Source organism: Pseudophryne corroboree, chromosome 1 (genome assembly GCF_028390025.1).
Source record: "Pseudophryne corroboree isolate aPseCor3 chromosome 1, aPseCor3.hap2, whole genome shotgun sequence".
NCBI lineage: Eukaryota > Metazoa > Chordata > Amphibia > Anura > Myobatrachidae > Pseudophryne > Pseudophryne corroboree.
The window spans coordinates 342603440-343069358 of record NC_086444.1 but is presented as its reverse complement, the minus strand read 5'-3'; the positions used below and the strand labels follow the sequence as shown (position 1 = coordinate 343069358).

Below are 465919 nucleotides of genomic sequence, written 5' to 3'. Positions count from 1 at the left end.
CTGTGGAAAGCCCAAACGGCAACATCTGAAATTGGTAATGACAACCCTGTACAGCAAATCTCAGGAACGCCTGATGAGGAGGATATATGGGGACATGAAGGTATGCATCCTTTATGTCCAGGGACACCATATAATCACCCTCCTCCAGGCTGGCGATGACCACTTTGAGCGATTTCATCTTGAACTTGAACCTTTTTAAGTATAGGTTTAAGGATTTTAAATTCAGAATGGGTCTGACCGAACCGTCCGGTTTCGGGACCACAAACAGGGTTGAGTAATACCCCATCCCCTGCTGAAGCAGGGGAACTTTGACCACCACTTGTTGAAGACACAATTTTTGAATCGCATTTAAAACTACCTCCCTCTCTGGGGAAGAAGCCGGTAGGGCCGATTTGAAAAACCCGCGAGGAGGCACCTCTTCGAATTTCAGCTTGTAACCCTGGGAAACAATGTCTATTGCCCAGGCATCCACCTGTGATTGAACCCAGACGTGGCTGAAAAGTCGAAGATGTGCCCCCATTGGGGCGGACTCCCTCAGCGGAGCCACAGCGTCATGCGGTGGATTTTGTAGAAGCCAGGGAGGACTTCTGCTCCTGGGAACTAGCTGTAGTTGGCAGCTTTTTCCCCTTGTCCTTACCTCTGGCAAGAAAGGAAGATCCCCGTACTCTCTTGGATTTATGCGACAGAAAGGACTGCATCTGATAATGTGGCGTTTTCTTAGGCTGTAAGGAAACATAAGGCAAAAAAGTTGATTTACCTGCAGTAGCTGTGGAAACCAGGTCCGTGAGACCTTCCCCAAACAATTCCTCACCCTTGTAAGGCAAAACCTCCATATGCCTCTTCGAGTCGGCATCACCCGTCCATTGTCGGGTCCATAGGGCTCTGGAACCCAGTAGGCCAACGTCTCTGAGCATCTCTAATATATAGGACAGCATCCTTAAATATGACCCAGGGTCAATAAAATGGTTTCCTTATCCAGCGTATAAATATCAGCAGATAAGTTATCTGTCCACGCTGCTACAGCGCTACAAACCCAAGCCGACGCTATCGCCGGTCTGAGTAATGTACCAGTATGTGTGTAAATTGAGTTCAAGGTAGTCTCCTGCCTGCGATCAGCAGGATCCTTGAGGGTTGCGGTATCTTGAGATGGCAGCGCTACCTTTTTGGATAAGCGTGTCAACGCTTTGTCCACCCTTGGGGAGGATTCCCACCGTATCCTGTCCTTAGCCGGAAAAGGATACGCCATAAGAATCCTTTTGGGAATCTGCAGTTTCTTATCTGGAGTTTCCCAAGCCCTTTCAAACAACTCATTTAGCTCATCTGAAGGGGGAAAAGTAACCTCAGGCTTCTTTTCTTTAAAAATGTGGACCCTTGTGTCCGGTACAGAGGGGTCATCTGTGATATGCAACACATCTTTTATTGCAATAATCATATAATGAATACTTTTAGCCAATTTTGGCTGCAACTTCGCATCATCGTAGTCGTCACTGGAGTCAGAATCCGTGTCGGTATCAGTGTCTACTACTTGGGATAGTGGGCGCTTTTGAGACCCAGAAGGTCCCTGCGACATAGTGAAAGGCAGGGCTTGACTCCCTGTACATTCCCTGGACTCTGCTTTGTCCAACCTTTTGTGTAATAAATTCACATTTGCATTTAAAACATTCCACATATCCAACCAGTCAGGTGTCAGCGTTGCCGGAGACACCACACTCATTTGCTCCACCTTCTCCCTAGAAGAGCCTTCCGCTTCAGACATGCCGACACACGCGTACCGACACCCCACAACACTCAGGGAAATCTCTAATCTGGAGACAGTTCCCCAACAAGGCCCTTTGGAGAGACAGAGAGGGAGTATGCCAGCACACACCCAGAGCCAATGACCTTGGAAAAAAATCCCAGATAGATATAGCGCTTTTATTATATATATTTACTGCGCCAAATTATGTGCCCCCCCCCTTCTTTAAAACCCTCACCCGGCTTCTATCTTCCGGCTCTGTGAGGAGTACGGCGGCGCGGCTCCGGGACGAACTGCGAGGGGAGACCTGCGTTCCGACTCCCTCTGGAGCTAATGGTGTCCAGTAGCCTAAGAAGCAGAGCCTAGCATTTAAGTAGGTCTGCTTCTCTCTCACCCAGAGCCAATGACCTTGGAAAAAAATCCCAGATAGATATAGCGCTTTTATTATATATATTTACTGCGCCAAATTATGTGCCCCCCCCCCCTTCTTTAAAACCCTCTGTCACCGTGTTCAGCAGGGGAGAGTCAGCTTCTCAGCGGTGTGCTGTGGAGAAAATGGCGCTGGTTAGTGCTGAGGGATCAAGCTCCGCCCCCTCAATGGCGGGCTTCGGTCCCGCTCGATTTCTTTAAAGACTGGTGGGGGATTTCCTATATACAGCCCTCAGAGTGTATATATGTATGTATATATATATATATATATATCTCCTTATATTTTTATGGCACTCCCAATCATGCTGTCATCCACCTGGGTGCCCTCCTCCAAATGATATAAAACTGCAGGGGGTACCTTCAATTGTTGTCCATAAAGAAGGAAACCAGGCGGCACTCCAAGGATTTGTTGCAGGCAAAATACTTTATATTAAAGTGACAGTGCAAAATAAGTTAGTACAGCATAGTGCGAGCCACCGACGTTTCAACGCCCCTCCGGCGTTTTCTTCAAGGTGCTATGCTTACAAAGTGCAGCGTGATAAACAGCAATAAAAAACATGTTTGTTATATATTTTGGCCAGTCCTAGAGGTTTAAAATTGCTGCCCAGGGCGCCCCCCCTGCGCCCTGCACCCATCAGTGCCTGCCGTGTGTGTTGTGTGTGGGAGCAATGGCGCGCAGCGTTACCTCAGAGAAGATCTGAAGTCTTCTTCTGTCGCCTCTGAAGTCTTCTATCTTCTCATACTCACCCGGCTTCTATCTTCCGGCTCTGTGAGGAGTACGGCGGCGCGGCTCCGGGACGAACTGCGAGGGGAGACCTGCGTTCCGACTCCCTCTGGAGCTAATGGTGTCCAGTAGCCTAAGAAGCAGAGCCTAGCATTTAAGTAGGTCTGCTTCTCTCTCCTCAGTCCCAGCAGGGCTCCCTGAAAATAAAAAACCTAACAAAATTCTTTCTTTCAGAGAAACTCAGGAGAGCTCCCTGTAGTGCACCCAGTCTCCTCTGGGCAAAATATCAAACTGAGGTCTGGAGGAGGGGCATAGAGGGAGGAGCCAGTGCACACCCATATCTAAAGTTCTTTTTAGTGCCCATGTCTCCTGCGGAGCCCGTCTATTCCCCATGGTCCTTACGGAGTCCCCAGCATCCTCTAAGGACGTAAGAGAAATAAATAAACAAAACAAACAACAACAAAAAAAGCCATATAGAAATCAAACTGTATATTTCATTGTGAAAAACAAATAAGTGGTACATTGGGAGATAGTTTTAAAAATAAGTGGTGCAGAGAAAAAGAATGATGTTCCCATAGTAACCAGATTCAAACTCCTACTTTTAGTATTTTATTATTAATAGAAAGTGAAAACTAAAATTGTTTTATTGGTTCACACAGTTGACAATACATTTTGTGGTCTGCGACAGTTTTCAGAAATACCCCTCAATATTTCGCAGCAAGAGAAAAAAAATTATTTCATAATACCAGCAGCTATAGTATAGGAAATGATGTATATTTATTCAAATTGTCTATGAGATGATGTAAAGAAAAAATATACATTAATATACACTAACAGATTAAAATGTCAACATTTTCAAGCTTAACCAATTTACTATAGGGGCATGTCTATGCAATCCATCACCACTGTACCTCTTTCGTGTTCTGCTGCACACGTGCGCTGCGTTCATTTATCATCGTCATGGTGTAATACCGGACGTCGTCATATTCTACATACTCTTGGAATCGGTGAAGTAAAAGGGAAGAATCTTTATCCTCCTTTAATAAAGCATCTACAACTAACTGAAAAGAAACACAAGCGTAAGCTTACAGGCAATAAAAGGATTAGGAGAAGGCCCATCCTGGAACAGGCTTACTTTTAACAAGGGACGTGGAAACCGGTAATTATCTTTCCACTTGGCGTTTTCCAGAGGGAACTTTCCTTCTAGCTGGACAAACTTCATAAGTATGCACAATGCAAGCTCCTTCAGAAAATAAAGAAAATACAACAAATAAAATGAGAGCCAAAGCCAACACGGAAGTAGAAATAATTTCTGCATTTCTCTAGCAGTAACTGGAGCGTCATACTGACCTGAACTTGGAAAGAAGGGTGACTTAGAAGCTCCAACAGACAGGTCACACAGTCGTTGTAACGGTGCCTCATCCATATTTTATACTTCTCTTCTGCACTCAGTGAATCTGGTTATAGAAAAAGTATTTAAAGGAAACAAACAAAAAACCACAAGGAAAAAATAAATAAAAAAATATGTATGATACAGTACATTATTATAAACTGAAATCAGAAACAAATCATAAAAAAGAAATTTTGAAAAGCGCTCAAGATGAAGGTAGATGATATGGAAAAGGAATTGTGGTACTCAGCCCACAATACTATAAATGGATGTCCTGCCCTTATATACAGTATTGCAGTAAATAAATAGAACAGTAGCAGACATAAGGGGTGATTTAATACTCTGAATATTTTGCAGCAATGTTTCGCTGCGAACATCACAGTGTATTATGACAGCCAGGCATTGCTAACTTACCTGTTCAATGTAAAAAGAGGATTTTGGTACTTACCGATAAATCCATTTCTCTGTATCCACTCGGGGACACTGGAGAACTAGACAGCCAGACCGGAGGTAGCACAATGTAGTAAAAAATAAAATAAAAAAATAAATAAATGCACAGCTGGCTCCTCCCCATTCGCGACCCCCATCCCTCCAGTTTGAAAAATTGAAGGAGAGAAGAGGGAACATGAAAAATCAAGGCCATACGGGAAGGAACCGTACCAACACGTCAAACAGCAACCAAGAACTATTAACACAATAACCAAACTGTTTGAACTAAATTTTACAAGAACACACAGGCTGACAGCACAGAGGTGGGCGTCCAGTGTCCCAGAGTGGATTCAGAGAAATGGATTTATCGGTAAGTACCAAAATCCTTTTTTCTCTATCATCCACTAGGGGACACTGGTAAACTAGACAGCCGGGGACATCCTAAAGATACTCCCATGGGCGGGAGTGCTGTCCAAAGCCTGAAGAACCAAACAACCAAATTTTGCATCTCTAGATACAAACGTATCAAACTTGTAGAAACGAGTGAATGTGTGTGCTGATGACCACGTTGCAGCTCTGCAAAGTTGGGTAGTGGAAGCTCCTCTAGCCGCAGCCCATGATCTGATCTGGTGGTATGAGCACCTACCCCGAAAAGGGACTCTCTTATCACAAGAAATATATGGTTAGTCGTATCCAACTGGCCAAGGTTTGTTTTGATGCCGGCCAACCCCTCCTGGGTCCATCATACAGTACAAACAAAGCGTCAGACTTCCTAATAGATTTCGTAGCCTGTACGTATACCGGTAAGGCTCTTACCACATCCAAGGACAAGTCCCCCTCTGGCAATCCTTGGAAGGAGGGGACCACAATCGGCTGGTTTATGTGGAAACCCGAAACCACCTTAGGTAAAAACTCCACTTTTGTACGGAGTTTCGCTCTGTCCTCATGAAAAACTAGGAAAGGACTTTTACATGACAGGGCACCTAACTCTGAGACCCTTCTTGCTGATACTAAAGCTAGGAGCAGGACAGCTTTCCAGCTTATATATTTTAGATCTGCCCTTTCCAAAGGCTAGAAAACAGCCGATCTCAAAAATTCTAGCACTAAATTTAGATCCCACAGGGCCGTGGGAGGACGAAAAGGTGGTTGTATTCTCAACACACCCTGTAAAAATTTCTGTACCTCCTGCAAGGACGCCAGACGTTGCTGGAAAAAAAGAATAGAGAGGGCAGAGACCTGTACTTTCAAAGATCCCAATCTCAAACCGCCATCTAAACCATTTTGGAGAAACATCAACAGTCTATTAAGTTGGAACTCTCTTGGATTCCAACCCTTAGGGTCGCACCAGTCCATGTACTTCTTCCAGATTCTATAGTAATGTGCCGCAGTGACTGGAGCTAACATAGTAGGAATAGCTGATTTCGGGATACTCCCTGTCTTAGTATCCTGGTCTCAAGAACCACAGTCAAACGACGGTTCAGAGCTGGGTGAAGGAATAGGCCTTGTGACAACAAGTCCTCCCACTGCAGCAGTTTCCAAGGATCTTCAGCCTGGAGTCCCCTCAGGTCTGAGTACCAACTTCTGCGAGGCCAGTCTGGTCCTATTAAAATCACCCATGCTCTTTCCAGTTTCACTTTTTCAAGACTCTTGGTAAGAGGGGGAAACGGCAGGAAAATGTACACCAATTCGTATGTCAAGGGAATCGCCAGCGCGTCCACCGCTTCTGCTGCTGGATCCCACATCTTGGCAGCTGATGGTTGTTCTGAGAGGCCATTAAGTCTTTCAGAAGTAGACCCCACCATCCTACAACTGCATCGAAAATCTGTGGGTGTAGACACCACTCCCCTGGATGCATATCTTGACGACTGAGGTAGTCTGCTTCCCAATTTTACACTCCTGGAATGAAGACTGCCGACAGGATTATGTTGCGCTTTTCTGTCCAAGACAGAATCTTTGTGGCCTTTTAAAGCCATGCGGCTTCTTGTTCCTCCCAACGGTTTATGTATGCTGTCGCCGTCATATTGTCCGACTGCACTCTCATGTGCTGAGCTCGTACAAAGTCTTCCGCCAGAAGAAGTGCATTGTAAATGGCTTTTAGCTCCAAGTACATTTATTGGGAGACTGCTCTCCTGCGGTGACCATCTTCCCTGTCCCCATCCACTGCTCTCTATCCTCTGAGACTGGCATATGCTGTCAAAATTTTCCAATCCTCTTTTCCGCCGCTAGGCTCTTGTGGACCGACCACCAAATTAACGAGGTCCTAGCCTGGGGCGACAAGCATATTCTTCAGTGAAGAAGTAAATGCATGCCTGCCCGTTGAGCAATCAGATTCAGCTGAAAGGGTCTGGAATGTAGTCTGCCGTATTGGAAGGATGCTACCACATTCCCTAGAAGCCGATGACAAAGATGCAGTGAGACCATCTGGTTCTGTAGAACCGGACGTACCATTTCCTTGATGTCTCGAATCTTGTCTTCTGGGAGAAACACCTTCAGTTGTATTGTATCTAAAATGAGACCCAGGAATTGAATCCTCCGCGTCAGTTGCAGATTGGATTTTTTGAAATTCACGATCCAGCTGTGTCAAATCAGAAACTGATGAGCGATTTGAGCATCCCAGATCAACTGGTCCTGAGAGGGAGCCTTGATAAGGTCATCCAGATACGGTATTATCGTTACCCCAACAATCTCAATTTCGCTACCATGACTGCCATGATCTTTGCGAAGACTCTCGGGGCTGATTAAAGGGTTAGAAACACTGGAGTACAAGGAAAGGCTAGAGGAGAGAAAATTCCGTACAAATCGTAGGAAAGGGTTCTTCACCGTAAGGGCAATAAAGATTTGGAACTCCCTGCCAAAGATGGTAATAATGGCGGACTCTGTAAATGCATTTAAAAATGGATCGGACCGTTTTCTAGCTGAACAAAAAATCCAAGGGTATAGTATTTAATATATTAGCATCCATACCTGGGAGTGGTATGAAATACAGTTGTCAATTGGTACTAAACCATTACTTCAGCTGGTGCATTATAATGTGCACAATTTAATACAGAATACAGTTTGAACCCGATGGGCATTTTGCCTCTTTTCAACATTAACTATGATAAATGATCCTTTGGATGGGAGAGTTGAACGGATCTTGCTTCTTAATCAGGGAGTTTTTGAAAAACCCGCAGCCCATTCTAAATGTTGCTTGCGGGATTTCGCCATTTCCTTAGAAATATCTGCCAAGGCATTTTCCAATGACCTGGACGGACCACTGCTCCCAGGTTGATAGAGATAGAGATATATATATAGATATATATATATATATATATAGATATAGATATATATATATATATATATATATATATATATATATATATAGAGATATATATATAGATATATATACATATATCTCTATATATATATATATATATCTCTATATATCTATATATATATATATATATATATATATATATATATATATATATATATATATAGAGTGAGATATATATATATATATATATAGATATATATAGATATATATATATATATATACACATACATATATATATATATATATATATATATATATATAGATATATAGAGAGAGATATATATATATATATATATAGATAGATAGATAGATAGATATATATATATATAGAGATATATATATATATATATATATATATATATATATATATATATATATATATATATATATATATATATATATATATATATATATATATATATATAGAGAGATATATATAGAGAGATATATATATATATATATATATATATATATATATATATATATATATATTGTCCAAAAAGTAGGCACTCTCCAGGCTTTATACAAGCTTCAACAAGGGATTTTATTTGGTACTCACAACATAGAAATGCAAGGTGTAATCACTTGCATGGCAATAAGGTAGCAGCAGCGACGTTTCGGTCCATCCGGACCATTTTCAAGCTTTACAGCAAAGTATGCCCATTTAGAATCCACAACAGCAGAGTTATTCACAGCGGAAGTGTCATACCCCATTGCTGGCTGTCTTTTATGTGCCCTGAATGCCGCCAAAATCAATCACAGGCGCGGCGTGCGTTTCAAACACCAAGTGGAACGCATCCGCGTCTAGTTCCGGTTCCGGTCACGTGATCTATGCGTCTCAACCACCGGCATGAAACGCATATTGATACCGGACTCCTACATACACGTCTCATAGTATCAGGTGACCGTTTATCCATGATACCATCAGCGATACATTACTGCATCACTAGGTACATATAATAAAAGTATCTTCAAAGAAAAAATTAATAACAACACCGCCAATATACCTGAACAGTATGGCAGACATTAATAGACATCTATGGGTATTCCAGGGCTAGCCAATGACAACCAGCAAAGCTTAATATTCCATACTTTTTTTTAAAAAACATATAAAGCACACACATACATAACATATAATTAAAAATATATGCACCCCTACGCATATGTACACCCAAAATTGGGTACTCACATACATATGTAGGTGCATACATAAAAAATGTGGTGGAGCTGTAACCAAAATTAAATATCAAATAAAAAATTGATATAGAGATATTTCACTATAGGGACGCCATTTTCACTAGCCTAAAAAAATTTTTAGATTCATTTGCTCATTCAAGCCCCTAGGAGCTAGTGTATCAAGACGGAAAATCCATTCAGATTCACGTTTATGCAATTCCAAAATTCTATTCCCTCCCCTAATCGATGGGGGGATCCAATCAATAATACGACAACGTAGCATAGGAATCTGATGTCCCATCTCCAGCCAATGTTTTGCCACTGGTTTATCCGACTGTCCCGTCATGATTGCCTGTCTTATTGAATATCGGTGATTCGCCATTCGTTCTCTAAAACACCGTTGTGTCAAACCAACATATACTAGCCCACATGGGCATATAATCAGGTAGATCACGTGATCCATAAGGCAATGCAGCCGATGTTTGATGTATATTGGACGCCCACTATGCGGGTGGGGAAAGGAGGCACCTGAAATCAGAGATCTACATGTCGTGCAGTCAGAGCACTTGAAGCAACCTTTGCGTGCGGATTTCAACCATGTATCCCTATTAGCTTTTCCGGGATTTAGCAAGGGGCGCATAAGGAGCTGTTTCAAATTCGCACCACGGCGATATGCCATCATTGGTTGTTGTTGTAGATCCCGCCCCAGCTTGGGGTCCGAGGCCACAATCCTCCAATTTCGTCTGAAGGCTCGTTTCACACAGCCGGCTTTATCATCGTATTTACTGCAGTATATCATCCGATTATTCATGCACTTTTCAGATGAACCAGAATGCTGTATAATATTTCTGCGTGCCTTGTAAAGACAATCTTCAATCATCTTATGGGCATACCCGCGTTCCTTGAAACGTATTTTCATTTCATTAATTTGCTGCTCTGCAAGTGTAACATCAGTATTGATCCGTAGTATTCTCATAAATTGTGAAATAGGCAAGCTTGCCTTCAGGCTCGGTGCATGGTGGCTTGTGGCATAGAGAATACTATTCCTGTCGGTCTCTTTTCGAAAAAGTGTAGTGCACAACCCACTGACATCCTTATAAACAGTGACATCAAGAAAGTCAATTTTAGCATCCTCTATCCTGGCTGAAAATTTAACAGGCGTCCCTAGATTATTTAGGGTGGTCACCATCTGCCAAAACTCATCTAGTCCACCGGACCAAAGCAAAAATATGTCATCAATGAATCTGTAATAACATTTAATATAATCACTAAATGTAGGCAATGTGTGTGTGGTTTCAAAATCATGCATATAAATATTAGCATAGGCAGGTGCCAGGTTAGAACCCATCGCGGTCCCTGACACCTGCCTATAATATGCACCAGCATATAGGAAATGATTTTCCTTCAATACCAACCCTAACAGGTCCAAAATAAATTCCACTGGAGGGCCCTGATGTCCAAAGGCCACAAGTGCCTCACGTACTGCCCTAATACCATCATCATGGGGGATGATGGTATATAACGATACCACATCCAATGTAACCAGATAAATATCCTCCACATCAGACACATCTATTTGCTTTAATCTCAATAGGAAATCCCCAGTATCCCTTAAACATGCAGGAATTTTAGAAACAACTGGTTGCAAAAACTTATCAACATATCTCGCAATAGGTTGTAATACCGAGTCCTGGGCCGAGATTATAGGACGACCCGGTGGGTCCACAAGGGTCTTGTGGACCTTGGGCAAGGTATACAAGTAAGGACATTTTGGGTGATCTACTTTCAAATATTCAGCAATCTTATCATCAATCCAATAATTTTGCAGTCCATGTGAAATACATAAATCAATCTTCTTTTTCACCTTAGCCATTGGGTTAATATCACATAGACTATATACAGACTCATCTCCCAATTGTCGCCTGACCTCCTTGTCATAGGATGACCAGTTCTGTAGGACAATCGCCCCACCCTTATCTGCGGGACGTACAACCACATTTTCATTTTCTCTCAATGTCCTCAGAGCTATACGTTCACCCTTACTAAGGTTGTCAAAACCCATGGTCCTAATTCCTGTTCTTACCTCTTTCTCAACAACCCTAGAAAAGGCCCTAATGCTCGGGTTTACAGATGGGGGGTCAAATTGACTGGGTTTCTTAAAATCATCAGGGACTGTTGTCTGATTGCCATCACCAAAAAATTCCCTAAGGCGAAGTTTACGCCCAAATTTAAACTGGTCAATACAAAAATCAAAGTCATCATGTTTAACTGTAGGAATGAAGCTCAGCCCTTTTGCCAACAATGAAGTCTCATCAGGGGTCAGTTCATGATCAGATAAGTTAAAGATTAGATTCATTTCCGCTTCCTTCGTCCCCTTGTCCCTGTGCCCGCCCCGCCTTGGGTGCGGCCTCTTCCTCTTACGGAGTGAGGTTGTTCTCCATTCCCACCTTGTTTGTCTAAAAAACCACTTGGTGGGCGGGTTTCAGATTGATCAGTGTCAGAGGCTGTAGCCGAAGAGTTGGTATCAACAGGATTATAGAATCTAGATCTAAAGGTCTTTTTGTATCTCATTGTATTACTGTTAGAATTGTCACCACTAAGCCATTTATATACCTGATGATTCTTATAATCATTGTTGACAGTACTTAGCTTCTTCCTTTTAAACGTAACCAATTCATCTTTATATACATCAACCTGCTTCTGTAGTTTAGTAATCCAACTCTCAGTCTTATCATTCGTCAATGTTTGCATAAACTGTGATTCAAATTTTTTTATCTCATCACGTATTTGAGTTAATTCAGACCCTACTTGTTCAATAACAAGCAACATAAGGTCAAATGCACATTTATTTAGCACACCACACCATTTGCTACAGAAGGTGGCGCTGTTTCTTCCAATAGTTGGAACATTATTGACTCGAAAACCACGTGGTATTTTCTTTGATCTAAAATACTCTGAAAGAAACTGGCCATGTAGTACCAGGTCAGTTTCACGTCTTTTAAGACGTAACAATCTATAAAATAGATCCACGGGTTTTTCACTTGGCAAGGTACCAAATTCAGTTTTCTCAAAAAGAACTTTTTCAGCGTCATCATCTGTTAGCGAAATTAGTGTGTGCTCTGCTTCAAATAACAAACCCTCATCAAATGCTATATGGGTTTGTGACATTTTTGTATATATAACCAACAATTTATCACATGTACAGTATATAAGGAGACCCAGCAAGACGGTGACCACAACAAATAATCAATTCAGCTCCACCACATAAATATTAAAAATAGGTATGACCAACCATAAATAACAGTTGCTCATTAGAAAAAAGAAAAACAATACTTAAACCAAAAATGCAAAACATTCAATGGGTGCAGGAAAAATATGCCTTTCAGCATATCATATCCAGGAAGAAAAAGTCCAGCACTCTCATCATGATAATATCAACAGTGGGGTGCACTACACAGAAGAACCACTTTTTTCAGCGAGAAATTCCAATAGATATTGTCCAAAAAGTAGGCACTCTCCAGGCTTTATACAAGCTTCAACAAGGGATTTTATTTGGTACTCACAACATAGAAATGCAAGGTGTAATCACTTGCATGGCAATAAGGTAGCAGCAGCGACGTTTCGGTCCATCCGGACCATTTTCAAGCTTTACAGCAAAGTATGCCCATTTAGAATCCACAACAGCAGAGTTATTCACAGCGGAAGTGTCATACCCCATTGCTGGCTGTCTTTTATGTGCCTTGCATTTCTATGTTGTGAGTACCAAATAAAATCCTCGGCAGCCACTTTTTTTTTTTAGTGGCTGCCGAGGCTGGTATGACGATTATATTGGTGACTTATGGAGTTGTCTAAGTTGTCTACATGAGTTTGTTATCCACACGTAAACCACATCACATATGACTACAGCAGCCGTGCAGCTACGGTATTGTCCGAACTGGATATATTGATTAAGCAGAAAATCAATATATGATGCCTTGTGAGCATTAAGCATATCTCGAAGCTTGTCTTGAAAAAGATCCTGAACTGAGGATCGAAACGTCGACTGAATAAGCCGAATTTCTATTAATAAAACCAATGTGAATTATGAAAAGTTGCTGCAAATCATTTATTGGATGAGTGCACCTCCATTTCTTTGGACTCTTGCTTGAATATTGTGGGCCTACCAGTACTTGGAGTACCCCACTAGGAGCACCCCATTGTTGTTTACCTTTGATGCGAGTGCAGGAGTATACATGTTCTAGAGATATATATATATATATATATATATATATATATATATATATATATATATATATATAGAGATATATATAGAGATATATATAGAGATATATATATATATATATATATATATAGAGATATATATATATATAGATATATAGAGATATATATATATATAGATATATATATATATATATATATAATTATTACATTTTATTTATAAGGCGCCACATGTGTTTCGCAGCGCCGTACAAAGGACAGTACAGGGGACAAAACATTGCATTACAGTAAATAAATAATAAGAATTTACTTACCGATAATTCTATTTCTCATAGTCCGTAGTGGATGCTGGGGACTCCAAAAGGACCATGGGGAATAGCGGCTCCGCAGGAGACTGGGCACAAAAGTAAAAAGCTTTAGGACTACCTGGTGTGCACTGGCTCCTCCCCCTATGACCCTCCTCCAAGCCTCAGTTAGGATACTGTGCCCGGACGAGCGTACACAATAAGGAAGGATTTTGAATCCCGGGTAAGACTCTTACCAGCCACACCAATCACACCGTACAACTTGTGATCTGAACCCAGTTAACAGCATGATAACAGAAGGAGCCTCTGAAAAGATGGCTCACAACAACAATAACCCGATTTTTGTAACAATAACTATGTACAAGTAATGCAGACAATCCGCACTTGGGATGGGCGCCCAGCATCCACTACGGACTATGAGAAATAGAATTATCGGTAAGTAAATTCTTATTTTCTCTAACGTCCTAGTGGATGCTGGGGACTCCGAAAGGACCATGGGGATTATACCAAAGCTCCCAAACGGGCGGGAGAGTGCGGATGACTCTGCAGCACCGAATGAGAGAATTCCAGGTCCTCCTCAGCCAGGGTATCAAATTTGTAGAATTTAGCAAACGTGTTTGCCCATGACCAAGTAGCTGCTCGGCAAAGTTGTAAAGCCGAGACCCCTCGGGCAGCCGCCCAAGATGAGCCCACTTTCCTTGTGGAATGGGCTTTTACAGATTTTGGCTGTGGCAGGCCTGCCACAGAATGTGCAAGCTGAATTGTACTACAAATCCAACGAGCAATAGTCTGCTTAGAAGCAGGAGCACCCAGCTTGTTGGGTGCATACAGGATAAACAGCGAGTCAGATTTTCTGACTCCAGCCGTCCTGGAAACATATTTTCAGGGCCCTGACTACGTCCAGTAACTTGGAATCCTCCAAGTCCCTAGTAGCCGCAGGCACCACAATAGGCTGGTTTAAGTGAAATGCTGAAACCACCTTAGGGAGAAATTGAGGACGAGTCCTCAATTCTGCCCTGTCCGTATGAAAAATTAGGTAAGGGCTTTTATAGGATAAAGCCGCCAATTCTGAAACACGCCTGGCTGAAGCCAGGGCTAACAGCATTACCACTTTCCATGTGAGATATTTTAAGTCCACAGTGGTGAGTGGTTCAAACCAATGTGATTTTAGGAACCCCAAAACTACATTGAGATCCCAAGGTGCCACTGGAGGCACAAAAGGAGGCTGTATATGCAGTACTCCCTTGACAAACGTCTGAACTTCAGGAACAGAAGCTAGTTCTTTTTGGAAGAATATTGACAGGGCCGAAATTTGAACCTTAATGGACCCTAATTTTAGGCCCATAGACAGTCCTGTTTGCAGGAAATGCAGGAATCGACCCAGTTGAAATTCCTCTGTAGGGGCCTTCCTGGCATCGCACCACGCAACATATTTTCGCCAAATACGGTGATAATGTTGTACGGTCACATCCTTCCTGGCTTTGATCAGGGTAGGGATGACTTCATCCGGAATGCCTTTTTCCTTCAGGATCCGGCGTTCAACCGCCATGCCGTCAAACGCAGCCGCGGTAAGTCTTGGAACAGACAGGGTCCCTGCTGAAGCAGTTCCCTTCTTAGAGGTAGAGGCCACGGATCCTCCGTGAGCATCTCCTGAAGTTCCGGGTACCAAGTCCTTCTTGGCCAATCCGGAGCCACGAGTATAGTTCTTACTCCTCTCCGTCTTATAATCCTCAGTACCTTGGGTATGAGAGGCAGAGGAGGGAACACATACACTGACTGGTACACCCACGGTGTTAACAGAGCGTCCACCGCTATTGCCTGAGGGTCCCTTGACCTGGCGCAATATCTGTCCAGTTTTTTGTTGAGGCGGGACGCCATCATGTCCACCTTTGGTTTTTCCCAACGGTTCACAATCATGTGGAAGACTTCTGGGTGAAGTCCCCACTCCCCCGGGTGAAGATCGTGTCTGCTGAGGAAGTCTGCTTCCCAGTTGTCCACTCCCGGAATGAACACTGCTGACAGTGCTATCACATGATTTTCCGCCTAGCGAAGAATCCTTGCCACTTCCGTCATTGCCCTCCTGCTTCTTGTGCCGCCCTGTCTGTTTTCGTGGGCGACTGCCGTGATGTTGTCCGACTGGATCAACACCGGCTGACCCTGAAGCAGAGGTCTTGCCTGACTTAGGGCATTGTAAATGGCCCTGAGTTCCAGGATATTTATGTGAAGTGACGTTTTCATGCTTGACCACAAGACCTGGAAATTTCTTCCCTGTGTGACTGCTCCCCAGCCCCTCAGGCTGGCATCCGTGGTCACCAGGACCCAGTCCTGAATGCCGAATCTGCGGCCCTCTAGAAGATGAGCACTCTGCAACCACCACAGGAGAGATACCCTTGTCCTTGGAGACAGGGTTATCCGCTGATGCATTTGAAGATGCGATCCGGACCATTTGTCCAGCAGATCCCACTGAAAAGTTCTTGCGTGGAATCTGCCGAATGGAATCACTTCGTAAGAAGCCACCATCTTTCCCAGGACCCTTGTGCATTGATGTACTGACACTTGGCCTGGTCTTAGGAGGTTCCTGACTAGGTCGGATAACTCCCTGGCTTTCTCTTCCGGGAGAAACACCTTTTTCTGTACTGTGTCCAGAATCATTCCTAGGAACAGCAGACGTGTCGTCGGAATCAGCTGCGATTTTGGAATATTTAGAATCCATCCGTGCTGTCGTAGTACTACTTGAGATAGTGCTACTCCGACCTCTAACTGTTCTCTGGACCTTGCCCTTATCAGGAGATCGACCAAGTAAGGGATAATTAAGACGCCTTTTCTTCGAAGAAGAATCATCATTTCGGCCATTACCTTGGTAAAGACCCGGGGTGCCGTGGACAATCCAAACGGCAGCGTCTGAAACTGATAGTGACAGTTCTGTACCACAAACCTGAGGTACCCTTGGTGAGAAGGGCAAATTGGGACATGGAGGTAAGCATCCTTGATGTCCAGAGACACCATATAGTCCCCTTCTTCCAGGTTCGCTATCACTGCTCTGAGTGACTCCATCTTGAACCTTTTTATGTAAGTGTTCAAGGATTTCAGATTTAAAATGGGTCTCACCGAGCCGTCCGGCTTCGGTACCACAAACAGCGTGGAATAATACCCCTTTCCCTGTTGTAGGAAGGGTACCTTGATTATCACTTGCTGGGAATACAGCTTGTGAATGGCTTCCAATACCGCCTCCCTGTCGGGGGGAGACGTTGGTAAAGCAGACTTCAGGAACCGGCGAGGGGGAGACGTCTCGAATTCCAATTTGTACCCCTGAGATACTACCTGCAGGATCCAGGGGTCCACTTGCGAGTGAGCCCACTGCGCGCTGAAATTCTTGAGACGGGCCCCCACCGTCTTGCCTGAGTCCGCTTGTAAGGCCCCAGCGTCATGCTGAGGACTTGGCAGAAGCGGGGGAGGGCTTCTGTTCGTGTGAAGAGGCTGTCTGCTGCAGTCTTTTTCCCCTTCCTCTGCCCCGGGGCAGATATGAGAGGCCTTTTGCCCGCTTGCCCTTATGGGGACGAAAGGACTGAGCCTGAAAAGACGGTATCTTTTTCTGCTGTGAGGTGACTTGGGGTAAAAAGGTGGATTTCCCAGCCGTTGCCGTGGCCACCAGGTCCGATAGACCGACCCCAAATAACTCCTCCCCTTTATACGGCAATACTTCCATATGCCGTTTGGAATCCGCATCACCTGACCACTGTCGCGTCCATAACCCTCTTCTGGCAGAAATGGACATCGCACTTACTCTTGATGCCAGAGTGCAAATATCCCTCTGTGCATCACGCATATATAGAAATGCATCCTTTAAATGCTCTATAGTCAATAATATATTGTCCCTGTCCAGGGTATCAATATTTTCAGTCAGGGAATCCGACCAAGCCACCCCAGCACTGCACATCCAGGCTGAGGCGATTGCTGGTCGCAGTATAATACCAGTATGTGTGTATATACTTTTTAGGATATTTTCCAGCTTCCTATCAGCTGGTTCCTTGAGGGCGGCCGTATCGGGAGACGGTAACGCCACTTGTTTTGATAAGCGTGTGAGCGCCTTATCCACTCTAGGGGGTGTTTCCCAACGCGCCCTAACCTCTGGCGGGAAAGGGTATAATGCCAATAATTTTTTAGAAATTAGCAGTTTTTTATCGGGGGAAACCCACGCTTCATCACACACCTCATTTAATTCATCTGATTCAGGAAAAACTACGGGTAGTTTTTTCACACCCCACATAATACCCTTTTTTGTGGTACTTGTAGTATCAGAAATGTTCAAAACCTCCTTCATTGCCGTGATCATGTAACGTGTGGCCCTACTGGAAAATACGTTTGTTTCCTCACCGTCGACACTGGAGTCAGTGTCCGTGTCAGTGTCTGTATCGACCTGAGGTAACGGGCGTTTTATAGCCCCTGACGGTGTTTGAGACGCCTGTACAGGTATTAACTGATTTGCCGGCTGTCGCATGTCGTCAACAGTCTTTTGTAAAGTGCCGACACTATCACGTAATTCTTTCCATAAGACCATCCAGTCAGGTGTCGACTCCCTAGGGGGTGACATCACTAACACAGGCAATTGCTCCGCCTCCACACCATTTTCCTCCTCATACATGTCGACACAGCGTACCGACACACAGCACACACACACAGGGAATGCTCTGATAGAGGACAGGACCCCACTAGCCCTTTGGGGAGACAGAGGGAGAGTTTGCCAGCACACACCAGAGCGCTATATATATACAGGGATAACCTTATATAAGTGTTTTTCCCTAATATAGCTGCTGTATATATTAATATGCCAATTTAGTGCCCCCCCCTCTCTTGTTTTACCCTGTTTCTGTAGTGCAGGACTGCAGGGGAGAGTCAGGGAGCCTTCCTCCAACGGAGCTGTGAGGAAAAAATGGCGCCAGTGTGCTGAGGAGATAGGCTCCGCCCCCTTCACGGCGGCCTTTCTCCCGCTTTTTAATGGAAAAATTGGCAGGGGTTAAATGCATCCATATAGCCCAGGAGCTATATGTGATGTATTTTTTGCCAAAAAAAGGTTTTTTATTGCGTCTCAGGGCGCCCCCCCCCAGCGCCCTGCACCCTCAGTGACCGGAGTGTGAAGTGTGCTGAGAGCAATGGCGCACAGCTGCGGTGCTGTGCGCTACCTTATTGAAGTCAGGACGTCTTCTGCCGCCGATTTTCCGGACCTCTTCACTCTTCTGGCTCTGTAAGGGGGCCGGCGGCGCGGCTTCGGGACCCATCCATGGCTGGGCCTGTGATCGTCCCTCTGGAGCTAATGTCCAGTAGCCTAAGAAGCCCAATCCACTCTGCACGCAGGTGAGTTCGCTTCTTCTCCCCTTAGTCCCTCGGTGCAGTGAGCCTGTTGCCAGCAGGTCTCACTGAAAATAAAAAACCTACTTTAAACTTTTACACTAAGCAGCTCAGGAGAGCCCCTTAGCCTGCACCCGTCTCGTTCGGGCACAAAAATCTAACTGAGGCTTGGAGGCGGGTCATAGGGGGAGGAGCCAGTGCACACCAGGTAGTCCTAAAGCTTTTTACTTTTGTGCCCAGTCTCCTGCGGAGCCGCTATTCCCCATGGTCCTTTCGGAGTCCCCAGCATCCACTAGGACGTTAGAGAAAACAGAAAGAGAGTAGAGGTAACAGAGCACCACACATTCTCAAGACATAGTACAGCTAAGATGTAAGTATTGAGGGAGTGATCATCGTACTACTAGAGGCTGGTGGTCATAGATGGAGATGAGCCTTTACTAGCAGGATAAAGATGGTCGTTGAGTAGGGGAGAGCTGTGAGTGAAATGTGTTGAGACGAGGGCTTAGATAACAAGAGGAAAGAAGGCCCTGCTCTGAAGAGCTAACAATCTATTGGGGAGGGGCGACAGACAGATGACAAGAGGTGCAGGCAAGTGGGAGGTAGCCTGATGGCAGTATGCAAGCAAAGCTGAGATGTTCACGGCATGAGGCAGGGGGGGTGGAGGCGCGGCTTCAGCTCTGGGTTATGCATCAGAAGGGTACGCTTTGATGAATAGGTGGGTTTTTAGTGCCCGTTTGAAGCTTTGCAAGGTTGGGGAGAGTCTAATGGAGCGGAGGAGTGCGTTCCACTGAAGGGGTGCAGCACGGGCAAAATCCTGGACTCGTGCATGGGAAGCAGTAACCAGGGCGGTGGAGAGGCGACGGTCATTAGTCGACCGTAGGGGGCGGGAGGGAGTATGAAGGGAAAGGAGGTTGGAGATGTAGGGAGCAGTGGAATTAGAGATGGCCTTGTATGTGAGGGTGAGGAGTTTGAAGAGGATTCTGTAGGGGAATGGGAGCCAGTGTAGATTTTGTTGAAGGGGAGTGGCAGATGTGGTGCGGCGTGGGAGAAAGATGAGCCTAGCTGCGGAGTTCAGGACAGATTGGAGGGGAGCAAGATGGGAGCAAGCGAGGCCAGTGAGGAGGACATTGCAGTAGTCAAGTCGTGAGATGACCAGTGAGTGGATGATGAGTTTAGTTGCACTCTGGGAGAGATATGGCCTGATACGAGCAATGTTGCGTAGCTGGAAACGACAGGATTGTGCCAGAGCTTGGATGTGGGGTGCAAAGGAGAGGGAGGAGTCAAGAGTGACGCCCAGGCAGCGGAGTTGGGGAACGGGGGGAGATGGTGGTGTTGTCAACAATGATGGAGATATTGGTCGGGGCTGTTGCTCTGGATGGGGGGGAAGATGATGAGTTCCGTTTTGTCCATGTTGAGCTTTAGAGAGCGTTCAGACATCCAGGAGGAGATTGCAGAGAGGCAGCTCGAAACCTGAGAGAGGACAGAGGGGGACAGATCAGGAGATGAGAGGTAGAGTTGTGTGTCATCAGCATAGAGGTGGTATTGAAGGCCAAATGAGTTAATGAGCGCACCCAGGGAAGAGGTATACAGGGAGAACAGAAGGAGTCCAAGGACAGAACCCTGAGGGACACCAACAGGAAGGATGGAAGAGTGTGAGGTGGTGCTGGAGGCAGACACAGAGAAGGAGCGGTTAGTGAGGTAAGAAGAAAACCAGTCAAGGACAGTGCTAGAGAGGCCAGCGTTTTGGAGTGTGCCGAGGAGGAGAGGATGATCTACGGTATCAAAGGCAGCAGAGAGGTCCAGAAGGATGAGCAGAGAGAAGTGGCCCCTGGATTTGGCCGTAAGCAGGTCATTGGTGACTTTTACCAGGGCAGTCTCAGTTGAGTGGAGTGGGCGAAAGCCAGATTGTAGTGGATCGAGGATGGAGTTGTCAGAGAGGTAGCTTGTGAGACGGCTGTAAACTAGTCGTTCAAGTAATTTGGAGGCGAAAGGGAGAAGAAAGATGGGGCGGTAGTTAGTGGGTGATGAAGGGTCGAGGTTGGGTTTTTTGAGAATAGGTGAGACCAGACCATGATTGAATGGTGAGGGGAAGATGCCGGTGGAGAGGGACAGGTTAAAGAGGTGAGCAAGGTGGGAGCAGGCAGTGGGGGAGAGGGAGCGGAGAAGACGGGAGGGGAGGATAAGATGAGGGAGTGGACTTCCTTTTCTGAAGTCGGATGGAAGGAGGACAGGGTGGGATAGATGGAGGGGAGGGATAGAGGGGGCAGGGGGGTAGCAGAGGGGTGACGGCGGGAGATGTCGTGTCGGATATCCTCAATTTTGGAGATGAAGAAGGAGGCAAAGTCAGTGGCAGTGAGGGATGATGGGAGGGGAGGAGGAGGGGGGCGAAGGAGAGTATTGAAAGTTTCAAAGATATATATCTCAAAAAAATAAAGGGAACACTAAAATAACACATCCTAGATCTGAATTAATGAAATATTCTTATTAAATACTTTGTTCTTTACATAGTTGAATGTACGGACAACAAAATCACACAAAAATTATCAATGGAAATCAAATTTATTAACCCATGGAGGTCTGGATTTGGAGTCACCCTCAAAATTAAAGTGAAAAAACACACTACAGGCTGATCCAACTTTGATGTAATGTCCTTAAAACAAGTCATAATGAGGCTCAGTAGTGTGTGTGGCCTCCACATGCCTGTATGACCTCCCTACAACGCCTGGGCATGCTCCTGATGAGGTGGCAGATGGTCTCCTGAGGGATCTCCTCCCAGACCTGGACTAAAGCATCCGCCAACTCCTGGACAGTCTGTGGTGCAATGTGGCATTGGTGGATGGAGCGAGACATGATGTCCCAGATGTGCTCAATTGGATTCAGGTCTGGGGAACGGGCGGGCCAGTCCATAGCATCAATGCCTTCGTGTTGCAGGAACTGCTGACACACTCCAGCCACATGAGGTCTAGCATTGTCTTGCATTAGGAGGAACCCAGGGCCAACCGCACCAGCATATGGTCTCACAAGGGGTCTGAGGATCTCATCTCGGTACCTAATGGCAGTCAGGCTACCTCTGGCGAGCACATGGAGGGCTGTGCGGCCCCCCAAAGAAATGCCACCCCACACCATTACTGACCCACTGCCAAACCGGTCATGCTGGAGGATGTTGCAGGCAGCAGAACATTCTCCTTGGCGTCTCCAGACTCTGTCACGTCTGTCACATGTGCTCAGTGAGAACCTGCTTTCATCTGTAAAGAGCACAGGGCGCCAGTGGCGCATTTGCCAATCTTAGTGTTCTCTGTCAAATGCCAAATGTCCTGCACGGTGTTGGGCTGTAAGCACAACCCCCACCTGTGGACATCGGGCCCTCATACCACCCTCATGGAGTCTGTTTCTGATCGTTTGAGTAGACACATGCACATTTGTGGCTTGCTGAAGGTCATTTTGCAGGGCTCTGGCAGTGCTCCTTCTTGCACAAAGGCGGAGGTAGCGGTCCTGCTGCTGGGTTGTTGCCCTCCTACGGCCTTCTCCACGTCTCCAGATGTACTGGCCTGTCTCCTGGTAGTGCCTCCATGCTCTGGACACTACGCTGACAGACACAGCAAATCTTCTTGCCACAGCTCGCATTGATGTGCCATCCTGGATGAGCTGCACTACCTGAGCCACTTATGTGGGTTGTAGGGAGGTCATACAGGCACGTGGAGGCCACACACACTACTGAGCCTCATTTTGACTTGTTTTAAGGACATTACATCAAAATTGGATCAGCCTGTAGTGTGTTTTTCCACTTTAATTTTGAGGGTGACTCCAAATCCAGACCTCCATGGGTTAATAAATTTGATTTCCATTGATAATTTTTGTGTGATTTTGTTGTCAGCACATTCAACTATGTAAAGAACAAAGTATTTAATAAGAATATTTCATTCAGATCTAGGATGTGTTAATTTAGTGTTCCCTTTATTTTTTTGAGCAATATATATATTTTACTCACCGGTAAATCTATTTCTCGTAGTCCGTAGTGGATGCTGGGGACTCCGTAAGGATCATGGGGAATAGACGGGCTCCGCTGGAGACTGGGCACTCTAAAGAAAGATTTAGTACTACCTGGTGTGCACTGGCTCCTCCCTCTATGCCCCTCCTCCAGACCTCAGTTAAGGAAACTGTGCCCGGAAGAGCTGACATTACAAGGAAAGGATTTTGGAATCCAGGGTAAGACTCATACCAGCCACACCAATCACACCGTATAACTCGTGATAACATACCCAGTTAACAGTATGAACAACAACAGGGCATCAAACAACAGATGCCAACATAACATAGCCCTTTTATCAAGCAATAACTATATACACGTATTGCAGAAAGTCCACACTTGGGATGGGCGCCCAGCATCCACTACGGACTATGAGAAATAGATTTACCGGTGAGTAAAATCTTATTTTTTCTAACGTCCTAGTGGATGCTGAGGACTCCGTAAGGACCATGGGGATTATACCAAAGCTCCCAAACGGGCGGGAGAGTGCGGATGACTCTGCAGCACCGAATGGGCAAACACAAGGTCCTCCTCAGCCAGGGTATCAAACTTATAGAACTTTGCAAAGGTGTTTGAATCCGACCAAGTAGCTGCTCGGCAAAGCTGTAATGCCGAGACCCCTCGGGCAGCCGCCCAAGAAGAGCCCACTTTCCTTGTGGAATGGGCTTTCACTGATTTTGGATGCGGCAAACCAGCCGCAGAATGAGCCTGCTGAATCGTGTTACAGATCCAGCGAGCAATAGTCTGCTTTGAAGCAGGAGCACCCAGCTTGTTGGATGCATACAGGATAAACAGCGAGTCAGTTTTCCTGACTCCAGCCGTCCTGGCTACATAAATCTTCAAAGCCCTGACTACATCAAGCAACTTGGAGTCCTCCAAGTCACGAGTAGCCGCAGGCACCACAATAGGTTGGTTCAAATGAAAAGATGACACCACCTTCGGCAGAAATTGCGGACGAGTCCGTAATTCTGCCCTGTCCATATGGAAAACCAGATAGGGGCTTTTACATGACAAAGCCGCCAATTCTGACACACGCCTAGCCGAAGCTAAGGCCAATAGCATGACCACTTTCCACGTGAGATACTTTAGCTCCACGGTCTTAAGTGGCTCAAACCAGTGAGATTTCAGGAAACTCAACACCACGTTAAGATCCCAAGGTGCCACTGGTGGCACAAAAGGCGGCTGAATATGCAGCACTCCCTTTACAAACGTCTGAACTTCAGGAAGCGAAGCCAGTTCCTTTTGAAAGAAAATGATAGGGCCGAAATCTGGACCTTTATGGATCCTAATTTTAAGCCCATAGTCACTCCTGACTGTAGGAAGTGCAGGAACCGGCCCAGCTGGAAATCCTCTGTAGGAGCCTCCCTGGCCTCACACCAAGCAACATATTTTCGCCATATACGGTGATAATGCTTTGCTGTCACGTCCTTCCTAGCCTTTATCAGCGTAGGAATAACTTCATCCGGAATGCCTTTTTCCGCTAGGATCCGGCGTTCAACCGCCATGCCGTCAAACGCAGCTGCGGTAAGTCTTGGAACAGACAGGGCCCTTGTTGCAACAGGTCCTGTCTGAGAGGCAGAGGCCATGGGTCCTCTGTGAGCATTTCTTGCAATTCCGGGTACCAAGTCCTTCTTGGCCAATCCGGAACAATGAGTATTGTTCTCACTCCTCTTTTTCTCACAATTCTCAGCACCTTTGGTATGAGAGGAAGAGGAGGAAACACATAGACCGACTGGAACACCCACGGTGTTACAAGTGCGTCCACAGCTATCGCCTGAGGGTCTCTTGACCTGGCGCAATACCTTTTTAGCTGTTTGTTGAGACGGGACGCCATCATGTCCACCTGTGGCAGTTCCCATCGATTTGCAATCTGCGTGAAGACTTCTTGATGAAGTCCCCACTCTCCCGGGTGGAGGTCGTGCCTGCTGAGGAAGTCTGCTTCCCAGTTGTCCACTCCCGGAATGAACACTGCTGACAGTGCTAGTACGTGATTCTCCGCCCAACGAAGAATCCTGGTGGCTTCCACCATTGCCACCCTGCTTCTTGTGCCGCCCTGACGGTTTACATGGGCCACTGCAGTGATGTTGTCTGACTGAATCAGCACTGGTTAGTTTCGAAGCAGAGGCTCCGCTTGACTCAGGGCGTTGTATACGGCCCTTAGTTCCAGGATATTGATGTGCAGACAAGTCTCCTGACTTGACCACAGCCCCTGGAAGTTTCTTCCCTGAGTGACTGCCCCCCCATCCTCAGAGGCTTGCATCCGTGGTCACCAGGACCCAGTCCTGTATGCCGAACCTGCGGCCCTCGAGGAGGTGAGCACTTTGCAGCCACCACAGAAGAGACACCCTGGCCCTGGGGGACAGGGTGATCAGCTGATGCATCTGAAGATGCGATCCGGACCACTTGTCCAACAGATCCCACTGAAAGATCCTCGCATGGAACCTGCCGAAGGGAATGGCTTCGTATGACGCCACCATCTTTCCCAGGACTCGCGTGCAGTGATGCACCGATACCGGTTTTGGTTTTAGGAGGTCTCTGACCAGAGTCACGAGCTCCTGAGCCTTTTCCTCCGGGAGAAACACCTTTTTCTGGCTTGTGTCCAGAATCATGCCCAGGAAGGGCAGACGCGTCGTAGGAATCAGCTGCGACTTTGGAATATTCAGAATCCAGCATTGCTGTCGCAACACTTCCTGAGAGTGTGCTACGCTGATCAGCAACCGCTCCCTAGACCTTGCCTTTATGAGGAGATCGTCCAAGTATGGGATAATTGTAACCCCTTGCTTCCGAAGGAGCACCATCATTTCCGCCATCACCTTGGTAAATATTCTCGGTGCCGTGGACAGGCCAAACGGCAACGTCTGGAATTGGTAATGACAGTCCTGTACCACAAACCTGAGGTACTCCTGATGAGGTGGATAAATGGGGACATGCAAGTACGCATCCTTTATGTCCAGAGACACCATAAAATCCCCTTCCTCCAGGCTTGCAATGACCGCTCTGAGCGATTCCATCTTGAACTTGAATTTCTTCAGATAAATGTTCAGGGATTTTAAATTCAAAATGGGTCTGACCGAACCGTCCGGTTTCGGTACCACAAACCTAGTGGAATAGTAACCCCTTCCCTGTTGAAGGAGGGGAACCTTCACTACCACCTGCTGGAGATATAGCTTGTGAATTGCTGCCAACACTACCTCCCTTTCCATGGGGGAAGCTGGCAAGGCCGATTTTAGTTAACGGTGAGGGGGCGTCACCTCGAATTCCAGCTTGTATCCCTGAGACACAATTTGTATAGCCCAAAGATCCACCCCTGAGCGAACCCACTGGTGGCTGAAATTTCGGAGACGCGACCCCACCGCTCCTGGCTCCGGCTGTGGAGCCCCAGCGTCATGCGGTGGATTTAGTGGAAGCCGGTGAGGACTTTTGTTCCTGGGAACTAGCTGCATGGTGCAGCTTTTTTCCTCTACTCCTGCCTCTGGCAAGAAAGGATGCACCTCTGACTTTCTTGCTTTTTTGTGAACGAAAGGACTGCATTTGGTAATACGGTGCTTTCTTTGGCTGTGAGGGAATATATGGCAAGAAATTTGACTTCCCAGCCGTAGCTGTGGAAACTAGGTTCGAGAGACCGTCCCCAAACAATTCCTCACCCTTATAAGGTAACACCTCCATGTGTTTTTTAAAGTCGGCATCACCTGCCCATTGCCGAGTCCATAGGACCCTTCTGGCAGAAATCGACATTGCGTTTATTCTAGAGCCCAGCAGGCAAATGTCCCTCTGGGCATCCCGCATATATAGGACAGCGTCTTTGATATGCCCTAGGGTCAGTAAAATAGTCTCCCTGTCCAGGGTATCTATCTCCTCAGACAGAGTATCTGTCCATGCTGCTACAGCACTACACATCCAGGCCGAAGCAATTGCTGGCCTCAGAAGAGTACCAGAATGTGTATAAACAGACTTCAGGATACCTTCCTGCTTCCTATCCGCAGGATCCATTAGGGCGGTCGTATTCTGTGACGGCAGGGCCACCTTCTTAGATAAGCGTGTCAACGCTTTGTCTACCCTAGGGGAGGATTCTCAGCGTAACCTATCCGTTGGCGGGAAAGGATACGCCATAAGTAATCTTTTGGAAACCAGTACTTTCCTATCAGGGGAATCCCACGCTTTTTCACATAACTCATTTAATTCATGTGAAGGGGGAAAAGTCACTTCTTGCTTTTTCTCCCCAAACATATAAACCCTCTTGTCAGGGACAGGGTTTTCCTCCAATATGTGCAATACATCCTTCATTGCTATAATCATGTATCGGATGGCTTTAATCATTTTAGGCTGCAACTTTGCATCATCGTCATCGACACTGGAGTCAGAATCCGTGTCGACATCTGTGTCAACCAACTGGGATAGTGGGCGCTTTTGAGACCCTGACGGCCCCTGAGCTGTAGAATCAGACATGGGTTGAGACCCTGACTGATTATCCAACCTTTTATGCAAGGAGCTTACGTTATCATTTAACACCTTCCACATATCCATCCAATCAGGTGTCGGCGCCGTCGGCGGCGACACCACATTCACTTGCACTTGTTCTGCCTCCACGTAACCGTCCTCATCAAACATGTCGACACAAACGTACCGACACCGCACACACACAGGGAATGCTCTAATTGAGGACAGGACCCCACAAGGCCTTTTGGGGAGACAGAGAGAGAGTATGCCAGCACACACCCCAGCGCTATATAACCCAGGGATTACACTGTACCTTAGTGTTTACCCAGTAGCTGCTGTTTATGATAATTTACGCCTAAATTTATGTGCCCCCCCTCTCTTTTTACCCTTTTTCTACCTTGATACTGCAGGGGAGAGCCTGGGGAGCTTCCTCTCAGCGGAGCTGTGGAGAGAAAATGGCACCGGTTAGTGCTGAGGAAGAAGGCCCCGCCCCCTCAGCGGCGGGCTTCTGTCCCGGGTCTGTGTAAATAAAATGGCGGGGGCTCGTACATATATACAGTGCCCAGCTGTATATATGTGTCTTTTTGCCAAGAGGTATCCTAATTGCTGCCCAGGGCTCCCCCCCCTGCGCCCTACAGTGACCGGAGTGTGTGGGTAGTGTGGGCGCAATGGCGCACAGCTGCAGTGCTGTGCGCTACCTCATGTGAAGACAGGAGTCTGCTTTTCCCGTCGATTTCGATGTCTTCTTGCTTCCGCCGGCTTCTGTCTTCTGGCTCTGCGAGGGGGACGGCGGCGCGGCTCCGGGAACGGACGACCAAGGTTAAGATCCTGTGTTCGAACCCTCTGGAGTTAATGGTGTCCAGTAGCCTAAGAAGCGCAACCTAGCCGCAGTTAGTAGGTTTGCTTCTCTCCCCTCAGTCCCTCGTAGCAGAGAGTCTGTTGCCAGCAGAAGCTCTCTGAAAATAAAAAACCTAACTAAAATACTTTCTTATTAGCAAGCTCAGGAGAGCTCACTAAAAGCACCCAGCTCTGGCCGGGCACAGATTCTAACTGAGGTCTGGAGGAGGGGCATAGAGGGAGGAGCCAGTGCACACCAGGTAGTACTAAATCTTTCTTTAGAGTGCCCAGTCTCCTGCGGAGCCCGTCTATTCCCCATGGTCCTTACGGAGTCCCCAGCATCCACTAGGACGTTAGAGAAATATATTATATAATATATATGTGTGAATTCGGGTGCTCCTCCTCCGCAGGACCTGTCAGCAGTGTCCCTTGGAAGATAAAACATGTAGTTTTAGATAAATTAAATTCAGAAAGATCTCAGCAGTAGAGCCCTTATCAAACTCCTTTCTACAAGCCAGCGCCAGTAATGAATAACAAGTCAGTAGTAAGCTGTAGTTTTTCTATACGCTGCCCTCAGGTAAAAATAGGACTTCAGTACCTACCGGTAAATCCTTTTCTCCTAGTCCGTAGAGGATGCTGGGGACTCCAAAAGGACCATGGGGTATAGACGGGATCCGCAGGAGCTTGGGCACACTGAAAAGACTTTGACTGGGTGTGAACTGGCTCCTCCCTCTATGCCCCTCCTCCAGACCTCAGTTATAGGAACTGTGCCCAGGAGAGGCGGACATTTCAAGGAAAGGATTTTTGTTTAAACTAAGGGCGAGAAACATACCAGCCCACACCACAAACATACCGTACAAACGGAGTAACAGTAAACCAGATAACTGCATGAATTAACAGCAGCAACAAGCTGAAAACAACAAATACAGAACCCGTGTGTAAACGAATTTAACCAGCAAGAAAACACTGTAAGTAACAGTCCGCACTGGGATGGGCGCCCAGCATCCTCTACGGACTAGGAGAAAAGGATTTACCGGTAGGTACTAAAATCCTATTTTCTCTTACGTCCTAGAGGATGCTGGGGACTCCAAAAGGACCATGGGGTCTATACCAAAGCTCCAGCACCGGCGGGAGAGTGCTGACGACTCTGCAGCACAGATTGAGCAAACATGAGGTCCTCCTCAGCCAGGGTATCAAACTTGTAAAACTTAGCAAAGGTGTTTGAACCCGACCACGTAGCTGCTCGACAAAGTTGAAGTGCCGAGACCCCTCGGGCAGCCGCCCAAGAAGAGACCACTTTCCTGGTAGAATGGGCCTTTACTGACTTCGGCACCGGTAGCCCAGCCGAAGAATGAGCTTGCTGAATCGTACTACAAATTCAGTGTACAATAGTCTGCTTAGAAGCAGGATGACCAATCTTGTTGGAAGCATACAGGACAAACAGCGCCTCTGTTTTCCTGGCAACAGCCGTTCTGGCGACGTAAATCTTCAAAGCTCTCACAACATCAAGAGACTTTGGGACTGCCACAGCTTCCGTAGCCACAGGTACCACAATAGGTTGGTTAATGTGAAACGAAGAAAGTACCTTTGGCAGAAATTGTTGACGAGTCCTCAATTCCGCTCTATCTGAATGGAAGATCAAGTACGGACTCTTGTGAGATAAGGCCGCCAACTCTGACACTCGCCTGGCAGACGCCAGAGCCAACAGCATGACTGCCTTCCAAGTGAGAAACTTTAACTCAACCTTACGCAAAGGTTCAAACAGGAAGACATAAGAAACTGCAAGACCACTTCAAGATCCCATGGCGCCACAGGGGGCACAAACGGAGGATGGATATGCATCACTCCCTTCACAAAAGTCTGAACCTCTGGAAGGACAGCCAATTCCTTTTGAAAGAAAATAGATAAAGCCGAAATCTGCACTTTGATGGAACCCAACTGCAGGCCTGCATCGACGCCTGCCTGCAAAAAATGGAGAAACCGACCCAGCTTTGGTCTCACACCACGAAACATACTTTCTCCAAATACGGTGATAATGTTTAGCCGTAACCTCCTTCCTAGCCTTAAGGAGAGTGGGAATGACCTCCCCTGGAATAACTTTTCGAGCTAATATTTGGCGCTCAACTTCCATGCCGTCAAACACAGCCGCGGTAAATCCGGAAACACGCATGGACCCTGCAATAACAGGTCCTCTCTTAGAGGAAGCGACCAAGGATCTTCCACAAGTAATTCCTGAAGATCCGGATACCAGGCCCTTCTTGGCCAATCTGGAACGACAAGGACCGCCTGAACTCTTGCTCGTCTAATGATTCCCAGCACCTTTGGAATGAGAGGAAGCGGAGGGAACACATACACCGACTGAAATACCCACGGAGTCACCAGGCCATCTACTGCACTGGCTTGGGGGTCCCTAGACCTGGAACAATATCGCGGAAGCTTCTTGTTGAGGCGAGACGCCATCATGTCGATCAGTGGAATTCCCCAACGCTTCGTCACTTCTGCAAATACCTCTTGGTGAAGAGCCCACTCTCCCGGATGGAGATCGTGTCTGCTGAGGAAGTCTGCTTCCCAGTTGTCCACTCCCGGAAGGAAGACTGCTGACAGAGCGCTCATGTGCTGTTCCGCCCAGCGAAGGATTCTTGTGGCCTCCACCATAGCCGCTCCTTGTTCCGCCTTGATGGTTTATATGCACAACCGCTGTTATGTTGTCCGACTGTATCAGGACAGGTCGACCCTGAAGAAGGCTCTTTGCTTGTAGCAGGCCGTTGTAAATGGCTCTTAACTCGAGAACATTTATGTGAAGACATGATTCCTGGAGCGACCATTTTCCCCGGAAATGTTTTCCTTGGGTGACTGCGCCCCAGCCTCGGAGACTTGCATCTGTTGTCAGTAGAACCCAGTCATGGATTCCGAACCGGCGCCCTCCTAGGAGGTGGGAACTCTGTAGCCACCACAGGAGAGAAATCCTGGCCCTGGAAGATAGACTTATCTTCCGGTGCATGTGCAGGTGAGACCCGGACCATTTGCTCAGCAGATCCCACTGAAACCCCCGGGCATGAAACCTGCCAAACGGAATGGCTTCGTACGCCGCAACCATTTTCCCCAGAACCCGAGTACATTGATGAATCAACACACTTGTCGGCCTCAGAAGCTCCCTGACCATCGTCTGTAGTTCCAGAGCTTTGTCTTGCGGAAGAAACACTCTCCGTAACTCCGTGTCTAGAATCATGCCCAGAAAGGGCAGCCGAGTGGTCGAATCAACTGAGACTTTGGCAAATTTAGCACCCAACCGTGTTGTTGCAGAACCGACAGAGACAAATCCACATTTCTCAACAACCGTTCCCTGGACCTCGCCTTTATCAGGAGATCGTCCAAGTACGGGATAATTGTAACCCCTTGCTTGCGAAGGAGAACCATCATTTCTGCCATGACTTTGGTGAAAATCCTCGGGGCCGTGGAAAAGCCCAAACGGCAACGTCTGAAATTGGTAATGAGAATCCTGTATCACAAACCTGAGGAAGGCTTGATGCGGAGGATATATCGGGACGTGTAAGTAGGCATCCTTCATGTCTACTGATGCCATAAAATCCCCCCCTTCTAGGCTGGAAATCACAGCTCGAAGAGATTCCATCTTGAACTTGAAAACTTTCAAGTATGGATTGAGGGATTTTAGGTTCAGAATCGGTCTGACCGAACCGTCCGGTTTCGGTACAACAAAGAGGCTTGAGTAGAACCCCTCCCCCCGTTGGGACGGGGGAACGGGAACAATGACCCTCTGTAGACACAACTTTTGTATTGCTGCCTTCACTACCTCCCTGTCCGGAAGAGACACTGGTAAGGCCGAAATGAAAAACCGGTGAGGGGGCATCTCCCGAAACTCCAGCTTGTATCCCTGAGATACTATATCCAGGACCCAAGGGTCCAGGCCTGATTGAACCCAGACCTGACTGAAGATCCGGAGACGGCCCCCCACCGGTCCAGACTCCCCCAGGGAAGCCCCAGCGTCATGCGGTGGACTTGGTAGAGGCAGGGGAGGACTTCTGGTCCTGGGCGCCTGATACTGCAGGCGACTTTCTTCCCCTTCCTCTACCCTTTGAAGCGAGGAAGGACGAACCTTTTCCACGCTTGTATTTATTTGGACGAAAGGACTGCATCTGCTGATGTGGTGCCTTTTTCTGTTGCGTGGGAACATAAGGAAGAAAAGATGACTTACCCGCCGTCGCGGTAGACACCAGGTCAGCCAAGCCGTCACCAAACAAGACACTACCTTTGAAGGGGAGAGCTTCCATAGCGCTCTTGGAGTCGGCGTCAGCATTCCATTGATGGATCCACAGCGCCCTCCTGGCCGAGATAGCCATGGCGTTGGCTCTTGATCCCAAGAGACCAACATCCCTCGCCGCATCCTTCAGTTAATCTGCAGCGTCCTTGATATAACCAAGAGTCAAAAGAACATTATCTTTATCAAGGGTATCCATATCGGCAGCTAAATTCTCAGCCCATTTAGCAATAGCACTACTCACCCATACCGATACCACAGCAGGTCTGAGCAATGCACCCGTATTAGCGAAAATGGACTTCAGAGATGTCTCCAGCTTGCAATCCGCCGGATCCTTGAGAGCTGCCGTATCAGGGGACGGAAGTGCCACCTTCTTAGACAAACGGGATAGAGCCTTGTCGACATTCGGAGACGACTCCCATTTTTCCCTGTCATCAGAGGGGAAAGGATACGCCATGAAAATTCTCTTGGGAATCTGCCACCTCTTGTCCGGCGACTCCCAAGCCTTTTTACAAAGAGTATTCATTTCATGAGAGGGGGGAAACTTCACCTCAGGTATTTTCCCTTTGAACAAACAAATCCTTGTTTCCTGCACCGCAGGTTCGTCAGAAATATGTAAAACATCTTTAATAGCCACAATCATGTACTGAATACTCTTAACTAACCGTGGGTGTAAAGCAGCCTCAGTGAAGTCGACATCGGAATCAGAATCCGTGTCGGTATCCGTATCTACCAACTGGGTAAACGACCGCTTTTGCGACCCTGATGGGGTCTGCACCTGAGACAAAGCATCCTCCATGGATTTCCTCCACACCTGTGTCTGAGACTCCGATTTATCTAATCTTTTAGACAATGAGGCCACATTTGAATTAAGTGTACTTAACATTGTAAGCAAATCAGGTGTCGGCTGTGCCGACAGAGCCAACTCCAGACCCGCATCTGCGCCCCCAGCAACCTCCTCCGGGGAGTAACTCTCAGCTTCAGACATGCCGACACGTAGTACCGACACACACACACTGCCACAGCTAGGGAACAGACCCACAAGGAAGCCTGGTTAGAGAAACACAGAGGGAGTATGCCAGCTCACACCCCAGCGCCCATATATGCCACCAAACAATATATGTGTAAAGCGCTGCTTATAACTACAATAATTATGCACCAAATATCTGTGCCCCCCCCCCCCCCGAATTGATCCCTGTTACTTGAAGTGGAGCATGGAGGTCCCGGGGCAGCGTCTCATGCAGCGGCTGTGGATGAGAGAAAATGGCGCTGGTGAGCTGTGCGGCTAAGCCCCGCCCCTTCCCGGCGCGCTTCAGCCCGCTCAAATTTAAAATGAAAATGCTGGCGGGGTACGGAAAACGGTGCCCAGGCACCGAAAATGCTTTCTGCCAGCCTGCAAGACCCAGCAACATGCTGCCCAGGGCGCTCCCCCCCAGCGCCCTGCACCCTTTAAGTGCCGTTGGTGAAGTGTGTGGGAGCATGGAGCGCAGCGCTATACCTCGTCACTGAAGTCTTCTGCCTTCTACATACTCACCCGGCTTCTTTCTTCTGGCTTCTGTGAGGGAGGTGACGGCGCGGCTCCGGGAACAAGCAGCTAGGCGCACCAAGTGATCGAACCCTCTGGAGCTAATGGTGTCCAATAGCCTAAGAAGCAGAGCCCTTAACTAAGAAGAAGTAGGTCTGACTTCTCTCCCCTCAGTCCCTCGATGCAGGGAGCCTGTAACCAGCAGGTCTCCCTGAAAATAAAAAACCTAACAAAAGTCTTTTCTAGAGAAACTCAGGAGAGCTCCCCTAGTGAGTGTCCAGTCAGGGAGGAGCCAGTTCACACCCAGTCAAAGTCTTTTCAGTGTGCCCAAGCTCCTGCGGATCCCGTCTATACCCTATGGTCCTTTTGGAGTCCCCAGCATCCTCTAGGACGTAAGAGAAAAGTTACCAAACATTTAGAGTCTTTAGATCCCCTTCAGTGAACAGACTCTTAACATGTCCGCACCCCTCAGAGAGGAATAGCCCGCTCTATCTGCGCGCCTAACAAGAAAATCAAAATGGCCGCAACTGATTTTTTTTTTTTTGTTACTCACCTCGCAGCCCCTGTCCTACAGTGCGGAGACCGCCTGTTTGTGGAATTTTCAGTAGCATTCAGCAATCCTGAACATTCACTATCTCCTGTGATAACCCATTCTGCACGCCCACAGGGAGCCCTTTACCTCAGCGGCTCACTGCACCAGCGAGCCAATACTCTCCTCCCGCTGTGTAACCGCCGCTCTATAGCCATCCGGTCCCGCACCGGCCTGTCCCCCCGCTGCCCGCACCACTCTGACGCTGGGTCTCCGGCTGCTTCAACGGTGACCTCAGCGGCTTTCTGTCTGCTGTGGGGAGATCGTACCTGCGGTTACTGGGGGGATGTCCGCTTGCTGCCCACTATGCCTGCTCAGTTACTCACTGCTCCCTCAGCGGCTCTCTGCTTACCTATCTTCTGACAGATGCAGATCCCTTCCACTGGGATTTTTGTCTCTCTTATACTGAGAAGTATAGTTTGAGGGAGCTTTCACCCTCCTTTCTGACAGGCTGGATCGGCCCACTTGTATTTAGAATAAAAAAAATTCTCTCATAGAGCAAGAGCTCCTTTCCTGTGGTGCTACCTCCAGCACAATATTTCAAACTGGAGGGATGGGGGGCGTGAAGGGGGAGGAACCAGCTGTGCATAATGTTTTTTTTACAACATAGTGCTACTGTACCTCCGGTCTGCATCCTTCACACCCCCTGGCTGTCAAGTTCTCCAGTGTCCCCTAGTGGATGATAGAGAAATAATCAATGTTACTGGCTGACAATTGAACACCCCCTCATCATACATTTTGTAATAACTGGTACATCATGCTGTTTGAGTCCCATGATAAACCAGTGTGGACAACATGATTTAGAGGGAGTGTGGAAGTGTGCTAAAATGTTTGATTATCTGGGATCTTTCTAGCCTTAAGATGGCAAAATGTGTTATGGCATCTTGGTAAATGCAGTTAGTAAATAACTGTACCCGACTGTGTGGGATCATCTTCCACTCATGATTCGAGAGACACTGTTCCTCACGTGGCTAGATTGGACAGTGATCCTGCAGCTTGCCCCTTGGATTGCACGTGTGGTCAGCCTCAGACAGCAAAGGCGTTATTACCCTAATACAACCCGTTATAATGCCAGTTATGTCTAACCTGGAAGGCTTTCATCTTCGGATGGAAGGTCCCCGATATAGATCTCTCCCTTTTCCAGCAGAGACTCAAAAAGTTTAGCGCATGTTTGAATTGCAGCTTGAACATCATCTTCATTTTCAGACTATCCAACGCAAAGACAAAAACACATAATATTCAATAACACAGTACTAAAGATCACAATGCCTATAATGCGGAACTCAAATCTATTTACATGGCAGCAGGTGTGTCGCAACAGCTGGTCATTGCGAGTTGCTGGATGACCCATGCCATTCATTCCTGGGCCACTCAAATTCTCTCCGCCCCTACCCTGTGCCACCATCTTCACACCGGCCCCCCGCTTGCTAGGATGGTTGGTGTCTCACCACTACTTCAGCTCTGTAAGGGGTTGGCGGCATGCTGCTGGGGCAAGCGGTCCCCAGTGGCGGAGAATGATCAGACCCCTCTGGAGCTCAGTGTCAAGTCAGCGGAGACAGTGGCTCAGACCCCATAGGGCAGACACTACTCCCCCACTTAGTCCCTCGAAGCAGGGAGGCTGTTGCTAACAGCCTCCCTGTAAAATAATAAACTCTAAAAATAAACTTTTACTAAAGAAGCTCTGTAGAGCTCCCCTAGCTGTGACCTGCTCCTCCGTGCACATTTTCTAAACTGAGTCTGGTAGGAGGGGCATAGAGGGAGGAGCCAGCCCACAATCCCAAACTCTTAAAGTGCCAATGGCTCCTAGTGGACCCGTCTATACTCCATGGTACTAATCTGGACCCCAGCATCCTCTAGGACGTAAGAGAAATATAGTTAACCGTCTTCAAATAAGGACCCTATAGTGTGTGTGTGTGAAGCAGGGGTGTCAAACTCGTGGCTGTTGTGGCATGCTGGGATGTTTCGTACCACGTCACTGTTGCAGTAGTCCCTGATAATGTATGGCAAGGCATGCGGGGATGCGTATTTCTAAAACAGGAGGCAGGGGAGTTTTACACCTCTGGTGTAATGAGTATTTAGACGTTATGGGGTTGATACACTTAACAGGCCCTGCGAGTCCATCTGGGTATATGCCACACAGAGTGGCTCTGAACCTGCTAATTTTTGTTCACAGTCCCTTAGGGATGCATACAAAAATCATTGAGTCTGGGCCATGAGTGGGGTGAGAGTAGGTAAAAATGCAAGCATTTCCACTTAGTTGCAATGGCAATTCCCTCACAGCTAATTGAATTGACCCCTAAAGGATCAATCCTATTAGCCGTGAATCAGCTGTGCAAATTACTTACGGTAATTCTAGTCACTTATGAGCCATATAGGGGGCAAGCATTTCCATGTCGTTGCAACAGGAACTAGGGAGGTAGGTTTAATAATCCTAGAACAGTGTGGTAACCTCCGGAAAAAGCATTTTTTTTCCAGAGTTTGAACGTGAAACTGTTCGCCTGGCGAACAGCTTCCGAATCTCTGCAGAAGCTGCCGTTTCCACAGTAAAGTCCCGGGAGGGGTGGTGGGCGGCCACAGCTGCAGCGCGACCTGCCAGCCGCGGCAGTAAGGAGCCAGCAGGGGATGGGTCCGCGGGTGAGTGCTCACTTCCCTTTACAGCCAGGAACACGGACTTGAAAGTCCCGGCAGGGGGCGAATGCGCCGCGCTGCTCTAACTGTCTTTGGCTGCTGACCTGGGGTGGGGTGGTGGTGGTGGGGGAGTGACATCAAGGTGCAGTCAGTTGGGGTGCATTCGCGGCTGCGATAATCAACCAATGTGTGTGTGTGTGTGTGGGGGAAGGGGATCCATGGTCGTGGCACAACTAACATAACTGCGAGGAGGGCTGCAGCTGGACAGCTCATTATGACAGGCAGCCCCCAGCAATATGATGCAGGGAGGTTGGGGGGTGTCGACGGGAGTCTGAGTCTGGTGCAGTGACCCTTTCTACAGCTGGACACCCAGCAGCCGGAGGGGAAAATTATCACTGTTAGAAAAACTGTCTTATCCAAAGGACTAGTTTTTTTGAAAGTGATAATTTTCTCATTGGGGCATGATGAATCATGAAAAAAAAAAAAATGAAGTGTGAGACTGTAATGAGAATTGAAAAATAAAAATTCTCAGTGCACAATTTTTTCACGCTGAATATGCCTCTAATCTGGGACAATCATGAATTACAAAGGTTCTGCGGCCGGCTGACTTCAAGCCTGCATGTCACCTGGTTTAAATAAGCCACAGAACCTGTGTAATTCATGTGTATCAGTTTAAAGCAGGGATGGGGATCCTTCGCCTCTCCAGCTGTTGTTGAACTACACATCCCAGCATGCCCTGCAACAGTTTTAGCATGGCCAAATAGCAAAACTGTAGCAAGGCATACTGGTATGTGTAGTTCAACAACAGCTGGAGGGCCAAAGGTTCCCCATCCCTGGTTTAAAGCGATGGCATGGTAGTGAGCCTACTTATCTGGGCCACGATGAGGAGCCTAATATCACCCACACCTCGGCACGCTAGGACCACTGATTAGTACAAGTCTTAACCCACTCCCAAGCAAACGTGTTACCCCTTTACGTCACCTGCAGATACTCAAGTATATCGAATACAGAGTTGGCATTTGCCCTGCTCTGCAGCACTTCCCCGAGCTTCGCGCTTAGCTCTTGTTTCACTGTGTCCCCATCACTGCACCGGAGCCGGGTCACACGTTTTCCCATGCGCGCAGCCATCTTGTCCTTTCCAGATCACGTGTGTGGCAATGAGCAGCATCCACCACGCAGGCGTACACAGCCGCGCTTTCTCCATCTCCAGCGGGCTAAGCGTACACATTAACTACAGCACACACATGCATGCAGTGGGGTGACCAGACTCTTATCCCCCATAGGTAACTTGATTCGATCTTACTGTTAAAAAAGCAGTTTAATTCATAAACAATTGTTATATTTTATGATTAAGGCAAAACAGGGTTCTATGCCTCCCCGTGTCAACGCTTCTCCCTAAGGGGCCCATTTATCAATATTATTTATCTTACGTCATAGAGGATGCTGGGGTCCACAGTAGTACCATGGGGTATAGACATACTTGCCTACCTGACCCTCTCCATGAGGGAGAAAATGCTCTGTTCCTGGACTTTCCTGGTAATGTATGATTGCCATCACCTGTGGTGAGCTAGTTAATTGATAAGAAAGGCGTTTCACCACAGGTGATTGCAATCATACATTACCAGGAAAGTCCAGGAACAGAGCATTTTCTCCCTCATGGAGAGGGTCAGGTAGGCAAGTATGGGTATAGACGAGTGCCTTGGGAGTCATGGGCACTTTAAGAGTTTAATACTGTGGGCTGGCTCCTCCCTCTATGCCCCTCCTACCAGACTCAGTTTAGAAAATGTACCCGGTGGAGCTGGTCACAGCTAGGGGAGCTAATAGGCGTTCTTTTAGTTTTTTTTTTTTTTAAAGAGTTTAGGCACAGGGAGGCTGCTGGCAACAGCCTCCCTGCTTAGTGGGACTTAGTGGGAGAATAGTGTCCAACCCTAGAGGTTAATGGCCACTATCTCCGCTGACAGGACACTGAGCTCCTGAGGGTGATGAGCGCAAGCCCCCGAGGCGACCGCTCACTCCCGCTGCACTGCCGCCACCCCCTAACAGAGCAAGAAGAAGTCGAATGGTGAGTAGGACACCGGTAACCCGACAAGCGGGGTGCTGGTGAGAATGGCGGCATCAAAGTATGCACTGCGCTCCGGAGGGCTCAGAGGCACACTGTGCGGCGCTGTGAGGGGCGCCCTGGGCCAGCGCAATACCCTACAAACTGGTCACTCGAGCTATCAGGGACTCTGTCTACTGCCAGCAATGTATTACCTCAGGCCAGTATAATCTTCTATAGTGCGGGAAGACACGCCATTCCAAGGAGGCAGAGCTTCTTCTCAGAGCGGATCCAGCACTCACCAGCGCCATTTCTCCCTGCAGTTGCACAGACAGAGACGCTGACAGGGAGCGCTGACCCTCCACATAACTCCAGTTATCCCCTGCGGTACCAGGGGGTTATATAAGGGGGTGGAGAGTGTTTTTTAATCACATAACAAGTGCCACCCGCGCCAATGTGTACATTTTAAATGTCGGTATTTTGACCTTGTCGGTATTTTGACCATAGGTCAATGGTTGTCGGTATTTTGACCGCCAGGATTTCAATTGAAGGTAAATTGACTGCATCCCCCTCCTCTTCCTTGTCCGCTCCCCTTCTCATTGGTCCCACGCGGTCTGTCACCAAACACCAGCCACTACAATCAGCACTACAGCATGAGCATACAGTACCTCTACATTTTCTGCGGTACCGTAGCTGCACTGCATGGTCTATCATGGCAGTCTGGATCACCGGTTACAAAGACCTCTGTGTGGAGAGATATCTAGACCACTGACTGCCTATCCAGCTGTGTTGAGACTACAAGTCCCAGCACACATTGTCAACTGGATTTGCTGGGACATGTAGTGCCATCACACCTAGAGAGGATTTTTTTAACTGTATGTATATGCGCATATATCCCCTCTGTGTCCCTGCCTGCAACCTCCCCGTAATTCCCCCTCAGTGTTCCTAGCTGCACCCTCCTCGTAATTCCCCCTCAGTGTCCCTGCCCGCACCCTCCTTGTACTTCCCCTCAGTGTCCCTGCCTGCACTATCCCTGTAACGCCTGCACTATCCCTGTAACTGTCCCCTCAGTGACCCTGCCCACACACCCCTGTAATTCCCTCTCAGTGTCCCTGCCTGCACCCTTCCCATATTTCCCACTCAGTATCCCTGCCCGCACCCTCCCTGTAATTCCCTCTCGGGGGGGGGGGGAATTCCAAGTTGATCGTCGCAGGAATTTTGTTAGCAGTTGGGCAAAACCATGGCCCTCATTCCGAGTTGCTCGCTCGTTATTTCTCTATCGTCCTAGTGGATGCTGGGGTTCCTGAAAGGACCATGGGGGGATAGCGGCTCCGCAGGAGACAGGGCACAAAAAGTAAAGCTTTTCCGATCAGGTGGTGTGCACTGGCTCCTCCCCCTATGACCCTCCTCCAGACTCCAGTTAGATTTTTGTGCCCGGCCGAGAAGGGTGCAATCTAGGTGGCTCTCCTAAAGAGCTGCTTAGAGAAAGTTTAGCTAGGTTTTTTATGTTACAGTGATTCCTGCTGGCAACAGGATCACTGCAGCGAGGGACTGAGGGGAGAAGGAGTCAACTCACCTGCGTGCAGGATGGATTGGCTTCTTGGCTACTGGACATCAAGCTCCAGAGGGACGATCACAGGTACAGCCTGGATGGTCACCGGAGCCGCGCCGCCGGCCCCCTTGCAGATGCTGAAGACAGAAGAGGTCCAGAATCGGCGGCTGAAGACTCCTGCAGTCTTCTAAAGGTAGCGCACAGCACTGCAGCTGTGCGCCATTTTCCTCTCAGCACACTTCACACGGCAGTCACTGAGGGTGCAGGGCGCTGGGAGGGGGGCGCCCTGGGAGGCAAAATGAGTACCTATAAAGGCTAAAAATACCTCACATATAGCCCTAGAGGCTATATGGAGATATTTAACCCCTGCCTGATTTCTCAAAATAGCGGGAGACGAGCCCGCCGGAAAAGGGGCGGGGCCTATCTCCTCAGCACACGGCGCCATTTCCTCTCACAGCTCCGCTGGTCAGGACGGCTCCCAGGTCTCTCCCCTGCACTGCACTACAGAAACAGGGTAAAACAGAGAGGGGGGGCAAATTTATGGCGATATTTTTATATAACAAAGCAGCTATAGGGGAGCACTTATTATAAGGCTATCCCTGATATATATATAGCGCTTTTGGTGTGTGCTGGCAAACTCTCCCTCTGTCTCCCCAAAGGGCTAGTGGGTCCTGTCTTCATTAGGAGCATTCCCTGTGTGTCTGCTGTGTGTCGGTACGTGTGTGTCGACATGTATGAGGACGATATTGGTGTGGAGGCGGAGCAATTGCCAAATATGGGGATGTCACCTCCTAGGGGGTCGACACCAGAATGGATGCCTTTATTTATGGAACTACGGGATAGTGTCAACACGCTAAAGCAGTCGTTTGACGACATGAGACGGCCGGACAATCAATTAGTGCCTGTCCAGGCGACTCAAACACCGTCAGGGGCTGTGAAACGCCCTTTGCCTCAGTCGGTCGACACAGACCCAGACACAGGCGATGACTCCAGTGGTGACGGTGACGAATCAACCGTATTTTCCAGTAGGGCCACACGTTATATGATTTTGGCAATGAAGGAGGCGTTACATTTAGCTGATACTACAGGTACCACTAAACAGGGTATTATGTGGGGTATGAAAAAACTACCTATAGTTTTTCCTGAATCAGAAGAACTAAATGACGTGTGTAATGAAGCGTGGGTTGCCCCTGATAAAAAGCTGATAATTTCAAAGAAATTATTGGCATTATACCCTTTCCCGCCAGAGGTTAGGGAGCGCTGGGAAACACCTCCTAGGGTGGACAAGGCGCTAACACGCTTATCTAAACAAGTGGCGTTACCCTCTCCTGAGACGGCCGCACTTAAAGATCCATCAGATAGGAGGATGGAAAATATCCAAAAAAGTATATACACACATGCAGGTGTTATACTACGACCAGCTGTAGCAACTGCCTGGATGGGCAGTGCGGGGGTAGTTTGGTCAGAATCCCTGATTGAAAATATTGATACCCTGGACAGGGACAATATTCTACTGTCGTTAGAACAAATAAAGGATGCATTTCTTTATATGCGTGATGCACAGAGGGATATATGCACACTGGCATCACGGGTAAGTGCTATGTCCATTTCGGCCAGAAGAGCTTTATGGACGCGACAGTGGACAGGCGATGCGGATTCAAAACGGCATATGGAAGTTTTGCCGTATAAGGGGGAGGAGTTATTTGGAGTCGGTCTATCAGATTTGGTGGCCACGGCTACAGCCGGGAAATCCACCTTTCTACCTCAAGTCACTCCCCAACAGAAAAAGGCACCGACTTTTCAACCGCAGCCCTTTCGTTCCTTTAAAAATAAGAGAGCAAAGGGCTATTCATATTTGCCACGAGGCAAAGGTCGAGGGAAGAGACAGCAACACGCAGCTCCTTCCCAGGATCAGAAGCCCTCCCCGGCTTCTACAAAAGCCTCAGCATGACGCTGGGGCTTCTCAAGCGGACTCGGGGACGGTGGGCGGTCGTCTCAAAAATTACAGCGCGCAGTGGGCTCACTCGCAAGTAGATCCCTGGATCCTGCAGATAATATCTCAGGGATACAGGTTGGAATTAGAGACAGATCCACCTCGCCGTTTCCTGAGGTCTGCTTTACCAACGTCCCCCTCCGAAAGGGAGACGGTGTTGGAAGCCATTCACAAGCTGTACTCTCAGCAGGTGATAGTCAAGGTACCTCTTCTGCAACAAGGGAAGGGGTATTATTCCACTCTTTTTGTGGTACCGAAGCCGGATGGCTCGGTAAGGCCTATTCTAAATCTGAAGTCCTTGAACCTGTACATAAAGAAGTTCAAGTTCAAAATGGAGTCACTCAGAGCAGTGATAGCGAACCTGGAAGAGGGGAACTTTATGGTATCCTTGGACATCAAGGATGCGTATCTCCACGTTCCAATTTACCCCTCACACCAGGGGTACCTCAGGTTCGTTGTACAAAACTGTCACTATCAGTTTCAGACGCTGCCGTTCGGATTGTCCACGGCACCTCGGATCTTTACAAAGGTAATGGCCGAGATGATGATTCTTCTTCGAAGAAAAGGCGTATTAATTATCCCATACTTGGACGATCTCCTAATAAGGGCGAGGTCCAGAGAACAGCTAGAGATGGGATTAGCACTGTCTCAAGAAGTGCTAAAACAGCACGGGTGGATTCTGAATATTCCAAAATCCCAGTTAATGCCGACAACTCGTCTGCTGTTCCTAGGGATGATTCTGGACACGGTTCAGAAAAAGGTTTTTCTCCCGGAGGAAAAAGCCAAGGAGTTATCCGAGCTTGTCAGGAACCTCCTAAAACCAGGAAAGGTGTCTGTACATCAATGCACAAGAGTCCTGGGAAAAATGGTGGCTTCTTACGAAGCGATTCCATTCGGCAGATTCCACGCAAGAATTTTCCAAAGGGATCTGTTGGACAAATGGTCAGGGTCGCATCTTCAGATGCACCTACGGATAACCCTGTCTCCAAGGACAAGGGTGTCTCTTCTGTGGTGGTTGCAGAGTGCTCATCTATTGGAGGGCCGCAGATTCGGCATACAGGATTGGATCCTGGTGACCACGGACGCCAGCCTGAGAGGCTGGGGAGCTGTCACACAAGGAAGAAACTTCCAGGGAGTATGGACGAGCCTGGAAACGTCTCTTCACATAAACATTCTGGAACTAAGAGCAATATACAATGCTCTAAACCAGGCAGAACCTCTGCTTCAGGGAAAACCGGTATTGATCCAGTCGGACAACATCACGGCAGTCGCCCATGTGAGCAGACAGGGCGGCACAAGAAGCAGGAGGGCAATGGCAGAAGCTGCAAGGATTCTTCGCTGGGCAGAGAATCATGTGATAGCACTGTCAGCAGTGTTCATCCCGGGAGTGGACAACTGGGAAGCAGACTTCCTCAGCAGACACGATCTTCACCCGGGAGAAGTGGGGACTTCATCCAGAAGTCTTCCACATGCTGGTAACCCGTTGGGAAAGACCAATGGTGGACATGATGGCGTCTCGCCTCAACAAAAAACTGGACAGGTATTGCGCCAGGTCAAGAGATCCGCAGGCAATAGCTGTGGACGCGCTGGTAACGCCTTGGGTGTACCAGTCGGTGTATGTGTTTCCTCCTCTGCCTCTCATACCAAAAGTATTGAGAATTATACGGCAAAGAGGCGTAAGAACGATACTAGTGGTTCCGGATTGGCCAAGGAGGACTTGGTACCCGGAACTTCAAGAGATGATCACGGAAGATCCGTGGCCTCTACCTCTAAGGAGGGACTTGCTTCAGCAGGGTCCCTGTCTGTTTCAAGACTTACCGCGGCTGCGTTTGACGGCATGGCGGTTGAACGCCGGATCCTAAAGGAAAGAGGCATGCCGGAAGAAGTCATTCCTACTTTGATTAAAGCAAGGAAGGAAGTAACCGTGCAACATTATCACCGAATTTGGCGAAAATATGTTGCGTGGTGCGAAGATCGGAGTGCTCCGACGGAGGAATTTCAACTGGGTCGATTCCTACATTTCCTGCAATCAGGATTGTCAATGGGTCTCAAATTGGGATCTATTAAGGTTCAAATTTCGGCCCTGTCGATTTTCTTTCAAAAAGAATTGGCTTCAGTCCCTGAAGTCCAGACCTTTGTTAAGGGAGTGCTGCATATACAGCCTCCTGTGGTGCCTCCAGTGGCACCGTGGGATCTAAATGTGGTTTTGGACTTCCTAAAATCTCATTGGTTTGAACCACTAAAAAAGGTGGATTTGAAATATCTCACATGGAAAGTGACCATGCTTCTAGCCCTGGCTTCTGCCAGGAGAGTGTCAGAATTGGCAGCTTTATCTTACAAAAGCCCATATCTGATTTTCCATTCGGACAGGGCAGAACTGCGAACTCGTCCGCATTTTCTCCCTAAGGTGGTGTCAGCATTTCATCTGAACCAGCCTATTGTAGTGCCTGCGGCTACAAGTGACTTGGAGGACTCCAAGTTACTGGACGTTGTCAGAGCATTAAAAATATATATTGCAAGGACAGCTGGAGTCAGAAAATCTGACTCGTTGTTTATATTGTATGCACCCAACAAGATGGGTGCTCCTGCGTCTAAGCAGACGATTGCTCGTTGGATCTGTAGCACAATCCAACTTGCACATTCTGTGGCAGGCTTGCCACAGCCTAAATCTGTAAAGGCCCACTCCACAAGGAAGGTGGGCTCATCTTGGGCGGCTGCCCGAGGGGTCTCGGCATTACAACTTTGGCCGAGCAGCTACGTGGTCAGGGGAGAACACGTTTGTAAAATTTTACAAATTTGATACTCTGGCTAAGGAGGACCTGGAGTTCTCTCATTCGGTGCTGCAGAGTCATCCGCACTCTCCCGCCCGTTTGGGAGCTTTGGTATAATCCCCATGGTCCTTTCAGGAACCCCAGCATCCACTAGGACGATAGAGAAAATAAGATTTTACTTACCGATAAATCTATTTCTCGGAGTCCGTAGTGGATGCTGGGCGGCCCATCCCAAGTGCGGATTATCTGCATAAGTTGTACATAGTTATTGTTAACTAATTCGGGTTATTGTTAAAGGAAGCCATCTTTCAGAGGCTCCGCTGTTATCATACTGTTAACTGGGTTTAGATCACAAGTTGTACGGTGTGATTGGTGTGGCTGGTATGAGTCTTACCCGGGATTCAAAATCCTCCCTTATTGTGTACGCTCGTCCGGGCACAGTACCTAACTGGAGTCTGGAGGAGGGTCATAGGGGGAGGAGCCAGTGCACACCACCTGATCGGAAAAGCTTTACTTTTTGTGCCCTGTCTCCTGCGGAGCCGCTATCCCCCCATGGTCCTTTCAGGAACCCCAGCATCCACTACGGACTCCGAGAAATAGATTTATCGGTAAGTAAAATCTTATTTTTCCTTCGCATCGGTGTGATTTTCCGCTAACTGCGCATGCGCAATGTTCGCACTGCAGCTGCGCCAAGTAAATTTGCTAAGAAGTTTGGTATTTTACTCACGGCATTACGAGGTTTTCTCTGACGTCCTAGTGGATGCTGGGTACTCCGTAAGGACCATGGTGTATAGACGGGCTCCGCAGGAGGCTGGGCACTCTTAAAAGAAAGATTAGGTACTATATCTGGTGTGCACTGGCTCCTCCCTCTATGCCCCTCCTCCAGACCTCAGTTAGTATCTGTGCCCGGCCAGAGCTGGATGCACCCTAGGGGCTCTCCTGAGCTTCCTAGAAAAGAAAGTATTTGTTAGGTTTTTTATTTTCAGTGAGATCTGCTGGCAACAGACTCACTGCTACGTGGGACTGAGGGGAGAGAAGCGAACCTACCTGCTTGCAGCTAGCTTGGGCTTCTAAGGCTACTGGACACCATTAGCTCCAGAGGGATCGAACACAGGCCCAGTCCTCGGTCGTCCGGTCCCGGAGCCGCGCCGCCGTCCCCCCTTGCAGAGCCAGAAGAACGAAGAGAAGTTGAAAATCGGCGGCTGAAGACTCCGGTCTTCATTAAGGTAGCGCACAGCACTGCAGCTGTGCGCCATTGCTCCCTTAGCACACCACACACTCCGGTCACTGATGGGTGCAGGGCGCTGGGGGGGGGGGGGGGGTGCCCTGGGCAGCAATTAGATTACCTTACTTGGCGAAAAGCACATAATACAGTCTGATAAACTGTATATGTGCATTAACCGCCGCCATTAAAGTAGATAAAAGGACAGAAGCCCACCGCTGAGGGGGCCGGTTCTTCTTCCTCAGCACACTGGCGCCATTTTCTCTTCACAGCTCAGGTGGAAGGAAGCTCCCCAGGCTCTCCCCTGCAGTATCCTGGTACACAAAGGGTAAAAAAGAGAGGGGGGGCACATAAATTTAGGCGCAAAACTATGTATATAAGCTGCTATAGGGGAAAAATCACTCAGTATAGTGTACATCCCTGTATTATATAGCGCTGTGGTGTGTGCTGGCATACTCTCTCTCTGTCTCTCCAAAAAGCCTGGTGGGGGAACTGTCTTCAAATAGAGCATCCCCTGTGTGTGTGGTGTGTCGGTACGCGTGTGTCGACATGTCTGAGGTAAAAGGCTCCTCTAAGGAGGTGATAGAGCGGATATGTGTGTGGGAGGGTGTCTCCGTCGACAACGCCGACACCTGTTTGGATATGTGTAAGTGCTGAGGTAAAATTATTGCACAAAAGGTTAGGGAACAGAAAGGAAATCTACCCTGGTCTGTCCCTATGTCACAGAGTCCTTCAGAGTCTCTCTATGTTCACTATCCAAAATAACAAAGTATCGACACGGAGTTTAACTCCACTGTCGACTACGATAATGCAAAGTTACAGCCAAGAGGGCTAAAAGATATTCAATATATGATTATTGGAATAAAAGATGATTTGCATATCACTGATGACTCATCTGTCCCTGACACGAGAGTACACATGTTAAGGGGAAGAATGCTGAGGTAAATTTCCCTCCTCTCATGAGGAAAAAGAGCGGGAATCTCCAGACAAGAGACGGCAGCTTCCCACAAGAGAATTCTCAGGCTGTATCCTTTCCCCACTAGGGCCAGGATGTGTTGAGAATCTTCCCCTTGGGTGTCCTGTTTGCACTAGCTATTCTCAGGGATCCTGCAGATAGTGTGCACATTCTAGTATACTACCCAGACCGGCGATTGTGTCGGCATGGGTTTATAGCGCTGTGGCAGCGTGGACAGTTACCTTATCAGCAGAGATTGAGACCCTAGTATGCATATAAATATTTTAAGATGCTGTCTTAAGTGATAGATATATAATTATAAAGCATGCCCAAAGGGACATGAGTATACTAGGTCCTAGAGACAAAAGCTATGTCGATTTCTGCTTGACGTGTCCTGTAGAATATACATTGGACAGATGATGCCGACTTAAGAGGCATATGGAAGGCTGAGGATTGTGTGGAGAAAGGTTCTCGGGCCTGGTCTCCACAGCTATAGCTGGTAATTCTGATATTTTGCCTTATATTCCTGCACAGCCTAGGAAAGCACGACATTATTAAATGCAGCTTTTCGAATAAAGAAACAAGAAAGTCTGAGGTGCGTCCTTTCTTGTCAGAGCCGTGGGCAGAGGAAAGAAGCTGTACAACACAGCTAGTCCCCAGGAACAGAAGTCCTTCCCGGCCTCTACAAAAATCCACCGCATGTCGCTGGGGTTCCACAGGCGGAGCTAGGCCCGGTGGGGACACGCCTTCGTAAGTTCAGCCACAAGTGGGTTCACTCCCTGTTAGATCCCTGGGCAATAGAAATTGTATCGCAGGGATACAGGCTGGACTGTGAGAAGAAGCCCCCTCACCAAGGACCCGGCGGGCTTCCCCCCAAGAGAGGGAGCCAGTGTTATCTGCAATTCGTAAATTGTATCTTCAACAGGTGGTGGTCAAGGGTCCCCTCCTTCAACAAGAGGGTGTTATTATTCGACCATGTTATAATCCCGAAACCAGACGGTTCGGTTAGACCCATATTGTATTAAAATCCCTGAACATATACCTGAAAAGGTTCAGGTTCAAGATGGAATCGCTAAGAGCGGTCATTGCAAGCCTGAAATGAATCGGGACATAAGGGATGCATACCTTCGTGTCCCCATTTATCCACCTCATCAGGCGTACCTCAGAATTGCGGTACGGGATTGTCATTACCAATTTCACCAAGGTAATGGCGGATATGATGGTGCTCCTGCGGAAGCAAGGTGTCACTATTATCACATACTTGGATGATCTCATAAAAGCGAGATCAAGAGAGCAGTTGCTGGACAGCGTATCACCTTCTCTGGAAGTGAAACGGCAACACGACTGGATTCTATATATTCCGAAGTCGCAGTTGGTTCCTACAGCTCATCTGCCTCGCCTAGGCATGATCCTAGACACAGACCAGAAGAGGGTTTATCTCCCGATAGAGAGAGCTCAGGAGCTCATGACACTGGTCAGGAATCCATTGAAAACCAAAACAGGTGTCAGTGCATCACTGCACTCGAGTCCTGGGAAGGATGATGGCATCATACGAGGCCATCCCCTTCGGCTGGTTCCATGCAAGGACAATGGAACTTACTGGACAAGTGGTCCGGATCACATCTTCAGATGCATCGGTTAATCACCCTATCCCCCAGGGCCAGGGTGTCTCTCCTGTGGTGGCTGCGGAGTGCTCACCTTCTCGAGGGCCGCAGATTCGGCATTCAGGACTGGGTCCTGGTGACCACGGATGCAAGCCTCCGAGGGTGGGGGGCAGTTACACAGGGAAGAAAATTCCATGGTTTGTGGTCAAGCCAACAGACTTGCCTTCACATCAATATCCTGGAACTAAGGGCCATATACAACGCCCTAAGTCAAGCGGAGTTCCTGCTTCGCGACCAATTGGTTCTGATCCAGTCAGACTGCAGGGGCTCATGTAAACCGCCAGGGCGGCACAGGGAACAGGGTGGCGAGGGTAGAAGCCACCGGAATTCTTCGCTGGGCGGAGAATCAAGTAAGCGCACTGTCAGCAGTGTTCATTCCGGGAGTGGACACGACCTCCACCCGGGAAAGTGGTGACTTCATCAGGAAGTCTTCACGCATTTTTGCAAATTGATGGAAACTGCCTCAGGTGGACTACATGGCGTCCCACCTCAATAAAAAGATAAAAAAGGTTTTACGCTGGGTCAAGGGACTCTCAGGCGATAGCTGTGGTCGCACTAGTAACACCGTGGGTGTTCCAGTCGGTCTATATATTCCCTCCTCTTCCTCTCAGGCCCAAGGGCTGAGAATTGTAATAAACGGAGGAGTGTGAACAATATTCTTTGCTCCGGATTGGCCAAGAAGGACTCGGTACCCGGAACTGCAAGAAATGCTCTCAGAGGACCCATGGCCTCTGCCTCTCAGTCAGGACATGTTGCAACAGGGACCCTGTCTGATCCAAGACTTACCGCGGCTGCGTTGGACGGCATGGCGGTTGAACGCCGGATCCTAGCGGAAAAGGGCATTCCGGATGCAGTTATTCCTACGCTGATAAAGGCTAGGAAAGACGTGACAGCAAGACTTTTTCACTGTATATGGCAAAAATAGGTTGCTTGGTGTGTGGCCGGGAAGGCCCTACAGAGGAATTCCAGGGGGGTCGATTCCTGCACTTCCTACAGTCAGGAGTGACTATGGGCCTAAAATTAGGATCCATAAAGGCCAAGATTTCGGCCCTATCCCTGTTTCTCTCAAAAAGAACTGGCTTCACTGCCTGAAGTTCGGACGTTGTTACAGGGGTGCTGCATATTCAGCCCCTTTTGTGCCTCCAGTGGCACCTTGGGATCTTAACGTGTGTTGGATTCCTAAAATCCCACTGGTTTGAGCCACTTAAGACCGTGGAGCTAAAATATCTCACGTGGAAAGTGGTCATGCTTTTGGCCTTAGCTTGGACTTGGCGTGTGTCAGAATTGGCGGCTTTGTCATGTAAAAGCCCATATCTGATCTTCCATATGGAAAGGGCAGAATGGAGGACTCGTCCCCAATTTCTCCCTAAGGTGGTATCATCGTTTCATTTGAACCAACCTATTGTGGTGCCTGCGGCTACTAGGGACTTGGAGGATTCCAAGTTGCTGGACGTAGTCCGGGCCCTGAAACTTTATGTTTCCAGGACGGCTAGAGTCAGAAAAACTGACTCGCTATTTATCCTGCATGCACCCAACAAGCTGGGTGCTCCTGCTTCAAAGCAGACTTTTGCTCGCTGGATCTGTGGCACGATTCAGCTTGCACATTCTGCGGCTGGACTGCCGCATCCTAAATTAGTAAAAGCCCATTCCACGAGGAAGGTGGGCTCGGCTTTACAACTTTGCCGAGCTGCTACTTGGTCGGGTTCAAACACTTTTGCAAAATTCTACAAGTTTGATACCCTGGCTGAAGAGGACCTTGAGTTTGCTCATTCGGTGCTGCAGAGTCATCCGCACTCTCCCGCCCATTTGGGAGCTTTGGTATAATCCCCATGGTCCTTACGGAGTACCCAGCATCCACTAGGACGTCAGAGAAAATAAGAATTTACTCACCGGTAATTCTATTTCTCGTAGTCCGTAGTGGATGCTGGGAGCCCGTCCCAAGTGCGGACTCTCTGCAATACATGTATATAGTTATTGCTTAACTAAAGGGTTATTGTATGAGCCATCTGTTGAGAGAGGCTCAGTTATTGTTCATACTGTTAACTGGGTATAGTTATCACGAGTTGTACGGTGTGATTGGTGTGGCTGGTATGAGTCTTACCCTGGATTCCAAATCCTTTCCTAGTAATGTCAGCTCTTCCGGGCACAGTTTCCCTAACTGAGGTCTGGAGGAGGGGCATACAGGGAGGAGCCAGTGCACACCAGATATAGTACCTAATCTTTCTTTTCTCTGACGTCCTAGTGGATGCTGGGGACTCCGTCAGGACCATGGGGAATAGCGGCTCCGCAGGAGACAGGGCCCTGTCTCCTGCGGAGCCGCTATTCCCCATGGTCCTGACGGAGTCCCCAGCATCCACTACGGACTACGAGAAATAGAATTACCGGTGAGTAAATTCTTATTTTCTCTGACGTCCTAGTGGATGCTGGGGACTCCGTCAGGACCATGGGGAATAGCGGCTCCGCAGGAGACAGGGCCCTGTCTCCTGCGGAGCCGCTATTCCCCATGGTCCTGACGGAGTCCCCAGCATCCACTACGGACTACGAGAAATAGAATTACCGGTGAGTAAATTCTTATTTTAAGAGTGCCTAGTCTCCTGCGGAGCCCGTCTATACCCCATGGTCCTTACGGAGTACCCAGCATCCACTACGGACTACGAGAAATAGAATTACCGGTAAGTAAATTCTTATTTTTTCTTCGTTCTGGTGATCGGAGTGTGATTGACAGGAAGTGGGTGTTTCTGGGCGGAAACTGGCCGTTTTATGGGGGTGTGTGTGAAAAAACGCTGCCGTTTCTGGGAAAAACGCGGGAGTGGCTGGAGAAACGGGGGAGTGCCTGGGCGAAAGCTGGGTGTGTTTGTGACGTCAAACCACAAACGAAACTGACTGAACTGATCGCAGTGGCAGAGTAAGTGTCGAGCTACTCAGAAACTGCTAAGAAATTTCTATTCGCAATTTTGCGAATCTTTCGTTCACAATTCTGCTAAGCTAAGATTCACTCCCAGAGGGCGGCGGCTTAGCGTGTGCACTGCTGCGAAAAGCGGCTAGCGAGCGAACAACTCGGAATAAGGGCCCATGTGCACTGCAGGGGAGGCAGATTTAACATGTGCAGAGAGAGTTAGATTTGGGTGTGGTGTGTTCAATCTGCAATCTAATTTGCAGTGTAAAAATAAAGCAGCCAGTATTTACCCTGCACAAAAACAAAATAACCCACCCAAATCTAACTCTTTCTGCACATGTTATATCTGCCTCCCCTGCAGTGCACATGGTTTTGCCCAACTGCTAACAAAATTCCTGCTGCGATCAACTTGGAATTACCCCCAGTGTCCCTGCCCGCAACCTAACCGTAATTCCCCCTCAGTGTCTCTGCTTGTACCCTCCCTGTATTTCTCCCTCATTGTTCCTGACCTCAGCCTCCCTGTGACTTCCCCCTCAGTGTCCCTGCCCACACCCTCCTGTAATTCCACCTCAGTGTACCTGCCCGTACCCTCCCTGTAATTCCCCCTCAGTGTCCCTGCCTGCACACTCCTGTAATCCACCTTCAGTGTCCCTGCCCACACCCTCCCTGTAATTCCCCTTCAGTGTCCCTGCCTGCACAATCCTGTAATTCCCCCTCAGTGTCCCTGACCTCAGCCTCCCTGTAAGCCTTCCACCTCATTGTCCCTACCTGCACCCTCCCTGTAATTCTCCCTCAATGTCTCTGACCTAGGCCTATCTGTAACTCCACCCTCTGTGTCCCTGGGTGGGGAGGTGGGGGGTGCCAGTTGCTTACTTTGCTAAGGGCGCTCGGACCCCTAGATACACCGCTGTCTCAGCCTGCTGAATCCGAACCATTGTGGGTGGCTACAATTAAGGGAATGATATCCCAGATTTCATCTAGGATAACTCATAATGAGACTGAAACACAGGTTTTGAGGAAATCTGTAGAGCAGGGCTGGCCAAACCGGTCCTCGAGATCTACTAACAGTTCATGTTTTCTAGGCCTCCTAGAGATCTGTAGAATTGTCAGTTAGGAATGAATGCAGCACATCTTAATTAGAAATGACTACACCTGTGCACCAGCTAGATGGTCTGGAAAATGTGAACTGTTGGTAGATCTCGAGGACTGGTTTGGCCAGCTCTGCTGTAGAGGTTTTGTCGTGTTCTGTTACCAATGCCTTCTTAAGATCCCCTGGTATATGCCCAAAAAAACGTGCTGTTGCCCAGATAATGCAAGTCGACACTGATACCGACTGATACGGGAGACGGTGATGGGGGTGCAGCTCATGATTGAGGCCATTAGGGACGTTTTACATATTGCTGACAAAGTACCTGAGCAGGTTGAGGAGGCTTACTTTACAGACAATAAGAAAGCCTCCCTTACCTTCCCTGTGTCTAAAGAATTAAACGCACTGTTTGAAAAATCCTGGGAAAACCCAGAGAAAAAATTCCAGATCCCAAAAAGGGTTCTAATTGCTTTTCCTTTCCCTGAAGAGGATAGGAAAAAGTGCCCCCCCCCCCCCCCCCCCATAGTAGACACTTCTGTATCTAGATTGTCTAAAAAGGTGGTTTTACCTGTCCCTGAGTCTACCGCTTTGAAAGAGCTGGCAGACCGCAAGATTGAGAATGCGCTCAAATCCATATACACTGCTTCAGGCGTGGCGCTAAGGCCCACTATCGCTTGTGCGTGGATTTCTAAAGCCATAGTAAAGTGGCCAGTCACATTACTACAGGATTTAGATACTATGGATAGAAGTGACATTGAAATGTTTTTACGTCACATACAGGATTCTGCAGGTTTCATGGTGGAGGCCATGAAGGACCTTGGTCATCTGAGTGCACGGAAGTCTTCCATGGCTGTCTCGGTACGCAGGGGACTCTGGCTGCGCCAATGGCCTGCGGACGCGGAATCTAAGAAGCAACTCCATGGCAACTGCTGGTAAGTCAACCTTTCTTCCCTCTGCTGCACCACAGACTAAGAAATCATATTCTACATCTGCGATGCAGTCCTTTTGGACCGCTAAAGCAAAAAAGTCCAAATCCCCACCCACTTTCTTTAGAGGAGGCCGGGGGAAATCACAAAAACCTACACCGCAGGTTCCCAGGAGCAGAAACCTGGTTTTGCTTCCTCAAAATCCTCGGCATGACCGTGGATCCCCAGCCTGGAGTTCGGGCAGGTGGGAGCAAGACTAAGAAATTTCAGTCAGGTCTGGGCGTCCTCTTGCCTGGATCCCTGGGTACTGGAAATTGTTACCCAGGGGTACAGACTGGAGTTTAAAGAACTCCCGCCTCACAGATTCTTTAAATCGGGCTTGCCAGCTTTGCTGACAGAAAGTGCTATCCTACAGGAAGCCATTCAAAAATTGCTGAGGTCAAATGTCATTGTTCCGGTTCCACCTCACCTACACCACAAGGGTTATTACTCAAACCTGTTTGTGGTACCGAAACCGGATGGTTCGGTAAGACCAATATTAAACCTAAAGTCATTGAACCCCTATTTAGGGACTTCAAATTCAAGATTTACATTTAGTGAGGTGTAGTCGTGGTGTAAATTGGCAGAGTGTGATTCCTGATTAGTAAAAAAAAAAAAAAAAACTGAGCAACATCCCCAAACAGGTAATTTCAACTTTAAACTTGTCATGTATTTTGTACAGTCTGGACATGGCTACTAATAACAAATGCACAGACATGGTGCAATGAGAATCATGACTGAAACATAGCTATACCAGGATACAATTTATTTAGGAAGGATAGAATAGGAAGAATAGGAGGAGGGGTAGCAGTGTATGTGAAAAAAAGCATAAATGCTACTTTAATACAAAATATTGAAGACAAAACTGAGTCCCTTTGGGTCACCATAGAAACCGGGGAGAAGGACATTATTCGCATTGGGGTGATCTATAGACCACCAGGCCAGGGGCAGGATTTGGACAGGAACCTATTGTTGGACATCACTAAAATGGCTTTAAAGGGAGAAGTCATAATCATGGGAGACTTTAATTTACCTGATGTAAATTGGGAGGGGTCTTTTGCAAGTTCAGCTACAAGTGGCAAATTTCTACATTCCTTACAGGGATCATCTCTCAAGCAATTGGTGAGGGAGCCCACTCGCAAAGACTCAATATTAGATTTAATTCTTACAAGTGGTGATAGGATATCCGACATATATGTGGGTGAGCACCTGGGATCCAGTGATCATCAAGCAGTATGGTTTAGTATAAAGACAGGATCCAACTTCTGTCACACAAAAACAAAGGTGTTGGATTTTAGAAATGCTGACTTTGCAAAAATGGGGAGATGTTTAAGTGATTCATTGGCGGACTGGAGGAACTTGGAAGGAGTGCAGAAGAGGTGGGAAAAACTGAAAAGTGCAATACTAAGTGCAACAGACCTTTGTATCAAAAGGGTTAGGAAAAGCACCAGGAAAAGGAAGCCAGTGTGGTTCACAAAAGATGTATCAACTAGCGTGAAAGCAAAAAAGATGGCTTTTAGGAAATACAAACAGACTCAAAATAATAACGACAAAGAGGTGTATCTTGACAGACGGAAGGATGCTAAGAAAGTGATCAGACGTGCAAAGGCAGAAGCTGAGGAGAAAATGGCCCAGTCAGTAGATAAAGGGGACAAAACTTTTTTTAAGTATATAAGTGAAAGGAGAAAATCAAATGGAGGAATAATAAGACTTAAGACAGAGAGTGAGCATTTGGTGGAGGGAGACAAGGCAATAGCAGATCACCTAAATAATTATTTTTGCTCAGTATTTACTACAGCCCCATCTGGAATACTGTGTCCAGTTCTGGAGACCAGGGCCCTCATTCCGAGTTGTTCGCTCGCTAGCTGCTTTTAGCAGCAGTGCAAACGCTAAACCGGCGCCCTCTGGGAGTGTATCTTAGCTTAGCAGAATAGCGAACGAAAGATTAGCATAATTGCTACTAAATATTTTCTTGCAGTTTCTGAGTAGCTCCAGACCTACTCCTAGATTGCGATCGCCTCAGTCCGTTTAGTTCCTGTTTTGACGTCACAAACACGCCCTGCGTTCGGCCAGCCACTCCCGTGTTTTTCCCTGACACGCCTGCGTTTTTTAGCACACTCCCGGAAAACGCTCAGTTACCACCCAGAAATGCCCCTTTCCTGTCAATCATTCACCGATCAGCACTGCGACTGAAAATCGCTGCACGAACACCAGCAAATCTACTAAGTTTTGTTTTAAATAACTTAGCGCATGCGCTCTGCATACCATGCGCAGTTAGCAACAAATCGCAGCGTAGCGAAAATCGGCAATGAGCGAACAACTCAGAATGACCAGCCATATCTCCAAAAGGATATAAATACATTAGAGAGTGTACAAAGAAGGGCAACTAAAATGGTGCATGGCCTACATCACAAAACTTACCCGGAAAGGCTAAAAGATCTTAACATGTATAGTTTGGAGGAGAGGAGGGAAAGGGGGGACATGATAGAAACTTTCAAATATATCAAGGGTCTTAACAAAGTTCAGGAGGGAAACATTCTTCAAAGGAAGAGGAGTATTAGAACTCGAGGACATACACTGAGACTGGAGGGGGGGGAGGTTCAGGCGAAATTTAAGGAAAAATTACTTCATAGAAAGGGTAGTGGATAAGTGGAATAGCCTCCCATCAGAGGTGGTAGAGGCTAAGACTGTAGAGCAATTTAAACATGCTTGGGATAGGCATATGGATATCCTTACAAAGAATTAATGTTCAAAAAGGGTTGAGATTGCCTAAAAGATAAAAAAAAGGGGCAGACTAGATGGGCCAAGTGGTTCTTATCTGCTGTCAAATTCTATGTTTCTATGTTTCTAAGATGGAGTCTCTGAGAGCGGTGATCTCAGGTCTGGAGGAAGGGGAAATCCTGATATCCCTGGATATCAAGAATGCGTACCTTCACATCCTGATCTGGCCGCCTCACCAGGCTTATCTCAGATTTGCGCTACTGGACTGTCACTATCAATTCCAAGCGCTGCCGCTTGGCCTCTCCACGGCACCAAGGGTGTTCACCAAGGTAATGGCGGAGATGATGCTACTCCTCCGCACGCAGGGTGTGAACATAATTTCTTATCTGGTCGACCTGCTGATAAAAGCATCTTCCAGGGAGAAGCTGTTACAGAGCATTGCTCTCACAACTCAACTACTCCAGGATCATGGATGGATCCTGAACCTTCCAAAGTCGCATTTAGAGCCGACAAGGAGACTGCCTTTCCTGGGGATGATCCTCGACACAGAAGTACAGAGGGTGTTTCTGCCGGAGGAAAAAGTGTTGGTGATACACACAATGGTCTGGGATGTCCTGAAGCCAGCCTGGGTATTGGTTCATCAGTGCATTCGCCTTCTGGGGAAGATGGTTGCCTCCTACAAGGCTCTATGGTACGGAAGATTCCATGCACAGCCTTTCCAACTGTATCTCCTGAACAAATGGTCGGGATCTCATCTTTACATGCACCAGAAGATATGTCTGTCACCAAAAGCCAGAATATCGCTCCTCTGGTGGCTGCAAACTTCTCACCTACTAGAGGGCCGCAGGTTCGGGATTCAGAATTGGATCCTCTTAACCACGGATGAAAGTCTCAGAGGTTGGGCAGCAGTCCAAGGAAGGTGGTAAAGTCTGGAATCCATCCTTCCGATAAACATTCTGGAACTAAGAGCCGTGTACAACTGTCTTCTACAAGCGGCACATCTACTAAAAGATCAGGCCATTCAAGTTCAGTCGGACAATGTAAAGACAGTGGCCTACATAAACCGTCAAGGCGGAACGAAGAGCAGAGCTGCAATGTCAGAGGTAACAAGAATTATCCTCTGGGTGAAAAAGCATGTGGTGGCGCTGTCAGCAATCTTCATTCCGGGAGTGGACAACTGGGAAGCAGACTTCCTCAGCAGAGTGGGGCCTCAACCCAGAAGTGTTCGTAGAGGTGATAAGTCTTTGGGGCGTACCTCAAATAGACATGATGGCCTCACGCCTCAACAAGAAGCTTCGGAGGTATTGTTCCAGGTCGAGGGATCCACAGGCAGTGACGGTGGACGCCCTCGTAACTCCATGGGTGTTCAATTCAGTGTTAGTGTTCCCTCCACTTCCACTCATCCCAAGGATTCTCAAACTAATAAAGAGAACAAGAGTTCAGGCGATCCTCATTGCTCCAGACTGGCCAAGAAGAGCTTGGTACGCGGATCTTCTAGAGTTACTGCTGGAAGGTCTGAGGCCTCTTCCTCTTCGAGAGGACCTTCTGCAACAGGGGTCGTTTGCTTATCAAGACTTACCGTGGCTACGTTTGATGGCATGGAGGTTGAATGCCAGATCTTAGCTTGTAAGGGCATTCCGAACAAAGTTATTCCTACCCGGATACAGGCTAGAAAGGGAGTAACGTCAAAACATTACCATCGGATTTGGAAAAAGTTTGTGTCTTTGTGCGAATCCAATAAGTTTCCTACGGTGGAGTTTTCAACTCCTGCAAGTAGGGCTGGATGTGGGCCTGCGCCTGGGCTCCATAAAAGTCCAGATTTCTGCCTTGTCCATTTTCTTCCAGAAACAATTGGCTGCCCTCCCAGTGGTTCAGACTTTCTTGAAAGGGGTGCTGCACATCCAACCTCCCTTTGTGCCTCCAACAGCACCTTGAGACCTAAATGTGGTACTGCAGTTCCTGTAATTGGATTGGTTCGAGCCTTTGCAGGAGGTTGAGGTCAAGTTTCTTACTTGGAAGACTGTCACACTGTTGGCATTTGCATCTACTAGACGTGTGTCGGAATTGGGGGCATTGTCCTACAAGAGCCCCTACTTGATTTTTCATGAAGATAGAGCTGAGCTCAGGACGCGTCAGCATTTTCTTCCGAAGGTTGTGTCGGCTTTTCATATCAACCAACCTATTGTGGTGCCAGTGGCTACTGACTCCTCAATCACTTCAAAGTCTTTGGATGTTGTGAGGGCTTTGAAGATTTATGTGAAGAGAACTTTTCTTCACAGAAAGTCGGACGCTCTGTTTGTCCTTTATGATCCCAACAAGGTTGGGTGGCCTGCTTCTAAGCATATGATTTCTCGCTGGATCAGGTTTACTATCCAGCATGCTTATTCTACGGCAGGTTTGCCGTGTCCTAAATCCGTTAAAGCCCACTCTACTTGTAAAGTGGGTTCTTCCTGGGCGGCTGCCCGGGGTGTCTTGGCTTTACAGCTTTGCCGAGCAGCAACTTGGTCAGGGTCGAACACTTTTGCTAAGTTCTACAAGTTTAATACTCTGGTCTCTGTGGACCTACGGTTTGGTCAGTCTGTTCTGCAGGAGCCTCCGCGCTCTCCCTCCTGTACTGGGAGCTTTGGTACATCCCCATGGTACTAATGTGAACCCCAGCATCCTCTAGGACGTAAGAGAAAATAGGTTCAGTACTGCCAAAATTTTGGCTTTTCTGCAACAGGGCCTGGACTTAGGCCTTCATCTGGCCTCCTTCAAGGTTCATATTTCAGCCTTGTCGGTTTGGTTTCAGAGAAAAATTGCGACTCTTCCTGATGTTCATACTTTCACTCAGGGCGTTTTAGGGATTCAACCTCCCTATGTCCCTCCTGTGGCTCCTTGAGATTTGTCTGTTGTTCTGGATGCCCTCCAAAAGTCTCCGTTTGAACCTCTTAAGTCTGTGAACCTTAAATGGCTTACACTTCAGGTCTTATTTTTGCTAGCTATTGCCTCTGCTAGAAGGGTTTCAGACTTGGGTGCCTTATCATGTCGGTTCCCCTTTCTAATTTTTCACCGTCACCGTGTGGTTCTTAGAACTCGCCCTGGTTATCTGCCTAAGGTGGTGTCATCTTTCCATCTTAACCAAGAGATTGTGTTTCTGGCCTTTATCTCTCCTGGTTTGTCCTCCAAAGAACGGTCTTTGGATGTGGTACGGGCTCTCCGTATATATGTGAAGAGAACCGCCTCTCTTAGGAGATCTGATTCTCTCTTTGTCCTTTTTGGTTTTCACAAACGTGGCTGGCCTGCAAATAAGCAGACCTTGGCCAGATGGATTAGAATGGTGATTGCACAAGCTTATGTACAGGCTGCTCCTGCTACTATCAAGGCCCATTCTACTCGGTCTGTTGGACCTTCTTGGGTGGCCCGCCGTGGCGCGTCTCTAGAACAGTTGTGCAAGGCAGCTACGTGGTCCTCAGTGAACACGTTCATCAGGTTATATGCCTTTGATACTTCCGCCTCCCAGGATGCTTCCTTTGGACGCCGTGTTCTTGTGCCCGCTACAGTGCGTCCCCACCCATGAGGAACTGCTTTAGGACATCCCCGATGTTATTCCATGTGGAATACCAGTGTACCCCGCTGCAGAAAAGGAGATTTATGGTAAGACTTACCATTGTTAAATCTTGTTCTGCGAGGTACACTGGTTCCACAGGGCGCTCCACCCAGACGCACTTAGCTTCTTTGGGTTTGTATGGCATTAGACGCTGGTACCTTCTCCTGTCGTGAGAATGTAGTTCGCTGTGACTACTAACTACTGTCGTCTCTTTTACCTGCTACTGCATTGGACTGGTTAACAAAACTGAGCTCCAGTGCCTGGAGGCGGGGATACAGAGGAGGCGGTGCAGTACATCCTGGGAACAGTCAAAGCTTTAGCCTGTTGGTGCCTCGGATCAAGATCAAACTCTACACCCCCGATTTTATTCCCTGTGGAATCCAGTGTACCTCACAGAAAGAGATTTAACAATGGTAAGTCTTCCATAAATCTCCTTTGTTACTAAAATAATGTGAAAATGGTGTTTTCACACCCTTTTCACATTATTTTAGTATTACTTTGAATGTATTAAAGGGCTTTTGGAGTAGTTTTAATGAAGAACTGCTCCAAATCCTTTAATTGTCATTTTTTTTCGTAACCCAGATTACATTCCCCATACTTATAATGGGAAATACGATCTGTACAGGTAAATCCTTTTCTCGTAGTCCATAATGGATACTGGGGTCTTAGTACGATGGGGTCCAAAGGAGCCAGTGCACTTTAAATTTCTTCAACCGGGTGTGCTGGCTCCTCCCCTCTATGCCCCCTCACACAGAGAGTCTAGGTAAAACTGTGCCCGAAGGAGAATGGACATACGTGAGAGAAGGAACAACAATAGCGAGTGGTGAGATGTACACCAGCACACCACAACATAACTGACCAGCAACAGCTGAACAGGTAAACTTTTACAAAAGAAAAACCTGAAGACAAGTCAGCGCACTGAGGCGGTCGCCCAGTATCCCTTATGGACTACGAGAAAAGGATTTACCGGTAGGTAATAAAAATCCTATTTTCTCTAGCATCCATAAGGGATACTGGGGTCTTAGTACGATGGGGACGTCCCAAAGCTTCCAGAACGGGCGGGAATGTGCAGAGACGTCTGTAGTGTTGCCTGCCCAAACTGGGTATCCTCTTTGGCCAGGGTATCAATCCTGTAGAACTTCACAAAGGTGCTCTTTCCCTACCAGTTAGCAGCTCGGCATAGTTGCAAGGCCGAGACTCCACGGGCAGCCACCCAGGAGGACCCCACCGATCTTGTAGAGTGGGCCTTCAGAGACTGTGGAACAGGTAAGGCTGCCAACATATAGGCCTGTTGGATAGTCAGCCTAATTCAATGAGCAATGGACTGCTTCGAAGCAGGGTAACCCTTTTTCTGCGCATCGTAAAGTATAAACAGGGAATCCATCTTTCAGAACCGAGCCGTCCTCTTGACGTAAATCTTCAAGGCTCGCACAGCATCCAACGCCTCTGGAGGGGCAGAGGTACCAGAACCTGATGGAACCACAATAGGTTGGTTCAGAGGGAACACATGGACAACCTTCAGCAGGAACTCCTGCCTAGTCCTGAGCTCTGCTCTGTCTTCGTAAAAGACCAAGTATGGACTCTTACATGACAAGGACTCCAATTCTGAGACATGTCTAGCAGAAGCCAGGGCCAGTAACATCACCGTCTTCTACGTGAGGTACTTGTCTTCTACCATCCTTAATGGTTCAAACCATGAGGGCCGTAGAAATTCCAATACCACATTCAGATCCCAGGGTGCCGTTGATTGCACAAAGGGAGGCTGTATGTGAAGAAGGTCTGAACTTCTGGCAACACTGCCAACTTCTTATGGAAGAAGATTGAGAGAGCTGAAATCTGGACCTTAAGGGAGCCCAGACGTAAGCCCATATTTGCTCCAGCCTGCAGGAAACGTAAGAAACATCCCAAGTAAAAATCCACCGGAGGATACTTGCGCTTCTAACACCAAGAGACATATCTCCTCCAGATATGATGATAGTGCTTTGACGTCACAGGTTTTCTGGCCTGAACCATGGTTGCAATAACCTTTTTGGAAAGGCCTTTGTGAGCTAGGATGATCCGCTCAACCGCCATGCCGTTAAACGAAGCCGCCGTAAGTCAGGGTAGACGAGTGGACCATGTTGCATAAAATCTCTTCTTATTGGCAGAGGCTCTTTGACTCCTGATTCTCTTTAACACCTTCGGGAGCAACGGAATCGGAGGAAACAGGTAGACCAACCTGTAAGGCCACGGAGTAGTCAGTGCATCCACTGCTACCGCCTACTGGTCCCTGGTCCTCAAACAATACTGGTGAAGTTTCTGCCGAGATGCCATCAAGTCAATCTGCGGGTAGTCCCACAGATCGGTAATCTGCCGAAATACCTGTGGAAGGAGGCTCCACTCCCCCGGGTGTAAGTCGTAAGGACTTAGGAAGTCCGCTTCCCAGTTGTCCACTCCCGGGATAAAGATGGCCGACATTGCTCTTGCATTCCTTTCTGCCCAGAGGAGTATCCTTGTCACTTCTCTCATGCAGGCTCTGCTCTTTGTTCCTCCTTGTCGATTGATGTATGCCACGACTGAACTTGAATGGCCTGATCTCGGAGTAGAAGAGAGGCCTGTAGCAGAGCGTTGTAGATCGCCCGATCGAGCTTCCAGTAAGACTGTAGCCACCGCGGAGGGAAATCCTGGCCTGAGGTGATAGACGTATGATCTGATGCATCTGAAGATGTGACCCGGACCAGTTGCTCAGGAGATCCAGTTGAAATGTTCTGGCATGGAATCTTCCGCACTGGACCTCCATGTATGAGGCTACCATCTTTCCCAACAATCTTATGCAAAGATGGATGGAAATCCGATTCAGCCGTAGAACCGCTCGGACCGTCTCCTGGAGCGTCCTTGCCTTGTTCTCTGGGAGGAATACTTTCTGAGCCACTGTATTCAGAAACATTCCCAGGAACAGGAGCCGCTGAGTAGGCTCCAGGTGGGACTTCTGTAAATTTAGAATCCACCCATGATGTGACAGAAGCTGAATAGTGCGGTCTATATTGAGCAATAGAAGCTCCTTGGATTTTGCCTTTATGAACAGATCGTCTAGGTAAGGGACAATATTGACCCCTGGACTCTGAGCTGGAACGTCATCTCTGCCATCACCTTAATTAATACCCTCGGAGCTGTGGACAGGCCGAGGGGTAGCGCCTGGAACTGGTAGTGATCGTTTAACAGGGCAAACCGCAGGTAAGCCTGCTGAGGTGACCAAATCAAAACATGGAGATAAGCGTCCTTTATATCCAGCAAAACCATGAACTCCTGTTCTTCCAGACCCGCAATCACTGCTCGCAAGGATTCCATCTTGAACTTGAAAACCTTTAGGTAACGGTTCAAGGATTATAGATTTAAAATGGGCCTTACCGAACCGTACGGTTTTGGCACTACAAACAGGTTGGAGTAGTAACCCTTTCCCTGTTGTTGTAGTGGCACTGGAACAATGACATGGGACTGGACCAATTTCAGGATGGCCTGTTGTAGTGTAACTCGTGTATCCTCCAAAACTGGTAATCTTGATTTGAAAAATCGGTGGGGAGGAGCACTGTCGAACTCCAGCCTGTAGCCCTGGGAAATTAGCTCCCTTACCCAAGTATCCTGGCAGGAGCTTTCCCAATTGCAACTGAAGTGACACAACTGAGCCCCCACCTCGAGATTCCCCTGGGGTGGGGGAACACCGTCATGCTGAGGCCTTGGTGGAAGTAGAGCTGGCGCTTTGTTCCTGCGGACGCTGGTTTTCTTGTCTTGCCCCTGGTGCCTCTTGCAGCATTGGAGGCACCTCTGGTTCTTGACCTAAATCTAGAGGTCCGAAAGGACTGTGTAGATGGCCCAGGGTAGGAGCGTCTGGCCGGTGGGGCCCCAGAGAGGAGAAATGTGGATTTCCCTGCAGTAGCTTTTGAAATCCACGTATCCAACTCAACCCCGAATAGCCACTCTCCTGAGAAAGGAAGAGACTCCACACTGCGCTTGGAATCTGCATCTGCTATCCACTGGTGCAGCCATAGAGATCTGCGTGCAGACACTGCCATGGCAGTAATCCTAGCATTAATAGCGCCTATGTCTTTGATAGAATCACACAAGACACTTGCAGTACCCTGAATGTTTTTTGTCAGTGTAACCACATTCACCAGAGAATCCACAATTGGGAAGATCCACAACTGGGGGATCTTCCCAATTTTTCCTGCCATCTGGAGTAAATGGAAAAGTACTTAGAAAGCGTATTGTCACCTGGAATTTCTTATCGGGATTTTTCCAGGCTAACTTGAACATGTCATCTAATTCCTTAGAATCAGGGAAAGTGATGCTGACCTTTTTCTGGGAGTAGAAGAACGACTGCTGTGCTGCATCGTCTTCCATTGGGATCTTTAAGACTTCCCTGATAGCAAGTATGAGGGGTTCAATCCCCTGTGCTGGAGATGAATCCTCTGTAATAGGGTCCAGCTCCTCCCCTTCCTCCAGTCCCTCTTCATCAGATTCTGAGAATAAGTCAGGGAGCCCACGTTTGTGTCCCTGAGCTAGGTAGAGGGGTCTGTCTGTCATCTGCTTTAGCATCCAGGACTGCTGCAACTGCTGTGTCATTTGACTGTTTGCAGTTAGCTGAGAAGACATATCAGCCATCATGGTTTTTATAGCACCTAACCAGGATAGCTCCTGAACCTCACCCCCAGCTTCCTCACTAACTTGGGAGGACTGACTGCATTGTTCACATGAGAGGGAACCAGCCACGGAGGGAGAGAATCTGGTATTAAAAACTGTACATAATTGGTGCTTTACCATGTTTACAGGAGACAAAACACTCATACACAACACACAGACAAGTATATAAAGCAAGCCTGTCCAGACTGGTATGTGAGTAGGAGACCCAGAGAGAAAGACCAGCACACCCAAGCCTAGCAGACTCACTAAGACTGCAGGCTGTATTTATCTCAGTGTAACACTGGAGTTTTGTCCTTTTCAGGACACTATATTGTGTACAATATCGGCTCTCCCCCCTTAAATACACCACTGTACCAGTTTCCTGTGTATCCTGTGTGTTCTGGAGGAGCTGTGTGCCTTGCTGCTGCAGCTGTAAGCAGAGGAACGTGCCAAGTAACCGCTGGTCCCGCTCTGAGGAAGCTCCTCCCCCTGTAATGGCGCCGGAGCTATGCATATATTTATACTGGCAAAAGTCTCCCCATGGTGTAAAACGCAATGTAAGCACCTGTTTTCACCCACCGCTGGCTAGTTTACACAGGGAAGCTATGGGATCCCACCCAGGGGGGTCCGGATGCCGTCCCTGCAATTTTGCCACACCAAGAGCCGGGGGACACCCCTAGCGGGACCTCCTGTTTGTACTCGCCACTCTTGTCACCTTCAGGCAATGTTAGGGGTGTGTGGCTTGCTGTGATTGTGTTCGCTAAGGCGCCGTGCCCGCGGTTCCACAACCTCTCAGGACGGTGGTCCCGCAACAGTGAAGCGGCTCTGACACCTTACAGAGGCCTGTGACCGTCCCCCACTAACTCCCACGGTGCAGGTATGCTGTTGCCCAAATAGAATACCGAAAATAACGAAGTTTCAAATAAACTAAAGAAAAATCCTCTGGAGCTCCAGAGTATGCATCCTCTCCTGAGGGTGCATTTTTCTACACTGGCTGTGGGAGGAGCCAGCACACCCAGTTGAAGAAATTTAGATTGTACCAGCTCATTTGAACCCGATCAATACCCCATACGTACTAAGACCCCAGTATCCCTTATGGATGCTAGAGAAAAATACTGCAGTGAGCCCTGTGATAATTTTGCCAGCTCAAGTTTATCACCTGTCATCCGATGCGGATGATCATAAATTGGCCCCTAAGCCCGCAACATCTCTAGGGGCAGGGTTCCTGTCCAGTACATCCCTTTTAGCAGTGCTACAGGCTGCAGGTAGCCATTCCAAGTACCCTGCAAACCACATGCTGTAGAGCAGCAAAGGTGCCATCCCCAGGTTCCTGCGCCCTGGGATACGGCAATGCTAGCACATCCCTAGTTACAGCCATGAAGCAAAATGAAACGTAATACTAAGGGGCATATTTACTATACATTAATAATTAAGTGCGGACCCTGGCCATGTTACTGCGCTTACGCAATCAGACTGAGCATGCAGGAGCAGACATGAGCATGGAGAGATACTACGGATCGCTTTCCCAGAAAAACTTGTGTAGTCCAGAGGTTTCCAAACGCAATCCTCAAGGCACCCCAACAGTTCAGGATTTAAGTATATCCATGGCTCAGCACAGATGGATAAATCAGATTGACTGAGGTGCTAATTAAGTCACCTGTGGCCAAGCATGGATACATTTAAAACCTGGACCGGGGCACCTTGGTAAATTCAAAGTTTCAGTAGCCCCCTTAGAAAACTGTGGGAGCACAAGGGACTGCAGCAGTTATCTGATATCTGCTACAGACTCCATTCTTAAATCCAGAAGTTACTGTACTAACATTTTATGCAAATTGCTTTAACAAATGTGCCCCTAAGCCTAACATATTAATCATGTTTTGTGTAACAATGAAAGGTATAATTAGAAAGAATGAACATATATTGTATTTATAATATAAATTTATCTCTTAGTAATTAAACATTGTAGACGTCATTCAGAGTTGGACAGCTTTAGTTTTCAAACAAGTAGAATGCTGGATCTTGCCTCTATACTCCACGTAGCAGTAGATGCCGGGCATGAGTGAGCTGACAGGTCCTGTGCAATTCTTTTAGCGTCTTTTTTGCCTAAAATTAGTCTTATTCGCATCACTTTGCAAATAGGATGCAAAAGCAGACTCTGCTGATTAAAATTATATGCAACATGACTATATTATCTGTGTGTCAGTCTGCAGCTGTAACTGCATACAAAATGATACGTTACAATTGTTAAGGAAATTAAGCAATTTATAGCATCTATTCTGTCTTTTTAATATCATGTAATACTTAACAGACATTATTATGTAAGATGTTTTTCTGACAAAGAATGTAGGTTCGTGACAAGAACTTGCTTACTTTGCTAAGTCACCCTAGTCTTGTTTACTTGCATCATGTGCCCAAGCCAGGACCAGATGGTGTTCGATAAGGAGGAATGGGCCTTAAGGCCTGCTATGATTGGTCCAAGCTTGGGTGGAGCAATTCTTTGTAATATGCAATATTAGGGGCCATCTTTGCCATGTTCGGAAGGCAGATTGAGCTCTCTTGTAATTTTACTTGTAAGTGAATCCTGACTGTCACTTTATTGTAATCTTGCTCTGCCATTATCAATATAAACTCTGAATTTGACCACAACTGTTAATGTTGTTTTTTTCCACAACAATTTCGTGCCGAAACCCGGGATCTGAAAGCGATTGGAATGGAATCAGGACAGGAACGGAGGACTAAAGACCAGATTGGCGCCATTCAAAAAAAGGTGAGAACATTTGTGTCTCTGTCTGCTCTCCCCTCCTCCGCTCCTAAGACCCTCCGTCCCACTATCGTCAGTACAGATCCCAAGAACCTGAACAGTTGTTTTGTGTTGTAACATCTTTTTGGATATGCATGTGTGTGTGTAAGTAGATGCTGGCACATTGCCACATCAGCATGAGAGAGGCCCTTTACGGCTGAATGATTGTGCTGCCCCAAGCATGCTGGGGGCAGTGGAGAAAAAGTAAGAGGACCCTACCGTCCTCAGACACGAATGTTTCCTATCTTCTCAGTCTGTCACATAAACTGTCATTAACATTGTCTGCATAGTGGAAGGACAAATGTAAGGATAAAGTGTTGGTGAAGAGTAGCTTCACCAGTCTACCTTTGCTTGTCAATACAGGAACAGTAGCAATCTAATCTCTGATTACCTCCTGGCCTGCTATCTGACAGCTCTGTGTACACTGGTTTGAGTCTGCTTCTCGCTACACTGAAGGGCGTGCCCTGAAGCTGCAGACTTGTGTGTCTCTGGGAAAAATCATACTTCTTACTTAGATAATCCCTTACTTGCATGGTTTGATCTAGAGGACATTAAAGGGCAAATATTGTTTGGCATCTTCGCCTTGCTAATTTTCATTTGGCTCTGTTGGAAAATTTGGAGGGACCAAAAGTGGGGATTCGCTGTGTGGGACTTCCCTTACAGCCAATAGCCATAGAATATAGTGCTGTGAAACACTGAGAGAGGGGTGCAAGAGTCCCCTCCACCATATCCGGGCTATGGGAAACAGTCACAGCAAACGTGGATTTGGCTGATCACCAAATCAGAGTAATGGACGTCCTGAGACTCCTCGTACCCCACAGGAGGAGATGAGTAAGAAATATGGCAAATGGGTCAGCCGGCATTTACCTAAGTGGGGCAGGCTGACTAGGGGGATGGATTGTGGGATCCCAAAAGAGGGAACCTTTGAATTATCCCGCTGGGCAACCCTCTACAAAAAATAAAACAAAATTCACTGAGCCAAATTATTAGGCAGCTTGGAGTAGGTGGATGGTAGAATCTTATAAAAGACAGCAAAAAGCCCAAAGTATTTTTTTACATCAGAAACAAGAACAGGAAGGGCAAATCAGCAAGGAGGGGAGGTACAGTCAGATGAGAAAGAGGGGGAGGAAGGGTTTTGTGTGGAGTGGAAGGTGAGCTTCTCATCACTCCCAGAATAACCCAAGGTGAGATAGATGAAATGGCTGAGGAATATCACTTGCCTCAAGCCTCAGCCTAACTTGTTAGAGAGCAATTCATGCCTGGTACAAGTGAGTTTAGCCAGCTCAATCCAGAGAAATATACAGGAGTTACAGGAGAAAATGGTCCAGAGGGTGATGGTAGTTGACACACCTGGTAACCCACAGAGGGGTAAGTTTAGGGGGAGGAACAATTGGGAGCCCAGAAATGTGAAGTGCTACAATTGTGGGAAACAGGGCCACATTGCAAGAAATTGTCCAGCTCCAAAAAAGGGGGGCAGGATAGCGCCTGACAGGGAGGGCTTCCAGTGTTACCAGTCATCTTGGTGTTATGAGCCACAGCAGTGGTTCATTCCTGTTTGCATTCGGTTCATGTATTTTATGTTATATTTCTGTTTGCATGCCAGGATTTCTTATGTACTTGTTTAGAGTGTTATACTTTTGTTTACTAGCCTGGTAACTACAGTGTCATATTTTGTGGGTCTCCCCACTAGCCTTAGTTTTGTGTTTTTGTACTGGCGGCAGCACCGCACATAACTTGTTTGTTTAGTTCTCATTTTATAGTCTCCTTAGCTGTAGCTAGATTTCCCCTTACTCACTCGCAGTCTCAGGTGGTGCCTTGTTACCTTGTAAGACCGGGGGGCATCGGAGTTTGGGCGAACCTAATTCGCCCATTCGAACGCGGCTGCCATGGGCAGAAGACTAGCACTGCAGGCACTATCCGACCACTGGGAGGAGTAACGGAGTTAGGGTTAGAATAGGTCTTGCTGCGGTCATTCATACTGGCCGCAGCTTCACTCTTGTGTGCTGGAACTCCCCAGTTGTCACACATTTCACAGAGTTCCAGTGTCTCAATTTGTAACATTGTACTCGTTTCCTAACACTCGGAGAGTAGGGGGGTGATGCCTTTGTCCACTTGACCCCCTCTTAAATGCCTTTTGACACAGTGGAGTATCTGGTGGACAGTAGAGCAGCCCATGTTCTCAAGAGATATAGAGAGTATGTCAATATATACTCTAATTACCCTGCAGAATCAGGCAGGTCCCCAAACACTTGGTAAATGGGGGAAGGCAGGTTGCAAATAAATAAATAAATATTGTTTGGAAACATGAGGATGGTCGATTGTGTGCACATCTCCCTTCATATGTTTCCAAAGGGGGTATGATTGATATGATTGATAAATTTTGGTTTGCACAGTGTTTGAAATACTTTACAATAGAATGGTTATGTTCTCCTTGTAGATAGAGGCGTGGCCTGTTGCCAAGGTAACGGCTGCAGTAACAGCAAAGAAATTGATATCTGAATTTGTGTGCCGGTATGGCCTACATGAAACGGTTGAGAGAGCAAATAGTGTATTAAAAAAATGGCTAAGATCTGTGAGCAAACAAAACTTACATGGGTACAAGCTTTACCAGTAGCTCCTTTTGCAATGAGGTATACCCCAAAGGGATTACATGGACTTTCATCATTTGAGATACTGTTTGGCAGGCTGCCACTCAAATTACATGGACAGTACGCTTCTCTTACTGACTACGTTGTTCAGCTTCATAAGCCACTGACTAATTTGCATGGCAAAGTGTTTCTTCTTTACCAGATCCACAAGACACATCTGGAACCCCGATTTGATGGCCCATACCAGGTGCTATTGACCACAGCTACCTCCGTCAAGGTGGAGAGAAAAGTATGCTTTGCACTGTAAGAAAATTAACTTTCAGGTCAATTATGCAAACTGGTCCCAAAAGCGTGGGGCCAGGGGGAAAAGAGAACTGAATGGACTGTTAAGATACACTTGTTTTTCTGCCTGCTTGTTTGTGCTTTATATCAGTGTGTGCAGGTGAAAGGAGAAAAGCAAAAGAACTCTATACGGCTTCTACATCAGCAGACAGCTAAGGAGCTGAACGCCACTGACGGATCTGTTCTTATGTACCTACTAACCATAAAGGAATCCCTTTGATTGGTATCCCTATCTCAATGAACGATCTTTACCTCACAGATTATAGCTATAATGTTGAAATAGACATAAATCACACTGCTCACAATGCTCTTTCAGACCTAGGAATATATTTAGAAATTGCTGGTATAATCTCTCCGCCCACTATGTGTATAGGGCCTATGTTTATTAACCACGTGGCCGAACTAAAAGGTCACCTAGTCAACTTACCTAAGGTATACGTTGGAGAAACAAATTGTAAAAATGCTGCATTAGTGTTTAAGATGGAATACAATGAAACGTTATGTGACAGGGTGAATGGTAACTGTAACAATCAATGTTGGTGTGCAAATATGAAAGCTCTTTGTGCCCCTAGGTGTGCCTGTCCTAACCAGACGGATGAGGATGATTAGGATTGTAAGACCCAAGTGCACAATAATATGGTATGGTTTCAGAGCTGGTTGGGAAACCATGGTAAAATAATCCCTAGGGTACCAAAGCAAGGCCTATACTATATTTGTGGAAATAGGGCCTACTCATGGCTTCCTATGGGAGCATGGGGGAACTGCACTATAGGAAGAGTTGTGCCAGCCATAAGACAGCGTGAAAACATCTCTTTTACCAATATGATAGAAACAGGCCCTAGAGAGACTAGATACAAGAGAGAATTGTTTACTGCAGCAGATAAAGCCTGGATGTGGTTCCCTGCCTGGACAGGCTGGGGAATTGAATTAGCAAATAAGTTAAATAAATATGCGAATATTATGGATGGGATAATTAATGAGACCACAAGTGCCATCCATGCTATCAATGAGGAAAATGGCTCAAATTAGGAAGGTGACCCTAAAAAATAGGATGGCTCTCGTTTACTTGTTAGCCATGGAGGGAGGAACGTGTGCTGTTATAGGGGAGTATTGTTGTACCTGGATTGAGGACTCACATGACCCCATAGAAGTGCACATGAATAAAGTAAAGGAATTACAGAAACAAGCTAGAGACATATCCAAGGAGGGATGGAATCCCTTCTCCTGGATGGGGTCAATTGGAGTATGGTTTAACAATCTGTTATCAGATTTAATAAAACCCATAGTGATAGGATTGATTGTATTTCTTTTGATCGCATGATTAATGTGCTGTATTTCTCATTTCAGGAAAAATGTAGATTCGATCGCTTAATAGGAAGAATGATAACAGCCACAGGGGTGACCGTCTGACGGCCTAGCCCAACTGCCCATCTCTTCTGAGAAACCCCTCAGTTGTTGTAAGAGTTGTTGTAGAAGACATCATCTCTGAAAGAGGGTCCTGCAGGTGCACTTCGACAGTTTGGACACCACCCCAGAGGGAGTTTATCCCGAGAAGTGATTTCGACGAGTCAGTCATTCCGATTCCAGCGAATTCACCGAGTGGTCTCTGTGCCCTAGTGCACCTCCGGCTGCTGTTATTATTCTTACAGCTAGATAGATAGGTGTATGAATGCTTCAATAAAGGTGTGTAAATGCTTAGCAGAATAGCAACCGCGAGGCAGTACTTAGTCAGTTCTTCCTTTTGCTTACATCCTGTCTCAAATGGTACTTTGTCATGCAATAAAACCTGGGGGCATCAGAGTACTGGGGGGACCTAATTCGCCCGGGAAAAGCGGCTGCTAAAGGACAAGACTTTGACCTGCAGGTACCAATTGACTGCGGGGTGTGGCAACAGAGTCAGGGTAGGCCCAGGTGCGTCTGTGGCTATATCATCCCCAGTCACAGTCACACCACCTTCTTAGCATTAGTAGTACTGCTATTGTTACCTTTTAGGTGATGTTTTTATATATGTGTGATAATAAAATTATCAAAAGGGTGAGAATTGTTAAGGAAATTAAGCAATTTATAGCATCTAGTCTGTCTTTTTAATATCATGTAATACTTAACAGACATTATTATGTAAAATGTTTTTCTGACAAAGAATGTAGGTTCGTGACAAGAACTTACTTACTTTGCTAAGTCACCCTAGTCTTGTTTACTTGCATCATGTGCCCAAGCCAGGACCAGATGGTGTTCGATAAGGAGGAATGGGCCTCAAGGCCTGCTATGATTGGTCCAAGCTTGGGTGGAGCAATTCTTTGTAATATGCAATATTAGGGGCCATCTTTGCCATGTTCGGAAGGCAGATTGAGCTCTCTTGTAATTTTACTTGTAAGTGAATGCTGACTGTCACTTTATTGTAATCTTGCTCTGCCATTGGCCCTCATTCCGAGTTGTTCGCTCCCAAGCTGCTTTTAGCAGCTTTACACACGCTAAGCCGCCGCCTACTGGGAGTGAATCTTAGCATAGTAAAATTGCGACCGAACGATTCTCAAAATTGCGATTACACACCTCTTAGCAGTTTCTGAGTAACTTCAACCTTACTCGGCATCTGCGATCAGTTCAGTGCTTGTCGTTCCTGGTTTGACGTCATAAACACACCCAGCGTTCGCCCAGACACTCCTCCGTTTCTCCAGCCACTCCCACGTTTTTCCCAGAAACGGTAGCGTTTTTTCCCACACGCCCATAAAACGGCCTGTTTCCGCCCAGAAACACCCACTTCCTGTCAATCACACTCCGATCGCCTGAACGAAGAAAAAGCCGTGAGTAAAATACCTAACTGTATAGCAAATTTACTTGGCGCAGTCGCAGTGCGAACATTGCGCATGCGCACTAAGCGGAAAATCGCTGCGATGCGAAAAAAATTACAGAGCGAACAACTCGGAATGACCCCCATTATCAATATAGGGGTATATGCAATTAGCGGCGAATCGCGGCAAATTATCGGCCGTTTTTCAACTCGACACAATTCGACAGGCTAATTTCGGCAAGTGGGTGCCGAAATTGACCATATGCAATAAAAAACGGATTCGACAGTCCCGCGGCCGATTTGACGGATTTTGATCCGGTTTTTTAAAAGCGTGAAAAAACTGGAAAAACCCGAAAAAAAATGGCGTGGGGTCCCCCCTCCAAAGCATAACCAGCCTTGGGCTCTTCGAGCTGGTCCTGGTTCTAAAAATCCGGGGGGAAAATTGACAGGGATCCCCCGTATTTTTAAAACCAGCACCGGGCTCTGCGCCTGGTGCTGGTGCAAAAAATACGGGGGACAAAAAGAGTAGGGGTCCCCCGTATTTTATACACCAGCATCGGGCTCCACTAGCTGGACAGATAATGCCACAGCCGGGGGTCACTTTTATACAGCGCCCTGCGGCCGTGGCATTAAATATCCAACTAGTCACCCCTGGCCGGGGTACCCTGGGGGAGTGGAGTCCCCTTCAATCAAGGGGTCCCCCCCCCCAGCCACCCAAGAGCCAGGGGTGAAGCCCGAGGCTGTCCCCCCCATCCAAGGGCTGCGGATGGGAGGCTGATAGCCTTGAGAAATGTGAAAGAATATTGTTTTTTTCCAGTAGTACTACAAGTCCCAGCAAGCCTCCCCCGCAAGCTGGTACTTGGAGAACCACAAGTACCAGCATGCGGGAGAAAAACGGGCCCGCTGGTACCTGTAGTTCTACTGGAAAAAAAATACCCAAATAAAAACAGGACACGCACACCGTGATAGTAAAACTTTATTACACAACTGCCGACACACACATACTTACCTATGTTGACCCGCCAACTGCCACAGTCTCCGACGATCCGGGGTACCTGTGAAAAAAATTAGACTCACCTCAATCCAGTGTCCGGGAGATAATCCATGTACTTGTTAAAAAAAGAAAACGCATACCCGACCATGCCGGACTGAAAGGGGTCCCATGTTGACACATGGGACCCCTTTCCCCGAATGTGCCGGGACCCCACGTGACTCCTGTCACTGAGGTCCCTTCAGCCAATCAGGAAGCGCTACTTCCGTGGCGCTCACCTGATTGGCTGTGCGCGTGTGACCTCAGACAGCGCATCGCACAGCTCCCTCCATTACTTTCAATGGTGGGAACTTTGCCGTCAGCGGTGGGGTTACCCGCGGTCAGCCACTGACCGCGGGTGACCTCACCGCTAACCGCAAAGTTCCCACCATTGAGTATAATGGAGAGGCTTTGCGAGGCGCTGTCTGAGGTCACACGCGCACAGCCAATCAGGTGAGCGCCACGGAAGTAGCGCTTCCTGATTGGCTGAAGGGACCTCAGTGACAGCAGTCACGTGGTGTCCCGGCATTCGGGGAAAGGGGTCTGATGTGTAAACATGGGACCCCTTTCAGTGCGTGGTCCGGGTAAATGCGGTTTGTTTTTTTGCCAAGTACGTGGATTTATATCTGGACACTGGATTGAGGTGAGTATAATTTTATTCACAGGTACCCCGGATCGTCGGATCAGGAGACGTGGCAGTCGGCGTGTCAACATAGGTAAGTATGTGTGTGTCGGCAGGTGTGCAATAAAGTTTTACTCTCAAGGTGTGTCTCCTGTTTTTATTTGGGTATTTTATTTCCAGTAGTACTACAGGTACCAGCGGGCCCGTTTTTCTCCCGCATGCTGGTACTTGTGGTTCTCCAAGTACCAGCTTGCGGGGGAGGCTTGCTGGGACTTGTAGTACTACAGGAAAAAACAATATTCTTTACATTTTCTCAAGGCTATCAGCCTCCCATCCGCAGTCCTTGGATGGGGGGGACAGCCTCGGGCTTCACCCCTGGCCCTTGGGTGGCTGGGGTGGGGGACCCCTTGATTAAAGGGGTCCCCACTCCCCCAGGGTACCCCGGCCAGGGGTGACTAGTTGGATATTTAATGCCACGGCCGCAGGGCGCTGTATAAAAGTGACCCCCGGCTGTGGCATTATCTGTCCAGCTAGTGGAGCCCGATGCTGGTGTATAAAATACGGGGGACCCTACTCTTTTTGTCCCCCGTATTTTTTGCACCAGCACCAGGCGCAGAGCCCGGTGCTGGTTTTAAAAATACGGGGGATCCCCTGTCATTTTTCCCCCCGGATTTTTAGAACCAGGACCGGCTCGAAGAGCCCGAGGCTGGTTATGCTTTGGAGGGGGGACCCCACGCCATTTTTTACCGGGATTTTACCATTCCATCTAAAAAAAATAAATATTATTTTTCAAAATATATAAAAAATACTTGTGCCTCCAAAAAAGACAAACCAAGTACCTAATCCCTTCTAATATAAATAGATATGCTATTACCAATAAAAAAAAACACCCAAAAAAACATGTTTTAAATTTTTTTTTATTAGTTTCACCCACCAAAGTGTGGCGGATTGAAAATTACGAATTTACTGTCTAAAAGCACTGTTGTCGAATTTCCAAACTTCAATTGAATATACTTTGGTCGAATTGCAGCACTTGTATCATTGCAGAAAAGTCGAATTTGACAAAAGTCGAATTTCAAAAAGTCGAATTTTGAAAGTCCGTTTTTTTGACGGAAAGTACTGAATTGCATTAACGATTTTTTTTTGGGGGGCGAAAAAGTCCAGTTTTTTGCCAATTTCGGGAATTCGACCGCAATTGCATATACCCCATAAACTCTGAATTTGAACACAACTGTTCATGTTGTTTTTTTCCACAACACAGTGTTTTTAATAAAATAGCTACTGATATCATATGCAGATACAGCCTCGGTTGCACACAGAATATAGGCATGCCACATCAAATTTTAATAAGGCATAATTTGCTTGTGTGTCATATTTGCATTATTTTGTGAATAAGACTAATTTTTATGGAAAAAGTCGCACATAAAGACGCTCGGCGCTACAGTGTACGGCATGGCGTGACTAGAAGGACTGTTTAATGTGTTGGGAGATTAGATGTAGTTGGACACATCTGTATTGTACGGGTGTGTCACAGCAAAATTTGGCTAAGATGGTCACATCTGATTTGTCTCATGCTTCTAAGACACACCCAATAATGCAAATAATGTAAAACTGCTGCAGCTGTTAAAATTATTTTTTTTCTAAAAAATAAAGTATGTTTACTACTCTGGGAAAAGAAATAAACATAAGTTTATCGGATATAAAAAAAATTAGAGTTCTAGTAAATCTTACCTTTTTCTAACTCTTTCTTCAAGGTCCATAGGGTCCAGAGAGAAGACATAGGGGGTTGTAGGTGGTGGTAAAGGACCAGGCACCAAACAGTTAAGCTTTGGTGTCCCAAGATGTTCCGGTCCTCCTCCCATATATATCGCCTGCTCAGGCATCCTCTGTTTTGTCAAAAAGCCCAAGGCAGGAGCAGGACAGGAGAGAAGAAAGATATGGAACACATAGTATCTAAGGTTGAAAAACAGACAATTGTCCATCGAGTTCAACCCATTTGTGGTCTCCTATGCATGATTATTTTGTATAAAATTTTGACTGAAGTTGATGACTGCCGTTACGTTTTACCCCTCTTTTTTATAATAACCATAGTGCGTGACTATGCCCCATAACCCTGGATATCCTTAACCATTAGGAATTTATCTAACCCATTCTTAAAGGTGTTGACTGAGTCGGCCATTACAACTCCCTCAGGCAGGGAATTCCAAACACGTATCGTCCTTACCGTAAAAAAGCCTTTACGCCGTATTGTGCGGAATCTCCTCTCCTCTAACCTGAGCGAGTGTCCACGAGTTCTCTGTGTTGATCTAACCAAAAACAGGTCCTGCTCAAGATCTGTATATTGTCCCCTTATATATTTGTAAATGTTAATCATGTCCCCTCTTAATCTCCTCTTTTCCAGTGTAAACACACGAGAACACACACACTCTCTAGGAGGAGGGAGCCAGCAACCAAGAAGAGTAACCCGTAGAAGCCAGGTGCATCAGGATGGGCGTCCTATGGACCCTGCAGGTATGTATGCCATACCTGATAATAAATGCGGGCAGAGGCCAGCTTTCTCGCCCTAAGCATGGTCTGGACAACTGACCAGGAGAATGCCTTCACTCTTAGGATGGATGATTCAAGAGACACACTGTCAAAGACAGGCGAGTTAGGTCCGGGTGTGGACGGGGACCCTGATACAGCAAGTCTGGTTGCTGGGGAAGTAGAAATGGATCCTCCATGGACAGGCTCTGCAGATTGGAAAACCAGTGACGTCTGGGCCATGTCAGGCCTATCAAGATAATGGTGCCTCCTTCCTATTTGAACTTCCAAAGAACATGCGGAAGAAGAGCAACTGGAGGAAAGATATATGGTAGATGAAAGTTCCATCGCATGGTCAGGGCATCCACGAAGGCTGCTGCAGGATCCTTTGTCCTGGACCCGTATACCGGAACCTTGTGGTTGTGTCTGGAGACCATGAGGTTGACATCCGGAAGACCCCACTTGTGTACCAGGAGCTGGAACACCTCCAGGTGTAGTGACCAATCTCCGGCATTTACATTGTGACGTCTGAAGAAGTCTGCCTCTCAACTGAGTACTCCTGGTATGAACATCACCGAGATCGCGGGAAGGTGGCGTTCGGCCCATTGAAGAATGTTAGCCACTTCTATCATTGCCACCTTGCCCACTGCAAATCGTAGATAGCCTTGGTGCGGGGTCCAAATTGGGACATGTAGGTACGCATCCTTTATGTCCATTGACACCATGAACTCCCGTTGCTCCAGCCTTGCAGTGACTGACTGTATTGATTCCATCTTGGATCTGTAAGTTGTCAGGAACTGGTTTAACACCTTTAAATTGAGGATTGGTCTGACGGACACGTCTGGTTTTGGTTCAATAAAATATCGTCCCCCTTTGAAGAGTTGGGACAGGCAAAATTACTTCCGTCTGAAGTAACTTTCAAATTGCTGTGTCTAATGCCTTCGCTTTCTGAAGGCACTGAATTCTATTTTGTAACCCTGGGAAATAATAATGTTGGTCCAGACTTCTGGTGAGGTTTCGGCCCAAGTTTCCTGAAACCTTTCCAACCGTGCACCCACCATGGGAGACCCAAGGTGAGCTGGGAGACCGTCATGCCACGGTCTTGTCAGCGGGTTTAGTATCCTATTTTTCGAGCTGTGTATTGGGAACGGCCTTTGCCTCTGTTTCCGCGGGGGTTGACCACCAAAACCTCTTCCTCTAGATTGAAAGGATTGAGACCTAAAAGAGTTGAACACTGGACCAGAGTAACTTCTTCTGACCGGTGGCATAGTCCTAGTATACGTGGTAGGCAGAAAAGTAGATTTTCCCGCCATTGCTTGTGAAATCCACTTATCTAGTTCTGAACCAAACAAAGCCTACTCTGCAAAGGGGATCGCCTCCACCGACTTCTTGGAATCAGAATCCACTTGCCATTCCCTAAGCCATAGAATCCTTCTGGCCGATATAGTCAAAGCCGAGATGCATGACGCTATCTTGCTAGCATCCTATGTAGCCGACTCATGGATATGCTTCTCTAGTCGAATAATTTCTTCCTGGCTGTTATCTTCCACCACTGCCTGAACAATCTGACCAGCCCATGCTCCAATAGCCTTGTTCACCCAAGCACTGAAAATCGTAGGTCTTTGAGATTTTCCTGCAGCCACAAAAATAGATTTTAGTGCTGTATGCAACTTACGATCTGAGACATCCTATAATGTAGTCACGTTCGGTAAGATTGTCTTTTTAGACAGTCTAGCTAGGGATGCATCCACAATCGGCGGGACCTCCCACGTAGACATGACACCCTTAGGCAGTGGGTAATTATGCCTTGACAAAGATCAACGATTTTGACCGAAACGCGTTGGCTGACGGTGAGGATTCGTGGCAGACATACCAGACGAGGAGAGGACGGGGTGCTGACCATTGGAGCTGGTCTTCCCGGGACTGCTGAGACATCTGCACAGCTTTTATATAAGCGCCTCAAAATTTCCCAAATCTGGTAGGAAGCCACCCTCACAAATTATTGGATGTAAAAGTGGATATATGCTATATCCCTATGTGACTGAACTATATTCCATGATTGGAACAACTTTTTAGTATTAAAGAAATTGTTTTTATATATATGTGTGGATTACACTTACTAGAAATTAAGAGTAATGAATCTATTATCCATAACTGAAAGATTTTTATAATGGTAATACACTAGATTGTGTTTTATATATTCTTTTACATGGTTTGACATTGGAACATTGGATATATACTGCCCATTATCATTCATATCGAAAATTATTGAGAAGGAAGTGGGACGTGAGAGAATTACCGGCCTTTAAAGATAAGTAAAGGTTTACTCCTTCTTTGTGCAAAAAACTAAACTAGGAGAGCGCAGGAGATAAGATATCCAAATTGTATTAGTAACACGAGTGGGTAATTAGCGGTAAACTTTTTAGGAATCTGAAAGCGTCTATCTGACCGCTTCCATGCTTCCCCTATTTGATCCTGGAGAGTCTGAGGAATCGGAAAAATAGGATTTTAATTACCTACCGGTAAATCCTTTTCTCGTAGTCTGTAGAGGATACTGGGGATCCATTTAGTACCATGGGGTATAGACGGGTCCACTAGGAGCCATGGGCAGTTTATGAATTTGATAGTGTGGGCTGGTTCCTCCCTCTATGCCCCTCCTACCAGACTCAGTCTAGGAAACTGTGCCCGAGGAGATGGACATACATTGAGAGAAGGATATAAAAGGATAGTGGTGAGATTCCAAACCAGCAATCACAAACAAGAGGAAAGCTAAGCTAACCAAACTTGAAACAGGAACAGCAACAGCTGAACCATACAACAATACTTCACCAAGTAACAGTGCAGGAAGAACGAAGCACCGGGTGGGCGCCCAGTATCCTTTACGGACTACGAGAAAAGGATTTACCAGTAGGTAATTAAAATCCTATTTTCTCTTATGTCCTAGAGCACAGGTTCTCAAACTCGGTCCTCAGGACCCCACACAGTGCATGTTTTGCAGGTCTCCTCACAGAATCGCAAGTGAAATAATTAGCTCCACCTGTGGACCTTTTAAAATGGGTCAGTGAGTAATTAATACACCTGTGCACTTGCTGGGTTACCTGCAAAACATGCACTGTGTGGGGTCCTGAGGACCGAGTTTGAGAACCTCTGTCCTAGAGGATACTGGGGATTCATTTAGAACCATGTGGAAGTACTAAAGCTCCCATACCAGGTGGGAGAGTGCTGAGATTCCTGCAGAACTGATTGACCAAACTGAAGGTCCTCAGAGGCCAAAGTATCGAACTTGTAGAACTTTGCAAACGTGTTCGAACCTGACCAAGTAGCTGCTCAGCAAAGCTGTAAGGCCGAGACACCACGGGCAGCCACCCAAGAAGAACCCACCGACCTAGTTGAGTGGGTCTGTACATATTTAGGAAACGGCAATCCTGCCGTGGAATAAGCATGCTGGATAGTGAGCCTGATCCAGCGCGCAATTGACTGCTTTGAAGCAGGACACTCAATCTTATTGGGATCATAAAGAACAAACAGTGAGTCTGATTTCCTGTGACGAGCTGTTCTCTTCACATACATCTTCAAAGCTCTCACAACATCCAAAGACTTTGAAGTAACAGAGGTGTCTGTAACATCCGGAACCACAATAGGTTGGTTGATGTGAAACGCAGACCCCACCTTAGGAAGAAATTGCTGATGGGTCCTGAGTTCAGCTCTATCCTCATGGAAAATTAAATAGGGGCTTTTGTAAGACAACGCCCCCAGTTCCGACACACGTCTTGCTGAAGCCAAGGCCAACAGTGTGACGGTCTTCTACGTAAGATATTTAACATCTACAACAGTTCAAACCAGACCGATTGGAGGAACTGCAGCACCAAATTGAGATCCCAAAGTGCCGTGGGAGGCACAAAGGGCGGTTGGATGTGCAGAACACCTTTTAAGAACGTCTGGACCCCAGGAAGAGAAGCCAATTGTTTCTGAAAGAAAACAGACAAGGCCGAAATCTGGACTCTTATGGAGCCTAAACGTAGGCCCACGCCCACACCCTACTGCAGAAAAAGCAGTTAACATCCCAGATGAAATTCCCCCACAGAATATTTTCTGCTCTCACACCAAGAGACGTATTTCTTCCAAATACAGTGGTAATGTTTAGACGTTACCCCCTTTCTGGCTTGGATCATAGTCGGGATGACCTTGTCAGAGATGCCTCTCCTGGCTAGAATCAGCCGTTCAATTTCCATGCCGTCAAACGTAGCAGTGGTAAGTCTTGATAGACAAACGGACCCTGTTGTAGAAGCTCCTCGTGAAGAGGTAGAGGCCACGGATCTTCAAGGAGCATCTCCAGAAGGTCCGCATACCAGGCCCTTCTTGGCCAGTCCGGAGCAATGAGAATTACTTGAACCTTTTCCCTTTTCTTTTCAGAATTCGTGGGAACAGAGGAAGTGGAGGAAACATGTACACCATCTGATAGACCCATGGAGTCATCAGAGCGTCCACTGCCATTGCCTGTGGGTCTCTCGACCTGGAACAATACCACTTGAGCTTCCTTTTGAGACAAGAGGCTATCATGCAGATTTGTGGACATCCCTATTGATGTGTCAAGCACCTGAACACCTCTGGGTGAAGGCCCACTCCCCTGGGTGCAGGTCGTGTCTGCTGAGGAAGTCTGCTTCCTAGTTGTCTACTCCCGGAATGAAGACCGCTGACAATGCTGCAGCATATTTTTCTGCCCAGAGGAGAATTCTTGACCCCTCTGACATTGCTGCTCTGCTTTTTATTCCGCCCTGTCGGCTTATGTACGCCACTGCCGTTACATTGTCAGACTGGATATGAATGGTCCGATCTTGAAGAAAATATGAGGCCTGCAGAGGGGCGTTGTATATAGCCCTGAGTTCAAGAATGTTGATTAGAAGGATGACTTCCTGACTTTACCATCTTCCCTGAAACTGCATCCCCTGGGTGATTGCTCCCCAACCTCTGGGGTTTGCGCTCATGGTTAGCAGAATCCAATTTTGAATCCCGAACTGTCGGCCCTCGATTAGGTTAGAAGTCTGTAGCCACCGCAGAAGGGAGATTATGGCATTTGGTGACAGACGGATCCTCTGGTGCATGTGAAGATGTGATCCGGACCATTTGTCCAACAGATCGAGCTGGACGGGTCTTGCATGAAACCTTCCATACTGAAGAGCCTCGTAAGAGGCCACCATTTTCCCCAGAAGGCGAATGCATAGATGCACCGATATCCGGGTTGACTTCAGGACATCCCGAACCATCGACTGGATTACCAATGCCTTTTCCAACAGACGAAAAACTTTCTGCGACTGTGTGTCCAGTATCATTCCCAGAAATGGGAGCCTCCGAGTTGGCTCTAAGTGAGATTTCGGAAGATTTAGAATCCACCCGTGATCCAGGAGTAGTTTGGTTGTGAGGCCAATGCTGTTCAACAACCTCTCCCTGGACGGAGCCTGTTATCAGGAGATCGTCCAGGTACGGAAGTATGTTCACTCCCTGCTTGCGAAGGAGAAACATGATCTCTACTATCACCTTGGTGAACACCATCGATGCCGTGGAGAGACCAAAAGGTAGGGCCTGGAACTGGTAGTGACAGTCCTGCAGTGCAAATCGTAGATAAGCCTGGTGAGGCGGCCAGATCAGAATGTGAAGGTATGCTTCCTTGACATCCAGAGACACTAGGAATTCCCCCTCCTCCAGACCTGAGATCACCGCTCTCAGAGACTCCATCTTGAATTTGAACACTCGTAAGTACGGTTTTGGTACCACAAACAAGATGGAATAATATCCCTTGTTTTGGAGATAAGGTGGAACTGGAACAATGACCTGAGTCTGTACCAGTTTTTGAATGGCGTCCTGTAAAGTTATACTTGCATCTTGTGAAACTGGTAAGCCTGATTTGAAGAATCTGTGAGTTGGGAGCTCCTGGAACTCCAGTCTGTAGCCCTGGGAAATAAGATCTATGACCCAGGTATCTTGGCATGAACTTTCCAGATGTGACTGAAGAATTTTAGCCAGGCTCCCACCTGCCAGTCTTCCAGGCATCGCGGTCCACCGTCATGCTGAAGGCTTTGAGGAAGCAGAGCTGATGCTTTGTTCCTGAGAACCAGCAGTTGCTGGTTTGCATGGTTTACCTCTAGCACTTCCGTTGGCTGTAGAAGATCCTCTGACTTTTCCCTTAAACTTGGCAGTCCGAAAGGACTGTAGAGTATGTCCTGAGTAGGTCTTCCACATTGGGGGAGCTGCAGAAGGAAGATATGTGGATTTATCCGCAGTAGCTTTGGAGATCCATATGTCTAGTTCGTCTCCAAATAAAGCCTCTCTTGTGAAGGGTAGGCCTTCCACACCTTTCCTGGAGTCCACGTCCGCAGTCCATTGACGTAACCATAAGCCCCTGTGTGTTGACACTGCCATAGCAGTGGTGCATGCATTAAGCAAACCTACCTCTTTTATGGCTTTCGCCATAAAGTTTGCAGAGTCCTGTATATGTTGCAGGAGTAAAACAATCTCCCCCCTAGATAAGGAATCCAACCCCTCAATTAGGTTACCTGACCATTTAGCAATGGCTTTAGTAATCTACGCACATGCTATAGTGGGTCTCTGGGCCACCCCAGCAGCTGTGTATAAGGATTTAAGTGTAGTCTGAATTTTACGATCAGCCATGTCTTTCAGGGAGGCTGCACCAGGGACAGGCAATACAATTTTTTGTGACAACTGATGCATCCTGATTCATCCACTCAGGGCCGTTTCTAGACAATTTGGCTCCCAGTGCGAGATTTCAAAATGCGCCCCCCCCCCCCCCCCCCCCCATTGCTATAAAAAAAATTGCGTGCCCCCCCCCCATATAGCCAGAAAAAAAGCATGCGCGCGCCTAAGGCGCGCGCGCTCCCGACAAGGCTGTGTGGCCTGATTAAAATGGGCGTGGTCTCATTACAGTGGGCGTGGCCTCGTCTGATATCGCACCCACCACAGGGGGAAAAAATAAAAATAAAAAAGTCCCCTTTTTACACATTACACCTGGCAAGTGTCCCCATATTACACAGCGCAGCAGGCAGGTGTCCCCATTTACAAAGTGCGGCAGGCAGGTGTCCCCATTTTACACAGTGTGGCAGGTATCCCCATTTTACACAGTGCGGCAGGTATCCCCATTTTACACAGTGCGGCAGGTATCCCCATTTTACACAGTGCGGCAGGTATCCCCATTTTACACAGTGCGGAAGGTATCCCCATTTTACACAGTGCGGCAGGTATCCCCATTTTACACAGTGCGTCAGGTATCCCCATTTTATACAGTGCGGCAGGTATCCCCATTTTATACAGTGCGGCAGGTGCCCCCATTTTACACAGTGCGGCAGGTGCCCCCATTTTACACAGTGCGGCAGGTATCCCCATTTTATACAGTGCGGCAGGTATCCCCATTTTACACAGTGCGGCAGGTGCCCCCATTTTACACAGTGCGGCAGGTATCCCCATTTTATACAGTGCGGCAGGTATCCCCATTTTAAACAGTGCGGCAGGTATCCCCATTTTACACAGTGCGGCAGGTGCCCCCATTTTACACAGTGCGGCAGGTATCCCCATTTTATACAGTGTGGCAGGTATCCCCATTTTATACAGTGCGGCAGGTATCCCCATTTTACACAGTGCGGCAGGTGCCCCCATTTTACAAAGTGCGGCAGGTATCCCCATTTTATACAGTGCGGCAGGTATCCCCATTTTACACAGTGCGGCAGGTGCCCCCATTTTACAAAGTGCGGCAGGTATCCCCATTTTATACAGTGCGGAAGGTATCCCCATTTAAAACAGTGCGGCAGGTATCCCCATTTTACACAGTGCGGCAGGTGCCCCCATTTTACACAGTGCGGCAGGTATCCCCATTTTACACAGTGCGACAGGTATCCCCATTTTACACAGTGCGGCAGGTGTCAAGTGGGGGAGGGAGGGAGAGGGGGAGAGAGCGAGAGAAAATACTTACAACTTGCCGCTCTTCGGGTCCCGCCGACTCACGTCCCTCGCGCTGGCCGCCTCCTCCTTCGATGGTTATCTCTAGTCCTCTCCTCCCTCTCTCTCCCCCCGCCGAGCGCTCCTGCTCGGGGGGCGGCGCTTCGCGGAATGACGCATTTGCGTCGTGACGTCACCACGCAAACGCGTCATTTCGCGAAGCCCCGCCCCCCGAGCAGGAGCGCTCGGGGGGAGAGAGAGGGAGGAGAGGAGTAGTCACAAAGTGCCGCGGCGGGCGCCCCGTGCGGTTGCACGGCTCGCCCGCCGCTAGAAACGGCACTGCATCCACTGATGCATCCACTATCGGTGGACTTTCCCATTTTTTCTATCCTCAGGATGAAAAGGAAAGGATGAGAGTAACCTCTTAGGGATTTGAAATTTCTTATCAGGATTAACCTACAGTTCTTCAAACAGGGTAATCAATTCCTTTGACACAGGAAAAGTGACTGAGGAGGACTTCTTTTTTACATTAAAATAAGATTCCTCACACTCCTCTGCCACCTTATCAGGAATTTGCAGAACATCTCTGATGGCTTCTATAAGTGCCTCTATTCCCTGTGACAGAGCAGGGTGTCCCATCTGCCCCCCTTCCCCTGAGTCCACCCCCCCCCCCCCCCTCCATGTCTGACCCCTCAGCGTTAGAGTCAGATTGCAGGATATGGTCCAGAGTTCATTTTTGCGGACAAATGGCAGGGGACTGAGTCGCTTGTTTGGGGACTGAGGTGGTCATTCCGAGTTGATCACAGCCAGCAACTTTTAGCTGCTGCTGCAATCAATAGTTCACGCCTATGGGGGAGTGTATTTTAGCTTAGCAGGACTGCGATTGCTTGTGCAGCCCTGCTAAGCTAAAAAAAAATCAAGCAGAAGTAGACTAGGGCTGGACATACTTACCCTGTGCGATGAATCCAGCGATGATGGGTCCTTCTTTGATGTCACACCTCCGCCCTCCGTTGTCCTGGACACGCCTGCGTCTTACCACTCCCCAAAAACGCTCTCCAACGGTCCAGATCCGCCCATCCACGCCTCCTTCCTGTCAATCTTCTTAGCGGTTGCCGCTGCGACCGCTTCCGTCGGTAGCCGCGACGTAACCCAGCGACCTCTGTCGCCGGGCACCGTCGCGGCCGCCGCGCATGCGCATTCCGCACCCGTTCGTACCGCAGCGAAAAAACGCTGCGTGCAAATGGGTCAGAATGACCCCCTGAGTCTCTTCGTAATCTCATCCACAGACTGTCTTAAGTATTACATCTCTTTCTCATGGCGGGACAATTTATTAGAGATATTATTAGATTTATTCGATTATTTATTAGATTATTCCTTTAATGGAATCCAGCCACGCTGGTTCAGCCCCGCTAGCCTTAGAAGGTGCACTACACTGAGTACATAGTAGTGAGCTCCCTGGGGAAGAGGAACAGTCCACCGTACATGAAACACACTCTTTGCCTGACATATTGTAAATGTGACAGCACACACACGCACAGGAAAGGTTAAAAGCACAATCAACCCACAAAGAGTTTGGAGCAGCACACAGCGCCCTTATTGCTAATGCCAAGTTTAGCCGGGTCGCAGACTAAGTACCCAGATTGGCTGAGGTAATCTGGAGTAACACCAGAGGAGCTGCGCGTCCCTGTCAGTCGGCGTATGTGTCCACTGCAGAGGGAAAGTGGCGCTGGTGAGCTGCTGGATCCTCTCATAGTGAAGCCCCGCCCCTTCAATGGTGCACGGTCTTCCCATTGTTTTTATACTAGCTAAGGTGATTTTGTGCTTAAAATGGAGACAGATCCGTTTTAAGGCTTTGATTGCCAGTCTGAGTACTGGGGGGGTCATTCCGATTGTATCGCTCGCTGCCGATTTTCGCAGCGCAGCGATCAGGTGAAAAAATGGCATTTATGCGCATGCGTATGGGCCGCAATGTGCATGCGCGTCGTATGGGTACAAAGCCCGTTGTGTTTGTGCACAGGTTCTTGCGGAGTCTTTCTTCGCACTGACGGCCGCAAGAAGATTGACAGAAAAGGGGTGTTTCTGGGTGTCAACTGACCATTTTCAGGGAGTGTTTGCAAAAATGCAGGCGTGGCTGGGCGTTTGCTGGGCGGGTGTATGACATGTAATCCGGACACGAATAGGTTGAAGTGATCGCAAGCGCTGAGTAGGTTCAGAGCTACTCTGAAACTGCACAAACTGTTTTTGCAGAGCTCGGCTGCACAAGTGTTCGCACTTCTGCTAAGCTAAAATACACTCCCCAGTGGGCGGCGGCATAGCGTTGCACGGCTGCTAAAACTAGCTAGCGAGCTATCAACTCGGAATGACCCCCTGTGTACAGTGTACTGAGACGCAGTTGTGTACTGAGTCTGGAGATCCGGCCTGGTTAGAAGCCGTGTGTCTCCGTACCATCATGCCGCCATAATGGCCAGCAACCCGCTAACCGGGACGCCGGCTTAGTACTCACCACTCTTCTTTCTTCTGGCTGTTAGGGGTGGCGGCATGCAGCGGGAATGTACACTCGCCATGGTGGAGCTTGCGAATAGTTCTCTCAGGAGCTAGTGTCCTGTCAGCGAGGAACGGGGCCATTAACCCTTCAAGAGGTTGGGCTGTTCCCCCCACCTCCCCTAAGTCCCACGAAGCCGGCAGGCTGGTGTCATCCAGTCCTGCCTGAAAATAACAAACAGAAAAATAAGTGCAGAAAACTCTTCAGGAGCTCACATAAGCATGACCGGCTCCTCAGGGCACATTTTCTAAACTGAGTCTGGCAGGAGGGGCATAGAGGGAGGAGCCAGCCCACACTATAAAATTCTTAAAGTGCCCATGGTTCCTAGTCGACCCGTCTATACCCCATGGTACTATCCGCCAGGGCCGTTTCCCATGACCCGGACGGAGCATTGCTCCCAGGTTGAGCGTCCATTCCCAGAACTGCCAACATTCGTGCTTTTTTACAACGTTTTGAACAGACATAACAGGTTTTTGCGTTCTTGGTTGGTGCTTTAGACATGTTAGAACACTCACACACCAATCAGCAGTACTTTCACCCTATTAGAGTAGGAGGAGAAAGACCGTAGGGATGTAGGGAGCAATGAAGAATTTGGAGTCACACAGCTGGAATTATATTATAAAATTAAGAGTAAAAAAAAATATTTTGATCAGCCTGACGTTTGCAACCCTCACACCACCGACTGGTAATACAGCTTGAATTGACCGGTTGATAATTCATATGCTCCTTCTCTCAGGACCTGTCAGCAGAGTCCCTTGGAAGATAAAACATGAAACTTTAGAAACAATTGTATTCAGAGAGATCTCAGCAGCTGTAATTTTATTAAACTGTTCTTTCCTCTGCTACAAACAAACAGTGCCAGTGTAGTTAAACTATTGTAAGCATACTATACTGTCTAGGCTTATAATTCACCTTTTGTGTGTGGACCTTAATACTGTCCACCAGATCAGGCAGGAAAAAGCCCACTAAAGCTGCACGCCTAAATCTAGCTGCTACTGAAAATTACTAAACACATCAGAGCCCTTCTGTTAGTGCGGAGGCTCGGCCTTCTCCACACATATGCTCATCGCGCGCCCACAGGGAGCTCCGCTGCCTGCAGCTCCCCACCAGCGCTCTGTTACCTGCGCTCCACCACTTCCCCCTGCGAGGTCCCCTGCTCCAGCGCCCTCCCGCTTCCGGGGCTCTGGTCGCGTTGTTACTGTATCTCCCAGCGCTATTACGTGTCAACGCCGCTCAGCCGCCGGGTCTCCACCTGCTTCAGTGGTGACCTCAGCGGCTGTGAGCTGTACAGGGAAGCTTACTACTAATAAGCCGCTGGGAGATAAGCTGGGGGGAAGAGACCGATCTACCTGCCCTAACTGTCGAAAGAATTGTTTATGGAGCAGAAGCTCCTTTCTTGCTCTGCTACTTCCAGCACAATTTCTCTTACGTCCTAGAGGATGATGGGGACTCCGTAAGGACCATGGGGTATAGACGGGCTCCGCAGGAGACATGCGCACTCTAAAGACTTTAGATGGGTGTGCACTGGCTCCTCCCTCTATGCCCCTCCTCCAGACCTCAGTTAGATCCTGTGCCCAGAGGAGACTGGGTGCATTGCAGGGGAGCTCTACTGAGTTTCTCTGAAAATATTTTTTGTTAGGTTTTTTATTTTCAGAGAGCACTGCTGGCAACAGGCTCCCTGCATCGTGGGACTGAGGGGACAGAATCAGACCTACTTAACTGATAGGCGCTGCTTCTTAGGCCACTGGACACCATTAGCTCCAGAGGGTCGGAACACAGGTGTCGTCCTCGCTGTTCGTCCCGGAGCCGTGCCGCCGTCCTCACAGAGCCGGAAGATAGAAGCCGGGTGAGTATAAGAAGAAAGAAGACTTCACAGGCGGCAGAAGACTTCAGATCTTCACTGAGGTACCGCGCAGCGGTAATGCTGCGCGCCATTGCCCCCACACACAGAAGGCACTGTACGGGTGCAGGGCGGGCGCCCTGGGCAGCAATATTAACCTCAAGGGACACTGGCTAATAGATACTGCGGAGGCAGTATATTGAAACCCCCCCGCCAGTATAAAGAATTTGAGCGGGACCGAAGCCCGCCGTTGAGGAGGCGGAGCTTGATCCTCCAGCACTAACCAGCGCCATTTTTCTCCACAGCAAGCTGCAGAGAAGCTGCTCCCCGGACTCTCCCCTGCTGTGCAAGTACAGAGGGCAAAAAAGAGGGGGGGGGGGCACATTTAATTGGCGCAGTGAGTGTATTATTTATTCTATAAAAGAGCGCTGTACAGTCTGGGATTTTATTCCAGTGTCCAGTGGCGCTGGGTGTGTGCTGGCATACTCTCTCTCTGTCTCTCCAAAGGGCCTTATTGGGGGGCTGTCCCCATAATTGTACATCCCAGTGTGTGTGGGAGTGTCAGTACGTGTGTGTCGACATGTCTGAAGCGGAAGGCTCGTCTAAGGAGGAGGTAGAGCAGATGATTGTGGTGTCTCCGTCGGCGACGCCGACACCTGATTGGTTGGATATGTGGAATGTTTTAAATGCAAATGTGTCTTTATTACATAAAAGATTGGACAAAGCAGAGTCCAGAGAAAAAGCAGGGAGTCAATCCATGGCTTTGACTGTGTCACAAGGCCCTTCGGGCTCTCATAAACGTCCCCTGTCCCAGGTAGCAGACACTGATACCGACACGGATTCTGACTCCAGTGTCGACTACGATGATGCGAAGTTACACCCAAGGGTGGCCAAAAGTATTCATTATATGATTATTGCAATAAAAGATGTTTTGCATATCACAGAGGACCCCTCGGTGCCTGACACGAGGGTATGCATGTTTAAGGAGAAGAAACACGAGGGTATGCATGTTTAAGGAGAAGAAACCTGAGGTAACCTTTCCCCCATCTCATGAGCTGAATGCTTTATTTGAAAAAGCTTGGGAAACTCCGGACAAGAAACTGCAGATTCCCAAGAGAATTCTTATGGCGTATCCTTTCCCCGCACAGGACAGATTACGGTGGGAATCCTCGCCCAGGGTGGACAAGGCTTTGACGCGCTTGTCCAAAAAGGTGGCGCTGCCGTCTCCAGACACGGCAGCCCTCAAGGATCCTGCTGATCGCAGACATGAGACTACCTTAAAATCAATTTATACACATACGGGTGCCTTGCTCAGACCGGCAGTAGCGTCGGCATGGGTATGTAACGCAATAGCAGCATGGGCAGATAACTTGTCATCTGACATTGACACCCTAGATAAGGATAGCATTTTATTGACCTTGGGTCATATTAAAGACGCAGCGTTATATATGAGAGATGCTGCGAGAGACGTTGGGCTGTTGGGTTCAAGAGCCAATGCCATGGCAATTTCTGTTAGGCGAGCCCTGTGGACCCGCCAATGGACGGGTGATGCTGATTCAAAGAGACATATGGAAACTTTGCCTTACAAGGGTGAGGTTTTATTTGGGGAGGGCCTCGCAGACCTGGTTTCCACAGCTACCGCGGGTAAATCTTCTTTTTTGCCTTATGTTCCCCCACAGCAAAAGAAAACACCTCAATATCAGATGCAGTCCTTTCGGTCGCATAAGTCCAGAAGAGGTCGAGGCTCGTCCTTCCTCGCCAGAGGTAAGGGTAGAGGGAAAAGAATACCTGCTACGGCTAGTTCCCAGGAACAGAAGTCCTCCCCAGCTTCTACAAAATCCACCGCATGACGCTGGGGCTCCACTGCGGGAGTCCGCGCCGGTGGGGGCACGCCTTCGACTCTTCAGCCAGGTCTGGGTTCTGTCAGATTTGTATCCTTGGGCGATAGAAATTGTATCCCAAGGCTACAAACTGGAATTCGAAGAAGTGCCTCCTCGACGATTTTTCATTCTGAATCTAAAATCCCTAAACCTGTATCTAAAGAGGTTCAAATTCAAGATGGAATCTCTCCGGGCAGTGATCTCCAGCATGGAAGGGGGGGATTTTATGGTATCACTAGACATAAAGGATGCATACCTTCATGTCCCCATTTATCCTCCTCATCAGGCGTACCTGAGATTCGCTGTACAGGACTGTCATTACCAGTTTCAGACATTGCCGTTTGGGCTGTCCACGGCCCCGAGGATTTTCACCAAGGTAATGGCGGAAATGATAGTGCTCCTACGCAGGCAAGGAGTTACAATTATCCCATATTTGGACGATCTCCTGATAAAAGCGAGATCGAGAGATCAGTTGCTGGAAAGCGTGTCACTCTCCCTGAGAGTGCTGCAGCAACACGGCTGGATCCTAAATCTGCCAAAGTCGCAGTTGATTCCAACGACTCGGCTATCATTTTTAGGCGTGATTCTGGACACGGAAAAGAAGAGGGTTTTTCTCCCAACGGAAAAAGCCCAGGAACTCCAGAGCATGGTCAGAGACCTGTTAAAGCCAAAAAGAGTGTCAGTTCATCAATGCACTCGAGTACTGGGAAAGATGGTGGCGGCCTACGAGGCTATCCCCTTCGGCAGGTTCCATGCAAGTACATTTCATTGGGACCTTCTGGACAAGTGGTCAGGGTCCCATCTACAAATACATCAGAAAATAAGCCTGTCCCCCAGGGCCAGGGTGTCTCTCCTGTGGTGGCTGCAGAGTGCTCACCTTCTAGAGGGTCGCACGTTCGGCATTCAAGACTGGGTTCTGGTAACCACGGACGCTAGCCTCCGTGGATGGGGAGCAGTCACACAAGGAAGAAATTTTCAGGGACTGTGGTCAAGCCAGGAGGCTTGTCTACACATCAACGTGCTGGAATTAAGGGCCATATACAACGGCCTACAACAAGCGGAGACTCTTCTTCGCGACCTACCTGTTCTGATTCAATCGAACAACGTCACAGCAGTGGCTCATGTAAACCGCCAAGGCGGGACAAGGAGCAGAGTGGCAATAGCGGAAGCCACCAGGATTCTTCGCTGGGCGGAAAATCACGTAAGCGCGCTGTCAGCAGTCTTCATTCCGGGAGTGGACAACTGGGAAGCAGACTTCCTCATCAGACACGATCTCCATCCAGGAGAGTGGGGTCTGCATCAAGAAGTTTTTGCAGAGATAACAAGTCATTGGGGGCTTCCTCAAATAGACATGATGGTGTCACGCCTCAACAAGAAACTTCGGAGGTATTGTTCCAGGTCAAGGGACCCTCAGGCTGTAGCAGTAGACGCCCTGGTTACACCGTGGGTGTTTCCGTCGGTCTATGTCTTCCCTCCTCTTCCACTCATCTCAAAAATACTGAGAATCATAAGACGAAAAAAGAGTCCAGACAATACTCATTGTTCCGGAGGGCCTGGTATTCAGATCTTCAGGAAATGCTCACAGAAGATCCGTGGCCTCTTCCTCCCAGGGAGGACCTGTTGCAGCAGGGGCCCTGCGTGTTCCAAGACTTACCGCGGTTACGTTTGACGGCATGGCGGTTGAACGCCAAATCCTAGCTAGGAAAGGTATTCCGGGGGAAGTCACCCCTACTCTGATAAAAGCTAGGAAGGAGGTGACGGCGAAACATTATCACCGTATCTGGAGGAAATATGTATCTTGGTGTAAAGCCAAGAATGCTCCTACGGAAGATTTCCACCTGGGCCGTTTTCTCCACTTTCTGCAGACAGGAGTGGATATGGGCCTAAAGTTAGGCTTCATTAAGGTGCAGATTTCGGCCCTGTCAATATTCTTTCAGAAGGAATTGGCTTCTCTCCCAGAAGTCCAGACTTTTGTGAAGGGAGTGCTGCACATCCAGCCTCCTTTTGTGCCCCCAGTGGCGCCATGGGACCTTAACGTGGTGTTACAGTTCCTTAAGTCACACTGGTTGAACCTCTTCAAACAGTTGAGTTAAAATTTTTCACTTGGAAAGTGGTCATGTTGTTAGCCTTGGCATCTGCGAGGCGGGTGTCCGAATTGGCGGCTTTGCCTCACAAAAGCCCCTATCTGATTTTCCATGTGGATAGAGCAGAGTTGAGGACTCGTCCTCAATTTCTGCCTTAGGTGGTTTCATCGTTTCATATGAACCAACCTATTGTGGTGCCTGTGGCTACAGGTGACTTGGAGGATTCCAAGTCTCTTGATGTAGTCAGGGCCTTAAAAGTTTATGTAGCCAGGACGGCTCGGGTTAGGAAAACAGAGGCACTGTTTGTCCTGTATGCAGCCAACAAGGTTGGCGCTCCTGCTTCTAAGCAGACTATTGCCCGCTGGATCTGTAACACGATTCAGCAGGCTCATTCTACGGCTGGATTGCCGTTGCCAAATTCGGTAAAGGCCCATTCCACTAGGAAGGTGGGCTCTTCTTGGGCGGCTGCCCGAGGTGTCTCGGCATTACAACTTTGCTGAGCAGCTACTTGGTTGGGTTCAAACACTTTTGCTAAATTCTATAAGTTTGATACCTTGGCTGATGAGGACCTCATGTTTGCTCAATCGGTGCTGCAGAGTCATCCGCACTCTCCCGCCCGGTCTGGAGCTTTGGTATAATCCCCATGGTCCTTACGGAGTCCCCAGCATCCTCTAGGACGTAAGAGAAAATAAGATTTTAAACCTACCGGTAAATCTTTTTCTCCTAGACCGTAGAGGATGCTGGGCGCCCGTCCCAGTGAGGACTAAATTCTGCAAGGCTTGTATATAGTTATTGCTTACATAAGGGTTATGTTACAGTTTTGATCAGTCTCTGGCTGATGCTGTTTTGTTTCATACTGTTAATTGGTTAGTATATTCCATGTTGTACGGTGTGGATGGTGTGGGCTGGTATGTATCTTGCCCTTAGATTAACAAAAATCCTTTCCTCGTACTGTCCGTCTCCTCTGGGCACAGTTCTTTAACTGAGGTCTGGAGTAGGGGCATAGAGGGAGGAGCCAGTGCACACCCATCTAAAGTCTTTAGAGTGCCCATGTCTCCTGTGGAGCCCGTCTATACCCCATGGTCCTTACGGAGTCCCCAGCATCCTCTACGGACTAGGAGAAAAAGATTTACCGGTAGGTTTAAAATCTTATTTTTTCAAATTGGAGGGATTAGGGGGCATGAAGGGGCAGGAGCCAGCTGTGTATAATTTTTTTTTTTTATATTGCGTTACCTCCAGTCTGCATCCTTCACACCCCAGCTGTCTGAGAATCTCCAGTGTCCCCTAGTGGCTGAAAGAGAAATAAATTGTGATTAAAAGAAAAGTGGAGGGGGATAACCATTGCACACGAAAAAAATAAGATTTTACTCACCGGTAAATCTATTTCTCGTAGTCCGTAGTGGATGCTGGGGACTCCGTAAGGACCATGGGGAATAGACGGGCTCCGCAGGAGACTGGGCACTCTATAAGAAAGATTTGGTACTATCTGGTGTGCACTGGCTCCTCCCTCTATGCCCCTCCTCCAGACCTCAGTTAGGATACTGTGCCCGGAAGAGCTGACACAATAAGGAAGAATTTTTTGAATCCCGGGTAAGACTCATACCAGCCACACCAATCACACCGTATAACTCGTGATACTATACCCAGTTAACAGTATGAAATATAACTGAGCCTCTCAACAGATGGCTCAATAATAACCCTTTAGTTAGGCAATAACTATATACAAGTATTGCAGACACTCCGCACTTGGGACAGGCGCCCAGCATCCACTACGGACTACGAGAAATAGATTTACCGGTGAGTAAAATCTTATTTTCTCTAACGTCCTAGTGGATGCTGGGGACTCCGTAAGGACCATGGGGATTATACCAAAGCTCCCAAACGGGCGGGAGAGTGCGGATGACTCTGCAGCACCGAATGAGAGAACTCAAGGTCCTCCTCAGCCAGAGTATCAAATTTGTAGAATTTTGCAAACGTGTTTGCCCCTGACCAAGTAGCAGCTCGGCAAAGTTGTAAAGCCGAGACCCCTCGGGCAGCCGCCCAAGATGAGCCCACCTTCCGCGTGGAATGGGCTTTTACAGATTTAGGCTGCGGTAAGCCTACCGCAGAATGCGCCAGCTGAATAGTGCTACAAATCCAGCGCGCAATAGACTGCTTAGAAGCAGGAGCACCTATCTTGTTGGGTGCGTACAGGACAAAAAGCGAGTCAGTCTTTCTGACTCCAGCCGTCCTGGAAACATAAAGTTTCAGGGCCCTGACTACATCCAGTAACTTGGAATCCTCCAAGTCCCCAGTAGCCGCAGGCACCACAATAGGTTGGTTCAAGTGAAAAGCAGATACCACCTTAGGGAGAAACTGGGGACGAGTCCTCAATTCTGCCCTATCCATATGAAAAATCAGATAAGGGCTTTTACAAGACAAAGCCGCCAATTCTGACACACGCCTGGCCGAAGCCAAGGCCAATAACATGACCACTTTCCACGTGAGATATTTCAGATCCACAGTTTTAAGTGGTTCAAACCAATGTGATTTTAGGAAATTCAACACCACATTGAGATCCCAAGGTGCTACGGGAGGCACAAAAGGGGGCTGAATATGAAGCACTCCCTTTACAAAAGTCTGAACTTCAGGCAGTGAAGCCAGTTCTTTCTGGAAGAATATCGACAGGGCCGAAATCTGGACTTTAATGGAACCCAATTTTAGGCCCATAGTCACTCCCGACTGCAGGAAGTGTAGAAAGCGACCCAGCTGAAATTCCTCTGTTGGGGCCTTCTGAGCCTCACACCACGCAACATATCTTCGCCAAATACGGTGATAATGGTTCGCGGTTACTTCTTTCCTGGCTTTTATTAGCGTAGGAATGACTTCCTCCGGAATGCCCTTTTCCTTTAGGATCCGGAATTCAACCGCCATGCCGTCAAACGCAGCCGCGGTAAGTCTTGGAACAGACAGGGCCCCTGCTGCAGCAGATCCTGTCTGAGCGGTAGAGGCCATGGGTCCTCTGATATCATTTCCTGAAGTTCCGGGTACCAAGCCCTTCTTGGCCAATCCGGAACCACGAGTATCGTTCTTACTCCTCGCCTTCTTATTATTCTCAGTACCTTTGGTATGAGAGGCAGAGGAGGGAACACATAAACCGACTGGTACACCCACAGTGTCACTAGAGCGTCCACAGCTATCGCCTGAGGGTCCCTTGACCTGGCGCAATATCTCTTTAGCTTTTTGTTGAGGCGGGACGCCATCATGTCCACCTGTGGCCTTTCCCAACGGTTTACCAACAGTAGGAAGACTTCTGGATGAAGTCCCCACTCTCCCGGGTGTAGGTCGTGTCTGCTGAGGAAGTCTGCTTCCCAGTTGTCCACTCCCGGAATGAATACTGCTGACAGTGCTAGTACGTGATTTTCCGCCCATCGGAGAATCCTTGTGGCTTCTGCCATTACCATCCTGCTTCTTGTGCCGCCCTGTCGGTTCACATGGGCGACTGCCGTGATGTTGTCTGACTGGATCAGTACCGGCTGGTTTTGAAGCAGGGGTCTTGCCTGACTTAGGGCATTGTAAATGGCCCTTAGTTCCAGAATATTTATATGTAGGGAAGTCTCCTGACTTGACCATAGTCCTTGGAAGTTTCTTCCCTGTGTGACTGCTCCCCAGCCTCGAAGGCTGGCATCCGTGGTCACCAGGTCCAGTCCTGTATGCCGAATCTGCGGCCCTCTAGAAGATGAGCACTCTGCAGCCACCACAGTAGAGACACCCTGGTCCTTGGAAACAGGGTTATCATTTGATGCATCTGAAGATGCGATCCCGACCACTTGTCCAAGAGGTCCCACTGGAAGGTCCTCGCATGGAACCTGCCGAATGGAATTGCTTCGTATGAAGCCACCATTTTTCCCAGGACTCGTGTGCAACGATGCACCGATACCCGTTTTGGTTTTAGGAGGTCTCTGACTAGAGATGACAGCTCCTTGGCTTTCTCCTGCGGGAGAAACACTTTTTTCAGTTCTGTGTCCAAAATCATCCCCAGGAACAGTAAGCGAGTGGAAGGAACCAGCTGTGACTTTGGAATGTTCAGAATCCAGCCATGCTGTTGTAGCACCTCCTGAGATAGTGCTACTCCGACCAGTAACTGCTCCCTGGACCTCGCCTTTATAAGGAGATCGTCCAAGTATGGGATAATTAAAACTCCCTTTTTTCGAAGGAGTATCATCATTTCTGCCATTACCTTGGTAAACACCCTCGGTGCCTTGGACAGTCCAAACGGTAGTGTCTGGAATTGGTAATGGCAATCCTGTACCACAAATCTGAGGTACTCCTGGTGAGGAAGGTAAATAGGGACATGCAGGTAAGCATCCTTGATGTCCAGGGATACCATGTAATCCCCCTCGTCCAGGCTTGCAATAACCGCCCTGAGCGATTCCATCTTGAACTTGAATTTTGTTATGTAAGTGTTCAAGGATTTCAAATTTAAAATGGGTCTCACCGAACCGTCTGGTTTCGGTACCACAAACAGTGTGGAATAGTAGCCCCGGCCTTGTTGAAGTAGGGGTACCTTGACTATCACCTGCTGGGAATACAGCTTGTGAATGGCCTCTAGCACAGCCTCCCTGCCCGATGGAGTCGTCGGTAAGGCTGATTTGAGGAAACGGCGGGGGGGCGGCGCCTCGAATTCCAGCTTGTACCCCTGAGATACTACTTGAAGGATCCAGGGATCCACCCGTGAGCGAGCCCACTGATCGCTGAAATTTTTGAGGCGGCCCCCCACCGTACCTGGCTCCGCCTGTGGAGCCCCACCGTCATGCGGCTGATTTGGAAGAAGCGGGGGAGGACTTTTGGTCCTGGGAACCGGCTGTGTGTTGCAGCTTTTTCCCCCTTCCTCTGCCTCTAGACAGAAAGGACCCGCCTTTTCCGCGCCTGTTTTTCTGGGGTCAAAAGGACTGTACTTGGTAATACGGTGCTTTCTTAGGCTGTGAGGGGACATGGGGCAAAAATGCAGACTTCCCAGCCGTTGCTGTGGAAACAAGGTCTGAGAGACCGTCCCCGAATAACTCCTCACCCTTATAAGGCAAAACTTCCATGTGCCTTTTAGAATCTGCATCTCCTGTCCACTGCCGAGTCCATAAGCCTCTCCTAGCAGAGATGGACAAAGCACTTATTCTAGATGCCAGCCGGCAGATCTCCCTCTGTGCATCTCTCATGTATAAGACCGAGTCTTTTATATGCTCTATGGTTAGCAATATAGTGTCTCTGTCTAGGGTGTCAATATTTTCCGACAGGGAATCTGACCAAGCAGCAGCAGCACTGCACATCCAGGCTGAGGCAATAGCTGGTCTCAGTATAACACCAGTGTGTGTGTAAATAGATTTTTGGATAGCCTCCTGCTTTCTATCAGCAGGTTCCTTTAGGGCGGCCGTATCCGGAGACGGTAGTGCCACCTTTTTAGACAAACGTGTGAGCGCTTTATCCACCCTAGGGGGAGTTTCCCAACGTGACCTATCCTCTGACGAGAAAGGGAACGCCATTAGTAATTTTTTTGAAATCACCAATTTTTTATCGGGGAAAGCCCACGCTTCTTCACATACCTCATTCAATTCCTCAGATGGGGGAAAAACTATAGGTAGTTTTTTCTCCCCAAACATAATACCCTTCTTTGAGGTACCCGGGTTTATATCAGTAAGGTGTAATACCTCTTTCATTGCCTCAATCATGCCACAAATGGCCCTAGTGGACATTAAATTTGACTCATCGTCGTCGACACTTGCATCAGTATCCGTGTCGACATCTGTGTCTGCCATCTGAGGTAGTGGTCGTTTCAGGGCCCCTGACGGCCTTTGAATCGTCTGGGCAGGCACGAGCTGAGAAGCCGGCTGTCCCGCATTTGGCATGTCGTCAAATTTTTTATGTATGGAGTCGACACTTGCACGTAATTCCTTCCATAAATCCATCCACTCAGGTGTCTGCCCCGCAGGGGGTGACATCACATTAATAGGCATCTGCTCCGCCTCCACATAAGTCTCCTCATCAAACATGTCGACACAGCCATACCGACACACCGCACACACACAGGGAATGCTCTTACAAGGAGACAGGACCCCACAAAAGCCCTTTGGGGAGACAGAGAGAAAGTATGCCAGCACACACCAGAGCGCTATAATAATACAGGGACTAACTGAATTATGACCCTTTATAGCTGCTTATTATATTAAACTGCGCCCAAATTTAGTGCCCCCCTCTCTTTTTTACCCTTTCCGTAGTGTAGACTGCAGGGGAGAGTCAGGGAGCTTCCTTCCAGCGGAACTGTGAGGGAATAATGGCGCCAGTGTGCTGAGGGAGAAGGCTCCGCCCCTTTTTCGGCTGCCTTTCTCACGCTTTTTTCTGTAATTCTGGCAGGGGTAATTACCACATATATAGCCTCTGGGACTATATATTGTGGTTATTTTTGCCAGCCAAGGTGATATTATTGCTGCTCAGGGTGCCCCCCCCCCAGCGCCCTGCACCCTCAGTGACCGGAGTGTGAAGTGTGTATGAGGAGCAATGGCGCACAGCTGCAGTGCTGTGCGCTACCTTGGTGAAGACTGATGTCTTCTGCCGCCGATTTTCCGGACCATCTTCATGCTTCTGGCTCTGTAAGGGGGACGGCGGCGCGGCTCCGGGAACGAACACCAAGGACGAGTCCTGCGGTCGATCCCTCTGGAGCTAATGGTGTCCAGTAGCCTAAGAAGCCCAAGCTAGCTGCAAGCAGGTAGGTTCGCTTCTTCTCCCCTTAGTCCCACGATGCAGTGAGCCTGTTGCCAGCAGGTCTCACTGTAAAATAAAAAAACTAATTTTAAACTTTCTTTCTAGCAGCTCAGGAGAGCTCCTAGTGTGCAACCAGCTCGGGCCGGGCACAGAAATCTAACTGAGGTCTGGAGGAGGGGCATAGAGGGAGGAGCCAGTGCACACCAGATAGTACCAAATCTTTCTTATAGAGTGGCCAGTCTCCTGCGGAGCCCGTCTATTCCCCATGGTCCTTACGGAGTCCCCAGCATCCACTAGGACGTTAGAGAAATATCTCTATTATTAAGTAGAGTAATTTGTCTAGACTCCTGTTATCATTAATATATCATACTAGGTGATTCACCGCCGTAAGGGGCTACGCCCCCTTAACCCTTGCACGCCCTTGTGGCACGCAATATTTGTATCATATGGAGTATTACCTCCAATGACAATTGTGTGAGTGGTTAAATATTGCACGGACAAGGGGCGTCCGATGGTTAAGGGGTCGTAGCCCCTTGCAACGACGTGAACAGTGCACGCAGGGCCTGATGAATCACCTAGTATGTGCTGTGGTTGGGGGAGTGGCGGTTGCGGAGGAGGCGCGGATGGGCTCCAGGGGTGCCACGGGTGGGGGAGGGGCAGTTGCGGGGGAGCCACGGGTGGGGAAGGGGCGGTTGCGTGGGTACTGCAGGTGGGAGTCCGGAGCCACCGCGGGTTGGGGAGGAGCAGTTGTGGGGATGTCGTGGGTGGAGGAGGGGCGGGTGGATGAGGGGGGTGTGGGGGTGCCGCGGATGGGGCCGAGAGGTTCTGTGAGTGGGGGAGGGGCAGGTAATGCGTCTCCTGCCTCTCCTCCTGAAAGCAGCTAAGCTGCTGTCCTCCCTTTGGAAGTGGCTCTCCCGGAGACTCGCACAGCAGCCAAGCAGCCAGTCACTATTGTTAGCACCGGTGTCCCAACGCGCCGCATTACAGGGAAGAAGATGCACTCAATAAACTACAGCTCCCAGCAGCCCTTAGCACCGGAATGCTTTGGCGCTAAGGGCTGCTGGGAGCTGTAGTTTATTTATTGCGTCTACTTCCCTGTAATGCGGCGCGTTGGGACACCGGCGCTAACAACAGTGACTGGCTGGCAGAACTGACTGACTCGCTGAATCAATGTAAAAGGTGAGAGTGCTGTGCAGTGTCAGTGACATGACTGCACACCCACTGCACTGCACAGCACTGTCATCTTTTACATTGATTCAATATCTAGACATTACCCTCCGCGATATCACCCACTCTGTCCGTTACATTAGCCATCTCGGGGCTCTTAGGCCGGCAGCCGAGGTGCTGTGTTGCGGAGTCAGGGCCTCTGGGGATCTGGGCGCAGCTGTGACGGGCTCAGTGAGTATGCGGCGCAGAGAGGGCTATGAAATCCTTCCACTGCGCCACTTTCATACACATCTATGCCGGTGGCCGCAGCAGCTTTTGTTCCACCTGCGCCGCAGCTAGGGAGTGGGGATTGTTGATGCCGGATGGGGCAGGTGGACTAGCAGCAGGACATAGGACGCTGCAGTAAAAGGATATGTTTTTCCCCTATGTACAGCGCAGAGACTTGCTGCAGATGCAGTGGCATACCCTCCAGCTGTACCTTTTTGGCAGGTACAGTACCTTTTTTTATGGTCTGTACCGATTTTTGGCTCTCCAAACTTCCATTGAAAGTATAGGAAAAGGGGCGTGGCCATTCCACTTTACCCGTGGCGATGCCCCGTTTTCACATTTGTACCGATTTTTATGTGTAAATTGTTGGAGGGTATGTTGCTGCAGATGCAGTGGGCCTGTTTTGGGGTGTGGACCTGGAGCTGCAGCTCCATCAGCCCCATTGTTAATCCTGCTCTGGGAAGTGGGAACACACAGCAGCGCCTCCCAATGATGTAACCTCTTTCTCGCCCAATCAGCTGTGGACTGGGTGTGATAGACCTGCTGCTAACACAATGAGAGCTCCTAGCCACGCCCAGCATTATACACACAGTCACTCTGGCTATTATATAGGAGATTTTTATGCAAAGTTGGCGGTGCTACTACAGATCATAACATTGTAAAGAAAGGACAAAAAAAAGACAAAGGATCTGTTTCCGCTGCACTAAAGTTTAAAACTTAACTTTTAATTAATTATTAAAATAGTTAGTATCTACTAATTATCATATTTCTCCAGGATAAACTTTATGCGACGTATTAAAAAACATGTATTTAAAGTAGTGTAAAGATTTGACAACACTGTGAATAATAGAGAAGAAACAATAAAGAATAAAACACCCCCAGGCCTGGTAACCTCAAAGGAGGGGGTGTTGGAATATTACTATCCAAATGTTACACGCACATTGTTTTACCACCTGTTCCCTCACTCACATTTACATCCTTTGAGGTACACTCTATTAGGATTTTCACCCCTTTCTCTCTGCGTGTTGCAGCTATCTATCGCCCACCTGGGCAACCCAAAAAGTTTCTGGAAGAATTTTCTGCATGGCTCCCTCACTTTCTTTCCTCTGACATCTCCACCATCATTATGGGTGATTTCAATCTCTCTATTGACAGTCCACAATCTCCCCATGCCTCTAAACTACTCTCTCTAACCTCCTCTCTTGGCCTCTCCCAATGGACTGACTCCCCTACTCATCAGGAGGGCCACTGCCTTGATCTTGTATTCACCAGACTATGCTCTGTTTCTGAACTCACTAACACTCCTTTCCCTCTCTCAGATCACAACCTTATCACATGCATGCTCTCCTCCATTACTTCAAACTCAATGTCCATAAAGTCTACAAGGACACCTCTTACCCGCAGAAATATTAACGCTATTAATTTTCAACAACTATCTACCTCTCTGCAACCACTGCTTTCACCAATTTCTACATTCACCTCTCCAGAGACCGCTGTGTCACACCTTAACCAAACTCTAGTAACAGCACTTGATGAAGTGGCTCCAGCTACTAATCACACTCCACGTAGACTTAGATGTCAACCGTGGCACTCTAAATACACTAGACACTTACAAAAACTCTCACGAAAAGTTGAACGCCAGTGGCGTAAATCTCGTAGTTCAAGTGACTTTCTCACATATAAGACCACCTACCACTCTTATCGTACTGCTCTGGACACTGCCAAACAAACATATTTTCAATCTCTCATCTCTGCTCAAGCCTCTAACCCCAAGCGACTTTTTAATACATTTAAATCACTTCTTGTCCCTCCCTCACCTAACCCACCAGCCACTGTCAGTGCGCAAGATCTTGCTTCCTATTTCAAGGACAAGATTGACAAGATTCGAAATGAAATGGTATGCTCTTCCACAGCAAGTGACCTGCTCAATTCCCTGCCTGAACCCTCTAACACCTTCTCTTCCTTTGATCCTACAAATGAAGATGAAGTATCTGCACTCTTTTCATCTGCCTACTCTAATACCTCTCCCCTTGACTCTATACCCTCACAAATTAGTAAAGCTCTGTCTACTGTGCTCATCCCAACCTTAACAAAAATCTGTAATCTCTCCCTGTCTACTGGTATCTTTCCTTCTCTATACAAGCATGCAGTGATTACTCCCATTCTGAAAAAACACAACTCTGACCCGAACGCTCTCTCTAACTACCGTCCCATCTCTCAGCTCCCATGCCCCTCCAAGCTACTGGAGAGACTTGCCTACACTCGCCTCACACACTTTCTTAACTCACACAGCCTACTGGACCCACTTCAGTCAGGATTTCGTGCCCAACACTCCACAGAGACAGCACTGACTAAGGTAGTGAATGATTTGGTCACTGCTAAATCTAAAGGACATTTCTCTCTACTTATTCTCCTTGATCTCTCTGCTGCTTTTGACACTGTTGACCACTCTCTTCTCATACAAACACTACAATCCCTAGGTATTCAGGACACAGCCCTTTCTTGGTTCTCATCCTACCTATCTAATCGCTCCTTCAGTGTTCGTTTCTCTGATTCCACCTCTCCTTCGCTACCTCTCTCAGTTGGAGTACCGCAAGGCTCAGTCCTAGGTCCTCTGTTTTTCTCTATCTATACCACATCTCTTGGCAAACTAATCAACTCTTTCGGATTTCAGTACCATCTGTATGCGGATGATACTCAAATCTACCTATCCTCCCCTGATTTGTCACCATCTGTATTGGGCCGTGTCACTGCATGCCTTTCTGCCATTTCATCTTGGATGACATCTCGCCACCTCAAACTTAATATTTCCAAAACAGAATTAATTATATTTCCACCTGCCAATAGTAGTTTCCAACCTGATATCTCTATCACTGTTGAGAACTCTGCAATCACCCCTACCCCACAAGCTCGCTGCCTAGGTGTCATTCTTGACTCTGAACTGTCCTTTGTTACCCACATTCAATCTGTCTCAAGATCATGTTACATACATCTAAGAAACATATCCAAAATACGCCCTTATCTTACACAAGACACAGCAAAAACTCTAATCCATGCTCTCATTATCTCCCGCATTGATTATTGTAATAGTCTCCTGACCGGTCTTCCCAAACATAGGCTCTCACCACTACAATCCATTTTGAATGCAGCTGCGAGGCTAATCTTCCTTGCCAGACGTTCATCGTCTGCAGATCCGCTCTGTCAGTCCCTCCATTGGTTACCGGTATTCTACCGTATTAAATATAAAATACTTTTACTCACATACAAGGCTATTAACCAAACTGCACCAACATACATCTCTTCACTCATCTCAAAATATCTCCCTACCCGACCTCTCCGCTCTGCACAAGATCTACGTCTCTCATCCACACGCATTACTTGTTCACACTCAAAATTACAGGACTTTATCCGGGCTTCACCCACTCTGTGGAATGCCCTCCCACGCACAGTAAGACTCGCCTCTAGTCTCCAAACCTTTAAATGTTCCCTGAAAACTCACCTCTTCAGACAAGCCTATCAAATTCCAGACCCACCGACATAACCTTCAGTGCTTCCCTATCTAATTACATCCTCTGTAGAATATTCATAACATCACATATCTTGTCTTTCTTTAGTCTCTCACCCTCCTGACACTTGGATAACTTTGTGGGGTATCATCATACAACCCATTAAGAACCTAGCAATCTGGTGGACCATTATGCAATAGGTAGCATCTATCCTTGTGTATCTATGCCTATTTCCCTATAGATTGTAAGCTTGCGAGCAGGGCCTTCCTACCTCTGTCTGTCTGTTTTTACCCAGTTTTGTTCTATTACTGTTGTTCTAATTGTAAAGCGCAACGGAATATGCTGCGCTATATAAGAAACTGTTAATAAATAAATAAATAAATAAATAAATAAAATAGATGTTTAAAAACAACTGAGCATCTTTATTTGTGTCTGCTTTGTTCACTGTATTTAAATAAACTGTTGATACTAATATATCTAGTTTTAAACAGTGTTTCAATTATAACTGAAATCTGATACAAATGTTGCCTTTTTAAGCTTATCCAAAATGCTGGGCAAGTTGCCTAGAACAGTAATACCGCTTTCAGATCGCAAATGCCGGATCCCACACGGGAAGAGAAACGTGTCCTTACCGGGTGGGATCTGGCATTTGCTCTGCTTTGCTGGCTTTCCGACTCGGCAATATACTGGGTCGGTTGCCATAGCAGCGGGGGGGCAGCAGGGGCGGAGCTCATCTCCTGCGCCGCCTCTCCCTATGCTATGAATAGGAGCCGTGCCGCATCGACACGGCTCCCATTCACACTGCGCCTGACCTGGTATTCAACCCGGGTTTAACCCTTCTTATATACTAGGTTGAATTACCGAGTCAGGTGACCCGCTAATTCGGGCAAAGTGCTTTCACATCGCGATACTGGGTTATTTGTGCAATGTGAAAGGGGTATAACTGTTCCTATAAATATAGGTTGCCTGACAGTCTCATGCTAGCTGCACTCCCTTGCTCCTGCTTGAAGTACCTGTCAAGCAGGAGTTCTGGCTACCGGTGGGGGGTGATGGAGGAGCAGCGCTGGCGTCCATAGGACTGTCTAGCGCTGCTGGTCAAAAGTCAGTAAACAACTAGAAAAATAAAGAAATCATAAAATAAAATTTTGGGGCTGCCACTGTTTTAAAGGTGTGGCTCCTGCAGACACCAAAACGAAACTGAGGATGCCTGAACATGGAGGCAGGGTATAGGGGAGGAGGACCGGAGCATCTTGGGATACCAAAAGCTTAACTGTTTGGTGCACAGTACTTTACCACCACCTACGACCCCCAATGTCTTTTCTGTGGATCCCCTATGGAACCCTAAAAAAAAAATAGAATTTTTTTATAATTGTTTCTGGGTTGTTTTGTATTTAACAGGCTCTAAGCTAGTTGGATATTTACCATCTGCACCCCGTTGTAATGTGTATTGTCAGAACCGAGCTCCGCAGATCCCAATTCCTGATGTGTGGAATATTTACAATTAACATATAATCACCCCAACCATTTATGACACACCACTCTAGGCAAGTGTCTATACCACCCATTAGTTTACCACCACCTAGGCCCACGTCCCCAAATTACTTTAGTTATGGATGTATAGTCTCTGCGACACAAACTATAACAGATTAATGCACACTACGTAATAAAATAAAAAGCTTAGTTACAAAAATAATTAAAAAAGTTACAATAAAAAATGACAGTACATGTATAACAATTCAAAATAAAGGGGAAAGCATACAGGAAATACAACAAATTGATTGTATCTTGTTATGGCTGAGGGGACAATAAGAAAATTGGTGCAGCATTTCTACCGCAATTTATCCCCAAACTATAATACTCAACACAGTTGCAATAACTGTTAAAATCCCACGGCATACATCTATTGATGTCACCCCAAAATCTCCTGCGACTGGCTGATTTCTGATACTATTTTATGTTGTGGAGATGGCCCAGCACATTTATACTTTAAACCTAGAAAATTGTATAACTTGCCTCATGTAAGGGGGCACTGGAAAAATATATGGTCAATCTATTTCTCATAAATGAATTTCAACACCCTCACCTCTGCTCTCGATTCTGTTGTCCCCATCTCTTCTGTCTCCCTCCGCCATTCCAAACCCCAACCTAGTCAATGCAAACTGACTCGGTTCCTGCAAAAATGCTTGCACACCGCTGAATGCCACTGGAGAAAATTGTGCTCTCTGGCGGACTTCCTTCGCTTTAAATTCACCTCTCTTCCTACAGCTCCACTCTCTCCCTTGCTAAGCAATCCAATCGCTCATCTCCTCTGTCATCCAGTCCTCACCGCCACTTTGATACTTTCAACACTCTCCTTCCTTCCCATCCTCTGTCACTGCTATTGACTTTGTCTCCCTCTTCTCTTCAAAAATTGAAGCAATCCATCATGAAATCTCTTCCCATCGCCCCTCAGCAGCCCCTCCTCTATCCACTCCCTTCAGCCACCCCACTCTGTGCTACTTCTGTCCCACCACAGGCCAAAAATCCACTCCCTCATCTTATCCTCCACCTACCCCCTAGACTCCATCCCCCTCGTTTCCTCTTCTCCATCTCCCCAACTACCTGCTCCCGCTTTGCTCACCTCATTCAATCCATCACTCTCTACCGTCATCTTTTCTGCAGGGGTACACTGGTATTCCACAGGGAATAACATTGGGGTGTAGAGCTGGATCTTGATCCGAGGCACGAACAGGCTAAAGCTTTGACTGTTCCAGAGATGTACTGCACCGCCTCCTCTATATCCCCGCCTTCAGGCACTGGAGCTCAGTTTGTAAGCTGGTGCCTGCAGTGCAGGCAGCTAACAGGGAGGGCTGCGCTAGGCAGCCCTGAAAAGAGCTTTTCTGACAAGAAAGAAGACTTCAAGGGCCGCAGAATAGGCACTTGGGGGGTAATTCAGAGTTGATCGCAGCAGCAAAGTTGTTAGCAGTTGTGCAAAACCATATGCACTGCAGGTGTGGTAGATATAACGTGCAGAGAGAATTATATTTGGTTGAGGTGTGTTCAAACTGAAATCTAAATTGCAATGTAAAAATAAAGCAGCCAGTATTTACCCTGCACAGAAATAAAATAACCCACCCAGATCTAACTCTCTCTGCAAATGTTATATCTGCCACACCTGCAGTGCACATGGGCCCTCATTCCGAGTTGATCGCTAAGTTTTTCGGTCGCACAACATATTCGCAAAGTTGCGTTAATGTAGTAAATATGCGAACCTCCGCCCCCAACGTATTTTTGCACATTCATACGCAGTATTACACAAAGTGGGCGTACGCCAAATGACATCGCAGTAATGCGAAACCATCGCAGCATTGCGAATCCATCGCAATAACACATACTTAATCGTAAAAATACTAAGTTTTAGTAGATTTACACATTTTACCGTAAAAGTGCACACTTTTAAGGTAAAACGCACAAAAATGTTTTTTTTGGCTATTAAGTGAAATTACACCATTCCTTTTAAAGTCAACAAGCCCTTTTCAATTACGAATCCAATTAGTGTAATGATTGATAATGTTCCTAAACAATTAAGTCTGCAAAAAAAACCAGATTAACACTTTGTTGCCATAATTGCCCATCAACATGTAAAAGTGTATAAATTTTTTTTTTGTTCCCTTTGTTTGTTTTTAAAGGTGTTGTTTGTGAATGAAGGTGTTTACATGTTTCTTAACACAATAATCTCCTGTTTTTTTTGTTAATAATCTAACGTTAGATGTGTGTAATGTTTTTTGCAAACAATTTCTGCCTGCCAATCAGCTGATCCTTTTTTGCATTAATAAACACAACACCCGGTTAACTTTAATCAACTTTTTTTATTTTTATTTTTAAAATAAATCAGTTTTTTTTTTCATAAAATAAACAAAATCATGCAAATTTTTGCAAATGATCAACACAATGCATTAATCCTTGCAGGTGTTGGCGCATGGTGTAAAGAATGCCTCCAAAACTTGTAGGATCTCCAACTGCAACATCTGAAATTAAGATGCAACACAAACATTAATAACTTAATTACATTACTTATTATCCAAGCAAGGCGCAAAGCACACTTAAATGCAGGCATGTCCAAACTGCTGGACTCCAGCTGTTGTGAAACTACATATACCAGCATGCCTTGACACAGTTTTGTGGTCAGGGAATGCCAAAGCTGTGTCAGGGCATGCTGGGATGTGTAGTTTCTCAACAGTTGGAGGGCCGCAGTTTGGACAGGCCTGCTTTAATGGCAAAGTTACTACATCCTGGCTGTTTTATGGTACAATCATTAGCAGAACAACACACAAGCCTGCTCAGCCTTTTTTTAAGATTTTAAAGTGTTCCAGACCATGGGTTACATTTACTACTATGTGAGTTATATTTAAGATGGAACGTTGCCCATAGCAAACAAGCAAAAATATGAATATTATATTGTAGAAGTGGTTCCCAATTTTTAAAGTATAATCTTATTGGTTGCTATGGCCGACATCCCATGTTAAAGATAACTACCATCTTCGTCAATGTTACACCATGTTGGCATTCATTCCCATTTGGTTATTTTTTTGTTTATTTTTTTTAGGGGGTTGGTCCTGCATCATCACACTGCATATCAACATCTTCAGAAGGACAACATATCCTAGCATGCCCACACTCCATGAAAGCTGCCCTTACTAAATAAGGTCAAACAGGTTTGACTTTATCCAATAATCATTTTGTGAGTGTAACTTTCACACCACAAATCATTGTGTCGTTAGGCTGCCTAACAAAGTGAAGCATGTGATTTGTAAGTGTAAATATTAAGAATACACAGGCACAAGTGTAAAAGAACAACAACATACTAAACTCCACTCAGGTCTAACTGTTTCCCAGAAAACCTAACACATATAAACCCTGTTGTCCTGCCAACCCTGTTGACCTAATGAGTGTCGACCTAGAGTGGACACACAAAACATGGCACACATAAACACTGGACATATAATGACACTCAAATAAATGTAAATGCAACATGTACACCATGAAGAAAAACACAAATAATTTTCCTTGGTACAAGAATTCCAACAGTACAACACTGCATGTTTTGTCATTGTAAGTGTAAGTAGGTAATCATTTTTAACAAAATGTTAAAACACTTACTTTCCTCGGCAACATGAAGACTCCCTGAACTGTCTTCAGGGGCTTCCTCTGCCCATTCACTGGGTGGGGATGGCGGCTGGATGGGGGAAGGCGGCTGGATGGGGGAAGGAGGAGGGATTGGGGAAGGAGGCTGGATGGGGGAAGGAGGCTGGATGGGTGAAGGAGGCTTGATGGGGGAAGGAGGCTGGATGGGGGAAGGAGGTTGGATTGGGGATGTAATTTCAGAGGGTGGGTCTGATTGAGAGGGCGAGGGGGGCGGTGAAAATGTTAGGCCAATAGAGGGTGAGGGGGGCTGAGAAGGTGAGTTGGAAGTAGAAGGAGAAGGGGTATGGGAAGGAGGAGAAGGGGTCACAGAAAGAGAAGGAGAGGTTGGCTGAGAAGGGGAGTGGAAAGTGGAGTGGGCCTGGGAAGCTGAGGGGGCCTGGGAAGCTGAGGGTGACTGGGAAGCTGAGGTGGATTGTGAAGCTGAGGGTGATTGGGAAGCTGAGGTGGATTGGGAAGCTGAGGGGGATTGGGAAGCTGAGGGGGAGTGAGAAGGGGAGGGGGAGTGAGAAGGGGAGGGGGAGTGAGAAGGGGAGGGGGACTGGGAAGTGGAGGGGGAGTGAGAAGGGGAAGGGTGCTGAGCTGGTGCATCATGTGGTGCTTGCCGTTGTGGTCGTCCTAGAATGATTGTTAAAATATAATTAAATTTGCATGTTAAATTACATACTAATCAATTGTAATTTTCACTGTTCGGTTCCATGTAAAAGAAAGTTTTTTTTAGAATTTAAAAAAAAAAATTATTCAAACCTCTTCATGTTGCCCACTGCAAACAAAATTATGAAAAAAAAAAAATTTTGTCGGTCATTCCTGTATCTATTCCATTGAGACATATTGATTTGTCTAGCCAACATCACCAGATCACTATTCAAGCTACCTTATTATATAGACAGCACTGATCAAGTTTTTTGGTACAGTTTCCTGCCTGGTTACTAATTATGTAAAACATGCACTTGTTTAGGGACACTTTGCTACAGTCAGTAATGTTTGCCCTAACCACACACACTGTCCTATTTTTTCAAAATGTTCACTCAGTGTTGCAATTAGCCTACCACTTAGTGAAAATTTGCACTATTTATGCTAATAATCTTATGTAATGTTACTTACTGCGTGCATGCATAGTGCGGATTTGCTGGCGGATCTCCGCCAACAGCTCTGGAGTCCTCCTTCGGAGATCACTCCATCTCCGCTCTAACTGGATGATGGTCCGCCTGCTGCGGACGCGAGACCGCAGCAGGCGACTGACCTCCGCGTAGGCCTCGCGCTTAACACGATTGGGGATGAATCGCCCAACGCGGCCTACGCGGCGGTCCATCACCGCAACCAGGACGCGGAGCTCCCGCCTGGTGAAAGGTGCCGCACGCATCATGGCAATGGCGTTTTCCTTATTTGGGCATATATTTATAGTGTCTGTTAGCATGTGATTGGTCCACAATCTATGCTGTCATATGTCATTTATAATTACTTTATTGATCTTTGCAATGCTGTGAAGAGCAGAGTGTTATTTCGCACGAGCAGAACTACGCATTCGCATAAGCAAATTTTAAGCAAAACACAACCAAAAAATTAAAAAAAAAAAAAACACAGACACAGACACACACACAGTTTTAGATCAATTTATAAACATATCTGAGTACTCACCTCAGTTTGTGTGGTCTTTCAGCTGGACATTCACAAAGTGGGCAACATTCAGTTTCATTTGTTTGTGTTTTTGTTTAAATAATCATGATGTTAGAATAGTAAAAAAATAAGGACACTATTTAGCAACATCACAGTATTGTTTTACACAAAATTAAATTGTCAGCTTAACGTGTTATTGTTTTTTGAAGATTAAAAAAAAAACAGATTCAAACACACAAAAAGCATTACACAATGACCTTACAATAGCAAACACAATTTCTACATTTAAATAAAAAATGATGCATACTGTGCTTTTATTTTGGTAACAATAGAGTAAAAAAAAACACTATACCTGAAAAATTCAGCAACAATGCTTGCCCTGACTTGGCTCCCCCTCCTTGTAACACTCCCCCCACCGAAGTGTCGGACAACCCCTGGCTCCTCATCAGGCAATTCCTCTGTCTGAGGAAGCTCTACGCTACTCCTTACCGCGATATTGTGGAGTATAGCGCACAGGACCACTAGTTTACTTGCCATCTCCGGCGAATACATGATGTCGCCACCAGTGCGGTGGAGCACACGAAACCGCCCTTTAAGGACCCCAATTGTGCGCTCCACCAGCTGCCTAGTGGCAGCAAGCGCGGAGTTAAATGCCGTCTGTGGTCCTGGCCTGGGATTACGGTAAGGAGTCATGAGCCAGGGGGTGCAAGGATATCCACGGTCTCCTGTTTGAGGGAAAAAAAAAAATTAGAAATAGTCAATTTGGAAAAATATACAAAATTTTGAACAAAATATGTGCAACAACTCACCCAATAACCACATGTCTGCTCGTTGACTTGATCTTAATCTGTGCCATATCCCTGATTGTCTAATGACATACGCATCATGGGAACTTCCAGTAAACTTTGCGTTCAGGGAAAGGATCTGGAGGGATGGCCCACAAACAACCATTACATTCAGAGAATGAAACAGTTTCCTGTTTCTATAAATTTCTTCATTATGTTTTGGTGGCTGAATAGCTACATGTGTGCCATCCACAACCCCAATAACATGTGGGAAGCGACTACCACCTTCCGCAAATTGCCGCTTCACCACATCTAGGGCACCAACATCCAAAGGCATAGCAATTAATTGCTTCACACGCTTGAGGAAAGCCTGGCAGACACGCCGCAGGACCTTACTGAACTGGCCCTGCGACATGCCAACCAGGTCTCCAACCACATGCTGGTAAGACCCTGTTGCCAAAAAATGTAACACAGCAAGGAATTGTGTCAATGGTGGTATTGCTGTAGGATACCGAATTTCAGACTCCAGATCACTCTCTATTATGGAGAGAGTGTCTAGGATTAGATGTGGTGGCAGCCTGTATCTACGTACAACCACATCATCTGGCATCCCAAAAAGTAGGACACGGGGTCGGAAAATTGGTGGCCTAGCACGCCTCCGTTGCCTTGGTTGATGAGGAGCCGGTTGTGGTTGTGGGGCTGGCGGTTGGGGTGGGAGTGCTGGCGTGGGTTGGGGAGGTAGGGCTTCTGCTGCGATAAATATAGACATCACACACTTTTATAAAAACAAAAAAAAATGTTGAATAAGACAAAAACAAAGTCCAAAAAATATGCAAACAAAAAATTTAAAAAAAAAGGGGGTGTCAACTTACTGCAGGAGCGTAAGACATTTTTTCTGGGTTCAATTCAGGACCAAAAAGAATATTATAAAAAAAAAAAAAAACATTATTTTTATAATGAAAGCTACATATGTTAAATTGTAATTGTTAAAAATACTATTATTTAAAAAAACAGAACATCAAACACATCACAAACAACTACTACAAAATTAAGAATAATTGGTTAAAAAACATTTAAATAAAAAAAAAAAAAAGTTAGCCCTTTAGTAGCTAGCCCAGCCAAGAACAACACTACTTTGCTGATCAATCCCGGTAAAAAACATAACATTTATTATCAAGATGGAAAACAAACATAATCAAAACACGTTGAACAAACACAAACAGGCACCAACACAGGCCCAGGGAACTTACCTGATCCAAAATAAAGAAAGGAACTCTTTGTGTTATATAGCACACAAAATAAACAAAATAGACTAGGGTTACGTCACCCAAAACAAATCTCCTACAAGAGAGCAAATATGACAGTCAAAAACAACATACAGACCAATAAACCAAACAGGCACCAACACAGGCCCAGGGAACTTACCTGATCCAAAATAAAGAAAGGAACTCTTTGTGTTATATAGCACACAAAATAAACAAAATAGACTAGGGTTACGTCACCCAAAACAAATCTCCTACAAGAGAGCAAATATGACAGTCAAAAACAACATACAGACCAATAAACCAAACAGGCACCAACACAGGCCCAGGGAACTTACCTGATCCAAAATAAAGAAAGGAACTCTTTGTGTTATATAGCACACAAAATAAACAAAATAGACTAGGGTTACGTCACCCAAAACAATTCTCCTACAAGAGAACAAAAATGTCAGTAAAAGCAATGAAGCACAGGTTTATTTGCAAAAATGGACTAGCTAAATATATATGTGTAAAAAAGAATAACAAACAATCAACATAAAATAAACACTTTTAAATCAAAAAATGAACAACAAGACGAATTCCAGAATACTCACAAACGAAAATTCGCAGACAAAATGCTACACTGACTATATTCTAAACGCAAACGAAAGGACAAATGTATGCTTGACAATTACTCACTCTGAAAATTCCTATAGCACCTTCACGCACAAGCCAACAAACTCAAGTGAAAGAAACTCCAAACTACCTACACTCACAGCGTGCAAAGTAGGCCCTTAAATAAGCAGTGCAATCATTAACCAGATTAACAGTGTACACCTGTGTGAATTAACGCTACGCACGTAGGTATATAAGCACACACCTCGGCATACACACGTCATCACAAACATGGCTTCTCGTGAGCAAATCGCAGCAGAGATGGACCGCATTGCAGAGCAGGAGATGGCATTGCGGAAAAGACGCCTAGATTGCCAAAGGCGCATGTTGGAATACGCCTCTGCGGATGTTGAAGAGCCAGGACCTAGTACTCTGCAAATGTCTGCTTCTGAACCACAACAATTGACTGGGGATACCCTGCCACACACACAAAGTGACCAAACTGAGGGAGAATTGGCTTTAGCCACACAAACACAACAGACAGAAGCTGCTAGTGAGGAGGAAGATGGTGATGACCAACAAGAAGAAACCTAACAGGCTACCTCCAGACGGAAGAAAAGACAGCCTGCATTCACTAAGAGGGAGTTGCGTGTCTTGGTCACGCAGGCCATGTCCAAAATCCATAGAGGGCCAAAAAACATGGGGGCTGCTTCAAAAGATCGCATCTGGAGAGACATCACAAAATCTGTGAATGAAGTTGGCTCTGTCGTCAGAACATCACAGGAAGTGAGACGACGGTAAGTGCATATTGACAGTCCTTTTTCTGTGCTAAGTTGACTAAAAAATGTAGTTACATGTGATGTTATGTCTAGCAAACACAAGCAGAACACGTGTCCTATATATTAGCTTAGACAAATAATAAGACTCTACTTTGTCCCTCTTTCACAATACATATGTAGGTGGGCCGACTTCAAATCCCGCCTGAAGGCAAAGAGGGCTGCGGAGAGGAATGCCTCAAGGGCTACAGGTGGAGGAGCACCTGTCGCTGTGGAGTATACTGACTTGGAGGAGATGGCGATGCCCTGTGTCAGTTATGAGGAGGGCCAAGGGGTGTCTCATATGGACACGGACCTGCCTGAGATCCTGACGGGACATGACTTGGAAGGTAAGTTTACACATTTAGTTGTCTGTAATTTTGACAGTATTTATAATAATAAACTAATTTTGTATCCTACTTTTTTCCCACACATTCTTCTATTTGCTTGCCACAAAACACAGCACAGGGGGGTGATCCGTTTGAGTCACAGGACGGTTATGTGGTTGAGGCTAAGGTGGAGGGACCTAGTGAGTCTGGCAGTGTGGGCCAACAAATCCCACCTCTGCAGGTTCCTACTGGCCCCCCCACCCAACCCTCTGCTATCCCGGAGATCCTGCTTGAAATCGCTAGGTATGGTGAGAGCCTAAATCGGTTTCAAGACGGGGTCATCCGGGAGGTAAGCCAGATAGCTGTCCGGCTCACTGAGCACCGAACCTGTGTTGAGCAAGGTGTTGCTCAACTCTGCCAAGGTCTGGCAGAGATCAGGCAGGGCCAAGAACAACTTGCCTCCTCATTCCAAACCCTTGCAAATAACATCTTGCAAGGGCTCCAGGCCATCGCTGTCTCCCTTGCCCACAGTGGCAGAGAGCCACCCACATCGGCTCCCTCCCCTGCCCCTGCCCAGGAAGAACAGCCCACTGGGCAGGCCCAACGAAGGTCGCTCCGCAGACCTTCCAAAGAAGAACAGCCTCAGGCGGGGAGAAAAAGAAGAAAATGATGTCTCTCCAGATGGGCAGCACCCATGTTTTTGATGTTGCCTCTATGTATTTTTGGAGTTGGCTTGTGTGACCAGAATGGATAACTCCCTCTTAGTGAAATGTATTCTTTCTGTTTGGATGTATTGTAGCCTGTGAGTTTATGTGTATAAACACCAGAGCCATCTTCCTCTTACTAGTGTGCTATGTATTGTTGTGTTTGTGTGGTGGATCCTAATTCTTTCTCATTTGGTTTAAAATTTGTGTGTGGCAGGGTGTGTCATGTTTTATTTATGCTTTAAAAATATACTTTTGTCAGAAGCAGAATTTTGCAGAGTACTGAGTTCTGCTATCTAATGATTGTCAGTGCCATCTGCTTGCTGCTTGGTCCATCTCTGCCTGTGCGACTCACGTGGAGCCATGTTGTTTAAATGTTGTGAAATATTATTATAGTAATAAAAAATATATTTAAAAAATTTGAGCAGTTTCTTCAAGGTAATGCAGTTCCAGAAAGATTAGGTCAGCATATAGACACTTGTAGACCAATCTGCTAATTCTCCTTAAAAATTGAAAAAAAAAAAAAAAAAAAGGTATGCTTTGCACCACACTTTAATGTCCATATTAAGTAAACAGACACGACGCTTTTTATAAATATCTATGGTCAACAGGACATCATTTCAAACATTGTCAGATATTATAATCAAATATTATTGTGACTTTTAAGACTAAATTAAAGTGTATGCTGCATTATGTGGGTGTTGGTTTATTTGTAAAAAATGTTGCAGATTTCAAACACTTTCACAAATATTTTCACTTGCTTGTATTTGGGAGTCTTACACACATTAAAACAAGTTTTAAAAATGCTTACACAACAAAATCAACAAAAATCACACCCTTATTTGGCAGTGTGTGAGATTTATATGTGAGTAGAATAAACATGTAATGTGTGTTCAGACAATTGCTGGTTGGTAACTTTCATCTGCTCATTAATTAACAAGTAATTGGACATCAGATGAATGTGATATCCAATTAACTGCTAATTACTGCATACACACTTGTACCAGTACTTCGCAAATGTAGAGTAACTGCAGACCTACTCGGCTGCTGCGTGAATGTTGCTACGGTTTCCTATGTTAGTTTTAACAGCGACAATGTTTATTTGCGAAAAACACGCCCATTGTGAGTTGCATACTCCCACACTGTACGCCCACTTTCACGCCCATGTCGGAGCATTGCGAAGTCTCGCCTCCGCCACGCCCACGCCACTCCTCGTTTTCGTTTGCCAGTTACGGCTTTTTTTTTTCTGAGTAATTTTGCCCAGTTGTCGTACGTATGTACTCGCGCATGCGTAATCACGCATTTGCGCATGCGCAGATACTTACATTTCGTACATTTGCGTTGCGAAGACTCTTAGCGATCAACTCGGAATGAGGGCCATGGTTTTGCTCAACTGCTAACAAATTTGCTGCTGCAATCAACTCTGATTTACCCCCTTGGTGCTATATGTCATACTGACATATCGTGCTGACGCTCCCTCACCTCCCCCAGTGGCGCTGTATACTCCTGCGCCCTGGTTGCCGGGTACTTACAGCGGAGGCGCTCCAGTCTCATTAGGCACACATACCGGCGCTGCTCTCCAGGATCGCGTGGCCGCATAATAGGGAGGAGGTAAGGCGGCCCCCCGCCAAAATCGTGATCCGGTTGCGGTCTCCAGAGACGGACTGCGGCGCTGGCATGGACATCGTGGCCGTGCAGGGACCCCACTATATCCACCAGGGCAAGGAGCACAGGTCGGATTTACTAAAATCCGTTTAGTATAGGCTCCATAGTACCCGGTGGTGAAGTCCAGCAGAGGGGATAAGGCTCTGACCTGTAGCTCCTCCCCCAGCCTCAGGCGCCATCTACAGATGTTCCCACCCTGGAGCTGCATCTCTCTATCTCCCTCACTCCCTGTCAGCGTTTGGGCGCCATTACGCGGCTAAAGTAGAAACGCGGCTAAAGTAGAAACTGAAAAACTAGTAGCAAAGGACAGCAAAGCGAATCCCAAAAAATTCTTTAAATACATTAATAGCAAGAGATTAAAGAAGGAGAGTATAGGCCCTTTAAAAGACAAGTTGGGAGTCTTAAGCAAAAATTATAATGACATAGCGGACACACTAAATTAGTTTTTTTCAACAGTGTTTACTAGAGAAGACCCAATTCCGGGACTAACACATAATCTCAATAATGAGAATATCCCACTGATAGGTACTTATTTAAGCGAGGAAGTAGTCTGTGACCGATTAAAAAATGTAAAGATTAATAAGTCACCAGGTCCCGATGGTATTCACCCAAGGGTTCTAATGGAGCTTCACTCTGAACTTGCAAAACCGCTATTTTTGATCTTTAAGGATTCAGCAATATCAGGTATGGTTCCCAAAGACTGGCGTATAGCGTAAGTAGTGCCTATATTCAAAAAGGGAAGTAAAGCTGAACCAGGTAATTATAGACCAGTTAGTCTTACATCTATAGTGGGGAAAGTATTGGAAGGTATTCTAAGAGATAGTATTCAGAAGTTCCTTGAAGTCAATAAGGTCATTAAAAGGAATCAACATGGGTTTATGAAGGACAGATCCTGTCAAACCAACTTACTTGGCTTTTATGAAACAGTAAGCGCAAACCTAGATCAGGGTAAAGAGGTGGATGTAATCTTTTTAGATTTTGCCAAAGCATTCGACACTGTACCACACATGAGACTTATCTACAAGCTACAAGAAACAGGGCTAGGAAGCACAATATGCACTTGGGTCAAAAACTGGTTTGATAATAGGGAGCAGTGCGTTGAGGTTAATGGATCTTTTTCAAATTGGACTGAAGTGCTAAGTGGTGTGCCGCAAGGCTCAGTATTAGGACCGCTATTGTTCAATATTTTAATTAACGACCTAACAGAAGATCTAGAGAGCATGGTGTCATTTTTTGCAGATGATACCAAATTGTGTAAAGTTATAAATGCGGAGGGGGATGCTGAGTCACTTCAGAACGACTTAGTTAAATTAGAAGCTTGGGCAGCGAAATGGAGAATGCACTTCAATACAGACAAGTGTAAGGTAATGCACTGTGGTAACAAGAACAAAAATAACACCTACCTACTAAATGGGGTAAAATTAGGGGATTCTGTACTGGAAAAGGACTTAGGTGTCCTCATAGATAGCAAACTAAGCAGTAGTACCCAAAGTAGGACTGCAGCAAAGAAGGCTAATAAGATATTAGCATGCATAAAATGGGGAATTGATGCTAGGGACGAGAGTATTATACTCCCGTTATATAAATCACTTGTGAGGCCACACCTTGATTAGTGTGTACAATTCTGGGCACCATACTACAAAAAGAATATCCTGGAGCTAGAAAAGGTTCAGAGGCGGGCGACCAAACTAATTCAAGGTATGGACAAAAAGAGAAGTACCACCACCTTAATGCGCTATCCAATCACAATGTTACGTAAATGCATAAACATAAATGGGGAGTATCCCAACAGTAAGTGGTTAGTGATAAATGTCCCAAATGGTAAAGGAGTCTCTATTCTTGAAAAGGGAAGTTCACGGAAGGGAGTTCTTGAAAGCGGAGAAGAATTCCACGGGGTACACACCGTACTCACGTGGACAAGGGAAAATCAATGTTCATAAAGGTTTCTTTTCCCATCAAGAATTCACTGGTGGGGTGTCCGAGGAAGAGATGTTCTTCAAACACGGATGTATAGTTTCGTTGGTACGTATGTAAATCCTCATATAGAGGTATCTTTGGTGGATAATTCACAAGAGGGGATGTCCGAAGGTACAGTAGTATATGTATTTTTCTTGGTACACACCGTACTCACGTAGATTCTGGGTGATTGAAGCTCATAAAGGTTTCTTTTTCCGGTCAGTGATTCGTCTGGTTGATGTCCTCTTAATGGTACTTTTTCGTAGTGATGGATAATCTCCCAGGCGGACCGGAAATATAAGCAGTGAAGAAACCAATGGTTTGGTATATCTCACCCGTATAGAAAGGGTAAGGGTAAAATGGAAATGATGCAGACAGGGGAGACGTACCAAACTCACATAGACATAAGTAGAGATCCTCATATAAAGGTATCTTTAACAGGTGGACAAGAAAGTGAGGGGAGGTCTTAAAATGGTGCGTACTGAACTCACAGAAGAGATGGAGGACGAAGCTCATAAAGGTATCTTTAAATGATGTCTCCTACAGGTATTCTATCTTCCTGGGGACGATACTCGCTTTCCAGCAGGAAAAGTTATTCCAACGGCCTCCTTTCTGCTTTCTCTCGTGGCACCACGGAAAACAAGCAGATACAGGGAACCAGTCGTTGGTAATCACTGGTCAGTTCACGTATCACAGTATATAGGAGGGGGGTATACTCCCTATGTTACACGTATATTTATAATGAAGGGGTTGCCCACAATTTAGGTGAAAAAACACAGATTTAATAATGAACCATTAAAATTGCATCTCCAATGCTGTATACAGAAGCACATGTGACTTGGGGGGCAGGTGAAAAAAACAGAACCTGGATAGTGATGATGTCCGGACCGTCACACTCCTACGGACTTAACCCCCAAGTAAGCAGGTGCCTTCCAAATAAAACCAACGTGTTTCGACATACAGTCTTTCTCAAGGTGGGAGTGCAAAGTAAATACTGTCCTTTTATAACAAAGGATCCCAGTCCTTCCCCCTGGGGGGCGGGGACAGGAAGTTAATTATAAAACATCAAATAAATCCCTATTACTGGACTGGGGAATGAATGATATGTATTGTGAAAGGTCAAGAGGTGTTTGGAAATTGCTTTAACAGAACACATTGCTAGAAAATTCCAGCATAACGATAAAAAACCTTAATTACTGGCTTGTGTTCCAGTCCCTTGGAACGCAAGCCACTTCCGGCGGAGGTCCTGGAAGTCTATAAACGCGCACTTAATGAGGACAGGGGCCGTACAAACTACGCCTCTGTCACTCACGAGTGACAGGGAGAGGGGGACGAATAGACGGGGTGACGTCCTGCGCGTCCCGCCGTTCACGCTGGGATAGGAAACGCTGTGCGTTCCATAAACCCGGAAGTCGGGACTTAACCTTCGTCACTGTCATGTGACGGAGAAGATGGGAGGAGGTCAAAAGGGGGGCGTGGCATGCGTCCGGCATGTACTGCGTGTGGTGCACTCTGGAGCAGAGAACTGTCTGCGTTCCAGGCACCCGAAAATGGGTTAACACTAAAGGGTGCGTTCCACGGACCAGGAAGCCCCTTAGTGCCGGGAGATCAATAATAAAGGGTATATAACAAGCACAAGAACATTAATAAAACAATAAAAATTGCTAATAAACAATCGAAAACACTTATGAAACATTGTATGCATAAAACAATGTCCCCAATAATACTGATATGTGTGTTTTCCCAGAGGGGAAAGGAATAGGGAAACTGGAATAACAGCTCTTGAGTGCCCATCCCCCATATGATCTAAAGAAGGTGCAGAAACATATATACGTAAGACCCTGAGAGTGGAACAAACTGATGGTATTGCTGATAGGGACATGGGGAAGGGAAGGAAATGATTACAAGAACCATTTAGTCTCGAAGTCCAGATTGAGACCTTTAGGGACCAATGAACTCAGATTGAAGATGGTTTCCATTTCTTTTCGTGCCAATCTTTCTTCTGAGTCATTTTTTCTCCAGTTATTTCGGATGGAATGAATTCCACAGAAGGAGACTAAGTGAGCAGTGTTACACTGATGTTCGTTCTTGAAATGGGCTGATAATCCATGTGTTGAGTCCCTTCTTAATGTTCTGCAAATGTTCACTAGTTCTTTCTTTCAATTTGCGTGTCGTCCTGCCTACGTATTGTTTTTTTACAAACGCATTCTAGTAGATAAACTACATTCTTACTATCACAGGTGATAAAATCATTAATGGGGAATTCCTTAGAGTTGGTGGTGGAAATGTATTTTGTAGTCGCAGAATTGGTGCCCTTACAATTTCTGCACATTTGACAGGACCCGCAGCAATAGAAGCCTTTGGATTTGATGGGGTTCTTCTTCTTCCCTGTGTCCAACATACTAGTAACCACCTTAGATCGTATATTATCGGCTCTTCGATAGACAAACCTGGGTTTTTCTGTAATATACTCTCGCAGAATGGGATCTTGTAACAGCACATTCCAATGTTTTCTTATGATGGATTCAAGATCTTTATATTGACTGTTATATTTGGTGATAAACGTGACCCCAGGTTTCTCTTTACTTGGTTTGGTCTCTTTACTGGTATTATCAGTGGTGGTGTCAATGTTGGTGGCGATCATATTTTCCCTATTCTTGTTTTCATATTGTAGAAAGTGCTCTACCACCTTGTTCTCTTTGTACCCCTTATTCAGAAACTGTCTCTTAAGGGTGGATCCTTGTAGGATATAGTCCTCCATCCTGGAACAGTTCTTTCTGACTCTGTAGAACTGACTTTTTGGGACCGATGCCAACCAATTGGGATGGTGATTGCTAGAGAAGGGTATAAAAGAATTGCAATCCGTGGGTTTCACATATGTTTTAGTCTCCATTTTTCCATCCTGAATAAAGATGATTAGATCTAAAAAATTGATCTGTTCTTGACTTTGGACAAAGGTAAGTTTAATGTTTTTGTTGTTAGAATTGAGAAATCACAGAAATCATCCAACGAATTGTGGTCTCCTCTCCAGATAAAAAGGACGTCGTCAATATATCTGACCCATAGTACCAGGCTTGCCCCCATGTCATGGCCCCTGAAGACGAACTCTTCTTCCCAATGGGCCATGAACAAGTTGTCATAACTGGGGGCAAACCTGGTACCCATGGCAGTCCCGTGTTGTTGTAAATAAAATGTGTCATCAAAACTGAAAAAATTGTTTGTAAGTATTAATTAAATACCATCCGTGATGAAGGTTTTAAGATCTTCATTGAGATTTTCTTGATTCAGGAAGAAAGATGTAGCTTCAATACCATGTTTGTGGTCAATGACCGTATACAGGGAGGTCACATCTGCAGTGACTAAAATAAAATCTGTATTCCATGGTACCTTACTAAGTTGTTGGATCACTGAAGTGAAATCCTTTAAGTGGGAGGGGGTTTTCTGGACTAGGGGTTGCAGCATATGGTCGATATTCTGGGAAAGGTTGGAGGTGATGGAATCCGTACCGGCGATTATGGGTCTCCCTGGTGGATGTTCCTCATCTTTGTGAATTTTTGGGAGGGTATACATCACTGGGGTTGATGGATGTGTGATGTCCATATATTTCCGTTCATTTTCCGTTATAACCTTCTTCCGTTCATATTAATCCAATAAGAGATTAAGTTTCTTTTTTATTCCCTCCGTGGGATTCCCCCGTAATTTCTTGTATGTTTTCCCATCATTAAGCTGTCTCTCAATTTCTGTTTTGTATTCCTCCATGTTTTGTATAACCACAGATCTGCCCTTATTGGCTGGTTTTATAACGATAAGTTTATTATTACGTAAATCCTTAAGGGCTTTCCTTTCCCTATAGTTAAGATTCTGTTTCTGTATATCTTTAAAAGGTCTGTTCTCAATTTCATCCTTGACGATTTTTTCGAAGGTTTCAATGAAGCACCCTTTCTTATGCGTGGGAAAGAATATTGACTTCAGTCTGAATTGGGTGGGAATGATGTTCTCTGAATCTGAAGTTGGTTGTTGTTCATGGAAGAATTTTTTCAGAGTGAGCTTCCTAATAAATTTCTGGAGGTCCACATATGCCCCAAAACGGTCCATCTGGCTTGACGGTGCATATTTCAATCCTTTTTTGAGTACATTCTCTTCATCTTTAGTTAGGGTATGGAGACGCTGGAATATGAGGAAAGGTTTGCAAGACTAGGCATGTTTACACTGGAAAAGAGGAGATTAAGAGGGGACATGATCAACATTTACAAATATATAAGGGGACAATACACAGATCTTGCGCAGGACCTGTTTTTGGTTAGATCAACACAGAGAACTCGTGGACACTCACTCAGGTTAGAGGGGAGGAGATTCCGCACAATACGGCGTAAAGGCTTTTTTTACGGTAAGGACGATATGTGTTTGGAATTCCCTGCCTGAGGGAGTTGTAATGGCCGACTCAATCAACACCTTTAAGAATGGGTTAGATAAATTCCTAATGGATAAGGATATCCAGGGTTACGGGGCATAGTCACGCACTATGGTTATTATAAAAAAGAGGGGTAAAACGTAACGGCAGTCATCAACATCAGTCAAAATTTTATACAAAATAATCCTGCATAGGAGACCACAAATAGGTTGAACTCGATGGACAATTGTCTTTTTTCAACCTTAGATACTATGTTACTATGTTACACAGAGCTGCGCTGATTCTGGGACTGCTGGGCACTGTCTCCTCTGTAAAGCCGCCTGCCTCATCAGTGCTGTGCATTTACAGGACACTTAAGTATTCTACATGTCGTTTAGACAGTGTTAGTTAAGAACAAGTGCATAACTATAGGGATATTTAGTAAAAGTATCCTGTGATATACATCCAGTATTTACATAGCTTTACTTAGTATTGCTGGTCCAGTGCAGTTTGTTGTTTGTAATAATTTCTGCATTGTACATGTGAATTTGTGTGCCTATAGCTGCTGTGTGGTTCCTGTTCCGTGTAACTCACACATATTGCTATCCCTATATTCTGTACCCTGACGGGGGCTAAGTGCATCAGGGTCCTATATATATATAGTGTTTCACAGGATATACTGTTTGGTATTCTTCTCTGTGTATTTCAGTCACCATAGACCACTTAAATCCTCTGTTTGTGATCTGCATTTGCAATCACACTCCACAGGGTTTTTTTGTCAGGTACTCTGTCTAGCTATATTGTACTGTTACACCCTAGAGCTACATTCTCCAATAATGTCTGCGTCACAGGGCGGGAGATCCATGGCTGATCCTGTGTCATGCACTGCTGAGGCCACAGATTTATCTGAGGAAAATATTCCAGCTGAGGGTCCAGGTATTGGGGATTCTGTACCCCTTGGTCAGCCTGCAGCACCGGTGGCACACCAAGACCCACCTTGGGCTGCTTTTTCTAATTTACTGACTACGTTAGTAATGAGACTTGCGCCCCCTGTGGGACCTCCTGTGCCTGTACAATCACATATTGTCCCTGTTGTAAATCCACCATGTGTGGATTCTCTGTCGACTCAGTTACAGCTGTTAAATCAGTCCTTGGTTAAACAAAAGCCTGACCCTTGCCCCCCTAGGACCAAAGGGTCATCTAAGCCGGCCATTTCTTCCTCACAATCCACGCATGTTTCGGATGCTTCATCTGATGAAGATGGCGTAAATACTGACCCATCAGACACTGATGCAGATGCTTCTGATGGGGAATCTACAACACAGGTGTATGTTCCTGACCTCTTGGAGGCTATAAAACTGATTCTTCAGATCGATGATGAAACTGAACCTCCAGATATGTCTAAGAAACCTGATAAGTTCAAACGTCAGAAGGTTACTAAATTAGTTTTGCCACATTCTGACCATTTAGTTGACATACGTCAGGAATCCTGGGAGTCTCCAGGAAAGAAATTCTCGCTGTCTAAAAAGATGCTAGCTCGTTATCCTCTCGCTGCAGAGTTAAGTAAAAATTGGGAAACACCACCTCCGGTGGACTCACATGTTGCACGTTTGGTGGTGTCCTCTACTCTGCCTGTCACTACCATCACCTCTCTGAAGAAACTGACGGATAAGCGTGTGGAGGGTTGCTTGAAGTCTATTTACACTCTTGTGGGTGTTGTGCATAGACCTACCATAGCGGCTTCTTGGGCTGCAAAAGCTATTGAAGTCTGGGTTCAAGAAGTTGAAACGGAGCTACCTTCTAATTTTTCTGATAATGCCAGTGTCTTATATATATTACCACAGCCTCTCATTACATACAGGAGGCGGCCTCAGATGCCAGTGTGCTCGCAGCCAAAGCGTCTACTACGTTCATTCTGGCTAGCCGGATTCTGTGGTTGCGGTCCTGGTCTGCGGATCTGGACTCTAAAAAGACCTTGAAGGTGATCCCTTTTTAGGGAAACATCCTTTTTGGGAAGATCTGAACAAGATTGTTGCTGACTTAGCTTCTGCTAAAATTGCATATCTGCCGAGTACTAATTCTTCGGCTCCGAAGGCTAAAAGTACCACCTTTCGTTCCTTTCGACCTCCAAGTAAAGCAAAGGGTCAGGCATACCTGAAACAGGCTCGCACTTCCAAAACCTCTAAGCTCAAACCTAAACGTTCTTGGGCTGCCCGTCAGCCTGCTTCCAAACCAGACAAGCCTGCTGCATGATGGGGCGGCCCTCCCCCTGGGGAATCCCAGGGTGGGGGGCTGACTTCTGCTGTTCACCCAGGTATGGTTACAGACCACTTCAGACACCTGGGTGAGGGAGGTCGTCACTCCCGGATAAGCCATCTTTTTCAAGAAACGTCCCCCTCGCCAGTTTTGCTCGACAAATATCCCTTTGGATCCATTAAAAGCAAAAACTCTACATTTGGTGGTACAATCCCTACTGGAAACAGGAGTGATAGTGCCGGTGTCTCTGGCTCAGAGAGGCAGGGGATACTATTCAACGCTGTTCCTAGTTCTGAAACCGAATGGAACCTCACAGCCCATTCTCAACCTCAAGTCTTTCAACAAATTTGTGAAGGTTTCCAAATTCCGTATGGAAACTCTTCGCTCTATTGTTCTGGCCTTGGAGCCCAAGGACTATATGGTATCCCTGGACATTCGGGATGCTTACCTACATATACCTATTGCCATGTCGCATCAGCAATATCTGCGGTTTGCTATTGGCAACCTACATTATCAATTTCAGGCCTTGCCTTTTGGAATGACCACGGCTCCGCGAATCTTCACCAAGGTCATGGCAGTCATGACGGCCCTTCTACGCCGTCAGGGTATCAGGATCCTGCTGTATATGGATGACTTGTTGATCCTGGCGAACTCCCCAGTTGTTCTCCTCCGTCATCTGGAGCTGACGGTCCAATTCCTGCAAGCCCACGGGTGGCTCATCAACTGGAAGAAATCCTTGCTGGTTCCTGCTCTGAGCATGGTACCCCTAGGGGCGTTACTGGACACTCACAACCAACGGTTGTTCTTGTCTTCGGAGAAGGTCCTGAAACTTCAGGACAGGATACAATGCTTCCTCTCACCCTCGTGTATCGATACACTCGGCGATGCAAGTACTAGGCTTCATGGTGTCGGCTTTCGACATGGTGGAGTACGCTCAATTTCATTCTCGCCCTCTGCAGAGGTTAATCCTTCCCAAGTGGGACGGCCTGCCTCACCAGATCAGGTCTCACATGATTTCCGTGACTCTGGAAGTTAGTCTGTCTCTGAGCTGGTAGCTCCAGGACCAACGATTGAGCAGGGGTCGTCCCTTCTGGATCTCCAACTGGGTCCTCCTAATGACGGATGCCAGTCTGCGGGGTTGGGGTGCGGTGTTGGAGCAACACTCTCTTCAGGGTCGGTGGACCAGGGAGGAATCTCTCCTTTAAATAAACATTCTGGAGTTGCGGGCCGTGTTCAATGCTCTGAAACTGGCCCTGCCTCTGGTACAGAACAGGCCAGTCAAAGTACAGTTGGACAACGCCACCACGGTGGCATACCTAAATCATCAAGGCAAGCAAATATGGAAAACCACAGCACTCGCCACCCTAGAAGCGGGGTGCAATGTCTGCACTCACCACTTATAGGGTGGGGTGCATGCAGCCCATGGCCACCTACCCAAATACATACAAACAGAAAGTTCAGCACTCGCCATAGCAAGCTCACTTATCCTCACAACATCAATAAATAAATGATGGGGATTTAGTTAGTGAATTGGCCAATGCAAACCGCTCGCCAATGTACCCCACCTTCTTGCAGGTCCTACACTATCACAAAGTCTCAAAAATTATTTATTGATGTTGTGAGGATAAGTGGGCTTGCTATGGTGAGTGCTGAACTTTGTTTGTAAATCATCAAGGCGGCACTCAAAACCGCATGGCAATGATGGAAGTGTCAAAGATTCTTCAATGGGCGGAACGCCATCTGCCAGGCATATCGGCAGTGTTCATTCTGGGGGTCCTCAACTGGGAAGCGGACTTCCTCAGTCATCAGGACGTACACGCTGGAGAGTGGAGCCTTCATCCGGAAGTCTTTCAACTCCTAGTGGATAAGTGGGGCCTACCAGATGTAGACCTGATGGCGTCTCGACACAATCACAAGGTTCCGGTCTTTGGAGCAAGGACAAGGGATCCTCAAGCAGCGTTCGTGGACGCACTGGCAATTCCATGGAACTTTCGGCTGCCATACGTGTTCCCTCCCGTGTCACTACTGCCCAGGGTAATAAGGAAGTTCAAGCAAGAAGGAGGATTACTACTTCTAATCGCTCCAGCGTGGCCCAGACGGCATTGGTTCTCAGACCTGCAGGGTCTCTTAGTGGAGTGTCCTCTTCTACTTCCGCAAACACCCAGACCTCCTCGTTCAGGGCCCTTGTGTCTACCAGGATCTGGCCTGACTGGCTTTGACAGCATGGCTCTTGAAGCTTCGGTTCTGAGGGCCAAAGGATTTTTTGAGGTGGCCATTCAAACTATGTTGAAAGCCCGTAAACCATATTCGGCTCGGATTTAATATAGGGTCTGGAATTCTTACTTCACCTGGTGTGCGACTAAGAATTATGATGCATGCAAGTTCAGTACTGCCAAACTTTTGGCTTTTCTGCAACAGGGCCTGGACTTAGGCCTTCATCTGGCCTCCCTCAAGGTTCATAATAAATTGCGACTTTGCCTGACGTTCAAACTTTCACTCAGGGTGTTTTACGGATTCAACCTCTCTATGTCCCTCCTGTGGCTCCTTGGGATTTGTCCGTTGTTCTGGATGCCCTACAAGAGTCTCCGTTTGAACCTCGAGTCTGTGGACCTTAAATGGCTTACAAGTAAGGTTTTATTTTTGCTGGCTATTGCCTCTGCTTGAAGGGTTTCAGACTTGGGTGCCTTATCCTGTCGGTCACCATTTCTGATTTTTCACCGTGACCGTGCGGTTCTTAGAACTCGCCCTGGTTATCTGGCTAAGGTGGTGTCGTCTTTCCACCTTAACCAAGAGATTGTGGTTCTGGGATTTATCTCTCCTGGTTTGTCCTCCAAAGAACGGTCTTTGGATGTGGTATGGGCTCTCCGTATATATGTGAAGAGAACCGCCTCTCTTAGGAGATCTGATTCTCTCTTTGTCCTTTTTGGTTTTCACAAACGTGGCTGGCCTGCAAATAAGCAGACCTTGGCCAGATGGATTAGAATGGTGATTGCACAAGCTTATGTACAGGCTGGACTTTCAGCTCCTACTACTATCAAGGCCCATTCTACTCGGTCTGTTGGACCTTCTTGGGTGGCCCGTCGTGGCTCCTCCATAGAAAAATTTTGCAAGGCGGCTACGTGGTCCTCAGTGAACACATTCATCAGGTTCTATGCCTTTGATACGTCCGCCTCCCAGGATGCTTCCTTTGGATGCCGTGTTCTTGTGCCCACTACAGTGCGTCCCCTCCCATGAGGAACTGCTTTAGGACATCCCCGATGTTATTCCCTGTGGAATACCAGTGTACCCCTCTGCAGAAAAGGAGATTTATGGTAAGCGTTACCATTGTTAAATCTCTTTCTGCGAGGTACACTGGATTCCACAGGGCGCCCACCCTGACGCACTTAGCTTCTTTGGGTTTGTATGGCATTAGCCGATGGTTCTCCTGTCGTGAGAATGTGGTTCGCTGTGGCTACTAACTGCTGTCGTCTCTTTTACCTGCTACTGCATTGGACTGATTAACAAAACTGAGCTCCAGTGCCTGGAGGCGGGGATACAGAGGAGGCAGTGCAGTGCATCTTGGGAACAGTCAAAGCTTTAGCCTGTTGGTGCCTCGGATCAAGATCCAATTCTACACCCCGATGTTATTCCCTGTGGAATCCAGTGTACTTAGCAGAAAGAGATTTAACAATGGTAAGTCTTACCATAAATCTTCTTTTCCTCCCCATTCAAACATGCTCTTATCTCACCAATTCTTAAAAAACCGCATCCTTGACCCATCCTCACCCGTTAGCTACTGCCCCATTTCACCTCTAAATTACTTGATTGTCTTGTCTACAGCCATCTCAGCAGCTACTTCTCTGACAACTCCATCCTTGATCCTGTCCAATCTTTCTGGCTTTCGTCCACTACACTCCACTGACATTGCCCTGGTAAAAGTCACCAATCACCTACTGTCGGCCAAATCAGGGCCACTTCACTCTGCTCATTCTCCTAGACGTCTCTGTGGCCTTCTACACCATGATACCTTCAGACCATTGGCCTCTCTAGTACAGTCCTCACCTGGTTCTCTTACCTCACCAACCGCTCCTTTTCTGTGTCTGCCTCTGGCTACACCCGATCCTTCACCCCCCACATTCAATCTCTGGCCCATTCCTGTCAGTTCCAGCTCAGCGACATCGCTCATATTCGGCCATTCCTCACAGAATGACACTAAACTTATTATCCAACCACTGGTCATTTGACCCATGCCTACGCAGGATATATGAGGGCAGTCGCAGCAGCGCCATGTTTTCAATCGCAGCTATTGCAGCTGTCAGATGCACGCCCCCAAAACGGTCATGACACATCTGCATTTTACCAGCCACTCCCCACAAATGCCATGTTACCTCCCACTAACGGTCACTTCCTGGCAATCGCTATGCACTTTGCTGGGCCTGCGATCGCAATGCGAACACGTTTTGGCCTTCATGCACGTGCGATGCAGTGGCAGCACATGCAGAGTCATCCAATGATCGGCTGATTTGTGGTTTTACAAAATTGCAACTGAAGCTGAATAAGGCCCATAGATTAGAATATCATCTAATGGAGTGGTAAGACTTCAAAACATTATATTGTTTCATAATAAACATGGTCTGAGCTAGATCTTGAAAAAATAAGATTTTAAACCTACTGGTAAATCTATTTCTCCTAGTCTGTAGAGGATGCTGGGGACTCCGTAAGGACCATGGGGTATAGACGGGCTCCGCAGGAGATAGGGCACCTAAAAGAACTTTGACTATGGGTGTGCACTGGCTCCTCCCTCTATGCCCCTCCTCCAGACCTCAGTTAGAGAACTGTGCCCAGAGGAGATGGACACTACAAGGCAGGATTTAGAAATCCAAGGGCAAGATTCATACCAGCCCACACCAATCATACCATGTAACCTGGATAATACATAACCAGTTAACCGTATGAACAAAAAACAGCAACGGTCCAAGACCGATTCCAACTGTAACATAACCCTTATGTAATCAATAACTATATACAAGTCTTGCAGAGTTTCCGCACTGGGACGGGCGCCCAGCATCCTCTACGGACTAGGAGAAATAGATTTACCGGTAGGTTTAAAATCTTATTTTCTCTTACGTCCTAGAGGATGCTGGGGACTCCGTAAGGACCATGGGGTTTATACCAAAGCATCCAATCGGGCGGGAGAGTGCGTATGACTCTGCAGCACCGACTGAGCAAACGCTAGGTCCTCATCAGCCAGGGTATCAAACTTGTAGAATTTAGCAAAAGTGTTTGACCCCGACCAAGTCGCCGCTCGGCAAAGTTGTAATGCCGAGTCGCCTCGGGCAGCCGCCCAAGAAGAGCCCACCTTCCTAGTGGAATGGGCCTTAACCGAATTTGGCACCGGCAATCCAGCCGTAGAGTGAGCCTGCTGAATTGTATTACAGATCCAGCGAGCAATAGTCTGCTTCGAAGCAGGTGCGCCAATCTTATTGGCCGCATACAGGACAAACAGGGCCTCTGTTTTCCTAATTCTAGCCGTCCTGGCTACATAAATCTTTAAGGCCCTGACTACGTCCAGGGATCTGGAATCCTCCAGGTCACTTGTAGCCACAGGCACCACAATAGGTTGATTCACATGGAATGAAGAAACCACCTTAGGCAAAAATTGCGGACGTGTCCTCAATTCAGCTCGATCCACATGAAAAATCAAGTAGGGGCTTTTGTGTGACAAAGCCGCCAATTCTGATACTCGCCTTGCCGATGCCAAGGCCAACAACATGACCACCTTCCAAGTAAGAAATTTCAACTCAACCTTGTTAAGCGGTTCAAACCAGTGTGATTTTAGGAACTGCAACACCACGTTGAGGTCCCATGGTGCCACTGGAGGCACAAAAGGGGACTGGATGTGCAGCACTCCCTTTACAAACATCTGGACTTCTGGAAGAGAAGCCAATTCCTTCTGAAAGAAAATCGAGAGGGCCGAAATCTGAACCTTAACAGAGCCTAATTTCAGGCCCATATCCACTCCTGTCTGTAGGAAGTGGAGAAAACGACCCAGATGAAAATCTTCCGTAGGTGCATTCTTGGTCTCACACTAAGACACATACTTTCGCCAGATACGGTGATAATGCTTAACCGTCACCTCCTTCCTAGCCTTTATTAAAGTAGGGATGACCTCTTCCGGAATACCCTTTTTTGCTAGGATTCGGCGTTCAACCGCCATGCCGTCAAACGTAACCGCGGTAAGTCTTGAAATACACAGGGCCCCTGTTGCAACAGGTCTTCCCTCAGCGGAAGAGGCCAGGGATCTCCCGTGAGTATCTCTTGTAGATCTGAGTACCAGGCCCTTCGAGGCCAGTCTGGGACAACAAGTATCGTCTGTACTCTTCTTCGTCTTATGATCCTCAACACTTTTGTGATGAGAGGAAGAGGAGGAAACACGTAGACCAACTTGAACACCACGGTGTTATCAGAGCGTCTACTGCTACTGCCTGAGGGTCCCGAGACCTGGCACAATACCTCTGAAGTTTTTTGTTGAGGCGTGACGCCATCATGTCTATTTGAGGAGTTCCCCAAAGACGTATTATGTCTGCAAAGACTTCTTGATGAAGTCCCCACTCTCCTGGATGGAGATCGTGTCTGCTGAGGAAGTCTGCTTCCCAGTTGTCCACTCCCGGAATGAAGACAGCCGACAGAGCGCTCACATGATTTTCCGCCCAGCGAAGAATCCTGGTGGCTTCCGCCATTGCGACTCTGCTTCTTGTCCCGCCTTGGCGGTTCACATGAGCCACTGCTGTGACATTGTCTGACTGAATCAGAACCGGTAGGTTTCGAAGAAGACTCTCCGCTTGTCGAAGGCCACTGTATATGGCCCTGAGTTCCAACACATTGATGTGTAGACATGACTCCTGGTCTGACCAAAGTCCCTGAAAATTTCTTCCTTGTGTGACTGCTCCCCATCCTCGGAGGCTCGCGTCCGTGGTAACCAGGATCCAATCCTGAATTTCGAATCTGCGACCCTCCAGTAGGTGAGCACTTTGCAACCACCACAGGAGAGACACCCTGGCCCCTGGGGACAGAGTTATTTTTCGATGTAAGTGTAGATGGGACCCGGACCACTTGTCCAGAAGGTCCCATTGAAAAGTCCTTGCATGGAACCTTCAGAATGGAATGGCCTCATAGGCCGCCACCATCTTTCCCAGAACTAGAGTGCACTGGTGAACAGACACCCTTTTCGGTTTCAGCAGGTCTCTGACCATGTTCTGGATATCCTGGGCTTTCTCCATTGGAAGGAAGACCTTCATTTGTTCCGTATCCAGTATCATACCTAGGAACGGTAATCGAGTTGTCGGAATCAACTGTGACTTCGGTAGATTTAGAATCCAACCGTGTTGCTGGAGCACTCTCAGAGAGAGCGCCACACTGCTCAGCAATTTCTCCCTTGATCTCGCTTTTATCAGGAGATCGTCCAAGTATGGGATAATTGTGACTCCATGCTTGTGCAGGACCACCATCATTTCCGCCATTATCTTGGTGAAAATCCTCGGGGCCGTGGAAAGTCCAAACGGCAACGTCTGAAATTGGTAATGACAATCCTGTACAGCGAATCTCAGGAATTCTTGATGGGGGGGATATATGGGGACATGAAGGTACGCATCCTTTATGTCCAGAGACACCATAAGCTCCCCCTCCTCCATATTGGCTATTATCGCTCTGAGCGATTCCATTTTGAATTTGAATCTTTTTATGTACAGGTTTAGGGATTTCAGATTCAAGATAGGTCTGACCGAACCGTCCGGATTCGGGACCACAAAGAGGGTTGAGTAATAACCTCTTCCCTGCTGGTTCATGGGAACCCTGATTATCACTTGCTATATACACAGCGTTTGAATTGGAGCTAACACTACATCCCGTTCCGACGTGGAAACTGGTAGGGCCGACTTGAAAAATCGGCGCGGGGGCACCTCTTCGAATTCCAGTTTGTAACCCTGGGAAACTATTTCTAACACCCAGGGATTCAGGTCTGAGCTGACCCAGACCTGGCTGAAAAGTCGAAGACGTGCACCCACCGGTGCGGACTCCCTCAGGGGAGTCCCGGCGTCATGCTGTGGGTTTTGGAGTAGCCGGGGAAGACTTTTGTTCCTGGGCGCCTGCCGAAGTAGGTGCTCTTTTGCCTCTGCCCTTACCTCTGGCAAGGAAGGAAGATCCCCGACCTCTTCTGGACTTGTGCGACCGAAAGGACTGCATCTGGTAGGGTGGCATTTTCTTTTGCTGTTGGGGACTATATGGTAAAAAATTTGATTTACCTGCTGTAGCTGTGGAAACCAGGTCCGTCAGCCCATCCCCAAACAATACATCACCCTTATAAGGTAGTACTTCCATATGCTTTTTGGAATCCGCATCACCCGTCCATTGGCGAGTCCATAAGGATTGTCTCGCTGAGATCGACATGGCATTGGCCCTAGAAGCCAGCAATCCAATGTCTCTTTGAGCATCCCTCATAAATAAGACTGCGTCTTTTATATGGGCTATAGTTAAGAATATAGTATCCTTATCCATACTATCAAAATTATCTGTCAGCTCATCTGCCCAAGCTGCAACTGCGCTACACACCCATGCCGACGCAATTGTCGGTCGTAGTACAGCACCCGTATGAGAATAAATACCCTTTAAGGTAGTTTCTTGCCTGCGATCTGCAGGGTCCTTAAGGGCAGCTGTGTCAGGAGACGGTAGCGCCACCTTCTTGGACAAGCGCGTCAGGGCCTTGTCCACAGTGGGAGGTGATTCCCAACTCTCCCTGTCCTGTTTAGGGAAGGGGTATGCCATATAAATTCTTTTGGGGATCTGCCGCCTCTTCTCCGGAGTCTCCCAAGCTTTTATAAAGAATTCATTTAATTCATGAGATGTGGGAAAATTTATAATCTGTTTCTTTTCCTTAAACATGTGTACCCTTGTGTCGGGGACCGAGGGTTCATCCACAATATGCAAGACATCCCTAATTGCCACAATCATACACTGAATGGTTTTAGTCACCCTAGGGTGCAATTTTACTTCGTCATAATCGACACTGGAATCAGAGTCCGTGTCGGTAGTAGTGTCTTGTGCTAAGGGACGTTTTTGAGACCCCGACGGGCCCTGTGAATCGGTCCAATCCGAGGATTGACCCCCTGATGTTCCCCTTAATTCAGCCTTATCAAGCCTCTCGTGTAAAGATGTCACACTTGCATTTAACCTATGCCACATGCTCATCCAATCCTGAGTCGGCCCCAGCGACGGGGACACACCACTCATTTGCTCCACCTCCTCCTTGGAGAAGCCTTCCGCTTCAGACATGTCGACACACACTTACCGACACCCCACACACTCAGGGAGTTACCTATAAGGGGACAAAACCCCAACCAGGCCCTTAGGGGAGACAGAGAGAGAGAATGCCAGCACACACCCAGCGCCCAAACACTGGAATATATGACCAGATAGCGCTTTTATATATTTATAATGTTAATCTCCACTCACTGCGTCGCCAATGTGCCCCCCTCCTCTTTTTTCCAGCCTGTGAAGCTCAGCAGGGGAGAGAACAGGGAGCCAGCGTTTTCTCATGCAGCCTCTGTGGAGAAAATGGCGCTGGTTAGTGCCGAGGATCAAGCCCCGCCCACCCGACGGCAGGCTTCAGTCCCCTCATGATATTGTAAGAAAATGGCGGGGGTCCGTGGATTTACTGTCCCACAGCCTAATCCAACATATTTATGCCCAAATTGAGGTTTATTGCTGCCCAGGGCGCCCCCCCCCCCCTGCGCCCTGCACCCTACAGTGCCTCTTGTGTGTGTGTGACTGGGAGCAATGGCACACAGCTTACCGCTGCACGCTTACCTCATGAAGATCTGATGTCTTCTGCCGCCTGAAGTCTTTTTTTTCCTCAATACTCACCCGGCTTCTATCTTCGGCATCTGTGAGGAGGACGGCGGCGCGGCTCCGGGACGAACCCCAGGTGAGGCCTGTGTTCCGACTCCCTCTGGAGCTAATGGTGTCCAGTAGCCTAGAAGCAGTGCCCAACCTTACAAGCCAGCTCTGCTTCTCTCTCCTCAGTCCCACGATGCAGGGAGCCTGTTGCCAACAGGACTCCCATAAAATAAAAAACCTAACAAAATTCTTTAAAACAGCAAACTCTTGAGAGCTCACTGCTTTGTACCCTTTCTCCTCTGGGCACAGAATCTAACTGAGGTCTGGAGGAGGGGCATAGAGGAAGGAGCCAGTGCACACCCATAGTCAAAGTTCTTTTAGGTGCCCTATCTCCTGCGGAGCCCGTCTATACCCCATGGTCCTTACGGAGTCCCCAGCATCCTCTAGGATGTAAGAGAAATATACGTGTGCAGAATTCCTTAATTTCTTCTAGCATAGTCTTTAGGAGTTAGCGTGGAGAAATCCTTCACTGATTTCCTGCATGTAGTGAGAAGCTGGATGTGTCTGTAGTTTTGGCATGCTCTGGCATGTATATTTACCTCATGACCACTGTACAGATTTAGACTAGGGTTTGGACCTCCTTTCTGACCATGTCTCTATTCTGGTTGGCGAGGTGACAAAGTGGAAAGTTAATACCAACTGTCTTATCACCACAGAGTAGTAATGAGATCCATTCTGCCAAAGAGTCAGAGAGCAGGTTAATTAAGGTGACTCTCAAAACAACATCACAGACCCAATACTTTTTTCCTTGGAAAATTACTTTTTGATGCTATTTCATGTATACTGTATACTGTAAATAGGAACTTGCTTTTCAGAAAGTTAATAAAATGCTTGCAGTCCCATAAATGACATATATGATACCCATCTTCATTAAAGTAAAAACAGACAAAGTAAGAACGTTTATAAAAAATGTTTATTACACTGGCAATGTGCTATGCATCACTCACTATGGATCTACAGCACGTACAAATGTGTTTTTATAGTATATGTACATTTTGAACACAGTATGGTTCATGGAGACCAAGCTTTATCCCTTTTTCTGCCAGGGGACTTAAAATGTAATGAATACAAATTCAGCAGTAAAAGGGTGGTCATATTGTTTTAAATTATACACATATATATATATATATATATATATATATATTGATAGTTATATAAAAAAGAACACTTCTTAGCAAACAAAAATGCTGACAAGCATCAATAGATTACAGACATTCATGCACATACATATAAAATGTTTAAAACAGGACATTAGGAGAAATCTCTTCCAGTATACACAATATTTCATTTAATTTTCCTCTCTATTCTATTGCTAAAACTTCTTTCATACTGATCTGTCATATAATAAGAATTTTATATGACTAGAAGGTGGCACAGTAACTAGGAAACGCGGGTGCTTAGGATGTAGTAAAATTAATCCATCCAACCGCTGCAAAAGCGAATGCAATACGATGCTTCCTAAAGAGACATAACAATACACTTACAACAAATAACAAACACACTATACTTAAATACTCTAACCTAACAAAGACAGGAGTCTACTTTGTACACAACGTGTTAAATATGTGCAAATGTCAGACATGGATATTAAGGACTGTAATGTAAACCATAGACAGGTCGGTGGGTTTGTAAATTGCGCAGTTAGGAAAATGTATTTTGTTGCTGAATCATTTCTGTCCTTTTATTCAACAAAGTGCTTGCATTTTTAACAAAACACACACATACACACACCATTTAAAGGCCTTATGGATGTTGAAATGTACAAACATAAGAGAGGGAATATAATAGAGTGTGAGGACAAGGAAATGCGGGACTTTGAGTTCTTGCGTATTTTTAAAGCGGCAATCAGTTACACGGCAAAACAAGGTTAGTTTTGCTATATAACTTATTGCTGCTTTAAAAATACGTGAGAACTCAGACAAAGTCCCACACTTCCTGGTTCTCGCACTCTATTACATTACCCCCTTCAAGGAATGGGGAATTGTAAGTTACACAGGTTTAAATTCGGCAATAACAAAAGACACATGGGCAGACTCTACACTAGTCAATACTTGGCTGGACAGTGGACAATGTTACGTACCACGACATTTAATATTGTAGCGCAAAGCAGCTTCTTAGTAACATTAAACTACAAGGATCCTATGGTAGATTCGGATATTCACAAAAAGTGCACAAGTTTTATAATGAAAACAAAAAAACACAGCTTGGCATAAAAAACAACTTTTTAAGGTAATCTGACTAAATTGGGATCGGGGAGCAAAAAGTGCAAAACAAAGAAAAAAGAGCAAAAGGTTCAAACCAATTTCATCATCATATTGAAGCAGCTAATTCTCTGCACTGTTCTACAGGCTTGTCCTTTACAGAAATGGGTGAAGTAGATGGCTTTAGGCAGCCGGTTTTAAATGAATGAATTGAAGCTTCACAGAGGGGGCTAAATGTAATAGCAAGAAGCAGGAAGTGTGAGATTTTATGTGAGTCTGGCCAGATTGTTAAAGTGCCAATCACTTACAGGGCATAATCAGGTTGGTTTTGTGTGTTAGTGATTGCCGCTTTAAATATCTGGCCAGACTCGCACAAAATCCTGCACTTCCTGCTTCTGGCAGGCTACTACATTTAGCCCAATGTCAGACCATTGCACCAATTAGTACTGTAACATCACCCTAGTATCACTGCAGCAACAGCGATACCTCTACATGAGAGCACAACACAACCTGCTGCTGAAAGCCTTTACTTGCCACCCTGTAGCGTACAGAGGAAACACTTTATGGTGCATTGTAAACATACACTCTGACATGGAGGTTGAAAGCAGGAGATGTTTTAGATCATAAGCTAACCATTTAACATGCTGCTCCTCTTTGTGTACCTTCCCTTTGTAAATCAAACTGAAATACAGATCAGTGTAATCCCACACAGAACTACTTAAAAACAAACAAAAACAAACTTCAAAATGTTAGTTGGGCGACTCTTAAAGTCTATGTATTAGCATCCTTCCCAAATTGGCTAACTGACTATGTGCAAAATGTACAAGCAAAAAGCAAAGACATTAGTAGACCCAAATGACACAGCGGGTCCCTCCATATTACTTTTCAACTGAGAACACCATATTATACTGTAGCTTGTGACGTCATCTGTGGCTGTAGCAGGACAGTCATATCCCTTTCTTCATATCCTTTTTTCACATTTACAAGATGTCACTAACATTTTTTTTTGCAGATGAATGTAACACTTTCTCATAAATGAACACACAATACATCTAGAAGCCGTTTAAAGGTGCTTGGTATGAGGGTGTATAGGAGCTCTTTGTGGAGATGGACATTCTTGAGTTATCTCTCAGGTCACATTGCCCCTCAGCTAGGTTTCGTAGGTGGTTTGATCCGGACAGTAGATGCTCTCACTTGAAGCTTTGGCTGTTGGTTTGAGGCATCTGTGCCCGAAGTTGGAGCAGGACTCTGATTGGATGGAGCTTGGAGTTGTGGCGAAGCTGCTGCTACAACCTGCTGTTGTTGCTGGAGAAGTTTTTGCTGCACCACTTGGGCCGCTGCTGAACCAGCTGGTAACACTTGGACCTGTTGTCCTGCCGTTGTTGCCTGGGTCAGTGTAACAGTCTGGGGCTGGACCTGTATGATTATATGATTACAATAAAAAACTGCACTAGTCCCTAGATAGAGCTTGTTTAAACAGCAGGAGACATGAGCTAAACTAACCTGTTGAGAGGCTGGTACCATCTGCTGGATATTGGCCACTGCTGCCTGCTGTTGGACCACCTGAGGAAGCTTTGCAACCTTGAAGGAAAAGAGTCTTTTATGAATTTCAGATAACAAGAAAGCATAACTTCCATCATTCACAGCAACTATTCACCCAGCTACACACTGATTTTGTTATGTATGCACTCTCTAAGAATGAGTTCAAGATACTTTTTTAACCACTTAACTGATAATTTTTCCTCCCATGAAATCGCTCAGAAATTGTCATTTTTTTAAATTACTTAATAAAGTTTAAAAAGTATTTTTTAATAATATATTATATTTTATTTAAAAAAATAAACATCCCTCCCATGTCTATAGGCTAATATTTTATTCAATTATTATTTTAACCCCCTCCAGCATAATGTTACTTTATTGTATCCCTCCATCACTAGTGATTGATCCCCCCACCCCCATGGGTATCCCCACACAGACATGCAGAGCGTTTGTCAGAGGAGACTGATGATCAGTTCTCCCTGCTGCAGCTGATCTCTGCACATGCAGAGATCAGCCAAATAGTGCTTGGAAGGGAACCCCTGCATGGTGTTCCTGGTGCATGCACTCCAGAATGTTGGCTGCACAGGATTCTGAGGCACTATTCTGCCAGTGAAGTCAGAGGTCAGAGACCGCCGGGGTCAGGGCCGTGGGTACAGGAGAACCAGGAGGTCCCTCTGATATAGGGGGCTGCCGGAAGAATATCTTCTGGCAACCGCCTAGTGGGCCTATCTGACTAGACGTATCTGATGCGACCATGCCAGGCAATTGGTTAAGTAGAAAATCGTCACTCCCTACCGCACAATGAAGTACTTTCCAAAAATACATTAATGGCCTAATTATTGCTATGTCGATGTCAGATGCATTTGAGCGACTGTTTCTTTTTGCACATGCAACTAACTCGCAGATGAGACACATGGCCTCTAAAATGTCTTGAAAATGTATTAGGCATTACTGGGCATTGACTGGAAGGTGGCTAAGTGCATGCTCAGAAATGGTCCATCTTATGGCCATGTCGCTGAAGATGCATAATCACTCATATTGGAGGCCATACTCTGACGGAGAATCTTTACCTAGCATGGGGCTGGTGCAACTTTCCATGATGCAACCAATGGCTGTGTCTAAAGATGCACCAAGCTGTATTTTAGTGTCTTTAGACGTGAAAGTAGGTGTTTTAGTCCCTGCGTCCTCAGAGGCACGCTTGTACTCTACGAAAGTGCTTGTACCAGCAAAAGCAATACCTGCAGCGTCCGACTCAGAATCAGCCCCTAAGTCATACACTTTACTGCAATAGGAACTTCACATTTTGTGACAATGAAATGATGCAATGAGCTGGTGGAATAATCTGCATGCCCGACAATTGGTATAATTATCACTATACTCAGCTGCCATTTCTCCAGGGCTTCAAAATATTGAGACTCCAGCAGATAAAAGTAGATTCTACTGATACTGTATGTGCACCACCGATGGTGGATTTGTCTGTAGGTAAACATTTTTCTCTAACAGACGTTGAACGGTGTTTGATAGAAAACAATTACTGTTTCATGTCATTACTCCACTACCAATTTTTTTTTATACACCAAATTTAATTTGAAATGGGTGACATTGTTAAAAAGTGAGCAAGTGTCAATATAAATAATAATAAAAACCCCATGCCTTCTGTAATGTGATCAGGAGGGCAGCAGTTACCTGTACCTGTATCTGTGCCTGCACCTGCTGAGCTCCTGGCGACTTCTGAGTCTGAGAGATAGGTGTGGTCAGGAACTGGGATTTAATGGCTGGCTGAGTGGTGTATGTCAGCTTCTGCTGTTGGGATTGTTGCTGTTGGGTCTGGACAGTAACTTGCTGGGCTGTTATTTGCTAAGGGGAACAAACAAGGTAAATCGCATTATGCTGTTTTCAATGGACATGAGACTATAATATCCTTTATTAATGTGACTGCACTACTACGGTCAACACTGTTGTTCATAGTTGATGATTAAAGCCACTTCTTCGTATTAATATATATAAAAGGCTAGGAATTAATTATAAATAAAATATGTAAAAGAAGAATTTTCTTTCGTCCCTCTTCAGCATGTTGCCATGTTAGGCAGGAGGTGCTTCCCTAAGTGAGTAGACTGAGTGTGACTTGCTCTGCAGAAATACTGTGTGGATGGAGTGTAATAGTTCCAATTTACATTGTAACAGAGAAACAGTGGGATATCATGTTAACACTTAAGACTAATGTATTACATAGCTGATATGTGTATTACCTTCTGCTGCTGTACAGTGGACTGTCCTGGTGCTACCCCAGATTGCAAAGCTTTTTGCTGTTGTTGCTGTTTCAGTTTCAGAAGCTGCTGTACATTCAAGGGCTGAGCGACCACAGTCTGCCCACCTGCAGGACACATTTGGAAAGGGTCATCCTAACACCATCAAACGGTTTAGCTCAGTTAGGGTGCTACCAATAATAGAAACAGCACCAACAGGACAGTTCTGTTCAGTTGAATTAATCTTTAAAGGGAGAAGCAAAGATGTAAGAGGACAGATCTGTACAAATTCACATACAGATGTAGCCATGCTCATGTTACTGTGATGCGGCATGCTCCGTGGCGACTATACGCAGCCAGCGATTGCTTCATTACTTCCTTCAGGAATTAATGAATCGCTGGCTGTGAACAGTCGCAGCCTGGCATGTCATGCAGCAAGCTACATTGCAGCAATGATGAGCACGGCCACATCTGTAGATACATAATTACAATGGGCAGTTACCATAATAATAATGTAGTGAAGACAAAGGGGAGAGGGCGCTATGAGTCTCTAGGTGATATGGGCAGGGGCGCCGACAGCCTTGCTAAGCCCTGGTAATGGGAGGGGGCGTGGCCAATAGGAGGAGAAGTAGCAAGACTCCCTTCCTAGGGAATGCATGTGAGGCCGCAGCACCAGTCCCTGATGCAGTAGGCGGCTGCAGCAGCAGAGGAGAAGGGAGCAGAGGCGGGTGGGTACAGTTGCTCTCCCTGTACATCACTCAAGGGAAGAGAGGACTGACTGCTTCTGCCTCTCTCCCCGGTGCAGCATACAGCAGCATGTGCCGCATGCTGTGCTGGGGAGAGAGACTTCTCTCTCTCTCTCTCTGCCAAAAGTACTTCTGCAATGGGGAGAGGGAGGGGAGTGTAGCGGGACCTGGGCCCTCTCCAGGCCCCTCCAACAGGCCTGGGCCCATATAAAGCGTACCCGACCCCCTCTCTGCACCACTGGATATGGGTGGTCACAACAGGAGAAGAGAGCAGCGGAGGTCCTGTAGTCTCCCATAAACTTCAATAGATTTCTGCCCTTTAAAAAAACTGACCAATGTACTTTATAATAAACATGAAAAGCCCAGACCATTACTGTGCATAGAAATTGTTTCACTGTGTGTACCAATATTAATTTTATTTCTATATGGTTTTATAGGCTTGAGTTTATGTCAGACTTGCAGGGATCATTGATAGCATAGTCCTTCTATGACGTAGTACAGGTGATACTTAACAGCAGCTGTGGCTTAATTCAGCCAGTTGAACAGAGGTTTAGTGGGAAATTCAATTAGGTGTGAATTTGGTCCTGCAATTCGAATTCACAGCAAATTTGCATTTCAAATTACATTTGCAATTCAATTCCAACTCGCATTTCTTTTTTAGAGTAAATTTGGCTGTTTTTGTTTACACCCCCCTGAGCAGGTGAAAAGGAAGGGAAATCTTATGTCGAAACTTGCTGCAGAACGCCTTAGACACCCCTCCCTCTAATGACTAAGTAGGCATTTAGTTTTCAATTAGCTTAATTAGGCCAATAATTACATGTCATTATTGGAGTTAAAAAAAAATAATGGCATCGTATTTATTGAAAGTATTTAGTATTTGGTCTCAAATTACCCCCAAATTACATTATTTTACTTTTTTTTTTAATGCACAAATCAGCCATCTGACACCTCACTTTCCTTATGCCACTAACAGCCTTCTATATGGTCCTGCTAATTAAATTGTCACCTTTTTGGGGTCCATGAGCACTTTTCATGCTCTTCTCCAAGTTCGCTTTTGGACAGAATTCTAATTGAACTGTGTGAATCTCGGGTGCGCACATAAAGGCAAATGGTGGAGTTTAAGAGAATTTGACTTCTGCAAACTCGCAACTAATTGAATTTCCCCTTAGACTCAACAAAAGCTTTTAAGCTCAGTATTGGTTATACATGTACAGGTTGAGTATCCCATATCCAAATATTCCGAAATAAGGAATATTCCGAAATACGGACTTTTTTGAGTGAGAGTGAGATAGTGAAACCTTTGTTTTTTGATGGCTTAATGTACACAACTTTGTTTAATACACAAAGTTATAAAAAATATTGTATTAAATGATCTTCAGGCTGTGTGTATAAGGTGTATATGAAACATAAATAAATTGTGTGAATGTACACACACTTTGTTTAATGCACAAAGTTATAAAAAATATTGGCTAAAATTACCTTCAGGCTGTGTGTATAAGGTGTATATGTAACAAAAATGCATTATGTGCTTAGATATAGGTCCCATCGCCATGATATCTCATTATGGTATGCAATTATTCCAAAATATGGAAAAATCCCATACCCAAAATACCTCTGGTCCCAAGCATTTTGGATAAGGGATACTCAACCTGTAATATTTATAAACATTTAACTTAATGTAAACTTAAGTGTGTTAGTTGCTCAATTAATTTAGAAGTAATAGCAGGTACAAATAAATTGATTGAACAACTTCTATTTTGGGCATCATCTGCAAAACTTGTATGGGATCTGCAGTTGATAGTGCTGGCCGATAGTGCTGGTCCTTGTAGTGCCATTTTGGAGACTTTGGGGGTATCTCTGGTAAGTTAGTTCTCAATTTAAATGTAAAACTTGAGAGTATATGACCCAATAGAAAAGGCAGTTTTATTTGGTCTTCTTTACAGAATAACAGGTGTGTTCTAGGAGATGCCTTCAAAGTAAGAATAGTTCTATTTACAATGATATGTGCATATTCATGCCAGTTTACACATTACTGTTCCTGAGAATCTGATACATGAGGAGACAGGCACAAGACAGGACCATTACATACTATACCTGCAGCTTTCTGAGGCTGGCCAATAGCAACACTGATTCCAGCTACCGTCACAGGAAGGGTGGTAACACCGGTGGAAGATACAACGGCAGAGACTACTGGAGGCTTTGCTAGTGCCACCTGTGCGGTTTGTCCTGGCTGTGCCTGGATCTGACCCTGAGCCTGAAGCTAAAGGAAATCAAATAAAATCGACAGTGTCATTTCACAATATTGATAAAGATTTTATCCCCTGCTCGGTATGCACAGAGATTACAAACAATCGCAAAGCTTGTGTTTACAGCAAGATATTTAATAACAGACAACGCCAAACTGCAGAACAGCTCAGCTTCTCTTATCAAAATATATCAGGATACCAGTACCCACACAATCACCAGGGCCCTGTTCTGTGCAGTACCCACACAATCACCAGGGCCCTGTTCTATGCAGTACCCACACAATCACCAGGGCCCTGTTCTATGCAGTACCCACACAATCACCAGGGCCCTGTTCTGTGCCGTACCCACACAATCACCAGGGCCCTGTTCTATGCAGTACCCACACAATCACCAGGGCCCTGTTCTGTGCAGTACCCACACAATCACCGGGGCCCTGTTCTGCAATCACTAGGGCCCTGTTCTGTGCAGTACCCACACTATCACCAGGGCCCTGTTCTGTGCAGTACCCACACAATTACATGGGGCCTGTTCTCTGCAGTACCCACACAATCACCAGGGCCCTGTTCTGTGCAGTACCCACACAATCACCAGGGCCCTGTTCTGTGCAGTACCCACACAATCACCAGGGCCCTGTTCTATGCAGTACCCACACAATCACCAGGGCCCTGTTCTGTGCAGTACCCACACAATCACCGGGGCCCTGTTCTGCAATCACTAGGGCCCTGTTCTGTGCAGTACCCACACAATCACCAGGGCCCTGTTCTATGCAGTACCCACACAATCACCAGGGCCCTGTTCTGTGCAGTACCCACACAATCACCGGGGCCCTGTTCTGCAATCACTAGGGCCCTGTTCTGTGCAGTACCCACACTATCACCAGGGCCCTGTTCTGTGCAGTACCCACACAATCACCAGGGCCCTGTTCTATGCAGTACCCACATAATCACCAGGGCCCTGTTCTATGCAGTACCACACAATCACCAGGGCCCTGTTCTGTGCAGTACCCACACTATCACTAGGGCCCTGTTCTGTGCAGTACCCACACAATCACCAGGGCCCTGTTCTGTGCAGTACCCACACAATTACCAGGGGCCTGTTCTGTGCAGTACCCACACAATCACCAGGGCCCTGTTCTGTGCAGTACCCACACAATTACCATGGGCCTGTTCTGTGCAGTACCCACACAATCACCAGGGCCCTGTTCTATGCAGTACCCACACAATTACCAGGGGCCTGTTCTCTGCAGTACCCACACTATCACCAGGGCCCTGTTCTGTGCAGTACCCACACAATCACCAGGGCCCTGTTCTATGCAGTACCCACATAATCACCAGGGCCCTGTTCTATGCAGTACCACACAATCACCAGGGCCCTGTTCTGTGCAGTACCCACACTATCACTAGGGCCCTGTTCTGTGCAGTACCCACACAATCACCAGGGCCCTGTTCTGTGCAGTACCCACACAATTACCAGGGGCCTGTTCTGTGCAGTACCCACACAATCACCAGGGCCCTGTTCTATGCAGTACCCACACAATCACCGGGGCCCTGTTCTGTGCAGTACCCACACAATTACCAGGGGCCTGTTCTGTGCAGTACCACACAATCACCAGGGCCCTGTTCTATGCAGTACCCACACAATTACCAGGGGCCTGTTCTCTGCAGTACCCACACAATCACCAGGGCCCTGTTCTGTGCAGTACCCACACAATCACCGGGGCCCTGTTCTGCAATCACTAGGGCCCTGTTCTGTGCAGTACCCACACAATCACCAGGGCCCTGTTCTATGCAGTACCCACACAATCACCAGGGCCCTGTTCTGTGCAGTACCCACACAATCACCGGGGCCCTGTTCTGCAATCACTAGGGCCCTGTTCTGTGCAGTACCCACACTATCACCAGGGCCCTGTTCTGTGCAGTACCCACACAATCACCAGGGCCCTGTTCTGTGCAGTACCCACACTATCACTAGGGCCCTGTTCTGTGCAGTACCCACACAATCACCAGGGCCCTGTTCTGTGCAGTACCCACACAATTACCAGGGGCCTGTTCTGTGCAGTACCCACACAATCACCAGGGCCCTGTTCTGTGCAGTACCCACACAATTACCATGGGCCTGTTCTGTGCAGTACCCACACAATCACCAGGGCCCTGTTCTATGCAGTACCCACACAATTACCAGGGGCCTGTTCTCTGCAGTACCCACACTATCACCAGGGCCCTGTTCTGTGCAGTACCCACACAATCACCAGGGCCCTGTTCTATGCAGTACCCACATAATCACCAGGGCCCTGTTCTATGCAGTACCACACAATCACCAGGGCCCTGTTCTGTGCAGTACCCACACTATCACTAGGGCCCTGTTCTGTGCAGTACCCACACAATCACCAGGGCCCTGTTCTGTGCAGTACCCACACAATTACCAGGGGCCTGTTCTGTGCAGTACCCACACAATCACCAGGGCCCTGTTCTATGCAGTACCCACACAATCACCGGGGCCCTGTTCTGTGCAGTACCCACACAATTACCAGGGGCCTGTTCTGTGCAGTACCACACAATCACCAGGGCCCTGTTCTATGCAGTACCCACACAATCACCGGGGCCCTGTTCTGTGCAGTACCCACACAATTACCAGGGGCCTGTTCTGTGCAGTACCACACAATCACCAGGGCCCTGTTCTATGCAGTACCCACACAATCACCGGGGCCCTGTTCTGTGCAGTACCCACACAATTACCAGGGGCCTGTTCTGTGCAGTACCACACAATCACCAGGGCCCTGTTCTATGCAGTACCCACACAATTACCAGGGGCCTGTTCTCTGCAGTACCCACACAATCACCAGGGCCCTGTTCTGTGCAGATGCATGATGCTATACTCAAGCCAGCTGCTATGATTCATTGGTTTTGTGTGATCAGTGAGCAACAGTTATTTTGTCAGGACTAGCTCTCATTGATGGGAACGGATCTTAGAATGAACCTACTCTAAGTACTTTGTATACAGAAGTAAAATTATTCTATATAATATTAGATATAGAGTAAATGAGCTAATTAGAAAACAAAGCATTATTTAATGTCAACACCTACCAGTCGAGCCACCTGTAGATTAGCAACAGTTGCACCAGTGAGGACAGCTCCAGCTCTGGGTGCAGTGACTGCAGTAAGCTGCTGCGTCTGTTGCTGCGGTTGTGCCTGCTGCGACTGTTGCTGGCCCTGCACTGCTGCTGGCTGAGGTCCTCCCTGTTGAGGCTGCTGCTGTTGTTGAGACACAGACTGAGTTGTCTGTTGCGATAGCTGCATTTTCTGCTTCTGCAATTTCAGTAGCTGTTCCTGAACCAAAATGTTGCAGTTAAGGAGTACCCACGGATATTCATTGGAAACACATGCAGTAATTCTGGATACATTACCTGGGATAGTTTTCCAACAGCTTTTATCTGTCCTGGGGACTGTGCCTGTGATTGTATCTGAGGAACCTGCACTTGGGCAGCTTGCTGTTGCCGAAGAAGTTGGAATTGGGCCGGGGTTATGGCTTTACTGGCAATCTGAACCCCAGCAGTTGTAGCTGTGAAGGTGTAACCAAAAAAATAAAGATATAGCAGGTAAGCAGAAAATGGATGAGCAGAGTATAACAATAAAACTTCCCAAGGAAGTATTCAATCCGAAGAGCAGAAATCAGGGGTGATCACATTGTGATACATATTGAGATGTAATGAGAGAAATGAAAGCAATTCAATACCTGTTGTCACCTGTGTAACTATTGACCTGGTCTGTGTCTGGACAGGGGTAATACTACTGCACACCACAGTTCCACCAGTCACTGGCGTCACGGCTCGCACCCCCTGATTTGTTGCTATAGTGACCATCTCTGAAGGTGCGGCTGAAGTTGCTACAGCTCTCTGCTGTGTGTGGACAACCTGTGGAGCGCCACCAGGAGACTAACAGAAAATAAATGTCGCTGTTAGACATTCAGTTCTCAATTCACATCTGTTAGCATAGACTCCCTATAGCTTTCAAGTTTCATAAAGGCAATCTGATCAGAATTCCAAGTACATTTACCTGTACTGTGATTTTATATCTGTAGGCCTGTTCTACATCAGTCTGAAGATCAAGGGGAGCTCCAAGACCCAATTTCAGTCAATTTCTCATTTATTCATTTTAAAAACTTATCTACCAACATTGTACTGTCCAGATGCAATTTTGAGATTATATATATGTTTACTTACAGTAAGGGTCCCTGGTATGACAGGGGATGCCAATCTCTTATTGATAGGCTGGAAAGTGGCAGAAGGGACGCCAGCAACAGTGTTTACAATGACATTCCCACTGACAGCAGCTGTAAACATGATACTGCATATTAGTGACTAAAGAAGGACATCTGCAATTCACACTGAGAGAACAGTCTCACTCACCGCAGGACAACCCTTCCATCAGGATGGGTGCATGTCTGTTGCTTGTAAAATGCATGGTGACCTATCAATTATCGGCCTGACTGAGATTAACGCAAACACGATTTTTACACAGTTGAGCAGATATCACCCACCCACATGCATCTAATTCTGCCCATACACCAAAAGATTTATTGTCAGATCTGGCTGGTTGGAATGAAAAACTGGTAATGGATGAGAGCAAATGACAACTGACCATTTGCTCCTAAATGCAGTAAAACTGACTGTTGTTCAGACAAACTGGCTAAATCAAATGGATATTAAATCTGTCTGATTGACCACTTTTGTCTGTTTTCCAGTGTTTGGGAGCAAATGGTCAATTGTCGTTTGCTCCCATTCATTACCAGATTTTCATTTCAACCAGCCAGATCTGACAATGAATCTTTAGGTGTATGGGCAACTTAAAGCTGCAGTGTGCAATCGTCTGATCTGTGGTGGATGCTGCGTTTCTGTACACGGCCGATGAGCCTTGGAAAGCCACCTGTGGGCATCTCAATACAAATACAGGCGGCTGCAGCAGTTACATATTTTCACCGCGTACACATTTGCAGCTGCAGTGGAATTAGTGTATATCACTGAATCAGGCCCAATGCATCCTTAGGGTTGCCCACCTCCCTCATTCACACTGGTTAGCAGAGTAAGGATCACTACTCTAGAAATGTATCCTGGAAGTTTCCTGGGGCTATTTTCTTTAGCTATAATGTAAGTGGCGAAGGCACTGTGATTATAAGAATCAATGATCCATAAGTCACTGTGTATTTTACAAGGTACAGACATGTCTGCACATACTGTGGTTAAAATGATATATACTGTATGCATGAAGAGAAACAGCAAACTAAGGACCTAATTCAGACCTGATCGCTGTTGTGCGAATTCGCAAGGCGGACGATTAACGATCAACTGCGTATGCATAAACTGCGCATGCATGCGGATTATAGTGTGCACGTGACAGACCAAACTGTGAAAAAAACAGTGTCTTTTTTGATTGTTATGTGTACGCAAGTTGTCGGTGGTAACTGGCTGTATGGGGGTAGTAACTGCCCGTTTTCTGGGAGTGTCAGTAAAAACGTAGGCATGCCCAAGCGTTTTCAGGGAGGGTGTGTGACGTCAGCGCCGGCCCCAATCAGCCTGATTCTAACGCACTGTAGGAGTAGGTCCTGGGCTACGCACAGACTGCACAGACTACAAAAATCATGTTGCAAACGGATTTGCAGCTGACCAGCGTACGCAGCAATTTTCGCGTGCCGTACACAGACTAGTACGGGGTGGGTATTCACACTGGGCGGTGATTATCTGATCACAAACTTCTGCAAATTCGCAGAGGTGCGATCAGGTCTGAATTTGGCCCTAAGACACAATTACAGGTATTACAAATCTTCCAGTGGTACCTTAGATGAGCAGTAAACACAAAGCACGTCTGCATACAGTTACACAAATTTCAACCAACATACAGAACATTCACTGTTTCTGACATAAATATGATTGTTAATATGATATTAAGATTTGGTTGGTCCTAAAAATCACATAGACATAAACAGACTTAGGGGGGAATTCAACACCGTGGCTAACTGCACCCCCCACCCCCACCTCCTCCCCCTCAGGTGGCTATTAAAAAATTCCTGATAATCTACCCTGTTTTCGCTATTGTGGCCACGAAAACACATCGATCCGTGAACTTATCATGGATTCTATGTGTTTTCGTCCATACATGGGTTATTTTGGGGAGAATATAACAGCTATAATTGAATTGCCCAAAGTGAAACATCGGGAAAAAGTCATGGTACAACCCCATTTTTTCTCCGGAAAACGTATCAGGGCTAATTGAATTGCCCCCTAAATATAATAACAGTCAAATGTACAGTACTAGTGGCATAGTGGTACACATTGTAACTTACCAGCTTGGATACCTGCTCCTGTTGCTGCTGTCTTGATGGTTCCAGCCTGTATGAACACACAGCATGGTATATTTAAGTTTGATACAGTAGTTAAGGAATATACCGTTTTTAGAATATATAGATAGAAATAAAAACAATAGTTAGGAACAGGAGAAAGTAGAAATGTTCTGCCGGTTTATACCTTGACAAGTGCAAACTGATTTTTGTTAATACTTGAATATCTATTTTATGACAACAGATACACAGCGAGCTAATTCTGAATCCACCATAAAATGTATCATTGTCACCCAATGAGGGTATTTTCAAAAATACTTGTTGTAATGTTGTCCTTATTAATGATACAGTACATGAATTGTCAGTAGAATAGTGAATTTGGACCACTGGCTCCCAGCGGACAACATCTTGCCCTCATACTACCCCTAAAGCCTAAGGCTTAACAGCATGTGGTTTAGCAATATAACATTTTGTACTGTACTTTCTTCTTTTTTTTTTGTGTAAGAAAGAGGTTGGAGGATAAAGCAGTGAGATTCACTGCTACTGCTACCCAAGTGGTGTTCAGTGTCCAAGTCACTTAGATGTTGGGCACATACTGCTGGCTTTTAATTGGACAACAGCATTTCCACATTAGAAGACAATGGCAGAGTAATCCTTCTGCAGAAGAAATTATAAAAAGGCAATTAGCGCAGCTGGGACAGCACTACCATCTGTATGATCACAGGCTGGGTCGCCAGGAAAAGTAGAATCAGCAGTGGAGGGAATAGGTTCATAATACTGGGTTTATTACTCTGCATTTTATGTGACATACAAATTGACATGTACAACTATTGTTGATATTTCACTGAGCATTACTAATACTCTCATCTTAATACTGGATAATGCTTTTAGTGCTGGCATTTTACTGTACTTTATTATTACAACTTGTGCCATATTCATGGACATTACTGTTCTACTGAACCATATAGCGCTAACCAACACAGTGTTACCATTAACATATCTGCAGAAGCTATTGTATATTTTGGGGCAACAAACAGAAATATTTGGACACAGAAGGTCATAATGTTAATGTCTGATAAAGCACACTTTCACTGTCCCTACTTCTCTACTGCCCTCCATCTGATTGTTGGTGTTTCTCAAGGTTGTGCTTTTTGGATCTCTGTCCTCTTTATACTTGTCCTCTCTGTGAATATATTCCTTGGCCTATACTCCCATCTCTATGCAGACGTCACCCAAATATATCTCTTATTCCCAGACCTGTCTACCTGTCATGTATTCCATCTATACAACTGCTTGTCCAAATTTTTTTACTTGAATGTCTGAATGATACCTAATGTTATACATGTCCAAAATAAAGCTCATTATTTTCCTTCCTCATAGTGTCACTACCCTCGCTAGTCTCCCTCACACGCTGCGAGGATCACATTGTCTGCTGCATTGGTGGCTTTCTCAGTGACCTTTAACTAACATTTCCAGTCCCTTGTTTTGTGTCACCTCCTTCAGTACAGTGTCAGACTTTATCCTTTTCTCACTTTGCAAGTTATCAAAAACTATGGTAAGAACAGTTCTCTCATTGTCCACACTGACTACTACAATGGTCTGCTATCTGGCCTTTTTCTTACCAATCTAACCGCACTACAATCTATCAAATGCTGCACCTCTTCCCAAATACCTACATTAACTGCCCATTATACCTGAAATAACTCAAATTCCTCACCCTCATAGCCCTCAACGACTAGTATCCTTCTTATATCACAAGATACTTATCCTCTTCTGTGAAAACTATCTTTAAAGGGGGGTACACACGGAGAGATCCGTGCTTAATTTCTAAGCAATCTGACTAGACTGCTTAGAAATCAAGCACGGATCTCTATGTGTGTATGCCCCATAACCATAGCGTTGCGCAGCCCTGGGCATCGCTATCGCCGGTACTAGATTGGCCTACATGCAGGCACAATCTAGTAGATCGCTCACTTCCCCGCTGTGTGATGTGATTTCCCCCACCCACCCATCCTCGATCATCACACATCGCGTTGTGCTGAGCGGGGGGAGAGATGTGTGCTGAGCGGTCACTGATAGATCGCTCAGCACACATCTCCCCGTGTGTATCCCCCTTTAGACAGACCAGTTAGTTTTCTTTTGATCAAACAGTCCACACCCACGTCACACATGCTCAGGCGGGTCTTCTAGTGACAGTGATATATTCATAAAATACATTCTTGTTGAGCAATTGGAAAAATATAATTATATATATATATATACAGGTTGAGTATCCCATATCCAAATATTCCGAAATATGGAATATTCCAAAATACGGACTTTTTTGAGTGAGAGTGAGAAAGTGAAACCTTTGTTTTCTGATGGCTCAATGTACACAAACATTGTTTAATGCACAAAGTTATTAAAAATATTGTATTAAATGACCTTCAGGCTGTGTGTATAAGGTGTATATGAAACATAAATGATTTGTGTGAATGTACACACACTTTGTTTAATGCACAAAGTTATTAAAAATATTGGCTAAAATTACCTTCAGGCTGTATGTATAAGGTGTATATGAAACATAAATGCATTCTGTGCTTAGACTTGGGTCCCATCATCATGATATCTCATTATGGTATGCAATTATTCCAAAAATACAGAAAAATCCGATATCCAAAATACTTCTGGTCCCAAGCATTTTGGATAAGGGATACTCAACCTGTATAACATAATGATATTTGGAAGAGTTAAGGCAACATCTGAAGATGTAGAAAGTGGCCATCGCTGGGATAAACTATAGTTGTAACGTATTAAAGATATTAATGCAAATGAAGTCACATATATATATATATATATATATATATATATATATGTGTGTGTGTGTGTGTATATATATATATATATATATATATATCTATATCACATATGTATATATATATATATATATATATATATTAGTGATGAGCGGGTTCGGTTTTACTCGGTTCTCAAAACGGCATCTTATTGGCTATCCAAAACACGTGACCTTCGTGAGCCAATAAGATGCCGTTTTGAGAACCGAGTAGAACCGAGTAAAACCGAACCCGCTCATCACTTATATATATATATATATTTGTATATAAATGGGTCCTGTACACACTGCCTGTTTTATCCTTCTGATGAAGACATTGTTTTGGGAGGGTGAACCTTCTCTCCCCACATTAGATGGGAAAAGAGAGAATGTGTTGAACTGTCAGTCTAGTTTCCACGGTAAAAGCAATGATCAGTATAGACCAAAAATTGGAGGATTCATCTACACAAGCATAGACAGTAATGTCATAGGGGTATATGCAATTCACGGCGAATCGCGGCAAATTATCGCCGTCTTTTAATTCGACACAATTCGACAGGTGAATTCCGGCAGGTGGCTGCCGGAATTCACCATATTCAATGAAAAACGGATTCGACATTCCCGCGGGCGAAAAACGGCCGATTTGCCGGATTTTGCCGGGATTTAAAAAAACGGGAAAAAACGGGGGGAAATGGCGTGGAGTCCCCCCTCCAAAGCACAACCAGCCTCGGGCTCTTCGAGCTGGTCCTGGTTCTAAAAATGCGGGGAAAAATTTGACAGAGGATCCCCCGTATTTTTAAAACCAGCACCGGGCTCTGCGCCTGGTGCAAAAAATACGGGGGACAAAAAGAGTAGGGGTCCCCCGTATTTTTCACACCAGCATCGGGCTCCACTAGCTGGACAGATAATGCCACAGCCGGGGGTCACTTTTATACAGTGCCCTGCGGCCGTGGCATTAAATATCCAACTAGTCACCCCTGGCCGGGGTACCCTGGGGGAGTGGGGACCCCTTCAATCAAGGGGTAGCCCCCCCAGCCACCCAAGGGCCAGCGGTGAAGCCCGAGGCTGTCCCCCCCATCCAATGGCTGCGGATGGGAGGCTGATAGCCTTGAGAAAAATGACAAGAATATTGTTTTTTCCAGTAGTACTACAAGTCCCAGCAAGCCTCCCCCGCAAGCTGGTACTTGGAGAACCACAAGTACCAGCATGCGGGAGAAAAACGGGCCCGCTGGTACCTGTAGTACTACTGGAAAAAAAATACCCAAATAAAAACAGGACACACACACCGTGACTTGTACAACTTTATTACATACTGCCGACACACACATACTTACCTATGTTGACACGAAGCAGTCGGTCCTCTTCTCCAAGTAGAATCCACGGATACCTGAAAATAAAAGATAATTATACTCACCTTCCAGCGTCCAGAGATACATCCACGTCCAGAAAATAATCCAGGTACTTGGCAAAAAAACAAAACGCAATGACCCGATCCTGCGGACTGAAAGGGGTCCCATATTCACACATGAGACCCCTTTCTCCGAATGTGCCGGGACACCACGTGACTCCTGTCACTGAGGTCCCTTCAGCCAATCAGGAAGCGCTACTACGTGGCGCTCACCTGATTGGCTGTGCGCTGTCTGTGCTGTGACAGCGCATCGCAAAGCCTCTCCATTATATTCAATGGTGGGAACTTTGCCGTCAGCGGGGGGGTTACCCGCGGTCAGCCGCTGACCGGCGGGTGACCCCACCGCTAGCCGCAAAGTTCCCACCATTGAAAGTAATGGAGAGGCTTTGCGATGTGCTGTCAGCTCAGATGCGCACAGAGCCAATCAGCAGAGTGCAAGGACGTTGCACTCGCTGATTAGCTGAAGAGACCTTTCTGTGACAGCTGTCACATAGAGGTCTCTGCATTCGGGGAAAGGGGTCTCATGTGTGAATATGGGACCCCTTTCAGTCCGCTGGCACGGGTATTTGCGTTTTGTTTTTTTGCCAAGTACCTGGATTATTTTCTGGACGTGGATGTATCTCTGGACGCTGGAAGGTGAGTATAATTATCTTTTATTTTCAGGTATCCGTGGATTCTACTTGGAGAAGAGGACCGACTGCTTCGTGTCAACATAGGTAAGTATGTGTGTGTCGGCAGTATGTAATAAAGTTGTACAAGTCACGGTGTGTGTGTCCTGTTTTTATTTGGGTATTTTTTTTCCAGTAGTACTACAGGTACCAGCGGGCCCGTTTTTCTCCCGCATGCTGGTACTTGTGGTTCTCCAAGTACCAGCTTGCGGGGGAGGCTTGCTGGGACTTGTAGTACTACTGGAAAAAACAATATTCTTGTCATTTTTCTCAAGGCTATCAGCCTCCCATCCACAGCCATTGGATGGGGGGGGACAGCCTCGGGCTTCACCCCTGGCCCTTGGGTGGCTGGGGGGGGGACCCCTTGATTGAAGGGGTCCCCACTCCCCCAGGGTACCCCGGCCAGGGGTGACTAGTTGGGTATTTAATGCCACGGCCGCAGGGCACTGTATAAAAGTGACCCCCGGCTGTGGCATTATCTGTCCAGCTAGTGGAGCCCGATGCTGGTGTGAAAAATACGGGGGACCCCTACTCGTTTTGTCCCCCGTATTTTTTGCACCAGCACCAGGCGCAGAGCCCGGTGCTGGTTTTAAAAATACGGGGGATCCTCTGTCAAATTTTTCCCCGCATTTTTAGAACCAGGACCAGCTCGAAGAGCCCGAGGCTGGTTATGCTTTGGAGGGGGGACCCCACGCCATTTTTTCCCGGGATTTTACCATTCCATCTATTTAAAAAAAATATATATATATATTATATTTAAAAATATATAAATAATACTTGTGCCTCCAAAAAAGACAAACCAAGTACCTAATCCCTTCTAATATAAATAGATCTGATATTACCAAGAAAAAAAAACACAAAAAAAACATGTTTTAAATTTTTTTTATTGGTTTCACCCTCCAAAGTGTGGCGGATTGAAAATGACGAATTTGCTGTCTAAAAGCACTGTTGTCGAATTTCCAAACTTGAATTGAATACACTTTGGTCGAATTGCAGCACTTGTATCATTGCAGAAAAGTCGAATTTGCAAAAAGTCGAATTTCAAAAATTCGAATTTTGAAAGTCCGTTTTTTTGACGGAAAGTACTGAATTGCATTGACGAATTTTTTTTTTTGGCGAAAATGTCCCGAAATTCGACAATTTCGGGAATTCGACCGCAATTGCATATACCCCATAATATGTTAAATGACGTTCTTGTGGCGATGTAATAATTAAAAGCCCAGATGAGTATAAATGCACCCATATACCATGCATGGTACTAAATGTGTATTTTCAACCAACTTGTATGCATCTCTGTGTTCAGATCGCCCTGATGCACATGGCCGGATTAACAATGGGGCGGATGGAGCTGCAGCTCCAAGCCCCCCATTGAAAATAGGCCCACAGACCTCCCTGCAGTGCAGGCAGTAGCCAGTGCTGCCAGGAAAAAAAACATTTCCTGTCAGCACATACATCAGCTAACTCACCTCTGGCTGCCCATTCACCCCCACCCCAAACTGGTCAGCCTGTGTCCTCACCGCTTTGTGTTGCAAGGGGCGGGGCTTCGGACGGGCAAGGGGGCGGGACTTTGGACGGGCAAGGGGGCGGAGCCACATAAATAGTTACGAGACAGCAGCCTCCTGTCAAGACCCTGCCCCTCTTTCGTGAGGCATGTTATTGTTGGAAAGCTGCAGCAGGAAAGGTATGCTGCAGCAAAAGCAATTATGTTTTGATGGCGAGGGGGCGGGGCTTCGGATGGGCATGGGGGCGGAGTCTGCCCCCGAACCCATCAGAAGCCGCGGCCCCTTGTCCATCAAAACCTAAATGTTTTTGCTGCAGCATACCTTTCCTGCTGCAGCTTTCCAACAATAACATTGAAAGAGGGGACGGGTCTTGACAGGAGGCTGCTGTCTTTTAGGAGAGCTGGGTCCCTGGATGTCAGAGCTGAGGGGGCATGCAAACCATGTGAGTAGCAGCCCACACCAGGCCCCGAGGTCTGCTATGTAAGTGGTGTCTATGTCAGTAAGTTTTGAAGGGGGGGGGATGTGTGTGTGTCACTAAGTAAGTAGTGTCTGTCAGTAAGTAGTGTCAGTGTCAGTAGGTTTTGCGTTTGTTTGTGTGTGTGTGTCAATAAGTAGTGTCAGTAAGTTTTGCATTGTGTCTGTGTCAGTAAGTTTTGCATTTTGTGTGTGTGTGTCTGTGTAAGTTTTGTGTTGTGTCGTGTGTGTCAATATGTTTTGCGTTGTGTGTGTGTGTTAGTCAGTCCTGCAAGTGTGGCAGTACGCTCCGGTATGGCGTACCATTAAGAATGTGTCCGCCAGTACGCCATACCCCCGCCACACTGTAAAACACCACCACCAAGCTCCTAGATCTTGCTCGGAGGCGCCGCCAGCACCTTCTTCCTTTTGCAGGAAAAGGACTGCTGGGAGCATGAAGGTGATATCATCACCATCCCGCACCTGGCAGACTGGCAGAGAAAAAGTGACTATGGGGTGCCGGGCCACCGGTGTGTGGGTGGTATTCAGTATACCAGTTGTTGGGATCCCAGCGCACAGTATACCGGCGCCAGAATCACGACAATCGGCATACCGACACCTTTTCTCACTTTTGGGGGTCCATGAACCCCCTGGAGGGAGGATAGCGTGGCGCTTACGCGCGCCACTGTGCCCGCAAGGGGCTCATTTGCGCTCACTTTGCTGTCGGGAAGCTGGCAGTCTGGATCCCGGCGCCGGTATGCTGGCCGCCGGGGACCCGGCCGCCGGCAACTCATACTACACCCCGGTGAGTAACTCTAAGGGTCGGGACCCCTCCCCACAAGTACAATGAGGCGGCACTACCAAGTTTTGCTGGTGCAGTAAGATTTATTGATCCAGAATCTTACTTAATAAATCTTACTGCACCAGCAAGACTCGGGAGTGCTGCCTCATTGTACTCTGTCCACAGCTTGAAAAACCGAAGGAGGGCACTGGAGCAAATATTCACATCATAACAGGATGAGTGCTGGGTACACATCTTATATATAATATTTTTTATTCTATAACAAGTGTCACATCCTGCTGTCCTTGTCTCTGTAGTCCGCAGGGACAGGGGGTGTCTGTGCCATGGATTCACATAATATATAACCACTTCACCTAGTGTCACATGGTTACATCCCTTAATGACATGTGACCACGCCCACGGCACGCAGGCACAGTACCACTGAGAAAAAAATGCTGTGTGCACCACAGGTGTCAGTAAGAAGTGTCTGTCAGTAAGTAGTGCTTGTGCATGGTGTCTGTGTCAGTAAGTTTTGTGTGTGTCAGTAAGTAGTGTTTGTCAGTAGGTTTTGTACTGCGTGTGTGTGTCAGTAAGTAGTGTCTGTCAGTAAGTGGTGGGTGTCTGTGTCAGTAATACCCCTTTCACACCGCAAAAATAACCTGGTATAGACTGGGTATATTGCTGGGTCGACACGTTCCGATGTGTGTTGTGAAAGGGGTCATGGGCGAATTCTGGATTGCTTGACCCAGTAATTCAACCCGGGAATAAAGAAGGGTTATTCTCGGGTTAAATACCAGGTCCGGTGCAGTGTGAACGGGTCACCCAGGTCGATGCAACCCGGGACCCGTTCACTGCATAGGGATGATCTCATCTCCCAGCACCGCCTCTGCACCTGATGCCGACTCCATCTCCGCCCACAGATGGCAACCCGAACCGACCCATTTCCAATTCCCAGGTGGACCCGGCATTGTGATGGGAGAGCGGTATAAGTATTGTGTTGTGTGTGTGTCAGTAAGTAATGTCTGTGTCAGTAAGTTTATCTGTGTTGTGCGTGTGTGTCAGTCAGTAATATCTATCAGTAAGTGTCTGTGTCGGTAAGTTTTGTGTTGTGAGTGTGTGTGTTAGTAAATAGTGTCTGTCAGTAAGTGGTGATTGTGTCAGTAAGCTTTGTGTTGTGTGTGTGTGTGTGTGTGCGTCAGTAAGTAGTGTCTGTCAGTAAGTGGTGACTGTGTCACTCACATGGCATAGGCCACACCCCCTATTTAGACCACACCCACACCACACTGATCACACCCCCACATCACTAGTCACACCACCGCAGCGCTTGTCACACCTCCTGCCGAGGCACACAATAGGCCCTTCCTAAATTTCAGCTCCAGGCCCATATGGACCTTAATCTGGCACTGCTGATGCATATAACTGGGTTTCACAGCTTTCATCATTCTCAGGGTGCACTTGCACCAGCTGTATCCTTGGTGCAAATGATCCATCAGAAAACAAGCACATTTACAGGTACACACAAGTCTACTTAGCCTGTAATCTCATAGATATGTCCTTGCTATACTTTACCTACATGACAATGCCCTGCTAACACCCAGTTATGTTCCTTCAGTTGCACGTGGGGACAGAACTGAAGGAACATAGACTGTGGGCGTGTGTGCTTCACGTTGGCAGTGCAAAAACACACAAGATCCATCTACAAAACTGATTTGCATTCAACTCTGCATCAACCCTTCTTTGTTTTTTCTTCTTTCCGCTGCATTTAGAACAGTGTCCTAAATATATGGTGCATGGTGTCAGCTTTTTGTAAATATACTATGACTGATCTATCACTATTTACTGTTTAACAATACCACTGTTTAGTGTCAAGTTAATACTGAATACATACTTAACTTTCATGGCTCATCTATTCAAATTTCAATTTTGGCGTTGCGGTCAAAAAACTCAGTTTGATGTCATGTCCTGTATGATTTTTAACTCCGGTATCACCTACCTCCCTCTGTCACAAACTTGGGAGCCCTAACTGCTGTCTTGCTAAATCTTGTTTCTGAAGGTGGCGGTTTCATAAGGATACCAGGAAAAGGTCACACTTACGAAGTCAGGTTATCCTACAGCCTAGTATAATTATTAAGAGGAAATAAGCTAAAATTACTGTAATTTTAATAAGAAAATTAAAGTCAAGTGTTAGAGATCCTCAACTAGTCATGTGATTGCTGTACAGCCATAGAGAACACAGACTAGTGTCCTGTTGCAAACACCACAAGTCAGGGAATCAGCAGGGAACGTGGCATGGGAAAAACATATACTGCTTACCAGCACTGCAGTGGTTGGTACACTGGTGCCCGTTGGGCTGGCAACTACTGCCTGTGGCTGCTGGACAACCTGTTGCTGAACCGCTTGTTGTTGAGGCTGTGCCTGAGCAGGCTGAGCAGCTGGAGTTGATGATTGCTGGCCATTCTGCAGCGGCTGTTGTGGAGTCTGTGGACCTGACTGTTGCTGGGCCCTGTGGTGTTGCTCTACCAATGCCTAAAATGCATTTACAGTACACAACGTTACTACAATGTGCATCTACAATAAAATATTACACATGCAGCAGTTGTATATTGTACCACATGAATTATAGGATGTTATTTATTATTAACCTGTTACCATAAATGACCATTTAAGAATGGTATGCACTCATCATGCTGCCATTCAGAATGTCCATGTTGATATAGTCTGAATCAACATTGAATGGAGTCACTGACAAAATGTCGACATTGTGAATATCCACAGTCAGAATGTCGACACATGAGGTTAGGTTTAGGGTCAGGTGAAAGCTAAAGTTGCATTGTTGACTGTCAACATTCTGGCAATTTCTACATTCTGAATATCGACATTCAGAGCATATCAATATTATACTTTCAATATTATGAACGTCAACATGTTATTTCACACACTGTGGAATAACGTTTTTACCAATGCAAAGTTATTCTCAAAAATGTATTGAGAAGAAAATACCTTCTTCTCCTTGGCAATGCGTTCCGCACGCAGAGATGCCACTTGGATAGGTGGTAGTGGTTTCTCGTAGTTAATTCCACTGGGGACAAAAAAAAACATTTAAAATTAAAACTGATGATAGGAACCTTTAAATAAATCAAAATGATTCTAAAACAACATGTACAATGTTAAAGACAGCATAGCCGATCTAGCAGATCCATTTCAAAGCACACTTCTAGGGGACAGTCATTATTAAAAAGATATTATCTATTTTCTTTTCTTCAGCTGTAGGGGGTAATTATGGGTCAGATACATAGATTGCCTCTGTTCTCTAACCAGCCTAATGGGTAACAACTGAAATTCACTTTAAATGCCAGTAGTGTGGTGTTGAGGCAGCATTTTTCCTTCGACATGCAGACATATACAATTTCCAGCAAGAGTGTCCAAGAAGAGGGACACTAGGCCCCTAGTCACGGTGGCTCACAGTTACATGTACGTGCAAATTCCCATAGAAACTACAAGCAACAAAACCAGGTTCACAAAGCTGATACCCTTCAGGCTCGTCAGGATCCCGGCTGTCACAATGCCGACACCGGGATCCCAACGAGGCCACCATACTGCTGCCGGTATAGAGGGAGAATAGAGACTATGGCGAGCATAGCTCACCACCAAACCCACAAGGGGCTTCGTTGCGCTCGCATCCCTGCCAGCATTCTACCGCTCGGGATGCCGATGTCGGTAAACTGACATTCGGCATCCCATGCGACGGTTATATAATACGAACCCCTTCAGGCAATGCCTGAGCAGAAGTGGCCTTAGTCAGTAGCACAGCGCTTATGTTCAAGTAGTAGGGAAAGAAACTCCTTGCTCCTCAAATTAGCTTGATGGTAATAATAAATAATAAATCAGTACTAATTCTTAAAATTCATATCTTCAACATGTAATAAATGTGGTGTGAATATATATATACACACACACACACACACACACACACACACACACACACACACACACACACACACACACACACACACACACACACACACACACACACACACAAGGGTTGTCCAAAAAGTAATGCCTAAATGCTCATAACTCTGAAATAATATGCAACATTTATTTGAAACTTTGCCAGTTTGTAGTTTAATATGTCTGCTAGCTACATATGTATTTTTGATTAGGTAGTCCAAGAAATACCATGGAAACCAAGATGAAACAAAAAGCTGCCATTGAATTTCTGGAAAAAGAAGGCTGCAGTACTACAGGAATCCACAGAAGACTGAAAAAAGTGTATAGTGAGCGTACAATTGACTATAGCAATGTCAGAAGGTGGATGAAGCGTTTTCAATCGGGAGAATCATCCTTGTGCAACAAACCTTGTGGTGGCAGACCATCAACTGCAGTGACAGCAGAGAACCGACACAAAGTCGATACCATGATTCAGAAACACTGTCGTGTGACCATCAGAGATATCAGTTATGAACTTGAATGTAGCCATGGCACTGTAGAAACACTAATCAATGATTTGGGATATCGTAAAGTGTGTGCTAAATGGGTTCCAAGGCAATTAACCAGGGATCCTAAGGCCCAGAGGGTGGAAGTGTGCAATGACCTTTTGACCAACTTTGAAGCCAATCCTGACACGTTTTTGGAAATTGTCATTACAGGAGATAAGACCTGGGTATTTCTTTATGACCTAGAAACAAAGGCCCAATCAAAGCAATGGAGACAGCCAAGTTCACCTAGGTCCAAAAAGTTTAAATCACAGCGATCCGTAAACAAAGTCATGGCCACATTCTTCTGGGATTGCCGAGGTGTTATTCTCTTCGATAAATTGGAAACAAACCAATCAATCAACAGTGATCGATACATTATTACACTTTAGAAGCTGAAAGAAGCCATCCACAAAAAAAGGTCAACAATTCCACTGTCAAATGTCATCTTAAACCACGACAATGCCAGACCTTACACTTCGATGGCAACATCTGCGGCCATCGCCAAAATGGGGTGGGTAATAATGCCACATCCACCATACAGTCCTGATTTGACCCCTTCTGACTTTCATCTGTTTGGCCCTCTCAAAAACTTGATGACATAGAGGTTGTTAAAAACGCCATACGCTCCTGGGTCAAAACTAACCCCTGGAATTTTTCCAAAGTGGCTTCATAGCTTGGGTTGAGAGGTGGAGAAAATGGTTGAGAGCAGATGGTGAATTTTTAGATTAGAGTCATTCTGTTACTAAGACTTCAAAGTATTTTACAGCAAATTTTCAAATCTGTATCTATACCCCATATAGATAGATAGATAGATAGATAGATAGATAGATAGATAGATAGATAGATAGATAGATAGATATAGGGGCATAGACAGAACTTTGTGGGCCCCATAGCAACATTTTGAATGGGCCCCTGTCACAATGCTTCTACAGTCACCTCTCTTAATTTCATGCCCCATAATAGTTCCCTAGTTCATTGTCTGAACTACCAATTTGTCCTCTTACATCCTTTCTGCAGTCGCACTAGACAGCCCTTGATGTTGCGCCATGCTGTGGCGGGATTTGGTAGCGCTGAGCATCTTTTTTGCTGATGTTTTCCGCGAAAATGTGTCTCAGACACAAAGTAATGTAATAGGACGCACAAGCAGTGTCTGTTGATTAAAATGATATGCAACATGCCACTGTGTGCTGAGCCGTCACAACAGGGACTTACGGGTTGTCTGTGACAACTGGAACACTTGACTCACCAAGCTGGGATTTGTTCAAGAAAATAGGAATTTAATACCTACCAGTAATTCCTTTTCTCCTAGTCCGTAGTGCATACTGGGGTCTTGTACTTTAGTACCATAGGGTATAGATCGGGTCCACTGGAGCCTGGCACTTTAAAAACCTTTAGTGTGTGCATGTGTGTGCTGGCTCCTCCCTGCTATGCCCTTCCTACCTGACTCAGTCTAGGAAATTGTGCCCGAGGAGACTGACATACCACGAGAGAAGAAAACAGGTACAACAGCGGTGAAGCACTAAGCCAACACACAACTATAACCGAAAGGAGAGCGCTAACCAAAACAGAGGATAGCAACACCAACCTAACAAGTATAGCACAGCTATCCCAACAACATAATGACACCGCAACGCCGGTCCAACCAAATACTTACACAGGTAAGCAGGAACGAAGCACTGAGGCGGGCGCCCAGTATCCACTACGGACTAGGAGAACAGGAATTACCGGTAGGTATTAAATTCCTATTTTCTCTTATGTCCTAGTGGATGCTGGGGTCTTGTACTTTAGTACCATGGGGAAGTCCCAAAGCTCCCAAACGGGTGAGAGAGTGCGGAGACCCTTGTAAAACTGCCTGACTAAACTGAAGGTCATCCCTGGCCAGGGTATCGAACCAACAGAATTTTACAAACGTGTTTGAACCAGACCAAGTAGCAGCTCGGCACAACTGTAGGGCCGATACACCCCGGGCAGCAACCCAAGAAGACCCCACCGACCTTGTCGAGTGGGCCTGAATAGACGTCGACAAGGGCAGAGCCGCCGAAATATATGCCTGTTGAATGGTCAACCGGAGCCAGCGAGCAATAGATTGCTTAGAAGCCGGCCGACCAACCTTGGACGCATCATAAAGGACAAACAGCGAGTCAGATTTCCGATGACGAGCCGTCCTTTTGACATAAATTTTCAGGGCCCTGACCATTACAAGGGGCTCAGGACCAACGGAATTGTCAGACAACACCGGAACCAAAATAGGTTGATTCACATGAAAGGCTGACACCACTTTTGGCAAGAACGGAGGACGGGTCCTAAATTCCGCTCTGTCTTCATGAAATATTAAATAAGGGCTCTTACAAGATAAGGCCCCTAATACAGACACCCGTCTGGCAGACGCCAATGCCAATAACATCACCATCTTACAGGTGAGAAATTTTAACTCCTCCCTATGTAAGGGTTCAAACCAGTTCGATTGGAGAAAGGGCAGAACCGCATTGAGGTCCCATGGAGCCGTAAGAGAGAGAAAGGGCAGTTGCAAATGAAGCACTTCCTTCAAGAAAGTTTGTACTTCAGGCAACACGGCAAGTTGTTTCTGGAAGAAAATAGAGAGCGCAGAAATCTGAACTTTGATGGAGCCTAACCGTAGGCCCATATCCACTCCCGCTTGCAGGAAAAGTAGAAAACTACCAATTCTAAATTCCACGGGAGAAACCTTTCTACCCTCACACCAGGAAACATACTTTTTCCATATACAATGATAATGTTTCAACGTAACCATCTTCCTGGCCTGGACCATGCTGGAAATGACCCTGGAGGGAAGACCTTTCCTAGCTAGAATTTCCCTCTCAACTTCCAAGCTGTCAAACGTTGCCGCTGTAAGTCTGGATAGACAAACGGACCTTGTTGAAGAAAATCTTCTCGGAGCGGTAGAGGCCAGGGAACGAAAAAAAGACTGGAGTAAAACCCCCTGTTGCGTAATGGAGGAGGTACTGGAACCACCCCCCCCGTCTGAAAGAGTTTTTTAATAGCCTCTCGTAAGGTAACTTTTGCTGCGGGTAAAGCTGGTAAGCCCGACTTGAAAAATCTGTGAGGAGGGAGTGTTTGAAATTCCAGCCGATATCCTTAGGAAATAAGGTCCCTCACCCAAGGATCCCGCCAGGATTCCGCCCACGCGTGGGCGAAGTGTTGAAGGCGAGCACCTACCTGAAAGTCGTCTTGCTGCTGGGGTCAACCGTCACGCAGAAGGCTTATCGGCAGGGGATCCGGTGGTCTGGTCCAGGGAGACAGCATTTGCAGGTTTACGGAACTTACCACGAGATCCTCTGGGAGTGGTGGAGAACCCTCGGCCCCTGCCTCTGAACCTTGCCACATGAAAGGACTGCAAGGAGTGTCCGGTGTAAGAAAGTCTAGCAGGTGGCACAGCCGAAGGCAGATAGGTAGACTTACCCGCTGTTGCTTGGGAGATCCATTTATTTGATTCGTTTCCAAACAACGCATCATCTGTAAAGGGAAGATTTTCTACACCCTTTTTGGAATCAGCATCTGTCGACCACTGACGTAACCATAGAGCTCTGTTTGCCGAAACAGCCATAGCTGTTTCGGCAAACAGCTCATAAAGTTTGCAGCATCCTGTACATGTTGCAGCAGACTAATGACTTCATCCCGGAGCAGAGAATCTAAACCGTCAATAACATTATCTGACCACTTGACTACCGCACTGGAAATCCACCTATTGTGGGGCATTGTGCTGCGCCTGCTGCCATATATATTGCCTTGAGTGTGGTCTCAATCTTACGGTTAGCTGGCTCTTTTAGGGATATAGCCCCTGGCACTGGCAGTACCAATTTCTTAGACAGTCTGGATACAGACGTATCGACTGACGGCGGGTTTTCCCATACCTTCCTGTCCTCAGCTGGGAGGGGAAAAGTAGTTAAAAACCTCTGAGGAATTTTTTATTTTTTATCAGGGTTCAACCATGCTTCCTTGGCCAGGGAGTTTAACTTTTTTGACACCGGAAAAGTTGCTAGGGGCTTTGGTCAAACATCAAAATACAACTCCTCATCTGGCTCTGACTCCTGATCCGGTATGTGAAGAGCCTCTCTCACAGCAAAGATGAGGGCCTCCACCCCTGGGGACAGAGAGTCATCATCACCTACATCAGGCTGATCAAAATCAGAATCAGACTGGAACACCTGTGGCAGTGAGCGTTTATGTGAAACCCCTAAAGGGGGCTGAGTAGCCTTCTTGGTATCTGCTGCTTTGGCAACACAATCAATAGAGTGTTTTAACACCCGTCTATCTTTTCTAGCTGCAGTTAATTCTGAATTAACATTCTGAATCATGAGTGATCCCGTTGAAGATGGGGTTAAGTTACAAGCAACACATTATACCATGTCCACAGACATCTTACACAACTGTAAAAACAGCGCAGGCCACTGAACAACACCACAACACAGACCCTAGAGAGCCCCTGGAGTGACACTGAGGAGCGGACACCAGCACACAGAAACACAGCAGTACAATGTGTAACTAAGTGTATGATCTGACAGTAGTGCAGCGGTGCTACCGCTGGCGTGCTCTCCCCTTTCTAAGACCCCCTGGTACCAGTACAGCGCCGCCTGACTGACAGTGCAAGAGCGCACAGCCAATCAGGAGAGTGCCATGACGTGGTGCTCCCTGATTGGCTGAGGGGACCCTCTTTGACAGGAGTCACGGGGGGTCCCGACATTCGGGGAGAGGGGTTCCATGTGTAAACATGGGACCCCTTTCAGTTCGTGGACCGGGTATTTCGTTTTTTTTTATTTTAACAAGTCTCTGGAGTATAACTTTTAAGAAGAAGACCGATCTACCCCGGATTCTTTGTAAGTATAATTTTATTTACAGGTACCCCTGCATTCTACTGGACAAGAGGACCGAGTGCTTCGTGCCAACATAGGTAAGTATGTATGTATGTATGTATGTATGTAAGTAAGTGTGCATGTATGTTTATTAAAATTTTACTTTCACGGTGTCTGTGTTTTGTTTTTATTTGGGTATTTTTTTTGTAGCAGAACTACAGGTACCAGCGGGCCCATTTCCCCCCGCATGCTGGTACTTGTGGTTCTCTAAGTACCAGCTTGCGGTGGAGGCTTGCTGGGACTTGTAGTTCTGCTACAAAAAAACAATATTCTTTTTTTTTACCCAAAAGGCTATCAGCCTCCCATCCGCCACCCACGGATGGGGGGGAGGGGGGGGGGACAGCCTCGGGCTTCACCCATGGTCCTTGGGTGGCTGGAGGGGGGGCCCCTTGATATAAGGGGTCCCCACTCCTCCAGGGTACCCCGGCTAGGGGTGACTAGTTAGGGATTTAATGCCAGGGCCTCAGGTACCAATATTAAAGTGTCCCCGGCTGTGGCATTATCCCGGTGCTGGTGTTAAAAATACGGGGGACACCTACGCTTTTTGTCCCCCATATTTTTTGCACCAGGACCAGGCGCAGAGCCCGGTGCTGGTTGTTAAAAATAAGAATTTACTTACCGATAATTCTATTTCTCGTAGTCCGTAGTGGATGCTGGGGACTCCGTCAGGACCATGGGGATTAGCGGCTCCGCAGGAGACAGGGCACAAAAATAAAAGCTTTAGGACTAGGTGGTGTGCACTGGCTCCTCCCCCTATGACCCTCCTCCAAGCCTCAGTTAGGATACTCTGCCCGGACGAGCGTACACAATAAGGAAGGATTTTGAATCCCGTGTAAGACTCATACCAGCCACACCAATCACACTGTACAACTTGTGATCTGAACCCAGTTAACAGCATGATAACAGAGGAGCCTCTGAAAAGATGGCTCACAACAATAATAACCCGATTTTTGTAACAATAACTATGTACAAGTATTGCAGACAATCCGCACTTGGGATGGGCGCCCAGCATCCACTACGGACTACGAGAAATAGAATTATCGGTAAGTAAATTCTTATTTTCTCTGACGTCCTAAGTGGATGCTGGGGACTCCGTCAGGACCATGGGGATTATACCAAAGCTCCCAAACGGGCGGGAGAGTGCGGATGACTCTGCAGCACCGAATGAGAGAACTCCAGGTCCTCCTCAGCCAGGGTATCAAATTTGTAGAATTTTGCAAACGTGTTTGCCCCTGACCAAGTAGCAGCTCGGCAAAGTTGTAAAGCCGAGACCCCTCGGGCAGCCGCCCAAGATGAGCCCACCTTCCTTGTGGAATGGGCATTTACAGATTTTGGCTGTGGCAGGCCTGCCACAGAATGTGCAAGCTGAATTGTACTACAAATCCAACGAGCAATCGTCTGCTTAGAAGCAGGAGCACCCAGCTTGTTGGGTGCATACAGGATAAACAGCGAGTCAGTTTTCCTGACTCCAGCCGTCCTGGAAACATATGTTTTCAGGGCCCTGACAACGTCTAGCAACTTGGAGTCCTCCAAGTCCCTAGTAGCCGCAGGCACCACAATAGGTTGGTTCAGGTGAAACGCTGACACCACCTTAGGGAGAAACTGGGGACGAGTCCGCAGTTCTGCCCTGTCCGAATGGAAAATCAGATATGGGCTTTTGTGAGACAAAGCCGCCAATTCTGACACTCGCCTGGCCGAGGCCAGGGCCAACAGCATGGTCACTTTCCATGTGAGATCTTTCAAATCCACAGATTTGAGCGGTTCAAACCAATGTGATTTGAGGAATCCCAGAACTACGTTGAGATCCCACGGTGCCACTGGAGGCACAAAAGGGGGTTATATATGCAGTACTCCCTTGACGAATGTCTGGACTTCAGGAACTGAAGCCAATTCTTTCTGGAAGAAAATCGACAGGGCCGAAATTTGAACCTTAACGGACCCCAATTTGAGGCCCATAGACACTCCTGTTTGCAGGAAATGCAGGAATCGACCGAGTTGAAATTCCTCCGTGGGGGCCTTCCTGGCCTCACACCACACAACATATTTTCGCCAAATGCAGTGATAATGTTGTGCGGTCACCTCCTTCCTGGCTTTGACCAGGGTAGGTATGACTTCTTCCGGAATGCCTTTTTCCCTTAGAATCCGGCGTTCAACCGCCATGCCGTCAAACGCAGCTGCGGTAAGTCTTGGAACAGACAGGGTCCTTGCTGAAGCAAGTCCCTTCTTAGCGGCAGAGGCCATGGGTCCTCTGTGAGCATCTCTTGAAGTTCCGGGAACCAAGTCCTTCTTGGCCAATCCGGAGCCACAAGTATAGTTCTTACTCCTCTCCGTCTTATAATTCTCAGTACCTTGGGTATGAGAGGCAGAGGAGGGAACACATACACTGACTGGTACACCCACGGTGTTACCAGAGCGTCCACAGCTATTGCCTGGGGGTCCCTTGAACTGGCGCAATACCTGTGAAGTTTTTTGTTGAGGCGGGACGCCATCATGTCCACCTTTGGTCTTTCCCAACGGTTCACAATCATGTGGAAGACTTCCGGATGAAGTCCCCACTCTCCCGGGTGGAGATCGTGAACACTGCTGACAGTGCTATCACATGATTTTCCGCCCAGCGGAAAATCCTTGCAGCTTCTGGCACTGCCCTCCTGCTTCTTGTGCCGCCCTGTCTGTTTACGTGGGCGACTGCCGTGATGTTGTCCGACTGGATCAGCACCGGTTGACCTTGAAGCAGAGGTCTTGCTAGGCTTAGAGCATTGTAAATTGCCCTTAACTCCAGTATGTTTATGTGAAGTGAAGTCTCCAGACTTGACCACACTCCCTGGAAATTTTTTCCCTGTGTGACTGCTCCCCAGCCCCTCAGGCTGGCATCCGTGGTCACCAGGACCCAGTCCTGAATGCCGAATCTGCGGCCCTCTAGTAGATGAGCACTCTGCAGCCACCACAGAAGAGACACCCTTGTCCTTGGAGACAGGGTTATCCGCTGATGCATCTGAAGATGCGATCCGGACCATTTGTCCAGCAGATCCCACTGAAAAGTTCTTGCGTGAAATCTGCCGAATGGAATCGCTTCGTAGGAAGCCACCATTTTTCCCAGGACCCTTGTGCAATAATGCACTGACACTTTTCCTGGTTTTAGGAGGTTCCTGACTAGCTCGGATAACTCCCTGGCTTTCTCCTCCGGGAGAAACACCTTTTTCTGGACTGTGTCCAGAATCATCCCTAGGAACAGCAGACGTGTCGTCGGGATCAGCTGCGATTTTGGAATATTTAGAATCCACCCGTGCTGTTGTAGCAGTATCCAAGATAGTGCTACTCCGACCTCCAACTGTTCCCTGGACTTTGCCCTTATCAGGAGATCGTCCAAGTAAGGGATAATTAAGACGCCTTTTCTTCGAAGAAGAATCATCATTTCGGCCATTACCTTGGTAAAGACCCGGGGTGCCGTGGACAATCCAAACGGCAGCGTCTGAAACTGATAGTGACAGTTCTGTACTACGAACCTGAGGTACCCTTGGTGAGAAGGGCAAATTTGGACATGGAGGAAAGCATCCTTGATGTCCAGGGACACCATATAGTCCCCTTCTTCCAGGTTCGCTATCACTGCTCTGAGTGACTTGTCAAAGTCAGAAAAATATCCCCATACACACTGCCATATTTGCACCGCACACTGGTCCGCGCTGCGCATGCGTACGCTCTCCCGTGAAGGCGCATACCCGCAATAGCGTGCACCCGCGGGCGCACGGTATGCGTATTTACGGTAGAGTTTATGTAGTCGTAGCGTGCGACTCATTCGTTACATATTTTCACAATTAATGTAGTTTGTAGATCATGGTCCCTTTGATAGATTCTGAAAGTTTGGTTAATATAGAATGTCCCTGAGCTGAGGAATCCCTCTTTGTATCGTAGGAAGGGTCTAACAGGAGTCATGCAGTAGTGTTTGGTACCCATCGGAAGAGTATTTAAATAGCAATATTCCGGTGTTGGTTTGGAGCGTATTAATCGCTCGTGCGAATAGTTATGGACATAAGAAGTTTATGTCCATTTCTACTATTTACTCATACTCAGGTATGCGGCGGGAAACCTAGTTCCCCACCCACCTGAGCTGTTTGAAACCGTCACAGCCCACCTGTATGAATCAACCTATGACCTTTTGTTATGATGCAGGGCCGAATTCCGACGTCCAATGGGCAATGGGATTGTAGGGACTGTGAGATTGCATTGTGTGTGGGGCATAAATAGGCAGGCCGACCATATCCAACTTCACTTCTCATCAAACGGTTCTCATTGCTGATAATCGGGAAGCTGGCTGTCCAGAAGCGCTTGCGATCGTTACCCTTGTGCGTAAGTTTCTCTCCGTAATCATTGTCTTACTGTGAGCCAATTTCTCTCATCTCTCTCCATTTCTCTCTCTCTAATCTCTTTTCTCTCATATCTCCCCAAGACTAGTATTGTATTGTATTAGATAGTATTGTATTTTGGTTAGGAAGTCTCTGTTATATTGTAGTGTATCATTTGTACTGTTATTCTCTTTTACAAGTATATTAGATATAATACAGTTGATAGGCTTTGGACCCTAAACCAGTATCTGTGTATTTTCTATAGTTTTAAGTGTTCACTTGAGCGTCGGTGACGCTCAAGCAGCTTTGTAGTTAGTTAGGTTACACAAGGTTGCACATACACCCTGTATTCACATTAAGGTATTCTGTGTATTTCATTGATAAAAGGTTTAGACATAAAGGTATAGCGTTGTGAGCGTCTGCGCCGCTGGTGATCTCCTCGTGGTCTCGAGCGTACGCTACGCCATAGCGAATCATTACTCTAGACATAACCAATAACGTGCTGTCCTGTGATCACTGGGCCGTGAGCGAACGTGGCGCTTGAGCGTCTCGCCTACGGCTGAGCGATCGTTACGCAACTAGTGTACCCTTACGGTACTTCTTAAGTAAACAGCGTACAGTGTTCTTAGACTTCATTAAGGGTTATTTATACGACAAAGGAATTTAGCATTGCCAATTGGGGACTCGTCCTGTCCTTCTCACATCTGCACTAGGTAGATCAGCAGACATTATCCCTCAGCAAAGGGTGGGAGGTTGTCTCGCAGTGCTGACGGGATAAGCGTCTGCTTCGCTTAGATAAAGAGTGCTGAAGGAATCCGGGAACCGGAAGTAAGAACAAAACGCTTGTGTCTTTTAAAACTGTTTATTTCTCTTCTGTCTTGCGTATACACGCACGCATACATATCTGCATTTCTTTTTCAATTTCGTATATCACTATTCCTGTTTGCCAATTTTTATAGTTGATAGAAAGTGCTAAAAGAGATTTGCTGTTATTTCATAGTAGAGGTAATAGTTAAAGTATAGACCAACACACGGCTTGTCTGGGAGATAAGGCAGTCAGTGTGGTGTGCGGTAGATGATCAGGGATCATCTACATTGATAAAGGTAGAAATTGTGTTACGGTGGATCTTTGCTTTGCGTACACGTGTCTCTAACAAAGACTAGCGTACGCAATCCAGAGGCAGACGCACGCAGCGTACATCACGCAACGTAGCGTCCGGTTACGCCCACGTAGCTCGTCACGAAAAGTTGGATTTTAGCGCAAAGCGATAATTAACGCAAAGGCGATAAATAACGCACAGCGGTAGATAACGCGACGCGGTAAATAACGCAAATCTACTTTTGGAAAAATCTGAAATTTAGTTTAACAGATCCTGCTCCTAATTGGTAACACAGCTGGACTGAAGAAAATTTCTGCGCAGAAATAGATATAGAAACAAAGTGTACATGTGTTGAGTGAGTGTGTTTTTATCACATAAGTTTATATAACTTAGAGGTTGAACCAAAAGGAAAGTCGGGTACTCGTCGAGGAACATACGTGTAAGTGACATATACGGTGGCTAGGGAGGCATCCCTGGTTAAATAATATTTGAGCATTAGAGTATAGCGGACCATAAGGTAACAGACCAGGAGGTCATAAGGTAACAGACCAGGAGGTCATAAGGTAACAGACCAGGAGGTCATAAGGTAACAGGTAAAATAGACAAAGAGGTCCGCTATAAAGGTACAAGAGGCACAACGCCAGGGGTGTTGGTGCAGAACCCATATAGGCCATACAAGCTCATGCTGAAGGAATTCGCAGCCGAAATTTTCGATTCCATTGATCTTTCAGTACATGACAAGTAGTGCTTATGTACTTAACGATTGTACCGCACGTAATTGTGTGCAGTAGTTAGTAATCTGACCTAATACCATTAGAGTAAAGTGGTCACAAACGCTATTTGTACATTCTGACGTGATTTGTGTAATTTATTATTTTTGGAAGGGAGGTTCGCAGGTCACTCAGGAACTATCCAACAACCAATACTTGCTGGGGAACGCGCCCCAGTAAATAAAGGTTCACAGGGGCCCTGAGTTGGGTACAGCAGCTCTGGATACAGTGATTGCAGTACTGGCCAACGTGGGCGAGAAGTGAGTGGGGTACTTGGTAAACCGCCACCGCCAGCCTGCCCAGGACATCTTGGTTTGTTTGTAAGGGTTCGCTGAAAACCTTGAGATAAAGATCCAAGGAGGAATAAGCAACACCTGCAGATTATGGGGGCCAGTTGTTCAGGTAGGGGGCGATCAACCTCGGTTCGGGTTGATTCAGAGAACCGACCAGTCGGGTCGGCAAGATACATCATGTGTGAAAAATACGGAAGTCACACAGAGGTTTTATGTGATGAATGGGAGAGAATGACTGTACAAGACAGGGAGAAATTCCCAAGAATAGGTAGCTTCAGTCCAGAAGTGTTACAAAATTTAAGGAGGAGGATATGTCTCATAAAATCAACAAAGAGACGAATTCAGCATCATGATTATTTACAGTTGTGGCAGCAGGAAGGTGAGATACAGAGAGGTTTGGCTCTGGCGGCGGGATCTGGGGCAGTCAGGAAGCTGATAGCCACAGCCCCTCCTCCACCATACATTGCAGGAGAGAAGTTGATTGCGGAGAGAAACGCACTGGGTTGTAAAACACAAACTCTTAGTAACCCTGTAAATGTTAATGATGTTAACCAAGTAACCCAGGCAATTATTAACCCGTGCAAGTTGTACCCTGTTTTGAACTTTCCTCAGGAGTGTGATCAAGAAGACGATTCGGCAACAATTTCAGCGCTCTCTCTAGCGGCCACCATATCAGAAACCACAGTAGGCACAGCAACACCCACGAGATTAGCAAAGGCCCCTAGCGGAGGGATAGGTGAGGTCGTGTCAACGGGTAAGTACGGCACCATGCACTACACTGAAACAATTGTACCACAACAAGCTGTAGAATCTACACAGGAAGAGGCTGTTAGAATTGCTCCTGTAAGGGTAATAGCAGTTCCCAATGGAAAAACAGATGTGTCTGGAGCCACTCCCATAAGGAACATTGCCATGTACACTCCATTCTCCCGAATGGAATTAAGAACAATAGTGTCTGAATTTCCTGACCCCAGGAAAGACTTAGTTGCTAGCCAAAAATACATTAGGGATCTAGGTAACACTGTAGAACCCAACAACAAGGATTGGCAGATACTGCTAAGAGCTTGTTTACCTTCCAATGTCGACTCAACTCAATTCTTAGCTGACTGTGCATTGGATAAAGATGTACCGCTTACAGACGTGTACAACAAGGATAATGTAAAAAGGATAAATTTGCAGCTAAAAGAGTATTTCCCAGCCGTTGCTAAATGGAATAAAATATTTTCCATTAAGCAAAAGGAGTCCGAAACGGCAACAGAATATTTTCACCGGGCACTATTAGAAATGGCAAAATACACTGGTATAGAAGACATTAGGACCAACCCAAACCATCAAGAAGTAGCAGTATCTGTACTGATGGATGGTTTAAAGGAAACATTAAAAGCTAGGGTACAGACCACGCAACCATGTTGGCGAGGTCTGTCAGTGTCCACCTTGAGAGAGGTTGCTATTGATCACGACAGAAACATCACCAGGCACAGAGAGTCGCAAAGTGATAAATTAATGTCAGTAAGTATACAGGCGCTGACCACAAAGCAGCCTGCGTATGTACCATCGAATCCTGTAAGTAAGTCAACTGTAATAACTTGTTATTCCTGTAACAGACCGGGACACTATGCACGAGAATGTAGAGTAAGAAATGTACCAAAATCTTTTCAACCCCCTAGACAACGACACGACACACGACATTGGGAGCAGGGTCCACAGAGGCGGAGTTTTGAGCCACATACAGGGGAAACAAAAAGATATCCCCCGAACAGAGATTGGCATGCCTCTGGTAGTTCCCAGCTAACCCCCTCACAAGTAGTCGCTGCCAGCGGGATCCAGGGAGGTCAGCATACCCACTAGGGGTGTGGCCATACCTGTAATCTGCAGCCAGTTAAGTTGATTGCCAGTCTTGGAAGTGAACCAGAGATTGCAATCAATGTAGCTGGTAAAACCTTAAACTTTCTTGTAGACACAGGGGCGGCCAAGTCAGTGATAAATTCGACAGTGGGCATGAGAACCACTGGTAGGACAATTCCAGCCATGGGAGTAACAGGAGTAGTCCAGCACTACCCTGTTAGCAAACCAGCCGAGATTACAATAGGGCCTTTGCACACCAAGCATTCCTTTTTGCTGGCTGCATCTGCACCAACTAATCTCCTGGGTAGAGACTTACTATGTAAAATGGGTTGCGTCATTTATTGTACTCCTGAAGGTGTATTCTTGGACATTCCTGAGAATCACGCTCAGGAGGTACGAGACATGTTAGACTCCCCATCAAAATTAATGTCACATTCCATTATGACAAATAGGAATCCATCCCAAATAGAAGAGATGACATCTCAGATACCAGAGTCACTTTGGACAAAAGATGGACAGGACACTGGATTAATGGCAAACGTAGCTCCAGTAGTTGTACAAGTAAAAGATGGTAGGATAGCTCCAAAAATCCCACAGTATCCTCTGAAGCCAGAGGTGGAGTTAGGAGTTTTCCCAGTAATAGAACGCTTGCTGCAACAGGGCATTCTGGTAAGAACGTCCAGCACAGCCAATAGTCCCATCTTCCCTGTTAAAAAGAGTGGGGGGAGGGGTTACAGGCTAGTGCAGGATCTAAGGGGGATTAACAAAATAGTTGAGAGTCAGTTCCCCGTAGTGCCAAATCCAGCTGTCATCCTAATGCAAATTCCTCCCACTGCCAAATTTTTCACTGTTATTGACCTCTGCTCCGCTTTCTTTTCGGTACCTCTGCATCCTGACAGCCAATATTTGTTTGCATTCACATACAGAGGAGTCCAATACACATGGACTCGGTTACCCCAAGGTTTCATAGATAGTCCAAGTATATTTTCTCAGGCTTTGCATGATTGTTTACAGTCTTTCCAACCAGAGAGTGGATCAGTATTGATACAGTACGTGGACGATTTACTGCTGTGTTCAGATTCACTGGAAGCCTCTCTGAAGGATACGAAACAGCTCCTGTTTCATCTTTCAGACACAGGTCACAAGGTTTCCAAAGACAAGTTACAATTATGCCAGACTAAGGTAAAATATTTGGGACACTGTCTAACACAAGGACTGAGACACCTGACCGCTGATAGAATCCAAGCAATTAGAGACATGATCCTGCCACAAACCCAGCAACAGATCAGAACGTTTTTAGGAATGTGTGGGTATTGCCGTAATTGGATCCCAGGGTTTTCCATATTGGCGCTACCTTTGCAGGAAATGGTCTCCTCAAACAAACCTGATCGGATTTCGCATACCGACGAATCCGAAACAGCATTTGAGAGACTTAAGCAATGCCTAACGCAGGCACCAGCACTAGGTATGCCAGACTATGGGAAACCCTTTGAACTATACGGAACAGAAAGTGCTGGGTGCGCAGCAGGTGTACTAACCCAAAAACACGGTGACGCCAGCAGGCCAGTTGCATACTACAGCGCTCAGCTAGATACGGTAGCGCGATCCCTCCCCACATGCTTGCGAAGCGTTGCTGCGATAGCATTGCTAGTGACAAAAAGCGAAGATGTCGTGCTAGGCCACAACCTCACAATCCATACACCACATGCGGTATCTGCCTTATTGAATTCTGCCCAAACCAGACACGTCTCATCAGCAAGGTTTACAAGATGGGAATTGGCATTAATGGCCCCAGTAAACATCACCATAAGGAGATGCAGCGCATTAAATCCTGCAACATTTCTCCCAGGTGTGCCTGGTCAGACACAAAGGGTGGAAGGTGAGAGTGATGGGGAAGGAGGATTTAATGCAAAGGAAGATACACATGATTGTATGGAATATTTGACCCAAAATTTTACCGCAAGGCCTGACATCAGTGACAATCCACTGGAAGATGCAGAACTCACGTTCTACACTGACGGTAGTTGTCATAGACAGTCAGACTCGGGAGATTTGTGTACTGGATATGCAGTCGTAGATGACCAAGACACCATAGAAGCGGAACCGCTAGGCCCACCTCACTCAGCCCAGGTTGCTGAACTGGTCGCCCTAACCAGAGCATGTGAATTGGCTAAGGGCAAGTCAGCCAATATCTACACCGATTCTAGATACGCCTTCGGGGTAGTACATGATTTCGGAGCCCTATGGCGCCTCAGAAATTTCATAACGGCAGCTGGTACACCGATAGCGCATGCAGCTCACATAAAAAGGCTTCTAACAGCAATACAGGAACCCGACAGAGTGGCTGTTATCAAATGTAAAGCACATACATATAGTCAAGACCCAGTGTCACTTGGTAACAGCCGAGCAGACGAAGCAGCTAAGCTTGCAGCTGCTACCCCCATACAGACAGACACCACACAACTGATGGCATTTAATACCATCAACACACAAAAGTTGTGTGAGATGCAGAATTTGTGTTCCACACAGGAAAGAGCAGTCTGGAAGGCAAAGGAATATGGCCAGGAGTCCTCAGGGCTCTGGACGGATGGACATGGTAAACCAGTGGCCCCCAGAGCATATCTTCCATGTCTGGCTGAAGCAGCTCATGGGTTGACTCATCTAGGCAAGGAGGGAATGTGCAAATTGGTAAGAGCATACTGGTGCGCCCCAGGATTCTCCTCTCATGCGAGTAAAAGAGCAATGTCATGCCTTACCTGTCTGAGAAAGAATATTGGAAAGGCAATACCTACAGAACCATCCCATATCCCACCTGCCGGCGGCCCTTTCCAGGTAATACAAATTGACTTCATTCAATTACCCCCATGTCGAAATTTGAAATATGTACTTGTTTGTATAGATGTTTTCTCAAATTGGGTCGAAGCTTTTCCAGCAGCTACAAATACCGCTATGTTTACAGCTAAGAAAATTGTGCAGGAATTTGTATGTAGATATGGTATCCCTAGAATCATTGAAAGTGATAGGGGTACCCATTTTACAGGTGATGTCTTTCAAGGAATGTGTAAATTAATGGGTATTGATAGCAAGCTGCACACTCCGTACCGTCCACAGGCGAGTGCGAAGGTCGAAAGAGTGAACAGCACTATTGAAAATAAATTGAGTAAAGTAATGGCAGAGACAGGATTGACGTGGCCAGAAGCTTTACCCATTGTTTTGTATAGCATCAGAACCACTCCCAGGTCCCCTCTTAATCTGTCCCCTTTTGAAATCTTGTTTGGTCGACAACCGCATGTCATGATTAACCCTCAAGATGATTTGAAATGTAACAATGAAGTAACTGTAAAGTACTTGATTAACATGAGTAAACAGTTGAGGAATCAAAATGATAATCTGAGATTGGTGATTCCTGATTTACCAGATAGTAATTGTCATGACATTGAACCTGGGGATTATGTAATGATACGAAATTTTCTACGCTCAGGTTGTCTTATTGATAGATGGGAAGGACCATACCAGGTCTTATTGACTAGCACCACAGCATTGAAGGTTGCTGAGAGAGAGACTTGGGTCCATTCATCCCACTGCAAAAAGGTTGCTGATCCAGAGAAGTCCCGTGATAAGGAACAGACGGTAGAGGTTGTATCACTGGAGTGTCTGTTCCAGGAGGACTGAGGCGGCACCTGAGCCTTGAAGACCGAAAGCAGCTGTCGACTCCCCACTCCCTTTTATTGTTTTCCTCCACTTCCCATCCCCTCTCCCTTAAAATTTCTTTTTCCCCCTTCTCATTCTTCTCTATTTCCTCCTCAAAGATGGACTTGCCCCAAGAGACTGTGATCCGGATTTTGATGTTAACCATGATGTTGACCAGAGCAGTCTGTTCCGGCGAGAGTACCATAGAGGTCGAGAGAGGTTCTGGAATGGGTTCCGATTATGATGATGGAGGCGTAGTTTTCCAAGATCAACCAAACCAACAAGCAAAGGCGAGTATCAGAAAACGATCCGATAGAAGAAATTGTGATGGATTGTTAGCTGAAGAAAATTGTATCTGTAGGCTTTGTGACAATTTGGTTGAAGATGGATGCATAAAGAAATGCCAATCCAGTTTTAATATCCATATGGACCGGCATCCATTGAGTGACTATCACTCCTTAGTGGGTAACGTGTTAAACCAAACAGATTGTTGGGTATGCTCTCAAGTACCTCAGGGTCATAGCAAATCAGGGCTAGTACCATTCCCTTTAACGTTAGGGGAGGTACTTGAGCTAAGTGGTGGGAGACCGGTGGACCGGAGGTTTAACATCTCCAGCCCTCCTAGTTTGAAGCTCCACCAATACCATGTGGATAGGTCCCTCTTATGTTTTAATATCTCCAATCCCCGTAAGCCGGGAAATTGGGAAGTGTCATGGAGCAACCTTACCATGACCTTTTCACACAGAGCAGATAGAATGCCTACAGATACAGAGCTTGTACGCCACATAGCCAGTAGAGGAAAATCTTTCCGGTATCGATATACCTTAGGAAATAGGATTACTAGAGTTGGAGAGGTATCACCAGGATACTGTGCACATATCGTACAAACCGATACGTGCATTAAGCAGATGGAAGAATTAGGGACAGGAGATTTCACCTGGAAGGTTTGTAATATGGTAATGTCCTTCTCCGTCCCATATGTTCTCCCCGATGATGCATATTTCATATGCGGGAGAAAGGCGTACAAGTGGCTTGCCCCAAACTCTGAAGGATTGTGTTATATTGGAAAAGTATTGCCTGAAGTGATGACTGTTACACATGACAAAATGAAGGACATACACCGTGGTGCCCAAGCTCCTTATACTCACACTCATTACGAGCACCGAGTTAAAAGACAACTGTCAGAAAGGTTAGAGCATCCGGCCTCTGATCTTATCCATGAATCCACCGGGATTCAGGTTCTGGTAGCGTTAGATTTCACTCGCACCGCTCGAGGAGTGATGAATTATAGATACATTTCCGCACTCGCCAATTTGTTAGATAATATCACTGAAATGTATGATGACACGTTTAGATACACTGGAAGAGAACTTCAAGCCTACAAAACAGAACTAGTTCAGCATAGGATGGTTCTTAATTATCTTACAGCAGTAACAGGCGGATATTGTGTTACATTGGCAACACAGTACGGCATAAAGTGTTGCACGTATATCACAAATAGCACCGAGGATCCGGTAGAGGTCATAGACCAAAAGATGGACGATATTCTCCAATTAAAATGGGAATTTCGCCGAAAACACAATCTCACCCTTGCTGCTGTAGGTAATGAGCTGACTGGTTGGGTGTCATGGTTGAACCCGCGAAATTGGTTCTCCGGTTTAGGAGACTGGGCTCAAGGAGTCATAATGGATGTTGGAAAGTTTCTCCTATGTATCTTAGGTGTTGTTATATCTATTGGATTGATATTTAGATGCGGGCAGGCTTTAATGAGGTGCAAACAAAGTACAAGAGTGATGAGCTTGAGGAGTGAGGAAACTGTAATTAACCTGGATTTGATTTATGACCCAATGATAGAAACCATGATGTGATGAAAATGCGATTATAAGGTCCGTTTCTTTCACCTGTTTTTCTGCTTTTCCCCAAGATACAAAGACCCCCTTGGACGAGGAAGTTGACGAGACGCTATACAGACAACAGACAAGCACCAAAGATGAAGTTTTGACCACTTGAGAAATGGACATTTGATGAACTTTGCCATGGATCCCCAGTTTCCCTAGTATTTTTAAACTCACGCTAGCCCAACATTTTTTTGTAAATCTGATGGCACTGACAAAGCTATTTGCTCATGCCCAAGGAGCAATACAGCGCAAAGAAGACGACTCTCAACAGATACCGAACAAAACTTCAACAACAGATGTACATTTCCCTGACATAGAATATCATTGCATTTTTCATAAGTGTTCTTTATCTTCATCTCTACAACCCTCAGGTAATGACACACATAGTCGATAGGGAATACAGGCACAGATATCAGCAACCACATACCTCCCCCATTCATGTATCATCAACTAAAATGTGCATCCCCATTTTGTTACAACCACAGCCGAAATGAGCTCGGTAGAGTTTGACAGCCCATCCACAGACCCTTGGTACGGGATAAGAAGGAATTCAAATGTATACTTCGCAATACCTCGAAGCTTGATTTACCACACGTACGGCACGATGATACATGACCCTCCAAACATGGACTCATACACACATGCTTCTGCTTTCTCACTAGGTCATACCCTCTTCACACCTACTCCTCTCTCCTCCCCTACCCAACCATGGAAATCAATTAACCCCTGACTTATATTTTTCTCCTTTTGAAATGTTTTGAAGGTGGCAGTTATTATTGACTGCCAAAGGGTGGACTGTCAAAGTCAGAAAAATATCCCCATACACACTGCCATATTTGCACCGCACACTGGTCCGCGCTGCGCATGCGTACGCTCTCCCGTGAAGGCGCATACCCGCAATAGCGTGCACCCGCGGGCGCACGGTATGCGTATTTACGGTAGAGTTTATGTAGTCGTAGCGTGCGACTCATTCGTTACATATTTTCACAATTAATGTAGTTTGTAGATCATGGTCCCTTTGATAGATTCTGAAAGTTTGGTTAATATAGAATGTCCCTGAGCTGAGGAATCCCTCTTTGTATCGTAGGAAGGGTCTAACAGGAGTCATGCAGTAGTGTTTGGTACCCATCGGAAGAGTATTTAAATAGCAATATTCCGGTGTTGGTTTGGAGCGTATTAATCGCTCGTGCGAATAGTTATGGACATAAGAAGTTTATGTCCATTTCTACTATTTACTCATACTCAGGTATGCGGCGGGAAACCTAGTTCCCCACCCACCTGAGCTGTTTGAAACCGTCACAGCCCACCTGTATGAATCAACCTATGACCTTTTGTTATGATGCAGGGCCGAATTCCGACGTCCAATGGACAATGGGATTGTAGGGACTGTGAGATTGCATTGTGTGTGGGGCATAAATAGGCAGGCCGACCATATCCAACTTCACTTCTCATCAAACGGTTCTCATTGCTGATAATCGGGAAGCTGGCTGTCCAGAAGCGCTTGCGATCGTTACCCTTGTGCGTAAGTTTCTCTCCGTAATCATTGTCTTACTGTGAGCCAATTTCTCTCATCTCTCTCCATTTCTCTCTCTCTAATCTCTTTTCTCTCATATCTCCCCAAGACTAGTATTGTATTGTATTAGATAGTATTGTATTTTGGTTAGGAAGTCTCTGTTATATTGTAGTGTATCATTTGTACTGTTATTCTCTTTTACAAGTATATTAGATATAATACAGTTGATAGGCTTTGGACCCTAAACCAGTATCTGTGTAATTTCTATAGTTTTAAGTGTTCACTTGAGCGTCGGTGACGCTCAAGCAGCTTTGTAGTTAGTTAGGTTACACAAGGTTGCACATACACCCTGTATTCACATTAAGGTATTCTGTGTATTTCATTGATAAAAGGTTTAGACATAAAGGTATAGCGTTGTGAGCGTCTGCGCCGCTGGTGATCTCCTCGTGGTCTCGAGCGTACGCTACGCCATAGCGAATCATTACTCTAGACATAACCAATAACGTGCTGTCCTGTGATCACTGGGCCGTGAGCGAACGTGGCGCTTGAGCGTCTCGCCTACGGCTGAGCGATCGTTACGCAACTAGTGTACCCTTACGGTACTTCTTAAGTAAACAGCGTACAGTGTTCTTAGACTTCATTAAGGGTTATTTATACGACAAAGGAATTTAGCATTGTCAGACTCCATCTTGAATTTGAACCTTTCTATGTAAGTGTTCAAAGATTTCCGATTTAAAATAGGTCTCACCGAGCCGTCTGGCTTCGGTACCACAAATAGTGTGGAATAATACCCCTTTCCCTGTCGTAGGAGGGGTACTCTTATTATCACCTGCTGGGAATACAGCTTGTGAATTGCTTCCAATACTGCCTCCCTGTCGGAGGGAGACGTTGGTAAAGCAGACTTCAGGAACCTGTGAGGGGGAGACGTCTCGAATTCCAATCTGTACCCCTGGGATACTACCTGTAGGATCCAGGGGTCCACTTGCGAGTGAGCCCACTGCGCGCTGAAACTCTTGAGATGACCCCCCACCGTACCTGAGTCCGCTTGTAAGGCCCCAGCGTCATGCTGAGGCCTTGGCAGAAGCGGTGGAGGGCTTCTGTTCCTGGGAAGGGGCTGCCTGCTGCAGTCTTTTTCCCTTTCCTCTACCCCGGGGCAGATATGACTGGCCTTTTGCCCACTTGCCCTTATGGGGACGAAAGGACTGAGGCTGAAAAGACGGTGTCTTTTTCTGCTGAGAGGTGACTTGGGATAAAAAAGGTGGATTTTCCAGCTGTTGCCCTGGCCACCAGGTCCGATAGACCGACCCCAAATAACTCCTCCCCTTTATACGGCAATACTTCCATGTGCCGTTTGGAATCCGCATCACCTGACCACTGTCGTGTCCATAAACATCTTCTGGTAGAAATGGACATCGCACTTACTCTTGATGCCAGAGTGCAAATATCCCTCTGTGCATCACGCATATATAGAAATGCATCCTTTAAATGCTCTATAGTCAATAAAATACTGTCCCTGTCAAGGGTATCAATATTTTCAGTCAGAGATTCCGACCAAACCCCCCCAGCACTGCACATCCATGCTGGGGCGATGCTGGTCGCAGTATAACATCAGTATGTGTGTATATACTTTTTAGAGTATTTTCCAGCCTCCTATCAGCTGGATCTTTGAGGGCGGCCGTATCAGGAGACGGTAACGCCACTTGTTTTGATAAGCGTGTGAGCGCCTTATCTACCCTAGGGGGTGTTTCCCAGCGCGCCCTAACCTCTGGCGGGAAAGGGTATAATGCCAATAACTTCTTTGAAATTAGCACTTCCTATCGGGGGTAACCCACGCTTCATCACACACTTCAATCAATTTATCTGATTCAGGAAAAACTACAGGTAGTTTTTTTTTTTACACCCCACATAATACCCATTTTTTTGGTACTTGTAGTATCAGAATATGTAACGCCTCCTTCATTGCCGTGATTATGTAACGTGTGGCCCTACTGGAAAATACGTTTGTTTCTTCACCGTCGACACTGGAGTCAGTGTCCGTGTCTGTGTCTATGTCGACCGACTGAGGTAATGGGCGTTTTAAAGCCCCTGACGGTGTTTGAGACGCCTGGACAGGTACTAATTGGTTTGCCGGCCGTCTCATATCGTCAACCGACCTTGTAGCGTGTTGACACTATCACGTAATTCCATAAATAAAGCCATCCATTCCGGTGTCGACTCCCTAGGGGGTGACATCCCATTACAGGCAATTGCTCCGCCTCCACTAACATCGTCCTCATACCTGTCGACACACACGTACCGACACACAGCACACACACAGGGAATGCTCTGATAGAGGACAGGACCCCACTATCCCTTTGGGGAGACAGAGGGAGAGTTTGCCAGCACACACCAAGGCGCTAGAATTATACAGGGACAACCTTATAGTAAGTGTTTTCCCTTATAGCAGCTTAATATATATTTATATCGCCAAAATATGCCCCCCCTCTCTGTTTTAACCCTGTTTCTGTAGTGCAGTGCAGGGGAGAGCCTGGGAGCCTTCCCACCAGCGGATCTGTGTGGGAAAAATGGCGCTGTGTGCTGAGGAGATAGGCCCCGCCCCCTTCACGGCGGGCTCTTCTCCCGGTTTTTTCTGTAATCCTGGCAGGGGTTAAATACATCCATATAGCCCAGGGACTATATGTGATGTATTTTTGCCAGTAAAGGTAATTACATTGCTGCCCAGGGCGCCCCCCCCCAGCGCCCTGCACCCTCAGTGACCGCGGTGTGAAGTGTGCTGAGAGCAATGGCGCACAGCTGCAGTGCTGTGCGCTACCTTAAGAAGACTGGGAAGTCTTCAGCCGCCGATTTCTGGACCTCTTCTCTCTTCAGCATCTGTAAAGGGGCCGGCGGCGCGGCTCCGGTGACCCATCCAGGCTGTACCTGTGATCGTCCCTCTGGAGCTAGTGTCCAGTAGCCTAAGAAGCCAATCCATCCTGCACGCAGGTGAGTTCACTTCTTCTCCCCTTAGTCCCTCGATGCAGTGAGCCTGTTGCCAGCAGGTCTCACTGAAAATAAAAAACCTAACAAACTTTTCTTCTAAGCAGCTCTTTAGGAGAGCCACCTAGATTGCACCCTTCTCGGCCGGGCACAAAAACCTAACTGAGGCTTGGAGGAGGGTCATAGGGGGAGGAGCCAGTGCACACCACCTAGTCCTAAAGCTATTATTTTTGTGCCCTGTCTCCTGCGGAGCCGCTAATCCCCATGGTCCTGACGGAGTCCCCAGCATCCACTTAGGACGTCAGAGAAATATGGGGGTACCCCTGTCAATTTTCCTCCCTGTATATTTACAACCAGGACTGGCTCAAAGAGCCCGAGGCTGGTTATGCTTAGGAGGGGGGACCCCACGCAATTTTTTTTAATGATTTTAACTCTTTCACACCCCTTCCCACTGATAAGCATGCACGGATCTCACTGATCCGTGCATGCCTATCAGAATACGGTAAAAAAAAGCAGGTCTATTTGAAAACTGCTTTTTTTTACTATTTGTACTTTTTCACGGCAGTGTTTGGCTATTGCCGGCAGTGATTGTGAATACGAATTATTAGTAAATTACCAAGTTGTATAAAATAACAGGCGTGTTTGACCGATGGTGTATTCATTCGTATTTTTTTTCTCTGCCTTCAAAAAAAATACGAATGCCCTTATCACTGCCGAGATTTGTGTTTAGTAAATTCCCGAGATGACACTTTGAAAGAAAAACACAAAATCGGTCAAAATCGGGAGCTTAGTAAATATACCCCCCATGTGATCAGCAGCGATTGCTACTCCAACCACATCTAAATCAGACCCCTGGAGTGCAAAAGAAGACCCAGGAAGATCATGCACTGTGACAGTACATGGCTGGACTTCTGGAAGATTGCTTAGATACCTGAAATGTGCCCCCATGATAAGCATGATCTTGCTGAAGACCCGTGGGGCTGTGGCCAGACCAAAGGTTAGTGCTCTGAACTGGTAATGGGTACTGCAAATCTGAGGATGCAGTGATGCCCCTTCCAGATTGGAATATGCAAGTACGCATATTTTATATCCATGCCAGCAAGGAATTCATTACGCTCCATGGAACTGATGATCGTATGGATGGACTCCTTTCGCTGACTACATGCGGGACACTGGAGATAATGGGGTATATATGTGAAAGAAGACGACACTAAAAATGAAAGTTTTCAGAGCACAGGCTCCGCCCCCTCTATACCCCACCTCCTGAAGACAGTTTACACTAACAAAGCTGAAGTACAGAGGGAGGAAAGGAGCGGAGAAGGTGGCAGACACTAGCACACAAAAACAGTGGATGTACGGCAAACAAAACATAACAGTAATTGTTATTAACAATTTATTAAAATGTCAAGTGATGTTTTTACCTATAACTATAAAAACAAACTTAAAAAAGCCCCACAGCAGAAGGCAAATTCAGAAAGTAAACCCAGTAGTGCAATCAGTATGCCAACAGATAATATGTCAGGGAAGGCTGAGACATTGGGGGTCATTCCGACCCGATCTTTCGCTGCAGTTTGTCGCAGCGCAGCAATCGGGTCAGAACTGCGCATGCGCCAGCGCCGCAGTGCGCCAGCGCATGGCAGCCGTCATTGCCTAGCGATCGCCTCTGAGATAGAGGCGGTCGCTGGGCGGGAGGGGACTGAACGGCGGCGTTAAGCTGCCGTTTAGGTGGAGCGGTCCGGCCAACGCAGACGTGGCTGGACCGTTGGGGGGGGGGGGGGGCCCGCGGCAGCTGCGTGACGTCACACACAGCCGCTGCGGGCCAGGGAGCGATGAGTAGCTCCCGGCCAGCACGCTAAAGCCGCGCTGGTCGGGAGCTATTCTGGAAGTCCAAAGGCATCGTCGCTGTGTGATGCCTTTGCACTTCTGCGGGGGGACTCGGCACTGACATGCGGGGCAGACTAGCCCTGTGCTGGGCGTCCCCCGCATGTCTGTGTGAATGATCGTAGCTGTGCTAAATTTAGCACAGCTACGATCAACTCGGAACGACCCCCATTATTCGTTTTTATGTATTCATGACAAATGGGGACATACAGTATGAAAGCATAATAAATAGTGAGAGATAAGAATGACCAACAGGAGATGACAGCCTGTGGTTCCTTCCTCCCAAACAGCGTGTACCTACTACCAAACACGTACTGTAGGTTTGATGACTTTTTGCTTCTTTTGCTATAATTCTGCAATAGCACAATGCCCGTAGTGGTCAAATTACCAGTGAAATATAATAATTGCTGGTATGCGACAGGCAATGATGTTTAAACAAAATAGCCCATACGAGAGCTCATATAGCTTTATTGCAATGTGCATAAAATTTAGCTTAATCACAGCCCCTTACCACATGTATCAACTTTGACTATGCCTATAGGATAAGAAGCCCAAAGCTCACTGACAGATGGCATGGCTTAGCATGAAAAGGTCCTAGAAACAAGTGGAGTCACAGGAAAGTAGCATCCGGCAGGAAAATGTGTTAATGTTTGTGGCGATTACCTTTCTGCAAGCACAGAGGCGTGTTTTGGATTCTTCTGAAATGGGTTCATTCCCAAGCTGAAAAACACATAATTTCATTAAACATACATGACAAACAGTACTTTGTCCACTGAAACATACGGTAACAATAAAGTATAAGCACTTAGATGATAAATGTAGTACGCAGTGTCTATTTGTCAATATTATGGAACAGGGCATTCAGGATTACTTCTGTAAAGAACACTAGTAGTGATATTAATACATCTTTGTTATATTTTCTTTGTTACTTCTGAAATACTGTACTTACATTTGATGCAAAGTTATGTCATGTTTAAAAACTGTGATAAACTGACAAAATAAATGCCTAGCTTATGTGATTTGTTAGTTTTTATCCCTGTATTGTGCTGATCTACACCAATCCCACAACACAAAGTTAGTTTAGAGGGAAGGTGTGCCTGCACTTGTACAGTTTCATAACAGGAGTCCTTACAGTGGCTTTATCGGAGGGCTCCTTTTGCCTGCTGTCATTTTCATCAGCTCAAAGCGACTAGTATAAAGCTGTGTGTGCGTCACTCCTTCATCCTGAGCATAGATCTGACTGGTCCGGAGGGGCCGGCTGTTCTTAGTCTGAAGACGAAAAGTCCCATTAGTAATAAACATAAAATAGTGCACAAGTGACAGAAACAAGTACCCTTTAACGTCATATAGTCACTACACTACTTGAATGTAATAATGGAATTATTTGTACATACAGATGTGTCCTCATGCAACTAGCCTCAATACGCCAAAAGATGGGACCTGGCATGCCAAGAAAGGCTTGTTTGCAACTGTAGCAAAGATGTATGAGGACACATCTGTATGTTCATTTCTTTTCCTGCAGTTCACAGGGTATAGAATACTATGACTATGCTCAAGCTTTCCCCCCTCTATACCCTATTGCAGCGGTTCCCACACTGTGTGCCTAGGCTCCCTGGGGTTCCGAGAAGCACTTGCCCGGGTGCCTTGGGTTGGTGGTCCAGAACCAAATCATAATATTTATGTCCCCTGACCATAAATAATATTATTTATGGTCAGGGACATACAGTTACAAGGGGGATGTCCCAAGCTACCCTTAACCACTTGCTGATGCGACCATGCCTGCAAGCAGTGGCGTGCGGTGAGGTCAGTGGCTAGGGAGGCACAAGCAGCTAACAATCCCCCCCTTCCCCCTCGATAGAGTGGGGGGGGAAAGTGTAGCCCCCCCCCCCCCCCCCCCCACATTGGTGAAACCAGCACCAGGCAGATCCAGCCAGGGGGGATAATGCCATAGCAGAGGAGAAACTCGGTATGGGGTCCCCCTGCCATAGCATTAATCTGCCCCCCCAAACTAGTCAGCCCAGGGCTGGAATTCCTCGGAAGTGGGGACCCCAAAAAATAAAAATGGGGTCCCCCTCCCAAACAATAACCAGTGTGGTGTTTTTATTTTAATATTTTCTTTACAGGTGGACAACAGGTGCCGGCAGGCCATTTATGTCCAGGTATACTGGCACTTCTGGTTCTCCAAGTGCCAGCATGCTTGCTGGGACCTGTAGGCCACCTGTAAAGAACAATATTAACAATGAAACCCGCACCCACCACCACCAGGGGTGCGGGGCATAGCACTGGGCTATGGGTGCGGGGTTCATTGTTAATATTGTTCTTTACAGGTGGCCTACAGGTCCCAGCAAGCCTGCCCAAGCATGCTGGCACTTGGAGAACCACAAGTGCCAGCATGCCCGGACATAAATGGCCCGCTGGGACCTGTAGTCCACCTGTAACGAATAGTAATATTGTTCTTTACAGGTGGCCTACAGGTCCCAGCAAGCCTGCCCCAGCATGCTGGCACTTGGAGAACCAGAAGTGCCAGTATGCCCGGACATAAATGGCCTGCCGGCACCTGTTGTCCACCTGTAAAGAAAATATTAAAATAAAAACACCACACTGTCTTTAAAAAAAAAGTTTATTTGACAGGGTCTTCACTTGGGGGCGGCGGCCTTTAAGCTCTTTTGCATGGCCGCCGCCTCCCCTGGGCTTCCGGCGTCTTCACCTGGGGGGACGCCACCTCCCCAGGGCTTCCAGAGTCTTCCTCCGGCGTCTTCACCTGGGAGGAGGCGGACTTTAAGCTCTTTTGCATGGCCGCCGCCTTCCCCAGGGCTTCCAGTGTCTTCACCTGGTGGGCGGCGGCTGCTAAGCTCTTTTGCATAGCCGCCGCCCATCTAGGACTTCCGGCGTCTTCTGCCTTCAGGAGTTCTTCTCTGCTCTTCCTCCGCCGTCGGACTGACAGCCGCTCCCTCGCGCTGACTTCTATAAGTCAGCCGGAGGGGGGGGGGGCGATGATGCAGCGCGCCGTGATTGGCTCGCCGCGGACATCTTCAATTTAAAAAATGGCGCTGAGGCGCCATTTTTGAAATTGGTACCGATCCGCTGCCAAACTCTGCACCGCCGCCCGCACCTCCGCCTGCACCTCTGTCGCCAGTACCTCTGCCGACGCCCGCACAGTGATTGACAGCGGATCCAGTGATGGATCCGCTGGCCAATCACTGTGGCCTCACTGACAGGGGCGTGCTTTCATGGGTTTAAAGCACGTCCCTGTGTGAAAGCGGCACCTCTAATGGTGCCGCTTTCCCATGTATTTTCAATGGGCTTTAATGCCCATTGCTAGGCCCCGCCCACCCCCCGCTCCCATACCTTTCCCATTCTGACCGGGAGGCACCACGATCGGTGCCTCCCAAACACATATAGGTAGGGAATGTGATTACATTAATATAAAGCAGATACTTATGACACAGAATATGTGTCACAAGTATCTTCTTTATATTATTTCAATCATTAATGCCTCCCCTGACTGCACGTCCCTGCCTGCAAGTGCTCTATCTGACCTGGTCGCACAGGATGCGACCAGTCAGATAGAGAGTGTTAGCAGCAGTAGTGAAGGTAAACTTCCCCTTGCTGCTGCTGTCAGAGGGAAGGTCCCTCTGCCTCCCTGCACTCTCCCCCTGTGTAGGCCGTGCTGCCGATCACTGCTGATTGGTCAGCATGGCAGGTCCCCCCCCCCCCCTCCAGAGGCTGCAGACAGTGGCAGCTGCTGGGGAGAGTAAATTAACCCTCCCAAGCCACCCCCAGACCCCCCCCCCCCCCTGTATACCTGCAGGCTGTCCCGGCTTTCAAAATGAAAGCCGCGATGTTCCGATGGTCACAATGTTCCCGATCAATGTTTCGATGTTTGGGGGAAATATTTAAACAAAAATCTAAGAAAATATTTTTTTTTTCATTTTTTTTTTAAACTAAAATCATTTGGGATAGGGTTAAAGTCATGTCCTTCACCTAATTCACTCATAACCCCCCCCCCCCCCCCCATAATTTTCGGAGCGGTTTTCGGCAAAATAAACCGTCACTTAAGTGGTTAATGGAGGGTACATTCATAAATTTCAGGGAACAACTTGTGCACAAAACTGGTATCTTTAGGTGCAAAAGTATTAAGGGGCCTATTTATCAAGCTGGGTTTTCATAAAATGATGCAGAAACTGCCACGGCTCCCATTGTACAGTCCCCAGGCTGAGTGGTGAGCAGATTGCCAGCAGATGACACCTGGAGGTGCCCAGTCTCAAAACAGCAGACACTGGGACATCTCTCCATCATTATCCAAACAACACAGGGGCAGGTGGGGTGGATGGCACTCTTGCCTGGCCCCTCCAGTGGCGGTCTCTTAAAAAACTAAAAAAACATTAAAAAAAGTCTAGGAAAAAATAATAATACAGCTTTAATGCAGCTATAGAGTGCCATGTTGAGTAGTAAAGAGGTGGACTCAATATGCCTAGCTTATATTGCCACTGAATATGCACAACTATCTTTTTGTAATATGCATGTAACTACTGTTCTATTTATGTGCAAGTAATAAAAATGGAGTAAAGCAACATATAGGGGGTTATTCAATTAAACCCTGCAGCCCATTGCCACGCCAGAGCAATCCAATTAGTGGGGATTACCGCATGAATCCCTGATGTCAGACAGAACCTCGGAGCTCCATGAGTTGCAAGGTAAAGTCTGCATAAAAAATGGCAAAATCAAGGGTTCGCATGTGGGGAAAACCCATTGATTCTGCAGTAACTCAGAATCAGTGGGTTTCTGTGCCTGATACTCAGATTTTTAGGCGCAGGAAATAGGCTATTTAATTGAATAGCCTTTCCGCGCGCTGCAGGGATTTTAGCCAGCAATTAGCAGCAGGATTTAACTGAATACCCCACATGCAGTCCAGTGTCTGTACAGTACTGTATATACAGAACGCTGTATGGCTCAGTTACTGCACCTCCTGAGTACAGCATAATTGCTGAGTATACCGTAGATCATTGATATACATGCCATGTACACTGACAGTGATGTTTATTGCTTTGTGACCATTTCTGTAGTCTTATACTGTTACTCAACATAATATGGTTACACAACATGTGCTGCAAAATTAGTACTTTAATAATACATTCTTTAATACTGATATAATGGAACAAAAGTAATAACAGCCAATATTATATTTCTTCAGAAATTAAATTTTGTATTAAATAGTGATGTTTATAATTGAATCCTTGAAAACTGTATAAGGCATAATTGGAAAATGATTGCAATTTATCATTATTCAATACAGTAGGGATTGCAGGATGTCTACAGGTAAACTGGATTAAGCAGAGCTCATATGCTGTGATGACAGGACTTACACAGTGTTTTAAACATGTCTGAAGTAGATTTAATATACTTCGCATTACAATTATTAAAATTCATTAACACAAAGTAAAAAGTTATTATGCTGTAAAATGCCCTCACAAACCTTATATAGACTCTTAGTCTTCTTTTTCGGGTTTGCTTCAAACATGAGCTTTGAAAAGAAGAAATTAAAATTGAAATTAAATCTTGGGTTGCACAAAATAATTTATAATACTGGTTCTCAACTTTTACAACTCTCAGATCGTTTTTTCACACTCTGGGCCTGATTCTGAGAAAAGTTTGAATCCTGAGTTCTAGTGATCTTTAGCAAATGTGTATGCATCACAGGCTGCATAAGCATCTTTATGTATTTATGAGCGATTCTGACACTTACGCATGCATCTCAGTTGCATCCTATTCTTCTGAGCAGTGTTAATTACATCGACAAAAATTTAGACTAATAATAATCATTGACGAAGGTTTTTTTCATGGCTAAATTATAACGATAACGAAAATAGAAGATTCCTAATAATGAAAATGATGACAAAATATTAGTCATTGAAGTCCTGCCGAATAATGACGAGACGAAAAGGCTGTGTTTATTTCATTTGGACGCCGCCGGCCTCGCCCGCAAGTCTCGCGGTAGTAACTACCCAGGAAGCACTGCAGGACGCTGAATGTGGGATACGGGGCTCGTGGTGTGGTGTGACTGGAGTCTAGATTCGGAGAGTGGGGTAAAGTGAGTCACTGTCACTGTGACTGGACGGACAGACGAGAGGCTGAGGCTGCTTTCACAATTTCAAGCAGCACAGGCGCCAGAGAACTGACCGGGAGTCGGACTCAGGAGTGGGACATTCTTTTAAGTTTAACACCATTTCAGGCCGGGTAAGAAATGAAGGAAGGACTGAGGAGATGCTTTTACATATACACGTATTACAGTGTGTTGCGGTGGCATGATGTATAACGTGAACAGGGGGCGGGGAGCATGATGCACATACAGTGTGTGGCATATAATATGGGGCGGGGGCATGCACAAGCAGTGTTGCATATATACATAACAGGGATGTGCGGTGAGCTAAATGGATCAGGAGGCACTGGCTAGCACCAGAGCCAGATTTACAGGCAATGTATGAGCCAAAGGGTACATCTGGGCATTATGCACAGGTGCAGCAGTTTAAACTCCTATAAATTTGCTGAGTTTTGATCTGAGATGTGCGGAAAAGATAGACAGGGGAGGAAATGCCTCACCTGTCATAGACTTTTTACTCCACACTTTTGGCTATAAAAATGATTAGAACAATACAAAGAAGATATTTCAAACATATTCTTTGTACTTTTCATACACTTTATACAGTCAAAACTCTGGCTCGAACGATAGTATGACAGGAAAGGCTCTGCCTCACCTCACCGCACGTCACAGATACAATGTAACTATATATATATATATATATATATATATATGTATATATGTATATGTACAGCATGAAAAATGTGAACTGGGGCAAGGGGGCATGCACATGCAGTGTGTGGCACTGGCATATAATGTGGGGGCATGCACAGGCAGTGTGGCATATATATATATATATATATATATGTGTGTGTGTGTGTGTGTGTGTATCACCACCAAATGAATCAGAGGGTGCTTAATTGCTTTCTAATAGACCAGCAATCCATACAGATAGTCAATATGTCTCAGTAGAATTTTTTTTTTTTAAATAAGAATATGCTCTAGATCAGCAAACCCTTTTTCACATACACATAATATTGAACACAGGGGGTCATTCCGACCCATTCGCACGCAGCGGTTTATCATGGTGCGAACGGGTGCGGAATGCGCATGCGCGGCAGGCACAGTGCACTTGCACGACGTGGCCCGGCAACAGGGGTCGCCGGGTTACGTCGCGACTTACAAAGGAAGCGGTCGCAGAGCCGACCGCAAAGAAGATTGACAGGAAGGAGGCGTGCCAGGGCGGATCAGGACCGTTTGGAGACGTTTTCGGGGAGTGGTGAGTATAATGCAGGCGTGTCCAGCAGAACGGACGGCGGAGGAGTGATGTCAAAGCCGGCCCCATCATCGCTGGATCCATCGCACAGGGTAAGTAGGTATAGGCCTAGTCTACTTCTGCTTGAATTTTTTTTAGCTTAGCAGGGCTGCACAAGCGATCACAGCTCTGCTAAGCTAAAATACACTCCCCCATAGGCATGTACTAGTTGATTGCAGCAGCAGCAAAAAGTTGCTGGCTGCGATCAACTCAGAATGACCACCATAATTATATGTCAGCAGATAGTAACAGTGGGGTATTGCTCTTCACAACCCTGACGCGTTTCGTCCTGAAAGGACTTCTTCAGACGGGTGATCTGTACAGTCAAAATTGAAATTAAATGGTCTCATTCATGCTGTGAACGGGTCCATTCGCAAATGAATATCCCACAATGGAGTACACGACTTTAGGTGAACATCTAACATACACTATTATAAGTGTTTACACTCCTGTGTAGTGATGTATCTGACTCCCAAAGTCACACTTTAGAACCACAATAGGCTGATCCAAATCAAAAGCTGACACCACTTTAGGCAAAAACTGAGGACAGGTCCTAAGTTCCGCCCTGTCCTCATGAAAAACCAAATAAGTGCTCTTACAAGAAAAGGCCCCTAATTCAGAGACACGCCTGGCAGACGCCAATGTCAATAACATCATCGTCTTCCAGGTGAGAAACTGTAACTCCACCGTATGTAAGGGTTCAAACCAATCCAACTGGAGAAAGGACAGAACCACATTGAGGTCCCACGGAGCCATGAGAGGCACAAAGGGCGGTTGCAAATGAAGAACTCCCTTTAGGAAAGTTTGAACTTACGGCAACATGGCAAGCTGTTTCTGGAAAAAAAAAGGAGGGCGCCGAAATCTGGACTTTGATGGAGCCAAAACGTAGGCCCATATCCACTCCCGCTTGCAGGAAAAGTAAAAAATGACCAATTCTAAATTCCACGTGAGAAACCTTTCTACCCTCACACCAGGGAACATAATTTTTCCAGATACGATGATAATGTTTTGACGTCACCATCTTCCTGGCCTGGAATATGGCGGAAATAACCCGGGAGGTAAGACCCCTTCTTGCTAGAATCTCCCGCTCAACTTCCAAGCCATCAAACATAGCCGCTGTAAGTCTGGATAGACGAACGGACCTTGCTAAAGAAGATCGTCTTGGAGCGGCAGAGGCTAGGGATCCTCCAGAGACATTGACAGGAGGTTCGAGTACCATGCCCTTTAAGGCCAATCCAGGGCAATTAGAATTGCCTGAACGCTTTCCCTTCTTAGCTTTTTTAGCACCCTTGGTATTAGCGGTAGAGGAGGGAACAGGTAAACAAACTGGTACATCCACGGTGCCGTCAGAGCATCCTCTGCTACAGCCTGCGGATCCCTTGTTCTGGAACAGTAACGGCATAGCTTCTTGTTGAGACGAGAAGCCATCAGATCTATCTGCAGACAGACCCACCAGTGAATTAACTGTTGAAACACCTGAGGATGTAGGCCCCATTCCTCCGGATGGAGGTCGTGCCTGCTGAGGAAGTCTGCTTCCCAGTTGTCCACTCCTGGAATGAATATGGCTGAGATGGCCCTTGCGTTGGTCTCTGCCCAGAGGAGGATTTTTGACACCTCTCGTATCGCTGCTCTGCTCCTTGTTCCCCCTTGTCGGTTTATGTACGCCACCACCATGGCGTTGTCCGACTGAACCTGGATTGCCCGATCCTTCAGTAAATGAGAAGCCTGCAGGTGAGCATTGTAAATTACCCTGAATTCTAGGATGTTTATGGGCAGAGCAGATTCCTGTCTTGACCATATCCCCTGGAACTGGGCCCCTTGGGTCACAGCCCCCCAACCCCGGAGGCTGGCATCCGTTGTCAGTAGAATCCACGAGTAGATATTGAAACTCCTGCCCGCTACGGGGTGAGGAACTTGTAGCCACCTTAATAGAGAACTCCGGGCTTTCGGGGAGATAAGGTCACTTCCTGATGCACGTGAAGGTGAAAACCCGACCATTTGTCCAGTTGAAATGGTCGGGCATGAAATCTGCCGTATTGGATTGCCTCGTAAGCAGCCACCATCTTGCCCAGTAATCGGATGCAAAGATGTATGGATACCTTGCGAGGACAGAGCACCAAACAGACCACTGCCTAGATAATCAAGACCTTGTCCACTGGGAGAAACACCTTTTGAGATACAGTATCCAGAATCATTCCCGCAGATACAGGTGTTCAATTCTGGTTTGGGAATGACAAAAAGACTGGAGTAAAAACCCCTGTTGCGTAACGGAGGAGGTACAGGAACCACCACCCCTGTCTGCAAAAGTTTTTGAATAGCCTCTTGCAAGGTAACTTTTGCTGTGGGTAAAGCTGGTAAGCCCGACTTTAAAAACCTGTGAGGAGAGAGTGTTTGAAATTCCAGCCAGTATCCTTGGGAAATGAGGTCCCTCACCCAAGGATCCCGGCAGGACTCTGCCCACATGTGGGCGAAGTGCTGAAGGCAAGCACCTACCTGAAAATCGCCTTGCCACTGGGGCCAACCGTCATGCAGAAGGCTTAGCGGCAGGGGATAAGGTGGTCTGGTCCAGGGAGACAGCAGGTGCAGGTTTATGGGACTTACCACGAGAACCTCTGGCCCCTGCCTCTGATCCTTGCCACACGAAAGGACTGCAAGAAGGGTCCAGTGAAAGAACGTCTAGCAGGTGGCGCAGCCGATGGCAAATACGTAGACTTACCCGTCGTTGCTTGGGAGATCCATTTATTTAATTAATCTCCAAACAAGGCATCACCTGTAAAGGGAAGATTTTTTACACCCTTTTTGGAATCAGCGTCAGCCGACCACTGATGTCACCACAGAGCTCTGCGTGCTGAAACAGCCATAGCAGTAGTACGGGCATTTATCTTACACAACTCTTTATATGCCTCGCTCATAAAATTAGCAGCATCATGTATATGTTGCAGCAGAGTAATGACCTCATTCCGGGACAGAGAGTCTAAACCGTCAATAACAGTATCAGACCACTTGACTACCGCCCTGGAAATCCACCCACAAACTATTGTGGGACGTTGTGCAGTGCCTGCTGCTGTATAAATTGCCTAGAGCGTGGTCTCAATTTTAGGGTCAGCTGGCTCTTTCAGGGATATAGCCCCTGGTACTGGCAGTACTAATTTCTTAGATAGTCTGGATACAAACGTATCGACTGACGGGGGTTTTTCCCATTCCTTCCTGTCCTCAGCTGAGAGGGGAAAGGCAGGGGTGTATCTAGGGGTCCAGACGCCCCTGGCAAAGTAAGGGACACAGTAGTAACCCTTGTACACATTATGCCCACACAGTAGCAGTTCCCTTTACACATTATGCCCACACAATAATTCTTATAACACTGAGGAGACATCAGCAGTGCCTGGCCTGGCTGAGGAGGCAATGCCACCCAAGGTCAGGTAGTATAATCAAATAGTAGTGCAAAGAAGTGGAGTGCAGCGCACTACCCAGAGTAGAAAAAAATAATCTTAGTGGTACTGTGTGCGCGCACCTTCAGCGCACACACGCCTAAAAATGGGTGTGGACACATGCCACATGGGGCGTGGCCAATATAAATGGGGGTGTGATACACATATGACCCAAATAGTGCCAGACACATATATGCCCCACAGTGCCAGATACACACATGCCCCTACTGTGCCAGATACACACATGTCCCCACAGTGCCAGATACAGATATGCCCCCACAGTGCCAAATATGCCCCCATAGTGCCAAATGTGCCCCCACGGTGCCAGATACACATATGACCCCACAGTGCCAGATATGCCCCCCCCCCCATAGTGCCAAATGTGCCCCCACGGTGCCAGATACACATATGCCCCCACAGTGCCAGATATGTCCACACATTGCTAGATACATATGCCCCCACTGTGCCAGATATGCCCTCATAGTGCCAGATATGCCCCCATGGTGGCAGATACACATATGCCACCACAGTGCCAGATAAGCCCCCACAGTCGTATAGTCATAGTCCCCATCCCCCTCCCAGCACATAGCCATAGTCCATTCCCAGTAAACAGCTATAGCCCCCACCACCCCAAGCATTAGCCGTAGTCCCCCCAGCACATCTCCACCTCACCCAACAGTCATACAGTAGTCCCCACCCCTCTCCCATCACATAACATAATAGTTCCTGGCCAGCATAGATAGCCATACTCCCCCTCCCTGCACATAGCCCCTCACCTCCCCAAGTACATAGCTATAGTTCCCATCCGCCTCCCAGCACATAGCTGTAGTCCACCCTTAGCACATAGTAGTAGTCTCCCCAACTCCCAGCCCATACATAGCCTCCCAACACAGCACATTGCCCTAGTCTCCACGCCACAACATCCCAGCAGATAGCCGTAGTGTCTGGCAATACCTGCTGTGCTGAGCTGCATGGGATGGAGGGCGGAGGATCGCTCAGCAGGCAGGAGCTGGCGCTGGTGTCCGGCACTGTACCAAACTCCGTTAAGAAACTGAAAATAAACTACAGCTTCCAGCAGCCCTTGCCGCCGGCAGTTCCCGACAGCAAGGGTTGCTGGGAGTTGTAGTTTATTTTCAGTTTCTTCCCTGTAGTGCATTGCGGTGCCGGACACCAGCGCCAGCTCCTGTCTGCTGAGCGATCCTCCGCCCTCCATCCCAGGCAATGCACAGGCAGCTTGGCACAGCAGGTATTGCCAGACACTATGGCTGAATGGGTTTCTACCCATTGGCCGAGGGTGGCACCGTCAGGTGGCGCACCCTGCTCGGCTGGCGCCCCTGGCAAGTGCCATCCTGGCCAATGGGTAGATACACCCCTGGGGAAAGGTAGCTATAAACCTCTGAGGAATTTTACATTTCTTATCAGGGTTCAACCAAGCCCCCCTGGCCAGGGAGTTTAATTCCTTAGACACCAGAAAAGTTGCTGAGCACTTGGGTCTAACATTAAAGTATAACTCCTCATCTGGTTCTGCGTCCTGATCTGGCATGTGGAGGACCTCTCTAACAGCAAAAAGGAGAGCCTCCACCCCAGGGGACAGCAAGCTGTCCTCATCCATATCATCATCATCCACATCAGGCTGATCAGAATCAGAATCAGAATGGAGCACTTGTGGCAGTGAGCGTTTATGTGAAACCCCTAGAGGGGGCTGAAAAACCTTCTTGGCATCTGATGCTTTAGCCACGCAATCAATAGAATGCTTTAACACCGGTCTCTCTCTTTTAGTTGCTGCTATTTCTGAACTGACATTCTGAATCATGCTTTTAAAGCTATCAAGCCAGTCAGGTGCCTATGAGCAGGGTCCCTGTGGTGATAAGGAACATTGCTCACAAATGAGTGGCCCCGCTGAAGACGGGGTTGAATTACAAGCAGTACATATTACCATGACCACTGACATACTACACAACTGTAAAACAGCGCAGCCCACTATCCAAACACCTCCACACAGACCCCAGAGAGCCCTTGGAGTAACATTGAGGAGCGGACACCAGCACACAGAACACAGCAGTGTAATATGTGTAACTAAATGTATGACCTGACAATTGTGCAGCAGCGCTGCCACTGATGTGCTCCCCCCCTTACTATGACCCCCTGGTACCAGTACAGAGTCCTGTAGCAGCTTGGGTCTCCAGAGGAGCAGCGTGCATGAAACCTGATCCGCAGCAGCAGGAAATGGTGCCTTAACACCTCAGGTCTTGCTCCGGGAAGCCCTGCGCGGTCCCTGATCCAAATTTTTTACTGGCTATGTTACAAACAACATCATATATGCAGACAGTACACACAATGCCTTTGTTGAGGCAGTGAGCACTGAGGGCTTAGCCAGTTTGTCCTCTGCGGGCACAGCAGCTCTGGGCCCATGAATGCCGCGTGACTTGCCCCCAAAACTGCACCGGGGACCCGCTAACCGCTCCCCCGGTGTAACACTCACCGCACCTTGTACTTCGGCATCTGTTAGAGGGTGGCGGCTAGCTGCCGGTGTGGGCACACATACTGACAATATGTGATCAGCACCTCAGGAGCCCAGTGTCCTGTCAGCTGGGATTATGAACCATTAACCCTCAGGAGGTTTGTTCGGTTTCCCCTCTAAGTCACACAAAGCAGGTAGCCTGGTTGCCCACCAGGGCTACCTGAAAATAATAAACTAAAATAAAAAAACAAACAAAACTCTATGGAGCTCCAGAGAAATGCACCTGGCTCATGGGCACATTTTTCTAAATTGAGTCTGGTAGGAGGGGCATAGAGGGGAGGAGCCAGCACACACATACACACACTAAAATAAGATTTTACTCACCGGTAAATCTATTTCTCGTAGTCCGTAGTGGATGCTGGGAACTCCGAAAGGACCATGGGGAATAGCGGCTCCGCAGGAGTCTGGGCACAACTAAAAGAAAGCTTTTAGACTACCTGGTGTGCACTGGCTCCTCCCACCATGACCCTCCTCCAAGCCTCAGTTAGGATACTGTGCCCGGAAGAGCTGACACAATAAGGAAGGATTTTGAATCCCGGGTAAGACTCATACCAGCCACACCAATCACACCGTACAACACGTGATACCATATCCAGTTAACAGTATGAAACAAAACTGAGCCTCTCAACAGATGGCTCATAACAATAACCCGTTATTAAACAATAACTATGTACAATTATTGCAGACAATCCGCACTAGGGACGGGCGCCCAGCATCCACTACGGACTACGAGAAATAGATTTACCGGTGAGTAAAATCTTATTTTCTCTAACGTCCTAGTGGATGCTGGGAACTCCGAAAGGACCATGGGGATTATACCAAAGCTCCCAAACGGGCGGGAGAGTGCGGATGACTCTGCAGCACCGAATGAGAGAACTCAAGGTCCTCCTCAGCCAGGGTATCAAATTTGTAGAATTTTGCAAACGTGTTTGCCCCTGACCAAGTAGCAGCTCGGCAAAGTTGTAAAGCCGAGACCCCTCGGGCAGCCGCCCAAGATGAGCCCACCTTCCTTGTAGAATGGGCTTTAACTGATTTAGGACGCGGCAGTCCAACCGCAGAATGCGCCAGCTGAATTGTGCCACAAATCCAGCGAGCAATAGTCTGCTTAGAAGCAGGAGCACCCAGTTTGTTGGGTGCATACAGGATAAATAGCGAGTCAGTTTTCCTGACTCCAGCCGTCCTGGAAACATAAATTTTCAAGGCCCTGACTACGTCCAGCAACTTGGAATCCTCCACGTCACTAGTAGCCGCAGGCACTACAATAGGTTGGTTCAAGTGAAAAGCTGATACCACCTTAGGGAGAAACTGGGGACGAGTCCTCAATTCTGCCCTATCCATATGAAAAATCAGATAAGGGCTTTTGCATGACAAAGCCGCCAATTCTGAAACACGCCTGGCCGAAGCCAAAGCCAATAACATGACCACTTTCCACGTGAGATATTTAAGATCCACGGTCTTCAGTGGTTCAAACCAATGTGATTTTAGGAAATTAAACACCACGTTGAGATCCCAGGGTGCCACTGGAGGCACAAAAGGGGGCTGAATATGCAGCACTCCTTTTACAAATGTCTGAACTTCAGGTAGTGAAGCTAGTTCTTTTTGGAAGAAAATCGACAGAGCCGATATCTGCACCTTAATGGAGCCTAATTTTAGGCCCATAGACACTCCTGCCTGTAGGAAGTGCAGAAATCGACCCAGCTGAAATTCCTCTGTTGGGGCCTTATTGGCCTCACACCAAGCAACATAGGCCCTCATTCCGAGTTGATCGGTCGCAAGGCGAATTTAGCAGAGTTACACACGCTAAGCCTACGCCTACTGGGAGTGAATCTTAGCTTCTTAAAATTGCGACCGATGTATTCGCAATATTGCGATTACTAACTACTTAGCAGTTTCAGAGTAGCTTCAGACTTACTCTGCCTGTGCGATCAGTTCAGTGCTTGTCGTTCCTGGTTGACGTCACAAACACACCCAGCGTTCGCCCAGGCACTCCCACCGTTTCTCCGGCCACTCCTGCGTTTTTTCCGGAAACGGTAGCGTTTTCAGCCACACGCCCCTGAAACGCCGTGTTTCCGCCCAGTAACACCCATTTCCTGTCAATCACATTACGTTCGCCGGAGCGATGAAAAAGCCGTGAGTAAAATTACTTACTACATAGCAAAGTTACTTGGCGCAGTCGCAGTGCAAACATTGCGCATGCGTACTAAGCGGATTTTCATTGCGATGCGATGAAAAATACCGAGCGAACAACTCGGAATGAGGGCCATAGTTCCGCCATATGCGGTGATAATGTTTTACAGTTACATCTTTCCTGGCTTTAATCAGCGTAGGAATGACATCCTCCGGAATGCCTTTCTCCTTTAGGATCCGGTGTTCAACCGCCATGCCGTCAAACGCAGCCGCGGTAAGTCTTGGAACAGACAGGGCCCCTGCTGCAGCAGGTCCTGTCTGAGCGGCAGAGGCCATGGGTCCTCTGAGATCATCTCTTGAAGTTCCGGGTACCACGCTCTTCTTGGCCAATCCGGAACCACGAGAATTGCCCTTACTCCTCGTTTTCTTATTATTCTCAGTACCTTTGGTATGAGAGGCAGAGGAGGGAACACATAAACCGACTGGTACACCCACGGTGTCACTAGAGCGTCCACCGCTATCGCCTGAGGGTCCCTTGACCTGGCGCAATATCTCTCTAGTTTTTTGTTTAGGCGGGACGCCATCATGTCCACCTGTGGCCGTTCCCAACGATTTACAATCAGTGTGAAGACTTCTGGATGAAGTCCCCACTCTCCCGGGTGGAGATCGTGTCTGCTGAGGAAGTCTGCTTTCCAGTTGTCCACTCCCGGAATGAACACTGCTGACAGTGCTAACACGTGATTTTCCGCCCATCGGAGAATCCTTGTGGCTTCTGCCATCGCCGTCCTGCTTCTTGTGCCGCCCTGTCGGTTTACATGGGCGACTGCCGTGATGTTGTCTGATTGGATCAGTACCGGCTGGTTTTGAAGCAGGGATTTTGCCTGACTTAGGGCATTGTAAATGGCCCTCAGTTCTAGAATATTTATGTGTAGGGAAGTCTCCTGACTCGACCATAGTCCTTGGAAGTTTCTTCCCTGTGTGACTGCCCCCCAGCCTCGAAGGCTGGCATCCGTGGTCACCAGGACCCAGTCCTGTATGCCGAATCTGCGGCCCTCTAGAAGATGAGCACTCTGCAGCCACCACAGTAGAGACACCCTGGTTCTTGGAGACAGGGTTATTAGCCGATGCATCTGAAGATGCGATCCGGACCATTGGTCCAACAGGTCCCACTGAAAGATTCTGGCATGGAACCTGCCGAAAGGAATTGCTTCGTAAGAAGCCACCATCTTTCCCAGGACTCGCGTGCAGTGATGCACCGACACCTGTTTTGGTTTCAGGAGGTTTCTGACTAGAGATGACAGCTCCATGGCTTTTTCCTCTGGGAGAAACACTTTTTTCTGGACTGTGTCCAGATTCATTCCCAGGAACAGTAGATGTGTCGTCGGAACCAGCTGTGACTGTGGAATATTTAGAATCCAACCGTGCTGGTGTAGCACCTCCTGAGATAGTGCTACTCCTACCAACAACTGCTCCTTGGATCTCGCCTTTATTAGGAGATCGTCCAAGTATGGGATAATTAAAACTCCCTTTTTTCATTTCCGCCATTACCTTGGTAAACACCCTCGGTGCCGTGGACAGACCAAACGGCAGCGTCTGGAATTGGTAATGGCAATTCTGTACCGCCAATCTGAGGTACTCCTGGTGAGGATGGTAAATGGGGACATGCAGGTAAGCATCCTTGATGTCCAGGGATACCATGTAATGCCCCTCGTCTAGACTTGCAATAACCGCCCTGAGCGATTCCATCTTGAACTTGAATTTTTTTATGTATGTGTTCAAGGATTTCAAATTTAAAATGGGTCTCACCGAACCGTCCGGTTTCGGTACCACAAACAGTGTGGAATAGTAACCCCGTCCTTGTTGAAGTAGGGGCACCTTGACTATCACGCGCTGGGAATACAGCTTGTGAATTGCCTCTAGCACAGCCTCCCTGTCCGAGGGAGTTGCTGGCAAGGCTGATTTGAGGAAACGGCGGGGGGGAGACGCCTCGAATTCCAGCTTGTACCCCTGAGATACTACTTGAAAGATCCAGGGATCTACCTGTGAGCGAGCCCACTGATCGCTGAAATTTTTGAGGCGGCCCCCCACCGTACCTGGCTCCGCCTGTGGAGCCCCACCGTCATGCGGCGGACTTGGAAGAAGCGGGGGAGGACTTTTGCTCCTGGGAACTAGCTGTTTGTTGCAGCCTTTTTCCCCTACCTCTGCCTCTGGACAGAAAAGACCCGCCTTTTCCTCGCCTGTTTTTCTGGGTCCGAAAGGACTGTACCTGATAAAACGGCGCTTTTTTAGGCTGTGAGGGAACATGGGGTAAAAATGCTGACTTCCCAGCTGTCGCTGTGGAAACGAGGTCCGAGAGACCATCCCCGAATAACTCCTCACCCTTATAAGGCAAAACTTCCATGTGCCTTTTGGAATCTGCATCCCCTGTCCACTGCCGGGTCCATAAGCCTCTCCTAGCAGAAATGGACAATGCACTTATTTTAGATGCCAGCCGGCAGATCTCCCTCTGTGCATCTCTCATGTATAAGACTGAGTCTTTTATATGCTCTATGGTTAGCAGAATAGTGTCCCTGTCTAGGGTGTCAATATTTTCTGACAGGGAATCTGACCACGCAGCGGCAGCACTGCACATCCATGCTGACGCAATAGCTGGTCTAAGTATAATGCCTGTGTGTGTATATATAGACTTCAGGATCGCCTCCTGTTTTCTATCCGCAGGCTCCTTCAGGGAGGCCGTATCCGGAGACGGAAGTGCCACCTTTTTAGACAAACGTGTGAGCGCTTTATCCACCCTAGGAGGTGTTTCCCAACGTGCCCTATCCTCTGGCGGGAAAGGGAACGCCATTAGTAATTTTTTTGAGATTATCAATCTTTTATCAGGGAAAGCCCACGCTTCTTCACACACTTCATTTAATTCTTCAGATGGGGGAAAAACTACGGGTAGTTTTTTCTCCCCAAACATAATACCCTTTTTTGTGGTACCTGGGTTTAAATCTGAAATGTGTAACACCTCTTTCATTGCCTCAATCATGCAGCGAATGGCCTTAGTGGACATTAGATTAGACTCATCGTCGTCGACACTGGTATCAGTATCCGTGTCGACATCTGGGTCTGCCATCTGAGGTAGCGGGCGTTTTAGAGCCCCTGATGGCCTTTGAGACACCTGGGCAGGCACAAGCTGAGAAGCCGGCTGTCCCGCATTTGGCATGTCGTCAAATTTTTTGTGTAAGGAGTCAACACTTGCACGTAATTCCTTCCATAAAACCATCCACTCAGGTGTCTGCCCCGCAGGGGGTGACATCACTTCTACAGGCATCTGCTCCGCCTCCACATAATTTTCCTCCTCAAACATGTCGACACAGCCGTACCGACACCCACAGAAGCCCTTTGGGGAGACAGAGAGAGAGTATGCCAGCACACACCAGAGCGCTATATACTGCAGGGACTAACTGAATTATGTCCCCTATAGCTGCTATAATATTTACTGCGCCTAAATTTAGTGCCCCCCCTCTCTTTTTTACCCTTTTTCTGTAGTGTAGACTGCAGGGGAGAGCCAGGGAGCTTCCTTCCAGCGGAACTGTGAGGGAAAATGGCGCCAGTGTGCTGAGGGGGATAGCTCCGCCCCTTTTTCGCGGACTATTCTCCCGCTTTTTTAAGGATTCTGGCAGGGGTAATTATCACATATATAGCCTCTGGGGCTATATATTGTGATTGTTTTGCCAGCCAAGGTGTTTTTATTGCTGCTCAGGGCGCCCCCCCCCAGCGCCCTGCACCCTCAGTGACCGGAGTGTGAAGTGTGTATGAGAAGCAATGGCGCACAGCTGCAGTGCTGTGCGCTACCTTGGAGAAGACAGAAGTCTTCATGCCGCCGATTTTCCGGACTTCTTCTTGCTTCTGGCTCTGTAAGGGGGACGGCGGCGCGGCTCCGGGACCGAACACCAAGGCCAGTTCCATGCGGTCGGTCCCTCTGGAGCTAATGGTGTCCAGTAGCCTAAGAAGCCCAAGCTAGCTGCAAGCAGGTAGGTTCGCTTCTTCTCCCCTTAGTCCCTCGTTGCAGTGAGCCTGTTGCCAGCAGGTCTCACTGTAAAATAAAAAACCTAAAATATACTTTCTTCTAAGAGCTCAGGAGAGCCCCTAGTGTGCATCCAGCTTGGCCGGGCACAAAAATCTAACTGAGGCTTGGAGGAGGGTCATGGTGGGAGGAGCCAGTGCACACCAGGTAGTCTAAAAGCTTTCTTTTAGTTGTGCCCAGACTCCTGCGGAGCCGCTATTCCCCATGGTCCTTTCGGAGTTCCCAGCATCCACTAGGACGTTAGAGAAAGGTTTTTAAAGTGCCAGGCTCCAGTGGACCCAAACTATACCCCATGGTACTAAAGTACAAGGCCCCAGTATCCACTAGGACGTAAGAGAAAAATATTTATTATCTGTTTTTTTATTTTTACAGTGTTGGCCAAGTTTGGACTAGCTGACGTGAACAACGTGGTCACTGTAATTGGCAGCTTAACAAAATAATGTCGAATGATTCTGAAAATTCTAAAAGTTTTCCTGCGACTACAGCATTGGCAGAGGAAGGAAATGGAGAGATGATTTATGGACACACTTCAGTTATTGTAAAACTGAAAGAAAGATACAGTGTATTATTTCCAGTGAGGATGGTGTGCTGTGTGGAATTAAGATGGCTGGGAAAAACACTACAAATTTGAAGAGACACTTGAAGACACACCATCCTTCAGTGTTTTCTAAGGTTAATATGACTCGTTGTATGTGTTGATTGACTGATATTTCAGTAACATAACATTGCTCAAGGAAACCTGTCATATATTGGCCTGCCCAGTATGTACTATGATCAATTCCAATCGCACAGGCACAGCAGTGTTGGACAGGGGTCAGGAGGAGGAGAACGTGGAAGTGAAGAAAGAGAAAATATGTGTGGAGTTGGGAGCACTGTATAGGTTGGGTATGTAATTATATAGCTTGTGAAGTGTACAGTATGTCAGTGGTTCTGGAATTTGATAATCTGCCCTGAAGAGGCGAGTTTTCAGGAAATGCTTAAACTTGAAGGTTTGGAGTTGAGAGACTGGTAGGAGAGTCTTATTGTGTGTGTGGTTGACTGGATGTAATCTGTGACAGATTGTAACATGGTTTTGAGTCAAAACATATTGAATGTGGGGAACAAAAGGACAATTCAGAGAGTCAAGGATGACACCACCTAGGCAGCGAGCTTGTGGTGATTATTGTATAGAGTTAACAGTTCAGTTCAGGGCAACATTCAGTGACGTGGACCAATACAGATAGTCACAATAAATCTGGGGAGTAACATTGTCCACATAGACTGATTATGAAGTAATTCAATGGGCTCGGCTGTACCAATAATATAAAACACTTTTTAATCCTCCAGATTCCGGAGACGTTCGCTGTACAGAAAATAGGCTGGGAAAAAGATAAACCAAGACAGCTCTTCTGAATGTGATTGCTTTGGCTTCAAAGTACCTTATAGAAACAAAAGAACAACAAACTAAAGAGAGAGCTCTAGCCTTGTGGATAGGTCGTAGTGGTCTGTCAGCCCGGACAGTGGCTGCACAACATCTCTTTGTCATGATAATCACTCAGTTGAGCTAAATAGCTATATATTATCATATAATGATATGCAGCCTTATGGCTTAATTGTTTTTGGAGTAGTGGTACTACTGAACTACTACTTACTTGTATCAGGATCAAACAAGTTGTATTTTTCTAGTGATTGATTTTTGTATTCTTTAATTAATAATACTGTATTTTTATACAGTTTTATCCATCCTCTCTGGCCCAAGATTTACTTGCGCTGCGCAACAAATCTTTGTCATGAGAATCACTCAGTTGAGCTAAATAGCTATATATTATCATATGATGATATGCATCCTTACGTTACAGCTTAATTTTTTGGGGGAGTAGTAGTACTACTGTACTTAGAGTCGGCTCTAGGCATGGGTAAACTAGGCAAATGCCTAGGACGTTTGGAATGCCTAGGGGCACAAGCAGCTTCTGCTGATTAAAATGATATGCAGAATGTCTATATTCTGTGTGTGACTGTGGATGTATCTGCATATGAAATGCATTACTAATGTGTGACATTATGTGTATTAGGTGTACTACATTACTTTGTGGCGTAACGTATAGAGAGGGCACTACTGTGTGGTCTAATATGAATAAAGAGCAATATGGTGTGGTGTAATGTGAATAAGGGACACCACTGTGAGGAGTAACGTGGTACTAATGTGTGATGTAACGTGAATAAGAGACACTATTGCATGATATAATGTGACTAAAGTTGCAGTACTGTGTGGCATGATTTCAACTGGGGGTATTATAGTGTGGCCATGACCCTTCCCAGCAAGAACACGCCCCGTTTCAGGCTACGCACCGAATGTGCACACTGTTCCTATTTAAAATATAGGGGGTAGGAGCACCAAAATGAGGACTGCTATGCGAGAGGGCTGATGGTGCTGGGAAAAGGGGTACAGGGTCAGAGGCGGAACAAGCGTCTGTGCTAGGGAGCACCAGCAAAAATCTTACCTAGGGCATCATATTGGTTAGGGCCGGCTCTGACTGTACTACTACTTACTTGTATCAGGATGAACCAGGTTGTATTTTTTTAGTGACTGATTTTTGTATTCTTTCATTAATAATACTGTATTTTTATACAGTTTTATCCATCCTCTCTGGCGGCTGGCCCTAGATTTACTTGTGCTTCGCAACAACTCTTGTCATGAAAATCACTCAGTTGAGCTAAATAGCTATATATTACCATATGATGAAATGCATCCTTACGGCTTAATTTTTTTGCAGAAGTACTGTACTATTACTTGTATCAGCCAGTTTGTATTTCTTTAGTGATTTATTGTATTCTTTAATTAATACTGTATTTTTTATACATTTATATCAAGCCCCTCTGGCCCTAGAATAGATTTACTTGCAACAAGTTGCAATGTCTGCTGCTACATCACAGGCTTTTGCCTGCCAAGCAGGTATTTTTCTGTTGTCATGTTACCGGGCACTGGGCAGAGAGGGTCCCAAGTGATCATCAGGGCCCATTGCAACAGGGGGAGCAAGGGTCAGAAGAGAGAATAAAACAGTTTGTTTTATCAGTATGTATATGTACTAGTATGTATATATGTGCATTACTTTTTACATCTTATTGTGTGAACTTGTTTGTTACCTAGATTACTAAACACATAGTGAAAGGTATCGAAAGTACTCAAGGGAATAATAGATAAATGTTCTTCATTGAACTGCAAAGTTATGACTAAAACATTGACTAAAATTAGACTAAAATGTTAACTGAGATCCACTGACTAAATCTTGACTAAGACAAAAAGAGAAAAAAAAGACTAAAATGTGACTTTTAATTTAGTCAAATTTTAAGAAAGTGACTAAGACTAAAACTAAATTGAAAATCCTTGACAAAATTAACACTAATTCTGAGTCATGAAAATGTTCAGTGCATAACAAATCAATCGGAATCTGCAGAATTGCATTCTCATTATGTGTGACCCAGAATCAGGCCCTCTATATCAAACCCATATAAAGCAGCATTAAAATAACATTTCAAGTTCTCACCTTTCCTTCCTCTCTTGGAATAATGACATTTTCATACCGAGTGCGGCATTGTTTAGAGGAGCGATAGATTCGGCTGCAAGAATTCACCACATCGCTAACGAGATCCCAATTGGGGGTGTGAGCCGGTGACACCACTGTTAGATTTAGTGGTAGCTCCAAGAGATGCTTGACAGCCTGTTTAAGCACAGTGCCAAAAGACAGCAATGTTCATTACAGCAGTTGGCATAATACACATTTATGTCCATACCGTGTAGTTTCCTCATCTATTCCACATTCACTGACCAAAATGACTATTCTGTCCCATGTTTGCTCTGTGTAATTTGCTGCATTAAGCACCTCCACAGTGTGATACTGAAGATAAATCAAAGACACTAAGGGAGGACTTCCACTGTGGGCGAAAAAAATTTAGCGGGAAAAACGTCCTTTACCGGGAATCATTTTAACCAATTGGTCAAAATCAAGTCTATTTTTTTTGCCTGAAAAAAAAATACTGTTTTCGGATACGTTCTCAGACCTTTGTGTTTTTGTGATCACGGCTGTGAAAAACGGCAATTATTGGGTATTTCGTTTTGGGACCTCAGCAGCTCCCGGAAAAAGAAAAAAAAATAATATTATGTAAGTGCTGGCTTCACGGCTAATTGAATAGCCTCTGGGAGATCAAAAGCCGCGGTAAATTACTGCGGTTAATTGAATACCCGCCTTAGGGGTAGATTTACTAAAAAGAGGGTGGTCAAAGCTTTAGTAAAATGGCTATAAGACTGGTTTACTGTAGCATTTATTCCTTTTGCTGTTTTAAAACTTTTGGTGATAGCCGCTAATGATCACCGTCTTTGACAGCCTGCTCCTTAGTAAATATACCGCTTAGTAGACCCGTCTTCATGGGGATGTAATTATATACATAAACGTTTAACTATGCTGTATTCAAATTTTCTATTTAGTGTTAAAACATTATCTACTTCTACATTTGTATTATTATAGCCATGCTCAAGTCTATGGAAATGACAAACAACAATCAAGACAGATGACAATACCAATTCTTATACTACAGATGGAGTTAGTTTACATTAAATGTCAAACATGATGCAAAGTGTACCATTACAAAGCATATGGCTTGGTACTCATTGCAATGTGTGAGTGTAAAATACTTGAGTGGAATCTGAGCGCTGCCTGCATTTGGCGCATAGTGTAGCAAGCATCTCCTGTTCTCTTTCCAAATCTCTATCTGTATACTAAAATAATCATGCATGATATAGCACATGTTTATGTACACTATTAGACATGCTTGCACCTGCAGCAGAGCCCAATCTTCACTGATCAACCACTCTGGGTTGTCAGGACCAGACTCCGTTGCTGGTTTCACGAGGGTTGGCAGTGGTTTGGCAAACTGGGTTTGCTGTTTCAAAAGGATGTTCTTCTTCTGTTCTTTGCCTTCTCTCTTCACTTTCAGCATGCCTGGGGCAGCTCTATCAAATAGTGAGCGTGGAGGAACTACAGATTCCCCATGCCTTTGTTTCTTCTTTCGACCTGTAGCTAAGCAAATAATACACATTTTAATAACACCCATATCTTTAATTGTTTAATATAAATTAAAGAACAAGAATATAATAAAGAGATCAACTAAAGTTGATGAGTGAGAAGATCAAAATGACACGCCTGTCAAATACTTGGAATGTTCCAAAAAAACTAACAATTGACCAAGACTTTATTGTTGTCATCATGGAAATCACTGATGGACAACTACTTTCTTCAACAGAGAACTGGAAACTTTACATGTGATCTCTAAATTGACCCCCTCAACCAGGGCCGTAACTAGTGGTGTGCCAGTGGTGCCTGGCACACAGCGCATATGCACTGTGGAAGCACACCACTGGCAACACCCACTCGGCCACTGCCTGCCACTGATTGCTAGCTGCACTGCCCGGCTATTTCTCACATAGGTAGCCAGGCAACTGCGGCCTCAGATTGTCAATCGACACTCCGGCTCCGTCCCTCCCACCCTGGAAGGCAGCCGCAGCACTAAGCAGCGGGCAGGTTCTGGGAGAGATGACGTCCACCCATAGTACCCTGCGCTGCGAAGAGCTGCAGCGTCAGGGTGGGAGGGAGAAGGGGGACAGCTTCTGGAGAGGCTGTGGCACAACAGGTGGAGGCAGCTGAGCTGAGTGACTGTGAGACCCTGGCTGAAGGTCCAGGCAGGTCTGTTATCCCGGCCCCCAGCAGCAACAGGTGAGGTGGGGTGGGTTGGGGGGGGGGGGGGGGGGTGGATGGATTATTAAGGAAGGTTAGGTGAAAATGAAAGAGTGGCATAGGATGGAGGTTTAGGAGTTATTAATGTGCAGGTAAGGTTATTATAAAGTGAGAGAGAGCGAGGCATGGAGAGGGGGTTTGGGGGGAGGGGAGTTATTCCCCCCCCCCCCCCAAACACCCTCTCTAAGGAGTATATTTACTAAGGTGTGAGATTTTTTAGAAGTGGAGCTGTTGCCCATAGCAACCAATCAGAGTCCACTTAACATTTATCTAGCTGCTTCTAGAAAATGGTAGAATCTGATTGGTTGCTATGGGCAACATCTCCACTTCTAAAAAAACTCACACCTTAGTAAATATACCCCTGCCTCACTCTAAATTTATAATAACGTTACCTGCCCCCCCTCCCTGTGCCTCTCTTCAATTAATAACCTTCCTTAATAATTCACCTCCAAGGATGTCATCATTCAATTATGTTTAGTCCCCCTATACAGTGTCAGTGTGTGCAGAAACTATTCTACCCAAAACCTATTATTTTGCCTTTCTCTCATGAACTTTGCAGTCACTGGTGTGTCTAATCAGAATCTTGGCTCCCCTATTTTCCTTACTTCAAATGTCCTGTCAAAACTCATCTCTGAAAAATAAAGTCTTTCTCCAATCTTAGCATCATCCGAATTGGTTTACCATCTGCCACTTTGGAAAACATCCAACCATTAACCAGTCCAGCTGTACAAAGCGAAACGCCACTGGTCCCAGCCTCTCCTTCTAAGTCCTCTCTTCTTATTTATAGGATGTACAGTAAGCTTGTGATACCTTTAGTATAGGTCTGTATATACAGTACATGTGACATAATTTATATTCTGCTTTTGTACATCACTGCTGAATATGTTGGTGCTATAAATATACAAGACAACAGCAAGAATGGCATAAACCATATGATTCCAAAACAGCAGTTCATTAAAAGAATTTTACAATGCTCACCTGCAGCATCTGTCTTGTGTCTCTTATGCTCCTTTCTTACATACACTGGGGGCAGTTTAGATTCAGGGATGGGGTTGGTATCGTACATTAGACACATCACAGAATCTATATAAATATCATTCTCATCTTGTGGGGGAGTGGGTGGTGTCCAGATCTGAGCAGAAAATAATGATGTATGGTATATCAATTTGGTCAGTACAAAGCACCAATGTTTCAAACATGATCATCTATGTTTTTGTGCATTATTATTCCATACTTACTGGCATTACTTCTGTTTGCCCATCTGGACTCTCGTAGACAAATTCCTAGAAAAAAAAAAATAATAATAATAATAATAATAATAATAATAATAATAATAATAATTTTATATATATATATATATATATATATATATATATATATATATATATATATACACTGCTCAAGAAAATAAAGGGAACACTAAAATAACACATCCTAGATCTGAATTAATGAAAAATTCTTATTAAATACTTTGTTCTTTACATAGTTGAATGTGCTGACAACAAAATCACACAAAAATTATCAATGGAAATCAAATTTATTACCTATGGAGGTCTGGATTTGGAGTCACACTCAAAATTAAAGTGGAAAAACACACTACAGGCTGATCCAACTTTGATGTAATGTCCTTAAAACAAGTCAAAATGAGGCTCAGTAGTGTGTGTGGCCTCCACGTGCCTGTATGACCTCCCTACAACGCCTGGGCATGCTCCTGATGAGGTGGCAGATGGTCTCCTGAGGGATCTCCTCCCAGACCTGGACTAAAGCATCCGCCAACTCCTGGACAGTCTGTGGTTCACCGTGGTGCTGGTGGATGGAGCGAGACATGATGTCCCAGATGTGCTCAATTGGATTCAGGTCTGGGGAACGGACGGGCCAGTCCATAGCATCAATGCCTTCGTCTTGCAGGAACTGCTGACACACTCCAGCCACATGAGGTCTAGCATTGTCTTGCATTAGGAGGAACCCAGGGCCAACCGCACCAGCATATGGTCTCACAAGGGGTCTGAGGATCTCATCTCAGTACCTAATGGCAGTCAGGCTACCTCTGGCAAGCACATGGAGGGCTGTGCGGCCCCCCAAAGAAATGCCACCTCACACCATTACTGACCCACTGCCAAACCGGTCATGCTGGAGGATGTTGCAGGCAGCAGAACGTTCTCCTTGGTGTTTCCAGACTCTGTCACGTCTGTCACATGTGCTCAGTGAGAACCTGCTTTCATCTGTGAAGAGCACAGGGCGCCAGTGGCGAATTTGCCAATCTTGGTGTTCTCTGGCAAATGCCAAACGTCCTGCACGGTGTTGGGCTGTAAGCACAACCCCCACCTGTGGCCGTCGGGTCCTCATACCACCCTCATGGAGTCTGTTTCTGATCGTTTGAGTAGACACATTCACATTTGTGGCTTGCTAGAGGTCATTTTGCAGGGCTCTGGCAGTGCTCCTCCTGTTCCTCCTTGCACAAAGGCGGAGGTAGCGGTCCTGCTGCTGGGTTGTTGCCCTCCTACGGCCTCCTCCACATCTCCTGATGTACTGGCCTGTCTCCTGGTAGCGCATCCATGCTCTGGGCACTACGCTGACAGACACAGCAAACCTTCTTGCCACAGCTCGCATTGATGTGCCATTTTTACCACACATGAGACTTATCTTATACCACACATGAGACTTATCTACAAGCTACAAGAACCAGGGCTAGGAAGCACAATATGCACTTGGGTCAAAAACTGGTTAGATAATAGGGAGCAGCGCGTTGTGGTTAATGGATCTTTTTCAACTTGGACTGAAGTGCTAAGTGGTGTGCCGCAAGGCTCAGTACAGGTTGAGTATCCCTTATCCAAAATGCTTGTGACCAGAAGTATTTTGGATATCAGATTTTTCTGTATTTTGGAATAATTGCATATCATAATGAGATATCATGGTGATGGGACCTAAATCTAAGCACAGAATGCATTTATGTTACATATACACCTTATACACACAACCTGAAGGCAATTTTAGCCAATATTTTTTATAACTTTGTGCATTAAACAAAGTGTGTCTACATTCACAAAATTCATTTATGTTTCATATACACCTTATACACAAGGCCTGAAGGTCATTTAATACAATATTTTTAATAACTTTGTGTATTAAACAAAGTTTGTGTACATTGAGTCATCAAAAAACAAAGGTTTCACTATCTCACTCTCGTTCAAAAAAGTCCGTAGTTCGGAATATTCCGTATTTCGGAATATTTGGATATGGGATACTCAACCTGTATTAGGACCGCTATTGTTCAATATTTTCATTAACGACCTAACAGAAGGTCTAGAGAGCATGGTGTCAATTTTTGCAGATGATACCAAATTGTGTAAAGTTATAAATGCGGAGGGGGATGCTGAGTCGCTTCAGAATTACTTAGTTAAATTAGAAGCTTGGGCAGCGAAATGGAGAATGTGCTTCAATACAGATAAGTGTAAGGTAATGCACTGTGGTAACAAGAACAAAAATAACACCTACCTACTAAATGGGGTAAAATTAGGGGATTCTGTACTGGAAAAGGACTTAGGTGTCCTCATAGATAGCAAACTAAGCAGTAGTACCCAAAGTAGGACTGCAGCAAAGAAGGCTAATAAGATATTAGCATGCATAAAACGGGGAATTGATGCTAGGGACGAGAGTATTATACTCCCGTTATATAAATCACTTGTGAGGCCACACCTTGAATACTGTGTACAATTCTGGGCACCTTACTACAAAAAGGATATCCTGGAGCTAGAAAAGGTTCAAAGGCGGGCGACCAAACTAATTAAGGGTATGGAGACGCCGGAATACGAGGAAAGGCTTGCAAGACTAGGCATGTTTACATGGAAAAGAGGAGATTAAGAGGGGACATGATCAACATTTACAAATATATAAGGGGACAATATACAGATCTTGCGCAGGACCTGTTTTTTTTTGTCCTGTAATTGGGAGAAATCCTCCATCATCCCGTTTCGAGGTGAGATCCCTGCCTCCCCACTGGTTACTCTTCCATTACGATGGGTGAACTCCTTTAAATATCTGTGCATTTGGGTATCTAATGACCCTCACAAATTCTCCTCCCTCAATGTCACACCACAAATAACTTATCTTCGTGGTAAAGTGAAGGTCTGGGGGAAACTGCCCCTGACTGTTACAGGGAGGGTTAACATGGTGAAAATGTTTTTTCAGCCCAAACTTCTACAACAATCTCCTATATACATCCCTCAGAAGATTTTTAAACGTATAGATGGTCTGCTTTCTTCATTAATTTGGGCTAATAAGCGGGCACGGTTGAAACTTGATACTTTGACCAGGACCAAAACTTTAGGGGGTTTGGCTCTTCCCAACTTCCATTTTTATTACTTTGCAGCACAATTAGCACATCTCTGGGAATGGGTTAATGACCTTCACAACTCGAGTTTGCACTCGCAGCTGGTGCTACAGGAGTATCCAGGTGGCTCACCACTGCGACTGCTTCTCTGTAGAAACGTCAAAATGTCATCATCACCACTCATAAAAATAAGAATTTACTCACCGGTAATTCTATTTCTCGTAGTCCGTAGTGGATGCTGGGAACTCCGTAAGGACCATGGGGGATAGCGGGCTCTGAAGGAGGCTGGGCACTCTAGAAAGATTTAGGACTACCTGGTGTGCACTGGCTCCTCCCACTATGACCCTCCTCCAAGCCTCAGTTAGGACACCGTGCCCGGACGAGCAGACATAATAAGGAAGGATTTAGAATCCCGGGTAAGACTCTTACCAGCCACACCAATCACACCGTACAACTCGTGATACTATATCCAGTTTGACAGTATGAAAACAACTGAGCCTCTCAACAGATGGCTCAACAATAACCCTTTTGTTAACAATAACTATTTACAAGTATTGCAGACAATCCGCACTTGGGATGGGCGCCCAGCATCCACTACGGACTACGAGAAATAGAATTACCGGTGAGTAAATTCTTATTTTCTCTAACGTCCTAGTGGATGCTGGGAACTCCGTAAGGACCATGGGGATTATACCAAAGCTCCCAAACGGGCGGGAGAGTGCGGATGACTCTGTAGCACCGAATGAGAGAACTCCAGGTCCTCCTCAGCCAGGGTATCAAATTTGTAGAATTTTGCAAACGTGTTTGCCCCTGACCAAGTAGCTGCTCGGCAAAGTTGTAAAGCCGAGACCCCTCGGGCAGCCGCCCAAGATGAGCCCACCTTCCTTGTGGAATGGGCATTTACAGATTTTGGCTGTGGCATGCCTGCCACAGAATGTGCAAGCTGTATTGTACTACAAATCCAGCGAGCAATAGACTGCTTAGAAGCAGGAGCACCCAGCTTGTTGGGTGCATACAGGATAAACAGCGAGTCAGATTTTCTGACTCCAGCCGTCCTGGAAACATATATTTTCAGGGCCCTGACAACGTCTAGCAACTTGGAGTTCTCCAAGTCCTTAGTAGCCGCAGGCACCACAATAGGCTGGTTCAGGTGAAACGCTGACACCACCTTAGGGAGAAACTGGGGACGAGTCCTCAATTCTGCCCTATCCACATGGAAAATCAGATAAGGGCTTTTACATGATAAAGCCGCCAATTCTGACACTCGCCTGGCTGAAGCCAAGGCCAATAACATGACCACTTTCCACGTGAGATATTTCAGATCCACGGTTTTTAGTGGCTCAAACCAATGTGATTTTAAGAAACTCAACATCACGTTGAGATCCCAAGGTGCCACAGGAGGCACAAATGGGGGCTGAATATGCAGCACTCCTTTCACAAATGTCTGAACTTCAGGTACTGAAGCTAGTTCTTTTTGAAAGAAAATCGACAGAGCCGAGATCTGTACTTTAATGGAGCCTAGTTTTAGGCCCATATTCACTCTTGCTTGCAGGAAATGCAGAAATCGACCTAGTTGAAATTCCTCTGTTGGGGCCTTTTTGGCCTCGCACCATGCAACATATTTCCGCCATATGCGGTGATAATGCTTTGCCGTGACATCTTTCCTGGCCTTAATAAGTGTAGGAATGACTTCTTCCGGAATACCCTTTTCCTTTAGGATCCGGTGTTCAACCGCCATGCCGTCAAACGCAGTCGCGGTAAGTCTTGGAACAGACAGGGTCCCTGTTGTAGCAGGTCCTGTCTGAGCGGTAGAGGCCACGGGTCCTCTGAGAGCATCTCTTGAAGTTCCGGGTACCACGCTCGTCTTGGCCAATCCGGAACCACGAGAATGGTGTTTACTCCTTGCTTTCTTATTATTCTCAATACCTTTGGTATGAGAGGCAGAGGAGGGAACACATAAACCGACTGGTACACCCACGGTGTCACTAGAGCGTCCACAGCTATCGCCTGAGGGTCCCTTGACCTGGCGCAATATCTTTTCAACTTTTTGTTGAGGCGGGACGCCATCATGTCCACCTGTGGTTTTTCCCAACGGTTTACCAGCATCTGGAAGACTTCTGGATGAAGTCCCCACTCTCCCGGGTGGAGGTCGTGTCTGCTGAGGAAGTCTGCTTCCCAGTTGTCCACTCCCGGAATGAACACTGCTGACAGTGCTAGTACATGATTCTCCGCCCATCGGAGAATTCTTGTGGCTTCCGCCATCGCCACCCTGCTTCTTGTGCCGCCCTGTCGATTTACATGGGCGACTGCCGTGATGTTGTCTGACTGAATCAGCACCGGCTGGTGTAGGAGCAGGGATTTTGCTTGACTTAGGGCATTGTAGATGGCCCTTAATTCCAGAATATTTATGTGAAGGGAAGTCTCCTGACTCGACCATAGTCCTTGGAAGTTTCTTCCCTGTGTGACTGCCCCCCAGCCTCGAAGGCTGGCATCCGTGGTCACCAGGACCCAGTCCTGTATGCCGAACCTGCGGCCCTCTAGAAGATGGGCACTCTGCAGCCACCACAGTAGCGACACCCTGGTTCTTGGAGACAGGGTTATCAAGCGATGCATCTGAAGATGCGATCCGGACCACCGGTCCAACAGGTCCCACTGAAAGATTCTGGCATGGAACCTGCCGAAGGGAATTGCTTCGTAAGAAGCCACCATCTTTCCCAGGACCCGCGTGCAGCGATGCACTGATACCTGTTTTGGTTTCAGGAGGTCTCTGACTAGAGATGACAACTCCCTGGCTTTCTCCTCCGGGAGAAACACCTTTTTCTGGACTGTATCCAGAATCATACCCAGGAACAGTAGCCGTGTCGTCGGAACCAGCTGTGACTTTGGGATATTCAGAATCCAGCCGTGCTGGTGCAGCACCTCCTGAGATAGTGCTACTCCCACCAACAACTGTTCCTTGGACCTCGCTTTTATTAGGAGATCGTCCAAGTACGGGATAATTAAAACTCCCTTTCTTCGAAGGAGTATCATCATTTCCGCCATAACCTTGGTAAATACCCTCGGTGCCGTGGACAGTCTAAACGGCAGCGTCTGGAATTGGTAATGGCAATCCTGTACCACAAATCTGAGGTACTCCTGGTGAGGAAGGTAAATGGGGACATGCAAGTAAGCATCCTTGATGTCCAGGGATACCATGTAATCCCCCTCGTCCAGGCTTGCAATAACCGCCCTGAGCGATTCCATCTTGAACTTGAATTTCTTTATGTATGTGTTCAAGGATTTCAAATTTAGAATGGGTCTCACCGAACCGTCCGGTTTCGGTACCACAAATAGTGTGGAATAATAACCCCGGCCTTGTTGAAGTAGGGGTACCTTGATTATCACCTGCTGAGAATACAGCTTGTGAATTGCCGTTAGCACCGCCTCCCTGTCTGAGGGAGCAATTGGCAAGGCAGATTTTAGGAACCGGTGGGGTGGGGACGCCTCGAATTCCAGCTTGTACCCCTGAGATACTATTTGCAGGATCCAGGGATCCACCTGTGAGCGAACCCACTGATCGCTGAAATTTTTGAGGCGACCCCCCACCGTACCTGGCTCCGCCTGTGGATCCCCACCGTCATGCGGCGGACTTAGAAGAAGAAGCGGGGGAGGACTTTTGCTCCTGGGAACCTGCTGTTTGTTGCAGCCTTTTTCCCCTACCTCTGCCTCTAGACAGAAAAGACCCGCCTTTTCCACGCCTGTTTTTCTGGGTCCGAAAGGACTGAACCTGATAAAACGGCGCCTTCTTAGGCTGTGAGGGGACATGGGGTAAAAATGCTGACTTCCCAGACGTTGCTGTGGAAACTAGGTCCGAGAGACCATCCCCAAATAATTCCTCACCCTTATAAGGCAACACTTCCATGTGCTTTTTAGAATCTGCATCTCCTGTCCACTGGCGAGTCCATAAGCCTCTCCTAGCAGAAATGGACAATGCACTTACTTTAGATGCCAGTCGGCAGATTTCCCTCTGTGCATCTCTCATATATAAGACTGAATCTTTTATATGGTCTATGGTTAACAGGATCGTGTCTCTGTCTAATGTGTCAATATTTTCTGACAGTTTATCTGACCAAGCAGCGGCAGCACTGCACATCCAAGCTGACGCAATAGCTGGCCTAAGTATAATGCCTGTGTGTGTGTGTATACAGACTTCAGTATCGCCTCCTGCTTTCTATCAGCAGGTTCCTTGAGGGCGGCCATATCCTGAGACGGTAGTGCCACCTTTTTAGACAAACGTGTGAGCGCTTTATCCACTCTAGGGGGTGTTTCCCAACGTGACCTATCCTCTGGCGGGAAAGGGAACGCCATTAGTACCTTCTTAGGAATTACCAATTTTTATCAGGGAAAGCCCACGCTTCTTCACACACTTCATTTAATTCATCTGATGGGGGAAAAACTACGGGTAGTTTTTTCTCTCCAAACATAATACCCTTTTTAGTGGTACCTGTAGTTATATCAGAAATGTTTAACACCTCTTTCATTGCCTCAATCATACAGTGAATGGCCTTAGTGGGCATCAGGTTTGACTCATCGTCGTCGACACTGGCGTCAGTATCAGTGTCGACATCTGGGTCTGCTTGAGGTAGCGGGCGTTTTAAAGCCCCTGACGACCCATGCGACGCCTGGGCAGGCACGAGCTGAGAAGACGGCTGTCCCACATTTGGCATGTCGTCGATTTTCTTATATAGGGAGTCTATACGTGCACTCATTACTTTCCATAAGCCCATCCACTAAGGTGTCTGCCCCGCAGGGGGTGACATCCCTTCTAAAGGCATCTGCTCCGCCTCCACATCATTATCCTCATCAAACATGTCGACACAGCCGTACCGACACACCGCACACACACAAGGAATGCTCCGAATGAGGACAGGACCCACAAAAGCCCTTTGGGGGGACAGAGTGAGAGTATGCCAGCACACACCAGAGCGCTATATAATGCAGGGACTAACTGAGTTATGTCCCCTATAGCTGCTTTTTATATTATATATGTAATGCGCCCAAATTTAGTGCCCCCCCCTCTCTGTTTTTACCCTGTTCTGAAGTGTAGACTGCAGGGGAGAGCCAGGGAGCTTCCTTCCAGCGGATCTGTAAAGGAGAAATGGCGCCAGTGTGTCTGAGGGAGATAGCTCCGCCCCTTTTCCGCGGCCTATTCTCCCGCTTTTTTCTGGATTCTGGCAGGGGTATTTACCACATATATAGCCTCTAGGGCTATATATTGTGGTATTTTTGCCAGCCAAGGTGTTTTTATTGCAGCTCAGGGCGCCCCCCCCAAGCGCCCTGCACCCTCAGTGACCGGAGTGTGAAGTGTGCATGAGGAGCAATGGCGCACAGCTGCAGTGCTGTGCGCTACCTTGGTGAAGACTGATGTCTTCTGCCGCCGTTTTTCCGGACCTCTTCTTGCTTCTGGCTCTGTAAGGGGGACGGCGGCGCGGCTCCGGGACCGAACACCAAGGACTGGGCCTGCGGTCGATCCCTCTGGAGCTAATGGTGTCCAGTAGCCTAAGAAGCCCAATCCGGCTGCAAGCAGGCGAGTTCGCTTCTTCTCCCCTTAGTCCCTCGCTGCAGTGAGCCTGTTGCCAGCAGGTCTCACTGAAAATAAAAAACCTAAAACTATACTTTCTTTCTAAGGGCTCAGGAGAGCCCCTAGTGTGCATCCAACCTCGGCCGGGCACGAAATCTAACTGAGGCTTGGAGGAGGGTCATAGTGGGAGGAGCCAGTGCACACCAGGTAGTCCTCAATCTTTCTAGAGTGCCCAGCCTCCTTCGGAGCCCGCTATCCCCCATGGTCCTTACGGAGTTCCCAGCATCCACTAGGACGTTAGAGAAACAATATATTATTATTTGGAGGCTAGTGCACTCTCTACTACAAGGACATGGTATTGACCCTGACACTCCATTGGGCAATAAATATGGATTGCCCGAGTTGTGTCAGCTTCAAATCAGGAGGGTATGGGAGCCATGGGGAGTATTCTCTTTGGGACATTTATACACTGATGGGGTATTTAGATCCTTTCAGCAGCTTCAACAGGAGTTTAATGTTCCCTCTGTATATTTTTTTTGCTTCCTCCAATTGTGACATGCTATGTCTGCCCAATTCCCTGATGGCCCTCCGACTCTTGCTGATTCCCCAGTTAAACTACAATTGGAAACGGTGGGATCTGGACATTTAGTCTCTAAAATATATGGCCGTATACTTCAAATGCATCATATAGACCCCCTTGCCTCCCTTAAGACTAAGTGGGAATCTGATTTGGGTCAATTGTCGGATGACATATGGGAGGGTGCTCTGGGATCTTATCGGTTTTCAACTTCCTCTGTCCGATATCAGCAAATTCAATTGTTCATATTACATAGGGTATATATGACCCCGGTGAGGCTGTTGCATATAGCGGGATCCCATAGCTCAAAATGCCCCAAGCGTGGAAGTCTGGGAGCAGACTTTTGGCATATGCTCTGGCTATGTCCCATGGTCTCGGTTTTTTGGGAGGAGGTTATGCATGCTATAGTCGGTACGGGTGTTCCTTCTTCCATACTTACACCTATCACATGTATATTAGCGGCTATAGATGAGGAGGTTCTGGATCCACCCGGTTGACGCTATGTTGTGAACCTCTGTGCTCTTGCCAAGGTTTGCATAGCCAGACTGTGGTTGGCTAATGAAGCCCCGACTCTAAAATCCTGGATTTCTTTGGTTAACGCTTCTTTTACATACACAAAATTTGGATTTCTGGCCAGGAATGCAGAGAAAAAGTTTATTGCAGTATGGGGAAAGTGGATGAGTTCTTGCTACTTCATGGATAAATACTGTTGAGCCTTAGAATTATCTAGTTAAATGATGTGCAGGCCTCCTGTGGGAGGTTTGTGGGGTGTGTGGCCCGCAGCTGGCCGGGTTAATGTGAATATTAATACTGTAGTAACGTGGTGCGAAATGTTAAGAGTATTGTATTGCTATGTCACCAATGCTTTACTAATGTCTGACTTTGACTGGGATCCATATCCGCATGCTCTACTGTGCTCCTTACTTATGTACAACCGTATGCTTGTTGTTATGTCTGCTGTTTTTATTTTTATTTGTTTTCTTTTTCTTTTATTTTGTTTTGGGATGCCTTTTACACTGTTTAATTGTAAAACTGCCTAAAATCCAATAAAAATGTATTGAATTTAAAAAAAAAAAAAAAAAAAAAATTGTCCTGTGTGTATGCACCTTAACACATTTCCAGTTTTAGCCACACCTACTGGTCACACAGCCATCCTGGAATCCGATCCCCTACATTTTAAATTTTTCCCTAACATGGCCCAGAGAGGACGTGAGTGTGATATGGCTGCTTTACAGAATTACACAGAGAATACAAGACTACCTTATCACACACATCTTCTCTTGTGTAGGTCAAAAGCTCTTCCTTAGCTTCTTCCCAAGCCATGTTCTCTTCCCACTCCTTTTTCTCTTTTAACTGTTGAACCTCCCAAGTTTTCTTTGTCCTTTTAAGATCCTGTAGATGGCAAAGGTGACACATTATAAAGGAAAGAATACAATGCGTATGTGAGTGTGCCAATTTAGTTCTAGTGGTGTTTAAAGAATATCTGCCCTCAAGTGCATACATTTTTTATATGCTTATTGCATTATGCCTTAAACATTATTGGGCTGATTCAGAGTTGCGCACAAGTCAGCCGATGTGCAAATACCCCGCTGTCACCTAGTTCCAACTAATCAGAAAAACAAGAGAGAGGGAAAGAGAGAGAAAGAAAACACAGGGGCAGATGTATTAAGCCTGGAGAAGTGATAAAGCAGTGATAAGTGTAAGGTGACAACGCACCAGCCAATCAGCTCCTAAATGTAATTTTTCAACCTGTGATGATTGGCTGCTGCGTTATCACCTTCCACTTATCACTGCTTTATCATTTCTCCAGGCTTAATACATCTGCGCCACAATTAGCATGCTGCAAGCAGAGGGCCTAATTCAGCATGGATCGTAGATGTGCGAAAAATCACACATCTACGATCCATTACACTGACATTCGGAGAGACGTCCAGCACAGGGTGGGTCTGCCCTGCATGCGGGATCCAGCCTCCATTCTCCCCCCCCCCCTGCACACATGCGAAAGCATTGCACTGCGGCAATGCTTTTGCATGTTTAGGGTAGCCATCTGCCTAAGCAGCCTAGCTGCTAAGGTAGATGGCTACCCGCCATGTTTCGTGTGGAAGTGACTGTGTTTGACATCAAGCAGCTCCTGCGGCCCGCCCCGCAAACGGTCCGGACGCACCTGCATTGTCTGGACCACGCCCCTCCCAATGCCGCCGCAACATCCTCTCCCATTCCGCGGATGTCGCATCTCACAGTGCGCACACACGCAGTGCGGCTTCTGTGCGTACGCACACTTAGCAGGACATCAGCATGCGAACACTGCCGCAGCATCTTTCCATGCTGAATTAGGCCCAGAGTTTGACTTTGACTGAAAGAAGGGATATGCAGTGTTCTCTGTAGGAAACTATCTTATTACAACTTTACTCTTGAGTGGAATTAAGTTTTTATGCCTGTGTACTAAGCAAAAAAAACAAACAAAAAAAAACAGCATAGATCCTGGTGACAGATCTCTTTAGCCTAAAGTCATAAATATATAAATACTGAAGTAAAATAAGAGAAAACAGATTCTTACCTCTGCATCCTTCAATATCCCCTCAGTAGTGGATGTATAGAATTCCTCCAGATAGTTTAAAGCATACTTTTCAATTGGGGTAAGCTGTAAAAAGCAGCAGCAGTGAGTGACAAATTTTCAAAAACCTTCTAAAGCAAACAACAAATTGTAGTATAATAGGATTTATGGTACTCACCATTAAATCCCTTTCTCTTAGTCCATCTGTGGGACACTGGATACAATGGGGTGTAGAGGGTACTGTTCAAGGAGCAGGCATAAGAACAAACTTTCCTCCTCCCGCTCTAAATTCAATAGGCCAAGCACCTTAATTTCAACTTTACCTGCTTGTCTGGCTTGGTTGCATGTGACCAATGCCAGGAGTCCGTTACCTGGCTTGGGCCCATCACATGCGACCCACTGTTCCCATCGTCCAAAGCCCTCAATGTCCGCTGCCCACTCTGTGTGCCTGGACCCAGCAGTAATGCGATGGTCACAGAGCCCAGAATTCTGCGTGGCCTGCATTCTGGAGTGCATTCTCCAGAGAAGCACAGTGCGGAGAGGAGAACTTTGTTTATCCCTCTACACAATTTAGCTGATTTCTGTGTGTGCAGAGATCAGCTGCAGCAGGGGGCTACTGATCATCAGTCCTTTAACTTTAACCAATGGGGCTGGGGGAAGTTTAAGATAAGTATTTAAATTATGCGGGGGTGGGGGCTAATAATAAAGAAAAATACCATGGTCACAGGGTATTGGAGTGAGGGAGGGGTTACAGACAATGGATGGAGAGGGAGGTTTATAGAACATGTTTTTTTTTTTTTACTACCTGGCGGGTGTAGTGGTACTTTTATAAAGGTGTGCACACACGGTAAGAAAAATCTGTAAGATTTTGACTATATAGTCAACATCTTAAAGAAAGTTAGTGCATATCTCAAGGTGTTAGGTAACTTGCGATACCGATTCAATCCCGATGCGTGCTCCCGTGGGGTCCGTATCGCAAGGCTAGATAGACTGTGCAGGAAAGTCAATCTTGACTATCTAGTGTACTATCTAGTACAAAGTATAGTCAAAATTGGCACTTAGTCAAAATCGTACATAGACAAAACTGAAAGTACAGATAGTCAAAATCTGTACAATCTGTGCTATCTGGGCTCTGGGGGAAATTGCATAGTCAAAAGCGGGCATAGCAAGGATCTGACCGTGTGTACACACCTTTAGAATTTAAGATCACAAGATAGTCTATTGTCAATGGGGGATGAGAATTTATTTTATAATGAGGGACTATGGCCTATCTCAGTGCTGAGATACAGACCAGAACAGAGAGTGACACCCCAAGCAGGAAACAGGAACTATATGGGTTTTGAAAGGTGCATGGTGCTAGAATGAACACTATAGCAGGAGAGCTAAATATTCCAAACAATGGTAATTTGTGGCCAATGAAGACTTTCTGGCCTTTATCATTGTCAGAATGACCAAATCAGAGAGGCTCATCTTGGAGGATCATGCCTTCAACAGCCATGCTGTCAAAAACAACCTAGCTTATTCCTGATGGAAATACAGGTCCTGACTCTGCAGGTAGGTCTGGTTGGATGGCAGTTGTCAAGGATGATCCACTGCCACGCTGAGAATGTTGATATACCACAACCTATTTGGTCAGTGTGGAGCCACTAGGATGACAGCAACTACCTCTGCTTTTGCCTTTTTCAGTACGCGAGAAAGTAGCAGAATTGGCAGAAACAGATATACTAAGCAGAACTTCTAAGAGACCATTATTGCATCCACCAGCTTTGCGTTCGGGTGCCTTGTGTGCATGCTGTAGTCTGGTTGTGTCAGATAGCCATCAAGTCCACCTCTGTTAGATTCCATCAGTCTACGCATTGGTCGAAGACTTCCTGATGAAAGGATCATTCCCCAGGGTTAACCTCTTGCCGGGTTAGAAAATTCGCTTTCCAGTTGTCTATGCTTGCCCAATGAACACAGGCACATGCTATTCCACCCATGGAAAGATTTGACAGTTTCCACAATCGCCATGGAGCTGGTGAGTCTGCCTGAAGGAGAGACAGGTAAATGGCTCTAAATTTCAGGACGTTTATTGGAATTATTGCCTTCAGTCAAAATCCCTTGGAGACCATGATCCCACATTACTGTGCCCCAATACTGCAGACTGACATCTGTCGTCACTATGGTCCATGGCCAGGTTAACAGGTTACCCCTGTTCCAGGCTGTATCCGATGAGCCCCTACAGAAGGAACTGGTGAGTTGTCTGTGACAACTGAAACATTTAAGACACCAAGTTGTGAATTGTTCAAGACCAACAGACAAGAAAATGCAGCTAAAAGGTCTTCATGCAGAGCAACTTTATGCAGAACAGAACTGAAACCTACTTAGCAGAAAGCAGGTAAACAACCTGTTTACAGATGGGCAACATTTTACAGATTGCCAACCTTGTGACACTTGGTGTAGAACAGGAGACCCAGAAAGATCATGCGCCATGACGGGACAAGGTTGGACTTTTGGAAGTTGATCACCTATCTATGCCATTCTATAGTATCCGTGGTCAGCTGTAGATGACACCGAAGCAGAGTTTCTGAGCTGACATTGATGATGAGCTCATCCAGGTATGGAATGACAGCAATGACCTTTGTGAATACCCAAGGATCTGTGGCCAGACCAAAGAGCAAAGCCCTAAACTGCTAATGAACCCGACCTACAATAAATCTGAGGAGGCAGTGATGCCCCTTCCAGAAAGGAAAATATAAGCACACGTCTTTTATATACGTGGCAGCAAGAAACCCGTTCTTCTTGGCAACCTCCAGATGTAAACTGAGTTTCAAGGTTCAAGATGAGCCGAAAGGATAAGTCTGGTTTTGGTACGCTGTCGCATTTAGCGTGCAGGAACAATCACCCCAGACTGCAGAAGGGAGATATTGACCCTTGAAGGGTGAGACAATGCAGATAAGAATCTCCCCTGGAGTATATCACTTGCCGCCAAATGTCCCTCATGGTAGCAGTCAGCGCCAGGATTGCGGAAAGCCCGGTCTCAATCACAATGAGAAGAACAAAGATTGCTGTTACAGCTGCGTCCATTGCACATGTGATCATAGCGCGGTGACTTGTTTTCCCTCTCCTGGTCACCCACCCTCTTGAAGCCCAGGAGAGAAAGGGCAGGCACGGCGAACAAAGCCCACATAGGTGAACTCTGCAGAAGCAATGCAGGAGCACTGGGCAATGTCTCATCAGTGTTCCTGGCTCCCTATAGAGGCCTGGGTAATCTTTACCCCCTACCCCATCATGGCGCCTCTTGGCCACAGAAATAATCTATGCAATGTATCTGTACACCTGGTTTGCCACCCGTCATTATCATATGTGCCCACTTGTACAAGCCAACACCTTCTGCAAATTATATGCCAGGAGGCATATTTATCTTACATTCAACTCTCAATATCCTGAAGTCCAAGCTACATGCCTTCACTGTACTTACACCCCCCCCCCCCCCTCTCCCCCTCCCCATCCAAATGTAAGCTTTCTCTTAATCTTACCCTCTTTATCAGGGCAATTGCAGTAACTCAGTTATAAAAAAAAACAGATTTACCTGTTCTACCACTGCAGCCAATTCTTTCAGTTCCGAGGCCTCACCATTGCAGGAGCAACCATCTGATGCCTTCATCTTTTTTTCTTGGTCTCCTTTTTTCTCAGGCTCAGATAAATCCACATCCATTTCAGCTCCATGTTCGATGCTCTTCAGTGCCTTTATGTTTTAAATACAACAACATTTGCAGAAAATTAGTTTTTCTAATTCAATAGCAACCAGCAATTAAACAATAACACATCGTCCTTTTACCTCTATAAATGGTTTGGCAAACTTTGTAGCAATTGTCTCTGCTGGAGGCGGTTCTTGGGAAAGCATTACAAACTCTTCTGCTTTAACTCCAAATCCTGAGTCTTCAAGCGGTGAATAAAGCTCAAACAACTCATGAATCGTTTGCTGGTGAGGGAAAACGTTGTTTGACAATATATTATATTGTTATTTTGATGTAAAATAACAGATTATTGGACTCAGAGATTGGGTTGTACAGGTCATAATTTTAGGGAGATGCATCTTTTTATCATTTAACTCTATATAAATTATAGTAATCGCTGGTACTTTCATATTTGTTGAAACTTTCAAGCTCCTCATATAGTACTGCGACCAAGCATATTCTAAATTTTGGTAACCCATACTGTGGTATTTCTGATGCAGCCATACATCCTTCTGTTGTCATAGTTTTCACACATTTAGACCAAGACAGCCATGAAGTAAAAGTAAAAATGGGGGTGGGGGGGTGTAAGAGAGCTGGGGTGGCGATAAGTTTAGTGGCATCTTCTAAGCTGATCAGTTTGGATTTTAACAAATACAGTAAATGACAAACCGCCAGGAAAGAGACAAAGAAAAATCGCTTTTCACAAACCGTTGTCGTTTATTTACCGTGTCACAGTTGTTTAAAACACTGTTCTGAGACATACTGGGTGGAATTCAATTGTTTGAAAAGTTGGTTGGGTGTCTGTTTTCCTGTCTATTTGATAGGAAAAAAAAGACACCCAACTGACTTTTCAAACAATTGAATACCCACTGAATATAAATGTACTACTTGTACGGCAAATGTTCCAGAAAATAACCAAATATCCATCCCTCAATAAGGCTGTAAATCATTAGATCAAAGTGCTTAGCTAATTGTAACCCAAAAGCTGTGGTAGACTGTAAGGATGTGGACTTGCATAATTTAGAAATGTCCAATGAGTGTGGACAGGGAGCTAAACATCAAAGTTCTTCACATGTTGTTTAATGAGTGAAACAGACACATTTCTCAGTGTGATATTTCTATGATTCAGAAGAAAATGTACCTGTGTTAGAAAAGCCATTGAAAAGTCATTTCCCTGAGCTGCAACTTCGCGAATCAGATCCTTGGTGCCATTCTTCAGCAGCTTCTCTTCAACTGAGTTTCCACTAACAAGTCTAGATGCATAATTTCCAAGGTCGATTATAAAAAAAACATACAGTTTGTAAGACAGAAAAAGTCAATTTGTTCTTTTTAATAGTGAACATGTAAAATCCATATTCTTACCGATATATGTGAATGTCCTTAGTTCTACCAATGCGATCACACCATGCTTGAGCTCTAGAGTCCATCACTGGATTTAAATCACTATCATAAAAGATTGCTGCGTCAGCTTCCACATAGGGAACACCCAGTGAGCGGCTTTGGGTTGATATTAGAATGCAGAAAATCCGGGGGTCTTTGTTAAAGCTCCTCATCAGATCCTACGTATAGGTAGTTGTAGTTAGCTAACAGAAACTAAACTGGAACCGACTTTTATTTAATGACATTTACAGTCTTTAAATTATCACTGTACAATGTACAAAATAAATAAATAAATAAGCGGCTACATACATGGCATTGATCATAGTTAGCAAACTCATCGATCCTCAAGAAAGTGAAAGAGTTAACGTCTAGGAAGATCTCCAATATGTCCAGCATGAGCAGCATCTGGGAGAATATCAAAGCACGCCGGCCCTCAGACTTCAGTTTCCGGAGAAGAATGGACAAAGCCTCAAGCTTACCTACATAGCAAGAAACATTAAACGCTATGTCTATTATTATAAATTTACCATTTTTGAACATCCTGTTCATATTTTGAACATACAATTTTGAACATCCTGTTCCTTAGAAACTTTGTCCAAGTATAGGTGTTGCTATCTCACATGCATCACCTTGTTGTATATTCATAACGGTTGCTGCATTTAAAATACATTCAGAAGGCAAAAAACTCCAATTAATTGGAGATATTAAAACAGTTGGTATAATGAAGGCGGCACCTAACTGGATAGCCACAGTATCAGTCCAATCAGGTGGCACCATCAATGAATCCCTCACCAATGAGATTTGAATATAGTTTCCTGCAACTGGAGATATCAAAGCTCCTCATCTGGAGCTCTCTAACAACCAGCTGCCTCCTGAAACCAAAATTAACTTTAATAAGACTACTCTACTAAGTAAAATGAGACATTGGAAAAAGGACAACCCTCTAAAAAAATCCCACTGCAACAGAATTATTTGGAGTAACAAATGAAAATGTATGGATCTTTTATGAATTGGAAGAATGAAACCTACCTGAATCACACTGGATTAGACGCAGATCTGGAGTCTGCATACAATGAGGTGATGTTTGTTCCTGCAGATATTTCATATATGGAGCTGCCTGTTCCCTCAGGTTGTGAGTTAGGATGTTCATGTTGTGAGTGTATGTGGGAGGAGGATGTGGAACTACCAACAGCGGAGGAGCAGCAATAACTGCAGGGACCACACACAAAGCACTATAAAAAGAAGAAAAAGGAAAGTAAAAAAAAATAAACAGATCAGGTTTTAGATATCTCCCTTTATACAAACTAGCATATTTTAAACACGCTAATAGCAAGAAGTTGTGTTTTCTGTGACTCATGACAGTCACCTCTTTGCAAGGGGTTCCAGCAACAGTTTCTGCTGCACTGAGGATAGAATTAGGTGCCCCAATGGATCACTGAAGTCTTTGGAGGAGTGGGAGGATAAAAGACAGTTCGCAGACCCCCTCCATCTCCACTCTATGCCTGCCTCAGATGTCCGCACTCCACAAGACTGTAGAGAACAGAGCGATAATAGGTCAGTTCCATACACCGGAGTCTGTCCACAGCGCCGCTCGTTACAGAGAAAGAGTCTCTCCAGGCGCTCCCTCAGTAGACGTTGCTTTTCTTCTGCTACATCCTGTATGAAAGAAGTAAGATTTATTCACAAAGCAGAACACGTTTTTTTTGTTATTATAACCATTTTGGCAGAAATAATCATTTCAAATGATTTTGCGAGAAAAAGATTATGGGCTCTTTATTTTTACTTTAAAATTATGCAATGACATTTCCTAAAATAAATGAATATTGTAAAATCAAGTACACAGCTACTGTAAGTATATCTTCTTTGATACCTACCACTCCTAGTGTGCTTTGGTCATAATAGGGCAGATACAGAATTGAACATACCCCAGTTTGTGTAGAATATCTTGTATGAACTCACACTGCATGTGCTCAGAAAAATACAAGCGTTAGACCAATTCTGAATGCATGTACACTTCTGACCAGAAAGGTAGAACTGGTGCGAGAAAGGGGGTGTTCTCATGCAGGCAAAGTTGAGTGAGAATGTATTCATGCATATTAGTAGGCGTATCTTCTGCTCCTAGTACAGGGCCGGTGCAAGTACGCACTGATGATAAATTGTGGTAAACCAGACGCATTTGCTGCCGACACAGAGGTGGAAGCACCTCTATGCAAAGAGCCTTGTATATGTGAAGTAATATGCTATTTTTCAATACACATTGCTCTTGAGTAATGTGCGTTGGAGGTAATTCGACCCATTGTATTTACAACTGTACATGTTTTCTGCATACATATGTCATAACATAACACTGAATAGTGCCATTAAGGGCAATAATGAAATGAGGTTTAATAGCAGCTAATGGTATAATCCCTACCATTATGTTCTAAGACACTAACATTTGAGAAACAGCACCACCTATTCCTCCTCTGTTACAGTGTGCTGTCAGTATAGTGGATTTTACTGATAAAAGTGTGCATCATGAATAGCACACTTTAGTTATTGTGCATTTCACCAGTGCAGATGTGTAAATTATCTCTAATAGCTGGTAAAGGTGTACAGTAACTCATTCCAACCAGATATTTGCTCTCCCCAGATGCAGGTTTGGAAATGCTAATTCATACCCATTTCTCTTTAACCAGCCCAGGTTATTTCACTTATTCTATGTTACACATGAATCAGCCTGAATCATGTCTCCACTTTTCCTATTGTACTCAGTAGAGAGGTGCAGCCACACTCTGCCAGGAGGGGGGTAGTCTGGGCTGGGAGATTTAAACTTCCATGACTTGCCATTCAAACGGATTATGGCTCCAGGAGGATTGTACACAGACAACACCAGTCCCAGTCCTCAGGTTTTATTAGAATCCCTAATGCTACAGTAAAGGGGTTCAGTACTGCTGCTTTACTGTCCTCATGTTGGGAATTTCATTCTCTGGCTACTTGGGAGTACATGCAGACGATGCATGGATCTTATGTGCGCCTCTCAGCTCTTCATTCTGTGTTCCTACAGCTAAAAAGACTAAAAACCCAAATGTTGCCCTGTCCTGCTGATTAAACACTGGATTAACTTGTACCTATTATTAAGCATTTAATATTTTTAAACATTTACAAACCATCTGTATCTGCATATTACATAGGTACACTGCACCCAGGCAGGGCCGTCTTTTCGTATGGGCTCATTGGGCTCTTGCCCAAGGGCCCCAGGAGTAAAAAGGGCCATAGGCTGATAGCTGAGGTTCCCCTCTTTCCAGCGGTACCATGTTTTTGAAAACCGGCCCTGGGGAACCGGAGATATCTGACTTCAAAGCAGTGGTCCCCATCCAAGCCTGTTAATTGTTCTTCCCAGCCAGATATCTTGGGTTTTGTCTAACTTAGAGTTTTTCTGAGGATATAGACCAAAAGCTGGGACTCTCCCCTTTCAGTAGACACTGGCAGCTTGTCTCTACTATGCCCAGAACCAGAGATATTAGCCTTCAAGCAGCTGCTCTAGCTCCACACGCCTAATATGCAGTTTTATATTTTTGTTGGTGGATTGCTCTGGCTCCTGAAGTCTGATCCCCAAGTCCCCAGTACCTCCCGAAAGGTGGAACTCTCTAGGTTTTTCTTTATCAGAATCAGAATCAGCTTTATTGGCCAGGTATACTTGCGTATACTAGGAATTTGTTTTCGGTTTACAGTGCAGCAGACACAAAGGGAACAAGTAAACAGGAAGGGGGGACATGTGCAGTCTTCAGATAAAGGAACCATAGGGACCAGAGTGATCATCATTACATGCAGATTACATTATCCCATTAAAGCTAAGATATCTATTTCCAGGAACTGGAGATATCTTCAGTAAAGCAAGCTGCCCTGACCCCTGGAAAATGATGAATATTAAGCCCACTCCACTATCCACCCCTCCCTGTTTATTAAACACCCCCTACCACCCTGGAAGTCATGTACCACGGCCCCTTTATTCAGCACAATGTCCCCTTCTACAGTTTAGTGTTCTCCTTCCCGCCCCACTTGTGCAGTAAAGGAGTAATTAGCAGAAATGATTTCTCCGGGTCCTACATGCTGAGCGAAAGATAGAACCCCCCGCTGGACATCAAAGCTGCCGCTGATAGCACCCCCCATCCCTACCGCTGATGGGTGGGTAGGGGCCCCAGTGTATTGCTGTGCCCAGGGGCCTACACTGCTGTTAAGACGGCTCTGCACCCAGGGGCGGATTGGGATGGAAAATTAGCCCGGAAATTTCTGGAAGCAGCCCTAATGGAGGTGGGGTCTACTGAGGGGGGCGGGATACTACTCCTCATAGGGCCAGATTGTGAGTTGGATGCAGTTGCAACCTTCATTGCCACTTTTACTGCAGTTGAGTCTGCGACTACGCTAATTCCGCAACAAAGCTTTTCCCTGGTGTATAGCTGTGCATCCAAATTTACATGATATGCCCCCCAGCAGTGCCAGATAGACATGACACCCAGCAGTGCCAGATAGACATGACATGCCCCCCAGCAGTGCCAGATAGACATGACATGCCCCGGAGCAGTGCCAGATAGACATGATATGCCCCCCAGCAGTGCCAGATAGACATGACATGCCCCCTAGCAGTGCCAGATAGACATGACATGCCCCGGAGCAGTGCCAGATAGACATGATATGCCCCCCAGCAGTGCCAGATAGACATGATATGCCCACAGCAGTGCCAGCTACACATGATATGCCCCCAGCAATGCCAGATACACATGATATGCCCCACTGCAGTGCCAGATACACATGATATGCCCCCAACAGTGCCAGCTACACATTATATGCCCCTTAGCAGTGCCAGATAGACATGATATGCCCTCCAGCAGTGCCAGCTACACATGATATGCCCCCCAGCAGTGCCAGATAGACATGATATGCCCCCCAGCAGTGCCAGCTACACACGATATGCCCCCAGCAGTACCAGATACACATGATATGCCCCACAGTAGTGCCAGATACACATGATATGCCCCCCCCCAACAGTGTCAGATCCACAAGTCCCCACTGTGCCAGATACATATATGCCCCCAGTGCCAGATACATAAATGCCCCCACAGTGCCAGATACATATATGACCCCACAGTGCCAGATACATATATGCCCCCACAGTGCCAGATACATATATGCCCCCACAGTGCCAGATACATATATGCCCTCACAGTGCCAGATACATATATGCCCCCACAGTGCCAGATACATATATCCCCCCAGTGCCAGATACCTATATGCCCCCAGTGCCAGATACACATGTCCCCACAGTGTCAGATATGCCCCCAGTGCTAGATACACATGTCCCCACACAGTGCCAGATATTCCCCCAGTGCCAGATACACATGTCCCCACACAGTGTCAGATATGCCCCCAGTGCTAGATACACATGTCCCCACACAGTGCCAGATATTCCCCCAGTGCCAGATACACATGCCCCCACAGTGCCAGATATGCCCCAACAGTACCTGTGCCAACGCGATGAGGAGGAGTGCTGTGGGCCGCGGACGGACTAAAGCTAAACTACTCTGTGCTAAACTGCACAGCGCGCACAGAGCAGTTTAGCATAGCCCCGCCCACAGCACTCCCCCTCCCTCGTCGTAACACACAGGCAGCCACTGCTGGTAATCGGAGGTGGGCCGGGACGGATGTACACTGCTGCAGGCTACAGGAACAGGCTCCAGGCTGCAATATGGCGGTGCCAGCGTGCGGCGCCCTCTCTATTGGAGCATGCCTGGAGCCGACCCTGGGCTGAGATGTCCCCATTCAGTGTCTACACATGCTGCAATCATTCCTTGTGCGCCTTTAAATGCAGTAGCCCTGTACTAGGTGCAGATCATTTATCCGAGTACGGCCTCCAATGTGCACAATTCAGCATCTCTATATGCAACCACTTTCAGCAACATGCACACGTCACTCCAATATCACACCTATGGCTGATTATCCAAACCTTTGTAACCACCCAGTAATGCCCAACAGATTTTAAATACACTCTGTACTGTGATGCTGTATGAACACCATCCGGATGCGTAAGTGGTGCAACTCAATGCATGCACAGATGAAAAATATTACACAAAAAAAAACCCACGGGATTCCGGTGCATACTGAATGCCACCCATCAGACCATGTGTAATGTATATGTGTAATGTCAGTGCCCTAGTAATGTACAGGTGTATTGTCAGCCCCCATGTAATGTATAGGGTTAATATCAGACCCCATGTAATGTACAGGTGTACTGTAAGCCCCCATTTAATGTATAGGGTTAATATCAGACCCCATGTAATGTACTGGTGTAATGTCTGTCCCCTCGTATTCTATGCGGCAAGCTACGGAAGGCAGCAGAGGGGCAGCCAAGCAGGAACTCATCCGATATTCCGGCGTACCAATCCGCCCCTGACTGCACCACACACTATACATCAATAGCCACATATTAACAGAACATCCTGGGCAGGGAGAGGACATGGGAGACCAAACACAGACACATCTTTTCTGTTATTGACTATTACTGCCTGCATATGACATACTTGCACTGGAGTCACTGAGCTCTGTGAAGGTTTGAGATGAGATGCAGCATCACTACCACCAGGATAAGGCAATATGCTTCTTCCTTGCAGTCCTGTGAGGGTGTAACCAACATATTGTAGCAAATTAGTCATTCAACAGTCTATACTAGTTACCAACCAAACATATCTCCCTCCTGAATCCTGAATCTTTCGGCAGGGCTAACGTGCGCTTAAGTGGCAGATATGTTTTCACACTTCACCATTCGCATACAAATCACAGGATAATAATGATTTTATAGATCTGTAACCTTCAGTAATGTAAAGATTTGTCTCCTTTGCTATTATCCCTGTCATTTCAACTCAATGTCCTTCAGGGTGCTGTGAAACCATAATTTACAGATGTAATATACCACTGACTAGTATGTGACTTGTACCACTGTGTATGATTCTTTGTATTGAGAATCATTGTTGCCCAGAATATAACCTGACCTGTCTGGTTGGTTACAGCAGCATTGGGGAGGCTGGCAGGATGCTGGTTTCCCAAGGCATTGATTGCATTTTGAACGGTGCTTCCCTGTGACACTGTCTGCATTACCACAGGACCAGGGGGCCGGAGATACTGCTGTCCGGGTGCTGAAACGATCTGCAGAACGCTTCCTGAGGGTTTACAAACAAACATTTATATTTAGGGCAACAACAACCTAGCTACTACAATGTGCCAATTCAGATAGGGGTGTTATTAAACTGGATTATGTTTATTTTGTGTTTTACATTACCCACAACCACTTCACCTTGCAGTTGTAATGGTTGACCAGCAGTGAGTTGGCTGATACCGAGGGTTTACAAACAAACATTTATATTTAGGGCAACAACAACCTAGCTACTACAATGTGCCAATTCAGATAGGGGTGTTATTAAACTGGATTATGTTTATTTTGTGTTTTACATTACCCACTACCACTTCACCTTGCAGTTGTAATGGTTGCCCGGCAGTGAGTTGGCGCAGCTGACTCTGCGACAGAGTGAAGGTGTTTCCTTGGAACTGTAGAGTAACTGGGGTCTTGGGTTGTGCTATCCTGCCTTGAGCTGCACCTGAAGCAGTCAGCTGAGCCATTTTTGCCACTTCACCACCTGCCAAAATCAAAACAAAAACAATTCAGCTACCTCTCACATTACGGTATCCGGTCCCTGGATCGACAAGATTTAGGCCGACAGTGTCTACATTGACCACTATTGGTCGACAGTAACTAGGTCGATAGGGTTTTTAGGTCGACAGGTCAAAAGGTCAACATGAGTTTTTCACATTTTTTTTCTTTTTTAGAACTTTTTCATACTTTACGATCCATGTGGACTACGGTTGGGAACGGTAACCTGTGCCGAGCGCAGCACAGCACCTTGCACGAACCATGGCGAACAAAGCGAGCCATGCGAGGGGACGCGGTGCACTAATTGGGGTTCCCGGTCACTGAAAGGCGAAAACGACACCAAAAAGATTTAAAAAGTTATGTCGACCTTTTGACCTGTCGATCTAGACCATGTCGACCTAGAGACCCAGTCGACCTAGAATCTGTTGACCTAGTTACTGTCGACCAATAGTGGTCAACCTAGATACTGTCGACATAGGTGTGGTCGACCATCAATACCACACCCCACATTACTGTCATTTAACCTTATATTTTAGTAACAAAAGATAAAAATGTTAGTCAGGAAATACATTTCACACAGTAAGCCATGTACAGCTCAAGTAAATTTGTCTGCGCAGTGGGAAGCCTACAATGGTATTAACAGATGTTTCTCTAAATTCCATATGAACAGACATGCCTAGGGAATACTGAGACATTTCAGAGATTTCTAGTTAGATAGATATTAATCATTAAAGAAATTACATTTAAATTGTCTCTCTGTGGGAGCACAACCCTGGGGTTAGAAAATTCCTCACTTATAATGAGGATAACTTGCCTCATTTAATCATTACCCTTTACTACTACTGACAGTGCAAGGTACCAGTCTTCCTATAGCACCATGGGGGTAATTCCAAGTTGAACGCAGCAGGAAATTTTTTAGCAGTTGGGCAAAACCATGTGCACTGCAGGGGGACAGATATAACATTTGCAGAGAGAGTTAGATTTGGGCTGGTTATTTTATTTCTGTGCAGTGTAAATACTGGCTGCTTTATTTTTACACTGCAATTTAGATTGCAGATTGAACTCACCACACCCAAATATATCTCTCTCTGCACATGTTATATCTGCCTCCCCTGCAGTGCACATGGTTTTGCCCAACTGCTAACAAAGTTCCTGCTGCGATCAACTCAGAATTACCCCCCATGTACAGCCATGGCTAAAAGTTTTAAGAATGACACAAATATTTTGGAGGATGGAATGTTGTCAAGAAGAGCAGCAAAGAAGCCACTTTTTTCCAGCAAAAACACCAGGGACAGACTGATATTCTGCAAAAGGTACAAGGTTTGGACTGCTGAGGACTGGGGTAAAGTCATTTTCTTGGATGAATCCCCTTTCAGGTTGTTTGGAGCATTTGTAGAAATGCTTGTTTGGAGAAGGAAAGGTGAGCGCTACCATCAGTCCTGTGTCATGCCAACAGTAAAGCTTCCTGAGACCATTCATGTGTGGGGTTGCTTCTCAGCCAAGGGAGTGGGCTCACTCACAATTTTGCCTAAGAACACAGCCATGAATAAAGAATGAATGGTAGCAAAACATCCTACAAGTGCAACTTTTCCAGCATGATGGAACACCTTGCCATAAGGCAAAAGTGATAACTAAGTGGCTAACAAAACATTAACACAACTAAGTGGATAACAAAACATTGACATTTTGGGTCCATGGCCAGGAAACTCCCCAGACCTTAATCCCATTGAGAACTTGTGGTCAATCCTCAAGAGGCGGGTGGACAAACAAAAACCCACAAATTCTGGCAAACTCCAAGCATTGATTAGGCAAGAATGGACGGCCATCAGTCAGTATGTGGCCAAGAAGTAGATTGACATCATGCCAAGGCGAATTGCAGAGGTCTTGAAAAAGAAGGGTCAACACTGCAAATATTGACTCTGCATAAATTTAATGTAATTGTCAATAAAAGCCTTTGACACTTATAAAATGTTTGTAATTTTACTATAGTATACCATAGTAACAACTGACAAAAAGGTCTAACAACACTGAAGCAGAAATCTTTGTGAAAAACAATACTTGTGTCATTCTTAAAACATTTGGCCATGGATGTACAGTAAAATAGAAGGAACAGTTCTTAAAATATATCTTTTTTCATGTAGCATCTTTCAGTACACACTACACTATAGGGTGAGACAAAACAGTGACCCCAGCCACATGCTACAATGACTAACCTGATGGAACACCCCTATTTGTTACAGTCCTAGATTATCAAACATCAGGTGCCCATACAGTATGTTCCACTGGATCAGTGAAAGGCAACCTTATACTGTATGCTTAAAGGACAGCATTATGAGCCACCTAATCTTCGAAAAGGCTGCTTATTATGTTTAATCTCAGCAATAAGTTATATTAATACATTTAATCAGTGAAAGAGATAAAGCAGGACGGAGCGAAGGTAAAGGCTCTGAGGGGCACATGTAGAACTAGGACATACTGTAGATGATGTCTAGGTTATATAGCACTGACTAGCTGTAACAATTTTGATTATCTGTGTGAAATTGATGGACACTAAGATAACTGTTCAGTCCATTGCAATGTTTACAACTGCATTTCTCTGTGTTTTAAGGGCATGTTTGAAACAGTAGTGCAGCCACACACTACACCCTTCCTTTTGTTTACATAAGCAAATGTGTCCTCTTACATCTTTGCTGCAGTAGCACAAAACAGCCCCTCTCGGCAGGCCAGATCCTGTGAGACTCAGCTAGCATCGGGCGTCTTTTTAGCTGAAATTGCATCTTAGTCTTAACTTCATGTGACTAAGACGCACCAGGAGACTGTGTTAATTGTTTTGATATGCAACACTTGTATATCTGGGTGCGACTGAGTCTCTGAATCTGCATACAAAGGGGGTCATTCCGACCTGATCGCACGCTGCAGTTTTTCGCAGTCATGCTGTCGGGTACGGAATGCGGATGCGCTGCGGCCACAATGCGTAGGCACGTCACTGCCCGGCGACGGGGAATGCCAGGCAGCGAATGTTCTAACGAAGATTTCTATCGCAGCAGCGATCACAAGGTGACAGCAGGAAGGCGTTCTGGGGAGGCAACTGACCGTTTTCTGGGAGTGGAGAGGAAAACGCAGGTGTGTCCAGGCATTTGCAGGGCAGGTGTCTGACGTCAATTCCGGGACCTGACAGGCTGAAGTGATCGCAGTGGCTGAGTAAGTTCAGAGCTACTCAGAAACTGCACAAAATGTTTTTGTACAGCTCCCCTGCACAAGCGTTCGCACACTTGCACAGCTAAAGTACACTCCCCCATAGGTGGCGACTATCTGACTGCACAGGCAAAAAGCGTGCGATCAACTCAGAATGACCCCCAAAGTGCTATGATGCTGCGACTGTGTTTTTTTCCATGTCAAGTTTCTTTGTGCTTCATACAGACTCAGTCGCACACAATATACAAGTGTTGCATACCCTCCAACATTTTACACATAAAAATCAGTACAAATTAGAAAAGGGGGCGTGCCACTCACCCCCCCCCCCCCCCCCACCATTTTCCTATACTTTCAATGAAAGGTTGGAGAGCCAAAAATCGGTACAGACCATAAAAAAAAAGTACTGTATCTGCTAAAAATGTACAGTTGGAGGGTATTGTGTTGTATATCAAATTAATCAGCAGAGTTTCCTGGTGCTTTCTAGTCACATTACATTACAACTAATATGCATTTTTTGCCAAACAAAGGCCCTAGCAAGCAGAGTTTCACGGAATCTGGCAGATCACTCATTTCACGGAATCTGGCAGATCCCTCATGCCCGGCATCTCCCCGTGAGAGGCGTATTGAGACCAGACGTACGAGGACGTACCAGTAAGGTGGGACGCACCCATGGGGAAAGCCAAAGGGGTCTGTAAAACCTCCCAGCAGTTGGCAGCAACAGACTGAGTTTAAGCTGACTCTTGCCTTTTGTACTAGGAGGTTTGCCCTTGCCAGCTTCAGAGGAAAAGTGTATCCTGGACTAGAGCTCTGTCGCTGTCATACTGCATTCTACCACACAAAAGAAGAACATGTTGACACAGTTGTCTACTTGGATCTGTAATATATTGTTTAAGGAAAATGATACATCCATGCTTTTTAGAAATCAGACCTGCAACAGAATGTAATGCACAAGGGCTCTAGCTCTGGTAAAGTTACCAACCTTTTATAAAAATGGTGTACCACAATCAAACAGGTGTGCGGTATGGTGTTTATGCATCTGTGGGATAAGTCTCTGAAATTATCCATTCTTTGGTCTGTTCCAATGGTCATTCTCCCCCAAGCCACAGCCTTGGACACTGTTCCCACTCATGCAACTTTTCTGATTTCTCTCTCTTTTTCTGTTTTCCAACCACAACCTTCTCCTCTTCACAATCTCCTCACCTCCTGCTCCCACCCCTTCTTCCAAAATCTTCTTCATCAAGCGCAACCTCAACAAACTTGTCGTTCTCCTTCTCCATTGAATCCCTCCTCTCCCTTATCACTAACCTGGCCTGTCCAAACCAAGCTGTTACCCTGTACAGTCAATCCCTTACCTAGACTCATCTGCTCCCTCTTTCTTGGTCAGCCTCCAGTGGACCAAATCCCAACCCTGGCTCTCTAAACTGATTAGATTCCTCCAAAAATGCACTGCTGAATACCTGTAGAGGAAATCTTCACTTCAAATTTATACTCTCTTTGTATAGTTCCTCTCACACTAGCTTAACTTCTTTGAGGCCTCATCTCCACTCAATGTTCTAACCGACATCAGTGCTTCGTCATCTTCAATTCCCTTCTCTGCCCACTCCCCCTCTCTCTTCACCTGCAAAATAAAATATATCATGCTGGACCCACACTTCCCTCCAACATATGCTCCTTCATTCCCACCACTGGGAAGGAAATCCAAGCTCTTCTCTCTGCTTCTCCCTCTTACACCTGCACCCTTGATCCCATTCCCTCCCACTTCCTTTACTTTCTACCCCCTGCAGCTCACCCCGATCTCTCATAGCCTTCTTATTTCTCCCCAATACCCCCACTCCCTCCCCTTCCCTTTTAGAATGTAAGTTCTTGCAAAATGGGTGATATCTTCTCATTTCATCCTTCCCCTTGGACTCAACTCAACAGGAATGCGCTATAACTATTTCTACACCTGTAATCATGTAAATATGTTATTCTGTTGCTTTCTTTACCCTGGTTTGCATCCCTGCTATGTCCGGCTCTGTGAACATTTATGTTGAAGTGTAAATAAATGCTGATAATAATAATAATGTTACTTTTTGAAGTGATATAGATACATTTCTAAGTCAAGTTCCTAACTATTATGTAGAATATTTGGGTTTGCTCATTGCATTTGCTTATTGGTGAGTAGTTGCTAAGATGGCTATTATTAAGTATTAAAAGTCTGCACTGACACAGATTGCTGATTCATGCTGGACATGAATATAGTATAGTGTCTAGTTAGTTCTTAGCTTTAAATGGTAACTGATATTAACAAATGAATCCAGCAAAGGTTGCAATGTGAAATAGCAACTGAGATCACAAGACTTTTAACTCACCTCTGCATAACAATGATATGACAAATCTGCTGCAATGTTATGTATTATATTTTACTACAGATAAGTGTGTTGTCACATAATCTTACTTAATACTGAGGCAGGGACAACCAGGCAAGTCCTTATGGGGCCATACACTGTGCTATTTGTGCTAGGTGAAGATTTGAGCTGTACAATCTGTGCTCTGCTATTTGGACTAAGTGGAGTATGCTATTTGAACTACATGCTATTTGAACTACATCCGATTTTGAATACACTACAATGTACTATGTGTGCTGTAGTAGAGAAATACCTGCTCGCACATACTATTTTGCCTTGAGATATGAACTAGACGGGAGCGCGCATCGCATCGCAAGTGACACCACACACGGTGCGATTTGAACTAGACCCGAAAAAGTTCAAATAGCATGCGATAATAGCACCATGTGTGGGCCCCCTTAGAGAAGTGTCTTCAGATACGTCATATAATTGTTATACAAAGGAGAGCTCACCTGTTATTTCACATTGCAGCCTGTGCTGACTGACTGTTAGACAAATAGGAGCCTGGAAGTCCTACATTCTCCTCAGTCAACATTGAGAATTGTAGATACAGTAGGTGAGTAAAGAGGGGTACACACAGAGAGATCCGTGTTTAAAATCTAAGCAATCTGACTTGATTGCTTAGATTTTAAGCACGGATCTGTCGTGTGTACCTCCCCAGCGATAGCCGGTGCTAGGCTCAACCTATCGGATCGCTCACTTCAGCGCTGTGTGAAGTGAGCGCCCCCCTTGATCAGCACACAACACGCTGTGCTGAGCGAGGGGGAGGGGGGGGGGGAGAGATGTGGACTGATCGGTCTGTGTTAAGATCGCTCAGCACACATCTCTCCCGTCAGTACTGGCCTTATGGGGACAGAAGCAATGCAATAATAATAAAAGTGGTAATAATCTGCAAGGATCATGGAGGGTGAGAAAAAATAATTGCAAGTTATACTTTAATCAAGTGTCTCAAGATTCCGGTTTAGGAATAGAAATCTCTTGAAATACAATGTTCATTATTACCTTTTAATCTATACCATTCCTGCATTTGTTCATCCAACAGTCACATAATAGATACATGCACCCATCTGTTAGCGTCTCTATGGGAGTCCCCCTTAGACCCTGAGGTGTTGGATTCACAAATAATGTGTCAATTACTTATGAGAGATAGCCCAGCTATCAGCTACAAAACATAGGGTCTATTTACTGAGTGGACAAAGATGAAGTACTAACCAATCAGCTCGTAACTGCCATGTTACAGGCTGTGTTTGAAATAATGACAGAAGCTGGTTGGCTGGTACTTTATCTCCATACACTTTATCTCTCACCAATGCCTAGTAAATAGAACCTATAGATGTTAGCATTAGAATGTAAGTAGGAGTAGAGCATCTGAGATTAGCACAAAGAATGAGGTATTCAAAACAACAAAAAGAGATGGAAATAATATGAAAGCATTTGCAGAGGTTCTCACAAAAAAAGGCAATAAATGCACCTTTCTTACCCTGATTTGTAGAGGCTGATGTAACTGGGGATCGTCCTCGAGCCTGGCCTTGCTGAGTGACGGTGGCTGTAGTTGTAGTAACCAAGCGAGAGGCTGGAGTACTGGAGAAAGCCACAGTTCGTCCTTCTGGCTTCTGACCATATAGAACCGGTTGAAACAATCTGTACGGTGTATAACCACAAAAATATGTTACGCTAATTTCATTTACAGATTTATCTTGCAGTTTAAAAGTACGGTAACCCAAGAATCAAAGAAAAGCAGCAAAAAAAAAAAATCACCTGAGTGAAAGAAACAAAAAAAACCCCTCATAATAATTATATATACATACTTGATTAATGTAGCAGTTGGGCATGTGGATTCTATACATATATTGTATCTTAATTCAATCATCAAAGTAATTGCTTTTGCAATATTAATATCCATATACAATGAGTGGCCAAATTGTTATAACCTTATAACCATTGTTAGTATCTTGCTGGGACACCTCTTGGCCTTAATATGTCTTGAATTCTTCTAGGCATGGATTCTACCAACCGTCGGAATGTTTTGCGGTGAATATTAGCCTAACTGCACTGAGTTGCATCTTGTAGTTCCTGAAGATTTTATAGTAGTGGATCTAGTTGTTGGGTTTCAGGCACTGGATAGACAGTGTATGCACAACACACTGCCTGATATGGCTATAGATATATCTGCAGATCAATTGATCTGCAGATATATCTACCAGTGTGTACCCAACATAAGAGTTAAATTCAAACAGCACAGGCTCCTTCTCCTCTATACCCTGCCACCTGTCAGCTAATACTAGCAAAGCCCAAAGGACTGAGAGGAAGAGGAGAACCAGGCGCACACAACACACACACTGAAAGGGGAATGGGTGTGTGTGTGTGAGGGGAGGACAGTGTGTCTGGAATTCCAACACACAAAACAACAACCCAATCAGAAGCCAGAAAGGGTGGGCATCAAGGTGTCCCCCATGGAATCAGAGAAAAGGATTTTATCAGGTAAGAACCAAAATAGTGTTTCTGCTTTCGTCCATGGGGCATACTGTAGAGAAACTGGGGATGTCCCAAATCTGTCCACTAGGTGCGGGAACGCTCAGCCCAAAACAAGCATCCTGAGAGGCGAAGGTGTCAAAATGGTAAAACTTGAGAAAAGTGTGCACTGAGGACCATGTGGAAGCCCTGCAAAGCTGCTCCACTGAAGCACAACGCCGAGCCATCAAGGTCCAGTGGGTCGTCATTAACACCAGCACAGGCATATTCACCAAAGTGTAGGCCTGGCAGAAGGCCGTCTTATTCTAATGGGCTATAGTGTGCCTGGAAGCAGTCCAACTCCATTTGACAATGGATTGGAGCGACAAAGAGTCCATGCTGCCAAAATGTAAATAGAAGGCCCCACCGCGTCCATTGACCAGACAGACAACTGAGAATCCAGCTGATACTCAACAGAAAAAGAAGGGACCACAATATCATGATTAATGTGAAACAGTGACACCACATTAGCGAGAAAAGTCTGAGGTGTCCGCAGGACCACGCTGTCAGGGTGAAAAATGAAGAAAAATCATAAGTGATGCAAGTCACTCGATTACAAAACTCTCCAAGCCAAAGAAATAGGAGAAAAACAGTCTTCCTCGTAAACTATTTGAGTTCCACAGATTCTAAAGGCCCAAGGGAATTATGCTGAAGGGCCTGGAGGAACAGAAACAGGCCTCAAGGGGCAACTGGGGGACAAAGGGTGGCTGGATGTAGAGCACCACCTAAGGAAGGTTGGCATTTTAGGAATTACCACAATCCTACTTTGAAAAAAAAAAAACACAGAAAGGGTAGAGACCTGTACCTTAAGGGGAGAAAGACAGAACCTTGGAAAGATGGAACACTGCAGGATGCATTTAGTTTGTCCGTTTGTTCATTCCCCAAAGCATGTATCTGCTCACCCCCATACTGTGTTTGAATCAGCCTTAATATTGTAATATATGCGTATGTGTTATCTGTTACACTCTAGGTTATGCATTCATGTTAGCCATAGTTTTCTTTTGTTTACCCACACCACTGTGGACTCAAAGGAGTCATATAAGGGACCATTGTTCCTTTGTGTACTCCCTATTGTCCAAGCTCAATCTAGCGGGTCGCTCACTTCACCACTGTGTGAAGTGAGCCCCTCCCCCCCCCCCCCGCGATGTGCTGAGATGGGGAGAGATGTGTGAGATGTGATGCTGAGCGGTCAGTGTTAAGATCGCTCAGCACACGTCTCTCCCGTCAGTACCCCCCCCCCCCTGTAAGTTCCTAAGACAAAGAAGAAAGTAAAACACACCCCTGCAATATGAAGCTTCTGCGGTTTAGGTAGAGCTACCCATAGAGCTGAAGGGAGTTTCTCTGCTCCTAGGCTAAGAAGCAATGTTCTGTTAAGAGTTTGTGGTGGGAATTGTTGTGTGGAATTGGATTACAGAAGTGTGCTGAACTGTTTATAACCCATTCTGTTCAATAAACCACTGTTTGTTTTTAATCTATCACCGTGCCTGAATAATTTGGAACCCTGTATCTTCACAATCCAGTTTCCAAAACACCAGGCGATAGGCTCTTAATTCTCTGTGATACCCCTTAGTAGAACTGGGTTTTCTGGCACAAAGCATCATATGCAAAACAGCATCAGAGAAACCCTGGCCTTAGTAAGGGCTGTCTTAACAGTAGCTGCAGTAGAGGTTGTGTTCTATTGAAACACACACCACCATGGTGCAAATCTTTGCTGTGCATACTAAGGAGGGAATCAGTATGAATTGCCAGTGCAGGGGATCCTCCGGGCGGCTGTAATACTGATGCCAGGATCCTGCGGAGGTGCTTTATCCTAACCCCTCTCCCCGCTGCCTAAACCTAACCCTCCCTCCCCCCGCAACCTAACCCCAGCCTCCCCTGGGGGTGCCTAACCCTAACCCCCCCCCCCTTCCTCCCCACAGCCAAACCCCAAGCACCCCCCCCCCCTCCCCCGCAGCCTAACCCTAACCCCCCTGCCTGATGCCTAAACCTAACCCATCCCCCCCGGCCCTAAACCTAAGCTCGCAGTGAGACTTACGGTCAGGATGGCGGCTGTCAGGATACCGGCGCTGGGATATTGATCCATCCGGGGTTCCGTTGTCGGGATTCTGAAGGGTGTCAGGATCCTGAGGTTGATATTTCGACTGCCGGGATCTCGACAGCTGGCATCTTGACCGCATCCCCAAAGAAGCACTACCAGCCAAACCACGGTACTTGCACCTGTCAGAATGGCTGAGGAACCATGGCAACCGTTGTCAGCGGAAGTCGCAACCCTCTTCCCCACACACACACAAACACCTTTAAGCCAACCCCTCGTTACAACCAAACAATTTTGATCTGAATCCGCTACTGGTAACGATCAGGAAGCATGCGCCGTACATCTCTGATGCATGTGCATAGGGAAAACATCAGACACATGCACCCGCTTTTCTCCAAGAGGCTGACTCAGAATTAGACCCTTATTCTAAAACTCAATATTGGCCCTAGAAAGAAAAGTGCACTACTCATGCTCACTCTTTAATGACTTTTTATTGCAGCTCTGCTAAAAAAAAATATTTGCAATTAAATATCTTATTTCATCATACTTGCAAACATACTGATAAATCAAATCTGACTGTTAATACTGGTACAGGACTCAAGCTCAGTAATGCATAGCACATTAGTTTGCTGCAACATCATTTTTGGTTCTTAAAGACCCAAAATAACCTTAGCTTCCGAATGAACATTACATAGATGGGCAAATATATGTATATTTTATTGTCATATACCTGCTAGGTTTAATTTTAACTGGGTTGGGGCGAGAAACAATTTCAGGAGAGCTGTAAATTTCTTCAATCAGTCTTCTAGTCACCTTTTGGACAGGCAGTACCTGGGCTTCATAACATGTCATTTTACTCTCCAGTCCTAGTAGATCAAACTGCGACAGGTCTAGGTTCTGTATAATAAAAATGATAATCATTCATATGTAATTAATAGCAAAGCGTAATATGTGAGCAAATTCTAAACTGAGAACATTAAAAGGGGCTCTGGACTGCACAGACATACTGTACATGAAAGGTGTCTAATACTACATGCAAAGCAACTGGCATTATGGGTATTAGAAAAACAAAACACAACTACAATTCAAAGTCAAGAATCAAAGTATGCATCCCCTGTATACAAAAGACCTTTAAAAATGTAATTATGTAACCCCTGTATCTGAGGAGTTGGGTTCTCTCCCCTTGACTCCCCTCTTAATTAGCATTTGGGACCCCAATGACGAGTAATCGTGTCAAGCTGTCATTTCAGTACATCCATACAGTGATAGCATATGTTATGTTGCAGTACCTGTGCCAATATTTAATTATTTTTGCTCATCTGCACTTGTATCAAGAAAGTGGTTCAGAGAGGAGGAACTGACACTATTCAGGTATGGTAGGTATAATGAGTATGACACAATGAGGAGTTAAAACTATATATATATATATATATATATATATATATATATATATATATATACAGTATATACACATAATTATCCACCATTGAGGAGTTTGAATATAGAAATTGTATTGGCAGTACGTTCCTAGCTCCTTATGTGCAAGTAAAGCGTGGGTTGATCTGACTATGCTAGCAAACTTTCCTGGCCATTTGCTCTCCCTTACTGCCTATATCCTGCTGCTTAGCAGGGGGTGTTATATATAGTATCCAGCAATCAATTCACATGTTTCATATAACAAATGTATACATAAATGAAAGAAATATTATTCATAACGTATATTCCAGATGTCTACTGTAAATTTTCCTAACAGGGGAGATAAAGTACCTTAAATATATCAAGTGGAAGAACCAAACTCCTTTAGAAAATATAGAAATTAAGTATTGTCCCAAATTATTAACATTTCATATTTATGTGTAGTATGCATCTGTGTGTAAATGTATGCTCTGTTGATTGAAAATATTATTATGTTTCTATGGTGTTTGGGTAAAAACATATTTTGTTTTTAAGAATCCCCTCCTAAACCGTGTGTAGTGGAAATCATAACTTCTGTTAAATACCACAGCATAGACACAGACATCTTCTTGTGACATCACATTTAAAGAAGACTGTAGGCTAAAAAAATAACAAAAAGATCCCTGCATGTGACTAAAAAATATTTATTTCCTGGAGATCGATTTTACTATTGAGGAAATGTTACATTTTTCAGCTTGCTCCAGCAACAACTACTGTATAAGAAATTTTAGGGCCGATTCAATTAGCATCATGGGGACGAAGATCCCATGTTAAGTGCCTGAAGCTATTCAATTGACTGCTTCGCTCCTGGCACTTGACCCGGGAGCTGCACTTTAATTCCCAGGAATTAGTCACGGTAAACTGCATCTTTTTAGTATTAAAACATGACTTTCAATGACCAGGTGGACAAGCCCCAGAATAGTGGTGAAATGAGTGTCCTCTTTATTTCCTGTCGACGGGAAACTTTCATGCAGCCTCCAACCAAGCACCAACCATGCTAAGAATACTATCATATAGTTCTGACTATGCTGATAAAGCCTTAACTTAGCGCTGACTGTGCCGACAAAGCTGCCTGCACTGAGAAAACTGGCATACAGATGTGTCCTCATACATCTTGGCTCAATACACAACGTAGCGGGAGATGTATCTGTATCTGCCCAAAATACATCTTATTTGCTTCACTATGAGAATGAGACTCTGCTGATTAAAATGATATGTGGCATGCCTAAATCCTCTGTGTATCTGCGACTGTAACTGCATACAAAATGCAACATTACAGAGTTTTCTAGGAAAACACTGTAGTGTAGCATTTCGTATGCAGATGCAGTCGCAGTCACACACAGAATATAGGCATGCCACATATCATTTTAATCAGCATAAGCTGCTTATGTATCTTATTTGCATCATTTTGCGAATAAGACGCACTTTAAAGTTGGACACATCTGTACAGCACTGATGATGCTGACACAGTTTACACCTAGTGCTAATCTAGATGATTCAGCTTCCACATACGGGTACTCTCTCTCTCTGTCTCTCCCACCTCTCTCTCCACTGGTTCTGTGGTGTTTCTCTGCAATCCAAAGAGCAACAGAGAACACCACCGTTAACATGCATACTGTATGAACAGCAGAAGCAGTCTACTTTTTTTCACAGCCTGTCTTACTCTTAACCCAGCTCTGTATAGATCAGATGTTCAATGTAAATGCAAACAGCAGCAAAACAAACATTGGTAAGGATTGGTTGGCTTTACCTACTGTATCTCCTGTTTACACATTTATTGCATTATATCTCCCCATGTGAGAACAGAGACATCTGTCTCTCTCACACTATAAAATAAAGGCTTACACATGCAATCATTATTGAGCCTAATACCTAAATGTGAGAGCAGAAAGCAAACTTATGATTAATGTTCCTTAAAAAATGCAATATCACACTAGCTGTATATCATGATTGCATTATTTATGATGTGTATGTATATTATTACTGCAATCATTTTTGCTTCACAACAATAGAGACTTTAAATTCTTTTCAGTAACATTATCCAGCTGGAAACTATGTTTCATTGTAACAATTCTTTCCAGAAACATTATCTTGCTGGAAACTGCATTTCTAAGTTAATGCCAATCAAACTAAGATAATACTATAAATATACTTAGGAATGTAATCAGTGTTGTTTTTGTGACCGTGTCTATACATTGATGTAATTGAACAAATACTTTACCTCTTTTTTAGCGGTCAGCAAAATTGGATGTTACATTTGTGATACCTTGGCTGCAGCTTTCTAATGGCTCTCAGGGAATATGAGAGCCTTCTATTGCTTCGTCTCAATAAGTTCGGATTTTGACATTAAAATTCAGTTACTCCTGTATCTCCTACTTAGGTTGTTACAATTTTGAAACTGCATTTATGTTTCTTGGATTTACGTATATACTTTAAATTTGTGACCAACTATTAGAACCTAATCTTAGGATTTTTTATACATACGATGAGATGATCTTACATGTGGTGCGTAAGCATCGCAGTGAGATAGCCACGGCAAGTGTGTCCCACAACCCATTCGCTTATAGCAGCTAAGTCGTGGGTGCGACTAGCTGCAGCTTGGCACGGCTAATCTTATACGTGGTGCGTATGCACGTGAGTACACATGTAAGATCAGCGGGGATACATCTGTATGTTTCTGTGTATATAAGCTTTACATTACTCATGTGTTTCTTAACTAAACATTGTAAAAAGTTTATTTTAATAATATACATACAGATGGGTCCACCGTTATCTTGAGTAGTTTTCTGTGCCTAGTCACAACATGATTTATTAGCATAAACCCTTCATCTATTGTTCTCAACTGCAATACAATACAGAGAACAATACAGCAGGGGATTAAGTCATTACAGCAGGGGATTAAGTCTGACTGGCCAGTCACAGTTAATCCTATTAAAGATCAAGATAAACATGGACCCATCTGTACTAAGTGTGCCCCCAAAAAGGAATTGTTTTTTTTATCTCTTGCACGGAAGAATATCCCTTGTATAACAACACAGTAGGATCAAGAAGATGCAAGCTCACTACAGTGATAGAAATCTCCCAAGTTTTTTAGTTATTTTCTCTGAAAGACAGGCTACATATGACTTCTCATGTTTTGATTGGGGACTTTTCTCCTGCTTATTTGTGCAGACTCATTTCACCTCAGCATCGTGGTGAAGCAGGCCTTGATAACAGCCGTATGTATTCTTGTTTGTTTTGCTGAAGAGGAAGAGTGTTAACTCATCTTTGGTCAAGTGCACTCTCCCTCTGTCGGCTGTAGCTGGATTCGAGGACCGGCCCTTGCACAGATTGTGCGTCCGGTCAGTAATCCCCCAGCAGCATCTGCAGTTTTTTTGAGAAAAAACGGTTATTATTTTTTGTTTGAACAATCTTTGGCTGTAGGAGCTGACAGCCAGGGACGGTGCAGTGCAGGTGGCAAGGACAGCTGCAGTTGTTAGAATGGTCAGTGCCACTGACTGGTCATACATCTGCTGGTACATAGGCCCTCATTTCGAGTTGTTCGCTTGTTGCCGATTTTCTCTATATTGCGATTAGTCGCTTACTGCGCATGCGCATGGTTCGCAGAGCGCATGCGCTTAGTTGTTTTACTCAAAAGTTAGGTATTTTACTCACAGCATTACGAGGATTTTTCTTCGTTCTGGTGATCGGAGTGTGATTGACAGGAAGTGGGTGTTTCTGGGCGGAAACTGGCCGTTTTATGGGTGTGTGTGAAAAAACGCTGCCGTTTTTGGGAAAAACGCGGGAGTGGCTGGAGAAACGGGGGAGTGCCTGGTCGAACGCTGGGTGTGTTTGTGATGTCAAACCAGGAACGAAACTGACTGAACTGATCGCAGTGGCAGAGTAAGTGTCGAGCTACTCAAAAACTGCTAAGAAATTTCTATTCGCAATTTTGCGAATCTTTCGTTCGCAATTCTGCTAAGCTAAGATTCATTCCCAGTAGGCAGCGGCTTAGCGTGTGCAATGCTGCTAAAAGCAGCTAGCGAGCGAACAACTTGGAATGAGGGCCATAGTTACATAGTTGATGAAGTTGAAAAAATATAAAATGTCCATCTAGTTGAACCTGTATTATAAAATTTTATATAATTTAAATGCTGTAGCCTTGGATATTTCTTTCACTTAGGAATTTATCTAATCCATTTTTAAACTTATTTAGTGAGTCCACCATTACTATCTCCTCTGGTAGAGAATTCCAAATCCTTACTGCTCTTACTGTAAAGAACCCTTTCACCCGTTGTCTGTGAAAAAAAAATTCTTCTGACCTCAGTGGGTGTCCTGTGTAGCGTTTTTTTGATAAACAGATCGTCTGATAAATTCTTGTATTGTCCCTTTATGTATTTATAAATATTAATAATTTCCCCTCTCAGCCGCCTTTTTTCCAGTGTAAACATATCTAACCTTGTAAGTCTTTCCTCATAATTCAGTGCCTCTAACCCTTTAATCAGTTTGGTGGCTCGCCTCTGCACCCTTTCGAGTTCAAAGATATCTTTTTTATAGTGCGGTGCCCAGAACTGTACACAATATTCCAGGTGTGGCCGCACCAATGATTTATACAGTGGCAGGATTACACTCTCATCCCATGTCTCCATTCCCTGTTTTATGCATGCTAACACCTTATTTATGGAGATTTATGGTAGATTTCTCATTGTTAAATCTCTTTCTGCGAGGTACATTGGTTCCACAGGGAAAACATCGGGGTGTAGAGATGGATCTTGATCCAGGCACCAACAGGCTAAAGCTTTAGACTGTCCGAGGATACATTGGGGCCTCCTCTATAACCCCGCCTCTAGGCACTGTGAGCAAAGTTTCGTTAACCAGTCCAATGCAGGAGCAGGTAAAAGAGAAGGCAGATGTTAGTCACATAGAACCACATTCTCACGACAGGAGAAGGAACTAGTGGCTAATGCCATACAAACCCATAAATGCTAGGTGCGTCAGGGCGGGCGCCCTGTGGAACCAATGTACCTCGCAGAAAGAGAATTAACAATGAGAAATCTAACATAAATCTCCTTTTCTGCAGCGGGGTACATTGGTTTCCACAGGGAAAATATTGGGGATGTCCTAAAGCAGGCCCTCATGGGAGGGGACGCGCCGTAGCGGGTATGAGAACCCGGTGTCCAAAGGAAGCATCCTGGGAGGCGGAAGTATCGAAGGCATAGAACCTAATGAACGTGTTCACTGAGGACCACAATTGTTCAGCAGACACGCCTCGGCGGGCAGCCCAAGAAGGTCCAACAGACCGAGTAGAATGGGCTTTAATAGCAGCAGGAGCTGGAAGACCAGCCTGTGCATATGCTTGTGCAATCACCATTCTAATCCATCTGGCCAATGTTTGCTTGTTCGCAGGCCAGCCTTCTTTGTGAAAACCAAAAAGTACAAAAAGGGTATAGAGGCAGTCCTCTTCACATAAATACGGAGAGCCCGTACCATATCCAAAGACCTCTCTTTGGAGGACAAACCAAAAGAGATAAAGGCGGGAACCACAATCTCTTGGTTAAGATGGAAAGATGACACCACCTTAGGTAGATAACAAGGGCGAGTTCTAAGAACTGCCCGGTCCGAGTGAAAAATCAGAAAGGGTGGACGACAAGACAAAGCGCCTAAGTCCGACACCCTCCTGGCAGAGGCAATAGCCAGTAGGAACAGGACCTTGATCGTAAGCCATTTAAGGTCCACTGACTCAAGAGGTTCAAATGGAGACTCTTGCAGGGCATTCAGGAAAACAGACAGATCCCATGGAGCCACAGGGGGGACATAGGGAGGCTGAATCCGTAAAACGCCCTGAGTGAAAGTGTGAACATAAGGAATAGACGCAATTTTTCTCTAAAACCACACCAACAAGGTAGAGATATGAAACTTGAGGGAGGCCAGACGAATGCCTAAATCCAGGCCTTGTTGTAGAAAAGCCAAAACTCTGTAAGTACTGAATTTGTAAGCATCGTAATTCTTAGCAGCAAACCAGGTGAAGTAAGAATTCCAGACCCTGTAATAAATATGTGCAGATGTTGGTTTGCGGGCCTTCAGCATAGTTTGGATAACCGCCTCAGAGAATCCCTTGGCCCTCAGGAGTGAAGTTTCAAGAGCCACGCCGTCAAAGCCAGTCTGGCCAGGTTCGGGTAGACACAAGGGCCCTGAACGAGGAGGTCTGGGCGTTGAGGAAGTAGAAGAGGACGCTCTATTGATGGACCCTGTAGGTCTGAGAACCAATGCCGTCTTGGCCACGCTGGAGCGACTAGAAGTAGTATTCCTCCTTCTTGTTTGAACTTCCGCAGTACCCTGGGCAGGAGTGACACTGGAGGGAACACGTATGGCAGCCGAAAGTTCCATGGACTTGCCAGTGCGTCCACAAATGCTGCTTGAGGATCCCTGGTTCTATATCCGAAGCATATTGAGCAAGGATGAGAATGCCGCCCAAGGTGGCTTCTGATTGGTTACAGGAGCTGCGGACTGATTGTCAGATGTACGGCACATGTTACACAGACCATCATACAAAGCTTCTCCCTCAGGCAAATCCCTGGCGCATGCGCTGCATGATACAGGAGCGTCCGTAGATTTCCCGCCCTTTGTGTTAGACATTTTAGTGAATGTAACCGCAGAGCGTATGAGTATGATACAGCCAGACAGAGTACACTATCTACGAATAAATTCTCTAGTATGTGACAGCGCACACAGTACACAACACCAGCGTCTTAATCCGGTACTATGTGACTGTGTACACAGTACTCAACACCAGCGAACAAATTTGGTAGTATGTGACTGAGTACACAATAGAATACACTTGACGGGAAATATTGTGCAGCACTATATATAAGACCCTGACGAACCTAGTCCCTTAGGGTACAGAATACAGTGATAGATATAGCTGTGATACACTGAAAGTGAAATCCACAAAGCAGATACAGGCACACACAGTCACAGTGACAATGCAGATATTATTTTAGTAAGACAATAAAACTGCACTGGACTAGTATATATGTATATATATATATATATAAAACAATACGCGGTCCGAGACCGGATGTATATATCAGAATAGTCAAACAATATATTCTGGCACAGGTACACTTGTTCTTAACTAACGCTGTCTTAATATTGACATGTAGAATACTTAAGTGTCTGTAAAATCACGGCACTGATGTAAAGGCGGATTTACAGAGGAGACCTTGCCCTGCAGTCCCGGAGACCAGTCGCAGCTAATCCTAGAAGATGGCGCCCAGCATCTCAGTCAGGGAGTGAGGGAGAGTGTGTGGCAGCTCCAGGGTGGGAACACAAGCAGTAGATGGCGCCCGGAGCTGGAGGAGGGGCTACAGGTCAGGTGCCTTCTCCCCTATGCTGATCCTCACCACCTGGTACTATGGAGTCTTAATAAAGTGGATATTAATATATCCGACCTGTACTCCTATAATCTGGTGGATATAGTGGGGTCCCTGCTCTGTTACAGTGTCCATGTCAGCATCGCAGTCTGTCTCCTTAGACTACGACTGGAACGCGATTTAATGGCGGGTCCTGTCTGGGGGACCCTCTTACCTCCTCCCTTCTGTAGCAGCCACGCGAACTAGGAGAGCATCTGCGACCGTGTGCCTAGAGACTGAGCGTCTCCGCCGCAAGTACCCGGGAACAGAGCCAGCGAGAGTATGCAATGCCCCTTGGGAGGTGAAAGAGACGCAGCACAGAATGTCACCCTGACATGTAAGTGCTGCGTCCCTTGAAGTCTTATAAAAGCTTTTTCAGGGCTGCCCAGTGCAGCCCCGCTGTTCAGTGACCTGCTTCTGCAGGCACCAACTCAAAACTGGGCTCACAGTTGCCTAGAGGAGACGTTATAGAGGAGGCCCCAATGCATCCTGGGACAGTCTAAAGCTTTAGCCTGTTGGTGCTTGGATCAAGATCCATCTTTACACCCCGATGTTTTTCCTGTGGAAACCAATGTACCCCGCTGCAGAAATGTATCTTATTCGCAATGGGATATGACTAGGATCGGGAGACTGTGCTAATTAATCTGATATGCTACACTTGTGTCCAACTGAGTCTGCATCTGTATACGAAATGGTACGATGCAGCAAGCATGGCTGTTTTTCCACACCAAGTTCCGCTGTGCTTCATGTACAGATTCAGTCACTCACAGATATATAAGTGTCACATATCAAATTAATCAGTACAATGCATCCTAGTCTAAGACACATTCTAATGTGCCCTAAGTCTATGACACATTGCATCTAAGACACAATTTCACACAACAAAGACAGCCAGCACTAGGACCTGGTATATTGAGGCAATGTGACTGTATGAGGACACATCTGTACATATTAAAATAATTACTTCTATAATTATGCGATCAACTTGTATAAGTATTAAATGGTTCTTACCTTCCATGGATCATATGCCAATGCTTGAAGTACTAGTGATGCAGTCTTATATTTCAAAGTTTTAAATGTATAAGAGGATTGTCCAGATCGTGGATCAACCAGATCTGGATGGTTACAAATCCTTTGCAGCTGCATCAGCACATGAAGAACACTGACAAAATGTCCTCCCTTTAGAGAATCCTGAGTCCTGTAAAGGGACGGATTGGTTCCTGGTTAGTAACTGCTTTATTGAGGTACTTTAACATGTTGTAGCATGTTCAGCTATATTCTAATGAAAATTCATATGGCAATATATTTTTTATTTTATTTATTTTTTTGTAAAGAATTTTTATTGAAGCATCACATGTACAACTACAGATATTGTTCTGGTATACAAGCATTTTGAACAATAAGGCCACAAGGCCATTGGTACAAAAACAGTATCAACTGTAGTTATACCAATGAATAGCTGCACAAAACATGTATAAACAATGAATGATCAGATAAATTACATGTAAAATGGCATGTTCCCGCAATGACAAATTACAGTACATTCAAATGAAATGATCAAATTAAAACATTAAAAAAAAAAATATTCCACCCCCCCCCCCTCCACACACACCCAGGGGGAATGTCCCCAACGTCAGTACCAAAATATAACAGTTATCTTTTTCTTTCTACTTCCCTCACCTCAAAATAGGAGGATCACCAGCCACCATTCGAGTCAAATATCAGGAAGTATAACGTAATTGTTTATGAATTTGACTTTTTGGATTCCTTATCTAAGACCACTTCTACCCAGTGCATTGTAATAGAAAGATAAAATAATTTTGCTTTAAAAATGGATAGAGCTGGGGCTACTGAGTGGTTCCACGTTTGGAGGATGGCTTCACGAACAAATGCGCCAACCGCCATTAGCAGTCGCCTACCCCCAGGTATGATCCTGGGATGAGAGGGGATAATCCTGAAAAACAGCCTATTCAGGTGTAAGTGGCAGAAAATTGACCAGGAAAGCCTCTGCGTACGCTTTAACCTGCAACCAAAAGCTCAGAATTAAAGGGCATTGCCAAAGACAGTGATATAAATCTGCCATGGGTTCTGCAAATCTGTAACAGATGTGTAGATGACTGACCCATGACAAAGCCCTTATGTGGAGATAAATATGTTCTGTGTAAAATGTTAAGTGACATTTCAGAATACATAGTGGAAGGTAACAGCTTACATGCGCATACATGGGCTTTTGAACAAATTTTCTAAAGTTAGGTGTGGAAAGATAGTAAACCAGCGCGACAATCCCTGAGAATATAAAGAAAAAGGAGTGGTGAGATTTACACACCAGCGCACCACAACATAAAATGACCAGAAACGTCTGGCAACAAAACAGCAACAGCTGAACAGGTAACCATATAAAAAAGAACCTGCAAAAAAGTCAACGCACTGAGGCGGGCACCCAATATCCCTTATGGACTACGAGAAAAGGATTTACAGGTAGGTAATTAAAATCCTATTTTCTCTAGCATCCATAAGGGATATTGGGGAGACTTAGTACGATGGGGATGTCCCAAAGCTTTCAGAACGGGCGAGAACGTGTGGAGACTTCTGCAGCACCGCCTGCCCAAACTGGGTATCCTCTTTGGCCAGGGTATCAAACCTGTAGAACTTTACAAAGGTGTTCTTCCCCGACCAGGTAGCAGCTCGGCATAGTTACAAGGCTGAGACTCCACAGGCAGCCGCCCAGGAAGATCCCACCGATCTTGTAGAGTGGGCCTTCATAGACTGTGGAACAGGCAAGCCTGCCGACACATAGGCTTGTTGGATAGTAAGCCTAAGCCAATGAGCAATGGACTGCTTTGAAGCAGGGCAACCCTTTTTCTGCACATCATAGAGCACGAACAGGGAATCTGTCTTTCTGATCCGAGCCAGTCTCTTGACATAGATCTTCAAGGCTCGCACCGCATCCAATGCCTCCGGAGGAGCAGAAGTGCCAGAACCACAATAGGTTGATTTAAGTGGAACGCAGAGACGACCTTCGGCAGGAACTGCTGTCTAGTCCTGAGCTCCGCTTTGTCCTCGTAAAAGGCCAAGTAGGGACTTTTACACGATAAGGCCCCAATTTTGAGACACGCATAGCTGAAGCCAGGGCCAAAAACATTGTCTTCCACGTGAGGTACTTGTCTTCTACCATCATCAGTGGTTCAAACCAGGAGGACTGGAGAAACTCCAACACAACTTTTAAATTCCAAGGTGCCATGGGCGGCACAAAAGGAGGTTGTATGTGAAGTACCCCTTGCAAAAAGGTCTGAACTTCTGACAACAGAGCTGAAATCTGGGCCTTAATGGAACACAGACGTAAGCCCTTGTCCACACCAGCCTGCAGGAAATGTAGGAAACGCCCCAAGTTCAACTCCGTGCGGTCCTAGCACCAAGAGACATATCTTCTCCAGATATGATGATATTGTTTTGACGTCACAAGTTTCCTGGCCTGAACCATGGTAGTAATGACCTTTCTGGAAAGGCCCTTGTGAGCTAGGATGTTCCGCTCAACCTCCATGCCGTCAACTGAAGTCACTGTAAGTCTGGGTAGACGAACGGTCCTTGTTGAAGATCTCTTCTTAGTGGTAGAGGCCAAGGGTCTTCGAAGGACATGTCCAGAAGGTCCGCATACCACGCCCTCCGAGGCCAATCCAGAGCAATCAGAATTGCCTGGACTCCTTGATTTCTGATTCGCTGGAGCACCCTTGGGAGCAACGGAATCAGAGGAAACAGGTAGACCAGCCGGTAAGGCCAAGGCAGTGCATCCACTGCCCTCGCCTGAGGGTCCCTGCTTCGGGAGCAATACCAATGAAGCTTCTTGTTGAGTCGAGAAGCCATCATGTCTATTTGTGGGCAGCCCCATTGGTCGATGATCTGCTGAAACATCTTATGGTGGAGGCCCCACTCTCCCCGGTGGAGATCGTGATGACTCAGGAAGTCCGCTTCCCAGTTGTCTACTCCCGGAATGAAGATTGCTGACATTGCTCTTGCATTCCTTTCTGCCCAGAGGAGTATTTTTGACACCTCTCGAATGCAGGCCCTGCTTTTTGTCTCTCCTTGCCGATTGATGTATGCCACTGCTGTGGCGTTGTCCGACTGTACCTGGATCGCGTGATCCCTGAGTAGAGGAGAGGCCTGAAGCAGAGCATGGTAGATCACCCGAAGTTCCAGAATGTTCATCGGAAGGAGAGCCTCGTGGGCTGACCACCTGCCCTGGAACTGAGCCCCTTGGGTGACAGCTCCCCATCCTCTCAGACTCGCATCCGTCATGAGGAGGATCCAATCCTGAATCCCGAAACTCCGGCCTTCCAGGAGATTGGAAGACTGTAGCCACCACGGGAGGGAAATCCTGGCCTGAGGTGACAGCCATATCATCCGGTGCATCTGAAGATGTGATCCGGACCACTTGCTCAGGAGATCCAATTGAAATGTTCTGGCATGGAACCTCCCATATTGGATCGCCTCGTATGAGGCAACCATTTTCCCCAACAATCTTATGCAAAGATGGATGGATATTCAAGCAGGTCGGAGAACCATGTGTACTATCTCCTAAAGTGTTCTCGCCTTGTCCTCTGGGAGGAACACCTTCTGGACCACAGTATCCAGTAACATCCCCAGGAACATGGGCCGCTGAGTTGGCTCCTGTTGAGAATTCTGTAAATTGAGAATCCACCCATGGTATGACAGAAGTTGGATAGCGCGGTCGATATGGAGCAATAAAAGCTCCCTGGATCTTGCTTTTATCAGGAGATCATCCAGATAAGGGACAACACTGACCCCTTCGATCCGGAGCTGGAACATCCGCCATTACCTTTGTGAACACCCTTGGAGCTGTGGACTGGCCGAAGGGTAGCGTCTGGAACTGGTAGTGATCGTCCAGTAGGGCAAACCTCAGATAAGCCTGATGAGGCGGCCAAATCGGAATATGGAAATAGATGTCCTTGATATCCAGGGAGACCACAAATTTCTGTTCTTCCAGGCCCACAATCACTACTCGCAAGGATTCCATTTTGAACTTGAAAACCTTTAGGTAAGGTTTCAAGGACTAGATTCAAAATGGGCCTTACCGAACCGTCCGGCTTCGGTACCACAAACAGGTTGGAGTAATAACCCTTTCCTCGTTGTTGTATTGGTACTAGAACGATGACGTGGGACTGGACCAACTTTTGGATGGCCTGTTGCAACGTAACTTGCGTATCCTCCAAAGCTGATAAGCTTGATTTGAAAAATCGTTGGGGAGGAGCACAGTCGAACTCCAGCTTGTAGCCCTGAGAAATTAGGTCCTTGACCCAGGTATCCTGGCAGGAACTCTCCCAGACGCAGCTGAAGTGACGCAGTCGAGCTCCCACCTCGAGATCCCCTTCGGGGTGGGTGGGGACCGTCATGCTGAGGATTTAGTGGAAGCAGAACTGGTACTCTGTTCCTGAAAACCGGTGTGTAGGTCTTGTCTTACCTCTGGTGCCTCTAGCCGCATTGGAGGCACCTCTGGCCCTAGATCGAAATCTGTTAGACTGAAAGGACTGAACAGATGGCTCTGGGTAGGAACGTCTAGCCGGCGGGGCCCCAGAGGGGAGAAACGTGGATTTCCCCGCAGTAACCTTAGAAATCCACGTATCCAACTCAACCCCAAAGAGCCATTCCCCAGAAAAGGGGAGAGATTCCACACTGCACTTGGATTCTGCGTCCGCTATCCACTGATGCAACCACAAGGCCCTGCGCGCCGACACTACCATGGCAGAGGTCCTAGCTTTAATATTGCCCATCTCCTTGAGCGAGTCACACAGGACGCGTGCAGTGTCCTGAATGTGCTTCAGGAGAGTCACCGTAGTGACCAGAGGCATATCCCCGGAGAGGCCCACGAATGAATGTCATGGGTCATCCAGCAACCCGCTATGACCGGCCTTTGCGATACACCTGCTGCTGTGTAGATAGACTTCAGTGTAGTCTCTATTTTTCTGTCCCCAGGGTCCTTTATTGTAAAAGAGCCCAGGGCAGGCAGCACTTTATTTTTAGACAGTCAATAGACTTATACGTCAACCCCCGGGGGGTTTTCCCAGAATTTTCTACCTTCACGAGCAAATGGGAAAGTGTGCAAAAATCTTTTTGACACTTGGTATTCTTTGTCTAGATTTTTCCAGGCTAACTTAAACAGGTCATCTAACTCTGCAGAATCAGGGAAAGTGACATTAGGCTTGTTTTGTCTAAAGAAAAACGACTGCTGTGATGCAGCGTCCTCTAGAGGGAGTTTTAACATGTCCCGTTTAGCCAGCAGTGGAATCCACACTAATGGGATCCAAGTCCTCCCCATCCTCCTGTATATCTTCATCTGAATCAAAGAGTAGAGTAGGTAAACCACGCTTTTATGGTCCTGAGTTAGAGAGGGGGGGGGGGGGGGGGGGGGTTATGTAACATCTGCCCTGGCAGCTAGGTCTGCAACAGTTTTTTGAGCATTAGCAGTGAGTTGTGATGAAATATCAGACATCATAGTTTTAATGGCACCTAGCCAGGAAGGCTCTTGCTCCTTTCCTCAGCCCCCTCACTGAGTTGTGAATATTGGCTGCATTGTTCACATGATACAGAATCAGATGATAAGGGAGAGAATCTGGTTTGGAATACACTGCATAGTTTGTGTTTACTCATGTTCACGGTAAATCACAATTACATACGCATACACACAGACAAGTAATAACTTAGCAAGCATGCCCTTACTGTATGTGAGAGGGAGATAGAGAGAAGAGACCAGCACACCCCAGCTACACAGCCCCAGTGAGGCTGTAAGCTGTTATATCACAGTGAAACACCTATGATTACTGTCCTTTATAGGACAGATATTGTGTACAATAGTGGCTCTCCCCCTTTGCTACACCCTGTACCAGTTTTCCAGCGTTTTCTGAGTGTCAGGAGGAGCTGTGTGTGTCTGCTGCTGCTGCTGTAAGCAGAAGAAGACGCTAAAATACCGCTGGTCTCGCTCTGAGGTAGCTCCGCCCCCCCAATGGCACCAGAGCTACAGTGTTTTTTATACTGGCAATGTCTCCCAAATAACTTAAAAACATCACACAAGTGCTAGTTTAAGCCACCACTAGCCAGTGTACACAGGGGGCTATAGCGGGTCCCTCCCAGGAGGGTCCTGTATGCCTCCCCTGCGTGTAAGCCGCACTTTGAACTGGTAAGGCGCAGTGCCCTGCTGTACAAACAACCTCTCAGGACGGTGGTCCTACAGTGGGGAATGTGGGGAAGCGGCTCTGACACCTCGCACGGCCGTAGACCGCCTCCCCCCCTCCTAACTCCCACGGTTCAGGTCAGCTGTTGCCCAAACAGCATACCGAAAATAATAAAGATTGAAAAGAAACTGAAGAAAACTCTCTGTTGCTGCAGAGATGTGCATCCTCTCCTGAGGGCACTTTTTTCTAAACTGCCTGTGGGTGGGGGCATAGAGGGGAGGAGCCAGCACACCCACTAAATAAATTAAAAGTGCAACGGCTCCTTTGGACCCCAATATCTCTTATGGATGCTAGAGAGATTAATGCACCCATTGGCAATAGGCTGCAGTAATTTAAATAAACTGATCCGAGGTCGCCTGCCACGCCAGATGAATTTACGAAAAAGATAGTTGATATGTTGCAAGTCCTTTTATGGTATGAGTAAAGGTAAGGCCTGAATGAAATATAGAAGTCTAGGGAAAGAAATCATTTTAATGAGACTAGCTCTTGCTTTATATGATAAAGGGAGATGTCCTCATCCCTCCAGCTCAACCGACATGGCCCTGATAGCCCGGGTAAAATTAAGGTTATACAGAATATGCGGATTGCTGGAAATTTTTACTCCAAAATATGTGAAGTATTCGGATGTTCAGGAAAAATAGGATTTTGGTACTTACCAGGTAAATCCTTTTCTTTGAATCCATAGGGGGCACTGGAGTACTCTTGGGATATGGACGGTTCCGCAGGAACAAGGCACTGAATAAATTAAATTTGGAACTACTCCTCCCCTCCATATCCCAAAGTACCTCAGTGTTTTTTTACTGAGCCGAATAGGAGCTATAGAGAGGTTGACAATGGAGAATTACATATAACAAAACGCACAACAATAAAGTTGACACATAACGTTACTGACAACTAACAGTTGACACCATAACCGATAGAACTTGATAATTTGAACCAGTCGGTGAGAGTGTGTTACCATAAGATTCTCTGAACTTACCACAAACCAGGTAAAACTGCTCTGGGTGGGCGTCCAGTGCCCCCTATGGATTCAAAGAAAAGGATTTACCTGGTAAGTACCAAAATCCTATTTTCTTTTTCATCCACTAGGGGTCACTGGAGTACTCTTGGGACGTACCAAAGTTTCCCCCGTGGGCGGGAGAGCTGTTTGGCACCTGTAACACTAGGCGGCCAAAGCTAGATGCTGATGCCGCAAAAGTATCAAACTTGTAAAAGCGCACAAACGTGTGCACTGAAGACCATGTAGCCGCACGGCAAAGCTGTGTCGTAGAAGCTCCATGACCAGCTGCCCATGACGTTCCCACAGAACGTGTGGAATGAGCTGTTACTGATGTAGGTGGCTGTAACCTAGCATGAAGGTAAGCCTGACGTATGGTCTGTTTTATCCATCTGGATAAGGTCTGCTTAGAAGCTGGCCAACCCATCTTGGCAGCATCGTAGAGAACAAACAACGTATCCGTCTTACGAACTGTAGACGTTCGGGATACATAAACGCGTAGTGCGCGTACCACATCCAAGGTCACAGAATCTCCTGTTAACACAGGAACTACTATTGGTTGATTGATGTGAAAAGAGGACACTACTTTTGGTAGGAAAGCGGGATTCGTCCGAAGTTCCGCTCTGTCATCATGAAACACTAAATACGGTGGCTTGCATGACAAGGCACCCAAATCTGAAACACGCCTTGCCGAAGCTAAGGCTAGGAGAAAAAAATTTTCTAAGTGAGAAACTTAATATCCACTTGTTGTAAGGGTTCGAAATATAAAGACTGTAAGAAATCTAAAACCAGATTCAAGTCCCATGGCGCAGTAGGTGGAGTGAATGGAGGCTGTACTCTGAGGACACCTTGCAGAAAAGTGTGTACCGACGGCAATAGAGCCAATCTTCTTTGAAAGTAAATTGACAACGCAGATATCTGAATTTTTAGTGTGGATAAACGCAGACCTCCATCTAACCCCATCTGTAGAAATAACAAAAGACGGGATAACTTGAAAGATGAAGTTGGAAACTTCCTAGCTTCACACCAACCTATATAGGCACGCCAAATTCTGTAATAATGAGCTGCCGTAACCGGCTTCCTAGCTCGTAACATGGTTGGTATAACCGATTCTGGAATGCCCTCTCTTCTTAAACAGGTAACAGGTCCGGACTTAGTGGGAGCGGCCAAGGATCGTCTGCGAGTAGTCCGCGGAGATCCGAGAACCAAGCTCTCCGAGGCCAATGAGGCGCCACTAGTATGACTGTGACAGATTCTCTTTTGATCCGTTTTAGCAACAGAGGGAGCAGCGGAAACAGTGGAAACAGATACACGAGGCTGTACGGCCACGTGATTGTGAGAGCATCCACCGCCACTGCCTTTGGATCTCTCGTTCTGGACACGTACTGGGGCGTTTGATGATTGTGGCGAGATGCCATCAGGTCCACTTGAGGGTAACCCCACCTCTGGACCAGCATGTGAAACACCTCTGGATTTAATGCCCATTCTCCTGGATGAAAATCCCGACGTCTGAGATAATCCGCCTCCCAGTTGTCCACTCCCGGAATGAAAACTGCCGACAATATCACTTGGTGATACTCGGCCCAACTGAGGATTCGAGCTACTTCCCGCGTTGCCATGCGGCTTTTCATTCCTCCTTGTTTGTTGATGTATGCGACCGCCGTCGCATTGTCTGACTGCACCTGAACAGTCTGAGACCGAAGCATGTGCACTGCTTGTCGTAGCGCATTGTAAATTGCCCGGAGTTCCAGGACATTTATAGACAGCAATCTTTCGTGATCCGCCCAGAGACCCTGGAGCTGATAATTTTGAACTACAGCTCCCCAACCTCTGAGACTCGCGTCCGCCGTGAGAATTATCCAATTCCAGGCGCCGAACCGTTTCCCTGCGATTTGATTCTGTACTTTGAGCCACCAGAGTAGAGACACTCTGGCCCGTGGAGACAACCTCACCCTGCGGTGAATCTGCAGATGCGAGCCCGACCACTGTGCGAGCACATCCAGTTAAAAAGGACGTGAGTGAAGTCTTCCGAACTGAAGCACTTCGAAAGCCGCCACCATTGTGCCTAAGAGGCGAATGCACAAATGAACCGAGACTGTGCGTGGCTTGAGCACTAATTGTACCAGATGACGAATGACCTGTACTTTCTATTCTGGTAGGTAAATTCTTTGATTTACCGTATCGAGAATCATACCTAGGAATTGAAGTCGTTGAGACGGAATTAGATGTGATTTCTTGAAGTTGACAATCCAACCGTGGTGAACCAGTACATTGTATGTTAGCAACGCCTGTTGGAGGAGCATTTGTTGAGACGGAGCTTTGATGGGCAAATCGTCCAAGTACGGAACTATTATCACTCCCAGGGATCTGAGATGAGCTATCATCACAAACATAACCTTGGTGAATACCCGAGGCACTGACGAGAGGCCAAAACGGTAAAGCCTGAAACTGGTAATGGTTCTGCCGTATTGCAAACCGCAAGAACCTCTGATGAGGTGGCCAAATTGGAAAGTGTAAGTACGCATCCTTGAGATCCAGTGCAATCATGAATTCCTGTGGCTCTAGACCTGCAATTACTGAACGCAGAGATTCCATCTTGAATCTGTAGTAAGTGACGTACTGATTGAGACCCTTTAAGTTCAATATTGGCCTGACCGAGCCATCCGGCTTTGGTACCACAAACAGACTGGAATAATAACCCTGACCCTGTTGGTGTACAGGGACCGGAATCAAAACTGCTGCATCCAGCAGAGACTGAATGGCAATCTCCAGAACCGCCTTCTTGTCGTCCGACACAGGCAGTCCTGTCTTGAAAAACCGCATTGGCGGGAGACATTCAAACTCTATTTTGTAACCTTTTAAGACTAAATTGCGGATCCACCCATCTGTGGACGTCTGAAGCCACGCCAACTGGAACGTCTGAAGGCGTGCTCCCACAATTGGAGATCCGAGATGGGCTGGGAGCCCGTCATGCCACTGGCTTGCCGGTGACCTTAGCGTCCTGACGAGTGGTGTTGGTTTGTTGGAAACCACGTCCCCGACCTCGTCTACCAGGTGTGGACGTTCCTCTGCCACGCCCGCGAAAGGACTGAGGTCTAAAGGATTTGAACGCAGGTCCAGAATATCTCCTTCTAGGTACTGTTGGAGGCAATGGTAAGAAAACAGACTTTCCTCCCGTGGCCTCAGAAATCCATTTGTCCAATTCAGGACCAAACAACTTCTCGCCACCGTAAGGTAACGCCTCTATACCTTTTTTGACCTCCGCCTCCGGTTGCCAAGAACGCAGCCAGAGCGCTCGTCGTGCTGTAACTAGCGATGATGAAAGGCGAGAAGTTAGCTGACAGACATCAGTAGAAGCTGTACATAGATAGTCAGCAGCTTCCCAAATTTGATCAGCGAGAAGTATAAGGTGATCATCACTTAAGGCAGACTTGAGTTCTGTTATCCATACCATTAGCGCCTTAGTTACCCAAATGCCAACCAACCCAGGTCTAAGCAACACCCCTGCTGCTATATACATGGACTTTAGCATAGCTTCTATTTTACGGTCCAAAGGGTCCTTAAGCGTAGTAGCAGTTGGTACTGGTATGGTTAATTTCTTTGTAAGTTTAGACGGACGAATCCACCAATGGCGGATTCTCCCATGTAGCTGTTACAGACTCTGGAAACGGGTAACTAGACTTAAATCTGTGAGGTATAGAAAACCGTTTATCCGGATTCTTTCGTGTTTCTAGTAACATCTTATTAAGAGATTCCGAAACAGGAAAACACATTGGAGTTCTCTGTCGTTTAGTAAAGACGACCTCATCATTTTTCAGAGGCTCCTCAGTTTCTGTAAACTTCAGAGACTGACGCACCACTTTGATGAGATTATCAATGCCCGGGCTGTCAAAATCGTCACCATCTGACTGCTGGTCTACTTCGCCCTCCTCACCCTCATCTTGCGCAGTGAGGTCTGGCATAGAATCGTCAGAATGCAACATAGCAGAAACCGGTAAATTATAAGACAAATGAAACTTATCCCTTCTACACAAAGAGGACTTGGACTTTTGGTAAGTCTGAGACCCCTCCGGTAGTTCTAGTGGTCTCACCCTAGACTCCGATCTTGCCGACTCCCGCTCTTGCCGAGTGGCGGCCATTTCTGATTACAATCCAGCCAGGACATCTGCTAGCATAGCCCATGGAGGGTCCGGGGATGAAATTGGCTTTGAAACTGGAGCGGAAATTGTATTTGTAGCTGAATTCACAAAACATACTGTACATGTGGTAGATCCATCCGGTAACACACTGTTACAGACCTTGCAGTGAAACTGCTTTTTAGTTTTTGCTGGTGTCTTACTCATTATGCAGACAGACAATACAAAATACAAAGACAGACAACTTGCGTGACTCAGTAAATAGCACTAAGGTGTCTCTATAAATATATATCTGGCCAAGTGCAGTGCACGCCAGCAATATGAAACCAGATCCCAAAATCCCCCTACAACCCTGCGCCTTCAATGGAGTAGAGATGTAGTGCAGGAAATTCTGGAAACACAACAGGAAAAAACAGGAAGCATGGTTAAATATATCCCTCATGCTTACAGTATAACACAAAGTGCAGACTTATAACTTATCCAAACAGATTTAAATAAAAACATACTTATGTTGTATTCAAACCTTTAGTGTAAGACCTACACTCCCATCTGCACATATAAGTGAATCCTGTTAACAAAAGGCTTAATAGCCTATTCTAATAACACATGCAGCGCTGCTGCTGCTAAGAACACACTTCTCCCTCCTTGCTGTGTGCTCCCCCCCACCCCCCACCCCCGTGCTCCATGTACCGCTCTCTATTACACGGAGCCGGGGCTTACATACGCTGAAGAGGGAGCCGGGAAGCGGCAGCGGGAGCCAGGGAGCGCGCTGCATAGAGCCGTGGAGTGGCCTATGCATGAAGAACATGGCCGGCGCGGCTCAGGGAGCGGCAAGAGGCAGCGGTAACCAGGTAGCGGCGGCGGGCGGCTGGAAGCGGCGGCGGGCGGCTCGCACATAAACACAGTGTCCCCACACAGCGGGGCGGTAGCGTGAGCTGACCGCCCCGTCCCAACGTACCTGGACCCTGTGGTGAGGGCTATGATGGGGCTTCTTCTGTAAGCTCCGTCCAGCCTTTCCTGCAGGTAGTCCTGCACGTGGTTGTGAGGGAGCTCTTTCAGAGAGGCCCGACACGCCACAGCTGCTTGCAGCAGCTTCCACTATCCCGGACCCACGCCTATTGGAAGGGGGGAAGGGATGTGGAACAGTTGAAAAAAAGAAAAATCAAAAATCCAATAAGTGTGGATAAGCTCCACACAAGCCTTATTGCTACTGTGAGCACCGAAAAACACTGAGGTACTCTGGGATATGGAGGGGAGGAGTAGTTCCAAATTTAATTTATTCAGTGCCTTGTTCCTGCGGAACCATCCATATCCCAAGAGTACTCCAGTGACCCCTAGTGGATGAAAAAGAAAAGGAAAATTCAAATCCCAAGGTCCAGGAGACCTAGAAGACCCCCAACCAAAGTGCAGTAGATTTAGAGAGATTAATTGAAAAGCAAGACACCTCTTCAAAAGATTTTAAAATAAAGAAGATCGATCCCATGGAAACTGAGGGGTTAAACACATATAAAAGAACATCATCCGTGAACGCCGATATTTTTATTTCCCTATTTCCAATCAGAATACCTTGGAAGTTCTTTGCAAAAATGTAAATAAGGGGTAAATGGCCAAATTAAACAATAAGGGGGACAGCAGGCACCCCTGACGTGTACCACGATACATTGGTATGGGTGAACTTTTATGCCAAAAAAGAAGTGACAGGAGAACTATATAGATATTTAACCAGTGCAATAAACTCTGGGGCAAAATTTCTGTGTTGTAATGTTTGAAATAAATGAGGCCAAAGTACTGTATCAAAGGCCTTTGTAGTGTCTAAACTAAATAAGGCAGTCTGCGAGTGGGTAGAATTAGCAATGGCCGTGCGGATCCCTTTCACTGAGTGTTGATTCTTTACAAATCCTAACTGATGATCTGTAATTAATTGAGGAAAAATTAAGTGTAACCTGTCTGCCATAATCTTAGCTAACAACTTGATATCAGTATTTAATAAAGTCTCCGGGCAGTAAGAGTCTACCAGCTGAGGATCCCTGTCAGGCTTGGGTATGAGAACTGTACTGGCCTCATTAAAATAAGGAAACGGAGTGGCATTACGCAATATATCATTAAACAATTTTAAGAGGGCCTGAGAAATATGAGGAGCTAAAAACTTATAATATTCATTGGACAAACTATCTGGACCTGGGGATTTATAACATTTCGGTTTAGAGATCGCTGCTTGCACTTCTTCCAGAGAAATAGTCTGAGTAAGATTATCGCGTTGAAACTTGGTGAGGGGGGAAAGCAGCTTCTTGTAGAATCTGCGCATGTTTATCCGAATCAAAGGGTAGATCCTTATACAGCTTAGACTAAAAGGATTCAAAGTGTGATAAAATCTTTGATGGAGTAGAAGCTATTGTCTGAGTATTAGGGTCCTTAATGGCTGTGATTACTTTCGTTCAAACCCAGGGCTTAGACATAGTGGCTAAAAGACACCCTGCCTTGTTTCCCCAACGAAAGTATTTCAATTTAGAAAAGGTCATGTCCTGTTTAGCTTGAGAAAGTAGAAAGTTATCCAGCATTTGTCGAGCTTGGGTGTACATTGCTAAAAGCTCTGTGGTAGGGTTAGCATTATAATCTGTTAGAGTTTTGGTCAATGTACTATGGGGGTCATTCCGAGTTGATCGCTAGCTGCATTTGTTCGCAGCGCAGCGATCAGGCTAAAAAATGGCAGTTCTGCGCATGCGTCGCAATGCGCACGCGTGACGTACGGGCACAACGAACGATGTAGTTTTGCACAGGGTCTAGCGATGCATTTCAGTCGCACTGCTAGCCGCAGAGTGATTGACATGAAGTGGGCGTTTCTGGGCGGCAACTGACCGTTTTCAGGGAGTGTGCGGAAAAACGCAGGCGTGCCAGGAAAATGCAGGCATGCCAGGAAAAATTCAGGCGTGCCAGGAAAAATGCAGGCATGGCTGGGCAAACGCTGGGCGGGTTTGTGACGTCAAATCCGGAAATTAATAGTCTGAAGTGATCACAAGCGCTGAGTAGGTTTTGAGCTACTCTGAAACGACACAAAAATTTTTTGTAGCCGCTCTGCGATACAACCGTTCGCACTCCTGCTAAGCTAAAATACACTCCCAGTGGGCGGCGGCATAGCGTTTGCACGGCTGCTAAAAACTGCTAGCGAGCGATCAACTCGGAATGACCCCCAATGTATATTGTTCAGCTATTTTATTCTTATGCTTTGAAACATACTCAATAATGGTACCGCACATAACTGCCTATGACACACCCCATAATACCATCGGACGGTCCCAATGTTCATATGGCAATATATTTAATTTCAATAGATTAGTGTCCATAAACAATGTAGTGATGTTGCCACCTGCGCTGTGACACAGTGTACAGTATAATAAAAAGGTTTTGTAACAAATAAAGAGCTGCAAATCAAATACCATAAACATTTCCCTGGAGGGATAATAAGATTTTACTTACCGATAAATCTATTTCTCGGAGTCCGTAGTGGATGCTGGGGTTCCTGAAAGGACCATGGGGAATAGCGGCTCCGCAGGAGACAGGGCACAAAAAGTAAAGCTTTTTCCGATCAGGTGGTGTGCACTGGCTCCTCCCCCTATGACCCTCCTCCAGACTCCAGTTAGGTACTGTGCCCGGACGAGCGTACACAATAAGGGAGGATTTTGAATCCCGGGTAAGACTCATACCAGCCACACCAATCACACCGTACAACTTGTGATCTAAACCCAGTTAACAGTATGATAACAGCGGAGCCTCTGAAAGATGGCTTCCTTCAACAATAACCCGAATTAGTTAACAATAACTATGTACAATTTATGCAGATAATCCGCACTTGGGATGGGCGCCCAGCATCCACTACGGACTCCGAGAAATAGATTTATCGGTAAGTAAAATCTTATTTTCTCTATCGTCCTAGTGGATGCTGGGGTTCCTGAAAGGACCATGGGGATTATACCAAAGCTCCCAAACGGGCGGGAGAGTGCGGATGACCCTGCAGCACCGAATGAGAGAACTCCAGGTCCTCCTTAGCCAGAGTATCAAATTTGTAAAATTTTACAAACGTGTTCTCCCCTGACCACGTAGCTGCTCGGCAAAGTTGTAATGCCGAGACCCCTCGGGCAGCCGCCCAAGATGAGCCCACCTTCCTTGTGGAGTGGGCCTTTACAGATTTAGGCTGTGGCAGGCCTGCCACAGAATGTGCAAGTTGGATTGTGCTACAGATCCAACGAGCAATCGTCTGCTTAGACGCCGGAGCACCCATCTTGTTGGGTGCATACAATATAAACAACGAGTCAGATTTTCTGACTCCAGCTGTCCTTGCAATATATATTTTTAATGCTCTGACAACGTCCAGTAACTTGGAGTCCTCCAAGTCACTTGTAGCCGCAAGCACTACAATAGGCTGGTTCAGATGAAATGCTGACACCACCTTAGGGAGAAAATGCGGACGAGTCCGCAGTTCTGCCCTGTCCGAATGGAAAATCAGATATGGGCTTTTGTAAGATAAAGCTGCCAATTCTGACACTCTCCTGGCAGAAGCCAGGGCTAGAAGCATGGTCACTTTCCATGTGAGATATTTCAAATCCACCTTCTTTAGTGGTTCAAACCAATGAGATTTTAGGAAATCCAAAACCACATTGAGATCCCACGGTGCCACTGGAGGCACCACAGGAGGCTGTATATGCAGCACTCCCTTAACAAAGGTCTGGACTTCAGGGACTGAAGCCAATTCTTTTTGAAAGAAAATCGACAGGGCCGAAATTTGAACCTTAATAGATCCCAATTTGAGACCCATTGACAATCCTGATTGCAGGAAATGTAGGAATCGACCCAGTTGAAATTCCTCCGTCGGAGCACTCCGATCTTCGCACCACGCAACATATTTTCGCCAAATTCGGTGATAATGTTGCACGGTTACTTCCTTCCTTGCTTTAATCAAAGTAGGAATGACTTCTTCCGGCATGCCTTTTTCCTTTAGGATCCGGCGTTCAACCGCCATGCCGTCAAACGCAGCCGCGGTAAGTCTTGAAACAGACAGGGACCCTGCTGAAGCAAGTCCCTCCTTAGAGGTAGAGGCCACGGATCTTCCGTGATCATCTCTTGAAGTTCCGGGTACCAAGTCCTTCTTGGCCAATCCGGAACCACTAGTATCGTTCTTACGCCTCTTTGCCGTATAATTCTCAATACTTTTGGTATGAGAGGCAGAGGAGGAAACACATACACCGACTGGTACACCCAAGGCGTTACCAGCGCGTCCACAGCTATTGCCTGCGGATCTCTTGACCTGGCGCAATACCTGTCCAGTTTTTTTGTTGAGGCGAGACGCCATCATGTCCACCATTGGTCTTTCCCAACGGGTTACCAACATGTGGAAGACTTCTGGATGAAGTCCCCACTCTCCCGGGTGAAGATCGTGTCTGCTGAGGAAGTCTGCTTCCCAGTTGTCCACTCCCGGGATGAACACTGCTGACAGTGCTATCACATGATTCTCTGCCCAGCGAAGAATCCTTGCAGCTTCTGCCATTGCACTCCTGCTTCTTGTGCCGCCCTGTCTGTTCACATGGGCGACTGCCGTGATGTTGTCCGACTGGATCAACACCGGTTTTCCCTGAAGCAGAGGTTCTGCCTGGCTTAGAGCATTGTATATTGCTCTTAGTTCCAGAATGTTTATGTGAAGAGACGTTTCCAGGCTCGTCCATACTCCCTGGAAGTTTCTTCCTTGTGTGACTGCTCCCCAGCCTCTCAGGCTGGCGTCCGTGGTCACCAGGATCCAATCCTGTATGCCGAATCTGCGGCCCTCCAATAGATGAGCACTCTGTAACCACCACAGAAGAGACACCCTTGTCCTTGGAGACAGGGTTATCCGCAGGTGCATCTGAAGATGCGACCCTGACCATTTGTTCAACAGATCCCTTTGGAAAATTCTTGCGTGGAATCTGCCGAATGGAATTGCTTCGTAAGAAGCCACCATTTTTCCCAGGACTCTTGTGCATTGATGTACAGACACCTTTCCTGGTTTTAGGAGGTTCCTGACAAGCTCGGATAACTCCTTGGCTTTTTCCTCCGGGAGAAAAACCTTTTTCTGAACCGTGTCCAGAATCATCCCTAGGAACAGCAGACGAGTTGTCGGCATTAACTGGGATTTTGGAATATTCAGAATCCACCCGTGCTGTTTTAGCACTTCCTGAGACAGTGCTAATCCCATCTCTAGCTGTTCTCTGGACCTCGCCCTTATTAGGAGATCGTCCAAGTATGGGATAATTAATACGCCTTTTCTTCGAAGAAGAATCATCATCTCGGCCATTACCTTTGTAAAGATCCGAGGTGCCGTGGACAATCCGAACGGCAGCGTCTGAAACTGATAGTGACAGTTTTGTACAACGAACCTGAGGTACCCCTGGTGTGAGGGGTAAATTGGAGCGTGGAGATACGCATCCTTGATGTCCAAGGATACCATAAAGTCCCCCTCTTCCAGGTTCGCTATCACTGCTCTGAGTGACTCCATTTGAACTTGAACTTCTTTATGTACAGGTTCAAGGACTTCAGATTTAGAATAGGCCTTACCGAGCCATCCGGCTTCGGTACCACAAAAAGAGTGGAATAATACCCCTTCCCTTGTTGCAGAAGAGGTACCTTGACTATCACCTGCTGAGAGTACAGCTTGTGAATGGCTTCCAACACCGTCTCCCTTTCGGAGGGGGACGTTGGTAAAGCAGACTTCAGGAAACGGCGAGGTGGATCTGTCTCTAATTCCAACCTGTATCCCTGAGATATTATCTGCAGGATCCAGGGATCTACTTGCGAGTGAGCCCACTGCGCGCTGTAATTTTTGAGACGACCCCCCACGGTCCCCGAGTCCGCTTGAGAAGCCCCAGCGTCATGCTGAGGCTTTTGTAGAAGCCGGGGAGGGCTTCTGATCCTGGGAAGGAGCTGCGTGTTGCTGTCTCTTCCCTCGACCTTTGCCTCGTGGCAGATATGAATAGCCCTTTGCTCTCTTATTTTTAAAGGAACGAAAGGGCTGCGGTTGAAAAGTCGGTGCCTTTTTCTGTTGGGGAGTGACTTGAGGTAGAAAGGTGGATTTCCCGGCTGTAGCCGTGGCCACCAAATCTGATAGACCGACTCCAAATAACTCCTCCCCTTTATACGGCAAAACTTCCATATGCCGTTTTGAATCACACACGTCATTTAGTTCTTCTGATTCAGGAAAAACTATAGGTAGTTTTTTCATACCCCACATAATACCCTGTTTAGTGGTACCTGTAGTATCAGCTAAATGTAACGCCTCCTTCATTGCCAAAATCATATAACGTGTGGCCCTACTGGAAAATACGGTTGATTCGTCACCGTCACCACTGGAGTCATCGCCTGTGTCTGGGTCTGTGTCGACCGACTGAGGCAAAGGGCGTTTCACAGCCCCTGACGGTGTTTGAGTCGCCTGGACAGGCACTAATTGATTGTCCGGCCGTCTCATGTCGTCAAACGACTGCTTTAGCGTGTTGACACTATCCCGTAGTTCCATAAATAAAGGCATCCATTCTGGTGTCGACTCCCTAGGGGGTGACATCCTCATATTTGGCAATTGCTCCGCCTCCACACCAATATCGTCCTCATACATGTCGACACACACGTACCGACACACAGCAGACACACAGGGAATGCTCCTAACGAAGACAGGACCCACTAGCCCTTTGGGGAGACAGAGGGAGAGTTTGCCAGCACACACCAAAAGCGCTATATATATATCAGGGATAGCCTTATAATAAGTGCTCCCTTATAGCTGCTTTGTTATATCAAAATATCGCCATAAATGTGCCCCCCCCTCTCTGTTTTACCCTGTTTCTGTAGTGCAGTGCAGGGGAGAGACTTGGGAGCCGTCCTGACCAGCGGAGCTGTGAGAGGAAATGGCGCCGTGTGCTGAGGAGATAGGCCCCGCCCCTTTTCCGGCGGGCTCGTCTCCCGCTATTTAGAAAAATTAGGCAGGGGTTAAATATCTCCATATAGCCTCTAGGGCTATATGTGAGGTATTTTTAGCCTTTATAGGTACTCATTTGCCTCCCAGGGCGCCCCCCTCCCAGCGCCCTGCACCCTCAGTGACTGCCGTGTGAAGTGTGCTGAGAGGAAAATGGCGCACAGCTGCAGTGCTGTGCGCTACCTTTAGAAGACTGCAGGAGTCTTCAGCCGCCGATTCTGGACCTCTTCTGATTTCAGCATCTGCAAGGGGGCCGGCGGCGTGGCTCCGGTGACCATCCAGGCTGTACCTGTGATCGTCCCTCTGGAGCTTGATGTCCAGTAGCCAAGAAACCAATCCATCCTGCACGCAGGTGAGTTGACTCCTTCTCCCCTCAGTCCCTCGCTGCAGTGATCCTGTTGCCAGCAGGAATCACTGTAAAATAAAAAACCTAGCTAAACTTTCTCTAAGCAGCTCTTTAGGAGAGCCACCTAGATTGCACCCTTCTCGGCCGGGCACAAAAATCTAACTGGAGTCTGGAGGAGGGTCATAGGGGGAGGAGCCAGTGCACACCACCTGATCGGAAAAAGCTTTACTTTTTGTGCCCTGTCTCCTGCGGAGCCGCTATTCCCCATGGTCCTTTCAGGAACCCCAGCATCCACTAGGACGATAGAGAAAATTGCATTATAAAAAAAAAAACATACAGTACTTATGTGCACATGTTCAAAGTGATTAGCATACCCTGGCTGCAGAATAACATCTTCATATAAAGCTCTCTGACGGTTGGAAAGACGACATTTTAGAACATGCTCGTATTTTTTTGTTAGTTGCTTCTCAACATCTTTCTTTGATCTTCGTAATATGAAAGGCCGAACAGTCTATAAAAAAAAAGAAGAGGAAAAGAAAGAAGATGCAACAAATAAACCAAAGTGGCATTTGAAAACAGATTGTAATTTTTTTTTACACATCTAACAAATAAGGGCCTGATATTGAGTTGTATTTATGCACGTTTGAGTAGAGTAAAATATACAAATCGGCTAATGCCATACAAACCCAAAGAAGCTAAGTGTGTGAGGGTGGGCACCCTGTGGAATCCAGTGTACCTCACAGAAAGAGATTTAACCATGGTAAGTCTACCATAAATCTCCTTTTCTGCAGCGGGGTACACTGGGATTCCACAGGGAATACATCGGGGATGTCCTAAAGCAGTTCCTCATGGGAGGGGACGCACCGTAGCGGGCACAAGAACCTGGCGTCCAAAGTAAGCATCCTGGGAGGCGGAAGTATCAAAGGCATAGAACCTGATGAACGTGTTCACTGAGAACCACGTAGCCGCCTTGCACAATTGTTCAGCGGACGCGCCATGGCGGGCCGCCCAAGAAGGTCCAACAGACCGAGTAGAATGGGCTTTAATAGCAGCAGGAGCTGGAAGACCAGCCTGTGCATAGGCTTGTGCAATCACCATTCTAATCCATCTGGCCAAGGTTTGCTTATTCGCAGGCCAGTCACGTTTGTGAAAAACAAAAAGTACAAAATGGGTATCTGACCTCCTGAGGGTGGCAGTCCTCTCTATGTAAATATGGAGAGCCCGTACCACATCCAAAGACCGCTCTTTGGAGGAAAAACCAGAAGAGATAAAGGCGGGAACCATAATCTCTTGGTTAAGATGAAAAGATGATACCACCTTAGGTAGATAACCAGGGCGAGTTCGAAGAACTGCCCGGTCCTGGTGAAAAATCAAAAAGGGTGGACGACAGAACAAAGTGCCTAAGTCCAACACCCTCCAAGCAGAGGCAATGGCCAGTAAAAACACGACCTTAAGCGTAAGCCATTTAAGGTCCACTGACTCAAGAGATTCAAATGGAGACTCTTGTAGGGCATTTAAGACAACATACAGATCCCATGTAGCCACAGGAGGGACATAGGGAGGCTGAATCCGTAAAACGCTCTGAGTGAAAGCATGAACGTCAGGAATAGATTAAATTTTCCTCTGAAACCACACCGACAAGGCAGATATATAAACCTTGAGGGAGGCCAGACGAAGGCCTAAATCTAGGCCTTGTTGCAGAAAAGCCAAAAGCCTAGAAGTTCTGAATAGGCATCATAATTCATAGCAGCACACCACGTGAAGTAAGAGTTCCAGACCCTGTAATAAATCCGTGCAAAAGCCGGTTTGCGGGCCTTCAACATAGATTAAATAACCCCCTCGGAGAATCCCTTGGTCCTCAGGAGTGAAGCTTCAAGAGCCACGCCCACGCCGTCAAAGCCAGCCTGGCCATGTCCGGATAGACACAAGGGCCCTGAACGAGTAGATCTGGGCGTTGAGGAAGTAGAAGAGGACGCTCTATCGATAGACCCTGCAGGTCTGAAAACCAATGCCGTCTTGGCCACGCTGGAGCAACTAGAAGTAGTATTCCTCTTTCTTGCTTGAACTTCCGTAGTACCCTGGGCAGGAGTGACACTGGAGGGAACACGTATGGCAGCCGAAAGTTCCATGGAATTGCCAGTGCATCCACGAAAGCTGCTTGAGGACCCCTTGTCCTTGATCCGAAGACCGGAACCTTGTGATTATGTCGAGACTCCATCAGGTCTACATCTCGGAGTCCACTAGGAGTTAAAAGACTTCCGGATGAAGACTCCACTCTCCGGCGTGAACGTCCTGATGACTGAGGAAGTCCGCTTCCCAGTTGAGGTCTCCGGGGATGAACACTGCCGATATTGCTGGCAGATGGCGTTCCGCCCAACGGAGGATTTTTGATACTTCCAGCATTGCCATGCGGCTTTGAGTGCCGCCTTGATGAATTATGTTTGCTACCGTTGTCTGATTGTACATGAACAGGACTGTTCTGTACTAGAGGCAGGGCCAGTGTCAACGCATTGAACACCGCCCGCAATTCCAGAATGTTTATTGGGAGGAGAGACTCCTCCCTGGTCCACCGACCCTGGAGAGAGTGTTGCTCCAACATCGCACCCCAACCCCACTGACTGGCATCTGTTGTCAGGAGGACCCAGTTGGAGATCCAGAAGGGACGGCCCCTGCTCAACTGTTGGTCCTGTAACCACCAGCTCAGTGACAGACGAACCTCCGGAGTCAAGGAGATCATTTGAGACCTAATCCGATGAGGCAGGCCGTCTCACTTGGAAAGGATTAACCTCTGCAGAGGGCGGGAATGAAATTGAGCGTACTCTACAATGTCGAAAGCCGACACCATGGGGCCTAGTACTTGCTGGGTGAGAGAAGAAATATATGACCCTGTCCTGAAGTTTCAGGACTTTCTCTGGAGACAAAAACAATTGTTGGCTGTGTGTGTCCAGTAGTGCCCCCAGGTGCACCATGCTCCGAGCAGGGACCAGCGAGGACTTTTTCCAGTTGATGAGCCACCCATGGGCTTGTAGGAATTGGACCGTCAGTTCCAGATGACTGAGGAGAACCTCTAGGGAGTTCGCCAGGATAAGCAAGTCATCCAGAGATGGCAGGATCCTGATTCCCTGATGGCGGAGAAGAGCCATGATCTTGGTGAAGATCCGAGAGGCCGTGGCAAATCCAAAAGGCAGTGCCTGGAATTAATAATGTAGGTTGCCAATAGCAAACTGCAGATATTGCTGATGCGACATGGCAATAGGTATGTGCAGGTAAGCATCCTGTATGTCCAGGGATACCATATAGTCTTCGGGTTCCATAGCCAGCACTATAGAGCGCAGAGTTTCCATACAGAGTTTGGATACTCTCACAAACTTGTTCAATGATTTGAGGTTGCGTATAGGGCGGAAGGACCCATTTGGATTCGGAACTAGAAACAGGGTCGAATAGTATCCCCTGCCTCTCTGATCAGAGGTACCGGCACTACCACTCCTGCATCCAGAAGGGATTGCACAACCAAGTGTAGAGCTTACGCTTTTAAAGGATCCCCAGGGATAACTGTTGTGCAAAACTGGCGAGGGGTACGTCTCTTGAAAGAGATTGTGTACCTGTGAGAGACAACTTCCCACACCCAGGCGTCCGAAGTGGTCTTTAACCAGGCCTGGGCGAACTGCAGAAGTCGGCGTCCCACCCTGGGGTCCCTCAGGGGGAGGCCCACCACGTCATGTGGCATGCTTGTCTTGTTTGGAAGTAGGCTGACGGGCGGCCCAGGATTGTTTAGATTTAGGCTTAGTGGTTTTGGAAGTACGAGCCCGTCACGGATACGCCTGACCTTTTGCTTTCCTTGGAGGTCGAAAGGAACGAAAGGTGGTACTCTTAGCCTTCAAAGAAGAAGGATTAGTATTTGGGAGACACGCAGTCTTGGCAGTAGCCAAGTCAGTTACAATCTTGTTCAGATCCTCCCCAAATAGGATGTCTCCCTTAAAAGTGAGCACCTCCAAGGTCTTTTTAGAGTCCAGGTCCACCTTCCAGGACCTCAACCACATAATTCGACGAGACAGGATAGACGTAGTAGATGCCTTGGCCGCCATTACACCTGCATCAGAGGCAGCTTCATGAAAATAGTGGGAGGCTGTGGTAATATAAGACAGATATTGTCTGGCAGTGTCAGAAAAATCCTGAAGCAGCTCATCCTCAATTGCCTTAAGCCATGCTTCAATTCCTTTCGCAGCCCAGGAGGCTGCCATAGTGGGTTATGTACCGCACCAGTAAGAGAGTAAAGAGACTTCAGGCATCCCTCCACACGCTTATCCTTCGGTGAGGTCACAGTGGTGCCAGGCAGAGTAGATGACACCACAAGACGGGCGACATGAGAGTCCACCAGCGGTGGAGTTTCCCACTTGTTACTCAACTCCGCAGGGATAGGATAACGAGCTAGCATCTTTTTAGACAGGAAAAATTTCTTTCCTGGGGACGACCAGGATTCCTGACATATGTCAATTAAGTGGTCAGAATGTGGTAAGACTACTTTACCAACCTTCTGACGTTTGAACTTATCAGGTTTCTTAGACACAGTAGTAGGCTCAATGTCATCATCTATTTGAAGAGTTTCTTAGACACAGTAGTAGGCTCAATGTCATCATCTATTTGAAGAATTAGCTTAATAGCCTCCACTAGGTCAGGAACATCAACCTGGGTGTAGATTCCTCATCAGAAGCAACTGTATCAGTGTCTGATGGATCAGAATATTCCCTATCCTCATCGGAAGAATTATCCGAAATATTGGTGGATTGCGGGGAAGAAATGGCCCGTTTAGATGACCCCTTGGTCCCAGAGGGGCGTGGGGTAGACTTTTGTCTAACCAAGGACTGATTTAATTGTTATAATTGGGTAGACAGAGTATCCACCCAGGGCGGATTAACTACAGGGACATTATGTGGCTGCAATGGCACTGGAGGACCCACAGGGGGCGTAAGACGAGTCACAAGTGTACTCAGCATACTTGAGAACGCTGCCCAAGGTGGGTCCTGATTGGCCACAGGTGCTGCAGGTTGACTGGGTGTATGGCACCTCTCCCTCAGGTAAATCAGTGGTGCCAGTAAAGCGTCCGCGGATTTCCCGCCCTGTGTGGCAGACATTATAAGGAATGTGGCCTTAAGGCGTAACAGTTCAAATAGCCAGACAAATACAATACCTACAAAAAAACCCTATGTTATGTACCAGTAAACACAGGACACAAAACAGAGGATCTAAGCGGTATGAGGTGACTGAAACACACAGTAAAAATACCAAATACCAAATTGTATATTCTGTGTAACCTGTCGGATTTGGCCCCATTTCCAACAGAAGCACAAGGATAGGGCGGCTATTCCACCGATCCACGTGTTTTCTGACAAGTCGGGAATCCCCGACTTGACGGAAAAAATCAGCCCCTATTGAATAGGTCAGAACCCCAAGACGGCAGCTTCCGACAGTTATTGAATACAGCTCAATGTGTATGTTATACAATATTCAGTTATTATGATTAAACACACTATAAACCCATATAGTTACTATTCTATTCTGCACATTATATTTCATCTAGGTATATGAAGACAATCATGGATAATGCTTAATGAGATCATATTGTGTTGTATGACAACCAGCACCAGCAGTAGGAGTAGTAGTAAACATTACTAACCCTGTGCAACATTATAAAAAGCTTGTGGCAATTTTCTTGGCTCTCTTCCCCGCTGGTTTTCAGAGGGAAGTCCAGATAAGGTTTGGATATTCCTGGGATTAAAAAATGTACCATGGTCCAATGATCTCTCCATGTGTTTTGTAGTGGAGTGTCTCTAAGAAGCAGTCGGTTTTGGCTGTGAAAAAGGCATGTAGTTAATATACAGGAAGATGGAGATAAATCAGACAATTATGGCAAAATTTGTATAGCAATTTTCAAGTTTAAAAAAAATAAGATTTTACTCACCTGTAAATCTATTTCTCGTAGTCCGTAGTGGATGCTGGGTACTCCGTAAGGACCATGGGGATTAGCGGCTCCGCAGGAGACTGGGCACAACTAAAGAAAGCTTTAGGACTACCTGGTGTGCACTGGCTCCTCCCTCTATGCCCCTCCTCCAGACCTCAGTTAGGATACTGTGCCCGGAAGAGCTGACACAATAAGGAAGGATTTTGAATCCCGGGTAAGACTCATACCAGCCACACCAATCACACCGTATAACTCGTGATACTATACCCAGTTAACAGTATGATAACAACTGAGCCTTTCAACAGATGGCTCAACAATAACCCTTTAGTTAGGCAATAACTATATACAAGTATTGCAGACAATCCGCACTTGGGATGGGCGCCCAGCATCCACTACGGACTACGAGAAATAGATTTACCGGTGAGTAAAATCTTATTTTCTCTAACGTCCTAAGTGGATGCTGGGGACTCCGTAAGGACCATGGGGATTATACCAAAGCTCCCAAACGGGCGGGAGAGTGCGGATGACTCTGCAGCACCGAATGAGCAAACTCTAGGTCCTCCTCAGCCATGGTATCAAACTTGTAGACTCTTGCAAGAGTGTTTGAAACCGACCAAGTAACAGCTCGGCAAATTTGTAAAGCCGAGACCCCTCGGGCAGCCGCCCAAGAAGAGCCCACTTTCCTCGTGGAATGGGCTTTCACAGATTTAGGGTGCGGCAGTCCAGCCGCAGAATGTGCAAGTTGAATCGTGCTACAGATCCAGCGAGCAATAGTCTGCTTTGAAGCAGGAGCACCCAGCTTGTTGGGTGCATACAGGATAAATAGCGAGTCAGTTTTCCTGACTCCAGCCGTCCTGGAAACATATACTTTTCAGGGCCCTGACTACGTCCAGAAACTTGGAATCCTCCAAGTCCCAAGGCACCACAATAGGTTGGTTCACATGAAAAACTGCTACCACCTTAGGAAGGAATTGGGAACGAGTCCTCAATTCCGCCTTATCCATATAAAATACAGATAAGGGCTTTTGCATGACAAAGCCGCCAATTCTGATACACGCCTGGCCGACGCCAAGGCCCACACCATGACCACTTTCCACGTGAGGTATTGTAGCTCCACGGATTTAAGTGGCTCAACTCAATGCGACTTCAGGAAATCCAACACCACGTTGAGATCCCACGGTGCCACTGGAGGCACAAACGGGGGCTGACTATGCAGCACTCCCTTAACAAAAGTCTGAACTTCAGGCAGTGAAGTCAGTTCTATTTTGGAAGAAAATCGATAGAGCCGAAATCTGGACCTTAATGGAACCCAATTTTAGGCCCATAGTCACCCCTGACTGTAGGAAGTGCAGAAATCGACCTAGCTGAAATTCCTCCATTGGGGCCTTCCTGGCCTCACAGCACGCAACATATTTCCGCCATATGCGGTGACAATGGTTTGCGTTCACTTCTTTCCTAGCTTTAAATAGCGTAGGGATAACTTCCTCCAGAATGCCCTTTTCCTTCAGGATCCGGCGTTCAACCGCCATGCCGTCAAACGCAGCCGCGGTACAGACAGGCCCCCTGCTGCAGCAGGTCCTGTCTGAGCGGCAGAGGCCATGGGTCCTCTGAGATCATTTCTTGGAGTTCTGGGTACCAAGCTCTTCTTGGCCACCCGGAACAATGAGTATAGTTCTTACTCCTCTCCTTCATATTATTCTCATTACCCTGGGTATGAGAGGCAGAGAAGGGAACACATACACCGACTGGTACACCCACGGTGTTACCAGAGCGTCCACAGCTATCGCCTGAGGGTCCCTTGACCTGGCGCAATATCTTTGTAGCTTTTTGTTGAGGCGGAACGCCATCCTGTCCACCTGTGGCCTTTCCCAACGGTGTACAATCATTTGGAAGACTTCTGGATGAAGTCCCCACTCTCCCGGGTGGAGGTCGTGTCTGCTGAGAAAGTCTGCTTCTCAGTTGTCCACTCCGGGAATGAACACTGCTGACAGTGCTAACACATGATTTTCCGCCTATCGGAGAATCCTTGTGGCTTCTGCCATCGCCATCCTGCTTCTTGTGCCGCCCTGTCGGTTTACATGAGCGACCGCCGTGATGTTGTCTGACTGGATCAGCACCGGCCGGTGTTGAAGCAGGGGTCTAGCCTGACTTAGGGCATTGTAAATGGCCCATAGTTCCAGAACATTTATGTGTAGGGAAGTCTCCTGACTTTTCCATATGCCTTGGAAGTTTCTTCCCTGTGTGACTGCCCCCCAGCCTTGAAGGCTGGCATCCGTGGTCACCAGGACCCAGTCCTGTATGCCGAATCTGCGGCCCCCTAGAAAATTAGCACTATGCAGTCACCACCACAGCGACACCCTGGCCCTTGGAGACAGGGTTATCCGCCGATGCATCTGAGGATGCGACCCGGACCACTTGTCCAACAGATCCCACTGGAAGATCCTTGCATGGGACCTGGCGAATGGAAATTCTTCGTAAGAAGCTACCATCTTTCCCAAGGCTCGCGTGCATTGATGCACCGACCCCTGTATTTGTATTAGGAGGTCTCCGTCTAGAGACGCCAACTCCTTGGACTTCTCCTCCGGGAGAAAACCTTTTTATCCTGTTCTGTGTCCAGAACCATACCCAGGAACAGTAGATGCGTCGTAGGAACCAGCTGCGACTTTGGAATATTCAGAATCCAACCGTGCTGTTGTAGCACTTCCCGAGATAGTGCTATTCCGACGAACAACTGCTCCCTGGACCTCGCCTTTATAAGGAGATCGTCCAAGTACGGGATAAGTACTTCGGCCATTACCTTGGTAAATACCCTCGGTGCCGAAGACAGACCAACGGCAACGTCTGGAATTGGTAATGACAATCCTGTACCACAATTTTGAGGTACACCTGGTGAAGAGGGTAAATAGGGACATGCAGGTAAGCATCCTTGATGTCCAGTGGTACCCTGAAATTTTCCAGGCTTGCAATAATCGCCCTGAGCGATTCCATTTTGAACTTGAGCCTTCGTATATAAGTGTTCAAGGGTTTCAATTTTAGAATGGGTCTCACCGAACCGTCTGGTTTCGGTACCACAACATTTTGGAATAGTAACCCCGGCCTTGTTGAAGGAGGGGTACCTTGATTTCACCTGCTGGAAGTACAGCTTGTGAATTGCCGCCAGTACTACCTTTCTCCGAGGGCAGCAGGCAAGGCTGATGTGAGGCAACGGCGAAGGGGAGTCGCCTCGAACTCCAGCCTGTATCCCTGTGATACTACTTGCAGAACCTAGGGATCCACCTGTGGGCAAGCCCACTGGTCCCTGCAGTTCCCGAGACGCGCCCCCACCGCACCTGTCTCCACCTGTGGAGCCCCAGCGTCATGCGGTGGACTCAGAGGAAGCGAGGGAAGATATTTGATCCTGGGAACTGGCTGACTGGTGCAGCTTTTTCCTTCTTCCCTTGTCTCTGTGCAGAAAGGAAGCGCCTTTGACCCGCTTGCTTTTCTGAAGCCGAAAGGACTGTACCTGAAAATACGGTGCTTTCTTAGGCTTTTGTGAGGAAACCTGAGGTAAAAATTTTTCTTCCCAGCTGTTGCTGTGGATACGAGGTCCCAGAGACCATCCCCAAACAATTCCTCACCCTTATAAGGCAGAATCTCCATGTGCCTTTTAAAGGCAGCCTCACCTGTCCACTGCCGGGTTTCTAATACCCTCCTGGCAGAATGGACATTGCATTAATTCTGGATGCCAGCCGGCAAATATCCCTCTGTGCATCCTTTATATATAAGACAACGTCTTAAATATGCTCAATGTTAGCAAAATATTATCCCTGTCTTAGCGTATTAATATTATCTGACAGGGTATCAGACCACGCTGCAGCAGCACTATTTATGCTGAGGCAATTGCAGGTTTCAGTATATAACCTGAGTGTGTAAATACAGACTTCAGGATCGCCTCCTGCTTTTTATCAGCAGGTTCCTTCAAGGTGGCCGTATCCTAAGACGGCAGTGCCACCTTTTGACAAACGTGTGAGCGCCTTATCCACCCTAAGGGATATCTCCCAACGTGACCTATCCTCTGGCGGGAAAGGGTACGCCATCAGTAACTTTTTAGAAATTACCAGTTTCTTATCGGGGGAAACCACGCTTCTTTACACACTTCATTCATTCATCTGATGGGGGAACAAAACACTGGCTGCTTTTTCTCCCCAAAAATAAAACCCCTTTTATGTGGTACTTGGGTTCATGTCAGAAAATGCGTAACACATTTTTCATTGCCGAGATCATGTAACGGATGTTCCTAGTGGATTGTGTATATGTCTCAACCTCGTCGACACTGGAGTCAGACTCCGTGTCGACATCTGTGTCTGCCATCTGAGGTAACGGGCGTTTTTTTGAGCCCCTGATGGCCTTTGAGACGCCTGGGCAGGCGCGGGCTGAGAAGCCGGCTGTCCCACAGCTGTTACGTCATCCAGCCTTTTATGTAAGGAGTTGACACTGTCGGTTAATACCTTCCACCTATCCATTCACTCTGGTGTCAGCCCCACAGGGGGCGACATCCCATTTATCGGCCTCTGCTCCGCCTCCACGTAACCTTCCTCATCCAACATGTCGACACAGCTGTACCGACACACCGCACACACACAGGGAATGCTCTGACTGAGGACAGGACCCCACAAAGTCCTTTGGGGAGACCGAGAGAGAGTATGCCAGCACACACCAGAGCGCTATATAACGCAGGGATTAACACTATAACTGAGTGATTTTTCCCCAAATAGCTGCTTGTATACATATATTGCGCCTAAATTTAGTGCCCCCCCTCTCTTTTTAACCCTTTGAGCCTGAAAACTACAGGGGAGAGCCTGGGGAGCTGTCTTCCAGCTGCACTGTGAAGAGAAAATGGCGCCAGTGTGCTGAGGGAGAAGCCCCGCCCCTTTTTCGGCTGACTTTCTCCCGCTTTTTCTGGAATACTGGCAGGGGTAATTTTACATCTATATAGCCTGTAGGACTATATACGATGTAGATTTGCCAGCCAAGGTGTCATATATTGCCCTCAGGGCGCCCCCCCCAGCGCCCTGCACCCATCAGTGACCGGAGTGTGAGGTGTACATGAGGAGCAATGGCGCACAGCTGCAGTGCTGTGCGCTACCTTGGTGAAGACCGAAGTCTTCTGCCGACGATTTTCCGGACTCTTCATGCTTCTGGCTCTGTAAGGGGGACGGCGGCGCGGCTCCGGGAACGAACACCAAGGTCGGGTCCTGCGGTCGATCCCTCTGGAGCTAATGGTGTCCAGTAGCCTAAGAAGCCCAAACTACCACCTGTTAGATAGGTTCGCTTCTTCTCCCCTTAGTCCCTCGCTGCAGTGAGTCTGTTGCCAGCAGATCTCACTGTAAAATAAAAAACCTAAATATACTTTCTTTCTAGGAGCTCAGGAGAGCCCCTAGTGTGCATCCAGCTCAGCCGGGCACAAGAATCTAACTGAGGTCTGGAGGAGGGTCTTAGTGGGAGGAGCCAGTGCACACCAGGTAGACCTAAAGCTTTCTTTAGTTGTGCCCAGTCTCCTGCGGAGCCGCTAATCCCTATGGTCCTTACGGAGTCCACAGCATCCACTTAGGACGTTAGACAAATAGGAGTTTGATACCAACCGGCAATTCCTTTTCTCCTAGTCCATAGGGGATACTGGGATGGGGTCCATTGGAGCCATGGCACTTTAGAAGGCTGGCACACTTTCAGTGTGCTGGCTCCTCCCCTCTATGCCCCTCCTGCAGACTCAGTCTAGGAAAACTGTGCCCGAGGAGATGGACATACTTTGAGAGGAGGAAAATAGAAAAGAAAGTGGTGAGATACGAACCAGCACACAACATAACAAGTGGATAGCAACGCAATGCACAAACAGGAAAACTAGAAACAGCAACAGCGGACGCAAACAGTAACACACAAAAACAACCATAACAGGAAGTTGAGGCACTGAGGCGGGCACCCAGTATCCCATATGGACGAGGAGAAAAGGAATTACCGGTAGGTATCAAATTCCTATTTTCTCTAACGTCCTAGGAGATACTGGGATGGTAAGAGGTACCATTCGGGATGTCCCAAAGTTCCCAGAACGGGTGGGAGAGTGCTGAGACCCCTGCAAAACCAAGCGACCAAACTGAAAGTCTCCAGTAGCCAAGGTATCGAACCTTTAAAAGTTTACAAAAGTGTTCGAACCAGACCAAGCAGCAGCTCGGCATAATTGTAAAGCCGAGACACCACGGGCAGCCGCCCAGGAAGAACCCACCAACCGAGTGGAGTGGGCTAGAACAGAGCTCGGCAGCGGCAAGGCTGCCGAAGAGTAGGCCTGTTGGATGGTTATCCGAATCCAATGAGCAATAGACTGCTTTGGAGCAGAACAGACAATCTTCGTAGCATCATAGAGAACAAACAGGGAGTTCGACTTTCGGTGACGAGCAGTTCTCTTGACACCTTCAGAGCCAGAACAACGTCCATGGATCTTGAGAGACCTGACACCTCAGACAGCACAGGAACCACTATCGGCTGGTTAATGTGAAAAGCCGACACAACTTTAGGCAGAAACTGCGGGCGAGTCCTGAGCTCTGCTCTATCCTCGTGGAATACCAGATAAGGGCTCTTACAGGATAAGGCCCCTAATTCCGAGACACGCCTGGCCAAGGCCAAGGCCAACAACATGTTAGTCTTCCACGTCAAATACTTCATATCCACCCTGTGCAAAGGTTCAAACCAATCCGATTGCAGAAAGGTCAGAACCAAATTGAGATCACACAGTGCCGTGGGAGGCACAAAAGTAGGCTGAATACGAATGACACCTTTAAGGAATGTCTGGACTTCTGGGATCACAGCCAATTGTTTCTGGAAGAAAATAGACAGAGCCGAGATCTGTACCTTAATGGAGCCTAAACGAAGGCCCAAATCCACACCTGCTTGAAGGAAGAGCAAAAACCTGGCCAGATGAAAATCTGCAGCGGAGTACTTCTTCCAAATGCGGTGGTAATGTTTGGACGTGACCACCTTCCTAGCCTGGACCATAGTGGAGATAACCTTGGCATGAAGGCCTTTACTGGCTAAAATCTCCCTTTCAACCGCCATGCCGTCAAACGTAACTGCGGTAGTCCTGATACACGAACAGACCTTGCAGAATAAAGTCCTTTTGAAGCGGCAGAAGTCAGGCCTCTTCAAGGGACATGGCCAGGAGATCCGCATACCAGGTTCGGCGAAGCCAATCCTGGGCAATAAGATTTGCCTGAACGCTTTCCCTTTTTTAGCTTTCCCTGGGAATGAGCGGGATTGGAGGAAACAGGTAGATGAGCTGGTAAGTCCACGGCGCCGTCAGAGCGTCCACTGCTGCAGCCTGTGGATCCCTTGTCCTTGAGCAGTAGCGACATAGCTACTTGTTGAGTCGAGAAGCCATCATGTCGATCAGCGGGCAGCCCCACCGTTGAACCAACAGCTGGAACACTTGCGGGTGAAGGCCCCATTCTCCTGGGTGCAGATCGGGTCTGCTGAGGAAGTCTGCTTCCCAGTTGTCCACTCCTGGAATGAAGATGGCCGTTGTGTTCCACCCAGAGGAGAATCCTTGGTACCCCTTGCATTGCGGTCCTGCTTTTTGTTCCTCCTTGTTTGTTTAAGTACGCCACCACCATGGCGTTGTCTGACTGGACCTGTATGGCCCGATGTTGAAGGAGAGAAGCAGCTTGCAGAAGGGCATTGTAAATCGCCCTGAGTTCCAGGATGTTTATAGGGAGAGAAGCCTCTTGAGGCGACCACCGACCCTGAAACTGAGCCCCTTGGTTGACAGCACCCCAATCTCGGAGGCTCGCATACGTACTCAGTAGCACCCAATTCGGAGTCCCAAAGAGTCGACCGTCCACTAGGTGAGGGATTTGTAGCCACCACAACAGAGAAATCCTTGCTCTTGGGGACAGAGATATCCTTTTGTGCATGTGCACCTGACCATTTGTCCAACAGATCCAGCTGGAAAAGATGGGCATGAAATCTGCCATAATGGATTGCCTCGTATGAGGCAACCGTCTTGCTCAACAGTTTGATGCAAAGATGTACCAAAAACTTCTGAGGTTTCAGAACGGAGTACACCATCGCCTGAATTGTGAGAGCCCTGTTCAGAGGAAGGAACGCCTTCTGAGCCACCATGTCCAGGATCATCCCCAAGAACTGTAGCATCTGACCAGGCACCAGCTGCGATTTTGCAGATTGGAGAGAGGTTCCAGGATAGGCACGCCTGGCTGGAGGTGTTGCCGACAGCAGACAAGTGGATTTACCGACAGTTGACTGAGAATACACTTGTTTAGTTCCTCACCAAACAAAGCCTGCCCTGTGAAAGGAAGGTTCTCAATGCCTTTCTTGGAATCAGCGTCCACCATCCATTGTCGCAGCCACAGAGCCCTGCGCACTGACACAGCCATAGCAGTAGAGCGGGAGTTGAGAACGCCAATCTCCTTAATTGCTTCACTCATGAAGTTAGCTGAATCCTGAATGTGTGCAGGAGTGTAAGAAGTTCATCCTGCGGCATGGTATCAAAACCCTCAATTATGTTACCAGACCACTTAACAATGGCCCTGGAGATTCAACCACAAGCAATGGTTGGTCTCTGTGCGACACCCACTGCAGAGTAAATGGATTTGAGTGTAGTCTCGATCCTACGATCCGCAGGATCCTTTAAGGTGACAGGCCTAGGTATAGGCAGCAACAGCTTACGTGAAAGCCTGGATACTGAGGTATCCACGGGTGGGGGATTTTCCCACACTTTCCTATCCTCAATGGGGAAAGGGAAGGAGTTTAACAACCTTAGGGATTTGAAACTTCTTATCCGGATTAACCCACACTTCTTTAAAAAGTGTGTTTAATTAATTTGATACAGGAAATGTGGCAGCAGACTTTCGTTTTATATTAAAAAACAACTCCTATTCAGGTTCTGCCTCCTTATCAGGGATATTCAGGACCTCCCTAATAGAATATATAAGGGCTTCTACACCCTGAGACAGATTACTGTTCCCCGAATCCACCTACACTGCTCCCTCCTCCAACTTCGGAATGTCATTATCAGAGTCAGATTGGAGCACATGTGTAAGTGCACGCTTCTGAGAGACCAGCAGAGGGGGCTGAGAGGCAGGTCTGAGATCAGAAGCCTGAGACATAAAATCATACATAGATTTTTTAAACACTAGCCTTTCCTGCCTGGCTGTAGCCAGCTCAGATGAGATGTTAGTCTTTATGTCTGATAGAATCCAGACACTAGTGAAGGGAGGCTGCACTGTGTACACAAAAGTGACCCACCTGGACTGGAAGTAAACTTTGTATTACAAGACTGACATGCAATCTTCTTGGCAGAAATGCTCAAAGAGCAGAATACACACACAGGAGCAGAATTATAACACAGAAACCCAGTGTAAGCCTGAAAGGAGTGAAACAGAGAGGAAAGGAACCAGCCACCGCTGCTTCTATTCAGCTAAAGCAATGCTTTGCTGGGCAGAAAACTAGAGCCTTAATAAGGTAACTAGTTTGATGTATGTCTAAATACACAATATAGTGCTCCCCCCCTTCTATAAAACCCCCTGGTACCAGTTACAAGGTGTTTTGAAGGTCCTTTGGAGGAGCAGCGCTTTCCTGCATGCAGCCTGGAGTCTGATGCAGCAGGAAATGGCGCTTTAGAGCTGCTGGTCCCGCTCAGTGGGAAGCCCCGCCCCCTTAATGGCCAGTGTGGGCTCCTGCAGCGTGCACCACAGCCTACAACACCGAGTGCACACTGCGCCCTAATGCCGCCATTGTAACCGGGGACCCGCTAACCAGAACCCCGATCTCTGTACTCACCACTCTAGCGTCTTCAGCTTTGTTAGGGGTGGCGGCATGCTGTTGCAGTGCTCGCACACCCAGGGGTTAATGCGCAACAACACCTCAGGAGCTTACTGTGTCAGCGGGGATCCGGACCATTAACCCTATAAGAGGTTGGTTCGGTCCCACAACGCAGGCAGACTGGTGCCAGCCAGGGCTGCCTGAAAATAATAAACTAAAATAAAGTTTTGAAGAAAACACTCTGGAGCTCCAGAGAATGCACCCGGCTCCTTGGGCACATTTTGTAAACTGAGTCTGCAGGAGGGGCATGGAGGGGAGGAGCCAGCACACTGAAGACATTTTTAAAGTGCCATGGCTCCAATGGACCCCATCTATACTCCATGGTAACTCTTACCATCCAGTATCCCCTAGGACGTTAGAGAAAGGTGTATGATCTATAAACTTTAGCTACTAGCTCGTGAGGACATGGTATCATCTTATAACTAATAATAACTAATTAAATGACAGATGTAGCTATTGCCTCTCTGAGCAGCAACACTGACAGAAACAATAATGAAATACACATCTCAAATTAAAACAACATATTTACTTTTCAAATAAAATACAGCAGCCCATTACAGTTCTTTTGCTTTTAGCTACAGTAAAACTTAAATAATACATTTGCTGTTCTCCTTCTTAGAAAAACACACATACTGTACAGATTATGGGCCTGATTCAGGTAGGATTGCAAATTCTGCTAAGTAGCAGAATTTGCAATCCTTGTGAACGCATGCAATCCTTGTGAATGCCCATCGCAGGGCAATGCCGTCCCCCCTTGATCAAGCAGAAATTGCAATCACATCGCAATTTCTGCATGATAACAGAAATTAGACTTGCCTCCCATCCGCAGGAGGCCCGACGCCATCTTTCTGATCACGATCACGCCCCCCATTTTGATGACGCCGTCTCTGTTTCCCCGCCTCCGCAATGCTCCCTCTCCGCCTAGGAAACTGTGCGCTGCCCCCCTCCCCCCGCGAATGTCTCTGTCTGATTGACAGGAAGAGGAGTTCGCATTTCCTGCGGGAATCTACAGAAAATATGGGCGCATTTGTAGGATGGGCACTGAGCATGCGCCTGCATCCTTTTTGACATTTTTGGGGTTGGATCGCTTATTGCAATCCAACCTGAATCAGCCCCTAAATATATAACGATTATCACTGATGTTCAAAGATTGTAATATAGGTTTCATCCAAGAACACATTTATCACAGCACCTAGGCAGATTGAAGATGGCTTCCCAGTGCTTCTCAGTCATGTTTCGGAGCTGATGGACTTCATCTAGGACAAGGTATTTCCATCTCATTTTCATGAAGGCTTGCAGTCCCTTGAATAGCTGCTTGTAGGAGGTGATGCAGACATGGAAGTTGTTGGGTTCCTCCCATCTCTATAATGTATGCAACATAGCAACGATAAAGTCAGTAGAATAGATCACACAAATACACAATCCTACTGCACAAAACCACTTATAAATATGAATTTATATGTTGTGCACCTTTCTATCAATAGCAAAAACATACCTCTAATATCAGATACAAATAGAAACCCTTTGTCTATATCTTTTAAACCAAACCAATAAAAAACAGCACAATATATCCTGCCCATGCCAAGTCTCCATAGGGCCAGTTGCACATAGTACTCACTGAGGGAGATGTATGAAAAACGTCCTAACGGACGTTATGTGCCTGGGGCCGTATCAACACATTATCGTGGTGTTACGGCCGGACCCTGCGCCAAAATGTATTACATGTGTGGCAGCCGATGTGGGAGGGCATTATCTTACCTGTCCCGCGATAGCGCACCTTCCACATCGTCTCGGATGGTATCGCTGCCGCTGGCTTTCTGCGCATGCGCCCATGTTCGTTCTTCCTGATTGCGCTGCTGGCAGCTCCCGGTGCTTGTGCAATTAATCCAAGTCCTCCTGGTATCTGAGGCCAGCTTGCCAGCGCGCATGCCCCGTCTCCCCACCTCCCAGCGACCTGTGCAAGGTGACCCGGCGCATGCGCAGAGAAGCCCTACGGAGGGCTGCCAATAAAGTTTAATTTAAAAAAAAACCACATGAAAGCAGCAACAGTGCTGCAGCGCCAGCCCTGACCTGGCGAAGTGGGAGAGGGGACATAACGAGCGGTGAGTGACAGTCCCGCCGTTAATACAACAGGGGGCCAGCAAATAGGTATATGCACAGCGCCCCAGACGAAACGGCCCAATGCGCATTGCGATTGCCTTAAACTCCCGCTGTGAGCCGCATCATACATAGCGGTGATTCGGTAACTGCGGGAGTTAGCGTGTGCTATGTGCAAAAAGCACATAGCGCATGTTCTTACATATGCCCCATTGTGTTGTATAAGAACTGAATTCACGTGTTTCTTTCCTCATTTACTTGGGATCTTTCCCAGATACTGTACTGTTTTTGCTATGATGTTAAGCCCACTAATATTATCAATTTAAATGTATATGTGACTAGACTGTTCCATTTATTCACAGTGTCATTAAATGTGGTTATTACTATCTGACATTTTTACTAAGGAATTTCTAGTGTTTCTATAAGAACTCTCTTATTTTGTTTATTTTTTTCTACCTATCTTGAATTACAAACATGAGAATGGAAATCCCAATTATAAAGGACACATTGGGGTAAATTTACTAAGATTCGTATTTTCCCGTTTGAGGTCAAAGTTCAATCACGAATGACATCGCAAGTGTAAATTTGCAACTTTTTGAATTTATTACGGCTAATTTACTAAGCTGTCGTATTCTGCATTTTCCGTTTTACCGATGTCGATGTCATTCGTTTTTTTTTGGCAGTGTTTTACGTGAGTGACTTGTAAAACACTGCCGACTTTAATACAATGAATCTCGGCCGGATCTGAGAGATCCGTACTGGGCTTCATTGTGCACTTTTTAAAAAAAAAATATCAGTGTTAAATTAAAAAAAAAAAATGCGTGGGGTCCCCCCTCCTAAGCAAAACCAGCCTCGGGCTCTTTGAGCCGGCCCTGGTTGCAAAAATATGGGGGGGGGGGGAATTATAGAGGTTCCCCCATATTTCAACAACCAGCACCGGGCTCTGCGCCTGGTCCTGGTTCCAAAAATACGGGTGACCGAAAGTAACCTCACCGCTGACCACAAAGTTCCCACCATTGGTTATAATGGAGCGCATAGGCGCTACATTGTAACACTGCCGTGTGCCGCCTATCATACAGTACAGGAGCACACAGCCGATCAGGAGGATGCCACAACGTGGCGTTCCCTGATTGGCTGATGGAACCCACTTAGACATAAGTCAAAGGGGGTTTCTGGCATTCGGGGAAAGGGGTCCCATGTGAAAACATGGGGCCCCTTTCAGTGCGAGGTCGGGTGTCCGTTTTTTTATTTTGACAAGTACCTGGATTACAACTGGATTAAAAGAAGAAGAGGCTTCTACACTGGAGTATGTGAGTATAATTTTTTCCACAGGTACACCATGGATTCTACATGGAGAAGAGGACCGACCCTCGTGTGAACATAAGGTAAGTATGTGTATATGGAGGTGTGTATGTGTGTATTAAAGTTATACTTTCAAGGTGTGTGTCTTATGTTTTTATTGGGGTATTTTTTTAGTAGTAGTACTACAGGTACCAGCGGGCCCGGTTTTCCTCCGCATGCTGGTACTTGTGGTTCTCCAAGTACCAGCTTGCGGGGAGGCTTGCTGGGACTTGTAGTACTGCTACTAAAAACAATATTCATTTTTTTACACAATGGCTATCAGCCTCCCATCCGCAGCCCATGGATGGGGGGGGCAGCCTCGGGCTTCACCCCTGGTCCTTGGGTGGCTGGAGGGGGGGACCCCTTGATTGAAGGGGTCCCCACTCCTCCAGGGTACCCCGGCCAGGGGTGACTAGTTGGTTATGTAATGTCAGGGCCGCCGGGAGCTATATAAAAGTGTCCCCCGGCTGTGGCATTATGTATCTGGCTAGTGGAGCCCGGTGCTGGTTTCAGAAATACGGGGGACCCCTACGCTTTTTGTCCCCCGTATTTTTGGAACCAGGACCAGGCGCAGAGCCCGGTGCTGGTTGTTGAAATATGGGGGAACCTCTATCATTTTCCCCCCCATATTTTTGCAACCAGGGCCGGCTCAAAGAGCCCGAGGCTGGTTTTGCTTAGGAGGGGGGACCTCACGCAATTTTTTTTCAAAAAATACACACTTTCCCATCCACTTCCCACTGATAAACATGCACGGATCTCATGGATCCCTGCATGCCTATCCAAACACGGGATAAAAAAGCAGGTCTGTTTTTTTTAGCACTTTTTCACGAATTGTATTTCTGCACGGCAGTGTTTGGCTATTGTCGGCAGTGTTTGTGATTTGCACTTTTTAGTAAATTCCCGATTTCTACCAAATTGCAGGCGTATTTGACCGATGGTGTATTGATTCGTGATTTTTTCCTAGGACTTCCAAAATATTACGAATGCCCTCATCACTGCCGAGATTTTTGCTTAGTAAATTACCGAAATGACACTTTGAAGAAAAAACGGCATCTCGGTCAAAATCGGGACCTTAGTAAATATACCCCATTGTGCATATTTTCTATCATCATCCACAATCTAAACAAGCAATCTTACAGGGGTAAATATAAAAGCCTGTAAACTGAAAGCATCAGCGGGCTAAAGCAGCAATCATTTATAAGGCAAACACAGGTTAGTTTTGGCTGTCCCTTAGAGATAGTTGTAACAATCCCTGATACAGTAGTTTTGAATGATCACAGGTACATTACATTAGTCCTTACTGGTCTTCCCAAGAAAAGACTCTCACCACTACATTCTATTTGAATCAGGGGCATTTTAAGAGAGGAGGAGGCCCGTGTGCAGCCCTCTGTTTCAGGGGACCCCTCCTCTCTGACTGATGCACAAGATTTAATACTTACCTCTCCTGGGTCTCCCGGTGGTGCCATCCTTCTCCACGGCAGCGGCAATAGAGTCTGAGAACAGACTCTATTGCGCATGCGCAAACCTCCGGGAACACGGCGCGGCGGCCATTTTCCCAAAGATTTTGCTAATGCGCATGCGTGAAACTCTGGAAAAATGGCCGCCGTGCCATCTTTCTGGAGTTTTCAGCAGGCGCAATAGAATTTGTTCCCCCTAGTGCTCAAACTCTATTGCGCTGCCAAAAAGGTATGGCATCGACGGGGGACTTCAGAGAGGCAAGTATTAAGCAAATGGGTGCACTGTGTGCGGGGTGGGCCCCCCTGGACCTGGGGGCCCGTGTGCCTCACATACACTGCACCCATTATAGAAACGCCAATGATTTGAATGCAGCTGCAAGGCAAATCGTCCTAGCAAGACGTTCATCGTCTGTGGATCCTCTCTGTCAGTCCCTCCATTGGTTGCCCATATTCTACCGTATGCAATTTAAAATACTTCTACTCACATACAAACCTATTAACCAACCATAAGGAGGCTGAATCCGCAACACACCCTGAGTGAAGGTATGGATATCAGGCAGGGTAGCAATCTTTCTCTGAAACCAAACCGACAAGGCCGAGATGTGCACCTTGATGGAGGCCAGACGCAGGCCTAAGTCCAGGCCTTGTTGTAGAAAGGCCAATAGTTTGGCCGTACTAAACTTGAAAACGTCATGATTGTGAGACGCACACCAAGTAAGCATTCCAGACCCTATGGTATATCCGAGCAGAAGCCGGCTTATGGGCCTTCAACATAGTTTGAACAACCGCCTCAGAAAAACCCTTGGCCCTCAGGATGGAAGCCTCAAGAGCCATGCCGTCAAAGCCAGACGGGCCAAATCCTGGTAAACACACGGGCCCTGAACGAGGAGGTCTGGTATTTGTGGAAGTAGAAGGGAACGATCTAATGAGAGGCCCTGTAGATCGGAGAACCAGTGCCGCCTGGGCCACGCTGGAGCGACTAGAAGTAGGATTCCTCCTTCTTGCTTGAACTTCCGTATTACTCTGGGCAGGAGTGACACTGGAGGGAACACATACGGTAGCCGAAAGTTCCACGGGATTGACAGAGCATCCACGAACGCTGCTTGAGGATCCCATGTCCTTGCTCCGAAGACCGGAACCTTGTCGAGACGCCATCAGGTCCTCATCTGGGAGGCCCCACTTATCCACGAGAAGTTGAAACACCTACGGATGTAGGCGCCATTCTCCGGCGTGCATGTTCTGACGACTGAGATAGTCCGCCTCCCAGTTCAGAACACCCGGAATGAACACTGCTGATATGGCCGGCAGATGGCGTTCCGCCCACTGAAGAATCCTTGATACTTCACTCATTGCCATGCGGCTTCGAGTGCCGCCCTGATGATTGATGTATGCCACCGTGGTGGCATTGTCCGACTGTACTTGAACAGGTCTGTTCTGTATTAGATGCTGGGCAATTGACAACGCGTTGAACACTGCCCGCAGTTCCAGAATATTGATCATCGGTTCCTTCAGAGAGGTGACGGTAGTCACTGGCAGAGGAGAGGAAACAACCATGCGCGCCACATGAGAATCTACAGGCGGAGGAGTTTCCCAATTTTTACACACCTCCGCAGAGAGAGGATAGCGAGCCAACAGTCTCTTATTCGGTGTAAATTTGTCCCCGGATTTTCCCAGGATTCCTGACGTATGTCAACCAGGTGTTTAGAGTAGGGTAGAACCTGCTTGACCACCTTCTTATGCTTAAACCGATCAGGTTTCTTGGAGACAGTCTCAGGCTCGGAATCATCAGCCACTTGAAGAATGAGCCATATCGCCTCAATCAATTCCGAGACATCCACGGATGATTTCCCCTCCCCATCTGAAACATCAGCGTCAGTGTCTGAGGGGTCAGTATATGCACCGTCCTCCTCGGAAGACGTGTCAGTTAAAGCCGCGGATCGGGACGAGGTAATGGCCCCTTTAGAAGATGACTTAGTCTTATGCGGGCGAGAGTGACCCTTAGATTTAGACATGGATCGGTTCAAATGCTGTAACTGAGTGGAACGCTGATCTGCCCATGGCGGGTTCACAGCGGGGACCATAAACTGTGATAGTGGTCAATTTAGTTACAAGCGTGTTTAACAGTGTGGGAAATGTAGCCCAAGGTGGTTCTTGTGAAGCCCCAAGTGCTACCGACCCACTGGGGGGCAAGGAACCCCCTGAACCTGAACTCTCAGCTGCTAAATTATCCTCCATTCCGTCAGTGGCCTCACTACCATGCAGTGTGGGAGAGGCCCCAACGTCGTTGCCACGTCTAGCAGACATAACTATGCGCACAGTAATGAGCAACCCGGTACAAATCGTAGCAGCACTATACCTAGTAAGAACTCTCAGAGAACAGCCTAAGCTGGCACAGACCGAGTGTTCAATAGGAATAGAACATATGGTGACTATAATTCACAAGAAAAAATACTCCAGTAGCATATATTGTGAAACAATCCTATATTATCATCAGAGAAAACCTGAAACACTTGGCCCCCACAGGTATAGCAATATAGGAATAGCACGCTGAGTGAAATACCCTGCAATAAGGCAACCACGCAGCAGCTACATGCACACACACGTATATGGGGGGTGATTCCGAGTTGTTCGCTCGTTAGCTGCTTTTAGCAGCATTGCACACGCTAAGCCTACGCCTACTGGGAGTGTATCTTAGCATAGCAGATTTGCTAACGAAGGGTTCGCTAATTTTCTCGTAACGATTACCCCGCAGTTTCTGAGTAGCTCCAGACTTACTCTGCCAGTGCGACGAGCTCGGTCCTTTTCGTTCCTGGTTTGACGTCACAAACACACCCAGCGTTCGCCCAGCCACTCCCCCATTTCTGCAGACACTCCTGCGTTTTCAACTAGCACGCCTGCGTTTTTCCGCACACTCAAATAAAACGGCCAGTTTCCACCCAGAAACACCCACTTCCTGTCAATCACACTACGATCAGCAGAGCGATGAAAAAACTTCGTTACGCGGTGAGTAAAATCCCAAACTTTTGTGCTAATTTACTTGGCGCAGGCGCGCTGCGTACAATGCGCATGCGCAGTTTGCGACTTATCACTCCGTAGCGAAAAAAAATAACGAGCGAACAACTCGGAGTGACCCCCATAGTTACAAACGTACCATGCAGAAATTATGTACCATAAACTGCACTGGACTAGCAAGTCAAAGTAATACTCAGTATGGCTATATGTGATAACAATAGATATAAAAAACGCAGTAAGCACTAGATGTATATCACAGGGTGTTTGTACCACACAACCCTGAAGGTATGCACTCTTTCTTAATTAACACAGTCGCAGTGACAGGTAGAATACTCAAGTGTGCTATGGGAAGCACAGCACTGGCAGTCAGGCAGTTCCACAGAGGAGGATTTGCCCCAGCGATCCCAGGAACAGCAAGGCTCTATCTGTAATGGCTGCTGACCGGGAGTGAGGGAGAAGGAAGCAGCTCCAGGGCGGGAACATTGCATAAATGGCGCCCTGGGGCTGGGGGGAGGGACCTCAGGTCCGGTCTGCTCCCCCTGCTGGCATCCCCACCAGGCGTGCGGGCAGTGAAGAAAACGGAGGGGGAGGGGGGGGGGGGGGAATGGTACAACGTCCCCCCTGACCTGTGCCCATAAAGTATCACCCTGGTGGCTAGTGGAACATCAGCCCAGTAATCCGTGTCCATGCCAGTGCGTGCGCGGCCCACCTCCTACGGCCGTACTGGATCACGGTGTAAAGTGCAGCACAGAAGCTCTTACCTCCCCCTTGTCAGCGGCCCCGCGAAATGGGAGACGGCGGCGTGTGTGTGACTCACGTGAAGAGAGAAGAATCCGGCGCCTCCGCTGCAGTGACCCGGCAACCGCGGCGCGGGAGTATACAGCGCCGCTGGGGGTGATGAAGCTGCAGCAGAGACGTCTATCAGACATAGCCTGCTGCAGTCCTTGTAGATTCTTCTTCTTTTCTGTCAAATTTAAAGCTAAGAATAGGCAGCCTGAGGCAGCCCCTTGTTAAGTGACCTGCTACTGCAGGCACCAACTACAAACTGAGCTCACTGGCATGGAGGCGGGGTTATAGAGGAGGCGGCACTGTGCATCTTGGAAACAGTCTAAAGCTTTGAGCCTGTTGGTGCCACGGATCAAGATCCTACTCTACAGCCCGATGTTAATCCTTGTGGAGCCCAGTGTACCCAGCAGCAGAAATAGTGCTTATCATTGTGTATCCTTCCTAATTTCCTATAGATTGTAAGCTTGCGAGCAGGGCCTTCCTACCTCTATGTATGTCTGTTGTTACCCAGTTTGTCTTATCACTTTGTTTCCTATTGTAAAGCGCAACGGAATATGCTGCAATATAAGAAACTGTAAATAAATAAAATACATTCATGTTCTACTCAGCATTGATAACCAAGTGTGACTGTTTTCCCCTACAAAATAAAAAGCTGTAGGTAACTACAATGTAACAATACATATCCAGCTAAAGGGAACTATATCACTCCATAGGTCTCAGCTGTGATGTGATTTAAAGAGATGTAGCAAATTTATCTAAACACAAAGAGATAAATTTGTTTAAGTGTATCGATTACTGTTAATCTGAAATGCCAAAGTTAGAGAAGTTGATGTCCATCCCGCACTAATTCAGTTGTCCTGGAAAAAGCTATTGGTGGAATCCAAATTTAAGGATAATGCACCTAAGACTGAGAATGATACATCTTGCATACTGACTGAGATGAGGATTACATATCCACCGGAATTACCTGTACACTGGAAACAAATATGGAGGAGGCCATTCAATATCAGCATTAAGTTGGGGATAATTTTACCAACTCATAGGATAAACAAGGAGACATAGAAAATAGTGCTTGTAAAAATAATCTTAGTTAAAAATATGGGGCCTTATTTAGGTTTGATAGCAAAACAAAAAAGCACACTAATGGGCAGAACCATGTTGCACTGCAGGTAGAGGGTGGGGAGCACATGTAACATGTGCGGAGAGATTTAGATTTGGGTGGGATATATTGTTTCTGTGCAGGGTAAATACTGGCTGCTTTATTTTTACATTGCAATTTAGATTTCAGTTTGAACACAATCCAGCCAAATCTAAATCTCTCTGCACATGTTACATGTGCTCCCCACCCCCTACCTGCAGTGCAACATGGTTTTGCATATTAGTGTGCTTTTTTGCTTTACTAACAAACCTGAATAGGGCCCATAATACATACATCACTCGTAGTTGGGCAATTATATCCACTGATTTTTGCTCAATCAACCACTGTATTTGCCACAGGACTAGCAAGTGTGGCACATAGGGACTGAGACCTCAGAATCCTGATCTTCCCAGAGTTGTATAGCACTCATACTACATTACTATGCAACTAATGCTGGCCATACATCTGAATGATTTTAATCCAACAAGAAAACTAGTTGGCTGGTTGGAATGATAATCTGGCAGTGTGGGAACAAATTATCATTCCTTTGCTCCCACATGCTGAACAATGGCAAAAAAAACGGTTGGTCCAACTAGTTGGGAAAATCAAACATGTTTGATTTCCCAAATTAATCATTTTAGTGTAGGGGGAACTTTTCCCCAACTAACCGATAAATTGCAGGACAAGCCGACAGTGTCTGCCTAATTTTGAGACACGCAGCTCTTCTTGACTTCGGTACAGCAGACATTTGTCATCTGCTGTTCTGGCCGCTCAGCAGGACCTCTGACCTCTCAGCACATGCCGCAACGGACCTGTGCTGCACAGATCCCTGCAAGCTCTGGGTGCAAGCTGCAAGGATGTCCTCCGACTGTTGGGGCGCATACCATGGCATCTTTCTGCTGCAAGGGACTTGCACTGCACAGACCCCTGCAAGCTCCGGATGCAATCTGCAGGGCCTTCCGGGGTGCATACTGTGGCATTTTCCTGCGGCACAGCCCGCTGTTATATGTAGTAGTGCTGGGTGGTGCTGTAATGTATTATAGGCAGTAGTGGTGGGCTACACTATAATGCACAATCAGTATACATACATTACAGCTGGAAACGCCATAATATACAGTGCTTATACAGGCTACAATAATAACATTCTACTTCTACACCACTGATGCTTTTTGGCAGCTTAGGTATGGTGCCAAAGTGAGGACCCTTATAATAATGCTATATCACTACTCGTTACTGAGGCGAAACACTGTAAATTGTGTATAGTATGGTGTACAGCAGACGCACCTTGCACTGGAGTGGCATACTGGCCGGCCCTTATAAGTAGTCCAGTTGCTGCTAAGAGGGTGAGTAGATACCAGTGTTAACCTATGTATACCAGCTCTCCCTTCCCACTGTATGCCAGCTCTCCCTCATGTATACCTGCTCTACTACCCATGTATAACTATTTCTCCCATTTATACCAGCTTTAACCTATGTAAACCAGCTCTCTCCCTCCCACCCTTACCCCTTAATACATACCAGCTGTCACTCGACACCAGGCACATTGGGGAGTTTTGCAAATGTCAGAGGGTGCTACGCTACGCTGGACACTGTGCACACTACTGGCATGTTCCACAGTGGATGCATCCCTTGGCACAAGTGACAACACATTAATCCAGTGGTTTCCAAACTTTTTTGAATCACGGCGCCCTAGAATATCAGAATTTTTTTCACGGCACCCCTAGGCCAAACATTTCTTATTGAGAAATTCAGAAAGAAGTATTACCCCATCTGTGTCACCCCTGTCTGTCTACCCCTCCCCTTAGAATGTAAGATCTCACGAGTAGGGCCCTCTTCCCTCATGTGCTTTACGTTTCTTACTTTAATAATCCTCAACTGCCCAGATCCCGCAGTTTTTTGGCCACCTGGAACTTATCTCTATGTTTACTGGTGTAGTTATGCTTAGTTGCCCTGTACTTGTCCTATATTGTCTTCAACTGTAAGTCACTGTTTTCCTGTTTTGATTATGTGCATATGTACTCTGTAATTAGGCGCTGCGGAACCCTTGTGGCGCCATATAAATAAAGGATAATAATAATAATAATACATTAAGTAGATCGCGTTTATATGTCATCCTCAGGGTCAGTTGTGTGGCGAGGGACAAGATTTGCTTCTGTTTGGCCACATATTTTATGACTGGCAGCCACCAGCACTGGTTTTGCCTATTATATTGACCATGAATAATTTGAATTGGTCCTGGACCACCAACCCAGGACACCCCTGCAAGTGTCCGAGGCACCCCAGGGAGCCACGGCACACAGTTTGGGAACCTCTGCATTAATCTTATTTACACCCTGGTTACAATCATTTGAAAAACTTAATAGTGTGCAAATAGAGACATTCAAAAGTTTGCTTTTCCTAAAAAAAAATCCCAAAACAAATATTTATTTATTCAAAATATGAAGAAGTGGGCAGAAACTGCCCGCCTACTTCTGTGACATCACACGTTCGAGAGAAGTTGGCTGGTCTGATGGAAAAATTGGCTAGGTGTGTGGGGCAGTGATTTAAATGGACAGACAAGTTGGATGGTTGGTCAGTTGGATGGTTGGAGGAAAGTTGGCCTGGTGCATGGCCAAAAATTACTGTCAGAATAGAGGACAACAAAAAACTATTTATCTGAAACCTTTCAACAAGCACAGCTGCACCTACTGCATCAGCAATATTTAACAAATCTAATACATATATTACTCAAGCACAAAGCCCAGACATCACAATTGCATAAAAGACCATTCTTACAATCCAGACCTAAAAATTGAGCAATCTTCCACCCTCCTCCAAATATAAACATTTTTACTATCCTGCATAAAAATGTTTAAATTCAGATGTAGTTGTCTTTATGGCTGTTCTAAAGGCCCGTACACACTAGGCGATTTTGGAAGCGATAGCAATCATTTTTACCCTCCTAAGCAATATCGTTTACAATATCGCCCAGTGTGTATGCTGCTGAAGACGGCCGATGTGCACTCCCGGGGGTCGTTACCGACCCCCTGTGTCATCTGTACAGCTCAATCTGACGACATCGTCCAATGCTGCATGTTCTGGCCAGCCTCAGCATGACTTCACTGCACGATATCGCTAGCGATACTGCACAGTGTGCATGCACACTGTTGGCGGCCCTGTCGGGGAGACAATAGGCGATATCGCTCCTGGAGCGAATCACCTAGTCTGTAAAGGCCTTAAAAGATAATTCAGCTGATGGTGTGCACCAATTTGTCCATGGAAGAAAGCTGACCACCAATTGAGTTTCATGAAGTTCTGGTACTCGGCTTTCCTGGAAGAGCTTCTTATGTTTTAACATGAGGAAGCACAATACATAAAGAGGTGCAGATCCCCTGGTCCACCAATAATCACCAATTTTCAACACTGCACATCTTGACCAATGAGCCAACTTGAAATGAACAATGTTTCTGGGCCCTCTTTGAACCACGTGCTGTGGGTGATGTTCATCTAAATACTTCCGTTGGAGTGAACTCTAATGTAAAAATTAGTACATACTGGGGGTCATTCCGAGTTGATCGTAGATGTGCTAAATTTAGCACAGCTAAGATCATGTTCCCAGATATGCGGGGGGACGCCCAGCACAGGGCTAGTCCACCCCGCATGTCTGTCTGGCTTCCCCCGTACAAGTACAAAAGCATCGCACAGCGGCGATGCTTTTGTACTTGTTGAGTAACTCCCGGCCAGCGCAGCTCCTGAAGCTGGCCGGGAGTTGCTCGTCGCTGCCCCTGGTTGCAGCGGCTGCGTGTGACGTCACGCAGCCGCTGCGGCCCGCCCCCCCGCACAGTCTGGCCACGCCTGCGTTGGCCGGATCGCGCCCCCAAAACGGTGGCCTAACGCCGCCGTGCCGCCCCCTCCCGCCCATCGACCGCCTCTGCCTGTCAATCAGGTACAGGCGATCGCTAGGGAACGACGGCCTTCCACCGTCCGGTATGCGCCGGCGCATGCACAATTCCGACCCGATCGCTGCGCTGCGAACAACTGCAGCGAGCGATCGGGACGGAATGACCCCCACTGTACATTTGTGATCATGTTTTAATGCAATTCTTAATTAAACTAACATTTGGTAATCGTGTGTGGATCCAGTGGTATAGAGCTGCTTTCCTCAATGCAAGTAATGGGATGAGTACAATACCCTTTTCATATCGAGTCTCTAACCTGGAAAATTTACGGGTCAACCCAGGTCCTGACTTGGTGTGAAAGGGTCAACTTGGGTTGTGAAAGAGGATAAGTGGTACTGACTGTGAATCAGAGAGCAGCAGCACCAGAATTTTTTTTAGTAATTCTCCAACAATTGTAATGGATTTTAATGTTATACTGCCCCCTGAAGGCTCAAGGGAGCAAAGCATCACAGCTGAGCTCAAGGAGCCACAGCTATGGCTGTTGATCTGATGACTGGGTTTTAACAACCTGGCATCATATTCTTCAGGGGGCACCAAAACCAAATCTTGAGAAGAGTTTGAGCAGTAGCTGTAGAAGAGCCAGGGTAAAGAGAATCACACTGACAGAGATGAGAGAGAACCCCACCCTCCTTGACAATGAATGCAATTTTAGAAATTAGAACATACAAGCTGATTGATGTACAAGACAGATGGATCAAAATGCACTATTTCGGGCTAACACTTACACGCAATAATCTATCCCGACTGCCTTGTATGGAAGCTGCCATTCTGACTTAGGGGGTGATTAAGATCTGATCACTGCTGTGCGTTTTCGCACAGCGGGCGATCAGTGATAGACTGCGCATGCACCGCAATCGCATCGCCGGCGTTCGCAAGGTGATTGACAGGAAAAGGCCGTTTGTGGGTGGTAACTGACCGTTTACTGGGAGTGTCAGGGCAAACGCAGGCGTTCCCAAGCATTTTCAGGGAGGGTATGTGACGTCAGCTCCGGACCCGATCTGCCTGTTCTCATCATACTGTAGGAGTATGTCTTGGGCTGCGCACAGACTGCACACAGTAGAAAAATCATTTAATGGTGAGTGAGGTGTGAACGGATTTGCAGCTGTCCGCTGACTAGGGGATTTTTAACAGCACGGCGTACACATGAGATCGCACACATGCACGGTGAATATACACTCCCCTTGGGCGGCGACTATCTGAACGAAGGACAAAAATTTTAGCAGTCCAGCGATCAGGTCTGAATCACCCCCTTAATTTTCTGACTGCTATACAACAGTCCAGATCCAAAGTAAGCAGTCAGAAGAAACCAGCCTCAGACGGGATCAGTACTAAATGCCGGTGGTCGGAATCCCGGCGGTCGAAATACCGACACCGGAATCCCGACCACACAATCCCGACAGGGGTGGCGAGCGGAACGCAGCCCCTTGCGGGCTCGCTTCGCTCGCCACGCTGCGGGCTCGCTTCGCTCGCCACGCTGCGGGCACGGTGCCTCGCTACGCTCGGCACACTATTATATTCTCCCTCTATGGGTGTCGTGGACACCCACGGAGGGAGAATATGTCGGGATTGCGGCGGTCGGGATTCCGGCGTCGGTATTTCGACCGCCGGGATTCCGTCCGGCGGCATCTTGACCGGATCCCCCTCAGACACGCTCAAAAAGTGCTGCAGCTCTTGCACACATCACCAAATTCCAATTGCTGGTGAAGAAGCCTAGTTGTGGCAGCTATTATTCTCCTACAACTGGAGGCTGCATGATGGCACAACCAGCTAATGTCTGGCGTCCAGGAATGGTCAATAGTGATGCCAGGATATCTATGGGGCGCTAGCCTGAGGGGCAGACTGGCCAAGCAAGTGAGGGTGTGGCCATCTCCCATTGTGAATACCGGGGACCCTATTCAAATGCTGAAGGGAGCGTAGTCACACCGTCTTGGTGGAGTAGATGCGCCTATTTGGCAGCCCGGGCTCGGGTTGTTGGTGTGTTACAGGTAGCAATAGAAGAAAAATTAGAAAAATCTTTAAATAAACCTTCTGACAAGATGGCAAAGTTAGACCATGCTGAGAGAAATAGATTTCCAGTTTGTCAAAGGTAAAGCTTACATATTTTAGCCCAGTGCTCCTTGAATTCTTTGTATGTTGCATAATATTGAACGTTTGCATTTAAGGTTGTTATGTTCCACAGCAATTTGTCAAAAGCAGACCTCTGTAAAGGATAACTTGTATGTCAATCTTTTATCAGCATTTCAATAAAAGTGCCTTATGATGTTTGTAATTTTTCCCCTTTGCACAAATGTACAATTCAATGACTAAGGGTGTGTACACACGGTGAGATCTTTTCTTTCGATTTGGACTATATAGTCAAAATCGCAAGAAAAGTTAGTGCAAATCGCAAGGTGTTATGCCACTTGCGATCCCGATTCGATCCCGATGCGCGGTCCCGCCAGGTCGGTATCGCAAGAAAAGATAGACTGTGCAATCCTTGCTAGATTGGTGTACGATCTAGTTCATCTCACATGTCAATGACATCTCACATAAGCCAAAATCTCACATAGCCAAAATCGTAAGCACACATAGTCCATATCTCAAGAAAGGTTAGTCAAAATTGGTGGTGCTGGGCTCCGGGGAGTTCAGGGGAAATCACAAAGTGAAAATCGGGCATAGCAAGGATCTCACCATGTGTACACACCATAACATTTTGGATAATCTGTCAGGGGTAAAAACAAAACGAGTACATGCAATTAAACAGTGGCTTTGTGTTTTGTTCCCGTAAAAAAAAAAAAGTAAAGCTTACACACAATTATTGCTTTACCTGTCTCTTTTTTCTTAGTTCTCGCTGTTTGCCAAAATATAAAAGCAGTTTTAAGCTTGGGCACCATCGTTTAAATTCCAGCTCCCACTTCAGAATCTTACAGCTTCTGACCACAATCAGGTGTGGGCCCCAGTTACCTATAAATGACAAGAATTTATTGGTTAACAGTGATTCTCTAGTTAATAAAACTTAGACAATCTGACATGCAGCATAGAGCACCTCAGCTCCAAACCTCACATGGACCAGGTTGCTTTGGCTGAAATAAGGGATCGAACCAAATCACTACTACAAAAATAAGTTTATTTTACAGCCTTTGGCTGCACACAAACCACATTTCATAAGCTTGAAGAGGAAGACTTGTCACCATTACAATTACTATATTCAGACCTCTATATATGTAGATTGAACTGGACAACTGTTAGCATTAGGGATTGTAGAGATTAATTTGATGAGGTTCACCTTGATGTACTGGATGGGCACGCATTGCTGAGCAAAAGTGCTAAGAAACTCATTTATACTCCATGAAAATTGTGGACTTTATCATAATTGTTCTGACTGTAAGTACTCTTAGTGCTTATAGCACACCTGCATTTTCTTTTTCCTGCAACTCTCAGCAGGTAGCACCTTTCATTATGATTAAAATAAGGGTGTGCAGTTTAAGACCCACTCCCCTTTTTGATCTGGATAATAAGATATTCAAAAGACAAGTAAATTACATGATAGAAAACACCTACATTATCTAGTCCCAAAATACAGAAATGTAATTAGTAGTAACCAGTGTGTAATTACATAGCAAATCAAATGTCCCCTTAAATATAAAAGAGAATATTCAAAAATGTAAACTATTGATGTTAAAGGCAAACATGTTATTCTATTTTCTCACCTTCATTACTGGCCAGATGTGCCATGAGAGCAATCACCTGAACATTCTTACCCAGTCCACCCTCATCAGCCAGAATACCATTAAGATTCTTCTTGTATTGTTTCGCCAGCCAGTCTAGCCCCACCTGCTGATATTCCCGAAGAGTACCGTGAAGCAGCTGTGAGGGCCGTGTCTTCACCTGAGAGGAAAACAGATGGGTCTCAATATAAAAGGCAACAAGCGTCCATATTATGGCGTAGCTTTCCTAAAGCTATTAAAAGTATAAAGTGGTCGTGTTGCCAATAGCAATCAATCAGCTATGATTTCCCTATTGCATCCTAGAAAATGATAGACAGAATCTGATTGGTTGCTTTGGGCACCACTTAACACTTTTAGAAGCTTTAGTAAATCTACCCCTAGCTCTTACTTTTGCTGATTTCAGTTATTAGTTCACATACAGTAGGGGGGATTTCTTTATTACTAACAAAGGCTCCTGTAGTATTTAGATATAGCATATAATGCAGCCCTGCTCCACTGCAATGGTGATGAAGGATTTTGCAGTAGGGATAGAGCAACACAACAGGCCACATGGTAATGAATAATATTACCACAAAAGGTTGACATGACACTCTGATGGACAGATGTGTAAAACAGATGTCCAGAGGAAAGAATATGTAATGGATCGCATTACTGCCTCACAGCACTGAGGTAATGGGTTCAATTCCCACCATGGCCCTAACTGTGTGGAGATTGTATAATTTCCCCATACCTGAGTGGGTTTCCTCCGAGTACTCCGGTTTCCTCCCACAATCCAAAAATATACTTGTAGGCTACTTGGCTCCTGACAAAAATTAACCCTTGTGTGTGTGTATATACGTACACGGACAGACTAGACTGGCCAAGTGGCTCTTATCTGCCATCAAATTCTATGATTCTAAATGCACCTCTTCTTCCATCATATTAACCTTAATACACAGACTACACAATACTGTAACCTGCCTTCAGCAGATTAGTGCTAGTTATCCAATGAAAGGAAAAGTCTGATGAGTTGCTATGAATTACTAAACATACTGCACATATATGTCATGCCAAACAGCCCTCTTGGCACGCCAAGTTGCTTGAGAATCTTCAACCGTCAGGCATTTTATTGCAAAAAAAAGTGTCTCACACGGTGAGATATTTTCTTTCGATTTTGACTATATAGTCAAAATCGCAAGAAAAGTTAGTGCAGATCGCAAGGTGAAAGTCACCTTGCGATCCCGATTCGATCCCGATGCATGGTCCCGCCAGGTCGGCATCGCAAGAAAAGATAGACTGCGCAGGCAAGTCAATCCTTGCTAGATCGGTGTACTATCTAGTTCATCTCACATGTCAATGACATCTCACATAAGCCAAAATCGTAAGCACACATAGGGGGTAATTCTGAGTTGATCGCAGCTGGAACTTTGTTAGCAGTTGGGCAAAACCATGTGCACTGCAGGGGAGGCAGATATAACATGTGCAGAGAGAGAGATAGATTTGGGTGTGGTGAGTTCAATCTGCAATCTAAATTGCAGTGTAAAAATAAAGCAGCCAGTATTTACCCTGCACAGAAACAAAATTACCCACCCAAATCTAAATCTCTCTGCACATGTTATATCTGCCCCCCCTGCAGTGCACATGGTTTTGCCCAACTGCTAAAAAATGTCCTGCTGCGATCAACTTGGAATTACCCCCATAGTCCATATCTCAAGAAAAGTTAGTCAAAATATGTGCTATCTGGGTTCTGGGGAGTTCAAGGGAAATCGCAAGTGAAAATCGGGCATAGCAAGGATCTCACCGTGTGTACACACCCTTAGTTGCAACGCAATGCGATTTGGACACACCAGGAGACTGTGCTGATTTATTTGATATACAGTATGACACTTACATACACATATCTGTGTGTAACTGAGTCTCTGAATCTGTATACAAAGTGCTACAATGTAGCAACTGCAGCTTTTTCCAATACAAGTTCCGTTCTGCTCCGTTTACTCAGTCACAGACAATATACAAGTGTCATATATCAAATTAATCAGCACCATCTCCTCATGTGTCCTAGCCTCATTGTGCTGCGACTAAGACACAATTCTGACCAAAAAGACACCCGAAGTATGCAGAGTTGCGCGGGACCTAGTGGATCACTCGTGCCAGGCATCTCCCGCTGTGTGGCGTATTGAGGCTAGATGTATGAAGACACATCTGTATTTAACCTCACAATATACATTACTACTTTAGGTACTGATATTAGATGTGTGTGGCATATTTCTCTTTCTTCCGATCTGGGGGAGACGGACTATGGGTTGATAGAAGGGAGCGTAGGCGCTGGCACTTAGACTTGTATAACTTAAAGAGTGTAGCTTTTACCCCTCTGCAGGCCATGGTCTCCATGGAAGCTGGCAGTTTTACCTAGGGCTGCACTGCAATCTTATAACTTTAGTGTAGTTTCAGTTTATTTGTTATTCTTTCTGCTTTTTTCAGAATATGCTGTGATGTGTGCTGCACTTGCATACATCAGGGTATACAGTGCGTGGTTGGTTTCAGAAATAGCCTGAAACTGCAGCCAGCCGCCACTGTTACCCTTTTAGAAGGTAGCGGTGGCAGCCACCATCTTGCTTGGCTTTCCTTGTCACTCCTCTCAGGAGGAAGAGTTTCGGTATCAGGCTGCCAGGAATGGGCTGTACCATGCAGTTTCCCTGGAGGGAAAGTTTGTGGATGGTCACATGGAGAATATTTGTGAGGGAGGAGCTGGCTATGTGTCTGCTTCCCCCTTGCAGCAGAACAATCTAGCATGCTGACCAGATTCCGGGAAGGAGGTTGTCATTCCTCTGCATTCCTGTTGCAGCCTGCCTCTAGGGACTCTGCTCCGGATCCTAGCTCCTGTCCTCTACAGCTCCTGTCTATTGGCCTCTCTCTGGAAGGCTAACTACAACATTCTGTTTGTGCCTTATTTATTTTATTTATTTTACTGCTCTTTCTGCATTCCAACTGTATGTTCTTTACACCACTGTGTGTTGCATTGCTGTTTGCTAGATTTCTATGTTTAAACTGTGTAATCTGCACTGCAGCTGCCTTCCCCATTTTACACTTCCTTATAGTGAACAAACTAAAGTCCACTACAGTACATACAAGGAGGGTGCAACGGCCATGTTTTTTACACAATGCAAAGTTAAACTGCATTGTGGACAGTTGCACTCAAAATACACAGGTGTTGTCTCAGGCTTGGGCAGGTCAGTGGCTTAGCTGGTTAAATATGTAGCACACAAGTGGGAGGAACAAGCTAAGGCTTCTCCTCCACCTGCCATCCTGGCTCTTCCAGGGAGTGGCAGGGGCTTTCCCTGCCACTGTTGGTGAGCCTGCTTGGGTTCGTTCAATGGAGCGGTAGGGTTCTGGGTTCACCAATGTCTCTTCATACTTGGAGAGGTTCTTTGAGGAACTGCGTTACAGGGACATGTAGAAATGTCATAAATCCCTCCAGATTTAATTGGAAGACTCTTCAGGACAATTTAGAATCCTTATCTGGTCAGGGGACTGAAGATCTGATTATGGCGGTCCATCAGTCTTTGGACTGCTTGAACGTGGATTCTCTAGCCGAGACTGTGGGCTTTTTTAAGTGTAAGAAAAAGAGAAAGGTACATCTTCCGTCCTCTACAGATCTCTCTAATTTAATTGAAGAGGCTTGGAAAGCAACGGATAAAAAATCCACTACACCCCTGAAAGTTTGCTTCTCTTTATCTGCTGCCTGTGGATCACACGCTGAAGGCGCAGTCTCCTAGGGTGGATGAACCAAAACAATGTAGAGGAGCTGCGGAGTATGTCTGTGAGGCTCTGCAGTATGTGACACAGACGGTTTCCTATAAGTGCTTCCCTTAGTAGGTGGCATTCTCTTTGCACTAGAGTTGGACAAAGTAATTGCACTGGCCATGGGTGGTAAAAGTACTTTCCTCTCTGTGTCCATGCCAAATCCAAGGGGTCCTCAGTTCCTTTATTTTCTAACTTCCTTTTGGCAAATCAGCCAAAGGGCTTCCAGAAGTAGACCATTTCCTGGCCAGTGCTTGGCAGAGCAAAGATATCCACCTGGTCAAGTAGGTGCTCAAAACCCAATGTGCTTGTGAAACCTACTGTCTGATAGGATGGTTTCCTGCCTGTCTGGGGCAAAACTGGGAGGTCTTCAGAGATAGGTGAGAAAGGTTCTCCATGGATTGCAGGGCTTTGGAGGTCATTAAGCGGGGCTCTACAGGGGTAATTGAATTACCTGAAAAAATTGTGGCAAAACGAGATTAACCACTTTTTTTTTTCTTTTTTTTTTTTTACCCTGGAAGTAATTTAATTACATCATTAATGTTATACTAGTCTAGTAAGTGCTAGCTCCTACAGTCCCATCGAACAATCCATTGCCCACTGTCCCCCACACAGAATCAGAGAAAAGCATTTAATGGCAAGTACAAAAATATGTTTTTGTCGTCATTCACAATGTTGACATTTATAATATCAACATGGTCGTAATGTCGACATTCAGCATGTTGATACTGACCACATCGATGTTATGTCGACACTGGTGAAATGTTCACATGATCAGAATGTTGACAAAATATCCCTGGTGGTCTAATGGTGACTTACCTGGTACGAGGGCCCAGCGGTGTTGCAATGACATTGAGTACATCTCTAATCCTTAACTCTCCCCCTAGCACCCCAACGTAACCTCCCATCCCGTAGTCTAACCCTAACCCTCCGGTCATTGCAGGATGTCCACATTTAACATGTAAACACTGGGAACATGTTGTCATTCTGCACATGCCAACATACTCAATGCAGACATTTCAACAACGTCGACATCGTAACTGTCGACATTGTGGTGTTGACATTATAACTGCATCCTGAATATCATACTGTACATGCCTTTTTTTCACAGCAGTCTCCTACTTTTTGTGTTGCTAGGACGCATATCACAAAAAAAACAACATTTTTACTTGCATAATCCTTTTTGCAGCAAAAAAAGTCTTAAGAGTTCTTACTGCACATGTAATGCGGGCGCTTCCACTTGGGAGAAGTAGCTCTGCTGCTCTGGCAACATCTCCAATATCTCTGGTATGTTTCCTGGAAGTCAAAAGTGCAGGACCTGCCCTGTCAGCTGTTCTAAGCTGGTCACTACCAAGCAAAGAGTCAATGAGAACGGTATGTTTCTGCGAAATGTCTGGGTCTCCTGTTAGCTCTTTCATATCTGCAAAAATAATTTATTAAAACATTTACGGGAAATTTAATTATCTTAAAAACGTTTTACTGTGACACACTTTTCTGCCAAACAGATAAAAACACAGAGATTCCTCCCTTGAAAAATGTTCTAAAAGTTTGGAGATTATCACATCTTCATCATGTCTATACGATTAGAATGTTGACAAACAGTCCTGATAGTGCAGTGATCACTTACCTGCTAGCTGGTCTCCAGCGGCTCTCTTGGTGTCTGCTTCTGGCTGCCATCCTACAGTAATGCCCCTAACCCTAATCCTTACTCCACTATTCTCCCTAGCGCCTAATTCTAACCTCCCACATCCTAACCCTACTTTCCCATAGCCTAAACCCAAACTTTCACTCCCGCAGACTAATATTAACCCACCACTCCCGCAGCCTAACTCTAACCCTCCTCTCATGCAGCCTGACCCTAACCCTCCACTGTTGCAGCCTGACCCTAACCCTCAACTCCTGCAGCCTAACCCTAATGTTGCCATTCTGCAGAATGGCAACATAACACATTAACATAATAACTGCTGACACTGTGATTGTAAAAATAGTGACTGCAGCCCCACAGCTCATTAATAATGTTCTATATCCGTAATTAGCGACTATCGGGAACTGCTACTCTGCCTGTGGTTATCAACTGCCCAGAGCCAGGAACTAGCAAAGTACATGTATCCACCAAGTCACTGAAGAAAGGAACTGCACAGTACCTATATCTACTAACTGCCTGGTGGCTGTATCTGTGAACACCAACAACTACTTACTGTTACCGTACATAGCAACTGTTTCCCCACCTCTTAAGAATTTAAGCTTGTTTAGGTTGCCTTTGCCTTTTGTTTTATGACATTGTATGTTTGTTCCAGAATCCACCAATGTACAACAATGAGTAATATGTTGCTGCTTTATATATAAAATATGATGATAATAATAATAATATTAATAATAATAATAATAATAATAGAAGCTCTTCCATAGAACTTTATTTTAGAGCTATTAACAGTTATTACAAATCAATTCACCTGCAAAATAGAGAAGGTTGCAGTGAAATCCTACTTCAGGTAACATTTATCATTTCATATACAAAAAGAAGGAACATGTTTCTATATCATCCATGAGGGACACTTGAACACGGGAACATAGAAAATCACAATATAACTTAGGTACACACATACCTTGGCCAGTTTGTCTCCCTTCTTCAGTTTTGTTAAAAACATGTGGCCAGTGAAAATTCTCATCATAAGCACCTTCATATTCCTTTACTAAATCATCTAAAGGCAGATCAGCTACAAACAGAGAAAAAAGAAACAAGTACTGAGTACTATAAACACAGCTTTGTAAGCTATTATGTGCAATTTACACAATTTATATAAGTTAAATTATAAAAACAAAATTAAAACATTTGCCATTCCTCAGTTAACTGAATGGTGAGCAAGACATAACAGGAAATAAATGTAGCGCTGTACATTTCGTCTGGGTAACTATGTGCTGTTCAGTGCTCTTCTAGCAGGGACTGTATAGTATCGTATTATTGTGGCTATATTTACTAAAATAAGAATTTACTTACCGATAATTCTATTTCTCGTAGTCCGTAGTGGATGCTGGGGACTCCGTAAGGACCATGGGGAATAGCGGCTCCGCAGGAGACTGGGCACATCTAAAGAAAGCTTTAGGACTATCTGGTGTGCACTGGCTCCTCCCCCTATGACCCTCCTCCAAGCCTCAGTTAGGATACTGTGCCCGGACGAGCGTACACAATAAGGAAGGATTTTGAATCCCGGGTAAGACTCATACCAGCCACACCAATCACACTGTACAACTTGTGATCTGAACCCAGTTAACAGCATGATAACAGAGGAGCCTCTAGAAAAGATGGCTCACTACAGCAATAACCCGATTTTTTGGTAACAATAACTATGTACCAGTATTGCAGACAATCCGCACTTGGGATGGGCGCCCAGCATCCACTACGGACTACGAGAAATAGAATTATCGGTAAGTAAATTCTTATTTTCTCTAACGTCCTAAGTGGATGCTGGGGACTCCGTAAGGACCATGGGGATTATACCAAAGCTCCCAAACGGGCGGGAGAGTGCGGATGACTCTGCAGCACCAATTGAGAGAACTCCAGGTCCTCCTCAGCCAGGGTATCAATTTTGTAGAATTTTACAAACGTATTTGCTCCTGACCAAGTAGCTGCTCGGCAAAGTTGTAAAGCCGAGACCCCTCGGGCAGCCGCCCAAGATGAGCCCACCTTCCTTGTGGAGTGGGCATTTACAGATTTTTGGCTGTGGCAGGCCTGCCACAGAATGTGCAAGCTGAATTGTACTACAAATCCAACGAGCAATAGTCTGCTTAGAAGCAGGAGCACCCAGCTTGTTGGGTGCATACAGGATAAACAGCGAGTCAGATTTTCTGACTCCAGCCGTCCTGGAAACATATATTTTCAGGGCCCTGAAAACGTCTAGCAACTTGGAGTCCTCCAAGTCCCTAGTAGCCGCAGGCACCACAATAGGTTGGTTCAGGTGAAACGCTGAAACCACCTTAGGGAGAAACTGAGGACGAGTCCTCAATTCCGCCCTGTCCGAATGGAAAATCAGATAAGGGCTTTTACAGGATAAAGCCGCCAATTCTGACACGCGCCTGGCCCAGGCCAGGGCCAACAGCATGACCACTTTCCATGTGAGATATTTTAACTCCACAGATTTAAGTGGTTCAAACCAATGTGACTTTTGGAACCCAAAAAACTACATTGAGATCCCAAAGTGCCACTGGAGGCACAAAAGGAGGCTGTATATGCAGTACCCCTTTTACAAACGTCTGAACTTCAGGGACTGAAGCTAGTTCTTTTTGGAAGAAAATTGACAGGGCCGAAATTTGAACCTTAATGGACCCCAATTTCAGGCCCATAGACACTCCTGTTTGCAGGAAATGTAGGAATCGACCCAGTTGAATTTCCTCCGTCGGGCCTTACTGGCCTCGCACCACGCAACATATTTTCGCCAAATGCGGTGATAATGTTTTGCGGTTACATCCTTCCTGGCTTTGATCAGGATAGGGATGACTTCATCCGGAATGCCTTTTTTCGTTCAGGATCCGGCGTTCAACCGCCATGCCGTCAAACGCAGCCGCGGTAAGTCTTGGAACAGACAGGGTCCTTGTTGGAGCAGGTCCCTTCTTAGAGGTAGAGGCCACGGATCCTCCGTGAGCATCTCTTGAAGTTCCGGTTACCAAGTCCTTCTTGGCCAATCCGGAGCCACGAATATAGTGCTTACTCCTCTCCATCTTATCAATCTCAGTACCTTGGGTATGAGAGGCAGAGGAGGGAACACATACACTGACTGGTACACCCACGGTGTTACCAGAGCGTCTACAGCTATTGCCTGAGGGTCCCTTGACCTGGCGCAATACCTGTCGAGTTTTTCCCAACGGTTTATAATCATGTGGAAGACTTCTGGGTGAAGTCCCCACTCTCCCGGGTGGAGGTCGTGCTGAGGAAGTCTGCTTCCCAGTTGTCCACTCCCGGAATGAATACTGCTGACAGTGCTATCACATGATTTTCCGCCCAGCGAAGAATCCTTGCAGCTTCTGCCATTGCCCTCCTGCTTCTTGTGCCACCCTGTCTGTTTACGTGGGTGACTGCCGTGATGTTGTCCGACTGGATCAACACCGGCTGACCTTGAAGCAGAGGTCTTGCTAAGCTTAGAGCATTGTAAATGGCCCTTAGCTTCAGGATATGTATGTGAAGTGATGTCTCCAGGCTTGACCATAAGCCCTGGATATTCCTTCCCTGTGTGACTGCTCCCCAGCCTCGCAGGCTGGCATCCGTGGTCACCAGGACCCAGTCCTGAATGCCGAATCTGCGGACCTCTAGAAGATGAGCACTCTGCAACCACCACAGGAGGGACACCCTTGTCCTTGGTGACAGGGTTATCCGCTGATGCATCTGAAGATGCGACCCGGACCATTTGTCCAGCAGGTCCCACTGGAAAGTTCTTGCGTGGGATCTGCCGAATGGGATTTCTTCGTAGGAAGCCACCATTTTACCCAGAACCCTTGTGCATTGATGCACTGAGACTTGGCTCGGTTTTAGGAGGTTCCTGACTAGCTCGGATAACTCCCTGTCTTTCCCCTCCGGGAGAAACACCTTTTTCTGGACTGTGTCCAGGATCATCCCTAGGAACCGAAGACAAGTCGTCGGAACCAGCTGCGATTTTGGAATATTGAGAATCCAATCGTGCTGCCGCAACACTACCTGAGATAGTGCTACACCGACCTCCAACTGTTCCCTGGATCTTACCCTTATCAGGGAATCGTCCAAGTAAGGGATAACTAAAATTCCCTTCCTTCGAAGGAATATCATCATTTCGGCCATTACCTTGGTAAAGACCCGGGGTGCCGTGGACCATCCATACGGCAGCGTCTGAACTGATAGTGACAGTTCTGTACCATAAACCTGAGGTACCCTTGGTGAGAAGGGTAAATTTTGACATGAAGGTAAGCATCCTTGATGTCCCGAGACATCATGTAGTCCCCTTCTTCCAGGTTCGCAATCACTGCTCTGAGTGACTCAATCTTGAATTTGAACCTCTGTATGTAAGTGTTCAAAGATTTAAGATTTAGAATCGGTCTCACCGAGCCGTCCGGCTTTGGTACCACAACAGTGTGGAATAATACCCCGTTCCCTGTTGCAGGAGGGGTACCTTGATTATCACCTGCTGGGAATACAGCTTGTGAATGGCTTCCAAAACTGTCTCCCTGTCAGAAGGAGACATCGGTAAAGCCGACTTTAGGAAAACGGCGAGGGGGAGACGTCTCGAATTCTAATTTGTATCCCTGAGATATCACCTGAAGGATCCAGGGGTCTACTTGCGAGTGAGCCCACTGCGCGCTGAAATTCATTGAGACGGGCCCCCCACCGTGCCTGATTCTGCTTGTAAAGCCCCAGCGTCATACTGAGGGCTTGGCAGAGGCGGGAGAGGGTTTCTGTTTCTGGGAACTGGCTGATTTCTGCAGCCTTTTTCCTCTCCCTCTGTCACGGGGCAGAAATGAGGAACATTTTGCCCGCTTGTCCACGAAAAGACTGCGCCTGATAATACGGCGTCTTCTCATGTTGAGAGGCGACCTGGGGTACAAACGTGGATTTCCCAGCTGTTGCCGTGGCCACCAGATCTGAAAGACCGACCCCAAATAACTCCTCCCCTTATTAAGGCAATACTTCCAAATGCCGTTTGGAATACGCATCACCTGACCACTGACGTGTCCATAACCCTCTACTGGTAGAAATGGACAACGCACTTAGACTTGATGCCAGTCGGCAAATATTCCGCTGTGCATCACGCATATATAGAAATGCATCTTTTAAATGCTCTATAGGCAAAAATATACTGTCCCTATCTAGGGTATCAATATTTTCAGTCAGGGAATCCGACCACGCCAACCCAGCACTGCACATCCAGGCTGAGGCGATTGCTGGTCGCAGTATAACACCAGTATGTGTGTAAATACATTTTAGGATACCCTCCTGCTTTCTATCAGCAGGATCCTTAAGGGCGGCCATCTCAGGAGAGGGTAGAGCCCTTACAAGCGTGTGAGCGCTTTATCCACCCTAGGGGGTGTTTCCCAACGCACCCTAACCTCTGGCGGGAAAGGATATAATGCCAATAACATTTTAGAAATTATCAGTTGTTATCGGGGGAAAACCACGCATCATCACACACCTCATTTAATTTCTCAGATTCAGGAAAACTACAGGTAGTTTTTCCTCACCGAACATAATACCCCTTTTTGGTGGTACTCGTATTATCAGAAATGTGTAAAACATTTTTCATTGCCTCAATCATGTAACGTGTGGCCCTACTGGAAGTCACATTTGTCTCTTCACCGTCGACACTGGAGTCAGTATCCGTGTCGGCGTTTATATCTGCCATCTGAGGTAACGGGCGCTTTAGAGCCCCTGACGGCCTATGAGACGTCTGGACAGGCACAAGCTGAGTAGCCGGCTGTCTCATGTCAACCACTGTCTTTTATACAGAGCTGACACTGTCACGTAATTCCTTCCAACAGTTCATCCACTCAGGTGTCGACCCCCTAGGGGGTGACATCACTATTACAGGCAATCTGCTCCGTCTCCACATCATTTTTCTCCTCATACATGTCGACACAAACGTACCGACATACAGCACACACACAGGGAATGCTCTGATAGAGGACAGGACCCCACTAGCCCTTTGGGGAGACAGAGGGAGAGTTTGCCAGCACACACCAAAGCGCTATATATATACAGGGATAACCTTATATAAGTGTTTTTCCCCTTATAGCTGCTGTATTGTTAATACTGCGCCTAATTAGTGCCCCCCTCTCTTTTTTAACCCTTTCTGTAGTGTAGTGACTGCATGGGAGAGCCAGGGGAGCTTCCCTCCAACTGAGCTGTGAGGGAAAATGGCGCCAGTGTGCTGAGGAGATAGGCTCCGCCCCTTTTTCGCGGACTTTTCTCCTGCTTTTTTATGGATTCTGGCAGGGGTTAAAATTCATCCATATAGCCCTGGGGGCTATATGTGATGTATTTTCGCCAGCCAAGGTGTTTTTATTGCTGCTCAGGGCGCCCCCCCCTAGCGCACTGCACCCTCAGTGACCGAAGTGTGAAGTGTGCTGAGGAGCAATGGCGCACAGCTGCAGTGCTGTGCGCTACCTTGGTGAAGACAGGATGTCTTCTGCCGCCGATTTTCCGGACCTCTTCTGTCTTCTGGCTCTGTAAGGGGGCCGGCGGCGCGGCTCTGGGACCCATCCATGGCTGGGCCTGTGATCGTCCCTCTGGAGCTAATGTCCAGTAGCCTAAGAAGCCCAATCCACTCTGCACGCAGGTGAGTTCGCTTCTTCTCCCCTTAGTCCCTCGATGCAGTGAGCCTGTTGCCAGCAGGTCTCACTGAAAATAAAAAACCTAAACTAAAACTTTCACTAAGAAGCTCAGGAGAGCCCCTAGTGTGCACCCTTCTCGTTCGGGCACAGAGATCTAACTGAGGCTTGGAGGAGGGTCATAGGGGGAGGAGCCAGTGCACACCAGATAGTCCTAAAGCTTTCTTTAGATGTGCCCAGTCTCCTGCGGAGCCGCTATTCCCCATGGTCCTTACGGAGTCCCCAGCATCCACTTAGGACGTTAGAGAAAGATTGGTTTTCAAAGTCTCATTTTGTATATATTACTATATCCCTTTTAAATCCAGTCCTCAAAGCACATAAGTGTTGGTGACCTAACAAAAAACCCCAATCTCTAGTAAATATATTCCAAAGTGTCTTTCTTCCCAATAGTATACTACATGCTGCAATTATGGTACATCCAAACTTGCAAATGTATGTTAGTATTCCCATAGGCCTATACACAAACATCTGCGAGTCTGGTGTGAGATTGTGCCGTGCAGTGTTGTAAAAGGGTTGAAGCCACAACCCAGACCCATGGCTAATTATGTGATGACTTCATTGAGGGGGCGGGGCCACCGGTGTCAGTAAGTGCAGCAATTCCCGGAGTGTCCTCAGGACGCTCCAAGGAACTGTATAGTCTGCAGAGTACCTGCCTGGAGTGTTTAAAGGCCACTTGCAAACCCATAGTTACCACCCAGGGGCTGCGAGGGGGATGAGTTGTGGTGCTATTGCTGGCATTTATACGCCGCTGCAACAGCAAGCTCGCCAACCTCACACCTTATAGGATTGACACCTCCCCCCTCCTAACTTGTCATCGGTACAATGTCATCGGTTTATGTGACTCTCAAGTACCTTCTCGCATTAACTCAGTTAGTTCAGCTTGGTGATCAACATTCCCTTCTTTGGTCTCTTGCTCTGCAATGGTTTCTTCTTCGTCATCTCCTAAAGAAAACAGTAAAGACATTAAAATGTAATTTTCTTATGTTCCTGCCTTAAAAAATATTTGTACAGGGAGAAAAAAAAATGAAATAAAGCTAAAGCAAATATAACAGAGCATGAATTTATGCAAAATGATTCTCAGTGCTTAGGCTACAAAGAAGGTCATAGCAGAGCTTGGATCATCAGGTCAAGAATTTTAAATGAAAAACAACAAGTTCCAAAAATAGCAGCGTAAAAATAAAAGGGGAAAGAGCCACTATATTAATCAATGTAATATTAAATGTTTTGGAAATATATCTGAATAAATCTGGGATTTCAGAGGTCACTGTGGGCGGGATGTACTAAGCTTGGAAAAGTGATAATTTCACAGTGATAAAGTACCAGCCAATCAGCTCCTAACTGTCATGTCACAGGTTGGGTTTGAAAAATGACAGTTAGGAGGTGATTGGCTGGCACTTTATCACAGTGAAATTATCACTTTTCAAGGCTTAGTACATCCCGCCCTGTATGTGGTGTGAATCATTGGTAGGAATTCTATATTGATTCCAGGATGTAAATGAATAAATGGCCTCATTAGAGTAGGAAACAACTTTACATAAAATTTTAAAAATGTAAATAAATAGATGCAAAATAGTGGTCTACGGTGTGTATTTTGAGTTGCATGTGTCTTGAGTACAGCTGAAAACAGAAGGGCAAGGGGAACATAACAGAAATTTTTAAATATATTGGAAGTTTTAATAAGGTACAGGAGTGAAACATTATTCAAAGGAAGAGAAGTATTAGAACATGAGGGCATACACTGAAACTGGAGGGAGGTAGGTTCAGGGGAAATTTGAGAGAAAATCAGTTCACAGAAAGGGTAGTGGATAAGTGGAATAGCCGCCCGTCAGAGGTGGTAGACGCTAATACAGTAATTTAAAAATGATTCGACATAAGTATATCCTTACAAAGGACTACACATTAACTAGGGGTTGAGGTTACCACAAGGTTAAAAAGGGCAGACTGGATTGGCCCCAGCCTATCAGCACAGGAATAATGTCTCTACAAAAATTGTGCCGGTAAAAAAAAATAAAACAAAGTAAAATAAATAAAAGTGCTACCTTCCTTCATAGAGAAAATCAGCCCAGTGCTGATAAGCTGATTGGCCAGTGTCCTGCTACCATATGCTAGTCAAAGAAAAGCCTAGCTGCAAATAGTCCCAGCTTTATGCTAGCCATACCTCAGGACGATATCGTTCCAACCAGCCAACTAGTTGGCTGGTTGGAACTATAATCTGGCAGTGTGTGGGAGCAAACGATTATCAACCGATTGCTCCAACACGCTAAAAAACGGCCAGAAACGGTTGGACCAACTAATTGGGAAAATCAAACTTGTTTTATTTTCCCAACTAATCGTTCAGGTGTAGGGGGAACTTTCCCCCCCAACAGAACGATAAGCAGGCGGACACTGGCCAGCAGTGTCCGCCTGCTTCTTCACCATTGGGAAGTGGCAGTTAGTAGGAGAGAGGGTGCAGCACCTGCAGCAGCACTTTTCAGTGTCACCTGCACGCACTCTATACCCGCAATCATTCTGCAGCCCTCCTCGCGATCACTACCACTGGTAGATCCACTTCAGTGTGTCCCCAGATCGCATCCCCCTCATACCCCTTGATCACCCGGCACCCTTAGCCCCCCAGACCCCACCCTTCCTGCAACCTACCACCTGCGATCACCTGGCAGCCCTACCAACCCCTGCAATCACCAGCATATTTGTGTCCCCTTCCCGTACTCTTCCCGCATCCTACCGCCCGTGATCACCTGTCACCCATACCACCCACCTGCAATCACCAGCATCTTTGTGTTCCCTTCCCACATCCTACCGCCCGCGATCACCCAGCACCCCTACCACCCACCTGCAATTACCAGCATCTTTGTGTCCCCTTCCCGCATCCTACCGCCCGCGATCACCCGGTACCCCTACCACCCACCAGCAATCACCAGCATCTTTGTGTCCCCTACCTGCATCGTACCCCCAAGCACCTTTGTGTCACCTTCCCGCATCCTGCCACCTGTGATCACCCGGCACCCCTACCCACCGCGAGCACCAGCACCTTTGTGTCACCTTCCTGTATCCTACTGCCCGCAAAATCACCCAGCACCCACACTCCTCGTGATCACCAGCACTGGCAGCGGCACCTTTGTGTTCCCTGCCCGCATCCCCGACACACGTTCACCATGTCCGCCCTCCCCTGCTGGCACCCACGGTCAACCACCCATCACTCATGATCACCTTGTTCACACCTCAGCAGTGGCACTGTGCACCCCCTACAGTCGACACAGTGCGCACCTCCCCCCTTCATAGTCGGCACTATGCAGCGAGATCAGAAGCCGAAGCGTCAGAACAAGGTGGAACCACAATAGGTTGATTCAGATGGAGGGGGTCATTCCGACTCGATCACTCGCTGCAGTTGTTCGCAGCGATCGGATCGGAACTGCGCATGCTCTGGCGCTGCAGTGCACCGGTGCATGCCGGACGGCCGAAGGCCGTCGTTCCCTAGCGTTCTCCTCTGCCTGATTGACAGGCAGAGGCGGTCCCTGTGCGGGAGGGGGTGGCACGGCGGCGTTTGGCTGCCGTTTTGTGGGCGCAGTCCGGCCAACGCAGGTGACGACCAGGGGCAGCGACGAGCAAGTCCCGGTCAGCCGCAGGAGCTGCGATGGCCAGGAGTTACTCAACAAGTACAAAAGCGGACGGGGGGGTGCGGACAGACATGCGAGGCGGGCTAGCCCTGTGCTGGGCGTCCCCGCACATGTTTGGGAACATGATCGTAGCTGTGCTAAATTTAGCACAGCTACGATTAACTTGGAATGATCCCCAGAATACAGAGAATAAGCTGAAATCTGGACCTTAACGGAACCCAGACGTAAGCCTTTATCCACACCAGTCTGCAGGAAATGGAGGAAATGTCCCAAGTGAAACTCTGCAGGCGGATACGTGCGTTCCTCGCACCAAGAGACGTATCTCCTCCAGATATGATGATAATGTTTTGACGTCACAGGTTTTCTGGCTTGCACCATAGTGGCAATGACCTTTTTGGAAAACCCTTTGTGAGCTAGATATTCCGCTCAACTTCCATGCCGTCAAACGAAGCTGCCGTAAGTCTGGGCAGAGGCCAAAGGTCTTCTATGGACATGTCCAGAAGATTTGCGTACCACGCTCTTCGGGGCCAATCCGGTGCAATCAGGATTCCTTGGACTCTGTGATGTCTGATCCGTTGGAGCACCCTTGGGATCAACGGGATCGGAGGAAATAGGTAGACCAGCCGGTAATGCCAAGGCGACGTCAGTGCATCCACTGCACTCGCCTGAGGGTCCCTGGTTCGCGAGCAGTAGCAGCGAAGCTTCTTGTTGAGGCGAGACGCCATCATGTCGATCTGTGGGTATCCCTACCGGTCGACAATCTGTTGAAACACCTGAGGATGTAATCCCCACTCCCCCGAGAGGTCGTGGTGACTCAGGAAGTCCGCTGCCCAGTTGTCCACTCCCGGAATGAAAATTGCGTACAGCGCTCTTGTATTTCTTTCTGCCCCCAGAGAAGTATTTTTTGACACTTCTCGCATGCAGGCCTTGCTTTTGTTCCTCCTTGTCGATTGATGTACGTCACTGCCGTGACGTCCGACTGAAACTGGATCGCCCGATCCCTGAACAGAGGGGAGGCCTGAAGCAGAGCATTGTATATCGCCCAAAGTTCCAGAATGTTAATCGGGAGTAGGGCATCCTGGGCAGACCACCTGCCCTGGAACTGCGCCCCCCCCCCCCCCCCTGGGTGACAGCTCCCCATCCTCGTAGACTCGCATCCGTCGTGAGGAGGGTCCAATCTTGAATTCCAAAACATTGACCTTCCAGCAGGTTGGAAGACTGCAACCACCACAGGAGCAAAATCCTGGCCTGGGGTGACAGCTGAATCATTCGGTGCATCTGGAGATGTGAACCAGACCACTTGTTCAGGATGTCCAATTGGAAAGGTCTGGCATGGAACCTGCCGAACTGTATCGTCTCGTACGAGGCCACCATTTTTCCCAACAACTTTATGCAAAGATGAATGGAAATTTGAGCAGGACGGAGCAGGACAGTGAACAATGCGAACCATCTCTTGAAGTGTTCTCACCTTGTCCTCTGGGAGAAGCAGGAGCCTTTGAGCCAGGGGATCCACCCATGGTGAGACAGAAGTTGGATAGTGCGATCTATATGAAGCAATAGAAGCTCCCTGGAGCTTGCTTTTATCAGATCGTCCAGGTAAGGGACAATGTTGACCCCCTGGACTCTGAGCTGGAACATCATTTCCGCCATCACCTTCGTGAACACCTTCGGAGCTGTAGACAGGACGAAACTGGTAGTGATCGTTCATTAGGGTGAACCGTAGATAGGCCTGATGAGGAGGCCAAATCGTGGTATGCAGGTAGGCGTCCTTGATATCCAGGGACACAAGGAATTTTTGGTGTTCCAGGACCGCGATCACCGCTCTCAAAGATTCCATATTGAATTTGAAAACCTACAGGTAAAGATTCAAGGACTTCAGATTCAAAATGAGTCTCACAGACCCGTCTGGTTTTGGCACCACAAACAGACTGGAGTAGTAAGCTTGTCCTTGTTGTAGCAGGCGTACTGGAACAATGACCTGGGACTGGACCAACTTGTCGATGGCCAGTAGTAACGTAACACGCATATTTTCAAAAAGCTGGCAAGCCTGATTTGAAAAATCATTGGGGAGGAGCACCGTCGAACGCCAGCTTGTAACCCTGAGAGATAAGGTCCCTTACCCAGGCATCTTGGCAGGAACCATCCTAGATGTGGCTGTAGTGACGTAATCGAGCTCCCACCGCGAGATCCCTCAGGGTGAGTGGGAACCGTCATGCTGAAGTCTTAGCAGAAGCTGAACTGGTGCTCTGGTCCTGAGAGCCGGCAACGGCTGCTTTCTTAGGCTTACCTCTGGAGCCTCTAGCTGCACTGGAGGCACCCCGGGCCCTAGATCGAAATCTGGAGGACCGAAAGGACTGAGTAGGCGAAACCGGGTAGGTACGTATAGCAGGCGGAGCCCCTGAAGGGAGAAATGTGGATTTTCCAGCAGTTGCTTTGGAGATCCATGCGTCCAATTCCCCTCCGAAGAGCCATTCGCCTGTGCAGGGAAGAGATTCCACATTACGTTTGGAATCAGCGTCTGCAGTCTACTGACGCAACCATATGGCTCTGCGAGCGGACACAGCCATAGCAGTTGTTCTAGCCTGTATACTGCCAATCTCTTTAAAGGACACAGAGGACTCTTGCTGTGTCCTGAATGTGTTTTAGGAAAGTTACAGTAGTAACCAAGGACATATCCCCTGAAAGGCCCTCTTGAATCTGAGTAGCCCATGTATGAATGGCATGTGTCATCCAGCAACTTGCAATGACCGGTCTTTGAGCTACACCTGCAGCAGTGTAGACAGACTTTAGAGTGGCCTCAATTTTCCTATCTGCCGGGTCCTTTACCGAAAAGGAGACCGGAGCAGGAAGTACCGCCTTTTTAGAAAGGCGAGAGACTGAGACATCCACTGCTGGAGATTATTCCCAGACTTTTCTGCTTTCAGGGGCAAAGGGGAAAGTATGCAGAAACCGTTTGGACACCTGATATTTTTTTATCTGGATTTTTCCAGGCTATTTTAAATAAGTCATCCAATTCTTTGGAATCAGGAAATATGACTGTCAGTTTGTTTTGTGGGAGGAAAAATTACTGCTGAGTATTAGCATCCTCCAGGGGGAGCTTAACACATCCCGAATAGCCAATATGAGGGGTTCAATACCATGGGTAGGGGTGGAATCCCCATTTATGGGGTCCACATCACCCCATTATCCTGTATATCATCATCACTATCTGATAGGAGCGCAGGTAGAGCATGTTTTTGTGCACATGTAGCAGACAGGGAGGATATTTAGCAGTTAGACTTGCCACTGTTTGTTGCAGTTCCTGAGTCTTATTGGTATTTGTAGTGAGTTGAGATGACATATCAGACATCATAGTTTTGATAGCCCCCAAACAGGAGGGCTCTGGACTCTCCCCCACTTTGAAATCAGCATATTGAGATGACTGACTACACTGCTCACAAGATATCAAGCCAGATGAATTAGGAGAGAATCTAGCATTACAAACACTGCATAACTTCTGTTTTACCATACTGAATAAGAAAAACAGGTACAATCCACATACAACACAGCCTGAAATACAATATAAGTCTGTCCTATTGCATGTGAGAGGAGACACAGGAGAGAGGACACCAGTGCTGCACAGCCCCAGTGACGCTGTCAGCGTTTTATATGTAAACAATAGTGAGACTGTATTATGAAAAATCCCTCAGAGGGATGTTATTTGTGCACACTATAGCGGCTCTCCCCCTCTACACCTGGTACCAGTGATCCAGGGACTGTTATGGTGGAGCTGTTGAGGCTGCTGCTGCCTTGCAGAGGAAGGCGCCAAAATGCAGCTGAGCCCGCTCTCATGTAGCTCCGCCCACCCACCATGGCGCTAGAGCCACTGCTTTACATCTATACTGGCCATGTCTCCCTATGTTTGTATCCTCACATAAATGCTTGGTACAATGTATTTTAGCCAGTACGCCTCACCCGCGCTTCAGCCGCACAGTGAACCAGGTGACCCCCCTAATGGGGTCCCCGGTGTGTACTCACCACAGATGATCACCTTCAGGCAGCATTAGGGGTGTGTGGCATGCTGCAGCTGCGACAGCCAAGGCGCCATGCCCCGCTGCACTAACAGCCCCTCAGGACGGTGGTCCTGCAGCGGGGAAGCGGCTCTGCACCTCAAGAGGCCGGTGACTGTCCTTCCCCTCCTTCCTAACTCCCATGGTGCAGGTATGCTGTTGCCCAAACAGCATACCGAAAGAAATAAAACTTTAAAAGAAACTGAAGAAAAACTCTGGAGCTTGCAGAGTGTGCATCCTCTCCTGAGGGCACTTTTTTCTAAACTGACCTGTAGGAGGAGGCATAGAGGGGAGGAGCCAGCACACCCAGTTGAAGAAAATAGGATTTTAATTACATTACATTACATTAGTACCATGGGGATGCACCAAAGTTCCCAGTACAGGAGGGAGAGCGCGGAGGGTCCCGCAGAACCGAATGACCAAACTTTAGGTCCTCAGAGGCCAAAGTATCGTACTTGTAGAACTTAGCAAACGTGTTCGTTCCTGACCAAGTAGCCGTTCGGCAAAGTTGTAAAGCTGAGACACCCCGGGCAGCCACCCAGGAAGAACCCACTTTACGAGTAGAGTGGGCCTTGACGGATTTTGGACATGGCAAGCCATGCCGCACAATAAGCATGCTGGATAGTACACCTGATCAAGCGAGAAATCGTCTGCTTAGTCGCAGGCCACCCAACCTTGTTGGGATCATATAAAACAAACAGAGCGTCCGACTTTCTGTGACGAGAAGTTCTCTTCACATAAATCTTCAAAGCCCTTACAACATCCAAGGATTTTGAAGTAATTGAGGAGTCAGTAGCCACTGGCACCACAATAGGTTGGTTGATATGAAAAGCAGACACAACCTTCGGAAGAAATTGCTGAGGCGTCCTGAGCTCAGCTCTATCTTCATGGAAAATCAAGTAGGGGCTCTTGCAGGCCAATGCCCCCAATTCCGACACACGTCTAGCAGATGCCAATGCCAATAGTGAAACCGCCTTCCAAGTAAGAAACTTGACATCAACCTCCTGTAAAGGCTCAAACCAATCCGACTGCAAGAACTGCAGCACCACATTAAGACCCCAAGGTGCCGTAGGAGGCACAAATGGAGGCTGGATGTGCAGAACCCCTTTCAAGAAAGTCTGAACCTCAGGAAGGACAGCCAATTGTTTCTGGAAGAAAATGGACAAGGCCGAAATCTGGACTTTTATGGAGCCCAAATGCAGGCCCACATCCACACCTGCTTGCAGAAAGAGGAGAAACCGCCCTAGTTGAAAATCCACCATAGGAAGCTTCTTGGATTCACACCAAGACACATACTTTTTCCAAATTTGATGGTAGTGTTTAGACGTTACTCCCTTCCTAGCCTGTATCAGGGTAGGAATAACCTTGTTCGGAATGACCTTTCCGAGCTAAGATCTGGCGTTCAACCTCCATGCCGTCAAACGTAGCCGTGGTAAGTCTTGATAAGCGAATGGCCCCTGTTGCATAAGGTCCTCTCGAAGAGGAAGAGGCCTCGGATCTTCCAGCAGTAACTCCAGAAGATCCGTGTACCAAGCCCTTCTTGGCCAGTCTGGAGCAATGAGGATCGCCTGAACTCTTGTTCTTTTGATTAGTTTGAGAATCCTTGGGATGAGTGGAAGTGGAGGGAACACATGCACTGACTTGAACATCCACGGAGTTACCAGGACGTCCACTGCCACTGCCTGTGGGTCTCTCGACCTGGAACAGTACCTCCGAAGCTTCTTGTTGAGACGGGAGGCCATCATGTCTATTTGAGGTACGCCCCAAAGATTTGTCACCTCTGCGAACACCTCTGGGTGAAGGCCCCACTCTCCTGGATGGAGATCGTGTCTGCTGAGGAAGTCCGCTTCCCAAATGTCCACTGCCGCAATGAAGATTGCAGACAGCGCCACCGCATGCTTTTCCGCCCAGAGGATGATTCTTATTACCTCTAACATTGCAGCTCTGCTCTTCGTTCCGCCTTGTCGGTTTATGTAGGCCACCGTCGTTACATTGTCCGACTGAACCTGAATTGCCTGATCTTTCAGAAGATGTGCCGCTTGTAGAAGACCGTTGTACACAGCCCTTAGTTCCAGAATGTTTATTGGAAGGATGGATTCCAGACTTGACCACCTTCCTTGGAAGGTTTCCCCTTGGGTGACAGCTCCCCAACCTCTGAGACTTGCATCCGTGGTTAGGAGGATCCAATCCTGAATCCCGAACCTGCGGCCCTCCAGTAGGTGAGAAGTTTGCAGCCACGAGAGGAGCGAGATTCTGGCTTTTGGCGACAGACGTATCCTCTGGTGCATGTGAAGATGAGATCCCGACCATTTGTCCAGGAGATCCAGTTGGAAGGGTCGTGCATGAAATCTTCCGTACTGTAGAGCCTTGTAGGAGGCGACCATTTTCCCCAGAAGGCGAATGCACTGATGAACCGACACCTGGACTGGCTTCAGGCCATTGTTTGAATCACCAACGCTTTCTCCTCCAGTAGAAACACCCTCTGAACTTCCATGTCGAGAATCATCCCCAGGAAGGACAGTCTCCTTGTCGGCTCCAAATGCGACTTTGGAAGATTCAGGATCCATCCATGATCCTGGAGAAGTTGAGTCGAGAGAGCAATGCTCTGTAACAATTTCTCCCTGGAAGATGCTTTTGTCAGCAGGTCGTCCAGATAAGAAATTATGTTCACACCCTGCTTGCGGAGGAGTAGCATCATTTCCGCCATGACCTTGGTGAACACCCTCGGCGCCGTGGAGAGGCCAAATGGTAGAGCCTGGAACGGATAGTGACAGTCCAATAGCGCAAATCTTAGATAAGCCTGGTGAGGTGGCCAGATCGGAATGTAAAGGTACGCATCCTTGATATCTAGGGATACCAGAAACTCCCCCTCCTCCAGACCTGAGATCACCGCTCTCAGAGACTCCATTTTGAACTTAAATTCCCTCAAATAAGGGTTCAATGACTTTAGGTTCAATATTGGCCTGACCGAACCATCCGGTTTCGGTACCACAAACAGGTTTAAATAATAACCCTTGTTTGTGAGGTGAGGTGGAACTGGAACAATGACATTTGTTTGAACCGATTTTTGAATGGCTTCCTGTAAGATAGCACTTTCTGTCAGCGAAGCTGGTAAGCCTGATTTGAAGAATCTGTGAGGCAGGAGTTCTTGGAACTCCAGTCTGTACCCCTGAGTAACAAAATCTTGTACCCAGGGGTCGAGGCCTGATGCCGCCCAGACGTGACTGAAATTCCTTAGTCTTGCTCCCACCTGCCCTATCTCCAGGCTAGGAGGTCCACCGTCATGCCGAGGATTTTGAGGAAGTTGGTGCAGGTTGTCTGGATTTCCTCCGACCTCCTCTAAAGAAAGTGGAAGGGGATTTGTACTTCTTAACTATCGCGGTCCGGAAGGACTGCATAGCAGACGTAGGATAAGATTTCCTAGTCGGTGGTGTTGCAGAGGGAAGAAAGGTAGACTTACCAGCAGCTGGCCGTGGAGATCCACGCATCTAATGCTTCCCCAAACAGAGCCTGACTAGTGAAGGGTAGGTTCTCCACACTTTTCTTGGATTCTGCATCCGCTGACCATTGGCGCAGCCAGAGTCCCCTGCGTGCCGAGACAGCCACGGCAGAAGCCCTCGCATTAAGATGTCCAAGGTCCTTCATGATGCCGCCCAGACGTGACTGAAATTCCTTAGTCTTGCTCCCACCTGCCCTATCTCCAGGCTAGGAGGTCCACCGTCATGCCGAGGATCTTGAGGAAGTTGGTGCAGGTTGTCTGGATTTCCTCCGACCTCCTCTAAAGAAAGTGGAAGGGGATTTGCACTTCTTAACTATCGCGGTCCGGAAGGACTGCATAGCAGACGTAGGATAAGATTTCCTAGTCGGTGGTGTTGCAGAGGGAAGAAAGGTAGACTTACCCGCAGCTGGCCGTGGAGATCCACGCATCTAATGCTTCCCCAAACAGAGCCTGACCAGTGAAGGGTAGGTTCTCCACACTTTTCTTGGATTCTGCATCCGCTGACCATTGGCGCAGCCAGAGTCCCCTGCGTGCCGAGACAGCCACGGCAGAAGCCCTCGCATTAAGATGTCCAAGGTCCTTCATGGCTTCCACTATGAAGCCCGCAGAATCCTGTATATGATGTAAAAACAATTCAATGTCACTTCTATCCATGGAATCTAATTCCTCTAGTAAAGTGCCTGACCACTTTACTATAACTTTAGAAATCCATGCACAAGCAATAGTGGGTCTTAAAGTTACTCCATTAGCTGTGTATAGTGATTTGAGAGTAGTCTCAATCTTGCGGTCTGCCAGCTCTTTCAAAGTGGTGGACTCAGGGACAGGTAAAACCACCTTCTTAGACAACCTAGATACAGAAGCGTCTACTACTGGAGGGTTTTCCCACTTTTTCCTGTCCTCCTCAGGGAAAGGAAAAGCAATGAGAACCCTTTTTGAGATCTGAAATTTTTTCTCTGGGTTTTCCCAGGATTTTTCAAACAATGCGTTTAATTCCTTAGATGCAGGGAATGTAAGGGAGGTTTTCTTACTGTATGTAAAATAAGCCTCCTCTACCTGCTCAGGTATTTTCTCAGTAATGTGTAAAATGTCCCTGATGGCTTCAATCATAAGTTGCACCCCCTTAGCAAGGGATGCCTCCCCCCTGCATATCACCGTCACCTGTATCAGAGTCGGTATCCGTGCCAACTTGCATTATCTGGGCAAGAGCACGCTTCTTTGGGTGAATAGGGGGGGACCTAGATGAGGTATTGGGAGCTGAACATTGCAACACCTTTACAGAATTTCTCAAAACCTGTGTTTGTTTCTCATTATATGACATCCGAGATGAAAACTGAAATATCATTCCCCTTAAGGAATCCACCTATGGGGGTTCAGATTCAGAGGACTGGGACAGCACATAGCAGTCCTGCGTACACGGAATAGACTCATCAGGTGAAGAAAGACACTCTGCTGCACATTAGACAGATTCCCCAGACATGATAATGTGATCTATATAGCAACATACACACACACAGGAAAATGTCAGCCACAGTTTCTACCAGAGTACTTTCAGAGAGTCACAGAGTATAAGAAGCCAGCCACACAGCGCTTCAATAGGCAGTGTAATATACAATAAGCCCAGTGCTGATATAACACCTTAATGGGTTAATATATAAATATATAACACACTCCCCCCCCTGTCTTTAACACCCTGGTACCGCAGAGGTAAGTTGGAGTTATGTGGAGGGCAGCGCTTCCTGGCAGCTTTTGTCTGTGTGATCTGCAGGGAGAAAATGGCGCTGGTGAGTGCTGGATCCGCTCTGAGAAGCCCCACCCCCTGTAATGGCGCGTCTTCCCGCACTTATATTTTTATACTGGCCTGAGGTACCTTCCTGCTAACAGCGGGATTAGCCCCTGTTCTCCTTGCATGTGCTTATTAATAAACTGAGACTCCTCTAAAGACAGAGATATATATTAAACATACAATATAATTGGGACTAGAAGACGGTATCCGGACTCTAGGTCGACACACATTATGTCGACACCTATTGGTCGACATTGAGTAGGTCGACACAGGAAATAGGTTGTCACGACCATTAGGTTGACATGAACAAGATCAACATGAGTTTTTAACTTTTTTAAAAATTTTTAAACTTTTTCATACTTTACAATCCACGTGAACTACAACTGGGAACTGTAACCTTGCCTGAAGCATGGCGAGCAAAGCGAGCCATACGAGGGGACACTGTGCACTAATTGGGGTTCCCCGTCACTTTACGAAGAAAACTACACCAAAAAAACATTAAAAACTCATGTCGACCTTTTTCTATGTCGAACTTGTTCATGTCGACATAATGGCCGTGTCGACCCATTTCCTGTGTCAACCTGGACACTGTGGACCCTGAGTCCCATACCCCTACAAGACTATACTGAAGCGAGTTCCTACAGTTGACTTGGTGAAGAATTCTGCAACATGATAAGCAACAGTTGCAATAAGAAATGTAACAATATCAGATTATTGTTGATACAATTCTTGCTGTTATAATGAGACTGCTGAACACCCGTTTTAGCACCCTTTCCTAGAATTAATAATTGGATAGGGGTAATTTTGCAGTGAAGAGACAAAATATTTGCATAGAGTTGGGGCAAGGAATACAAGATTTATATATCAGAATAGCAATATACTATATATTTAAATTGACAAATAAATCAAAAGACGATTATCTGAGGATAAATTCATGTGTTTTTTTTAAAACATCTTTATTTCTTCTTCACTTAATTTTTGTTTTATTTCACTTAGGCATATACACAATTTTAAATATATACATATTTTTTAATGAATACAAAATAAATGTTATATTTAAACATTGTAGCAGATAGCTTTTTGATACATCACTTTCTTGGAAAGTATGTGTTGTGTTATGTTATTCAAAACTTGCAGAAGTAGGCAGACACTGTTCGCCTACTTCTGTGACATCACAAGTTGGAGAGAAGTTGGCTGGTCTGATGAAAAGTTGGCTGGTTGACTGGTCTGATGAAAAAAGTTGGTTAGGTGTGTGGGGCAGTATTTTAGTTGGATAGACAAGTTGGACAGTTGGTCAGGTGGATGGTTGTAGGAAAGTTGGTCTGATGTATGGCTAGCATTAGTCATATATCATCTCATGCAGGAAAGTGATGCACAAAGCTATTGTATTTACCAACACAAGAAAACAGTTCATCATATAAGCACAGTACAAATGCCCATACGAAGCCTGCACTTGTCTTTGAAACAATGCCCATGGAGGCCCAACTTATGAACTGGAAGCTAGACATACTACCATCTCCCCGAGGTAATTATGTGCTTCACCCCTCAATATTACCATTACTATGTCTTATACTGTATATAATTTTACCCAACCCGACATTTGTGACAGTCAGCTAAGAACAGAGATATAACATTACTAATGGTTGGGCCAGGATGTAGTTATGTGACGTTGGGCCACATGATTTCTATGAGGAATTCAGTCTAATATTGACCAAAATGGGGCTAACTAACAATATCAGGGGGTTCAAGGAGGCAGGACTCCATGTTATAGTGTGACCATCACTGTTTGCCATAATGTGACAGTGTTTGCCCCCCTTATAAGCGATAGACACTGCTGCTGCTGAAAATTTTATTTATTCTTAGTTTTTACTGTTAAATATAAGGTCTGATTATCATTGCCAACAGAATCTATATTTACATCATGGCACAGGTAACCGCAAGTTTTTCTCCTAGCTTTAGAAAGAGATGCACCTACTTGCAGTGACAAAAGTAGCCTTACCACTTTGCCGGTCAGTCTTGGATTGATTTCTGACTTGGGCTTCCAGTTCCACTTGTAAGATAGGGAGTAAACCTGTTTTCTTTGGAAATAGTTTTTTTTTTCCCCTTTAGTAAAATGGGGAATCATTTTCTAGTCATACTAAGTAGGAAATTATTTTTTAACATATGGTAACGGCATAAGAATAATAAGTGCTCAATTATCTAATTGAATCATTTTATTATTTTATTTGACACTTTTTAGCAACACACATACAGCACATCTCCGCTTTCAAGAAGTTGGATATACGAATTGTGCTTCCTATAAAGGTGCATTTAACACCAAAATCTGCCTACATTATTTTGTCACACATCTCACAGGAATACTGCGCATCCTACAATCTCTCTGTGTCGTCTTGCTTGCTTCTTTTCCGCTCCTGAAGTCATGAAGATGACCCCATCACAGGCAGCTCTTTACTCGTATTCAGAGATGACAACATCTATGTAGCCATACTGCCCTTATCCATTCGCTTGCAAAACTTGTAATAATCACTATCAGTACATATTTACACAATGCTTGGTGCAAGAGATCCGCCTGAAATCTAAGGATATCTGTGTACGCTCAAGTCTGCACAGCTTGCTATTCTGCTTGCACGCTCATAATACTCCCTAAGGACATTTACAGTAGCCTACTGCACTATCCATCCATAAAATGGACTAATATGCACCTCTAAATCAAGGCCCACGGAATGTTAATATTAAATTAAATTTAAAAATAGAGAACTGAAACCTTAGAACAAGTTCTCATAGAAATTATTACAATTGTGTACAAATTTGATAAAAGGTTCCCAGAAAACTTGATGACGTTGTTACAAATTAAACATTTTGTACATTAGGAAAGATATACCATGACATCGTTAGGGACATTTTCTAGGAGAAGGAGAGGAAGGAGAAAGGGAGGAGAGGGAAGAGAGGGGGACGAGAAGAAGAAGAAGAAGAAGAAGAAGAAGAAAAAGAAGAAGACGGAGGAGGAGGAGGAGGAGGAGGGGGGGGGGATTAGGAGGAGGAGGGGAGGATGAGGAGGAAGAGGAGGAGAAGAAGAAAAGAAGAAGTAGTAGTAGTTATGCAAATACAGTATATTTTATGGGTGACTATTTTGGACTACAAAGATTTCAAAGTGATATTTAATACTAAAACTAATACTCTCACATAACATTATCAGGCATTTCTATATTATGTGTTTAGTAAATTGAGCATTTGAATCCTGTCATGATATACATCACATAATCTGGGCTGAACCATGCTTTATATCAGTACTCAATTACTTCAACAAACCTTCTCCATCGCTCCAAGATGAACTTGCTTTTCTTTTTCTCCCAGTGGGTGACATCTGTCAGAAACAGAAAAAATAGGAATTTAATACCTACCGGTAATTCTTTTTCTCGTAGTCCGTAGTGGATACTGGGGAATAATATATGACCATGGGGTATAGATCGGATCCACTGGAGCCTGGCACTTTAAGAAATGAATAGTGCCCCTCCTAGCAGACTCAGTCAAGGAAACTGTGCCCGAGGAGACGGACATACTTAGAGAGAAGGATCTAACACATAAAGCGGTGAGGTAACGAACCAATGCACAAACAATAAGATTGCAGAGCTACCCAGAACAGAGGAAAGCAATGCTAACTATAGAAGGATAGCAACACTAACCAAACATGGAACAGGGAAGCAACAGCAGCCCAAACCAAAAATATTTACAACCAGGTAAGCAGGAAAACTAAGCACTGAGTCGGGTGCCCAGTATCCACTATGGACTACGAGAAAAGGAATTACCAATAGGTATTAAATTCCTATTTTCTCTAATGTCCTAGTGGATACTGGAGAATAGTATATGACCATGGAGACATCCAAAAGCTCCCAGAACGGGTGGGAGAGTGCTGAGACCCCTGCAAAACCGCCTGACCGAACTGAAGGTCATCTTTGGTCAAGGTGTCAAACCTGTAGAACTTAACAAAGGTGTTCACACCAGACCAAGTTGCTGCACTGCACAACTGTAATGCCGAGACGCCCCGGGCAGCTGCCCAGGAAGAACCCACGGACCTTGTGGAGTGGGCCTGAACCGAACTTGGCAGTGTTAGAGCAGCCGAAGTATAGGCTTGTTGGATAGTCAATTTGAGCCGACGAGCAATGGACTGGTTGGAGGCAGGACGAATAATATTCTTAGCACTATAAAGGACGAAAAGCGACTCAGACTTCCTGTGACGAACCATCCTTTTGGTGTAAATCCTCAAAGCCCTTACGACATCCAGAGACTCTGAAGTGTCGGGTAAGACTGGAACCACAACTGGTTGATTTACATGAAAAAGCGATACCACTTTCGGCAAAAACTGTGGGCAAGTTCTGAGCTCCGCCCTATCCTCACGAAACACCAAGTATGTTACAGGACAAGGCCAGAAACATAAGTCTTCCACATCAGGTATTTTAAATCAACCCTATGCAAGGGTTCAAACCAATCTGACTGGAGAAAGGTCAACACCACATTAGGACCCACGGAGCCGTGGGAGGAACAAAGGGTGGCTGAATGTGCAACACCCCCTTAAGAAAGGTCTGTACTTCAGGAAGTACCACTAGCTGTTTCTGGAAGAAGATGGAGAGAGACGAAATCTGAACCTTGATGGAGCCTAATCGTAGGACCTTATCCACTCCTGCTTGCAGGAACAGTAGAAATCGGCCCAGATGAAATTCCACAGCATTTGGACTCTCACACCAAGAAACATATTAATTCAAAATACGGTGATAATGTCTGGAAGTAACCCCCTTATGGGCGTGAACCATAGTGGAAACCACCTTTGAGGGAAGACCCTTCCTGGTTAAAATTTTCCTCTCAACTTCCAGGTCGTCAAACGTAGCCGCTGTAAGTGTGGATAAATGAACGATCCTTACTGAAGAAGGTCCTTTAGAGGCGGCAGAGGGCAGGGTTCCTCCAACGACAGGGTCTGGAGGTCCGTATGCCAGGCTCGTCGAGGCCAATCAGGAGAAATGAGAATTGCCTGAACTTTCCTTTTTGAGTCTTTTGAGAACTCTTGGGTTCAGAGGAATTGGAGGAAACAGGTAAACGAACTGGTAAGTCCATGGCGACGTCAGGGCGTCCACCGCCTCCGCCTGCGGATCCCTCGTTCTGGAGCAGTAACGATGGAGCTTCTTGTTGAGATGAAAAGCCATCAGGTCTATCTGTGGACAACCCCACCAGTGAACAAGTTGTTGAAACACCTGAGGGTGGAGGCCCCATTCCCCCGGATGGAGGTCGTGACTGCTTAGGAGTCCGCTTCCCAGTTATCCACTCCTCGAATGTACACTGCGCAGATGCCCGAAAGAGTATTCTTGACACCTATCGCTTTGTGGCCCTGCTTCTGGTTCCTCCCTGTCAGTTGATGTGCGCTACTGCCGTGGCGTTGTCCAACTGCACCTGGATGGCCTGATGCTGAAGGAGGGAAGAGGCCTGTATTAGAGCATTGTAAATTGCCCTGTGTTCCAGGACGTTGACCGGAAGAGCAGATTCCTGAAGGGACCACGGCCCCTGGAACTGCGCTCCTTGAGTCACAGACCCCCAACCCTGGAGGCTGGCATCTGGTGTCAACAGTGTCCATGACTTGGTGTTGAAGCACCGACCCTCCACCAGATGGGGAACCTGTAGCCACCATAGCAGGAATATCCGTGCTTTCGGTGATAGGGTTATATACTGATGCATGTGCAGGTGAGATCCCGACCATTTGTCCAACAAATCTAGCTAAAACGGTTGCGCATGGAACCTGCCACAGTGTATTGCCTCGTAAGAGGCCACCATCTTGCCCAGCAAGCGGATGCAAAGGAGAATTGAGACCCAGCAAGGTTTCAGCACCGACCGGACCACAGACTGACTAGTTGAGGCCTTGTCCAGAGGAAGGTAAACCTTCTGAGGTACCATATCCAGGATCATCCCCAGGAACTGAATTCTCTGAGACAGTTCCAACTGAGATTTCTAGAAATTGAGTATCCATCCATGATCCGTAAGCACACGGGTAGTCAAGTCGATACTGTGCAGTAGCTGTTCCATGGACACCGCCTTTATCAGGAGATCGTCCAGGTACGAAATTATTTGGACACCCCTCATGCGCAACTGCAGCATAATTTCCGCCATGACCTTTGTGAAAACCCTTGGGGCTGTGGAGAGACCGAAGGGTAATGCCTGAAACTGGAAATGTTGGTCCAGAATCGCGAACCTGAGGAACGCTTGGTGAGGGGGCCAAATTAGGATATGCAGGTATGCATCCTTTATGTCCAGGGACACCAGAAACTCCCCTTCCTCCAGATTCGCTATCACTGCCCTTAGGGATTCCATCTTGAATTTGAACACCCGAAGATACGGGTTCAGGGATTTGAGGTTCAAGATAGGCCGTACCGAGCTCTTCAGCTTCGGAACCACAAAGAGATTTGAGTAAAACCCCTTTGTGTGCATCTGAGGAGGCACTGGAACAGGTAAGCCTGACCTGAAGAATCAGAGAGGAGGGAGTTCCTGGAATTCTAGCCGGTATCCTTGGTATATGAAGTTCCTCACCTATCCACTATTTTGAGGTTCGAACAGGACTATTGACTATCTGCTGCTTACCATATTATGACATTAACAGAGGAAAGGGTATATGTAAATTAATTATTATTTATATTTTTTAATTGTCTGCAATTGCTTTTTAATTTTTTTATATAATAAATGCAAGTTTTTTTTTAATACATTCTATCTAATGTTGAAGGCGAGCACCTACCTGAAAGTCGCCTTGCTGCTGGGCCCAACCGTCACACGGAGGGCTTCGTGGAAGAGGATCCTGAGGCCTGGTCCGAATTTCCAGCAGCCGCTGGTTTACGGGACTTACTGCATGTTCCTCTAGCAGCATTGGAGGCACCTCTGGCTCTGTCTCTATATCTGGCCACACGAAAGGACTGCAGCGAGCGCCCAGGATAGGGACGTCTAGCAGGTGGCAGAGCAGATATGTAAATTTACCTGCAGTTGCCTGAGATATCCCCTTGTTCAGTTCTTCCCCAAACAAGGCATCACCTGTAAAAGGAAGGTTTTTAAACCCTTTTTTGGAATCAGCATCTGCTAACCACAGGGCTACCGAGCCGATACCGCCATAGCAGTAGTACAGCCGTTAATGATATTAAGTTCTCAACAGCCTAAAGTCTGCAGCATCTTGGATGTGTTGTAGTAACGTAACTATCGCTTCTTGAGGTAGTGTGAGCAAACCTTTCAAAATATCATCAGACTATTTTACCATGGCTCTATAAATCCAGCCGCATGCTATGGTAAGGTGTTGGGCTGCACCTGCTGCAGAATAAATTGACTTAAGAGCGGTTTCAATTTTGCGATCAGCTGGGTTTTTAAGGGAAACAGCCCCAGGAACAAGTACAAGAATTTTACGTGAAAGCCTGGTGGGGTTTCCCAGACTTTCCTATCCTCTGTAGGGAAAGAATTTAATACCCGTTTAGGGGTAATACATTTTTTGGCAGGGTTAATCCATGCTGCTTTAGCCAGGGAATCTAATTCTTCAGAGACCGGGAAGGTTGCAGAGGACTTCAGTTTCACATTAAAATACAATTCCTTTGCCTGTTCTTCCTCCTTATCAGGGATACTGAGCACCCCTCTAATGACATAATTGAGGGCCTCAACTCCCGGGGACAGGGAATTATCCTCGTCCACCTCAGCCTCTCCTTCGTCCAACTCTGGCAATTTAGAATCAGAGTCAGATTGCAATAATTGTGGGAGAGTGAGTTTGTGAGAGACCAACAGGGGGGCTGGGGAGCCTGCCTGTGGTCTGCAGCAGCAACCATAAATTATTATTATTATTATTATCCTTTATTTATATGGTGTCACAAGGGTTCCGCAGCACCCAGTTACAGAGTACATAAATAATCAAACAGGAAAACAGCAACTTACAGTTGATGACAGTATAGGACAAGTACAGGGTAAATAAACATAGTTACATCAGCAGATGACACTGGAATAAGTATCAGGTGGCAGAAGACTGCGGGATTTGGTGCAGTTGAAGATTATTAAAGTAAGAAAAAGGATAAGCACATGAGGGAAGAGGGCCCTGCTCGTGAGAGCTTACATTCTATACGTGTCCATAGTTTGTTTCAGGGTCTGTCTTTCATGCTTAGCTGTAACTGGGTGTGGTTCATCAAATCGACAGTATCTAGGTCGACAATGTTTAGGTCGACCACTATAGGTCGACAGTCACTAGGTCGACATGGATGGAAGGTCGACAGGGTTTCTAGGTCGACATGTGCTAGGTCGACAGGTATAAAGGTCGACATGAGGATTTAAAAAAAAATTGTGTCGTTTTCTTCCTAGAGTGACCGGGATCCCAAATTAGTGCACCGCGTTCGCTCGCCATGCTTCGGGTATGGTGCCTTCGCTCCGCTACCGCTTCGCTCGGCACAGATTACCGTTCCAATCGTAGTCCACGTGGATCGTTAAGTATGAAAAAATTCAATAAAAGAAAAAAAAAAAGTGAAAAACTCATGTCGACCTTTAGACCTGTCGACCTAGCACATGTCGACCTAGAACCCCTGTCGACCTTCCATCCATGTCGACCTAGTGACTGTCGACCTATAGTGGTCGACCTAAACATTGTCGACCGAGACAGTGTCGATCTTCAGACCGGATCCCCTGTAACTACCTCTGAATTAATATTTGAAATCATAGTCTTAAATGATTCCATCCATTCAGGTTCCTGCACATTTCTAACTTGTGAAGGAATTGAGCATTGGGTACACATAAGAGACCCCTGTGAGGAAGGTGTAAACCTAGCCTTACATAAGGTACACACAGACTTATTTGCAGACATGCTTGAGCAGAAATAACATAGATTAGTATGAAAAACACAGCAGTATTAGTGATATATGCAAACTAACCCAAACTACCCTGAATGGAGTGACACAGAGAGTTATGGGAACCAGCACACTACACCCCAGACTGAGCAGCGCCCTGCTGGGTGTCCTTAATGTGTAATTATGTACACAGAGACAGTATCTCTGTTTATGACCTCTCCCTTTCACTATAACCCCCTGGTACCAGTTACAGTGGTGAGTCAGTGGGTCTTGGAGGAGCTGTCCCCGCGTGCAGCCTGTTATCAGCAGCAGCAGCAGGAAATGGCGCCGTTTAGCCTCTGGTCCCGCTCTCCGGAAAGCCCCGTCCCCTTAATGGCGCGCGGCCCCTGTACTTTCTTTATACTGCCGTTTATCCATTAAAGTGTAAACCAAGAGCCCGCAGCCCCTGTTTACCAAGTTGCCAGTCTGGGTTTCCAGTGGGCACCGAGGCCGTAGCCGTGTGATCACTGTCCCTTTATGCTGCCATCTTGCACTGGGGACACGCTAACCGGGTCCCCAGTGTAATACTCACCGCAGCTCGTCTGTCTTCGGCATCTGTTAAGGGGTGGAAGCATGCTGCCGGCGTGGGCTCAGCCTCTGGGAGTGTGAGAAACATCACCTCAGGAGCTCAGTGTCCTGTCAGCTGGGATTACAAACCATTAACTCTTAGGAAGCTGGTTTGGTCCCCCACTTAAGTCCCACGATGCAGGCAGACTGGTTGCCAACCAGTGCTGCCTGAAAATAACAAACTAAAATACATTACTGAAGAAAGCTCTCTGGAGAGCAATAGAATGCACCCGGCTCCTTGGGCACATTTTCTAAACTGAGTCTGGTGAAGGGGCATAGAGGGGAGCAGCCAGCACACACTATTCATTTCTTAAAGTGCCAGGCTCCAGTGGAATCGATCTATACCCCATGGTCATATACTATTCCCCAGTATCCACTAGGACGTTATATATCTTCCATTACATGCTATTTCCTGCTGTTATTTTGCTTATTTAGAAGAAATCTTGTGACCTAAAAGAAAGGCTCAGCATACAATTTCATTACAGGTTAAAAATTTTAAGCTGTAATTTAAAACCCTTCAAAAATTGCGAACATTTAATGCAAAAGCAGGCTTTATAACCAAAATAAAAACAGGGCACAGAGGAAATATGTATACCAAGAATAAAAAAAAAAAACATTTCAATAATTGCTGTACTTACTTTTTTATTTCCATGCTTGTGTTTCGCATACGCTTCTTCAACTGTTTTAAGGGGACCTGCAAATAAGTAACTATTAGCAAGCTATTTAACAAATAAAGGTGAAAACAATGTGACAGTATGTATACACAGATAGCATAAAATAAAAACAAAAACATAGAAGAATTTAGCATACAAGAGAAAAGTCCGAAGCCACAGTCAGGGCAGGGAGATAACATGCAAGAAGATCCAGCGTCACAAAGACTTAGTAACATACAGGTGCACCAAACACTGAGCCTGGAGGTTTGGTACGGTCTTACTGTCCTCATAGGCGTGCGCAGCACATTTTATTAGGGGGTGCACCATCGAAGGGGTGTGTCTAGCACCGCCTTTTGGGCGTGTCTAGCACCATCTATTGACGGTCAACACAATATAAAATATCCACCCTTGTACCAATCCTAATAAAGCAGATACATTGTCAGATGTTGTGGTGTGCACCAAACAAACTCCCCTGATGGCACTCACTGCAATTACAGTGCTCCTCCTCAGCCTGGTCTGGCTCCCCCTCTCTTTCCCCTGCAAGCTGCAGCAGCTTACTTACAAGTAAGTCAGTCACTGACACTGACAGTCGCAGACTAGTACTGCTGCTGCTGCTGCTGGAAAACGAGTGACGTGTCAATGTTGCTGCAGACCACCTGCCAGTATTGAAATTGTCTTCCTAAGAGGAACGCTGGCTACATGCTGATCCTCATCAGTGGCTGGCGTTGGCATAGCATAGAAGGAGAGAGGTGGGCATGTGGCGGGTGTGGCAGGTGGGCGTGCGAGCATGTTTTTGTACATGGAGGTGGAGCAGGGAGTATGAAAGCCGGTGGCAGTGGCACCCTTGATTAACCCAGGCGTCCGGTCAGTAATGCAGTCCTGACAGGGTGCAGTGCAGAGGGTACAGTAATCAGCCTGCTCGGCGATCATTGCATCAGGCATGTGAGATCGGGGTGCCAGACATTAGGGGGTGCCTGTGCGCACCAGGCACCCCCCCTGCGCACACCTATGACTGTCCTTTCTACTTAAAGGAGGGACCTCACAGCCAAAACATGTTGTTTGATAGGATTATTTCTTCAAAAGGTGATTAGTATGAATATTTTAAGAAAGCATTCAGGAACATTAATATGCACCATAGGGGTCACTCCGAGTTGATCGCACGTAGCAACTTTTTGCTGCTCGTGCGATCAACTAGATGCCGCCTATGGGGGAGTGGATTTTAGCATAGCAGGGCTGCGATCGCTTGTGCAGCCCTATGCTAAAAAAGTTTTAAGCAGAAAAAGACTAGCCCTGTAGTTACTTACCCTGTGCGATGGATCCAACGATGAAGGTCCCAGAATTGACGTCAGACAACCGCCCTCCAAACGGCTGGACACGCCTGTGTTCGGATCTCCACGCCCGGAAAACGGTGAGTATCCGCCCCGGAACGCCTCCCCGCTGTCAATCTTCTTGCGATCGCGCTAGCGGTCACTTTCGTCTTTCTTCTGGTGGTTGCCCGGCGATGGCTGTCGCCGGGCAACGCCGCGCATGCGCATTGCGGCCGCCGCGCATGCGCATTGCGGCCGCCGCGCATGCGCATTTCTGACCCGTTCGCACCGCAGCATGTGAACGGGTCGGAATGACCCCTCATATCCCTTATAATGAACCTAATATTACAAGTAACCGCATTTATTTCTGAGAGGATACTACTTGTCCAGATTTTCTAGAATCTCTTTCCAGATTTTAATCATTCAGTTTGTTACACAGTTTGCTTCAGGTTACATGAAATTAGATAGACTTTGGATTATTGCCATAAACACAAAAGATTGGTGAATTAGGTGAATGTGAAGTATTATAGAGCAAAAGCTGAAAGCAGGAAATTTGTAATATTGAGATATATAGATATGTCCTATTACATCTTTGCTCTGTGCGCTACAAGTCGCATTACACATAATGCGTAAGTGCTGCGTGACTCAGAAGCACTGAGCGTCTTTTTTGAGTTTTTTATGCCTATATTCTGTGTGACTGCGGCTGTATCTGAATACAAAATGCTATGCTACAGTGTTTTTCTGGAAAACACTGTAACGTTGCATTTCGGATGCAGATACAGCCGCAATTACACACAGTACATAGGCATGCTGCATATCATTTTAATCGTCCGGATCTGCTAGTACGTCCTATTGCCTTACTTCGTGGCAAAAATGCAAAAAAGATGCTCAGCGCTACCGAGTTCCACCAAGTCATGGCGCGTCTTGAACGGCTGTTTAGCGTGACTGCAGCAAGGATGTAAGAGGACACATCCGTATTGCACCTAAGAAACTGGTCTAAACCTGATTAAATGTTTGCTCATTGCTTTTGGAGGATAAACTGTTCAGAAGGATAGATCTGTAACTAGTACAGATGTGTCCTCATATACGTACACCTATTGGGGGTAATTCTGAGTTGATCGCAGCTTCAAGTTTGTTAGCAATTGGGCAAAACCATGTGCACTGCAGGGGAGGCAGATATAACATGTGCAGAGAGAGTTATAGGCCCTACACACTGGCCGATTTTTAGAAAGATATGAACGATCTCGTTCATAAATGAACGAGAACTCGTTCATATCTTTCAGTGTGGAGACTCCAGCGATGAACGATGCGCGGCCCCGCGCTCGTTCATCGCTGGTCTCCCGTCGGCTGTGCATGCAGGCCAATATGGACGATCTCGTCCATATTTGCCTGCACTTCAATGCAGCCGCGTGACGGGGGGAGTGAAGAAACTTCACTCCCCCCGTCACTGCCCCCCCCCGCCGCCGGGTCGCTCGTCGGCCGTATCCGCCGTCGGGCAGCTCGGCGGCGGGTCGGCCAGTGAGTAGGGCCCCGTAGATTTGGGTGTGGTGTGTTCAATCTGCAATCTAAATTGCAGTGTAAAAATAAAGCAGCCAGTATTTACCCTGCACAGAAACAAAATAACCCACCCAAATCTAACTCTCTCTGCAAATGTTATATCTGCCCCCCCCCCCCTGCAGTGCACATGGTTTTGCCCAACTGCTAAAAAATGTCCTGCTGCGATCAACTTGGAATTACCCCCATTGTGCCATATGGTGGGAGCTGCTTGGCATGATTACTGTGCTGTGCACTTTTTTCTCAATTGAATTGCTCACATATTCTTTCTGTGCGTTATTTTTTCCTAACAATTGTGTCTTAGTTTGCAAATAGCTTAATGTGTACTTAAGATAAAAAAAATTGTAGCAAAGGAATTGGTATTGGTATTGGTATAGAGTTTGCATGGCACGGGTCACTCCTATTGGACATGTCTTTTGCCTTTAACTTGGATTGTGTTCTTTTACCTCAACTTTGCTACTTTTTCCTTCACTGTGCTACTTTTTTCCTTAATTTGCTTATAGTGTACTACATATTTAGGATTAGTGTTTTGGGATGCGGTTAAGAAGCACAGTCAGTGGAGGGCTAAATGGGACTATTTTGTGCAGTTTAATGCTAGGTGTATGTGGATACATCTGTATGTTACAGAATGCTTCCCAAAATCTGGACATTAATTGTAAGCTGAATGCGATGACGCCCAAAATTTGCCAGAGGTGCGACATGCTGACAGATCTCAACACTTTTTTTAAAGGGGGAATCACTTACAAGGCATAGTTTTGCTTTGTAAGTGAATGCCGCTTTAAAAAAACGTCAGAGATCAGCCTGCATCTTGCACCTCCGGTGATCTCGAGCGTCATTACAACTGGCCCATTGTATAAAATGATCTTCGGGCTATGGGTCTGATTCTGAGATGGACGCAGCCACGCGTCCATCTGGTCCGCGCACGCGCATTGGCTGCAGTGCGCATGTGTAACCTTATACATTGTGGCCGCACGGTGGTAGTGTGGTTGACAGCGGCGGACGTTTTTTTTTTTGGGGGGGGGGGGGGGGGTAGGCCGAATGGGGCAGTACAGGGCCGTTTTCGGGGCAGCTGCGTGATGTCACATGCAGCCGCTACGAAAAAAAATGTTGGTCGACTGCCTGACACCAGGGGTCAACCTTACTTTCTGAAGTGTCAGCAATCTGATTGCGGACGCATCGGGAGGCAGCCTCACACATGCTGGGCAGCCTTGCCCTGTGCTGGGCAGCCCCCAGCATGTGGGGAGATGGACGCAGATCTGGATGCGTATACAGAGATCTGCGTCTATTTCTGAATCAGCCCCTATGTGCATAAGTTGTATATAGAAAATAAATGCATGTTGTGTTTAGAGTTGGGGCCCATCCCCAAGATTTTGTTTACATTATTATATGCAAATATTCCAAAAATCCAAATTCCAAAATACTTCTGGGACTCAAACATTTCAGATATGAGAGAAACCTGTAAAAACTGCATATAACTAAAAAAGACAAGAGACACACAATTGGGGACATCGGGGATGTCGTAAAGCAGTTACTCAAGGGAGGGGACGCACTGTAGCGGGTACAAGAATCCGGCGTCCAAAGGAAGCATCCTGGGAGGTGGAAGTATCAAAGGCATAGAACCTAATGAACGTGTTCACTGAGGACCACGTAGCCGCCTTGCACAATTGTTCTAGGGACGCGCCATGGCGGGCCGCCCAAGAAGATCCAACAGACCGAGTAGAATGGGCCTTGATAGTAGCAGGACCTGGAAGTCCAGCCTGCGCATAAGCTTGTGCAATCACCATTCTAATCCATGTGGCCAAGGTTTGCTTAGTCGCAGGCCAGCCACGTTTGTGAAAACCAAAAAGGAAAAAGAGAGAATCAGATCTCCTAAGAGAGGCGGTTCTCTTCACATATATACGGAGAGCCCGTACCACATCCAAAGACCGCTTTTTGGAGGACAAACCAGGAGAGATAAAGGCCGGGACCACAATCTCTTGGTTAAGGTTGAAAGACGACACCACCTTAGCCAGATAACCAGGGCGAGTTCTAAGCACCGCACGGTCACGGTGAAAAATCAGAAAGGGCGACTGACAGGATAAGGTACCCAAGTCTGAAACTCTTCTAGCAGAGGCAATAGCCAGCAAAAACAAGACCTTAAGTGTAAGCCATTTAAGGTCCACACACTCAAGAAGTTCAAACGGAGACTCTTGTAGGGCATCCAGAACAACCGACAAATCCCAAGGAGCCACAGGAGGGACATAGGAAGGTTGAAGCCGTAAAACACCCTGAGTGAAAGTATGAACGTCAGGTAGAGTCGCAATTTTTCTCTGAAACCATACCAACAAGGCTGAAATATGAACCTTGAGGGAGGCCAGACGAAGGCCTAAGTCCAGGCCCTGTTGCAGAAAGGCCAAAAGTTTGGCAGTACTGAACTTGTATGCATCATAATTCTTAGCCGCACACCAGGTGAAGTAAGAATTCCAGACCCTATAATAAATCCGAGCCGAAGCCTGTTTACGGGCTTTCAACATAGTTTGAATGACCGCCTCAGAAAATCCTTTGTCCCTCAGGACTGAAGCTTCAAGAGCCACGCCGTCAAAGCCAGTCGGGCCAGATCCTGGTAGACACAAGGGCACTGAACGAGGAGGTCTGGGCACTGCGGAAGTAGAAGAGGACGCTCTATCGAGAGACCCTGCAGGTCTGTGTACCAATGCCGTCTGGGCCATGCTGGAGCGACTAGAAGTAGTATTCCTCCTTCTTGCTTGAACTTCCTTATTACCTTGGGCAGGAGTGACACCGGATGGAACACATACGGGAGCCAAAAGATCCATGGAATTGCCAGCGCATCCACGAACGCTGCTTGGGGATCCCTTGTCCTTGCTCCGAACACCAGAACCTTGTGATTGTGTCGAGACGCCATCAGGTCTACATCTGGTAGGCCTCTCTTGTCCACTAGGAGTTGAAAGACTTTCAGATGAAGACTCCACTCTTTGGCTTGTACGTCCTGATGACTGACGAAGTCTGCTTCCCAGTTGAGGACCCCCAGAATGAACACTGCCGATATGGCTGGCCGATGGCGTTCCGCCCATTGAAGAATATTTGACACTTCCATCATTGCCATGTGGCAAAGGGTGCCGCCTTGATGATTTATGTACACCACCGTGGTGGCGTTGTCCGACTATACTTGTTGTACTGGTTGTACTTGAACAGGCCTGTTCTGTGCCAGAGGCAGGGCCAGTTTCAGAGCAATGAACACTGCCCGCAACTCCAGAACGTTTATCGGAAGGAGAGATTCCTCTCTGGTCCACCGACCCTGAAGAGAGTGTTGCTCCAACACCGCGCCCCATCCCCGCAGACTGGCATTTGTCATTAGGAGGACCCAGTTGGAGATCCAGAAGGGACGACCCCTGCTCAATCGTTGGTCCTGGAGCCACCAGCTCAGAGACAGACGAACTTCCGGAGCCAAGGAAATCATGTGAGACCTGATCCGGAGAGGCAAGCCGTCCCACTTGGAAAGGATTAACCGCTGCAGAGGGCGAGAATGACATTGAGCGTACTCTACCATGTCGAAAGCCGATACCATGTGGTCTAGTACTTGCATCGCCGAGTGTATCGACACCCGTGGGTGAGATAGGAAGCATCTTATCCTGTTCTGAAATATTAGGACCTTCTCCGGAGACAATAACAACCGTTGGTTGTGTGTGTCCAGTAACGCCCCCAGGTGCACTATGCTCTGAACAGGGACCATTGAGGACTTCTTCCAGTTGATGAGCCACCCGTGGGCTTGCAGGAATTGGACCGTCAGTTCCAGATGACGGAGGAGAACCTCTGGGGAGTTCGCCAGGATCAACAAGTCGTCCAGATACGGCAGGATCCTGATACCCTGACGGCGGAGAAGGGCCGTCATGACCGCCGTGACCTTGGTAAAGATTCGTGGAGCCATGGTCAGTCCAAAAGGCAAGGCCTGGAATTGATAATGTAGGTTGCCAATAGCAAACCGCAGATATTGCTGATGCGACATGGCAATAGGTATATGTAGGTAAGCATCCTGTATGTCCAGGGATACCATATAGTCCTTGGGTTCCAAGGCCAGAACAATAGAGTGAAGAGTTTCCATACGGAATTTGGAAACCTTCACAAATTTGTTCAAAGACTTGAGGTTGAGAATGGGCAGTGAGGATCCATTTGGTTTCGGAACTAGGAACAGCGTTGAATAGTACCCACTGCCTCTCTGAGCCAGAGGCACCGGCACTATCACTCCTGTGTCCAAGAGGGATTGTAACACCAAATGTAGAGTTCTTGCTTTCAATGGATCTGGAGGGATATTTGTCGAGCAAAACTGTCGAGGGGGACATTTCTTGAAAGAGATGGCGTATCCGTGAGTGACGACTTCCCTCACCCAGGCATCTGAAATGGTCTTTAACCATACCTGGGCGAACCGCAGAAGTCAGCCTCCCACCCTGGGGTCCCCCAGGGGGAGGCCCGCCCCATCATGCACCAGGCTTGTCTGGTTTGGAAGCACGCTGACGGGCAGCCCAGGAACGTTTAGGTTTGGGCTTAGAGGTTTTGGAAGTGTTAGCCTGATTCGGGGACGCCTGACCCTTTGCTTTACTTGAAGGTCGAAAGGAATGAAAGGTGGTACTCTTAGCCTTCGGAGCCGAAGGATTAGTACTCGGCAGACATGCAGTTTTAGCAGACGCTAATTCAGCAACAATCTTGTTCAGATCTTCCCCAAAACGGATGTTTCCCTTAAAAGGGATCAACTCCAAGGTCTTTTTAGAGTCCAGATACACAGACCAGGACCACAACCACAGAATCCGGCGAGCCAGAATGGATGTAGTAGACGCTTTGGCCGCCAGCACGCCGGCATCAGAGGCCGCCTCCTGAATGGAATGAGAGGCTGTGGTAATATATGAAAGACACTGTCTGGCATTATCAGAAAAATTTGGCGGTAGCTCCGCTTCAACTTCTTGAACCCAGGCTTCAATAGCTTTTGCAGCCCAAGAAGCAGCTATAGTAGGTCTATGTACAGCACTCACAAGAGTGTAAATAGACTTCAAGTAACCCTCCACGCGCTTATCCGTCGGTTCCTTTAGAGAGGTCACGGTAGTGACAGGTAGAGTAGAAGACACCACCAGACATGTGAGTCCACCGGCGACGGTGTTTCCCAATTCTTACTTAACTCTGCAGCGAGGGGATAACAGCTAGCATCTTTTTAGACAGGGAGAATTTCTTTCCTGGAGACTCCCAGGATTCCTGACGTATGTCAACTCAATGGTCAGAATGTGGCAAAACTAATTTAGTAACCTTCTGACGTTTGAACTTATCAGGTTTCTCAGACGTATATGGAGGTTCAAGATCATCATCAATCTGAAGAATCAGTTTGATAGCCTCCAAGAGGTCAGTAACTTCCACCTGTGTTGTAGATTCCCCATCAGAAGCATCTGCATCAGTGTCTGATGGGTCAGTATATACGCCATCTTCATCGGAAGAAGTATCCGAAACATGCGTGGATTGTGAGGAAGTAATGGCCTGCTTAGATGACCCTTTGGCCCTAGGAGGGCGAGGGTCAGGCTTTTGTTTGACCAAAGTCTGATTTAACTGATGTAACTGAGTCAACAGAGTACCCACCCATGGTGGATTTACAACAGGCACAATATGTGATTGTACAGGTACAGGAGGTTCCACAGGGGGCGCAAGTCTCGTTACTAGCCTAGTCAGTAAATTAGAAAAAGTAGCCCAAGGAGGGTCTTGGTGTGCCACCGGTGCTGCAGGCTGACCGAGGAGTACAGAACTCCCAATACCTGGACCCTCAGCTGGAATATTTTCCTCAGATAAATCTGCGGCGTCAGCACTGCATGATGCAGGATCAGCCACGGATCTCCCGCCCTGTGACGCAGACATTATATGCGAATGTAGCCCTAGGGCGTAACAGTACAATATAGCCAGACATAGTACCTGACAAAAACCCCCTGTGGAGTGTGATTGCAATGCAGATCACAAACAGAGGAATTAAATGGTATAAGGTGACTGAAATACCAACCAGTATATTCTGTGAAACACTATATATATAGGACCCTGACGCACTTAGCCCCCCTCAGGGTACAGAATATAGGGATAGCAATATGTGTGAGATACACGGAATAGGAACCACACAGCAGCTATAGGCACACACAGTCACATTTACAATGCAGAAATTATTACAAACAACAATAAAACTGCACTGGACTAGCAATACTACGTAAAGCTATGTATGTATACACAGATATAACAATGCACAGTAAATACTGGATGTATGTCACAGAATACTTGTACTAAATATTCCTGTAGTTATGCACTTGTTCTTAACTAACACTGTCTAAACGACATGTAGAATACTTAAGTGTCCTGTAAATGCACATCGCTGATGAGGCAGGCGGCTTTACAGAGGAGACAGTGCCCAGCAGTCCAAGAATCAGCGCAGCTCTGTGTTATGGCGCCCAAAAGCTGACAGGGAGTGAGGGAAAGAAATGCAGCTCCAGGGTGGGAACATCTGCTATAGATGGCGCCTGGGGCTGGGGGAGAGGCTACAGGTCTGCGCCTTATCCCCTCTGCTGGACTTCACCACCGGTTACTATGGCGCCTGTACTAAACGCATTTTAGTAAATCCGACCTGTGCTCCTTGCCCTGGTGGATATAGTGGGGTCCCTGCACGGCCACAGTGTCCACGCCAGCAGCGCAGTCTGTCTCCGGAGACCGCCACCGGCGGGACCCTCTTACCTCCTCCCTATCGTGCGGCCACACGATCCAGGAGAGCAGCGGCGGTATTTGTGCCTAATGAGACTGGAGCGCCTCCGCTGTAAGTACCTGGCAACCAGGGCGCAGGAGTATAAAGCACCACTGGGGGAGGTGAGGGAGCCGCAGCACGATATGTCAGCATGACATATAGCACCAAGTGCCTATGCTGCGGTCCTTGAAGTCTTCTTTCTTGTCAGAAAATGACATATAGCACCAAGTGCCTATGCTGCGGCCCTTGAAGTCTTCTTTCTTGTCAGAAAAGCTCTTTTCAGGGCTGCCTAACGCAGCCCTCCCTGTTAGCTGCCTGCAGGCACCAACTTACAAACTGAGAACCAGTGCCTGGAGGCGGTGCAATGCATCCTTTAGCGTGTTGGTGTCTCGGATCAATATCCAACTCTACACCCCTATGTTATTCCCTGTGGAATACCAGTGTACACCGCTGCAGAAATTAACCCTAGTATGAATGTATGTGTGAGTGTGTACATGTGGTAGGGAATATAGATTGTAAGCTCCACTGGGGCAGGGACTGATGTGAATGGCCAAATATTCTCTGTAAAGCACTGAGGAATATGTGTGCGCAATATAAACAACTGGTAATAAATATTGATAGTGGTAGGCAAGGCTCTTACATAAGCTGGCTGCAGTGTCCTTTAATAGACAATAACAAATAGCCTTGGCAGAGGGAAAAACCTAAGGGTATTGGGCATGTGCAAGTCAGAATCCGGAACTTTTTTAGATGGATGGGACACCATTTTTCCATGAGAACTCCCTTCATTTAATTTCATGTTGGTGATCGTGGAAATTGCTATCTCAGGTACTGCTTAAATGCACGTAGAAACTGAATAAGATCTCCCAATTTGACTGATCAAGGGTACTGTATGATAAATGGTTTACATTACTTAAAACATCATCAAATCTTTCAAGGACCACTAAGGAATTATCATACAGTGCCTTCAGGATACAAATGCTTCATCACAGAACGAAGGTGATTACTTAAAATGCCATTATATGTATTGGCAATTACCTTTTCCAGTTAAGAGAGAACTGGATTTAACCCAGGCCATAAAAAAATACTATTATAAAGCCATGTGGACCATTCACCATAGGAAACAAGTCAATGGACTTCTGAGCATACATATACGTGTTTATTTTTTAGAACACATCATCATTTGTTTATATCTATGGTGCCGCGGATCCCATACCACCTGCCACAATGGCAAAAAAGTGCCTTGCTAAAGTATTCACACCCCTTTGCATTTTTCATGTTTTGTTGCCTCACAACCTAGAATTAAATTGGATTGTTTGAAGGTTTGCATAATTTCATTCACAGAACATGCCTACAACTTTGAAGATGTTTTTTTTTTTTTTGTGAAGCAAACAATGGGACAAAAATAGGATTTTGGTTACCTACCGGTAAATCCTTTTCTCGTAATCCGTAGAGGATGCTGGGGTCCACATCAGTACAATGGGGTATAGACGGGTCCACCAGAAGCCATTGGCACTTTAAGAGTTTGAGAGTGTGGGCTGGCTCCTCCCTCTATGCCCCTCCTACCAGACTCAGTAGACGGACATCTTCGAGAGAAGGATTTAACACAGATAGTGGTGAGATTCACACCAGCTCACACATACAAGGCACGTCAAGCTAACTTAGCTTGAAAACTCAGCAATCGCTGAAACATTACATACCAAGCAACAATGCAGTACTCAACTAAAACAAAGTTGTTCTGAACCAAATAACGATAGCAGGAAAACGAAGCGCTGGGCGGGCACCCAGCATCCTCTACGGACTACGAGAAAAGGATTTACCGGTAGGTAACCAAAATCCTATTTTCTCTTACGTCCTAGAGGATGCTGGGGTCCACATTAGTACCATTGGGATGTACCAAAGCTCCCAGAACGGGAGGGAGAGTGTGGAGGCTCCTGCAGAACCGATTTACTGAACTTCAGATCATCAGAGGCCAAAGTATCGAACTTGTAGAACTTAGCAAACGTGTTCGACCCAGACCAAGTTGCAGCTCGGCAAAGTTGTAACGCCGACACACCCCGGGCAGCCGCCCAGGAAGACCCCACCTTACGAGTAGAGTGGGCCTTGACAGTCGTGGATTATGAACCTGATCCAGCGAGCGATCGTCTGCTTAGAAGCAGGACACCCAATTTTCTTGGGATCATACAGGACAAACAGAGAGTACGATTTTCTGTGACGAGCAGTCCTCTTCACATAGATTTTCAGAGCCCTTACAACATACAAGGACTTTGATAAAATTGAGGTATTAGTAGCCACTGGCACCACAATAGGTTGGTTGATATGAAATGCCGATACAACCTTCGGAAGAAACTGCTGACGTGTCCGGAGCTCAGCTCTATCTTCGTGGAAGATCAAGTATGGGCTTTTACAGGACAAAGCCCCCAACTCCGACACACATCTAGTAGAAGCTAGGGCCAACAACGTGACAGCCTTCCATGTAAGAAATTTGACCTCAAGCTCCTGTAGAGGCTCGAACCAGTCCGATTGGAAGAACTGCAACACCACGTTAAGGTCCCAAGGCGCCGTAGGCGGTACAAAGGGAGGTTGGATGTGCAGAACTCCCTTCAAAAAGGTCTGAACCTCAGGGAGGGCAGCCAATTGTTTCTGGAAGAAAATGGATAGGGCCGAAATCTGAACCTTCACAGATTCCAACTTCAGACCCATATCCACACCGGCTTGTAGGAAGAGGAGAAACCGTCCCAGTTGAAACTCCACCGCAGGAAATTTCTTGAACTCACACCAAGATACATATTTTTTCCGAATTCGATGGTAATGTTTAGATGTTACTCCTTCCCTAGCCTATATCAGGGTAGGAATAACCTTGTTTGGAATGCCCTTTCGAGCTAGTATCAGGCGTTCAACCTCCATGCCGTCAAATGTAGCCACGGTAAGTCTTGATAGGCGAACGGACCCTGCTGCAGCAGGTCCTCCCGAAGAGGAAGAGGCCTCTGCTCTTCTTGCAGTAGATCCAGAAGATCGGCGTACCAAGCCCTTCTTGGCCAGTCTGGAGCAATGAGGATCGCTTGAACCATTGTTCTCCTTATGAGCTTTAGAACTCTTGGAATGAGTGGAAGTGGAGGAAACACGTACACCGACTGGAACACCCACGGAGTCACTAGGGCGTCCACCGCTACTGCTTGCGGGTCCCTCGACATGGAACAATACCGCTGAAGCTTTTTGTTGAGAGGAGAGGCCATCATGTCGATCTGGGGTACATCCCAAAGATCTGTTGAACACCTCCAGATGGAGACCCCACTCCCCTTGATGGAGATCATGTCTGCTGAGGAAGTCCGCTTCCCAGTTGTCTACTCCCGGAATGAAGATTGCTCACAGCGCCAACGCATGTTTTTCTGCCCAGAGGATTTTATCGGCAGGCCGGCTTCCAGACTTGACCACCTTCCTTGGAAGGTTTCCCCTTGAGTGACTGCACCCCAGCCCGGGAGACTTGCATCCGTGGTTAGAAGGATCCAGTCCTGAATCCCGAACCTGCGGCCCTCCAGTAGGTGAGGTAACTGCAGCCACCAGAGGAGTGAAATCCTAGCCTTTGGGTTCAGACATATTCTCTGGTGCATGTGTAGATGGGATCCTGACCACTTGTCCAGGAGATCCAGTTGGAAGGACCGAGCGTAAAACCTCCCGTACTGCAGAGCCTCGTAAGAGGCCACCATTCTCCCCAGAAGGCGAATGCACTGATGAACCGACACCCGGGTTGGCTTCAGGACATCCCGGACCATTGTTTGTATCACCGCTTTTTCCTGTGGAAGAAACACACTCTGCACTTCCGTGTCGAGGATCATTCCCAGAAAGGACAACTTCCTGGTTGGTTCCAAATGTGATTTTGGAAGATTCAGGATCCAACCATGTTCCCTGAGAAGCTGTGTTGGGAGAGCTATGGACCGTAACAGCTTCTCCTTGGACGATGCCTTTATCAGCAGATCGTCCAGATATGGAATTATGTTCACCCCCTGTTGCAGAGGAGAACCATCATTTCCGCCATCACCTTGGTGAATACCCTTGGTGCTCTGGAGAGGCCGAATGGTAGGGCCTGGAACTGAAAATGACAGTTCAACAGTGTGAATCGAAGATAACCTTGATGCGGCAGCCAAATCAGAATGTGGAGGTACGCATCCTTGATATCCAGGGATACCAGGAATTCCCCCTCCTCCAGACCTGATATCACTGCTCTTAGAGACTCCGTTTTAAACTTGAACGCCCTCAGAAAGGGGTTTAGTGATTTTAAGTTCAGAATGGGCCTGACCGAACCATCTGGTTTCGGTACCACGAAAAGATTCGAATAGTAACCTCTGTTTTGCATATGAGGTGGTACTGGCACAATGATCTGTGCCTCCACCAACTTCTGGACGGCTTCTTGCAGGACAGTCCTGTCTGCCAGCAGAGCTGGCAAGCCTGATTTGAAAAATCGGTGCGGATGGAGATTTTGAAATTCCAGCCTGTGCCCCTGAGACACAATATCTTGCACCCAGGGGTCCAGGTCGGAGACACGCAGACGTGACTGAAATGCCTGAGTCTCGCTCCCACCGGCCCCACCTCCGGGGCGCGCAGTCCACCGTCATGCGGAGGACTTTGGTGTACCTGAAGCAGGTTTCTGTTCCTGGGAACCTGCAGCCACAGGTTTCTTGGACTTGGGCCGACCTCCCCGAAAGAAGGTGTTGGACGGCTTGGCCTTTCTGGGCTTGGCAGACCGAAAGGGCTGTGATGTAGCTGAAGAAAAGGGTTTCTTCGGAGCAGGTGTTGCTGAGGGAAGAAAAGGTGACTTACCAGCCGTAGCCGTGGAGATCCACGCATCTAACGCTTCCCCAAATAGAGCCTGACCTGTGTAGGGTAGGGTCTTCACACTTCTCCTGGATTCCGCGTCGGCAGACCACTGGCGCAACCACAGTCCTCGACGAGCTGATACAGACATGGAAGAAATTCCCGCAGCCATGGAACCCAGGTCTTTCATGGATTCTACCAGAAATCCTGCCGAATCCTGAATGTTACGTAAAAACAATTCAACATCACATTTCTCCATAGTATCCAAGTCTTCAAGTAACGTGCCTGACCACTTTACTATAGCTTTGGCAATCCAAGCACTGGCAATAGTGGGACTTAGTATTGCCCCAGAAGCCGTGTACATGGATTTGAGTGTATTATTAATTTTACGATCAGCCGGCTCTTTCAAGGCGGTAGATCCTGGAACAGGTAAAACCACCTTTTTTGAGAGTCTGGATACAGACGAGTCAACAATAGGCGGGTTTTCCCAATTTTTCTTATCTTATACCGGGAAAGGAAATGCCACCAGAACCCTTTTAGGTATCTGGAATTTTTTATCCGGGTTTTCACAAGCCTTTTCAAAAATAGCATTTAATTCCTTTGACGCAGGGAAGGTTAGCAAGGCTTTCTTATTTTCAGTGAAGTAAGCCTCCTCAACCTGCTCGGGTGTTGTATCAGCAATATGCAACACATCTCTAATAGCCTCTATCATCAACTGCACCCCTTTAGCAAGAGATGCTGCCCCCCGCAACACATCCACGTCACCGTCTGCAGTGTCAGAATCGGTATCCGTATCATCCTGCATGATCTGCGCAAGAGCACATTTATGAGAATATACAGCGGGGAGCCCTGAGGTACCAGAACTGGGCCAGACTGCCATAGAGTTCTGTAAAGCCTGAGTTGCAGATTCATTTTCTGCAACCCTATTTGAAATCTGAGAAATCATAGATTTGATAGAGGATAACCACTCAGGCTTCCTTGCTGGTATTTGTGCTAAACCAGTGCAATCCTGATTACATGGAATGGGATCATCCTGAGAGGACATATCCTCTGCAGCATATGACAGTCTCTGGACATTGCTTAATGGACACCACAGACACTCCACACACACACAGGGAAGGACAGAGTTTCACCCCCAAGAATGGCAAGAGAGACACAGAGATTGGAGCCAACCCACACATGGCGCTTTTAATGTAAAGGGAGACCCCTACTAGCGCTGACTGGTCACCTTAATAGGTTACACAGCCTCCCCCCCCCTTCTACAACCCCCTGGTACAGTGAGAGATAGCTGGAGTTGCTGTGGAGGGACTTGCTCTTCCTGGACAGCGCTGTGCAGGCAGGAAAATGGCGCTGAACGCTGCTAGGTCCGCTCTGAGGAGAAGCTCCGCCCCCAAAATGGAGCTGTCTTCCCGCTCTTCACAAGGATTATACTGGTCTGAGGTAAAATGCTGGCTGAGATCCATGGACCCCGACAGGCTTGCTGACCAGTGCAGGGTTCAGGCTCTGGCTCAGGGCGCCCCTCACAGCGCCGCACTAAGTACCGCTGAGCCTCCGGAGCGCAATTAGTACTATGCTCCTACCCTGTTGCCACTATCTTCACACCGGCCCCCGCTTGCTAGGGGGGTCGGTGACTCACTCGCCACTGATCTTCAGCTCTGTAAGGGGGTGGCGGCATGCTGCTGGGGTGAGCAATACCCTGTGGCGGGGAACGATCTATCCCCTCAGGAGCTCAGTGTTCTGTTAGTGGAATATAGTGGCTCAGACCTCGCAGGGTGGACACTACTCCCCCCCTTAGTCCCACGAAGCAGGGAGGCTGTTGCCAGCAGCCTACCTGCAAAATAATAAACTCTAAAAAACAACTTTACTAAAGAAGCTCTGTAGAGCTCCCCTAGCTGCGACTGGCTCCTCGGGCACATTTTCTAAACTGAGTCTGGTAGGAGGGGCATAGAGGGAGGAGCCAGCCCACACTCTCAAACTCTTAAAAGTGCCAATGGCTCCTGTTGGACCTGTATATGCCCCATGGTACTAATGTGGACCCAAGCATCCTCTAGGACGTAAGAGAAATAACAGAAAACTTCAGCGTGCATAACTATTCATCCCCCTAAATTCAGTACTTTGTAGAGCCACCTTTTGCGGCAATTACAGCTGCAAGTCGCTTTGGATAAGTCTCTATGAGCTTGCCACATCTTGCCACTGGGATTTTTGCCCATTTCTCAAGGCAAAACTGCTCCAGCTCCTTCATGTTGGATGGTTTACGCTTGTGAACAGCAATCTTCAAGTCTGACCACAGATTCTCAATTGGATTGATATCTGGGCTTTGACTAGGCTATTCCAACACATTTAAATGTTTCCCCTTAAACCACTCTAGTGTTGCTTTAGCAGTATGTTTCGGGTCATTGTCCTGCTGGAAGGTGAACCTCCGTCCCAGTCTCAAATCACAGGCAGGCTGAAACAGTTTTTGCTCAAGAATATACCTGTATTTATCACCATCCATCTTTCGCTCGACTCAAAATAGTTTACCAGTCTCTACTGCTGAAAAACATCCCCACAGCATGATGCTGCCACAACCATGTTTCACTGTGGGGATGGTGTTCTTGGGGTGATGGGATATGTTGGGTTTGCGCAAGACATAGCGTTTTCCTCGGTGGCCGAAAAGTTCAATTTTAGTCTCATCTGACCAGAGCACCTTCCTCCATACATTTGGGGAGTCGTCCACATGCCTTTTGGCAAACTCAAAACATGCCTTCTTATTTTTACCACTAAGTAATGGCTTTTTTTCTGGCCACTCTTCCATAAAGCCCAGCTCTATGGAGTGTACGGCTTATTGTGGTTACATGCGCAGATACACCAGTCTCTGCTGTGGAACTCTGCAGCTCCTTCAGGGTTACCTTTGGTCTCTGTGCTGCCTGTCTGATTAATGCCCTCCTTGCCCGGTCTGTGAGTTTGGGTGGCCGGCCCTCTCTTGGCAGGTTTGTTGTGGTACCATGTTCTTTCCATTTGAAGATGATGGATTTGATGGTGCTTCGGGGGATCATCAAAGATTTTGATATTTTTTTTATAACCTAACCCTGACTTGTACTTCTCAACAACTTTGTCCCTGACTTGTTTGGAGAGCTCCTTGGTCATCATGGTGTGATGCCTCTTGCTTAGTGGTGTTACAGCCTCTGGGGCCTTTCAGAAAAGGTGTGTTTATACTGACAGATCATGTGACACTTAGACTGTACACATGTGGACTTCATTTCACTAATTATGTGACTTCTGAAGGGGCTTCATAGCAAAGGGGGTGAATACATATACACATGCCAATTTTCAAATTTTTATTCATAAAAAATATTTTTTATATAATTTTTTTCTAATTTCACTTCACCAACTTATACTATTTTGTGCAGATCCATCACATAAAATTCAGATACAAAAAACCCTACAGGTTGTAATGTAACAAAATAGGTAAAAAGCCAAGGGGGGGGGGGGGGGATTCTTTAGCAAAGCACTGTACATGAAAGCAATAAGCATAATAACATTGTTGGGGGATAAATTAAGCAGAATAATAAATGAATGGATGCTATCAACATTACAAATTGCAGGCATGCAGAAACAATTCCGCATCATACATGACACGTGACATAAAAGATAGATGGATGATGGACAGACGTAATACAGAAAGACAAGAAAACTTTACCCACAAGAGCTTAAATTCTAGAAGGTGGGCAAAAGAGACAGTATGGTTAAAAGGGATATCTTAGTTTTGCGTATGGACCAGGTGATGGGACAGTGTGTAGTAACATGGAATTCAATTAGCAAAATATATGTACATGGATGTAGAGCAGTGTATAAAAAAAGATATCCTCACTAGCAGAATGTGAACGCTGCCTTAGGAGGAAACAGGCTGTCAGCTGGCATGATAGTTGAGTCCTAAGGTGGTGAAGGGATAAGGAAAAGGGAAAGCTGTAGCTGGGAGTGTACTTGGTGGCACTGTCTGTTCATGCCCTAGACTGAGACTTGCAGTTTCAGAATCATTCTTCTAATTTGCCTTGCATGTTAAATCAAAGCAATCACTTCTATGAATCTTTCTCTACTTCCATTGTGAAAGTGCTCCTTGTGGAGCTGTAAGTACACATTCATTGCAGCATACTCTGCCCCCTACTTGTGCACTCAGTATATGAAGAACATAAAAAGTGGCTGCAGGGGAAGGGTAAATATTACGAGGGCACTTTGGTTACTCTCCCAATCTATCAAACTCTGACACTATGTTTTTGCCAGCAAAGGTAAACAGAAGATACAAAGCACTTCCAACACTCAGCTCCTCGCAAAGATGGCACAACAATCATCTATCTTCCAACTCAACAAGGTCTCTTTCTGTTTCCTTGACAGGCAATATACTACTGTATATTGCACAGCTGGGCCTGCCCAGTATTTTTATGCTTTATCTAAACATGATGTGATGTTACCTGTTTACTCCAAAACCATATCTGTATGGAAGCATCTGCATCAAATATAGTTTGTTTTACTTTGTCTTTCCTTTATTTTAGAGCTATCAGGATTTTTGTTCCATCATTTATAAAAAAATACATTATGGAAAGCTGTGTAGAGTTACATATTTTACAAGCTTTTTACCCAGTACTATTTATATTTACCTTTAATTGGATCCATATTTAAGTTCAGCGCTTTCCGTCTTTTTTCTTGAAACTCCATTTGTAATTTAATTTCCACAACCTATAATGAACAATTTACAAAAAATATAATACAATATTGCCCCATCCTCCAGTGTTATAGGGTTATATCGCAGATAATATAGAATCATTTGACAGAGCCTCTTTTCACAAACTGGATGCCATTTAGCATGGGTTACCAACCATGGTCCTCAAGGCACAACAATAGAACAGGTTGTAACGATAGCCATACTTGAGCACGAGTGACTTAATTATTACCTCAGGTATTTTGATTTAAACATTTGTGCTCAAGCATGGATATCACTAAAACCTGGATTGTTAGTGTGCCTTAAAGACAAAGGTTGGGAAACACTGCGGTATTGGTGTAGGTAATGACTTAAATTAATACTGGGGGGGCAAGCTGTTCTGGGATTCATGTCAGACATGACAAAAAGTACCTGTTCAATATTGGACCAGAAATACTCAATTTCTCTAGCAATTGATGCAGCAATGCGCTTCAGTTTTTTTTCTTCTTCCCTCCTGGCACGCTCGTTGTTCACTCTCTTTTCTTCATGATAACGGGCAACTGTTCTAACCAGCTAAAGAGGGGGTGAGAGGATATAATTATGAAAACCTCCAACAAAGGAACGTCTAACAAACAGTTCAAATATATACATATATATTAAAATAGGTTTGCATTATAACAGCAGGCTATGTGTAGATTTTAATTTTCAGTTTACCTTCTTTGCACTAGCCACTTTCCACATCTTCTCCTGAGCAAAATCTGCCGCCATCCACTGCATCTCTTCTAGCAGGTAATCCCACTGAGATTTAGGCCTGGATGGTTCTTGCAGCTTGGGAAGCCTCCTCAAAGACCATAAACCTTCCTTGCGGAGTTCTGCAATGCGCTGATGGACACGGTTCTCCTACAATTTGTAGATAACATACTGTAAAGTCTATTATGAAGGAAAACAAAGGTTGTCTTTATCTTGGGGCTTTTAAATTACCAGGTCACTATTTTTACAAAGGCAACTATTTTCTGTCTTACTCTTAGTAAAAAGAACTTTGGGGCATATGTATTAAAGCTTGGACAGAGATAAAGTGGACGGAAATAAAGTACCAACCAATTAGCTTCTGTCATTTTTCAAACACAGCCTGTAACATGGTAGTTAGGAGCTGACTGGTTGGTACTTTATCTTTCTCCAACCTTTGATACACAGAGTATTCCCCTTTATCTCATAATGTCTACAAATTCTGTGTGACATATTAATGTACAGATGCAGCAATAAAATCAGGACATTATAGTATGAGGTTTGCAAAATAAATAATTGTATTTTATATGATTCTGAAAACAAATTTCATAATCTAGAACTAGTTTTACCTGTTCCACTAACTTGTCCTGCGAGTTGTCTGGAGTCGCTCCAGCTGTATTCTGTGCAGGAGTTTGCACTTTAATACCCACTGCCCCAGTAGATGCTAAGGCTTTGGAAACTGTGGAAGATAGGGCTTTGTTTGTGCTAGCGTTGGTTCTGTTAGTTGGCAGGGAGAAGGACGCAATTGGGTTACTGGCAGAGATAGCAGCTGGAGCCACAAAAGAGTTTAGCTGTGAGTTGTTGGTGAGCCGTTGCTGCGGAGACTCTGAAGCTGGCCTCATTAGGGTGACGGTCTAATGGGAAACAAAATATTTCTTTAGTATATATGGTAAAACTAGTTTACCGAATGTTGCCCATGACAAAATTTCTCTTTTAAAATTTCTAGTTGGCTAGTAGTATCACAGATAAGGCATAAGAGGCTGGATAAAATGGACAAAAGGAGATTTATGGTAGACTTACCATAGTTAAAACTCTTTCTGCGAGGTACACTGGGTTCACTTGGGGTGTAGAGTTGGATCTTGATCCGAGGCACCAACAGGCTAAAGCTTTGACTATTCCCAGGATGCATTGCACTGCCTCTTCTATAACCCCGCCTCCGGACACTGGAGCTCAGTTTCGTTAACCAGTCCAATGCAGTAGCAGGTAAAAGAGACTGCACATAGAACCATATTCTCACGACAGGAGAAGGGACCAACGGCTAATGCCATACAAACCCAAAGAAGCTAAGTGCGTCAGGGTGGGCGTCCTGTGGAACCCAGTGTACCTAGCAGAAAGAGATTAATTATGGTAAGTCTACCATAAATCTCCTTTTCTGCAGCGGGGTACACAGTGTTCCACAGGGAATATATGGGGGATGTCCTAAACCAGTTCCTCATGGGACGCACCGTAGCGGGTACAAGAACCCGGTGTACAAAGGAAGCATCCTGGAAGGCAGAAGTATGAAAGGCATAGAACCTAATGAATGTGTTCACTGAGGACCACGTAGCCGTCTTGCAATACTGTTCAGCGGACGTGCCTCGGCAGGCCACCCAAGAAGGTCAACAGACCGAGTAGAATGGGCCTTAATAGCAGCAGGATCTGGGAGTTCAGCCTGCGCGTAGGCTTGTGCAATCACCATTCTAATCCATCTGGCCAAGGTTTGCATATTCGCAGGCCAGCCACGTTTGTGAAAATCAAAAAGTACAAAAAGGGTATCTGACCTCCTGATAGAGGCAGTCCACTCTACGTAAATATGGAGAGCCCGTACCACATCCAAAGACCATTCTTTGGAGGACAAACCAGAAGAGATAAAAGCTGGAACCACAATCTCTTGGTTAAGATGGAAAGATAACACCACCTTAGGTAGAAAACCGGGGCGAGTTCTAAGAACTGCCCGGTCACGGTGAAAAATCAAAAAGGGTGGACGACAGGACAAAGCGCCTAAGTCCAAAACCCTCCTAGCAGAGGCAATAGCCAGCAGAAACACGACCTTAAGCATAAGGCATTTAAGGTCCACAGACTCAAGTGGTTCAAATGGAGACTCTTGTAGGGCATTCAAGACAACAGACAGATCCCATGGAGCCACAGGAGGGACATAGTGAGGCCAAATCCGTAAAACACCCTGAGTGAAAGTATGAAAGTCAGGAATAGACACAATTTTCCTCTGAAACCACACCGACAAGGCAGATATATGAACCTTGAGGAAGGTCAGACGAAGGCCTAAGTCTAAGCCTTGTTGCAGAAAAGCCAAAAGTCTGGAAGTTCTGAACGTGGTTGCATCATAATTCTTAGCAGCACATAAGGTGAAGTAAGAATTCCAGACCCTATAATAAATCAATGCAAAAGCCGGTTTGCGGGCCTTCAATATAGCTTGAATAACCGCCTCGGAAAATCCATTGGCCCTCAGGAGTGAAGCCTCAAGAGCCACGCCGTCAAAGCCAGTCTGGCCAGGTCCGGGTAAACACAAGAGCACTGAACGAGGAGGTCTGGGCGTTGAGGAAGTAGAAGAGGACGTTCTATCGAGAGACCCTACAGGTCTGAGTACCAATGCTGTCTTGGCCATGCTGGAGCGACTAGAAGTAGTATTCCTCCTTCTAGCTTGAACTTCCGTATTACCCTGGGCAGGAGTGACACTGGAGGGAACACGTATGGCAGCCGAAAGTTCCATGGAATTTCCAGTGTATCCACGAATGCTGCTTGAGGATCCCTTGTCCTTGATCCGAAGACCGGAACCTTGTGATTGTGTCGAGATGCAATCAGGTTTACATCTGGTAGGCCCCACTTGTCCACTAGGAGTTGAAAGACTTCCCAATGAAGAATCCACTTTCCGGCGTGTACGTCCTGAAAACTGAGGAAATCCACTTCCCAGTTGAGGACTACAGGAATGAACACCGCCGATATTGCTGGCAGATGGCGTTTCTCCCAATAAAGGATTTTTGATACTTCCAGCATTGCCGTGCGGCTTGGATTACCGCCTTGATGATTTATGTACATCACCGTGGTGGCGTTATCTGATTGTACTTGAACAGGCATGTTCTGTATCAGAGGCAGGGCAAGCGTCAACGCATTGAACACTGCCCGCAATTCCAGAATGTTTATTGGGAGGAGAGATTCCTCCTTGGTCCACCGACCCTGGACAGAGTGTTGCTCCAACACCACACCCAACCCCGCAGACTGGCTTCCGTTGTCAGTAGAACCCAGTTGGAGATCCAGAAGGGACGGCCCCTGCTTAACCGTTGGTCCTGTAGCCTCCAGCTCAGGGACAGACGAACCTCCGGAGTCAAGGAGATCATTTGAGACCTGATCCGATGGGGCAGGCTGTCCCAACTGGAAAGGATTAACCTCTGCAGAGGGCGGGAATGAAATTGAGCATACTCTACAATGTCGAAACCCGACACCATGAGGCCTAGCACTAGCATCGCCGAGTGTATCGAGGCTCTTGGGCGAGAAAGGAAGTATCTGATCCTGTCCAGAAGTTTCAGAACTTTCTCTGGAGACAGAAACAGTCTTTGACTGTGTGTGTGTCCAGCAGTGCCCCTAGGTGCACCATGCTCCGAGCAGGGACCAGCGAGGACTTTTTCCAGTTGATGAGCCAGAGGAGAACATCTTGGGAGTTCACCAGGATCAGCAAGTCGTCCAGATATGGCAGGATCCTGATTCCCTGACGGCGGAGAAGGGCCGTCATCACGGCCATGACCTTGGTGAAGATCCGAGGGGTCGTGGCCAGTCCAAATGGCAGAGCCTGGAATTGATAATGGAGGTTGCCAATAGCAAACCGAAGATATTGCTGATGTGATACAGCAATAGGTATATGCAGGTAAGCATCCTGTATGTCCAGGGATACCATATAGTCTTTGGGTTCCATGGCCAGTACAAAAGAGCGCAGAGTTTCCATACGGAATTTGGACACTCTCACAAAGTTGTTCAATGATATGAGGTTGAGTATAGGCCGGAAGGACCCATTTGGCTTCGGAACTAGAAAAAGGGTCGAATAGTATCCCCTGCCTCTCTGGGACAGAGGTACCAGCACTACCACTCCTGTGTCGAGAAGGGATTGCACAACCAAGTCTAGAGCTTGCGCTTTCAACGGAACCGAAAGGATAACCGTGGAGCAGAACTGGCGAGGGGGACGTCTTTTGAAAGAGACTGCATACCCGTGAGATTCAACTTTCCGCACCCAGGCATCCGAAGTGGTCTTTAACCATTCATGTGCGAACTGCAGAAGTTGACCTCCCACCCTGGGGTCCCCCAGGGGGAGGCCCGCCCCGTCATGCGGCAGGCTTGTCTTGTTTGCAAGCAGGCTGAGGAGCGGCCCAGGATTGCTTAGGTTTGGGCTTAGTGGATTTGGAAGTACGGGCCTGTCTAAGGTACGCCTGACCCTTTGCTTTCCCTGGAGGTTCAAAGGATCGAAAAGTGGTACTCTTTGCCTTCGGTGCAGAAGGATTAGTACTTGGGAGAAACGCAGTCTTAGCAGTTGTCAAGTCAGTCACAATCTTATTCAGATCCTCCCCAAAAAGGATGTCTCCCTTAAAAGGGAGCACCTCCAAGGTCTTTTTGGAGTCTAGGTCCACCTTCCAGGACCTCAACCACAGAATTCGGCGAGCCAGTATAGACGTAGTAGACTCCTTGGCCGCCATTACACCTGCCTCAGAGGACGCCTCCTGAATATAGTGGGAGGCTGTGGTAATATGAGACAGATATTGTCTGACAATGTCAGAAATACCCTGAGGCAGCTCATCCTCTAATGCCTGAGCCCATGTTTCATTCCTTTAGCGACCCAGGAGGCTGCTATAGTGGGTCTATGTACAGCACCGGTAAGGGAGTAAATAGTATTCAGGCATCCATCCACACGCTTATCCATCGGCTCCTTCAGTGAGCTGACAGTGGTGACAGGCAGAGTAGATGACAACACAAGACAGGCGACATGAGAGTCCACCGGCGGTGGAGTTTCCCACTTGTTACTCAACTCCACAGGGATAGGATAATGAGCTAGCATCTTTTTAGACAGGGAAAATTTCTTTCCTGGAAACGACCAGGAGTCCTGACGTATGTCAATGCAATGGTCAGAATGCGGTAAGACTACTTCAGCAACCTTCTGACGTTTAAACTTATCAGGTTTCTTAGACGCAGTAGTGGGATCTATCTCATCATCAATTTGTAGAATCAGCTTAATAGCCTACACTAGGTCAGGAACATCAACCTGGGTTGTAGATTCCTCGTCAGAAGTGACTGTATCAGTGTCTGACGGATCAGTATATTCCCCATCCTCACCAGAAGAATTATCTGAAATATTAGTGGATTGTGAGGAGGAAGCGACCCGCTTAGATGACCCCTTGACCCCAGAGGGGCGTGAGGTATACTTTTGTCTAACCAAAGATTGATTTAATTGTTGTATCTGGGCAGACAAAGTGTCCGCCCAGGGCGGATTAACTACAGGGATAATATGTGGCTACAATGGCACAGGAGGTCCCACAGGGGGCATAAGATGTGTCACAAGCGTATTCAGCATACTTGAGAACGCTGCCCAAGGTGGTTCCTGATTGGCCACAGGTGCTGCTGGCTGACTGGGAGATGTATGGAACCCAGTACCTGAACCATCAGCTAAAACTTCACCACAAGTAAATCCTTGGTGCAAGCACTGCATGATGCAGAAGCGTCCACGGATTTTCAGCCCTGTGTTGCAGACATTATAGGGAATGTAGCCTTAGAGCGTAGCAGTACAATATAGCCAGACAAACACAATACCTGCAAATAACCCCCTGATTTATGTGACAGTAAATACAGGACACAAACAGAGAATTAAAGCGGTATGAGGTGACGGAAATACACAGTAAAAAATACCAAACAGTTTATACTGTGTAGCACTATATATATATATATACATACATACATGAGACCCTGACGCACCTAGCCCCCCAGGGTACAGAATATAGTGATATCAATAAGTGTGATACATGAGAATGAGATCCACACAGCAGCTACAGGCACACTCAGTCACAGGTACAATGCAGAAGTTATTACAGATAAACAATAAAACTGCAGTGGACAAATAAAACTATTATATATATATATATATATATATAGATATAGATAGATAGATAGATAGATAGATAGATAGATAGATAGATAGATATAACAATGCACAGTAGATACTGGATGTATATCACAGAATACTTGTACTAAATATTCAGGTAGAAGTACACTTGTTCTTAGCTAACACTGTCTTAAATGACATGTAGAATACTTAAGTGCCTGTAAAATCACAGCGCTGATGAGGCAGGCGGATTTACAGAGGAGACAATGCCCTGCAGTCCCTGAGATCAGCCGCAGCTACTTGTAAAGATAGCGCCAAAATCTCTGTCAAGGAGTGAAGGAAAGTGAAATGCAGGTCCACGTCGCGAACACCAGCAGATGGCGCCCGAAGCTGGGGGAGGGGCTACAGGTCAGCGCCTTATCCCCTATGCTGGTCCTCACCACCGGGTACTGTGGAGCCTATGTAAAACGGATTATTCAAAATCCGACCTGTGCTCCCTGCCCTGGTGGATATAGTGGGGTCCCTGTGTAGTACAGTGTCCACACCAGCGGTGCGGTCCATCTCCTGGGACCGCGCCCGGACCGCGATTTACTGGTGGGTCGCACCTGGGGGACCCTCTTACCTCCTCCCTGATGTGCAGCCACGCGATCCTGGAGAGCGTCAGCGGTGCTGTGCCTGAGGACCGGTGCGCCTCCGCTGCAAGTACCCGGGAACCGGCCGCGGGAGTATGCAGCGCTGCTGGGGAAGTGATGGAGCCACAGCACAGCATATCATAATGACATAAACAGTGCTGCGGCCCTTAAGGTCTTCTTAAAAAGCTCTTTTCAGGGCTGCCTTGTGCAGCCCCACCTGTTAAGTGACCTGCTCTGCAGGCACCAAGTTACAACTGAGCTCCAGTATCCGGAGGCGGGGTTATAGAGGAGGCGGTGCAATGCATCCTGGGAACAGTCAAAGCTTTAACCTGTTGGTGCCTCCGATCAAGATCCAACTCTAAAAGTCCAGAAGCAGAGCATTGTGTCCCTCCTGGAGAGGGTCATGTTGGGAGATCTCTGGACTTGTTTAAAGGATTTGCTTCTGCCTTTCCCTTGTAATACTGCTAAAACTCATTGAAACCGATAACTGGACTTGCTGTGAGTCAGAGTCTGGAACTGCAGACAACTACAGTGAAGCCATCACACAGGTTCTTTTCACAATAAGGTTGTTCACAGTATCATACACCTTATCATGGAGTCAATTTGAAGGATCCAAAGTATACCTGGAATCGATGCAACTACTAGATGCTGAAATTGCCACTACAGGAATAATATCAGGCTCAAACCAAACCTCATGTTTGTAAGTGGATTCCTGTAATAAAATTTGAATCTAGTTTTAAATAATCTGCACTATTATATATTTTTTGTTCTTTTTAAATGGTAAACTGTGGAAATCTACGGATTAAGACCATTCTACATTTGTGCTGATTACTTCCCTAACGTTAAGTATTACCGATTGACCTATTATCCACACTGGTGATAAGTTTTTTGCATGAAGTGTTCTGAATATATTTTGTGAATGTGGTACTTTCCTTAGCGCTGGAGTGTGTATATCTATCTTCTTCTTCTATTCACTGTTTTCTGAGTAACCTGGATGTACTACTCTGATATACATAACTAGCTGCAATATAGGGGGGGGTTTCTTGCGCACCAAAATTAGAAACATATTTTTTGTTTACTATTGCATCCTGGGAACAGTCAAAGCTTTAGCCTGTTGGTGCCTCCGATCAAGATCCAACTCTACTTTCTGATGTATTCCCTGTGGAACACAGTGTACCCCGCTGCAGAAATGGAGATACTTGTAGATAACGGATTAATAGAAAGGAATAAAACATGTTGCAATATGGACATTTAGCATGACCACTGTAATGAGCTATAGTACAGAATCACAGCTAAAAACATGTCCACTTACATAACAACGCAATGTACATAGAGATCATCATCTCACCTGTTTCTCTTTTTAACAAAAAGGATTTTGATCAGGTATAAAGATTATTTTGATATGGACAAATGGCACACTGGTGGATCAGTATGTTTTAAATAGGCCAACAAACGCTGTGTAAGTTACAGTATATGGGTCAGGAGGGGACAGACAAAAGTCCACTTAGAATTTTTTACTCTGATGAAAAAGTCCCTTTCTTACCTGTGGCTGAAGTGTACTTTGCGCTTGGGAAGCAGTTATGGGCATCTGTGTATGAAACACTGACTGCAGAGGCTGCGAGATCTGTGCAGGCAGCTGAGTTTGCTGGGATGCTTGAATAGAGACACCCAAGGCCTGTGTTTTCACCTGCAGCTGGATTTGTCCTTCTGTGATTTGTTGTTGTTGCTGCTGCTGCTGCTGTTGTGCAAGATGCAGGGCAGTGGGAAGGGAAGAGATGGGAATATTGGAACCCTGCACCCTACCAGGTAATTGAGGAGGAGGGGTATGCAGGCTGGCAGCATTCTGCACAGGGGGACCTTTGGAGGGATCGTATTGTTGTTGGCTTTGCTTCTGCCCTGTTAGCTGAACAGTCTGAGGAGTAGGAGGCATTCCACCTGGACAAAGGACACAAATAATCTAATTTCGGCATGGAATTGGAGCACCCTACAGGTGTAACGCACATGTTTTCAGATGTTATCCCCATGTTTTCTCCAAACTGGGTGAAAGTGCACCTGTATGAACTAAACACACTAGGGGGGTGATTCCGAGTTGTTCGCTCGCTAACTGCTTTTAGCAGCATTGCACACGCTAGGCCACCACCCTCTGGGAGTGTATCTTAGCTTAGCAGAATTGCGAACGAAAGATTAGCGGAGAGTAGCTCCAGACTTACTCAGCCATTGCGACCATCTCAGTCCTTTTCGTTCCTGGTTTGACGTCACAAACACACCCAGCGTTTGCCCAACCACTCCCCCGTTTCTCCAGCCACTCCTGCGTTTTGCAACTCGAACGCCTGCGTTTTTCCCGCACACTCCCATAAAACGGCCAGTTTCCGCCCAGAAACACCCACTTCCTGTCAATCACACTACGATCAGCACAGCGATGAAAAAGCTTTGTTATGCCGTGAGTAAAATACCTAACTTTTGTGTAAAATAACTAAGCGCATGCGCTCTGTGAACCTTGCGCATGCGCAGTAAGCGACTAATCGCAGTATAGCGAAAATCGGCAACGAGCGAACAACTCGGAATGACCCCCTAGAGTTCTGGAACTCTAGATAACACAAAATATCAGTGGTTCCCAAACTGGATGCCGTGGCACCCTGGGGTGCTCAGGACACTTGCAGGGGTGCCCTGGGTTGGAGAACTAAGACCAATTAAAGTGTATGGTCAGTGTAATAGGCAAAACCAGTGCTTATGGCTTCCAATCATAAGATATGTGGACAAAAAGAAGAAAATCCTGTCCCTCACTACATAACTGAACCTAAGGATATATGAACACAATGTACTTGATTTAATACCTGTTTTCTGAATTTCTCAATAAGAAACTTTTGGCCTAGGGGTGCCGTGAAAAAACATACTGCTACTCTAGGGTGCCGTGACTCAAAACAGTTTGGGAATCACTATAGTAAATTATTTCCGGTGAAGTATTTGTTGGCAACGTAGTAATACCTTGTGCAGTGGGCATAAGTTGTTGTAGGGATACGCCAGATGCCACCCCTGGATGTTGGAAAACCATTCCATGACGCGTTACATCAAGGCGTGGTCTCTTGCTGGGATCTGTAGGGATCAAAAACACTTCTCGTAAAATAAGCGGCAATCATTTCATGCGATCCATCTAACTGCATAGACTTAAGAAGCTTTCATTATTCAGGAATGGCAATTATACTTGGTTAGAGAAAAACAGATACAGTAATCTCAAATCGATTTCTTACCAAAATACTCTCTATTACTAGAACATAGTTACCTCACACTATAATTATATGTATTGGCTATGTGCAAATATAATTTAATTTCTGCTGCGGGGTACACTGGGCTCCACAAGGAATGGACAATGGGGTGTAGAGTAGGATCTTGATCCGAGGCACCAACAGGCTCAAAGCTTTGACTGTTCCCAGAATGCATAGCGCTGCCTCCTATATCACCCCGCCTCCCTGCACAGGATCTCAGTTTTGTAGTTGGTGCTGCAGTAGCAGGCACTTAACAGAGTGGCTGCTCCAGGCAGCCCTAAGTAGAGCTTTTTTTCTGAGGAAAAAAGTGAAGACTTCAAGGGCAGCAGCAGTGTTACATGTCAGTGGACATTCACTGCTGCAGCACCGGCTCTCCCCAGCGGCGCTGTACACTCCCGAGCCCTGGTTGCCGGGTAACTACAGCAGGAGGCTCTGGTTTTCTTCTTGTCAGACACACGACGGGGGCTCTCCGGGATCGCGTGGCCGCGCTTCGGGAGGTGGTAAGTGGGTCCCGCTTGCGGGACCCGGTCTTTATCGCGATCCGGCGCGGTCTGTGGGAGGCGGGCCGCGTGCGCTGGCGGTGGACACTGTGGCAGTACAGGCGATCCCACTAGATCACCAGGGCATGGGACAGGTCAGGATTTCTCTATAAACCGTTTTATTAGAGCCCGCAGTACCCGGTGGTTTTGCCAGCAGGGCGATTGAGCTTGGTCCTGAAGCCCCTCCCCCAGCCCCAGGGCGCCATTTTCTGCAAATGTTCCCGCCCTGGAGCTGCATATCTGTCTCTCCCTCACTCCCTGGCAGTGTCTGCGGCGCCATTATCCCACTGTTCCTGGGAATGCTTGTGCAAATTCTCCTATGTAAAGCCGCCTGGTTGTCAGTGCTGTGACTTTACAAGACACTTAAGTATTCTACCTGCCTTTTTTAGTCAGTGTTAGTTAAGAAAGAGTGCATTTAGTCAGGGTTTCCTAGTACAATTACCCTGTGATATACATCCAGTTCTTACTGTGTACTGTTATATCTATTGTTATATAGCTGTGTAAGCTAGTCCAGTGCAGTATTATTGTTAGTAATAACCTCTGCATTGTACAGACTGTGACTATTTGTGTGTGCATTTGATAGCTTAGTGTCCATTTCGTGTCTTTCACTCAACATGCTATCCCTATATTCTATAACCTGAGGGGGCTTAGTGCGTCAGGTTTTATCTAATATAGGATTTTCACAAATATATACTGTATTACGTATTTTTCTCTGTGATTTAGTCACCATATCTCTCCTTTATCTCTGCTGGTGCTGACTACACTGCGCAGGGGTTTGGGCTAGAGGTATTGTGCTGCTGACAAATTGTACTGTGTTACCTGATACTGAAAGTTATATCATGTCTGCTTCTGAGAGTAACGGTTCTGGGGCTGAACACACTGCTGGTGTTGCTGAAGCCGCAGATACCTATGAGGAAAATATAGCAGCTTTGGGCACTGGTTCTGGGGACTCCTTGCCCCCCAGTGGGACGGTGGCAACGGGGGCAAATAATGATCCGCCGTGGGCCGCTTTTTCCACGCTTCTGCATACGCTAGTTCCTAAACAAACACCCCCTATGGGACCCCCAATGCCGGTGCAACCGTTTGTGGTCCCTGCAGCTAACCCGCCATGGGCGGACGATTTATCTGCTCAAATAAAGAAGTTGAACCAGTCCCTGACTACTAAAAAGTCTGACCGTCGCTCGCCTACGTCCAAGGGGTCCTCTAAGCGAGCACTTGTCTCCTCACAATCCGCTGCTGTCACTGACACCTCGTCGGATGAAGATTGCACTTACACTGACCCCACAGGTTCTGACTCAGATACGGCTGATGGGGAGGGTGGTTCACATGTGGATGTTCCTGATCTTTTGGAGGCTATTAAGTTAATTTTACAGATTACGGATGATCCTGAGCCAACCGTTCGTCCTAAGAAACCAGATAGGTTCAAGCGTCAGAAGGTGACTAAACAAGTTTTACCTCACTCTGACCACCTAATTGATATACGTCAGGAACCCTGGGAAAACCCGGGTACGAAGTTTGTGCCTCAAAAGAAGATGCTGGCTCGCTATCCCTTCGCGCCGGAGCTGTCTAAGAATTAGGAAGCGCCTCCTCCAGTGGACTCACATGTGGCAAGGATGGTGGTTTCCTCAGCTCTACCGGTCACCACCGTCACGTCTCTAAAAGAGCCTACGGATAAACGTGTGGAGGGTTGTCTGAAAGCGATTTACACCCTCACGGGTGTTGCACAAAGGCCCACTATTGCAGCTACTTGGGCTGCAGAGGCCATTGAAGCATGGGCCTTGGAGTTAGATGCTGAAATCTCCTCAGACCATGCTAGACAATGCTTGTCTTATATTGTCACAGCTTCTCGTTATATTAAAGAGGCGGCTTCTGATGCCGGTATCCTGGCAGCCAAGGCCTCTACTACGTCAGTCCTGGCTCGTCGGATATTGTGGCTGAGATCCTGGTCTGTGGATCTGGACTCTAGAAAAACCCTGGAGGTACTCCGTTTTAAGGGAGATATTCTGTTTGGGGAGGATTTAAATAAGATTGTGGCTGACTTGGCTACTGCCAAACCTACCTGTCTGCCAAGTACTGCTCCTTCTGTGTCGAAGGCTAAAGGTACTTCCTTTCGCCCCTTTTGTCCTTCAGGTAAAGCAAAAGGTCAGGCGTACAACAAGCAAGCCCGCACTTCCAAACCTGGTAAGCCTAAGCCGAAAAGAGCCTGGGCGGCCCGTCAGCCAGCTTCCAAGACAGATAAGCCTGCCGCATGACGGGGCGGGCCTCTCTCTGGGGGATCCCAGGGTCGAGGGCCGGCTTCTAGGGTATACCCAGGAATGGTTGAAGACCACTTCAGATGCCTGGGTACGGGAAGTCATCACTCGAGATTACGCCATAGCCTTCAAAAACCGACCCCCTCATCGATTTTGCCAGACAGATGTCCCGTTGGACAAGACAAAGGCAAACACTCTACATTCGGTGGTACAGACCCTCCTGGATACAGGAGTCGTAGTACAGGTGCCTCTTGCGCAGAGGGGCCGGGGGTACTATTCTCCGCTGTTTCTAGTCCCGAAACCGAATGGGTCCTCCCGGCCCATTCTCAACCTCAAGGCATTGAACAGGTTTGTGAAGGTTTCCAAGTTCCGGATGGAAACCCTTTGCTCTATAGTTCTGGCCTTGGAACCTGGGGATTTCATGGTCTCCCTGGATACACAGGATGCTTACCTGCATATTCCTATAGCAGTGTCTCATCAGCAATACCTGAGATTTGCGATTGGCAACTGCCATTATTACCAGTTTCGGGCGTTACCTTTTGGTTTAACAACGGCTCCGCGAGTCTTTACAAAAGTCATGGCGGTGATGACGGTGGTACTCCGCCGTCAAGGGGTCAGGATACTGCCGTATTTGGATGACTTGTTAATCCTGGCAAATTCCCCAGAACTTCTGCTGCGTCATCTAGATGTGACGGTCCGGTTTCTGCAAGCCCACGGGTGGCTCATCAACTGGAAGAAGTCATCCCTGATCCCTGCTCAGAGCATGGTGCATCTGGGAGCACTATTGGACACTCACAACCAGTGGTTGTTCCTGTCTCAGGAGAAAGTCCTGAAACTTCAGGACAGGATTCGTTGCTTCCTATCTCGTCCGCAAGTGTCGATACATTCGGCGATGCAGGTGCTGGGACTCATGGTGTCAGCATTCGACATGGTGGAGTACGCTCAATTTCACTCTCGCCCTCTCCAGAGGCTGATTCTAGCCAAATGGGACGGCCTGCCTCACCAGATCAGGTCTCAAATGATCTCATTGACTCCGGAGGTCCGTCTGTCGCTGCTCTGGTGGCTCCGGGACCAACAACTAGGCAGGGGCCGTCCGTTCTGGATATCCGACTGGGTCCTGTTGACGACAGATGCCAGTCTAAGAGGTTGGGGCACGGTGCTGGAGCAACACTCCCTTCAGGGGCGGTGGACCAAGGAGGAGTCCCTCCTCTCGATCAATATTCTGGAGTTGCGGGCGGTCTTCAATGCCTTGAACCTAGCCCAGCATTTAATTCAGAACCGTCCTGTTCAAGTACAGTCGAACAACGCCACCACAGTGGCTTACATAAATAATCAAGGCGGCACTCGAAGCCGCCTAGCAATGAAGGAGGTCTCACGGATTCTACAGTGGGCAGAACGCCATGTACCGGCCATATCGGCAATATTCATTCCGGGAGTCCTGAATTGGGAAGCGGACTTTCTCAGTCGTCAGGACGTGCATGCCGGCGAGTGGGGCCTCCATCCAGAAGTGTTTCAACTCCTAGTGGAAAGGTGGGGCCTTCCAGACGTAGATCTGATGGCGTCTCGACACAATTACAAGGTTCCGGTCTTCGGAGCAAGGACAAGGGATCCTCAAGCAACATTTGTGGATGCGCTGGCGGTACCGTGGAGGTTTCGGCTGCCGTACGTGTTCCCTGCGGTGTCACTCCTGCCCAGGGTAATTCGGAAGTTCAAGCAAGAAAAAGGAATTCTGCTTCTCATAGCTCCAGCGTGGCCCAGACGGCACTGGTTCTCAGACCTGCAAGGCCTATCGTCAGAGCGTCCAATTCTACTTCCACAACGCCCAGACCTCCTCGTTCAGGGCCCCTGTATCTACCAGGACCTAGCCCGGCTGTCTTTGACGGCGTGGCTCTTGAAGCTTCCGTCTTAAGGGCTAAAGGGTTTTCTGAGGCGGTCATTTAAACTATGTTGCGGGCCTGGAAACCGGCTTCGGCTCAGATTTACTATAGGGTCTGGCATTCTTACTTTGTTTGGTGCGCATCTAACGATTATGACGCTTCCAAGTTTAGTATAGCCAAGTTGTTGGCGTTTCTTCAGCAGGGCCTGGACTTAGGCCTGCGTCTGGCCTCCCTCAAGGTTCAAATATCTGCCTTGTCGGTGTGGTTTTAGAGAAAAATTGCGACCTTACCTGATGTGCATACCTTTACTTAGGGCGTGTTGCGTATCCAACCTCCCTATGTCCCGCCTGTGGCTCCTTGGGACTTGTCGGTGGTTTTGGAGGCGTTACAAGAGTCTCCATTTGAACCTCTTGGTTCAGCTGACCTTAAGTGGCTTTCCCTTAAGGTGGTGTTTCTGCTGGCTATTGCTTCAGCTAGAAGAGTGTCGGATTTGAGTGCCTTGTCCTGTAGTTCCCCATATCTGATATTTCACCGTGACCGGGCGGTTCTTAGGACTCGTCCCGGCTATCTACCTAAGGTGGTTTCTTCGTTCCACCTTAATCAGGAGATTGTAGTTCCGGCACTTGTTTCTCCTGATCTGTCTCCCAAAGAGCGGTCTTTGGATGTGGTACGGGCTCTCCGTATCTATGTGAAGAGAACTGCTCCTATTTGGAAATCTGATTCTTTTTGTTGTGTTTGGGTTTCACAAACGGGGCTGGTCTGCTCACAAGCAAACTCTGGCCAGATGGATTAGAATGGTGATTGCACATGCTTATGTGAAGGCTGGTCTCTCTGCTCCTGATCACATTAAGGCCCATTCTACTCGGTCTGTTGGACCTTCTTGGGCAGCCCAACGTGGTGCGACCCTTGAACAATTGTGCAAGGCGGCTACGTGGTCCTCTGTGAACACGTTCATAAGGTTCTATGCCTTCGATACTGCCGCTTCCCAGGATGCTTCCTTTGGATGCCAGGTTCTTGTGCCCGCTACAGTGCGTCCCCTCCCATAAGGAACTGCTTTAGGACATCCCCATTGTCCATTCCTTGTGGAGCCCAGTGTACCCCGCAGCAGAAAATGAGTTTTATGGTAAGAACTTACCTTTGTTAAAACTCTTTCTGCGAGGTACACTGGGCTCCACAAGGCGCCCACCCTGACGCACTTAGCTTCTTTGGGTTGGTATAGCATTAGCCGCTGACACGTCTCCTGTCGTGAGAATGCGGTGTTGTGGCTACTGACCGTTGTCGTCTCTTTTCCTGCTACTGCATTGGACTGGTTAACTAAAAACTCAGATCCTGTGCAGGGGGGCGGGGTGATATAGGAGGCGGCGCTATGCATTCTGGGAACAGTTAAAGCTTCGAGCCTGTTGGTGCCTCGGATCAAGATCCTACTCTACACCCCACTGTCCATTTCTTGTGGAGCCCAGTGTACCTCGCAGAAAGAGTTTTAACAAAGGTAAATTCTTACAATAAAACTCGTTTTTTTAAGATGTAATTAATTTACTAAGATTTACTATAACTTTATGGATTGAGTATAACCACACAGGAATGCTAACATTGGGATCAGTGATTTGCAGCTTTTTGACAGGCATTCCGGCAATTCATTCAGTGGCGCATGTTGGACTGACAATGTACATGAGAAGTAGGTTTACATATTCAGCCTTTGTTCATTATTAGGAGCAGCTTGTTGTTGACATACCTGCTTGTGTAAGGGCTTGCTGTCTTTTAAAGGCTTCAATATCTATGGCATTTGCTGCTCCTACTGCTCCAGGGCCTGCCAGAGATTGCTATTTGCAAGAAAATACAACACATACAACAGAAGTTAATTAAAATACTTGTTATATAAATACAAAATGAATAGAAAAATGAGTCAAAGTCTAAAGTCTGTCAATGTGAGAAACCTGTGCAGGAAATGTATCCTCCCTAGTGCAGTGTACAATACAGATTTACACTACTGCGCATTAGAGGACATTAACAGCATATGTTTATTCTGTGGATAAAGGAAAACTGTAAAACAAATACTGTTTAGCGGATTGTTTTAAACAAAGCAGCTAGATATTAAAATGAAGCTCCATGTTATGAACAATCAAAAGACATGAGTTTAATCCCTTATTGGTGTTGTTTTCAGATTTCCACGCCCCTTTTCCCACTGAACTGAAATGTGGGGGTCTCTCATCAGCGCTGTCCCCTAGGAAACTAGAGCACTGCTGATAAGGGCCAGATTAGGAGTTGGCTGCAGAATGCTTGACCCCACTTCCAACAATCACAGTTCGGTATCCCAATGCCAAACGTTGGATTGTTACATCTTTGCACTTAGATCATTGCATTGGTGACCAGTAGCTGTGTTATGGTGATTCAGGAAACAAGGTGAAATAGCAATCTGCTGCGGCCTACTTCTTGCGTGGCATCAAAGTCTACAGGGACCCCAACACTGCAGTGGATAGTGTACTCAGAAGAGTACCTCAAGGAATCCAGGCATGAGGAGGGGTTGTAGGTGTTCCACCTAAAAGGTAGAATGAACTTTTACATGTATTACCATTTTTGATCTCTTCTAGTATTCAGCAACAAACTTACTGTTTTGATTACTTGGGGGCCAATTCAATTGCTTTTGCGCCTCCTGCTGGGAGTCATAAGCAATGGGCATCTATTGTAGCTATTCAATGCCCAACTGCTAGTTAAGGCACATGTCAGCTCCGGGTTTAGTCACGCAAAGCGACTAAACCCACTGGAAAAAACCTGAATGGGTGTCCAAACTATGGACTTTTTAACACATTTTTTTCTGGCAAGAAAAAATGTGTCTGCCATAGGGATGGATATTGGAATCGGTGGTTAGCAACCACTGATGTTTTAAATTTGATGGATACTTTTTCCATTGAATTGCGGGAATCCGATGGTTGCCAGCCGTCGGATACAGCTATCTGATGCCCATCCGATGGCTGACCACTCTTTTTTCAGCTGCGAACACCCATAAGTGGTGTCCGTAGCTCAGCTAGTGCGCATGCATGAAGATATGACTGCTTCTGCGCATGCGCAAAGACTAAGCATTGCAATGGTATTACCATCATATGGTTGCGATGTGATGGCTAGTGTCCATCCCTAGTCTGCTGCAGCTAATGGGCGTCTATCGAAGCAACAATTGAATAGCTATCGATAGAAGCCCATTCCTTCAGACAGACAGCAGGTGGCACGTGCCACAGTTAATTTGGCCCCTTGGAAACATTGTGAAGAATTCATTGGGTGAAACTAAATTACATAGGATTCTTCATCCCCAGAACTCCAAATTCTAAACAAAAGCACCTCTACAGCAGGAATACCAATGACAATCACAATAGTACTAGGCCTACACCATACAAACTTACAACCAACAACAAGGCAGGTAAGTGTGTGGATTATTATATCTACACTAAAAAGGTCTACAGTCAATAGGTCTACCACTAATGGTAGACATGCATTAGGTTGACAGGATCAAAAGGTCGAGATGGTCAGAAGGTTGACCTAGAATAGTTAGACTGTAGGAAAGGTCGACAGGGTCAAAAGGTCAACATGGAAATGGTCAACACAAAAAAGTAGACAATTTTTTTGTGGTTTTTTTGGGGGGTCTTTTGTCACTTTTCTGCCACAAACATTGGTGTACCACGTTCCCTTGCATGGCTCGCAGCAAGGTACCTCACTCCACTATCACTGCACTCTGTCCACTATTCCCAATCGTAGTCCATGTGGATGCTGAAGTATGAAAAAGCTTTAAAAATGAAAAAAATACTTGTGTCTACCTTATGTGTGTCATGTCGACCTTTTTACCCTGTCGACCTTTTGAACTGTCTACCTTTCATATGACAACCTTTTGACCCTGTCGATCTTTTGCTTGTCTACCATTAGTGGTAGACCTATTGACTGTAGATGTTTTTAGAGTAGATCTATAATCCGGATACCGGCAGGTAAATAAGAGGTGTGCAGCTGAGTCAAGCAAATAAACTATATAGTATATCAATTATTTTTATTGCATTTCTATGAAGACTGTATTTATAATAAATTTGCTCAAGATTTAAAAACCATTGCAATGTTCAGAATCAGAATCAATATTTTTTGAATGCTAAGGAGTATTCTATTATATTCTACAGTGCACATCAGGTGGTAAAAAAGGTACATTTTTTTAATCATTCTAAATCAATCCAAATTGATGTTGTGTTTCAGGGGCTACAACACACATTTACTAACAGATTAATTATTTACATTTTTAGATCGATTTCAAAATGACTTTTCTAAATTTGTGCCAGGTCTTTGTATGCAAGAACAATAAAATAAAGAATAGATTGCACTATACTCACATTAAAACTGGTTCTATATTCTTAAATCATAAAATTGCATCCTACATAGGATCCTATGTACATAGGAGCATGGATCAGTGGATCCCAGTGTTTTTCATGGTGGACTATAGTCATGAAAAATCATGAAAAAATCCTAAAGGAAAATACTAAAGTATTTTTTTACATTTCAATAAATATATTCACTTATCATTCATTATCACTGCTGTAGTATGCTAATGAAGGATGGATTATGATCGTTCCATCCTTCACTAAAGTCGCTCCAATGTGCACGGGCAATCTGGGATGACGGGATTTGTTCCGATGTTGGAACTAATCCCCATCGCTTCAGTGTTCACCCAGCTTTATACTCCTTGCATGTTCTTGGTTGTGACCCACAGAGGTTCAAGCAAAAACAAGTGAGGTTTTTCTATCGTTATAACTAGAAACCTGTGCAGACGCGCATTGTGCAAAGTTCAACGGACTCTTGTGGCTAACTGAAACTGACCCATCGAGGTGAGAGCAACAATAAGTGTTCACAGTACTACAGTACCTGGAAGTGCGTGCACCTTCACATCACGCAAGGTTCCTACGGGACCTCTCGATGAATTGAATCTTTCCCATTAAATGCATTGAATGCAGCCAGCATTTAGAATACTCCTACACCCCATAAACAACAATTATATCAGCAATAGTAATGATGGGTAGTCATGGTAATAATAGGAAGGATAATGGGATTTTGGGTCTTACCTGATAAATCCTGGGATACTGGAAAACGTTGGCTACAGGTGGAGCTAAAGGAGTCTGGGCACCAAAAGGTTAAGCTTCAAACTTCCACTCCCCTATACCCCACCGCCTGCCTGCAGCCACCAGTTAATACTAACAAAGCCCTAAGGACAGGGAGTAGGAAGAGAGAAGGAAGATGCCAGCATACACACAAGGAGAGACCCATGGGCCTGCATCACCACATATTTTAATTAGCAGATTCTATTTGTGCGTCTTAGTCGCACAGCGATGCGAATAAGATGCATTTTCATAAAAATAAAAAAAACGCTCAATGTTAGCAATCCTGCCCAGAACTGCCATCTCACTCACAAGAGAACAAATCTGTATTGTAAGAACTAAAATCCCATTATCCCATTATTGTCATGGAAAATGTTGGGATGACCTACAGCTGTCCCCTAAGGGAGGGAATGCTCCTGTGCTGCACCCTTTACACAAAGCTGGCATCTCTGTAAGTGAAGGTGTCAAAACTGTAGAAAATGTTGAAGGTGCGCACAGAGGGCCATGGAGCCTCCCTTCAATGTTGCTCGGCCAAGGCACCCGGCAGAGTCATCCAGGAAGTGGGCATTCACCAAGTCTAACACCCGGTGGTTGGTCAAAGAGTTTGCCTACTGGAGGACCAACCTAATCCAATGCACTAGCGTCTACTTGGTAGCAGGGCAGCCTCTTATGTTGCAGAGCACTCAGTGATTTTACGCGTTATAAGCATTAAGGGACAAAGGGGTCTATTTACTAAGCCTTGGATGTAGATAAATCGGACTGAGATAAAAGTCCCAGCCAAACAGCTCCTAACTACCATGTCACAGGCTGGGTTTGAAAAATGACAGTTAGGAGCCGACTGGCTGGGACTTTATCTTTGTCAGATTTATCGCCATCCAAGGCTTAGGAAACAGACCCATAGTTTTAAAAAAGGACCCAGGACGTGCTGTGATGACTGCTAAGCAACGCATTTTCTCCGGGTCCAAATTAATCCTGCTACCTCCCCTTCTAGTCGATGTGGCACTGCCATCAGTGTGAGAGCTCCTCCCCCCAGCCCCCCCCCCCCCCCCCCCCCCCCCGCTCACCGCTCACTCTGTCACTCAGAGATTCCGTTGCCATCTCCGGTCACAGGGCCTAATTCAGACTTGATCATAGCAGCAAATTTGTTAGGGGGCAGATATAACATGTGCAGAGAGAGTTAGATTTGGGTGGGTGTGTTAAAACTGAAATCTAAATTGCAGTGTAAAAATAAAGCAGCCAGTATTTACTCTGCGCAGAAACAAAATAACCCACCCAAATCTAACTCTCTCTGCACGTTATATCTGCCCCCCTGCAGTGCACATGGTTTTGCCCATCTGCTAACAAATTTGCTGCTACGATCAGGTCTGAATTAGGCCCACTGTCCTGCAGCCTCCGCTCTGTGGCGATGTCTGACCCGGACAGGGGAGATGACTGCAGCGCCGGCCTGGAGGCGGACCCCCCAGTACCGTAGAAGTACATTCGGAAGCTGGTTGCCGCTGGAAGATGGCAGTGACCCCCCGGCTACCGTAGAGGAGAAGAGCACCCTGGACTCTGAGCAGATGAGGAAGTTCTTGTCTGGCTCGCAGGTACACACGGGGCTGGTGAAGAGGAGCATACTGAAAAGCATACTGAAAGGTGAGGCTCCCTGGTTGGCTGTGGCCCGTTACTGGTGTCTATGGCCAGCTGTGGCCTCTGTGGCTGGCTGTGGTTCCTGTCAATGGTTGTGGCCCCTGTGGCTGGGTGGATGTGGTTCCTGACAATGGCTGTGGCCCCTGTGACTAGCTGGCTGTGGCTCTTGTACGGCACCAATCATACCCATAGTGCCGGCTGCCCAGGCACAAGTTTATTTAGACATAGGGGCCTATAGTGAATCCCCAGCCACCCAAATCTCCTCCACCATACACTCTGACCCCCATCACAGGCTCTGGCCGTGTCACAACCCCCCTCCTGAACGGAGAGACACAATTGCATTTCTTCTGCTGTCTGTCTGGTGACGCTACTGGGGTTTTTATTTACTTATTTAGCGCCCAAAGCATCCACAGCACTGTAGAATAGCGTCAGAATGACAGAACATGAGGACAGCATTACAGTAACATTGCCTGGTAGAAGAGAGCGGTCAAAGGGGGCAGCTGTGCTAACTCTGCCACTGCTGTCAACTGCGGCAGGTATAAAACATGTATATGTTATTTCACCAGTTCCTGACACCTTCTGTGAGTTAATGAAAGCCCAGGCCGTGTTGTATTTGCCATTTAATAAGGGCAGTACAGGCGGCTCTGCCCCCAGTGCACTATTGTAATCCAGTGCATGGTCACTTAGAGGATATAATATTTTCATTATGCTGGGCGGTTAGCTGTAGGATAATTGGCCTTGTTCCTATGTGTGACCAGGGTGTTTTCAAGGAAATAGCCACAATTTTTTTTTTATAAATGGGCCCCTAAGTGGGGGAGATGGATGTTTTTGTCTGTACCTGAAATGAAGGAGGATAAATGTATGTCGTATCAGTATGTAGCTAAAGGAATGGAATGTGGGTTGCTTCTGTGCTGGTGCTGGTACTGATACTGATGAATGTGGGTTTTGTCTGTGTCTGTACTGTGGGACAACTGGACCTGTCACGTTGTCCGACTGGGCCTTTACCGCCTCACACTGAAGAAGAGGACTCTTCTAATTAAGTGCTTAGCAGATTGCTGTAGCTCCAGAATGTTGATTGGAAAGCGGGATTCCCGTGTCGTCCATCAACCCTTGAATGGTGGTAGGCTAGCTCAGGCTAGCATCTGTTGTGAACAGTATTCAGTCCAGAACAAAAGAGGGGCATTCCCTGTCTACTGGGACTACCGAAGCCACCACAGCAAAGAGTGACACATTTCCTGGACAAGGAGAGAAACTGAGACCAAAGCTGAAGGGTGAGAGTGGTTCCATTTGGAAAGAAGCTCCGTCTTGAGAGGTCTGGCGTGAAACTGAACATATTCAATTAAGTTAAAGGTGGAAACTAATTTGCCCAAAACTTGTATGCAAAGATGACTCGGCATCCGAAGGAGAGACCTTACCATGTTCTGTAAGGCCACAATCTTTGTGGGACAGGGTATCCAGCAGTGACAAAGATTGCAATGGATACAGGCTTGACTTGCAACAATTTATGAGCCAGTGGTACACCTGAAAGACCTGGAGGTGAGTAGGTGATGCTCCTAAAGGATGGCAGGCGATTAAGCTGCAATGAGAAGGTCATACAGGAGTGGGATAAACTGGAGTCCATGAAGATGAAGATTGTCCGCCATCACGGACATGACCTTTGTGAAGACACCAGGTGCCATCAATAAATCAGAAGCTGAAAAGTGTACCAGAGCTGGCTGTAAATCATATACATAGGATGGATTGCTTCATAAAAGAAAATCACAATTTATTTCTTAAAATACATATTAAAACATAGGGGTATGTAATAATTACTGTTAGCAATGAAATTCATATATAGACACCTCCCTACATAGGATATCTATTGCAAGTCCACTCCCACATGTATAGGAATTATCAATGATTTTGGCTAGGACAACATCCAATAAAATGCAGTCACTGTGGAGCAATGTTGTTTTTCCGGATAAGTTGATGATCCCTTGGTACTGCAACAGCCTTAGAAAAAGTCCATTTGAAGCTGCAGGGATATGTATATTGAAAAGTTCACGGTGGTGGATAGATGTCCAAAAGTTGCCAAATGATCCCAAGGATACAGAATGTGGAGTGGGATCCTAGAAGGTAATTCCAAAACAAGCTCATCAATAAATCAAACGGCAAGGGCCACAATTGGTAATGATTGAGAGAACTGCAGAGCGGAGGAATTGCTGTTGGTCTTCCCGAATAGAAATATGTAAACAGACATCCTTGACATCCAGCTACGCTATGAAGGGTAGACAAGTATGGCGGACTGGAGGGATACATCCTGAACCTGGGAACCCTGAGGAAGACATTCAGATTTGGTAAGATGAGGATGGGGTGGAAGGAGCTATCCAGTTTTCTGTATGTGACACAGATTAGTGTAAACGCCAGTCCCTCTTTGATAATGCAGAACTAGGGTGCGGACGTAAGGATGGGCCTCCTGGAAGCCCAAAGCTTAACCCCAACACACTATGCCTTGCACCCAGGAGTCAGACATTGTTCACAGCCATGCCTCGAAGACAGTTAAAAGACAGCCTCCTACTTTGGACACCCCAAGTTGGCAGTCTGCCCAGTCATGCAGTCTATTAATCATCAGGACCCTGGACCCCGACTCCATCCTGACCAAGGGCCTGATTCATTATGGATCACTTAAGAGATCGTATGTGCAGTTTCCTAATGGTGGGAAAATGTACATGCGCAAGACCTGTTCTGCGCATGTGCAGAATGGGTCCTGCGAGCTCATCTCTAAAATACAAACGCCTCTTCCTGACCGACAGGCAGAGTCGCTTGCGGGGAGGGGCATTGGCGGCCAGCATTCAGGAAAACGGGGGCGTATTGCCCTCATTTTCCAGGAGCGGCGAGGCCAAGGACTGCATCTCGAGATGCAGTTACCTTGGCCCCGCAAACCACACTGTGACGGCAAGGCTGCTACGAACAGCTTTTTATTTGCAATCTTTAATGAATCAGGACCAAAGTTTGTCTGACCTTGGACTTATCTCCTCTGTACGAGGAAACAGCTCTCAAAGTTGGGCTGAAATCTTGACTTGCCCTGAGGATGAAAGGACGGAAAGGAAGAATTCCTGGGTTCAGAAGCTACATCAGGATGGAAAGCAGACTCGGAGTCCACAATGATTTTTACCAGTTTGGGACAAAACATTACTTCTCCATTAAATGGAAAATATTCAAGGTATTTCTTGAATTTAAAGATTGCAAGCCAGGAATAGAGCCACATTTCTTGCCTGGCAGCTATAACAGACGATACTTGGACGATAGTGGACAGGATGCTGGAATCAACAGATCCCTCCCCTAGATAAGAAGCAGAAGCGAGACCTGTCTGGAGTGCTGCACCTGCCACATTTAATAGCCTAAATTGGTCATCGCCTTTTAAGGAGGACAACTCTAGGAGATGAAACCTTGGAGTCTGACTCATACCCAGAGTGTAGGGGAGTATTCATAGGATGTTTGGATGACCTCTGGAGGACAGCCAGGTCTAACGTCTGTTGTAGAGAGTTGGACACCTGTACAAGGCCTCGTATGGACTTGGATAAGCCCTGTACCCAAGGTGGCTCCAATAGCCTAGTGTGGAAGCTATCGGCAAGGAAGAGGGATCACCATCAACATGTAAGACCTGGAACAAGCCAATTGTATTACTAGTTCTAGCACATCCTGGGACAAGATGGCAGTGGCCATGCTGCAGGGGAACCCAGCCATTTTGCCGCCGTGAAGCACTCTCCACAAAGCCCCTGTAATCCTGAGCTGCACTGGAGAATTATTCCTGATAGTTTCTGCAAAAACTGGACTCCAGCACAGAAGTGGAAAGCCTTTGAACAATTTCCCTTGGCAAACATATCCACTGACCAAAAAAGCTAATACACATACAGGACATGTAAAGTGGACCAAGGTGGGGGAGGGGGGGGGGTCAGGGGATTAAGAGGCCATGAAGGGGGGGGGGGAGGTTGCGGAGTGCACTGAACTAATGGAGGAAAACTAACCAATCATGAAAGGGGTTATCCACAAAGGCATTGTAAAAAAACAGAACAATCTGAAAAATTATACTAAAGGAAACTAAATTACACAGAAATGTAGTCTAACACAGACAATAGGACGTAAACTACTGCAATATCAAATAAATGAAAAGAAAAAAGGATTTTAATTAACTACCGGTAAATCCTTTTCTCGTAGTCCGTAGAGGATACTGGGGTTCCATTTAGTAACATTGGGTATAGACAGGTCCACTAGGAGCCATGGGCACTTTAAGAATTTGATAGTGTGGGCTGGCTCCTCCCTCTATGCCCCTCCTACCAGACTCTGTCTAGGAAACTGTGCCCGAAGAGACGGACATACTTTGAGAGAAGCATAGATAAGGATAGTGGCGAGATTCCAAACCAGCACACACAAACAAGAGGAAGCCAAGCTAACCAAACTTGAAACAGGAACAGCAACAGCTGAACCAAACAACAATACTTAACATTGCAGGAAGAACGAAGCACCGGGCGGGGCAGTATCCTCTACGGACTACGAGAAAAGGATTTACCGGTAGGTAATTAAAATCCTATTTTTTCTTACGTTGTAGAGGATACTGGGGTTCCATTTAGTACCATGGGGAAATACCAAAGCTCCCAAACCTGGTGAGAGAGTGCTGAGGGTCCTGCAGAACTGATTGACCAAACTGAAGGTCCTCAGAGACCAAAGTATCGAACTTGTAAAACTTTGCAAACGTGTTTGAACCTGACCAAGTAGCTGCTTGGGAGAGCTGTAAAGCCAAAACACCCTGGGCAGCCACCTAAGAAGAACCCACGACCTAGTCGAGTGGACCTGAACAGATTTCGGAACCGGCAAGCCTGCTGTGGAATAAGCATGCAGGATAGTCAGCCTGATCCAGCGTGCAATGGACTGCTTAGAAGCAGGACACACAATCTTATTGGGATCATAGAGAACAAACAGCAAGTCGGATTTCCTGTGACGAGCTGTTCGCTTTACATAAACCTTCAAAGCCCTCACAACATCCAAAGACTTTGAAGTAGCAGAGGTGTCCGTAACAGCCAGAACCACAATAGGTTGGTTAATGTAAAACGCGGACACCACCTTCGGAAGGAATTGCCGACGAGTCCAGAGTTCAGCTCTGTCTTCATGGAAGATTACAAAGGGACTCTTGTGAGACAATGCCCCCAGTTCCGACACACGTCTTGCAGAAGCCAAGGCCAACAGTGTGACGGTCTTCCACGTAAGATATTTTACGTCTACCTTCTGTAAAGGTTCAAACCAGTCCGATTGAAGGAACTGCAATACCAAATTGAGATCCCAAGGTGCCGAGGGAGGCACAAAGGGAGGCTGGAGGTGCAGTACCCCTTTCAAGAATGTCTGGGCCTCAGGAAGAGACACCAATTGTTTCTGAAAGAACATGTAAAAACTCAAAATCTGGACTTTTATGGAGTCCAGACGTAGGCCCACATCTACACCCAACTGCAGAAAAAGCAGGAAACGTTACTGATAAACTTCCACAGCAGAATATTTTCTGCTCTCACACCAAGAGACATATTTCTTCCAAATACGGTGGTAATGTTTAGACGTTACCTCCTTCCTGGCTTGGATCATAGTTGGGATGACCTTGTCAGGAATCCCTCTCCTGGCTAGAATCAGCCGTTCAACCTCCATGCCGTCAAACAAAGCCATGTCAAGACTTGATAGACGAACAGCTCCTGTTGCAGGAGATCTTTGCAAAGAGGTAGAGGGCACGGATCTTCCAGGAGCATCTCCAGAAGTTCCGTATACCAGGCCCTTCTTGTCCAATCCGGAGCAATGAGAATTGCTTGAACTTTTTATTCTTTTCAGAATTCTTGGGATCAGCGGAAGTGGATGGAACACGTACACCATCTGAAAGACCCATGGAGTTGTCAGAGCATCCACCGACACTGCCTGTGGGTCTCTCGACCTGGAACAATACCTCTTGAGCTTCTTGTTGAGATGAGAGGCCATCATGTCAATTTGTGGACATCCCCATCGACATGTCAAGCACCTGAACACCTCCGGGTGAAGGCCCCACTCCCCCACGGGTGCAGTTTGTGTCTGCTGAGGAAGTCTGCTTCCCAGTTGTTTACTCCCAGAATGAAGACCGCCGACAACGCCACAGCGTGTTTTTCTGCCCAGAGGAGAATTCTTGATACCTCTGACATTGTTGCTCTGCTCTTCGTTCCTCCCTGTCGGTTTATGTATGTTACTTCCGTCACATTGTCCAACTGAACCTGAATGGTCCGATCTTGAAGAAGATATGAGGCCTGCACAAGGGCGTTGTATACAGCCCTGAGTTCCAGAATGTTGATTGGAAGGGCGACTTCCTGACCTGACCATCCTCCTTGAAACTGCACCTCCTGGGTGACCGCTCCCCAACCTCAGAGACTTGCGTCTGTGGTTAGCTGAATCCAATTTTGAATCCCGAACCTTCGGCCCTCGATTAGGTGAGAAGTCTGTAGCCACCACAGAAGGGAGATTCTGGCCTTTGGCGACAAATGGATCCTCTGGTGCATGCGAAGCTGCGATCCGGACCATTTGTCCAACAGATCCAGCTGGAAGGGCCTCGCATGAAACCTTCCATACTGAAGAGCCTCGTAAGAGGCCACCATTTTTTCCCAGAAGACGAATGCATAGATGCACCGATATCCGGGTTGGCTTCAAGACATCCCGAACCATCGACTGGATTACCAATGCCTTTTCCAACAGAAGAAAAACTTTCTGTGACTTTGTGCCCAGTATCATTCCCAGAAATGGGAGCCTCCGAGTTGGCTCTAAATGAGATTTCGGAAGATTTAGAATCCACCCGTGATCCAGGAGTAGTCTGGTTGTGAGACCAATGCTGTCCAACAACCTTTCCCTGGACGGTGCTTTTATCAGAAGATCGTCCAGGTATGGAATTATGTTCACTCCCTGCTTGCGAAGTAGAAACATCATCTCTGCCATCACCTTGGTGAACACCCTCGGTGCTGTGGAGAGACCAAATGGCAGGGCCTGGAACTGGTAGTGACAGTCCTGTAGTGCAAAGCGTAGATAAGCTTGGTGAGGCGGCCAGATCAGAATGTGAAGGTACACATCCTCAATATCCAGAGACACTAGGAATTCTCCTTCCTCCATTCCTGAGATCACCGCTCTCAGAGACTCCATCTTGAATTTGAACACTCCTAAGTACGGGTTCAACGATTTTAGATTCAAAATCGGTCTCACCGAAGTGTCCGGTTTCGGTACCACAAACAAGTTGGAATAGTACCCCTTGTTGAGCACATGAGGTGGAACTGGAACAATGACCTGAGTCTGTGCCAGTTTTTGAATGGCATCCTGTAAGGTTGTACTTGCGTCTTGTGAAGCTGGTAAGCCTGATTTGAAGAATCTGTGATGTGGGAGCTCCCGAAATTCCAGTCTGTATCCCTGGGAAATAAGATCTATGACCCAGGGATCCTGGCATGATGTTGTCCAGATGTTACTGAAATTCTTTAGACAGGCTCCCACCTGTCAGTCTTCCAGGCCACACAGTCCACCGTCATGCATAAGGTTTTGAAAGCAGAAACGGAGCTCTGTTCCTGAGAACCGGCAGCTGCTGGTTTGCGTGGTTTACCTCTAGTGCCTCTGACTCTGCCCTTAAACTTGGCAGTCCAAAAGGACTGTAGGGTAGGTCCTGAGTAGGTCTTCTTGGTTGGGGGAGCTGCAGAAGGAAGATATGTGGACTTACTCGCAGTAGCTTTGGAGATCCATTTGTCAAGTTAATCTCCAAATAGGGTCTCTCTTGTGAAGAGTAGGCCTTCCATGCCTTTCCTGGAGTCCGCGTCCGCAGTCCACTGGTGTAACCACAAGACCCTGCGTGCTGACACTGCCATAGCAGTTGTGCTTGCATTAAGCAAACCTGCTTCTTTTATGGCTTCCATCATAAAGTTCCAGAGTCCTGTATATGTTGCAGGAGGAACACAATCTTTCCCCTAGATAAGGAATCCAACCCTTCAATAAGATTACCCGACCATTTAGCAATGGCTTTAGTAACCGCGTGGGTTACTAAAGCCATTGCTAAATGGTCGGGTAATCTTATTGAAGGATTGGATTCCTTATCTAGGGGGGAGATTGTGTCAGCGTCTGTGTCCACTACAGTGGAGAAATGGCGCTGCTGAGCTGCTGGATCCTCTCATAGTGAAGCCCTGCCCCTTCAATGGCGCGTGGTCTTCCCGATTTTTTTATACTGGCTGAGGAAATTTTGTGCTTAAGATGGAGTAGAACCGTTTTAAGGCTGTGTTTGCCAGTTTGGGTACTGTGTACAGGTGTAGTACGGCTGACCGCCGGTCAGCTTACCGACGCCGGGATCCCGGCAGCATACCGACGCCGGGATCCCGGCGGGGAGGGGCGAGTGCAGCAAGCCCCTTGCCACGCTGCGGGCTCGGTGGCGACCTGCGGTCGCCACGGGTTTTATTCCCACTCTATGGGTGTCGTGGACACCCACGAGTGGAAATAGTCCCTGTTGGTTGGCATGCCGACCATCGGGACAGTGACCAGTCGGGCTGGTGGAGGAGGTCATGTGACTGTCGGTCAGCTGACCGGCGGTCACATGAATACCACCCCTGGGTACAGTGTACTGAGACGCGGTTGTGTACTGTGTCTGGAGACGCAATCTGCCCCGGTTAGAAGTCGTGCGTCTCTGTACCCTCGTGCCACCATAATGGCCGGCAAGTACTCACCTCTCTTCTTTCTTCTGGCTCTGTTAGGGGTGGTGGCGTGCTGCGGGAATGTACGCTCGCCATGGTGGGGCTTGCAAATAGTTCCCTCAGGAGCTAGTGTCCCATCAGCGGGGAACGGACCATTAACCCTTTAGGAGGTTGGGACGTTCTCCCACCTAAGTTCCACGAGGCAGGCAGGCTGGTGCCAACCAGTCCTACCTGAAAATAAAAACAGAAAAACAAATGCAGAAAACTCTTCAGGAGCTTCCATAAGCGTGACCGGCTCCTCCGGGCACATTTTCTAAACTGAGTCTGGTAGAAGGGGCATAGAGGGAGGAGCCAGCCCACACTATCAAATTCTTAAAGTGCCCATGGCTCCTATTGGTCCCGTCTACACCCCATGGTACTAAATGGAAACCAAGTATCCTCTAGGACGTAAGAGAAATCAAAATTATGCAGTACCATAGTGTAATGGTCAATTGCAGGTTTGCCATTACGAAATATCAATTGACTAATTGCAGAAACACAGTAATACAGTGAGTTGCAGGTAAAGTATTATGTAGTGACACAGAGAAATCTGGTCAATTGCAGGTAAAGTATTAGTCCATTTGAAAGCAAACACATGTAACAGTAATTAGACTATATATGTACACCCCATTTTATGGCGTCCCTTTTGCAATCCATGCCCATTGTGGTCCACTGGGGGAGCGGAGGACTGTGCTACCACTGTGCCCATCCCCCAGTGGCCTCCTCCATCGAAAGGGGAACCACAGCTGTGTCTCAGCTCCCCATAGTGAGGGGAGACACTTATCTGCTGCCCCTTCATTCCAGCTGCGGTTGTGTCCCTGCTCCTCGTTGTGTGCTCGGAGGACCAGCCTGATCACCTGGCCGCCTAAGTACAAAAGTAGAATCAAAAATACCATGGCCAGCTGCTAGGGTTCAAAAAAATGGTGGCAGGGAGTGCAGTATAGGGGAGTAGGTGCCTGTACTAGGTGACCAGACTGCTCCAGCTCCACATATATCCAAAATGTTTAATGTCCTCCATGGATGAAAGGCATTAAACTACCAGCACATTGACATTATGTGGCATTTGAAGGAAAACTAGTGGGCAGAGGGCATGTGACAGGTTGGTGGGCAAGGGAGTCATGTGAGGGATAAAGTTGGTGTGCAGATGGGCATGTGAGGGGAAAAACTGGTTGGCAATGGAGAAAAGCCTGTGAGCAGCAGGGGGCATGCCAGAAAAGGTGGTAGGCAGAAGGGCATGTGTGGAAAAAGCTGTCAGGCAAATATGCATGTAAGGCAATAGCTGTGTGCACAGTGGTATGTGAGCAAGAAGCTGGTGGGCAAGGGTGCCATGTTAGGGAGATGATGGCATGCAGATAAGCATGTGAGCGAAAATGTGGTGGGTAGGGGAGCCTGTGAGTGGAAAAGCGCTTTCAGATTTTCATGTTTTCCTTTATTTATTTTTTTCTTATTTGGAATAGACACTTTATGTATTGTTCAAGTTCACAGGCATTTAGCAGCGCATAACACACAGACAAGGGATTCAAAAAAATCATCCCAAAAAAAGTATGTTAAAGCTAATATTTGTAATAATATCAGTGTCATATTGATACATTGGGGGATATTCAATTACCCGCACCGACTGTGGGTGTAAAAGTCTCGCCGGGAGGGCTATCTAAATAGCCTCGATAAGCCGGCGCGTGCCGCGGCTTATCAAGGATTTTGTTTCACCTACCTCCGGCAGACGAAGCAAAATCCCTGATAACAGCCCCGTTTTCGGATCTATTTCACCTGAAAACACACAGGTTTCACTGAACTTGTGTATTTTCGGGTGAAAATACACTTTTTTACAGATGGTCAAATCGAATAGGCCGACCGCAAAACCCGAAGATACATCGGGAGTTTTTACTCCCGATGTCTCTTCGGGGGCTAACTATGAGCCCTCCCTTGTTCTATTTGTGTTCTGTAAAACTCCTAATTTGACAAGGAGGGACTGGAGATGGTCTGTGCCTCCTCTACATTGTTAGGCAGCACAAAAACACTGGACACCACACCCTTTCTGTACCCAACTGAGATCTCCAGCCTCAGATGGGGCAGGATATCACCTCAGCGTACGCCTACGTGGTGTCCATGTTCTCTGCCCTTGCAGGGCCCTGTCCAGCTAAGACACTAGCATGGTATCCAGGGCACTCTTAGTTCTGGCAGGTGGGGTGTATCCTCCTTTTTAGCATGCTCCTCACTACTGGGGCAGTAATGGTGGCTGCTGCCCAGGACAAGGAGACCCTTCTGGATGGGCATGTGATGGTGGGTAAGCTAAAGTATGCACCTATATCGTTATGGACCATGACAAAAAAAGTAGTTCTTACAAAATCAATCAATCAATCAATCAATCAATCAATCAACTGAGTAGCTCCAAATCTTATGTAGAAAAACTGCTTACAATACAAGAAAAATTGCTTAATTGACTTCTCATAGCATTTAATGGAAAAAACACAAGCATGCAGTTATCAAGTACACAGTTGCTTAATTCCTTCATAACCTTAGACTCTTTAGGCTGTATGATTCATTTACTTCCGTTAATACCCCATAGACGGACCAAGGGGTCTTGGAAGTAATAAAATTCTTACCCAAGGGAAAGGCCCCAGGTCGAATTGCTTCACTAATTATTTTTACAAAAACTTTGCAGAACTTATCGCCTCCATACTTAGCCTTTATAAATCAGTCACCAGGGAGGACACCTTCCCAGGCTCAAACTATTCTGTACACTCTGTAAACCTGAAAATGACCCTAGCGACTGTAAACATTATCGCCCAGTAGCGCTCAACACAGACATAAAAATGTATGCAAAATTGATTGTGAATCCACTGGTCCTCCTTATGCCGTGATTGATCCATAAGGTCCAGTTGGTTTGTCTCTGGTAGGCAGGTGTCTGAGGTGTCTCGCAGAGGTTTTTAACATAGTTGAGTTAATGTATCAATACTGGCTTTCAATATCTATTATACCTTCTGTCATCCCACCGTATGTCTATTTCTCTAGGTAGGTCTGTCAGAGTTTGGGTCACCTCAATATTCCCTCTCAAAGAGACCTTGACATTCGTCAGTGATATTATTGTCAGGTTGCTTTTTATCACATATTTGTTATGAATTACAATATAAAATCTATAACTCTTTCTCTCTCTCTCTCTCTCTCTCTATATATATATATATCCATTACTATCTGAGCTATATCCCAAGAGATATTTTGTATGTTTCTATGTGTGGGATCGGATTTACTTGGTTCTTTTCGCCAAAATAGCACAAGTTCAGATTTATGTTATTGGCTATCCAAAACATGTGAGAGCCAACAGCCAATAAGATGCTGTTTTTAGATCGGAGTAAAACGGAGTAAAACCAGACCCGCACATTTCTCGTTTTAACATGCTTTACTAAACCAACCTTTTTTTTTTTTTTTATCACCAAGCCATACAGATCTTGATTCACATAATCTACTCTGAAACTAGTGTTTTTTTGTTTCTTTTTGTAGACCTTTTTAGTTTAGGCTAGAAGGCTGACAACCCTCCTGGTGACTCCTCTGTTGGCTGGCCCTTATTTGGGTCACAGTGTTTGTTGTTGCATCTTTTCCAGGTATACCAATGTCCTCGAAAAGAGAACCTACCAAGTGGTAATTCTCTCCAGGCGCTGATTGGGGAGGTTCAACACAGCAGCTATATACAGAGGTTGGTCAGACCTCACACACAATAAACATTAGAAAAAGATAGCGCTAATAGGTCATAGATGAGATACGTAGGTCAAATTGCATATTTAATTCATAATAAAAATCAATATAACATCCATATGGAATAACATGAACAATATTAAATGTTAAAAAAACCCTATTATGTGGATTTTGAAATAAAAACTCCCATATGCATAGATCAAGCAATAGTGGAGAAAATAGGACCTGTTCCTATAATATAGTCCCCTTCAAAAGTCCGTGGACCCAATTAGTAGTAGAAGGTCGACATTAATAGTTACCGCAGGTGTATCCAAGGATAATTTAAGCGGCTCGGCAATCCGCAGTATTGCAATTCCTTGGTAAGATGAGCGGTTGAGCAATGTCCACAGTTCAATTGGTATACCTCCAATTAGGGTCTCTGGAATCACGGTGAATAGGGGGAACTTGGTACAGGTCGTCCAATCTCCAGATGGTAAATGTCCAGGGAGTAATGCAGGAAGGCAGCTCACACCAACGCGTTTCGTTGTGTTCACACAACTTTTTCAAGGTGCTCACTAAGCTATAAACAGGGGTTTATATACACAAACAATATGGCTGCTCATTTGCATAGATAATTGAAATTTGACCATCTTATCTCATAATATGACCCAATTAATGACAGACATTAGTAAATAAGTATAAATATGTACTACTGAGTATATGTAATAAAGAAGAGTCAAAACACTCCAAAATTATATATTTATATTCATATGGGGTGATCACATGACCCTTTGTATACATAACTATCATATGCTGTAGTGCACAAACTCCGGAGTGGATCGAGTATATATGTGGATGTACTGAGTAGATAGTAGTGGTAGTAACAATCCTTTCCGAGTGGGAGGAGATCTTATCCGCTGTTTAATGTGTTGCTGGGGGGTTCCCTCCCCCTCACCCACATTGTGAGTAATACTAACGAACGGAGATGACACGATCGGATCCCATCCCGTCGCGTCATCAAACGCCGTCTGGCCGCGTATCAATGACGCGGTCCGTATCCTGCGTCGCGTCATTCCCGCCGGCCCCGGCCGCAGACGTCATGACGCTACGCGTCACTAATTCCCGATGATGTTGCCAGGGCAACGCGTCTATTACCGCGTCGCTTGGTGATTGTTCTGTGGGGATCACAGTGGGAGGCGTCCGGGAGTCCATCTCTAACAGCACTATCTGTGTGTTTCCGCCAACCACTGTGCCAACCACACAGAGAACCATATAACGTGACATGCATAATCTATGTAGATTCCATCAATCGGTATAATGTACCCATATTACACTTTGTTACTACATAGGCCTCAACATAGCAACTATATAGCAAGATTATATGCAGGAATATTTATAGTATATTAAGATATAAATTCCGCATATATCTTAATAGATATTAGAATTGAAAAAGGAAAAAGGGAAAGTGTAGGTATATATATGTATTTACTAAATACATCTCAAAAATATGTCACAAATGCCCAGAGGGATGCATAAGAAATTTGATTAATCAACATAAACATATAGAGATCACGGATGATGATTTCTTCCTACGGTTCCAGAAACACTCTAGTGGCACCAGATTCAAACATCAACCATATATACCCATAATATAGTGGTGGGCTATAAGCATACAGAGTGATCTATCAACACACAATATGGTGTGCTAATAGTATTATTAATATAGTTATGATGACATGGGGAAGTTAGGGAGCAGAGGTGCAAACCAGAACACTTAGCAAACAATCATAGTACTGAGTTAAGTTCAACCGCTTCATTTAATCCTCTCGGATATATGGTGTTCAGTTTGAACATCCAATATAATTCTTGTTTACACAGGACTTTATATCGATCACCCCCTCTTTTCGTTATATCCACCTGTTCAATCGCTATAAGGTGTAGGGAACTGGGGTCTCCCCCGTGGTGATCCCTAAAGTGTCTGGAGACACTATGTGTGGAGATTTTCTTAACGATATTCCGGTGGTGTTCCATGAAGCGAATCTTAATGCTTCTTGTAGTCCGACCCAATATTTCTGATCACAACCACAGGAAAGGAGATGTATTATGTAGGATGAGTCACAGTTCATAAAGCTGGTCAGTTCATACTCCTCTCCCTCCTTGATGTGAATGTGTGTAGTTTTCCTACACCTGGTGGCCTCGCATCGAAAGAAACCTTTGGGTCTCGACGTCAGCCAGGAGTCCCCTTTGGTCTATTGTGTGGTAACTTTTTGAATAAAACTGGGAGCAAGAATATTTTTAAGTGACTTATTCTTTTTAAAGATGAATTTCGGTTTGAGTGGTAAGTGACTTCTTAAAAGGTTATCCTGATTCAGAAGGTTGAAGTTTTTACATACAATCTTTTTGATCTGCATGCTTTCATTATTGTATGTAGATATAAAAGCTAGACTGTCCAATTCAACATCAGAATCCTTTTCCTTTTTCTGTATTTTATTTGGTCTAAGTAGGACATCTCTATCCAAATCCGAGACCTCTCTAACAGCCTTTTTTAGCGGGGAGTAAGGATACCCTCTTTTTAACATTTAATATTGTTCATGTTATTCCATATGGATGTTATATTGATTTTTATTATGAATTAAATATGCAATTTGACCTACGTATCTCATCTATGACCTATTAGCGCTATCTTTTTCGAATGTTTATACCAATGTCCTCATCTGTCCATAAATTATGTTTATTTGCAGATGATATCTTGCTGTATTTAACCATCTCGGAGATCTCCGAACATGTTCTCTGTCAAGTTAAGTTCTACTATAAAAATAATTCGAAATTTGAGTACTTCTTATAACGAGACATTAATGTCAATAGGTTTCCCCCAGCTCCTGAGGCTGCAAGGAAAAATACTGCCTCTGGTAATTAGCATGAGGTTCCAGCAGCTAACTGAATTGTGCGGCGCCAACAATTAGCTGCGGGGTAAATCCTGTGGCTAACTGAATATGCCCCAAAGAGTTCAAGGTATTGACTTGGCCTCCAAATTCCACCAATCTCAATCTTATTGAGCATCTGTGGAAATGCTGGATTAAACAAGTTCAGGCCATGGAGGCCTCACCTCATAATTTACAGGATTTAAATGATATGCTGCTATTATCTTGGTGCCAGATAACAAATAACAACTTCAGAGGTCTTATGGAGTCCCTACCTCGACGGGTGAGAGCTGTTTTGGTGGCATGAGGGGGACCTACACAATTATATATATATTTTGAATATGATCCTTTCACATTATTTTTCCTAAGAAGATTATTCGATGTACATTATAACAATGATTTATGGAAAAAGGTGTTGTATAGTTCAGACTTAATGTCTGACTGAATATGGATACCAAGATCATATCAGCCTATCAAGTATCCACATATTTTTATACAATGTCACAAACCTGATTTCCTATCTCATACATGACTGGCACAGTTTTATCACAATAAAATATTAGGACAAAGTTTTAGTAAATTGTGTTTAGTGATTATATGTTTGTTAATCCTTTGGCAACCTGTAAATAATTTCACAAGACATTTAGGGATCAATCCAATTATCTGCAAAGGGTGCGAAGTGCAGTTGTCGCTGCATTTAAATGGATCCCTTTAAATCTGTATCCTGCCTGAAGTCACACAAAATTGATCGCTACCTGTCGCGATGATTCACTCCTATGACATTATCGCGGCTTATTGGATTGAACCCCATATAATGCATGATTCACAGAACGTTAAGGAATAACGCATGTCTGTAACTTCTATTTTTGTCACATACATGACAATGCAAAAAAAAAGGTACGTGATCACATATTACAAACATCATATATTTTCTGCTAATGTTTATTGTAGTAATCTATAGTACTTTATAAAGTACAGTTCTATCTCAGATTCTACATTAATGTCTTAGACTACCTTCATTATATATGTATGTAGAGTGTAGATTGTGGAATCTCCTTTGAAATGCATAGTAAAAGGGTGTTAAAGAGTACTTAAATAGTTACACATTTAGATACAAAAGGTAGAGGTTTAGAGTAGCCAAAGAAAGCAGAGAGAGAGGGTTGGCGGGAGAAACACTGGGAGAAAGCCAACACAGACAGCTGATGCAAAAGTGCCAGAAAATAACATAAGCCAATGATACTGTTGGAGCTGGGTTAAGTAGAAAATAAACAGAAAAGCTCTGAGTCCAAGCAATGCAGCTAGTAAGCCTTTACACTAATAAATAATAGCACATGTATGTAACGTTCCACTAAACTTATAGCGCAAGATGCGTAATATAAAATTGCTACTGGTCACATTCACATACCCCCTGGGCTCTAAAATAAAAAATGTAAAGACAATAGCATGTAATCAGTAAGCTATCAAGGATACTAATGCTGGCCAGGCACACAGCGCTATGACTGGCAATGTCTGCAAACTGGCCTGAAAGCGATTAGTAAGCCTGAAAAACTCCAGGTCATCTGAGCAGATCATTTTCAAGCATACGTCTAAGAGAAATGCTAAGTCTGGGAGCCAAAAAGCTAGATATAACAACTTAGCCACACGTGTGCTAAGGTAAGTGAGTAACATTTGCTGTCACTTGGGCCTACCAGTGTGGGAGCTTAATCTCATACATTTTACAAGAAACATTTAAAAGGTCACTGCGGATGGTGTAATGGTTAGCATTACTGCCTCAAAGCACTGAGGTCATGGGTTCGATTCCCACCATGGCCCTTACTGTGTGGAGTTTGTATATTCTTGCCGTGCTTGCATGGGTTTCCTACGAGTACTCCGGTTTCCTCCCAAAAGCTAAAAAAATATATACTGGTATGTTAATTGACTACCAACAAAGTTAACCCTAGTGTCAATGTGTGTGTGTACATGTGGTAGGGAATATAGACTTTAAGGTTCCCCGGAGGCAGGGATTTATGTGAATGGCCAATATTCTCTGTAATGCGTCAAATTTTTCCACCCAAATTAAGATGCTGATTCAGATTTAATGTTGCTAATTTAAAAGGTTCAACAGAATAACAAGCTCCTAAAGAAAAGGATAATATAGCATCTGATTCTACTTGATAGAGGGCAGGACCACTGGTGGCAAAGAATCAGGTAATAGGGGCCATAAAAATATTTGTACCAAGGGACAATGTTTTTTATTCACGTCTTGATGATGTTATTGACCCCACAGATGGATATGAACAAAAAACGTATTTATTTCAAACAACATACTGTACTGCATAAACACAAGTTTGAAAAAAAAGTGCAATTGTTACTTCTTGTGCACTGTTTCTTTGTGGAGCAATGAAATGAATTTATCACTAGTGAAATTAATTTCATTTGTTAAAAAAAATGCCCCCATATGACGAGAATAAAACAACTTTGAAATCGTACTGTATAAGGTACATCATATGATGACCACACTGTATTAAGCTTGTTTCCATTGGCCATTACAAAGCACTTATAGTTAAGGCAAACATTTCATGGATTAAAGCAAAATTGAGAAAATGCAGCTTTCTTTAGTCAGTAAAAAGCAGTTCTTACTGAGTCATGCCTTAAATATATTGGTCATCTAGTGGCTTTGCGTTGTCAATAGTTCCTAATGACTACACAGACTGCAGTCCTATGAGTATTGTTTTAGACCACAAAATGGTTCATGCTATTGTCTGCATACTGAGTAAAAAGAAAACTATGAGCAGATGAATGCTTTACGTCTTACAATCTGAATATTGTTCTTGTAAAAATGTATAGAAATAAAAGCGAATGCTTCACGAGAAAAATGGAAAAATTAAAACCAACGAGAAGACAAATACAAGATCACACAAGCTTCTTGTCACAAAAATGGAGCTCATGCATTTCAATGGTTTGAAAACTTTTACTTGGGCCCTTTCACCCCTGAGTTTGGCAGCAGTGGTGGAATGCCGGATTTCAGGTGTTAGCAGATCATTTAGAGTGTCACCCCCACCATATATCAGTATGAGAAAACCGTAAACTCCAAAACTCTTGCCCACATTGCTCTCAGGGTGAAGGAGTTGTATGAGAAAACAATGGCCTTTAAAATATGGAAATGCAGATAAAATATCTGCGCACAAAAAAAAAAAACTGGAATGGATGGGGAAAAAAAGTAAATCTGAGATGAGGCCACATTGTAGAACCATCAAAAAGGTACCTGAAATGGCTGCTGCTGTGATGAAAAAGCAGCAGAAACATTGGGAGGAAGCTGGGTTGCTATAGCAACAGGAGTACCAGTCTGCCCATCTTTTCCTGTCACAATCTTTACCTGAGAGAAAATATTTCAAGAAGAGGGAAAATCATTTTCGTTTGGATTTTTGTTTCTCACCCATATTAAAATGGATTCAAATAATCATACAAAAACAATAGCCTTTTGTTTCCGGCACAAATGATACTGATTTTTTTTCATGTTCTTTTGAGGCTGAAAGAATTTTAGATGCTCAAAGAGAGCTGTAGGTTATTTTTCCATTGTAATGGCTGTGCACTAGCTTGCCAGTGTATAGGCTACAATAGCTGATAACAAGTTGTCCCATTTTAAGAGTCACTGGTTAGTAACTGTTCCACCTCTAAAGCAAGGCAAAGTGGCATGACAGACAGGTGTCACTCAAAGGAGCCCCCAACACTTAAGCAATGGATGCTGGAGCAAATAGTTGACCATACAACCCTTGGGAAAGGGAATACTCCCAGGGGTGGGTTGTGGAGCACTGCAATAGCAAGAAGTGGGTAAACAATAGAAAGAAGAAGGAAAGAAAGACAAGAGAGAAAGAAATACACAAGTAAAGTAGAAATGTTTTATTATATATTGCTGACTGCACTGCACATTTTAGCAAATTGCCTGCTTGACTTAATGGCTTGCTTAATATGGGGTAAAGAAAAATATACATCCTTAGCTCCCTACACAAGATTAGGATGGATCAGCTGAATATGCCAAGTGTACCCTTTGGAATAACAAGAATATACAAAAAAAACAAAAAAAACCCCCCAGATATCATTACATTGGCAATCACGATTTCACACGTGTTTTTACAGTTTTCATCAACACATGTTCAGCAGGAATACAGGGACAGAATACATTCCTAACTATCTACATTGGTTAAAAACATTCAGGAGCAACTATCCACCAAAAATCTTGTCTACTCTGCTAACTGGAAATAAATGCAGAGCGTGCTAGAAGCCACAAAAGCAACACAACAAATAAACAAAACACAACAATAGAAAATATTCTATTTCCAAAGGAGAAATGCTTCTTATCAGCAAGTGCTTTGAGAGAGAAGGGGATGTCCCTTAAATGTCTTCAATGGGAACATTAGTAAGCACCACTAATAGATACATTTATCCTATTTATAACACACCACATTCAGGACAAGATGTCCGTAGGGGAATTTTCTCACTTTGACACATGACATTATTTTCTACATGGCAGCTAGACTGCGAGCAACTTCCGACACTAAATCTACAACATAACATAGTTTTGTCCAGGTGCAGCTCCTAGCTATATTTACACATAGCGTAAAGACTCCTTAATTTCACTTATATGTTGTATATCAAAGACATTATATGTATCCATCACAAACTCTTTGTTATCTCCCTTGTGCAAGATAACATATTAAACAGACATGCAATACTTTTTTGCCAAAATAGTTATCCATTCCAATATAATGCAATAAATACAGATAGAACTACCTAAAATCCCATATAAAATGTACTTTTCACATTGGCCTAGAAGGATTAAGTAGGGCTAATTCAATGTTTACAAAATGGAACAAAAAGCTGATTTTACCTCATCGTTAATAACCTCTGATTGCTCTTCTTCTTCTTCCTCTTCCAGATCCAAGTCATTTTGCCTAAGGTAACCATGAAGGCCCATTGAAGGTTTCTTTTTGAAGGCCAAGAAATCCATCATGTTTCCTTGAAAGTGTTGTAGGAAGAACAACTCAATCAGGTAATCCTTGAAGTTTTCCTTTAACATTTTCATATTTTTGTGGTGATGCTCCAAGCACTGTTTTCTCATCTGAGCATCTTCAGCAGTTGCAGGAGGAATCTCTTCTAGTTTCTTACTTTGTTTCCTGACAGTGCTTACTGTTTGAGTAAGTGGAAGACTAGAGAGTCCCTGTGGACCTAAGCCCCGAGATGGACTTGTTGGTGTAGGTTGTGATGTTATGCCAAAAGATGAAGTTCCAGTTACCCCAGCTATCATTCCTCCAGCTGTCCTATCAAAGCTAATGGTCCTGCCCAATTGCTGGCCATGAAGTACCTGCTGTTGTTGGATGAGCTGACCTTGTATAATACTACTTATCTGTGGTGGTAGATTAGTTGTTGTTATGTGGCTCGGTGTAGTCAATGTCTGCATATTTGTTCCACCTGTCACGGGACTCTGAGGCCCAAGGTGATGGATAGTGCCTCCAGTTTGAGAGTGAGGCTGTGACAGTCGCCGCTCTCTCATGCTAGCCTGTGCTGCTCCTGATGGAAGTTGTACCTGTCCTGTGCCTCCTTGTGTAATTTGGGCAAGACCAGATCCCTCTTGAAAAACAAAATGTCCACCATTTGATGGGCTCAGACTAATCTGTCTCACAAGCACACTGGCATCCACAAATCCACGTGTGGGGCTCTGGCTACACATTCCCAAGCTAGCTCCAGCACCTCCCGCTCTGACACCCTGTAATGCTTGTAGTGGCATAGCATTGGCTTGTGTGGGGCTCTGTGTCTGGACCTGCTGAGACATCGGAGAAGTGACCTGAATATAAGATGGCGAGCCATGTTCAAACCTCCTTTGCTGGGAACTGAACTGGAAACCAGGAGAAGCTGGGTTAGGGATAGGCAGGGGGGTCAGAGTTATCTGCTGATTACCTGCTACCACTTGCCCCACATTTTGTAGGGTTATATTCACATTCTGACCTGCAACTGGATTCCGGCTCATTATCAATTGCTGTATTTGGTAACTAGGGGATTGGGGTCCAGGTGAACTAACTGCTGGAGCAAATGAAGGAACAGGAGATTGGGGCAAACTTGTCTGCATGGATGTTTCCTCTCCTTCATTGCCAGTGAAGGATCTGGACCTCTGAAGCTGCCGCGGAGTGCTTGGTGGTCCACTTCCATGATGCATTGTTATAATTTTCTTTTTAGTTCACTAGATAAGAAAGCCTTCCTGAAATATGACAAAGAAAAAATAAAATAAAAACGTGTTACTTTTGTAAAAACGTTATTAATATTTTCTTATTGCATTTACATGGTCGAGTCACATTATTATGACCACCACCTACATTTCACATCGGCAGCGCATAATAATAATAACCAAGTACGACACGTGCGCTGGTTTGGTGGGTATATAAGGTGTACAACAGGCTGTCTGCACACATATCATTCATTGCTGTCACGGGAAAAAGGTGCTATTTATCAGAGTTGCAAAAAGGGATGACTATCGGCTTTCGGACTAAGGGTGGCAGTATTTCTGAAACAGCGCAGTTTGTGAACTGTTCGCATGCTGCTGTGGTGAAGGTATATCGTGACTTGACAAATGACACCATTGCGAATAACCGCTGTGGAAACTGCATGCAATTGATGTGAGAGGTGAGCTTTGGCTACGGAGGTGCGTGAGGGCTGATCATCAAGCTACAGTGGAACAGCTCACCATCAAAATGAACCCGGGGACTACCTACCAGACGTGTTTCTAAAATGACACTCCAGTCTGTCTAGCTGCATAATAATAATGTGACTCGACCGTGTCATGTTAAGCAAAGGTAACATTATTAAAACCTCCAGGCCTTAGTGACTGATTAGGCAAGGTCACATTTTGTGAAAACTGTAGTTTTTCAGCAACCCCAATATGCAAGAGACAAAATTGCCAGATGATCCAACAATTTCAAACGTGAGTCACTGGAAATTGTCACTGCAATATTGTTCATGTAACAAATACAAAATGCAGAATACAAAAAATCACGGAAAACTAGAGGTGGTTGTGACAGGCAAGAGAGCTGTAATTTATACTGTAAGCACTGACTGATATGAATAACAAATATTCACTGTAATGGACTACATAAATGCTGTATAAATAGATATTATCAATAAAATCCTCTAGCTAGGGAGTTATTTTGGAAGAACCTGTGCCCCCCTATGGTGAATAGCACTGGGTCCATCCTGGTACCAATTAGTAATGGGAATAACTAATAAAATTGTGTCTCTTTAATAATTTTTTTATTGTGACCTTAAAATATAAAAATATTGTGCCAACCTAATAACAAATTATTACATTTTGCTACCTTTAAAATTAAAACGAAGTACCCCACATTTTTCCTCCTTATAGAAATCTAATAATAAAAAAAGAAATAATAAAAAAAAAGTAGTACACCTATTTTGCTAAAAAAAACAAAAAAAACAAACAAAAAACTTGTCTTATTCCTGTCTTGATCTGACATACCTGTACTGGGAACTGGAGAAAGAAATATAACATAAATCTCCTGCTAGCAACTGGAGAAAAAGTATAATACTATACCTGAGCTAAAGTTTCAAGCATTAGGTATAACTTAAGCATGTTCTTAAGGAATACAATAAGCTTCGTCCAGAATTTTGTAGTAATCCTACAATCCCTAAAATTATGAATAAAAGTAGTAGTGGAACGATAGCATTTTGAGCATGTACAGGACTACTCGTCAACCATACATTTACATTGGTATTGTATAATATAGGCTCTTCTGATCACATTAATATGCACTTTTTGAAGTGCAGCTGACTAAAGTGAATCATACTGGTGCAAGATCTCGTCACCAATGAGAGCAAGGAAGTCCCGTTTCCAATATGGAAGGTACAGACAGGGCCGTAACTAGATGTGTGCAGAGGGGGCACCACACATAGCGCTGCAGGGTAGGGGGCACTGTTGGAGGCCCTTGTCAGTTATCTGTTTTAATTACTTTCACTTGCAGCTTCTCACGTGATTGAAGCCCAGCATCTCCTCACCGCCCCTGTCTCCTATCCTGGCCACTTCTGTCGCTAATACCTATACAACATTCATGAACTCAACTTAAAGAGCTCGTTGTTATTCAGTCACACTGTCCTTTATTACATTTCAAGATGCTGACATACCAGGGATTCAAACCCATTGCATGTGGCTTTGCAATCTATTCATTGAGCTATCTGCTCTTGCATAGAAAGGTAGATAATTCTAAGCAAGAGAATTCTAACTATTTGAAGCTTACCTTGTACTTTGTGAAAAAATGATCAGCATTGCGGTTGAACAGATCTATGTAGTGTGTGGCTGCGAGGGATTGGATGTGTGGCTGCACACTACATAGGTCTACTCAATTGCAATGCTGAATATATTTTTACAAAGTACCAGTAGCTTCATATAGTGTTCATAGTTATTATGCAGGATCAAATAGCTCAATGAGTAGGGTGTTTGATTAGAATTTAACAGGTTATAGGTTTGAATCCTGGGTATGGCAATATATTGAAATGTTTTATTTAATAAAAGGTATTGTAACTGAATAACAACAAGCCCTCAAGTTAAGTGCATGAATGTGGTAAAAAGAGAATTTGTGTCCAAATCCATTTTCTTGCAGTGGTCTATAAATGTATGTATGTATGTATGTATGTATGTATGTATGTATGTGTGTGTGTGTGTGTAATTAATATATGTATTATTATTATTATTCCATGTTTTGATCATTGAACACCTAAAACCATTCAGTTCCCATTTAACTTATGTTTATAAACTGCTGAAATGTATTATAATTTTATGTATTGAGACGATCATTATTTTTTATGCTTTTTCCTTAAAAAAAAAAAAAAAAGACACCCCTAATGAAGTCGTTGATGACGAAACGCGTTGGTGACATCCTTACAGGAAACATAATGTTCTAAAGAATCTAACATATAAGCCAGACTGAGAGAGGAACATTTCTTTCCCAACTGCATTGTTTTATTGTTTTACTGCTATGAGTGTTCAATAACTTTTTAATAAATTGTTAAAAAAAATTTTTAACATACATTTTCATTGAAACACACAAAATTCCATGATACATACACTTTTTTACTGGATAACAATAAAGTTATGATTAAGAAGTTCTGTGCAGAGCATCTTACATAACATGTGCCAGAAATGTATCCAAACATACATTACAAATACTCTGAATCTGTATGATAGTCAACTGTAAAATAAGTACATACATTATACAAAAGTATAAGTCAATGTCCTTTCCCACAAGACTATGCACTCAGGGAGCGTTCTCTTTCGGTCCTCCTCATCTCAAACCGCCCCTTTACTTCTAAAATTCAATAAGCTCACTTAGGGTAATTAGGGTAATATATTTACTGGTGGGTCCCCGGTTAGTTCCCGAATGGTATACCATTCCGTTAGTTTCAGGGAATCACGTATTCTAGTACGTATGCCAATTGGCAAAATATCGATATAGCTTTCCCAAGTTCCAAAGAACCCTGCCGAACGCTTATCTTTTTCCAGCATAGTGTCAATCCACTCCATGTGAAACACATGGTGCAGTTTATCCTTGGAAAGTTTCAGGGTGGGTGAGGGGGGGGGGGGGTTTGCCTCAATCCATGTCTGCAAGATGGCCTTGCGGGCAGCTACACTTATAATTAGTAACAGGCGCTTGCACCCTTTCTCTATTCGTTGCTCCTCCGGCAGCATACCGAATATTGCCCATTTATCCGTAAAGGGAATATAGTTTACCAAATTATCCAGAGCAAACCGTCTTATTCTGAGCCAGAAAGTTCTCAGTAGGGGGCACTTCCAAAAGTAGTGATACATATCTGCTATATCAGCATGACATCTGGGACAAGAGGCAGATGGTATCAACCCTGCTAAATGTTGCCTGTGGGGCGAAAAGTAAGCCTTGTGATAGATGTTTAAAAACATTTCTTGATGTTGAATCGCCGGAATTGTTTTCCTAGACCAGCAGAGTGATTCCAATAATCCATCACGTCAAGGAGGGAATGATGCATACCCAAGATTTCATACCGACTGAATATGATTATGGTTAATATTCTGCCTCAAAAAAGTATAGTGTTGTGATATTGCTCCCTTGACTGTTAAGTCTGATTTCAACAGCACATCTAAGGAATTATTCCAGTCATCGTCAGCCAATCTACCTATCACCGACGTTGCATAGTGTTTAGCCTGCATATAGGCGAATGGGCATCTTTGGAAGCTCGGGAATCTTTCCGATGCTTTCGTATACGAAAGAGGTGTCTTAGTTTCTCTCTTTAAAAGCATACCCACATTATGTAGTCCTTCAGATTGTAGTCTATCAAAGGGTGAGGCCGCCAACCCGCCCTGAAAATCAGGGTTGTGTAGGAATTGTGCGAAAAGGGTGTTATATGAATTTAAGTTATGTCTATGTCGGAGCATATGCCAAATTCGTTTTGTAGTCCATAATAAGGGGTTATTACGTATGTTATAGTCTACTTCACTGTCATGTCGGTGTAACAGACCCGTCAAGCTGCAATCCGTCAAAAACTGTTCTTCCAGAGAAGTATTAGCATAAAGGTCTTTGTCAGACAACCAATCTCGTAAATAGCGCAATATCGCCGCTTGGTTATAGAATAAAATATTAGGAAAGTTAATACCCCCGTTAGTGACCGGTTGTTGTAACTTTATCAGCCCTATGCGCGGTCTTTTAGCTCCCCAAATAAATTTTCTAAAGTAGGCATTCAATGCCAATATCTTTTTGAGATAAAAGAAGAGGCAAAGCCTGCAAAATATATAACCATCTGGGAAATGTCACCATTTTAATGAGATTCGCTCTCCCTACATATGATAGCATAATGTGGGCCCAACCCTCTAGTTCCCTTGCCGTGTCTGTTAACGCCTTAGAGATATTTAATCTGTATAGCTCTGCCGGGCGTTTGGGAAGGCGAATACCTAAGTAGTCAATATGTGACCTTGCCCACCTTACCGCAATCAGACGACCCCAATGCGGAGTAGTAATGCAGGGATGTAAGCAAAGACCTACCGATTTAGCCAGATTAACTGTGAATCCTGAGATTTCACCAAATTCTTCCAGTTTATCTAAAAATTTTTGCAAAGATGATTTTGGATAGTCTATATATAATAATACATCGTCCACAAAGGCTGATAGTTTTATTTCAACCCCACCCACCCTAATGCCCCTGAATTCCGTCCAAGATTGTAAGATGCGAAACAATGGGTCTATACAGAAGTTGAACAATAGGGGGGATAACGGACATCCCTGACGCGTACCCCTAAACATGTGAATGTGTTCACCCCTCACTCCATTAATTAATAAAGATGTTTTGGGTTGGGAATAAAAATATCTAATCAATTCAATAAGAATCGGGTCAAAACCTCTTCTGTCCAGTATTTCGAACAGATGAGGCCAAGCCACTGAGTCAAAAGCTTTATTGGTATCCAAACTAGGTAACATGCTATTAGGTTGTGGCGTTTGTGTTCCCGCCACCACTGCCGCTATGGCCATTCTAATTGCCCTTACAGAATGTCGCCCCCCTAACAAATCCAGTCTGATGCATGGTCAACAAGTCAGGCAGGATTGCTTGTAATCTGTTGGCCATAATCTTAGCTAATAATTTCAGATCGGTGTTTAGGAGGGAGATTGGCCTGTAGGAATCCATCAACAAAGGATCTTTATCAGGTTTTAGAATAAGGGACGTGTAAGCATCCGTAAGTGTTTATCCTTTAACACTTTATTTAATAGAGCCAATAATGCAGGCAACATTTCAGTTTCTAATATTTTGTAATATATGCCAGAAAATCCATCTGGGCCAGGAGATTTGTGGGGCAACAGCCCCTTAATAACACCTCTCAACTCCTCCTCTGTTATATCCCCAGCCAAACTCTCTCTCTGTTCCTGAGTTAACGTGGGTAGTTTGGCTAAGGACAAAAGGTGATCTTGACGATCTGTAGATATTGGTACCTCTTGGTACAAGGACGTATAGTAATTGTGGAAACGGTCAAGTATCTCCCGAGTGTTAACGCAGGTTGCGCCAGTATCCGGGGCCCTAATGGCTGTAATGAAGGATCGTTTTTTATAAGGTTTGGACATAAGGGCCAGTAATCTGCCAGACTTGTTTCCCCACTTGAAATACATCTGTCTGGAGTGGTCCAGAATGGACCTAGCTTGTGCGATCAAAAAAGCTTCAAGAGCCTTCCTGGATTGCAAATAAGCTTCCATAGAGGAGTCTGAGTGGTTCGATTGGTATATTCTAAAGGTCTGTGACACTGATTTTTGTAAAGTATTGTACAGTTTAGTAGATTCCTTTTTACGTCTGGCGACGTATTGTATAATATGGCCTCGCATGACCGCCTTTGACGCCCCCCCCAGAATAAGACAATATCATCCCAACTGTCTATATTGTCATCCTGGTAGTTTGTCCAAGTTGTCGTAAGAAAATTTTTAAAGACCTCGGATTTGGACAAGTAGTCTGGGAAGCGCCAAAGGCGAGTCGCCTCCACCACTGCTTGATGCCACAGATCTAAGGATACCGGGGCGTGATCAGATATCAAGATATCATGTACTTACGCCCGTTTCACCTGTACCATCAAAGAATTTGCCAGTAGAAAGAAATCTATTCTAGACAGCGACTGGTGTGCCCTGGAGAGGTGAGTATAAGTACGTTCACCATTGTGTAGGAGTTTCCAAGGGTCACTAACTTGAAGAGTCATTTTAAGAGCTTGTATATTATACCAAGAGTGAGGGAGGGGTCGAGTTATCTGTGGAGACTTATCAACCGTAGGATTATCTACATAATTAAAATCACCTGTTATAACTAAGTTGTAAACGTGGCGTCTTGCCAGCAATTGTGTAATTTCAGCCAAAAATCGGTCCAGAGAAATATTCGGGGCATATAGATTCAGCACCGTGTATTTATTACCTTCGATATCCACATCTATCAGCAAAAAACGACCGTCCGGGTCTTCTAGTCTGTCTAAGATGTCATACCGTAAACCTCTCCGAAATACAATGGCCACTCCTCTAGATTTATTTCTAAAGGAGGCCGTAATACATTCCCCGATCCAACGGGCTCTAAGGGTCGAGTCCTCCCCCCGCACCCAATGGGTTTCCTGCAAGAGGGCGACATCAGGTCTCAACCTCCGCAAATGGGTTGCCACTTTCTTCCATTTGATCGGAGTGTTGAGACCAGTGACATTCCAAGAAACTAAACTGCAATGAGGAGGGGTCTTTTGATTGTGTGAATGCAGACATGGACTGAGGCAAACCCCGAGTGACCCACCCGTCTCATGGAATCGGACGTACATAGCGAACAATAGTAAACAGACTTCTTAACAGAGTCAAATGTACCTATATACAGGCGTAAAGAAGTACAAGAAGAGTAGTATCTGTCAACATAAGCAAATGAGCATAAAAAACATAGTAGGAGTGTAAGGAAAAGTAGCATAAATATGTGTTCCTCTATTTTTTCATTAGAATCAAGTGATGGACTTAACCCATCTATCTGTCTTGAGGACCCCAACCTTATCACTTGGGGGGCTCCCCTCACCGTACATCCACTGGTTGGCGTCAAGAAGTCGCAGTTGAAGCCTCCACACTCCATCGTCCCAATCACCCCCGCACGCCAGCAGAGCACCAGCGGAGCAGCACAGCCCGGTCACAGCAATGTACACTAGTAGCCCAGCGCTCTCCGGCAGCAGCAATCTCCGTGGGTCTTCAGCGGCCAAAGCCATTCTGCAGCAGCCGTCCGGCAGCAGTCACCATGTAATCCTGGCATCCAGGGTCGAGTCTCAGCCGCCAACACAGGTAAGGCACCGGATCATAGCCGCCGGCAGGAGACCGTCCCGCGACTTCAGTCAGCCAGGCACCAGCGGGGCCCCACCAGGATGTCCAGGAGCCCACAGATCGCGCAGTGGATGCGGCAATACAGTCTCTCAGGAGGCAGCAGCTTCAGGGTATGTCACAGCGGTGTGGGGAGGAACAGCATTCAGACCGCTGACGAGGCTCCCGACCCGTCACAGACCTCTCCGTGCCGCATGTATCCCCTCAAAATGAGGCAGTAGTAGCCGGTGCTCGCAGTCCCAGGGGGCCAGGGACCGGTGTGAATGATCCGGCAAATGTCGGGCTGAGGAGATCCGTTCCCACAGCGCAGTATAGTATGTAGCCGAGGCTTGGCAGTGGGTTGAAGGGCTAATATGTGCAGATACACACTGTCTCCTGAATGGTTTCGGCGCCCACGCCAGTTTTCGCACCAGATGTCCTGGCGGTCATACAGGCTGCCAACATATGCAGCCGGACTTCAGTGGAAATACAAGCTCCCGAGGCAGAAAGGGTTCCCCCCAATGCTTCAGTTCCCGGTCCCTCTGTTTGAGTAGACACAATATCCACAAGGGCTGTATAAATAGGGAAAATAAGCTTTTGCCCAGAGCCCAACTCAGGAGCAGAGCTAAGATGCGGCCATGCTGGATGCCCCGCCCACTGGAAGTCAAATTTTTACATTTTTATGCAAATTTGATTGTACTCAATGATTAAATGTTATAGTACAGAATTGCTATTTCTATTACCACTATAAAGGTTTAAATACCCCTAAAAAGGTCTAAATAAGACTAGGCGCCCCTTGAGAAAACTTATATATATATATATATATATATATATATATATATATACACACACACATCTCAGCTTTATATTATATATAGCACTGTCACTTTAAATAAACATACACTCACTACATAACTATATAGTCATTAGCACTGTCACTTTCAATATAAACTCCACAGCCTCACTGGTGCACGAAGCACTACTTATTCCGCTATTTTAGGTTACATCCCATAGAATTAAAAACATTTATTCATGTCCACCTTTAATATTGACTAATTAACCTATGAAGCTATCTTTATTTATTTATCAAAATATACCATGTCTCACTTTTATTACTTCTAAATCTACTTTATGTATCTGACTCATGTACTGAGCACACGTCCGGGAAGGACTGTGTACCGCTGCCTCCATGACAACGCTGAGATGCAGGAAGGGTCACGTGATGCGCTCCACTGCGCGATGCGTCATTTCTGGGTCCGGATACAAAGTCTTTGTCTTTGGCATCATGTGATGCGCTCCACCAAGCGGCGCGTCACTTCCGCGTTCGTTTACCCAGACTCCGCTCCAGGGGACTCTAGGAAGCAAGCCGGGAACATCGCACATGCGCAGACGATCATGCGGACACTGGAAGAGTGGCAGAAGAGCTGCACTTCACATAATGAACTTTATTGGACTATTTTTACTGTTCTTAATATTCGTTTCTGAAATATATCAGTAATATTAAACATTGATTCCAATCTTAAACATAGTTTTATCAACATTTGATGGCTATTGAAAGTTATATAACTTAAACAGGAAGAGATGTCACAACTAGTTTCACAAAATTATTTGGTTTACTTTGCACGGTGGCATGGTGAGAGATCTCTATAGTATAAAGTGAATATGCTTAGAAACAGTGATCGTACCTCTAGAAGGAACAATTTGTGTAAAAGAATTTTTAATGAAAACAAAGTGATTAATGATATACCCACACCATGTAATATAGATGATTTATTATAGGAAATGGAGAGACTGTGACGCTTGGCTTGAGTTGGGGATATGACGACTGATAATTGACTGAGGGAGTAGCTATCGGCAAAGGAAGGAAATAAGGTGGCTGAATGTAGTTCTTACTCATGGATTGAAGACTTAGGCCCAAAGATGTAGAGGGGTAGGCAATGGGGACAATGACCAAGAACGATACACTGAAGAAAGATTAAGTCAGTTTTAACGAGACCTCAATCATACACACCAACTAGGAGATAAGTCTGAGTGAATTCTGAAAGACGAAATGTTTGTGACTTGTAAACGATGCTGAAGAACACCTAATGAAGAGATGACTTGTGATTTGTAAATGATGCTGAAGAACACTGAATGAAATGATGACTTAAAGAACAATGTTGAAGAGAGGATCACTGTGAGCAAACGGAGACCATCTACCAGATAGAGGACCCAATGGTTAAACTGCAAGAGCAGGTGGACTGGGAGCAAAGGACTGCAATAACAGAACTGACCACAGGGCAGCCACAACAGTACCAGCATACCAGGTGTTAACCTGGGAGCGCAGAGCTTGAGCACCTTACAGTAGCAACTAATTTGAAGCACTGGCACCATAGCTACGCAACAACCCCTTTTTATAAGGGAAGACTGCACCAGATTGGCTGGATGAGAACTGGGATACCTATTGGCTTGGCTTGGTCTCCAACATGGCGGCTCCCTGCACAGAGGACACGTCTGGAACCAGCACACAGCCACTACCTCTGGCCTCAGCATCCCAGATGCCGCACTCCAGCAACAGGACACTTGGAAACAGACAACTCCGGCTGCCATGCTCCGCTCTCCAGGACCAGGACCTCGGCCTCCAGACGCCCGGCAGCCGCATCAGAGGACCTCGCTGCCGCAGCTCCTATCCATCGCAGCCACACCAGCCAGCTAACAGGAAAGCTCCAGGGACCAGAACCAGAGGTAAGACTCCAGATGCTGACAGTACCCCCCCCCCTTTTTAGGTTGGTCTCCGAACACCCATGCTGCCTAATGGGATTCTTGGCATGAAAGGCACAAATCAGTCTTGGAGCATGAACATGCTCTGCAGCCACCCAAGATCTTTCCTCTGGACCATATCCTCTCCAATCTATGAGATACTGGAGACGACCATACCTCTTGCGGGAGTCAAGAATCTTATGAACCTCAAATTCCTCATTTTGAGCGGCTTGAACCTTGGGAGATTTAGGGAAAGCTGTCCGAAAACGATTTAGGAGAAGAGGCTTTAGCAGAGAAAGTGAAAAGCATTGGTAATTTTCAAATAGGGAGGCAGTTTCACCTTGTAAGAAACAGGATTCAACTCTCTTTCAATAGTATACGGACTGATGAATCTTGGAGCAAACTTTTTAGTAGGAACTCTGAGTCTGAGGTTTCTGGTGGATATCCAAACACGATCTCCCACTTTGAGACTAGGAACAGCCCTCCGTTTCCGATTGGTGTAGGTCTTATATTTCTGGGAAATCTTAAGTAGCGCCTTATGAATTTGTCCCCAAATCTTAGTGAACTGACAAAGAGCGGATTCAGCAGCAGGAACCTCGAGAGCTGGGAGAGATTCAAAGGAAGGAACTCATGGATGAAAATCGTAGTTAATGAAGTAAGGAGTGGAACTGGTAGAAGAATGATATAGGTTATTGTGTGCGAACTCAGCAAATGAAAGGTAATCCATCCAGTCATCGTGAGCAGGGGACATGAACATCCATAAGAAAGAATCCAGATCTTGGTTGACTCTTTCAGTCTGTCTGTCAGTTTGGGGATGATAGGCTAAAGAGAAGTTCAACTTAATTCCTAGGACAGAGCTGAGAGCTTTCCAGAACTTGGCCACGAATTGAGAACCCCGATCAGAAACTATTTACTGTGGGAGACCATGCAAGCGGAAAATCTCTGAGAAAAACAATTTGGATAGCTGAGAAGCAGAGGGAAGACCAGTGAGGGGTATGAAGTGAGCCATCTTCGAAAATCGGTCCACAATGACCCAAATGGTGTTCTGTCCTCTGGAGACTGGCAAATCGGTTATGAAATCCATAGAGATGTGAGTCTAAGGCTTTTAAGGTGTTGGAAGTGAATGAAGAAGACCCGAGGGAGAGGTTCGTGGACTTTCATGTTGAGCACACTTGGAACAGGCTGCTACAAATTCAAAGACATCCGTTTTAAGATGAGGCCACCAGCAGAATCGCTGAATGATCTTAGGAGTCTTAAGACCACCGGCATGACCCATGAAAGATGAAGAATGGGCCCACGTAAGCAATTTCTTGCACAGTTTTGGTGCCACAAAAGTTCTTGAAGACCAGACATACCTTGTCAGCATGGAAGAGCAGGTCTGAAGGGCCTTCCTTGGGAAGATATACGCGATTGTGCGGAACAGATACATTAATTTGGGTAAAAAAAAATGTTATCATAGTTTTCTGCCAATTGTACGGATAAGATGTTTGGAGGGAAAGCAAGGAGTTAATAGGTAGGGCGTCAGTTTTTGTGGTGTTGAGCTTATAATAAGAGGCTGAACTATAGGCATCTAAAATAGAATGTGAAAAAGGGAGAGTAGTGGTAGGATCAGAGACGAAGAGGAGAACATCATCGGCAAAAAGGCTCAGTTTGTGGCGGGAAGAACCAATCTGCAAAGCTGGGAATTTGGGATCGTCACGAATGGTGATAGCAAGGGGTTCAACTGATAAAACAAATATTAAGGGGATAGGGGGCATCTTTGCCTCGTACCATTTGTAATAGGAAATAAATCGAATAAGAAGCCATTGCTGAACACCCAGGCTGTGGGAGAACTATATAAGGCTAAGATAGAGGATAAGATACGTTTTTTAAAAGCAAAAACGAATGAGAACTTCACGCATGTACAACCAATTTAGTCTGTCAAAGGCTTTCTCAGCATCGAGGGACAGTAGGAGGAGACCTTGATCTTTAGGGAGGGAATTGATCAAGTTAAAAACCCTGCGCGTGTTGTCTGACGATTGGCTCCCCGGAACAAAACCAGTTTGTATCAGCAATGGAAGAAATTTGTTAACACGAGTGGCAATTAATTTGGCGTATAGTTTGATGTCGCAATTAAGCAGTGCAATAGGGCGGTAGTTGTGACAATATGCAGGGTCCTTCCCTGGTTAAGGGATAGTTACAATACGTGCTTCCAGTAGTTCTGCAGGAAGGGTACCATGGTTAGAGAATTCGTTAAAAAGGTCAGTCAGATAGGGAGATAATAGGTCATGGAATGTGAAATAAAAATCAGTGACAAACCCATCCGGGCCCTACCTTGTTACGAGGGAGTGACTTGATAGCTGTGGAGACTTCAGCAGTGGACCATGGAGCATTAAGTACAGATAATTGCTCCTGGGTGAGGGTGGGGAGTATAATGTCTCTAGGATTCAGAACTTTTTACTTAGAGGGAGAATAGATAAATTTGATCCTATTTCTAGCTTGTTGAGCCTGAAGTTTACGGGCTAATATTCTACCTGATTTATTACCTAGTAAATAGAACTTTTGTCGCATCCTATTCAATGCCGCTTGGGTACGAGCGAGGAGCAGTTTTTGGAGTTGGCTGCGAACACTGGAGAGTTCTAGAGGGATTGGCCATATTTTTTGATTCTAGAGCTTTCAGTTTAGTTTCTAAGTTCAACTGTAGTTGAGCAGCTTGTTTCTTGAGAGTGGCTCCAGCCTGAATAGCAGCCCCAGGTGTAACAGCTTTGAAAGCACACCAGTGGTTTATAGTGGATGTATCTAGAGGGGAGTTAACAGCCAGATAGGAATTTATTGAGTCCAAAATATTTTTTTTTTGTATAGGGGATTCTTTAGGAGATATGGATATAGATGCCACGGTCTGGAAGAAGTCTGGGCGTTGTGGAGGTTCCATTTCCAAAAAACAGGGGTTCAGATCAGACCAAGTAATCGGCAAGATATCAATGTCCCTAGTTTTTTTTGGAGAGACCATTTATCACATAGGATTAAATCTATTCTAGAATAGGCGTTATGGACTGGGGAGTAGAATGTATATTCCCTCCCTGAAGGATTGTGGGTTCTACAGATATCGTATAAGTCAAATTCAGCTAGTAAATTGCGGAAAGGTAGGGAGGGACCGGTTTGGATGGACGGGATGGGGTGAGGGGGACGGTGAGGTTTGTCGATCTTAGGGTTTAGATCCAAATCATAATAACTCAAAACAACCAGAGAACCTTTAAGTGATTTACGGATTAAGGGAAACAATTTGCGAAGAAATGGCACCTGGTTAGAGTTGGGGGCATACAGGCATACCAAAGTAGTGAGTTTGTCGTCTAGGAGACCTGTAATGATCAGGTAGTGACCACTTTCATCTGTGATTTGGAAGTGGAGAACAAAAGAAACATGTTTGCTAAACAGAATAGCAACACCATTACACTTAAACGGGCCATTCGCATAATATCCTACAGGGAAATTGCTATTTTTGAAGAGGGGGAGGGGGTTAATAGAGGAGAAATGAGTTTCCTGTAGTGCAACAATATCTGTCTTTTGTTGATGAAAAAAGGAAAGGGCTAGTCTACATTTATTAGGTGAATTCAATCCCTTGACGTTAAGAGAGAGAAGGTCAGCATTGGGAATACAGGTCAGGAACGAGGAGAAGGAATCTATTGTGGACACAATAAAAGCAACCAATCATGGAGAAAGAGTACCTCACTGGATAGGGGAATGGTGAATATCTGGAGCTCAGTAGGGTGGGGAACATAGGGGGAGCAGACATAAAGGGATTAACCAAAGGGTATAGGAGGGAAACCTAAAAAAGGTCTGGTATATTGGACCTGCATGACTACTGCAGGGGAGGGGGGGGGGGAAATAGGGGAATTTGCAGTAGTATAAAGACAGTTGAGGGTGACCTGGCGGAGCAGACACCGCCACTCAAACAGAATATCCAAGAAAAGTACAAACATGTGCTACATAGCTTATTAATATATGAACAGAGAAATGGGAGAGGCGAACAGGAAGTCTATAGAGAGTACACTCTAAACGTAACAACTCCCTTTGAGATATCAACTAATGGTAGCATAGAAAAACAAGTGAAAGCGTAATCCTGTTATACATAGACCTAGGCAATATTCAACATTTAAAATGTAAATTATACTTAACAAGTACTCCCCTTTCCAGTGTAAGGGAAAAGGTCTAAGACATCAGAGGACCGAAACATAGTTGAAAGGACCTGGTGTCATGCTCAAGCAATTCAGGTGTTCGACCATTCCTGACGGATAGGCGAGGCACGGGCTGGTTCGGAAGGCTTTTGAACAGAAATATCCCAGTCTATCAGTAATTTAACTCCTGCGTCAAGGGAGGAGATAGCGTATGTAGAGTCCTCGTAGAAGATTATTAATTTGACCGGAAATCCCCAGCAGTATGGGAAGTCATGGGACCGAAGAGCTAGGGTGATAGGTGCAAAGGCACGTCTCTTTGCGATGGTAGCAGCAGGGAAGTCCTGGAATATTTGAAGACCCCCAAGGGTATCAGAGTTCTTGGATTCCCGAGCTGCTCTCAGGATGCGTTCTTTAACCGTGAAAAAGTGGACATGGAGGAGGGTGTCTTTAGGCAGGTCAGATGAAATGGGACGGGGTCTGGGGAGGTGATGGATACAATCAATCAGGAGTTCTTTGGTATCGGTAATAGGGAGGAGCTTCTGGAACAAGGCAGTAGTGCAGGATTCCAATTCAGAGTTGGTAACTGAGTAAGGGATGCCTCTGATTTTAATATTATTTGCGTCGAGATCTGTCCTCTAAATCTGCTACTTTAGTTTTAAACTGTTCTAGCTCTTGTTGTTGACATAGAAACATAGAATTTGACGGCAGATAAGAACCACTTGGCCCATCTAGTCTGCCCCTTTTTTTTTATCCTTTAGGCAATCTCAACCCTTTTTGAACCTTAATTCTTTGTAAGGATATTCATATGCCTATCCCATGCATGTTTAAATTGCTCTACAGTCTTAGCCTCTACCACCTCTGATGGGAGGCTATTCCACTTATCCACTACCCTTTCTGTGAAGTAATTTTTCCTTAAATTTCCCCTGAACCTCCCCCCCTCCAGTCTCAGTGTATGTCCTCGAGTTCTAATACTTTTCTTCCTTTGAAGAATGTTTCCCTCCTGAACTTGTTAAGACCCTTGATATATTTGAAAGTTTCTATCATGTCCCCCCTTTCCCTTCTCTCCTCCAAACTATACATGTTAAGATCTTTTAGCCTTTCCGATTAAGTTTTGTGATGTAGGCCATGCACCATTTTAGTTGCCCTTCTTTGTACACTCTCTAATGTATTTATATCCTTCTGGAGATATGGTCTCCAGAACTGGACACAGTATTCCAGATGGGGCCGCACCAATGACCTATACAGTGGCATTATCACTTCTTTTTTTCCTGCTACTGATTCCTCTCCCTATGCAACCAAGCATCTGACTTGCCTTTCTCATTGCTTTGTTGCATTGCTTTCCTGCCTTCAAGTCACTTGAAATAGTGACTCCTAAATCCCTTTCCTCCTCAGTAGTTTCCATTATAGTACCCTTGACACTATATTTAGCCTTTGGGTTTTTGAGACCCAAGTGCATGATTTTGCGTTTTTTAGCATTAAACTGTAGTTGCCAAGTTCTTGACCATTTCTCAAGCCTACCTAGGTCATCAATCATTTGTTTTACCCTTCCCGGTGTGTCTACCCTGTTGCATATCTTTGTATCATCTGCAAAAAGGCATACCTTCCCTTCAATACCATCTGCAATGTCACCAACAAAGATATTAAAGAGAACTGGACCAAGTACGGATCCCTGGGGTACTCCACTGGTAACATTTACCTCCATAGATTGCAGTCCATTAACTACAACTGTCTGTTTCCTATCCTGCAACCAGGTTCTTATCCATTTAACTGTTTTATAATCCACCCCCACACTTTCAAGTTTATTTAGCAGTCTGTGATGTGGGACAGTGTCAAATGCCTTACTAAAGTCTAGATATGCTACACCTACAGCTCCCCCTTGATCTATTATTTTCGTCACAAAGTAAAAAAAATTCAATAAGATTTGTTTGGCATGATCTCCCACCAGTAAATCCATGCTGTTTTGGATCCTGTAAATTGTTTGATTTAAGATATTCCACAACTCTTTATTTTAATAGTTTTCCATTACTTTCCCTACTACTGATGTAAGGCTTACTGGTCTGTAGTTACTTGCTTCTTCCCTGCTTCCACTTTTGTGCAGTGGAACTACATTTGCTCTTTTCCAGTACTCTGGAATAGCACCTGTATTTAGTGACTGGTTAAATAATTCTGTTAAAGGTGTAATCAGCACATCTTTTAGCTCTTTGAGTATCCTATCTGGTCCCACTGATTTATCCACTTTTGATTTTGAAAGTTCTGTTAGGACCTTCTCCTCTGTTAATGTACTTTCATCTACTTTATTTTTATGAATGTCCTTGCAACTTAACTGTGGCCCCATCCCTTCCTCTGTAGTAAATACTGAGCAAAAATAATTATTTAGGTGATCTGCTATTGCATTGTCTCCCTCCACCAAATGCTCACTCTATGGGGGAAATTTACTAAGATTCGTATTTTCCCGTTTCAGGTCAAAGTTCAATCACGAATGACATCGAAAGTGTAAAACTGCAACTTTTTGAATTTATTACGACTAATTTACTAAGCTGTCGTATTCGGGTTTTTCTTTTGTTCCGATGTCGATGTCATTCGTGGTTTTTTTTCTATTTTTACGGCAGTGATTAGCAAAACACTGCCGACTTTTTTACAATGAATCTCGGCCGGATCTGTGTGATCCGTGCTGGGGTTTATGTTTTTTTTTTTTTTTTAAATTAAACACTGCAAAATATTTAAAAAAAAATTGCGTGGGGTCCCCCCTCCTAAGCATAACCAGCCTCGGGCTCTTTGAGCCGATCCTGTTTGCAGAAATATGGGAAAAAAATGACAGGGGTTCCCCCATATTTAAGCAACCAGCATCGGGCTCTGCGCCTGGTCCTGGTTCCAAAAATACGGGGGACAAAAAGAGTAGGGGTCCCCCGTATTTTTAAAACCAGCACCGGGCTCCACTAGCTGGAAAGATAATGCCACAGCCGGGGGTCACTTTTATATAGTGCCCTGCGGCCGTGGCATCAAAAATCCAACTAGTCACCCCTGGCCGGGGTACCCTGGGGGAGTGGGGACCCCTTCAATCAAGGGGTCCCCCCCCCCCAGCCACCCAAGGGCCAGGGGTGAAGCCCGAGGCTGTCCCCCCTATCCAATGGGCTGCGGATGGGGGGGCTGATAGCCTTTGTTGTCAAAGAAAAGATATTGTTTTTAGTAGCAGTACTACAAGTCCCAGCAAGCCTCCCCCGCATGCTGGTACTTGGAGAACCACAAGTACCAGCATGCGGCGGAAAAACGGGCCCGCTGGTACCTGTAGTACTACTACTAAAAAAATACCCAAAAAAACACAAGACACACACCGTGAAAGTATAATTTTATTACATACATACACACATACATACATACTTACCTTATGTTCCCACGCAGGTCGGTCCTCTTCTCCAGTAGAATCCAAGGGGTACCTGTTGAAGAAATTATACTCACGAGATCCAGGGGCCCAGGGTCCTCAAAGAAATCCTTTGTAATCCACGTACTTGAAAAAAAAAAAAAAACGCTTACCCGAGCCACGCACTAAAAGGGGACCCATGTTTTCACATGGATCCCCTTTTCCCGACTGCCAGAAAACCCACTCTGACTTCTGTCTAAGTGGGTTTCCTCAGCCAATCAGGGAGCGCCACGTTGTAGCACTCTCCTGATCGGCTGTGTGCTCCTGTCCTGACTGACAGGCAGCACACGGCAGTGTTACAATGTAGCGCCTATGCGCTCCATTGTAACCAATGCTGGGAACTTTCTGCTCAGCGGTGACGTCACTTTAGGTCAACCGCAGGGCAGAAAGTTCCCAGCATTGGTTACAATGGAGCGCATAGGCGCTACATTGTAACACTGCCGTGTGCTGCCTGTCAGTCAGGACAGGAGCACACAGCCGATCAGGAGAGTGCTACAACGTGGCGCTCCCTGATTGGCTGAGGAAACCCACTTAGACAGAAGTCAGAGTGGGTTTTCTGGCAGTCGGGAAAAGGGGATCCATGTGAAAACATGGGTCCCCTTTTAGTGCGTGGCTCGGGTAAGCGTTTTTTTTTTTTTTTTTTTCAAGTACGTGGATTACAAAGGATTTCTCCGAGGACCCTGGGCCCCTGGATCTCGTGAGTATAATTTCTTCAACAGGTACCCCTTGGATTCTACTGGAGAAGAGGACCGACCTGCGTGGGAACATAAGGTAAGTATGTATGTATGTGTGTATGTATGTAATAAAATTATACTTTCACGGTGTGTGTGTCTTGTGTTTTTTTGGGTATTTTTTTAGTAGTAGTACTACAGGTACCAGCGGGCCCGTTTTTCCGCCGCATGCTGGTACTTGTGGTTCTCCAAGTACCAGCATGCGGGGGAGGCTTGCTGGGACTTGTAGTACTGCTACTAAAAACAATATCTTTTCTTTGACAACAAAGGCTATCAGCCCCCCCATCCGCAGCCCATTGGATGGGGGGGGACAGCCTCGGGCTTCACCCCTGGCCCTTGGGTGGCTGGGGGGGGGACCCCTTGATTGAAGGGGTCCCCACTCCCCCAGGGTACCCCGGCCAGGGGTGACTAGTTGGATTTTTGATGCCACGGCCGCAGGGCACTATATAAAAGTGACCCCCGGCTGTGGCATTATCTGTCCAGCTAGTGGAGCCCGGTGCTGGTTTTAAAAATACGGGGGACCCCTACTCTTTTTGTCCCCCGTATTTTTGGAACCAGGACCAGGCGCAGAGCCCGATGCTGGTTGCTTAAATATGGGGGAACCCCTGTCAATTTTTTCCCCATATTTCTGCAACCAGGATCGGCTCAAAGAGCCCGAGGCTGGTTATGCTTAGGAGGGGGGACCCCACGCAATTTTTTTTGAAAAAATAAGCACTTTCCCACCCCTTCCCACTGATATACATGCACGGATCTCATGGATCCGTGCATGCCTATCTTATCACGAATAAAAAATAAAGGTCTGGTTTTTTTTAGCACTTTTTTACGAGTTGTAATTTTTCACGGCAGTGTTTTTTTTTTTTTGGCTTTGCACTTCTTAGTAAATGACCGAGATTCATACTTAAACAGCCGCGTTTTGACCGATGGTGTATTCATTCGTGATTTTTTTCCTAGGACTTCAAAATATTACGAATGCCCTCATCACTGCCGTGATTTGAGTTTAGTAAATTCCCGAGATGACACTTTGATGAAAAAACGGCATCTCGGTCAAAATCGGGAGCTTAGTAAATTTACCCCTATGTCTTAAGTCTTATTATTCCTCCATTTGATTTTCTCCTTTCACTGACATACTTAAAAAAAGTTTTGCCCCCTTTATCTACTGACTGGGCCATTTTCTCCTCAGCTTCTGCCTTTGTACGTCTAATCACTTTCTTAGCATCCTTCCGTCTGTCAAGATACACCTCTTTGTCGTTATTATTTTGAGTCTGTATTTCCTAAAAGCCATCTTTTTCGCTTTCACACTAGTTGATACTTCTTTTGTGAACCACACTGGCTTCCTTTTCCTGGTGCTTTTCCTAACCATTTTGATACAAAGGTCAGTTGCACTTAGTATTGACGATCATGGGAGGAGATCAAATTATTGTGGGAGGCGACAAGTTCCTCTATTTTTCGTTCTAAGTGGTCAGTTCTGTCCCTTATAGCAACTAATTCGGTCTTGACCTCTCGGACAGCTGAAGATAGATCTTAGTTCTGACTTGAAAGCAGATAGGATTTGGAAGACTCCTGATGCTGAGAGAGTGGATAACAGGACGTCCGACACAGCAGGGTCTGAGTTGGTGGACGGTGGAGGACTGCCCGGTAGGGGAGATATTTGAAGGGGTTTTTTTTTGGGGTGGGGGGGGGATTTTGGAGGGTACCGGGTCTTTGTTTTTTTTTGGGAAGCATATCTCAGCGTCGGAAAAAGGTCCCAAGTAACAAATAGAGGGTGCACTGATACAGCTGGGTCCAATCAAAAGATAGATGTGAAGAAGTTATACTCACAGTAAGTGCATGATGGTTAGGCAAACAGGAGTGGCGGTGAAAGGAACGTGGAGCTTTCACATTGTAAAATCCTCACATCTGTGAGAAGGTAGGACTATAGAAACAATAATGTAGCAGGACGGAATGGGATAAAATGTTGTGCCTGTGAGACCCTGAAAGCTGCAGGCAGGGAGGGAGCGTAAAGATAGACTGAGAATGTGGCCCAAGGGATGGGTGTAATGGACCAGCACACACACAGGGAAGCACTGCAGCAATACAGCTGGAGCTTTTTGCAGAGACTGCAGGCTAATGATGGCCACCACTCCCAATCTCCTGGGCCTGGAGCGGCCAACACAGCTACCAATTATCTTAATGCTGTGGGGGCTTATGGAGAGAGAGCCAGGGGATGGGGCAGATAGGTAGATGTAGCATGTACCTCCACTGCTGTCTGGGAACCGCGGCCTGCTGATGATACATTCATGATCCGTCATGGAGCGTCCCGCCGGGCAGCAGTGGGAATCCAGTCCCCGGCTTCTGGATCCGAAGTGCGCCACGGTTGGTGGTGGCTGAGGAGGCGTTCACACAGCATGGGAGGGATCGCTGATGGCCGCACAATCCCCCGGGCTACAATGCGCACAGCCAGAAGATGGTAGTCACTGGTCCTCCGCGCCGATGACATGTCTCCATGCTAATTGAGGCCGCGGCTTCTGGGCCCCGAGTAGGCAGCAACCCACAGAGACCGTCAGGAGGCCTCCCGGCTCTGCAACACAACAGGGGGGCACTCGCGCCAGCTCAGGTGGCAATGAAGGGGTAGGTGAGGTTGCTGGGGACCAGAGAAAGGAGCAATAAGGGCTGTATGGCAGGAGCTTATCTGGCACACGTCCGCTCCGGAGTCCCGCCAGGCCACGCCCCCCTCTCCTTTGCTCTTTTATATCTTGATTTTTTTATTACAATTTTTTTTTTTGTATATTTATAAAATGTTTTTATGTGTAACAAACTGTCTAAAATAAAACTCTGTTGTTAATTTTATCCTTATTACTTATAACTGCATACTAGCAAATTGACACCATTGGTCGCTTGAACCCTTAGCCCCAACTCCCAATTGCTTTTAATTACAGTAACTCACCAATACTGTGTACTTAAGGGTCAGCTGACGCCTATGATTCTTGGCCGTGTCACAATAACAAAATAATATTTTTGTGTTTTTACTGGTAGATATAACTTCACAAGTGGCGCCGCTGTCTCTTGTTTATATATATATATATATATATATATATATATATATACACACACACACACACACACACACACACACACACACACACACTCGGTGCCCTCACATTCCTTAATTCAGAAAAATATATGTACCAAAGTGGTGCTGCACTCACGGAATAATAAATCTCTATGTAGCCAGATAATAAATCAACGTTTCAATGTTTTACATTGTCTTCAGGATTTACATAGTCCAAATCAAAATGTTACAAACATCTTGGTGAGTTAGGAACGCATAGAGATAACTTGTCTTAAAACACTGCCCAATATAAAGGAAAGGAAGGATTAATGGATTAGATAATTGAGGAGAAGATATTGTGCCTGGTATGGATCTCACAAAATTTTGGATTTTAAAGTATAAATAACGAGATTTATGGTAAGAACTTACCGTTGTTAAATCTCTTTCTGCGAGGTACACTGGGCTCCACAAGGATTAACATTGGGGTGTAGAGTAGGATCTTGATCCGAGGCACCAACAGGCTCAAAGCTTTGACTGTTCCCAAGATGCACAGCGCTGCCTCCTCTAAAACCCCGCCTCACTGCACAGGAGTTCAGTTTCGTTAACCAGTCCAATGCAGTAGCAGGTACCAGAGATGACAATCGTTAGTAACCACATACACCACACACTCACTACTAATGCCATACCAACCCAAAGAAGCCAAGTGCGTCAGGGTCGGCACCTTGTGGAGCCCAGTGTACCTTGCAGAAAGAGATTTAACAACGGTAAGTTCTTACCATAAATCTTGTTTTCTGCTGTGGGGTACACTGGGCTCCACAAAGATTAACATTGGGGATGTTCTAAAGCAGTTCCTTATGGGCAGGGACGCACTGTAGCGGGCACAAGAACCCGGCATTCAAAGGAAGCATCCTGGGAGGCGGAAGTATCGAAGGCATAGAACCGTTTGAACGTGTTCACTGAGGACCACCTAGCCGCCTTGCACAATTGTTCAAGGGTCGCACCACGGCGGGCCGCCCAAGAAGGTCCAACAGACCGAGTAGAATGGGCTTTAATGGTAGCAGGAGCTGGAAGGCCAGCCTGTACATAAGCATGTGCAATTACCCTTCTAATTCATCTGGCCACGGTCTGCTTGTTAGCAGGCCAGCCACGTTTGTGAAATCCAAACAGTAAAAAGAGAGAATAAGACTTCCTAACGGAGGTAGTTCTCTTCACATAGATACGGAGAGCCCGTACCATATCCAAAGACCGCTCTTTGGAAGACAACTCAGGAGAACTAAAGCCCGGAGCCACAATCTCCTGATTAAGGTGGAAGAAAGACACCACCTTGGGTAAATAACCTTGACGCGTTCTAAGAACCGCCCGGTCACGGTGAAAAATCAGATAGGGGGACTTACAGGATTAGGCACCCAAGTCCGAGTCCCTTCTAGCTGAAGCGATAGCAGGCAAAAACAAAACCTTAAGGGAAAGCCACTTAAGCTCTGCAGACGAAAGAGGTTCAAACGGAATTGCAAGGCCTCCAGAACCACCGACAGATCCCAAAGGGCCAGGGGTAGTACATAAGGAGGCTGAATCCACAACACACCCCGAGTGAAAGTATGAACATCCGGTAGGGTAGCAATCTTTCTCTGAAACCAAACCGACAAGGCAGAAATGTGAACCTTGAGGGAGGACAGACGAAGGCCTAAGTCTAGGCCCTGTTGTAGGAAGGCCAACAGTTTGACCGTACTAAACCTGAAAACGTCATGATTATGAGACATGCACCAAGTAAAGTAAGAATTCCAGACCCTATGGTAAATTCGAGCAGAAGCTGGCTTATGGGCCTTCAACATAGTTTGAATGACTGCCTCAGAAAAACCCCTGGCCCTCAAGACGGAAGCTTCTAGAGCACCGCCGTCAAAGCCACACAGGCCAAGTCCTGGTAAACACAAGGGCCCTGAATGAGGAGGTCTGGTCATTGTGGAAGTAGAAAGGGACGTTCTAGCGAGAGGCCCTGTAGATCAGAGAACCAGTGCCGTTTGGGCCACGCTGGAGCGATCAGAAGTAGGATTCCTCCTTCTTGCTTGAACTTCCATATTACTCTGGGCAGGAGTGACACTGGAGGGAACACGTACAGCAGCCGAAAGTTCCATGGAATTAACTTCTGCAGAGGGTGAGAATGGAATTGAGCATACTCCACCATGTCGAAAGCCGACATCATGAGACCTAGCACTTGCACTGCCGAATGTATCAACACTTGCGGACAAGATAGGAAGCATCGAATCCTGTCCTGAAGCTTCAGGACTTTCTCCTGAGACAAGAACAACCGCTAGTTGTGAGTGTCCAATAATGCTCCCAGGTGCACCATGCTCCGAGCAGGAACCAGGGAAAATTTCTTCCAGTTGACTAGACGCCCGTGGGCTTTCATGAACTGGACAGTCAGATCGAGATAACGCGGGATAATTTCTGGGGAATTTGCCAGGATCAACAAATCGTCCAGGAACGGCAGGATCCTGACCCCTTGACGGCGGAGTACAGCCGTCATTACCGCCATTACTTTGGTGAAAACTCGCGGAGCCGTTGTCAAACCAAAAGGTAATGCCCGAAATTGGTAATGAAGGTTGCCCACCGCAAACCTCAGGTACTGCTGATGTGACATTGCAATATGAATATGCTGGTAGGAATCTTGCATGTCCAGGGAGACCATATAGTCCCCAGGCTCCAAGGCCAGAAAAATAGAGTGTAGAGTTTCCATACGAAACTTGGAGAGCCTCACATACTTGTTTAAGGACTTGAGATTGAGAATGGGCCGCGAGGACCCATTCAGTTTTGGGACTAGAAACAGGTGTGAATAGTACCTCTCTCCTCTCTGAGCCAGAGGCACTTGACTACCACTCCTGTGGGCAGGAGGGATTGTACTACTGAATGAAGAGTGTTTGCCTTCACCAGGTCCATAGGGACGTCTGTCAGGCAATATCGATGAGGGGGACGTTTCTTGAAGGATACAGCATAACCTCAAGTGACTACTTCCCGTAGCCAGGCATCTGAAGTGGTCTTCAACCATTCAACCAAAACCTAGAAGCCGGCCCCCCACCCTGGGATCCCCCAGAGGGAGGCCGGCCCCGTCATGCGGCAGGCTTGTCAGTTTTGGAAGCAGGCTGACGGGCAGGGCTTGGCAGGTTTGGAAGTACGAGCTTGTTTCGGGTACGCCTGACCTTTTGCTTTTCCTGGAGGACGAAAGGAACGAGAGAAAGTACTTTTAGCCTTCGGTGCAGAAGGAGCTGTACTGGGTAGGCAAGCTGTTTTAGCAGAAGCCAGGTCAGCCACAATCTTATTGAGGTCTTCTCCAAAAAAATGTTTCCCTTAAAAGGAAGCACCTCCAGGGTTTTCTTAGAATCCATATCCACCGACCAGGTTCTCAACCAAAGGATACGTCGAGCCAAGATGGATGTAGTGGCAGCCTTGGCCACCAGCACCCCCGCATCGGAAGCCGCCTCCTTAAGGTAAAGAGAAGCCGCTGCAATATACGAGAGACATTGTCTAGCATGATCAGAAGCGTTGGAAGGTAGCTCCGCCTCCAGCTCCTGAGCCCATGCTTCAACGGCTTCAGCAGCCCATGTCGCTGCAATGGTTGGTCTATGCACAGCCCCAGTAGGGTGTAAATCGCTTTCAAACAACCCTCCACATGTCTATCCGTCAGTTCCTTCAGAGAGGTGACGGCAGTCACTAGTCACTGGCAGAGCTGAGGAAACTACCATGAGTGCAACATGAGAATCTACAGGCGAAGGAGTTTCACAATTTTTACATAGCTCGCAGAGAGAGGATAGCAAGCCAACAGTCTCTTATGCGGTGTGAATTCTGTTCCCGGGAGTTATTTGTTGTGGTACCATAAAATCTTGTGACATACGGAACACTATCCAAAGGATCCACATGAAATTGTGGGTGTGATTTCATGAATCGTGGCTGTGACTCTTGCAATTTATTACACTGGTATTATCAACGCTAATTGGCTAAGGTGCCGATAGTTGATTCCTCTATATTGTTGTTATTGATTAACATGTAATTAGCCACATTACCCCATAACTCCTATGAAATTGTGGATAGGGAAGTTGTCTATTACATAGGTAACTTATAAACCTTGATACTATCAACTATGAGCTACATCTAAATTAATTGTATTTATCTCCCTACGTGATAATATTATTTCAAACGTCAATTTGGGGTGTGATTTTAGGTCATTTATGTGTATATGTGTCATTGTCTTTGTCTTGGGTTGTAGTATAATAGTTTTTAATTTTAAGGAATAAAAGCGATATTTTATGAATTTTCCAATGAGTGCTCCCCAAAAAACAAGAGTTTCTTTTTCTCTTGTGTTTCATAGAATATAGGAGTAGCAAGCTGAGTGAAATACACGAGATGGAAGCCACGCAGCAGCTACATGCACACACACATAGTCACAAATGTACAATGCAGAAGTTATACCAAATAATAAAACTGCACTGTACTAGCAATACAAAGCAATACTCAGTATAGCTATATATATATATATATATATATATATATATATATATATATATATAAACAGTAGATATAACAAAACACAGTAAATACTGGATGTATATCACAGGGTGTTTGTACCACACAACCCTGACTGTATGCACTCTTTCTTCACTAACACTGTCCACTGACAGGTAGAATACTTAAGTGTCCTGTAAAATGCACAGCGCTGATGGGCAGGTGGCTTTACAGAGGAGAATTTGCCCAAGGAGTCCCAGGGACAGCGCAGCTCCGTGTAATGGCGGCTGACAGGGAGTGAGGGAGAGAAATGCAGCTCCAGGGCGGGAACATTTACCCAAATGACGCCCTGGTGCTGGGGAGGGGCTACAGGTCAGGCCTTATCCCCATGCTGGCTTCCCCACCAGGCGCTGCAGGCTGCAATGAAACGGATTTTAACAGAGACAAAAACCCCACCTGTGCCCTGTGTCCCGGAGGCTAGTGGAGCGGCTGCCCCTTACAGTGTCCACGCCAGCGCGCACAGCCCGCCTCCCACAGTCGCGCTGGATCGCGATTACAGCGGACCAAAGAGACCCCTTACCTCCCCTTTGAACGCGGCCACGCGATCCAGGAGACAGCGGCGAGTATGTGACTAACCGAGAAGAACACCGGAGCCTCCACTGTAGTTACCCGGCAACCAGGGCGCGGGAGTATACAGCGCCGCTGGGGGAGTGATGGAGCTGCAGCAGGGGATGTCTGACTGACATCTAACACTGCTGCAGCCCTTGAAGTCTTCAATTATTCATTTTTCTACTGAAAAATAAGATTTTACTCACCGGTAAATCTATTTCTCGTAGTCCGTAGTGGATGCTGGGGACTCCGTAAGGACCATGGGGAATAGCGGCTCCGCAGGAGACTGGGCACAGTTAAGAAAGAATTAGGACTACCTGGTGTGCACTGGCTCCTCCCACTATGACCGTCCTCCAGACTTCAGTAAGGATACTGTGCCCGGAAGAGCTGACACAATAAGGAAAAATAAGAATTTACTTACCGATAATTCTATTTCTCGGAGTCCGTAGTGGATGCTGGGGTTCCTGAAAGGACCATGGGGAATAGCGGCTCCGCAGGAGACAGGGCACAAAAAAGTAAAGCTTTACTAGGTCAGGTGGTGTGCACTGGCTCCTCCCCCCATGACCCTCCTCCAGACTCCAGTTAGGTACTGTGCCCGGACGAGCATACACAATAAGGGAGGCATTTTGAATCCCGGGTAAGACTCATACCAGCCACACCAATCACACCGTACAACTTGTGATCTAAACCCAGTTAACAGTATGACAACAGAAAGGGCCTCTTAAAGATGGCTCCTTAACAATAACCCGAATTAGTTAACAATAACTATGTACAAGTATTGCAGATAATCCGCACTTGGGATGGGCGCCCAGCATCCACTACGGACTCCGAGAAATAGAATTATCGGTAAGTAAATTCTTATTTTCTCTATCGTCCTAAGTGGATGCTGGGGTTCCTGAAAGGACCATGGGGATTATACCAAAGCTCCCAAACGGGCGGGAGAGTGCGGATGACTCTGCAGCACCGAATGAGAGAACTCCAGGTCCTCCTTTGCCAGGGTATCAAATTTGTAAAATTTTACAAACGTGTTCTCCCCCGACCACGTAGCTGCTCGGCAGAGTTGTAATGCCGAGACCCCTCGGGCAGCCGCCCAAGATGAGCCCACCTTCCTTGTGGAGTGGGCTTTTACAGTTTTAGGCTGTGGCAGGCCTGCCACAGAATGTGCAAGTTGAATTGTGTTACAAATCCAACGAGCAATCGACTGCTTAGAAGCAGGTGCGCCCAACTTGTTGGGTGCATACAATATAAACAGCGAGTCAGATTTTCTGACTCCAGCCGTCCTTGCAATGTATATTTTTAAGGCTCTGACAACGTCCAACAACTTGGAGTCCTCCAAGTCGCTAGTGGCCGCAGGCACCACAATAGGTTGGTTCAGATGAAATGCTGATACCACTTTAGGGAGAAAATGCGGACGAGTCCGCAGTTCTGCCCTATCCGAATGGAAGATTAGATAAGGACTTTTATAAGATAAAGCCGCCAATTCAGATACTCTCCTGGCAGAGGCCAGGGCTAGTAACATAGTCACTTTCAATGTGAGATATTTCAAATCCACCTTTTTCAATGGTTCAAACCAATGGGATTTGAGGAAATCTAAAACTACATTTAGATCCCACGGTGCCACCGGAGGCACCACAGGAGGCTGTATATGCAGTACTCCCTTGACAAAAGTCTGGACCTCAGGGACAGAGGCCAATTCTTTTTGGAAGAATATTGACAGGGCCGAAATTTGAACCTTAATGGATCCCAATTTGAGACCCATAGATAATCCTGATTGCAGGAAATGTAGGAAACGACCCAGTTGGAATTCCTCCGTCGGAACCCTCCGATCCTCGCACCACGCTACATATTTTCGCCAAATGCGGTGATAATGTTTCACGGTGACTTCCTTCCGTGCCTTAATCAAGGTAGGAATGACTTCTTCTGGAATGCCTTTCCCTTTTAGGATCTGGCGTTCAACCGCCATGCCGTCAAACGCAGCCGCGGTAAGTCTTGAAAAAGACAGGGACCCTGCTGTAGCAGGTCCCTTCTCAGAGGTAGAGGCCACGGTTCGTCCGTGAGCATCTCTTGAAGTTCCGGATACCAAGTCCTTCTCGGCCAATCCGGAACCACTAGTATTGTTCTTACTCTTCTTTGCCGTATGATCTTCAATACCTTTGGTATGAGCGGCAGAGGAGGAAACACATACACTGACTGGTACACCCAAGGAGTTACCAGTGCGTCCACAGCTATTGCCTGTGGATCTCTTGACCTGGCGCAATATTTGTCCAGTTTCTTGTTGAGGCGAGACGCCATCATGTCTACAATTGGTCTTTCCCAACGGTCTATTAACATGTTGAAGACTTCTGGATGTAGACCCCACTCTCCCGGATGAAGATCGTGTCTGCTGAGGAAGTCTGCTTCCCAGTTGTCCACGCCCGGGATGAACACTGCTGACAGTGCTATCACGTGATTCTCCGCCCAGCGAAGAATCTTGGCAGCTTCTGCCATTGCACTCCTGCTTCTTGTGCCGCCCTGCCTGTTTACATGGGCGACCGCCGTGATGTTGTCCGACTGAATCAACACCGGCTTTCCTTGCAGGAGAAGTTCCGCCTGGCTTAGAGCATTGTAGATTGCTCTTAGTTCCAGAATGTTTATGTGAAGAGACTTTTCCAGACTCGTCCATACTCCCTGGAAGTTTCTTCCTTGTGTGACTGCTCCCCAGCCTCTCAGGCTGGCGTCCGTGGTCACCAGGATCCAATCCTGAATGCCGAATCTGCGGCCTTCTAATAGGTGAGCCTTCTGCAACCACCACAGAAGTGACACCCTTGTCTTTGGTGACAGGGTTATTCGCAGGTGCATCTGCAGATGCGACCCTGACCATTTGTCCAACAGATCCCTTTGGAATATTCTTGCATGGAATCTGCCGAATGGAATTGCTTCGTAAGAAGCCACCATTTTTCCCAGGACTCTTGTGCATTGATGTACTGACACTTTTCCTGGTTTTAGGAGGTTCCTGACCAGATCGGATAACTCCTTGGCTTTTTCCTCTGGAAGGAAAACCTTTTTCTGAACCGTGTCCAGAATCATTCCTAGGAACAGCAGACGAGTTGTCGGGATTAAATGGGATTTTGGAATATTCAGAATCCACCCGTGTTGTCTTAGCACCTCTTGAGATAGTGCTAAAGCTGTCTCCAGCTGTTCTCTGGACCTTGCCCTTATTAGGAGATCGTCCAAGTATGGGATAACTAATACGCCTTTTCTTCGAAGAAGAATCATCATCTCGGCCATTACCTTGGTAAAGACCCGAGGCGCCGTGGACAATCCGAACGGCAGCGTCTGAAACTGATAGTGACAGTTTTGAACAATGAACCTGAGGTACCCCTGGTGTGCGGGGTAAATCGGAACGTGTAGATACGCATCCTTGATGTCCAAGGATACCATAAAGTCCCCTTCTTCCAGGTTCGCTATCACTGCTCTGAGTGACTCCATCTTGAACTTGAACTTTTTTATGTAGAGGTTCAAGGACTTCAGATTTAGAATAGGCCTTACCGAGCCATCCGGCTTCGGTACCACAAATAGAGTGGAATAATACCCCTTTCCTTGTTGTAATAGGGGTACTTTGACTATCACCTGCTGAGCGTACAGCTTGTGAATGGCTTCCAACACCCTCTCCCTTTCGGAAGAGACGGTTGGTAAGGCAGACTTCAGGAAACGATGAGGAGGATCCGTCTCTAATTCCAACCTGTACCCCTGAGATATTATCTGCAGGATCCAGGGGTCTACCTGCGAGTGAGCCCACTGCGCGCTGTAATTTTTGAGACGGCCCCCCACTGTCCCCGAGTCCGCTTGAGAGGCCCCAGCGTCATGCTGAGGTTTTTGCAGGAGCCGGGGAGGGCTTCTGTTCCTGGGAAGGAGCTGCCTGTTGGTGTCTCTTCCCTCTTCCTCTGCCTCGTGGCAGGTACGACAAGCCCTTTGCTCTCTTATTTTTGTAGGAGCGAAAAGGCTGCGGTTGAAAGGTCGGTGCCTTTCTCTGTTGGGGAGTGACTTGAGGTAAAAAAGTGGATTTCCCGGCAGTAGCCGTGGCCACCAAGTCTGATAGACCAACTCCAAATAACTCCTCCCCTTTATACGGCAAAACCTCCATGTGACGTTTTGAATCCGCATCGCCTGTCCACTGTCGTGTCCATAAGGCTCTTCTGGCTGAAATGGACATAGCACTCACCCGAGATGCCAGTGTGCAAATATCCCTCTGTGCATCACGCATATAGATAAATGCATCCTTTATTTGTTCTAACGACAGTAAAACATTGTCCCTATCTAGGGTATCAATATTTTCAATCAGGGATTCTGACCAAACTACTCCAGCACTGCACATCCAGGCAGTTGCTATAGCTGGTCGTAGTATAACACCTGCATGTGTGTATATATTCTTTTGAATAACTTCCATCTTTCTATCTGATGGATCCTTAAGTGCGGCCGTCTCAGGAGAGGGTAACGCCACTTGTTTGGATAAGCGTGTGAGCGCCTTGTCCACCTTAGGGGGTGTTTCCCAGCGCGCCCTAACCTCTGGCGGGAAAGGGTATAATGCCAATAACTTTTTTGAAATTATCAACTTTTTATCAGGAGCAACCCACGCTTCATCACACACGTCATTTAATTCTTCTGATTCAGGAAAAACTGTTTGTAGTTTTTTCACACCATACATAATACCCTGTTTTACGGTATCTGTAGTATCAGCTAAATGTAACGTCTCCTTCATTGCCAAAATCATATAACGTGTGGCCCTACTGGAAAATACGTTTGAATTTCTACCGTCGTCACTGGAATCAGTGCCCGTGTCTGGGTCTGTGTCGACCGACTGAGGCAAAGGGCGTTTTACAGCCCCTGACGGTGTTTGAGGCGCCTGGACAGGCATTAATTGATTGTCCGGCCGCCTCATGTCCTCAACTGACTGTTTAAGGGAAGATAAACCATCACGTAATTCCACAAATAAAGGCATCCATTCTGGTGTCGACCCCCTGGGGGGTGACATCTGCATATTTGGCAATTGCTCCGCCTCCACACCAATATCGTCCTCATACATGTCGACACCACGTACCGACACACACCGCAAACTCACAGGGAATGCTCTAATGAAGACAGGACCCACTAGCCCTTTTGGGGAGACAGAGGGAGAGTCTGCCAGCACACACCACAAAGCGCTATATATACAAGGGATATCCTTATATTAAGTGCTCCCTTATAGCTGCTTTAATATATATATATATAGCCATTAATGTGCCCCCCCTCTCTGTTTTACCCTGTTTCTGTAGTGCAGTGCAGGGGAGAGACCTGGGAGCCGTTCTGACCAGCGGAGCTGTGACAGAAAATGGCGCCGTGTGCTGAGGAGATAGGCCCCGCCCCTTTTTCGGCGGGTTCTTCTCCCGCTATTTTTCCAGTCAGGCAGGGGTTAAATATCTCCATATAGCCCCTATGGGCTATATGTGAGGTATTTTTAGCCTTGTATAAGGTTTATATTTGCCTCTCAGAGCGCCCCCCCCCAGCGCTCTGCACCCTCAGTGACCGCCCAGTGAAGTGTGCTGAGAGGAAAATGGCGCACAGCTGCAGTGCTGTGCGCTACCTTATGAAGACTGAGGAGTCTTCAGCCGCCGGTTTCCGGACCTCTTCACGCTTCAGCATCTGCAAGGGGGTCGGCGGCGCGGCTCCGGGACCGGACTCCACGGCTGGGCCTGTGTTCGATCCCTCTGGAGCTAATGGTGTCCAGTAGCCAAGCAGCAAATCCACTCTGCATGCAGGTGAGTTTACTACTTTCCCCCTAAGTCCCACGTTGCAGTGATCCTGTTGCCAGCAGGACTCACTGTAAAGAAAAAAACCTAAACTAAACTTTCTCTAAGCAGCTCTTTAGGAGAGCCACCTAGATTGCACCCTTCTCGTTCGGGCACAAAATCTAACTGGAGTCTGGAGGAGGGTCATGGGGGGAGGAGCCAGTGCACACCACCTGACCTAGTAAAGCTTTACTTTTTTGTGCCCTGTCTCCTGCGGAGCCGCTATTCCCCATGGTCCTTTCAGGAACCCCAGCATCCACTTAGGACGATAGAGAAAGGATTTTGAATCCCGGGTAAGACTCATACCAGCCACACCAATCACACCGTATAACTCGTGATATTATACCCAGTTAACAGTATGAACATAACAGAGCCTCTCAACAGATGGCTCAACAATAACCCTTTTAGTTAACAATAACTATATACAACTATTGCAGACAGTCCGCACTTGGGACGGGCGCCCAGCATCCACTACGGACTACGAGAAATAGATTTACCGGTGAGTAAAATCTTATTTTCTCTAACGTCCTAGTGGATGCTGGGGACTCCGTAAGGACCATGGGGATTATACCAAAGCTCCCAAACGGGCGGGAGAGTGCGGATGACTCTGCAGCACCGAATGAGAGAACTCAAGGTCCTCCTCAGCCAGGGTATCAAATTTGTAGAATTTTGCAAACGTGTTTGCCCCTGACCAAGTAGCAGCTCGGCAAAGTTGTAAAGCCGAGACCCCTCGGGCAGCCGCCCAAGAAGAGCCCACTTTCCTCGTGGAATGGGCTTTTACAGATTTAGGCTGTGGCAGGCCAGCCACAGAGTGCGCAAGCTGAATTGTGCTACAAATCCAGCGAGCAATAGTCTGCTTTGAAGCAGGAGCACCCATCTTGTTTGGTGCATACAGGATAAATAGCGAGTCAGTCTTCCTGACTCCAGCCTTCCTGGAAACATAAATTTTCAAGGCCCTGACTACGTCCAGTAACTTGGAGTCCTCCAAGTCCCTAGTAGCCGCAGGCACCACGATAGGTTGGTTCAAGTGAAAAGCTGATACCACCTTAGGAAGAAATTGGGGACGAGTCCTCAATTCTGCCCTATCCATATGGAAAATCAAATAGGGGCTTTTACATGACAAAGCCGCCAATTCTGACACCCGCCTTGCCGAAGCCAAGGCCAAAAGCATGACCACTTTCCACGTGAGATATTTTAAATCCACGGTTTTGAGTGGCTCAAACCAATGTGACTTTAGGAAACCCAACACCATGTTGAGGTCCCACGGTGCCACTGGGGGCACAAAAGGAGGCTGAATATGCAGCACTCCCTTGACAAATGTCTGAACTTCAGGCAGTGAAGCCAGTTCTTTTTGGAAGAAAATCGACAGAGCCGAAATCTGGACCTTAATGGAACCCAATTTTAGGCCCATAGTCACCCCTGACTGTAGGAAGTGCAGAAATCGACCTAACTGGAATTCCTCCGTTGGGGCCTTCCTGGCCTCACACCACGCAACATATTTTCGCCATATGCGGTGATAATGTTGTACGGTTACATCTTTCCTAGCTTTAATAAGCGTAGGAATGGCTTCCTCCGGAATACCCTTTTCTTTTAGGATCCGGCGTTCAACCGCCATGCCGTCAAACGCAGCCGCGGTAAGTCTTGGAACAGACAGGGCCCCTGCAGCAGCAGGTCCTGTCTGAGCGGCAGAGGCCATGGGTCCTCTGAGATCATTTCTTGAAGTTCCGGGTACCAAGCTCTTCTTGGCCAATCCGGAACAATGAGTATAGTTCTTACGCCTCTTCCCCTTATTATCCTCAGTACCTTGGGTATGAGAGGAAGAGGAGGGAACACATAAACCGACCGGTACACCCACGGTGTCACTAGAGCGTCCACAGCTATCGCCTGAGGGTCTCTTGACCTGGCGCAATATTTTTCCAGCTTTTTGTTTAAGCGGGACGCCATCGTGTCCACCTGTGGCCTTTCCCAACGGTTTACAATCAGTTGGAAGACTTCTGGATGAAGTCCCCACTCTCCCGGGTGGAGGTCGTGCCTGCTGAGGAAGTCTGCTTCCCAGTTGTCTACTCCCGGAATGAACACTGCTGACAGTGCTAACACGTGATTTTCCGCCCAACGGAGAATCCTTGTGGCTTCTGCCATCGCCGCCCTGCTTCTTGTGCCGCCCTGTCGATTTACATGGGCGACCGCCGTGATGTTGTCTGACTGGATCAGAACCGGCCGGTTTTGAAGCAGGGGCTTTGCTTGACTTAGGGCATTGTAAATGGCCCTCAGTTCCAGAACATTTATGTGTAGGGAAGTCTCCTGACTCGACCAAAGTCCTTGGAAGTTTCTTCCCTGAGTGACTGCCCCCCAGCCCCGAAGGCTGGCATCCGTGGTCACCAGGACCCAGTCCTGTATGTCGAATCTGCGGCCCTCTCTGAGATGAGCACTCTGCAGCCACCACAGCAGAGACACCCTGGTCCTTGGAGACAGGGTTATCAACCGATGCATTTGAAGATGCGATCCGGACCATTGGTCCAACAGGTCCCACTGAAAAGTTCTGGCATGGAACCTGCCGAATGGAATCGCTTCGTAGGAAGCTACCATCTTGCCCAGGACTCGCGTGCAATGATGCACCGACACCTGTTTTGGTTTCAGGAGGCCTCTCACTAGAGACGACAGCTCCTCGGCTTTCTCCTCTGGGAGAAACACTTTTTTCTGGACCGTGTCCAGAATCATCCCTAGGAACAGTATACGTGTCGCCGGAACCAGCTGAGACTTTGGAATATTCAGAATCCAACCGTGCTGGTGTAGCATCTCCTGAGATAATGCTACGCCGACCAACAACTGCTCTCTGGACCTCGCCCTTATCAGGAGATCGTCCAAGTAAGGGACAATTAAAACTCCCTTTTTCCGAAGGAGTATCATCATTTCGGCCATTACCTTGGTAAATACCCTCGGTGCCGTGGACAGGCCGAACGGCAACGTCTGGAATTGGTAATGACAATCCTGTACCACAAATCTGAGGTACTCCTGGTGAGGATGGTAAATGGGGACATGCAGGTAAGCATCCTTGATGTCCAGAGATACCATGTAATCTCCCTCTTCCAGGCTTGCAATAACCGCCCTGAGCGATTCCATCTTGAACTTGAATTTTTTCAAATATGTGTTCAAGGATTTCAAATTTAAAATGGGTCTCACCGAACCGTCCGGTTTCGGTACCACAAACATTGTGGAATAGTAACCCCGTCCTTGTTGAAGTAGGGGCACCTTGACTATCACCTGCTGGGAATACAGCTTGTGAATTGCCTCTAACACAGCCTCCCTTTCTGAAGGAGTCGTTGGTAAGGCAGATTTGAGGAAACGGCGGGGGGGGGGGGGGGGGGATGTCTCGAATTCCAGCCTGTACCCCTGAGATACCACTTGAAGGAACCAGGGATCTACCTGTGAGCGAGCCCACTGATTGCTGAAGTTTTTGAGACGGCCCCCCACCGTACCTGGCTCCGCCTGCTGAGCCCCAGCGTCATGCGGCGGACTTAGCAGAAGAAGCGGGGGAGGACTTTTGTTCCTGGGAAGTGGCTGTATGCTGCAGCTTTTTTCCCCTACCTCTGCCTCTGGGCAGAAAGGACGCGCCTCTACCCCGTCTGCTCTTTTGGGGCCAAAAGGACTGCACCTGATAATACGGTGCTCTCTTTGGTTGTGAGGGGACATGTGGCAAAAATGCCGACTTCCCAGCTGTTGCTGTGGAAACTAAGTCTGAAAGACCATCCCCGAACAACTCCTCACCCTTATAAGGCAAAACTTCCATGTGCCTTTTGGAATCTGCATCCCCTGTCCACTGCCGGGTCCATAACCCTCTCCTGGCACAAATGGACAGTGCACTTATTTTTGATGCCAGCCGGCAAATATCCCTCTGTGCATCTCTTATGTAAAAGACAGCGTCTTTAATATGCTCTATGTTTAGCAATATAGTGTCCCTGTCTAGGGTGTCAATGTTCTCTGACAGGGAGTCTGACCATGCAGCTGCCGCACTGCACATCCATGCTGAGGCAATAGCTGGTCTCAGTATAATACCAGTGTGTGTATATATAGCTTTTTGGAGAGCCTCCTGCTTTCTGTCAGCAGGTTCCTTTAGGGCGGCCGTATCTTGGGACGGCAGTGCCACCTTTTTTGATAAGCGCGTAAGTGCTTTATCCACCTTAGGGGGTGTTTCCCAATGTGACCTATCCTCTGGCGGGAAAGGGTACGCCGTTAGTAATTTTTTTGAAATTACAAATTTTTTATCAGGGGAAGCCCACGCTAGTTCACACACGTCATTTAATTCTTCAGAAGAGGGAAAAACTACTGGTAGTTTTTTCTCCCCAAACATAATACCCTTTTTTGTGGTAAAACATTTTTCATTGCCTCAATCATATAACGAGTGGCCCTATTGGACATTACATTAGTCTCTTCGTCGTCGACACTGGTATCAGTATCCGTGTCGACATCTGTGTCTGTCACCTGAGGTAGCGGGCGTTTTAGAGCCCCTGATGACTTTTGAGACGTCTGGGCAGGCACGGGCTGAGAAGCCGGCTGCCCCACATTTGGCATGTCGTCAAATTTTTTATGTAAGGAGTCGACACTTTCGCGTAATTCCTTCCACAAGTCCATCCACTCCGGTGTCTGCCCCGCAGGGGGTGACAACACATTTATAGGCACCTGCTCCTCCTCCACATAAGTCTCCTCATCAAACATGTCGACACAGCCGTACCGACACACCGCACACACACAGGGAATGCTCTGACAGAAGACAGGACCCCACAAAGCCCTTTGGGGAGACAGAGAGAGAGTATGCCAGCACACACCAGAGCGCTATATAATACAGGGATTAACTAAATTATATCCCCTATAGCTGCTATATATGTATTTTGCGCCTAAATGTAGTGCCCCCCCCTCTCTTTTTTACCCTTTTCTGTAGTGTAGACTGCAGGGGAGAGTCAGGGAGCTTCCTTCCAGCGGAACTGTGAGGGAAAAATGGCGCCAGTGTGCAGAGGGAGATAGCTCCGCCCCTTTTTGGCGGACTTTTCTCCCGCTTTTTTATGGATTCTGGCTGGGGTATTTATCACATATATAGCCTCTGGGGCTATATATTGTGATATATTTGCCAGCCAAGGTGTATTTATTGCTTCTCAGGGCGCCCCCCCCCCCAGCGCCCTGCACCCTCAGTGACCGGAGTGTGAAGTGTGTATGAGGAGCAATGGCGCACAGCTGCAGTGCTGTGCGCTACCTTGGTGAAGACTGATGTCTTCTGCCGCCGATTTTCCGGATTCTTCTTGCTTCTGGCTCTGTAAGGGGGCCGGCGGCGCGGCTCCGGGACCGAACACCAATGGCCGGTTCCATACGGTCGATCCCTCTGGAGCTAATGGTGTCCAGTAGCCTAAGAAGCCCAAGCTACCACCAGTTAGGTAGGTTCGCTTCTTCTCCCCTTAGTCCCTCGCTGCAGTGAGTCTGTTGCCAGCAGATCTCACTGTAAAATAAAAAACCTAACATATACTTTCTTTCTAGGAGCTCAGGAGAGCCCCAAGTGTGCATCCAGCTCGGCCGGGCACAGGATTCTAACTGAAGTCTGGAGGAGGGTCATAGTGGGAGGAGCCAGTGCACACCAGGTAGTCCTAATTCTTTCTTAGCTGTGCCCAGTCTCCTGCGGAGCCGCTATTCCCCATGGTCCTTACGGAGTCCCCAGCATCCACTAGGACGTTAGAGAAAATAGCTTTTCTTAGGGCTGCAGAAGCAGCCCCCCTGTTGTATGCCTGCTTACTGCATGGCACCAACTTACAAACTGAGCTCCTGTGCACGGAGGTGGGGTTTTAGAGGAGGCGGCGCTGTGCATCTTGGGAACAGTCAAAGCTTTGAGCCTCCACAAAAATACATACACCTGGCGCCACTCTCCTCAAAGTAATTAGCAGCTAGTCTCGGGTATTACGTTCCAAATACCCCAAGTTTAAAAGCAATAAAAGAAGAAAAGAATGAGACAGCGCTTCTTACTTTGAAAAAGATTTTTTATATATATATGGAACACAATAAATCTCAATATCACATATGAATACCGGCCAGTATTCTTTAAAAAAACAATTCTATATTTATATTATACAATCTTAAAACAGCAAAAGCCACTTGATACTTTATGGAGCTGCCAATTTCAGTACTCTATTAGCTACAATACAGCTGTAGTTTTAACATGCATAAATATTCATCTATCCTCTATGGAGACAAATTAACAGATATCATATCCAGGTTGGAATCCCACTGTAATTATTTCCAGCACAGTTCTTTTAGATACAACATGCAAGTATGCCAATCAAATCAAACGATGTTAGGCAGTCCTGTAAGCATGCCAAAGAATTAACAGGGTATTATGACGTGTTAGTAGAAGGCAGATGTTCCAAGGCAGTAGCAAGATCGTGTTAGTGTTATAACCTGTTAGTAGAAGGCAGATCTTTCCAGCACTTTTAAACCATGCACCAGTTTACTGGTAGTTAATATGTAGCAGTTCTTTTAGGTGCACCATGCAAAGCACCAATTACCTCGCCCAGCAACTTCTCTCTCCTGGAGCCTTGCCTGTGCTCCAAGGCTGCTGTGTGGAGTCCGTTCTGTTCCCCCTTTAGCGCTGGGGTGTTTGAAAGAATGTGAGCCGGCCGGCTTTCAAACAATGCTGCAGGAGTGCTTTTCTCTCCCAAGGTGTTCTGCTCGTGATAAACGCATTTCTCCGCCTCATTAGCATCGGCGGCTTCCTCAGTGTCAGTAGTGCTTATGTGCATAGTTTGATCTTTAAATACTCATAATCGCGGCTCGAGCATGCGCACTGCGCCTGCGATTCAAGCCTCTCTCGGTCTGGTTTCCTATGTTCGCGGGTCGCGCATGCGCACTGCGCCCGCGTTTCAAGCTTCTCTCTCAGTCTGATTGTTTTCTATACAGGCACGGAGCCAAGCCTCATTTTCGTTCTATGTCAGAACGGAATTACTAAGTAACTAGATTACTACTAATGTTACCCTCTTGTACATTAGTATTAGACTAAATACCAAAGTTACGAGAGGGTAACATTAGTAGTAATCTAGTTACTTAGTAATTTTTAATTAAAGGTTTATGTGTTTTAGGTGTGTATGTTTGTTATTTATTTATATTGTTAATAGAACAGTATGGAATAATGTTGATACATTGGGAGCCCATTCAATACTCTTGGAACGAAAAGGAGGCTTGGGTATATGGAGTAAGCCTAGATGGAGAAAAAAAGAAAAAAGCCGTTCTGACATAGAACGAAAATTAGGCTTAGCTCCGTGCCTGTATAGAAAACAATCAGACTGAGAGAGAGGCTTGAAACGCGGGCGCAGTGCGCATGCGCGACCCGCGAACATAGGAAACCAGACCGAGAGAGAGGCTTGAATCGCGGGCACAGTGCGCATGCGCGAGCCGCGATTATGAATATTTAAAGATCAAACTATGCACATAAGCTCTACTGACACTGAGGAAGCCGCCGATGCTAATGAGGAGGCGGAGAAACGAGTTTGTCACGAGCAGAACACCTTGGGAGAGAAAAGCACTCCTGCAGCATTGTTTGAAAGCCGGCCGGCTCACATTCTTTCAAACACCCCAGCGCTAAAGGGGGAACAGAACGGACTCCACACAGCAGCCTTGGAGCACAGGCAAGGCTCCAGGGGAGAGACGTTGCTGGGAGAGGTAATTGGTGCTTTGCATGGTGCACCTAAAAGAACTGCTACATATTAACTACCAGTAAATTGGTGCATGGTTTAAAAGTGCTGGAAAGATCTGCCTTCTACTAACAGGTTATAACACTAACACGATCTTGCTACTGCATTGGAAGATCTGCCTTCTACTAACACGTCATAATACCCTGTTAATTCTTTGGCATGCTTACAGGACTGCCTAACATCGTTTGATTTGATTGGCATACTTGCATGTTGTATCTAAAAAGAACTGTGCTGGAAATAATTACAGTGGGATTCCAACCTGGATATGATATCTGTTAATTTGTCTCCATAGAGGATAGATGAATATTTATGCAAGTTAAAACTACAGCTGTATTGTAGCTAATAGAGTATTGAAATTGGCAGCTCCATAAAGTATCAAGTGGCTTTTGCTGTTTTAAGATTGTATAATATAAATATAGAATTGTTTTTTTAAAGAATACTGGCCGGTATTCATATGTGATATTGAGATTTATTGTGTTTCATATATATATATATAAAAAAAAAATTTCAAAGTAAGAAGCGCTGTCTCATTCTTTTCTTCTTTTAAAGCTTTGAGCCTGTTGGTGCCTCGGATCAAGATCCTACTCTACACCCCGATGTTAATCCTTGTGGAGCTCAGTGTACCCCGCAGCAGAAAAAGCGTTTATATGTAATGCTGGCCATAAACTAGATCGATATCGTGTACGAATACACGATATGGACCCATCATTCAACCCATCGCATGCACATCATGCATATTTTGGGTACGAATACGATGCGATGAGTGGCCCCACAGGTCATACATCGCATCGACTGATCATATGTGCTGCACATGTGATCAGTTGATCCAGTTTGCCAGCAATTGCGGAGGTACGATAGTTTGTACGGTGCTACAGCACCATACAATCTTTTGCATGCCGAGAAGCTGGCAGGGGGGCGGGATCAAAAACATCACATGTAGTTCTGATCCCCTTTGCTTTCAATTTTAGGTATGTATAGTTATATATAACCCACCCAAATCTAACGCTCTCTGCGCAAGTTATATCTATTCTCCCCCCCCCCCCCTCCCCGCAGTGCACATGGTTTTGCCCAACTGCTAACAAATTTGCTGCTATGATCAAGTCTGAATTAGGGGGGTAATTCTGAGTTTATCGCAGCAGCAGGTTTGTTAGCAATTGGGCAAAACCATGTGCACTGCAGGGGGGGTGGGGGGGCAGATATAACATGTGCAGAGAGAGTTAGATTTGGGTGGGTTATTTTGTTTCTGTGTAGGGTAAATACCGGCTGCTTTATTTTTACACTGCAATTTAGATTTCAGTTTCAATACACCTCACCCAAATCTGTCTCTCTCTGCACATGTTATATCTGCCCCTCCTGCAGTGCTCATGGTTTTGCCCAACTGCTAACAAATTTGCTGCCGCGATTAACTCAGAATTAGGCCCATGGCTCAATGTCTTAATGTTATTTTTCAAGACGAATGACTTGCAACTACAGTAGCTTGTAAACAACAAATACTGAATTTCATTTAACACATAAGACTCAAATTTTGGTTACAAAAGTGTTTAGCAAGTAAGCTTTAATCCACTAGATGGAGCTGTTGCATTTCTTCAGACTTTTTCCATTGCCGAATACATTTTGGAAATTACATATCAGCCTGAAACGGTATCTACCATGTTAATGTTTCCATGTGTGAGAGCAACCGCATGAAAGGAGCACATCTGTTATATAAGCTCAAAGGCAGACATTTTACCATTTATTTTAACCTTCACTCTGTCATTTAACTTCATTTATTACATAATACACTGCATTAATAAACAGTTCAAAAATCATTAACGGTTTCCAAACTGCAAAGGTAATGAAAACTGCTAAATGTTAATAATTTTTTCTTCTTCTTAATAATGTTAAACCTCACAATCTTGATGCAGTTTCTATCACGTGAACTTCTGTATGTTCTGCACTTTGCAGCTCAGCAGATAATACTGTAGTATAATAATATCCATGGTACACATTGCCTTGGGAAATTGGGGCTAGTGTTTTATAACTATATAGAGTGCAATATGTTCCTACCCACTTTGAATAGTTAGTGATGAATTTATTGCAATTGTATTATAACAATATATTCACAGTTGAAACAGAACACCGAAGAAACTACTTTCGTGCAGTTAAGGGGGGTACACACATAGTGATGTACTGTATGCTTAATTTCTAAGCAAGCTGACAAGATTGCTTAGAAATTAAGTACGGATCTCTCTGTGTGTATGCCCCATAGAAATAGCAGCCCTGCGCGTCACTATCGCCGGTTCTAGATTAGCCTGCATGAAGGCACAATCAAGTAGATTGCTTCACCGCTGGGTGAAGTGAGCGCCCCCAGCGCGCGCTCAGCACACATCCCACTGAGTGCTGAGCGGGGGGAGAGATGTGTGCTGAGCGTTCTGTGATAGATCGCTCAGCACACATCTCCCCGTGTGTGCACCCCCCTTGCAGATTTCAGACTTGCAAATTAATTAAGATATTTGGTTCTATTTGGATGAAGAATTAAAACATAAAACACACCAGAGACAGCGAGTGAGCACTGGAAACCAAGTCAAAGCACTATACAGTACACAGTACACGTTCTTGTACCTGTGCAGAAGGAGCAGGCTCTTGTCCCCAAACACATCTGAGGAGGAACGTGCATTCCTTTAATGAAGTGAACTGGAAAATAATATTGTTTTGTTGATTTTGTAATACAATTTTCATGAATCAGACAAAAATTAAATCTTTTATAGAAAGTGATCCATCATGATTCAAAAAATAGAACTTTGGGGATCTATTAACAATAGTATTAACCAGTTTTTTTTACATTTAAAAAAAAAAACAAACTCAAAATTATTGTTTGTTGAAAATCAATTTTTTTTTGAAAATATATATTTTTATTTTTTATGGAATTATACTGCTTTATTATATATCATATGAAAGCCTATAAAAAGGTTTAAAATGAGACCTTGTCCAACTCTCTAGCTCAATTGTGAGCTGCAGGTGCAATAAAAAAAAAAAAAAAAAAATTAATAGCAAATTTTCCATGAAGAAATTGCAGCTTTAAAGGCATATAACTTCAAAACCAGTGTGCTTATCAGCCCAAGATTTGGGGGGTTTCTTTGCACCCAATGTAGCATTTATTATACCCAATTTCATTACAACTTGAAATGGTTATTGCTTTGGTGTGGAATAACCCAGTAACCATAATAGGGAGACATGACAGGTGGATATAAAGGTCAGTAAGATAGGGGACATGACAAGCCGATATCAGTGTCTGTAATACTGGGGGACATGGAAGTCTGGTAACAGTGACCGTAATATAGGAAGGCATGACAGGCTGATTTTCTGAGTATGTTGGACAGTAATATAGGACAAGTTGGTGTCAGTGGCAGTTCTATAAGGGGACATGGCGGTCTGTTTTCAGTGGCAATGATGTAGGAGGACCTGGGAGGCTGATTTCAGGTGGTAATATAGGGAGGCGTGACAGGCTGGTATCTGGAATAGTAATTTTTGGGGACGTGAAAGGCTGATATCAGGGGCACGTGAAAGGCAGTTTATGTTGGACAGTAATATAGGAAGACATAACAAGCTCATTATGTTGGACAGTAATAAAGAGGCAGAGGACAAGCTAGTTTCAGGGGCAGTGATATAGGGAGACATGGCAGGCTGGTATTGGGAAGCAATATAGGGGGATATGACAGGTTGGTATTAGGGCAGTAATCTAGGGTAATATTAATGATACAGGGGGACATGACAGAGGCTATCAGTGGCAGTAATATAGGGAGACATAACAGATGACAGGCTGATGTCAGGGGCAGTAATATAGGGGGATATGACAGAGGCTGATGTCAGGGGCAGTAATATAGGGGGATATGACAGAGGCTGATGTCAGGGGCAGTAATACAGGGGGATATGACAGAGGCTGATGTCAGGGGCAGTAATACAGGGACAAAACAGATGACTGGCTGATAACAGATACCATAAGACAGTGGGACATAGCATTAGCGGCAGGCAGGGAGAACATGACAGTAGGCGCAGCTGCGGACGCAGTAACTGGGCAGCCGGTGAGGAGCAGCGGCATATAGACCGGAGGAGTAAGACGGGCACACAATGACGGGGATACAGCGGGGACCAGTATAACGGGACAGGTGTCAGCCATCGCCGGGGGGTGGGGAGATGTACAGCACAGGGACAGAGCAGACAGAGCCCGGGGAGCATTCTCTATCACCTCGCAGGTGACAGCTACGCTGCTCGGGAACTGACAGCACGGGAGCCGGGCCGGGAGGGGGCGGTGCAGGCCCGCAGCTACGGGAGAGGACAGGCCTAACGGCAGGGTCAGGCCCCGTACCACAGCTACCAAGCCCAGGAACAATATGCTGCCGACACGTCCCAAAGGTACGTTACCCTCTCCGCAGCCCACACTCACCTGTCTCCCCCATCAGTGTCAGGCCGGGAGCCGTTCTCCGACAACAGCCGCTGTACGGGTGCCCTGATAGGCCAGACAGCCCGGAGAGAGCGCGCATGCGCAGAATGTCCCCAACAGGACAAAGGCAACCGTCTCGCTCAGGCTAGTCAGGGTACCTGCTGCCAGCGACCAATGCTGGGAGAGCCGGGTGTCACCTGTCAATATCTGGCTGCACCGTGCCGGCCAGGGGTGCAGATGCCACACACAGCTATGACGGTGCATTACAGAGGACGGGACCCCTGCACACCACATATAATGGTGGCAAGGACTGTGGAGTCCTATTTACTAAGCCTTGGATGGAGATAAAGTACCACCCAATCAACTTCTGTGACTAGAGATGAGCGGGTTCGGTTTCTTTGAATCCGAACCCGCACGAACTTCACTTTTTTTTTCACGGGTCCGAGCGACTCGGATCTTCCCGCCTTGCTCGGTTAACCCGAGCGCGCCCGAACGTCATCATGACGCTGTCGGATTCTCGCGAGACTCGGATTCTATATAAGGAGCCGCGCGTCGCCGCCATTTTCACACGTGCATTGAGATTGATAGGGAGAGGACGTGGCTGGCGTCCTTTCCATTTAGATTAGATTTAGAAGAGAGAGAGAGAGAGAGATTGCTGTGATACTGTAGATTAGAAGAGAGTGCAGAGTGCAGACAGAGTTTAGTGACTGACGACCACAGTGACCAGTGACCACCAGAGACAGTGCAGTTGTTTGTTTTATTTAATATATCCGTTCTCTGCCTGAAAAAAACGATACACAGTCACACAGTGACTCAGTCTGTGTGCACTGCTCAGCCCAGTGTGCTGCACATCAATGTATTGTATATAAAGCTTATAATTGTGGGGGAGACTGGGGAGCACTGCAGGTTGTTATAGCAGGAGCCAGGAGTACATGATAAATAATATTATATTAAAATTAAACAGTGCACACTTTTGCTGCAGGAGTGCCACTGCCAGTGTGACTAGTGGTGACCAGTGCCTGACCACCAGTATATTAGTAGTATTGTATACTATCTCTTTATCAACCAGTCTATATTAGCAGCAGACACAGTACAGTGCGGTAGTTCACGGCTGTGGCTACCTCTGTGTCGGCACTCGGCAGGCAGTCCGTCCATCCATAATTGTATTATATACCACCTAACCGTGGTTTTTTTTTTCTTTCTTTATACCGTCGTCATAGTCATACTAGTTGTTACGAGTATACTACTATCTCTTTATCAACCAGTGTACAGTGCGGTAGTTCACGGCTGTGGCTACCTCTGTGTCGGAACTCGGCAGGCAGTCCGTCCATCCATAATTGTATTATAATATATACCACCTAACCGTGGTTTTTTTTTCGTTCTTTATACCGTCGTCATACTAGTTGTTACGAGTATACTACTATCTCTTTATCAACCAGTGTACAGTGCGGTAGTTCACGGCTGTGGCTACCTCTGTGTCGGAACTCGGCAGGCAGTCCGTCCATCCATAATTGTATTATAATATATACCACCTAACCGTGGTTTTTTTTTCGTTCTTTATACCGTCGTCATACTAGTTGTTACGAGTATACTACTATCTCTTTATCAACCAGTGTACAGTGCGGTAGTTCACGGCTGTGGCTACCTCTGTGTCGGCACTCGGCAGGCAGTCCGTCCAACCATAATTGTATTATATACCACCTAACCGTGGTTTTTTTTCCGTTCTTTATACCGTCGTCATACTAGTTGTTACGAGTATACTACTATCTCTTTATCAACCAGTGTACAGTGCGGTAGTTCACGGCTGTGGCTACCTCTGTGTCGGCACTCGGCAGGCAGTCCGTCCAACCATAATTGTATTATATACCACCTAACCGTGGTTTTTTTTTCATTCTTTATACCGTCGTCATACTAGTTGTTACGAGTATACTACTATCTCTTTATCAACCAGTGTACAGTGCGGTAGTTCACGGCTGTGGCTACCTCTGTGTCGGCACTCGGCAGGCAGTCCGTCCAACCATAATTGTATTATATACCACCTAACCGTGTTTTTTTTTTCATTCTTTATACCGTCGTCATACTAGTTGTTACGAGTATACTACTATCTCTTTATCAACCAGTGTACAGTGCGGTAGTTCACGGCTGTGGCTACCTCTGTGTCGGCACTCGGCAGCCCGTCCATAATTGTATATACCAGTGACCTAACCGTGGTTTTTTTTTCTTTCTTTATACATACATACTAGTTACGAGTATACTATCTCTTTATCAACCAGTCTATATATTAGCAGCAGACACAGTACAGTGCGGTAGTTCACGGCTGTGGCTACCTCTGTGTCGGCACTCGGCAGCCCGTCCATAATTGTATATACCAGTGACCTAACCGTGGTTTTTTTTTCTTTCTTTATACATACATACTAGTTACGAGTATACTATCTCTTTATCAACCAGTCTATATATTAGCAGCAGACACAGTACAGTGCGGTAGTTCACGGCTGTGGCTACCTCTGTGTCGGCACTCGGCAGCCCGTCCATAATTGTATACTAGTATCCAATCCATCCATCTGCATTGTTTACCTGAGGTGCCTTTTAGTTGTGCCTATTAAAATATGGAGAACAAAAATGTTGAGGTTCCAAAATTAGGGAAAGATCAAGATCCACTTCCACCTCGTGCTGAAGCTGCTGCCACTGGTCATGGCCGAGACGATGAAATGCCAGCAACGTCGTCTGCCAAGGTCGATGCCCAATGGCATAGTACAGAGCATGTCAAAACCAAAACACCAAATATCAGTAAAAAAAGGACTCCAAAACCTAAAATAAAATTGTCGGAGGAGAAGCGTAAACTTGCCAATATGCCATTTACCACACGGAGTGGCAAGGAACGGCTGAGGCCCTGGCCTATGTTCATGGCTAGTGGTTCAGCTTCACATGAGGATGGAAGCACTCAGCCTCTCGCTAGAAAACTGAAAAGACTCAAGCTGGCAAAAGCACCGCAAAGAACTGTGCGTTCTTTGAAATCCCAAATCCACAAGGAGAGTCCAATTGTGTCGGTTGCGATGCCTGACCTTCCCAACACTGGACGTGAAGAGCATGCGCCTTCCACCATTTGCACGCCCCCTGCAAGTGCTGGAAGGAGCACCCGCAGTCCAGTTCCTGATAGTCAGATTGAAGATGTCAGTGTTGAAGTACACCAGGATGAGGAGGATATGGGTGTTGCTGGCGCTGGGGAGGAAATTGACCAGGAGGATTCTGATGGTGAGGTGGTTTGTTTAAGTCAGGCACCCGGGGAGACACCTGTTGTCCGTGGGAGGAATATGGCCGTTGACATGCCAGGTGAAAATACCAAAAAAATCAGCTCTTCGGTGTGGAGGTATTTCACCAGAAATGCGGACAACAGGTGTCAAGCCGTGTGTTCCCTTTGTCAAGCTGTAATAAGTAGGGGTAAGGACGTTAACCACCTCGGAACATCCTCCCTTATACGTCACCTGCAGCGCATTCATAATAAGTCAGTGACAAGTTCAAAAACTTTGGGTGACAGCGGAAGCAGTCCACTGACCAGTAAATCCCTTCCTCTTGTAACCAAGCTCACGCAAACCACCCCACCAACTCCCTCAGTGTCAATTTCCTCCTTCCCCAGGAATGCCAATAGTCCTGCAGGCCATGTCACTGGCAAGTCTGACGAGTCCTCTCCTGCCTGGGATTCCTCCGATGCATCCTTGCGTGTAACGCCTACTGCTGCTGGCGCTGCTGTTGTTGCCGCTGGGAGTCGATGGTCATCCCAGAGGGGAAGTCGTAAGCCCACTTGTACTACTTCCAGTAAGCAATTGACTGTTCAACAGTCCTTTGCGAGGAAGATGAAATATCACAGCAGTCATCCTACTGCAAAGCGGATAACTGAGTCCTTGACAACTATGTTGGTGTTAGACGTGCGTCCGGTATCCGCCGTTAGTTCACAGGGAACTAGACAATTTATTGAGGCAGTGTGCCCCCGTTACCAAATACCATCTAGGTTCCACTTCTCTAGGCAGGCGATACCGAGAATGTACACGGACGTCAGAAAAAGACTCACCAGTCTCCTAAAAAATGCAGTTGTACCCAATGTCCACTTAACCACGGACATGTGGACAAGTGGAGCAGGGCAGGGTCAGGACTATATGACTGTGACAGCCCACTGGGTAGATGTATGGACTCCCGCCGCAAGAACAGCAGCGGCGGCACCAGTAGCAGCATCTCGCAAACGCCAACTCTTTCCTAGGCAGGCTACGCTTTGTATCACCGCTTTCCAGAATACGCACACAGCTGAAAACCTCTTACGGCAACTGAGGAAGATCATCGCGGAATGGCTTACCCCAATTGGACTCTCCTGTGGATTTGTGGCATCGGACAACGCCAGCAATATTGTGTGTGCATTAAATATGGGCAAATTCCAGCACGTCCCATGTTTTGCACATACCTTGAATTTGGTGGTGCAGAATTTTTTAAAAAACGACAGGGGCGTGCAAGAGATGCTGTCGGTGGCCAGAAAAATTGCGGGACACTTTCGGCGTACAGGCACCACGTACAGAAGACTGGAGCACCACCAAAAACTACTGAACCTGCCCTGCCATCATCTGAAGCAAGAAGTGGTAACGAGGTGGAATTCAACCCTCTATATGCTTCAGAGGTTGGAGGAGCAGCAAAAGGCCATTCAAGCCTATACAATTGAGCACGATATAGGAGATGGAATGCACCTGTCTCAAGTGCAGTGGAGAATGATTTCAACGTTGTGCAAGGTTCTGATGCCCTTTGAACTTGCCACACGTGAAGTCAGTTCAGACACTGCCAGCCTGAGTCAGGTCATTCCCCTCATCAGGCTTTTGCAGAAGAAGCTGGAGGCATTGAAGAAGGAGCTAAAAGGGAGCGATTCCGCTAGGCATGTGGGACTTGTGGATGCAGCCCTTAATTCGCTTAACAAGGATTCACGGGTGGTCAATCTGTTGAAATCAGAGCACTACATTTTGGCCACCGTGCTCGATCCTAGATTTAAAGCCTACCTTGGATCTCTCTTTCCGGCAGACACAGGTCTGCTGGGGTTGAAAGACCTGCTGGTGACAAAATTGTCAAGTCAAGCGGAACGCGACCTGTCAACATCTCCTCCTTCACATTCTCCCGCAACTGGGGGTGCGAGGAAAAGGCTCAGAATTCCGAGCCCACCCGCTGGCGGTGATGCAGGGCAGTCTGGAGCGACTGCTGATGCTGACATCTGGTCCGGACTGAAGGACCTGACAACGATTACGGACATGTCGTCTACTGTCACTGCATATGATTCTCTCAACATTGATAGAATGGTGGAGGATTATATGAGTGACCGCATCCAAGTAGGCACGTCACACAGTCCGTACTTATACTGGCAGGAAAAAGAGGCAATTTGGAGGCCCTTGCACAAACTGGCTTTATTCTACCTAAGTTGCCCTCCCACAAGTGTGTACTCCGAAAGAGTGTTTAGTGCCGCCGCTCACCTTGTCAGCAATCGGCGTACGAGGTTACATCCAGAAAATGTGGAGAAGATGATGTTCATTAAAATGAATTATAATCAATTCCTCCGCGGAGACATTGACCAGCAGCAATTGCCTCCACAAAGTACACAGGGAGCTGAGATGGTGGATTCCAGTGGGGACGAATTGATAATCTGTGAGGAGGGGGATGTACACGGTGATATATCGGAGGGTGAAGATGAGGTGGACATCTTGCCTCTGTAGAGCCAGTTTGTGCAGTTTGTGCAAGGAGAGATTAATTGCTTCTTTTTTGGGGGGGGTCCAAACCAACCCGTCATATCAGTCACAGTCGTGTGGCAGACCCTGTCACTGAAATGATGGGTTGGTTAAAGTGTGCATGTCCTGTTTTGTTTATACAACATAAGGGTGGGTGGGAGGGCCCAAGGATAATTCCATCTTGCACCTCTTTTTTCTTTTCTTTTTCTTTGCATCATGTGCTGATTGGGGAGGGTTTTTTGGAAGGGACATCCTGCGTGACACTGCAGTGCCACTCCTAAATGGGCCCGGTGTTTGTGTCGGCCACTAGGGTCGCTAATCTTACTCACACAGTCAGCTACCTCATTGCGCCTCTTTTTTTCTTTGCGTCATGTGCTGTTTGGGGAGGGTTTTTTGGAAGGGACATCCTGCGTGACACTGCAGTGCCACTCCTAGATGGGCCCGGTGTTTGTGTCGGCCACTAGGGTCGCTAATCTTACTCACACAGCTACCTCATTGCGCCTCTTTTTTTCTTTGCGTCATGTGCTGTTTGGGGAGGGTTTTTTGGAAGGGACATCCTGCGTGACACTGCAGTGCCACTCCTAGATGGGCCCGGTGTTTGTGTCGGCCACTAGGGTCGCTAATCTTACTCACACAGTCAGCTACCTCATTGCGCCTTGAGAGCTCTTGAGAGCCTTCCGTTCCTTAAAGGTTAAATTGTGTTTAGGGACTCTTGTTTGTATTTCCTGTATATCGTCCATCACCAATTTTAAAAAGGTTTCTAAAAAGTTTCCCCGTGTATGTGCCGGGTTAAAAATTGATTTTGGTTTAAAAGGGGTATTGTTTTTGTTAGGGATTTCTCTTTCAGTACTTGTTTCATTCATTAAAAAGAATTTCTTGATGCTCAATTTTCTGATAAATTTTTGTAAATCTACAAACGTATTGAATTTGTTTAAAGGAAGAGAAGGGGCATATTTCAGACCTTTTTCTAACAGTGTAATCTCTTCTTTTGCCAAGACATGGTTTGTTAAGTTAAAGATTTTCATCTTTCCCTCTGTAATTTCATCCTTTTCATTTCCTTTCTCTTCCGTATTTTCTTTGTTCTCATTTCTCTTTTGCTTCTTCTTCTTCTTCTTCTTCTGTTTCCTACTCTTATTACCCTTACCTCCCCTCTTTCCTCTTTTTCTTATCCCTATCTTAACATTCTTAAGCTTCTCCGTCTGGACAAAAAATGAGATGTTTCAGATTGATCTTCCAGAGGTCTGAATCGGTTTGATACCCGTGTTTCCCTGGGGGTATCTCCTCTCCGGTTCCTCCATCTGTCCCTATTGGGTGATCTTCTATATCTTTCTCTTCTTTCATAATATTTATTTTGTTCCCACCTCTCCCTTTCCTCTCTATCGTTCCTTTGTCTATACCCGTCCTCAAATTTTAAGGGTCTTAGTTCCGGGTCTGTGTAGGTGTTGACGTAGGGAAGATTTCTTTTCCATTGTACTCTCGCATTGGGGGTTTCTTTTCTCCTCTCTTTATGTGGTGGGATCAACTTATAATTCCTTGTTTGTACCGGGGTAATAGCTTCCATTTCGTACTCCTCCTGTTCCTCTTCCTCTATCTCCCCCTCTACTAATTCTGGTTCTTCTTCCCTGATTGTGTTTGATTTTTTGTCTCTGTTGAACTTACGTACTTTTTTATCAATAAGGGCTTTCTCACTCTTCTTAAGGTTATTTTCTATTCTTTTTTCAAAATCTTTATATTCTTGGAGGTCTATAAAGGGATGAATCAGGGTCTTGTAATTGTTTATCTCACTCTCTAATTTATTCAATTCCCGCCTCCTATCTGCAATAATTAGCCCTATTAGGGACAAGGAGCATGTTTTTAGAATATTCGCCCATTCAGTTTTAAATCCCTCATCTGATGATGAAAAGGTGGCACATTTCTGAATACATAAGCCTTTAGGGATGATTTGGTGGGAAAGGTATCTCTCCATTGTTACCATTTCCCACCATATCCTGCTTTCCCTCAGTAAGACGTTTTCCAGTTTCCTCATTAAACTCTCTAAATTCTCATCTATGAGGGTGGAAGTATTTCCTTCCTCCCTAAACACATAATCAAACGTTGTTTTACGGTTTTCCCGTAGTTTGAACATAGTGCAGCACAGTAAATGTCCTATTGGAAGGATACAAACAATTCAATACACTTAAGATAATAGAAACACTTCAGTGCGCAATTCACAGCAGCTGAGAGCCAGAAATTCTCTCCTATGAGGTATCCTCCACCCCTCACCAAAAAGTGCATGTAAAAGAATAAAATTGGAGAGAACACTTAGCCAGCGCTGTATTCGTTTTCCTTTCTTTAAGGTTCTCCTTCAAATCTCACAGATAAGAGCGCATGTAAGATAATAGAAAGGATTGTATATAGTGAAGTATTGTTTAATACAAAACATTTGTACACAAATAAACATTAGACATAGGATCAGAATAAGACAAAATCCTCTAGGAGGCGTGTAGGATGGGTAATTACCAAGATCAGTGGGGACTGTGGTCAAACAGTCCCAGCAGCGTTTGTGTCCCAAATATGGGTGCTCCGGATCAGCCCACACTTCACACAGATGATAACTGCTGGATCACGGCAACGGCACACCACTCATTCAACGCCTCCACAGGAAAAAACCAACGCGTTTCCTCCCCTAGCTGGGGACTTTTTCAAGGTGCAGTCAAGATACTGATCCTCTCCTTCCAGCCCTTTATTTAAATGTCCCTGCTCCAATGAAATCGTTCTTTCACAGCCGTACATCGTTAAATTAATTACATCTCTTAGTCTTTTTGTTCCTCCTGACTCTCCGTCTACCGAGTGACTTCCGTATACATTGGTGTCCATGGTAACCAGGGTCTCCTCATTCTAAAGACCCTGCGTCGCCGTCTGACTGTAATTTCCGCAAATACGGGTATCCATAGTAACCGGGACTTCCTCACCCTTGCGTCGCGTCACTTCCGGTCTTTCGTCGGGATGAATTCAAAGTCAGTGTTAAACAGTAAAGTCCTCAATGGATATAAAAACTCTCTTGATAGTCAACTCAAACAATGATTCATTTTGGTGTGTATGATTTTTATATTAAAAACATAGTTAGCCGGAACGTCACTTCCGGTGACGTCATGAGC

General features: G+C 46.3%; 2 protein-coding genes and 1 long non-coding RNA gene across 11 annotated transcripts in view; all 3 read right to left on the bottom strand.

Annotated features, from left to right (window-relative positions):
- The window catches only part of NOC4L (nucleolar complex associated 4 homolog), a 111416-nt gene extending 72645 nt beyond the window's left edge, over positions 1–38771 (bottom strand). Inside the window, exons 1-5 of one of the 2 annotated variants that reach the window (XM_063964676.1) lie at positions 38369–38771; positions 35846–35966; positions 4239–4345; positions 4024–4131; positions 3800–3949 (exon numbers count right to left, since the gene is read on the bottom strand). In XM_063964676.1, coding sequence (XP_063820746.1) covers positions 3800–3949; positions 4024–4131; positions 4239–4345; positions 35846–35966; positions 38369–38515 — 633 coding nt within the window. In that variant the 5' untranslated portion in view covers positions 38516–38771. Of the gene's footprint in view, positions 1–3799; positions 3950–4023; positions 4132–4238; positions 4346–35845; positions 35967–36056; positions 36157–38368 lie in introns of those variants that run through there. The other variant, XM_063964677.1, reaches the window with a different exon arrangement.
- Positions 38772–110062: 71291 nt separating this feature from the next.
- Positions 110063–113518, bottom strand: LOC135065928 (uncharacterized). Its single transcript, XR_010252245.1, has 4 exons — positions 113302–113518; positions 112971–112992; positions 111291–111950; positions 110063–110158 (listed from the first exon to the last, which is right to left on the bottom strand). It is a non-coding gene; the product is annotated as an uncharacterized LOC135065928 (long non-coding RNA).
- Positions 113519–138530: 25012 nt separating this feature from the next.
- Positions 138531–457145, bottom strand: LOC135069306 (E1A-binding protein p400-like). 8 transcript variants are annotated; one of them, XM_063964667.1, is made up of 55 exons: positions 457039–457140; positions 455217–455288; positions 410941–412305; positions 409318–409428; positions 385741–385828; positions 379063–379188; positions 377621–378012; positions 369942–370226; positions 369301–369486; positions 369019–369159; positions 368546–368624; positions 349479–349534; positions 342710–342764; positions 327308–327397; positions 320716–320826; positions 319324–319529; positions 314312–314489; positions 313429–313565; positions 298046–298215; positions 286705–286879; positions 281405–281541; positions 261335–261521; positions 252208–252374; positions 248412–248572; positions 241171–241335; positions 240694–240861; positions 240226–240317; positions 235035–235324; positions 234698–234900; positions 233978–234147; positions 233651–233847; positions 233430–233541; positions 232390–232533; positions 232141–232296; positions 228573–228656; positions 227276–227407; positions 216787–216831; positions 216527–216680; positions 214593–214834; positions 213305–213478; positions 195715–195762; positions 191371–191507; positions 190902–190958; positions 163569–163647; positions 162882–163094; positions 152951–152996; positions 150834–150943; positions 150347–150545; positions 150018–150172; positions 149698–149940; positions 146462–146627; positions 143625–143749; positions 143062–143232; positions 141340–141417; positions 138531–141252 (listed from the first exon to the last, which is right to left on the bottom strand). In XM_063964667.1, the coding sequence occupies exons 3-55, from the start codon at positions 412261–412263 to the stop codon at positions 140983–140985; spliced, it is 9186 nt and encodes a 3061-aa protein (XP_063820737.1). In that variant the 5' UTR covers positions 412264–412305; positions 455217–455288; positions 457039–457140; the 3' UTR covers positions 138531–140982. The 8 variants fall into 8 exon arrangements, with proteins under 8 accessions (XP_063820737.1, XP_063820740.1, XP_063820742.1 ...); XM_063964670.1 differs by having other exon boundaries at positions 214593–214828; XM_063964672.1 differs by having other exon boundaries at positions 379063–379170.
- Positions 457146–465919: the final 8774 nt, after the last annotated feature.

Bases quoted from the DNA above. Each gene is read 5' to 3' on its own strand.
- LOC135069306 (XM_063964668.1), bottom strand. From the start codon at position 412,263: ATGCATCATGGAAGTGGACCACCAAGCACTCCGCGGCAGCTTCAGAGG. The intron at 252,375-261,334 runs GTAAGAACCATT...TTTATTATACAG, and splicing joins TGGCATATGATCCATGGAAG to AACCTAGACCTGTCGCAGTT. The intron at 163,095-163,568 runs GTATTTTCTTCT...AATGCATTTTAG, and splicing joins GCATTGCCAAGGAGAAGAAG to GCATTGGTAGAGCAACACCA.